The sequence below is a fragment of the Phalacrocorax aristotelis genome, chromosome 3, assembly GCF_949628215.1.
Source record: "Phalacrocorax aristotelis chromosome 3, bGulAri2.1, whole genome shotgun sequence".
Classification (NCBI taxonomy): Eukaryota; Metazoa; Chordata; class Aves; order Suliformes; family Phalacrocoracidae; genus Phalacrocorax; species Phalacrocorax aristotelis.
Genome location: NC_134278.1, coordinates 70,636,905 through 71,178,125, shown reverse-complemented (window position 1 = coordinate 71,178,125; position 541,221 = coordinate 70,636,905). Strand labels below are relative to the sequence as shown.

General features: G+C 38.3%; 2 protein-coding genes across 3 annotated transcripts; one reads left to right on the top strand and one right to left on the bottom strand.

The window, feature by feature from the left end:
• Nucleotides 1-83,060: 83,060 nt before the first annotated feature.
• ESR1 (estrogen receptor 1) lies at nt 83,061-207,908 on the top strand. Its single transcript, XM_075087910.1, is given in 9 exon segments — nt 83,061-83,703; nt 113,198-113,388; nt 127,028-127,144; nt 144,057-144,389; nt 170,895-171,033; nt 194,195-194,328; nt 201,517-201,700; nt 203,104-203,315; nt 203,318-207,908. Coding segments are annotated over 9 exon segments (1,779 nt in total). The 5' UTR covers nt 83,061-83,275; the 3' UTR covers nt 203,359-207,908.
• A 7,838-nt stretch (nt 207,909-215,746) lies between these two features.
• Nucleotides 215,747-526,894, bottom strand: SYNE1 (spectrin repeat containing nuclear envelope protein 1). Of its 2 annotated transcripts, XM_075087908.1 has the most exons (145): nt 526,710-526,894; nt 517,557-517,822; nt 471,405-471,466; nt 460,939-461,034; nt 458,982-459,065; nt 456,561-456,653; nt 454,706-454,884; nt 452,558-452,754; nt 452,315-452,424; nt 441,922-442,029; nt 441,022-441,159; nt 439,705-439,869; nt 436,663-436,775; nt 435,943-436,111; nt 432,228-432,324; nt 430,488-430,690; nt 426,593-426,757; nt 424,996-425,148; nt 424,421-424,564; nt 423,911-424,084; nt 422,153-422,311; nt 420,063-420,227; nt 419,338-419,472; nt 418,430-418,588; nt 418,001-418,209; nt 417,627-417,735; nt 416,183-416,347; nt 414,118-414,285; nt 412,379-412,555; nt 410,953-411,093; nt 409,774-409,934; nt 406,765-406,915; nt 403,178-403,405; nt 402,572-402,670; nt 400,669-400,856; nt 400,435-400,558; nt 399,320-399,486; nt 398,418-398,571; nt 397,499-398,127; nt 396,637-396,816; nt 394,230-394,380; nt 392,416-392,574; nt 391,470-391,652; nt 389,526-389,627; nt 387,552-387,755; nt 386,429-386,636; nt 385,588-385,700; nt 384,697-384,902; nt 383,552-383,707; nt 382,062-382,353; nt 381,200-381,372; nt 378,969-379,278; nt 375,368-375,532; nt 373,646-374,002; nt 369,602-369,738; nt 368,462-368,639; nt 365,815-365,997; nt 364,127-364,270; nt 363,658-363,813; nt 361,840-362,004; nt 360,519-360,691; nt 359,482-359,635; nt 359,198-359,341; nt 357,883-358,047; nt 356,361-356,678; nt 355,448-355,603; nt 354,589-354,759; nt 353,522-353,848; nt 352,048-352,200; nt 350,608-350,775; nt 349,473-349,649; nt 348,468-348,614; nt 346,144-346,269; nt 344,493-344,669; nt 342,448-342,713; nt 339,531-341,691; nt 338,791-339,128; nt 338,357-338,501; nt 337,813-338,031; nt 336,713-336,975; nt 334,981-335,146; nt 334,234-334,389; nt 333,864-334,016; nt 331,483-331,665; nt 329,838-329,975; nt 328,316-328,501; nt 326,636-326,758; nt 324,340-324,526; nt 322,672-322,811; nt 319,082-319,276; nt 317,862-318,002; nt 312,385-312,573; nt 311,462-311,623; nt 309,985-310,179; nt 306,262-306,435; nt 304,166-304,357; nt 299,772-299,906; nt 299,055-299,161; nt 297,500-297,650; nt 296,527-296,661; nt 296,211-296,366; nt 294,195-294,404; nt 292,627-292,728; nt 292,202-292,321; nt 289,140-289,340; nt 288,290-288,463; nt 287,705-287,836; nt 284,702-284,898; nt 283,532-283,664; nt 282,959-283,141; nt 281,554-281,703; nt 280,380-280,556; nt 277,641-277,796; nt 273,853-274,008; nt 272,947-273,117; nt 271,374-271,507; nt 269,961-270,165; nt 268,574-268,756; nt 267,415-267,561; nt 266,266-266,420; nt 265,763-265,910; nt 261,936-262,030; nt 260,929-261,163; nt 260,004-260,198; nt 257,933-258,058; nt 256,997-257,152; nt 254,852-255,010; nt 254,172-254,338; nt 247,083-247,245; nt 243,168-243,355; nt 240,844-240,994; nt 237,351-237,533; nt 236,793-236,930; nt 235,865-236,056; nt 234,650-234,983; nt 233,763-233,831; nt 231,641-231,783; nt 230,650-230,776; nt 229,297-229,508; nt 227,590-227,790; nt 227,113-227,241; nt 226,533-226,745; nt 225,465-225,557; nt 223,584-223,642; nt 215,747-216,718 (listed from the first exon to the last, which is right to left on the bottom strand). In XM_075087908.1, the coding sequence occupies exons 2-145, from the start codon at nt 517,618-517,620 to the stop codon at nt 216,478-216,480; spliced, it is 26,439 nt and encodes an 8,812-aa protein (XP_074944009.1). In that variant the 5' UTR covers nt 517,621-517,822; nt 526,710-526,894; the 3' UTR covers nt 215,747-216,477. The 2 variants fall into 2 exon arrangements, with proteins under 2 accessions (XP_074944009.1, XP_074944010.1); XM_075087909.1 differs by lacking the exons at nt 254,172-254,338; nt 254,852-255,010; nt 256,997-257,152; ... (123 more) ...; nt 517,557-517,822; nt 526,710-526,894 and adding an exon at nt 251,608-251,788.
• Nucleotides 526,895-541,221: the final 14,327 nt, after the last annotated feature.

Sequence of the window (541,221 nt, the reverse complement as noted above, 5' to 3'; positions counted from 1 at the left end):
CGAAGTCAGGCTGTGCAGAAAAGTTCTAGATAGTGCTGAGATTATCACAATAATATCAATGTCTATTCATTTTGATCTTGTCTGGTATTACAGAGATTTAAAACAATGCCTCTATGGTGTCACTTCAGTGTGTGACACCACTAGGTAGGTGTTGGCTGCCTTTGAGAATATGGGTTGAAACCAGTTGAACAGAAGATAGTCAACAGTGTTGGGGAGTGTCCAGCATGAATGGAGAAGTAGTGTGGCTCATGCAACATTTATGGATCCAAATCTGAGCATGTATTGATGACATTTGCCTGAGGTTTTGTGGAAGGAGGTGGGGAGAGAGAGCATTTGAGATGTATCTCACAAAGTCACAGAGCTAAAATGGATTGATTCACGTGGCTAAAAACATGCCTGAAGGTGACTTCCCTTTTTTACTGTTAGCAGCTATTAATCTCAACAGTTCAAGATAGCAGGCCATGGAGAGCACAGAAATAAAAAAAGAATAAATATTTGAAAAAGCAACCAGTAAACAGAGATGGGTTTGGATTAATGACCTAAACAGAAAATAATGTAATGTGTTCAGAATTACGCAGATTAATTCTCTGGTGATAAATCTTAACTGCAGGGCTTTATAAACTTCTCCTGACTTGTGGATGAGCTTCAGGATAGAAACAAGAGAAGCTAGTTGCCCTTGGAAATCTGCCTATGATGTAGAGGGGAAAAGGGAAGCTGGAGCAGGAGGAAGGGCTGACGAAGTGCCTGAGGACTGCTGCCCAGCTGGTTTTCAAATGAAGGTGGGTAAGCTTCCTTTCAGTTTCACAAGGCTTTCTGAACGGCAATGCCTGTTCCAGCAAGTGACTGAGATCCAAAATCCCCCCATTAGGATAATATTTTTTACAACACCTTTTTTATTCTTAAGCAGTGTGCTTTCAAATACTTCTAATATAGTTCTTTATAGTGGCTTCCTGGCCTGAAAGTCAAAGAAGAGGTTGTACTTCTCCAAAAATGTTCCCTCTGTGGTTTTCCTAAGAAATTCTTGTCTGGTTTGGGAGTTCAGTTTATATATGTGTCTGTAGCACTAGTATCAGTGCCTGTAATGCGGTGTGATGCTTTCCTTTTATTTACAGTAGGAGTGAAGACTTCCATGCCAACTGACAGAATTTATTCTTTTGAAAATTCAAGCCAAAATGGTTCAGTCCTTCCGAAGAACAAGACTAATGGAAAACCCATAATTTGGCTATATCCATAAATAAAAATCTGGCAATTCAGAGCAATTCAGGCCAGAGTAAAAAATGACCTTAATAATGAGTGTTCCTGGCTGCTCTGGGCTGGAGCAAAGGTTGACACATCTCTCGGCTCCCAGTGGTCTTTTCACTAGAAACAAGTGGGAGTGGAAGGAGTGGTCTGGCTCAAAGCCACAAGGGAAAAGAGACAGACTCAGGAAGGATCTAGTTATGGCAGGTTTCACAGGGGAGGGAAGAGAAAGGAAGTTTCATGAGAAAGATACAGGAAAGGGGGGTTGCGAGGGAAAACAAAAAGGGAGAGGGGTCAGTAGTTGTGTAGGGATGAGGGGACGAGTGTTCAGGAGAGCTGAAGCTTGGGAAGCGAGCAGCTGGTAGTGGTGAGGATGGGAGCAGTTTGCAGCCTCCAGGTCACAGACCAGGATGAACGACAGGGGGAAAGCCAAGGCAGGGAGACTGAGGCTGTTGGGTGCAGCAAGGGGAAAACTCAGGAACGGTATGAGAAAATCAGCACTTACATGTCTGAATGAAGGATGAAGAGTGGGCGGAAGCAAGGTGACATAGGATGGAAAAAACTGTACAAAAGAGTGTTTTGTTGTGCAGGGACTCTCTTGCTTTGTGTGCATCACTGCGGTTGCTACAAGTGCCTTCTAGCAGTGGTGCATGCTGCCAGACTACTGTTTGGCAAGTTTGCTTCCTTGTCGACCTTTCACAGGGACTGTCTTGAGTCAAATCTGTTTCCACGAACACCACTACTCCCAGCAGGAGACTGGGCATGCAGGCTTCGTGAAGTTCTTCCACTCTGTTTATGTACCTGCATTCTGCATATAGGAATGGCTTTAATATCTGGTTTTTGGAGGTGCAAAGAACCCATGTTCGCTGTTAAAAGTAAATTGGAGTTATGAGGGTAAATATCCTCTGAAACTCTTCAGGGATGCAAACTGAGTTTGGAAAACACATACAACCAAGGCTAAAATAATCCGCTTCCTGCCTCTGGCAGACTTCAGCAATACTGTCAAAAAGGGGGGGAGGGGCGGGAAGTATGAAGAAAAGTTGGTTTGAAATACAAGTTTTTGAAACACAGAAATTCCTAAGACAGAAATAATTCTACTTCTCTCACCTAGCCCTTTTCAGCTTCTTGCTTGTTATAATGGCAACTGCTGTTTCGTTTTGAGAAATTGAGAAATCTGTGGGAAATGCCCCCATTTCTCGCTGCCACAGTCAGAAGTCTTCCACGCATTAAGCCTCAACAGGTGACTAAGCTACAGTTTCACCTTGTGGCCGCAGGGTGCTGTGGTTTGACTCTCCGCAGCAAGGCTTCTGGTCCCTGCCTGCCCTCCACAGCTTGGCCCTTGCAGGAGGTGAGTGTCCCAAGGGCACAGCTGAAATAACTGATTAATCCATTTGGAAAACTGCAGAATGTCCAGAAGGTGGCCTTTTCCATGAAAAAGGGTTATCATGAAGAAAAGTCACTTTTCCCACTGGAAGAATTCCCCACCCTTCCCATTACAGTGGTGGGAGAAGCAAGAACATAAAGACATTGCTTTCGACTTGTGGCCAGTGTCTCGATGAGTTCACCAAGTTTCGGCTGGATGAAACACTTCACCGAAGGATCTCCGTTCAGTATGTTATTAGACCAAGAAGATTGGAGGTAGTGCAGGTTTGAACAGGAGCTGAGAATCCCGTGCCTCCTCCATGTGCTAGAGAAATTTGTTTTATAGTTTCTAAATGAAACAGGAATTTAAAAGTTTTTTCTATGTCTTTTTGATGAAAGGTAATTATAATTATACTGTCACAAAGACTCTACTCAACAAAACAGACTAGTAAATTTAATAAATTAATGCTTCTTACAGGAAGAAAAAATTACTGGTGATTACCACACGTCCTTAACAGCATCAGTGGTGTAGTCCACACAACACAAAATTACTGTTTGCACTACTCTTGAAAAGGAAAATTTAATGAATGCCAAATATTTTATTGTTGCATTTTACAAATCCCGGCACTCTAGTAACTAGATATTTTCCCTTCACCACCCCAAATCTTGCAAGTTTGCCAGCTTTGCCAGTTACAAATATGTTTTATTACTTAGCACTTGTATAAATGAGATTCTGCAAAACTCTGTGAATATCGGAATTATTTTACCTTTTAGAATGTGTAAGAATATAGGGGTTTTACATACTTTGACCTTTATCTGTGTCATAGCAAACCCCTCAAAATACACTAATACACTTGCAAGCTATTTTTTTGCCAGAGAATTTTTTTTTTCTTTTATAATAGGAGAATATTCCTTTCTTCTCTATGGTCTAAGGCTCCAGTTCTGGAAAGTTTAAGCACTGAAGTTTTTATTGTCTGCTTAAGAGGAAAGTAATTACAGTTGCCCACCCACCTTCAGAAAGTTCTTTAAAATTTTTGTAAGTGAAGCACTAGAATATTATGATTTTATATTTGGTTACATATAAGACTCCCTATAATTTGTTGAATTTTTTCTTTAGAGAAATTTGGAAATATCGTTCTATGTTATTTGCCTCTAGTTTTGCTTTTAGCTTACAATAAACTGTAATGACATTTATTTCTAAGGTGGACTGTAATTTTCACATCCCCAAAATTACAGTCTTTTAGTGTTAAAAGAATGCCTGCTTAAGCTGTTCTGAAAAGTCTTACAGATGACCACATACGTTCAGTGGCGAATTGGGCTACCTTGGAGAATAAATTTCTGGACACAGTACACTTCAAGTAAATATTTCACAAATGAGACTATGCTTGCCTTAGAGTTGTAGTCAGAAGTTAACACTTCCTTTGGTTTTACCACTCCACTGTTTCCCAGCTAGGCACAGGTTAGCGATCTTGTTATTCAATGTTAAACAGAAAAAGTCTTCTCATGATAACATTCATATTTTTTGTAAAAATAAGAGTGAAAAATTGCATCAGAGGCACAACTGCCCAAGCTTCTGCCATTTCCTCTTGTGCTTTGGCAAGCTGGAATTATGTTTCTGGAGAAGAATAAAGGTTTACAGGGGACTTTGGTGTGACACTTGCCAATATTTTCCTTTTAACCACCTTGATTACTTTTTGAGAACCTACTGGGAGACCAACTTTCTAACTAATGAACACCATGGTAATGTACTCCCTTAATTGGTGCCTATTCTGTAGATCTTAACTGCAGGTTTAACACCATTGGCCATATGTAAACTAAATTAACATTGTAAAGAAAAGTGTCAGAATACAAAAATACTATGATGTGATGAACAGAAAATGCAGACGGTGCTGTCCATCAAGTAACAGTCATATTGATGATGATAACAAAGTGATAATGCTGACTTACTTCTAATAAACATATTTCTTTACAAAGGCTTTAACAATAAATAACAGCTACAAATATAACTAGACTATGTTAAGTTGCAGTAAAAGGATTCATTAACAATTACTTGTCATTTATTAACTCTTAATAAGACTTTGCTCTGATGTATTACTTTCTATGGCAGGATGCCAGTGGACTGCTGGCCCATTGTTTCTGTCTTTACAGACAGAGAAACTCCAACAAAGTAAAGTAACTTGCTGAAAAATGCAGCAAACCGCAAAGCAGATGGATCGCTGCATGCTCTGATTCTGTCCTGGTGCCGAGCCACGCACCTGTGTGCATCTGGACCTGATCAGGTTCCTTTTTCAGTTCAGGGCTCCTTTTTCAGCTGTGTTTCCCGACACGAAATTATTACAGAGCACAGGTCTTCCTGCAGTACAGTAAAACCTCCAGTTTAGCAATTGCTAAAGGAACTACGTGTTTGCTTCACTGAAACAAGATGTATTTCTCAATGAAACATATGAAAAGCAGTTCAGCTCAGGTGCAGTCTGAATGCCATCACTTGAACTCCAGTCTGTTTGGTAGACCATGCAGGAAGGGATTCGGATTTCTGCAGGAATAGGATTTAGCAATTTTAATATTGCTTTCACTCTCCCTTGTAAAATATCTGAATAGCATTGTCACAAATATTTGTAAATTATCCTAAATAGAGGGTGTTTATCAATATCAGTAGGCCCAGAGGAATTAGAAGTAGAAACAGGAATATGATAATATCCAGTTTATAAAAAAAAGTTGTATTTATGCTTCTAAGAGAAGAAGACTGAAACAGGATTCACGGTTTAGTGAAAAGATGGTTTTTTTTATCACAGGCAAGAGATTGGAGACCAAATGATAGAGAAATATAATTTCTGAAAAAAGCAAATATGTATCGGTGAGTTCCATACCATGTAAAAAGTGACTCAGTAAACATTGGTAAGTGAAAAATATCTGCAATACATCTGAAATGAGTACAAGCTTACATAAGGAGTTCTAAGATGAACATAAGAAAAAAATTTGCAGTCATTCTTAATCAGAAAACAGTCTTCTGAAAATTTTGGAAAGCTTCATTTTTACGTGAAGAAGCGCCCTTGAAAGAGGTGGAAGCAAGTTTACATCTCATAGTGGAGTTTACAAGCCATGTCCAGAAAAGAAAGGGTTAATTCAGACAGCAATTAATTACCAGGTGATAATGGGCCACGCAGCCACGTGTAAAAGAACCAGAAGAGGAGAGTGAGGGAATAAAAGCTAAATGCATTAGGAGAGGTGAAAGGCAAGGGGACCTGATCTTCGGAGAGAAGGGAAAGACGCTCTGGGACGTAAGGAGGGCAGCGGTGGGTCGGACAGTGCGGGTGAGCCCTGCTTGGGCAGCGCGGGTGAGCCTTGCGCCCACACCAGGCAGTGGCCGCTCCAGCAGCCAGTGCTGCTGCACTACACGCTGGCAGCAAAGAGAAAACTCCCATGTGGGACGGTCTTCGCTGGAGCAACATTCTTATAACCTATGTTAGGGGACTTTGAATTTATAATTAAGAATAGCCAAAATGTTAAAATCCTAGATCTTCTGATTACCTCAGATTATATTTGGTTTTGCCTCTCCTGGAGGCTTACCATAATTTTCCAGCTGGGCATGTCGGGTTTCATAGTTCCACGTTAAAACCACCATGTTTTTAATATACGAGCTATGAAAAAAATGCAAAAAGGTCCAAAATCTTCAATTCAAATCAGGCGTTGCATCTTTCAGCCCAAAATGTGTCTTTAGAAAACAGAAGAGTTGTAAAAGCCCTGAAGTATCAGCAAGGAGGAGGTAAATGAAGGCTGGTTCCTCTAATAAGCGCTGAGGGATGGGTGAAAGCAGTTTGCCTGAGGGATCAGGACGTTGGTCGCATAGAGGTGTGCAATGAGGGAATGGGACCAGATTGCAAAGTGGTAAAGTGATGCTGGTGTAGAAGACCCGCCCAAACTACTGAAGTCTTTAGGTGGATGTAATGGATATTCCTTAAATACATCCAATCACATGACTGTGGTGTGTGCTTATCAAATAGGATAGGGCGACGTTTGCCATATCTAACTCAGATATTGTCAATTCACATGTAAAATCAATTAGATGGTCGTTTATTATTCTGGAAATCCAGATACAATGCCTGCTTGAAACAAATGACATTTCTCAGTAATCTGTGGTGCCTTAAAATGCTTTTGTCCTCCCACGGGAGGCAATTCCTTTAGTAATGGTCAATTCTTGTTTCTTTTTAAAAGACTAGTAGCAGAGGAATGGTAACAGCTTGCAAAAAGGTTGGTAAAGAACATACGTGGTAGGCCAGTAGCAAACAGGCAGAAAGGAGAGACTTGTTTACCAAAATGGTCATTAGGCTGGAAAAATCTGTCACATGAAGTGGTGGTAGTGCCTGTGATCAAGGTGTGACAGGCCTATCAGCAGGACAGATGTGTCCGCACCTGGAGAGAATCTGATCATTCCTGTCACAAGAAAGGGACTGGAGTAGATGGATTTCAGGTTTTTTCTTCCATCCAGAAGTGCATAATTATGTATTAGAGATCTCTCTAAGGTTGGCAATATTTTCAACAATATAACTAGCCATAGCAGTATTGTTTCTATCCTCAGGTTTGCACTTACAAGCTATAGTTCAGTATTTTATATACAGTTGTTTTTAAAGTCTTACCTATAACAGAATAACTCTTCAGCTTTTTAAAGAGTCAAAAAACAAGCTGGCAAATTAAAATGAAAGAAATTATGTTCTAGCAATAAGTTAAATTCTTTGGGTATTGTGGAATTTCTTATTTAACTGCTTCTAAGTGTTGTTTCCTCTGCTCAGAAATCTAGGTAGTCCAAAACGAGTGAAACACAAAATCCCTTAAATCGTCAAATGCAGTTTCTTTAACATATTACATCATACGTGTACTTGTATGTTTTAGTCCATTACTAAGTACTAGCAGGAAACTAAAATGGATACTTACTGCAGATGTCACATTTTACTGGCTGGACTAGTGTGAAGAGCTGTTGTGAAACATGAAAACATGCTAATAATGTAAGAAATAATGTAGGAAGACGAATGCCAGTGCATAATACAATTTAGGAGTTACTATGTAGGAAAAAACCTGAGGACTTTTTTGCCTGATATGTTTTCAGAGATGATGCACACATCTGTGGGAATTTTCAACACAAATAAACCAGGTGACAGGTACAAAGTCAGCACAATACTATTATTCGTGAAGGAGGCAGCAGCTGTCAGTGACACAACACAAATTCAGAACAGCTGGGGGGAAAATATTGACTGTATAAATGAAGAACAGCCAAAAGCATTGGGAGACAAAACGCTACCAGTGCTGTTGCTATCACGCAGTGAGATGTGGACGCTGTTGCCCAAGTCTTGTGCTGGTACTCCCCAGGATGCTCAGTCAGTGCTTCGAAAGATTGTGGAACTAGTTGAATCAGTTGGTCACTATCACAGAACTACAGGATCAACTTATTTACATGATATATCAGCTAGCTGCCTTTTCCACTGCCATTTGGTGTAGATCGTCTCTCAGATGCAACAAAGCGAGCCCAGCATTGTTAGCCAGCAGTGGCTGGCCACTTAGCGCACGCGCCTCTGGGAAGAGCAACATCCTGCAGAACTGAAAGCATTCAGTCCCAAGGGTATCAGAATTTGCCCTGTTAAGGCTGGGGGAGTTTAACCTGGTGAAAACATTAAACTATGTTATGTATCAATGTAGGCATTAAAAAGAGTTCTGTTGTGAAGTCTTGTTCCTTGTGCTTAAGAAAATGTGGACATTAATAAGAATAGCCCAGTTATTAGTGGCATAGACATTTTCTTTGAGTAGCCTGCATTTTTTAGTCCCTGTTGGAAATATCCCATAGGACTGGGTTTTATTTATAGCTTTGGTATAAATTTTCTGAAGGCAGTTATTGATTTACATTTACTTTAATTTTATTGCTAGTAATTTAGATAAATACCAAAATAAAGAAACTTGATTCTAGCAACAACAACAACAACAAAAGGGTATTGAACGGAAATAGGGCCTGATATAATGTTAACCAATTAACATTTTTATTCTGGGGCCAAGAAATACACATTTGCCTTCAACAGAATGACCAACCAAATTGCTGTCAGTTGGCCAATCTGATAAAGGTCAACTATTGAAAACCCAGTTTGTCGGTACACAAACTAAGTAACCTGGGCAGTTCATTTCTTGTTTTGAAAATACACTGTTATCATAGGTGCACCTGTTGTGCGTCAATTAAAAAAACTTTAATGAAATTTTGTAGTGGAAATATTAATATCGACTTTCCCAGTGATAATTCTTGTTCATTGGGGGTTCTTTGGTACCTTGACAGCACAAACTTGGTTTAAATAAAATGATATGCTTTAACTGCTTTAAAACATTGTTTACTTTTACTTTAGTCAAAAAACTCTTCCGAACAGTTCAACTGGCTGAATGAAACTGACAGGGGCAGAAAAGAGGAATATGGCGACTATTCCTAAGATAGGCAACTATTTTATGTAGAGATTTACATTTCAGATTGTAGAATAAAACTGTAACTGCTTTTTGTTTATCTAAACTTGAAGATACTTTAAACTGGTTTGACTCTTTATAGAGAGTTGGCCTAGAAAACATAACTTGGGACCTGCCCCAGCAGAGCCAATCGATACTTTCTCACAGCTGGTGCTTACTAAACGAAAGGGCCATTGCTGGGCGCCACAGATAGGCGACAGTTGTAGAGTAACTTTCCTATGCAAGGAAGTTTGCACTTAGTAACTGAGTACAAAGAAATTCCCTCATGTTCTTGGTTGGGAGTTAATTTATTTATCATGGTCTTGCTCAATTCCCTTTTAAGAAAAGAATTCTTACGAAAATAATTAAAAAACCCCCTCATCCTCTAAATGCGATTGCTTGCAATATCATCGGCTGGACACATGTTTAACTCCAGAGTCAGCTTGAATAGTTGCATCACTATGCTGATCTAAATTTCTCTGTGCCACGTCTGCCCTGAGGGAGTATTTTGTGTCTGTTGCAGCATTCCTCATACCAGGGAACAAATAGTACATAGCTCTTGTTTTTGCAGAAGTATCAGGAAGCCACAGCTCCCAGTATAGCTATCATGCAAACTGGATGTTCTGTCTTAACAGACAAATAATGTATTTGTTCTTTTAACATCCATTTTTTTAAATAAAGTACCAGAAATGCACATTCTTTATTTGAAAGAGCGAAGCTGCTCCCCCTGCTAAGCTGTGGGTGTCTTTAGCGGTGTCTGTTGTCCTTGCACTTTCCACAGTTCTGGCATCCGTTATCTGCAGTCACTTCTTGCATAAGGACGGGGGTTTTTACATCTGTGCTGTCCTTTTCAAAAAAAAGTGAAAACCACTGTCATGATTTTACAAAGATCTCAAAGGACTGAAGATTTACTCTGTCTTTAAGATAGGATATAATCCTCTTTTAATAGAGATGGGAATTTCATGTGTGGCTTCACAGAATAAACTACATAAATGCAGTGTTAAAGCACTGTACAAAAATCCTCAGTAATAAAGCTGACTATATCTGCTTACATGATTCCTGTAAATAAATACGATTACTGAAAATGCCCGCTAATTCTTCAATTGCTCAAATGGTGCCAGTTTCAGCAGCTTGAAAATACAAATTTAGTGACATTTTTTAAAATCCTGGTTTTACACTTACTTTATTTTCTTTTTCTGTTCCCTTATTAAGCTGGAGACCAGCAGAAGTATTTCTGGTTAACGTGCTTGCTTGTGAGCAGAATCTTCATTAATATCAGCATTACTGTAGAGCAGATGTTGATACCTGTAGGCTGCCAAACACACAAGATGGTATTTTTCCCCAGTTTATACAGTGACACCATGCTATAAATGCATACATGAGTATATATGCATGTATTAGCAGTACTTGTATACATGTGCATGGCAGTGAGAGTGTTGTGTGTGTGAAGCTGCAGTTCTGTCTAAGGAGATGTGACCTCCTCTAAAGTGGTTTGACAGCGGTCAGTATTTTGGGGCCTGAAGCCTACAGTTTCAGCCATCACACCAATCTCTTTCTTTCAATGTCCCTGGAGGACACAGAGGATGTTTGGCAGCTTGTTCTACCCCAGTGTTCCACTGTCCGATAGACCTCTGAGGTTCTGTGCCATCTTTCTCCCTTTATTTCCCATCTTTGTCTTTAGTGTCACCAAAAGGCTGTGAGGAGAGAAGGTGGATGTTGACACCCTGACTCCTGTCCCGCAAGGACTTGCCTCACATGGCTGTGAAGGAAGGGCTTGGCTGCCCTGGTCCATCTAGAAGAAGTTGGTTCTGTCGATTAACACATCTTTCCAGCTGCAATCCTATCTCCCTTGCCAGTCCCAGAGGTTCAGAAATATGTGGCCTTCCCAAAAAATCCTGAAGTGAGAAAGAAAAAACAGCAACAGTGCAGAAGCTCCTAATGACACCTTTTTTTAGCCTGATTTCTGATTTCCTTCGGAGTGCGCGTGTGTATGTAAGAGTAGAGATAGCTGTTGCACACTTTCCTGAACCTAGGAAGGGACAAGAAAAAAACAATTTTGATGGGGCATTAGAAAATACTACTGCCTGCTTGTGGTGTGGAGTATGGTCATTTACAAAGCCTGGACTTCACTTCTGTTTTTCTATTTCATGACCCCCGTGTATTTTGTGCATATACTCCGAGCAGTTTTGAAATGTGTTTACCATAGCTGACCTATACTTCAATGTAGCTAGATATGTTAGTCTTCAGTCAGAGTGCAGTGGTTGAAGAGGAGAAAGAACTACAGAAACAATCTAAAAAAGTTATACAGAAGAAACGTAAAAAAAATGTACCACTAAACCGTGTTTGCCTGTGTCCTGCCTACTTGGAGAATACATACATATACATATCTCTGTGTGTGTGTGTGTGAAATCGAAGAGTAGGGAAACTGATTATCAGCTGTCTGCACATCGTAGTCACATTTGAAATGAGCCAGATCTGAATACACTTACCAATGATGCAAAAACCCAATCAGTTTGGGAAAGATTTAGAGAGTTTAACAAATACAGCTGTCAGCTGTGACTTGGGAAGGGGATGAAAATTTTTGAAAATATTTGAGAAATGGGATTTGAGGACTTTCCTACACTTTCAGGAAAATGAGGGTCACTCACAGTGGGGATGAGAAATCAACATATAATTGAAAGCATGCAGCGGTTCTTTAGGATTTGAGTTGGTTTCAATGGTGTGAATACAATTTCTGAGTCAGAAGAGAAAAATAACTGCTTAGCCAACAGGACCAGAAGAAATGGGATGATACTAAAACTGGAAAATGCGTTTTTCAGATTGAAAAAGTTCATCACAATAAGGAGCCTGACAAGTCCTGACAATACTTCTCCAAGAAATTAATGGATTTAAGGTGGCTTTAGAAATAATTACACAGTAGAGAAAAGTCTGAGGTGGAGAAAATTTCTGAGGAAAAGAAAGAAATAGCTTTAAATCCATTTTGATGCTATGAAACTTTTATCCAAATTGATAAAAGATACGAAATACTTGAAACTATCTCATCAAAAAAATTGATTAAAAAATTGGCCTGTGCTTTCTTGCTTTTTTTTCATTGTGTCTATATATAAACAATATAAATATTTTTCTGTGTCCTTTTGTGCATCTAATGCAAAGACCTCAATTGGTGCACATCAAAGTGGTTTCTGTTAATTTCCATAGGGTTATGCTGGGTGGCACCAGACAAATAGGAGGCCATAGTTAATAGTTTTCTTTAAAAGAACTCTTTTTCTCATCTTCATTCTGCATCATGTCGCAATCCTGCCTGTTACAAAAATAAATGTAGATGATGCTTTCTTAACCCAAGTAAGTTGAGGCTGTGACAGTGAGGAATTGTTTAGGGATCTTCAGATGTTGGGTAACCAGAATCCACACTGGTACGTGGGCCTTAGCCCACCCGGTAGCTTCAGGTATCTGGTTTTTGAAGCTTTTGGATGATAAAAGCATGCTCTTTATGGAAAGGCTTGGCAGAAGAAGAAAATAAACTACAGATTTGCAACAATAATCTTGGGGTGGTGAGACTAATCTAAATAGTTTTCGGGAAAGTTAAAAAGTAGAGGAAGATATAATTTAGTTTTTCTTCCTCACCCCCTTCTGAACTTACCTTGCATTGAGCAGATATCAAATAATATTATTATGAGATGGAATAGCTATTTCTTGCTCTTTAGCCTTTTCACAGATCTAAATCTAATGAATTTTTTTTTTAAATAAGGAAAGGAGGAACCAAAGTAAGGAATCAAGAATGTGACTTTAAAAACTCTGTAAAAGGGATATTTACTATGTCATTTGGGTCAACAGCAATGGTTTTATAACAGAAAAGTTTATTACCATATTAGTGCCATAGAACTGTTTGTATTAATTTTGTAAAAAAGTAGTAATTGTAGAGCTATTTTTATCCCACATTAAAGCATTTCCCCTCCACAGCAGTTTTTCCTTGAAACAATGAAAGGTTTAGTGCATCCAGTTTTAAGAATTGATTTGATGGTTGTCATCTATAACAGCTACATCTGTTGCTCAAGAGGAGCAAAATGAAACTAACAGACAACAGAGAAGGCAGAAGCAAATTAGGTTTTAAAAGTCTACATCAATTCTGATCTCATTTGCACTTTGCAATACAGGTGTTGAAATCTGTTTCTTGACAAGTATCTCTTAAAATCAGACTGTGCTCCTTTAAAATGCTTAGATAAGATTTGTGCTACTTTTCTGTTTCACAGACCTTTTCTATATTAGAAGCAAACATGACTTGCTTCAGGAAACAAGAGGCACAAATGGGAACATCATGTGACAGCAGGCAAGGGCTCCACTGGTCAGGGAGAGCTCATCCCTTCCAGGGTCACTTCACAGAAATCCCATGTTTCTTAGTGTTGGGATGGAAAGGGATGACAATAAAATATGCATTTTCCAGGGGCAGAGTAATTGTCTTGAACTGTTTCAGTCCACCTCTGCCAGCCACTGTATGTTCATTTCCAGTATATGGTTAGCTCTTTAATATTTTTGTTTAACTCAAATAACTAACAAAACCCCCTTGTATGGAATTGTTTCTACACAGGAAGATTTATAATGCTCAGAATAAAAGTCATCATCTGGACTTCTTTAAGATTTTCCTGGCAAGTAATTAATGCTGAATGCATGTTTTGATCAAGCATCTTCAATAACAGCAGTACTAAATGAGTTAAAAGCAGCTAGCATTATAGAAACAGGTCTACATGGTCTCTTAAAGTTTCTGCTAGTTTTTCCGGCCCTCAGCAAATGGTGGTGCTAGTACCTTATTTTTCATTCACTGTGTTTCCTCGTTTCATGGTCATATCAGCCTCTTGGTGACTGCCAATGAGCGGATCTCATCATAGCTGAAAATTCAGGAACATGTGCAAAGAAGCCATCCAAATGGGCAAGAAATTTGAATATTCTCTCTCCTGGCTTTTTGCTTTAAAATGAGAAGACTGCAGGTATGAATCTGTCAAAGTAGGTAATTAATTTTTGTTTGTTTCTGTTTTGATTCATATCTGTTGTGACTTAATTGCATGTCTGTATTTATATGTACAGTAAGGCGATGTATGTTTTTCTGTGCTGCACCTATTGTGCATTTGTGTTCTAGACTATGAGAGCAGGACCCTGTCTCAGCCTGCTTTTGGGAGAATTAGCTTCTGGAGCAATAATCAGTAAGATGTAGGGTGCCCTTTTCCCAAAGCAGCAATGACAGCTTATCTACTGTACTCCCAGCAAAATACATTATGTACAGCTCCCAGGGAAGTTCCATGTTGCAGGAATACCCATTGGCTTCAGAATAGTCTTTTACATTGTGCACTGGGTTGAGGAAGCACTTATGAGATAACTTTATCCTTCATAATATATAATAACTATTGTCTAGATCCAAAGTGTGTTTCTTGAGTGTATCAGAAAATATCTATCAGCTACAGGTTTTGGTTTTGAGAAATTTCCAGAAATTACTGATGACTTAGAACATTTAATGTAGCAGCAAGTGTACAACTACTGTTAATTTCGCCCATTGAAAATCACAAGCTGGAAAAGCCGTTATGAGTTGTTTTGAGAGGTTCATGTTTTATCATTGGCTTGAAATTGTGCTTCTGGCTGTTAGTCACTGGGCTGCCAAAGTTCGAGTGGCTTGAAGTGTGGAAGCTACTGGATCTGCAGGGCAATAACGGGAAGGAGGTTATTTTATGGCTGATCTCTCTGCATATGTAGTGTGTTTTCCTGAGATAAAGTGGTTATATCAGCCCCACCTATTATTAAAGTTGCCTGACACTTCCCATTTTGTTTTCAGATGCTTATAATGTAGTCAAACTATAACTGACTGAGTTGAAATCTGACTCCTTATGCTGGGGTGCATGACTGATGCAGGTCTTTTGGGAAAACTCCAGCTGAAATGCTTCATGTAGAAATTAATGAAAATTGGTGTCCTGACCACCCCACCCCACCCCTTTTTTTTTTAATAAGACTGGAGAAATTGTTTTGCATCGTGAGGATAATATTTTCTTTGTGGAACTCTAAATGGAGCTGTGGGATCTTTGATCTGCAGGTCATCATTTCATGATCTCATTAGTGGGAGGAGAGTTAGCATAGGCTTTGTATTAATGTATAAAACGTGGACCCTAATGGATTTTTTCACGTATGCTGTGTGGGCTGCCAAAGGTATTTTCAAGTCCTGCTTGGCCCTCATTAAAGGAAACTTTCTTGCTTGAGTGCATCTGTGCTTTCTGAGTGGAGACTTGACACTTGGAAGAGAAGTGGCCATTGGCTAAAGCACAGCTTTTATCTCTGTGAAATCAGCCCAAATCTGGCAAAGCTGTAAGCTGCTTAAAGAATGCATAATTCAAAAATGCTCATGCTTGCTAGATGTTTTCAGCCTTATTCCCTGACGTTTATCTCTGCACACCCAGGCTGGGATGGTGCAGGGCTGAGCAGACCTCTCCTGTAACGGAAGTTCCTGGAGTATTGCTGGCTATGCTGGCTCTGGACATTGCTGTGAAGACCAGGGCCTTTTTCTCTTCATTGCCTGCGTTTCATAAAATTATAATATAAAATTATAAAATTGAAAAGAATAATGGAGAAGGACCTGACCTTGGCCCCCCAGAGACCAAGGCAAGATAGTGGGACAAGGGATCTGGTTGTAGAAGACCATGAACTACAGGGACTGGATGCTTATGGAGCAGTGGAAACTGGGTATCTGGGTTACTCTGCTGGGTAAAAAACCCCGGGACTTAGCAGTCAAGATCAGCTGGACAAAGAGGTGATGGGAAGGAATAAGGAAGGCAGTTAAGGCATAGATAGCAAGAGGCTATTTTACAAATCTTGCACAGAAGAAATGGGACTGGTGGGCCATACAGCCTAAGCAGGTGTTTCCTGCGGGAGGGACTGGAAAAGTGAAAAAAAATGTTCCACTCCAGTGTCTATGAGAAACTGAACTCTGATCAGAAAGCTAAGCAGTAAAGGCCAAAACTGGCTAAGAAAGGCAAAATGGGAAGATCTATGTGTGAGGAAACACCGGCCTAAGAAAGCCTGTAAGGGAAGGGACAGAAGAGGGTTTTGTGGTGGATCCATAGTTCTTAGCTCTACACATGAATTGAGGGTGTCAGAAAGCAGCACATAATTGAATTTTTGTGAAAGGAAGGATATTAGGTTTTATTTTCAAAATGAAAAAACTCTACATGACATCTATTTTAAATGCATTAGCAATTCTGCAGTGTCAGAAACTCAGAATGAGTAGATTCCAGAGATAAAATATCCTGTGGAGCCTTAATTTTGGGCTTGCTTATTTACATCCTGAAAATATTTCTCTTTGCCTAACACATGCAAAAAATAGGGGGACCGAATAGTCTGTGAAAGCTCATGTCACAGTTCTCTTAATGTTATTGTAAGGCCAACAGCAAAGGATTTTAATAAATATATCACACTGGCTGGTACTTTCACTAGAGAATTACCAAATAGGTCACCTATATTTAAAACAGATGGAAAGGAGAAGGTGACAAAAAGTCTCTTGTTCTGACCTAAATAGTATGTCAGATTTTAGAACAACTTATGAAGAAAATAATTTTTAAAACTGAGCTGTTCAGTTGGAACCAAGAGGAAAATGAAATTGATCTTAAGTTGTATGCAGCAAAGTGGCAGTGCAAATATACAAATGGAAACAAAAAAGACAACTGGTTTTAGCTTTGATGTTCCTTTACTTTGAATGCCTGACTTTGCAACTCTGATAATGTTCTTTTAATTCTTGTCTTGAAGGAAATTAGTTGGTTGTCTCCACAAGACACTCCAGCAATATTATAGTATGCATGCAGAGTGGATGACAGTGGATCAGCACACGAGTGAATCTGGCAGTCACTAAACTGTCCCTGTGGACATTACCTAAAGGTGTGCAAAAGCTGTGTGTAACTACCATCTGCATTTGAATTACTACCATGGTGTCTGATGAGTACTTTTTAAGCAGACCAGTATTTAATTAAAGCACATTAAAATATGGTGCTTTTCCCCCCTCACAATATCGGCAGGTGTGCATGTAGTTTTATTTTACTTCTTGAATCTGCTTGAAAGAATGAAACATTTTATGTACCTATTTTTTTGCAAATGTTTACCTAGATCTTTATTCTTACTGTTTCTTACTAGGTGGTTTACATCTGTTTCTGTTAGAAGATTTTGCCTGCTTAATGAGCAGACAATGAGCTCCCTGTTTGAACAAAGCCCTCATATATTTTAATATACTTTACCTGATGCTGGCAGCTTGCACCCAAAGAAGAAGGTTCATGCTTTTAGATAAAAGCACCTAACTTGAGTGCCTTCTAGGAATGGTTTCTCAATGGAAAGGGTTTAGTCTGTAGTTTAGGACCCACCTCTTTTCACTAACTAATAGGAAACTAAAATGAGACATGCATATCAAGAAAAAGTTGCATTGTCAAATTAAAATTCACCAGTGTGATATATTTTGGTAGTAATCTGTTAGTGTCTAGTGAGACAGTCCTGTTCACACTTAATCACTGCAGAGCTGTCATGAGAAGGCCTTAATGATGAGACTTGTTTTCATTAGGTGCAGCAGCCAGTGCTCATACACTTCTTGCAAAATCAGAGCAAATTCTGCCACAAGCAAGTGGAAGGTATGTGATTTTATAATTTATGAAGAACTGGAATGGTTATAATTTTGGAGAATATGTTGAAGCTTGAGTTCCCATTAGGTCATCGTAATTGTAATGGTAAGCAGGGAGAAACAACAACCCAAAAATATGTTTTAATTGGAACAAAGTTGCAATTAAGCCTATTCCTAAGAGCAAATTCTGTTTGCACTGTGCTGAGAGCTCCTTGATGCACTTAGCAATTTTGAAATTTTGAATTCAGAATAAGAGCTTTAATTATGTTACTTCCCCACTTTGTATGCCTTAAACAGACAGAATCAGCAAAAAGTGAATAGGCAAGATTTAATTTTTTCAGTCCAAGTAACATACAAATAAAACCATATGACTATGAACAATAGCTCTTGTGTCCTATTCCTGCTATTTACAGGTCCATATATTGGTCCTTTGGCTAGCTACCAGAACTCGTAAAATGCTTTTAGGCAGCTGTGTCCCATTAAAGCCACATGCTACATCAATAAGAAACCATAGAAGTGCAGAGCTGACAGGGATTTTAGGAGATCGCTTACTTATCCCTATAGACTGGGAAAGGATCAAGCATGCCACCCTGGAAGATATTAAAAGCCCTCAGGGGAGGAGATTCCAGATCTCTTTAGGTAGACTATTTTGGCATTTCCCTCCTCTGACTGTTACACAGTTCTTTGTAATATCCAGTCTAAGTTATTTTGCAAATTTTCTTTCTCATGGTGGACATTTTAAGCTATTGATTACTGTGCTTTTATAGCACTCTGTTACTTATTGTAAGATCATTGTCATATCTGTTCCCAGCCTCCACTTCTTCAGAGAAAAGCAAACCAATTAGTACAGTCTTTTTTATCTCTTCATCACCTTTTCTATTTAAATCCTCTAATACTGTACAGTCCGCTGGATTCTGATTTGTTTACACTTTTCTTGAAATTGGATGAAATTAATTCTTCATCTGAGGATCCATCAGTGACAAATACAGCAAATTAATGGCTTCTATGGATACATGGGATGCTTTGACTGCCTAGTCAAATATTCTGTCTTGTGTTTGTGCATTTGATTTGATTATATTCTATAACTTAGTACTTCATAGTTTAGTTTTCCTTAATATAAAATGAATAGCTGCCCCTTGGCTATGGCCTAAAAAAAAAGAACTGTAGAGCAAAGTGGTATGACTATTAAAAGAATAATCTTTTATTAACAGTATTTTTATTAAAAATAGAATTATGCACCTGCAGGGAGGTTCTATGTCTCTTAAGAGTCACAAATTTCTCAGTTGCCTTCATGCTCTGATATAGAATGGGGAAAATTAAGTAGGTTAAGACTCATCACTCTGAAAAGAGATGAATTATTTGATGAAGTATTTGATAGAAATCTGGAAAGTTGTGAGAAGTTGTGAGTGGCATTGACTGTTTATCATTTCTTTCAGTACACCAAAGCTAACAGAAGCCAGGTTCAAAACAAAAGTTTGATTTTTTTTCTTATGTAGCAGTTGATAGACTTTGGAAGTTCATGTCAAAGCATATTATGAATAATTCATGTGTGATAGTTTACATATATTCAAGTGGAAGTGGATAAGTATGAGAAAAAGATTATGTAAATGGTTAGTAAGTGGATAAACCAAGGTCGGTAAATGGATAAACCAGATCTCTTTCAGGAAATACCCTGAGATGATAATAGCTGGAGGGTAATAATGTGTTCAGAAGTATCATCTGTACTTGTTCCCTGAGCATCTGCTTCTGATCAGTGCTGGAGATAAGACACTAGAAGGAATGGACCCTCTGTCTGAATCAATGGACCTGTTCCAGTGCTATCATGTTAAGAGAAACGAAGACAGTTTCCTAAGAGCATTGCCTTTTCACCAGAGGTTTGAAAGTGACTTTTTTGTTTGTTTTTTTTTTTTTCCACTTGAAAGGAGGGGTACTATCTCCCTTCCAGCAGCACCTCTGTACATTATTTCATCAGACTCTCTTTTAACCTTCTTTCAGGAGATATTCCAGGGTGAAAGTGTTTGGGCAAACTATGAGTGGCATAGGATGAAATAAAATATATTAAATACCATTATGATTTAGTGGAACAGGAAAGAAAATGGTCCCTCCTTCAGAAATAGAGTTAGTATTGCAATTTAAGAGGTAACAAGAAGTATATACTAAAAATTGAGAGAAACTGAAGAGGCTAAAACCCCAAACATATGAGTTTATTCTGTGCAAGCTTTATTCAAACAAAGGACATTATTTCAGAGTTAGATGTAACTGTGATATAGATATCATACAGGTAGGTCCTAAGCTGTTCACCCAAATTTTCTCAGCAAAATACAGATACAATGACAAAGGAAGGGAAGGGAAAGAAGGGAAGGCAAGGGAAAGAAGATTCTGCTTGAATCAGAAAACTTAGATTCAAAACAGAAAACAAAAATTAAAATAACGTTCTGTCTTCACTAGTTAATATCTTTTATAACCTAACAGGTGCCTGTATCTTTGTGTATAAATCACTTCTTGAAAGGTGAAACAATATTAAGATAAACTCTCTAAATGAAGGCCAGGAATTGAAACTATCTTCTAAAAATACCTCACAACCCCCGCCCCCCTCCCCCTTACCTAGCAAATCATGTCTAGATGGTGCACCAATGGAAGACATCAAATTTGCAGTGAGGTCAATGGCATGCAGCACTACCAAAAAGAGGCATCTGTGTTTCAGACCTTGGAAAACAGATAGCCCTTTAAAGCATTTGTCTGTGCTTGTTAAGCTTGTTCATTGGTACGGAGGAGTTGCATACGAAGATTCTTTAAAAGAATGCAGAGAAAGTAATTTTTGTGTCAGTGAAAACTCAGAGAGGGCAGTAAATCATTCAAAGGAGCAGCATTTTTTTCTGTCTGGCCTAAAGAACTAACAGATTGGGCCTGCCATACAGCACAAAGTAGAATATTTGGACAGAATTTGTGGAAAAGACTATATTTTTAAATTCAGGACAGAAGGCAGAACTCAGGATGGTTGTTCCTTAGCAATCCGATAAGAGGAAGATTGTTCATGGTTATACGGAGGTTGTGGGACCTTTCAAATTTAGAACTTGGGGTCCTAGAAATAGCAAAGCTGCTCTACAGAGCTTCAGTGCAAGTTATGTTTTAATCCTGCTTACATCATAGTAAAATTTTTTTCTAGGCTACTGTTTGGTGAAGGACTAACACGGTACTGTTTTGAACAAAACAAAAAGTTAAGAGAGAAAAAGGTATTTCAGATGGTTTTAGGCATCTTCAGGCATATTTTCCATAGGTTTGATTGTTTTTAAGTGTCTGACCTGCTTAAGAGTTGGAAATCCCAGGACTTTAGCTGATGACTGCTTTGGAAGCCTTCTTCAGAGTCAGAAATATTTCGTTAATTCATAAGGATTATTCCTACCTTTTCCTTTTAATTTCACCCCACCCTTTATGTTTATGCTTCTTTTCACTATGTTAAATATATTTTCTTCTTCCTTGGTACCTTTTAAATTTCTGAAGACCACTGATGTGGTCTTAAACATCACTGAGCCAAAATATATTATGTGACTTTTTATATCTTTCCTTGTATGTCACCCATGCCAGCACCCTTTTTTTTTTTTCCTTCCACTGGGGACTTTTCCTTGTCAACATCTTTGTGGCAAAAAGGGTTCCCCCAAATTCATATAATGTCTCAATGTCCCAAAGCCCTGAAGAGAATACTGTCCTATTGCAGATGTCTGCAGTATAATGCAGCATTTCTTCAGTTTGCTGCTTTGTGTTTCAACAGATCGAATCCTTCCCCCAACAAGCTCACAGATCACCAGAGGAGCAACGCTTGAGCTGACCAGGAGGCAGCTCAGACCATGCAATGAAAGCATCTCTTTACTATCTGCCTCTTGATTTAGCAGTTCTTGGGTTAGCTAATTTCTTATAGATGCCACAGTAACATGGACATTCAGTGGACAATATTCAGCTGGTCCAAAAGGTGTACTGTCAACAAGGTATTTCCATTATGCCTCAGTGTCCAGTTCCTCCTTCCTCCCATCCCTCCATGCGCCAGGGCACCTTGTGCAGGGTGCAACCAGTGCTGTCAGGCACGTGCTGTTCCCTCTAGAGGTAGTACAGGATGTCCCCCTAGATTTTTTCTTTTTCTTTTCCTCCCCTATTGTTTTCTACTGGGAACATTGACAGAGTCTGTGGTGAGCAGGTGGTAACCGTGGACAAGCTGGGCTGAATTATCTTTAAACTAAAGACAAATGGAAGGTGACTGGAGAATTCAAGATACTTTTGCCACCAAGAGGTTAGTAGGTCAAGAGGTTAGTGCATGGCTCACAGGTCCAAAAAGGAAGACCACTATGCAGTGGGAAAACTGCAGTGTGCAACTGAGTTATGTCCATTCACACAGGGTTTGAAGAAAAATGTTTCTTTTATAAGGCTGGGAGGACAGTAATGCAATAATTAAACAAGTATGCTGTCTTCTCCATCTTGTGGATGTTAAGTAAGACATGTCCTAAAACTTACCCTATTATAGATTCCATTCTCTGTTCTTTGCAAATGTTAAATGGTCATAACAATGTAACTATAGATAACTTCACTGAATTTGGCAATGTTGCTGTCCAGGTCAGCTGGAATTAATTTTTAAGTTATGATTTTTATAATATATCAAATGTCTTTCTTTCTGTCCCATGGTAATTCACTCCTTTTGCTAATTTTATAATTGTTTTTTTGGAAAGAGTCATGGATTTCTGGAAAGCTTATTCTTTTATCATTTAATACTTTTTGATTCACACAAACCTATTGCTAGCCAGTAAATATTTTTTAATTATTTGTTCCATTTGTTGTTTAACAATAAAGATAAATTTACAGGAAGATCACCAGAAACACTCTCTTGCCTTTTTTCTTTTTTTTGGAAAGGAATACTTTACTTCTTTTTATCCTCTCTTCCAGTATCTCCCCAGATATTAATAACTTTTTGAAAAGGTTGGCAGCTCTTCTCTTCAAGATAATTCTCAGAATTTGCTATGGAGTTCATTGTCTGCACTCATGTACAGATGTTATAAAATTTCCACTCACCTCCTACTTTCCAGAAGTCCTTTCTTTCTAATTGTGCAACCAGAGAACCAAAGAGTCGTTAGTCTTGAGAAAAAAAGTGGTCCTGTGCTTTTGGGGAAGCTGAGACCCAGTGCAACTTTTAGGATCAATGCAGCCAATTACTGCAGTCTTAGCTGCTTTGCTGGGTAGGGGGTCATTATCCCTGAGGTTGTAGCTAAATGGCCAGAAGCATATGTCATGTGTTCATGCTCTTCAGACAGGGTGAACTGAAGATCAAGCTTGGCTATGATAGTTGACTCTTTAATACCAGGTGCTTAAGTATGGCTGGTGACTGAAGTTATGCAGAGTGGCTTGAACCTTTTCAGAGTTCATTATTTTATGGAATAAAGCCCCCTCTTCAATCACAGTTGACCTGCATTCCTAGATACTTTGCATTGGCTTTCAATAAACCTAAAGTACTGACATCTGTGAAGTGACCCAAACCTGTGTATAATGACCAGCCTTTAAATCCTGTGCAAATGTTGTCCTTTGAGATTTTACTTCTCCATCTCTGATGAATAGGTGTGATCAGGTCACTGTGATGGGCACGGATCACTGTGGACTTTTTCTGAGAAGTGCCAAGAAGTGCCAAGTGTCTTTTGGAACTGCTCTGCTGCAACATTAGCAAGCCAAAGATTGCTTTGGCTGGCTCAAACGGTGCCCTAGGGTACAATCTATCGAGTATTTATCTCTAATAGTTATTGGTTAATGTTATCTTCAATGACTAATGGATTTGAAAATTCTTTGTTGTTACCAGTTATGCTTTTTCTCTGAAGCTGTTCTTTTCTTCCTAATTATCAATTTTATCATCTCCAATTACATTCAGAAAGCAAACAAAAAAAATGTCCTTAAATCTGGCAATAACCCATAGGTTTCCCCCTGAAGTCTTCAACTTTTTTTAGCAATTCTCTGCATTTTCCTCTCCACACAATTAATTCTTTCCTCTTTGTCACCTGGGGTGAGTGGAAGGAAGGGGAGGAGCACAGAACAAGCACTGATTTATTTTTCTATTTCAGCTTTCTCCTTTCCGCTTAATTTAAAATCCTGACACATTTCTCACAGATGTTTGACCATTAGCTTAAAGTAAACAGAATTCTTCTCATCCTTTTCATTCTTCTTCCTTTTCCTCTTCCTGGTCCCTGCGTCACCCTTCTTTTTTTTGATCATGGAGGAGAAAACTCTCTTCTTTCATGTTGCTCCAGCCTGGATGTCAGCTTTGGTTTGGACATGCCTGCTGATGTGCATTCTGATTCTGAATCACTGCTTAAAATTAAATCCTTTAACTAAAATTAAGTTAAAATTAATTTAAAAAAATTAAGTGAATTTAAAATAACCTCTAATCTTATCCGGGCTTTTGTACTAGACTGTACTGCACACTTACTAGATTTTCAAGCAGATGATGTTTTGTACTTTCTCCCCACTGAGGGCATCCCTCCCACAAAGGAGGAGATCCCTGACCCTAGTGAAATCCAGAAAAGCACTCTGCCTTGAGATGCCCTCTTCTCTGGGACGTTAACCTAAATGTGACAGCAAGCAAGTGCTGACTTGCTGTTTGTGTGGTCCAGGATGAGAAGACAAAGCTTTTGGTGTGCATCATGGGTGCAAGGGGTCTAGGCTGTCTTCATTACCAAGGAGGCAGGATCATAGAATCATTTAGGTTGGAAAGGACCTTTAAGACCGTTGAATCCAACTGTTTGCTTAAGACTACCAAGTCCACCACTAAACCATGCCCCTAAGCACCACATCAATAGCTCTTTTAAATACCTCCAGGGATGGTGACTCAACCACTTCCCTGGGCAGCCTGTTCCAGTGCTTGACAACCCTTTCGGTGAAGAAATTTTTTCTAATATCCAATCTAAACCTCCCCTAGCACAACTTGAGGCCATTTCCCTTTTGTCCTGTTGCTTGTTATTTGGGAGAAGGGACTGACATCCACCTCGCTACAACCTCCTTTTAGGTAGTTGTAGAGAGCGAGAAGGTCGCCCCTCAGTGTCCTCTTCTCCAGGCTAAACAACCCCACCTCCCTCAGCTGCTCCTCATAAGACTTGCTCTCCAGACTCTTCACCAGCTTCTTTGCCCTTCTTTGGATATGTTCCACACCTCAATGTCTTTCTGAGGGGCAAAAACTGAACACAGTATTCAAGGTGTGGCCTCACCAGTGCTGAGTACAGGGGCACGATCACTTCCCTGCTCCTGCTGGCCACACTATTGCTGATACAAGCCAGGATGCTGTTGGCCGCCTTGGCCACCTGGGCACGCTGCTGGCTCATGTTCTGCCAGCTGTCAACCAGCACCCCCAGGTCCTGTTCCACTGGGCAGCTCTCCAGCCACTCTTCCCCAAGCCTGTAGCGTTGCATGGGGTAGTTGTGATCCAAGTGCAGGACCCAGCACTCGGCCTTGTTAAACTTCATAAAATTTACTTCAGCCCATTGATCCAGCCTGTCCTGATCCATCTGTAGAGCCTTCTTACCCTCAAGCAGATCAACACTCCTACCCAACACTTGGTGTTGTCTGGTTATGGGGTAGCAGGCAGACATATGGGCCCTGGGAGGCAGAGGACAAGGACTTATTGGGTGTCTTTTGTTCCCTCTTAGAGGGGGAAGGAGGCAGCTCAGGTCAGGAGATGTGCAACAAGTGAAAACTGACCAATTCTCCAGGTTCCTGATTCTGGAGAAAAATTGAGCAGGGATATGGGCTGGAAGAAAACAAAGACAGTATTGGAAAGGTGAGGAAGAGGAAAGCAAGAGGACAAGGGGCTTGAAGAGTGCAATTTGAGAATGACCTTGAGATGGGATGTGGAGGGACTGGAGGGAGTGTAGGACATCCGACAAGTGGCAGACATGGAAAGTGTGCTCTGTGGTGAGCTACCTCAGGCTCTTATTGTGGGTTACACAATATGGGAACTTTGTTAATTAAAAAAAATGGCAGAGCCAAGTGATTATATTATGCTCCCCTTTTGTTTAAGATGAGCTTCTCTTCTTTACAAATGCAGAGACAGGTTAGAAAATTCTGCCCAAAAGGTAAAAAAAGTGAAGATATGTTAAAAAGAACCCAACATCCCTGAACCTAGGTCATAAGTTTTTTTAAATATGACATGACTTTTGGATATTTAGGATTGCAATGACAATGCTGGGGGAAAAACACCCAAAGACTGGGAACATGGAAGAACAAGGAGTTTGTTTTAAGGTAAGAAATATGATTGAAGGGAAGAAAATAGGGCATAAGGACAGAGTTACATCATCTGACTGTGCTTGCTGAGGTGCACACATCTTGCTCTTTGTTTAGCTCTTTGGCCTGTCTGATATATAAATGATGGCGGTATTGGAGAAAGAGCCTATTACTACTACACTAATTAAGATTTCAGGGGTAGTATTTCTGAATTCGGTATGAGTTAGATCATAAGGCTGGGCAGCTTGCTGACCTGTAGAGTAACGGTTTGTCTAAATAAATAAGTCAGGAGCTCTGAGTTTATACTCCAGTAACTGCAGCCTATCTGAACTCTATACCTGAGTTTAACCTGTAAGGTCACACTTAAAAAAAATTCACATTAGGGCTAACTTAAGAGTTCGCTTTTCTCTTTTTTCACAGTTTTCCCGTGAGTTGAATTCTTAGGCCTTTCCTACCTTTTAGGTAGGATTTAGCTGCAGATTTCAGTGCAGACCTGCAAAGGCAAAAGTGAAAGACACTACTTGTTTTGCTAATGCTAGAGCCCTGCAAAGGTAGGGCAGCTGCCACAGCCAGCCACCTACCCACAAGGAAGGGAATACCTGAGTCGGCAGAGGCTATTCCGGGAGGAAGGTCTTGCAGCTGGTGCTGACCAGGCCCACCTGGCTATTTTAGCATCAAAAGAGCAGCAATGCTGGTTATTTAGGGGTCTATGTCAGCTTCTTTCTCTTTGTCTTATCCTTTCTTTTTCCTTCCCTCTCCCTGCACTTCTGCCCACACACTTATCCTCCCTCTTGCAGAGTTCAGTTGCCTGTGTTTCTGAGAAGCCTTCATGCAATTTTGTTACAGGGTTAGGTGCAAAAAACAGATAACAGAATTTAAGAAAAAAGATTTAAGTGAAAGGGCAATGGTTGAAATGGCATGCCATCAAAGGATTCACTGCCTCTGATTGATTCCTGTGTAAAGATAAGTGTATCAGGGTTGCTGTTGATTGAGTAAATTCGCCTGAGTTGTGCTTCACTGGATCGTTGTGCATCATTATCACTCAGCAGCATGGTGGGATTGCTGTGTGCTGATAGTTTCTGCCAAATTGTTCTGCAAAGTAGGACTGAGAACAGGACAGAAGATCCTTGTTTTATCTTTCTTGTTTCTCTATTAGGTTTTAGCTTTTTGTAGGTTTTCTCAAGAATGTGTTTACTGAAAATGTACCATGTTAATCTAGAGCTAAGAGGAAGGTCCTTGGGTTCCTGTTGTTTTTCCTTGAATAACCTTTCCCAAGACATACACATATTCTGCTGTGGTTTGTAGAAGCTGCATGTGGCTCTGGAAGCCTCCATAGATGAAAATAGCTGGAGATTGGCCAAGTATGGGAAGAAATGTCATGGGCGCTTACCTCTTCCTGTTCTTCCCTAGATGTCTGCTTCTGATGGTGTTGGAGACTTGCTACTGGGCAGTTGTCTGACCCAGCATGGCCTGCCCTATCTACTGCCTGATGGCCTTTATTTATCTGAATATGGAAGACAGGGTTTGTTCTCCAGCACTGCTTCTAGATGTGATTCACTTGTGAGGGTCACCACAATGACACATACCTGGTGTCCAACTGGAAACCCACTTTCTTGGGAACCAGGCACTAAAGTGTGTGTGTGAGAGACTCAGCTGTTGGCAATTAATTTTGTCTGACCTTCAAAGGGAAAATGAATTAAATAGCTTCAGTAGCTATGATAGTTTCAGTCTGTCAAGAGGAGGGGTGTGATAGAAGCATGTCATGGCATCATCTGATTGCCAGTATACTGGCCAAATCTAATCATTACAAATAGGGCGTGGCTCAAGCAATGAGAGCATACTCTTGGGAGTTTATTCTGCAAGTAGCTACAGACAAACTTGACCCCTTGTGTTTTTAGGTTTTTCTCACCTGTGTCCCAAAGGTTTAGATATTGTTTGATACCCAGGGTGTGGAGCACTGTGCCTGTGGAAGGTACAGGTAGAGACTCAGAACTTTATTTATGTTCATGGTTGCCTGTGCTAGCGAACAGACGTGGTGCAGCTGAAGCTGGCAACGCTGTGTTTTCTGAAGATTCACAGACGTGGATATTTGCTGGTTCCTGGCTACCTATGAGCATTTGGCTCCTCATAACACTTAGGAGAAAGGTTGTTGCCTCAGCTGTGTTTCCGGGTGATAGTATATATTTCTTCTTTTTCCTCCCAGAAGTCACAGGAATCTCTGTGTTCAGGGCTAAGGTGGAGTTTGGTTGTTTGGCTTGGCCAAACAGATTAATCTGTGTACTATGCATATGTGTGCAAGTGTGCATCATAGCTCATACCCTCCTTTTGAAGAGGACATATATACTGAGATCAAATTTACATTCAGTGAATATGAACAAAGTTTTGGAAGGAGAAGAGGAACAAGAAAAGGGTGGCAGCTTGCCTTTTTCACTGTTTTCTCAGTTCTTCCACTGAAAACTCAAGCACCACATTTTTTTTTTTTTTCATTAATCCTCTCACCGTTCTGTATCTGCTGACCCTTTCTTCTTTAACATCCCACTTCCATAATATAAAAATAATAGGGCTGAGAAAGGTGTGGTTCCGAAGTGGAAGAGCCAGTACGTGTCTCAGGCCAATGGAAAGAGGCATGGGTAGCTGCTGAAAACTCAAGCTTCCCCATGAATAGAGAAAGGGCCTGGTGGGGTGAGGTGTCTGTCCTGCTGTGTGTCCCAGCTGCTGCACCTATCCTGCCCTGACTGTAAGGGCAGAAGAGCTGGTAGCAATACCAGTAATGCCAGGAAAGAAATAAGAAAGTTTTGGGACTTCAAATACAACCCATAAGCAGGTAAATAAACATTTTATAAATGCCTGTAGTTCTGTGACAATCAAAATAATTAAATCCAAAGTTTTTTGTGCTACATATTGAAGGCTATGCTATGTGTTGGAGGTTGTGCTCTGTGTTGGTGTATTTATTTTGATCAAATTGTTTTGGAACCTCAAACTATTGTTCATTTTAAACAGACCCTGTCCTCTAATTATGGATCCTGAAGAGGCTAATGATAACAGTAATAGAAATTTCTTTTGACGTAACTGTTGACATGAATGACTAGTGACAATTTCCTTTTCCTAAATATGCAATCTGAGTTGGATGCATTTTACTACTAATGTGCTTCTGTGTAGTGTTGGGGGATAGAAAAAACGTGTAAAGAGCTTCTGGGTAATCTTGAAACCATTATAAATACCATTGAAGGAGAAGGGAATCTGCCCAGTGACTTCACAGAATCACAGAATGGCAGGGGTTGGAAGGGACCTCTGGAGATCATCTTGTCCAACCCCCCTGCTTGAGCAGGCACACCCAGAGCAGGGGGCACAGGGGCATGTCCAGGTGGGTTTTGAATGTCTCCAGGGAAGAGACTCCACAGCCTCCCTGGGCAGCCTGTGCCGCTGCTCTGGCACCCTCACAGGAAAGGAGTTTTTCCTCATATTGAGGTGGAACTTCCTGTGTTCCAACTTGTGCCCATTGACCCTTGTCCTGTCGTTGGGCACTACTGAAGAGTCTGGTCCCATCCTCTTGACACCCACCCTTTAGATATTTTTAAGCATTCATAAGATTCCCCCCTCACTTCTCTCTTGACTTGAATGGACTTTGTCTCTCTTAATGCTCAACAGCTGTAACAAGGAAATTAATTTGTTTAACCTTTTGATTTAAACCATTTCTAATATTATGTTTCTGGGAATTAATTTGTTCATATAAATCCTGACCTTTCTTGAACAGATGGTGATAGCGATGACAATGAGATTGTTACTAAATGACATATGGGAAATGTGAGGCCCAAATAATATATTTGATTGCTGGTGATCAAGCAAGAACCTAATTTGATCACAAGGATGTTTTATTTGAATAAATCTGTTGAAACCTGAAGTTTTCTGTAAAAGTTTCAATCCTCTTGACCTTGAGGCTCTTAGAATTGGAGTTGCTTTGTGCATACTCTTTTGATAATATTTTGCTGAACATACATTTTTAGTGCTGTGTTAAAGGCTAAATTGCAGGTGTACAGAGTCTAAACTGATTAGCAATATTAGGTGACAGAGAAGTGGGTAAAAGGACCTTCCTTATTAAAAGAGACTGAATTTTCATGAGTTACTACAGCAAAATATCTCATGGAATTGCATTGTATCAAAATAACCCAAAGTTAAAGTTGCAGATACGTTTAGAATACTTATGGCATATGCATGTTTTTACTTTGTTTAATATGTTTAAATTGAAAAGTAACCTGGTAGCAATCTTCAAAAATAATATGGACTGTAGGTCTCTGGTCTTTGCAAAAATTTGGTGGAATAGACTGTAGTTGTGACACAGAAGGCAGTGGATAATACTCTATAACCTGACATTTCCCAGCTTTTTGCTATTTCTCTTAGCAAAAGTAATGACTCCTTAAAACTGGCTTGTCTATTGAGAATACTAACTGAAAGGTGGTGGCAAAACTATTGTCTTCTGTGTGTGAAGTATTATTATGTATGTAAACAGGTTAAGAATTATGTCTTCCATTTTCTTCTAACAGCACAAAATTACTCCATTAGTGTTTGTGTTTCTATTAGGTATTGTTTTCTCTGGTAGGGATGAGAATTTAGAATGAATTTTAAACAGGGAGAAAAAAGTCTTTAGTAGAGGCAGCCATCCCTAGAATAGGAGGGTTAGGTTTTATTATTCCGTTATAACAGATTGGATAATTCTTTTCCAGGAGGGAGGGGATATGATCTTTTAGCTTTATATCACTAGTTGCTATCTTCAAGCATAGAAGATCACTAAATGAGGTTAAATACCTTACATGAGGATGGTGTTTTCCAGTTGAACAGTTTGTGAGTAACAAACTGTTTAAATCAGATGTATCACCACATACTAGTTAATTTGCAGAGATGTGTGTGGTGAATTTAAATAAATTAGGGTGGCCATCTGTTACAGAGAATTATCTTTAGGCTCCTAAAGGTCAACTTTAGCACGAGGATTACTACAGTTTGTTCAAATGGCTGTGGATTACAGTTATATATGGGAGAGATTTAAAAAGAGTGATATAATTTACTCCTGTTTGTATATTAGCTAAGCCCAAAATATATAGTAGATTTTTGCCCCCTTTTTTAAGTAAACAGCTCTAAACTAAGTGCGTAAAGAAGGATGATCATGTTATTAATCTATTTCTATATATTTCTACTGATATTTCCCACTAACTTTAGAGAAAAATGTCCCTTTAGGACATATGGGAACTTGGTGATAGCAAGATTTAAATATTTTGGGGGTGGTGAAGAAAACTTATTTGAGGTTATATTAGTATTGTGAATAAAAAGGGTTCCAAATACTGTGTTTAAAAACAGATGTGGAATAACCTGCTGGCCCTGCTGTTTTGCTTGTTAGGTATTCTATTAGTTTATGAAAAGAGTCTCTCAGAAAATTAGTTCAATCTAGTCATACCTCTGGTACATAAGTGAGCCCACAGCTTGCAAAAAGTGACTTGGTTTCTTCTGGCCCAAGAAATAAGCTACCTACCGAGGAGGTAAAATAGGGATACATGTTTCTAGCAATTTAAATTGGTAAAACTGTTCTGCACACTACTTTTAATAGTATTCTTTAAGTACCTATAAATAGGTTTAAAAAAAAATCATAATGTACTATCAGAGTAGGTCAACATATTAATGTTTGTCCCTATTATACTTTCAGTAGAAATTTTATAAGATAATAGATGTATATTGGACAGTATTTGAGTAAATAAATTGAGTATTGAAGTGCAGTATTTGTCAAATTGTTCATTGACGAATGCCTATTTAAGCAATGCACTACTGTGTATATACATCAGTGTTAAGAAAAATGGGTGAAGCAGGCATGCAGAATAGCACAGACCTGATGCCCTGGTTCCAGCTGCGTAAACAGTAGTTCTGCTCTGTTCCAAGTATTTCTCGCTCTGTATTAAGCTCCAGGATTTACCGACACTCTGTTTTTACCTAAGGCTCTTTACTCCATCTGGTAGATGGCGTACTTCCTCCTTGCCGTGCTTTCCCCCTGCAAGGGTGCATTTTTTTCCCTACCTTGGCTTTCCTCCAGCCATTTGATTCACTGCCTTTGCCTTTAGGTTTGTTTTCCATATGATTACATTTCCATCCCATTATCTACGGTGGAATATTGTAGCATAGCCCGACCCCGTGTGTTTCACAACTTTCATAATTCCAAATCGAAAAACAAAACGTGGACAAAAATGACACAAAAACATGCAAAATAAGCTACGTGTTCAGCCACAGAAGGGGTGCTGACATGATTTGCAGTATGTTTGGCATGTACAGTGAGAACACTCTGAGAAAGGTATTAGCACTTATCTAGACCTTCTCTGAACTATGGTAAAGCATGCTATTGTTACTTTTAAAATTGATCCAAGAGATGACTTCTCATCCAGGCTTCTTAAATCAATGAACAGGATGTAGCTGAAGCCAATTTTCTTCAGTCATTTTTTAAAGAGTTATGACAGAATCCACTCCTTTGTGTTCTTATTTCAGTGCCCCAGTATGTCTCTTATTGTAATCAATGGCAAACTTCCATTGGCTTCAGTTCTGCCACATTATTTGCAAAATGGCACAATTTAAGTGATGCAAAGCTTTTCCTAAGAACACAGTGATAAAAATCGCACTTTTCTAACAGGGATAATTAAACAGCAGGCTCAAAATCAGACTATATTTTATTTTTGTATAGAACTTGCATTTGGTCACCAATTCATCTGTTCAACATTTGCCTCGGACTCTTTGAACCTCCTCTTTATTTATAATTGCAGATTTATGGTGCATGTTTTACTAGTGTATAGGTCTGCAACAATATTTTTTCACTTGTGAAAGAATTGCAAGTAATCTTCAAAATGTGTTTACAGCTCTCCCAATTATCTTAAGAGCATATTCTTTAAAAAATATTGCTTCCTCTCTAAAAAAAAAACTACTAAAAACCTTAGTCCGAAGATGAAAGTGATTCCAGCGGTGGGAGTTTATTTTTAAATTTAATAGACCCTATTTTCTTTTAAGGTCTAATAATTTGTTGAGATTTATTAAAGCAGTTACCAGGTTTAGTTACGAACAGACACGGACTGAGATTTATAGCAGAGAACATTTCCCGTGTGTTGAAAAGGTGGCTGATGCCAGGCTGCAAGGTTCAAGGCATTGCCTGTTTTTCAGTACAGCATAGGTTCCTGTCTAAATTTATCACCTTTTGCTGCTAAGGGTGTGTTATTGTGCCTGCGATACGTCTTTTCTTACAAATGTGCTTCTGGTTCAGCTTCCTTGCTCCCAAGACTTTTCTATTTTGGTTCCCCATGTCATGTGATCCCCCTGGCCAGTGAAAGCCCTGCAGAGGGAATGGCAACAGCCTGCTGGGATCAATGTAAGTCAGAAAAAACTCTTGGTTTTTTGCAGTTTCTGTCCCTCACACTCGATTTTAAATGCTGCTTTTATCCCAAACCTTTGCTGGGCACACCTAGTAATACCTACGGAAATGCTTAGAGGTTAGATTTTTTTGTTTTGATTTATTTTTTACTCTTTCTAATGTTACTTTTCTTACTATGTTCCTTTTTTCCTGTGTCCAGCAGTGTGGTTGAGAAGCCTAAAAGAGCAACACAAAACAAACCAAATGCATTCCGAGTGTTGCATAAAGTATGTTTTAAGCTTAATAAGGTATATTTCAGGTGCAATAGTACTTTGTTTAAGGTGTGCTGTAGATGGTGTCAGAAATCGTACTCTGCCATTGAGAAAGAATAATGTGACCCCCCCTGCCCCTTAGCCAAAATTGATCACTTAGGTAGAAGGACAACAGTAAACAAAATGATCTGAAATCACATGCGGGTGCCTTGGCCAGTTGGCTGAGACATAATGGTGAAAAGACTTAACTCTATTAAATGGCAGTCGTGTACACAAGGCACTGTATCACTTTTCTGGTATGAATGAAGGGAAATACTGTATTTTTGTTCTCAGATGACACTGAGCCATGCTTATACTATATGAAATTGAAATCATGTGTTCAGTGAGATTTGACATGTTCTTTTTATTGTAGAGGCTCTTCCTGGTACAAAGTGAGAGTCTTCTCTTTCTATTTTTTTAAGACATTGTCTAAACTCAACAGGTAAAATTTACCTGGTAATTACTCCTGAATATTGGTTTTGTCTAATTTAAATATATTTTTTTTCTTGGATAAATATGACTTTCCAAAAACCCTTCTCCCCCAGAGTAGGATATAGGGAAGTTTTATTTCTCTTCTATTTAAATTTTTTTAATTTTGTTTGGTTTTATTTTATTTTTCTTCTTCCAAATTACATATACTTTCTTTGCAGTTTATTTTTAAGTTTCAAAGGCTTATTTTAAATCTGTATCCCTAAATGATACGCCTTGATATCACATAAAAGTTTGAGAACAAGTGTTTGTGAAAAAGATGTAATGAAATAAGCTGGAATCTTCTGATTTCCCTTCATGGCTTGCAGCCTGGACCCTGTATTGCTTCACTTGGAGGTGCAGAGGCCATTACTGCACATTTCTTATTTTCTCTGTGTTGCTGATCTGTACCCTGATGACCAGGCATTAGGTGAAACAACTATTTGAAATATTTCTCTTTTTTCTTTTTTTTTGGTCTTTTTTTTTTTTCTAAAAATCCATTGTGAACAGAGAAATCTCACTTGATTACACTGAAGTACAAAAAGTAGTGGTGAGGTATGTTAGGTTTTCAGCGCAGTTCCTCTCCTCATCATAGGCACTAGAAGGAAAATTATGTCCCGAATTCTATCTTGATTGAATTGCTGCAGTGTCAGAAGTGCAACAACATCTATGTGTAAATACCTGACTCAGAAACTGAAAACAATTACTAAAAGCCATCCTTATTTTGCAAACTGGATAAAACTTATGAACCAATCTTACAGACATATTTGTTTAAAAGTTTGGATTGTTGGGTTTGTTGATAAAGCATTACATGGGCAGGAGAAAAGAGCATTTATACTGCTTTAAAGAAAGATATATATGTTCATTAGATGATAAAGCAAGTTCTAATCCAGTGTTGCCTATTTGCCTTTGCTTCATGAGTTTGCATGGTACCAACATGCACATAACGGGAATTTTGAGACTCTGCCTCAGAGCTGGATTCCCTGACGCTTCCTGCAGCTGAACGCTAAGGCTTGTGAACATGAGTCCCCAGCTTAAGAAATGTGTCAGTCTTTGTGGTAACCAGAGAAATTGCAATTGGTAAAATACGAGTTAAATTAGAGGATCTGTGTTATCACTTATCTTCTTTTTTTTTTTTCTTACCGGTTTATCTACTTAACTTCATTCATGCTCATCTGTTGTCTTTGTTTCTGAAAAGGAACATAGGAAAACATCTGAAAAAAAAGAAGGAAAAAAAGAAAAGAAATAAAGCTTTTTTTTTTTTTTTATACTGTGAGGGCAGTCAAACAGTAGCATAGGTTGCCCAGAGAGGTTGTGGACTCTCTGTCCTTGGAGATATTTGGAACCCAGCTCACCACAGCCCTGAGCAACCTGCTGTGGGTGACCCTGCTTGAGTGGGGGTTGCACTGCATGAGGGGGACCCCGAGGCCTTTCCCGGCGACAGACATCCAGAGCCTCTGAGAATTTCCCCCTGCAGTTTGGAGAGGCAGACAGCACTGTTACTTTGGAGGGAAATCAGAAGTCGCGTGTGGATTTTAATCTTAGGCTGTCACACTCGTATTTTAGACCTTGTCATTTCGCTGCCTCAGTTCAGTCATTCATCATTCATTTGGAGTGATGGCCGTGCACGTCTTGCTGGCACCGCCCTATGCACTTATGCTGAAATATCACTGACAAGCAAGTGGCTGCGGACAGTGAGCAGGGTTTCTCTTTCACTTCTTCCTCACAGCTATCCAAAGTTAATTCTGGCAGCAGTTTCTTATCCCATGTATTTTTTGTACTGCTTCCTCAGGCATCACAGTGTGGCAGCGTGGTGGGGGCGGGCGCCAATGGAAAAAGAATGAGAAAATTAAGAGTGAAATTAATGACAGTACTGTGGGAAAGGTGTAATAGAAAGTGAAGGTACAGAGCCAATGTGGGCTGAGTTCCTACATGCGTCTTGCTACTCTACTCAAATCTCACTGTGAAATCTCCAGAAGCAGAGAAAGGGGTACAGGAGCTTGCAAAGGCCACCAGGGTCTGTGGAAGGGAGGAAGAAGCATGCCTCGTGGGAGCCCTAGGAGGTTACTGGAAAAAATTAAGCCCCAGTCCCATATACTATACATAGAGTCGTGCTCTAGAGTCCTGGTGAGTGGTGCAGGGAAGTGTAAGGGCATTTGGTAGTAAATGAAAGTACAAAAATAATGAAAGTGAAAACAAAAGTTTAAAAAATGTTTATATATATAAACATAAAATGCACTTGACAAAAATTGAAGGGTGGAGAGTTCATTTAATACCTTTTACACTAACTTATGAATAAAAATTTTAGATAAAAATGGTGAAAGGTAATAACTTGATTTGTGTTTAGGAAAGATGATTTAAAATCTTTCTGCTATAATGCTGTAGGTGATGATTTTGCTTAAATATTTTTTATATTGATAAGACACGAATACTTGTCCTGAGAGCTACTGCTGACACAAAACCAAACAGGTATGACTGAATAAATTCAGACTGGAGCTGGAAACGTACGCAGGTTCAGCCTTCCAGGGGAGGGGTAGGCCAGGACTTGTCCCTGTTTATAAGATGCACAGTGAGTTGGCTGCAGGACGTGAAGGCTTGTAGGAAGGACTTAGTGACTCAGAAGGCCATTTCCATTTCTGGCTAAATAATGTAACTGAAATTTAAACACACTATATTTTCCTGAAGAAGATATAGTTTAAAAACACAACTTCGTATTTTCTCACCAATCTTTTTTTCCTTTTTGGACTGCAACATACAGATAAATGTGGAAGAAATTGTGCAATTCTTTCATGTAGATACATATGAGCATTTGACTTTGCAAGAGTAAAATAATCCTCTTTATTAATTTTAGGAAAAAACTCCACATTCCAAGGAGCCAGTAGCTGTAGCACCTCAGTCTGGCAGCATTCAGCTGATGCTCGGTAACTAGTCTGAGAAAGATGATAAAACTGGAGGAAAGTATTTTTAAACAATTACCTGATATTAAATAATTTGCTAGCTCTACAAGATATATTTATTTCTTTTGCTTTTTTGGAGGCTAACATTTGTGTATTACAGCTTTTGGAATTTGAATATTTCTTTGATCTGAAAAAAACTGCTTTTCATATCAGATGCTAAAAGTAATTTAATTTATAATTTCCCAGCCCTATAATTTGGGTTGTCTCTGTTATTAATTTTTTCTTTTTTAATTGTTTCTGTTGTTACCATTACTTACTGCAAAAGATAGATTAACAGCCAAAAGGACAGAATTGTGCCAGTTCACCATTTAAGTATGTTCTAGGGTCTAAATGGTAAAACTTGGTTATTAAAAAAATAATAAGTAAAAGCAAAAATAATCTTTGGTTTTGAAAATATATTTTTGTGGGGTTTTTATGTATTTTTATTAATATGCAAATATAAGTAATTGTTTTAGTGCAATATCCTACGGGTAATAAAAATACCATTTCTCTTGTGTTTGATTATCTTAAAAAATTGAATAGTTAAAGGAGAATAATCTACAAAGAAATAAGTCTGAAATTATGCAGATATGTTTTAAACATTTTGTTTTTTAAGAGTCCAGTTACATTTCTATATAGAGCTACTAGTTTTGTGTCTATTCAGTTCTAAATAGGTTTCTTTCACAATTTTTATGGCTTTCAATAACACAGCAGTTACAGGTTAGATCTGCCAAGGTAGCCTGGGGACTACCATAACTGTCTTATCCATTCTTTATATCCTCTATGGCAGCTGAACATAAACACCGTGAAGCCAAAATTGCTCAGATTTGAATTTTGGCAATTTTTTTCTAAGCACTTGGTTTGAAATCCAAATCAACAGAGACCTAAACCTCTTCTTTAGATTTTGTTTCTTCTCTGGAAGTTTGTGGTAACTTTAGTGTAACTGCTCATAGTTTTGCTGTGTATGTTCTTCAGGTGGAGATGAGCTGGTTTTGTCTTTAAAAATAAGATCACTGAGATTTTGTTTTGCAGTGGTACTGCAAAGCATCACTGCAAGGAAGCATTTCATAGGTGGGTCTCATATTGGCATAATCAATTTTGGTGTGATGAACTCGAATGATATTCATGGGTTCGTCTTGCTATATTGTTATACATCAACAACCTGCTTATTCATTCCAAAATACCCTTAATCTCAGACTGTCCTGCTGCCCAGCACACAAATATATTGGCAACTGGTGCCAAGATGTGTCCCCACCACCCCAAGAAATCATTCAATTTCTGCTTGTATTGACTTCTGCCAGCTCTGTCTGAAGGGCAATTTCTATACAAGCAGTGATAGCTTGCCTGGACACTTTTGGATGTAATAGCAACCCTGAAGTCTTGATTTCATGTGGTTATTATAGAGCTGATGGCACGCTGCACAAGAGTAAGGAGTGATAATATTTCTGTCCCAGCCAATCTGATAGTTCTGTTTTGTCAACCTAAACTCTTCCTGTAGTTTAAACTGGGCACATTTCTCATGGATTTGCTTTTTGTCCTGATCCATATATGTCGCTATATCCTCTTAAGAAGCTGCTTTGCACCAAACGTGACTGTATTTCAGTGATGTTTCTGTATATGTTGGTGTACTTGACACACAAGAGCTTACACATGCATACACATGCACACGCTTTAAACCAGGAGGACATCAAAGGCACCGCTTAAATGAAATTTTGTGATTTTATGACAGACAAATGATGTGAGTTCTTTAATCCCTTGTTTCCTTGGGTAGCATTCCTCTTAACAAAGCATTTTGCTGTTGCTCACTAACACAGCTTTGTATGCAAAGTGTCCATCACAAACAACGAAAAAGTAAATTTAGGGAAAATGGAAGGTTGGCACATAAGTAACAGAAGAAGATTAGTTTCATACTTCCTTTTAGACTCTTAACAAAGAGTTGTCTTTTAAAAAAATATTGGTTTGTTTTCTTCCTTTATTTCTTTTCTCTTGAAACCTGGAGCATGAATGATGTACTTATAGAAATGCCTTTAAAAATAAAACAGAAAAAGGTAGAGAAAGCTGAGTCAAGAGAGGCCCAAGAAACTTTATTAATTAGAGGGTGAGTCAGTTATATTTTTTTTTTTAAAGGAGGAATAGGCTCAAGCACCTAATCTTTCTCCCCTCAGGAATTAGACAGAGACAAGTAAGACAAGCCATTCAGCAAACGTGATCTTTGGTAGCTTAACTGAAAACTAGACAAAACATTGGACAACTCATTATGTTCAAGGTAAAATTTTTGTGCCTGGGAAATGTATACATTATGAAGTGAGCCCATATCAGCTGCCTGGTGCTATACAAGCCTTCAACCCAACCTGTTGCCATTGTAATACAACCAGGGTCTTTCAGTTCTAGGAAATGCTGGGCTGGTTTAGGTCCTCCCTGACTTGGGTGTCAGGGTTAGGGTTATACCATACCCGTGTGCACAGCTTTCCAGGCACGGCCTTCCTGGCGGGCTTCCAGCCATCGGTGTCTATCCCTGTGAGTGGTTGGCAGTGCTGTGATGGGGCAGTGAGGGCCTGATGTCCTGGGTGGCATATAATGCCTGACATATGGTTTGAGACTGCCAAAAAACCAGTATTGTGTTCAGACCCTAATGTCCTCATGAGGGGCTGGGGGTGGGGGGGTGTTTGGCACACTTTTGTGCCAAACTTTAGTTTACCCCCAAAATAATCTTTTTTTTTTTTTAATGTGCACCCCAGCTGCTCTGCAAACAAAGCCAAGGCAAGATTTGGGGAAATCACTTCAAAACCTCACTACTGCTGTGACCCAGCTTATTTTTAGTAGACGCAGCTTATTTTTATTAACTAATTCCTTTCCTTGTGCTAGATAACTAACCTATCACTAATTTGTCTCAACACTAGGTCTACTCCAGCAAGTCAAATAACTGCTTGCAAAAGACTGGACCTTTACAGTTAAAGCAACTTCTGCTGTTACAGAAACACAGTCAAAGGGAAAAGCAGACATTTTGGATAAAAGTGGAACATTCTTTCTCTCTCAAAAATCCTTTAAATCTAATTATGTCTCTAGTGGTGGAAGCTTGTGCACATGACTGAGTTAGTTACCTCCAAGGCTTCTTGCATGCAAAGCAACTCACCTCAATTGATCTAAAGAGAAGCAGAAACATACAATGGTGTTAAGCAGAAACCTATTTCTGCATAGGTAATGCACTACAACTTGCTTCTGCATAGACACAAGTCATAGTGCATCTGCTATGTGCTGGTAAATTTTTGCTTTAGTTTCATTTACTGAATCCAGCCTAAGTTGGGCAGTTAATCCAGTACTAAGATGTCATAGCAACCAGATTGTGTAATTTGTTCACAGGGCTTATCCACATTTATCTTAAAGCCCAGTTAGGCTGTTTTCCTCTTGTGGACAGGCTGATCCAGAGCATCACTCCTCTGGCAGCTGAGAAGCTTGGAATTTCCATACTATATTTGCTTGCAGTGCCAGCTTTCTTTATTTGGCTTAAATACCTTTTAGGTCTTGATGTTTATGCCTAATGTTGTATTTATAGAGAGTAGTCAGATTTCCTCTCATCTTTGTTTGTTTTTAGTCTACGTAAGCCAAATTTTTAGCCATCATTTAACATACTCTTCATCCTCCAGATCTGTATTGAATTCCAGCTGCCATTTCATCACTTACTTTATATTGTAAAATCTTTTTCCAACTCATCATGGTTGACATGCACCCTTACTAACCTAACATAGTGTCATTAGAAAAATTCTCTACTCACCCTCTTTTCCAGGTCTCTTATTAAAACATTAATTAAGAGAGGCACTAATAGAAAGACTTCCTTTGTGGTACCCCTCCACTGAAAAAATCCTAACCATTAGTATTGGTTTTTGTGGCCTAACTTCAGCCAATTATTTAGCCCCATGGGTCCTGTCTGTGGCATGTCAGGCTCTCTGAGAGGTCTTGGAGACAGAGCTCGTTGAATTAATTTAATTTCTTTTCACATTTGTATTGACTCCAGAATAAAAATCCTTTTAGGGAAGCTCCCATGATTACCCTTCTCCAAGTGTTGTATTAATAGATACTCTAATTGTGTTCCTTGTAGCAGTTTTTGTTAATTTACCAGCTAGAGATGTCTTGCTACCTGTTCTCAACTAACTTAGATTTAACTTTCTCTTCTTCCTTTCCAAAATCCTTTTAAGATTTGACATCCTATTTTGTATTTTTTCTGTCCTTCATTACTGAGAGCTTCACCCTTGAATTCCTTTAACATTCTTCTTATTTTTCTCTTTGTGGATTTTTTTATAGCCTCTTTTATTGACACTTTCACTCTAGTCTTCTGCTGACCTTTTTTGTTCTTTCTTTAGATATTATTGCTCTTTGATTTGTTACTTTTCTTTCCTTGATTGTTGATTCCTCTGCCTTGCAAAATATATAATTAAATTAATTTGTAGTGTGCTTCATATACTTAATAACATACTTGAATTTAAGAACATAAGAGCTTTTCTGGATCTAGGCCCATGTCTCTGTTGCTTTCTTTTTTATGAGCACTTTTATCTTGCTTTTCACTTTTTTGTCACTCATTCTTCTTTTTGTATAATTTCCTCACCTTGTCTACACACCCCACATCTCTCATGCAATTTCCTTTCTTGGCTTCTCTTCAGCCCTCCTTTTTGAGTCTTTTCCATCTCTCCCCACAGTTTATGGCTCTGAAGAATGACTTACATCATCAAAGTTACTATTCTTGGCACTATACTAATTTACAGTGTCATATTAGGATTAAAACATTCCACCTTGAGAAAATATCTGTACTTTTGAAGGGATATGTACATCTAGAAATATTAGGAATGAAGTCATTAACAACAATTTTTTTTCTTGTTCTTATTTCTAGTATAAATTCTGGTTTATACTATTGGAATTAAGAACACTCTGTGGATACAGTGATTGATAATGTTTTCACGACCTGCTCCCTTTCCCTTCATGGAACTGTAGATACTGCTATCCTAAAAAAGCAGTCCGGGGGGAACACGACATGAAGAAATACTACGGGTGAAATGAAGAGCTACTAGAAAATGCATTCATGGTTCTGCATTGTCAGAGTTCATAGATTCTTGCAAAATCGTCGAGAATCATGAACTTTAAGCCATGAACCTTACCCTTGTCTGGTAATTGAGAACACTGACATTATTTCCTACTTGATGGCAGCTTCATTTCCTTCCATTTCTCCTTCTCTTCTTCCTCCCTTCCCTCTTACTCCCCCACCCCTTCTTCTTCCCTCCCTTCCTTGTAACAGAGCTGTTCTGTTCATACTAGAATAGCTGTTAAATTGAAACAGCAAAGTCAGTCATCTCTCTAAGTTGCCTGCTGTCTTTGGAAGATATTACCCTGTTCTGGGAGTCCTTAATTAAAATAAAATAGTTATCAAAGAACATGGTTGCTTGTTTTCAGCCATTTTCTTCACTTTTCCTTGGCAACCAGAACAGGAAACTTGATTTTCTGTTCTGCTGATGGTATGTATTTGACCCAACAACTTCATTGTCTTAGTTGATCCAGATGGTTCAGCCTGTGAGGTAAAGAAGCCTCCCCTGTCTATGTTATGTTTTTCTTTTGGTTTTGACCTGTGGGTCAGTTTATCAGGCAATGTGATGCACAGCCTAATCAAGACACACAGGCCTCCTCCATCCTGGTAAAGGATTTCTTGCGGTCTGCTGGCAAGTACGCTCTTTCTGCGGAATGTAATGTAGCAAATGCTCGTAAAGAAAACTTGAAGTAATTTGCCTGTCCTTGTAACCTTCTTTGTCCTGGAAGAAGGGGGTAATGAAGGAAGAATTCACCGCTGGCTCAGGTGAACTGTTCCAAACAGTGCTGTAAAGATCTCCTGGTGGTACGCACTGTGGCTTGGCTTAGGCTGGCAGGTGTATTCAGCCTGGCTGTTGCAAGTCGTAACGCACAGGCTGAAGCATTGTTAGTTGTGTGTTTCCATCCCATTTCTCCACAACATAAGGTTGCAGTTACTACTTGATGCCTGGTTCAGGAGGAAACTCTTTAGTCCCTTTGCTGATGAACTTTCTACTGGCTGACAGTCACCGCTTTTTCCTCTTGCTTATTTCCTTCTCATTGTCACTCTCTGTTTTATTTTTTGTTCTCTTTCTCCTTTCCTCCAGGCTTTAGCCTCTGTACTGTCCCTCCATTCTTTCTGCACCTTCTCAGCTGGTGACACTGCTGACCAAGGCTTCCCTGTCTGCCCTGTGTGGTAGCCCCCCTGCATGTGCGCTGTTCCCCAATTCCTTCATGGATGGCCCTCGCTCTTCTCAGCAACAGGGTCTGCCAAAGACACAGTCTGTTTGGAGGTCTCCCTAGAGCTTGCAGCTACTGGCTCCATCACCTCCACAACTGATGTGAGTGGCAGGAAGGTTTGCACATGGTGTCTTGTGCGGGGAGGAGAAGCATGACCGGAACAGTGAAATGCTCAGATGTTGAAGAAGTTTCTTTTTTCTCAGTCTTGAATGGATTAGGAAATTTTGATTAATTTCATGGTTCAAAGATGGTATTGGTTTCAAAAGTGTTTTCAGGTAGTACAAAGAAGTCAAAAGGAAAGTTCAGCTAAATTTAACAGCCTTCAATTTCTGCACCTTATTCGCACCTCATAGAAAGTCAAACTGCCACAAAATCTGTGTGAAAGAAGTGAATCACAAAGCTACAATTTTTGTAATTACCTTTGAAGCAACTTTTTTTTTTTTTACTTTGTAGAACAGCTGCTTCCTTCTCTGAGTCTGAAAGAATATTGTGAAAGACTTAGGCTTTGTTCTATAATGAATACATATATATATATATATATATATAAAAATATTTCTCTCTATCATGAATATGCCATATATCACAAAGTTAATGCCATATATCAAGAATTTCATTTTGGAGAGATGCTGCCTGGCTTTTCCTCCTCTGCTGTCCCCCCAACATCTTTCCTTTCAGACCTGAAAGTATATTTTGCTTTTGCCCTGAAAAGTATTGCTATAATCCAATTACCATGTTTCTCAAAATGTGTGTTCAGTGTAGATTTCTGTGTTTTTTACTTAGGTTATTAAAGGGTTGCCCTGGCACCTTTTAGTATAGCTTGTCCTGCAAAGCCATATAAGTTAGGCAAACAGCAAAAACAGATTCATGTACATGTGAGCTTTTTTGGATTTTTTTTTTTGTATGGGCAAAGAGGGTTTACTATTTTACCCGAATTACTTTTTTAAACTTAATAATACATTATTTCTTGTAAAGGTAACTGGAGGCTGAATGTTGTTGGATATAAAGAGTTTGAAGTACTTTTAAAATCTGGCAAAAGGGACACATGCTGTCTTTATCTATTTCTTACTTCTAAGTGACCCTGCCACAGCTGGAAAATTGGAAATAATGAGAATATGAAAGTGAAGAAATGGAAGAAACACCTCTTCACTATGGAAAACAGAGGAAGTATTTCAACAAGGGAACAAAACAAAAATTGTGTTTGGGAGGGAGGAATACCAAAGCATCACTCAAAGTTTACAGAGGATAAAATACTGGTAAAAAAAGAGGACCTTGGCTAAGGTGATCTGTACAGTTTGGTTAGTTTATGTCAAACAAACAGTTCATATTTTATTTTGGCTATATATAGGGTGATTGGTCTAGAAATGAAGACTGTACACTACGCTTGTCCTGATGTATTGAGGACGTGCCCACATTAGCAAGTAGAGCAGCAGGAGGCAGCAACAGGCCCAGAAAGCAAGACAGCTGGTGCTGAGGAACCTCACCTCCACATTGTATGTGCTTCAGGGGATTTTGCTTTGGAAAAGATGTAGGCTGGTGCTGTGGACTAAACCAGCCCGTAAGTGGTAGGAGAGCTTCAGGAGAACATCTGGCTTAGTTTCAACCAAAGGGAATCAGCCTTATAAATGGTGGTGGTTTATTAATGTCTGTACATGAATAATAGTTTCATAGCAGAAGTCTCCCTGAGATAGCAGCTGAAAATACATTAAGGTCAAAAGCTTGGAAAAAAGATGCAAATGTTTAAGATGGGGATAATTAGCCATTGGAAAAGATGCAATTCTCTAAGTAATTTTCAAGGCAGAGATTATCTTTTAGAAAATCCATTCAGATACACAAGTCATTGTACTAGATTTTAATTTATGAAAGTGAGCAGTGTATGGAAAGAAGATCAGTTTTCTGACTGGACTTGGAAGTGAATTTTCCTGAGTCCGATCACATGCGCAGGTTGTGCCTAGGTCTCATTCTGCACTACTTACTCCTGACCCATTGCCACCTCACTCTAATTATGGCTCTGCTGATAATTTCTTGTGTGACTCGTGGGAGCCTTCCCTATTGCCACTTCTTACTTAGGCAGGAGTAGCGCTAGATGGCTGTGTTATGCCTTTAATTAATGAATATCGCCAGATTTCTCGGAATCTTCATGCTGGCAGTGCTATAGAAATGTGAAATCTTGTTGTCAGTATTTATCAGGCATTGCTGTTCTGTTCACAGACACATCCTTGAATATTTTAACATTATGTCTTCAGTCTATTTTTATCTTCAAAAGCCTGTCTAATTTTTAAATATTTCTAGTTGTTTGGAAAAGAGCTTCTGTATCAAACTCCTCGTCAGATGAAAGCACCCTCTATACACCTTGTGAATTTTTTTTATTTCCAGAAATCCTTGTTTGGTTGGTTTTTCTTTTTTTAATTTTATTTTTTATTTTCTCTCTTCTTTTGCCTGTTTATTTGTCTGGGTACCCTTAGCAACATCTTTTACTAATGGAAAAGTAGAAATGCTTTCTGCAGTCTCACTGTGATTGAATCAGAATTTACTTGACAAAGCATTTAGGTTTTCAGTCCCACGGTTACTCCTGTTATCCTGCACATTTAATATTGTGTGCCAGGGAGATCTACAGGTTCTTAGTTTGTCTTTTTCATAGTTTGTTATTGCAACCTTACCTGGATTTAAGAAGTGGAAAAAATAGTCAACTGTGCATAGTAGGATCTCTGTCTCTGGATTGGATGAAGAAAATCTTCCCCCTTACATTTTGTATATTATGGATTTGCATATCGTGGATTCCAATCTCTAGAGAAATCACTTGCCAGAGTTCCTCGATAGAGATGAAATACATACATTCTCCCTATAGAGACAAGATACAATGAAAATTCCCTGCTGTCTCATTTTGTTCTTGAGGAATTCTCTGTAAGAATTGCAGTCTCAATTTTTGCATCAACTTCCTTAATTCTGGAGGCCAGGGGGTGCTATAGGTATATGCATTATAATCTCTGGAGGTTTAGTAGTCAGTATAGAGAGCTCATGAAACCTGTTGTATATTTTTTTTTTTATTTTCTTGCTGTTCTGGATTCTGACTGTTTAAGTTCTTAAATTATTTCATTGGCAGATGGGGTGTATATGTGTGCAGGTCCTGATTTGGCTTTGGCAGGTCCTTGGATTTAAAGTACAATTTGTGTGTATATACATTTTACCTGAGTGAGGGAATGGATAAATGGGGCTCAGGCCTGGGAGTTCAGCCCTGGGAAATGATGAACCCTATGCTGATAATATGATTTCTTTTGTTAAGGTGAGAGAACTTGTGGCATGGAGTAAAATGGGAGAGAAATATTTTATTTCCCAGATAAAACCCATATAGATAAATATGTGTAGAGAAAAAAAAACCACAACTTATGTGTGTTTTACATTATTTTCACAGTGAGGAGATTTTGAAAAAATAATTTCCTTAATCAAATCTTTACTATTTGGAAATAAATTTTATTACATTTAAATATAAGGCAAGATTAAATTAGTTGAATTACATATTCTCAAAAGCAGTTTAGTTAATCAAACACCTGTTATTCATTTTCTCCTGCTCCAACAATTCAGACGGCAAGGAAGCGTATGAGTCTAATCAGTTTTTCACGACGTGATAATATAGTGTACATGAATGTTCATATAGCTTGAGTGCAAAGGAGACATCAGTAAATTCAAACACAGCATATAGTGTCTGGGTTTTTTTTTGTGTTAGAATCTCTGATGAACTACAAATTGATTAGATAGATGGTTTGTAGGTAGTAAGACTTGGGCCAAGATTTTTCAACACCATGTTTTCCCAGAAGATGTTCTTTGCGACTGCACAAATTAAATCCTGGACCTCTAGGTTTTAATTACCTTTTAATAATAATTTCTGATTTCCTTTTCTAATATGCTACATTATTTTACTGACTCTTGGAAAGCAATGCTTCTGATTTGAAAAGGTGTCCATTAAAATAAGAATGTCTTTATTTCCCACTGCCAACAACGCAAGATTAAATGCATGTATCATTCCTGTTTTTAAGGTAGCACATTGGCATGATACGGCAGATATGCCTGCTAGCTTTGTGTGTATACAGTTGTGTGTGTATGTATGTATTTACACAGAGGTTTTTACAACATTCTGGGTTTTTTTCCAAGGGATCTTGGCAGACTTGTGTGACCTTCACATACATTTGAAAATCATTTCAGGTGTGGAGGGGTTTGGAGTTGACCTCGTATTTAAAAAATAATAAAAATAAAAATTAGTTGCTAATAAGAATATCCTTTCACATACTAAAATTAATCTACCTGTTTAAAAATGAATGGGCTACAACCAAAAAGGCTACGGGCACACTACATGAATGCTGACTTTGCATGAAAATAAGTAAGGCAGTGGTTTCACATTGTGAAGAGTTAGCAATGCTGACTTGAGAAATTGCTGCCCTCCTGCTGGTGATTCTCACAGAGTTACTGTGTCACGCCTTCTGTAGAGCAGGCTCTGTTGTCTACTGAACTGTACTGTAATCCAGATCATGGAACAGATCTTAAGAAATGGAGTTAAAGTGTATAAAGTGTGCATGTGTTCATTTTAATCTTGGATCAGAAAACCATGCAACCCGCCAACTTCTTCTGGTGCCACTGAAGTAGTAGCTTAGGTTTAGGAAGGAGCTGCCAGAAAATGGAAGGTCAAGAGCCCTGTAAGTCAGAAAATAAATATTACAGAAAGGAAACACATTGTCAAAATCCCACCTTGTGCTTCAGGTCAGATGGGCAACCTAAAGTCACATTGAAGATAGTGGGCCCCGCAGTGCATTGGCAAGTGCTGACCACGACATTACAGGTTTAAAATAGGCAGCAAGAAGGATATGGTCAGTGTTGCATGCTTAATTTGTAAGTCTAACATACATATTTTCTTCACGTAAGGGTTTGCCTTTAGTCTCCCTTTTTCTTTTTTAAACTTTTCAAAGGAAAAACAAAGGCATAATACTTCTATGAGTAGAGTCCTAGGCTGATGGCTGTAGCAACGGATATGGAAGGGTTTTGACATGAAGCCATTACCTAAGACCAGGGAGATTTTCAATGTTGATCTGTACAGAAATGATTTGTGTCTGGTTTTGCTGGTCATATGGGCATTAGGGGCTTTCTAGTGTGCAAACTCTGACCTGTGATGATTGTGCATATCCTTTTACCCTGAAGGCAATCAGTATTAGCTACATTCAGTGAAGGGTCAACTTTAAGTCACCACGAGATTATCTAAAAGCTAATGTCTTCTGTTACTTGTTACCATATGCATCTGAATGCAGTATAAATGCAGTACTTTCCTGGAGAACTGAACTGCGTTGTCTGGGTATCTTAGTGTTTTGGAGGTATTTTTTCCCTCCTTGTTTGACGCAGGAAGAGAAGAGGGAAACGAGGCAGAGCAGTTTGAAATAAATTCTTGGTGACTAGTTTTTTTTTCAACTGCAAGTCAGGAGGAAGTCTTGAAGACATTTTAAAAAGAATAGTGTGTTTGTTGTGGTTATTTTATAAATGTTGCTTGCCTTCCTCTTTCCGCCTTCCATTTATTTTTGGAATGGTATTTTGTATGAGAATAAAGATCATTTTTTTTTTGTCATCCAATTTGATATTTAATGGCAGATATCACAACACTCCTTAGTGTGTCAGACAATGTCTGTTGGCACACATTCCCATGTTGCCTGGGAAACAATGTGTTTTCTTCATTAACATTAAAGTATTCTCTCAGCTGTGAAACTGTATTTTAGGAAAAAAAACCCCAAATATGTGTAGATGCGTATACTTAATGACTCACTGTTAACAAGAAAGATGTTTTTAATTACTTTTTCAGTGATGTGTTCATCAAATAAATACTGAACACCAAAGGAGAAATATGAAGATCACAAAATTTGTAAGAACTGCTATTTCATTCTTTATTCAGCTTTACTGTGTGTGCATAGCATATGATAGAATCGTACTTGGATGATTGCATGAGATTTCTTATAAAAATATCTTCTTCAGGCACAAAATACAAGATGCGTAACTGATGAACAACTATTTCATGTTTCATCGTTGTTGCATAATACATGGTAAACTCCTTATTTTGCTATGAAGATATTATGGAGACTTATACTAAATTTATTAATTTCCTTATAAGTTTTTTGGTGGTTCAATATAAGACACCATCAAAATCACTGAAACTAAGAGGGCAGTATTATTTCTATTTTAGAGATCATGGATGGGATAAAAATTAGAATAGTAGAACTTAGAGACTTTTGAGAAACTATTTTTCTCAGCACTTAACATTATAAAGCACTTTAAATATTAATATCTAAACCTCAGGCATAAGTGACAGTTTTAGCTTCTCACTTCCTCTGTAAATCAGAGAGTTTCTTAGGTTAAGAGTCTGAAGGTGAAGATGTTGCTGGAAATAATTTAGGTATTAAAAAAACCCTTTGCCTGTGTTTTCAATACTGATTTATGAGACAGGAAGGATAGCTGAAAACAATAAATGTATGGACATGGAAATGACCAAATAAAACTTACAGCTGAATGTATTTAAATTAGGATTATGATTTAATTTAAGAGATATTATTCTTGAGATTCCAATCCTGATATTTTTATCATCTGTCAAGTTGTAAATACTTTTATTATATACTGACAAAGACAGTATCTGTTATTTGAAAAGGAAAATGTTGTGGTTAACTACAGTCTGACTTCAGTTATATGTTAAGTTTTAGACTACATTTTGAAGGAAAGAGGGATTAAAAACTAAGTGGCAAAGAGAAAGTGAATTAAAATGAGACACTGATCTACCAAAAGTTGATTGTGCCGCAGTAATCTGATTATTTCTTTGATAACAGGTTTTCCAGGCAAAGAAAACCCAATTGGTTTGATCAACATCGATTGAAGCATTTGGGGGGAAATCACAGGGAAAAGTACCAACTAAACTGGAGAAGGTTAAACTCCCCAAAGTGTAAGGTCTGTAGTAACTGAACTGTGCAGTTTACTGAACTGTAAAACTGAATTGTAATGGTATAAACTGAAAGATCACGTACTTAGCAAGAAATATTGTCAGTTGTCCCGATAAAGTGAGATCTCCCTGCCTTAAAGCAACTAAAGTATACTTCAACTCAGATATACTTAGGTATGTTTAGATGTATGTAGGCATGTAGCAATATATTAGTTGTTAATTGGATGGTTATGAACTGATAATATTAATGCAACTGTAATAAAGGCAAGATGCTCACATGTTTCAGTGGGTATTTCAGAGTACAAAAAAGATATGGACATACTGGAGTTGGTTCAGCAAAGGGCTGCAAAGATGATTAAGGGACTTGAGCATCTAAGGGGCAGAAAGAGCTGGGTCTGCTCAGCCTAGAGGAGAGAAGACTCAGTGGGATCTTATCAATACCTATAAACACCTAGTGGGAAGGATTAAAGAAGACAGAGCCAGACTCTTCTCAATGGTGCCTAGTGACAGGACAAGAGGCAATGGGCACAAACTGAAACACAGAAAATTCTACATAAACATAGGAAAAAACTGTTTTTTACCATGACAGTGCTCGAACACTGGAGCAGGCTGCACAGAGAGGCTGTGGAGTCTCCACCTGTGGAGATATTCAAAATTTGTCTGGGCATGGTCCTAAGCAACATGCGCTTGCTGGCCCTGCTTGGGTAGGGAGGTTGGACTAAGCAATCTCTAGAGGTCTCTTCCCATCTCAGTGATTCTTATGTCCTGTGATATAAAGAAATATATATGCAATTGTGTAAGATTCTGTATTATATTTCATATAATCCTAGGTAGCCTTGTTCAGGTCACGTGTGTGCTAAAAAACTGATTTGAACTAGATGACGAGCAAAAAATGTATGAACTGCAATTTGAAAGGAAGAGGTCTGGAAGAAGTATGAGGGGTATGACAGAACACTGAATCAATGACTCTAATCTTCAGGTAATGGATAGTGCTATTTAAGCTAAAAGGCAGTGCTAGAATAACTGAGCTTAAAAGTTGGTATGAAAGTAGTTGATGTTCTTAAAACACGTGGAATGAGATTTGAGAATAATTTTACTCTTCGATTGGATGATTCTAGGTGATAAGAGCTATCTAATTTGACAAAACTGAAGTAGAATTTCACAAAGAGGCTGAAGACCCTCCTGACACAGGGGTCAGACTCTGGTATATTTTTAATCTCTGCTTCAAAATGTAGAAATGTATGAGATGGTCAGTAAAGGGACAATGAATTTTTTAATGCAGGCAAAATAATGCACTTTCTTTAGTGTTGTCCTTGGGAACATTGCAGATTATCCACAGAAGAAATTATCCTGTGTACAGCACAGCACACCACTGCAATAAATTTCAGCCCAAACTGTTATAAGCTGAATATATGAAAAGAACTGTTGCACAACCTTAATTACTTGCAGTGTCACTAGACTTCCCATAATGCAGTCCTATAATGTTTCTTAAATCAAATAATAATGTTTTGTTAGAGCCACACGCATAAATGCATGAAGTGGTAAGAACTACAGTATGCAGCAGGATAGAACCATTTCATGTGTATCACTGCTGCTCAGAGCAATTAAGGGAAATAATCAGGTTTATTAAAAGGACTTTTGATTATCTAAACACTTGTGCTTGACAGGATTTGCATAAACAGGTATGGATTTAGAATGGATCTCTGCACATGGTAAAATTTGCATGTTAATGTTCCAAGACAATGTGCTGAATCCAGGGTCTGTTCTGGTGCACTCTAATCAAGCACTGATGAAAAGAAAAAGGCACTTCTATCCTCTTTCCCCTTCTTCATTTTCTACCGAGATTGTGCAGCTTCTGGACCTTGGCTATTTGCACATTATTAACAGCACAGCCACATTAGGGCATACAGCAGTAATTGGAGGCCTATGGGATAAGACCTATTGAATAGGTGAAAGATGTGTTGCAGCACCTTCTTTCTACACATGTGCTGGAACTCCTGCTTCAGGCACTGTGGGGGGGTTATAATTCTGGAAAAACTCAAAGACTGATGATGAGAATGCACTTCCTCATCCCTTTAACCCACGTCTAGCAGGGAGAAACATAAGAACCATGCAAGAGGGTAACGTAAATGCATATGCTTCCTGTAATACTCTCCCTGCCTTCAGCTAGATTAGAGATTTCCTAAGCTAGATGGAGATTTTGAGTATTTAGTGAACTTCAGTGGACTGATGATCTAAGTTTTCTCTGTGTCCATTTGAATCCAAGTGAATCTACAGCATCTGGAAAATCCTTCAGCAAGAGCTCTCTGTCATATGAAGAATTATCTCTGCTTGTTTTGAACCTGACTCCTAGTGGCTTCATGTGATGCCCTGTGGTTCTTGCAGTGATAGAGAGTAAACAGTCAAAGCCCACCCATTTTCTCCATGTCATTTATGATGTGGCTGACCTCTGTCATACTCCCTCTAAGTTACCTCTTTTTCAGAGTGAAATCCCAGTTTACTTTATGCTTCGTCCCTCATACATAGGGAATATTCTGCATATATTCCAGACATTTGGTCGTCCTTGGTTATCTTGAACCTTCTGTGGCCTTCCATATCCTGCTTAGGAGGAAGGGACCAAAACTGCAAGTGGTGTTCCAGGTACAGACGAAAAAAGATTTATACATAGACTTATGGCAGAGTTCTCTGGTCTGTTGTCTGTCCCTTCCCTAAGAATTCCCAACATTTGATTTGCCTTTTTTGACCTAAACTGAGCACTGGGTTGATGTTTTCATGGAACATCCATCATGACTCATGGTAATTGTCAGCTCAGTGCATATCATTGTGGTATTTTACATATAAATTTAGGGTCGTTTTCCCTCATGTGCCTTCACCTTTACTTACTCTGAACTTCATCTGCTAATTTGTGGCCAGTCATACAGTTTTGTTACGGCCTTCAGCAGTCCTCATAATTTTGGCAAGAGACTTCAGTAAAAGGCTTTTGAAAATGGAACTAGGTTGTGTCAGATGTATCAAAGAATGCAAAATAGGTAATAAGACAGGTCTTTAGCAAAAGCTGTGTTGACTTTTCCTGACTAAATCATGTTTATGCAGATGTCTCTTTTAATTTTATTCTCATATATTCTGTTAAATTCCAGTACAGCCTGCAGCTTCATAGACCTTCCCTGCAATGTTTTTTAAAAGTAGCAATATTTGCCATTCGCCTATTGTAACATTAAAAGGCAGATTTGACGGTGTACTGCTTATGATTATAACTTAATTATTTATTTCCTGAGTTCCTTTAGATATCCTGGATGAATACCACCTGGTTCTGGCAATTTGTTTGTATGAACTTTGTCAAATCTTTCTATAGCCTATTCTACACTCACCTGACCTTCAGGCAGATCTTTTTCTGATTCAACCTCACAAAGCAAGTTCCGGTTTCCTTTAAACACTCTACAGTTACTTCTATGTACTTCTGCAAAGGATGGCTCTTTTTGCTCTGCTTGCTGTTTTTGTGCCCTGATCTTCAGTTGGCCCTACAGACACCTTGGCAGGCTTCTGCTCCTGATGTCTTTCCTACATGTATACTCTTAGAAACTTCTTGTTAGTAGCATCATCCTATTGCTGTGTGAATGTCTGAGGTTTTACTACAGTTCACGAAGGATTATAATAAATTAGGAAAGAGAAGAAGCTGGCATAGGGCCTGAAGGATAAAAGGAAAGCTTGCTGCTTAGGCAAACAAGGTCAGAAGAACACCTACAGAGAGAAAATGGAATTACATCACCAAAAGCTAATTTGATTCCTATTTAACTTTTCTTATTTATTTAATTAAACTTGATCCATTTAAAATACAGAAATAAAAATACAACTGACCCTTTCCTTTGATAACCTTTAGTAATTCTATCAAGTTTCTTCCCAATATTAGCAGTACTGCCTACACCTTAATGCTTCAGTACCTCCTGACGCACAGTGACTGTCTTTTTTCACAACTCTTAGATGTGATATATGGAAATAATTTGCCCTTAATAAGCTTCTTTCTGAATTCCAGGCAGTTATGCAACTGATATTCTGCACTGATGGACAGAAAGGCATATCTATTTTTAGCTCCATTTCTACCATTGTGTCTTACTCATGTGTATTCTTGATTTAAGGAGTCCTACAGACTACCCTAGAGTAAGGGGAGGAATCTATTTGGGTTCATCTTGTAAGGACCTGTGGAATAATGGAAAGTTTGCTGTATGCTGCTGGATGCCCTGTGGAGTTATCACCTGGAAGGTGTATCTGTGGTCTGTTATTTTTCTTAATCCAGTCCCACTTTTTTGCTTTCATTCAGGCAATGCATTTACTTCCTATTTCCCAGGGAGAAGGTGTAACTCTTTTACTAACTCTCATCCTTTGCTCCCTTCTGCCTTTTTTTATTGCAGGTGATGAACATACTGCTAAATGCTTGGGAAAGAAGTAATGTGGAAGACAGAGTTATCAGACACAGGAAGAGAAATTTGGAACATAGGCTAAGTGAGAGAAGTAAAATATGGCTTGGGTCAGCACGGACATTTTAAAAGATGGCCAGGCATCATGGTAGTGAACATAACATAAAAACTTATTTAGATAAGTCCAAAAGAACAAGTAGGTGTGGATTTTGCAGGACCTTTTGTGGAATCGGCCCTCTTAGTTGTGAGGTGTTTGTGCTCTTGTCCCATGGTATGTTCATGGCTGAGCAGACCCCAGTTTGGATCTGTGTTGTCTGTCCTGTTAGCTGTATAAAGGGAATGCTTATGGTGGGTTGCCACTTTGCTTTTCTATTCTCAAGGGCTCATACAGCTGTGTATTGTTATGCTCCTGATTTCGCTTCTCTTAACTTAGCACTTGCCCTTGTTTAATTTTAATCATAGTGTTCAGCACTGTTTGCAAACATGAAGCAGTTATGTCTTCTGTCCTCTTGAATATGAGAATGTCATTATGACCGTGGGTCACTTTGGGCTGCCTGTCACCTATAGCTGTGGAAATGAGTTACTGTAGTCAAGACTGGGTTTAGCTGGGCCCTCAGAAATTGAGTCTGTGTTGAGAGATACTCTTGCTTTTGTGGCATTGTTTCTGCCCTTTATGATTGCATGCAAGTTTTGCAAAACTTTTTAGCTCCTGGTAGAAATCACTTGGAAGTAGTTTGCAGCTTTTAAAGGTTTCCAGAAAAATTTCTTTACACTTGCTTTAGAGAAGATTGTCTCTAGGAAATGACTCTGGACCTTGTGCGAACAGGTTTGGTTCCTACAAAATAAGAAGCTAGAGAGAAGACTCTTCCCGTGTTCTAAGGAGAACAGTGGTTACAAGGGTGTATCTGCAAGACTGAGTTCTGTGGGTGATACAGAGACTTTATGGCATGTTTCCCTTTAGTTTGAGATTTCTCTAGTTTTGATAAAACAGTAAAAAATACATCATATAGGCTTGCTAATTCTTTCTCATATACTTGGCTTTTTAAAAATGCTATTCTGCTAAGTGTTTTCATCAAAGGATGTAGAGCAGTTCTAGGCTGATAACTCTTGCCCATGTACTTGGCTTTTTAAAAACACTATTCCCCTATGTGTTTTCATCAGTGGATGCAGAACATTTCTAAATTACTTTTCTCACATATCTGAGATGTAGTCTGCTTATACCTTGCTGTCCTATAATCCATGAGATCAAAGACATTTGATTTCATCTCTGAAGCAGAAGTTAAGTAGTATATCAGGCTAAGCAAACAGATTGATTCAATTGAACTCCAAGAACAAAAGAATGGCTACACTGGGTCAGATCAAATGTTTATGTTAGCACGATGTCCTCTCTCTAGCAGTGGTAAAAGCGGATGCATATTTAAGGATATAGGAATAGAACCAATTTATTATAATATTTCCCCAAGAATACTCCTTCAGTATCCAGAAGTTTACAGCTCAGAGGCTTCCTGAGTCAGTGGCAGCATGTGTCTTTTCCAATTTATTACTAGCAGTGTGAATAAGGGGTGGCCTGGAAGACAAACAGGGTAATGAAAAGCTGGATGCCCTGTCTTAGTGACTGGTAGTCAGGGAAGGCAGAATATGGCAGAACTGCCTGATTTTGAAATGAAGGAAAAGACGTCAGTACACTCTGCTTGCCCAAAACATGGTTGCAAGAGAAACAAATTGTGCTGCCAAACTAGACCTCTCTTTGTGTAAGCTTCATAACACCATTCTTAAAACAATCTGAAGTGCAAGAGCTTTGTGAATAGGCATAATGGTATTGCTGTGGAAAGGGTACTATGTGCAGATGTCTGAGAGTGGAGTACATGTGTTTATTTTATCTTTTTTTTTCCTCCTGCCTTAATGAACCACACTCATGAACTGTGAGAATGAAGGTGGCATCTTGTTTGAGAGAAGGGAAGTTCCAGGGTCTCCCATGGCAATTTCTACCTGAGACACTTTATTTGTCAGAGGCCAGTTAGGCTAGTACACTTGTGCCAATTATCTTTGTCTTAAGAGCCATGGATGACTGGCCTGTTTCCCTCTAACCCATAGGTCGACATTTCTGCTAACAACCGTTACTACTACTGTGCTTCAGAATTCAGATGTTAATTTCCATTAAAGAGGCAGTTTCAAAATTGTGTTCACTGGTAAAAAACACTCTTCCATGTGATATTACACATGATGTTAATTCAACATTGTCATTCAGCAGAAGCATTTGCCAAAACCCACTGAGAGTGTTAAGTGAGAAAAAAGCATAAGCTTCAGTCGATTTCAGACCAACGGTCATCTAATGCAGAAAATACAAAGCTTTCTGATGTCATTGCTCACTCAACAGCTCTGAATTTGTACAAATCTTTACTCTTAACTCCTTTTTTCATCTCAGACTCTTGGCGCATATCCAAACACGTTGGCTGATTACCCTCCTCTATGGATTCTGGTTTTATGCTTGTTAATATTTGCTTTCTCTTTTGGAAGCCCTGGAAAAGGGTACATTGTATAATGTATTCACTAAATTTTTTTTACTTCAAATTTGCTGTTGCTTCAGACCAGGTTGAAATTTATTTATTCTGTATGTAGAAATCCCTTTACAAACCAGACTTGTGGTTAATAAGTAGTTATCTTTCACTTAGCCCCTCCCTGACCCGTTCAAATGAAGGTTAACATCCATTGTTGTTAGAATATCCAACTAGCAGAGCCATAGCAAACAGAGTTTGGTAGCTAAGTCCTGAAATGATTTCTCAAATTTTATAACTTTTTCTGTCCTTCTATTGATTTTGAAATCCACCTTTACGACATTCAGATTTCCTGCAATACACTGTGATAAAAATACCCCAAACCTAAAGAATACAAGACAGCTTTGCCAGTGGTGAAATCAAAGGTAAGCACAGGTAATTTCCATCTACCTATTCCTAATTTGGACAGCTGCCCATTTTCCTATACGAAATAGCTCAGCTTATTGCTTTTTTTTTTTTTTTTCTTCAAAATTTATAACCCTACTGCTCCAGGGCATAGCGCTTTATGCTTCATCCTTTTCCTACAGGGGATCACGCAGAGAATATTCTACTAACTTATATTTTCTGCATATTTGTCTACACTAGGAAATCTAACTGAAATAGTTGTTGTTGTCTTCAGTAATTTCATTAAAGCTTTTTATTGGGTGATCTTCCCCACTTAATTCCTCCCCACCCTCTTAAAATTACCTTATTCTGATTTGGCTTAAATAACATTGGATTTTATCCTAGAACAACTGTTCCACAGTTACTTTGAGTGGATAATTAAATGTGTTTGAGGGGTTTTTGTTTATTTGTTTTCTGGGTCTCCCATCTCCCCCTGAATTTATATTTCAAATGGCAGTGATTATGGTGTATTTTCAGTGAGTGCCAGCTTCTACCTGCTGTTATTCAAATTCATCCCTTTTGCAGTTTTCCTAGAGAATGTTCTTTTCCTTGTTCAAATGGACTACTTTCTTAACCCAGACTGTTAGCTCCAGAGTCGTTTCCTAGTTTTCATTTTTAAGGTCTTAAAATGTTCTAATTTAAGTCTGAAGACAAATTAATACTGTCTTCAAAGGGATCAGAATGAATCAGCTTAAAGCAATGTTCTCCTTTGCCTATGCTTTCCATTGTCAAAATTGACTTTTAGTGCTTGTCATAATCCTCTGTCATAGATGCTGATTGCAGGGGCATTGTAACAGTGATACATTTTGTCTGCTGAAAGCAGTAATTCTGGGCAAATTTTTGCATGTTTCAGTTAATTGTATTCTAGTCACTGAGGCAGCGTTGTGACAATACTTTAGTATTGCCTTCAAAGTAAAAACCTGCAAATCCTGTGGAGATTTAGTGAGTTAAGCCAGGAAAGGGGTATGATAATCAAATTGCCTATTTACAGCAACTCATAATCAAGGAGAGGCAAACACATTTGTAGAGAAATTTTCTTCAACCTGATTGCAAATGCCATTTTTATCCTTTTCAGTAGGCTTTAATTAGCATGCAAGAAACTTTTCATTCATCTAGATGTTTTGGAGTAGCAGCAGTATTCTGCCATGTAAATCTGTTTATTTGTACTGGGCTGTACAATGATCCCTCTGCTCCAAAGTAAGCAAGCCCTTAGGTTGTTCTCATGTTGTCTTCGTGGACCATACCAATGAACTAACTCAAAGTTAGCCCTCTCTAGAGTGGCTGATTGCATCCATACCACAAAGTGCTGGGGCTTATGGCACCCTTGTGGCACAATTCTTAATGTATTTTATGTCCTGGATTATGAGAGGATCGCACCAGCATATACCTGAGTGACAAGATGTGCATTTTTGTGCCTGATTCCGTGTGAAAAAGATGCAAGTCCTTCTGGGTCCAGGGGCATACAGCTGCTCTGGAAGGGGAAAACTAAACTGAGAGTGTACACATACTGTCTATCTAAAGGGAACCCAAGAACAAATGGGGCTGTCACCTGCGCTTGTGTTTCCTGGGAAACTGAGCAGAATTTGGAGTCCTTGCCCTGAGCTGGTTGGATCACTCCAGCAGAGATCCGAGGAACGAGATTAGAAGTACGGAATTGCAGCCAGTCAGGGAACCAGGACCTTGAGTGTGAATCATAGAAAAAGCCAAGCAAATGTTGTATTTGCACGTTTATTATAATCTTATTCCATGTCTCAGGAAACAATGGTTCTGGAAAGAGTATTGAGGGAACCAAGCAACCATGATCTGCCTGTGCAATATTGTGACGAAAAGAGGTAATGTAATCCTTGGATGTTGAAACAGGGAAACAACATGAAGGACTGAGAAGAGTGCTCAAAGACAATACTGTTTCATTTGTGTATGATTTTGGAATAATGTCAAAAAGGTGAAAAATAGAGACAAAAATTACTTGAAATCTGCAAATTCTAAGAGTGCAGGATCTCTGTTTTATCAAAGTTTCAAACCTTGGTAACAGCTTTAGAGAATTTTCACAGAAGCTTATGCATGTGCTTAAATATTTCACTGAACTGTGTTCATAATCATCACACAGTAGCAATACATCTTTCTTTTTTTCTGTACCCCTTCTTGTATTAATCAGATATCCACCTTTATAGGACTTGATTTACTCTTGTGGATATGAATATTCTAACCAATCTCCCTGTAGGGTAAGAGAGAAAAGGAGAACAGATGGAGCTTGAACAGTACAGCCAGGTTTTAATTAGCACCTTTGAATAACCACAATGCTACTAAATTGTAATGAACTAGAAATGGATTTGATCTTGTAATAGGTATATCTTGATGATGAAGTGGTATAGTTCTGTCTGCATGAAGTTTTATAAACATTCAGTTTTTGTTCCCAAAGTACTACTGCTGCTGGTATGCTTAGACACATTAGGGAAGGCAAATGTCAGATGTTTTTGATGTTGATTCACTTATTCCAACTAGGATTGTAGAAAATGTTGTCTGAAAGGTTGAAGAGCCTCCCAGTGTGGCTGAATGCTGTGGCAACAGACTGATGTCAGTGATTTGCAGATTTTTAGAATATTTTTTTTTTTTGTATTGAGAAAAGCCAGTTATGATTAATAATTTAAAATTGTGTCTGGAATATAAGCAAAGTATATTTTGCAACAATGGCCAAACAATAAAGTGTTATTTTGAAGTCAGTTTTTTTTTTCTTTTTTCCACTTTTGCATTTAGAATAATGAATATTATATATGGTAGTTTGCCTGGGGCTCTTTCAATGTACTGGGAGGATTCCTGTATGGAAAATGACTGCTGTTGCTAAGTAGCCACAAGAAAAAAATTGCACAATTGGAAAATATGTCTTAGAGGAAAATATTCTTTATTTGTTTATTAAACCACTTAGAATAGGTCTCAGACTATTTTGACTAATCATACCACTTCTCAGTGCAGTTTCATATGGTTCAGCCGCAGATCCTCCAGTGAAACGCTGACAGATGACTGGATTATATTGCAGTGGTATCTTCTCCTACGCTTTCATCTCTGTTTAACAGGAAGCATTTCCATTGATATTTAGCACCTTTGAGCAGTAAAGGTAAGGTTGCACAGTCAGCTGGCAGAGATATCAATTCAATAGTTTTTGATTTTCAGAAGTTGCCTTATTTCAGCTCCCGATATCTTAGTTTTGTTAGAATTTCAGATCCTACAAAATGATGTTGTACACAGTGATGGCCTTTGAGTCATACACTTTATTGATGGATAATATTCAATGACGAAACACACATAGATCAAGAAACTAGAAACCATTATCTTTTTTCTTGGTTTCAGCGTGCTCTGTTACCAGATCAGTCTGTTTGGACAAACCCTGCATATTGCCTGTGTTGTATAAAGAAAAATATTCCTGACTTTTAACATTTATAAAGAGTTCTGAGAACACTGTTTAGTGCTAGTGTATAAATCGTACTGTGAGACTGGGTGGCTTATTACACACCTACAGAATATATTTGAGATTGGGACATAAGGCAGTGAAAAATTTTGGGAGTGTCTGGTACAAAAGGATCATGGATGAATGGTTTTATGAATTATTGCAACCTAATTTATTGAGGATATATAAACAAACTAGCAGCAAGCTAGCTCTTGCTTTTCATGGTATTACAGCACTGAAGTACTGCTTTTATGATATATCAAACAAGGTCTGCAATTAGATGTACAAATATAAAACTAAGCTAAACTCTGAGTGATGTGGCAGATTCACTTGAGAATTCCTTTGTTTTTATCACTCACCAAAATATTAAAGTTATCCTGGTAGTTTAGGCATAAAAATAACCGTTAGTTGAAAATTTGGGAGGAAGCTAGTCAATAGTGAGGATAAATATTCTGGTGAAAAATAGTTTCTGCTTCTCAGTTGAAAAACCACAATTCATATAAATGTAATACCTTAACCACTCTGCCCAGAAAATATGAGAAGACTTTGTAATTGCCTTCCTATATTTTGAATGGAAGAGCTGTATGCATTAGTATAATTTTCATCTAGTACCATAATGAGAATGTGGAAACTCTGTTTCTTTGGCCTCACACTTAGATATGTGTTCAAGGAAGGATGGGTCCAGACAGGGTTATCAGAAGTATAAACCTTATTTTGTATCTAACAATTTTCCAGATTCTGTCTTTTTCAGAGGCAGAAACTTTGCCTTAATGCTGGCAAGGGATGGCTACGTACCCTGTCCCCAGAAGCTTTCTAAGCCTGCCTTTCTCTCTTTGTGCTATGGACTCTCCATAGCATGTATATTTTGCATGAAGCTGTTTGATTTTTAAATAGGCCCCAAGAGAAATCATTAGTCTTCCTGTATTTTTGAGGTTGCACGTTACAGTGTTCATCTAAAACTTATTTTGTGACACTTATATGAAAGCAGTCTTTGAACAAAGTACAAATAGTTCTGGAAGCAAGACCAAAATGCAAGTTTTCATTTTTGTCAGTGAAATTTCTAACCACAGGCTACAGTCTTGCTTCTACTCATGTGTTCATCACTTAGAAATAAATTAAAATCAACCAAACAACTAACTTCTGTTAAGCTTTCTTTTAGCGTATTGCTGTGATATACATGCTCAGAGCACTCCTTCCAAATTGTCCACAGAGAATTTTAATGCTGTTCTGCCTATTTTTCATATCCCAGCCTGCCTTAGTCAGTGCTGTATCAAAGGAGAAAAACAATCATATCTAGGACTTTCAGATAAAGCAGGGAGATGTTTAAAGGCTTATGTTCCTTCAGGGCTCTTCAGGATTGGTTTGATGGGTCTTTTTGGATTCCAGTTTTGGATTTAATGAAGAGAATGGATAGGGACTGAGTGTTAATTAGAATTTCCAAAAAGAGAATGACCTCTAGACCATGCAGTGAAGCTTCAAGAACCCAGGTTCAGAACATGCAAAAGCAGGTGATTTCCCACAAAGCAGGGATTTGTGAGGATCCCTGGCAAAGGTTATTGTGGATGAAAACAGTTTGTACAGGTTGAAGGAAGAATGAAAACAGCTAAACAACTTGGAAGATAGTTCCATTGAGGATTGTTGAACAGATAACTGCGTTAAGCTCAGCAAATCCTATGAACAGAAAATAGAAGCTAGGAGAATATATAGGAGAAACATCACACATACTTATTCTGTTCTTTCTCTTCACTGAGCATCTACGTGTAGCCACTGTTGCTGAAGACAAGATTATAGGGCTACAGGGATCCTGGGTCTGAACCAATGTGGCTATTAGATATTTCATATCTTCTCCAGTCCACTTCCAGTCACCTCAGTCTGTTCTGTTTCTAGCTAGTTGTGCTCTTGTAATTAGTTCTGCAGACCCATTTAGACAATGTTACCAAGTAAAGGTTTCAAATATAGGTATCAGTTTTCAACTAGTCAGTGTTTTACTTTTCCACAAAGCACTACCTTTGTATATCATATATTCACGTGCCTTCATATACTGAATTTGAATCATGTCAGGTTAGTAGGTCTGTGCCTCCTTGGTGTCTCCAACACTATGCTTGTGTTCATTTTGGAGAACTGGTAGAGTGATTAAATTTTCTTGTAGTTTGGTTTGAATATAATATATTTCAGTCAGTTGTAGATGATCAGTAAATCTCCAAAGGAAGTATGAATCGATGTGAATAATTCAATGCAAAACATTGACAGTAGTCTGGAAAAGAAAAATTAATGCTTTTACTCTGCTTTTATTCATGAAATGAAAAGAACACAGACGAGAACTCTACACTAAATTTCATTTTGAATGCTATAAAAATTTGCTGTTTTTAGAGTAAAATATGTTAATAATACAAGAAGAAAACAAGTTCTATTTGGAAAGCTAATAGTGCATATATCTGTTTCAGAAAACAAAGCATATATGAAAATACTTAAATGTTACCAACTTTTATTTTTTTTTAAAGGTGAAGAGTACTATGATCAATTTATATTTATAAAAGCTGTCTTTAATTTATATGGAGTAGAAGTTAAAACCAAATGTATTTGAAATTTATTTGGAATTCCATATAGGAAGCAGTAATAAAGCATATACTAGAAGAAAGACCTTAGTGCCAAATGGAAACACAACCTACATTGCCTCTGTCTGTTTCTGAACACAGTAGGCCACACTTCACCTGAAAGCATAAACATGGAAGATATACATAATAGAATTCAAAGGAAGTTCTTTTATCATGCTGGTAGAGAGATTTTTAAGGTGAGTGAGCTTCTATAAAAAATAACACTTTTGCCTCTGTTTATAGGAAAGCTTTACTGGCAAATTATTCTGACTCATCTTTTGCTGTTTGATTTAAAATGTATAAAAAGGTCATGAGCTTTTGTCCCCCAGAACAGTCCTCTTTGAGATATACGTGCATATGTATGTATAGATATGGGCCATTGTGCTATAACTGATATGCACATATATACACATACTTACGCTATACACACACAAACATATATACGCACACATAGGATACACGTATGCAAATATATGTATATTAATAGAAGCACAAAGGCCCATGAGATGGAGCTGCCAGCTGCCCACACAGAGCTGCTCCAGAGATCATACGTCTCCTCTAACTACTTGATTATATATGCCAGCCTTGTGTAGTGTCTTGGGTATCCTAGAGTGACCCAAATGACATGAAATGGCTGCATTTAGACTACTGAATTGCGCTCAGAAGGACTGTTGTTAAGTGTTACGTATAACAGATTGTTAACTACATGGTTTGTGTAGTACATTTTTATGGGTCTGAAGGAACTTCTGTAGTCCCAAAAGCAAGGACTACTAACTTGACCTGGTGTTATACCCAGGAAGGGATACAATTGTGAAGTTTTTGCAAGAATATTTGAAAGTCAGTAAAGCAAAGGTATTAAAGATTGGTTTAGTTATTACTCTAAGCAACGCTGACGAAGCCACCCATGCAGGCTGGCTCTCCTCACTTATTTCTTCAGACTTCTTGTCAGCACAAGATACTGATGTAACAAAGCCAAAAAAATTTGTGGAGTTAGAAGTCTATGGCATTATAAACTGATCCAGAATTTTGAAGAAAAAGAAATTTTCTTTGTAAATATGGATATGTTAGAGTGCTCATCCAAAAGTTTTGTGATGTCTTGTAACTCTTTGTTCACGTCAAAAAATGCTGACTTCTGGTTTCCCTTAAAGTGTGGGTTATTCAACTGATTAATTTTTATATTGTCATAATGTGTAATTACCTAATGACAGGCTGTAAATGGAGCAAGACGTGAGTATGCAGCTAGAATTTAAAAAGGAATTCATGTGGAATTCAAAGATTCTGGAAAGCAAGTGAGATGATGCAGTGACAGGCATTACTCAGCTGCAGTTATGCCTCTGTCTGTTCAATTGAAGAAATGACGACTTCGGTAGTGTGTTCAAGCCTTCAGCTTCCGGGAGATGATCAGGCCTCAATTTTGATCAAAATTAATGTTCCTTCCATTTCTGTCGCAAAGGCAGTAACCTCTTCCTGTGGAGGATGTTTTTCATGATGCTACATGTGCTTCCATCTCTTTGACATGAGATTAGAGTATCTAAAGTTTCACACTGGGATTGTCGACACTGTTCTTTTCTGATTGCTTCTTTCTGAGTTATGTTTTTAAGCAACATGAGCCTCTGAAACTTTACTTGAGAAAATACTTCACACTTCAGGTAGGTCGTGCTGTAGTTTCGATCAGGAAGTATATGTTAATGGAGCTGCTTTGGCTTAGGAGAAAGGAAGCTGATGACATGAAGCTACTAGGTAACTTATCTAAAATATAAAGTAAATGGCTCAACTGCAGGGATCTCATGCCCTCATATCTATCCTGTGTAGGCCAGATCTATTGACTTGCAAATGCTATTGCAAGATCAGCATATTTGGGGGTTTTTAGAAAGGTTGAAAAAATAGTATGGTAGAAGGTTTTGGTGATATTCAGGATATTTGTAGAGCGATAACTGAGCTTCAGGCCTTGTTTTATTTATTACAATATTTGTAGCTGTAAGTGGTTTTTTTTAAGTACTCAACTCCATGTTGAAGTTTTTTAACATTTTTAGGTAGAAATAAATAAAATACTATAGGATCAAGTAGTTCTTGTCTCTAAATCTTTTCCTGTAATTCTTTCTGTCAAAAGAGTGTTTTATTTTTGCCATATATGATTTAAAAGTTGCTGTATCTATTAAAGGACGAGCATATGAATTGCAAATGGATACATTTTGCTGCTGCTCTGTAAAATGAACAAGTTTATCTAGAATGTGTTTAAAATGGTAAGGTTATTCTGTTTTCCTTAATGGACTTCCATCCACGAGAGCGAAAGAAGTCAAACATTCTGGGATAGAAGTGTTTACCTTAGCCATTAGTGATTAAAATAAATGACAGTTTATTCCTTCAAAGCAGAAGAACTGAGCACTTGAAAAAATAAAAATCATCCACCTTTGCTGGAGTTCAGACATTGCTGCTACAGTACCTTTCATGGTGTTTTTTGCTTAGATTTGTAGAATGTAAGGAATCAGTGAGAGATTCTTGACACAAAATCAACTGCTAATTTTGTCAGTGTGGCTCTGTAACAGCATTTGCTCCTGTATTTCCTCAGAATTAACATTTCAAAGTGGAAATACCTAGCAGTGGGTTTTTTTTTTCCTTTTAATAAAAAGGGCCATACTATTTTAACATAGCATTGTTGAAAATTTATTCATGGATGATCCTGTTAATTTTACAGGTATTATTTATTCATTGATTTAAGTGCGGACAGAGTCATGCTCATCATGCAAATATGTCAGTTACTTCTTAAGTTTGGATAAAGTCCATTCAGTTTTATCAAGGGCAGCTTTATGCAGTTTGGATACCTCAGATAAAATATGTAGCCATCTGCATTCAGCATACATTTCTGTTTTGTCACAGAGCAGATGTAGATTTTTAACAGTGCTTTTATTTTTCATATGTAAAAGTATGTTTTGTATTATTTGATCATGAACAATGAACAGCAAGTTAAGAACACTGTGTGGGGAAGAGTGGGTTGAACTGCCTGGGAAAATAAGCTGTGTCTGAAGTAATGAAACAAGAGTTTCCACTGGTAAAAATATATGCTGGCAATTTTTGGTGCACGGAAGCCGCACAGTGAAGTTGGAGATATCTTTACAAGTCATCACTGTTCAACATATTCTGTGGACTGATAAGCAACCATTTTGCATATCGCCCAAAATACAACCTGACAACCGTTGCAGTCGTTGAGCACACGTAGAATCTACACTTGACTTGAAACTGCTGTAATATTGTTGAGCATAGTCAAATTACATAATAAGCCATGAATTTAACTCATGGCTTATTTCTAAAACTGATAAAACTGATTTATGATATAAGCTCAAGAAAAACACCTGTTCATGTAAATTCCAGGTACTTGCCCTAAAATCCTTATCTTCATCAATATATTTCAGAACCACACACAGATGTTCAGTGGATCAGCCTCTCAAATATGGTTCACTGAACCATTTGAAAAGAATACAAACTAAATTTCATCGAAACTAGAACTGTAAATATTATAGGGTAAAATTTTGCATGGAAAGAGTAACTTTTACATCTGCTTCCAAATGATTTATTGATATGTACTATGTGTCAGGACACTGACTGCCTAAGAAATTACATTCTAGCAGTTTCTAATATCTGAAGACTGAGATGAGGGGATTTTTGTTGGGTACATTTTAGTGCACAGGCTGGTATTTAGGTAGAACACTATGTATTACTCATTCTGCTATTTGGAATACTCAGATATATTGCAGGGATTGCTGGTAAAACTATAGAACTGGTCCTCAGTGAGTAGTCAGGGGTGTTAGGTATATGCCTTCTGGATGGTGCAGCTTCTGCAGACTGGAGTTCATACTACAGCTTTGCAGCTCTTTTGGTTCATGAGCAGTGACCATACGATGGTGGAAGGCAAGGACAAGTATTTTTCTCCTTCAGTAGCAAAATCAGGCTTTCAATGATAGTATGATAATTAATATTATTGTAATTTGATCTACTCATATTCAGTCTTTCTCTGAAAAACAGAAACATAAGCATACAGGAACTGCTGCTAGATTAAAGTGTTGATCTGTCAGCCATAGTGTTTTGCCTCCAACAACCTTTTGAATCCTATGTGAAACTACCTTTAACTCTGAAGAAAAAAAAGTCTTAATATTCTTAAAGTTGTTTATCCATAATATTTCATCTGTCACTCAACCTGTAAATTTTAGTTATTGAAATTAACAATATACTTTATTTCACTTCTGTCACTCAACTTGTAATGTTTAGTTATTGAAATTAACAGTATATTTTATTTCACTCTTTAAAATTGAATAGTGTATATTCTAGATAAAGATTTATCTTTTAGTAAAAAAAATTCAGGACTCCGTGTCACTGTGGAATTGAGTCAAATGATTTTAGTAGTAATTATGTATATTATTCTTTGTCAACATTAGCTAATTACAAATATTTAGAAGATCCTCTTAAAAGTAGATTATCTTGCTTGTGGTTTTTTTTGCATAGAAATGTGGAAAATAAATGAACTGGACATCCTTGTAAAAATTTGTGAAAAAGAAATTACTTTTTGATCTTAAGCAGGGACCATTTTTTCTTCTGCAAATATTGAATCTTTAGATAAAACAAAATTATTTGTTAAGGACAACAGAGTACAACACAGATAATAGAAAATAAATAAGCCATGTAATAGGTATATGTAATCCATAGAGTATTTGATTGAGTCACATCATGACTAATGTGAGTATGTGGTGGACAAATGTACCTCTGGCAGTTTGCATCCTTTCTGCTTTGGCTTGTTCTCTGAGTGTGCTTTCAAATTAATCTACAGGCTAGCTGCTGCTGACCAAGGTGGTGTCGCTTTTCACTCTGGCCACGTGCTCCTGCAGCTTCTCCTGAGCTGACTCAAGAGCTGCATCAGTGACATACTTGCCTTTCAGAAAACAACCAAAGATTTTTTGTAATATCAATCTCCACACTGGAAGCATTGAAACAGGAGGGAATACAAAGGCGGGAGGAGGGATACCACCACTTCTGTCAACAGTTCACTGCCAAATCACCTGAGCTGTATTGCAAAACTGTTCTTTCTAAAACCCTGACAAGCATGACAGATTGACTTTCGAGGCTGGCTTTCAGGAAGCTTAATTTCTTGAACACTGAAACAGGGGTGTGTTTCCTCTGTGCCTTGCAAATGGTCCCTTGACTATTTTAGGTCGGAAGTGCCCACCAAATCACTGTGTATGCTCAAGCCATGCTGAAGCTGCTGGAAGTGAGGCATGCCCAGGCTTTAACAGTCTGCATTGCTCTTGAACTTCGGCACCTAACAAGCAGGTTGCAAACCAATCTTTTGGGTCGAACTTAAAAGTCAGGGGCTTTAGTTATAAACATAAATCAAATACACCCAAGTTTATTCCTAGGCAGCTGTGGACCAATTGTCCTGGAATAGCTTGCATCTGTGGTAATACTTTCCACGCAGTGGTGGATGGATGCAAGCTAAATAATAGGGATGGTCCTGTAATTTTTTAATGTCTCAAAAAAACCTCAGGAATATTTTGGGGTAGTGCTGTTTGGCACAAGCCAAACTTATCCTAAGGAATACTGCAAGAGTAAATAGTACGATTGTGGAGAGTCTGCAGATGTGTTGCATTTTCACTAGAATGGAAGCAGCCAGGAGATTCATCTACCTGTATCTTACTAAAGGCAGAACTTCCCTGAGGAAGATGCTTTCAGCATCTTCATTGTCACCTCTTCACTGCTTAGCCATCTCTGATGAGGGTGGCTGACACTGGCCTCTGCATGCTAACTTCCTTGTAGGGGCTCCAGCCTTCCTGGTACCATTTGCAATGTCACAACATTGTTTCTGGGCTGTAATGTGTTACCAGTCCATATAACTCTAATGATGCCAGGTCTATTTGTGCTCAGGGGAGGAGAATCAATAGAGTGGACAGTCTACACTACTGAGCACTTTTATTTCCTGTCAAGAGGCCTTTCTAAACACACCTATCCTATTTGAAGAAGTGTGGTAGCAAGAATCATGCAATATTACTGCCCGAATTAGTTCATATATTACACAGTGTAAATATAGCAGTATTAGTGTTACACCATCTGTGAGACGGGTTAATAATCCGGAGCACGGCACCATGCTAGCATCAGACTTTCTTCACACTCCAGAGTTGAGGCATGTAAAGGTGGCTTGGGAGTCTAAAGGAGACTTGGGAGATCAGTACAGATCTGCCCTTTTTGTCTCTTATGTTGCACAAGCGATGTATTGCTGAGGTTTTAATTATGGCAAGATCTCCTTTAGGAATTATTAGGAATAACCCTATTCCTTAGGTACCCAACAACAACAACTTAAATTTCTATATATTTCTCCAGGAAAAAAAATTACTTCAAAAATTTAGATTAACTTACCACAGGTGTAAGAATTCTGTGATAGCCATGTTTTCAGCTTTTAAGGGTTTTGCAGGTGGGACCTCACTTCTTAGGAAAAATGGCAACTAGTTAATATTACTTCTGATTTTCCTATAGTTTCAAATCAAATATCAATATTCTTACATTAGACATCTCTAATACTGTTCATTCTTTCTGGTATTTTTTTAAATTCATTACTAATAGCTAATAACAACTTTGGTGGCTTGTAGACCCTTGTGCTAAATGAGTACGTGGAACTGTATTTCACACACACTTAGGAATAGGAAACCTGTTGCTCTGATGGGTTTCTGAACGTATAGGAGAGCCTGTATTGCAAAAGAACCGTTGCATTAAATTATTGACTGCTCTGTTTCAGGAAGACCTCCATCTTGTTGCACAAAACAATGAAAATGGTGGAAGAACAAATAAAGATAGGGGAATGCTGAAATAATAAATAACTTTGACTTTTTTTTTTTTCTGTTGGCATCCAGTTTCTTCCTTTGATCTTCCCTGCCTTAAACAAGCTAATATATGCCAAGAAAGCACAACTGTTACTGAATCACTAAGGTCCTATTTGTTCCGCTCGACAGATGACAATGCATTTTTGTCTTTCTACAGAAGCATAGAAGTGACTTTGAAGGTGTTCACTAGTCAGGAGCCTAGGTTTTTTTCCTAACCCATTTTTCTTTTTTTTTTGGTGGGTTTTGTTTCTCATCTTCTTGAGGCAGAGTGTACTGCAGATGATTGTGACACCATTTTCTGTTTGATGCTGGTTAGACAACACTGAAGTTGTATGATTTTGTTGTTGCTCATGATTGTTCTAGCAAGAACTGAAGTCTTCAGCAGTTGTAACATATTGATGCTTCAGGTACATTACGGCTAGTTTGTGAGTGTCCTTTGCAACTGCCTACTTTGTAATTCCCTGATATTTTGAACAATTGCTGTCAGTTTGATTCTTTAGTTCTGTGTAGGTTTCTTGTATTTGCAGTTGTTCAATTGTTTGATAGAAGATTTTATATTTAGAGTTAAGAAAACAGACTTCAGTTCTATTAAGCAATGCGACCTCATAATGGAAGCAGGAGATACATTATCAAGTCTGTTTGAGTTTTGTGAAGAAATGGAGAAACTCTTTCTTTAAGGGTGCTATTTTCAGTCACTAGTATAAGCCTGGATATTTAAATCGAGGCTAGTAAGTAAACATTCTTTGTTCTAAGTATACATTGTACTTAGCACAACAAGAACCTAATTTCTGATGGTGATCTTAAGTGCTTCTGAGTACAAATAACAACCACTATAGAGCTGAGTATTTCACATTGCTTTTTCGTTCAGATTCCATTAGGCATGCCTGTAGGCTTATTAAGTCAGTTTTAAAATTTGACTTCATCTCTGGAGTGACTGATACTCTGGAGTAAGGAGTATACATTATATCACAGAAACAGAATTTTGGAAAGCTTACAAGTTATTCCCAAAGAATGAGATATAACCTCTGTGGTTCTTAATTTTGGACCTCTTTGGTGGTTGGATATGATGTGTGTGTGAGGATCACAGACTTAGGCTCTTATCCAGCAAAGCACTTAAACTCATTTTTAACTTAGCTCATCACGATCAGTTCCACTGAACACAGTGACTGATTCATGTTATCATAGAAGATATAGTACAACCTTATTTAGAACTATATATTTAATACAGTCCCTATTGCTTTCTTCTAATAACAGATGTAAAAGTACCTGAAAATGTCTTATACGGATTCATTTCAAGATTTTCCTGGTTCTGAATGTCTTTACTGTAACTGGTATGGAAGAAGCTGCTAATCAGTTCCAAAATGCATCTTTTGATATAGATGGTTCATTTCTACTACTTAAACAGAATCATATCTTCTGAGGAAACTTCTTACTGGGACTTCTCTTCTAGAAGGGCTGCATTTTTGTTAGAATTAAGAAATATTTTGCTAATTGGTGATTGAGATCTTTAAAAAGTACACCAGAAAAGAAGACACAGCTCCTAGTTACAAAGGCCTGATGAATTAACTCAATATCTTTCCCTACAGCATCTACCACACTTTTTCTATCTAGAATATTGAATTTTCTGTTTCACTTGGGGTCTGCATAGGATGACTGCAGCCAGTATTTTCCCTGTTGGACATGATCATTTTTAATGAACATTTGCTCTCTGACCTTGCTTTTCTAGAGTATGTGCCAGATGGGTGACTAGTGGCAGCAGCGAGCCACTCTGATGTGCCTGTAGTTTTTGCTGGACCGGTGGTGGCAGTAAGAAGCCACCTCTTGACATCAAGGAGAGAATACAGAAAAACGTATAGCAACACTGATTAGTTCAGCAACTGATACCCTTTGTGGACTTTTCCTTTTGGACTTGAGGTTTGTCAGAATAGGCCCAGAGGTAAATTGACACACCTTCCTTATGTAGCACTGGCAACAGTTCAGTGGCTCTGTGATAATCTCTAATTGATTAGACAGAAGCTAAGGTACACTAGAGGACTGGATGTGCTGGCTGCAGATTATTCACAGGTACATGTGAATGTGAATGTGGCCAATCTTGCAATAGCAGATTGATTGACAATGATTAGTGGAATAAGTAAAGCAAATCCAATCCTCTGAAGATGCCGAGAAAATGAGGGGCTTGTGCTACCAGTAGCTGGTAGACAAGAATGGGAAGCTGAAGCACCAAGGCTTTTCAAAGCCTTTTGGGTGAGGAGTTATCTTGGCCTCATGGCCCCAAGATGTATAACTTCTTGAAGTCATAGGGTTAGCCTTACCACAAAGACCATTCAATTGGAGGATCAGCTTCTAAGGAGGAAACACAAATGTGTGAGCTGTAAAACCAAACATAGTATATTTGAATTCCATTACTGGAGAGAAATAAAGTTAAGAAACTAGGTCATGCCATAAGACTGATTCTACACTGTCTTCTGGTTTGGGGTTAGGCTCTGCCTTCTAAACACTTGGACACTCTGGTCACTTTACTGTACATGTCCCTGCATCATATGTATATATGGAAAAATATTGATAGAGGGAACTAGACCTATGGAATGACACTTCAGAATGAGTCTTTTGATGAAGACAGTGGTTTTGTTTTGTGGAAGCCAGAAAAGATGGCTGACTATTTACTGCCTCAGTCTTGGTGGATGTTCAAACATATGTGTGCCACTGACTACTGAGAACAGGCAGGTCCATTACTGGGGCAATGGGCAGGAAAGATACTCTGGGTATGGACTGGAGCAGTTTACAGAAATGCTGAGAAGGTACAGTGAGTCCAATAGATTTCTTTTTTCCCCTTCCTACCTCAGATTATAATAGGGATCTGAGATTCTAATACATTGATCAGGCCAGTGAGTAGATAAATTGAGGGGAAGGGTGAATTTGCCCATGAAGCTTCTTTAATTCCTATGTAATTTAGGGAAAAGAGCAGACCAATAATGGCAGGCAGGTGTCTTGATGAAAGAGCAGCAGAAGGGTTGAAACCGTGAAATGGGATCTTGAAATCAGGCATCTGTGCAGAATGGGGAAATAGACCATCATCAAAGTAATTAATATCTTCTGAGTATTTTGTTGTAGATCTGTCTATTAGATGTATAGAATCATAAAATAAATTGGAATCATAAAATAAATACCTGCTCAAAGAAGGTATTTTTAGATCAGGTTGCTCAGGGACTTGTCCAATTGAGTCTTAAACTCAAAGTTGAGTCTCATCCTCCAAGGACAGGGAGTTCCCAGCATCTTTGGAAGTCTGTTCCAATATTTGACCACTGTCATGGTAAAAATTGATACTTAATATCTAATCTGAATTTCCCATAGTCCAGCTTGTGTCCTGTTGCTACTTGGACTATTGCTGTGCACCTCCAAGAAAAGTCTGGCTTTGTATTTTCTGTATTCCCTGATCAGATGGTTGTAGACAGCAATAAGGTCTCCCCGTGCCTTTTTTCCTACAATCTGAGCAGGTCCTTATACGACCTGACTAGCTTGGCACCTCTGAACTTGCTTCTTGTACTGGGACACCCAAAAGGGAGTGAGGGTAACAGGAAGCCTCACATTGATAGGCCTAATTTGAAGCCTCTTCTCTACATGTGGAGATTATAAAATGGCTGAGCACTTGTGCTTCTCTTTAGCTCTTCATCTGTTAGTAAATGTGTCTTTTGAAAAAACAGAGCTGGACCAGTTTTAGGTATCACTTGCAGTGTCAATTGAAACTACAGCAAAAGACATGAAAAAAATAGAGTAGTCTTATAGTACAGCTGAGAGATTTTACCTGAGGAGAATGTCATCATGCATACTTTGCATGCCCATAGGTGCATTTGCACAAGAGCCCTTGCGTGCACATGTTTAAACCTGAAGTCTGAGAGGCTGTTGTTTCTCAGTACACAGTCAAGAATTTGGAAGGAAAATGAGTCTTGAGAAACAATACCGTGAGTGAGGCCAATTAATTATGAGATATGATTGATTAGCAAATGGAGCTGACATCCACTAAGCAAACCTGCTGAAACAATGGAATACCCTGGCAGAAGTGATGGGGGCAAAGTCAGGGGGAAGAAAAAGTTTTCTGTGTGTTCCACATGCTCTGCCATTCTTCCATGTCAAAAAGATGATTTTTTTTTTAATTAATCCTGATGTTTGGAAGATTGTTTTTTCACACAGATTCCTGTATCACTAACATTCAAATTGGTCTGTGTAGTTCAGCAGAGGTACAACCTATCTTTTAAGTAGTCTGAAGAACTGTGTTATACTATGCATTATACTAATGGTACTTCATCAGTTTAAAGATTTACTCTTCTATAGGGATGGTGTATGGGGGTGTGTGCCAGTTAGCCTGAAATTACCCGCGGGTACTTCAAGGTTAAACTAAATAAAGAGTTTACAAATGTGGAATACAGGTATCGCAGTTACAAATTTATAATGGTACCTGAGAGGCTTCTTCATGCTGTCTCCTAGTTAAGACACACACATAACCCATGCTTAAAGGGTCAGTTCTTGTGCAAAGCTTATGTTGTCAGGTTGGGGAAACAGGCTTGCTTTTATAAGCAGTCTTTTTTAAGGGTTTTGTAAGAGTTCATTTAGACACAAATCTCTCCCTCTACCTACACTGTCCCCACATATCTCCTCCAAGATATCCTACTCCTAGATTTAAGGAGCTTGTTTCAGCACTTATTTCCTCAAACTATCCTCTAGAAAATAGAAATAAGTTGTACAACAATGCTGAAATTTTGTGCTCAGCTTTCATGCCTCAAATCTCATAAACAAAGCTTGTCAGTTTTGTTAGTATCACCGCATAAATGGGATTAAACATGTGGCTCATTTCTGATTATTTTTGGGACCCCAGACATAGTAATATTTGATCATTCAATATTGGGCCCAATGTTATTCAATATCTTTATAAGTGATCTGGATAACGGCATCAAGTGTAGCCTGATGAAGTTTGCTGGTGACACCAAGTTGAGTGGGGAAGTAGACACTCCAGAAGGGAGAGCTGCTCTGCAGGGAGAGCTAGATAGGCTGGAAGAGTGGGCCAGCAAGAACCTCATGAAGTTCAACAAGGAGAAGTGTAAGGTCACACACCTGGGAAAACAGAATCCAGGAGTGCAGCACAGACTGGGATCCACCTGGCTGGGGAGCAGCTCTGTGGAAAGGGACCTGGGGGTCCTGGTGGACAGGAAGCTCAACATGAGTGAACAGTGTGCTGCTGTGGCCAAGAAGGCCGACAGGATGCTGGGTTGCATCAAAAAGGGCATCGCCAGCAGAGAAAAAAAGGTCTTTATCCCTCTCTACTCAGCGCTTGTCAGGCCACACCTGGAGTACTGGGTACAGTTCTGGTCCCCGCTATACAAAAAGGATGTGCACAGGCTGGAAGGGGTACAGAGAAGGGCCACCAAGATGATCAAAGGACAGGGAAGCTGCCATGTGAGGATAGGCTGGGAGAACTGGGTTTGTTCAGCCTTGAGAAAAGGAGGCTCAGAGGGGATCTCATCACCATGTACCAGTACTTAAGGGGTAGCTACAAAGAAGATGGAGACTCCCTTTTTGCAAGGAGGCACATGGAGAGGACAAGGGGAAATGGACACAAGTTGCTCTTGGGGAGATTCCGATTGGACACCAGAGAAAAATTTTTCACAGTGAGGACAGCCACCCATTGGAATAATTTCCCCAGGGAAGTGGTTGACTTGGCCACGTTGGACACCTTTAAGAGTTGTCTGGACAGGGTGCTGGGCCATCTTGTCTAGGCTGCGCTTTTCCTACAAGGGTTGAACTAGATAGTCCCTGAGGTCCCTTCCAACCTGGAATTCTGTGATTTTGATGATGCCTCATGCTTAAGCCAATCTCAGTAGACACAAAGCTGTCTTCCTTCTGAAGACTTTCAAAGTTTTCTTGCTAGGCTGTTTTCAGAATGTTAACTCATGGTGATCAGTCATTCTATTCAATTTGTGTTTGATATAAACAGAACAAATGAATATGAACATGGGATACTAAGCTCCGGTTTTGCATTTCAGAGCTCATTCTTTTTTTTTAAATGAAACTAGATCAATGAGAAGTGCTCTGTTGAAATGTGTGTGATTAAGCAGGGAAAGTTGCTTAATGTTAAGCCACAGTATTGTTGCTTTTCTACCAGTGAACAGCTTTGTTGACAAGTGGTTAACATTTTGTGTAGGAAAGCAGAGAAATGTCTTTTTTCTTTTGGTTTTTTTTGCCTTCTTGAAAACATCTGCTAACTCTTTGAAACGTTAGTGTTTGCTAATATCTTTTGAGTTTGTCCAGATTACTCAGGTATTTTGGCCTGTTTTATGTGTGTAGTAAGTAATTTATTCTGTATGAGTTGGGCACAATTAGTCTTATCCTCTCCCATCTTTCTTAAGTACAAAAAACTGAAGAAATGCACAAGCTAGTTATATTACAGCATGTCTTCTACTCCTTTAGGAAAGGGTGCGTTTCTCCATGTTGTTTTCTAATGCCTAATTGAAAAGGCAGATGGTGCCCCATTTTGGTGTCAAGAAATGCAGTCGGTACATCTGGGGACTGAAATTCAGTGTTATAACTGACACAGTAATCTGCATTTAAGCCCAGACTCTTACTCTGTCCCAGAAGAGTAATGAAAGGGGAAAACTTTCTCTATACTAGTCTGGATGGTAACATGTCATTCACTCTTTTGGGAAGTTTTGTGCCCAGTCTAGTCAGGACTAGGATCTGAGAGAGGAGACAGCAGGCTCAGTCAGAAGAGAGCTTTTATAAATCTTAACTCTTAAAAACTTGCAGTTTTTCAAGGGTTGAAAATTGGCCAAATGTAGATGGAGTTTCAGAGGAATAGCAAAAGGCAGTTTTGTGACACACAGTTTCAGCTCCCTGCCAGATTCAGAGTTCCTGCTCCAAAACCCTCATTTGCTACAACAAAAAGGGTTTCTTATTTCAAGAGGGTTTCTAGAAATCTTTAAAGAGAGAAAAGCAAAAACTTTTTTTCCACTTGGCTCAAATACTGCCAAATTACTCTTTCTGAGCTCATCACTGACATGTAAAATTTCCACCTGAATGGCTAAAATCTGATAGTATCATAAATAGCTGTAAACAAAGTCTTAAAATTTAAAGCATCAGAATACTTTACCAAAAAGCTATGCTGATATCCCAGCCTAATTTCTTTCTTGATTACACAGATAATTTTGAAGTATGTAATGGATCTTTTCACAGGTAAAACTGAAGATATATTTAAAATAAACATATGTGTGGAATAATTGTATGCCGCATTTACCTGTTCGGATTAAGAACTGTTTTGAGCAAATGTTCTCAAATTCTCTACTTACAGTTGACTTGTGAAAGCAGAAGCTCCCCTTTTGACAGTAAAACCAACCTAAAATATAAATTTAGAATTAAAAATCTTGGGCCCAGCCTTTTGGTGCCATGTCTGATTTTGGTCAGTTATTTGGGGGTAGGGTGGAAAAAAAAGATATACATCTTTGTATCAACTTATAAAATTTTAAATGTTAAAAACTCCCAATAGCAGGATGAAGCACTCATCAGAGCCTAAGGAAATTTTAAGCATACTTCTTGCTTTGCCTAGTGGTATCAAGGGCTTTAATTTTTTTTTTCTAGAGATTTATAAAGCAGTGGGGTAGATGGTGTTGTTCTCCAGCTGTCTATCTTGAGGAGTTTCCTCACTGGACTAAACACAACATAATTTCTCTGTAATGTTACAGTGGAATCTTGGAAAAACATAATGTTCCTCCTGTTATGTGCAATAGATTCTTCTTTAATTGCAGCAGCTAAAAAAAGCTTCTATCTTTATAGCTGTGGAACCAGAGCGACGAAGTTTATGGTCTCTCACTGTCAGCAGGCTTATGGAAAATTTATAGTATACATTCTGAGTTTACCACTTTTTGCTGGAATACTTACTAAAACTAGTGCTGAAAAAGGATTAGGCGTTTTGTTGTCTTTAAAGATTCCTATAATTTGAATAGTCTTTTTGAAGTGTTTTTACTTTCGTCTCCTTTTCCCTCAAACTGCTATTTTATCTTGTCCAGAATCAAGAATCTGTTCAGGCTGTTTCTTCCTCCTTTTCTTTTTCTTTTTAATTTTTTTTCTCCCTATAAACTGAACTTACTTTGTTACCATTCCCTGACTGGCTTTCAGGACTTCTAGTTAATAGAAAATTGCTGATGGCACTGGAAATCTCCAAACCTTCTTCTGGTTATTTAGATAAGTTAGGGTAGTATTTACTATAATTTTTGTTATCTATCCTTTTTCTGTTTCTGAGTCCATTTTGCTGGTGTCATATTATTTGCAATCAGTGGAAGGAGGCCACTTTTTTTTTTTTAAGCTCTGTTCCAGTTTCAAAGTGAAAATATGTTCATGTTGTCTGTTATGGTAAGAATCATGAATTTGCTTCAGTATCCTCCTGTTTGTGGCTGGTAAGTGTGTTGGACTGATGGTCCAGCTGAACCAAATTGCACTATACACGACTCTCCCAGCTTAATCTGATCACTCTAGTAATTTGTCAATTAAAAAAAATCGAAATGAGCAGTTTGCGTTTAGAAACATATCTAAATATTCTTCAGCTGTAAATTATGCTAATTTAAACACAGAGACACAGAAAAGTGATTTTGATTTAATGTTAGTACATTTGGTATTTTATTAGTGTAATTTAGAGCAAATTCCTCACTCTGGAAAATCTGAGTTGGGCACTGGGGCTCTAGCATATCTAGAGAAGGAAGATTGAAAGGTCGACATTTTAAAAAGGGGAACACAGAACTTAATGAGTCAATTCCATTCATTTAATCAATTAATTTCTCATTTCCATAAGAGGGATAGTGTCTGAATCCTCAATTTCAGAAACTCACCTCTTGACTCAGCCTCACTAAAAATCACTGTGTATGAAGAAGCAATTTCTGCTTTGACCTTCCTTGCCAACCTGTCTGTAGTGCTGCTCAGTCTCAGTGGACTGTCCCTTCCTGTGTCTTCAGTATTTGTTAATTGCTGTTCTCTTTTTCATTCCTGGTTCTTCTCTATTTTAACTTCTGCACACATACGCTGTATGCATAAATCTGGATGGATCAAAGCCAGCATTAATTTTATTTGTATATTCCCAAACTTCAGAAATATAGCAAAAACCCAGTCTATGCCTGATATTAATTTAGCAAATCTTTGTATTTTGTAGAACCAGTTTCTGTCTATTTTTATAAGTGTCTGAGGAATACTGGGATAGACAACTTGCTCCTTTAATATGTGCTCGGTAACGCCAAAACAGTATTAGCCCTTCATTAAGGGGAGATAAATACATAGGGCAGATTGGTTGCAGTTCAGTACACATTAGTGGAGAAATTGCCAAATCAGAAAAGGTAGATTTCCCATTGGCTAAGTATTTTTGAACACTTCTCTCTAGCACTGGAAATGAAGATGTTGCAGCCAATTCATGTTTTTATTTACTCTCTGTTGTTACTACATGTGATTTAAAAAAAAATGCTCAGTGAATGAGACAAGCCCTTCTGTATGAGATCTGTATATTTTTAAAGGCATACATGAAGCGGTACTAAGCGAAACCAAATTTTTGCATAGACTTTGTGTCCACTAGTAAAAAGTGCCAAATGCTATTGCTATATCCTGTACATATTTCCATATCATGCTCATAACATGAAACCTCATAAAACCTGATGTCTAATAGATCAGAATGATTAACTGGGTGGTGGAATAAGTCCTGGCTTTTAAGCACAAAGACAAGATTTTAGAAACTTAAGTCTCATTTATCTAGGGAGTGAGCCCACAAGCAGAACCATCTAATGCCATCTCTAAAGCAGGGTGAATTAGCAGCATGTGTTAATTTGGAGCAAGCAGGGTAGCCATCACCGTGCAGGACAAGAAAAAGAACTCCCTCTGATAATATTTAATAGCTTTTTCATATCTAAAAATCCCACCCATAGTATGCAGAATCAAAAATTGTTTTTTTGCAGTATACACAAATCAAAAATTCAGCTTCTTCATGGGATTTGGCTTGACTAACCCCCTGCCTCACCTTTGCCCTTTCTGGCTCTCTTGCACTTCTTCCACAGGAAAAGCAAGCCAACCATTACAGGATGCTATCACAGGGATTCCCAGCCAGTCCTTAAGATCTTGATGGTGGCACTCACATTTCGTCTTTTGAGAAGTGTACCAGGCTGTGTGCTGCAGGGATACTGCAGCTGTCTATGGCTGAGCCCTTTTAGGGGGCAGGACTGTAAATTTCCACACTGGCTTCTGGAAAGCTGCTCATAGGGTCCCTAGTTTAAGTGGTACAGAGCAGAGTGATGGTCCTTTTACTTAACCCTACAGTGTGTTTTAATGCTGTTTGCATATGGTAGAAATTTTAGATATCTGTCTCCCTGAAAACACACAGCCCTCCCAAAATAATTAATGAGGTTTTTAAAAACTGCCTGCAAGGAGCACTGAGGTTGCACAGGATGCACTCAGAAGTCAACTCTGTGAGCACACTTATGCCTTCCATCTTCTGCATAGCTATTATGCTGGAGCATTTTATTGCATGTCAATATAGTAATTCTAACATAGCATAAATGTTGGATAATGCTTTAAATAAAGTAAAGTCAATTTTGTAGCATGCTGTAGAAATGGGTACGTCTTATGGCAGGCAGATTCGCATGAATTCTCAGATTATGTGGTTTGATACAAGATAAAGCTTTTTCTATGTATTACTAAAGCACAAAATGAAACCTATAAGACTGACTGACCTTAACCTCGTACCTGCCATTCATTTCAATCTGTGTAGCCCAGCAGACTGGCTGCTGAGAGCTATGCTTGCCTGCTGTTTTGTGAGTCTCTGCAGATGCATGTTCGCCCATTCTATGCAAACATGCACACACTCTTTTTTTTTTTCTCTCACACTGTCTGGCATATTTTCAGAATAACTCTTTGAAGACTTTCTGAACCACTGGGTATGATTGTCTGATTATTATTTTTTTTAACTGGGAACATGTTTAGTCCGGTGTTATTTAAACAAGCTTATCTCTTTGATCAAAGTCTACAATCTGAAATTTGAACAGGGTAGGGAGGGTGGCTGGGTGGGTGAGGAAATCTATCAAGTACATATTTATGTGTGTGCTGCTGTCTTAGCTGTGTGCCTGCAGAGGTACAAATGTATATTGCTTCAGAATAATCTTGCAAATATAAATAACTTTGGCTACTTTAGTAGAAGTTCTAAAAATGTAGTATTATTACTAAAATAAAACATTTTTTAGTGAACTTTTCTTGAAGGTATTAGTGACCTGCATATTCAGTTTTTCAGTTTCTTAGGTTTTTTGAAGGCTGAGTTGAATAACTGTGGAGTTAAGTATAGCATAGACTTTGCTAGTATTTAAAGCGTACTAACTGGAGCCCACATATTAATGTGTTTAGGGTTGGCATTAACCTATTTCACTGACTGACCCACAGACCACAGCAATAAAGCTAGAGAGCTTGAAACAGTGTCTGGAGGTTTTAATTTAGCTGGTTCAGGAGAACTGGTTTGCACAAAGTTAAAATTATATGGAATGAGATTGCGAGATGAAGCATGCATGCCACACCTTTTCATTATGTTCTCTCTCTTCCCTTTTTTTCCCTAAATATAATTTGAGAGGCATTTCAGTTTATTTTAAAGCCAGCCCCATTTGATTATTGTAGATTACTTGAATTTTCTACTCTGATTTCAAAATTCAAGTTTGCTGAGCTTCTGTTTGTAGGACTAGGAAAAAGAATTTCCTGTATTCAATTCATGTGTCATGCAATCAAAGAATTTTTTCCTAACTTTTAGGATCTTCCTGTGGCAAAGCCTGAATGATGCTTTGTTTCATCATTTTACAGCCTAAAAAGAAGCAGACAGAAATCTCTAGGCTAATCTAAAGATTTCCCTTGCTTTTTAATGTGGCTATTACACTCTATTAACTTCGAGTTGCTATTACTGATGGATGTATATTATAAACCTTTCTTCTACATAGATATCATACACCCTTTAATTTTGTTAGCCAGTTTTATTGACTGAGGCTTGTTATACACACACACACAGAGATACAGACACACAGGCGCACGCGCTTGCACACACACATTCTGCTTTGCCCTATCTCAGTTACAGCATAGTCCTACCCAGGGTCATTACAATGTACACATTACATATTTCTAGCAAACTTGAAAATGAATCAAACAGGAGGAGAGATAAGCACAGATAGATTGGAGCCTGCTGAGGAAATAAAAGGCAGTAATCTGCCTGACCACTGGACTACTCTTCCTGGTTGGATTTAAGTGTTCTTTCCCGTTAGTTGCTGCAGAGCGCTGGCTACCCTGAAGTGAAAAATTAAACAACTAGTAAGAATGAAGTAACATTTAGAGGGACAATTATTTGGTATAACTCCAAAACTAATTGTTCCTGAAGTGATGTTTAAACCAACATCGGCGCAAGGCAAGAGTCCCTGGCTCGTGGCCAGTACCTTGTAATGCATATTAGCATAGATGAGGAGTTCCTAAAAGTTAGAGAGAGGAAGAGGGAGGGAGGGAGGGAGAGAGAATGTGCGTTTTCAGTGCTCGCTCTGCATTTGTTTGTATCCTCCTCCTCGCCGAGATTAGAGGAATACCTGTGTAGTGCTGCTTTATTATGATTTCTGCTGAGCCTCAGAATAGGTTCTGGTATTTTTTTTAGGTGGACTGTCAGCTGCCGATCTCGCTGTTGACGGTAAAAGCAGATATGCTCCTTGCTCACTGCCATTAGCACTGACCATGACCCTTCACACCAAAACCTCTGGAGTTACCCTGCTGCACCAGATTCAAGGCACTGAACTGGAGACACTGAGCAGACCTCAGCTGAAGATTCCCCTGGAAAGATCGCTCAGCGACATGTACGTGGAGAGCAGCAAGACAGGAGTTTTTAACTACCCAGAAGGAGCTGCTTACGATTTCGGTACTACGGCTCCAGTGTACAGCTCTACTACTCTCAGTTATGCCCCTACTTCTGAATCTTTTGGGTCCAGCAGTCTGGCAGGATTTCACTCACTGAACAATGTCCCACCAAGCCCTGTGGTGTTCTTACAAACGGCGCCCCAGCTCTCACCCTTCATCCATCATCCAAGCCAACAGGTACCCTATTACCTTGAAAACGAACAGGGCAGCTTTGGGATGAGGGAAGCTGCTCCTCCAGCCTTCTACAGGTAAATGCTACAGATAATTTTTCTTTCTTCTTTAAGCAGATGAACTGAGAAAATCAGAATTTTGAAATCTGTATGCCCTAATCTTTTCTTTTTGTGTAAAGGACCATGCGATTTAATTGAATCATCCATAATATCTAGACCATACAAAATACTGGAGAATAAAACAAAACTGTAGTTCACAGCTCACTATGTCTGTAAGCTGTAAATTTTGAAAACTGTACGTAAATGAGAAACACACTGGATAATGAGTATATATGTTTCCTGGGTAAAATATGAAATCGTAACTGATTAAAGAATGGCAAACAACCTCCCTGTTGTAATATATTAGATTTACTGTCTGAAGTATACTAAAAAGACTTCTACCATCACACGTTTCTGGGTGTGCGTGGTGTTTGTTCAACTCTTAGCTGGTAGTAAGAATATTATTCCCCTCCAGCTTCCTTTACAGCGTCAGAAGTGGTTTATGTAGGAAGTAGTTCAGAAGCACAATATCCTTCCTAATCAAACCGTTAGAATTGACTCAGTGACTGTATTTCAGTCAGCAACCACCTTCATGAGCTATCATAAGAGCTGTGTACATATCAACCTGCATTTTTCATTGGAGCTTGATATATATTAGCCATAAATCCGGCACGTTGCATTTTAAAAGATAAGATTCTCTGGGATTTGTATTTTTGTCTCTTAATAGAAGGGTTATTTCTTTTTGTCTGGAATAGAAAGACAAAAGTGTCTTTGAAGGGAGGGAATAATTTTCCTTCGTTTAAAAGTTCATTGTCTGTTGTGAAAATATTTATGTAGTTTTCGATGTAAGTGGTAGAAACTGATAGAATTGTAGATTCCAAGAAAATATAGTCATACACATCAATACCCACACTGTTAATGTTTGTGCAGTGTTCCTAGCATAGTTTTGCATCAGCTTATTATACTGGGCTTCAGTGAATCCAAATGAATGGTTAGATCTAATTTTCTTCTTTCCTAAACTGTCTGTGTCTGTTCATTTGAGAGGTACAGGTGGGTTTGCTAGAAATGGAATGACTCTGAAAAAATAAAAGCAAGTTATTTTTTCCCTGTTGTGCCAGACTTATCTGCACTATATAACGTTACTGTGAACAGCAGCATATGTTCTTAAAGACAGTCTAACTCAACCTGACTAAGAATCTTGTAGCAGAATCTGGTCCAAAAAAACCAGATTATGATTGCACTTTTCAGGGATGATTAATTGGTTTTGGGAAGCAGATGGAATAAAGACTGGCGAAATGATAGATAGCAGTTATGTCAGACTGCCCAATACAGTGATCTCTTAACCGAATCGGTTCAAACAATATGTGTTTTAGTGCAACCGAATACAATACCTCTGGGAAGAGTGAATATATGTCAGAGCATAAAGATCTTAAATGATTACCAGTGACTTGAGAGTGAAGCTCACTTTAAGATAAAGCATTTTATTTTTTTTTATGTGAACGTCCAGTGCAAACCTATGCTGAAAAGTATGTAAGTGAACTTAGATATGTAAATAGTGGAGTGATGAGTTTGTGAAGTTGAAATACACAGGCAGAAAATGTACTATAGTCAGGGTATTTTACTTCAGGAGGAATCAAAACCAAGAAACACCTGGAAATAGAAACTGAACTATGGAAATAATGTCTTTTTACTTTTAAATAGTGAGTTGAGGTGAGGCACTTCAAAATAATGTACTTTTTTAGTTTATCTATGGGAGTAAACATGTAAGGCCAGTGCTGGATTCTCCATTTCCTGACGTTTCTGGACAAGGATAGGTGTCTCCCTTGAAGATGTGTTTTAGCTATAGGCAGCTGATGTGGCTTAATGCAGCAGTAATTAGGTGAATTTATGATCTTGGATATGCAGGTGGCTTATCTGCACACAGTGTTATACAAATGATTTAATGGCCCCTCCAGCCATAATTCTGTAAAGTGAATCTTACATGTTTTTAAGAATTGTATATCAAAGTGCTTGCTATGATTACCTTTTGTTAACGGGCATAGTACTCTTGTAATTAAATTTACAAAAGCTTTGCTTTTTTTTTTTCCCCTTTTTGCAAGATTGTATTTACAAAGTTATCACCTTCACAACATTAAATGTTATGTCTTTATTCTTGTGTTTTGGCACAAATATGATCACCAATAGTCTGTTAAAGAGAATTTGAATAGGTGTTCATTGTCTGGGAAATATTTAAATATCTAATCATGGGGATTAAGAACAAGTTCTTTAAAAAATACTGTAATGTATGAATTCCCAATTTACTTTATTCATTTGATTGATCTCATTGGTTTCAATTGGTTTATGGGAGAAAAGAGAGCATGGGGCAGTGTAATCCAGCAATGAATAAATTGATGCTGGAGGCTGAAAGATGTCTGACCACCTAAATAGTGATTTTCTGGAACAACCTACCAGTAGGAGTGGTAAAGGCAAAAATTCTCAAACCAAAAGTCCTAGAAAGGATCATGATCAGTTTATGATATGGCTGCCTGGTTCTGTAATAAGTAATGTAACCTAAGACCCACAAGCACTCCTCTGCAACTCTCATTTACCTTCCTGTGTAACAGAATTGTGCTGTTTGGCTTGTAAAACAGAAATATTTGCATTGCATCATCCTGTTATGCCCTGGATTTGAGATGCAAATGCTGCTTTCAGTGATACAAGTGGCTAGGACAATACATAATCATTGTAGGTTGGAGCTGAAATTATATTCTGTTAATACTTGGATAAAATGTTAAAAGTCTTTAGTCACAAAACTCAAAACTTTCTGTATGTGATAAGGAGGTTTTTGATGTAATTTGATTTTTTAATAAGTATTCAAAATCTTGTTGACTGAAGACACATATGTAGTTACATGTGTATTAATTCTGAAGTTATATTTTATTTCTTTCAAATACTGTTTCCTTTTCCAAAAAGCTTTGTCTGTTATTGCAAGATGACAGGCTTCTATATTGAGCTGAAGAACATAACAATACATAAAGAAAAGAATGATTTTGTAAGGAATACAAGAACCATACCAATCTCCTCTCTGGAGTCTCTAAATCATGGGACATCAGAACTTGAGAAAAAAGAAAGGGCTGCTTAATTCAAATTGTGCTGTCTTTAACTTGACCCCTTTTATGTCTGACCTTGTGGCTGTTTTTATAGGGAGCCAAACTAAAATACCTTTCCCTTATCTTACAGTGTCTGTATCTTCCAGTAAAAGAGAGAAGACATAGTACTAGTTATGTTTTTAATTCTCTTCAAATCTCAGTTTTATTTTCTCTATCATTTTATAATAGTTTTTTTTTTTTAAATGCTGACTAGTAGTTAATTACTATTGCAGGAAATCTTGTAGTCATGGATATTACAGTAAATTGAAAGTTTTTTTTGTTCTTAACTATTAAATTTGAGTTCTGGACATTTCTGGTTATTTCCTTGTGCTTTTTGGCAGGTTTTTGTTCATTCAGGGAAAAATCAAGGATCCTTTCAGTAGCTAATTTACTTTGATAAATTCCTACAAGCAACAGAAAATATGAATCCTTTTTGTTCCGCTAGTGTGCGATGTTCCTGTGTCATTCCACTGAGTTTAAGCTTCTCAGATCTGAAGTAATATCATGCCTGTAATTCAGGCTCCCTGTCGCCTGTGTTTGATGCTTCTTCCAAATTTGGCCAAAAAACGTGTAAAAAATGGACTGTGCCTACCAGCTACCTGATGAGGGAGTTGTCTGTCGGTCTGTAGTGAGTGACAGAGGCAGGGCAAGTCAGTGTACAAACACAAAGGCCAGATGAAAAATCATTCGTTGCTTCCTCACTTCTAGTGGCTAGTTTGTGGTATCTTCTAGTACCTCAGTGTCCAGTTTTAGATTAATATAATAAAGTATTTATTTAGCGATAGTCCCAGTTATTATACTGAAATTGACTCTGAATCATTTTAAACCTGTTGTTCCAATCACTATAATCACAGCTTTAGTTTTTAATGCTTTCTAAATTTGAGAATGATGACATATGCAGATAGATACCTCTTCTACTCTAATTCATAAATCCATCAGTGCAAAAAATAGATACTTAACCTAATATGTATTTTTTTTACCTTGTCCGATTCATTGTGAATCTTTCTTGCTCTTTGTGCTGAGTTCTAACCAAAGTGGATTTTTCCAAGTTTTAAAATTAAAATAACAGTACAATTAATGCAAAATTCAAAGATATTTTTTCTTTTTTTATCCAGTGTGAGATATTCCATAACATGAAGGAGTGCTATGTAATGTAGTGTTTCGGTTTGTTTTTTTGTTGTTGTTGTTTATTTTTCTCTAGAGCATCAATGTGTTCGAAGGTCCCCTCTTGAGCACAGTTCGAGTGTTCAGGCAGTTTCCTGAACACTTGGAGTGTTCCTGTTTTCGGAGCTGGTACTGATATCCCTGACAATTTTACAGCAATTGATGACTGTAATGAAGGAGACAGGAAAACATGGAGTTATCCTATCTCATGGAAATGTTGTAAACATAAACCTGTTACATGTTCAGAGATACTCACACATTACAGTTACGAGGGACTTGTACATAACAGCTTTGCTGTTTCTGCTGCTCTTAGGGAATGTGCTGATGTGGATCCTGCTGCAAGTGTGCTTGCACCATCAAGTCACCAACCCATATTTTTGAGGAGTACATGTGTTCTGTGCCTCTCTGTGCTGCTGAATAAGGCCAGGCAGCAGCAGAGATGGGTAAAGGAGCTGTGATGTTTCCACATTATCCTCCTTTCTGCCAAAGTAGGGACATGAATCTCACCTTCTCTCCCTGAGCTTCCTTTCCAAAGTTTTCTTCCTATTGAAGAAAACTTTCTTCAGTTCTTTAGCAGATGTATTTTTTGTGTAAACCACAGACTCAGCAAGTGTTCTATATACCGAGTCCTTTCCATCTGGATTTAAAACATGGTTAAAAATGTTTGCTGGGGCAGCCCATGTAGATGGGGTTCATCTGATTAAGTATAGATACTTAGGGTTTGATTCAGTTTTCCACTCCTTAGGCATCTGGTGCTATTTGAGAGGCTGTAAGGTCAGATGGGTCTAGGAGGTATGACACACGACCTACTGTGCAGTTACACCTTTCTGGAGTAAGAGGTGGGTGTCAGTAAGTGTCATCATCTAGGGCACCTCAAATGGCATGCAGCATGGACAACAGCATCAAACCTTCACATGGACTCACTTCTTAGTCTATGGAGACACAGAGAGAAAGAGGCACTGTGAACACACACATTGCCACTTTCTAAAGTACCTGATTAAAATAGACCATTAGGCTCTAAAAGTATGAGTTTCTCTTCCTAGACTATAAAAGATGGCTGAAATGACTCATTCTTGTACAGATACCTACTGAATGAAGATGAATGCCCAGTGATGTTGAAAGTTATGTGAAATGAATCCCACCCATACATCTGCTGTTTCTAAAGAGTCAAAGCAGTCAACATCTGTAATCTCCCTTCACATAGACACTGCACTATGTCCCTTCTGAGGAAGGAAGACGGGGAATTGACTGTGTTGTTGGCCTTGATCACTGTTGCTCTGAGGCTAATGAAACAACAAACACTGCTGGTTCTATCTGCTCTGATAGGGAAAGCATTAGTTGCTGGCACCAGTTCCTTCAGCAATTGAAAAGTGAACATCAAATGCCAGCATTTTTTTATTAAACCAACAAGAAAGGCTGACCAAAGCTAAGGCATAGCTCCAAACAAATGCAGAGAAAAGCCCTGCAAGGGAAGTGCATCCACTTCTCCTAAAAAAAAAAGAGATTTTAATAATTTTGATAATTTGATATTGTTGACAATGAAACACCGAAACCAGTCATGGACTCCCTGGTTTGTCTGCAGGGAGTTTTCTGTTATCTATTCAGGCATCAGAACTGAGATCAGATTCAGGCATCAGATCAGAGCGGAGATGCTGTCCTTCAATGTTCTCATTTAAAGTGTTGCTTTCATTGCATTCGTTACGGGGGCTGTTCAGAAAATTGGCTGTAGAGAGGGAAGTCACATCTGAGGTTGTACACCACCCTGTGTATTTGGGTGGCCTTTCCAGTGAACTACAAAAGGTCGTCATTTACTGCAGCTCATTAGGAACCCTGATCAGTGAGACACTGGGCAAGGCAAGGCATTCTGCTCTTCTGCCAAGATCACATTCCAGTTGTTGGGAGGTTTCTTACATCATCTGACTCAAGATATTTCTTCTTCTGGTGCAAGACTATGAACATGCAAGATACTGCTTGCCAGATTTAACCTACCACATACTTACAGTGATACCTTGTAGAGAGAAGATGATCCTAAATCTGCAGGATACCCTTCTTCCTTGACAAGACATTGATAACAATATTGGATTCAGGAGGATCTGGTAATTTTATTTTAACATTTTACTAGAAAAAGTAAATATGGTCCTCAGAAAATACAGAACTTAAATATGACTGTCCTAAACATAAATCCTATCCTATGTACATAATAATGTCAGTGGTCTTCCAACCATTGCAGAGACAGTCTTAACTCATGACACAACAGCCAGGCTCTATATAAATAAGAAAAGATGCATCGCTTTTCTTCACTGCATGGAAGCCATTAGTAAAAATGAAAAAAAAAAACCAGTAAAGGTTGAAAGTCAGCAGTAACAAGACGACTTCTTAAACAAGTAGTTGGTGACTAAGTGAGACCACCCGTGCATGTAACCACTTCACAGCCAGTGAAATTTCAGTGTACAGTGGCTGTTCAAGAGCGCGGTCCATCTCAAATCAGGCAACGTGGGTGGAATATGTCACATTCTGTTTCCACGTGCTGCTGTCTCACAACGCTGCCAACTGTCAAAGCTTACCTCCAGGACCCAGGCTGCAGCATCTGTGTAAAGTAACTGTTGAATGCCGCAGCGGAGAGCCTTCCTCCTCTTCCTCCCTCTTTGGGGATGACACACCAGTGAGTGTTTGGCAGCACTTGGCTGCATTTAATGCCCATGGATTTCACTTCCCATTCATAAGCTATGAGAGTAAGCAGTGTATTTTTCTGTCTTTGTCATCATATCCAAATAAGGAAACTGCTTTTACTTGATTTTCTAGGGAAGAACTGTATTTCTCCTTTGAAGAATTTTTGAGTGTATCATCAACCTGTGGTGCAAATCTCCAATTCAATTGCTACTTCCAGTCTTTGCTCCCTCTTATTTTGTTACTTGCTATCATGCAGAAACACTGCTTTGATCACCACAGCCTGCTTCAGCACTGATTTTTACTGCTAAAACAAGACTAAGGAAAACTTTCTAGGATGCTACAAAGGAAGCGACAAAGCTAGGAAGAAAGGGGAAGGGAAATTTACTGCAACACGGGAAAAGTCTCAAGCTAAGTAAAAATAGTTAGGAAGATGCTGTGCAGAAAGCAGCAGCTGCAGAAGAAACATCACAAGACTGGGAAACTCATAATATGTTTTCCAGACAGGCTCCACTGCAGTTTTTACATATAGTCCTGTTAAAATTGGAATATATAATATCTACTGCTTTCTATTTCCCTTTTATTTTTTTTCATTTTCAATGTAATTCAAATTTGTGAGACAAGATCTATTCATTCATAAATCCATGAAAACTATCCCAGTTTTTAGAAGCTTACCTTTTTTTTCCTCTTCAAATTGAGCTATAAACAGATGGAAGCTTAGAAGGTGTTAACTCTAAAAAGCTAAATAAATTTTACTATCGAAGACAAGTACTATAAAATCTGATCTTTGGCAAAAAAAATCAAAAGTCACATAATACCTTGTCATCTGTGTTTTTAATTTACAAACCTAATAAGCATTCTTAAAACATTTGTTTTGCTGAGCTATCTTGATCAAGCAGTATCTAGTTATTATTCAGTAACTTGCCTCAGCTGGTGTCTAAAGAAAATTAATTCAAATAAGTGTTCCCTGCTTTGGTTATTGGTTACAACTTGAACTTGACAGTAAGATCCCTGTTTCAAATTACATATCACAGAATCCTTGTATCCAGGAAACTGTAGCAGTGGCAAAGAATACTATGGCTGAGAGTGTGTGCCAAATCTAGATATCTTTGGGGAGCTAATATGTCAAAGAACATCTTTGTCCATTTGCTTCCATTCTGCAGTAAAATGATACTCCTCCTTCAGCAAAACTGATAAACATAAGGAAGGAAAAATGTGTATGTTGCCAACATATGAGCCACTGTAGCACATTTATTACCTTGCAATAGTTTTTGCATGATTTGGATTATTTAGAACATATGAGTCTAAGAGTATTTATAGCTTTGTCTTGCCATGCTATAAGAAATATTATCCTAACTTTCATCTACAGAGGTATCAATAAGACATAAAGCATGCAGAATATTAAAAACGTGAGGGCATTCTAATTAGGTTCATGGAGAAAGATGGTGAGATAGAAACCCATATAAAATAACATAGCTGAAAGTTTTAATGATAATATCAGAACCAGTATAATTTTGAGGCATGTAATAAGAGTATCTGCCAGGCATCTTGCAGCTTAAGAGTCAAACATTGTTAAAGCAGGTTGCACATTGGTAAATTACTACTACTGATCCAAGCAATAAAAAACCTAAACAAACTGGAAATAAATCTGATTCTGCAGAGAAATTTTTAAACAACCTGGAGCAAAACTCCACTTTATTTATAGACAGTTCTAGTAATACTGCTTATTATTAAGTCTGCCTAGGTTCCTCTCTTTGTTGGTTACATATGTTGTTCATTTTTGGCTCATATTTTCAGTGTTGGAAGACTGTTTCAGGTAATTTTTTTTTAACATTTTGACAAAAAATGGCTAAACTTTCTAAGTATCATGAAAGAAAAGAAAATTTTGCTCTACTCATGCGAAAAAGAGCACCAAATCTTTTTCATTGAACGCCCAGATACCTTTATATTACAGATATAGCTCTGATATCTGGTAGTGTGGCACTGCTGTCAAATCAGGGTTATTTTTGTTTGATTTTCCCCAGACAACCTTCTCAAATTTAAGCTACGCACTCTTGGAACGTGCCAGTATTCATAGTGGGAATTTGTTTGCATTTGATAGCTAAATTGTATTAAATCTCATGTGTTATGCAGGCTCCATCCTCTCAGTGATTAGGTATTGACTTGTTCGCAAAAATGTCCTTTTCTGACAAAACGTATGAGGTTGCTTCATTGCACAGCTGCATGGCTTTTGAACAGGAACTGCTCTGCAATTATTACTGTGGGCAGAGGCAAGTTACTGAGAGACAAGAATCACAGAGCAATATAAGATTGAAAGGGCCTCTGGAGATTATCTGGTCAACATACTGCTCAAAGCAGGGCTAATTTTGGAGTTAGATCAGGTTGCTCAGGCCCTTATCCAGTTAAGTTCTGCAGATATCCAGGAATGGAGACCCCACATCTACACAGGACAATTTGTTACAGTGTTGAACCACCCTCACTGTGAAAAACCTTTTCCTAACGTATAATCGAAATATTCTTTACCCAAAGTTGTGTCTGATGTCTCTCATCCTTTCACTGTGTGTTTATAAGAAGTCTGGCTCTGTCTCCATTAAAGTCTCCCATTATATAGTTGAAGACAGCAATAAAATCTTCCATTAGCCTTCTTTTCTGTAGACTAAGCAAATTCAGTTCTCTCATCATCTCCTCATATGTCATTTGTTCCAGCCCACTCCTCATTTTGGTGGCTGTCCACTGGACTTGCTTCAGTTTGTCAAAGACAGTCCTGAGCTTGGAAGCGCCAAACTGGACACTCTTGCAAGTGCCAAGGAGAGGGGAAAAAGCTCTGCTCTCAGCCTCCTGTCTATGTTTACATTAGTACAGCCCAGGATGTGTTTGGCTTTCCTTGCTGCTGGGCACACTGCTGACTCCTGTTCAGCTCGTCCACCAGCACCCACAGGTCATTCTTTGCAGAGCTGATTTCCAGTCCCTTCTTAATTCTGCAGGGGTTTTTCCATCCCAGGTACATGGCTCTGCATTTTCCAGTGTTGAATGTCAGGAGGTTCCAGCTGGGACATTTCTCCAGCCAGGACATTTCTCCAGCCTGTCGAGGTTCCTCTGAAGCAGCTTTGCTTTGCAGCATATCCACCACTCTGTGTGTCCCCACCCTGCAGTTTGGTATTGGTCATTAGCTTGCTAGCGGTGCCATTTCTCCCTTTATCCCTGTTGTTAATGAAATATTCACCTCAGTATTGATTGCACAGCAATGCTGCTAGTACCTGGCCAGATCTGAACTGCTGATAAGAACCTGTTGAGACTAGAAGTCCAGTCATTTTCCACCCACCAAAGAAATCTGGTGGTTCTGGTAAGGTAGAAACTTCAAATCTCTGCTGAAGTGCTGTAGTAGGCTGTTGTGAACTGGCAGACAGAACATGGATGATGAAAAGAGTGCTCTAGTAGGAGGAAGTAGGTATTGTGTAAGAACCTGGAAGAGTTTGAGGTGGACCAGAAAAGTAAAGTTGAAGGAGGAACTCCAGAAGAAGACTTAGCTGGAGATAAAGAGTGGAATTCAAAGGTACTCAGGGACTAAGACTTAGACAGGGGACTGGGCCTATCAAACAGGACTGAAACAGAGCAAGTGCTTGTTGCAGAGCATAAGGAAATAAAAAGGCTGACAGGGAGAAACAGGGACCATGGAGCCAGGCCTGTGTAGAACAATCTTTCTCCCAACAGGTATGTGCAACTTCTGTGTTTTATTCCCATCTATTACAGATTTACCCAGAAGGTAATGGATTAGCCCTGCTGTTGGTTTGTTCAATAGCCCAAGTGGCAGAGGTTGGTGCTGTAGATATGAGCTTCCATAACTCCTGAAACACCAACTGCCACTCAGAAGAACTCAATGAGATCCTGTTTTGGGTGTTAATTGTTTAATTTCTTTAATACCTTGGTATTTCTCATGCACATAGGGAAAGTATAATAAAGTTACATCAGTAAGATTATAACATCAGCCTTCCCTAACCTGAAATGTGCCAGAACTAAATTTGTGTGCAAACATCTTTCTCTCTCTCTGCCTAACATCTGAACATGTGAAATGAAGATACTACTGCTTTACCACACAGGTCCTTTGTGAATGAACATTCATTGCTGTCTGTGAGGTGTCCAACTGTTATAATGAAGAATGCTATTGAAAACCATACGTGCGAAATTGACAAGACTGTTTACAGAGTAGGCTTGAATAAGAAGGAAGACATGAGGCTACATATGAGCAAGGGTGGAAACATCCAAAATATTGAGTAGGTACTCAGTCAGTGAGTATGATTTTGGAAGCTAGTAATGGTATTACAAAACACAGTATCCGAAATGGAACAAAACTTGTTTACAGGCTTGTTAAACACACATACCCATCATTTTTCTCGGAAAAAAATACAGTATAAATATGTTTCTACTTCAGTCCTTATATGGAATTGTATGTTCAGCTACCTTGCATATTTATTTTATAGGTAGATAAGGGAAGACTGCACAGAAGCAAGGAGTTAATGCACCAGTTTTTAATGCTCTCTAATTTGCTTCTGACATGAGCTTTGAGATATGACCCTCAGTTCATTGTATTCTTTACGTAAGATGAAGGATTTTGCTGGTTTCATTTCAGTAAAGCGTTGAAGATCTTACCATTCAGGGGGGAGATGTATTTCAGTAAAAAAATTCTTTTTTTTCAAAAGCGGTTAAGAAAATTACCCAGGCCAAGACTGTCTTTTCAAGAAGATCTAAAATGTCACTGTATGGCTAGCACCAGCTTCTTTATTATTTATTAAATGACAGCATTAGGTATTAATAGCTTCAAGCTGTTTTCATTTGTGACCCATTTTCTGACTCATACATGACTTGTTTCCTCTCTCTTTAATTTACTTTATTGTCAGCAAATGTGGATCTGTTTGGAAATGGCAAGCAACCTGAAAGCTGCATTGCCTAAAAGACTGGTCCTGCTTCTGTGCTGTCCCTCCATATTGGTCCAGAACTAAAACCCAGGAGAGCGGAGCAAAATCAGTTGTCTTGTTTGTTACAGGGGAGATATGGTAAGAAATAAGTGAGACCAGGTCTTCAACAGCTGCACTTCATGACTTCTGATGAGAGCAATGTTTAAGCCACGTAGCAGCCTAAAATGAATGGAGTCTGGAGGTGACCTTTGTAGGGTAGACTTGATACCAGATTACTTGGGGAAAGTAAAGTCTCCTTGTCCCCGAGAAATTCCTCATGTCTGAGTCTGCTGACTACTTGGTCCTTATCTGGTGACATTGAGAGGCAAATTTTAAGAAATAAGGACAAGGTCTGTATCCTATGGCCAATTCTGAATGCCAGATTCAAAATCAGAATTCTCATTGCAACTTTATCTCTCTGAGTGTGAGACCTATTCAAGCCTCTTTTTGTGAGAACTGAGACTTCTTAAAAACTGTAATGCTAGACATAAGTTAGTCCAACTAAAACACGCCAAGCAGAAATAAAAAAAGATCGAATGAAAAGGAAGTAAAGTATTTCAGTGCTTAATAAATCTGAAACCACTGGCCTTACTGTACACCTCAGTCATCTCAGCATAATCAAGGAATGGAGGTTTAATTTACTGTGAATCATTACATGGGAATCACTACAGAAATGTTTAGAACAGGTATTTCTGCAACTGGGAAATTAATGGAGTTTGCTGTCCAGGGTTTTTTTTTCTGTGTTAGGCTCTACACTAAAATTGTCATGGGGAACAATTAATTGATGAGCTACTTTTATTCTTTAGATTCCCATTTTGGTACTATCAGCACTCTCAAGCTATTTTCTTTGCCTCTTTAATCCTTGGATGTTCTGAGGATGTGAGGTGCTATGTTTCTACCATTACACACGTGCACAGTTGCTGTAGAGAAGGAACAAGTCTCATACAAGGTGATGCAGTAAAAAAATTAATTTATACTTGCAATCAGAGGTTCTGAGATAGGTTTGAAGTTCAGTACAAATCCAGATACACAGAAGATCAGATATTAAACCTCATATTGTTAGCTGAAGTCTAATACTGAACCGAAAATACACCCCACTAGAGAAGAGTAATGCCTATTGAATGTGATTTGTGTAGTTCTAATCTATAAGCCCATTTTAACTGTATTTTTTGACCAAATGAATTTGTAGTGATGAGAGCATACTGCATCCATACCAAAAGATTGAACTATTGTGATTCGTTAATTTAGCAAGACTAACTTATTACATCTTTGTAGCTCCTACAGGGTATTTTTGAGGGGAATCAATGGATTTTAAAGGAGAAATAAAATATTGCGTTAGGAATTTTGCTGTTAAACTTGAAATTACCATTTTTTTTTTTCAAAATACTGATAACAATTGCTTAATCTCTTAGGACAAATCTTAAGCCAGTTCAATTTCTTGGCTGAGAATATGCCCTTTTGCTTTTGTGTCTGCACGTATATATATATCAAGGGATTTAGCTGAAGTCCATCTTGACCTCTTCAGAAAAATATCTCCTGTCTCCCTAAACAAAACAGAATGAAAACCATTTATTAGAAGGTGCTTTGAACATGAATCAAATCTAAACCAAAACCTACTTGCAGGTGCCTATTCATACATTATAAGGTCAGCTAAGAGTTGATGCCTGTTGTGTTTGGTGGATTTTTGTGGGTCTGCAGAGCTGCATCATTCCAGGGGTGGGATGCTCTTCATCTCTTTTTTACCTATGTCTTCTTCTCATCTCCTGACTCACTAGCATGTACAGCAGCAAGTGTCCCCTTATGCACCATGATGCAGTTATGTGTACTTACCTTTTCAGAGCCTGCTGCTGTGCACACATTTGCACTGTTGTTCAGTTCCTGCGGGATGTGTGCTTCAGAGTGTGGAGCTGGGGAGGAGCTGAGCTCTGCTAAGAATGCAAAGGGTTCTCCACATTTTATCAGCAAATGAAAACAAGAATCAAGAATATGTCTTGTGAGACAATTCCCTCTGGGTTTTGTGGAGCGGTACTGAGGCTGGAGAACGAAGACACAATTTAAGACATCGTTAGTCAGAATCTCTGCACTGTTGGCTTGTCTTTCCATTTTGTGTATTATACTGTCCCCAACAACCTGATTGAAAGTGGTTTTTGATTCTGGTTTTGGAAACAGATTTTTGTTGATTAGAATTATTTAGCCTGGTGATCTGTAAATCTATATAAATATGTATGTGAAATCAAGTGACTGTGGTTTCAAGCTTGGATATCTAACGCCTCATGCTAGAATCTAGCTGAGATGCTAGATGAAGCCGAATGAAGAAACACAGTACAATTTAAAAACTGTTATTGATGTTTCACAGTATTTTTATTAAGGTTAGAACAAAATTAAAATAAAAACATAAGTAAATAAAAGAATAGAGACCGTTGGGCAATAATTCAAATATCAACCTGTTAGTTCTATAGAATACTTTTGAATACATGGACTGTTTGAAAAAAAAGCATTAATTTTGGTCATATTTATACCACAGTAAGGCAAGACAAGAGCCTGGTGCGTGTCCTAACTTGCTGCTCACTCAGATCATTTTCTGGAAGAACAATGTCTGAAATGTAAAGTGTTGGAAACTTTTGGGACCATTTTGGTGTGAGGAAATGCAAAGTCTGTTAGGTTGTTTTGAAGAAAGGTGAGTCATAGGTGCTGGCTACTTCTCAGTCCTAATGCCTTGATGGGCTGAGTGGCCGTGATCGGATCCCACCGGCCTTCTCAGAGCACTCCCAGGAGTGATGTGCTGCAGTCAACTGGCAGCCTCAGCTCCACTGAGCTGCTGTTTTCCTGTTGAGGCTTGTGCTGGACCATGGTGGGTTAATAGGTTTGTCATGAGAAGCTTAGTGCAACATCCACTTCCAACATGCAGCTGTATGCAACAGAGAATATTCTGGCTAGAAATGAGTAAATAGATGGTTTTTCTGCCATAGGTAGCCATTAGAGAATATTATGCAACAAACAGGAGTTGAAACCTGGGTGGCTTTTTTCCCCTTTCATTTAAAAGGAGCGTTCATATCTGGAAAAGAAAAAAAGGTAAGATTCAGCTGGGGTTCCTTCTGTCTAGTACACTGGTATTATGTGTGTGTCCCACATTAACAGGTAATAATATGTTTTTAAATGTCATGACAGAAGTGCGGCTGCTGTGTCTGCAATACAGTACATCTAATTCTGCATGAATTTGCCTGTCTAATAGCCTTTTCCTTCCCTGCTAATTCATAGGGCAGGGAGCAATTACTGTCCACCAGCAATAAAAAGTGAGAAGATTAATGAAGTGCTGTTTTGTGGCACCTCTGAGGCATTTGGGCTTATTCTGTGTTGCTGTGAGGAATAAGAAATGACACAGATGACATGGATTTGCCAAAACAAAATGCAACTTCTTAGTGTCTTGAAACAAAATTATTACCAACACAAAAGGCAAGTGTATGGCTTTCTCACAGACCTAATTCCCCACACATTGCTGTATAAGTTACCCCCAAAATATGCCAACAAGTGGTTTTGCAAACATTATTTGCAGTTGGCTGCATGAATGTATTTCCTACTTTTCATGAGCCATGGTCTCTTTGCTTACCTTTGATTGCATAGTCAGCATATGCAAATTTTTTCTGTGGACATTATCTGAATGAATAATTTATCTACCTTGGGATAATTTAGATAAAGTAGATATGTGAAACTTACTATTTACTCTTTGGTTAGTACTGATGATTGAGACACCTGCACATGAAGAAAGACAGAAGGATCTGCAGTCTAGAAGCGGGAAGGAGAAGATACAGAGGAAAGAGGACAAGAACACAGTCCAATTTTTGAATCTGGTATTTTAATACTTTGTAAGGCTGTAATGTAACCATTAGTCTGATCAACTGAAAGCTGCCACTGAAAGAGTTTTTCCCCTGTCACATTTCTGGTCACGTTTCCTATGCCTGCATTAGTAAACCAATGTGACCACATAGTTGGGCCCTTTCCTTCAACTCCCTGAATTTTCTGGCCTCCTCCCTTGCCTCAAGTCTTGTGACTGTGTGTTGAACAGCATTAATTTGCTACTCTGGGCCTAAGTGTCTATGATCAGAAATGAAGGGAGAGCAAACCTACCTGGTCTGGCAGCAGGCTGCAGTTACTGCTTCTTGGACATAAAGAAAAAATGACACTCTTTGTAGACTTTAACACTAAATTTTCAGAAGTGATGTCTAGGGGCTACTTAGGGAGTTGCTGAACACTTATGGCTCTCCTTGAAGGGAAGGAGAGCTGTAGGATCTAAGAAATTTAAAATCAGTTTGAAAATCACTTTGGTGGGGGTGTCTAAAATGGTATCCTTTATATCACAATCTGTTCGGGTTCTATTTCTTATTAATTTTATTTTCCATTTCTTACACTTTCAAATATATTTTTAGCATATGCAATTTTCTGTTGCTAGAGATCCTCTATGACAAACATAATAGATAAATTATGTTTTATTTCACTGTATATCAACAAGGCCTGGCCTTATAAAGCTAGCATACACCTAACAACTAAGCTACCTGGCATTGCCAGACTTCACTGTTCTGTTTCAAACTCTAACATGTTTAACACATGGTTTGCTCTTCATTAATATGCAAAGAATGAATTGGCAGGCAAAGTTGAATCCAGCACTTTCCAGTGTACAAGTATGAGTCAAATACCTCAGCTGGAGGAATTGTTCCTCACAAACTACCCAGATTTTGTGAGGCATTGTATTACTGTGCACGTGTCTTGCCTCCATTTTGCCTGGAAGGACAAACTAAAGCATGCTACTTTGAGGTCTGCGTCTTCCCTACTAGTGTCTAGACATCTCAAGACTGGAACTTGACTTAATTTGCTATTAATTTTTCTTAACAGAGGAAGAAGAGTATATAACAAGCTACAAAGCACAGATAATCTGTTGGCCTGACAGCACTAGAGTGCTGTGGGCACTTTTAACAGCCCATCTCTGTGGGTGAACTGCAGCCCTTCTTTTATGCAATGACTGGTTGGTATGACATGTTTTCAGACGGACTATTCGTTTGCCTTCTGTCATGCTTTTGTCACCTGTCCTTTGATCGGTGACACTCAGCCATGCGCTTTTGTTCCATCTGTTACCCTTGTTATGATTTCAGATGTATGACTTTCAAGTCATATTTTAATTTCTAGTATGCATATTCCTTGTACATGGGCATCAGCTGGGACTGCCTCTGTCTGTCAGCTGTCAGTCAAGTGTCACACCACAACATGCAGTGTGTGAGTCTTGGACTGGCTTTCATATGCTGCTGATACTGCAGGCTAGCTGTGGCCTGCAAGGAAGTTAATCTGCTTGTATTATTGTGCGGGTCCGATGTACTATGATGAAACTGGCTTAAGCATAAAAGGGGCCATATGCTTAGGAACTCTCTTTTTTTCCTTCACTGGACCCTAGACTATGCACCATTAGTCCAAGAACTGCAGAGGCTCTGTTCTTGGGTTTATGGTTTTGGGGCAAGAACAAGGAGCTGATGATAAACCTCATCTTCTGGGGCAAGTACACAAGGATTTTTAGACGCAGGTGTCAGATTTTCACAAGTGCCTAGTTCCTTCCCTGCTGCCCATATTATGTTTTTTGGCTTGACACCTCTATGTAGTCTTTTCTGTGTTCTTGCTAGCAGCTGGTGTAGAGTGCCTTGTAGGTGGCCTGGGTGGTAAACTCTTTGGGTAAAGTCTTTCTCTCTTCTCTGTGCTTTATACCCATTGGTTCAAGAGGTCTGCATGCACTTTGATGAATTTAGAAGCAGTACTTTAAGCAGTCTTTTATTTCACCAGGGTTTATTTTCCTGTGGCGTAGAGCCCTCTGAATTCTTTTTCTGGACCATATGTGGCTGTACCAGTGCTTCGTTTCAAAAGTTTATTTTCAAATGTATCATACCCCTTAAAGTTACTTTTTCAGTTTAAAATGTTGTTTTAAAGAAGACTAGCCATTTGAAATGATAGATTGGTTTAGACTGGAATTTTTTAAACAATGTTATCTAAATTGTAATGTGTTATGCAATCTGCATTCCTATTTAACATATTTTTTTTAAGTTGGTGTAAAGGAGAGCATTTATATCTTTCAAGCATTTTTCTTTAAAAATGTCCTGTTCAATGTTGGTCATTGAAAGTTTTCCTAGGAATTTAATGAAGCTTGGGGTAATTGGTTAAACTGCAGTCTTAATGTGTGCATTTGAAATATTTGGAAAGAGGGCTTGCCAAAAATAAAAGGAACACATGAGCCCATAAAGTCCTATAAAGGCATGGTGAAGGAAGATTTATGGTTAAGTCTTGTGTTTTTGCTGGCATTTACCTTTGAAATAGTCTGGAGGTAAGTGTAAGAATCTGATAGCACTTCCTGAAACACCCTTTTCCAATCTATTGAGTGCATTTAACCTTTTTCTTTCATATGGTAGGATTGTGCTAGTTTATCTGAATGTCAGGAAAAAAATAAAGCCTAGTGACTGAGTAATTCTGAAGGAATTTCCCTAGGAACAGTGAAACCTGGATAAAAGACTTCTTCTGGATGTGCTATATTCTTCTATGGAAGGCCTACCTACAGCTTTTTCTCAAAAGGCATACCTTAATTCTAAGACTCGTATAAGAAATTCAGTGGCACAAATTTTCAGCTTAGTCTTTGAGGCTTAGCATAACTTTAATGGAGAGAAGGGTGACTAGATATTTCTAAAAGTGTGAAAGCTGTAGATGATTAGACCATAAATTGTCATCCGAAGCTGGCTTTTTTTTTCATGCTTCCAGCTTTTCAAACATAGTTTATTCTTCAGAATATTTACACTAAAGTGAGATGTCCTGTGTCCACACTTCCAGAGTGGTTGCCTGCCAGGTCCTCCACTCTGACATATTTGTGGGCACAGCCGATTGCCACACTCAGACCCCTGTTACTTCTGTCCCCAGAGCTGTACGGCCAGACACCAACTCAGTATTGCTGCCAGAAAGTCATATCTATGTGGTGCCCTGAGGCACTTTGTCTGTCAGCAGCTCTTTAATCAAATTTGGCATGCCTTTAGACAGTAGATTAAGGTGTTTCCTCAGATTATATGACACTCTATACACCAGAGTGTGTGGGATTGCCTAGCTGAATAAGATAGGCAGTGTCAGAGACAAGTAATGCCCAGGTGAAACTGCCTGGCAGGAGGTAGAAATAGGCAGAGAAACCCTGAGCAAGCTTGCTGGTCATTATTTTGGATTCCAAGGAACTGGATCAAATATTTATTTCACGGATATTTTTCCTTAAGGAGTAGGAAGATCATCCAGTGATCAGGGATTCAAAAGATAAGTCAAAGAAATAATTTGCAGATATTTTACTCCAAAGATAAAATAGTACTATTAATTTTTAAATAAGCAAATGATATCTGCCAGTTGTTAAAAGCAGCAGAGCACTGTAAACGGGCCACTTGAAATGTAAGTATGTAAGAGAACATTTTTCTAGTGCTGCTTACCACAACAGAATCTGAAACATTAAATATTTCTCAAATTCACTAAGGGTCTGTGCAGTGCCCAGCTTTTGGGAAGGAGAAATCTCATGCACAGGTAGGGAAATTACTAAGTAGGGAAAAAGTTTGCAGAATAAAAAATAATCTAAGGGGTAGAGAAGATCATAAGCTAAATACAGGTTAACAGAGTAATCTTTTGCAGAAAAGGGAAATGTTATTCTATGAACAGGAAAACAAATTAACAGGTTAATATGCTCTTTTAGGAGAGACTGGCAAGGCCTCTGTCAGAGCTTTATTCCTACTAAGGGACAAACAAATTCCTTAACAGAGCAGCAAGAGGATGGGGGAATTAGAGGGGAGACTCTGGAAGGAAGGCTGGAGGCTGGGAGGTGGCGTAGCAGGAACATTACAGAGGGAAAATGTGTACTAAGAGGGCAGCGACTGAATTGTTCTCTGGGCTAACTGGAAATAGCTGAGAACAAATGAGCTCAGTTTCCAGCAGGAAGGACTTAGGCTGGTCATTAGGTAGTGAAGCAGCAAACAGTCCACAGAGAAAGGCTTAATCATTGGAAAATTAAGGGCAAGTTAAAAAAACAGCCCTGTGGGGCTGGTCTAGATAGATAGTCTGTTAAGCAATACTGTCCTTGCTTTACTGAATGGTAGTACACAGTGACTGCAGAGTATGTAACTTCTGCAGGTCTGTTTATGTCACTTTCACATCGCAACTGCAGGGCAATTTGACTACTGGTAGAATTAGCAGCAATTTCCGCACTGGGTTAACCCTGCTGAAGCGTCCTTCTGGATGTGTCTGTAGATTCTTTTTGCTTATTATATACATGTCTACTTCTTTGTAAATGTTTATTGCATGGAAAGAAATGCTTTGCTGTTTAAATATCTTTCTGTCAAAACTTTTTAAAATTGGGGTTTCTGCAAAATGAAAATCCCACAGAAAATATTTTTTCCTTGAAAATTAATTTTCTTGTTTGAACATTTTCTTTGCAGAAACTACATTTCTGTGCTGATTTCAATAGTCTTCAAAACATCGATAAGAGGACAATGTTTTTTTCTTATTCCAGAAGTGAAATTCTGGCAAGAAATATGGCATTTATCACAGATTATGGCTTGCATGGCATCTCTCAATTGGTTCTTCAAAGATGTGTTTCTGGCCCCTATTTTATTCCATGGGCAAACAAGATATATGTGGTCAACAAATGGCAATACTAAGGTCCATGAATCCTTCTTTAGTTACAAATCTCAGTATGTGCTTGTGGAACTGGTGGGGCATGTCAAAGGAAAGTAGGATTGTATATTAAGATTAACAGTAGCTAAGTAATCACAGCAGACTGGGTTACAAGGGTTCAGAGAGAGGCAGGAAAGTGGAACCTTCCTGCCAGAACACGAGGAAAATATATAACGGTGGAGGCAGAAGGAGAGCTTTGGCTGAGGTGCCTGCAGGGAGTCTGGGCATGGGAGAAGCAGCCAGGCAGTCAGTCCAGGCGCTGGAGCAGAGGAGTTTGCCCTTTCTGGATGGGGGGACTGAGACTGGAAGGAAAAGCCCAAAGGTGGAGGTAAGAGTAAGAATGGGACAAGAGGAGCTGGGTGGGTCAAGTGAGAGCACTTGACAAAGAACAGCTGTGGGAGGACAGAGCAGACATTCCCACTGACAGCAGTGGCAGCAACCTCTGTGTATCTACTAGCTTTTACTTCTACCCCTAAAGTGGAGCAGAGTAAAGGACTTGTAGTGTCACAATTCACAGCTGTTAACAGGTATCACTGACAGCCTTCCTCTGCTGCTCAGGAATGAGAATCTCCTGCCATCACCTGCTGCGTTAAGGCAAGTGAGAGGTGCACAAATGTGTCCCAGCCCTGCTGTCTGCAACTATAAATATGAGTCAGAAAGATAACATTTTTGTTTGTCCAGATGCCCTCTTTAGAAGGTGAGAAGCTACATGCAGAAAAAATGTTATTTGCAAACTTTTATTTTTAATAAGCCCCAATTAAGATGACCTGTGCAAACCTTATTTGGTCCTTTTGAGTCTTTGTGATTACTATTACAATAATTATTTTCATAGTTTTAAGGTAATCATAAGTGGGCTGCTGTTTCGATCCATGAAAAGGGTCAACTTTGGAACGTGTCATGCTCATATAGTGAAATATGTCACTGTTTGTAAATTCTCTGCTCATTTCTTGCAAAAACTGGTAGCTAAAAAAAGGAATGAGGCAAAAATTTCAAAAGTATTGTATGAAGACAGCTGATTTCTGGCCTGAAGAACTAAATTCTCTGCCTAGTTCTGCCACAAATGCTTCTGTGAAGTTCAGAAATCATTTAAATCAAGCTCCTCACAAGTAGTCTCATGTTGTATTGTAATTTTCTTTGTGCTGAAAGGAAGTCCTACAGTCTGATTCATGTAAGTGTTGAACATTTACCCTTGCAATTGTAGACAAGGGAAGTAGCACTCTGAACATTCAAAATGCTATTTAATGGTGGGTACTTAAAAAACTCAGGTTGTACATAAATCAGTATATACTTTTGACCTTAATGTCTCTCAGCCTCATTTTTTGTCCTTTCAATGCACAAGAGTATTGGAAAAACACATTCATTAGCACCTGTGAACTGCTGAAATGCTATAGTGGCATGGAAATATTGGAAGGAAATTAATTCTGATGTTGTGGCTGAATTAGAATAGTGTGGTGATAGTAAAGGACCAGACACTGAACAGTCAGGAAAAAAAGCCCCAAAGACAGAATAGCTGCTCATTCAGTAAATTATCTTTATTTTTATTTTATGTGCACTGATGAGCTGTTGCCCTGTGAAAAGTACGGTCGTATAATTAAAGATAATATACATATGCACAGTAAAGATAAATGAAGGTTTCAGTTGCATTTACAAGGTGCAGTTCAGCATGTGCTGTATTTAAAATCTTAATTTTCTTTTAATGTATATTAATATAAAGCATGTGTGTGGATATTTCTGTATTCACCTTATATACAGAAAGATATTATTAACCTTCTGTGCATAATAAAAAAAACCCAGAAAATTGCCACTGCCTCAGAATGATTTGAATTCTGGGCTACTCCATGAGGTACAGCTACACCACCACTCTTCACTTAAGGCTAATGAAAATGACCCTGTAAGTGAGTTGTAGTTTAGATTCCAACAGCACTGAAAAATATAACGAAACAGAACCAATTTCCCAGTATTTATTCCAAAGATTTTTTTTTATGAATTTATATTTCAGACCCATTGAACTGACAAATCGATTGAGATCTTTCCTCTTTTAAACCCACCCCTCATCCCCTGTCATTGCCAAGAAAAGCTTCCACATTTTTCAGAAAGTTGGGCAAAATTCTATGTTGTCAAGGGGATCAGCTGGAAAATTATTAGCTCACATTTATAAACCATGGAAAACCAGTCCTGGGAGTAGAAGTGTGGGAAAGGGAAATATTGAAAACATGCAAATTCAGGTATTCAGGTTGTGAAAAAGGAACCTGGGCTCCCTTCCCCTCCCGTCAGTAGAACCTCCAGGAAATGTGGCTGGAGATGCCACAGGTCATACAGTGACTGTGCATAGACACACCTCTTTAGACTTTAATCCAGTCTGCATGTATTAGCGACAGATCTGAGAAAAAAACCTGAATTTGTCAAAGATGAAGTTTTAAGGGCCTGAAAGGGTGTGCAAAATTATACTGATTTCAGCAATTAGCTTTAGAGATTTTTCTTCACACAAGGCATGGTTTAATTTTGACATATCCAAATGTAGTATTTCAATCATTCATTTTAAAATTAACCAGAGTTAAGGATGAAGGAGGGTGATAAAACTAATGCCAAAGGAAATGTTTAATTTCATGTTGAACGAGAAGTTTTGATGACCTAAGAAGATATGCTTTTGTTTTCATGTGGACAGAGCCTGTCCTCAACCCTACCATTTCTTGGTCAATACTGAGTTATTTTTCCTAAGTAATTGTACTTTAGTTACCAAATATAAATTGTATTTTATTCTAGTTCTAAAGAAAACATTTCAGTGTCTTCTGACTATAAAATAATTTTCTGATACATTGTGAAATACTGTCAATATTTTAATATTATTTTGTTATTCAACTTTCATATAACTTCATTCTTTCCATTTTTTTCTTAAATTTCTCTCCTGTCAGTTTTTTTTCTTTTTCCTGCTCTGAGGCCTGTCCTGTTTTCAGTTGGTTTCCTCGCCATTTTTTTTCTTAGTTGGCTTTCACATATATCTTATGTTATTTTAAAAGTAATTCTTCTTATTGTCTCTTCTCATTCCTTTATGACAATTGTTTCTTCACTTCATGCATTCACTACACTATCTTAGGGTCTTCTACACATATAGTCCTGTTTAGGTGTCCCTGTTCTCACCCTGAAGGAGGAGATATGAACCAAATCCATGAAACAAATGAGATGAAGTGACCAGAGGAGCATTTCTCCAGCACAAAGTTCTCCTCCTGAACTGTTGTCACAGGTGGCAACGGAGCTGCCGTGCATCTCTGCTCTGGTGGCCTTCCTGGTTGCAGTCTGTATTTCCCCTGGTAGAAAGACTTGTGGATGCACAGGAAGCTGTGCCAGGCTGTGGGAGAGGGAAGAGAAAGGTCTGGCCATGCGGCCCATATAGAGGTCTGAATTACAGGCAGCTCGTTCTCATCCTACAGCTTATTTTCACCCAGCGGTGTCAAACTTTCACAGCTATGTTTATCCTGTATAGAAGCTGCAGATGAACTTAAATGTCACATTTAATGAGGTAGGCACTAAGCTGGAAGGGGCATCATCATTGTCTAAGGGAAATGTTTATTACTTTGATTTTTGATGCTGCAGCCAGAGACATTAACTTGCTGACGATTAGGGAATAAACTGAGGATAGTGGGGCAAGAAAGGCCTGCGTGTATATTAGTTACCTGAACAAGGCCAGGGCATGGGTGCAAACACCAGCACGAAGCCTCTCACTGCTTAATAGCTTCACACTCCCATGCACAGTTTGGCCTGGCTGAGTAATCCTCTCCCAGGGCATGGTTCAGGCAGGAGCTCTGCAAGGGTCCTTCTCCCTTGGTAGCATAGACAAAACCATCCTGTTTTAGGGAGGAAGACAGCTTAGCTGTGTGAGTGAAATGTGCTCAGAGTCTTGGATTGGGAATCACTCACAACTGGGCCCCAGGGTGAGCCCCAGCTGATCTTCATCACTGGCAGAGGACCAGCCAAGGAGTGATGATGCCTTCTGGTCCCGTTGCTGGACCCCACCCTCATTGCTATAGCCCATCTTGTTCTGAGCCTCCTGAGGTCCCACCTAGCCTAAAATATGCTGTGATTCTGTCAGTTTGATATACAACTCCATGTAAGACTCTCTTTCCGTTGTCAACTGTATTTACCTTAATTACAACCCTAGGCATTTTGGGATATTTGTTTTAAGACAACATTTTCATTTGGATGGCATACAGGGTTTTTTTTCAGATTCATTGGATCTGCTTTCTCAGAGTACAGTTTTGAGGTACTTAATGTACTTGGCAATTTTCTATTTATTTGTATACTTTGTCATTCCTATTGCAGTACTTCTCCTCAAGATGTCTTTCAAGTTTTTTCAAGCACTTCATTCTGTTCAAATAATCTTTCATAAATATTTTGCCCCACATGGAAATTTCAATCTAACAGCAAGTTAATTAATTTAATATGGAATTGTAGAATGGTGTTATAATAAGTCCAATGTGTGGAAAAGCATTTCTGCTAGACCTTGACTGCATTTGAAATGGCCATTGGTTTTGAGGTTTTTACACTGGGAACTTCCATCCATTCTGGTAAGAAAGATTTGGCAACTGCACATTAAAGTTTCTTGTATGAAAGTAGATTCATAAAACTAGAATTTCTCAAGGCGTTTCCTTTAATTGCTTAAATAACTTTTCCCTTAATCTCTTTATTTCAGATAAAGTTAGGGTTGCAAATAAATTGGGCCATACCTCACTGTACTGTGGGTTATCCTAAATTCTTCCTGCCTGCCATACATTACCATGATGTAATACACTGAGTTTACATTACAAAACTGTGATTCCCTCATATACACATTCTTTTTACCTTAGAGTCAACACGGCGTTAATGATCTCTTTGCTGATTCAGAGTTGCAGGTGATGAGTGAATGTTGAAAGCAGAGATGTCTTGTTTGCTAACATGTTTATTGAAGGACAGACTCAGTGCCACATAGGTGGAAAAACCTGAAAGCGAGTCTGGAAGACAAGTTTTTCCTGCTCTGTAGGTTCCAAAACACTTTCAATTTTATGTCTGCTCTGTTATTACATTTGGAAATCATGAGGTTTTTTTGCTTTCAAATCTGTTTTGTTTTGGTGGGGGCCTTGGAGGGAAGGCTATGTCTGGGGTTTTCTTTCATTTTGATTTGTGTTTCTCTTTGGTAAACATAGTTGACAAGAACTGTTGGTCTTTTTTTTTTTTTTTTGGTTATTGTTTGCATAGATTACAAAGGAAACTGTTGAAAAGGTTCTTCTATTGTATTTTGGGAATGACGATCTTGCCAAAGTTATTAAAGTTGGGTTAGGTTATTGCACTATGTTCTCCAGAAGGCTAACCCTTGAAACCTAACTGAAAACTGGATGAAGAGCAGATTGTTATTTTTCGTCAGGACACAGCATCAGTGGTCTGTGATGTGTACTAACTAGCAGCTGATTTCTGGATGAAATTTGAGAATTTATTTTGATTTAGCAAGCTCTTTGTTATTGGGATACTTTTTTCCCAAAAGTATTTCTCTAATAAGTGCTAGAGTTGTGATAATCCAAAGTTAGTCTATTACCAGCTTTCATTTCCATTGGTAAATGGAAAGGGGTGGCAGGATGTTGTTTCTGAGGAGAATGGGCCTAGGGATATTTTAGTGTGCTTCCCACTGTGACTCACAAGTGCCTGCATGTGATGACTCTGCAAGGCCAGCTTGCAAAACCTTGCTCAAAGTGGTGCTTGAGTGGCACCGATTTTGCGAGGGGGACGGAGGTGGGAAGCCAGGAAGGCCGTGTCTGGATTCTTTTTGCTCTGTGAAGGTCTGCATTAACAGATTTATAGTGCTTGTTCAATATAACAAGTTTGTGTGCAGGAAGACACTGGAGGTCTAAGTCAAATATGAAATGCAGGGTCATTATGGGCATGTGTGAGTGGTGGCATTACTCCCCGGCCTGTCTGTGATCCCTTGTGCCACGGACCCTGTGTGTGCTAACAGGGAGCAAGCTGTCTCATTGCTTCTGCCTGCAGCCCCTGTCTGAAAAAGTGGCCCTTGTTCAGAGACTGAGGATGGACAGGACGTGTGGGACAGGCTCTCTGCAAGCAGCATGATAAGATACGTCTGTCTTTACGACATCTTCCTTGTTACTGTTTGCGCATATTTTCTTCTTTGGGGCATACATTTTTCACAAAATTTCTTATCTTTTCTAGATAGAAAAAGCTTTTTTTGCATCGTCTTAGGCTATTTTTCAGTAAATTTTTATTATTCTTAAATATAATTTTCATAAAAATGTATTTGTGAGCCTAGTCTTGATCTGAGTGAAGATAAGTATTCTGAAAAGATGAAAATTTAAATTATCTGGACTGAATGATGACTGATACTTGTTGGTATTTCTTTACTCTATTTTGGTTTAACCTGTTAGTGGAAGTGTTTTCTTTTGTATCCAGCTAGGAAAGTAGGATTGTTTTAGTAAGTTTGTGTGTCTGTGTGTGGTGTTGGAAAATCACTAGACACCTACAAAAATATGTAATTGTTATGGAACCTGACATTTTCCTCCTTTTACTGTTTTTAGTGTGCCTTTTCTAAAAGGTAACATTTTATAAACTGTGACTTTTTTTTGTTTCTTATTGATACGAAAATATTTTTGTGAACATTGTGAACATGCATATTTGTAGCAGTTTTGGAAAAAAAATTCCAAAATTATTAATATCTATCAGGTGGTCGTGTACACCTAACAGATTAGTGTATTGCTGTTAAAATTAAATGGACAGTTATTTGCTTGCTGATTTACTTTAAATATTTGAAACATTTTTGTAGCTATATGCACCTAAAAGTATATTTTTAAAAAATCATGTTGTGTTTAATTTGAAGTTATACTGAGAGGATGGTTTAGGTGATCTAGCTGCAGGCAAGAGAGAACAGAGTGGAGAGGTTAAGAAACAACAGCTTTGATCAGTGCTTGGTAGAAAAAAAAGTAGTAGTGAATCAAATGAGGCACTGAGATAAAGCAAATTCAAAGGAAGATTCAGGACCTGGAGAGAAATAAAAAAACTACCTAGATTTGGTGGTTGGAAAAGGTAGTTACATGAACCTTGTATGTGTTGTACCCATAACAATTTTTTTAATGATACTGGTTTCACTTTTTCATGTTTTAACATCTGAAAGATGCAAGAGTTTTTATTTCTCTGCCTACTTTGTTAAACTCATGTTGTCAGAACTGTAATGTTCTCCAGTTTCCCTGACTCACTAAAAAGCCAGAGTTGTGCCATGTCAGCACTTCACCATTTTCAGTATCTTCTGTCCTGCACAAGTCCCAAGGATACAAAAAGTATTTAAATAAGTGTTCAAAATTAGCTGGTATATAAGGCTTGGCAAAGAAATTCAGGTTTAAAATATGCAGTTATCCTGAATGAGGCCAGTAGCAGTTTCTGCTATCTAACATGGTGAAGCCTCCTATTTCTCTAATAGCTGCTATTCATTCAAAGCTCTTCAATGAAAATATATCATATTTGGGGACAGAAATTATATATAAAAAAGTCTCAAGGGGATGGTTGGAAGCACATGTGAGAGTGTCCAAGTGGCTTTGGCTGGTAGAAATATTTTGGGTGTCGAGATGGACTGCAGCAGGAGATGTCAGGGAACTTTGGCTAGATGAAAAAAGATAGTTGAGGATATGTAGAGTAATCAGAAAGCTGCTGGGGAGTATTGGTTTGAAACAGGAAGGTGCTGCTGGTGCCAAATGCCTTGGTTCATCAAAACAAAGGAAGTTTTGCTGTGCTGAAGAAGGGAATAAGGCAAAATTAGGTATGTAGGAAGAAATCTGACAGAGAGAGCCCCCAGTCTCCTAGGCTCAAACCCAGGATATGTTTGTTTCAGAAAATGTTGTGACTCTGGTAAATAAGACCTGTTTACTAACCAGCAATTAAAACATGCATGGTAAGTGGATAATTACTGTAAACAGTAGGGTTCTTCATGCTTTAACTTGTCTAATGCTGTCACACCCAATTGTGTTTCTCTCCTGGACAATTTGTAGTGCAGACTCTTACTGGAAAGCATATTTTGCAAGAGCCGTTTGCCTTTCAGGAGCAATCCCAGAGGTCATTGCTGGTTCCCTTGGTAATTTCACATCCACTCATCTTTTTGAATATTGTTTACTATGCCTGCAGCAGTTACCCTTATTAATCCCTTACCGGATTCACTAGATGTGAATTCATCACCATTTACATTATAGACTTGTTCAATTTTCATTCAGCAGCACGCACGGGTTGTGTGCATGTCTAGTATGTGTAGTACATGTCTAGTAACATCCACATTACTAGCGCAAAAATTATTCGGCAACAATTCTTAATACTTTCTGACTTTTATGGTTGTGCTAAAACCACTTAATTTTTGTGAAAGTGGTATCATAGTGAGAATAGGGACTGTTTTATGTGATATTATGTCTTTGGCAATATAAGGGAAATTTGTATCTCTAGGTAGTAGTACTTGAAAATAATCTGGTTAATAACTTAAGTGACTAGCAAATTCAGGTGCAAACATTAAGTGATTTTTGCTCAGATTTTCAAACTACCTACTGGTACTGCAGACTTGTCGAACCCTTTAGGCAGAATCAGGTGCACACAAAAAATGTTGATTTTTTTGTATGCCGTTGTAATGTCTTGAGAAAAATTGATTAATTTGTCAAATAGCTTCTTAATTTTTTGAGGTACAATGCCTAATAACATCAGATTGATTTGTGAGAAGTCACCCTGTATCTTACTGTTTCTACAACCTTTTTAACTAGGACTGGGCAGAGGATGATAAAAGGTTATTTTTTTGTCCACCTCTTGTTTCAAAACTAGACCTGCTCTTCTTACAATCTGCAGGAGTGGATGAGACTTAACGTTGCTGAAAGAATTATGCTTGTTTTTTGCTATTAACAGGCCAAGCACTGATAACAGGCGCCACAGCATCCGGGAGAGGATGTCCACTACCAGTGAGAAAGGGAGCTTGTCCATGGAGTCCACCAAGGAGACCCGGTACTGTGCTGTCTGCAACGACTATGCTTCAGGCTACCATTATGGGGTCTGGTCTTGTGAGGGCTGCAAAGCTTTTTTCAAAAGGAGTATTCAAGGTAATAAACCATTCAAGTAAATCACCTTTACTCTTTACCCTTGAGGAAACTGTGAAGCTGCTTGAGATTGCAGCCTGAGCCCATGACAATGACATTTACTGGGTTTTCATTAGCAGCTGCTGTGCTCTCCCATATATTTTTAGCTCTGGATTTGGTGAATGCTTCTAGCAGGTATATAATATGTTGTTATTTAGTCCAAGATTAATGAGGGAAAGAAAAGCTTCCCTATATTCTCCTTGGTTTAGGTATGTCTGACCACGGACACAGTGAGAAATCTGATTTAAAAATCTGTATTGGATCAAGATGACCACTCTTTCAGGCAATGTATATCTCTTTTCTGTGATAAAGTTCTTACCAAAACCAACTTTTTTTTGAGACTTTCCTGTCAGATGAAGATTAATACATGTCCATTTATTTATTTATCTTAATTTAGTGCTCTATTAGCAAGATGTTTTAATCCAAATCTCAACTCCTTGAAGATGTGAGATGTCTTTTGAGAACCAATATTGAAAATGGATGTTTTCTTGATGAAATTGCATTTGTATCTGTCAGCAAAGCAGGGCTTTGAGCTATACACAGAATGGTTTAGTTCAGTCTTGTCATGGCTAAAGGTATACTGTGCAAGGTGTCCAGTGGAGTAAAGGGCATCCAGCAGAAACAGTGTTAATTACTGTGACTGAGATAATTCTTGATTTAAATACCTGCCACACTGTGGATTGGATACTTTTTTGCTTTGTTCATCATCTCCTAAACTGAGTAAGAAGTAAGCATGATTCTACTGAAAATCCAGGTATTGTTCAGTACTTAAGTCTTATTTTGGAAAAGAAATTAAAACAGATTTCTTCCTTTCCAAAGAGAAAAATAGTAAAAAGCTATCCTTTAGTTCTGTTTCTATAGTTTTTTAAATCTCTGGGTGATATATAGACAAAAACATTCCTGTCCGGCCTTTTTTGAAGTAAGCATAGTGAGGAACAGTTTTTACCTGATATCACAAGGTGAGATTATTGCCTGTTTTGTTGCATGGTAGTCATGGTAACTCACTGAGGTGAGTTAAATAAGACTTCCAGCATTCAACTCAGAATTTTCCCGGCCTAAAGGAAAAAAAGTGGAAGATTAGCTGCGGGGTAGGCATTGATTAAATGATTTGAATGTCAGTGATTAGTGAATAGTTACTTGTATTTCTGCTTTCCCAAACTCATCTTAACGCTTTTTAGAAAAGAGTGGTTACAGCCAGAGGTCAATAATAAGCAACACTGGAGGCAGAAAGAGTAAAATGCTTTTCTTTTAACATCAGAATGATTTACTTATACTTGAGATGTAGGGAGAACAGCTCCCTTACTGAGCATTTGTTGTTATTTTTCATTTTGAGTTCCTGTGACCAAATCAGAATTATTCTTAGAATTTTGAAATTTTGTCCTTGCACTTGAAGTCAGCAACAAAGTGAAAATTGAAATATTCTTAAGCAAAAGTAAGAGTTAGTTATCAACTAACTCTTGACCATTATGGAAGAAGAAATGCATCTGACTCTTTTATAGAGTTCCATGGTTCTATGTCAGCACTTGGGAGTCTTTGCCCTAGTCTCTATGTGGACAAATGCTGTGGTCCTCCACAATGGATCTTTTATCTATTTGTGCTACAGTACATGCTAATTAGTAAATTTAGTTCTTGCTACATTTATATACTTAACATAATTTTTAAGTAGGTAAGCTTTCAAAATTTAAAGCTTAAGTTTCCAATGTCCTGTAAAATGCTTTTCTTGATCTTTAAATCATGTTTGCTCTAATTTAAGCCCATTGCTTCTTGTCCTATCCCTTGTGGGCACGAAGAAGGCTTATTACAACAACCTTTTGCATAGTTGAAGTCTGTTATCATATCTTTCCTCAGTCTTCTCTTATTTAGACTAAACAAACCCACTTCTTTCAGTAGAACATGCTTTCTAGGCTTCTGATCCCATTTGTTAAACTCCTCTATACTTTCTCCAGTCGATCCACCTCGTTTGTTGTTAACAGCTATCATAAAAAATGGCATCCACTAATACCAAGAAAGTAATTCAAGAATATGAGTACTTATGAGAGAAGTGTGATCACTTGATCACAGACAGCATGAAAAGTCCTCTAAAGGACTTTTGAAGTCATAGGTACCCAGTCTTGATGAACTAAGGGATTTTTTGTATTTCCTACTGGATCTGAAAGAGATCTCTACCTCAACAATCACAAGTCCTCATCGGACATGTGTCCAGTTTATGAAAACAACACTAATTTTTAGATTAAGAATACAGGAGAAAACATGCCATTTACCATGCAGATGGTGATAATTTTAAATATGTTTTGATTAAATATCTAGGAACAAATATTACTAATGTGTAGGTGTATGTGTAGAAGAATATGCGGACTAAATATTATTATATCTGCATTGTATGTATGATATACATTCCTAAAAAATGGATAAAAATTTCCTGGAAATCATGATTACACCGTATTGAGGTCTGCAGGACTTGTTTGTATAAACAGAAGTAACACAGAATGCTTTCAGCAAAGATTTTTGTTGCTGTATTTAGCGTGTCTTTAAATGCAAGATAACCACACTGCTTCTGTGCTTTGCTGTCCTGTATTTCTCAATACACATATTGATGCAGAAATAATTGGTCATTTTTATATTTCTCATCAGAGAATTCATAGACAAATTGCTATTGTGAAGTTTAATGTTCTTAATAGACAGTACTCAAACATTCTATGCGGTTCTTAATAGAACCACAGGAAAAAGTAAGTATGGACATAATGAAGAAGCTGTATGGGCAATCCATTTCCTTGCTGTATATCTGTTATTCTCAGTGATATTTGAAGTATCTATGCTTACTTGCATAAGTATATACTTAAATTTTGTGAAAACTCACGTCTGCATTGCACCTTACCGGAGGTGGAGATGGATAACTTCATTTTTACCTGGGTGAGCTGGAATGGTTCTGGAAATTTTAAATGCTAAGTAGTTTTTCTTTGCTGTCAAAAGTTAAAGCTTGAAAGGCAACCTGAGTTAGTAACTGTCTCTCAATATGTGCAACTGCTCATTTTTATTTAAACAACAAATGGTTGGCTGAAAATCTCAGCTGCCTCCTGAAACTGCCCATGTCAGTTTATTTTGTTAGTTTATGTCCCAAAAGCGATTTGGGACCTTGTTTTGAGAAAACTCTGTGCAGACTGATATTAATGTATAATGTTTCACTGGAGAGAAAAATCATACGACACCAAGAACACTGTGTTGCTTGGTGATAGAAGAGTGCTTTATTCTTCGCCCAGAATATGTAGCCTTCAGGAATGTACTTGGTCAACTGACTTAAATCCAGAAGCATAACAAGCAGTCACATCACAGCAGACTACTTCTGTGTTAAAATATTTATGGATTTTATGACCAAGAAGGGCCATTAGATCATTAAGTCTGGTCTTTTCTCAGTATAAACTTTATATGCTATCCATGTACAGAGCCTGGTAACTTGATGGAGACAGATCTTTTAGAAGATGCCCAGCCTGGTCTGTGGGCTGAGGAACTTTCTTACAGTGATTGCTTATTCTAATAATTTGTCCTCCCATCTGCTAAAAAATTACCTTTGTAATCTGAATTACTTCAGTGTTTACATCACATCCATGAACAAGACTTAGTATATAGTATCTCTCTGCTGTGGGAAGTTCTTATAACTTAAGTTGTTACAATCAAATCACCTTGATATCTTAAGTGAAATAAAATGTTTCAGTCTCCTGCTGTATATCTTGCTATCTTCTGTGTCCTCTGTCTTTGCAACTTTTCTGATCCTCCCTTGCCCATAACAGTCTCTTTAAAATTTGGATGTCAGATTGGATGAAGTATTTCAACACCAGCTTTACAAATGCCATTTACAAATTAAAAATCCCCTTGTGACTCACACATTCTTTTCCCCTCCTTCTAATTCTCTTGTTTTTTGGATAGTCAACAAAGGGTATGGGACAAGAAGGCATTACTCGTACCGTCTCTGACAAGCATCCAACAAATGCCTACATATGTGGGGCTGAGAAGCCCCAGTGGGAGCACAGGGGTTTCAGAACAAATGAGAGGTAACTCCTTACACTGGAGGGTATCTTGATCTTAGAATTACTGAAATATTTTAGAAATACACATTTCTGCTTCCCTGCCTCCTTCATATCCCTGTCTGACGTATTTCAGGTGCACCTTCTCTGCCTTTTCTCACAGCTGTATACTCAGACAAAAATCTGGGATATTTCACAAATATTCAGTTAAGAATTACTGCATGATGGGAGGCAGTACCAGTCCAGCAAGAACAGGTTGGCTTCTGAGAATAGCTGTGCTGAGGGATTTGAGAGGTCTGCCATTAATGTCTTGATCACAGAGATATAGTGGACTCCAAAATGCAGGAATTCTTGAAGCTGGGAAGTATTTTAGTTGTGTGGCTTGAACGTGGATTTTATTTAACAGTTATGCCTTCTGACCATCAAGTAGGAGAGTTTTGGCAGTAGGCTCTGAGTGTTATCAATTGTTTTAACTTCACAGTGATAGTGTTGTACTTTGTTGAAAGTATGTAGTTCAAACTGTAATGCTAGGAGTGGTGGTAATATATACATATTTTTGTCTAAGTTGGAGAGAATTTCACTGGTAAAACCTGCCTAATAAGTGGGTGTTTAGGTAATGCTGCAGTGCAGCAATTGCAATATTATCAGTTTGGGAGGTTTCTGAGATCTTCCCTTTGGATTTCCATTATTGTCTTCTCTTTTCATGGTATTTTGTTTGATAACAGCTGCAAATGCTGCACAGATCCTGCAGCCAAGAAGACAAACTCCCTAAAAAACTGCTTGTGCACTGAGTCTATGAGTTGTCAGCAGAAAGAGCAAAACTACAACAAAAACATGAATCTAAGTGAGACTAGCAGAGGTAATCACAGCCAATAAACAGGGGGCTGCAGACTGGTGTCTAGTCTCAGGGTGGAAAACACATGGTTCCTTTTTGAGAGGTAGGTGACTGTTGGAAGTTTGAAGGCTAGAAAATGTGTGTTTGGAAAGTCCACCAAAGTTTAGCTATCACTGGGACTGTTCTAACACCCGGTGGTCAGCCAGGTTCTTCTGAAACTTCTTTCAAAATTATTTCTGTTGTTTTTGTTGTTTTTCTATAGAGTCCCTTAAGTTAAGCACAATGTACGTTTTTAATATCAGCAGTCTAATTGACAGTGATCTTGGGTGTTATTGAAAGGCAAGAGTCAATACCTCTTTTTTCCTAGTAAGGCAATTTTGAACATGGTACTTTTCCAGCAAGTTTTAAATGCTGCATTCAGCATGGATGTGGCAGTGACTTAAGATGTTTTCATCCAAGTTACTTCCTTATTTTTCGTGGCCTAAGCAAATCATAGGGCTGCAGTGGGCCTTGAGTCCTAGTTCATTTTTCTGTCCTGTGATAGGATCAACTGTTGCCAATTCCTTACATATGTTTATCGAGCTATTTCTTAAAAACTTGCAGCCTAGTTTTATTCTCCTTATCTTTGAAGGCTACTATGAAATTTGAATCTTCCTGCAGGTTAAGCTTATCACTTATTTTCCTGTCTATAATGCCACGGAAAAGAAATTCTCTTTCCTCCTGCAACAGCCTTTAAGGCATGGAAGATTGCAATCACACTTAAAAAAAAAAATATTCTGTTTTACCTAACCTGAAGAAACACAGTTTATTCAAACTTTTGTCACAGGTGTTGTTTTCTAAACTTCTAATCTTCTACTTGGTCTACTTTGGAAATTCTCCACTTTGTCCTGTTTTCTTTTATGCTTGAAGAATGATTTCCTTCTATATGAGGCTTTATGAGTACTGAACAGAGCAACAGGATTACCTTACAAGCCCAGCTGGTGGTATTTGTCTAAATCCATCATACTATAATGTTTGCCTTATTTACAAAAACATGACACTGTTCGCTCATAATCAGTGTGTGCTGCAGAACAATCTCAAGAATACTCTTCTAGAGAAGAAACTGCTTCTTTCCCATCTTGATCTGTGCATCTGATTATTCCTATTTGAATATAGTGATTTGTATTACTCCTTACTTTTGCACTGTTGTTTCCCATGTGCTATCTCCAGTTGGCCAAGATAATTTAGAACTCTTTTCCTGTAGACTCCTGCCATTTGTTTCAGGTTTATTTCTGTCTGACTAGCAGAGTAGTCTGGTCTTTTCTCTGTTCTTCTAACACATATAAGTATCATCTACAAATGAATAACATTTAATAAAAATACTCCAGTCCATTACCCATCAGTGAGGAAAATACTGTGTAGAACTGGATCCAGGACAGACACTGTGGAGCCTCATTCAATATCGGCTTCCATTGTAACAGTGAGCACTGATAGTTCTTCCCTGAGACTGGATTTCTGAAATAATCTAAACTATATTCTCCTAGCTGACAAATGAAATGTCACCACAAACAATGTGAAAGCCTTTCTGAAGCTGGGTAACACTCCTTACCAGAAAGTAGAGAACACTCACTGATTGTTGTGATCTTATAAAATGGTCACTAGTTCTTCCTCTGCCAAGTCCAAAGCTTTTCCCATTTCTAGACAAAACTCCTAGCCCTTAGAAGCTGTACTTAATGTATACTGTATTATTAGCTTTATTATTAATTGTGTTTTACTTCCTCTGGAATACAATTGTTGTGCCATATCAATGAACAAAAAAAACCCCTTAAACAGTATTTTGTGTTGCAAGTATTTAATGAATATTTAATTTGGAAACTCACATTATTCAATTTAAAATTCAAAATAGTCACATGGGGGGGCAGGGAAGAGCTTTACATTTACATTTACAAATTGCAAGAGAACCTCTTTGTTTGTCCAGCAGGAAATTGCTCAACTGTTCTACTTGGTTTTAGAGAGTGTGAAGGGAAAATATGTATTTGTAACCTCATTTAACTCAGGTGGGTTTATTGATTTAAACTGGCTCTGTAAGTTTCACTCCCATGAACTTTCAGACTTTCTGTAGGTTAACTTGTCCTGTGCAGTCACTTTTGAAAAGTTGAAATCTAGAGAGAACTGTGTAAGACGACTAGAAAAATAAATGTACTAGAAGTGTGTGAAATGATCTTTGACATAATTTATTTCCAAAAGAGACTATTAACAAATTTATTGAAGAATGTGTACTAGCTCAGAGTTACTGTAAAAGGACTGGTATGGCAATTAACTGCTGGTTTAATTTAATAACAGATGTAGTAAATATCTCATTGTCTGAATTCTTTGAATAAGATTATGTATTTCTCTCAAAGATTTGATTTAATTTAGTCACAAATTGTTGGAATAGTTGGACTTCCTTCGTTGTAAATACACAGTTATTCACCACCCTAAAATGCGGCTAGAGATATACCAGATGACAGGTATATCATCAACAGGTATGTCATCAACAGAAGTATCTTTGTTGACCCTTCTGATTATAAAATGGATGGATCTTCTATAGGACATGGGTGATGTTAGGGTATAAGGGAGCAAACCGAGGAGCACAGATATAGCTCAGTAAATGAAAAAAAGCATAGCTAGGTTTTACTTTGCATGAGAAAGTAGTACATAGGCAGAAAAGGGCCTTTTTGTCAAAATACTGATGTTAAAAATTATACTAATTTTAACAAACCCAGACATGACTGTACTGCAGTTTCAGATTCACAGACTTCAATGCAGAAAACTCACTGTGCTTAGAAATGCTTATGACCACTGCACAGTCTGCACACTGAGAATCCCATCGTTGTCCCCCCAGTAAAATACAAATATCAGCACTTCCTTTACAATGGTACTGTGAGGACAAATGCGTTACAGCTCCTTGCAAACTTTGTGATTCCAGGAACCACTCAGGTACAAAAGATCAAAATAAGGCTAGCTAAACTTATGCAATATGTCCTATCATAATCCAAAACCTGATGTTATACCTGGAATAAAAATAGAGTTATATTAATTTCCTTGTTGCTAACAACTGACTGGATTTTAAGTAAGTAAGGATTAAGCAAGTAAATTGTGAGCAATTTGCAATATTTTTAATTTTTAACATTTTGGCCTCCTTTTATTAGTTGGAGGAGTTTTCCGTAGTAGAATTCCACCCCTTCCCATTTTAGCTCAAGTAAACTGGGAAGCTAAAAATACAAGAGATTTCATTCAAAGTCTATGGGAATAAGATCACCATGGCTTGCCTACAACTCTTTCTTGTCTCTAGAGGGATCATACTGAGATGGTTGTGAGTAATACATTGTGGGAGTTTTTCCTTTTACACAGCTGTTGGTTTAATCACGTGCCAAGGATTTTAAACAATTGTGATTTATCAGATAGGGAAAGAACAACTAAATGTCACACTCTCTGCCAGATTTTGTAGAGACTGGGGTCTGGATTTGTGTCTTTTTTGTTATCTTGTCTAAAATTAAAAAAGATGGGAGTGCTATTGGGGTAGAAGTAGACTTTGCACATGGTATCATGATCCTGAAATAGTAGATGAAACACCAATTGAATTTTAGGACTACGGCCAATAATAAAAACTTCGAAATCATCTGCTGGGGTAGAAAATATGATTTTACATTTATATATTTATAAAGTTACATAGTGGCTTACTTTTCATATGTTATGCTTTCTCAATGTGTATGTTCATGCAATATTAAACTCAGGAGATGGCAGCAGGTTTGGTATTGTCATGCAATGCCCTTTGTCATTGTTCATTTTTCCTGTTAGCTGAAGTAGTACACGAAAAGGTTAAAGGAAAGGTTGGTATCATAATCATTTGGCTTGAATTAAATGCTCATGTGAACAGTGCTATACATACATGAAGGCAAGAATATTCCACTAGAAGGTGAACACTCAGTGTGGGAGCTACGTGACACAGCTGAAGGACATAACAGAGTATATTGATTTTAACCTTTCCTCCTTTCTCATTCTTCAGTGGGTCTGTGATCTTTCTTTCTGAGGTATGTGTAGGAGGACTTCCTTACTGGATGCAAAGGAAGTATGATTTACAATATTCTAAGTCCTTTTCCTTACTGTCACATGTAGTAATGTCTTGTTAGTTTAAAACCAGAAAATTGTTAATCTTCTCAGCAGTGTTGGGTAGTTGCTAAGAGAAACCAAGTTCCAAATGCAAAGACCTTGTCTGAGGGTAATTAAGCTGTGAATTTGAGTGTCTGAGCTTATGAAGGAATTAGACATAACCTTCTGCTCTTTTGTGAAACCTGTTAGAGTGAGGTTTTAAAATCAATCACTGCAGTTTTATTGGGGCACTTTAACTTGAAATTGGTATAACTTCTTATTTTACATTCAACATTCCCTTCACCTACATATATGAAATTCTGCTAATTTCACTGTCAGAATAAGATCATAGAAGGATCTGGTCCTTCCACAGGTAACAGCTAACCTGGCAGATGCCTTATGCAGATAGATAAAGAATGGTTCAAGAAATTTGTGTGATGTGAGAACTGAAAATAAAAGCATAATTAAAGGAAAAGTACATATTAGTAAAAGGATAATAATTATTACTGGCTTTGTTTAAAATGTGTGATGAGCCAATTCAACTACATCAGTTTAGGTGTCATACAAAATTCACCTGACAAAAATGTTCCTTTATTAGCTTTGTAGAAATGTCCTTAAGCATTCTTAAGCTGGCATGCCAACATGTTGGTTTCTTTAGTTCATTTTTTTTTACAACTTTTGTATTGTTTAAAGTAATCATTTCCTCAGGCTAATCTTGATGGTTATTGGAATATAGTATGGCAACTGTTTACATATTTAAGAAAAAAATATTTGTGTTATGTTAATTGCCATTGATATATTAATATGATCCCAATTTTCATCCTTGCTGCTCAAGGTCAAAATGAACTGAGCTTTTCAAAGCTGCAATTCAGTGACACACTCAAGCATGTACTTGAGCTGTATATACTGTGCTGGGACTACTTGCTAGAAGTATACAAATGCTTAAATGTTCTGCTGAATGTAGTAACGCTTAACTTTAAAGAAATGTGGAGTGTTATGCTGACTGATGCCCTCACAGGTAAATCATCTGCCTGCTCCAATTCAAGCATGCACTGCTGTTGCATACACCAGAGGTATCCTGAGAACCCTTAGATGGACACCAACGAGTCTCTGAACATAAATACTAGCCACATGGCTCATGGTATGAGAGAAAGTTAGACTGCATGTGCAGTAAGAAAAAGCTCTGACTGTGACAGGCTGTGTTAGAATAAACTTAAAGCCATCCTAACTTCAGCCATTATCTTCTTGTTGGCACTTTGCTTCCTCATTCTCTCCCCCTCCACTGTTGGTCGTTATCATATAGATTGTCACATCTAAAATTAGTGCTTTGAGAAAAGGGCCAGATCTTTGCACCCTGTTCTGCAAAGACCTTAGCATATAATAAAGTGCTATAAAAGTACTTAATGTTATTTTTACTTTTTAAAATGTACAACGTGTGAGATATAAGAAAAACAGACCACCCTTCCTCAAGCTCCTCCAACAGCTCCCTTAAACTCTTCCTTTGTAGCTCATGACAGTGCAGGTCATACATATGGGGGGTTTAAAACTAGGGGCTCTACCCTATTAAACTCACTGCCTTTAATTTTGTGCAGGCTATGTGATAATTATTTTAAAGAACTCAATAAGATCACAGAGACCAAATGGCGTGTGCTTCCCTTTATGAGTATCAGTGATCACTGAAGACATTTCTTCCTCTTGGTATTGCTGTGATACCAACTATCCAAGTGGCCTAATTAACCTCTCTTCTAGCATGTGTTCCATTTGGATACCATGCAAATGAAGTGCAGGACAGCTGAGCACCTGCTGATGTATCCCACTTTCATGTTAGTGATTCCCACTAGTGAGAAATCTCTTTTAGTAAGTCAGGTTGTTGAAAATCAACTTTGCTGAGAGATGAGGATAAAATAAAAGGTAGAATTGTTACAAGAAAATTCACTTTACACAGAGTTTTTGAGTTATACTATTTCACTTTATAATAAAACTTGTCTCTGTGTGTTACCTGTTCCTTAATTGTGTTCTTCTACCTTTTTCTCTCCATGCCACCCCAAGCTAGACTGCTCTAGTCTGTCTGTGCCTTGCAAAGGAAAATGCCTCACTTCCTGTGACCGAATACTTGAAATCAGATGGTGTTGTGGAGAAGCAGGAAAGGTTCTGCCTTCCTTCGTCCCTTTGTTTCTTTCTTCTTCTGGGATTAATCTGACAAACATTTCTACTGTATACTCTAATTATAAAACTTTTTCTTCTGGTTGCTTGCATCATTTCCAGTCTCCTGAAGGCAGGTTGGTTAAACTAAATAAAAAACTATGAGAAATGTTAAATACATGATCATCTTCCTAGATTTACAGCAAATAGGAAGTCGAAACAATGACAGTACCATGTCACTCATAATCTGAAGAAGTATGCCCCTCACACACAGATTTTTTTTTTTGCATTCAATATATTATAGGTTTTATTCTGTGAAGTCTGTCAAGCACTTTGAAAGAAGAGTGGATTGTCTAAGGTGCAGGTCATGTGCATGAAAACAGACTAATTATGCTAACCTTTAAAGAGTATATTTAAGATAAAACTTTTCAATGTAAAAGTATGATAAGATGAATCATGTTAATCTCAGTAGGGACTGTAGCTCTATCAAAAATAGGATTGTTTTATGTACTATTCTACAAACCAAATGCCAATTCCAAAACTTTTGCAGTTTGCATAAGGAAATCTAGGTTCAGAGCAAAAGAAACTGTTGTCACCCATGTAAGCACTGTGAAAAAGGATGGCTGCCCTGCTGATATCAATCTCACTTGATTTTTGGTATTTTCATACTGTAACTTTTTTTTGAGAGTTGAACCTTATGATCATCAGCCAGTCCAACAAAGGAGATAAGCATGTGTTCAGCTTTGACCTAAGTGGGAACAGTGATCTGCTTGTTTTACAGACTGCTAAATGGTGTTCTGAATTGTTTGCTGAATTCAGAGGCTGCACTTGTTCCTCTTGTGGCTTTACCTTTAAACTTCACTAGGAAGAAGATCAGATGCTCTGTCAAAGTCTTTCTTTGTTTTTAAAAAGAGTAATTAAAGTTTTCCACCTTTCTTTCATGCTATTTCAGAGCCTGGCTTATGAAGCAAGGCTGGCGATTGAGGTCAGGTGCTACAATCTTTTGCTGCTGTTTAGTGTGCATTTTCTTAAAAATATGGATTTCCCTTTTTGCTCCTTTTCCCTGTAGATATTGCATTTTTGTATGGTCGAGGCTCTTTTCTTTCTGACTCGACTTTTTTTTCCTTACATGTGAAATGTTTTGAATCAGATATAGAACAGTCTGTTTCCCACCAGAGGAACTGAAAATTAAAATGGTCTTTTATGCTGAGGTTGAGGTAGTGTTCCTGTTCTACATTTTTACCTCAGCCTGGAGCAAAACCTGTGGATTCAGATTTTTTCCAATATTCTACTGCTCTGTCAAGTAGAGCTAAAAATTAATAATTATGTCTACTTGAGACTGTGTGTAGTCAGCTGTCACCATATTAAAAAGTTTACAATTTGGCTGCTTATTTTGATTGGATCCCTGTTATGTAGCATTAGAGAGCAGATGTTCCTGGTGTAATCCGATAGTAAATTTTACTCTGTTTTCTAATTTCTAGTCAAGGAGAGATGATCTGATGAGACCAAGGCCTCTGTCAGACCTCCACCCTACTCTACCTCAGTCTGATCCCTTGACCTGAAAGAAAGAACAAACAGTTCTGCAGTAAAATTGTTTCGTTGTGTGCTGTACCTTAGTTGTGTTTAGATGAATACAGAGCACCAATAAGATCACTTTGCATAGTCTTTTTTGTCCTCGCTAAACTTTGTTTATGGTTGGAAAATAATTTTATAGCAGGTTTAAGCACACATTTTTTAAGAGAAAATGGGAATAGAGGCTTGTTTGCAGTTACAAATTATGGTACACTGAAAATCTTTGTAATGAGAATAGAGACGTAGAGGGTAATAAATGAGGAAGTGGATCTCTGAAGGAAAAGGTACCAGTACCAAACTTGGTTGCAGCATAGAGTAATTTAAGAATTTGTCATTACAAAATGTTTTTGCATATATCAGTAGACAGGCAATTGGGATTAGAGACCGATTTATCCCTGGGATACAATTAATTGATGGTTGTTGCTTCTATTTTATGCTGTTATTTGTTTGCTGACTGCCCCAGGTTGTGGTAGATATCAAAAAATGTTCTCTGCATAAGCATTTTTAATTCTATAAACCTCTAAACATTTTGTGCAGTCTATTGGTTAAACATCAACACAGGCACATGGACCAGATAGCATTGTATTTCTCAGGCTAAGAGCAAGGAAGTCGAGGGACTTGTTCATATTAATCTATCCTCTTTTGTAACTGCTTTAATTGGTCATTATTTTAATTATTCTACAGAAGTTGTAATTTGTGTGTTTAATTTGTATTTTTAAAGAACTTGTGAGTAAATGTGTTGTGAATAGATGTTAGTTTCACTGTCCATATCAATACTTTCGTGATAAATTATGACAGTAACCCTACTTTCTTCCCGTGAAGTTAGATGCTATACTAAATACTCAGTGAAGAATAAGAGCTTATTATAGGAAGTTTTGTTATGTCTGTGTATAACTGTGTCCTTAACTTTCCTCTGATTTTACAGGGCACAATGACTACATGTGTCCTGCTACTAACCAGTGCACCATCGACAAGAACAGAAGAAAGAGTTGCCAGGCTTGCCGACTAAGAAAATGCTATGAAGTGGGAATGATGAAAGGCGGTATGTACACAGCAACCAACAAATCCTCAGCATTGGTGTCTGCTTTCCTGTTTTGTAACTTCATTTGACAGCTGATATGGTTCCTCAAAGAGGAAGCAACTAATTCCTTTGAGCTGAAGCATATTAAATCAAAGAGCGATTAAATAAATAATTAAAAAAAAAAGTCCCAAATGCCAGGTTATTACTCTTGCCCAAATTTACATCAAAAATAACAGGAACATTGCCTTCAGTGGAATTAGGATTCTTCTGTTAATATTTTTAATTTATTATGTTTTAGTCTCTCATGGTATACTCCAGATCATGATGAATGAAACTTAACCTTTCATTTAATGACCATAGCATTTTGCAGTTCAGTGTGAAAAGCACTGGTAGTCTCAGATCAGTCCATATTCATCAAAATAACCTTCTGAATATATAATACTTGTTCTGTGAATTCTGGAAAGGAAAGTCAACTCCTCTATTCCAGTACTGTACACATATTTTGTATGCGAATTAATTCCACCTACCAATATTAAAGCATCACTCATTTTATAATAACTGAGATAAATGCCACTTTCTTAGACATACTGATGTAATAATGATACATAGAAGAAGAATCAGACACTGAATGTTTAGGCTGAAATGAAATACCACTAAATTACTTTATTTACATACACAGCATTTCACTTTTGGAGGCAAAATTAGAAATACAGTACAATACTGAACAACTGCTATGGTGTGTTCTTAGATGGAAGAGTATTTTTGTAACATAGTTTTGGATTGATCATGATACCCATCTTTCTCCTCTATGTTACAGTACCTTATGTTTGGCAAAAGCAGACAGAAGTTAGCTATTTTTAATCCTTTTGAAAAAGCCAAGCTCCTAATAATTAAGAATATTTAAGAACAGGAAGTCAAGTTTCATATTTGCTCTAAAGCAGAAGAAAACCTTGTAGCCTACTAAAAATTTCAGACTGCTTTTATTAATGAAGATTAATCCCTAGCTTTATTGAACCCTATTTCTATAGGAAAATTTAGCAAACTAGTAAGTGCTCAGAAGAGAAAAGATTAGAACCCATGTCTTATGTGTGAAAGGAGCTAATTGTTAAATTACAGATTGGTTGTCCCTTTCTCTGGCACACCTAATGCTTACTTATTCCACAAAAATCTGGGGCAAGAGGGAGGAGTAGCTCGTCATGTTTATCCTCCCCACAACAAAGTATTGTTTATAAGTCCAGTCTGTGGTCGAGGTAGGCCAAGTCTGTGAATCTTGGGAGAAAGAGTAAAGGGGAAAGAGTAAAGGAAAACTGGTCAGTTGTTGCTGCACTTTGACATTGAATCTTCATTTTTCTCAACTCAAGGATTAGGCAAGAGCTGAGGCTCTGTTGTGTTAATCTCTGTTTTGGGATGCAAGCTGGAGGAAGGTGTCAAATCTCTTTTTAATTCTAACACTTAGGACAGTAGCTGATTTTTTTTCAAAAGGTCTAGTTTATGTATCCAGAGTTCTTTTGTTTCTGACTTAACACCCTGGTGTATACGGCTAGAGCTCTTTAAAGTAAAATGTATATAATTAGTATCACTGCTATGGTCCAAAGAAGTTAAAGTTTCAGATAAGGCAAACTAAAATCAGACAATCCCATACATAAATTTGGCATGCAGCTTTAGCTTTGACCCTTGTACATATGGCATATCATAGTTAAGATATATAATGTTTTATATTGATATTACATCTTTCATTTGGCACATTTCCATCCATTTATAGTCATATGTATTTAATTAATGATCCACTGTACCATTTTGATGGTTTTCATATCTCTTCTCTAAGATACATATAGTAATAGTTTTTTCACTGTTCCATACACAGTTGTTTCAGTCACATAAAAATGACACAGAATTCTCAACTAGCATTCTGTAGAGTAAAGAAGTCCAGAAAAAGACTGCAATTTTGTCCAAATTTTCCTTCTAATATAGAGGTTCTGGAGTTTTTATTTCATACAGTGGCTCTCACTTGAGTAAAATCCTATGGATTTCATCCTTTCCTTTTACAATGCTGTAAGATTTCTATAGTCATTACTGCAGCCAGCAGTTTGAAAATAGTTGTGTTAGGGTTTGTTTAGTGTTTTGTTTGTTTTTTTTTAAACTAAGCTCTCAATTTACAAACAAGGAGACCAGGTAGATAAATTGTCTGCTCCTATAGGATCACTAATAATGCACTAACATCCATCATTGGTTCATAGGCAAGAGTGTAAGAATATTTATTTTATGAAGTCCGGGAAAAATGTATCAAGATCCCTCAGTTGCAGGTTATAAATCTGGCATGCTGGCAGATGAAGTATTCAGGAAAGGTGAAGTTAATGTAGGATGAAGTAAAATATTCAAGGTTCTGCTGGAGTCATCACTGATCCTGTATTGTCCATGTAACTGGGAGAAAGAAATCCTTTTCTTTAGGTAGTACTTGATGATTGTAACTTTTCTCTCAGATGAAGACAAAGGTTAAGTGAATGTTCTTGGCATGCCATCTGGTTAACTTTCAAAGTGTTAACTTTTAAATGTTTTAAAATATTTTTGGTGGTTTTTATTTTGTTTTCTCTGAGGAGATCTCCTAAGCTTTTCTGTTTTAATAGATCTCGTATAGTAACACTTTTCAACATACTAATTCATGTAGTGCAGTGGTTAACACAAGGTCTACATTTTTCTCTAATCATTCATAGTTCTCTTGATTGAATCTTTTAATTTAAATACTCTCCTCTGTTCATATTGAAGGATGTGCCTTATTTAAATGCATTAATTCTATCATACATTTGAAAAATATTCAGTTGTGTCATATCTCACTTCTGTATCTATCTCCAGTTTGCTTATTATGATATACCTTTTAGACATAGTGGAAAAAAACTGTAATATTTCTTTTCTTTAAATGTAATCTCATTTTTCCTTCTGAACTGAATTAGCTGAGGTTTTTAAATAAATTATCAAAGCAGCTAACTTGTGACTTTTATCTATCATTTACCTTCTGAGCAGTAGCTGATATTAATTATTGAGCTTCAGTAATTATGGGGGAAGATAGATAAAGTTGTGATTAAATGTCCGGTTAATTTTAAACATAGGTTATAAACTGAGGTTTTTGTCATAGAAGGTCACTTAATGCAGCATAAAGTAGTTCATATATATTATTTTTAATAGAGTAGACACAACTGAAATATATTTTTAGGGCTTCACTCAGAGAAAATGCTGGCTTCAAGTGGCTCTTGAGCTGTGCTGTAGGAACACTTATTTATGAGTTTCTGTGGAAATTTTATCATTTTTTTAATGCTGCTGTTCTTTCATCTTTTGAAAACTTCTTTCAGTACTGAAGAGCTATTTTCTTTCTCTCATGCTTGCAAGTGTTTCCCTCTGCATCTGTTACTGTGCTGCTTCGAGAGACAATTAGACTGCCAGAACCTCTGCTCACGCAGTCAGCATCTGAGGCAGAATTTGTAACCGTTACATTTAGTCCAAATGCTTCACTCTCTCTTTCTGAATAAGCCCCAAAGACCTTAAAATTATATGTTTATTGTTTAGTCCATGCACCCCTGTTTGTATGTGAGGATAAAGAGGTCACATGGAATAAACTCCTTGTCATCTCCCTCTTTTTTTTGGTTGGGTAGCAGGCAACAGTAGCCTTGTTTTTGTCTGTGATTCACTGATGCTTTCCTGAAGATTGTATCTGTTCTGGTTTGGAGAAGTATATTCCAACTTAATATTTCATGCATTGGGGTGGTCCCAGCTTCCAAATGAGACCACCAAATGGATTCACCAATTCCAAATGAATTTGGGAACTTCCAAATTTTTACAGCAGATTCAACCATGCGTATGGTCCATGTGATCTCTGTTCCAGTACAGATCCAGTTTTCAATTTTTTCATTGTTTTAATGGCTTTCTGGTGACTTGGCTTCGAAGGACCTCATTCTTTGAAATCAAAAGTACCTTGTTTTTATTGTTATTTATTAATTAAGTATCTTTATAGTGTGCTGAATGAATGGGGATTTCTAGTTATATAGCATGCTATGTTCTTCCCCTCCTGTCACATGTGACAAGGCAGATTTAACATCAAGTGTTCTGTGGGATCAGAGCAACCGAGTGCTAGTGGAATCAGTGGCTATCAAAAAAATTTGCCATAACATTAAATGCTAAATCCGTAATGAAAAGTCAGTTATCTGCCTGGTAGTCAATTTTTAGTCACCCTGGGACCTACATAGTTCCGTCAGTTGTCAAATGCTGATGCCTTCCCAACCTCAAGTCATATGAAATATATCAATGAAGGTTTTGAGTGCTCATGTGCTAGATCCACATGGTGATAATGTATAAGAGCAGGGGTATTTACTGTCTTTGAACAGCCTGAAATTTCATATTGTAGAGAGCATATTTTGAGTGTTGTTTCTTGTGACAATGAAATTACAGTATTACAGTGCATTTGAAACCTACATCCTTCGGTGTTGCCCTCACAATGTATCTGAGATCCCTTCAGAGGTTACTGCGATACTGCCAGGGAATAAAAGTCTGTGTTTGCCATAACAGCGTGCTTAACCACATGCCAGGTGCCTGTAGAAATGTTCATTAACTAGATATTGGAGTCTAGAGACAAGAGGCTTTCAGTTTTTCCCTTAAATTCTCTTGAAATAATTACTCATCTGTAATCACGTGGGAGTTCAGTCTGGTTCAATGTGACAATGTCACTGGAGTTTCAGGCAAAGTTTTACAGGGAAAAAGAAAAAAACATTTGGCAAATTTGTCTTCCTCTCAGAGAAGAACCTTGCTGATTTTTGTCTTTAAATGGAGGCAGCTATGCTTCCTTGATGAATGCTATATTTGTCCATGGTAAAAGGCTAGAGAGTTATTAAAATCATTCTCAAAAGCAGAGGTAAATTGATGTCTGATGCAACCACTGGAAGGGCTCCAGACTTTCTAGTTTTTGATGTAATTACTTTTTAATGAAATATGATATTAAAATAGAAATTAGTGAATGAAGGAAAATTGATTAATAATGTGAAACTATTTTGGTTTGTCTGAGGAGAACTTTTATGATATTTATTAGACATACTGTTCTGTACTCAGCCAAATAACTGTGTAGGTGGAGCCTGATAAATGTATGAGGAAATGTACATTTTTAAGATGTAATTGATGGGCTGAAAACATGTACTCATGCAGCATTTGAAGCCAAGTGGTATGAGTTTAGAACAGCCACCTGGAAAAGGAGATGGAATTGAAACCACGCCTTTTAGTGATATGTTTCTTTTTCCCCTTTGTACACAGGCAAAGTGGATTGTTGCCATTGAATTGTCCCAAAATATAATATTGCACCATTCTGCCCACAGTATAAGAAGGAGAGACCATTGCTGTGAACATTTTTGCCAAAAATACTTTATCTTCCTATCCCACTCCACAGAACGATCTGCATTTGAAGGAACGCTAGAGGGTCTCTTGTCAGACCACCTGCTCAAAGCAGGTTCAACACTGAATTTAGACAAGGTTGTTCAAGACCTGTTACAGTCAGGTGGAAAAGGGATAACGTGTCTTATGCTTATTTATACGCTATAGTTATATATAAGAATTTTTAATACTGCAGAATTTTTTATGTTTTACCCTTGAACACTTGTTTGAGATTGTAAAGTTAATGATAACTGTATATTTGTTTACATTTGCTTTTTGGCCTTTATGTACTTAAAAATTCCTATTTAGGCATTAATTTAGTTGTGATATTACTTGGGAATGGATACAGCAGTGAGACAGTCCCCATTTAAATTGCTGATTAATTTTAAATGAAGTCTAGGATCTTTGTTGTGGCTCCACTTTTGTCTGCCACTTGTTCATACTACAGGTACCTCAGGGTGTCACTGTGCATTCGCTGGTTTTGAGCAAACCTATGCAGGTCACATCAGATGGTGTCGTCTCATTGCTGAGCTTGAGAAATTCCTAGAGTACTAGAGCTTCTTGTTCTTCACTTGGTCAGGCATTTGCAGTTCAGTTCTAGCACTATCAGTCCTGATATATCAGGCCAAATAGCTTCAATACCCTAATTTATCCAATTTCTAAAATGTAGCTGTTACAATTTCTTGCTGTCTTTGAGAATTATACCAATGGACTCATACTCCTAAAACTACTTGGCTTTTCCAGCTCATGGTTGGTGTATGATTCCTGTAAAGGCTTTATTGTAACCCCTGAAAGATGTATGGCTTCACTGTAAATATTGCCTAGAAATGGGGCTATTGCCATAACTTAGGATGATTTGTGCAGGAGCGTCAGCACTGAAAGGGATTCAGTTAAATGATGGATTAATTGAACTTCTCTTGCTTCTCTTCTACATGCCCTCTGATGCTCTTTAAAATGTGTGCTATGAATGCCGAAGACTGAATGCCAAAATACGTATTAGGATGAATCATGTCTTGCACCTTCACCAGTAATTGGTTCATTGGTTCTCAAACTGCGAGTTATGAATAGTCATTAGAGACCACAAATTACGTTTTCCTGCTTGTTAACACATTTTTTTTTGTCACCAGGTCTTTAAAAACTTTACATGGAAGGCCAGTTTTACGATCTGCGTTGCAGCTGATAGGAATACTGGGGCACTGTGAAATGTAGTGTTGCTTGATCACTGAGCAAACTGGTGGCAGAACCAGGAGTTGAAGCAGAATATCTGAATGCAAGCCCTGGGCCCTGCATCCCCTCAGTATGGCTTCTCTCTCCCTCTCTCTCTTTTAGTAAAAGGTAGTCCTGATTATAGAGGACAGAAAAAGCTGCAGTTTGGAAAAGGATGAGATTTTTTTTTAAAAAAACACCCACATAAACAAACATACAGCATTCATCAACCACTCAGGAGCAGAAAAAATTGCTAAATCCAGGTGCACAGACCAAACTCAAATCTGTTATTTATTTCTACTAGTGAGTGTCTAGATAGCCTTGTCAGAAACCAAGCTATTAAGCACTGTCACTTGAGGCAGGCCTGTTCAAGATTAAACATTAAATTCTGATTAATTTTTTTAGAAGATTTCAGACAATGTATCTCATTTAAAGTAATTATCAACCCACCTGGGTTTTCAGCACAATTTACATTTCTGTTTGATTTTTCTAAGAGAGAAATGGATATGAAATAAAAGGACTGATTGTCTGAATCGTATTCAAAAGAAGTAATTTATTAAGCCTATAAAACTTGAACTTGGAAAGTGGTGTTACTTTCCTGTGACCAAATAATATATTTATGTAGAGAGAACCAAGCAGAAAAGCTCTGAAAATCCCAAAGATCTCAAAAATACCTTGGAAGGACCATCATGTCGAGATACATTACAATATTAGGACCTACACTGTAGGTTCTAATAGTTATATTCCTGACCTCTACTTATGTACAGCAGCTACAGTGACCTTAGGTTTTATAGGAAGCTGTAAGATTTTATTTCCAATGAAGCATTTAAAAACTATTGAATTCAGTGGAGCTGTGCTTAATGAGGTCTATCTGCAAAACAGAATTACTGTAAGAGGTCGTTAGGAGACAGCCACCTTTCTTGCATCCACCCTTTAGACTCTTAAGCCAGTTGTGCCTAGGTGACACTGAGGCTTGTGCCCATAAGGGAACTTTTGACTTGTTCACACTATTTTCCTTTTGCAATCACTTAGTTTTGCCAATGGCAGCGACGATGACAAAGTGCCAGAGCTCTTCTCCAGAAGTTTAGTAAATCCCTCCTGTATTAGGACATTTGAGAGAGGCTTTTGGATTTATAGCGTCTTGAGCTCTCACTTCAGAATCAGAAAGGTTCCTCTGCTCCCTGTATAAAGGGTTTCTGGCATAGAGAAATCTGGTTTCTTCTTTTGTGACCACTGGTGTAAAGGATTCATGTGGCTTCTCTGCCATGGTCTGTTCTTCTCTGCATGCTCCTTTAATATTCTGATCATCAACTGGGCTATAGACTTTCTGGCTTTCTGAAGGATGCCTTCTTATTTATAATCTCTTTTACTTGCCACGTATGTTTAGTCTTTTATTCTCAAGAAGGCTTTGTTTTACAAAGCACCAGATATTCCATCTCTGTGCCAATTTTCAACATAATTCTGACGAGGTAGATCAGTCTCGAAGAGTAACAAAATTGTTTAGAAGAGAAGGTGTTTCCAAGCATTTTTTAAATACTCCTTTGACAAACTGACAAAATTATAGACTTTTAATACTGCAAGGCTGTGCATGTATATAGAAATGTCAGATGTCTCTTATCATCTGGAGTCTGCTAATGAGGAGCAGAACTGTGGACAAAGAGCCTCAGGTTCAAAGGTTGCTCCAGACTGGGAGGTTAGCTGGTAAATCATTTACTGATTACTGTTTCCAAAACCAATTGTTGATCTGTCCTCTTGTTGTCATCTTAGGAAAAAACCCCAAAGACATTCCTTTGCATTTCTGCCATGATTTTTTTTCCCCCCTTCAGAGTGCGACCACAAGCTAGCGATTGCTACAGGGAGTTTCAGCATGGTTCCCACGCCATCCTCACACTCACTATCCCCACTCTGACATCCCCACTCTGGCTTTTTTCCTCCAATTTATTTGTGAGCCAAATGTCTTAATTTTGTAATCCTGTTTAACCTAGCTGTTGCAGTATTCTCCTGTGCATAAGGCTGTCCTTTCCCATGACATTTCAACCAGCCCTGTTCTGAACCTGTTCCTCCTAGGAGTCACCGCAGCTGTGTTGCTGAAATGGAAAGTAAGCAGTAAAAGGAAAAGTCTGCATTATCAGGAAGCCACAAACAGGAAGGAAAATCTTCAAAGCTAAAAACTCATTTCTGAGCAAACAGCTTTTAAGTAGGAGCTTCTTCCCTGGGTTAAAAGTTACTTATTTTGCAAAATCCAATGAGACATGAAAAAATGCTGATACAAATGATAAGCTATTGCTTACACGCTTGCTGCCTAGAAACTGATTCTCCAGTTCTGGCACTTAGCTTGCCTTTATGTTTTGACTTGTCGAGTTTCCAAATCTACTTTTTTCCCACTAGTTTAAATGCTTGAAATGCCATCTGAATGTCTGTCAAGTATAAAGTGGAGGTTAATTTGTAGAGCACTGACTTATTGCAAGGATTTGCAGGGTGCTGCCATGTACTGTTAGTGGTACAGCTCAAAGTTACGTGCCAATGAACTTTGATCAGTAACTGCATTCTTGTGCCCATGTCTGGGGCAGTGACAGATGCTGTTATCACCCCCTGAGTGAACCGAGTGTGGGAACTGTAGGATGGCAAGGCACTGGTAAAAATGGAAAGACAGTGAACAGTAATTAAGTATTTTCCATGTCATTTATGGGGTTTCTAGAGCAGTTAGGGGACGAAAGAAAAGCCAGATGTTGTGATAGAGATTATTTTTGTCTATGATTTGAAATATTCTGACTAATTAAAGTTTAGTCCAACAGCATGCTGCTTCTCTGATGGTACTTTGTCCAAAAGGGGGCATGGGATTTAACAGTTCATGGGTTTGTTATTTCCCTGTATGATCTCTAAACCTGCTATCTTCTGGTAACCTAAGGCAGTAGAGAATCTAAAATGCAATTGGAGTGAATATAAATTTTCCTTGCAGCAGTAGAAGACTACTGTGCCATTACTCAAATTGTGATTATATGCAAACACTACTATTAAAACCATCTTCTGTTATTTTGTTAAAAAGCCTTTCTGTTGTCCCTGAATCACAATGCGGAAGCAAGACTGTATCAACAGATAACGCAGTTGTTTGCACACATCGGGGCTAGCACATGCTAGAAAAAAAACCTTTTTGTGTGCCTAAAGTTTTAGAATGAAATGTATGTTACATCATAATACATGCATGCATACCCACATGAGATGGGTAAGGTTTACCGATGGTGACTGAAGTGTTGCTTTTAATTTTCTTGCTTGGACACTGTGATTTTAAGTCTTTGCACATTGATTTTAACATTTTGGGTTTTTGTCAAGTATAAAACCATTATGAATAAAAAAGCCCTGATATATTCAGGCAAAAGATATTGAAATGCGTTATAACAACAGAGTACCTGAGATCTCACAGCTTTATCATAGCTACAACCTGTGACCAGTTACATTTTTTCCTACTCATATGGTGTTTATGATGGTGTATGTTATGACAACTACAGAAACTACTAAAAGCAGAATTTTACTGTATATCAATGAAAAATGATATAAATTTTACTGTAGAACTTACATAAAAAAAAGTACCAAATAAACAATATGCCCCTAATCTGTGTTGCTGTAAAGAGAGAAAAGTGACTGGTTCTTTCTGTGAAGGCATTGCTCCTGAAAGGAGGTAAGGACTAGAAAGCTATTCTTTTAGTACTTTAAAAATCTGCAGTGCAGTATAAACTCAGCAGGTGCAAGGGAAGGGTGCAGTTAAAATTTCTGGAGGGAAAATACACACGGAAATACTGACTGCTATATCCTAAACCTTGTGTTTTGCGAAGATAGACTTACTTGTTTCAGTCATTGCATAAAAAGAAAAAAATAATACCATGTCTTCCTTCTGAAACAAGCAAGATACACCAGAAAAAAAAAAAAAAAGATATTAGTAATTAACCTGAATGAAGTACATCACCTCTGCAAGTCTATGAAGTGATGAAAAATTATGCAGGCAGCAATTAGAGTTACTTCCCAATCCAGTAATTATGTCCTGGTTATTACATATATGCTAGAAGCATTAATTAATCCCATTCCCCACATCAGTTCGGTTGTCTTCCCCCCTTCAGATCTCTATCAATTCTCTTTCTAGTTGTTTCAGTTTTTCTTCCTGTCTGTTCTGCTTTTCCTGTGAATTCTTAGGTGCTACAGCCCTATCTTCCAGGGCTAGAAGGAGAAGCAGCAGAGCAGTTCTTTGAAAGCTGAGTGTTAAAGTAAGGAAGAGTAGCAAAGAAAAGTTTTCCTTCTTCTCCATCATTCTCCTGTAAATACCAGCTCCTGAGGTGGAGTGAGAGGCCTCACCAGTCATCTTTCTTTTCCCAAATATTCCCTCAGGAGGCAAACCAAATTCTTCTTTAATTATACACATAGAAAGCATATGTAATAACAGGTAAAAATCTTTGTTTATAAAATGTGAAATAAACCCTCCTATTTCCAGTAGATGTAATATAGCAGTTTCTAGGATAAAATACTGTCTCATCCCACTGTATGGACCTGGAATTATGAAACCAAATGTGCTGCCACTTCTGGTTGTGCAGTAAGTGCCTCCTGCAGCCATCTTGGAGAGACTGCTGTGCTTCTGCACGTTTATTGACAGAGATAAAAAAAGAGAAATTGTTTCAGAAGTTAATATATTTTTTATGGTCCAGCTACACAATGATAATAAACTTCTACATTTCTTGAAAGAAGGTGATGATTTTAAATTATTGTAGTTTCATGTTACTGAAAGGTTCCAAGATAAACAGCATTGGACTAAGCCAGTTTTACTGAATGGGATAATCTGAGAAAAATACCACAGCTGCAACATCCTTATCACTTACTGCAAGACAAGAGATATTGTTCCTGCCTAAATTCACAATTTGTGTAATTGCATTCTGCCTGCTTATTTTTGTCTATAAAATAAAATAGTTATGTCCTCTCCCAAAATAGAACAGTGTTGTCAGGTGACTTTGTGTCATGAAATGACAGCTACAATTAATTAATAGAAAATAAATATCTGTGTATAATATGTACAGTCATGATGTGTATTAATTAAGTATATTAATGGTTGAATAAAGTAGCAAAGTGAAATTCTCAAATGCTAGAAAATACAGAACTTGTCAGTGTGACTTTTATTGAACCACTCTATGGTATGATCTCATAAGTAACCGTTGCTCTCCAGAAAACAGCAAAACTTTGCTTCTGTTTCCACTGTTAAATATGTATCATGATACTAGTAACTAATTTTGCAGATTGTTTGCAAGGTGAAGCACAGAGATGTATTTGAAACAGAGACTTATAGTCCAAAGATTTTAGGTTGTGGATATTGCTCGGGGCTGACGTCTTTCCTTTCCTGAGGTGATCCAGAAGATCACAGATCAATGGGAGTTTGCATTCTTTAGGCTGGGCTTCACATATAAAGTGCCTGGAGCCATCTCAATGATTGATGACCACTGATACAGATAGTTAAAAAATGAATTGCTGAAAGTCTGTATCCTAAAATGCAGTTAGAGGACTAGACCTCTGTAGACTTTTGGGGTAGGCTTAATTAAAAAAATATTGGGGATATTTTTTGATGTATTTGCAGGTAAGTAAGATAAGTTTAAACATAATATTAACCTGAGAGTTTTAACCTTCAAAGAAAGGTACTATTTGTAGAAAAAAAATTCTTTATGAGAGTTTTTGCTTTTGCAGTTATTGGAAAGCTGTTCAGAACTCCAGCAAAATTGAAGAGATGGGTTAATAAATAGGCGGCAAGTGAATAGGCTTTACAATGACAGGCAGATGCAGTTCCCATTTAAGAAGAATAGAATTTGAGATTGTACATATACTTTAAATCTAAAATGCATTATTCTATTGTTCAGGCAGAGCAAAGCAAATTTTATTCTCTTTGTTTTCCTCCTCTTCTTCCTCTAAATATTTTATATAATACAGAAGATCATAGACTCATAGAATCACTAAGGTTGAAATGACCTCTAGGATCATCAAGTCCAGCAATCAACCCAACACCACCATGTCTCCTAAACCATGTCCTGAAGTGCCACATCTACACATTTTTTGAACACCCCCAGGGATGGTGACTCCACCACCTCTCTGGGCAGCCTGTTCCAGTGCCTGACCACTCTTTCAGTAAAGACGTTTGTCCTAATATCCAATATAAACTTCCCTTCACTCAACTTGAAGCCATTTCCTCTTGTCCTACCACTAGTAACTTGGGAGACAAGACCAACAGCCACCTCACTACAACCTCCTTTCAGGTAGTTGTAGAGAGCGAGAAGGTCTCCCCTCAGCCTTCTTTTCTCCAGACTAAACAACCCCAGGTCCCTCAGCTGCTCCTCATAAGACTTGTTCTCCAGACCCTTCACCACCTTCATTGCCCTTTGCTGGACACGCTCCATATAAAAGATTTAAAGGTGGAGTTTTTTTCTTAGAAGGTGGCTGTTGGGTGGCTGAGATTCAATATTCATCCAATACAATCCTAATTTAGGATTTTTTTTAATAATCTGGAATTTATTTTTTGTTTTGTTTTAATAACATGGTGGAAAACACTAGTGAAGTATTTCCTTAGGTTAACATTGGTTCCATGGTCCATATGCTATTTTATTGCTGATCAGGTTCTACTGACTGGAGTACATAATTATTCAGCAGTTTTGAAATCTGGCTCCATATCTAAAAAGATGACTGAATTTACATACAAGTCTTTATAAAACTCCCTTTGAAAATCTTGGCTCTTGTAGCTTTAAAACTCAAGTGGAAATTGTTTTAGAGCTTTTTCAAGATACATAGTACTTCCATTTTTGGTAGAATATTGGTTTTCATAACATTTGGCAGTTCATGTTCCTATATCGGCTGAACTGTGGAATCAAAATCAAAGCATTCATATATTAAAAAAAAATGTTTGCACACTTTTGGCAATGAAATTGTGCTTGATAGAGTTGTCTTTTTTGGGATTAGTGACTGTGCATCACTATTATCTCTTTTTAACAGAGATAAAATTTGATTAAGTTGAAGGAGATTTGGAGGCACTTGCATTTTTCAGGGTGATACTCACTCCTATTTGGTCCAAGAAAATGAATAATAAAATCACTGTGTTGCTTGTCCATCTAGGGGTTAGGTAAAGAGTTAGTAGTAATTTCTATAAATCTCTGATGATGCTTATACAGATTCAAAGACCTTTCTGTCTGTGATCATAAAAGCTGCTGATGTGAGGCGGAAGGAATGCATACTCCTACTGACTTTTTTTTCCCCAGAGCTGGTCTCTACAAAATCCAGTGTAGGCTTAGTATGTTTTTTTTGTTTATTTTACATCCCAAAATAAAAATGTAAAAATGAATTTGTGGGGGGCACCTCCTGAAAACTAGTTATGTTCAACTTTGCTCAACGCACCACTTCTTTTTAAGGTGAAGAAAAGCCAGTGCAAAGCTTGCAGTTGAATTAAAAATAAAAGTATTATTCTTATTTAGAATCTAGTTGGTTTGTAAGCAGCTAAATGTGCTTACATTTGCCACTTTCCCTGTTACGTCAAATTCTCATGACATCCTTGTTTTACTTAACAAGGCAGGCCTGAAATAAGTAAAAAGCAAAACCAAAAAAATCCTTTCTGATCTTACAGTAATCCATGCCATGGAGACTTATGGCAAAGGTGCCCTATTAGTGTTTATTAACCCTTAATGAATTCTTTTCTCCATCAAATTTGTCCTACAGCTTTCTAACATATACCACATTCTAATTTATTCACACTTTCAGCTGTGTCCCGGCATGGTGTGAAAGAGAACCTCTTCTTGTCTCTCCTGAACATTGCATGGGGTAGTTTTGTACCATCTTGTGTTTGGTACCATCTTGTATTAGAAGAGAAGCGTCAGTGTCGTACTTTATTCATCCTCTTGCTACTCCTGATTTTGTTGTCTTGCGTCTGTCTTGCAGGCCAAGCAGACCTAATCAACTTAGCTGTTTCTTGCACCAAACTTGTTTCACATTTCAGAAGATCTTACTTGGCTTTCTCTTATCCTTTTTCATTTCTTTGATATCTCTTTTTAAAATGGGAAGAACAGGACTGCACACACTGTTCGTTGTAGTGTGCCTCATGAGTTAATAAAATCTGTGATTTATGAAGATGCTCTGTCCTCCCTTCCTCTCCTAATAATTTCTACCCTTCTATTTACTTTCTAAACTAACTTATCTGATGTTTTTATAGTATTATTCTAACCCTAAGATCTTGTTTCTGAATTACGTCAGTTCTGAGTCCATCTATTTATGAGTATGTTGAACAGTACAGGCCCCACGGATACTTTTAACTCTTCAAAAGGAAATTGCTAAATGAGCAGCTGTAGAATTTGGGGTGTGAGAAAGTTAACATATGCTTTAGTGTGTATGAACCGTGTGGGTTTGTTCACATGATTATGTCTGCATGTTTCACAGGGCAATTTTAACTCAAAATCATTACATTGATATAAAGCATACAACCAAAATATGTGTTACAGACAGAGAATGCATACTATTGAGTATTACAATGAAGTAAGCTACCAATAAGAATAACTCTAGGATGACATTTTGCCAAAATGAGTCTTGCATTTTTTCTTAATGTCAAGAATCTCTTCCTCATGTCCTAAATAGAAACAGTTTAGCGGTAGTAAAAATCGGTATTGCTGAATGAAAAATGGAAGCAGCAATGCACTCGAGACTTTTGGTTTACAATTAGTTTAACGAATGGGAAAATGTAGAGAGATTAAGAGTAGGAGTGATGAAAGATTTATTGAGCTCACTTTATCTGGAAAGATTAATAGAATAGAATTAGGAGGCCGACTAGGGTTTGAATGACTTCAATGTAAAGTTCTTAATCTTCAAGTAGTAATTCAGTAAAAATACCACCATATTCAAAGAAAGGCAAACAGATCTAAAGATCCTCTCTGTTCCTTTGAGATTGGGAAAAGACACCTGCTGATATGATCCATCATTTGTAGCAAGAAATACTGGATGTGAGATGAAGATGTTGCTAACTAAGACTGGGATTCTAAGAGTTTAAAGGTTTGTGGTGTGAAAAAAGCTGAGCAAAGATTGTGTTTCCCACTCTCCCACCATCAGAAAGACTTGGTCACTTGCACGTGCCAGCAGTTCTCAAAGCGGTTTTGTCTTTGTGGTGTTTTTTTTTTTTTTTATTGTTCTCTCTTCTCTGTTTCTTGAATAGTTTGCCTCTATAGATACACTACTTTTGATTTTCAAACTGGGACTAGTGCTGCTTTTCCACATTGCATGAGAACTCCAGAATAAGCCCCATTATAAGCTGCCCTCTCTTCATTGCTTAATTCTTTGTGTGCTTCCCTTATTATGTGCTTGTCCCTTGCCTCCATTTGATGATTGATTTAAGTTTTTAATTCAGCCTCAAAATGCCTGTGCCTCCTCCACTCAGACCCAGATTTAATCCTACCTTTAAGGTTGGAGTCCACGTGTGCTTTATAATTTTCTTGTAACCTTCCCTCAAAGGGAGGTTTTGTTCCACCATAAGGTCTTATCCTGTTGTTCTAATTGGTATGGCTGACTTGATAATATCCCAGGGTTCAGGGTCATGCAGTGCTAAGCACATTGCAAAAATGTGTTGTAATGACAAAGGTGGTTTCTGTTGCAGTTATTACAACCTTTTGACAGTAGGTCTCCCACATTAGATTCTGAGGTTGCAGTTATCTTTCCTTTTCTTACTTCTATTTATCTTCTTACACAGGCATTATTTATTGCCGTATAAGCTCATATTATAACGGGAAATTTTTTGGATGGCTTTTATGTAATTATGAAGATCACAGGCTCAGTAATAGGATGATGTTTAATAAAAATAGTAAGTGACCTTGAGCAAAACTTTTTTGGATAGTTTTTGAGACCTACTTCTGTGATCCATCTGTCCCACCCAGATCATTAAGTTATCATTGATCATTTATAGAATAGTTGTCTGCTAGAGGTTGGGTCATACTTTGAAGTTTGTGCTGTAAAGAAATATTTATTTATTCCCAATTACTGACTTCTTTTTGCGGGGCTTACAGCAGTACAGTGCCACTCATCTAGACTCCTGTGTAAGCCCAACTAATCTGAATTTTAGGAAGGAGTACACTATTCCTGACACTCTACTTTTAAAAACAGTTTTTCTCTCCAATTACTGATGTAAGATCCCATATATAGGAAGAAGTCTTCAGAAAATAAACCAAAAGTTATGCTACCTGGGTCTATCAACAACAGCTGCTGATTGGCTAAAGCCATGTGTATGTAGTACATATATTCAAGGAAAGGAGTTCATTACGCTTTTGTGTGTCTCTAGGAATCCGGAAAGACCGCAGAGGTGGCCGAATGATGAAACAAAAACGTCAAAGAGAGGAGCAAGATTCCAGGAACGGGGAGGCCTCTACGGAGCTGCGAGCTCCCACCCTTTGGACAAATCCACTGGTGATTAAACATAACAAGAAGAACAGTCCGGCCCTGTCCCTGACGGCAGAACAGATGGTCAGTGCCTTGCTGGAAGCTGAGCCACCCATAGTTTATTCTGAATATGACCCAAATAGACCATTCAACGAAGCCTCTATGATGACCCTCTTGACCAACCTTGCAGACAGAGAATTAGTGCACATGATCAACTGGGCAAAGAGAGTTCCAGGTAAGGCAAAAAAGCCCCAGTGGACTATAAAAGCCTGTACATGGCAAACCAATAGCAAAAAGACATACCTGTTTTCATACTACATATTCTAATTTAATGCAAATTTTTCACGTAAGCATAACTACATTAAAAAATCACAAATTCTATGTTTAATTGGTTGATAAAAAATTATAGAGCAATGTAAGTCACTTTTAAAGAAAGATTTATTCAAGAAAAGATATTTCCCCACACCATAGAATGTTGGACAATTTTTTTTGTTTGCAAATTATTTTAAAAAAAAAAACAAACGGTAAAATTAAAGGTAAAAACAGTTTACTAAAAGCCAGATCTAATCAAGTAGATCTAATCAAGTTATGTTAAATATTTAGATACCTTTTGATAAAGGGGTTTCTCTCATGTCTATAATGTAAGCCATAAATTCAGCATCACTACTGAGCCTGTAAGTATTAGTATTATTTATTAAATTGCCAGTTTATCTTTTTGACCATAAATTACAGATCTTCCATGAGTTTTGGCTCTGAAAAACAGAGCCAAAATAACAATTTTTGTATGAAAATATTTTCCTACCGGAACTAGATGTTTTTAGCTTTATCATTTTGTTGCATCATGGTTGCTGATCTATGACCCCTCGTTTCTGGAAGGGAATTACAGAATGGAATTACAGAAATAGAAATGGGAAGTATGTAATGTTCTTGGTTGAATGTACGTTACACATTCATTCGTGTGGTTTATTTAATTTATAACAATGAAATAAGAGAGTAGTTTTGTAATTAAACTTCATGATCTTTTAAAATTTCAGTCTACAAGACTACTTTTCATAAGTCAACATTTAAATGGTTATTAGAAATCTATGGCACATGTTGTACTTTTAGCTTTGTAAAAATACACATACGGCATACATAGTAATTTATACTTTATAATTCACTGGGATTCTGATCTCTTAAATTTTTACTGTAGCAATTTATTTCATTAAAATTATGTAGCTGATTTATGATGGGGTGTTAAAGAACACTACCACAGCTCTCACTCACAAAGTGCATTACCTCAACAACATTACACCCGGGTTATGCCGTGTTTGTTTTCCTTCATTTAAACTTGGCAAGACTCTTCCTGGTAAATCAATAACCCATAAAATCTGAGTCTTTTCCAGTCTCATGGGTTCCCTTTTTACCACTTTTCACATGTCACTTTGTGGGCTTCAGCTATGATCAATGAGAACCTGTGTGTGTTTCATTTCTCATCGTATCTTATAAGAAATCACCTGAGAATTTTATTCTTGACAAAACCACAGTGGTTAAGGCCTGATCCACAGTCTGTTCAAGTCAAGGGTGGTTTCTCCTGTTAATTTAGCTATGCTTTGAATCATGCCTTTACAAAATGCTTTTGAAAAATGAACGTATGTCAATAGAGTTAAAGCTATTCACTGTCAAACCAGCTAAATTCAAATTACTTTTCTGCTGATTTTAGAGATATAATTAGTCTAAGTCTGTTAAAATCCATTAATTTACATTCAACATGAATATATCACATTCTAAATTCTTTATGTTGTCTAACTGGAAACATTTGCCTTCTGTGACATTTGATTTTGATAGTAATGTAATTAATGAAAATGTGCTTAGATACAAGGCAACACTGTTAGGGAACACAAATCTGTTTTTTATTCAGATATCTCTCTAAAACTGCTTGTCACAAGATGATTACTTTTGGTGAAATCAAAAAACTTCCTGGGTTACCAAATATATCCTTTATTTCCTTCTGAAATTGGAAAATCAAATGTATAGGGGTAGCAGCTATCTGTGTATATCCGATGTATTTCACATTTAAATAGATGTGTCTGTTAATTGCCAAAATAGCTCCTAAGGAGAAACTAAGCCAAATGACTCTATGTATATGCATTAATAAATATTCTAACAGGTGGGGTTTGATATGAAACTGGTGAACGTTGATTAAAAAAAGCTAAAAAAAATCACTTCCCAGTCATAGTTTGATTTATTAGGTACTGTACAAACAATCATACCAAAGGAAAGTACTAAAGCAGGAGAGAATATGAAGAGTTTGGGGATCCTGAAAGAGCTGGACACCTACCTTGTTCTTGGTGTTGTGTCTTGGTGGACAGTGTGCATGACCAAAAGTAGAAATTGAAGTATTTTAGAAAGCTGATGTAAAAGAATTCAGGCCCAATTGTCTACCTGCCTCTAAAATTGGGTCCTCTGAGAGTAGGAATTTTGGAGCTAGGTGCTTAAATCTTTTTTTCTGAATCTCTCCTTTGGTCCTAGAAAATGTTGAGTGTTCTTGGTTACTGATATTAACTCTTAGAAGTACTGATCACCTTGCAAAGACAGGACCTTTGCTTGGACTGTTTGCCTGTTTCCTTCTGCTGGAATTTGCTGGCGATAAATGTACATTAAGAGAAATGTGTTCGGCAATATAAGTTGTATTTTTACCTCCACAGTATGTTGCCTTTGAATATTTCATTATTACTAGGAAATATGCAGTACTGCTTAATTAGAGAGAATTTTTGTATACTTTATGCATAAACAGAAGAATTGAATAACTTTTCTGTTAGGTGAAGTATTTTGTGCAACAGCCTTGTGGGATTCCACTCAGCTATTTTCTCAGCTAATTTACTAAGGCTTCAAGCTTCAGAATCAAGGGTAAAAACATCTTTTTCTAAAAAGCGAATGTGCTTTTTACCAGTAGGAAAAAAAACAGTTGCAGGAAACAGCCTCTTCCGTGCACACCGCTCAAGCCTTGGAAGCGTTGCACAAGTTCATTTAGCTAAATGCAGGCACTTAGCTGATGGAAAGCAAGGAGCAAAGTCAATACGAGTGGCTGGGCTGAAAGCATACTTGTTGAGGAAGGACGGAACTGATATTAACGGAAATGCAATGAAGATATAGCTTACAAATGGTTTCAGGGATATGTCTGGAGTCTTTTGCTATGTAGGCTTAAAGCCTACATAGTCTAGACAGCCTCCTCTTTAAAAGAAGAGGGATTGTGTCAAAGCAACTAGTAAAGACATTGTTTTGGTCAGCCAGTCTTTCTGATGATGTAAATAGGTGGGCATGGAAGAAGAAACAGCTAATTAGAAGATGTACTGAATAGAAGTGAATCTGTTCTACAAAAAGGAATAATCGAAATTGATTTATGTGTATTATAATGTAGGCAGAGATCTGTTATAAAGGCATGTTGAGGACAATCTCCAAAATGAGGTATCTGCAGACATGCCCTGATTGGGAAGGTGAGAATTGGTTTAAATCTTTACTGCAACTTGTTCAGCATTAGTTTAAACTTGTTTAAATTGACGCTGCAATCTTGGCCGTGTCAACAAATTGCTGGGGAAAAGAGAATTTGTGACAGCTTCTTGTGTATAACCCTAAAAAATGATCTTCAGTATTTACATATAACATGACCGTTAACTGAGGTCACACCAAAGTTCTCCCATGACAATGCAATTCATAATATGCAAAGTGCATAAAAGCTTGCTTTCATTTCCTTTGAAACTGTGGCCATTGATACAAGTGGGTTTGCCAGATTACATGAACAAAAATATTGTAGTGTCCTATGACATATACCAGAAATGTAGAATGCCCCACAAGACTTGCTGTTTACATGGTCTAATGGGGATTTTGACTTAAATCCTCCCAGATGGCCTCTGTAAGACACCAGTAGTGCCTTCTGATTACCTTGGCCAGCTGGAATAGCAAGGAGCTGCACATAAGGCAGGTGCAAACAGATTGTGATGGGCTAGACTTTACATACACAGGTAATTTAACCATTTTACCATTTGGTTTGGACAAATCACTAAAAATCACATGTAGCAAGGTATCAGCTTAGATGAATAAATGTTCTGCTCATTGCTGAATCACATATTTCTGAAAGATACGACTTTCTATTTTCTTCTTGGTTTACATAACCATTTGGGGATATAATACCATCTTCAGTATCACAGAATGAAATTTTCTAGTTTAGTGAATTTTCATTATGGTCTTTGATGCAACGAGCAAAACCATTACTTTGTTTTTCTATAAAATGCTGATATGTCAAAGGAATTAACTTATTGTATTTCATGATACACTTACTGTGTGTATCATGTAACGTCTATACTTGGAGTACTGTATTCTCTAAAGGGAGCTGGTATTTTCAATGTTATCAATAATTTTTTTTTTGTGCAGATGCTCTTGAGATGGTAAGAGACAAGCTTACACAGTGAGTTCATGGTAAAGAGTGTAACTTTAAGGAAGTTTTGCTGCAAGGCTGAAATCTTTGGCACTGCTGTTACAATCTTGTATAACTATTTACTAGAAGTACAGTAGCTGTGCAACTTAATAGCCCTAAAATGGTACACTGGGCATACAAGCTTTGAAGTTTTGAGATGATTCACGGTGCTGTACTTATTTTATGGCTTCATGAACCGAGGAGATAAACACTTTGGCACTGATTTTTTTTTTTATTTCAAAGCCACAGAAGTTGCTATTTTCTTAAGATATTGTTTTCCTATTTGACCTTCTAAACTGCGGCGTTTGTTAAATTAGGAACAGTGTGTAAAGAGGCCAACAATAGCCACAATTTTACACTGCACTTCAGTGACACCAAACCTCCAGAAAAAAATAAAGTCAGCTTGCATTGGAAAGAAATAAGTCTAATAGAAGACTGATATGTGTTAATAACCCTTTAAGTGCAGGACAGTTTACAGAGCTTCTAAGTGTAGTGATCCTCCTGGCAATAGTTTATGTTTACCTTAAGAAACAGGAATGGCTTACAATTCCTTTAATAATTTTTAATAAGCCTTCCAAAAGATCTGCTTTATAGTCTTTTCTCATTTGACTAATGGGCTTGCTGTGAATATTTGTAAAACGTTATTAAAAAACCATCCCTCTGCTTATCTTTTGATCTGTTGAAATGATACTAAGTGTTCCCCTGACTTCATGGGGAAAAACAGAGGAAGCAAATGGATCTGTAAGCAAAAGAGAAATGATAACAAGCATCTGGATCTTACTTTATGGCTGCTTTTTGGTAATTTAATTTCTGTAGAGTTTCGATTCATTACCATGAATGTAAGAGATAAGAATCAATCCTTATAGTGGAATAAGGTAATCACTTTGCGTTTGAATTTGAACATCAGACTGAGAGATATCATGCAATAGCATGATTATGCAGGGCAGTAGACTTAAAATTGTTGAATATAAAATAAAAGCTTTCCATCACTGTGTCTTCTTAGTCTAGAAAGCATCTTTATAGTTGTGCATCATTTCACAGAACCATCGTCGTAGTGAACGGAGTTAAATATAGTTACCGGCCAGTCACAAGTGGTGTTTCCCAGGATTCAGTTTTGGGGCCAGTCTTGTTTAACATCTTTATCAATGATCTGTATGAAGGGATCAAGTGCACCCTCAGTAGGCTTGCAGATAACACCAAATTGGTTGGAAGTGTCAATCTGCTTGAGGGTAGGAAGGGTCTGCAGACAGATCGGGACAGGCTGGATCAATGGGCCGAGGCCAATTGTATGAGGCTTAACAAGGCCAAATGCCGGGTCCTGCACTTGGGTCACAACAACCCCATGCAACACTACAGGCTTGGGGAAGAGTGGCTGGAGAGCTGCCCAGTGGAAAAGGACCTGGGGGTGCTGGTTGACAGCCAGCAGAACATGAGCCAGCAGTGTGCCCAGGTGGCCAAGAAGGCCCACAGCGTCCTGGCTTGTGTCAGGAATAGTGTGGCCAGCAGGAGTAGGGAAGTGATCGTGCCCCTGTACTCGGCACTGATGAGGCCACACCTTAAATACTGTGTTTATTTTTGGGCCCCTCAGTACAAGAAGGACATTTTGTTACTGGGAAGCGTCCAGTGAAGGGCAAAGAAGCTGGTGAAGGGTCTTACGAGGAGCAGCTGGGGGAACCAGGGTTATTTAGTCTGGAGAAAAGGAGGCTGAGGGGAGACCTTCTCGCTCTCTACAACTACCTGAAAGGAGGTTGTAGTGAGGTGGCTGTTGGTCTTGTCTCCCAAGTTACTAGTGGTAGGACAAGAGGAAATGGCTTCAAGTTGAGTGAAGGGAAGTTTATATTGGATATTAGGACAAACGTCTTTACTGAAAGAGTGGTCAGGCACTGGAACAGGCTGCCCAGAGAGGTGGTGGAGTCACCATCCCTGGGGGTGTTCAAAAAATGTGTAGATGTGGCACTTCAGGACATGGTTTAGGAGACATGGTGGTGTTGGGTTGATTGTTGGACTTGATGATCTTAGATGTCTTTTCCATCTGTAATGATTCTATGATCCTGTGATTTAATCTTTCTTGTCTATATTGTGTAAAACCAGACAAAACCCCCTTTCCATTCTCCTCCCCCTGCTTCTGGGTGCTATATGAGACAAACCCACTCTTCCAAGTTGCTTTTATTTTTATTGTCTATAGAATTGTTATTTAGTGCTTTAGAAACACAATGAGGTGTATTTCCACCTGTAGAGAAATTTAAATAAGAGAAAAGAATGAGACCACGTGACACAATGGTTTGCCAGTGAGAGACCAAGGGGAAGATGCTGATTCTAAATGACAGGGAGATGTGTGACAGAGTTATATATACCGGGAGCTTGTGCCAGAGAGAGAAAAGCCAAAGCTGAGAAGGAGCAGTTCAGCAGAAGTGCTTGAGAAGGAACATAAACTTTGGCTGCAGGTATCTATGGTAACAAAAATCCAGGCAGTGCTTTCACTAGCTGAAGACTGGAAGAAAATGATAGCAGGAGAAAAAAGGATCAGTGTCTGAATAACAACAATGATACTGGAAATCTAAGAAGTATCCTAATGCAATGCTTTTCAAACTCCAGGGAGTCCCTAGAGTTAGGGATATAGAAGGGGAGATAAATACATCAGGACTAATGTTAGCAAGCTGACCAGCATCAAGGAGACTCCAACTGGGAGAAAAAGTAGAGAGCACATGCAAGAGGACCAGAGGAAGAAGATACAGGGAATCAGTCAGGCGAGCCAACAGCAAGTTCATCATCTCAGTCTTGGGCCTCTTAATCTTTCCTAGGGCTCCTGCTAGAGGACAGTAATTTGTTTAGGGGCTCTTTGAAGTGGAAGGGTCTGGATGTTGCCTGTTCCCCCTGCCACAGGAAGAGCCTTGGGATGTTGTCTATTCACTAGCCCTGTTCCATTTTCTTTTCCAAGCCATAGTCTTTGAGCTTCACGCCCCACTCTTCCCCCAGGAGTTTCCTGGCAGTGAGGATTCCAAGAATATATTCAAAGTGGGTCACTTCATTTGCATAAATTTTCAATCAAGGGAAATGGAGTTAGGAAAGAAAAGTAGTTAGAGAACCACTTCAAATCTTTCTTTGGAGAACCTTTGAATGAGCTCAGAAATATATCCTTGAGGGTTTTCTAATACATAGCTTGTAACACTTAATAATTTTTTGGTTTATTTTTACTAGATATTTAAACAAACTCCTAAAGCTAATTCTGTAGCTTTCTAGATTTTTTTTCTTTTTCCAGAAGAAGAAAGAAATTTTGCAAAATAAGTCAGGTGTTGTTATGCAAGTGCATCTGCTTGTATCCCTTTTACCAAGATTCTGTGGCCACAATTAAAAGCTCTACTTCATATCTGAGGTGATATTTCACTCAAGAACATGATAAATGTCAGTAATTCTTTCTAATATTACAAAAATCCAATGTTAAAGTAATTCATAGCTAGTGCTATATGTTCCTCTCATTCACAGAGTTCCTTTGCGTAGAGACATGACTGCCAAAAGCTATTGAATCAAGCATGTTATCCAACCTCCTGCCCTCTGTAAAGGTGTAATAAGATACAAGTTTATAAACAAATATAGAATGAAAGTGACTGTCTTTTACTTATGTTGCATAACTGTAGTTGTCCTCTGTGCACAGGACCAAAAAATGGCTGTGGCCTTTCTTTTAAGTATATAAGTTTCTGTTAAGATGGAGGTAAGTGTGTGTACCATGCTGGGAAAATGTGCTTTTGTTTTTTTTTCACATTAAGTGTGTTTCATATATTTAGAGAAAAGGAAATATATCTAACAACATTCTTCATACGATTTCTCCAATAAATCAATAACTGCTGGAACACCAGTATTTCTTTTTAAATGATATATTTGTTTCCCCAGAGATGTCTTGGTTCCTGTCTTTCTCTGTGGAAGTGAATAGTTTGAAAAACCATTAATACAGGTATTCAAAGCCATCTACGTATTAGCTCAGCACAATAATTATGTTATACTCTAGGTGATTTTTATTTTTTTAAAAAACAACCTTCTTTAGAGTGGTGAACCTCTAATACATCTCTCCATCTCAATGTCCTTGAACAGAGTATGTGCTGAAATTTAAATTTAAATCTGAAGACAAATCTTAGGGTGTAAATCTCTGTTTCTACAAGTATGCACATATCCAGATACATTTATTAAGATTATGGAACCAGTCCACATATGTAAAGTTCCTTATGTACACAGTGGTTTTAGAATCAAGACCCAAAGTGCTATTACAGGGCTGCCTCTGTTCAGAATTTTCCAGAGTAAGAAATATTAGAACTCAAAAGTCTTGAATTTTGGGGCTTCCCAACAATCTGTCTCAAATAACAAATATCTTCTGTAATCAAAATTACCTTACTGTCCATAATCTTGTCATACAGTAGCAGATGAGAAATAACACCCAACAGGCAAGAGGGAGCTAACTTTCTTTTAACAAGGACTACTTACATGTCGGAGTTCATTGGGCATTCAGTAACATACAAGCTCATTTGATGATAAATGTTTGAAGATGAAACTCTACTGGTCTTGGCAAGCAAAGAGGCAAAAATGAGCATCCACAATAATAACTTTTATATTTTTAGCCAAAACTTAAGGAAATTAAATACTTAAACTGTAATAGTTTATTTCTAAAAGAAATTATCCTTTTATAAAAACATTTCCTGCCATTTTTCTTTAGCTGATAAGTAATTTACACTCTTGGATGAACATACGTGTCTTAGAGTCTTCAGCTATGCTGAACCCTGGAGCTTTCCAAGAAATGCTCATTTATTTCCACTCTAAGTAAACAGTAAGTAATGATCCCTCCTGATTTATTGATTTCTTAAAATGATTTACAAAAAGAATATGCGATTGTTGGAAAGCACTGATGCGGTATGTATGGGCATGCGCACATATCCATTGTTCCCGGTTCACATAATTCACATAAATTGGCCCTTTTTACTTGATATTTAATAACTAGCCTAATTCTTTTAGTTTCTCTCCAGTACTACATCTCTGAGCACAGTCAGCTGTAATTGCAGTTTAGAGGTTATTTTAATATCATCTGTATTAGTTTTCTGTTCAAGTCAGTCATTCCCTAAATTCTCACATTAGATATATAGGAGTTTTTAAGATACACAGAAATAATTAGGAAAGATTTATTGCAGACGACTTCTGGATAGGCTCTTACCCTGTCTGTATTGCTGCAATGGTGTGTTATACAACACATCTGTTATGCAGCTCATTTATTTTCTTTGATTATCTCTCCAGGAAATGAACTATGTGTGTAAAGAGTATGTTGTTTTGTCTGCAAGTTAGTTATGGACTGCTGTGAATTTAAGCAAGTGAAAGCAAGTTAAAGCATATCCCACAGTGGAAAGGGGAATGAGAAATCTGTGATTGCCTTGTTCCTCCAGGAGTTTGTTCTCAGCTAAGAGTGGCCATAAGAAAATATTGCCTTGACTCTTCCTTATAGAAAGTTCTGCACTTTCTAAGAAATGTAGCTATCCACCACGGTCCTCAGCAGGGAGATGGAGACGAATTATTTATCACTGCAGTTAGATGCTGGGTCTAGACGCAAAGCTTCTTAAGCCTCTTGAAAAGAGGAGCCCTGGAAACAGGAGGGAGGAGTCAGTGTCCTTTGAGTCAGTGACACTTTGAGTCAGTGTCCTGCTCCCTTTTCCCAGATATCAGGGGGTACCCAGCGATTCTCCTGGGTACCTGATATTTCTTGTGAGCAAGCTGACCTCAGAAAATGAAAATGCATGTTGGTAGAAATTTCAGTGATTTTTGTCTCTGCAGCTTGAGATTTTTGGTTTGGAGTTTTTCAGTTAATCCAGTAGGAAGTTATGAGACTCAGAATCAAGGGGAAAAGTAGAGTTCAAAACCTCACTTAGACGCTAGACAATATGAGTTATGTTCCACGTTAAATGCCATTCTGGAGTGTTTGAAGTGATTTAGAAAATTAAAATTCAAGAAATCTCATTTTACTTGATTCACAATGATAGAGAATGTGGCATAATTCTGCCAGAGAATATTAAATCTTATCAATAGCCTAATAATGAAGCATCTTCTGCAACAGCTGCTGTCCCTCAGAAAACATGACTGCAAATAGAGAAGTGGCTATATGGGCTGCTGGCAAGTGGGCAAATTGTTTACTAAAATGTTGAACAGTCTCTAACTGGGTATGTTCACTGTATTAAAAACAACTGACCAGAAAAAAGCTAAAATCATAAGACTGCCATACTAATATAAATGAATATAGTAGAATTGCATGTCTGACCTATTACAGAAATCTCCTTTGATTGCTATAAAGGTAGTATTACTTAAGAGCTTCACGTACATTTGTAGGATGTACTTTGTGGGATTGTAGTTTCACAAATATTTCTTCCAGTTGCAATGCTGGCTAGAGTGTTTCCTACCCTTCTGCTTCCCCCTGGGTTGGGGCAGCTGTGCAAGTAGCAGGATTGATTTGGGGTTTTTTGTGTGTGTTTTGGGTTGCCTATAGCTTCTGTGAGTTTGCCAGTCCAGTTCACTGCAATATAGTTGAGCCAGTTGAAATGTGAGGGTAACAGTATACTGGGAATAAACAGGCAAGTATTAACGTGAGGGTGCTAGAAAGGAATATTCACGTATCTTTACTGTCAATAGTAACATACAGCATTAGTGCAAGCCTTTTTCTAATTTGATTTGTCTTTATTTCTCTTTCAACTGAGAGGTCTTTTCCAATCTCTGCTGTACAAAAGGCAAGAATCTTCTAGTTACTGGCACCGTTTAACAGCCTTTATCCTGTTTGCTGAAGTAGATGTTGTATAGCTTCTACTTTGTGTATTTCTGCTTGATATGTAATATGTTCTGTAATGCTCTGCCAGAGTTATGAGGGGTTGGAGAGTCAAAGGGAAGAGGAAACATAGTCATTTCCCCCTCACTCAAGATGCATCCCAGTTCATAGAGGGTCTTTAGTTTGCTTCCATCGCTGGGGTACAAGAGACTTGACTTCCCAAGAGGCGAAGCCTGTCTGTCCACTTACCTGTGCTATTTGGAAGGTAGAGGAACCCTGGGGCTTTCTTTTTGCTGAGTTACCCTGTGGTTGGTTGCCTATTCTAGGGCATATTTTTTGGAAGTTCTTCTGTCTTTGTCTTCCAGGAAGGCAGCAAATTCTTCTGAAGTTCTTTGGGCCAAGTTTGCACTGTACAGGTAGTAAAAAGTGACATGTGGCAGACTTTTTGGAATCAGCAGCTGATTTTTATTTTTCTTCTGCAGGGTAGGATTTTGCAAGGTCAGTGGAAAAGGAAAGCTATAATGTATTTTATTCAGTAATGGTGGAATTAACCACTGGTATTAATTGGTTAATGTGTCACATATTTTAAAAGCAGTACACATAGGCAGGTTCTCAGCTGACAAAGAAGAGCTGTCCATGAAACCTAGCGTATTTATCAATGCTACTTGTGACTTCATTTCTTTTTCCCACTTGGTATTCATATAAACACAGCTATGGAGAATCATTGACTCTGATATGAATACCAAATGCACTTTTGCATACAAGTATACATGTAGGGTTATGTTATTTTACAGTGGGCCTTTTGGGAAGAAAGTTGCTTTACCACCAAGAAACCGTAATTTTGCTCCTGGCAGTGCCAATGCCTCCCTGTGTTGTATAACTCCCTTATAATGTGCCACAGCGTACCCATCCCTAAACTGCTGTCTGAGGACTTTATCTGCTGCATGTGAAGGCTGTGAAGCATGTAAAATATCCCTGTTGTGAAACAAAAAAGCCCTAATTTAAAGATTCTTAGCCTACAGCTATGAATATGAATTAAATCTGGTATTTTTTTATAATGCTTGTTATGCTCCTGTTTTATGCCTTGCCAGTATACCTCTCTTTCCAAAAATGTGGCTTATATCTTGCAGAAGATTTACATGCTACCTTATCCAGGTGTTATGCAAAGCCACCCTGAGAAGTGATCTTTGATACTGTTAAGTATGTCTAAGGAAAAAATAATTATAACTAAGTCTGAAATGATGTAGTATATTTCTCAGCTCTCTCTCTTTTCTACTTTAGTACTTGTTCCACTCTATGCATTTTTTTTAAGGGGCTACTTCTAATCAAGTGTTTGAGAAAGATCCTGATGTTTGAATGAGACACCGCCAGGCAACATAAATACATTTCCCTCACTGTCTTATTTCAGCAGACTGTTCAGTCCGCATGCTCTTTTATTTAAACTCCAGATGAGGCTTTTTGTACCTTCTTTATCAGTAGTAGGGGTTCTGAGACATTTTGGTAAAACTCCATCACTGCAGTCTGATTAATTCAGATCTGCTCTTCTTCAGCTAACAGTGAATAATTGTTACCAGCTTTCTTAGGAGATATTTTATTTACAAGTAATGTTATGGAGTAACTTTTAAGTGCTGATTTCAAGTAGGTGGGAGACAGAGGTATCATCTTGTCAGAAACCGCTCTGAAATAATTCAGTAATGGGACATCAGAAGTAGTTCAGTATAAGGCTGATGAGCTGGTTTCCTCCTTCTTAAGCTGCCAGCCTGATGCTGTCTCTCTTGGCTTCCGAGTCTCTGAGTGTATTGATAATACCTGATGTTTATAGGGGTAGGACTATATTTAAGTGTGTTTGTAGATGCTTATAACCATACATGAGCTGTAGAAGTATATAACAAGAACCCAAGAACCTTCTAGATATAATCAAATGTGGGCAACTTTGCCTGGGTAGCAATCAGATGATATTCGCTGCCTCAGGGCTCCTACACCACAGTTGTTCTGCCTCCAACAATAGAAGCCTTCAGCCTGAAAAAGACTTCTATACATGAGCCAAATTGAGCCTGGAGGGTCAGTGTGGTGATGTTATTCATAAAAAAGGTCTCCTACTCTAAGTCTGAACTGTGTGAAGGAGCTCCATTTCCTGATCCAAGCTAAAGGTGTTATTCTTTTCCATGAGGAGCCTGTCAAACTCATGTTCTGTATGCAGGTGAAAGCAAAAAGAAAAACAAAATAAATCCTGTTTTCTCTGTAAATGAGAAAGTTGAAAACTGTCACTTTTTTACCGGTTTGAAAAAAAATATAAAATTATAATTCTAGGGGAAACTTGCTGAATTTTAAGTTACACATTTTTCTTCTAATCTTTAATTTCTGCTATTGTACTTTTTAGAATATATTACTGTGATTTTTTTAATGTAATGGAATTCCATGCAACTTTCCAGTCCTGACAAAAGATGACAAATAGGTCGAGTTACTTTGGCTGAACTTGTACACTGTTCCAAAGCTTTTCCAGATGTCTCCATCAGAGTTGTGTGAATAATTAATTTCTTTGTTCTGTGGCAGATCCAAATAATAAAAAAGAATATTTTTCACTTGATACAAAATCGCATTTTGGATCTTTTTGCTAGATAATACATTTTTCAGGTGAAAGGAAACATTTTATTCAATATGAAAGCATAGACTTCATTGAGATTTCAAATACTTCAGTCACCTGTTCGAAATGAAGAGAAGACAATTTTGGAAATCAGGGTCCTAGATTTCCTAGAAGCTTAGGTACCTTTCACAATGCTGAGTAGGAATAGGTGCCTGGTGGACTGCTGAAAACTAAGATGAGGTAGCTGAGAGGGACACTGTGTGTTCCTTGATGTAAACCAGCCTGTTTTAGTTTGTTTATTTTCATTTTGTGAAATCTGACATGTTCTCCAGAGTGTTTTAAACTCATCTACCTGTTACTTTCCAATGTAAAATGCTCTGTCAGCGTGCTTCCAACCAACTCTAGCTTCAGCATATGTCTTAGCAGGCAGTATAGGAGCTTGAGCATAAGGTGGTAGTTCTCCAAGTGCAACACCCGTGTTTTGTACATACACCTGAGCCCAGTCCGTGCAATATGCAACAACTTTCTGAGGTTGCCTGAGGCTTTGCAGATGCTGAAAAGTGCCTTGGATTTGTTATCCACTGAAGGAGAGTCTGCAAGAAAAGGGGCTTAAATGAATGATGTGTTTTCTGGAAACATGCTGCTTGCTAACTTACTAGGTTTCCCTGGACAAGAAATAAACATAAATGGCCAGATGCATTCCAGTGTCTTGCTTCCCCTGTAATGTATTCCTTTGCTCTGTTATATGATGCCACTCCCACACAGTTGCTAAAATGCTCTTGTTGTAGTGGTGAAAGGAAATTGCTGCAATTAATTTTGCTGTCTTTCTTCTCTTTGATGTGTCATTACTATTTCTTAGATAATTTTTCAGAGATTGGGTTCTGTTCAAAACCGGTTATGTAGGGGTGAAAAGAATAGGAGGGAAAATAAAATTTGAGCCTTGTGTTTCTGTTTTGATGTAGGAACCAGCCAAAGTAACAAACATGAAACAATACATATACATACATAATTTCTGCTACTCACATACAAGTACAATAGACAAAAATAAGACTTCTCCAAAAGTGAACAATCTGAAGAAGTAAAATGGATGCAGGTGCCTTAGTCAAGCTAGTTTTATTTCCTAATGACTATAAAGAATGACCAGACCATGAACTCTGAGGTTATGCTTCATTTCTTGGGTACAGCACATTATGTTCTGAGCGATTTCTATTTGTAGTCTTGAAGCAGTTTTAATCTTCATGTTCACTACAGACTTGACAGTTTTTCCTTCTTTTCCTTGGGCTGCAAAATAATCTGCTTTTCTGCTAGTTCCAGATGCTGCTGCAATGAATTGGTTCAGTGGTGAGTACAGTAGATCTGGGATGGAATAGCCTGTGGAGCAGAAGGCTTAGTTCACTGGATTTTATGAATGAAGAAGTCATTGTAGTCAAAAAAGATGTTAAACTCAAAACAGACATTTTTCAAGCTTCCAGACATGGGTGGAGATATAAATCGAAACGGTCAAACTTTAATTCTGAAGGACTTAAACAAAATTATTGGAAATATTTAAATGTATAAAGCCAGGATTTTAGGGATATTCGGAAAGAATGGGGTTAATAATAATTAATTTCAGCTTCTAATTCCTTCAATAAATAAAAAATGTCAGTTTAGAAGAGTGGCTGAAGCTGATAATTGTTTGTGTTACCTTGCAAAGGTAATTTTATCTCTTTTCCAAAATGTTCTTGATTGTGTTATGACAACCTTCAGGCCTTCCATATAGCTCTTATAATTAATGGAACAAAAAGAATAAAAAATGGAACAAAGATATTTTTACACCCTAACATTTGTGGAAAAAATGAGGTGCAGAGAAGTAGAAGTGAGCTGCCTGTGGAAGAGTAGGTGTCCAGGCTCACTTTGACCGGGTTCTGTTCACTTGCCACCCCTACCCTGCCATATGGCCATTAGACCATGCGATGTATCTGCATTGCCCTGTCCTCCCTGAGGTTTTTCAGAGCCCTCTTCTTCTAGCCAGGTCTGTGTCCTGGGGTCTGCAGAGCCCTGTGGAAAACACCACCCGCCTTGCTGCTCTCGCTGATACTGTTAAAGTACTGCCTAATCTGAAGTGCCTTTGCCAGCTTAAGTGCTTGTGCAATTAGTGAATGGATGTAGTAAAAGATGTAGGTACACCCTGTAAAAGAGGAAAACAATTGCAAGTCTCACAGGTTGATCTTTGGTTTTGAAATTCTCCCCTGACAACTGTGTATTGAAGCCACCATTTGAGACCTCACAGGGGCGTGCTGGGGTCATTTAAAAAGCTGTGAAAGAGTCTATTTCAGTCTGTGTCCTTTTTCTCCCTCCAGTTTTTATATGTTTACTTAAAAACTGTGATTGCTTAAAGATATTGCTTAAAGATATTGCTTAAAGAGACCTTTTGCCTCAAGTGACTTTTCTTGACAGCCACAAAACCATCACTTAGTTACTTCTGATTTGGTTTGTGATTGGAGTGCAGCCTGGTACTTTAGTAAGGAGGTCAAGCAAATGCTGGAAACCTCATGCTCTCTTGGATGCAGCTGAACATACAAAAAAATCCAAGTCATGCTGGACATGACCTCAAGTCTTGGGGCAGGTTTACACAAAGCATAAACTATCTGAGAGTGTTGCTGCTCCAGACCTGCCTGTTGCTTACCTTCCATGCTCCTCCTTCTTGCTGGGTTATTTCATCGGTTGGCTGAACACTTAAACCAGCAGAACAGATGAGGAGAGTAGCAGCAATGGTGGTGCAGGGAGGGGGAGGACTGAGGTAGTGAGGACAGCTTGTATTTATTAGCATGTCTTTTGAGTTTGTAACACTCAGGCAAGAATGCATAACCAGCCCCACAAATGGTTTTAGCTGGTTCTGCTTCTGATGGAAAATATTTTGCATACAGTGACCTCTTGCAAAAGATTCAAATTCAAAAAACCCCCTCAAACCTACTTGCAACTGGCCTGAGTACTCGTATAAATTTAGCATAATGTAATTAAGCGTTGCAGAGACAATAAGGAAAAGATGTATTACTTCATACTGTGTATTTTAGTCAGGAGCTAATAAATTTTGCGTGGTATCTTTCTTCACCTGTGCAGGGAAAGATTCAGAGGACACCCTTCAAAAGAAAAGCCTTCATATGCAGCTGATGGTCTGTTCCTACACTTAAAATCACTGGGAACAGCTGCTGTTGTCACATTCTTAGTATGCAGACAATGTCCTAAGCATTTTATTTGCAAGCCTGAACTGCCTGAGAAATAGCACAGCTCTCAGTGGACCATAAAGCAGCATCTTACTGTTGTCAAAGCGAAGCCTGAGTCTCCAATGTCTGGATTACAGTCCAAGGATGAATGATAATTAAAGTGCTTTAAATAACTGCTATACAGTGCTGAAGGAATTAGTCATGTAATAATGAACATCACTTTTTGTTGATCAGTTGTTTTTTTTGTAGAGAAAATGTACATATGTCTTGTTTCCCTCCTTGCTTTATAAAAACAGTATGATAAACTGTCACTGGCAAAATGACAGGCAACCTTCACTAGCAATAATCTTATACAGTAGTTGTTGCTGTTGTTATAATTACTAGTAAGATTTTTGTTATCTTAATAACTTTCAAAACTGCTTGTTTAGTGGGGGACTAAAGCTTAGGCATAGGATTTTTTTTATATAGGCAGTTACCTTGTCTGGATTAGTGAGTGTTTTAAAACCCATTAAGAATTAATGCTTGTTTAGCTCCCTGCACCCAGCTTTTCTGCTCACATTCTAAACAATTTCCCCCCCAAATCTAACTTGGTAAGGCTTTCTTTACTTTTTCTCTCTCAGAAAAGTTCAGTTGCTTCTGTTCTTTATTTTTTTCTTTTTTTTCCCCTCCTTTTTACTGATTTGCAAGAAACAGAGCTTGCACTTGAGTTCAAGGAGGCTTCTTTACCCCAAAGATTTTTGTGGCTGAAAGGACTAGAGAGTGTGCTGAGAGCCTGCCACACCTCCGTCCTAATCCTGCCTCCTCCTGGATGAGGCACTTAACCTCTCTGTGTTCTATCTATAAAATACATTTAATAATACTTAATGGCTTTACCGCCCTTTGAAAATGTAAAGTGCTATGTGAGTGCCGATTACTTTTATTATGTTCCCTGATGGAAGGCCTCAATGTATTTGTGTTAACTGGCAGTGCTAATGCATTTTCTGGAATAATCTTTGGTTAACAAAGTGAAACAGTTGCAAAATAAAAACTGTATTTTAGTCAAGGCAGACACAGTGACACATGCAAGGAAAGTCAGGACATAAAAGCACTTAGCTTCACTGGGTATGTCTGTGCTGTGTGTCAGCCACGGGCTGGAGCTACAATGCAACCCAGCTTGTCTTCTCTCCAAGCTGTGTCTGTGCCAGGGAGAGCACAGTGAGGAAGAAACCTCAGGCTTTGGACACATGGCCTGACCATCCACCAGCATAGGACAGATTTTGCCAGGCAATCAAATCCTGCAGAATAATTTGCTTGGGCTGCTGTTCAATGAGAACTCACTGTCCCCAAAACTCACAGGAGCACTCTAAGGCTAGGGGCTGGCTCCTGGGCGGGGTGTTCCCACAGCCCTGCTGGGCCAGCACATGGTCCATCTCCCCAGGAGCAGTGCCGGCCAAGCTGGTGCTGTGTTGTGGTCTTCTGATGGTTCTCTCGGGCAAGACAGCAGTATTTCGTAAAAATGTGTCAAGGGTTTGTCAGGAGAAGAGAATGTATGGCTGACCACAGACAATTATCTGTCACTACCCCTGAAGTGTTTCTGCAGCGCTAAATCCAGATTGTGCTTGCTGCAAAGTATTGACTTTGAGTAGATCAACTTCTACTTGGCTAACTTCTTTACAAGCTTGCTTTGGCATAGGAAATTTGAAACAGGACAGCATTTATTAGATCTGATGTAAGCCTCATGTGTACCTGAAGAGGGAAGGAAAGATTCCTGTCCTGAATGAGGCATTGCCTATTTGGACCAGAAACGGCTTCAGGAATTTTTTAGTCTCCTCATTCTGAAAAGATATGGACTGGACAGGCCTGAAAAAGTAGGCAATTTTTGTCCAAGTAGAAAGCATTGAGTGAGGTTGTGATAACTTTACACATTCCTGGAAAAGAGTTGAAACAGTTTTAATTTACCTGTGAAATGCATTTTGGAATTGTCATGGTGCAGCTTTGACGGGCAAGCAGAACAGACCAGCTCCTAGAAATGGGTTCTGAAATAAAAGTGACAGATGTGATGTCCCTGCAGCATCCTGCTCCGGAGACAGCATCAGGTGGGGCAGTACACCCACCAAACCATAAGGCAGGTCTCTAAGGCAAGCTCAGGGAAGATTGAAGCCTCCTGTGGTGAAGGGCAAAAGCTTGCTTGATCTTGACTTTCAGTACAAATACAGACTGTGAAAACAGGGTCTCATTATCCTTCTGACTTTTTGGGTTTTACCCAAAACCCCAATCATCCCTAACTCATATTAAGTTTATGCCTGTAAATTGTAATTGTTATTTTTCAGCAAGAGGTTTAGAACTATTAGAGCTGAAAATGGCAAATGTGAAGTAAAATTTTTAAAAGCAATTAACAGTAATTAAGAGCAGATGCTGTTCTCTCTGATCACATCTCATTTCGTTTCTGACAGACTGCTTAGGCTTAGAGAAGACAATGTATAAGTTTGGATTGGTATTCTCCTATATTATAACTATACAGGCAGTGAAAATAAAGAATTCTGAAAAAGCAGACAAAGTATTTAGAGGGTTTTATAATTGTGCCACTTATGCTGTGTTTGTCTTTCAGACTTTACTCCCTGGAACTCAGCAAACTGTAGTTAATTTTCTTCTGACCCTACTTACAGAATCAAAAGTAATATTCCTTTAAAAACAATTGAAAAAAATGAGACTATTTTTTAGCAAAACATGTGGATTGAAAATGTTGAATTTAAGAAATTTTGGATCTTTAGTCTTTAAGTCTTGACTTAAAACACTGGAGTTGTGTAAACTGTTAAGCCAATATGTCCATGTCATGCTTTAAGTGCCCTCAGGAGGGAGAACTTAATGAAAGTTTCTTATAATTTTGGTCTGAAGATCTGTGGAAAGAAGTAGGAGTAAGTAGCATTATAGAAATAGCTGTGTGAATACTGAGACTCATGAAAAACAGTGTCTGTTATTCTCCAATTCACTTGTCCTTGGACTCTCTTTCACCTTGCTGTTGCATACAGACAAGGCTATAGTCAAGGTGCAAGTTTTAGCTTTTAGCCACCTCTTAACTAAGAGGTTTCAGGGCTCAGCCTTAAGGGTTGAAGAGGCTGAGTGATCCATACGAGTTCAGACCAAGATGTCATCTTATGTGCTAGATAAATGTGTAGATACGGTCTCACCTTTCTGCTTGAAGTGGAGAGGTTGGGCACCAAGGTCGTGGCTCTGCAGCAAGAACAGATCTCGCATCTTGATCAAACAGTGGTGACTGAGATATTGGTCCTCCAACGTGCTTTAGGTTAGGAGACACAGATGCCGTTTTTCTCCTTCCTGGCCATTTCTTGAGAACAGACCTTGCTATAGGAATTATTTTTCTGTTTGTCTGTTTCATTTACTTAGATATTTTTGTCTATATAAGCCTCTCTTAATTTGGTTGCTTTATTGAATGATTGCTAGCTATTAGGTTGCAGCACTCACCACCACTTTCCCCCTGTCTTTGCCAACCTACTTAGTGTTTTGTACCAAATGTGGTTTATTACATGACTGGTGCATAGCTGAGATACTGTATTGAGTTGTAAATAACAGCCTTTTCTGTGGTTGCCAGTTTTCAAAAAAACTGCAATAAGACAGAAAAATATAATTGTTCATCTGTGCAAATTCAAGACACGATGTAGGAATGTTCTGATCTCCCACAACATTTTTGTATAGTATAACATTCTATATTTTTTTGCTATAGGAGATATTATAAAAATTCCTGCTGCTAAAAAGTTAAAGGCTTTCCAGACAAGCAGACAGGACATTTAGGAACAAGATAACCTTCGGAGTTCAATAGTTAGGCCTATGTTGTTCAGCATATTCATAAGTTAGCTGGAAAAAAAGGCACGAATAGTGGTGATAAAACTTATGGATGATATTAAGTTCACTGAGGTGACAAGGGCAGACTGAAAAACTGTGCAGTCCTAGTCTCACTGTCTCTGAAAGAACATAGTTGAACTGGAAAATGCTCTGAGGAGGACAAGATGATTTCAAAGGTGAACAGGATAACTTTCATGTGAGAAATGACTGAATATAATAAACATGTTTGGAAAAGAGAAGATTAGCAGTGAGATGATGACCTAGGGAATGATGGTATCTTCCAATAAATGGATGCATCAAATGTAAGAGGTTTGGTTTTGGTTTTGGTGTGTTTTTTTTTTTTCTTCAGAACAACAGCAGATTATTATTTCCTAATGTTAACTTAGAGTTTGAAATTTCTTACTGGAGATAACTATTTCCAGAGTAAATAAAAATTATGAAGCATATGAAATGCCCAAGTGGGTTCAAAAAGCATCTGGACAAACTTGGAGTAAAAAATGGTAAGGAACATTAAGAACAAAAATACCATCTTTAGCTCTGGAAGTCCCTGAGCTGTATAACACTGGAGCCTGAGAAAGCTTTCTGTAGAAGCGTATGTTTGTCCTGCAGTATGTTTTGCCATAAGCATCTGGTATCAATTGCTGTTGTAAATGGGATACTTTGCTAGATGGACGTTTGCTATTGCTTTTAAAATTTTTATACTGCTTTTGCTTTACTTTCCTTCAAAGCACCTGGAGACAGTCATTCTTTACTACACAGTGTTGTTTATTGTCTTGCAAAAACTGGCTGAAATTTATGTTACAGGTACCCATCATGGTAATTAAGACATATGGTATAAACATATAGGTAGGATTAGAGTTGGATCAGATGAAAAAAGAAGATTGCTTTATCATTTGTTGTGGGAAGAGGAATAGTCTGGACACCCTGTACCTGTGTCATAAGCACATTAGTAGCAGCTGCAAAATGATACTTAAATGATCCCCAAATGATAGTAAGTACCCACTGGAGGACTTACTGTTGTAGGATTAGATTAGCAATAACACTGGATATTGGGTCTCAGAGAATGTTAATTGCTAAAGAAATTGTTTCTGATAAACTAGAAAGCTACTTATGAGGTCAAAAGTCACTAAGGCAAGTGATTAATTTATTAGTTTCAAAATATTTGATTCGTAAAATTTGACACATATAGATATATGTTGGTAGTGGTTAATTCAGAGGACTGCAGGGTTCACAATGTATGTTACAGTAGCAATAAATGAAAACCACCTGAGCTTTATGTTGTTCTTTACCTCAGCCAAAAATTCTTATGCATAGACCCCTTCTCTGCTGTTGTCAGGGATGTTTTATGTAATACTGCTTCCAGAAGTCCATGTGTTCCTTCATATCAACCCTTCCCTTTGGGCAATTACCCAAATTCCCAGTTTACAAAGAGATACGCTCATACCTGTTGAGGAGGTTGCTGCCCTCCTATTTTAGGATGGTAGGGTCATACATTTTTGGATTCCCGTCTAATGTCACCTCTGGGGAGTCACCCTTGCCGAAGTAGGGCTTTTCTATAGCTTTTCTTCCATGGACCCACTGCTCCTTCAGGGTGTCTTATTGTCTGAAAGAGAGAGATTTGTATCATATTGTCACTGCTGCGGCACATACTGATGCTTTATATTAGTAATGATAGCTAGTTTAGTTTGAACATTACTGTTTTGTCTTCTACATGTAACATAAATTTAATTGCCACCTACTCTTATCTGAGTGCTCAGAAGACCTTTCTGGCTTTTCAGAAGTTCAGATTTCCCTATTTATACAAGAGTTCATAGAAAAATTGTTGTGTTCTGTGTTGGCAATCATTAAAAAATACTATTAATTTATCTGTATATGAAAAAGGAATGGTCCAGACATAGCCTTTATTCTGTAAGTGTCTTTCTTCTGCAAGCAGTAGCAGTCTAGCTCTTGTGGGTTTTGGCCACACAAAGATTTTGACATGTCTCATAAGGTCATGGAATTGGTCGGTCTGGTGTACATAGTCAGATACAGGTTATATGCATAAGCTGCAACTAATTAATTTATCAACAGTGACGTGAAAGTTTTTCTTTTTCCTTAAAGAACAATAACCAAAAATTTAGAATTCAAAAATAATTTTTTCTTTCAAAACTTGCCAGCATTGAAAGAAGGCTGATATTTGAGAATGCAGTGCACATCTACACATAATTTTAGTGACATTAAGGTGCAGCATGCTCTGAGTGCTGAAGTGACTAAGGTTTTGTTCATCACTTAATTTAACCTTCTGTAACATTACTCTGAATTAGCTTGCTCAAGCAAGAGTATGTCTTAAAAATAACAGTTAAATCTTGATTACCATTTCTAATGACAGCATATTCATGGAACCTTAGTACAGTTGCTTAGATAATAGCTACTCTTGTTGATAACAATGACCCCTCATTCGTAGTTTGGCTTGGAGCAGGTATAGCTTCCAGCAAGGGCTTCTGTATGTTATGCCATTACCTTTTGTAATGCTGTTTTCTTTTTCTTTAGATATTTACCTATTGCAGTCCTTTAAGCACTTTAGCCTATTTAGCTTCACAAAAAGTAACTAAATTCCTCTTATTCCTCACTAGAGGGCATGTTTTTCAATGCTTTATTCATTTTGATGTTTCTCTATCATTCTGTCCAACTTCACATCCCGCTTGAAGAATGTTTACCAGACTCAGGTAACACAGAGGTAATTTAACTTCCTTACTCTCCCAGAGCTTCCCTGACTTTTTATAAAGTTCATTGTCTTTCTTAGATGTAGCTTCCCATTGGAAGCTCAAACTGGGGTGATTTTTCTCCATTATTTCCAAGTCCTCTTCATAGCTGCTAATGTTTCCATCTTGTATATATGCCTAATGTTCTTGTTTTCAAAATTATGTCTTTATATTTTTTATGATGAATCTAGTGAGTGATTTAGATTCCTTATATTATCAACCTGCTTTTTGCATAATTTCCCACATGCCATCAAGACATCTAAATCATGATTTGTATTTTTTCTATGTCACCATTAAAAAAACTGTCTAAGGTAAAAAAGTAACTATATGGCATTCCTCTAGAAACATTTCAGTTCAGTTCATTACCCTTTTGCCATTACATACTGAGATGTGTCATGCATAATATATTAATTCTGTTAATCTGTTGCATGTTTTTATGAAAACAAATGTCTCGTAAGTCTGTTTCATCAAATATATTATTTTTATTAACTAAACTTATAATGTTACCAAAAAGCCATCAAGTTAATTTGATAAGGTTTTTATATTAATTACAGTTGATGTGTGTTATTATATCACAAACTTTTAAACCTACATTAATCAAGGTTTGTGTTAGCTGTTTTGTTATAGAACCCCAAGTAGATGTCAGGCTGACAGATCATTTAATGTTTTAAACTATGGACTCACAATCAGTTTTGTTTTTCATCCTAGTTTTTTGAACCTTCCTTACCTTCACTGAAATCAGATTTACTATTCCAGAGAGCAATAATATTGTTGGCCAATCCTTTTACGAATTTCTAATGCAAAGTATTCACGTTCAGGTACTTCAAAAGATGTTAGTGTTGTTGGGCAGTATATTTCTATTCTCAGAGCAGGCTGACAAAATATCCCTCCTCTACAATACCAGTGAGGTAATTTATTAGCATTCTTTTTTACTTTCTCTAGTTTTGTGCAGATCATTTAGCCTCAGTGCAATCTGAAATTTCATATGTGGGGATGGGGAAAATTAGAGCTGATAAAAAGATAGGGCTTAAAAGGGGTTTTAGAATAGACCTCGTAAAAATAAAGACCAAGACAGTGTGGAGAACAAAGGAAAGCATTTTGGCTTCCAGAATATCATAGAATGAATAGGGTTTTATGGGAAATTGAATTGCCAGAGTTGTAACAAGCTTGGGTTTTCTGCAACAGTCAAAGCAATCTGCTGCAGCACGGTGTGCAGCCGCATGAAATGATGACAATATAACCACTTGTAATGCACTGATTGCAAACTTCAGACACCACATGGGGACTCGTGTCCCTGTGTTGCTGTGGTACTTTTCAAGCATAGAAAAACCCACTATATTATTATGTGTTGTCATACTAAGGCAATACTTAATAGGAAACATGGTGTTTATAATCTGATCTCCATATATAGACAGCAGTTTCTTTCTGCTAATTTTGTTCTTGAATGCTGTAACCAATGCTTTGTAGTTAAGAATGTTCTTGTTTTAAGTTTCAGCTCTATTGTTTCAGACTGATTAGTGACTCAGGCAAATGTCGTTCCATCACTCTCTGAAGTCTGAAAGTCATTTTTACATTTGGTAATGACAGAAAAATACAGAAAAATACAACTTCCCCCCCCCCCCCAATAGCTACTACTTTCATAAAAATACCAGGTATTGCAACTCTCTAAATTCACTCCTAATGTTTGATAGATGAGTTTTATTTCAGACATGTCAAAATAATTTCCTTTTTTTAAAATGATTCTTTATTAATAGGTTGATTAGCTCTCTCAGACGTTTTCATTAAAAATTATTGTATCAACAACTATTTTGAAGAACACAACAGTATTTCCTAAGTTATTGTGAACTATATTTTGTTCTTTTCCTTCCTCTTTGTTATTTGAAAAATATATTTCTTAGCACAACATTTAACTTTAAAAAGATGTGCCTTTCCGCCCACCCCCAAGATAGTACTCAAGAGTATATCAGGTATATTCCTCAAAACTGACTTAGTATATACCTCTAGTGAGGACACAACACAGAAGCAAAATCACTGCCATTTACTGGGCTGGTAAGGTAGTTTACCCTGTAACTTATATACTGAAGACTAATATGAATCAAACATACTTGCAAAAAAAAAAAAAAAGTGTTTAATTTATAACACTGAGTAAAAGTTAAATAAGATTTGCTTTAAGGGAACTTCTACACATTTCATTTTAGCAAGTTCATGCTAATTTTAAAGAATAATTTAGACTAGGATCTAATATATTGTATTATGCAATTTTCCCTTTGCTTATGTCTTTGGATTGAAAGTAATGTTAATGAAAAGTGAGGATCTCAAATAGATAATAATGCAGTCTCTTTCATGAAATGAACACAGGAGTAACCACTCTCATTATGCTTTCATGTCTACCTTCGTCATTATTCTTTCATATTCATATTTTAGAATTGCTATAAGCAACCTTTTCATTCATTGTTTCATTTTGCATTCATTGTTTCTAGCATTTTTTAAATACAGGGTAAGAGAGGTCACCTTCTTCCTCCAAGAGCTGTAGTCCAATAGAAATATAAGAAAGCCGTTTATCAGTGGATTCTGATTGTGCAGTGGTCAGCATTTGTTTCCTAGTTTATTTGAAATGCTGTATTGGGCCCTCTTCCACACAGCTATGGCACCTGCAGTATGGTGAATTGTTCATGAGCATTCCACCAGGAAAAGTGCTCTGGGATTAGCTGATTAAAGCTATCATTTAATCTTGTAAGAGACATTTTTCTGTTTCCCTCCATCATGACCCAGGCACCATGGCGCTGGAGCAGACGGCTACTCCTTTCTGCAACATGCACCCAGCTTCCCAGGCTACTAGCAACAGACATGGGGATGGAGATGCTCACCTGGCTCTTGCCCTGCTCTTGGAACAGGGTGAAGTCAGGCCACAACCATGGGGCTAGAAAATGCTGACTGTGCTGTAGGATGGAGCCATGGTGGATCTAATATAGGCAAAAATCAACCCAAAATGTAGAGGACAGATGACTCTTTTATTGCTTTTTCTTTTTGGTTATTCAGCTCCGATGCACTTTTTAACTTGGTTCTCTGAATAATGTTGTTCCAACAATGTTCCAATAATGTTGTGTTTTTACTGTCTCCTATTTATTCTTTCAGGATTTGTGGATTTAACACTCCATGATCAGGTCCATCTACTGGAATGTGCCTGGTTAGAGATACTGATGATTGGCTTAGTCTGGCGCTCCATGGAACACCCAGGAAAGCTTTTATTTGCACCTAACCTATTACTGGACAGGTCAGTCTGCATGTTGCTGTGAATTCTTTAAGTTAATATATTTCTACTGCAATCAGATTAGTTTTTAGCTTTTGGTCATCTAACTGATACTACAATTTGACAGTATGTCCTAAATTAAACAGATTTATAGTAGGTGGGACTGATAAAGGAACCCTTAAAAACATAGAAATGCTCTGGAATGTGATGCTGGTCATTTATTAGGCAGGTAACGTGAAAGTTGCCTGCTGCTGGAAGTGCTTTCTTTCAAAAGCAGCAGAAAATGTCTCAAATAATCTTGACAGTTTGTTGCAAAACTAAATTAAATTAAAATTAAATACTGAACCATAATCACTTTAATTCAGATAATTAGTTCTGCTAACCTAAAATCCTCCTAGTTAGTCTTGGTTAGAATTGGTTTATCCAAGCAGCCAGACAAAATTTTGGAAGAAAATCCTGGTAGAGTCTCTTATTTGCATAGAATACTTTGGGTTTTTTTTGGTTTTGTGGTTTTTTTTTTTTTTGTGGTTGGTTTTTTTTACTCTCCTGAAAACTGGAGTCAAATATGTAAAATACATACATGCTTGCTGCCTTAAATACTTTTTACTCATTCTTGCTAATCTGTTGTAGGTGGTTCTAAATGAGAGAAAAATATGCATCTCTGCCATACGATATCCTGGATTTTAGCTGGCATTCTTCACAAATAAAAGCAGGAAGACTGATATATTTTTTCAAATATATTTTATTTGCTAATTCAAATTCAAGTTCTCTTTTTTCCCAGTCATGAAAAATTTCATCCATGAGAAAGAGTGTTAAAAGAGACTAACCAGTGGGCAGAGGTTTTGGCAAAAGACTGTGGCAAATCTAGAAACAGTTGGTTAAAGAGTTATCCTAGCTATTGGTAGTCCTGTTTTGTTGAAGACCGTTGCCCACACAGCAGAGTTGACAGGAGAACGCTTATGTGTACACACTGCTCACTTCAGTGCAGAGTTTGGCTTCTTGGTGTAAATTGAAGGTGAATGAAGATCTGAGCTGAGGAGCTAGAGTATGTGGTAAGGCAGCTAAGAGCTAGGCATTCTTCCAATCTCATCACATAGATGCATGGGCAATGAGCTACTTCAAAGTGATGGCAACAGAAAGTCAAGGGCACTGCCTTCAACTACTGCAACCATTAGCTGGGTGAATGAATCAAAAATTAATCAAAACTTCTTAGCAGAAAGATGTCTTTTGAGCAGCTTGCTCTGTTAACTGCTGTACTGAGTTTTCATGTTTGCATTTGTGTAGTGTTAATCCTTTGATTTTCCCCCTCCTCTATTGGTTTACTTTTCATGTTTTAGTAAAATATAAATGATAATGACTAACAATATAAAATATAATATTTCATAAGTATAGAGAAATGTTTAGTTTCTTAGGAAAAACCCTATTCCACTTGTGAAAGCACATAATCTGTGAGCTATGGAACTAGATATATATAAAATCCATTCTCATTTTGTGTACGGAAAAAATCTGCTTGCCTAAATGTAAGTATAGTCTCCTCAAGAAAACATAACAGTTTTAAAATAATTTCTTAGTGCACATAAGAAACAAAATTTACTACTGTAGGAAAGTAAGTGTAGCATACTACTGAAAATTACTTTGAATTGCAACATAGCTTCCAAAGACCAAGCCATCTGTTCCACATTCTATAATACAGGTTGTGAGAAAAAAATTTAAAAATGAAAAGCAGAGTCAGAGTACCATTTTTTCCTCCTTTTAGCTAAGAAAAACAGCTAGGGAAACACTTGAAACTTTTGTCTACCTCGAATAAAAATCCCCATGCTTTGAATAAAATGGAGTCTGAGCAGTTGATTCACACAGTTTAAACCAACTCTTCTGGATTTAAAAAAAACAATTGAATGCAACTGGGACCACATATTACTTTAGGGCTCAAAAATCAATGAAATGCATAATCAAAACAGGCTCTTTGTTTGACTTTCAAACAAGACTGTTTCTAAAAATGTAGATCTATTACAACTCATTTTCAAATAGTAAGAAACATGCTTCTAAGGCATCATATACTTGCATTCACTTTACTTGGTAGGGATGTTTGCTAAAACTAAAATAATAAATTACTTGACTCTGGGGAGCACTGACATGCTAAATGTTGATTTACTAGTTAATTAGTGCTAATGATATTTTGATGTGCTAATTTGATTTAGGCAAGTTGCCTTTTGAGGATGTTATAGGACAAAAGTGTATTGTTTGTCAGACTTGAGAGGGCAGGCCAGAGACTGATTCAAAGCCTGTTTAACTCAATGGAGTCCTTCCACTACATCAAGTATCTGGGCAAATATCACAAGGGTGCAAAACTCGTTTGATGCATTTGTTCGTGATCTAAATAACGAAATAATCTGACTGAATGAGTAAAATAATGGAAAAGATGGATGCTGTAGTACAAGTTCCTTTCATCTGTTCTTCTCTCCTTACTCTTCAGCATGTTCTTTACACGATACTCTTTTGCAATGTTTTCATCCACAGCATGCTGTCCTGAATCACAGAATCATCACAGAATCATGGAATTGCAGAATGGTAGGGATTGGAAGGGACCTCTGGAGATCATCTTGTCCACTCCCCCCCGACTTGAGCAGGGACACCTAGAGCAGGGGGCACAGGACTGTGTCAAGGCGGGTTTTGAATATTTCCAGAGAAGGAGACTCCATGACCTCCCTGGGCAGCCTGTGCCACTGCTCTGGCACCCTCACAGGAAAGAAGTTTTTTCTCATATTGAGGTGGAACTTTCTGTGTTTCATTTTGTGCCCATAGCCCATTGTCTTGTCATTGGGCACTATTGAAAAGAGCCTAATCCCATTTTCCTGACACCCACCCTTTAGATATTTATAGGTATTGATGAAATCCCCCCTCAGTCTTCTCTTCTCCAGGCTGAACAAAACCAAGGCTTTCAGCCTTTCCTCATAAGGGAGATGCTCCAGTCCCCTGATCACCTTCATAGCTCTCCGCTGCACTTGCTCAAGCAGTTCCCTGTCCTTCTTAAACTGGGGGCCTAGAACTGGCCACAGTACTCCAGATGTGGCCTCACTAGGGCAGAGTAGAGGGGGAGGATAACCTCACTCCACCTGCTGGCCACACTCCTTTTAATGCACCTCAGGATACCATTGGCCGCCTTGGCCACAAGGGCACAGTGCTGGTTCATGGTCAGCTTGCTGTCCACCAGCACTCCCAGGTCCTTCTCAGCAGAGCTGCTTTCCAGTAGTTCAGCTCCCAACCTGTACCGGTGCATGGGGTTGTCCCTCCCCAGGTGCAGGACCTTGCACTTTCTTGAATTTCATGAGGTTCCCCTCGGCCCAGCTCCCCAGCCTGTCCAGATCTCATTGAATGGCAGCACAGCCTTCCAGACTATCAGCCACTCCTCCCAGCTTGGTATCATCAGCAAACTTGCTGAGGGTACACTCTATCCCTTCATCCAGGTCATTGATGAATATATTAAACAGGACTGGACAGAGCACAGACCCCTGGAGAACACCACTAGTTACAGGCCTCCATCCAGACTCTGTCCCGCTGATCACGACCCTCTGAGTTCTGTTGTTGAGCCAGTTCTCTGCCCACCTCACTGTCCACTCATCCAACCCACAGTTCCTTAGCTTGCCTGAGAGGATGCTATGGGAGACAGTGTCGAATGCCTTACTGAAGTCAGGATAGACAATATCCACTGCCCTCCCTTCATCGACCCAGCCAGTCACACCATCGTAGAAGGCTATCAGGTTGGTCAAGCATGATCTTCCCTTGGTGAATCCACGTTGACTGTTTCTGATCACCTTCTTGTCCTCTACATGCCTGGAGATGATCTCCAGGATGAACTGCTCCATCACCTTTCCAGGGATGGAGGTGAGGCTGACTGGCGTATAGTTCCCCAGGTCCTCCTTCTTGCCCCTTTTGAAGACTGGAGTGACATTTGCTGTTCTCCAGTCCTCAGGCACCTCTCCTGTCCTCCAAGACCTTTCAAAGATGATAGAGAGTAGCTCAGCAAGAACATCCGCCAGGTCCCTCAGCACTTGCAGGTGCATCCCATCGGGGCCCATGGATTTGTGAGGATCCAGTTTGTGTAAGTGATCTCTGACCCTATTCTTCTCAACTGATAGTAAGTCTTCCTTTGTCCAGATTTTTTCTCTCTCCTCTGGGAGCTGAGATGCCTGAGGGCCAGCCTTAGCAGTAAAGTCCGAGGCAAAGAAGGCATTCAGTAACTCCACCTTCTCTGCATCCTGCACCACCAGGACCCCTTCCTTGTTCAGCAGTGGGCCTACTGTATCCCCAGTCTTCCTTTTACTGCTGATGTATTTAAAGAAGCCCTTCTTGTTATCTTTGACATGGCTTGCCATATTTAATTCCAAGTGGGCATTGGCCTTCCTCATTGTATCTCTGCATAACCTGAAAATATTCCTCCCAAGTGGCCAGTCCCTTTTTCCACATACTGTGAACCTCCCTCTTCCATCTGAGTTTCTCTAGGAGCTCTTTGCTTACCCATGTGGATCTCCTGGCTCCTCTGCCTGACTTCATCTTCCTAGGGATGCACCGATCTTGAGCTTGGAGGAAGTGCCCTTTGAATACTGTCCAGCTCTCTTGGGCCCCGCTGCCTTCCAGATCCCTAGCACATGGGATTCCTCCTAACAGGTCTTTGAAGAGGACAAAGTTGGCCCTCTTGAAGTTCAAGGTTGTAATCCGACTAGTTGCCCCGCTTCTACCACACAGTATCCTGAACTCAACCATCTCATGGTCACTGCAGCCAAGGGTACCCCAACTCTCACATCCTCAACTGGCTCTTCCTTGTTTGTTAAGATAAGGTCAAGCAGCACATCTCACCACATTGGCTGCTCCACCACTTGCATCAAAAAGTTGTTCTCGATGCACTGCAGGAACCTTCTGGATTGTGCATGGCTTGCCGTGTTGCTTTTCCAGCAAATATCAGGGTGGTTGATGTCCCCCATGAGGACCAGGGCCTGCAATTGTGAGTTTACTTCCAGCTGTCTGTAGAAGGCTTCATCAACTTCCTCTTCTTGATCTGGTGACCTGTAGGAAATGCCCACAACAATGTCACCCATATTTGGATGTCCTTTATTTTTCACCCACAAGCTCTCAACTTGTTCTCCTTCCACTCCAAGGCAGAGCTTGATACATTCCAGCTGCTCCCTCACATAAAGAGCCACTCCCCCACCTCGCCTTGCTGGTCTGTCTTTCCTGAAAAGACTGTAGCCATCCATGACCACATTCCAGTCATGCGAGCTATCCCACCATGTCTCTGTGACTGCAATGAGATCATGGCCCTGCGACCACACACAGACCTCTGGTTCCTCCTGTTTATTCCCCATGCTGTGTGTGTTGTTGTACAGGCAAATCCCCATCACACTTTTCCTGTTACCTGATCTATGGGGTTAACAGCATTTGCAAATACTAATTAAGCTACTGTCTGTAATCCAGAGCCACCAACTACAGATGGTAAAACCTAGACCTGTCTCTAACCTGTGTCTTTCTCAACTTAGAGCAAATTCCATATTGTTAATATGTAGCTTTACCACATGTTGCTCATGCATCTCCCTCTCTCTCATCATTCTGTGGCAGCCATCCTCTGTGACATCCCTTTCATTTTTCACATTCAGGCTTCTCCTGTCTCTAACAGATTCTTTCTGTCTAGAATCTTGGAGACAGGTAGTCATTTGTATACATCTGTACATAAATCTCAGTCAAGTTTTATTATGCAACTTTCTTACCTTTTGGCTAGATAAATACAGGCTTGTCTTGTTCATATCTGTCTGAAATGCCATAAAAATAACATTCCTATTTTGTTTGTTTGTTTTTGAACAAATCTGATTTTTCTTCTCCTAGCTCACTCCTCCTACTTGGGTCATATTAAACACAAGCTTGTCTTGTCTGTGAAGATCTTTTAGAGACTCTATTTCTCATTCTGTGAGAGTCTACTTGTTACATTTTCAAATAAATACCTCTATAATTTTCCTATGTAACAATTCACACTTGGAAGACTCCTTAAAACTATCTGTAAAGCAGCATCATTTGTTATTCATTTTAAGTTCCTTCTTAAAAATTTGCTTTGCCTATAAAAAAAAATGCAACAATTAAGCTGCCATTATGTGTAGACTACTGCCTTCTGTATGGATCAATATCACCACATTATCCCTTTCTGTTGCCACTCTGCCTTGTAATTAGTTAAGGTATTCTGTGGGGTAATGCATCCCTTTCTTATTCTGTTACTGCACTATCTAAATGCTTGAACGTTGGTTCAAATCAGGACTTTTAGCAGACTTCCAGTTACATATAACTGGTACATTTTTACAGTGCAGAACTGATGCTATTTAAAAAGCTCAAATGACAATAATTATAGGTTAGAAAAACAGGCCCAAACAGGAATCACAATGGCACACTGACAGTACTTGCAGTTAATGTACAGTATCTGATACAGTCAAAGAAAGCCCAGGATAAATGCAAATCTTTTATATTCTGTGTTTGAAAATTAGTCTATTGTATAAGGCAAATCCAGAAGTAAAGGCTTATGTTTCTAATGGCACAAACCAGATGTTCCCTGTCTGGAGGGTTCCCAAGAAACTAGACCTTAAATATGTCATTAGACTAGGGCTGAAATTTGCCAGGCCTGAAAATAGGTTGTTTATAATTTTGAAGAAAATGTAATGTTTCTTCAGGAGTAAGAAAGTAATATTTTATTGTATTTTTAAAGGATTTGTTGCATCCAAATATCATGCTGATCAGAGGTTACTTAAGGGTTTGAAACATAATTATAAAGAAACTCATGGTAGAAATAGCTAAACTGCTGACTGAAGTGGATGACTTCTCACCTGAAACATCCTCAGTATCAGCAAAATGGGAAACACAGTGCTGCATTTTAAAAAGGTGGGTGGAACTTCTGCCCAGTGATTGTTGTAAGGAACCTGATGGAATACTGTCTAAAGAAGACAATTGGCTGAGGTGCAACTAAACATGACATAATAGTAAAGAGTCACCATTCATTTTGTGAGGGAAAGACATGCATCATAAATATATCGGAGTTCTTTGAAGACATTAACAAGCAAGTGGATGAGTGGGATCCTGTTTGATTTCCAAAAGGTATTAAACAAGATCCAAATTTTATGTAGACAAATGTGAACTGATACATACAGGAGAAGAACAACCCTAATGTTCATTAACTGCATTCTGAGTTGAACTTTCCATGTTGCAGTTGACAGTAGTCAGTTCTTTGGAAACAGTAGTTCTTTGCTCACCAGCAGTTGAAAAGTAAATAGAGAACAGCTTTTCCCCCCAAGAATCATTACAATAGGAAAAAGAAATAGTAGAGATCATTGTTGTTCCATTGTTTAAATCTGTACTGCATCTGTGCTTAGAAATACATGCCTTTCTGATTTTCCTTATCTTAGGAGGAATATTGAAAAAAACAGGAAAGGTATCCAGAGGGGTTGCATAGGCAGTCAAAGAGAGAGAGGAGCTTTGGTACAAAGAATAACTAAATAGACTGTATTCTCTGCCTGTGATGCTCAATGAAGGAAGGGAAACAAAATAGGCATGATAGGAACTGTATCAGGTCATAAGCATGGTAAGAAGAAGTACGATAATCCACAAGTTATTATCTCTTCCAGTATAGCGCTAGAGGTAATCACTTGAAATCAACAGATCCAAAAGCCTATACACTTAGCCCAGGGATAAATATACCTTTGATATGAGCCCGTATGGCTGTTCTCAGTTTATGTTCCAATGTTAGCTTCTTATCATGATTGAAAAAAGTGTCTAGCAGCAAAAAATCAGTCTAGGGACTCATAAAATTTCAGTCAAATGTAGTCAGCATATCCATGTTTCTACCAGGTTATTTCCTTCTTCCTATGGTGACACCTAGTCTGCTGTTCAGGGTTTTGTTTTTTTTTTTAACTCTTGTTCACTTCCTCTTCCAGTGCTTGATGGACCATTTTCATTCTTTGTGAAAAAAATTGAAGAATTTTCCCGTTACTCACTTTCATGTTGAGCAATGGAAGGAGGCCATGGATCTCTTTAAACTGCAGCTAGCATGAATAGCATAAAGAATTAAATCATTCACTGTATGATTAAGCAGCTGAATAATTTACTGCTTTCATGGCTTTGGTCTGAAAGTTTCTCACCCCATCTGAAAAGTATCTTTTAAATTTTCTGTGCAGATAGTGCTTTCCAATGTTTTATAGACAGATGATTAGATACAATAGAAGAGCATCAGGATGAAATCTGAGTATGTTTTGCAAGTCCCTCAACTTGTAAAATGTTCCAGATGCCTGAGAACATCACATTTGTCTGTCACTTGAGTAAGTGTACAAAATTTTTTTGGCACTGTGTAATTGTGGATGGATTAATTACCATTGACGACTTAGAAACATGGAAGCAAAGTGGTCACAAATGCTTCGTTCAGAGTGCTTCATTAGTGACTCACTTCCTTTATTTCAAAGGGAAAAAACCTATAGGCAAGAAGTATATCCAAATTTGCACTTCAAAATAAATTTGAAAAACAATTGTGTATTTCATTTTCATCCCATCTTTAATAGCAATAGATTCTGTGCTGGAAACCCAGCTCAAACAATGATCCTGTCATCAGGCTACTTACCTGACAGAGCAGAGTGGATCAACATGTAGAGAATTAAGGAATCTCGATAAAATTAAATTTCTCTTTCATCTTTCATTTTATTGTTGTATTTTGAGATGTATTATTGTATTGTAGACCCCAGAGAATGAAAAGAATATTACAAAAGACAGAATTATACAGCTTAAAACAATATAAAGGGAATAATTTCTATTTATTGTAAATCAGTCTTTATTGTGTCTTGGAGCAAAATTAAAAGAGTACCTATTTTGTAATTCAAACAACTTAAATGTAAATCAGGAGGACCCTTCTAGAGTCTGGGAAGGTGCTGGGTAACGTTCAAAGTGATGAACTCTTTAAAATAAAATAAAATAAAATAAAAACCCCTCTTCTTATTATCTTCCTAATTTTCAGCTGTTAGAAAAAGAGGATCCCTGGGTGGGTTTGTAGGCACAGAGCAGAAATTTTCAGAGAGAATGAAATCATTTCTGGAATCAAGATAGCCCCTACACAAATTTTAAGATTGCTTGTTCATCTAGTCACTCTGACCTTGGAAGCTCAGGCCCCAGTTCTAGGTCATGTTGAGTTGTGATGTTGATCTTTCCAAAATTAAACTTTCTTTGCATTTCTGATATGAAGAGAATTTTGAAATCTTTTTGGCTTTAAGGTGATTCAGTCTGAATGTAAGTTAAACTGAAAAAGGCCTTCCTGTCAACAAGAATAACATTTTTCAGCCAATTATTAAAACTTTATTATTCCCAAATGGAGGGCCTTCATAATAATTTTCTAATCTAAAACTCTCAAGCGCAACAACAAAAAAATCAGTTTTCTTAGAAATATTATAGCAGAATTTTAGAGATTTTTCCTATTTGTCATATTTCTGGATATATTTTACAACATATTTCACCAAGAAAAAAATAATTTTAAAGGTACCTAGTAGTTAATTGTCTATATGTTTCAGACATGATTCACCTCTGCTGAAATGTATAGTGTGCTCTTACTTTATCTGCCTAGGTAGATGATTCTCAGTTGATCTAGTAGGGAAAGACACTTAGTCATGACTACATGGCTCTGAGGACAAGGGTCAAGGGCATGGGAGCCCAGGTGGTCAATCCACTGGGGCAGCTGGGGAAAAGGGACTTGAGGAAGAGTGGACAGATCCTGCAGGTCAACAACTGGCTGCATAGCTGGTGTCAACAACAGGGATTCAATTTCTATGATCATGGCACCTGCTCTGAGGATCAAGGATGGCTCGGAAGTGATGAGATCAACCTCATCAGGTGGGGCAAATGCATGATTTCCCCAGGCTGGCCGTCCTGGTGAAGGAGATTTAAACCAGGAACAACAGGGGATGGGGATGATGACCCACAGTCAAGTGGGTGGTATTTTGGGCTGGCAAAAACATTTAGGGTGATGTGGACAGGAGAGTTGTTGTAATCAACAAAATGTAGCAGTAGAAGACACACACACACACACACACACGCCCCCAGTGCGTGTATGCACGTAAATACAGAAGTGCCTACAGGACAACATGATGGGGGAAGCTCCATGCATTTTCTGGGAAATCAGCACAACTGGGTGCTCTCTGAGCCAGCAATGCTCCCACATGGCAAAGGCAGCAAACAACCTCCTGGGCTGCATTAGGAGAATCATTACCAACAGCTGGCCCTGCTGAGGCAAATCTGGAGTGCTGTGTCCAGGTCTGAGCTCCCCAGTACAAGACAGACATGTACATACTGGAGTGAGTCCAGTGAAGGGCCACAAAGATGATTAATGGACTGGAGCATCTGTCATACAAGGAGAGGCTGAGAAGACTCGGATCTGATCAGAGTGTATAAAAACCTGATGGGACAGGGGGAGAAGACAGAGCAAGATTCTTAATCATAGGACAAGAGGTTGTGGAGTCTCAATCCTTGGAGATACTGAAAACCCAACAAGATATGGTATTGAGAACCTGCTGTAGGTGACCCTGCTGTGAGCTGGAGCCTTGAACTAGATGACCTCTAGACAGCCTTCCCAGCTTCAGCAATTCTTGTATTCTGTGACTAACTCTAGATGAAAACCACTTTAAAAGAGATTTTTGTTTCTTTTTTAATTAATAAGTGTGCTGCTCCGTATTTATTGCAATTATTTGTCAATGATGACCTTTAAATCTTGGACTTTAAAACTTTTGAATACATTTCAGCCAGAAGTTATTCCAATTCTCTGTTCTGATAAGCTTATATTGAAAAAGAAACAAAGGGCTCGAGGAACAGTAGGATATAATACCACTCATTGACTGTAATCTATAAAGTTCTTCAGGGTGTGTCATTTGAAAGCCAGTGTTCAGGGAGAATTGAGATGACTAAAAGGTGTTGCTACCTCTGAATTACTTTGCTACCACCTTTAGTGATAAAGGCTCATGAACAAGTCAATTTAAAAAAACCCACACAGAAAACAACACAACAGAACCACTACAGAACCAGCCTTGTATCTTTAATTTCTCTCTTTCTGAATCTCTCCCCTTCATGCCCACCTTCCACTTACCAGTGGATTTGTGTGATGGTACAAGCCTAATTGTTGTGATCAAAACCACCATTTTTTAAAGCAAAATGCTATTTCATCTCATGAGTACTGACACAGAACAATAAATAAGCTAGGCATTTATTTTCATCAGCAGGCCTTGCATTTGATACTGTGGTTTAGTTTACTCATGGTAGTCTCTGATTTTCTCTTTGCCTCCTGTTCTGTTGAGATTTGTTCCAGAGCTTTGGGGGCTAATTTTTTTCAGATTTTATTTTTTTATTCCTGCTTACTTTTCCCCTAACCTTTTCCACAGTCTACCGAGTTACTGGTTAAATACAGGATGGTCTGAAGTAAAATTTCACTGCTAATAAAAATTTCCTCATCTTTTAATTATTGATAAAGCACAGCATTGTACAGAAGGGGGAATCCTCAGTTAAGTAGCCTTCCAACGCCTATCTGGCAGTATTTAAGGCATCCTGATGGATGTTCTTGGTTTGGTCTTAAAACCTTGGAGATAGAGCTTTCCTGACACCCCACCTCCTTAAGCTGTTTAAGTGCATCACTTTACACAGGAGTAGAAAGTGTTTATCAACATCTATTAATAGAGCTAATGTATATAGAACACATTAACGTATATTATAATTATATAAGTATATTATAATGTATATAAAAATCATCTCTTGTCTTGAAGAAAGACATCACTTATGCATAAAGCCTGCAGTAATATTCTAATGAGTAGAATATAAAAAAAAAGGTTAAAACACTTTGGCAATTCTTTAGTGCTTCAGAAATAGCACAGGATATAATGGTTCTGCTCTTTTATCTCTTCCCAGTCTTCCTGAATTTCATCTCTTATTTGGCTTTATTTTAACATCTCTCATTTGGTGTGTGAGTTAGCCACCACTTTTGGTTCATAGCTAGCTCAAGGAGCAACCAAAAGAGACATCAGAAAAGATTAGCAAACCTCAGAGGATGGTGGGCTGGTAATTTTGTCAGTACTGGAAGAGGTAGGAATTGCTTATTTGAGCCTCAGGCTCAATCCTAATTGCTTTGTCACTATAGAAAAGAGAGCTGTTCTGGGTGAAAACTGCTGCTGTGCATGGGCAACCATTTTTTTCAACATCTTTTTGGAAAGTGATGATGCCAACAGGAGTAACTCAAAGGGTAGGTTATGTGCAAAGGTGTAAACATAACTGTCCAGCTCAGTGGAGGAAAAAAGAGCCTTGCTCTTAGGGGTCCCTTCTGCTCTTGCCTCTTTTCATTACTCAAAATTATGTTTGGAAATAATGTTTCAGCTTTATTTCTTATTTGGCAAACATCTGTTTCAAGAATCTCTTGAAGGGAAAAAAACTTGATTCCATGTTGAATTATGCTCATTCCAGTCCAGTACTTCTGCAATTGCCCAGCTGCAAGTGATTCTTAGACTGTGATTCATGCATTGACACTAATGGCACATATCTTTTAATGAATAGCCAAAAATATTGTATTTGTTTAAACAACAAGAAATAATTAACTGCAACAGTGTTGTAAATCAACTGAAAGATTTTAGTGAACTATCCCCCACCCCCAAAAAAGAAGAAAAAAAAAAAAAGAAAGCAAAATGAATACTTGAAGGTAACTTTCTGAAAAAGGTACATTTCCTCAGTTTATGTTTCATCCCTCTGAATTTGTGTCCTTGGCTCTGGACAGAGAGATGTTCTTCCTTGCCTGTGCCAGGACTGAATAAGTTAATGAATTAGAAATAAATCCTAACCAAATACAACATAAGTATGAGAATGAGATGTAAGTAGGAGAAAATGTCTAGACGATAGGCATTGAGAATGAATAGACTATAAAGAATAGAAAGGAGTGTACTCCTTACAAACCTTTCTCCAAAATACAATCTGATAAAGAGATATTGAAGTATGGGAAAGTTGGGTTAACTTTTAAATTTTATTTTTTCTTCTCTATTTTATATTCTGTGCCAGATTTATGCATAAACTGAAGCCAAAGGGCTGTAATATGGTGATTGGTTTTTTTTTGATCACTGCTTTAGTACATCAAACCTTATTTGTATGATTTAAGGATTGCTTTTGTTCTTTACTCAGGCGCTGACTGCATGTTTGGATTCTTGGTTAAAAAGCTCCACACCAGTAATAAATCCTTGCTTCTAATGGTACCTTCTGAAACTAAACTCTTTCAGGAACTTCTCCAACAGTTTATGTTAGAAACAAAAATTTTGGTTGTAGATCATTTTGTCCAACCTGTTTCTTGAAGCAAGACCATTGCCAACATCAGCTTAGGACAGCTGTGACTTTTTCTAGCTTTCTTGGAAGTATCTAAGGATTGAGAACACACAGCCTTTCTGGGTACCTGTTTCAGGGTTGCACCACCCTCCTACAATCCAGCTTGAACATTCCAAGCTGTAGCTTACCGCAGTTAATTGCCTTTTGATTTAACATTCACTGATCCTGAGATCTTGGTTGAGCCCTGTTTGTAATGCCCCTTCAAGCAGTTGTAGACTGCAGTTTTTTCTTTCCCCTCTCCAGCATAGTTTCCTTTTCACCAGCCTGAACAGATCCGTCACCCAACCCCTCTTTGTAGGCCATGCGCTGCATGCCTCTGATCATCACAAGAGGAGGAGACATCTAATATACTTCTTGAGCTGAGGGGCCTGAAACCGGACATAGGCACAGCCTCAGCAGGACCAAGTAGAGGTGGGGGAAAAATAATTTCTCTTGTTAACTTAATTTGCATACGATTTGCCTTATCCACAGAGAGAGATATGCTGTTGGCTTATATTTTATCTAGTTTCCATTTTCCAGGAGGGCTGCTGCTCAGCCCATTGCTTTTCCAACCTGTACAGATGCATGGGTTTATTTGGCCCTGGATGCGGAATTTTGTACTTCTCCTTGTTGAACTTCATGAGGTTTCTATCATAGAATCATAGAATCACTGAATCATTAAGGTTGGAAAAGACCTTTAGGATCATCAAGTCCAACTGTCAACCCAACACTACCACGTCTCTTAAACCATGCCTGAAGTGCTACGTCTACACGCCTTTTCTATTAGTTCCCCCCTCCGGGGTCCCTCTAGCACTGAGATTGTGCTATGTAGAGTATCAGCCTCCCTCCAGAACCAACTTAGTATCATCCACAAATTTGAAGATGAACTTTTTCTCCTCATCCAGATTATTGATAAATACATTAAACAGCATTGGCTCTGAAGTCAGCCTCTGGAGTACTTATTACCAACTACAAACTAGCCATTACTGCTACACTTTGAATCCAGCCTGATTTCCACCCATGTGTCTGTCTGTCTGTTCAGCCTGTACTTCCCTGGTGTACAGATAAGAATGCTGTAAATCAAAAGCCTTACTACAGTTGAATTATATCGCATGCACCACCTTCCCTTTGATCATTTAACTGATAGTTTCACCACAGAGTCAATTGTGTTGGCCAAAGACAATCCGGTATCCTGGACCCTCCTTGATTTTGTCAGTTGAGTTAGCCTTCTACTATTTGTCAGGGACCTCTTTCAATCTCCATGATTTTTTTTGTAAGTGATAGATAGTAGCCTAATGAATACATTGACCACCTATTTCAGCACCCTGAAATGAACTCCATTTGATTTCAATGATTGGAATTAGTCTTCAGTGTAATTACTAATTCTCTGAGTAATTCCCTAACCTGTCAATATGCTTCTTATGGTTTTGCCAGTGAAATCTGACACACACAAAAAAGAAAAGCTGTTGAGTGTTTCAATCTATCCCATATAGTCAGTCACCAGGTTTAGTCCCCTATTTGCTCTCACTGAAATTCCATTTGTTGCTGCCATACTTGTAAAATCCCATCTTGTTACCCTCCATGTCCCTCAATAGCTCAAGCAGTGCTTTGGTACTCTTCCTTTTCTGCCTGCTTTTATTTAAATTTCTTGTATGTTCTTTTGCCTTTTAGTTCATTAAGGGGCTCGTTGCTTAGCCAAGTGGACCTTCTGTTGAAATACCTGGTCTTCCTCTACAATGGGATGGGCTTGTTCCTGAGCTCTCAATACGTTTGCCTTAAAATATCATCTAGTTCCCTTGACACTTTTCCCCATCATATCTCCAAGAATATTCTCCCTAGCAATTCCCTAAATAAACTGCAGCCTGTTCTTCTGAAACCCAGAGTCATAGTTTCGTTTGCATTCTCAGCCTATGCCTGGATCCTGAGCTCAATCACATCTCATGGTTGCTGCAGCCAAATTTCCTAGCTGTGGCCACATTCACTAGCAATTTCTTATTGTTTTTGAAGAATGGGTCAACAGAGCATTGCCCTTGGTTGTCCACTGTGCTGTTTGTGTTGGGGAGTTATCTTCAACACAGTCCAGAAGCTCCCTGGACTGCGTGCACAATGCTATGTTGACCTTCCAGCCAATTATTGCAGTCTGTAGAAATTCTCCACAGGACTGTAGACCAGTGATTGGGAGACTTCTGTAAGTTATTTATAGAAAGACTTATACTCTTGGCCAGACAGTTTGTAACAATCCCCGCCCCCTCCATTCTCCTCCCCACCCCCCCAATCATCAGTGCTAATTTCTCCTCTGACCTATACACAGAGGCTCCTGACATACGTGATTCTGGTTTCTGATGGCCTGTGCAATCAAGGTTTCCCTTTATGTAGAGCTCAAGTTTTTCTCCTCTTCTTCCATACTTGTTCTTCCTAATCGAGTTGTACCCATCCATGACCATTCTCCAACTATATGTGCTATCTGCTCTAATCCGTGCACTATCCCACCAAGCCTCTGTAATTCCTAGCTTTAGGCATAGGGATACATCCCATGACAAGCCTTGTTTAGGGGCTTCCTCACCAAGTTACTAAGTCCATTTGTGAAGATGACTCTCCCTCTCCTACTCTGGCTGATCCCATCTGTTCTTGGCAGTCTCTTGTCATCAGATGAAGTACCATGATCAAAGCAGCCAGAGAGACAACAAATACACAGTCAGGCTTTGGTTTGATGGTGCATCTGTGCCGACTTGGGCTTTTCCCTTTGAATGGAAAGTTTGATGAGGACATCCCCTGAGACCCTGTTCCCCTCACCTAAACACCCTTCACTGTTAATGTTTACTTGTCTGTCACTTGATCTCGTGTTTCTGTAAAAGGCATTCCTGATATCTAGGGTTTTTCCAAGACACAAGTAATATCTGAGTTCTTATTCCTACATACAGGGTTCAAGGAGGAGAGGACTGAGTTAGTAAAAGAGGACTGAGTCATGAATCTCTTAAGAAGCTTTGTCACATACAAGTCCTTGGGATGGGCTGCATCCAAGAGTGTTGGATGATGTGATTGCAAGGCTGTTCTCTATCACTGAAAGGCTTGGAGACCAGGAGAGGTCCTCTATTACTGGAGAAAGGCATATGTTGTGCTCATCTCCAAAGGAAGAAAGACAGACAGTCTGGGAACTACAGGTTGGCCAGTCAGCATCACTTCTATCATGAGGAAAATCATAGAGCTCTCTTGGAAGTTTTTTATGTGAACAGGAAGGACAAGATGGTGAGTGTGAATTAGCATAGATTTAGGGTATATTGTGCTTGACCAATCTGATTGCTTTCTGTGATAAAATGACTAGGTCTCTTGTTAATGGTTCACACTCTACCTTGATACTAAGCACAGTTGGAGTTCCTCAGGGGCCTATCCTAGGATGTGTCCTGTTAAAAGTCTTTGTCAATGACCTGGAGGAGAGAATGGAGAGCGCTGTCTTCAAACCTGCAGATCACACAAAGTAGGGGGTGCAGTTGATACGCTGCCATACAGATAGACCTAGACAGGTTGGAGGAATGGGCTGACAGAAACCTAATGAAATTCAGTCAGGAGAAATGCAAAGTCCTGCACCTGTGATGTACTTAATCCACTGCTATTGTTTATGCTGGGGTCTAATTAGCTGGGGAACAGCTTTGCTGGAAAGGTCCTGGGGTGCTGGTGAACAGCAATCTGTGCATACACCAGTACTGCAACATCGGCGCAATGAAGGCCAACAGTATCAGTAGTAGTGTAGGCAGTAGAGCAAGGGAAGTAATCATTCTACTTTATTTGGCACTCATTAGACCATATCTGGAATACCACATCTAGCTTTGCACCCCTCATTACGAAAAGATACTAATAAACTCCAGTAATCCTAGTGGAGAGCAACTGAGTTGGAGGCACGTACCTTATGGCTGAGAGAAGCAGATTTGTTCAGCCTGGAGAAGAAACGGCTTTTGAGCATGCTTAACCAAAAATCTACAAGGAGATTATCAAGGCTCTTTATTAAGATGTTTAATGGGAGACTGAGAAACAGGAGTTATAAACTGAAGCAGAGGAGGTTCTGGCTGGATACAGGGAGAAAAAAAAAAAACATGATGATGAAAATAATTAGGCTGAGAGAGGTTGTGCAGTCTCCATCCTTGGAGGTTTTCAAGACCAGACTTGCATAAAGCCTTGAGTGAACTGACCCTACTTTGAGTGGGAGGCTGGACTAAAGACATCCTGAGTTGCCTTCCAGCCTGGATGATGCTGTGATTCTGTAGTTACTAAAGTTAATGCAGATAATACTTTTATGCAGTAACTTAAGACCTTTAATTCACATACTTTAACTTTCCCAAACATTTCCTGATAGCAAGCATTAAGGCTTCTTCTGAGAATACACTGTGATGCTTTGAAGTAAACAAGATTTTATTGTTTTGTTTTCAGTAAGCTGAGAGTACACAAAGACAACAGCATGATGGTGGGATAAGGATAATTTTCAAATCTATTGCTTAATTTGTCCTCCAGGAAAGTTATCTAGTCCTTCCTAGATATGCCTTCCTATCAACTAAACAAGTAGCTGTGAAGATGTGATAATACTATCAGCTTATGTTAGAAAGTTAGAAGGCAATTCAAGAGAACTGGAGATTCCTATTTCAGATAGTTTTGTTGGTTAATAAAGAAAATAAGTGTTGTAGCCTAGATAATAAAAACATTTTATTAGAAGACTGCATTTCAAAGATACTAAGCTACTGCAGTTCCCACTGATTTCAGTGGAGCTGGATCTGCTGCCCAACTCTAAAAATAAAGCAGATATTTCTGAACTGTGCTCGCACACATGAATATCTAAAGCTAGGTATCTAACTTCATCTGAAATGCCTTACCTAAAAAGATACTCTACTTTTTCTTATGGAGTAGCCTGGTATTTCACACACCGCAGATAGCAAAGCAAATAAGATTAGAAAGTATTTAGAATCTCTTAAATTTACATAATTTTTTTATTTATTATCTACCATATGAAGTCCAGCTGGTGGGGAAAAGACACATGGAGATTTAGGCGCTTGGACTATGTGTTGCAGGACTAGAGATTTTTGTCCAGAGGTTGTACTTGTCAGCGAGAGGATCTTGATTGGAATATTGGTCTTGTAAAATACAGTCTATTGAACTATTTTTGTAAAAAGTACCTTGGAATAATTCTTACTTGCCATCAGAATATCTTTTCCAACTTACGAGTTGCCATAAGGCATTTTAAAAGGTCTCATTGTACAAATAACTTACTATTTCTTGTCAAACTGTGGTCTTGGCTAATAAAACCTTGCAATTTGTTCAGACAGTGTAATATTTTGAATTGTTTTGAATACTGGATGGCAGTAGTTTGATGGGTTTTAGGAAGCAAATAAATGTCTTAGTCAGACATGAAGATGTGGGGTTTTTTTAATATGCATCATTTGCCATATCGTCCACCAAAACTTTTCCTTTCTGCAGCTCTAAATTCTAAAACTAAGCTTTATTCTGGCATTTTTTAAGTTAATGTGAAACTATTAAAGGCTTTTAGTCCTCTGAAACTGTGCTTAACTCTAATTATGCAAAGTTAGTCTTTCTTTAGTTATAGGCAAAAATATAGTATAGAAGCAGTGGAACTTAGCCCAGTGTAACAACTCATGCTTGTTTTACTTCCATAGATTTTTAAATTCTGGCACACAAAACAGACTTTGAGGTAATAGTAACTGTTTCTATCCTCATGATTTGTTTTGAGTGACTGATTTTTGTTTGTTTTTTTAATTTGTCAGTGGTACTATTAAATACTATTTTGCCTTTGTTTATTTTATTGATGTCCAAACAGAGGAGGAATATACTTGGGTCCAGCTAGTTCAGTTTTTCAGCTTTATTCTGCCTACTCATGTTTCATCAGGGCAGCAAGACTGTTGCTGCTGAAGAGCTCTCTGCCTACAGCACTGAACGGTGTAACTGATTCGTCATCAAATCACTGAAAATTCCCTGTATGAGTTCAGGATCAGCCTTCAGGCCAAAGAGGCAGAACTGTGAATTTAAGTAAAGCTATATTCAGTTATACCAGTCCTTCAGTTCAACTCATTGGCCACGGCATTATAAATGAGGGTGCAAAAGGCATCACACACTTTACCTGGAAGATAGCATTAAATATGCCTGCCTGCTAATCTTAAGACTTAGACTTTTGTCCATGACTTGTTACCGTCATCTGTGGGAACCTAATAGGTGAAATTATCAATGTTGCTGGTCATACCCCAAAAGCTGCTATTGTTTAAACCACCATTTCTTCAGCGAAATTTTTAAAAGCCAGAAAAGGTCATAAAAGCTGCAAGCTGCCAAATGTTGCAGTTTCTGACCGGGTGCCTGCCAGCAATGGAAATCAAGTTCTGAGCTAAGTGCTACTGAAACACATGGGGAGAATTAAGCACTTCTCAGGAGTGCTCAGCATGCAGCTGTCTGGTAGCCCACAGAGACCCAAGGTGAGAAGGAGCAACCCATCTTCCCTTTTAAACATAGAATCATTACGGATGGAAAAGACCTCTAAGATCATTAAGTCCAGCAATCAACCCGACACCACCATGCCTCCTACACTGTGTCCTGAAGTGCCATGTCTACAAGTTTTTTGAATACTTCCAGGGATGGTTACTCCACCACCACTCTGGGCAGCCTGTTCCAATGCCTGACCACTCTTTCAGTAAAGACATTTGTCCTAATATCCAATCTAAACTTCCCTTCACTCAACTTGAAGCCATTTCTTCTTGTCCTATCGCTAGTAACTTGGAGAAGAGATCAACACCCACCTGACTACAACCTCCTTTCAGGTAGTTGTAGAGAGCGAGGAGGTCTCCCCTCAGCCTCCTCTTCTCCAGACTAAGCGACCCCACCTCCCTCAGCTGCTCCTCATAAGACTTGTTCTCCAGACCCTTCACCAGCTTCTTTGTCCTTCACTGGACATGCTCTAGCAACTCAAAGTCCTTCTTGTAGTGCGGGGCCCCAAAACTGAACACAGTATTCAAGGTGTGGCCTCACCAGTGCCAAGTACAGGGGCATGATCACTTCCCGACTGCTGGCCACACTATTCCTGATACAAGCCTCAGGATAACTGGTCTGAGTATTAAAGATTGAGGCAAAGAAGGCATTAAGTACCTCAGCCTTTTCCTCATCCTCAGTGGCAATGTTCCCCTCTGCATCCAATAGAAGATGGAGATTCTCCTTGCCTCTCTTTTTGTTATTAATGTATTTGTAAAAGCATTTTTTGTTATCTCTTACAACAGTGGCCAGACTGAGTTCTAGCTGGACTTTTGCTTTTCTAATTTTCTCTCTGCAAGACCTAACAAGATCCCTGTACTCTTCTTGAGTTGCCTACCCCTTCTTCCAAAAGTGGTAAACTTTCCTTTTTTTTCCTGAGTCCCAGCAAAAGCTCCCTTTTCAGCCAGGCTGGTTGTCTTTCCTGCTGGTTCATCTTACAGCACATGGGGACAGCCTGCTCCTGCGCCTTCAAGGCTTCCTTCCTGAAGCATGCCCAGCCTTCCTGGACCCCTTTGCCCTTGAGTACTCTCTCCCAGCGGACTATCCCAACCAGTGTCCTGAACAGGCCAAAGTCTGCCCTCTGGAAGTCCAGGGTAGTGTTTCTGCTGACCCCACCCCTTACTTCACCAAGAGTCAAGAACTCTATAATTTCATGGTTTCTAAGCCCAAGACGGCCTCCGACTGCCACATCTCCCACCAGTCCTTCTCTATAAACAACAGGTCAAGTGAGGCACCTCTACTGGGAGGCTTACTCACCAGCTGTGTCAGGAATTTATCTTCCACACAACCCAGGAACCTCCTAGACTGTATCTTCTCTGCTGTGCTCTATTTCCGGCAGACATCTGGTAAATTGAAGTCCCCCACTAGAACAAGGGCAACCGATTGTGGGACTTCTGCCAGTTGCTTGTAGAACACTTCATCTACCTCTTCATCCTGATTGGGTGGCCTATAACAGACCCCCAGCAGCATATCTGCCTTGTTGGCCTTCCCCCTCATCCTTATCCATAAGCACTCGACCGTATCATCACAGTTGTTGAGCTCTATAAATCAAAACAGTCCTTAACACCCCATTGCCTCTCCTTCCTTGCCTCTCCCTTCTGAAGAGCTTATAGCCATCCATTGCAGCACTCCATACCCAAGGCTGGATCATCTCTTTCTCACAGAAAAGCCAGAGAACATGCACTATTGTAACAGTGATTGGAAAACTTGCTTGGGACCCCACATTTTCAAATATTACTGTATTTTAACCAACAGCCTACTGGCTGTTTTAAGGGAGTATCTCTTACGTTGTTTTCTTGATATTGTCCCGCTTTGTTTAAATATCTCTGAAAGCATATGAAATAGCTTCTGTCATATGGCATTGTCACTGGCTCATAAGCACTGCTCTGGGATAAGGGTGATGTAGATTTAAGTTCAGGCACCAAGCTAAACTGAATAGGGATTTGAACTTGAAAGGAGATTGGTGCACAAGTGCTCACAGATACGCCCTCTCCTTTGACTCAGTTTTAGGTTTAGACATGATTGAGAGGTATAAAGAATTTTCTCAAGCTATAGTCAAAAAGGAAGGTGACTGCTTTCTCTGAGGGTCTGGTCTGAGTTTAGACATTACCTACAGGGTCTCAACAGCATGGCTGTATCACGACTGAGGCAGGTGTGTCTACGTTGGTTGTCAGCATTGTTTTTGTTACAATGAGATTAGAAGATGCTTAATCTGTGTTCATCTTACAAATTGTAGTGGAATAGCCAACTGATAATTTGAAATTTCTTTTCCATTTTCCTGTAGCAATAATCTTCAAAGTTTTGTTCAGAAAGGCCATATCTAAAAAACAGTATATTTTAAAACAGCAGATCTGATCCTTCACTAAGTCTTACATGCTAAAATTTCACTCAGGAAGTCATAATAAAACTAAAAGTAGGTAGGTTTTGGTAAAAGGTAGCAATGTAAATGATCTAAAATTCCATGACCAGAAAATCTGCAGACTAAATTCTGATAAAAAATAATTACAGTCTGCATTAATTCTTGAACTGCAGGTTGGGTGTGAAGATGAAAATTAGTAAGAATACCTAGTATTGTGAGCAAGGGGAGGTGGTTAATTTTCATTAATGAACATGTTAAGATTTCCCTTTATCTTTGTTTAATGCTATAATGTAAAAAGTTATCTGTTTTGTGGAGTGAAGTGATAGTTTTAATCAGATTCAGTCATACAGACGAGATTTTGGCCTTGTAAGTCCTTTTTGAGCTCATGAATAAGCTTATTCTTTAAGGAGGCATTATGCAGATACAAGAAAAATGAAAAAAGTGTGTTGGAATATTAGAGATTGCAAGGCCAAGTAGAAACAAGTACAAAATGTTAGGGAGGGAGAAATGCAAAGAATTGGGACTATTTCAGTTAAAGGGGAAAAAAAAAGATGAAACAAAGTATCATAAATAGAACATGAAGGAAAAGAAATCAAAATGTAGTTTTAAACAAATCTTTTCCTCAGTGTAAAGGTTTGGTTGAGTCAATCTAATACTCTCCACCACAGTAATGCCTTGGTGATGAGTTTATGAAATTGATGTTTTTGGGGAGAATATAGTTTTTAATTATTTATTCATTTTATGTGGGATACTGAGAACTATGCTTTTGTAATGACACATGCACCAAATGAGCCTAGAGCAGGAAGTCACTTGTGCCAGCTAGTGAACTGATGAAATCAAATTGTAGGGGAATGATCCAGGGGGGTGAAAAGCTCATGCTGCCACCAGGTTAAAGCTGTGACTGTCTCCCCTTTGATGGTATTCACACAGGAATCAAGGGAAATGTGTAGAGGGCATGGTGGAAATCTTTGACATGCTGCTAGCTACTGCTGCTCGGTTTCGCATGATGAACCTTCAAGGGGAGGAATTTGTGTGCCTTAAGTCCATCATCCTGCTCAATTCTGGTAAGTAGTGCGCTTTGCTGTCACTCTGGTAACCGCGGTTGCTTCTGCATGTGGTTGAATGCTGCTTGTTGTCATTAATGACCTTTTCATTTTGAGAGCAGCAGTCGAAAGGGGGCTGTCAATATAGATGCAGGCAGACCCACCAGGCAGGGGTGGAAGCAGACAAACCTGTTCAGTGGTGTAGATGGAACCCAGCAAATTAATGCAGTAAGTAGCTGACACACTGTGTGCAGCCAATGTGAAGGGCAATTAGAGCAGTGTTGAACTAGGTGCTGGCATGTCTTAAAGGTCTGATTACAAGACATGGAAGTAGCTGGAGCCACACTTAGGGCATCAAAAGCAAATGCTTAGTTGTAAATCTACACCTTCCTTTTTTGGCAATGGCAGTATAAAAGGAAATAATGGAAAAATATGGCTGAGTTTATCATGGTTTAGTTCATATTAAAATACACGCATCTAAAACTGATGTCACCAACTTCCACTTCCACTATAGTTGATGAAATAAGTATTTTTGGGCTGTAAATCTCATTCTGAAGTACACTTCAAAAATAGGTGACTAGATAACCAGTGTAGGTATAGATATAAATATGTAAGATTAGCTGACTTGACCTCTGCATGAGATGAATAAAATAAGAAATTCAAGTTGAGGCATGTGACAGAACATTTCTGTTGCACACCTGAGGTTCCTTTTCTGTTTGAAATGAGAAAAATCTCTGACAATTTATTTTGAAATTCAGAAATGAGGCCCATGGGGTTCTTATGGAAATGATAGAGGTCTAAAGTAATAATGTGGGCACCAAAGTAAAAATTTTCAACCTAATTCTCTGCTGTTACCTAATAACTAAAGATGCCAGAGTTTCCCAACCCTGAGGATTTACCCACTTGTTGTCTCCTTTTCCTGTTGGGTTTGAACATGTAGATGGTATCAGCCTCTAGACAAAACTCATGTGGAGGGCTGTTTGTCCTTTTTATCTGGTGGTCTAACAGATGACTTGCCTGAGTTGCGTGAAATGCAAATTCAGGTAATTCCCACCAAAGGCTAACTGTAAACGCAGCAGACTTTGCTTTATTGATCAGGAACTTCTTCCTTTATGGAAACTTGGATGTGGTCTACTCAAAAGAAAAAAAGGTTCAGGCAAAACTGTACATTTATATAAATATAAAATATTTCATTTATGTTCTATGAGAGATCAATGTAGTTCCTCTTTTGTTCTGATTGTCACCAGTTACGACAAAGTGATATCTAAGGCATATTAGGAATGAAGGGCTATTGTTTTTATCCTGGATGCCAGGGTGTGACAACTATAAATACTGATTGACATTTTATTTTCCTTTTATTGTCCTGATAATTATAACAGAATATTTCCCAGAGTTAAATGTTCTTCCTGAAAGGTGATGGTCCTCCATATTTTTAGCTGATATATTCAAATGTAATTATCCTCTTAAATAAATCTAGAATTTGCAATTGACTTATAGAAATATTGAATTAGAATTAGAAAAAAAAAGGAATTGGAAGTTTGAATAAAGCACCTTAGGTGGTCATGTCTTGAACGTGAAGACTTCAAGCCATGCTGTTGAGAGTTTTGGTCCCACTGCTGTATTTAATATTGATCCAGAAAACTAAATTTGTTATTTAGACAAAGCTCTGCCAGAGATCACCAGCTATCCCTCATAAACACACCTCACTTTGTTAATGAGGTTTTTTTGTTTCAAGATTCCTCTCAGGAAAAACTGTTAAAAAAAAAAAGCAATGAAGTCAGTGATAATCAGAGGCAAATTTCCTTCTGTACTAAGAGAAATGGGACCACTGAGTGAGGCTAGGAGATATTAGGTCTTCATTTCTTCAAGGTTCATATTCAGCAGGTTCAGATCAGTGGTGCTCTGTGTGGTAGAAGGCCAGAGCTGATCTGATGATCTGATAAGTGATCTGAGTTGGGGCGCATATTTTCTTTTCTATTAAATGACAATTTAGAGCTGCTCAGAAGTCTGGCATTTTTAGAAGTCTCTATAGTGATAGATCAGAGGACATGGTTCAGGTTGAGCTGTTACATGTTCATAATGAAAGCAATTTATACCACTGTTTTGAAGAGCATCCTGTATTACTCTGGCTTGCATACTGCACTTATTGCAGTATATCTGAGTACACTGTAAACTGAATGTGTATGTATGTATGGCCACAGAATGCATGTCTGTATTGCTTGTAATTGCCTTTACACATAAATGAAATTAAATTTATGTTTCAGTTTTTGCATTCCTATAGCCAACTAATTTTACAACTGTCTGAGGAGTTAACTACTAGGTGGTGGGAATGTGGACACGAGTTTCTGACTGTCACACCCTGTAGACACCCAAATTAGGAGGCTAGACTGCATTTCAGAGATAAGTAGCATAATCTGGGGTATGTGTAATTGTTGTGTAAGTGTTGTTTGGCATCAATACTCTAAAATATCTTCTGGAGATGCTTTTCTTCACAGAATATAGCCAGTCCCTTTAGGTAAAGTGCTGGACACACATGAAATATTATGTGCTCTGAAGCACACGGTGTACATCATGTATGAGGAGAGGGCTGGGTTTGTTTATCCTGGAAAAGGGAGGGCTAAAGGAGGATCTAACTGCAATGCTCAGATAGCTGATGAACAGGTTATGGATAAGTCAGGGCCAGACTTTTATCAGAGGTGCAAGAGGAAAGGACAAGCTGCAATGGAGACAAACACAGGAAGGGAGATCTTGACTAGATGAACTGAACAGAAAAGTCTTCCCAGTGAGAGGGCCAGAAAGGTGGTAGGATCTCCATCCTCAGAGATACTCAAAACTCAGCTGGACAAAGCTCTGGGCAGCCTGACCTAACCCTGAAGTTGGCGCTCTTTGAGCAGGAGGTTGAACTAGATGACTTCCAAGCCTCCCTTAACCTGATTTTTTCTATGATTGCACATATATATATACAAACATCTACTAATGAAACAGCAGATATATACACAATGAATTTTTGGCCCTTATGCTATTGTTATTATATATGCATATGATTAAACAAGCTGATCTAAAAATTAAAGTGGATCAATTAAACAAATTAGACTAAATATGCTACATTTCATATTTAAAAGCAGTCTGCATTTGCATTCTAAAGCTTTGTGTGGATTTAATTCACTGAGTGTACACAAACATTTCTTTATTAAATCCTTGGACATCTGTTAGTCTTTTCACATGAAGTAGTGCTGTTTATTACTTTTGTTGGACGTTTATTTTCTGGGTTTTTTGCAACATCTTTCAAGGCTGTTTAGTATCTTTACACTCCCTTTCCATGTGGTCTTGGGCAAGCGAATTTTTTTAGTTTCACTTAGTGCATGTGGAAAAGAGGGAAGGTTTTGTTTATAAAGCAAAATATACGTTTACAGTACTTCCAAATTTTTCCTGAGATATCAAGGCGACAGCATGTCTGTAAAAACAAGGACAGCATTGTCTCTGGCTGAATAACAAACTGGAAGGTGCTCCTCTAAAGCTGCAGCGATAAATCTTTTGACCAAAAAGCAAACTTGTGTTTTTGAAAAACACATTAAGTTTAATAATAAAGGGAGGTTTCTTAACACTGGAAAATAAGTATTAGAAACATGAAAGGGCAACATGATGCCAGATGTTTTACTTTTGAGTGTATCTGAAAAGAGGAGTGATGCTATGTGGCAAAGCAACAGGCTTTCATTTTGGAGATGAAGATGTAGGTCATGCCTGCCTGACAGCTGATTTACCTGACTAGTTAGCTGGTTAGTTCACAGAGATAGAAAGATTTAGCTGATTTTATGCATCCTGTAGACCTCCTGATACATTGTTCCATGTGACTATTTGTTATTTTCTCCTGATTTTTCCAGCTCCTGTTAAATTGTGCTTTTTATTTATTTCTTTATTTTGGGGTCTGGATGATTACACGAGTGCATGGTGCAGAGCTGAATTTGCTCAAAGCTCAGCCTAGCTTGCTACAGATCCAGAGCAATGGGGCACGGTGGAAGGGGAAGAAGAGCCTTGAGTATTGCTTTGTGAGCCTGAACTCTCAACTTTTAAAATGGGGTATATTGTGACAGAAAAGAAGTAGAGGGCATTCTCCTATACAGTAATAGTCAAAAATATATCACTATGTATAGTGACACATATAAAATTATAGCCCTATATGCCAGCAGCTGGCACGGTAGCGCTGCAGTCACTGAGGGACCCTGTTCTGTGCATAGCTTTGTGTTATGGGCATGGACCAACAGGCTTTACTTGTTTGCACAGTGGTGCTTTCTCTGTACTTGCTCCTATTATGTTTTACGGTGCTGACCTACAGAAAGAACTGAAAAACAACCTGGTGGCTATTCAATTTAGGCTTACTTTCAGCTTCAGAGCTTGGAAAGACCTTTGAGACTGTTAAATTTCACTTTGCTAAGACAATTTTCTGCACTCTTGTTCCAAAACTCTGTATATGTATGTGTGTGATAGATAGCTGGCATTTCTTTTGGGGAAATTTCTAGTCATTGGCCTGGGGCAAGAGCAATCACTGTGGGGGCAGAAAGGAAAACTAAACGTCTTTTTTCTTGGCAGTTATTGATTGGCAATTGCCTGAAGTCTCTACATATTTGAGGGAGTGCTTTTTTTGATTTATACTTTTTAATAGCTTCTGGACTAGACCTAGGTGAGAAACAATTCCTCCTAACAGGTTTCTTTTTTTTTTTCACAGTTATGAAAATAAGGGTTATTGCTACAAGGGCACAATAGCATCCTCTGTCTGAAGCCTGCTCTGGAGGCACTGTGGGTTTATAGAATCATAGAATCATTAAGGTTGGAAAAGACCTCTAAGTTCATCAAGTCGAGCAATCAACCCGACACCACCGTGCCTCCTAAACCATGTCCTGAAGTACGATGTCTACAAGTTCCTTTAACGCCTCCAGGGTTGGTGACTCCACCACCTCTCTGGGCAGCCTGTTCCAATGCCTGACCACTCTTTCAGTAAAGACATTTGTCCTAATATCCAATCTAAACTTCCCTTCACTCAACTTGAAGCCATTTCCTCTTGTCCTATCGCTAGTAACTTGGAGAAGAGATCAACACCCACCTGACTACAACCTCCTTTCAGGTAGTTGTAGAGAGCGAGGTCTCCCCTCAGCCTCCTCTTCTCCAGACTAAGCGACCCCACCTCCCTCAGCTGCTCCTCATAAGACTTGTTCTCCAGACCCTTCACCAGCTTCTTTGTCCTTCACTGGACATGCTCTAGCAACTCGAAGTCCTTTCTAATGAGACTAATGTTTCCTTCTAAAGGGCTGTGTTTTGTCATTAATATTTAAGAATCTTGCTCCTACAGGTACCAGCTAAGCTATAATGCCTGGTATTGTCCGTAGCCATATATGAGGATGGTTAAGAGTAATTCAGCTGAGAAAAGGTCCAGGAGCTGTTTCGCTTTGGTGAATTCATTTCAGTAAAAATAATACTCACAAAAATCTTTGTGATAAAAGATTTCATTGGACTAGCTATCTATATCAAATTCAAAGCAATATTCCTTACCAAAATTAAGAGCTCTGACTGAGGGTTTTCAGAAGTTTGAGTTATCCTTTTGTATTTTTAAAGCAGTCTGTCTTTCTCTCTCTCTGAGGGGCACTCACACTGACATTCACAAACACATATTTATATTTCTTTTTAGTATAGAAGACTCAAAGTCATAAAACCTACTTGCAGGTCACAGTAGTTCTAGGTGTCATGTCCCTGAAGTACCAAGATGATGTGAGGAGGTGAGCTGTGCCAAGACGATGTTAAAAAAATCTCTATTTCCCTGACTGCTCAGATGCATGACAAAATAGTCTTATCTTCAAATCCAGTGGTAAACTCCCCAGGCTACAAAGAACACAAACAAGCTAGTCTATATATGTCTGTGTATGCGCACATGTTAGTGTGTGTCCGTCCTTTTTTCTTAATATCACTAGTTGCATCACATATTGTGCTATATATGATGCTTTAAAGAAACCAGAATGAAAACTAATTCCAGAACCAATTTTTTTCCAAGGACAAAATCCAGATTTCTTCTTGGCTCTGTGACTGATAAAGAAGAGCTAAAGCACAAGATTTGTAAAGTACATTATAGACTCAGGGCCATGAACACACCATGATCAAGCCATTTTTATTGTATTACCGTACCTACATCTTAAGCTTTTGCTGCCTCAGGACTGGATTATAGTAATACGACCTGTTTAGAGTTATTGGCTCAACCCAGGTGATTAAAAAACTGGTGCCAAATGAAACTGATGCTTTTTGGCTGCACAGTGCTGTTGTGACCTGATTCCCATAGGCTGCCTGTTCTTGTCCAGAACAAAATCAAGACAGAAGTGTGCAAAACAGTTAGAATTTCCCATTTAGAAAGCTGATGTGCTTCACACACCCAAGAATTGCTACTGGCAAAAGCTCGAATGCCTGGGTTAGAGTGTTCTATAGATGTAGAGGCACTGTTAGATGGGGAGTTTGAAGGTTTTTTGATCTCTGGAAAGATTTCCTTCTGGTCCAAATCTTCAGGCTGCTCACTTTCAGCAGTAAGCAATGTCAGATGGCTAAACTGATACAGGTTGCTTTGGACGTAGTTTTTAAAGGAGAGTCAGGTTTGCAGGTGAAGGAGCACATCCTTCAAGGCTCTTGCTTGGTTGGGAGGGTTTTATTGAGGCGAGTGTGCATAAACAAACCCTGATTTTGTTTACACGTTTTGTGGTAACATATTATTGAGTTCTAGATTGCTTAGCAAACCACCAAAAATCAAACATTAAACAGTAGAGGAAATGGCAAAAACTGTCAAAGGCTGGGCTGGTCAGTAACTATTGCAGAGCTCTCAAGGGACAACAGTATCTCCTCAGGGTTTTAGAGCCGAGTGACTGACAGAAGAGTTCAGCCTGTGGGGAGGTTTAGCTGCATGTGTCGCACACCACCTGGCCCAGCCCTTGGATGGACTCAAGCAGGGAAGAAGCATCGTCTTCCTACTCCTGCTTTGCCTACAGTGACCAAATCCAAGCTTCAGGGTCATTTGAACCAGTGACCTGGCTGGCAAGCAGGAGGGTTCACACAAACTCAGCTCCCATGGTTTAACACAGCCAAAGAGGCCAGACACACGGCGTACCTTGGGCAACTCTGACTCCACCAAAGTAATTTTTGTCCGTGGTTTGTTTGTTTTCTTTCTCTTTCCTACTCCAGGTGTGTACACTTTTCTTTCCAGCACCTTGAAATCTCTGGAAGAGAGAGACTATATTCACCGTGTTCTGGACAAAATCACAGACACTCTGATACACTTAATGGCTAAGTCGGGTCTTTCTCTGCAGCAGCAACACAGAAGACTGGCTCAGCTCCTCCTCATCCTCTCTCACATCAGACACATGAGGTGAGAGCAAGCATGCAGTCAGCCCTCCTGCACTGGTCCCGTGCAAGGGAGGTTTCACAAATGCACACACACACTTTTCCTTCACAGGTGGGAGAACAAACTGTGTATAGAGCTGTTACAAAAACAAACTCATAAAATATATATATGTCTGCTTTCCATAAATATGTATGGAACGTGTGTAAAACTGTACATTGGATTATGGTGTGAAAAGAGTAAACATTTCCCGCATTTGCTTCTTCTAGTTGTCTTTTCCTTCGCTTCTTGTTTTGATAGAGCTGTAAGCAGTATCTACTTTTAATGTTATGTGCATCTTGTATTCTGTTTGAAAAGTACCAAGTAGAATACTAACATAGCATTAGCCTAGTTCTGCAAACTTTAGTCTCCTATAAGATTTAATAAAACATCGCTTTTATGTTGCCACTTTTCACAAGTGGCTTGATTGCAAATCCCTTAGAAAAGAGATCAGGATCATTATGTGTATTTTATGGGTGAGGATAAATGCAGATCTACTGAATCCCAGTCTAGAGGACTGTACCCTTTGCTAAGTAGAGGTGAGGTGTCTAAGGCACTCTGTCGGTAGTCACAGCAATGATTCTCCCAAATGTAATTAACTCTTAAGGTAGCTGCTGAGTGGCTGGAGTGTTAACAACATGACTAACCTATACAAAAATATAGTATAGATTTTATTTTTAAGAAGGGACAAGAGATGTTGTTACACAGATTTTAAATTTCATTATTTCAGTTAATAAAATTATAATTAGAATAAGCACCATATCATAACTACTAAAGTGGAAACATGCAGATTTTTACCTCCTGAGCTGATATACAGATCTTCAGGAAAAAGTCAGAGGGTGTATGCCTGTGGTTTTTTTACTTGTGTCTTTTTGTAGAGTTTCTTTTTCTGCATGTTAATAATTTTTTTTTTCCCTCTAAGAAGAGTTTGTACAATTAAGGAAGTTCCAGACACACAGTGAAGATGATTATTTTTTCCATAGTTTTGTGAATGGATACTATCACAAGTGGGCATTTGCTAACAAATTGGCTGAGGCTATTTTCTAGGAAAAAAATCTGATATTTTAAGTTTTATTATGAGAAAGCCAAGATTCATCCCATCCACTTAGTCGCAGCGCCTAAAGTATGAGTCCATGTGGTCTAGGCTACATTTTAGGCAAAGCAGAGCAAAAGAGCCACCTTTAGAAGGCAACTTGCCCACGGGCAGCCTGAAATGTTCTTTGAAGGTGCTTTCTTCTGCTCAGTGTAGCAGGAGTGTACAGCAGCTGCGCTGTTAAATTAGTTGTTTGGCACAAGGTGGAATTTATATGAACCTAGCAAATATTATTAGCTGATAGCTTTTTTTCCATAGCATATTCGGAAAGTAACCATTGTTTCGTTACAACCCACAGCAACAAAGGAATGGAGCACCTGTACAATATGAAGTGTAAAAACGTAGTTCCACTCTATGATCTCTTGCTGGAGATGCTGGACGCTCACCGACTGCATGCCCCAGCAGCCAGGAGTGCTGCACCGATGGAAGAGGAGAACCGGAGCCAGCTGACTTCTGCATCAGCTTCATCTCATTCCTTGCAGTCTTTTTACATAAACAGCAAAGAGGAGGACAATATGCAGAATACAATATAAACAAAAGTCAGCGTATATAATGGTATGAGAAACCCAGCAGCATACTACCTAGCTCATGCTTCACTTCGTCTGTAGTGACACCTATGTAAACACTCCAGCAACAATAGTCACCTGCATTTTCCATTTGAGTGTTTGTCAACCGCTTGCCTAAGTTGATTGCTTATCCTAAATGGAAAATTTCATTGCTATGGACAGCCAGCAAGGATTATCAGGCTAACTTGATTGAAAATTTGCAGTGTTTTTATTTAATTTTGCATGTAAGTTGGGTAAGTCCTAATCTAAACCAAACAGTCATTTTACTGTAAATTAATAGGCCATACCTCCCATGTGTACTGGTGTCTTCATGAGTGGTAGCCTTTGTTGATATCTAACCCAAATTCTGAGCTCGCTTAATCCTTTACTTGCTTGAAGCTTTGAAGCAGTTTGGTAAAGATTATGGGTGACTTCTTTTGGAGGGTAAATGGAAAGTTGTTTGGCATCTTAGTATGCTAAAGTGAAACTGCACTACTAGTGACTGCTGTGGTAGCTTAGATAGATTCCTGCCTCTTCCTACAGTAGAAAGAAACCTCTGTCTGAGAATAATACTGTTTTTTCTTGATGACTTACATTAGCAGACAACTCCTCGAGATCATATGGACCAAACTTTTAGGTCCCTTTATCATATCCTTTGGCTGAATTGTGTTGTGTGCATCCTTTCTTGTCTGATCCTACAAAGCTAAATAGTTCTGTTGCGTGGCAGCATGTACATCAAAGGCAACACAGCAAACAGTGGTAGCATAGATAATGACTCTTAAATCAGACCAGATCATTACAAATACCATCAGGTCTTTAAAAACAAAATCTTCACATGCATACGTGATCCAGCACCGCTTTATAAAAAAAAAACCTCCCCCACCCTTTGGTTTTTGTGCTACACACCAAGGGGTGAGGATGCCAGTGCAAGACTGGCACACTGGGGTAGGATGGTCCGATCCCACTCAGTAGAGTGTGGCCTAGCTGCATATGGGAGGGCTGGCATCACTACCAGAACAGCAGGTTTTGCATTGCCTTTGGCTTTCTTTGGCTTTCACTGGGGCATGCTCAGAAATCACTGTTAAGAGCCAGCTCACCTGTCGCACATGAACTGGGCAATGAGCCTCAGATATGGTGAAGACTCTGGGACTGCCTGTCCAGGAAGATAAGTCTGCCTTTCTCTGTGCATGTGTGTAACTGGTTTTCATAAGGATTAGTCTGACTCTTCAGACCAACTCTAAATATACACAAGTTCCATGACATCAAGAGTTTCAGGAAGACACAAAGGAGAGAGACTGAAGAAAGCCATACTATGTGCTGTTTGACTGCTTCTACGCTAGAAAATTAAATGCATCAGGGAATGTTGCTGGGTACAGGAATGCAAGTATTACATATGCCAGGGATATTTTATTAGTGTAATGATAAACTTCACCTGTGCTATCTGCACTTCCGGTTTACAAGTGCAGTTTGGGAGTTAGCATGGACCGGGGACTATTCCAATAGCTGGTTGGAAGCGACCACCCTGCCAGTAGGACATTTCATAGCATGTGCGTAGGCTGCTCCACCGCAGCTGGCCACAGTGCTAGAGAAGGGTTCAGGGATGCCTTTTTTATGGCTATAGTTGAAACCTTTATGTTAGATTACATTGATCAGAATATCTTGTAGTAACTAAATATAGGAAATAGTGTGACTAATGCCATACACGAGTGCCTATGTCTAATTACTCTCCCTGTTACACAAGCAGATGCTGTGTGCAGTGAGATCGAGTGACACAGCAATCATGAAGGCAGCAAGGCATAGGATGAGTTTGTGCTCCAAGTCAAGGATTTGATTCTTTAGTGAATGTACATAATAATGTCTATAACAGTTTCATGTACATATCCACGAGGATACACCAAGTTTAAAAGTCTAAAGCTAGATGTTACCTACATTTGAGAAGATTCCTCAGAAACTGTGCAAGCCTAAACATGTGAAGCAATCCCTGTAAGTTAATAGGCCTTTTATTGATGCATATTAGAGTGTAACTTTTTTTTCTGAATGCGCTGAAGAATTTGTCTTTTTCTGTGTTCAGTAAGAGTGTGTGTGTGTGTGTGTGAGTGTGTGTGCACGCGCACGCGCGCAAATTTGGTACCTAAGGGCTTTTGGAGGGCTCCTAAATGCCTTGAAAGAAAATGCACATTTTGTTTTGTTTAGTAGCTGGTTTTTAAATGTGTTAGAAAAATCATGAATTCCCTGAAGTGAGCACAGGCTAAGATCTGAATGGAGCACAGGAATCCCTGAAGTTACACTTAGTGTGCTTACACCACCATCATTCATTTGTAGCCCAGCGTGCATTAGAGCTGCTCTTGAAATACTGTTCGTGCAACTTGGTGTTCTCTGTGACAGAACACACAGATCAAGTTCATAAGCTCAAGGCAAATTGGTTTAGATGAATGCCTCCCTTCCTACAGCCTAGAACAATTCATTACATTGATTCAAGTGTAAATCTGGCCTAGAGGAAAAGAAAGTAGTTCATGGAGAGCTATTCACAACAGAGGGTCAGATTCTGATGGTACTGGCATAGGGCAAGTACCACTAATTTCCTGGTGAAGCTGGACAGGCATCATTTGAAGTGGTATGCAGCAGACAGAAGGGTATAGTAATGTGTCTTGGAACATAAGGAATAATCAGTCAGCTCACAAGCTTAATTATGAATGCTTTCCTAGGCTCAGCCTCTGCAAGGAAGTAATTTAGATTCAGACAGACCTCCTATGTTTGTGGTGACAACAGTGAAGGGCACCCAAGAAAGAAAAAAAGTGGTTCCCAGTAATACATTGATTTACCTTGGCGCAGTTTCAGGATCTGTGTCATTAACTTCTTAATGAGATTTTAACTGAAGCAGCACCTTAATGAATATAGTAACCTTCCCATAGTTATCTATGAAGATGATTGTCCACATATCAGACAGCAGAGTATAGGTATTCAATTGATTGAACAACGTCTACGATACAAAAATGGGAACCTTTTCATATGTAATTCTGAATTATGCTCTCATGTATGCAAAAAAGTGTGCCTGACATTTGGTAATTGTTATTTCACAAGATGCTATTTTATGCGTGTGTATATATATACATATATACTTTATATTTGCAGCTGACAAACCAGTACTACCTGAATACCTGGTGCTGGATATTGAATGAAAATATATAGCATGTAAAAAAAAAACTTAAAGAAAACTATTCAAGGCAGCTAATTATGCTTTTACCAAAACATTCATAGTGATGTCTCTGGACAGCTGATGAGTGAACTATTTTATAATGTTTATACGTGGATTTTTAAAAAAAAATATCAAAAACCCAAAAAAACCCCTAGAAACATAGACAATGTAATACCAGCACAAGCCAAACAGAAATAGACCAGATGAACTTGGTTTGTCTGAGAATATGGTTGTTACTGAACTATTACAAAAAGTTTGGGAGGCAGGAGAGGAGATAAGGTGATGTGTAGCACTTTGTGGTGTCTGAGTTTTGAACAATATGTGAAATCTACTCTGGTTTGTAGTGGTTCAAGCCATGTCTCGATGTTGCAGACTTTGTCTCAGGTAAAACTCCCAGTTGGGGCAGTAGAATTTGTACTGGGGCAAAATAATTTAATGAGAGTTTCTTGGTGTGTGTTTGTGGTATTTACTATTACGTTTCAGTGACACCTTTCGGTGATTTTTCTCCTTCGGTACACTGAGGGGTTTAATAATTTAAAAATATGATTAAAGAAATAATCTGAACTGAGCCCCCGAGGACATTGCAAGGACTGTCAGCAGGTCACTGGACTTTAAATTGAAAAAAAAAAGAAAACCCAAACCAACTCTTTCATCCAAGCCAGGGTTTGTATCGGAGCCTCCATCTATTCCAACTGGTGTCAACTGATTCCTTAAGAGTTGTGCCAAATGTTTAAAAAGTACCAGCAATGTAAAAATTCTGCCTCACTAGGGTCTCAGTCTTATCACAGGCTTTGGTAGGAACACAGCAAGCCTCTCTTGTGTACATAATATATACACTCTTGTGTATAATAAAAAAATCTAAAAAAAAAGTCTTTTGCCTTCAAATGTGCCTAAAGAAACAAACAAAAAAATTTTAAAAATGTAGATGCTGCCATCTTGCAAATTAGTATGCTCTGTACTCCTGTGTGCCTATAATTAGAAGTCTGTTTCTTCAGAAAGTGCCCATTGGAAAATGAAGGGATAGACTGCTGGTCACAAGACTTGCATTAACAAGCCACTTTATGTATCACCTTATTGTATATACTATAAAACTAATGCTTTTATGTGCACTATATGTAGTCTTTCAGTGGAAAGTCCTTTCTTTGGTATAGGCTCAGCTGCCACAATGTATTTGTTGAAGTATTCTGTTCTTTCACTGATGCATATAAAATTATTGATGTCTCTGTGTTTTGGTGAGTTTTTTTCTTTGTTTTGCACCTAAAAAAGTTCTAAAAAAGTCTAAATGAAAAATGCGGTAGGCTACCTGATTGGTGCAAGATTTTTATCAATGGATATGATGTTGAAAATAAAGAATTAACCAGAGCACCTTGTTTCATCAGCTATCTTTTGCATAGTTTTAAAAAGATGCTTCTCTGCTTATTGTTTTCCAGTAGCCAGTGAAACGGTACACTATTTTTTACAGAAAAGGAATGTATCTGTTTCTGTGAATCTACATGAAAACTGTTAATTAGGTTCTACACCTTCCTCAAAAATCATCAGCGAGTGGCCATATCTGGAGTCAACAATGGGTCAGGTCTAGTCTCTAGTATTCCCAGGAATACCTAGGAAGTCACTTAAGTCCTTAGTACTTCATATTCTTTAATGTGCTTAGTATTTTATATGCTTTACGTTCCTTATTTTGACTTGTGAATAACACTACGGTGGAAGAGACAAACTGTGTAAATTTAGCCTTCTGTAGTTGACTGCCACTTACCATGAGTTAGCTAATATAAAGTAAAATAGCACTTCTTTCCCAGGTGAAATCTAGTCCTCAGGGAAAAAATTGTCTTGACTAAGCTGTCAGGAAGGGGATGAAAAGAAATGAGAGATACCTTTATTGTCATAAAAACACTTTGAACTTAACCCTATTTTGTAAAATACTCTCAAAATTATATTTGGTTTTTGCAAAGAATCAAACCAGTATTCTATAGCATTTACATACATATGTAGGTATTTCAATACTTGTAGATTTATATCTACCAGTAATAAAGAGAGAATATAGGCCCTATATTGATTTTTTTCATATATTTTCTGTGTTGTGCTGGTTCTGAGTGGGACTATTGGTTACAGGTTCTTATCTTTTTCTACATTAATATATACGTAAAAGCTCTTTGTTGTTATGCGATGTTTCACTGTTCCTAACTTATAAAGAAAAATTTGTAAGATTATTACCTTAATTCTAACTATCATCTCAATGATTAAGACAAGACAGGCAATATACTTTGTGTGAAACCTTACCCTATAGCTTGCCAAACAAGAAAGCAAATAACTATTCAGACTCCAAAAGAAAGCTGGGGACTGTTGGGATTTGTAAGTGCCGAGTAGAACTGAGCAATGGTTCCAAACCATATGACGGTTTTGCAACATGCTTTTCTGACAAGAAGCTTGATTCACAGTTGCTACTTTGGCCATGAAAGGGCGGGCCGGAGTAATATGAACTAATTCCACATGTACATGTGCTCAAAATAATAAAATAATTTTCAATGCTGACTCAAAATCTGACAACATTCAATGGCTTTATAAAATTGTTTTATCCAGAGGACCAAATGAGCACTGAGGTCAAGTGCTCTTATGGTTCTTGGAGAACTGGCTTAAGAGGACAACTGCTACATGATACTGAACTCACAGGCTTAATCCAAGAAAGCAGCTAGACAGCAGAATGCTCCTGCAAAATCAAAGACCTGACACCTAAATTGAAAACTGAACAGCTAAAGTCTGAGCACACTTACATCTGCAAAAATTGTAATAATTTGAATGGACAAATGCTCGCACAACACCTGAGATTAAGCAGTCTTTTGCCCACTTCTTTCAGTAGCACAATGTGACCCACACATATCACCGTGCGGCTGAGCAGGGAAGGCACCTCTGAAGATTGTCTAGTCCAGTTCCTGGCTCAGAGCTGGGTCACCTACAGAACACTGCTCAGGGCCATGTCCAATTGCATTTTGAATAGACACAAAAGGAGATCTACTACCTCTCTAGGCAACCTGTTCTAGTGTTTGACCATCCTCACATTAAAAAATATTTTCCTGTGCTTGGATGAAATTTCATGTGGTTTAATTTGTGCCCATTGCCTCTTGCCCTCTTGGTGGGCACAACTGAAATGAGTCTGTCTCCCTCTTCTTCATTCCCTCCCATCATGTGTCTTCAGTGATGGAAGAAGGTGGATGTCACCTTGCTCAGACCCCCAGACGAGGTACCCACCAGGAAAAGGGCCTCTGCAGCCAGGCATTGGGCACATTTCCACAGCCGGGAACCAGCCGGGACTCCAGCTTCATTCCCAATTTCTTACGTCTGTTGGCTGAAATAATTTGACAAATCATACAACAAGGACATATCTTTCTATTTCACTGCAGAGCTCTTGTGGCTGAAATTCCTTGCTCACCTTTACTGAGCCCATCACTCTCACTTACCTCACTACATACCCAAAACCTTGCAGAGCAGCTGCCTACTCCCTCGAGGGAGCCCATATACATGCCCACTGCCGTATGTGTTGGGCTCCCCTCACAGGCCTGCGTTCTCCCTTTCCTAACATCTAAGTGATGCATGTCTTGTTCTAGTGCATTTTATCCTATTTAACTAATCAGAAAGTTAAGGCATCATCGAAGAACGTATCTGTCTGCTTTTACTTCTCTGTTAATTAAGGCAATCCCCTTGTTACGCAATGACACCAGCTTCTTCATGGCCTACAACTTGATGTTCTCAGTCAGTGGGGCACCCATGCTTTTTAAAAGCCTCGTGGCCATGCTTAGTCTCTAAAATTGAATGGTGGACTTTTTTTTTTTTTTTTAATCCAGATAGTGCCACATTAAAAACCTCATGAAGCAGCTGTTTCTTAGGCTGGAAAATCTTACGTCTCTTTCCTCTGCATTACACTGCTTGTCTCTGCCACCCAGGCAGTGGAGAGGAGAGGAAAATCCAAACATGGAAAATACCACTCTTTAGTATGCCCACAGAGAAAGAATGCTGACGGAAGGGCACTGTGTGCATGGTTTTTCTTATGCCCAGCCAGGCTCCTATTACTACCATTCACCATGGCATCCTGCAGACACAGAGGCTCAAGTATAAAAATGTTCATGAAGTCTTCAGGAAAATTGACCATCAAAATAATAACATTTGGCACTTATCTCAGCAGGAGCAAGGCTAACCTAGCTCTCATGTCACTGTCAGATCAGCGTGTTGCAGTATTTAGGTGTCACTTTGCTAATATCTTCATTTCTGTAGGCATAAAAGCGATATAAAATTCATCTCCTGTTGTTTTCCATTCCTACACATTTGTGCATGACTCCAATATATTACCATTTTAACCAGTGGAAAAACGTGCATGTGAGGAAAAGTTATGCTTTAAGGTTTTTTTTTAGCCAGACTTTGCAACACATGTTTGGGACTGCAAGATATTTAGTTCCCCTACGCAAAAAAAATCTGTGCTCCTTTCCAAGAGAGAAAGATTTGCTTCTTGTCAGATGTCTTTTTTATTTTCCACTTATCTTTTGTGAAACTGTGTCGTCTGAGGAAAGGTGAAACAAGTATGTTACACTGTAGATGTAAGCAGCAAGTGCTACCCGCATTGCAGTGAGAGTCACAGTAGGCACATAAACGCTTAAAAGTTTAGACATTCCTATGAAAGCAGAAAAGTTTGAGTTCCAGTCTGCCTTTGCAGGATTATTTTTTGTTTATGTTAAATCTCAAAATAGGAGAAGAAAATTCAGTTCCAAAATGTCTTTGTATCTATCTACCTCAACCAAAATGCTGCAGCATCATGCTTTCTTCCAGTACTTTTTTTCCCATTGCCCCCACGGTCTGCACAGCCGGCTGCACAATGCTTCAATTTTAGCAAAGGAGTCAAAATTGCAACCATGTGTTTTAACCTGCAGCTCAATGGTCAGGAGAGCCTCTCAGGCAATGTTTGAATTATTTATAAAAGGAATACTACACACATGGATAGGCTGTGAGCACTTACATAAAAAAGTAGACTCTGATAGCTCTCCTTCCAGCTGTCTTTTAAAACATCCTTTCTAAAAACAATGGAATGAAAAAGCCCCACAATTACAACATCAATAAAGCAGTCTCCCAGGAATTATAACGCGCCTGAAAATGCAAAAAGCCTGACCAGAGTAACCTTTGTGCAAATTACATCCACATCTGCATCATCTCTGACACAGGAGAGCTCAGTGGCGTACCTCTCCTCCCCCAAGGCCACCTCCGATACAAGAAATGGCCAACACTTTCCTAAAGCTTCCTCTCTCTTCAAAAAATTAAATGAGCCATTGTTTTATTCAGACCTCATTGTGGTCAAATCCATTTGCTATGTCTCAGGCCTTTATTTGACTTTTACTGAACCAAGCAGTTTTGACCAGTTCACTTTTTGAGTGATATATTAAGTGGCACCAAACAATAGAAGCCACAGCTTTCAGTTCCTGTCTGCTTTAAAGCAATCACTTAATACAATTCAGATTTCTATCATTTAACCAGGCTTAGTCTATGACAAGTCTTCAGTGTTAAGCTTGCAGTTATTAATTTCCTTTTTATCTTGTTTCGCATATTTTTATCCACGGCTTTTTGGGAAGACAAATTAATTCTCTAAATCATTCCTATTGATTTCTTTATTGTGGAATATTATTAGAATATTCCAATGTTCTTAATATTATTAAAACAAGCATAACTTCTCCCAAACATAGGTTTCATATCTATGTCCCTCTACATCTAATTATGGCCAAATAGTGCAACAACAATAGAGTTCACTTAGCTATTGTGCACTTCACAACATCGCTGCCAAAGTTAAAAACAGCCAGCCAGTACCTGGACTAGTTCCCTTGTGTAGGGAACTCTGTGGATATAACACACATATTCTTCCCCCAAAGCCAAAAGGCAAATTACACCCTCCTTTCAACTCCTCCTGGCCCCACAACTTAGGCAAACACCAATTTAGATGAGTTGAACAATTTTATAACCAGACCACCCAGCTTAAACACAAACCTCACTATGGCATTTCCGGCTCTTCTTTCTAGAGTCCATTGCTTTAAACACGACATAAAATACGGGAAGTGCAATTAAGTGAGAAGATCAATGCTCTCTTTTTTTCTTTCTTAAAAATCTGCATTTCTTCTCCTTGACTCTGCTCTTATTTCCCAGAATCCTCCTACATTTGCTAAATCCTGATAGCATCTGTAGTTTGAAGACTGTGAACAACCAGTTTCTGTTATGCCTTTGAACATGCACACAGATGCACTCAGATGCACATGATGATGAGCATGTTGAGAGATGCTATCAGTTGTAAACAGATTTCTCAACCACAAACAGCACAAGACTTTGAGGGCTTTTGACTTGTGACAGTTTTTAGGATCAAGATCCAGTTCTGCAAAAGAACATTTGAAGTCATAATGGAATTGGTTCTGGGCCAGGAAATTCCTTTCAGAGGAGCCTATTGCTCAAAACACTTTAACTGGTCAGATTTTTTTTTTCCCCCAGAGTTGAGATTGAAAGCCCTGAAAGTGGCTGGCACTCAAGGGATTCTCTAACCTGCGGGCACAAACTGCCTGCGATTCCCTTGAGACATCAGCTTACAGACAGACATTCCTATCCTTGAAGGTATGGGAGATTTAGGATTTACAAACAGGCATTTTTCCTGTCTATGACATTTTCCTAATGTCTGTCAATCACTGTCTGTGGCTGCCCTATTCACAGGCATTGTAGAGAGTTTGCTGTTTACTGGGAGGATTGCTCTACCACTCAGGACCAAAAGAAAGTTCTCTACATCTAACTTCTCTTCCAAATTAACAGGCAATATGTTGAAACTATAGTTAGCTCTACAGCTAGAGTTCAGAGGTTGAAGCTATGAATAGAAGCAGCTTTGCTCTGAAACATCTGAAAGGAATCAAAGCATAGCAGGTACACTCTGGCCCCCAGTTCATCAGCAAGGCAGCGGTGAGACAGTGCATGTATGGCCTGTGGGTAATCATCAGCCAAAAATACACAGAATTCGAAAGGGCTGCTGACACTTGATGATGTGACCTTCCAAGTTCTTTACTTCCTTTGTCATCAGTTCTTTTCCCCCTTAGCCCTAACTCTATTTCAGGAATTAATTATGAAAAGTTCCTATGATTTCACACCAGTCTTCCTCTACCTACCTAAGCAGCTTAACCTCCACTGCTCTGGCAGTTCATCACTTTCTCATGCTCCCTAGACTGACTGTTTCATGAGGTGAGAGAAAACAAAAAGGCATGACCATCATGACCAAGATGGAACCTCCTCGTTTCGTTTTAGTGACTACTCCCCAAAACTCCCCTGGGATGAGTGAGGTGTACAAAATCTGCTTTCCTTCTGCAGAAGACAGGCCATTCTTCCTTATGTGTCAGGGAAGTGAGAAAGGCATTCAAACAACCAATGGAAGCAGGGGCTACAGAGTGGCAAAATAGCTGGCAAAATTCAAATGTCAGGTTGCAATTCAAAGCGTGCCTGGTGCTACCCTGTGTACTTTTGATAAAGTACTTTATTAATTGCACCTGAGAGCATTCAAACTGAACTCTCTTCCTTGCAATCCCCTCTCCCTCCTAAGTAACTCCTTTCAAGCCTCCCTGCCTCTCCCTCAGTTTTTAAATACAATAAGAAATGAACAGAGGTCTCACTTAGTGTTTGCCTGGTTCCCTCAACAGGCTGCTCTTCCATGGGCTGATACCACAGGCTATCTACTACCCTTTAGATAACATCTACTTCCAGGAGATCACCAATAGTTGGCTGGAAAGTAGGAGACAAAGTCAGGCTGAGATCCTTATTCTCACTAAATTAGTCTTTTTACTCTTTGCAATGTTTTCTTTCAAAAATATCTTTCAACAAAAAATTAACCACCGAAAACGGGGACTGGCTGATGAAAGGGTGTCTAAAGCATGCAGAGGTCTGGACTAACAGGTCTGAGCGAGCTAACAAATTATTTACATAGGTGCACTGATTACCACTGACTAAATTATGTCACCAAAGAGAACAATATCAGAAAAGAGAAGAGGGGTCAATTTTATGGAATCTGTCATGCCTGTTGCAAGTAACAGCTCATCCTTGTACAGCAAAAGTGTGTTCCTTACCTTTGTCTACTCAGGATCAGTAATTATGGATATTATTCTAGCCTAGCATAACTTGTGAATACCAATGAAGAAAACTAAGCCTTGAACAGAATAGACACTTGTGTCAGTCCAAGTCTGAGTCTCAGGCAAAGAAGATATTTTGTTGACATACAAAATCCTTTCAGGAAAATATTAATGTTACACTTATCTGAAAAGGAAGCTTTTGGTATCTACCTCTGACCACCGTCCCCTCATACCAGCTCAAATGATGACATTCCAGAAAAGAAATCTTACATAAACAGCAATTAATGTGCTTGTACTTTCTTCTGGCTTTTTTTATTTCTGTTACGTAGACCAATATATACTAAGTAAAAACATTTAACTCAAAGGAAAAACTCACATTATGTGTCACGGCTTTAAAAAACCCAAACTTATTAAAAAGCCATGCTCTGTATTTTTTCGAAATTGAAAAGAATCTTGTTTTGGTCGAGTTCTGACTGGTAAGCTGGGCAAAGTGCCTGCCACTGCTCAGACTGCAAGTTTTCTGCACTATTTCTGAAAAAAATTTATGAGTTTTCAATTTGTTCTGTTTTCCTGCTATTTATGCTTCTGTTTTGGGCATATTCCATTAGAGTAACTATTGGTAAAGCATAAGCATCTATCTTGGTATTAAGCTGCTATGGAGAAGATTAAGGAGTTTCCAGTGCACCCACAGGAAAAAATCTGCTTCAGTGTTGACTGGTAGAAACTCAATTGCCAAAGGGTGCAAAAGAGTCCATAAATACACACACTGAAACAACACAAGTGTGAGAATGAACAAGCAGCAGCTTGAGAAAAAAAACTGAAATGACCAATCATTAATTCAAAATATGGAGAGCTTTCAATATTAGCACAACTACTACCATGATACTTTCCCAAGTATTTTACCATTTGCCAAGTATTCCAGATGTTCTCAAACATATACCTAATACCATTAATTTGTTACAGCATTTTTTAATTCTTTTTAAAAGCGCAGCATATGTATGTCTTCTAATTTTTTATACCATACATATCTCATTCTAAACTTAGAGGTTTCCATAGTTGTCATTAAAAAGCACGTAGACAAAATATTTTATGGTATCTATAATAAATGCAAAGGAATCAATACAAACAAAACTTGGCTTAGCAAACTGTACATACATAAATATGTTCTTTGTTTTTCATCTTGACATTCAACATTTTTCCTCATAAAACCTTTTACGATCTTATTTATTACATCCATTTTTTTTAAACCTTAAAAAAGTGCTTCTCAAATTTACACCTTGTGCATCCAAAGCAAAAGTTAGAATACCATGCCCGAAACAGAAACCACAGGGAATAATACATTGCCATACAAGATCCTTCAAAATTGTATGTTACAAATGCTCTAAAATTTCTTTAGCATTGGTTATTTTGTATACTGTAGATACTGAGAGGGTATTTAATAAAGACTGGCTAATGGCTCATTTAGAGCAGCACACTGGAAAGGGTCTACAGTATCAAGTCCTTGGCTATGCATAGTACAGGGCAATGACCTGGATATAAAGTGGCTAAAAGATCCAGAATGCTGGACAGAAGGACATTTCCCTCACACACATCACATCCTCCTTAGTACCCAGGATGCGAGTACTGAAACGATGCTACTCAGGTAATAAGTTGTGCAGTTTGATACTGATATACTGATGCATTACTGGCTGAGTGCCAGCAGAGAATGATATGGACACAGCGGTGGCTACAGCAGGTAGGTAAAGCTGCCACACTGAATCCTGTCACCCTTTAAAACCATCCTGCAAGGTCACCTGCTGTCTCACGGGTCTCCTTCATAATGGAGGCGGGCCATTCATGTATTTTAGCATGGGGTGGAAAGAGCGGGCAAAGTTGTTGGCCATAGTACAGCTGTAGTCCTCCTCGGTCATTGGCACCAGGCAAGCCAGCCCAATCAGGAGCAGCAAGATGAGCTGAAGTGGCAGAGCAGCTCTGAGGACTCTGAGAAAGAAGGACGGGCGCTGCCACGCCGGCCCGGCCTCAGAAGGGGAGGAACCTGAGCCACCTCTTGTGGACCTGAGAAAAGAGGATGGACAGGTGAATACACTAGAACATTATGCAGCAGAGGTTGCCCTCGGGCACTCAGCCTTCCCTGAAGGCTGGTTTACAAGTTTTACAGACTTTGACTGACAACCGCAGAGGTATTTTTCACTGAACGTGCTATTTCCCTAACACTCTTAAGAGACCCTGTATTTCTAGACTGGATAGGAAAACACCAATTGATCACTATAGAGTGGGCTTTGTGACCCCACAGCCCCTTCATCAGTTATGGGGAAGACTCTCCACTTAAAGCACTGTGCTCTAGAGAAGGGGAAAGTAAAAGGTGGGCCATACCTGTCACATGTGTTCAATGCACACTGTCTAAAAAGGAAGCCTCCTCGTTTAAAATGGGAGCTGCATTTGATTTGCAGAAGTTTCTACATTCATTTCTGTATATGGTATCCACAAGGGTATAATGCATTAGGATTCGGTTACATCAATCTTCAATTAATAAATACACCAATGTGCAGGTAACGGGGACTCATTTTCTACAAAGTACATTGTGAATCTTGCACTGAATCAGCAGTTAAAATCTACTTGCTCAACTGACTTGGCACCATCACCCATCACCTTCCGAGTGATTTTCTCCCTTGTGCCTATGGATCTGACTTGAAATGGCACATATCTATTCTCTATGGGAGAAGTGAGACCTAACACAAACATTTCCAAAGGGACACTTCAAATTAAGCACAAAAATACAACCTGTTTTTTAATGAAGGATAAAGACATAGATTTCACATTTTACTTTTTGACTGAAACTGTCAGAGCTCTAATACACAGATGACAGGTTTTGAGATACATGGATGACTGAAAAGAGTGATTATGCAAGTTAAACTCTGATGGTCTCAGTGTGCTAATTAAATGGCATGGGAAAGTATTGTATTTTAGCACTAGCCAAAACTGGAAGAACTTAGAGCCTTCAAATAATTTATTTCAGAACTCTTCCATTAAGACATTAGGTCATGAATTTTGTCTTAGACATGCTGTTATAAAACATCCATGTGGCTGCTATGATTATGAAGCCCCAGAAAATCTATGGTTCGCCAGGGTTTAAGAGAAAAATGCTCATAAGGATGGGTTCAGTCTCAACTTGAAGGTGTGGGAGATCAGGCTTGTTGACTGAGGTCAAATGCTCCCCAGTAAAGCAAGTAGGGGGCAATGGTTTCTTACTCTCTCCTTGCCTTCCCCTTGCCCTTTGGATCCTGTCTCCCAAATAACTCTGAATCTGCATGAGAAAGCATGCGAAACCCAAAATATCACCTTCAAAACTATGCTAGGCTTGGCAAGGGTCCCCTTCCTACATGTTCAGAAAAGATTTATTTCTATGCTTGAGATTATTTTTATTGCCTTGTTCATATAGGTGTATCATTCCACTATGAAGACTTCAAGAAAGCCAGGCAGATTTGGTAAAGTTTAGATGACCAACAGATACATAAACACTTAGGTATGCTAAATGATTAACTTGACCTAAATATCCCAGGAAGGAGTGATGATCAAAACATGAGATTGCACGTTGTTTGAATCCACGTTATTGTAGCCCGGATGGAAAGCTGCTTATTGCGTAACGTAAGATCACGTATTATAAAGAACATATTGAAAGGATATGGCACATTTAACAGCATCAGAGCATTCCATATTAAAGTTCAATTAGATCAGGACTTCTATTGTCCAAGAATGCCAAGACAGAAAGTTAATGGAGTGAGGTAGGAACAAAGGGAACAAGGAGTGGTTAATTACCTTCCAAGCATTTGATTGCACAGTCTACCTATTTACAAGGCTCTCATTGTGCAAATGTTGGTAATCCCAATCAAAGGCGGCCACATTTCTGCAGTTGGTACCTACTCATTGATAATGAAAAAAGTCTGAATTGTCTTCATTGACTCAGAGTTACTCTGTGGCAACACTGGATGTTAGAAGGGGAATTTCCAAAAAGAGGAATCAAAAGGGAGCAGGCAAAGTTAACATCAGATTTTTCTTTTCTTTTCCTGTGTCTTTAGTAGCACAATCCAGCACTTTTTGCTTTGTGTTTTACCAAAAAAGAAGAAAAGGAATGGTATGTGTAAGCTGCATGGCTGATCTCCACAAGGAACATAAACTTTCGTTCCAAAATTAAAACAGCTCATGGCAAAGTTTTTCAAAACACTTTTTCTGCAGTGAAGTAGGGTGTTGAAGACTGGTTTCTAATACTGCATGGAAACAATTAAACAAGCAAATAATGAAACATTATGAAAACATCTTCAGAGGGGCAGTTCTAAAAGGTTCGAGAGCTATACTGCCTGTGTTTATTGCAGGTACACCTCTGTAATCTACATAATTGGCTGAAAAATGGAATGGCTCAGCTTAGAGTGTTTAATGGATTTGGTAAGGAGAGATGGTGAAAAAGATACATTGTTAATAAAAAAAGGCTCACTCTTCCTAACGGCCAGAACTCCTGTTTACTCCATCAGGCGAAGGGAATGCTGAAGTACTGGATAAAAATGTTATTTTTTTTCTTGGGCTTGCATCTTTAGCTGCCTCTCTTCTGACTGCTCCAGCATTTGTCACACTGGCCCCTTGAGGAGGGAAGGAAGTAAGGCCATCTGCTACTTGCTCCATACACAATTCCTACTAATTAGACAAAAGAGGGAGGCACAGCTGCAGACCTGGCCAACAGTAAGCTTCATGTCAAGAAATCTCATAAATTAACTGAAGAAGTGCAAGCAACAGTTACCCTTACTTTGGGAGTTTGCAATGTCAGTGAAATTGGAACTTTTTCCTAAGCATTTCAAGAGAGGGGAAGCTAATTTACCAGGCTATAGATCGGACGGGCAAAGTGAACTTTAATTTCAGTTCCGATCAGTACCTTCTTTTAAAGATGACTGATTTTTTTTTCCCAAGGAAAATATGGTTGAAGTAATCTAGCTGTACTGCAGTAAACATCTGAAAGATTATAATGGAAGAATTTACCATTCAAGCGAAGCTGATAGGTATAAATAAAGTAAGTTTAATGGGGAAATGACTAATGGAATGTAGACAACAGGCTTACACTGAAAGAGGCACTGCTGGACTGGTAGGATGTTATTACTGGAGTTAATCAAGGATGAGTCTTGATTTAGTATCTTTATGAAAAGACTATGGCACAAAATATAAGAACAGCAAATATCATCTGTATGATGACAGAAGTTGGAAGCAAATACAAAATAAGATTGTCTTGCACAGAAAAACGTGGGTGAATCCAATAGGTTTAAGAAGTAGCTCAAGGAGTTTAAGATTACAGTACTTAAGGTAGCAATAAAAACTTCTGCTATAAATTTGGAAGTTCACACTCTGAAGACGATGAAGCCTTTTGACAGAGGATAACCACAAACCAATAATGTGGCTCATGAATAGCTGTGAAAAGGGACAAAAGAAATTTCAAAATATATTTCAGTTCAAGACTTCCAGAAGAGAAAAGGGATTGTTTTAATGATGTTCTGTAAGGCACTACTCAGATCTCACGTGGAGCAGTTTGTATCATTTTGATGAACGTAATTCTGAAATATTAATTCAAACTTACACAACCTTAAGGGAGTAAAAAATCAGAGTATTCTTCCTATGAAGGGAATAAAGACCTGAGCTTACCAATATAAAACCTGAGAGATACTAAAACTACTCTCTATAAAATAGTGCAGAACAGACAGAAGAGTGAACAGTTGTTAAAATAAAGGAAGGGATAATGTTGGCACAAAACCAAATTACTACATCTAACCATGGATATATTCAAGGTGGAAATTATTGTACTTCCCTATAATCAGAGACATAATATTTGTTAACAACCTCCTAAGAGACTTTTTGCTCCTACTGACTCCAATTGTTTAAGATAGGGTTTGCTATAGTTACGAAGGAGAAGGTATGATGCCCTGCCCGCAAAGGTAGGCAACAACTCCTCTTGCTGGACTAACAGGCTCTCTGTGATCAATCTTGTTTGGCTGTGTTCTGACTTTGATTCTCTCCCTAGCTCTCAACATCACATCACCCCAGCCTCAGATTTGTCTTACCCTGTAAAGAAGATTAATACTTCCATTTCAAAGCCAGTTAAATATGAAGTTTAAGTAACAAGCTTTAACTGAGAGTGCAGGAGATAACTGGGAGAAGAACCCTGGCAAGCCAAGGCCAAACCTCGTGTTTGAGCTACTGTGTGGCAATGGCTGCCATTTTGTGGCCAAAGGCACGGAGAGTGCTCTGGCCTGGTCTGCTCCAGGAACTTCAAGCAACCTTTAAAGATCCACTAGTCATTTGGGGAAGCTTGGGGAGAGCAGGAAATGGAGGTTGACACCGTGGCATGAAGACTTGAATAGAGCTGCTCAAGAGAGACAATGTAAACATCCCTGAGCAAACTGAACCACTATTTCAAACTTTTTAACATTTTAATCACTTGAAAAAAATCCACAGGCACAGATCCAGGTGTGCATTTATGACAGCTCTATTAAACGGATGAAGAAAGAGGAGTTGCTTCTTGGATTTGCTTTTCCCGCTTAGCACACAATTACTAATACCTCTTGAATGAGCCTTTAGTTAAATCCACAATGTCACATCTAGTTTAAGCTTAGCATCACACTATGTATGCTTGTCTTTTTGCTGTGATAATGGGGAAGGCAAAGCGATATCACACTCGTTATACAAAAAACACGGCCCCCTCTAATTTTTAAATGAACTTTCCTTTACAACCTTCTATGTGATAAACCTTTTAAAATTGCCTTTAGTTCTCCTGTATACCAAACTCTAACAGGGTTTGCTGATCCAGTGCAAGATCAAACACAAAGTACTCTGATCAGAGGCATGTCAAAATATTAAAGAACACAGTGACAGCTTGTACCACTTTATCAGTTAAAACCACTTTATACATCAACCACAACCTGTCTGACTTGCGCATTTGATTAAGTTTCCTATTCAGCAGTGACTCATTTGTATTCCATGCTTGTCTGAATGACAAATTGAACATTGTATTGTACTGCTACAAGATGTGTTAATAAACAGTGCTGGAAAGGCTTGATCTGAAAGGTGCCGCACCAATGCCACTGCTAAAATAGAGGTTGATCTCAAAGCTGCAAAGCACTGCTAGCTGCTCTGTGAGCCCGCGGCTCGCACCTACAACCAGAAACCTTCTCAAAAGGTTGGCCAAAGTGGTCTGACTATACGGGTGAGCAGAAGAACGCACACAATATGTTTCTTGAGTACAACAGTGCTAGTGCAAGCATGCTGATCTGCCGAAGACATCCTCCAATCCTCCCAGCTGTTAATGGCTGCAGAGTAAAGCCCCACTCCTCCCTTCTCCCACTCCCTATAAGAAACAAAATGCCAAGCTTCATAGCAGGCTGGAGTTGGAAAAATTAATTCTCTTTCTCCATCGGACAGAAAGATGGAGTGTACACATCACCTGTTTTCTATGCGGTTTCCTTATGTTTCAAAGAAAAAGAAATAAATCCCTAAAAATAAGACAGCTTCTTAGTGCCAGTGGAAGCAGTGAAAGATACTCCATCTGTTCTATCTGGCGTGCTATGTGGTTTTGCAACTATGCCACTTTACTCATAGTCACTAACTACACATATAAAGCAAACCTTTTTTTAAGAAGTGTTTATATGCAAATATCTACATGGTAGGCAGTTTTATTCTTTATTTCATTTATATTTGAGACTAATTTTGATGAATAAAACCTTGATTTTTGCTCATGAAAAAAATTAATACTTTTCAGGTACTTTTTGTCTGCTTGGTTATTGCTCAATCACTGTATTAAATCTAGTGTTGCTTTCTTTCCAGCATCCAATCTTTCACTTTAACAGGAGTTATTTTAAAAATGAATTAGTTAATTTTCAATATGTAGAGAATAAATGAGATTTAGGAATTAACTATACGAACAAATATATTTTCATCGTACTTTCTGATTATTTTAGGTGTTGCAACGCATAAGATGCTGAAATAGCAGAAGACATCCTCTTTATACATATCGGCCTGCTCCTTTTTGTTTTTTTAAACTCTAGAGGCTAGTGAACTGATCAGTGAAAGAGTGAAGGCACACACATCACACTGACAACAACAAAGAATGCAGAAGCACTGTTAGCTGCAGAGATGACAGGTTGCTGGAGACAAGGTGGAAAGCAAAAAGCTGTAGCTGCAAGCCTGCTCTCTACTGGTCAGACAGAGATGGGGCAGTGCTGCTCCCGGAGCAATACATGGATGCAAGCACTTCGCAAGAGTCATGGCAATGTTAGCACGTTATATTGTAGTCATCTTAGGAAGGGGAGAGAAAGTGACCCCAAGTCTCAAAACCCTCAAATTCTGACTTTTAATTTTGAGTCCTAAATACTGAAAACCCACAAACTGAACGTTTCAGGGGGAGAAAAAAAAAAAGAAAGTAAAGGATGTTAGTATGTCTCATCCAGGTCTGTGGGTTTTGTGAATTCTAGAATATGGTATTGGCCTATTACCTGCCTTAATTTAATATCTAGAGGTAAAGAGGATGATAAAAAGTGTTTGCCATGAACCTACTGTCATCTCTGTTAAATCATGCCAAAATAAAATAACCATTAAATATCATGAGTGTAAACACACACTCACCCTGATCAGTTAAAAAATAACTGCTGATTACATGACATTCCTGGTAAGCAAAAGCTGTAGATGTTTAAGGATTAGCCAGTATTTCTACTTAAATAATTTGAAGTAATTGAGAGTCCCTTTTGCCAAACTGTTAACAAAAGGGAAGTTTTCACTTGTTTAAGTCCTGGCCACCTGACGGAGTCAGTGCGGACCGAGAGGAATCACGGCCAATTTCCATCATCCTCTTGGGGTTCTAGAACAGAGTGCGGAAACCAGGAGAATAAGGTACCTGCTATGTGGACTGCTGACAGAGGGTCCAGGCTGTGAGAGACTACATTTGCCCCGTGGCTGTTTGCAATGAACAGGGGGTAAAGAAAGAAGAATGTTCAGTCCAGGCAAATAAAGACAAGCTACTGATGAAACTAAATTAAAAGTGCAGCAAAGGAAACATAAAAAAAAATAAAAATCAAATGAAGTGATCAATACCCATGAACCAAGGAAACTGGCTTTTCTTTGCGCCTAGCTGAGTATGGAAATGATTGGAACATACACAGTGAACTTGAAAATAACAGTTTTGTCATTACATGTATGAAGAGTAGCTCTGGATTTAAAAAAAGTCACTAGAAATTTAGCTCGATTTGTAATATGAAAAGAAAAAAAATTGAGTTGAATATGGGCAAATATATGTATTTCAAAATGCAAATGCAGTAAAACTAATATTCTCAATGAAAAAGGTTCCAAGGGCCTGCTTTGATGAGTCTGGCCTCTTCTCAATCCCTATCCTCCCCACAATTTTGAAGGCCAAATAACTGTAGGTGCATTTCTGCACTCACAACTATTTGCTGGAATATTTAAGAGTTAGATGATTATAGTTCTGATTGTGTTTTTGGTATTAGTATTTATTTATTTAGCATCAGTGTATTTGGCACTGACATTCTAAACAACAACACTTCAGTCTCCAAAACTGTGGGTGCAAAACCCAGAAATTTAAAAACCAGACCCCAAAGAATTATACAACTAAGCTATACATTATGGACAAAAATGAAAAAAAGTAGTCACGTACATTAACACTAGCAAATTAGAGAGAGACAAATGTTTATTCAAATGTTAAGATGAAATCTCTTAAAATTCTACATGCTCTTTAGACAAAGATTTTATGGTAAAATACTTCTCCATTTCCTGTAATGGTCAGGCATCCTCCACTTACATCTGTGGTATCAGCACTTTTATTAGTTGTTTGAGTTTAAATTCAAAAGATAAAAGCATTGACCTCTGAAATAAAATGTTAAGGTTTATATTCTTTCTCCTTTTGAAAAGCCAGTGTTCCTTTACATTCTCATACTAGCATCTAAAAGGAAACTAGTGAATGTAAAAAAAAAAAAAAAATCAATTTTAAGAGCCATAAAATTTATCAAGACAGAACTTAGAGGCTATACAAAAAGTGCAAATGGAGAAAATAAAAACAACAAACCCAAACAAAACCAACCTGATTGTTTTAAGAACTAAGGAAAAAAGCAAAGTAATCAACCAATAGAATTGCAGAAAAAGACAAAATAATTGCAGTTCCATTTTGGGCTCAGAGTATGGAAGTGTTAAGTACTAGGCATGTATAGCTATATTTCTTGGATTTTGTGCCAGCGATGTAAATAGACAACTCCAGAGTTGCCACCATGGCCATTTATTAGGTCCTGTGCAACTAGATGTTTTGAATAATGTTTTATGCCCTTCAGCTCTACTTAGCTGTTCATCCAAAGTCTCAATTAGACCATCTGCAACCTTCATCAGAAATGACAAAATAACCTTATTGAGAGTCTTGATGAAGCAGCTCTGAAGAGAAGGCCAAACAGAAATGGAGGACTGATTATACCAGACAAGACCAGACTTTGGGGTGCTGCCATCACTAGTGCAAAATACAAGAGACACAACATGCCATACCATGGTAAACCAACCACACTGACAGCCCTGGTTTTAGATAGTATTTACCACCTCTGATTTCATGCAGGATGGGATATGCAGCAGCGTTGGGGAAAGCAGCTGTGTTTTGTTCTTGGTTTATGCCATTTCCTTTCCTATCAAGTGAGAAGTGGGGCCTTCCGGCTGGCTAGAGCTACTGTAGATATCTAGACTTCCCACCCAGGAGGTGGGACACATATATACGACACAAAATTACCGTTCTCTGTCTGCTTGGAGTGCTTCTTCCAGATACAGGACTCACTGAGCCTGATGTGTCTAACTCATCAGCAGAGGACCATGAGGACAATTCCTAAAGTTCAGAAGGAATGGAGCTCAGAAATATAGCAAATAGCTGTTCAGGTAAGCAAACTGAAAAAAAACCCGAGTGAAATCCCAGCAGAGTTACTTCCAAAGCAAATAAAATGAAGCAGTTAAATTGTGTTACCAAATTTTATAAGGCTAAGGCATTACATGTTTTCTCTGTTAGCCCTGAAGGAAAAGAAAAGCAAATAAGTAGTTAAACCTCTTAATTGCTTTAGGTAACACATTTTCCACCGAAGTCAATACATGGGAAAAAACAGTTGTTCTTTATTGGCCTTTAATTACAAGAAGAGTTTGGTACCTTAAACAGGCAGAAATTCACTAGAAGGAGGGAAGAATTGAGTTCTCATGCCTTATGCACTCTGCTAATGCAAGACTTTAAAAAAGTTTACTAAAGGAGAACCTTGAAATCTTTATACCTGCCATTGTTGGCAAAGACGTATGCATAACTATGTCTCAAATACCCTGAGATACATGATAATTTGAAAGCATTTGGAATACAGCTTAAAGCTCAGAAGGCACTATGAGAGTTTTGTTAGCCTATTACAAGATTTATTTTATGCTTTTTCTTTTCTCTTTGACAGATCAAGCATTATCTTCCTTTCCAGTGACAACTGACACACTATAATTTTCAGTACTGCACCTAGAATAATTATCTCACATACTTTGCCAATTGATTGAACCAGTAATGGCAGGATAAACAAACCAAGATGTTCAATACTTATTGCTACACTAATTAGCCAAAAAATTATGGGATTAAAAAACCCCACCATATCACAAAAGAGATGTTTACATTATGAAGTGTATGATTACTTTATGATATTCAAGATTACATGTGTACTATCTTGATAAGTATTGCAGCCAACAGAAACGGTGCAGCCAACAGCACTGATCAGAGAAAGACAGTAAAAGAGTTGGAAGTGTGTGCCCAACAAACAGCAAGGAATAAAAAGATGTCACTTACCAGCTGACTACTTGAAATGTCTAGAATTTTCTCTAGGTCTTTAATATGACGTGTGACCTCTTTCAAGAGGAGCTTCAGTCTGTTTCCAATGACATGCACTTTTTCTTTGGCTTCAAGACAGTCCTTGCCTTCAGCATTGACTAGCAATTGGCAGGACATATCTTGCAGTGACGCCACCTTCAGCTGAGACTCCAGCAGTTCACGTCTGATTTGCTGTTGCCAAGGCAAGCACCAGATTTTTTTAATGGAAGTTAAAAAAGAAAAGGAAAAAAGCTGGAACTCACAAGACTGGACATTTGAAATTAATGAAATGGAAAGAAAAGAGAAGCAATAAAAATTTCTAATCTGACAGGAAGATAGAGAGCAGCCTAGTGGTTGCCTGAGATTTTAAATCACGAGTTATGCTACTAACAGAAGTGAGTAGTGTTCTCTACCACAGTGAAGTTAGTTACTGACACCGGCCCCACAGCTGTGTCTTACCATGCAATGTATAATGCTAACTCTCAAGAGACAGATAAATCTGATTAGGTGTTCTTTTGATGATGTGTTTTGGGAGAGAAAGGGGTGATTATAGACCTACCATTAGAAGTCTGTGATGGTCCTGCAGCGTTTCTGAGTCCAGGTTTGGATCAATGGGCACAATCTCATTTTTTCTTCTGTCAATGTTCTCTAACCAAAGCAGCAAACCATGGCTCATTTCATGGAAATCCTGCAAGTGATGAGTGATGATTTTAATAGCACAGCAGAAAATTCCAGTAAAATTCAGGTTTTTAGTTTATCCTGTGATCCGTCCTACTGGCTAAATAACATAACTTACAAGGACGTGTAGAATAGTATGTTAGCATACTATCCCAGAGATGACCAATTTAGAACAATCTTGTGCTGGAAATACATGCTTCAGGTAGTGCAGGTGTATCTTTCAGAAAACACATGCCAAAGCTGTACTTTGGCTTGCTTGGGCAAGTTTCAGACTGGATAATGAGCACACCAGACAATGATACAGTTTACATTTTTGATATGTGGGATGCTGACAGTTTAAAATAAGAGCAATACAGACCTGGCACTGCATTAATGCATCCTGCAATGAGCAGCGCCACTCTTCAATCATACTGCATACGTGGTCCCAGCGCACATTCATTTGAGACAGGCGCTCTTGAAGCTTCTTGCTCTCTTCGCTGTCTGACTGCGTGAACTCTGAGCTGCACAGATTGATGGATAAGATGATCGCTTTGCGGTTATCAATTGCTTTCTGCAGCTCCTTGATCATAAGACAAAATGGGATGGGGGAAGAAAGGATGGAAGTCGGTAAAACGTGACTTTTAGAAGAACCAAGCGGAGAAGGCACCCCAAGAATGCAATGATTTGCCATCAGCAACTGCAGAATGGTACCTTACTGTAACAGTCTCTTTACTCTGGATATGAGATTTCTGTGCTCACTCGGTGACTCTGCAAATGTTCATTCTTTAACATCTACTAAAGTTTTACTGTAAGCATAAACTAGAACCAAGCCAATTAAGCTTGTAAAGTTTTAAAAGCCTAAAGTCATAGTTGAATTTTAAAGATCTGCCTCATGTTTCAGATATTTTAAAGGCAGAACAGGCCCAACAAAATTTAAAGAGATTTAAGACAACTGTAGTTTAGCTTATAATAAAACTTTTGCCCTCACTTCTCAGTTTTGCTGATAAACATAAAAACCAACATATTTTCAAGTGGAAACTGCTGTCAACAGTATTTTAAAATAAAAGCTTTTACTGAGGGAAAAGAAAACATACAAAGAGTATAAACAACTTACTCCAATTTATAGAAGCAAGATGTGTATAAAAACTCTGATTTGTTTACATTGGAAGCCACAAAAGAAACCCCACCTCTTTTGGTTTGGAGAGCACTAATAGGCTTTCCAAGAGCGGGTGAGATAAGAACAGGATTCTTATGAAATGCCCCCTTTTCCACCTACTTTACAGCATTTACTTAAAAGCCCCATGTCACAGTGACCTTTGTAGTACTTATGGCAGCTATATTTGGATTCCAGTGAAGATCAGCATTAATATGCTTTAGATGGATCACTGCCGGAAACAGTCTTTACTATCTGTCCACCTCATTCCTAGCATGGAGCACAGTGCGTTTTGACATTGGCTCCCTCATTTTTGTGCCCAAGCTTGTAAGTTCCTAGTAACTGAACATGAAGCTGTGGACCATCACATCTGCAGATCTCCATAGCTGTAAAATATCCAGGAGAGATCACAAAGGCAGCATTCAGATCCTGATGCATCTGAGATGACAGAAGAAGAAACAGGAATGTTGCAAAATGTCACCAAATTTTTCCTGCGTTGTCCTGGTGACAGCAGTGGGTAGGCTACAACCCCTTTGGGCACTCTCTCCTCCCTCCACACAAAGTAATATGTCCCAGTGAGGCATTTCTTTTAAAGTAGCTGTTTTGTTACCAGTTTGACTAGAAGAGATTTGATTTAACTGGGCTTTTATTTTTCCTTTCATCAGCTTGGCTGACATCAGCAATTAGCTGTACATTCTGGGATTGTAATAGAATTACTATTTTAAAAAGTCATTTGGATTATATAGTAAACGCCATTTTCTTGCCAAAAAGTCATTCATAAAATCACTTTCCCTGTTACTTCAGCTATCAGCAGTAGCCTGCAATGTGTAGACTGGAGCAAACCGGCTGCAGCTATTGGCAACCTCTTCAACGTACCTGTTGTGCTCAGGTCTGCTTACAAGGTAACTCATGGAAAAGAGAAATAAAACTCACTTTCAGTTTTTTAATTCTGAGCTCAATAGTTTGTATGTCAGTGCTGAGATCAAGGCGGCGGATCTTCTCCAGTTCCTCTTCAGTTTCTCCCAACCAAGCCCAAATGCTATTAAGGTCAGAGTTAAACTGCTGCCATTGCTGAAGGTTCTGCTTCATCCTCAGCTCCTTGCTTAGAGCTTGAGCCTGGATTAATTCCCATCGGTCAATTACACCTGGAATGATAAACACCAAATTCAACAAAAGCAAAAAAAACCACCAGCCACACACACAATTGCATCAGTTGAATCCTGTGAGGGACAAACAAAATGCTCCATAAAACCCAGAAAACCCTAACACACAAAACATCACACTGAAAACTAAGTTAGGTTGAAGAACGTGATGTGAGAGAGAAGCAATGAAGAATCTGGGTGATTCCAGGCAGCAGGCAATTTTACCACATTAAATGTCAGGCGTCTATGAACAGAATCAAGTTGATATACGCAGGTCTCTAAAACAGGTTATGCTGGTATAAAGACATAATAAATTATTATAAATGCAAACTGGACAAGGAACCTGAATATGTCTAACTAGCCACATATTTATTATTATTTTCATGGGTATTTGTATCTATCACAATTTAATACTCATGCCTCACTACATTCGCCTAAGCTACTGCTGATGCACTGCATAAATATCAGTGCTAATAAAGAAATAAATTAAGGGCTATTTCTTCTTCTAGTTATCTTGAAATGCTATGGCAGAAGGACAAATTGGATCACTCCATCAACTTAAAATAAAAAAATTTTTAAAACCAAAATAAAAAAGAATGAATGGGTAGCATATCTTGCCAAGCTAAGAATGGAGACGTTGTTTTTATACTCTTTGGATCAAATCCATGTTTTTACAATGCAATACCTCCTGTTCTACAGCTGATGCTAAAAATTAGTCAGGTAAATACTTCTACCAGGTGATTTCTGTACTGTAGACAGGTAGTATTAGAAGTGAAAGCTAATATTAGACGAAACGAATGTTGTCTTGTGTGTTTTGTTCAGCAATATAAGCAACATTTTTTTCATCAGAAAACATTCAACAAAAATGCATTGCATCCACAGGGACTTTCCGAAAGGCTTAGGGTTATGTTTCAAGATATGAAGGAGTTCTTAAAATGCACTTGTTTGCCTAATCTCTTTTTATGGCATATATAAGGAATACTTACTATTCCTTGCTAATCCTATTAAGAGATGTTAAACAGAACACGGCAACAGACAGAGTCATGTAAATATGTACGTCAGTAAATAATACCAAGTCTTTATTCAGAAAAATGTTTGCTACTTTTCATAGTTGCTTTCCATCAAAGAACAAAATGTTATTTACCAGCTGTTTGTGTTTCAGTACTGTTCAGGTTAATAAGTCCAGATAATTTTTCTTCTTCCTCCTTCAGTTTATATCCAAGCCTTTTTACTGAGTCTATGCTTCCACTGCACTCACCTAGCAGCTTCATCTATGTTAACAAACAAACAAAAAAAGCCATCTCAATATGCACTTTTCAGGATTAATTGCACAGAAAATGCAAATTACAATGCAACTTCCAAAATTTTCCAAAAGGAGGTGTAAGTGTGAAGATAAAAATCTAGTAACTATAACAACCTGTCCTGATACTATCAAAGAAATATACATGGAGACAATAAAGGCTTAAAGCATAAGTTCAGACTAAATAGAAATAACTCAGTGCCACTATGCCAAATTCTGCTGGATTACTTTAGGTACCATCCATTCTAAATGTTAGGACACTATGGCAAAGCCATTAGACGATGTGATAAATAAAATAAAAACAAGTGTGAAAATATTACTATGCATCCAAGTCGCTAATCTTTCAATTCTGTCAGTAATAAAATTATGTGAATTATTAGAGAGAGGTATTTTTCCTTCCAGAAAAACTCTTTAAGAAAGCTTTTTAATCATGGATTCCATACATGCAACCTTGCTTACATGATGTGTGTTTAAAATTTATCAGCAAGATGAATACTGTGCATGAAGCTATAAAACCTGCTTTTAAAAGAAGAGGAATTTTAAACAAGCATATCATCATTAGATGTACAGAAACATGGGTGAGAAAGTACTTTTGGACATTTGCAAAAATGTAATAGGAAAATAAATTCTTTAGTGTCATGTTCTTATAATCTTACGCTATCGCAAACACACGAATAGCAAAAACAACAGCATGTGGTTAAGGGCAGCAACCATACGAGTGAGTAAGTCTAAGAAGCAGTAATATTTAATTGCTTTGTTAAAACAGCTGTATTTCTTGCAATAGCAAATCTAAGCCTGGAGGGCTTATTTGACTTGTGCTCAAAAATAAACGCACATATCCTTTGTAACTGGAATCCAGCTCTGGTCCTGTAGGTGTTTTGCTGCGGATGATGTTTTCCGTTTGCTGTATTTGGAAACGACTGGTGTCTAAGGCCTTGTCCAGCTGTCGGATATGTGCTTCCAGGGCACTAGGTTCTCCTGTAGCAAAAAAAACCAAAAAAAGTGACCGTCACCCAAGTTCTCCCAAAGTTTTTTTATCTTTTGTGCAGGCAGAATAAATATCAGGAATACTATCTAGATTAGACAGCAAGGAGAAATGTGATTGCAGCAGTATAAGTGGTACAATGTCAAAGCAAACTGATAACTAGTTACATTAGAGGGTGTTAGCAACCTTCAGAGGACAGATGACTACACCAGTGAACATGCTTGCCATAAGCATACTATCAAAGAGTCCACAGTTTAAAGCAGGCTTGCAAACTATTCTAAAGTGACTTTTTCCCTCAGAGAATGCTTCACCTGTCTGAAGGGGAAAGATCACGGCAAAGAGTGCTCTAACCTCACTGAGTTTGGAGAACGCCTTGCTCCCTTTCACAAACACTCTCAAATAAAACCTTGTGTCCCAAACTCCTAATCCAAATGTGTGTAAAAATTTTATTTCACTTCATTTGTCTTTGTAGAACTGAACTAAAAAATAGTGGAATTTCGATCTACGTGAAAGGATCCCATTCGTACACAAATCTGGAGACTGAAAGTGGTATACAAATGCTAAGTGATACTGTTATAATAATATTCTCAAGGTCCTTAGATGACTGGACGTCTTGAAGGCCCAGAGCAAGTAGTTCATGACTGATTCAGACAACCACACTAAGCAGCAAAATTTATAGCATTTTTCCAATTAGGCATTTGACAAAGATTACGCTTAACAGATCTGCAAGATAGTATTATTCATCCAAGCCATTTGGAACTCATACCAACATTTCTGAAGCAGGACTAACTTGTATTTTCCACAGAGAGGTCAGCTGAATTCTGTGACAAGAATTAACTACAGCCAATTCTAATCTGAAGCAGGCCGCAGCCTAGAGGACCACATGAGATCCCTCTTATCCATATTCTATGACTGTGCCTGATTTCCATCTGTTTACAAAGACAGTTTGAATTTGTTCATAAAGACACAATTAAAAAGAGAAAGGGAGACTTTTGTCCACCTAATTACAGAAAATGGAGCCTCTTGTATGGTTAATCTTTTGTCATACAAAACACTGCCTCACCCCAAATGGACAGAACAAAGTGCTCAGTACTACTTTTCCCTCACTACTTTCAACACCTTCACGGGTCAGAAAGCTACACACATTTTTCTATATGTAATGCCATTATTTATACTCTTAATCAATCATAATATTTTTTCACTGATTTGGGGAAAAAGATGGACAGTGAACCTGAAGTGTGTGCAACAGATGCTGAGATTTTAAATGCATGTTATTTCAAATTTGTAATGAAGTTGTCATTTCAAAAGAGGAAAACTGTGAAATCATGAGAGAAGGTATTTGTAAGTGTGTCTAATCCCTCTGGGAGAGTCATGTGACAAATGAAACAGTAGGTCTAATCTTGTGTAAAAATGCAACATAAAATATTCATCTTCCAATATAGAAGACTAAGAAAAAGACATTGTACTACAGTACCTCACCTTGGCATCGTTATCACACGAAACAACAACTAACCTAAAAGTTTATATCCAAGTAATAATCCAAGCTCTGGCTGTGTTAAAATAAATAAGTGCAAAATCAAACAATTAGGTATTGCTGTATGTGTTTTCCTTCTGCCTTTAATCTTTGTAGAAACCACTCTTCTCTCAGAGGTGTAACAGAGTATTAAGTCTGTTGAGGGACTCCAGAGAATAAAGACCAATCAGAGTAACCTACTGAGCAGTTTAGTCTAGTTACCCAAGGTGGGAGGGCCAATACTTCAAAGATAATTGTTTCGTCCATGCACCTAATGATACCTTTAAGTGCAGTAGTAAAGCAGGATACTTTTACATTAACATGCCAATGCTGCCATGTAAGAAATATTTATCTTGTGAGTTGTGAGAAGTATAGCAGATGCTAAGAGTAGAGAAAGAAGTAATGCTTGTGCACCGTGGTATTTGCATCTGGCTATGCTTAGTCTTTTTTGGTGCCTACCAGAGGTATTTTTGAGTGCGTTTTCTGTGAGTGTTACATAGGCCTCAAGAGTTTCAGGGATCTCTACATCTGAAAAAATAAAAGCACAGTCTAAAATGACAGCTCATCAATGGCTGTCTTCTCACAGCAGGAGTCCTTTTCATGGGATGGAATATATAAATGGTTCCAATAGCAAGCATTGTTTCTGGAGAAGGAAAAAAGGTGAAGACTGAAACACAGGGAACTTGCTGCAAAGTCTCTTAATATCCAGGCAAAACTGACTCTTTTCAGAGCAATGACCTGGAAAGCAAAAGACATACCAGTATGTCTTCCCCCATGAGTTGCATTTGGGCACTTTCACTTATTAAGATTTATTACACAAAGTACAAACACTTAGAAAGGATTTCCAACTTCACTGGAGAGCAAGACCCAAGATCCCACCTCAGGCTAAACACTCAGTTGCTGGAGTCTTGCCTGGGTAAGGACTGAGTTAAGATTTACTTAAGCACTTCATGATTTTGTCTGTGAAACTCTCCCACAGCATTTCTTCATCAGTTTGTTCTGCACTTCTTACCATATCCAGTATAGTTTCTTCTAGTCAGAATAACTTATGACGCATTGCTGTTACAGATGACAAATCCTATCTGGCAGGCCACAAGCATAAATACACAGCCAATTCCCTGCAATATCACACACGCCTTTGCAACTTTCCAAGGCTGTAGTCATCCAGGAATCTTCATCGCTGTGTCTACGGCCAGATGGCCACTGGGATCACTTAGGGAAAGGTATTTAAAATCTTCAGGGGCTACATAAAATACTTTTCCATGAGCATCTAGGCCAAGCAATCACGCATGTAATATTCGCTTCTTTTACTAGGAGAGAACAGGACACACAATTTGCCACCATACCTGCTATACCAGCTGCTCCTCTCAGGTAAAAGTCCTTCTCTTGTCCTCCGTCTTCTTCCTCAGAGTGCAGTGCCCGTGAAACGGCTGTCTCCAGGTCTCTGCTAAGGTCGTAGTCATGATCCCACTCCAGGGGAATGGAGTCCACACTCGCAGGGGTATCTCGCCCTGATCGCTCGCTTCTCACCGGCTGGGAAAGAGGCAGCGAAAGGTTGGAAGAGGGGTGCGGGGAGAGAACGCTGTCCGCAGATTTGTCATGCCAGTGTACGTCAGAGAGATCTGCTGATTCATCCAGATCCACCTCTCTGTCAGAGAGGTCATGTTCGTCATCTGTCAGCTAGAAGCATAATGCAAACAGAACCGATCAATGAAACATGCAGAGGCACTGCATGATCAGCCTGGGTCAGTGAAATAAAGTAGCACTAGGCAACAGTCACACTGATGGGAGTTCCATTTTGCGCTCTTTTGCACTTCCCCTTCATTATTTTAAGCTGCACTAAAAAACCCGAAGCAACAAAGAAGTTCATAATGCCAGCTCATTTTAATTACTGAAGGCACCACAAAGTCTCACATCAAGCAAATGTCTCCCGACTTGTTACTGATGCGACTGCAATGCAGTCATCGAGTTAAAGGAAACTCTGTAATGAAGTCATAGGAAGCCTAAGTGACCTTTACTGTGACTACTGCTCTCATTATATTATTTCGTATTATGAAAACCCTGGGCTTTGTTCCTTTCCTTCAGCAGAACTTGAGCTACCAAAAATCATCTTGCTCTCACTTATTCAGCTGTGTGTTCCATTCTGGAGACAATTTCCTGTCTCTCCTTATGGGGAGAATAATTTTATCATTGTTTTTTAAACAAAACAGAACTCAATAAGCTGCCAATGAAACCATCTGATGGAGCAGGGAGATGTTCTTATTACCAGTACCACACTGCTACCCCCATTAATAAAGTTTTATAAATCTCCAATTTGCATGGCGTTTCATGATGATTTACAAAAATTTCAGATCTGGTGAGTTTGCTTTCTGAACAGGACATAAATAGCATATAATGAAGGGAGGCAGACGGTCAGGGTTGTAACAAAATTAAACCACAGGATTTTTGGAAAGTTGCAGAGGTTTCATGTTAGTTCATTTCAACATCTTTCTCTCATCTCATTCTCACACTTGTAAAATGGCAACAAACCGAACAAAATGTATGCATGGAGGTATACACACAGGAAGGCGAATGAGTTTCTTGTGATAGCGTTCCACACGTCCAAAGACCTCTTGACAGTAACGACGTAACTCATCTAGATCTTCTTCAATGACAGCTGCATCCATGGGCTCACTTTTCTCAATGAGTTGCTCACCCTGCACAATTATCTGCTCAATTTTGTTATTGTTCAGTGAAATTTCTTGCTGGAAAGCCTGCATAAAGGAAAAGCCCATGCTTTATCATTTTATCAATGAAATCAACATTACAACAACCTAAGTTATTAAGGACAGGTCAGAGTTTTTCAGCAAGAATGGTGTGGGTAACAAACAGCGATCATTCCAAATATTCTGGCATGAGCAACAACAAGCAATTAAATTTAGCATTCCACAGTCTTTCTAGCCCAAAACAGCGATACTTCATGGTTTACCATCTCATTCCTCACTTGTTGTATTTGGAAAGAAAGCTCTTCTCTAAACAAGCCATGCCCATGACCAAATGTCTAGAATGAACACAGATGCTAAAGCTAACACACTGGAATTTTGGATAACATGACATTTGATATTTTTCTCTCCAGATAATGATTTTTCTGATGCAGAAATAGCTGACAAATGTAGCAGTTCTTAGGTGTCAGCAATAAGACAGACTTGACATTAGTAATTTTTATTGACATTTCCTTTTTTAATTAGGGAATGGACACTATCACCCTTGGTTTTTTTAAAATATATTTATTTATTTTTATTTTTCACAGCGCAAAGAACTTCCACTCTGGCCGAAAAGTACCTATTAAAACCTGATATAGCCCATAACTTCTGAGGTTGAAGTCTCAGCCTGCAAGTAAGGGACTGTATCAGGCTGCACTTTCACATGTTTCTTGAATTCTTTCCCCAACATGAACGTTTTTACCACTTCTTGCATCCCTCCTCCTGTTACCATTCAATCATTCTTTACCTTAAGTTGCTTTATTTTTGCTTGGACATCACACTCTGAGAAATGTTCAATGTTAGTCAGCTGCAGGTCCATCTCTGTTAGCCACACCAGGATGCTATCACGTGCTGTCTCAAACTCCTCACGCTGGCCAATAAAATGCTGGGGGGTGGAAAATGGAGTGACATGAAATGACCAAACAACCCAAAAAACCCCAGCAATAATGGTTCTCCAAAGAAATTGCTTTCATACCCTTCAAAACCAAGCTAAACTCAGTACACCTTCTTTCATTTCCTACAGGCTTTCTAAGGTTCTCTTTTCAGTAACATCACCTACAGCTGCAATTAGCTGACCTATGAAAGTTATCTGTTGTGAAGGAGCTGGTATTTGAGGTCACCAAGCATTTCCCTACAGACTTCGTGTGCTGGTTACCTCAAAGAGAACTGATCAGCTCCCTTCCTCCTCCAAAGGCAGAAATCCCCACAAAAACACTGTGCAAATGCATTAAACTGGAAGCTTCTGGAATACATTTGATTCATAAGTATAGTAATGACACTGAAGGGCTTAAGACTGGAAAAATACTTTTAGCCTGCGCAGGATGGAGGTAACTCGCTTTTGTAAGTTGTCCCATCTTTGATTCCCCTCATGAACCATCTGCTTGAGGCTGCAGTCAGAGTCAGTGCGGTTCTCTCGGGCCAGGCGGCGATATTGTTTATTGATCAGTTCCAGCTGAGTTAGACTTTCATGGACTTGTCTCTGGAAGGCCTAAAGCAATAAGAACAAAAGACACCATCAGACTTTTAATTACTGAAATCAGGATACATATATAAGTGTCTCCCTTTATTTTGACCCTACTTCTACACTTTGACCTGTGTTAGCTGATAGATTTCGCTATGGATGCAGATGTCTCCTGAGGCTACCCTGTTGAGAGACTGCCTTCTGATTAAAATGAGCAAAATAAAGGAAGGAGTTTACAAAACCAACAGAGTTCACTGAATGAGAAATTGCAACATGAATACCAGTTACAATGGCAAAATCGGCAAAAATAGACAGACTTCCCTTTCTACTCAATCACATGGCTTTGTATTTGAGAACAGAAACAAAAACAATGAATATGAAACATTTTTTTAAAAAAAGAACAGAAATCCAAGATTCCTGTGGCTTCACTGGATTTCCTTACACATGCTGAATTTGCTGAAGTGCAAACATTGGAAAGATTTGAGCAACTGTTTATTCTGAGTTTTACCAAAAATAGGGGAAAATGGTACCGAAAGAATAATCTCTTTATCTTCAGTATACTGGTATCAAGTAAGTTTTGTCTTAAAATTTTCATGAAAAGAAAATTTCATGAACATCCATACCAACTAATGCCTGAGTAAGTGTCTGCACAATATACTTTCAGTGCTTCCTCTACTGTTACAAGCGCCTCAGGCACACAACTGGGGCGCAGAAACAGTAGGTGACTTAGGCCTTAAGTTTCAAGTTGTGACTAGCAAGCACAAAGCAAGTAGGAGAAAGCACCTTGTAAGGAGCTGACTGAATTAATTCCTTCAAAAATAAATTTAAAAAAGATGAATAGCTAAAAAAAACCAACTTATTTTTATGTCATCACAGAAACAGAAAAGCAATCAAAGGAAGACTTATAAACGTAAACTACACCAGCTCTTTTGAATACAATTAGGTTTTGGCTCCCATTGTAGTGCTACTAACTTGCCCTCTGATATTCCTCACAGTGCAAATAAAGAGTCAATGTCTCCCAAAATTAGACACCACCCTTACTGGAAAGTGTGATAGGCAATATACTTCTCTACAGAAATTTTCGTTAAAAGCAGCTAACACATGAGATTTCTACATAAACAGTATGTACTCTTCATATTGTACCAGTCAAAGCTAAAAATGAAATAAGCACATTTCTGCTGTTATACCAGAGAAAAAAGTAAAGAAGTTGGTTTGAAAAAAGAAAAACGATCAAAGTCTGTAAAGTCCTCTCAATATAACTATTCCTTTCATTAAATGGCCATCAAATTAGGTAGGGGACCACCAACAAGGAGCAAATGGGCTTGCACCTGGAGTGAAATGCTCAGTAGAACTAAATTCACTTCAAATTGCACAAGGAGGCAATTCTTATATCAGAGGCACAAATCTGGCTATATTTACTAGGACCATGAAATCTAGAAGCGTGCAGCTGTTGTTTCACCTGTTACCAAGTCTTGTTCAGCAAAAGAACAGCTGTGTATTTGTCCTCCATTTTTTCAGCTCAGCTACACAAGAATTCATCTGTTATGTTCCTTCCTGTAACCTCTTTTCATTTCTCCATAAATTACTGGAGAGGATGGAGTTTGATTTTGTCCAGTGAAATCACTGACAGCCATCTCTGACCTCTATGCTCAGGAACTGAAAGGTTCTTACACAGTCTGCTGGGCTCTTTTTGTTTTTGTTTTTGTTTGGTGGGTTTTTGTGGTTTGTGGTTTGGTTGTAGGTTTTTTTTTTTTTAAATTCAACTGCAAATACGGAGGGGAAAATAAATTTAGAAAGAAAGCTGTCTAGTTAAAGCAGAAACCTACTTCCCTTAGTATGTATATATGGCTGACTTTATATTGACTCCACTGAATTACTGAATTCCACTGAATTTGAACACCACAACTTTTGTCACTTGCATTCCTACTTTTTGGTAGGTGTAGAAAGTAGGTGCTCAAAAATAAAAAACCAAAACAAACCACAAAACAACAAAAAACCCCAGAAAGAACCAAACTGCAGGGGAAGGAGGCTTCTGGAGAGGCTGTTAAGCTGTTATCTTCACAGCTAGTTGCTGCTGACACTATGTCGACAGGAAAAATTCCACAAGTCCGCAGGAGAGGGAAGGGCACCGTAAAGGCTGAGTGAGGTTCAGTGAAACAGACTTCGGGCATATTCAGATCAGCTGTAAAAATCAGTCAGCCAAGGTATTTTTGGTACTGTTTCTCATACAGAGACTCACTAAACATGAGATTTAGATCCTGAGCACTGAATAAAGGGACAATAGGAAGCAGGCCTGAGACAGAATACTTGTGTCCAGGAAGCAAGCATTTTCATATTACGGCAATCTACCTCACCATAATGAAGTCTGGCAGTGTTTAACAACAAAACCTAGCCGGTGCATTCAGAAATGTGAATGTCAATTATAAAACTTGAATCAGCGCTTCACAGTTTATGTTTTTGAATTAATTGTTAATCCAAACAGTATTAAATGGTCTTAGATGTTGTGTAGAATTTGCATTTCTTCTTCACAGCAAATACTTTACAGCACCTGACTGTTTACAGAACTGCCTAAAGAATCTGTTTTCTTTCTTCAGAATTACTTTTCTCTCTCATCTTGACATACTCCTTGCAAATATGAAACCAAGCAAAAGATTTTCACCTGTGACTAGCTATACAATGTGTGTATGCACTTTACACACAGGTATACACTCCATTGTAATCATGAGCCAAGCCATCACATTGTAGTAGACACGACAGAGTTCTGTAACAAGCTCTGAAGCATTGACTGAAGTGACAGCTTGTCAGTTTTGAAGCATGCACTTAACTTTTACGTCATGGGGGACACCATGTGGACGTATAAGATTACTTGTACAAACATGAATTTCAGGTATAATGAGCTAAAATGGGGATACTGGACATTGTATGAAATAGGTAAAGAGTTCAGAGGGCTGGTTTCAGAGAGTTACAGAAAGAAGAGAAGGGATAAAATTAAAGCAAAAGCTAAAACACGCAGCATGCATTTGAAGAGGTATTTGGTGAAGGGAAATTTATGAATGCTCTGGAGCACCTACTGACTGGACATATTACAAAGTTGCAGAAATAACAAAGGCAAGAATTTTAACTTTGGTGAACAAACAGCAAGTGAGCGCATTTTCAGTTACCACCTTCCACTGTTTTTTCATCCTAGAAACCTGCCACTGAAGGCAGCTACAAAATCATCAATTCCACTATATTAATTCAGTGCCTCTGCTGGGTGACTTGTGTATGAGAAGGAAGAACACCAGCTGGCTGCTGTAATGTGATCAGTAGATATTAAATTTCGACTATTATAAATCACCTCAAATTTCTTCAGTTCTTCTTTAGCAATCGTGTAAAGCACACCAGAGGAGCTTGGGAAAGCAGCTGTCTTCTCAGAGAGTTTTAGCCAGTCTTCAAATCTAGAGTAGTCATCCAAAAACTTTTGCCATAGCCTCCACGTCTCTTCAATTCTGCAATAGGTAACAGAAAATTAGGGAATGCTTGGACTGAAGGCCAGCTGACCTACAGAACTTTAACTAATCATCTACAACGGCAAACTAGGGCTGCACCAGACAGTAACTGGCTCTTAATCTAACTCAGACAGCCAGGCTGATGGACAGACCACAGAGAAGGCTGGCTCATTCCAGACTGAGCTAGAATAAGATTATGGCAACTTTTTTTAAATGCATCTAATTTTGGAATCAGTATTTAAAGGAAGTTCTGAGCATGCAATAGGAGCTCTAAAATTCTAAGCACATGCTAAATATCTTCTGAAATATGGTCCCAGTGTATGTACCTAAGCTAGCATTTTAGAGATTAGAGTTTCCACACTACCTTCAACTACAGAACTTATTCTTACAGAATGCTAAAGATGTTGCAGCATATATTTTCAAGTTCTCAGTCATTATTCTGCATGGCAAAAGGACATGAACATTTTTTTTTTTTTGCATTCACCAACAAGCGGTAAAATGTTATCTCTTGATATATACTGTAAACATATTTTTATTTGTTTACAAATAAAAAAAAAGTTAAAAGTTACTCCAGCATTTAAACAAAACAATTTGACTGCAATTGAATATATAAAAATAGTGGCTGACTCTTGATGCCAAAATCAAATTGGCTTAATACTGAGACTGTTAAATCCCAAGAACTTCAATGAACAAGACCTTTTTTGGGACAGCTTGTATTACAGTGGAACATTGTCTGGTTTTACATACAGAATACATCTTTCCCAAATCTTAGATACGCAGGTCTGAAAAGGACCTGATCCATGCAAAATTTATGCTTTGTTGATGCTATATTGTTTAACGTGAAGTACGACATCTGGAAAGTTGCTTTTTAATATGAATAATTGTTTTTAGTACAATAAAGATCCTAAATACCGATAGCTCAGTTAACTTACTGGTACAAATCTGCTAATAGTATAATATGTACATTGCAAGAAAGTAAAATAGAGTTCAATGCATTGTTCCACATTAACTTAGAATAGTTCTGAATTACTTTGCTGGACACAAAGGTATGAAGAGCCTTTATATTTTCAAGACAGACTGTGTCAAAGATTAAACTTATAAGCTATATTTATATATATACACTATACAAGAATTACCATGGCAATAGTATAAAATTACTTAAAGATAGTAATCTGTGGATATAGAGCAGCAGAACTTAAAAGCAACACAATTTTGGCAGAAAATAAAGAAAACTTTTACTAAATACATTAAGAGTATCCCACAAATCCAAAGATCATATTAAGTTCAAGTCAGCATTTTGAAAAGTCATAAACTTTACCTAGACTTCTTGATATGACTGTGTAAACATCACAGAAATCAGATTCATGACTTAAAAGGTATGAAAAAGATCTTCATAAACACAGGAGTTCAAACAGTTAAACATATATTATTACTGGTCAACACGGAGTATATAGCATTGGCCCAATCTAGCCTACATCATTATGACTATCAAAATCACCCACGCTATCCTAGATGGGAGTAGAAAACAATGAACCTTCTGGATATCATGGCATGCAGTGTACAGATGGTCTAAGCAAGTGCAGTAAACCGGACCACACGCAAGATGCGCACACTTGCTCAGCAAAGCTAAGGTGGGCAGGTGAGGAAACTCCAGATGAGTATTCAGTCCTAAAATTCTTCCAAATAAACAAAATCAGACATAAGAGAAACCATTGAGGAACATCAGGTGCATGAAAACCCTAACACCTGGAATAACATTCCACCCATTCCATAACATTTCCTCATCAGTCTCAGTAGGTCTAGAGTAAACTTAAAGTGTTAAAACTCTCCCTTTTAATGTTTTCTAGATCTCTTTGAGTCACTGCTATCATCGAAAGCTTTCTCTAGTTTCTCTGTCATCATTTCTATGAAGCACAGGAAATAAGACATCATTCCATCAAAGGCCTTGTGAGCAAAATTTGATAATCAGTATCTATACCTTGTATAAAGGCACATACAAATGCAATCCAAAATTTCTTGTTTTCCCCTGCAGCATAACAGCTATTGGCTTTTATTCAGTGCATGATCTTCTTCTGACCCCTTTTTCTTCAGTACTACAACCCTATAACATACATCCCATCCTGTATTTGTGCCTGTCAAAGGAAATACTAATTTGTAGGTATTTTAGACTTACTTAAGTCTCCTTTCCATTGACATTGCACAAATGTTCCTCCACCTTCTGTCAAGATTGCGTGTAGCCTGCTGGATAGAGTCACACTCTGCTTCTGTGGCACAAGCATCACAGTCATGAAGAAGCACTTCACACAGATTAAGAACAGATGCCACTCCAGTGCTGTGTTTCTCTATGTCCCTCTGAAGTTCCTGCAGGTGAAGAAATTAATTCTTAAGAGAAATTGCAAAACATGCATAAATACAAATGCATTTCTCTTCTATTTATTAAAAAAATTAATAAGCTTGCAACCAGGAGGAAAACATCCAATGAATATATATTAAGAGACTGCATCTGCGCAAGTAGTGTTGCAATGTTATCAATGAAGCCAGGAGAACCTGGCAGCATGCACAGCTCTCCCAGGGACTACGAACACCAAACCATAACCTGGGACAAACTGCCAGAGCTTTGCATGCTCAGCTGAGCATCCTTCACATTTAATCAATCATCACCAATAAATGGTGGAATTATTCCTTTCCCATTATCACAGAAAATGTAAAGCAGAAGTTAGAAGTTTGACAAGAAAATATGTTCTTATCCACTGCGGGGGTTTGGTGGAGGTGTCCTTCATGAACCTACTTTTCCCCAGGTGAGCTAGCTGCAAAGTGGCATGTTTGACATGGAGATCAGCAGCAGCACAGGTTGACCATTGCATCTCTAGTAGGAGATTTTTCTTCCTTCAACTTTCCAATTCTATGGCATTTTCTTTGGAAATGGAAAAGGAAAATTCAGGACAGCTACTGAAAATGCACTTACACTGTCTTAGCACTTATTGTGCTAAGTGCTATGTGATCGGTATTATTTCTCCTGTCTGTTTCTTGGTTGCAATGGCTTGTGATAATGTTTCATCTTGAAGCAACGTTTCAGCTTCAGTTTTGAACTACAGGTTCAAGTTAAGACAAGCCACAAAAGTAACTGGCTATTGCTGTTGGATCAGTGCAAGGAAAAGAAACCCTGCTTGACTTTTGCCTACATTTGCAATGAGTCATCAGAATATTAGATGGAAAAATCAGGATGGACAGTAACAAAGCCAAGACTACATCATTCCTATAGCGACAAAGAAGTACTAATGTGACTACACCGAACAGTGATAATGTCTCCTCGCCTCTACAATACTATGTTCACTTCTGATTCAGGTGAAGAAAGAACTATTAGGACAATTAGAGATGCGGAAGTGTATTTAGGAGAACAAGAACTTGGCAACTTGAGGATGAGTAGAGATAAACTGCTTTTTATAATTTTGCTAGTGAAGTAAACTATAACATGCACAGGGAAATATAGTGTCAACATATTGTGTCTATGTATATTTAAGGCCTAACTAAAGGAACTTTTCTTACAACTAGCAATATGATGTTCTGAAAACATCTTCCAGCGGGAAATGAGATCTAAATGTAGAATCTAAAAACCTCATCAAATTTGAAATGGAGCAAGGTCAACTTGTATCAACCATCTGGTTTGGTTGTTTGGGGCAACTGGGGTTGGACTCAACAAAGTAATGCATTTCCTCTTCTCATATATGAAACAGAAGGCTGTTCTGTGAACATCTACATGAGACCATCAAGTGGAAAATCACAATGTTTTCTTCCTCAGCACTGGCCCTTTCATTTTCACTTGCCTGAAAAATACTCTTTCATTATGTCCAAGTGTTTATTCTTCTTTCTCCCCATCCTGAAGTGTTCTATAAGGGTGGATACTATAAACAGATGCAATACTCTATGAAACACATACTCCAGACAGCTATGCGACTTGAGGTTAAGCAAGTTCAGGTAACACAATCTCCCCTTTGCTGTTTTGGAGTGGATCAGTAGTGAGAACTGCCAGTTGGTGGTCCTGAGGATTCCTAAGGATTAAACTTTTTTATTCACCTACGGAACCTTTCTACAAGCAATGTCTACACTGTTTTTCCCCCACACCCTTATATTTATTTCCCAGACTTTAAAGTTTTCAATGTTTATAGAGAACATTTAGCCTTTGGGCTAGTTCACAAAGGAGCACCACTTTTATGCACTGCTGTCACCCACATACAGCCTTTTTTCCTTTATCAACCCAAAAGCAAACACTATTTTTTCCATGTTTTAAGTGGTAGCAGATTGAGAAAGTACACAAACAAGTAATCCTTGAAATGCAGTTTCTGACCCTAGGAAAATACTGCAGTGAATTTATCCTACCTTCCCCATGATATCCAGCTTCAATTTTATCTTTTATTTCACTACAGAGACCAGCAATCTGCAAAGCTGAAGTAGATGCTGAGAAGTAGGTAATGGAGTTACAGAAATGGAATTTGGTCCTCCTCTTTCACAGCATAATATTTTTAATGTAATTCTGTATAAGAACAACTGGTAGCAGTACAAGCAAGGAAGGTATCATGACCTCAGTGGAAGATCAAACATGGAAAAGAACATAGGTCACTAATGGAAGAAGAAAGAGGGATGAAATACTTGAGAAGATGGCCAACATACTGGCCTTCAGAGATGCAGTGGATAGTGATGGAGTGTCTGACTAATAAAAACACTGGTTGCCATACATTGAAGGTGGGTGGGTTTTTCAAATTATTATTATACCATGGCTTGCAGTGTTATCAGATCAAATTATCCTCAAGTTTTGAATCATGGCATCCTCCCAGGATAAGATTCACCTCTATTTCTCCCCTTTGGAGTTCAGATGAAACAACTCACGCTACTACAGAACATTGCTGCACGCTGTCACTGCATAGGGGTCACCACGAGGAAACAGCAGAAGGCAGAGATACACCAGTGTCTGTGCCCAGAGTAAGTCCCATAAGTGGTTGTAACAAACTGCAGGATGCCTGCATAGGGATACTAGTAAAAATCTGAAGTATCTACTTTGTTGATAGCAATGCTTAGCCCTGCCCAGCACTTCATTGTCTCAGAAACAATACTCATTAGTGATGCTTGTGTGTTATAGATTATTATCCCTATGTAAATTTCATACAGAATATTAATAAGCAATAACAAATCAGTTGGGGACCCAGCAAAAACTCTGAAGGAGTCATTGTGTTTCAGTCCCTCACTGAGCTTAAAAGAGCAAAATACCAGTTTGTACGCTTCACAAATTAATTATCCCCAAAACATTCTGCCACTTCTCCTCCCATGCATTTCTTTCTCCAGAGGAGAAACAACCCAGGAGAGCATCTAGCTCATCTCGAATGAGACACCAGAAAGGTATTTTTGCCAATAAATAACCAACAGGATCACAACAGAACAACAGTCCTCTTCAGCAGTGACCTTCTAGGTAAAACTGCCCTGGGTAGTGAAGTGGAACAGGAAAGATAAAGTATAGTAAATCTTCTTAGGAGTAACAGTTTTAATGACAAAAAATGGTTGACTTAGCACTTCTCTGCCATTCCAGTGTTGATTATTTTGTTCTAGCACTGCATAAAGGCTTTGTGTGCTGTAAACCAACCAATTTTAAATTCACATGTATAGCTCATGCATCTCTGCGTGCAAAGTGATTCTCAAACAAGCTGCAAAATAAAACTGAGTTAGAAAGGTTGCTAAAAAATAGTGATTTTCAAGCATGTGCAAAATTTGCGAGGTCTAATAGGTGTCAGTTTTGCCTCTGGAACAGACAATTCAAACAAACAAAAACCACAAATCCCAAAGGAAAAACAACTGCAATAGCTCGTTCAGGTTACATCTCTTGGTGCCTTACCTTTCTCGGAAAGGTCAATCAGCTCCTGGTGGATTCGATGTCAAAACCAGCAGAAGGCTCTATAAGTGACACAGTAAGTACCACTTGCCTTGATATTTAAATATTTCTTTGCCCTCTTAGCATCGAGCTGGGTATGGGCAGCCCAAGAACTGTCAACTTTGGTTCTCCCCATGTGATCATGCACCTGATAAGTGTGTTGTATTTTACCTGCTGTTCATTTAGCTTCCTTTGTATCTCCTCAGAGTCACAAGTTTCATAGACGATAGGTTTGGACAGCTCTGATTCAATGTAGGCAAGCCAAGATCTCAGGCTACTCATGTTTTTATCCAGCTGCTGCACTGCAACGAGGGTCTCCTTCAACTTCTTTACCCTGTAAAGAAACACAAACAGCCTAAGTACACCCTGAAGGAGAATCTCCACAGCACGTGTTTCAGGAAGTTTTCAGAGAAACTTAGATGGCAAGTTCTGTTCTGAAGTCTTCCTTTATTATGAAACAGAAGTATATTGTATGTGCAAATAATCCTGCATTCATGGGTTCTGGCTAAGAAAAATTAAGATCTCACTTACGCCAGACAACATTTTCAAAGCTTCTGTACCCCTATCAGTTGAGTTAAATGTTTGTTAAGGAAGGAACACTTTTTTTTTTTTTAAATGAACTCAGACACACCAAAGCCCCAAAACAATCTAAGTAATTTACTTGTGTATTTGACCAATAGACAACAAATAACTTACCCATTTAACCAATAATGGTGGTGGAGTGCACTGAGTGGACAGGCCTTTTTCACCCTGGTGATTTCTAAACATTCGTATCATAGAATGGTTTGGGTTGGAAGGGACATTTAAAGATCATCTAGTCCAACCCCCTGCAGTGAGCAGGGACATCTTCAACTATATCAAGTTTCTCAGAGCCCCGTCCAACCTGACCTTGAATGTTTCCAGGGATGGGGCATCCACCACCTCTCTGGGCAACCTGTGCCAGTGTGAAGACTTGTCCTTGAATGAATAAGTTTTAGAGAGAGAAATCCAGCTGAGAACTTAGTGAGAATTCCTGAATCCCATGGGCTGCTTTACATTGTTCTTGGTCTTAATGGAATACTTCAGATTTAAACATGTGAAACTGGGATGTAACTGTATGGCGATTTCTAACTAATATTTTTCTTGAGACCCTGACCCTGCAACAGCAATGGCCAGGAAAAAAATAAATAGCACAGGTTTTTTTATTCAAGGGAACATTAAGCTTAGAGAGTGAGGAAAATTTGACTAAACCTTTATCCTGTCTTGATATTTTTTCCTTCAGCTGGTTTCAACTGCAAAGAAGTCTGTCAGTAATTCCCTCCTTCCTAACCCCATGTTACATAATGTACATTAGTGGATTCTGAAATTGTTTCTAAGCTTTCTTTTTTTTTTCTGTTTATGTAGTACCACAAACAATTTTGAGTAACATTCCCTTTTATGCTTCTATTGCTCTTCCACTTAAGTGTTTCAATATCAGAAAGCTTTAAGAGATGAGTGCAGCTAGGAATAGACTGACTAAATCGGGTTGAAAATTACAAGATTGCCAGATTCGTCAAACAAACAAAACGCCACCTGACTATCCAATAATGCAAACAGAGCAATTCACATATTTCCATAATACTAACCAGCAAATTTATCAAGTGTTTCCATATTTAAAGCAGTAGGTGCAGCTGACCATTAAGAATATAACATGGGTGTCCTTTTCTTAGCAAAGAGAAATGCGGAGATCTTATCATCAACTTAAAAACCTTAAAAGTTAAATCTTTCAAATTTTTTTTTCTCTTTCTAGCCCTCTCTTTAGGTCACAGAGGGTCTAATTGTGGCTTTTTAGTATCAAACGTGCTTAAGAACAGTTCAAATGCATCTTTCTTGCCAGAGTCTCTTGACCAACAGCTGCAGGGTTGTGATCTGAAGAAAAAATCTGGGTAATCTGAAAATCTGGCTATGAAGGGACTGAAGTCAACACAATTGTGCTAAAAGACTATCCCAGTCCCTATCATCAGGTTATCCCAAAACACAACTATATGTTTAGCCTTGCAGAGATACTAGAAGAACCACCAATGTCTGCGGGCACCATCTCCTCGCCACCTATGGTTGTATGTACAGTGCTTTGTGGGTTTGGACTAATTGCAGCTTGCTCATAGGGTGAGTAAGAAGGTTGGTTATCACTCCTCTGGAATTCTCATACAGCTTTTCAGTCTCTGCCATTTAATTAAGTGGAGTGAAACACTGCCCATCTTCTGCTTAGATTTTAAAGGCTGGGTGCCGCTGATCCTTTGCAGGCACGCTGGAGCGGGAAATGGAACAATGAGTCATGTCAGCCCTGTGTAGAAGCAATGTCACTCTGTCATTTGCAAGCCCAAGCTGTGGACCAGGCTCTTCTTGTTTGCAATTGAATAGTACCCTAACCTCTGCTGGATTTTATTTACATTTTGCCTGCAACACCTGATAAAGGGCCCGTCATTTAGAAAGTGCCCTCTTTGCCTCAGGCAAAGTGCATGAGGATACATCCCTGCCAAAGAAAAAAACAACCTCGCCCCAAACAGAGCTATTTCCGGTCACATGACCTAAGTTACTCAAGAGAGAAAAAGGAAAAAAAACTCAACATACTAGAAGAACACTCCAACCAAAACCAAAACCAACTCTGAACTGCACTCCCACCAAACTGGTCCAATTCCCTGCAGCTAAATTCCAGAAGTTAAAAAAACACCCTGAAAGAACAAAGGACAACTTACTTCCTGCACCCCGCTACATTTACTGTTAACAACACTGTTCTTTTTTTTGTACCAAGTCTAACATAACAGGTTCCTTGCCTGTGGTACAAATCAAGCAAATAAACAAGTGCTTCTTAGAGTACGCTGGGTTTACTTCTTTTGATTGAACTGCAGTACAGTGCTGGGCCTCTAGCTACTCTGAAAACATATCTGCAAACAAATAATAGATGTAATTCATCCTGTCTGAGTTTTCCTTCTGAATTTTAGCAGGCAAGATGCCTGTGCTCTTCGTCTTACTGTATCCTGTACATGTGTACATATAACTACATAATTCGTGTGCAACAAAAATACCTCTCTCTCTCAAAAACGTAACAGCTCAAAATCCTGCCTTTCCATGCTAATGGCAGGGCCTGAAAGCTAATGATATGAAAAGCTCTGCTTAGAGACAAATGTCAAATTGTAAACTATTCAAGTATGTGGGATGGCTAGCCAACTGTAATTTTGAGCTTTTGAGATGTCACTTACAAGATTATATTTAAACAGTTAATTATTCCAATAATCATCTCATTCTTTTGTTGTAGCGCTATGCATGTTACTGCAAGAGGCTCAAGATAACTCCTCTCCTTGACAATGAAGATTCTGCATTGAAATCAAAGGGTTGGACCCATAACATGGTGGTTTTAAAGGTTGTTTTTTATTTAACACACACACTCACACACATATCAGTGTTGCTACATTTTACAAATACCTAAGACACTCAGAAAGGAAAATACTGCAGAATTCAATTGTTTGTTTTTATGGTTTACTAATGAAAACTCTCCTGAAAATTTGAATGGGCTTATGATGGTTATGTTTCTGTGTTCCAATTACTGCACCTCAGTTTCCTCAAGAAAGTAATAACTTTAAAATGTCTATTCTACATTAAGAAAAGTCAGTGGGAAAACAACTCGGAGCTGAAATTAAGCACAAATATCTTTAATTCAACTAGTCCTAAATTAGACAGCTTTAGATTCCACTTAAACCTGAACAGGAACAATCCTGTACACACATAACAATGAATCTTATAGAACCCATAGCTACTGCGTTAGTCATTTAGACAGCTGGTTACTAATATTAAACTTTAAAAATAACAGGAAAAAAGTCAGTAAGAGCATGTTAGCTAAGCCCATACAAAGCCAGTAGAAAGCAGAGAAGTTTTTTTAAAAACACTTGGAAATGGAGACAAATTTTCAAGAAACACTCTATGAAATAGTGAAAAATATTACAGTATTAAAACCAGTTTTTAAAAATCAGTTTAAAAATAATCTTGTTATGATTAAAAAAGATTTATTATCTCTTTATTTATTTTTATTTATTATCTAGTACTCCTGTATACTAGGACACTAGTACTGCCAGTTTTATTTGCTCCTCAGGTCAGTTTCCCCTTCCAAAGAGTAAATTTCTTGAACACTGAACAACAGCAGTAAAACTTCTGGAAAAGAGAATGTGACGAGGGAAAAAGAGAAGCTGAATAAAAATCCAAGATGACGCAGGCTGAGTTCAAGTATTATATACAGTTACAAAACAGTCATTAATATGTACAAGACAGACCAGCTTCAATAAGTTAAGTGAAATACTTTACAGCCTCTGTCCTCTGCCTTTCGCTTATTGCCATGCCCCTTTGATGACACAAACAGTGAGCAGACAAATACAAAGTCTGCTTTCTCTCATGTGTAGAGCTCTCATGTGTACATGCTCTTGTATTTAAAAACAGCAGCAAAACCAGTACACAGTTTCTTTCAGACAGCTAAGAGATTTTACTAGTTCTAAGTCTGCCTCAGTAAAAAAAAAAATATTCTGGGATCCAAAAGCACTAGCTGTTAAACAAAGTATGTTGTTATCACCATCAACTATTTTTAAACTGAGCAGAAAACAGTAATTTCTAGCTAAGGTAGCAATTTCTACATATCAATATTTCAATTAGTTTCCCAGCAAGCCAAGACTTCAGAAAGAACAGTATCAACCGAAAGCAAACAAAAATAGCTGCCTGCCTTGTGATATCACAATCACAGTCTGGGAGATCTGAATCCACACTGCCGTCCTCTGCCATCCTCACACCACGCAAGTCCTCCGCCACCACCATGAAATTTTCCAGCATTAAAAAGAAGAACTTCCACTCCAAAAGCCTGGAAACACTGCTTTGGGCGGGGGAAGAAAAGGGGACACACTTCTCTTTGCTGGAGAGTACTGTACAGAAACTGTTGCACGCCAAACAAATGCTAGCAGCCGTTGCTTGATAACATGAGACTGAATGGTGACAAGTGGTCATGTTTCTAAATAAAACTTGCATTCATCAACATGTGCCAGGCTTGATCTCCAGGAATGTGGACCGTGAGTGCTAGGGGAAGGGATGAAAACACACGTAAAACAAAGTCGTCTTTGCAAAGCCTGAGCAGTTGCAGCAATAGCACTGCTTCCTGGCCGTAAACATCTGTAACATTTTTTGCACCAGACTGACATATCAGAACAATTCATCTGAAAGGATGAAAATGTTCTGGAAGGACAGAAACAGATGCAGAGATACAACTACCTTTCTGCAGCTGTCTCAGAATGCTCAGCTCCTCAGAATGAAGAGGCAATTGAAAAAAGTGGGTAAGGAAACAGAATGTGAGAAAGAACGAAAGAGGGTTTTACAGGTAAATGGAGAAGATCCATTGCACAGCAAAAAATCAACAGGTAAAGATTCAGACTGGATGCATGTTACCATGCTATATTACTAAAGCATTTTCATAGACCCCTTCCTATTTGTTCACAGCTGTATGAAACAAACCACTAAGAAAAATGCTCCAGGCAAGGAATGGCTGTAGCTTTGCAGAAAACCATGCAGGCTCTAATAATTTATTAATGCTGTCAGGGATCCAGAATATGAAAAGACATGTTTCATTCCTAACACCAGAACAATTAACCTGCATTTACTATCTGAGTGCAGCCAAAGTCATGTTATATGACACATTCCAAACTCCAAAACATCATGACAGGAAACACCACAATATATAACTACATATTCTAAAGACCCTCTGGAGCCTTCTAAAAATTATCTTGGGGGATGCAAACCCTTTTGTCCAGTGGGACTTAGACACCAATACAAGTACTTTGTACATAATTAATCAATAACTTGGGCTTTCACTGCTATTAGCCTAAGATACAGCTGAACTAGCAAAAATTCTACAACCTAGCATCAAAACTCTCCAAAATTTACTTCCCAACCTCAGCAATGCAACGTTCAAACTCTGAAGAGTTTTTTCACTTCAATAAGAACTGGAAGGGAAAGGTTTATATGTTTAATTGCATACAATAGTGCTGAGCATGCTAGTTGAGAAGGCTAAGTTGAAATGATCTGGAAATAAAAGTAAATAAAATTTTTACATTAATTAGTTTAGAACTAGAACTTGACACCCTGTTTCATGATAACAGAATGAGAAAGTTCAAGTGTATAATATTGTAGTTTATATCTTCCCAGCCCAAGAATGATACAGAATCCTGAACCCTTACCTGTCCCTATAGATGACACTAACCTCTAATAGTGAATAGACAATACAGATCTTTTAAAGGTGTGTTTTTAGTTTCTGAATGCAATCACTTTTCACTATAAATTTCCTGAAGGTGTTTTTCAAACATTTGTCTGAGTAGGTGTTTTCAAAACACAAACACAAAAATATGGCAAATATACTTTATGTTCAACAACTGGTAATGCATCACATCCTCTGAAACCAGCAGGCTCCTCGACCGTAATACTCCACTTCCTGACTTAATTGTTCTGTAAGAAATATACGGTGTTCATTACTTTAAAATGAACCACTGTGAAAGGAGCTGGAGCCACCAGAATGCTTCTGCTTACATAAAATTTACTGCTCCCATGCTTACGGGTTTCAGAGTAGGAATGCAGTAAAACCATATGAAAAAAGAATGGGTGAAAAAGACAGTAAGTACTGAAACAAATAAACCAGTTTCTTCACATATCAAATAACAATCATGTATTTCTTTAAGTTACAAAAATTAAATTACAAAAGTTTCTTTAAGTTACGAAATATATTTTTGACTTCAAGTAAAATGAATCTTTAAGCCCAATGTGTGGATATCTACCTGCAGTTACTCTTCTCCATCAGTGAAAAAATAATCAGGCAGAAAAACTAAGACTTAATGTTGGAACTGCTCTTCTTGAAATCCAAAACTACAAATGCACTGCTTTGATTCCTCTGCCAAGAATTTTGTAGAAAAACTACATTTGCATCCAGTTTTAAGCATTCATCTGAACTGTGACAGTACTAGAGCAAGGATCACTAAATATGACTGCAACTGATTCTATATCGTTCTAGCAGGTAGTGTTTTGAATTGACTCTTTTGAAAAAATGAGGTCAGGGACTGTAAAGTAAAACAGGAAGGTGAATTTCACAGAAATGTGTTGATGGTTAAGAATAAACCCATTTCACAGTTAATGATAAAAAGGCAGACAAAAGATTTTAAATTCATTGCATCCAGCGTACTAATCTGCCCCACATAGCACGTAGAAACAAAACAACTGTTTTACCTGGCTGCAATAAGATCCAGAAGATGTTGCCACCTGTCATTGATCTTCCCAAGTTTGTACTCGATCTCTGATGCCTTACTCTCATGGCTGGCTTTAGCAAGTCGCTCTCCCATTTGCTGGAGCTGGATTTTATTCTTCTGGGCTACAGCAATTTCCTCTTGATAATCCTGGACAGCAAAGAGCAATCAGAAGTCAGAGTGCTTATTCTGAATACACTCAGCTTTACACTACTACAGGAACCATATAAAAATACAAGTGAATGTTGTAGTTTTGGTGACTGGTACAGTGGAGAGACAACCCCATAAATATTAGATATATAAGTGCAAACAACTGTATCAGACGAATGAAAAAAAAGAAAAACCAAAAACCCCTGAAAAACAAAGCACAACTTCTATAAATATATCTGCTATAGTTAAACTCATTACAGGCAATTCTGACTGGGTGTTTAGTAAAGCATTCAGATGCCTTTGGCTTTGCATTCACTTAATTTTCTGGTATCCTGGGAGGTCCTACCACAAGACAGACAGGAGAGAAGAACACAAACACACAGTCTTACTGGAACTTCTAAACTTCAGTGTAAGGTAAAACCTCCATTTCAGCTAATTCAGTATTCTCTTTGCAACACAAAACAAGTAAGCAGTTAAAGAAGATTATGGAAGCATACATGCACTGCACTGTACCTTTTTAAGTTTCTCAATCATTTCTTCTATGAGGATGTCGCCATTTTGAGAAACCTTACTTTCCATTTGTGTCAGCCACTCACAGAGCTCCTTGTTCTTCTCACTGAAGACAGCCCACTCATTCAGTCTCTCACTAACTTGTTGTCGACGTAAGGAGACCTTAAAACATTTGCGGGCAGTAAACAAAACCAAAATAGTAAATGCATTTAAGAGATGCTTGAAACACTTTGTGCCTCAATGTGAGCCCCTCTGGCCCTGCCAAAGTGTTCCAGACACTTACTTGCCAGTAAAACAATCTGGAGTTGTACTGAAAAAACTTGGTGTGACTCTATGAGTTTAGAGGTAAGTGCTAATTGCAGGTTTCCTGTTAGCTACATCCTATGCAACAGAGAGAGGCATCCAAGTGTCACGCTTAGTAAGCTGTCAATATCTTGTTTTATAATGTCTCTAACCCAAAAGTTTCATTAGAAGATAAAAAAAAACCTCTTACAACTTCTGCTCACCTTCAACATGGTATAAAGTATATTAATAGCTGTTTTTTAGTCTAAGAGATTAAATTAAAAAGGAAGATATAAATGCCTGACCAAAGCAAAAGAGGTATATAAATAGCATAGGCCAGACTCCAAAAGACTGTGTAATTTGTGCATGAGCATGATTTGTAAGTACAAAGTTAAATCAAAGATACACTATATTTTGCATAAGCAATTTTCTACTTGAGTCCCAATACACTCATTTCACAGACGACTATTTCTCCTTAGTGGGCATGACACCTTGAGAGATTCCGAAGGACTGCAGTGTGCCCTGACAGGAAAAAAGAGGCATAAAACATCAAAAAGACAAATGCTGCAGTAAATACAGGCGGAAGGAAAACATTGCCATGTTTAAGAAATTGCTATAGCAGTGGTACCATCTCAGACTACGAATAGTAGCAGACAGACGAAGATGGACACCGAAATCAAAATAGCAGCAGAGGGTGAGCAGTAGAGTCATCTCTCCAGTTTCAGACATTTTTACAACTACTTACTTCCACCCCATTGTAATCTGCACTGTTTCTGACTTTATATCAGCATTTCAGCTGAGATGATGAAGACCGCACCTGCGCCTTCATAAACAGAAGTGATGTGTTCTTTAACTACCACGTTAGGTTTAACAGGCGCATACACACGATCTCACATTTCCTTTTTGCGGTTCTAAGCTTGATGGCAGCTTTCCAGAAATGAGCAACAGTTGAACAAAGTGTTGCACTGTTACATCCTGAAACATTCAGTATGCACAAAACTGAGATAAAATTCATTTACTTAGCTCCCTCCTTTACCATAAGCATACATGCAGTGACTGCACAGTAGTTTAGATGTATCTACCGTTGGCTCATTCAAATGCAACTAACTCATAACAAGGTCCTGCTGTTAACTGTGAAGCATTTTTCCTACTTTGTTTTTGAAGCCTTCACAGGTACCTTACATGAGGTGACTGTTTCAAAGTTATACCTGTTGTATCAGTTATATCTGTTATTCAAAGTTATACTGGTATAGCTAGACTGCAATCTCTACTGAACCACAGAAATAACATTAAGATAATCTGAAAAGCTGGGTGAGGGAGACTCCACTACTTGGATTTCTAAATGCAAAATGGAGGCAAGAAACACACTAACAGCACGATGCACCTGAAAAATCAAACAATACTCTTCAGCTCATTTTGCAGCCAAGAAAGCCACCCTCAGACTAAGAGAAATGCAGGGACCAATATCTGAAGAAGCAGAAGCTATCAGCAGGACTGACGGTACAATACAGTAATGTTGAGCAGGGAGAGGACATCCTTTCTGAGCACAGCACCTCTACTACTTCTGTGTTTTCCCCAGCCAGCCATGCTACAGTCCCACACCACACAGCATGATTTTTTTGTTGGTTTTTCAAGGCTGCTTCAGTATGACCTCATGGCCATGATAAAATTCAAGAGATCTAGAAAACACTAGCAGTAACTAAAGGAAGCGTTTCAACAGATGTTTTTCCCCATTCACCAAGAGTTTGATTTTGAATCTGAGTGAGCCTACATGCATCTTTTCTAAAAGTTGCCACTTGCATTCAATTTTTCTCCCAACCATTTTGTAGCCTGCATACTCGATTCGGTGCTGAGTACTATACTTGCCTGGTGGCACAGCTCCTCCCACTGTCTGTGCAGAAGCTCTATGCGCTCACTGAGGATCGAGATATCATCTGCACTGATATATATAGACAGGGTCTCCTTCAGCAGAGAGAGGTGTGCAAGGTCATCTGTCCATCCTTCAACAGCATTCTCTAACTCCTTAAAAGAAGCACACAAGGAAAAAGGACTAGTCTGCTAACAAATAAAAATTTGAATGTCTTGATGAAGCACAAAATGAAGCATTGTTATCTCACTGAATTAAGGTTGTATCTGAGCAGACCCACCATTTCAAGTGGACTGTTTCAGCCCCATTTAAAAGAAAAAGAAAAAAAACAACCCCATGTGTACCAATATTTTCAGAGCTAGGAGAAAGGTAACTCCCCAACAGAGAGTGATACGTCAGCCTTGTAACAAGTAGTCACAAACTAATATACTACTCAAATATCTCTGGAGTTCAAAGGTATTTGAGAATTCCAAGTATTGGTTTGGACTTCTCTGTGTCGAAAATATTTTCAAGTTGTAATCCATTTCCCCAGTGCAAAGAATATAGAATAAAAGTGTTATCTAAGATCTCCCACAGAAATCTCACCTTACAAAAAAAAAAAAAGCACTGAAGCAACAGTTTAGGTACCCTGAGTTTAAATTTGAAGTTGGAATTTCTATAATTAAAACACACCAGTATTTAGTGCTTCTACAGTACTTTTCAGACCCTGTTCTGATCTTGCTTTGATCAGATCTACATTTACCCTGCAGGATTTGCATTATAGTCAGGTCACTCAGGTCTTATGCTATCCAAATGTTACATGGATAGTTTCTTGTCACAGGGATGACTGACTGGTTTGCACAGTCAGTAATGCGAAGCCTGTTAGCAATGGAAGAGGTTACTGCACAAAGGCAGGCAAAGATGAGACAACAGTCAACAGAGAACAAGTGCTTTACCTTGCAACGAATCTGCTCTGCATGCAACTCATCATGGTGTTCTGGCAAAGGCTGAGAAAGCTTTTTTTTGAATGATCTTAGCTTCTCCAGGGAGTCTCCTATGCCCTTTTCAGATTTTTCCCAGTCCTGAAGGCAGAAAGTTTATTAGACTTCAATTCAGATCTGGATTATACTTATGTCAGTTCATTTGCCTAATCAATCACTGAACAGTGAAAACTTTTTCATAATCATAACATGCCCTGAAATCTCCCTCTAAATAATACTCATAATCTCAGAGCTTGAGTCATGTGTACAACTGTATCAAATTTTTTGTGTGTAGGTCTCTGCTAGTAGAAATACATAAGCCAAAACCTCCTGTTATTACATCGTCTAGTTCCAACTCCATCTTTTCAGAAAAGGTTCTCCCTGCCAAAATTATTTTCCACTTCCTTTCTTGAATGCTTGTATTAAACACACCACTGTTCTTTGAAAAAAGCTCCTTTCAGGTTCATTAATCTCCAGAACAAAAAAAAGTGGTTGGGGATACTGCAAATTCAGGATTGAAGTACCTGCAGTTTCTCCTCAAAATTATGATTCTAGCAGCTACACCCAGCTTTAGAGTTTGTACACTTTCCAAAATTTTAAATGTGTCCAATGCAATCAAACTATACCAATCGTCACGTGACAGTATGGTTTTATCTGCCTCAACTGCTTGTTAAAGCCTATTAAAAAGGTACTCACAGACAGAAAGATCTCTAATAAGGCAGTCAACCCATAAACAGTGCCAGTTGTTAGATACCAGAAAATATGGAAGTTGTTTCTCTTAGTTTCTGTTTCAGGATATTCCCCTTCTACCACTGCCTTTGTATTTCTCTCCTTCCATCTTTTTTCCATTCTATGCCAGTATTTCATCATCATCTTCAGGATGGAGAATTGCAAAAAACAGGTTTTGCAAAAAAACCCTCTCTTTAGTGTCGCCTTTATTCTCTCCCTAGTAAGTAATATAACCTTACATGACAATAGCCTGTGATGTTCTTAATGCAACACAAACTCTTCTAGAATATATACTTGTGCTTCCCATTTGGTCAGAAGACCACTAAAAAGCGATGTATTTAAGCGCAAGACAGCATAATGTAATGAAGATTTGGTATCTGTGAGACAATTTATGCAATTTGCATGGTAATTTCCCTAGTTCCTCACCCTCAAGCATTGTTTCATATTTTCACTGAGACAAAATACCACAGAACCTTTAGTCTCCCTAGACAACAGCTTTCATAACTAAAATGTCTTGACATAATTCCCCTACAAAAAGCCGAGGTATGAGGAATCAGGCTGAAAGAGGAAGAAAAATTTACTTACCTGAACTCTTCCAAAACAGTATTTAGTTTCCTTGCACTGCTTTTCTTCTTGCTATTTACAAAGCTAAAGTGTCTGTAATTCTGTAATTCTGTTAGACCTCTGAAACTATTCTAAAAGCACTTGCCCTATTCAATTAATCCAACTTTCATTATCCTCCCTAGAATGAATAAAAGGCAAACCAAACAGGCAAAATTTAGATTCCAGCCTATCATCTTCAGTACTTAAGGCGAAGTTAGCAGGCATTCTGGACATGGTTTACATCAAAATAAAGTTCAAGGCTCCCTTCTTCAGATTACAGAAGTTTATCTAAACTAGCAAATACTCAAGTCACTGGAAGAAAACACAGACTACTACATTGCTAGAAAGGTCTTGACATTGGCATGTAGAAGGAATAAGGCAGGTCTAATTTTCAATAATGTATGTATAAAAATTAACCAGCCATGTGCAAAATAAAATACGTTTTTGCTCTAAGTTGAAAATAGGACTGGTAGTAATATCCTTTATTGGCAGTGTTGTGGAAATACCAATTAAAAGATATCAATGAACATACAAGCCTGCTGTGAAGTACTACCACTCCTAGTTTCAGAGGTGGTAAAATGAAATTGTGAGCTCATGTAGCATATATGCAATTCCGGTATTTGTGCTTATCCCTTAAGAACACTTTTCTTCAACACGGTGCAGAGTGAGAAACTATGAACTTGCTGAAGAAGTACAGAAGAAATCACACACTCACTTTCAGCAGTAAAGCAAGCTGTTTCTTTTGTTGTTCCAGTTGGGTGCTAGCTATCTTCCAGCGCTCCTGAATCTCTGTAAGCTCTGTCTGCAGGGCTGCCTCAGCTCCGCTGTCAGCAGAGAGCAGCAGTTGCTTCCCAGCTTCCACAGTGAGGATGTAACTCCCTTGCTGCCTTAGAAGAACTTTCTCTTTAAGCTGAAAATATTAAGAGTTTTCTGTCAGCTTTGTCTTTTTAATTACAATTAGCAATTCAGTATAACTCATTCTCAAGCCCGTACTTCAACTGATTGCATACCTTGGCTTAAGCATGAGCTACTGCCCATGCTTTACTCTAACCATTTCACAATCATTTACTGCAGCAGACCTTTGGAAAATTTCTCCAAGGAGATAAAGACATGAAAGACTTCTTTCTCCCCATTAATATCAGTATCTCAATTGCTCTTAAAGAGAAATAGTTCCTTTAGAGCTTATTATGCTTATAAGTTTTATTATTATATGTATCTTCCAGCCAAAAAAGCTTGAAGACACCAAGCTATTAAATCAATACTGTTAACCTCACGTGAAGACGGACACTCAAGGTATCCTTTTTTGTTAGCTAGAATACACTCCTCAAGCAGAACATCACTGGTTTTTTTTCAACAGTTTCAGTGTGACATTAGCTACAAAGCAGAACCAGAAGTGAACAAGGCTCAAAGGAGAGGGCCCAATAAGTTCTCTGTCACATGTTCTTTATGAACTCCAACTTTGTTTCCATCATACTGCTGCTTCTGAGGCTATGCCAATTCCAAAGAAGAACCAACAACCAATACTGCTTTCTGTAAAGCAGTCAGTCTGAACCTAATATATTTTAAAGAATGTTTTAAACGATGAAAGCTGTAAAAAAGGCAGGGATTTTTTCCTCTGTCTTGAAACACACTGGACATACCTGCACTTCATCCAGCAGCGCTCTGACTTGCTGCAATGGGATGGGAATGTTGCCCAGACCACTCACTGGGTGACAGGATATTTCCACCAGCCACTTGCGCAGCTTCTCTGCCATCTCCCTATAGCGTTGCCACTGGTGAATCTGGCTGTCAATGATCCCCCTCCTCTGCTGTGCCCGGCGAATTACTCCTTGCCATTGATTACTTAGAAGAGTCAGCTTCATATTAAATTCATCCCTATTATAAATAGATAAATAAAAATATATAGTAACCTTCATACTTTGATTTATTTGTTTAATGAAATAAACACACACACAGAGACACAAAACTTTTCTGCCTTCTCCCCAGAAATATACAAAGAAAACCCACAGGTTTTGCCAGTTTAGATTAGCCAAATTCATAGTAAAACATGGAGATTTCTCAATTCATCCCCAGATTTACTACTGAGCTCAAAACAGGCAAAGTCAATGCATATGCACAAATGTGAAGCCCCTAGTGGTTCACCAATTTTCATTCATTTGATCACCAGTGTTTAAGATAAAATCTCAGACAGCAATGAATTTCTATTCCATCACATTTAGGCTGCTGGTGTTCTTAAATGGCAGTACGGAATCCTCTTGGTAGAGGCAAATCCCCAGCTGGCATAAATCAAATGTAACTCACTAAATCTGCCCCTGCAGTTTCCTTTGGTGAAAGTGACATTTTGAAAGTACATCAAAGTAAACATCTATGCAACATGTCTGATAACCCAAGACAAATCTTTGTCAGAAAAGCAGCCTCAAGGCTTTTGTATTCCCAAATGCATTCACACATTCATGTACCCCATAGCATCCTAAAGAACAGTCTTATTTAAGAACTTGCTAATTAATAACCACAGTGATAGTAACTTCTACCTCAGAAAAGCATGATCTGAACACTGACATCTGCTACCTTCTCTGTTTGGAAGTCCCCCTCTAGTCTAAGAATTCCTTCACATAACCAGCAGCAGCAACAACACGGGAATGTCTACCTGTCATCCACCTGTCCTTGTTCTAGGAGGTGCTGCCCATCAGAGATAATTGAATGCAAAATCTGCTGGCGGCTGAACATCTCTGCTTGGAATAGCTGTTGTACAGGAGACAAGGATATTAAAACAAGATCTTACATTTTAATTCTATCTGTAGGCACTGGTAAAAATGACTTTTCATGTACTTAACCTCATTTCAAATCAATTTAGTAGGAGTTTTGTCATGAACTTAAATAAAAACACATTTGAAAATCTCATTGCTGGAATTACTTGCTACTTCCAGTCATTATTATTAGTTCATTGAGGTTTAGAAAAACTATTAAAAAGCTAAATAATATCAACAGGAGCTAGGTTTTATATCTCTGATTACAATTGTGTGGTTGGCACAAAATTTACAACAAAATCCAGATAGAGTATTCCATGGACAGACAGGGCACTTTTTATTTTCTGACGTGTCTAGGAATATTATAGTCCTTTGCCTTGTTAAACTGAGTTCATGCGCAGATGTGTGTGACAGTATTATACAAACTTCTAATACAATTTTACACTGTCAATAGAACTTTAAAAGAAATGGTCAGCCAATTGTAGGAGCTAGAGATCAATTTTCCACTTTCAATTCTTCTAATTTATTTTCCAATTTTCACCATCAGTCACAATAAACTTTCACAATACTCTTAAAACTCCCTTATTACTTAAATGTTACTTAAGATAAAAATTTACCTAAGTACTACTTAAGCAAAGATGACTTAAATATATACTACTTAAGTTTATTTTTAAAAACGTCTTTTCTTTTAGTAATGGACCACATCTCTAGGTAAGGTTGTTCAGGAATATAATTATGCTGCTGAAGGCACACCCAGGCATCAGCTCAGGACTAGACCCACTCCATGTTCACAAGTTTTTCAGAGAGATTAAATGAGAAAGTACACTGGTATGAAGTTTGAGATCTTTTTTTTCTTTCGTTAGGGATGGTGTCTGCAGTTGACAGAAGTTCACTCTTGCCTGAACTGAGAGTCACTATTCCTCGAATCCAGATTACACCCCTGTTACATGGCTTCACACCAGCTCAAATTGTGATGTACACCTGCATCTGCAACTGCCAGCAAAATACCCACTGGCATGTGCACAATTAAATCCCTCGAGCACACTGTATGTAGCTTAGGCCTTCCAGACTTTCAAAATGAGGTTTTACCTCTCTGAATCACTGAGTTTATTTTGAAAATGTTACCCAGGTGATAAATTTTCCCATAGAAAGAAATAGTGTCATCTAATTTCCTTGCAGAAGTATTTGATAGTGTTCTTTGAATACCTTAGCTCTTATGAACGACTGAGCCTGAACCAGAGAGCAACTAATTGCTCTATTATCTCATGAACAAAACCACAATACTGTGGGGTTGAGAATTTCAGAAAGATGAGCAAGAAGGCTGAAATTTTACATCCTGTCACATCTATTTCTGTCAAGTTAGAGGGCATGGATGAAGCACAGCAGGCAACAGCATCTACCAGCATTGCTGGCAGATCGAGGCTAAACAGAACACAACCGGTTAAAAAAAATAAAAACCACCAAAACCCAACAAAACCAAAACCCCAAAAGCAACAATTTTAATATTTTTTTAAGAGGACAGGTGAAACTAAAGCTTATCAAGCACAAGGAGGTGCTTAGAGTGGAGGAGCTCAAGCCCTACCCAAAAGCAGAGACATTTCTGTCAACAACCACTTTCTTTCCGCCTGCACATTGTCTCTGTACATAAGAGGGATACTCTGTTATGTGGGACCACTTGCCACCCTAATTTCTTCTTACATGTACATCGCTATGAATCACAGAAATAGGACTTCAAAGGAGGAGGAAAGGAGGGCAGGTGTTGGAATGCACAATACCAGCGCACTGGAAAAAAAATCAGTAATTGAGTTGGCAAGAAACTTGCCCTTCCCCTGCCAGCACTTTCTCAAATGCTCGTCTTGGTGCATTCCCACTGCGCGGGAGTCCCAAGCAATGTACCAGGCTTACAGATAGATATCTGGAGAATTGCGCAAGAATGACTACAAGATTGTCCTGACAGACTTATCTGATGCAGATGCCAGTGTTAGTGCATGATATTTGAAAAAGGTATCACCTCCACATTGCTGGTTTGTAGATTTCGGTGGGAAGTTATTTCTAAATAAGGCCACTGAGGTAGCGGGGTCCTCTTTGAATAAACACCAGCAGCTATGAGTCAGCATTGGAAAGCTGATAACAGAGCTGGAGGCATTTCAATATCCATTCTGGGAATGCATGTGGAACCAGAATATTTTCTCATTATCTTCAAAAATAAAAGCAAAACAATCTGGAAATTAATCTTAAGAAGTTTAGATATGACTCTTTCAGTTGTGAGGAGTGGAAAGAAAATTCTTCATGAGTATCACGAGACACTGCAAAGAACATTGAGTACTGAATACATTTAGATGATATAAAGTGGCAAAAAGCTTTAGGTAAAAAAAAAGATGCAGTTTACAACATTTTCTTAGGATGAATTGCAGTATTTAGAAAATCAGACACTAGTCCTCTAAATTCTGAGAGATGACCTTATAGCTGTAATAAAAAACCTTCAACAGAATGCCTGAGTAACATTCATCTGAGCTAACTGCTCAGACCAAGGTTTCAGGAGAGAATTAAACTGAGATCTCAAGACAATTGAATGGAAGAAGATTGCTGTTAACCCCTTTCAAAAAATTACCACTATGACTGGACACAACAACAGTAGGAAATTATCCACTTAGACAGTAATGATTTCTGGACATTCAAATCTCAAACACCTGAGATGCCTCAATTTACAAAGACACTGTTAATGCTGGCAGCACTGACAGGAAATGAAATGGACGACATTTGGGAAAGCAAAGGCAGTTAAATGCTAAAGCAAATGTGCGCTAAAGGAAGCAAAAACGATTGTGAATTACTTTCTGCTATCAGACATTCATTCAAACACTATTCTGTGTGATACAAGGCAAGAAAGGGGGAAGGACATGACTCTCCCGATGATCTGGCCTGACTCTATGGGTAGGTCAGCTGAAAAAGTTGTGGGAACTGAAACTACTGAGGCCACATGGGAGCTTTGGTATGAAAATTGACTCGTCTTAGTTGATCTTTACCAGGATTCTTGGCAGTAACAATATGGGTGGAGAAAAAATATGCATCACTTGACTTCACTGAAGAATCATAAAGGCACCCTCTAGTAAAAACTCTGAATCAGTTTTTCCCTGCAGCAAAAGCTGGGCTAGTTCTTAATTTGTTACAAACAGACAAATGACTCCAGCACACAGCAAAAATCAAATCCATTTGTTCTCCAACCAAATGTTACCAAATGGAGTTGTATAACTCAGTATTCGACAGAAGAGTCTTCCTTTAACATGATCTTCAGATGCTGTATATGTTGGCAATTTGATAAGAAATAAAACCAGAATAAACTGAAAGAACAGAGTTTTATCCAGTTAGGACTGAAAGGCAAAGGGCCAAGTTGCATGAGAATAGTTAGGATCTACAGAAAGATCAATAAAAACTTTGATTTCTGTGGTACAAACTAATCTGAAGTAGACTAAATATAGAGGACAAGCATTCACAGGAGTGCTGATACACTATACACAAATGCAGACACATACTCAGGTCCTTCCCCAAACCGGGTGTTATTGACATTTTTGCATGCTTCTGTTTTTAAGTTAAGATATGCTCAGATGGTGCAGGCAAATGTAATTAAAATCAAGGCACACTGTGTATATTTATGTATAAAAATTGTATGTATACTGTATGTATAAACAGTATATGTTGTGGTTATGTATAAATACACACGATAACTTGCCTCATGTGCCCTCTGTTGCTCTAAAAGGCTCTGGTAGTTTCCTGATATCTCTGCTGCCATCTTCTGCTCAGTCTGAACTAATAAATCCATCCAAGTCTCACATTTCTCCAAGAAGGTCTGCTGTTGCAGCAAGAAAGACTGCAGCTTACTGAAAGAAAGATGGACTCAGGTAAGGTCTCCTCCTCTCACACACAGTGTCGAGTCTTGCAATAACTTTTCCAGCAGAATTCTAAATCAGATATTAACACTTTTCCCACTCAGCTGCCTTATTCAATTTATTTAGTCAACACTTTGAAAAGTAGTAGTCTTCCTCATTTCAAATTCTGTTAATTTCTGGCAAAACCAACATCTCGGCTCGCTGGCTTCACTCTTTACTTGTAAGTACACCAAAGAAAGGGAGCTTTGGTTAATTAAATATCTGAAACTTCTATATTCTGCAGAAGTTATACTTTCTAGCTGTTGTAATCTAACAAAAATCTAAAACAAACTTTAACTGTCCCCACCTGAATCTTTCTGTAGTCTGAGATGAGATCAGAGACCAATGTCTGTTCAAGTTCTGCATCCTTTTGATTTCTTTATCACTCAGAGGAAGCCTGTAACCCAGCTCATTAAGACGGTCCAAATCCGGGGCCATGCTGCTGAATTTCAGCATCTGACTCTGCAACAAACAAAGTTATAACTAGGAAGTTTGGTAATTACATTATTATAGACGGCAAAATTATGAACTAGCACTCTGTTAAATTTGGAATGGCCTTGGTTGCCGTCAAGTGGCAAGCAGTCCCTATGTCAGGGAAAAATTGCATTTCCAGTTTTCAGCCTCTGGTCCCAGACCAGGAGAAGACTTACATTCATGTTTAAACACGCACAGAGAAGTAAACTCAAATTGCACTGAGGTGCTTTGCTAAATTGGGGATTTACTGCTTGGAACTGCAAAAGTAGGCTAATGTCTGAAGCCATAGGTCTACGTTGTCAAAAAAGTGAGACTTTTTCCTTGTTTCTTAGTCTGAATGCTAGGCTGGCAAATTGCCATTGAACTTATTCAACTTTTTATCTTTTGTTTTTAATTTTGCAGTACAGAAATATCCAATTATCAATGTTAGGAAAATGTCCTGTTTTTTAGCAAGCCCAAAGTTGTGTTAGGTATATAGTTAATCCTGATAGAAAAATAATGGAAGGTTAAAATGAAAAAAACAGCCTAGATGGCAAAGTTCTTCAACTTCCTGTCAGGGCCTCTGAAAGAAGAGGAGAGAAAAAAGCCTAACAAAAAGAAAGAGTGAAAGAGCTCAAATGGAGGTCATATGGTCCCAGTACGAATTTTTCTTCATTATATCAAGATCCCCCAAATGAATAGATGACTTCATCCCCAAACTAAATACCACTGAGGCAGGAATTGCATAAATTCAAAAAAAGTTCAGAGGAAGCAAGATGAAGGAATTCTCCAAAAACTGTTAAAGTTTCCATTCCCATTTTGATTTGATATTAATTTTATTCTAAACAGTTTGCCTGTCCTTTTCTTCTTTACTCAGGGGCAAAGTAATATGGACAATCACACCTTGACTGCCATCAAATTTCGAAGTACTCAGGCATATCCTGTACTACAAATAACTAGGCTAACAGAAAAAAAATCAACGTTTTCTGCATTTATTACTCACCTTGAGTTCCTCCATTCTACTCTGTATTGCTGTGAGATCAGATGAGTGGCTGGGATCCTGTCCTTTCAATATTTCTTCTGCTTCTGTTATCCAGGCCTCAAGGACTTGCAGATTCTTGGCAAAGGCTTGATAGTCCAGCACTCCAGCCTTGAACAGAAAAGGACCCACAGTTTTAGAACATCAGTCACATAGCAGCCGTATTGACATTATACTTTGGTTTATTCTCATTATAGATGTGCGAACGGCTGTACAGGCTAGAAGCAATTGTAACTGCTGCTTTGCTCTTAGACTGTGGAATTATGGTGATTTTTAAATGTTAGAACAGAGGATTTTTGGTCATACCAAAAAGGCAACGCCAACAAAGTGCATAAATACCTCCTTGCCTTGAAACAGATAATGTTCTCTAACTTCCTTTAACGAAACTAACTCTTCTGCTTAATTTGTTGTCAGCAAAGAGAACCTCTAGTTGCTATTACTGCAAAATGAAATGAACAACTTCTCTTACGTTTTGTTTCCTCACAGCACAATGATGCCATAAGCACAGTCTCGACAATGCTGGATTTCTTCAGTAAATCTGCTTGTCACCCAAAGAGAAGCCACTACCTTTGCTGCTTTCTCACCCATATACTTTCCTGTGGAACATATTCTGCCATTCCGTTTTTCGCTCTTTAGTCAGTGGTGACACAAGCAATTAACAACATCTCCTGAACATGGTTTGACACAAATGGTGTCAGTCTGGTAACTGATATTAATAGGAACTATAAAAATAAATTCTACACAATTATTCAGAATCTCTCATTTGTTTTACTACTAAAGAACTAGCTGGGAAAGAAGGGTTGTCTTCAGGGGAGCAGTAGCTGTGGATCCAGCTGTTAGCGCTATTGCTGTCCACAGAAACCACGGTGCCCTTGGCATTCTAGATACACGCTTTCCTCCATGAGGTTTTCTATCCTTTTCCCAGAATTTGGACCTTCTTACAAGGTCTCTATGCTGGAACTGAGCATGTTTTCTACTCTCAGCATTGGCTTCCAGGAAAGTCTAGGAAATGCTGATAAACAGGTAACACAACCCTCTTTTCCCAGGCAGTTTTAGCTCAATTATGTGTTTTCAGGTACCACAGGATGATTAGATTCAAGGACTGAGCACACTCTCTGCATACTTGAAGTACAGTTTGTTGCTTGCAGAGAGCTTGTTCTAGGGTTGACAGATTCTGGTTCAAAGAAAGATGATCAGACTGTATAGCTGCTGCTGCTGAAGCATCCACTTGGCTTTTTAGCTCTTCTCCCACTTCTTGAAGAACAACCAGTGACTCCTGTGCTCTCTTCAGATCCGTGAGTACATCCTGTGGCAACACAATGAATAAAGATAAGAATAGTTAACCTGACACTCTGCTGTTGTCATCCTCCCGATTTAAAGGAGGAATGAAATGACCAAACTCCACCACTATATGAAAAACTTACATTTACTACTGTATTTCAATGCCAAAGTGTCTACTCACACTCTGCATGAAAAGGAAATGATGTGCAGAATAAAAAAAATTCAGAGTACCTGTGCACAAAGGAACAGAAAGAAGTGACTGCTCAGCTACCTTGGAGCAAGACAGAGTTACTGATGAGGCAATAATTGTTGAAAGAAACCTTTTGCATCTACTGACATGCTGGTCCTAAGCAGTGGCAGCCCTCACTGTGGGTTGATTCAGGTCTGACTAGACCTTCCCTTTTTTTCCTGCTATGAATTACCAGGACAGATGAAAAAATGATTTTTGTAAATGGCCTAACATCATGGCTAAAGAATGGGATGTCGGGAAATGAAGAAACTATTCGAACTGAACAATCTGAATTGGCAGCCCAGATGACCATGGCAACAAATGCTCGAAAAGCTTAATAATGTGTTCATTTTTCTCCTTGCAATTGTTTTGTTTACACCAAGACAATAAACGTTTTAGGTTTTTTGTCAGTAACACTTCAGATTAACTTAAACTCAAAAGAACCAAAAACATAACCACAGATAGGAGATAAACTATCCTGCTGCCTTGAGATAGTCTTGAAAAAGGAAGAATATCAAGGTTTCAGAGTGAATGGTGTCCTTCCATAAGGAAGGCCCAGTGTCTTTTCATGCAGAAGAAGTAAAAAGCCTTGACGGGTGGGAATATAGTCAAAGGAACCTGTGTTTCTTTTTATTATAAGGAACTCAATACATTTGGTAGAGTTATTTCCCTAAGCAGGAATCCCTTTGATAAGCAGGGATTTAAGACTGAATCAGATGATATAATTTATCACCTTCTCCAGAAAGATGACTTCAGGTACAAGCTTTTGAAACAACAGAACAACAAGTAATGCAGGGATCACATGAAAGGTATGAGAAACTCATGAGATTTGGGTAGCAGACGTAAAGCTGACTCTCCTGTGCCTGAGATGCATCGGTAAAAAGAAATGTGTTTGTATGCAAGTTTCCAATACAACAGGTATAGAGTTTAGTAATGGAGATCGTCTTTTGATTTTTAGCTCGCAGAGCTGTGAAAAACTGCAAAGTTTAACTGAACATACGTTGCAGTCCTGAATCCAAGTAGTAACTTCATCATCAGCAATGTCTTTGCTGGTAGCAGTCTTCAGGAGTTCATTGGCCTGGTCTTCCCGCTGCCGGACTGTGGAAGAGCACTGCTGGTAACAGTCCTTGTACCTCTGCCACAGCTGAAGGAGGCCCTTACTGGCACGCAGCTGCTCTGCAATCTCTTGCAGAAGGTTGTTCCACCTGGCAAAGAGATTGGAAGAATGATTGAAGCCTGGGAGTCCACAGGAACTATCCCTGCCCCTCTTCCTTTCTGCTGTTTCCTATGGTCTTTTGGCTTTTAAGAAATTTGGTAATAATCAAGATCCAGATATTTTGGGGGAGAAAAAAAAAAGGAATACAAGAAATATGTTGACAGGCTATCTTGACTTGTCACAGCAGGTCTGATCTGTGCAACATCTTGGATGCTGTATATTAATGCTTGAGGTCAGAGCTGGAGTGCACTATTTGATGTGAACCTCTTGCTATTTCCACTTAACACACTTTGGTTCACCACACAGAGCATCCATGACTGATGATGAACTGCCAGTACAAGATTCCTGGAAGGGCCTGAGAGGCCCAATACTGCTGCAACAATTCTGCTGTAATTTCCTCCCAAACCCTGACAGAATATTTGAAGTCATAAAGCTTTGTGTAACTCCCTTTCAAAATACTCCCAGGCCTATTAAAACTCTTTATATTTTTATTTTATCTATTAAATATCTAATCCCCCTCTGAATTCTTGGCTGTAATGGCAACCAGAACTATGTACTTTCTCGAATGTTAAAGGGTGAGCGGGTCTTACTGATGACTCCTTGGCTCTCCAGTTGGTTTATGAGCTCATGGATGGGAATCAGGGAGTCTCTGTTAGTGCGATATTGCTGCCAGCACACTGTTGCGGTGGCGATTGGCACCTCTTGTTCTTTGACCCTCGGCAACCCCACTCGCCCTTTAACAGACCTGCTCACCCTTTAACAGTCTCTTTTGGCGCCCCACTGTTGGGTTTAGCCGGCAACTGAGCCCCACACAGCCGCTCGCTCACTCCCCCACTGGCAGGATGGGGGAGAAAATCAGAAGGGTAAATCTGCCCCCGTTAATGTACTGGTCATGGTGTCACATGGTATGGGATGAACATCCCATTGGCCAGTTGGGGTCAGCTGTCTTGCCTGCCAGTAATGTCCAAATCCTTTACTGGAGAAAATAATGTTTCATTTATTAGTAGTAGTAAATGAGACAGTTCTGCTCCAGCCCTTGGCAAAAGGAATAACCCTGCCTGCCCTCACAAGCCTCCTGAAGTGCCCAAACTTTAAAATAATAAAATGTAACAAAAACAGAAATGATGGAAAACTGGGTCAATGGATAAATGCAAATTTACCACTGAAAGTAAAGTTCAACACACAGACATTTTCTACCTCATATTCACGTCTTTCAAAGTGTTGGTAAGTGTTTCAGTCACTGGTGGGTGACATTCTTTCAAGAGCTGATTAGTCACAGAACCAAATTTCTGTAAACTATTTTCTTGCTTTTCCAATTCATCTTGTAGGCTCTAAAACAGGTAGAATAATATAAGAAAAAAAGATGCATGAGGTATTACATGATGTAGAAAGATTTCAAAAGGGTATGTATCAATTACATCATACGGGTTATGGATGCAAAACTTGATTTCATGCACGTTTCATCTAAATTGCAGGTTGTTTAATATATCGACTGTTGTTAGTTTCATTTGATTCAATATGAAGGTGTAGCAAAAAGTAAATTTTAACATATTGTTTTCTCAAAATGTAATAATCTTGTAAAGGAAATTATTCTAATCAATTACTCTTGAAAAGAAAGAGTAAGTGCATGGAACTGCTTCAGAAATTAGAACTTAACTGATGGAAGAAAACAAATTAAATAAATTAACATTGTTCTGTTCAGAGCGAGATGAAAAAAGTAGCAGCACAAAAAAAGCTTTATTCTGAAAATAAGCTTCTTGCTCTTTCATTTATCAGTCTGAAGTACTGCTGGCAGGGAAAACGCTCTTTTTTTGTTAACCTTAAATAATTTTATGCATATTTTTACAGTTTGAGCAGCTAAGCAAATCTCAACCTTCTCAAACAATATAATCAGAAGCTTAATATAAGCAAAAAAAGTCATTTTCTGTACCTATTGTTTTACTGACCCCTCTCTGATACGTAAAAAAAATGAAAACAAAAAAGAGTGGCAGTAAAGTGTATTAATGGATACTCTTTAAATCTTGGTTTGAAAAGTGCTGTTAATGCTTAGGGCATTTAGCTTTATTTCTGTCTGGACTTCAAATCACACTGAATATTTAAATGATAACACAAAGTTAAATTTGCTGGCAAACACTAACAACATAAGTTCTTGTTATTTTAAGCATCTGGAAATGTTTGCATAATTATTTTTGATTCCAAAGACAACAGCTTTCTTTGAAATAAAAGGTTACTCTATGTAATAGAACAATAATTTTAATAATTTTTAATTTATTTAAATTATTTCAATTAATATTGAAATAATCACTTGAACATGTGAGTATCTCAGCTTTTGGAACATTATTTTATTTGACCTTCAATCTACTGCAACCACAGGGTTGAGCTAGGGGCAGGGGGAGGTTTAAAATATGATCTCAACATGTGCCAGTAGCTCAGAAACCTGATGAAGGAGAGTGAAAAACTTCAGTTTTAATGGTCACCAGCACAATTTAAAAGCTTTTAACAATTTAATAGTACGGCTCACAATTTAAAGAACAGCATCAAAAATCTAAGAAGAAAACAACTATCACCATTTTATTTTCTGCAAAATAAAAAATGCAATGGCTATTTGATAATGTGTTCTTTTAATGTCATGTGAATTTAACGTGCCAGTATGTGTGTACTTCCACTTCTTGTGAACTAAAATGTATTGTTATCTGAATCCATGCAATGAGGACAAAATTAATCCTTAAATCCATCCTTAGTATCTCAAGATGCATGGTATGCTTTTCACCTGAAGGTTATCAACTTGGACTTTCACAGCTTCCAAAGAACCGGTAAGAAGATAAAAATGGGACAAAGAATATCGGGCTTCTGTCAGGTAATTATTCAGTTCTTCATAAGCCACTTTGTAAATGCTCCACTGATCAAGAACAGATTGCAACAATATCTTCAGCTGGCTAACCTAGGAGGAAGGAGGGACAAAAAAATAAAGGTAAATGAAAAGTATTCAAGATATTTGGGGTTTGAATTATTTCCTTTCTTTTGATCTCAGATATTACTTGTTCTACACACCTAATCTTAAATCTGTTGGAGAATGAAGATTCACACAACAATCAGCTGGGCTTACACTGGGAACAGCATAAAGTTCTGCTTCATTTTATAAGGCTAGGTTGGCAGACACTGAGAAGGTATCAAGTCCATTCTACTTTGGTCCAAACCAGGATTAAGAGAAATTTCTTAAGACTATGAAACATGTACCCCTATTTGGCAGGCAAGTCAGCCTATGAAAGTCAGCAGAGAGGCTAGCCCTAACACACGGCATTCCTCCTGAGAAGGCGGGCTGATGTTATCAAGCTTTGGATGATGACAATTAATGCTGATCTCTTCCTTATTCTGAGAGACCTGTGTGCTTGAAAAGGTAGTTCCTTACAGATCATTTGGTACCTTTCCACTAAGCATCAGGAAGCATCCACAAAGCTTCAATTGAAAGAATTAAAAGCATTCTTGAAATAGGAAATATTATACCCATTTTATGTGGAGTGTACACACAAACTGGGGGAGGGATGGACACACGGACACAATTCAGAATCTTCTTCGCTACAATCAGGAGAAATCCACTAGTTGCAAACTGCTAATTATCCCTCTCCTCCACGGCCTATTCTTGGAGCTATAATTTGCCCCTTGATGATTCTTTTACCATGTGATCCAAATTGGCCCAGGAACGGTTAATTCCTTGCAATGTATTCATAACAGCAGAAGAGACTTCTTCCTTCTTGTTCTGTATCAAAGACAGACCACTCTGTTCTACATTTTCTACTTCTTTTTCCTTTGTTCTTATTGATTCTTCTAACTCCTGAAAATAAAAATAAGATACCTGAGTATTTTTGTTTGTTTAATTGGATAGATAATGCCTTAGGAGAGAAAAGATGCCCATACGCTCCTTAGTTTAAAAAAATAGGAAAGCCATGCTTGCATACTTTGACTTTTTATTCTCAAGAGAATCAAAACTCATCAGCAATTTTATTTTGTATTTTATGTTCCGTTTAAAGTGTAGTTGTTTGTCTTTGATTTAAATAGAAGCATGTCCTCTGCAGTAAACTTCTGTGTATCCTTCTGCTCTCATGTAGGAGTCCAAAACTCATTAAAAATAGGACAGCAGTTTGAATACATGGGAAAATTGTTGTGTGTCTTAGTTTATCCTACAACACTGAGAGGGCTTTTTAATTAGTCCAAAGCTGGCTCAAACCTCTGGAAAAAAATGAATTTTGCCACCCAAGGACAAAATGACTTCCTAAGGAAAAATGTCAATTTGCCATGCCTCCCCACATGAAACGGAGTCTTTATTCCTTTGCCAGGTCCCAGAAAAGCCCCTTGCCTGAGGACAGCAATCCTTCCCCTAGATGACAAGTTCACTGGAGTCCAGCCAATGACAACAAGCAACAGACTGCAGGAATTTTCCTTACTGCCTCCTCAAGGCTGCGTGCTGTTGGGAAGCATTAATGAGCCCAACAGCATTTTGCTCTGCTCAGCATTCCCACACACTAACCCAAGAAAATGGAAGAAAATGAACAATTTGTGTGAAAACAAGTGAAGAAAACAGGGCTGAGTACATAAGCACTGAGGCCATAACAACTTGTTAGTGGTTTCTTTTGCTGCTTCAGGCAGCAAAACCTGTGTTGTTGATTTAAGATGACCCTACATTGGTCATAAAACGCTGATTCAAAGTCTGCCGGTTTTATCATGTTTTATCAATAAGTGAAGTGCAAAAGCTCTGGTACGTAACATTTGCTAGTCACAAAACCTGTGATCTTCCTCATGCCTCAGCAGCATGAGAATGAAGTTACAAAATGTAGGAGAGGGAACAGGAAGACCCAATGAGCAACTGTAAATCATGTATCATGCTCCTCTAAGTTCACTCCTCTCCAGAAAACTACCTATAACATTTCATGGCACAATGCAGGGAGATCCAATAAAGTCCTGCAGTGCTCTGACTCATATGGAAGCTGCGTAGCTTCAGGTAGTACAAACACTGAGTCTGAGTGGGAAGTATGGCTTGTATGCTTCAGGCCGGAACAAATTTGTGTTTATCTATCTGGAGGTAAAATAGCGTGACGTGGAAAGTGGACTATGAGGTGAGAGCAATCTTGGGATGCCTTTACATTAAGTAGTACATCTTGTGGTCTCGGGTTATATTTTAATTTTCTGTAAGCCTTTCCTATTGAGAGAGATGGATCATCAGGGAAAGAAAACAACACAACAAAACTCTGGGCAAACTAAAAACCCATGTCTTTCAGTAAGTTACTCTTCCAAAGAATCAAAACAACAACAACTGAACCATTGCCATAACAGACTTTATGTTTTAGATAGTGGGGAGAGTATTTGGAACCAAATTCTGCCTAGTCGTGCAAACACTTGCTATTAACAGAATTTAACCCTGCACACATACAACATGCTTTTGACTATGTACATATATGTGAGAGCATTTCTGCTCTACTGTTTATTCTTAGCCTTGCCTTCTGTATTATTCCACATCTCTTCAAACTTCTAGCCACGACCTTGTTCCAGACTACAGCCTTGGAGTAATACATCTTTTTTTACCAGCTGACACCAAAGCAAACACTTCTAAGTTGTACATAGTAAATCTGACTTTAAAGAAGCAGATCTTAACACTAAAAAAGGCATTTAAATTTGTACAAGGTTGCTCCAAAATTCAGAATGTTAAACAGGCAAAATTTTCAAACACCAAGTGTGTCAAATATTTCTGGTTCTCTGTGAGAAGGGGTTTCTTATTCATAATTTTAAAGTCAACTGAATTAAAGACACATTACTATTTCTGACCTGTGATAGGAAAAAATGGTTGCCTTCACTTATTAACATGACACTAGGCAGCAACTAAGATCGGTTAATAAATAAACTGCAGCTTTTGTACTAGTTGAACCGGATAACTGGGAGTGTCTGATACAGTTATTTCTGAAACAGTTTGCTTCTCTGCTGATCAAAGTCTTGCCATTCATAACTAACTCCCCAAGTGTATTTGCTAACTCCCCTGACCAAAAGGAACCAGAAAGGTGGTAAATCAGATTCAGCTTTGAACTCCAGCCAAGCACAGCCTGCCAATTATGTCAGGCTATGCTAAATTACACTTGCTTCAGTCATATGGACTTATTGTGCTGAAACCATAAAGATACCTGAATTGAAACTAAGCACTGCAACCAGTTTGAAAACTTAGGTCAAGAACTTTGGAAAAAAAATTGACTTCTAATATATCTGGCCTGAACAACTATTTGCCTTTACATAAACAAAGATTGTTTAATACCTTGGTGAATACCTTGGTAAATTATTTTATGCCTTTCATTTGAATAGATTTCCAGCTGTTCTGTTTGTGAAGACTTAAAAGCTAGATCGTATTTATCCCATTCATTAAATGCATGCAGGAAAGACAGCCACACCAAGATAAAGACGCTTGCTTACTTGTACTTAAGGGGATGAGAACACCAAGATTTTGGGCATGCAGTTATCCTGACAAAGTTTACACATTTGATCTGGTGTGAAATTTATTTGGTGTCTGGTAGAACGTAATACTTTTGAGCAAAAATTGTTTGATGCCTGATAGCATGTTGTGGCCTTGTTTATAAATTCAGAAAAATTAATTTTGCATATACACCTATAAGCTTGAACTCCAGCCTGACAGCTCCAGAAGCAAGCTTCTAACTACTTAAATATGCGCTATTCTGAGCAAGATGTTCAGAGTCCAGTGTGATACCCTGTTCACTGCCGTGTAGTCCTTGTATGAATTTCGGACGAAAAACTGAGGTGGCTCTGAACTTCTGTGCATTATGCATAGCTGAGCTTTGCCTCATCCTGTCTTTGCCCATCGTAATCACAATTCTCCTTCAGTTTTCTGAAAGCAAGAAGGAATCCAGCACTATTTCCTTCTCTGGACAGTTGAATATTTGAAAAAAATTTCATTTCTAATAATTTTGAATGAAAGCATAAAACCTCTTTGGATTCTAGCATTTTTCTTTGAATAGTCAGGTGGAATATATCAGGTGGAAAAAGAACAGAAGAAAAAGCGGGGTGCAGAGGGAAGATAGTGATAAGGCAGAAAAAACAAGTTTCTGAATTGTCAAGCATAGTGTTCATGACATCAAGTTCCATAAGACTGGCTAAATAAGAATCAGAACTTATTCCTTTGACAGCTTTTCTAGTTCAATATGCCTGAATGTCCATGTCTGTGGAAATGTCCACGCTTCAATACTCAGTGCAAAAAGAATAATGACTTCGGTTGCTTTTAAAGATCTTTGGGACATGACTGTTCCTTCCTCCTTTCTTATTGCTTTCGCTTTAGGAATGAGATCTCTCCCTCACTGAAGTAAAGAGGAGTTCTGGTTCTAACTTCACTGATAGAAAGATTTCACATGGCTTTATCAAGTGTTGTTTCTAGCTGTTGGAAAGAGAATATTGTTATTTATAAGGGGACATTACCTGACAGTCTTTCAACGCATTCTGTACTGAAGCCTGGTCTCCGATTTTCTTTAGCTGTTTCAGCTTCTTCTCTTGGGTTTCAAACCAAGTTTTTAGGCATTGCACATTATTTTCATATTCTGCCCAGGATTCCTGAAGACTTTCCAACAGCTGGATCTGCAAAGAAATATGAGTATATACTTTCTTATACAATTACCTTTATTGTTGGGTCAATTAAGTAAATCAGTAAGGGCCAACACTGACCGGTGCCTTCATGGAATTCAATGCCTTCAGAATTTAAAAACAGTATATTCATCCAAGTTGAAATGTATATGCTATTTGTAAAAGAGTTCATAATAAAAAACCTGCTTTATCCAGAAATAATTATAGCGATATAACATATTAAAATATTATGACACACTGGAAGAAGCTAACACTTCGGCAGAACATTTTTATGAAGTGGAATTCTTTTTACAGATAAAGGACCTCAGGACTTCCCAAATAAAACTAAGCATGCAAACATATTTTTTATATTCCTTCTGTATAACTGTGTAAAGTAGATGAAGATTTATATTACCTCCTTTGTCAACTGACTGCTTTAAAGTTACTTAGATTTTTCTGATTGCCCTAGGTGTTATTCAATGCAAATGAGATAGCACTTCTATTAAAAAAAAAGAAAAGAATAAAAGAAAGAAATAACAAAGCAGATTTGAAAACAGCAGCACTGCCATTAAAAAGCATTCACAATATTTAAGACAAACTCCACTTTAGGGAATGAGCCATCTCAACTGGCTGTAATCTTAATTATAACTGCTTGAGAATGTGATGGTCAATAGCAGCCGTGGCCACAGTGACAATGAGACAGTTGTGAGTGAAGTAAGGAAAGCAAGTAGCAGACTAAAGATCGTTACAATAGCAGACTTTGGTTTGTTCAGGTAAGCATGATCCCATGGGAAGCTGTACTGAAGGACAAAGGAGTCCAGGAAGCTGGTTGATCTTCAAGGACAACTTCCTCAAGTCACAAAAATGACAAATTCACAGAAAGTGGATTACAAAGAATGGGTCTAGAAGCATGGCCTGACCATGCAGGGCTGATGTTAGGAAAGCAAAATCTTGGCTGGAACTAACTGGTGAGGGACAGAAGCCCATCTTGTTACTCTTCACAAGTATATCAGCAACTATTGGGAAACCACAGAACAGTCTGAGGTACACAGTGCCTTCTTTGTTCCAATCTTACTGATAAGATCTCCTCTCATGCCTCCCAGGTCTTCATGCTAACTAACAAATTTTGGCATAAAGAGGTACTAGCCATGGTAGAGGAGGAAAGAATTAGGGGCTATTTAAGTGAGTTGGACATATAAAAGTCCACAGAGCCAGACAGGATGTACCATACGGCGTTAATGTCATTTCAAGGCTGCTGTCTATCATTTTCAAAAGGTCATGACAGTTGGAGGAAGAAGCTAGTGACTGGAAAAAGGTTATACCACAAATCCTACCAGAAGCCATTTCCACATTCATAAAGAACAAGGAGGAGGAACATGTCTTGTCTTACCAACAGCAAATTGTGCCTGACCTAACTGATTGCCTCTGTTATAAGGATATGACTGACTCTGTGGGCAAGTGGAGACTAGTAGATGTTGTCTACCTTAGCTTTCTTTAGCAAGACTTTTGATATGATATCTCATACTACCCTTGTAGTGAAACTGAGGAAGCATGGGCTGGATGGGAGGTCTACAAACCAAAGTCACCTGGCTTAAAGGTTAGTGGTGAACATTACAATGTCTATCTGGCAGTCATTTACAAGATGCATCTTCAGAGTTAGTCCTGGGGTTGATATTGTTTAATATCTTAATCAATAAACTGAAAGACATGATGGACTGTCCTTTCAGCAGATTCATAGATGACACTGATTTGGGATAAGCAGTTGATATGCTGGAGAGTAGGGCTGCCATTCAGAGAAATCTCAACAACACGGAGAAATAGGTTCATCAATGCTCAAGAAATTGAGCAAAGACAAATGTAAAGTCCTGCCCCGGGACAAAATAACCTCATGCAACAATACAGGCTAGGAGCAGGCTGGATAGAAGAAAAGGACCTGGGGGCTACAATGGGCAATAACTTGAACATAATACACCATTAGTGTGCATTCGTGCTGATGAAGGCCAACTGCATCCTGGGTTAGACTACTGAGACTGCACCCAGCAGGTCAAAAGAAGTTGTTCTTCCCTTCTCCTTGACACTTGTGACCCATTTTGGGCACTCCAGTGCAAGGGAGAGATTGAAAAACTAATGAATGGTCACTAAGGTCCTTAGGGGGCTGGAGCATGACATGCAAGGAGAGGTTGGCTTCATTCAGCCAATGGGGAAAAGAAGGCAAAGGAAGCATCTAGTGCTGTCAACTCCTTATGAGGAGTTATGGGGAAGACAGAGGCAGACTGTTCTTGGAGATGCGCAGTAAAAAGAGGAGAGATAACAGTCACAAGTTGCCACAAGTGTTATTCTGACTGGGAATGAGATAAAAACTTGTCCCCCACAGGAGTGGTTAAGCACAGGAACAGGCTGCCCAGACAGGTTGTGGAATCTGTCCTTGGAGATTTTCAAAGCTCAGCTAAGCATGTCCCTGCACAATTTGATCTAACTGTAAAGTTAGCTCTAAGCAGGAGGTTGGAACGGATGACCTGCAGAAACTTCTAACCATTATTATCTTATATTCTATGTATTTTGAAAGTTCACTACAGAGCAGCTAGGTTTTTTCTTTACCTTTTCTGTTATCAGTCCTTGCAAGATTTGCCAACGTCTGTTCATTGCTCCGAGCTGTTCTGCAAAATCAGTTTTGTCGCTACGTTTACTTTCAACATCCTGGCTGCTAATTTGTAGCACTGACTGGTTCACAAAGTCTACTGTCAATTGTTTGCAATTTAAATCTATCTTGAAACCCTAGAAGAAAAAAAAAGGGGGGAAAAAAAAAACCCAAAACATAAGTACCATAATTTCTTACCTTCCTGCAAAAGAGGTGAAAAATATTCACAAATTACAACTTCACTACAATTTAGCTAAAAGGTTTTTTAGCAATTCAACAGCAATTAAAAACGTTATTACTTTTTCCTAAGTATGGAGAAATAAACTGGCAATACGCTGCCTTTGGAATAAGGAATCTGTCTTCCCCCCACTCCCGCCTCTAAAAAAATTATTGATATTGGTCAGAAGGATCAGATGTAAGAAAAACTGGGTATATATTAATTTTACTCACTTTATTTAGTCTCAAAATTTTTAATACAAAACCAGATAAGGTGGAAAATACTCTTACATAAAAAGAGAATAGCCAAGAAGTAAAGTATTTTTCAGACCAGTGAAACAAATCTGACATTGAGAAGAAAGTCACTGTGTGCAGATCTTTTACAAGGGTGCTACTGATCTAGTTAAAGAATTGAAATTGTGTTTATATCTTTACTCCTCAGTAGTTATTTCAAGATATAGTATCTTTCATTTTTGCTTCAGATACTGATCAAAATTATCTTGATCTGTAAACCACTGGCCACCTTCCATTCAAGAACAGGGTACACTTTGAGAAAGTGATATTACACAGAGTTCATAAAACATACATAATTTGCAAAGTGCTTTGTGGTTTTTTTTGTGAAAAACAGATCTAATAAGGTTTAATCACATGCATATTGCTTTGGATTTACCTGGAAATTAAGGTAAGCATCTTCAAAATTATATTCCTGCCATAACTAAATAGCAGAGTAAAAGTAATTTTGCCTTCTTTTCCACAGTATCAAATATTACCCAATTCTAACTAACTTGTGTACAGTTCTAACCACTCCACAGTGTAAGTTGTTCCTTTTTTTTCCTTAAATGACTTATACTTTACATATGTATACATATTTAATGTGGATAACTCAAAAGGGAAATCAGTTACATTTCCACTCAGTACCTTGTACTTCTGGATGTAATCCTGAATGACTTTTTGTCCTACTACATCTTTTATATTCTCTTCATCCTGTTGAATTATCTTTTCCATCAGGGAAATCCAGCTCATAACTTCAGTAATAGCATGGCGAGAAGGAATTTTGTCCATCTGGAGCTGTAGAGATAACAGACTTAAAATGTATATTATGAAGAAAATGGATAAGCATTCCTTGCATTACTGTAGTACATTTCCTTTACCTGTTCTTATTATCATGTTATTCTACTTCCCTAGCGTATCATTGAGGTTTATAAGGAAAAAAAAAAGTTTTAAAAAAAGGGAAGGTTTTAATAGGAAATGTATAACCGCATGCATCCTAATAAGAAAATATTATATTAAAGGCTTCTTATTTCCGTTCTTCATTGTACAAAGAAACTTGACGAACTCAAAGATTCCATTTCTGACTTCCAAAAGTTTCTGCATTCGCATTCCGTAATTCCATATTGGGCTTACATAGAAGATCAACTTCAAGCTACGCTTGTGCTGTCCGTGTAAATGGCTAATAAATAGAGCCATGAAGAATAATTTCATACAACTCTTCTTGTGGTGGTCATTTCTAAATGGGCTGATTTTGAATAGTACCTTTTTTTTTTTCTTAAAGACTCACTTTCAACATTTGATGCAGTAGTGCTTGCTTACATTTAGTTACTCAGAAACATGTTCTATGATGTTCTTGGTAGATATACATATTTTGCATTACAAGACAGTTCGGAGGACGACTGAATGACATTATTTTATTTAATATAATAGACTCAGGTAATATTTTGTTGCTGTTTATCTCTCCCCCTAAATCACAACGATATTACCAACTCTGACAGCATTCCAAATTATAAACTGAAGCAATCACTTAGATTGATAAGCTCCTAGCAACTAAATACTAAGCCAACTTTTAGATCAGTATAAGTCTTTAACTTCAGTTAAACTACACAAACAGACACAACCTCCTGCTCCTACATACACTAGCAGCACCTTGCACAATGTTTTTAGACTTATTTTGTCTTGCATAGACTTGAACCCAGATATTCGATTTAAACAAAAACACCACCTAAATCTGACAGGGCACAGAAATGTGAATTCCTTTTTTCCAAAAAGCGTACCAACACGTAGAAAAAACCCTCATCTGTTCTTTGGTTAAAATTTAACAAATGCAACCGTGAAAGTTTGACATTAACACCAATTGGTGTTAGACGGTATAGGTAGACAGGATTTGGACATGAGTGTAAGCTCTCCCACATTAAAACAGGAGTGACATTGTTCCTACCTTGCCACAAGTGGATAAATTGAGGAAGGGAGCAACTACCTCTCAAAGGCAGTGCCAACTGTATGGTCTGAACATTTTGGAATATCAAAGGCCATCACTGGCCTTCCTTACCTGGTGCAATTTCTCTTGTACTGCTGGGATTTGTGTGAGCAGCTCTGTCCACTGGCTGTCAATGTGGGACAATGCTGCACGCAATGCTGCTGTATCCACCTTCTTCAGCCTGAGAAGCTGGTTCCCAGTGCTCAGGACAGAAGATTTCTGGGATGATTTAGCATCTACTTCCTTTGAGAACTCCTGTAAGCAGAATAATTTTTGTGGGAATAATTAACTACTTGTTTACTGTACTTAAAGCTTTACCTCAGAAAGCTAAGAATATCCTCACTTCCCTTTAAAAATATGCACTCTTAGTGCTTACCAGCTATACCAAGTGAGAACAAAAACTTTCAGTCATAAAACCATCTTCTGTTTTCAGAATCATCATGCCTTACAATCACTGCATACAGCAAAGGAGTACTGAATGTGCAAACACACCAGTTTTCTGAAGGACAGCTCACCTACAGAAGCAGACTTTTTTTTTTTCATGCTCACTACTTCAACAATAAGACGAAGTATAAGCATATGGTTGCTCAACTGTTTGTTTGTAACTGGAGAGAAAAAGGTGTCCTATGTCCATGAATGACTTACCAAAAAGGAGTTCAGGTGGTCTCGGACTGTTTCCAGTTCCTGAGGAACTGTCAAAGACTGCTGGCTCCAAAACTCAAGCCGCTCCTTTGCAGATTGTAACCAAAGTGTCAGTTCACTTGATTCACTCTGATATCTGTAAAGATGTTTAAAGAAAACTAAAAGTCATCACCACTTCTTGCCTCCAACTGAGCAGTCCCTCCTCCATGTGTTAGAGGAAGATACTCTATGCCAGACTTAAAATAAAAATCTTTTCTTTCCTTTATTAAATTTCAGAAAAACGTGATTTAATTTTAAAGACAGGCATGGTATCAGGAAGCTCCTATTTTAGTCATTACACCCACAATTCCTAACAGTGCCTTCTTTTTGACTCTAAGGAAAAACTAAGTTTAACGAAGGACTAGTAACTACATTGTCAACCTGTTTGGTTAAGCTGCAACAGCCCCCACCCCACCTCCCACACAGAAACACATTTTTGCTTTCCATCAGAAGGCTCACTCTTCCAAAAATCTTTACCACAAGGTATCTCAGAGCAGAAACTTAACGTTTTTTTTCTTCAGAAACTATCTCCACATCTCTTCATATGCCGAGCAAATAATGAGATGTCTGAATGAGAGTGTCTCCACATAACCTTTATACGTACAATCCCTTTATGTAGCTCTCTTGAAAGGCTAGTGAGCCAACAAGCCAGGGGTATTATGCATAACAGACAAAGCTTCCATATCACTTAGAAAATGCATTTCAAAGGTATCATAACATTACTAAAGGCAGCTAAAAGCTCCGTTACATATATGCAATGACACAGACCCACAAGAAGCCAGCAGTGGCAATACCCCTACCAGAACATGCTGAGGCTATTCATGCTACCTAGCAAAGCACACACCCTTTCTTATTAACCTGTATGGACATCGGGCTTCTAACTTAGTCATCTAAATACAATATCTTCTGACTTCCTCCAACCAGCTGTTACGTGGTACATGTTTTATTGCAAATGAGAGAGTATGTTAGCACTTGTATGGAACAGAAGCAGGATATTGTAGAGTAGTCAAACTATCACATACATCTCAAAGTACTTTCTTTTAAATGTTGAATCTAATAGTTCTGGATTCAGAATGACTTTGACCTGAACAGCGCAGGTGAAGTAGTTTATACTGTCCATTACATCAGCATTACCTTGTCCAGTGCTTCAGTATTGTCTCCAGCCTGTGAAGCTCCTTGGTAACCTTGCTGGTGTTACTTAACCAGCGTTCTCCTAGTTGGTTCAGCTGACATTCGAGATCTGAGCAGCTAACAGAAAAAAGGAGCCTTTTCCCATCATCTAACACTTGGTATAATTTAGGTTGGTATTCAGACAGGGTAGATCTCAGATGCTGTAATGAAAGAGGAGATGGTTAGATAGCTCTGCAGATCTCTGCTACCACACTTTCTCAACATTTAGTTTTCTTCTATTGCATTTTGTAGCATATCCAATGTCACTGTGGCACACCACATTTTCTCCCCTTCTGCTCCAGCTCTAGAACTCCCTGAGAACCATCATGAGAGTAACCTGCTCAAAATCTGAACCTGGTGTCAATAACCCCTCACTTCACTATGTCTATTGACACCTCCTTACGATGAACTGCTCCTCTGTGTAGATATTTTACACTTGAAAAGATCAACTTCAAAAGAATCTTTGTGGGGAACTGCCATTTCTGAGCACAACTGATAAAAATACAGAACTTAATCTGCCACCTGCTGAAAACTCCACTGTAATGAAAGTTAAAGGTGTCCAATATCAAGTCATTAACAGTGGCCACACTTCAGCCCTTTCAATGCCTATCCTCAGCTCTCTTGTCATCTAACTCTTCTTTTACTGATCTACCCTATGCAATCCACAGCTACAAAAGAGAAGATTACCCCCCTCACCCCCTGCCACTCAATTCCCTGAACACAGAAACCAATTGTTGAGGAAAAAGAAAGCAAATGGTACTGAAAAAAAAGGAAAGTCTGTTAGTTCTTACCCTGAATCCAACCAGCAGCAGAGGCAGATTTCATTTAAACAGTGACTTGTGGATGGGTAAAGAATTGGTGTGTATGGGCAAATATACCTGCCAAATTCCGCTATCATTATGCAAATAGTACAGATTTTTAAAACATCTGTGTATTTGACTAAGCTTGAGCACAAAATATACATGCATTCCCATTTTTCAGTTATGCTGAAACTAATCTGAAGGTAAAGTGTACAAAACTACCAGTCTTGTGGTGAGTCCATAAACTTTCTATCACTTCCTATTTTCTCTTTCACATAAAAAAAGCTATAATAACTTAATAGAATTTTTATGTTTATATATGTGTCTGTGTGTGTACTTACATATAACATATACACACAAATAAATGTCTAACTCCTATGGAGTAGCATAAAAAATTCCAAGATTTTTAACCTAAATTTGGTCACAGGGAGAGGAAAAAAAGATGTTAAAGATTATGCCATAGCAGAGTCTGAGAATCTGGATTTGAATAACCTGGTTTATGTAACTGACAAGAGAAACAAAGGAGGAAAACTAATTCAGGGTCAGGACCAACACAAACAATGCCTAGCATTAAACAAAACCAAAATAAACCCCCACACAATAGATTGCTTAAGTTGTCCTCATGCCATTTCAAAAGCAGAAAGCTGTCTAGTAAAAGAACAATATACATAACAAATTCAGAGTAGACAAGAAGTCAATATGCAAGAAAAATTTGGCAAACATTTTTCTGTAAAACAAAATGAGAAAAAAAAAAAACAACCCACCAACTAAAGTGTCTGGTGAATAACGAGACAAAGACAAAACACTAGACCAGAACTCTCATTTTGAGAGCAGGCAGAAAAAAACCAGGATGTGTTAGAAACCTATATTTAAACTACTAGTTCTTGTTGCATTTGAGAAGGAAGGAAGGCAACTTGGGGAACCACAGGTTGTTCAGCCTCACCTCCCTCTCTAGAAAGATCACGGAGCACATCCCCTTGGAATCCATTTTCAAGGACAAGAAGGACCAAAAGGTAATCAGGAATATTAATTTTGGATTCACTAACTTTTATGACAGCCTTTTATGACAAAATTACTGTCTCTGTGGATGAGATTGACTTCAGTATGTCCTTTGACACCATCTTCCACAGGACCCTCCTCTGGAAGCGGAGAGAATGCAGGCTGGATAAAAGGACTGTTACATGGGTTGAACACTAGCTGCATTACCATTCTCAAACGCTAGAGATCAAAGGCTTGCTGTCTGTCTGGAAGACTGTAATGGGCACAATACTCCAGGGATTGTTGATATTTGAGCCCAAACATCTTCAACATCTTCATTAATGGCACAGATGATGATAGAGAGTGCTCCCTCAGGGAATTTGTGGATGACACTAGTGTAGGGAGAGTGGTTGACACAAAAAATGGCAGACTTAGTCCAGAGACACTTTGATAAACTTGAGGTTGGAGGCAGCAGAAACCTCAGGAGGCTCAACAAGAGGTGCAATTCTGTGCCTTTCTCAGTACAGGCTAGGAAGGGAATGGCTAGCGAATTTAACTTGGCACCTTCCATAACCAAGACATCATGAATAAGGCAAGCCACAGCACTGGCCTACATAAAGACTGAGAACAACCAACATAAGTTATCTTATTATCCCCACCTACATGGTGCTGACAATGCCACATCTAGTGCATCTGATTCTGCCCCACCTACCACCAAGTTCAAGACGAAGGAAGTAGTCAGGGTCTGGTGTACAGCTATTAAGATGTTTAGGGACCTAGAGCACAAGTCCTTTAAAAAGATGCTGAGCAAGGTGTGCTTGTTTTAGATTGGCAAACAGGAGGCTAAGGGCCAGTCTAACAAAAGCCTACAACTATTTGGAGTAGAATTAGAAAGATTACAGGGGTAAATGCTCCTCAGTAGTGCCACACAATGTAAAAAGGACAATGGTGACAAGCTGAAAGCTGAAGGTTTAGATTGGTCATTACAGAAAACCATATCAGTAGGGGGTGGTGCAACTGCAATTGGTCCCCAGTTTGGCTGCGGGATCTTCACCTTTTGAGGTTTCCAATGCTGTAGATGATCTAGCCCATGGCAATTGCCCTGCTTCAAGTGGGAGGCTGGACTAGATGACCTTCAGAAGTCCCTCTCATCCAACTTTTCCATAAAGAAAGTCTAAAAAGCACCAACCTGAAAAAGTGTAATCCGGTCAGTAAGCCTGTCCTCTGTCTCTTCCACCAAACCAATGCTGGGGATGCTACCTTCAACAGACTCCAGCTGTCTTGTAAGTTCCTGGTAATCTTCATCCAGATGCATCCAGGTCTGCAAGCACAAATTATCCATGTATATGGTGAATATTGATCTGGGTATCTAATTGCTTGCTTTCTCAATCTGAAATCCTATAGCTGCATGGTTGTGAATGAAGTACAATAATAACAGTACAATAATATCAGTACAAGTGTCCAGTGAACCTATAAGAAGACACCACCTGTGTCTTAAGCTCAGCTTTTAGTTAGAACACATGGATAAAGCTGTCATGTTTTCCTTGTCAGCTAAAGCTATGGAGCTCTTTTAAATTTAGAGGAACTCAACTTGTGTCATCTGAAGGTCACAACAGTTAAATAGCAAAGACTACACTAGTCTATCAGTGCCTTGCATGTGTGACAAAAGGGACTGATGTCTATCAAGTCTGTCCAAACACAGGAAATGAAGATTACAGAATATCCCGGTAGCTAATCACAGCAGCAGTACAGGAAAGACCACAGAAATTCTCACCTCTAGAATGTATTCCAGCTCCACACCTCGTTTATGAGCCAGCTTTAATACAGATGAAGCTTGTGTCATTAGCTCTGAATGTGACTGAGTTTCCTTCAAGAGGGCAAAGCTACTCATCTTTCTAAAGAGCGTTTCTGTCATGATCATGTGCGACTCCAACCCCTGAAAATATTCCTGAGAAATTTGGGTGTGAGGGAGAGGGCAAAGAGAGAATAGAAAAGAGAAAGTGCAATTGTTACTTAACTCATTACCACTAAAACAACATTTTAAGACAATACCAGTACAATCAGGTAACTGTAGACAGAATTAGGTAAACTTCTCACTCCACCAACATTTCACAAAATCCAACACACAAAAAAAGGACAATGGCCTCTTTAAAGAAAGAAAGAGATCACCCTTTCCACACAAATGCTATCCCAACTCTCATTCCATAAACAAAAATAGCTTAAATCAGATATACATCAAGAAAAAATTCTGCCTAAAAAAAAAAAGGGAGAAGTGTTGTTATATTTTTGGGTGCTATTATGAAATGTAAATTTCTGTTGGAAAAAAATGGGAATGGTGATGATACTGCTATGTAGCATGACAGGACAAAATTAGGAACTTCTTATTAGAATAAGGAAGAAAATGTGATCCACCTGGGTTGACCTTCAACAGAGGTTTTGAAAGTTATTTAGTCAGAACAGTTCATTGATTCCAATTTAAAATAGAGTAAGCTTTGATATATCTTGATTTGATACTGGCCCACCATTCTAAAAAGCTCCTGAACCTTTAGGAACAGAAGGTTAGCAATTTGCTGTATAGAAGCTTATAGTCATAATTAGTCCTGAAATATGTCCCAGTTTCTTACCTTATGTTTGTCAAGTAGTGACTGAACCTCCTCCTTAGAAGCAACAATCATTTTCTGGTCACCAGCTGTCTTTTCTTGGCCTGTTTCTAAAAGGTCAGCCAGGTCCTGCAAAGCCCGTTCATACTGCCTCTTAAGAGCCAGATTCTGATTCAGGTCACTCCGTCTGGATCCAATGATCATCATCAGCTCATCATACATATCCTTGGGGACAAAGAGTAGCAATGGTGATTCTTATTGCACACCTTACACATGTCTTCCTATAAGCAACCTTACTATCCCTGTATTCCTCTGTGAATACTAGCAGAATAACACCTCCTCCCAGCTCAAAAAGACTGTGCAGATATACTGACTTAAATGATAAACTAACAACCCACCCCCTAAAAAGAGAAAAAATAAGCAAGACCTGCAAGTCTTCCAAGTGCATGCATTTGGGACAAAGTTAGCAGAATCCCAAAGACTTGTTTTAAGTAGCAAGGGAGTAGGGTGATTGGGCTTAAGTCATCAAAATCCAGACTACTGTGTGGCTCCTGCACACTGCAGATGCTGTTTACATTTTGCTTCTTATAATGCACGGGGTTGGGTGTACTCCATCATGGCTAGAAACAATAGGCATCTCAAAGTCAGATTTGTCTCCCTCTCCTGCCCCAGCAGCTTACTGGTAGCAAGCAACACACATGCAACCAAACTAGGCCAAAAATAGCAATATACTTTATGTAGAACAGTAAAGTGCAGAAAAAGTGCAGTGTGTATTTCAGTGTGCCCATACTGCCAAATTACAAAATGATCCAAAAGGAAGAATCTTATCAGTTTCCACATGCTCTTACTCATCCTGTATACCATAAAAGTGAGAACAACCTACAGATGCTTTTCTTCACCTGAACAGGACTATTTTCTTGTTTTGGTTTTGAGAATTGTATTCTCAGAACATACATCTGACTGTGAGGGCAAAGCTGTACTTTTGATCAAGACAAGACATCCAGAAATTAATAAACCAAAATATCTCTACAACCATCCAGTGCTACAGCAAAGTCCCAACCTCAGACTGCAGCTGGCTCTCCTAGATTTAAAGAAACAATTGTGAGAAGCACAGCAGTCAAAAAAGCACTAAAGACTGAAATCAAGGGGAGGGGGATATGCACATATGCACACCTAACCTGACCACAAAAGAAAAGCAGACAGCTCTAAGACCAAAAGGATAAAGAACTGAGCAAAAGACATATTTGCACAAACTCTGTCACTCATTTTTAATTGAGATCACTCTTTGTTGATTTAAGTAGTTTATGGATCAGTTTCAGCTGTTTTCTTTGTTTTCAGTTTATTATTGTGTCATAAAGGGTAACATTCAGTCGTTTACTTGGATTACTATCCATTATTAATTCTTCAGGTAGGCAGCGATGAAGCTGCAGAAATAGTCTGAGGGCTACCAGGAGAGACTTCAGGGCCTTGGGACAAGTGGTTAAGGGATCGGGAGCACAAGCAGTGTTCTCCTCTATCCTTCCAGTTGCAGGGGATGACGAGGGAAAAAACAGGAAGAGTCAGAAGATCAATACCTGGCTCCAAGCCTGGTGTCACTGCTGGAATTTTGGGTTTTTTGATCATGGGCCCGTTTACACGACACCAGGCCTGCTGGCAACAGATGGGATACACCAGTCTCAAAGGGGGAAAAGGATCTTTGCACAGGGGTTAGCAGGGCTCATTGAAACAGTTTTAAACTACATTTGAAGGATGAAAGGGATAAAAACAGGACTCACTAGAGATAAGTCTAGGGGTGGCATGCCAGTGTTTGAGGGACTGTATGCTAGTGAGGTCCTTTGGTCTGCCGTTTCAGTGGAGGTAGGAGATGGAGATCCACGCATCAGCAAAGATGCAAGGGTTATGGATGTGTTAGGAACCATGGAAGTGCCTAAGAATGGTCACACAGGAATTAGGGTTTCTCCCCCCAGAAAGGTGGTGGGATCAATAGCCTGAACGAAGTGCATCAACACCAATGCACACAGCATGGGCAACAAACAGAAGGAGCTGCAAGCCGTTGTGCAGCAGGAAAACTATGCCATAGTTGCCATTGCAGAAACATGGTGGGATGACTTGCACAACTGGATTGCTACAAAGGAGCGCTATAAACTCTTCAAAAGGGATAGGCAAGGAAGGAGAGGCGATGGGGTAGCCCTGTATGATAGGGAGTGCTTTGATTGTTCTGTTTAATTTCTCTATCAATGATCTGGATGAGGGGATCAAGTGCACCATCAATAAGTTTGCAGATGACACCAAGTTGGGCAGGAGTGTTGATCTGCTTAAGGGAAGGAAGGCTCTACAGAGGGATCTGGACAGGCTGGATCAACGTGATAGAACAAGACAAAATGGCCTCAAGTTGCACCAGGGGAGATTTAGACTGGAGATTAGGAAAAAGTTCTTCCCCGAAAGGGTTGTCAAACGTTGGAACAGGCTGCCCAGGGAAGCGGTTGAGTCACCATCCCTAGAGGTATTTAAAAGTCGTGTAGATGTGCTGCTTAGAGACATGGTTTAGTGGTGGACTTCGCAGTGCTAGGTTAAAAGTTAGACTTGATGATCTTAAAGGTTTTTTCCAACCTAAATGATTCTATGATTCTATGCAGGAACATTAAAAGTGTTCTTGTAAAAGCAGAACATTTCCAGTTTCAGGTCACACTTAGCTATCTATCCCCCTTTACCCTTCTTTTTTTTAATGACAGATGTGAGAGGGAACTGAACACCAGACCATGAAACACTGGTGAGAACGGGACTCAACCTTTGGCAGACATTTCCATTTACATGCATAACTTTATCCATTTGAACAGGGTCTCAACAGGAGCTGAAAGAAAACATGTTTTTGTGTGTTTTTATGATTAACACTACTAACAACAAAGATGTTAGAAAATCTAAAAATGCAAAAGTAGAAATACCAGGTGAATCAGGGAGAAAATAATCTTTTATACACACTGAAAAGCTTTCAGATATGCTTTCCTGAACTGCCTTATGAACAATAAAAAGGACCATATTAATACCTTTGATATAACCAGATGGAAGATGGATCTTAAGAACCATACCTGGATCTTAGACAGCTCTTGTACAGAAGGTTGGTCAATTTGTAGCTTGTCTACACGCTTCTTTAATTCATTGATTCCAGCATCTAGTTCCTTCAAACCTTCTTCTGCCTGCAGAATGACCTGTATTGGAAAACCACATCCTATAGTTTTAAGATTTAATAACAGCACTGTAGGTGCCATATGGTAATATTCTTTTATTTCAAATAGTGCCCAGTATGTGCATAACTAGGTCACCTGGGGAGATAAGAAAGACACCTTGTGTTTGTTATTTTTAAATTTATAAACATATGTAGTACACTCTTGGAAGTGCTCATTTTCACGTAATTTATGTGAACACATAAATTCCCCCATTTACAGCAGCTGTTCTCTAGAATCCACTTATACCTTCCCTCCTCCCCGCCTGAGTAATGGACATTTGGTAATACCTGCATTTGTTCTGTTTCTGGTCTCTCAAATGCCTCTGCTAGTTTCTGTAGAACTAAATATTTGTTATCAGCCACCGATGTAAACAGGAGCTTCAGGTCATTCTACGGGAGACAAAACCAACCACAAATTATAGACAAGCACAGCACAAACCAACTGAAAAATATCTTACATACCAAAAAGTTTAAAGCATTACAATGCTACAATGTCAGCACTAAGTCATAAAAAGTATTCAGCACTGGAAGTGCCATAATTATCCAATGCAAACCATGCACCTTTACCAAAAATCCATAACCGGGTATATATGAGCAAAAACCTAAACCAGCTTATATACAAAACATAACCTGTGAACACACTTCTGCTTTTGCCTTTGGATTATTTAGCTTCATTTAAGAAAAATGCAGTATTCCTGTATAGTTTATCCAATCACATATGCCTGTAAACAAGTTAGGTTTTACTTTTAAAGGCAAGCTTTTTTTTTATTACAAACTTGAGCAAATATAACAAAAAAGTAGATAACACCTCAACACATTACAGGGCTAACTACACATTACAACTTTTGAAGTACCTCATCACAGACTAGACACAATTTTGCCAAGCTACAATCAATTTTTTCTTTCATGTATTCATCCCAACAGATTTTTAGCATTAAATAGGAGGGTGTTTCTGATTTGTTTTTTGCATGCAGTAATTCTTTTAAATATTAAATATCTCTGGTATAACAATAAGGCACATGATTCTAACCAGCTTGTCTTCTTCCTTCAGCAAAGGAAGGCCTTTTATTGATAAATTGCTGAAATTATTTTTTTTCCTATCTACTGCTGAGGAAAGGTTATGGAATTTGGAAAGAAATCCTGCAGTAACCGCCTGTGAAATGGTAATACTAATCTAAAGACACCAGCAACCTATTTTCCACTTTTTTGCTGGAATTTATGTTTTTTTCATTAAAACTAAACCATACTGGAGGTTTTATATGATAAGAATAGGAAAGAAGGTAGAGACCAAGTAAGATCTGAAAGCATTTCTGAACTCCGTTTGAAAAGATTTCTAAAAGCAAATGTTTCTCCACTTCTCTTCATTTTTTTCTGATTTGCTCAATACAGATATCTTGGATACAAGCTCTGATAGAATAATGGATAGCTTAAAGGTGATCAGAAAGGTGGGAATCAGTATTATGCTTTCTATTTTATCACAGCTAATAAAAGCAGTGTACCCTATCATTTATGAAATTACAAAACGTGTAGAGTGGAAGTCCAAAGTTGCTTTTTCTCCTTTGAGACCAGTAGCCACCAACTTCCATTTATTGCAATACCAGTAGGGTGAGAAAGTGTTGGATGAAGGATCACTTCTACAATAACTGCATGAGTTGCAGGATGCTTCGAGCAGAGAGTTTAAATTTTGGATCATGATTTGGGTGCCAAGTATTGCATAGCCTAAGAAGTTGTTTGATATTCAGTAAAAACTTGTTCTCTTGATTTGGTACCAAAAGTTCTCATTGTTTTGAGAATCACATCCTTTGTATCCCCATTTGACATGTACCCTTGTTAATTCCTTCAGATGGGCATCATACCTTGAAAGTCACTAGTTGCTGGAGCCGTCCTTTCATCTGATGGCATCTGTCGTTTACTACTGACTCCAGCAAGGTCAGTCTTCTCAGGAGACAATCCAAAGTGTCTTCTATAATATCCCTATTATCACCATTCTCAGGAAATATCTGAGCAAATAGATTCTTGTTCTTATCCATTTCTTCTGTTATCTCTTTGATTTCTTTGGCAAGAGACTGATTTCGTAGAAAACAAAACAAAGGAAAAATTAGACATTCTCGAAAGCAGGCAAACATATTGCCATAACCACTGCCACTTCTGCAGTGATGCAGTGACTTTTTACATTGTTATTATATACACACTAGACAAAGTTATAAAGCTATAGCATTTCTGATAATAAAAAACCCCAGACTGCTCTGAGGAAAAGAAGTGCTGAAACAAAATAAACCCGCCCAAATAAGGGCTTTGTGAAACAGAAATCTATGTAGCTGCTGAAAAAGTCTTTTTCCCTCCCTCCCTCTCCTTCTCTTCCTCTCCATTTCTTGTTGATGCATTTGTACTGTTTCCATATCCCAGAGCATTCCTCCCTCTTTTCACCTTGTTTCAATTTCAACACTGTGATGTTTGCTAATACTTAGCAAAGAAGTAAAACAGAGGAAAGACTCTATGTTTAATTCTCTTCTGAACAGGCAAAATTCAGGTCAGGTGCTGATTTCTGCAGTATTTTTGTATTGGGTTTGCATGGCAAGGTTTTGGTAGTTGGAGGGCTACAGGGGTGGCTTTTGTGAGAAGCTGCTAGAAGCTTACCCTGTGCCCCACAGAGACAATGCCAGGTGGCTTCAAGATGGACCCGCTGCTGGCCAAGGCTGAGCCCATCAGCAACAGCGGGGATAACATATTTGAGAATTGGGGAAAAAGCCCTGCACACCACCAGCACCAGTCAGAACAGAGGAGTGAGAATATGTGAGAGGAACAGCCCTGCAGGCACCAGGGTCAGTGAAGAAGGAGGGGGGAGGAGGTGCTCCAGGCACTATAGCAGAGACTCCCCTGCAGCCCGTGATGATGACCACGGTGAGGCAGGCTGAGCCCCTGTGGTCCATGGAGGTTAATGGTGGAGCAGATATCCACCTACAATCTGTGGAGGACCCCATGTCGCAGCAGGGGATACCCAAAGGAGACTGTGACCCTGTGGGAAGCCCATGCTGGAGCAGGCTCATGGCATGACCTCTGGCCTCATGAAAAGAGGAGCCCACACTGGAGCAGGTTTGCTGGCAGGACTTGTGACCCCAAGGGAAGGGCCCACGCTAGAGCAGTCTGTTCCTGAAGGACTGCACCCTGTGGAAAGGACCAATGCTGGAACAGTTTGTAAAGAACTGCAGCCTGTGGGAAGGACTCTCACTGGAGAAATTGATGAAGAACTGTCTCCCATGGGAGGAAACCCACACTGGAGCAGGGGAAGAGTGTGAGGAGTCTTCCCCCTGAGGAGGAAGGAGCAGCAGAGAAAATGTGTGATGAACTGACTGCAGTGCCCATTCCCCATCCCCCTGCACCGCTGGAGGGGAGGAAGAAGAGAATTCAGGAGTACAGTTGAGCCTGGGAGGAAGGGAGGAGTGGGGGGAAGGTGTTTTAAGATTTAGTTTTTATTTCTCATTACCCTACTCTGATTTTGGTTGGTAATAAAATTAAATGGATTTCCCCAAGTTGAGTCTGTTTTGCCCATGACAGTAATGGGTGAGTGATCTCTCCCTGTCCTTATCTTGACCCATGAGCCTTTTGTTATGTTTTCTCTCCTCTCTCCAGCTTAGGAGGGGAGTGATAGAGCAACTTTGGTGGGCAGCTGGCATCCAGCCAGGGTCAGGCCACCACAATTCTCTACACAGTGTATAAAGCTACTTCTAAACAATAGCAGAATACTGCAATTACATAGAGACTATGATAACAACATGTCACTTACCTAGGATTCCAGTATTTTCTTTCTAAACACTACATAAAATGCACCCTTACTGGCAATTCAAAGAATGTCCTGTTCATGGATTCCTCACCTCTTGCTTGCAGAGGTATGTTTCTGTTTCTTCCTCTGGCAACAGAGCTGTAGCAACAAAGACCTGTTCTTCCACACCATCTAGCCACAAGGAGGTTGCTGCAACACCACCATACAGCTTCTGTTCAAGATGCAGGCTCTCCTCCACCTGTCCAGCCTGGGCAAAAGGAACCAGACAAGTCAAGAGTAGAAGTACGAGACACTTTCCAACACCTAACATTTGAGAAAGGTCTGGATTTCCAGGTGGGAGCTAGAGGAGTTTTCATTGTAAATGTGGCTCTGCCAGAAGATAGATGTAAAGGCAATTGAAACGTTACCTCAGATGACACATCTTCAAAAGCCTGATTCAATTCAACCAATACTGGTGACACTGAGGATTTATCCTCATCCTGTCCTTCCTCCTTATACAAAGCCATTCCAGATAGCAGTCTGTTTGGTCTGCTACAAAGCTGCTGAGAGAGAAGTACTAATTACAGTGCTGCTACCACACATATAGGGCACAAAATTCAGCTATACGGATTCTACTGCTGACTAAGGATATCACCAAATAACGCTCATGGCCCTTCCATGACTGTTCTGTCGTGAATATCTTGAACAAAAGATTGTTCAACAGGAGGTTCACTAGAAGTGCAGAATAAATACTTGTGGCCAGAATTAGCAACAACTTGTTTTTACCAAATAAATAATTTACTACTGTGAAATGAATATTATATATTTAGAACATTGGAAGCTGATTTTAATGTAGTTTTATATAAAGAATAGTGAGCCTGGGTCTATCAAAAATAAAATGGAGGATGTATGTTAATACAGATCTTGGACTGTTCACAATTAAGTTGATTAATCCCTACTTCTTTCAGTAAAAATTCTGTGGCTAATATCACTTGCTACTTTGTCATACACTCACAGAGACCAAGAAATGAATATAACCAATAAATTCAAACTGAAAATACCAGTTTTTCCTCTAAGTTGTTGCTAAAGTACTGGTCAATTTCAGAGGGACGATTTGTTACAGAATTATCCTGGGTTAGATAAGTAGATCAAAATTTTGTCTGAGCCCTTTCTTTCTGCCTAGTTTATTCACCTGAACAGTAGTGCAATTCAAATAACTTTGAACAACATCAGTGCTAGTACCAGTATTTTATAGTTTTTAAAGATGTCACAAAAATGAATTGTTCAATATTCTTTGCATTAACTACATCACCTTAATGCATCTGCTAAGTACATACTGTACCTTGTGTTATGACAACTACTTTCATAAAGAAAATGGAAACAGAAATTAAAAATAGCTACCAGCTGTTCTTGTTCCAAAGCTTTCTGAAGCAGTCTCTGCTTGGTATTGAATTCCTGGTTCAGGCTTTCCCATTTCATCTTCATCTGTTCTTCAGGTGATGGCTTCTCACCTTCCAAGCCTAATTCCTCAGAAAGCTTATCAGGCTTCTCACTGAATGGCAAGATGCATAAATGTTTAACAGATACAAAAGTCATAACAGTGTAAGGTGTTTATTCCCTCTTTCAATTAGGGAATTTTATATTTAAATTGCTACTTTTTAAAGCTTTTACTTGTTTGGTTTTTTTTTTTTGTTTTGGTGTGGGTTTTTTTTCAGATAATAAGACAAAGGTTGGTTTGTAACTACAAGTTCTTTACTGATGGGATAAAATGTACTTTTCAGGAAACTGTTTAGACTTGCAAGTAACTATGCTAAGAAAGAACCCCCAAAACAGACTGAATATGTACTACATTGAAACGTAACTTTTAAACAATCTTTATTTCAAAGCATGAAATAAAAAAAAATTTATCTGACTCCTCCCTCACCTCCCCTCTCAAAATGACAGACATACCCTGACATTTTTAATGCAGGACAAGCATAACAGTTTAGCTTTGGGAAACAGTGAATGAAATTCAGCATTTTCTGTTTGATTTTTTTTTTTTGTTTCTGTAGCGTAACATGTTGTGACAGAAGGAAGCCTCAAAAAGGTGATAAGCACTTTCTGGCATTATAATAAAAACCCACATTGAATTAACACAAATTCTGAGGAAAAGAACTTACTGAGTACAGCATACATTCCCTATGCACAAGTCTTGGTTCTTCTGCCTCATGAACCCCCTTCGTGTTCTAGACTTCGTCATGCTGTAGGAGCTCATTACTACTGAGATACATTAACAAAGTATTTTAACTGAAGGACTGACTGTTCCTTGGTTCTCAAGCTGATATTGTTCACCCTGGTTTCTCTTCCCCAGACCTGGTCCTTCCTGCTCACTCAAGGCCTGCATCAGCAACAGGTAGTTCTGCCTTTGCTAGGGCAGAAGACTCTCCCAGCCAGAGTCGAGGCTTTTACAGATATCTACTTCCCCCAAATGGGCAAGTGTGCAAGAAAATATAGACCAGAGATGAAATTCGAAATACACAAGGCTTCAAAATCTAAAATATTCACTAACTGCAGGAAAAATAAAATTAAACAATGAGTATTTTGTTTGGGAAGATCTGGTTACAGTGGCACACTACAACGTTTTAGAGTTCACACATCAATGCTGGACCATAAAGCTATAGTGATGGATCCATTGCTTGTCTAATGAATCGTACTTGTTTGTAACTTTAGTGTGACGTTTGATAATAAGGATAAAAGGAATTTTTAAATGCTAAAGATGATCTATTAGCACAAAACAGTTTGTGTAACTATATTATCAGACTCCTGAATTACAAACAAGGACTTCAGTCCTAGGTGCTGTACAACATTGATAAAACAAAAATTAGTGGATTATATGCAGAAGAGGGGTGTAAACTTAAGGATGACAAAACACAGAGTCATAGAAATGTACTTTGCAGAAGACCACATGAAAGCACACCTTATACTTAGGCCTTCTGGAGCACCTTGCTGTGTTAGGATTTCTTCTCCACGGCATGCTACTGACCGAAGCAGATTCTTCTGCTCTTCTAGCTCTTGTTCCAGCTCCTAGCATAGCAAGTTACAAAAACCAAAACAAACCTCAAAACACACTATATTTGCCTTGGAAGGTCATATCTACATCGCATAACTGTCAGGCAAAGATAGCTGAGCTATTTCTGATAAGGCTTGCTTGAATACCAAAAGCAGTGCAAAATCTCCACCCAGGGACACAGAAATATTGGGTACGTAAACTAGATTGTCGAACTAATTGAGTAATGCAATGCAGTTTCTGAAACCTAACCTAGTGAGGATTACTGTGCATCGTGCAACACTGTATCTTGCAATGTGTGTATCTTTGCCTCTATAAACACAGTGTTGATTACTATTTTGAACAAATACCATCATCTCCTTACAGTCACTTCAAGGGTTGATCTAATTTAATTTTACTAATGGACAATAGAAGTATAGAGTGATTAATGAGTAGACCGTGGTCACCCAGGAAGTCTAGTCTGCCTGGCTATTACAGATATAAAATAATGACCTCAGATGCATCATTACAAGAGCACTACGAACAGTGTAAAAATGAATATTTCAGAGGAAATATTAACAAGAATGGTTCAGCTATAGTTTTAAGCACAATCTAAATATGGGAGAAAAGGAAATGCAAAACACCGACCTTCTGTTGCTGCAGGGTGCTCTGCTGCTGCTTGGAGCGAGTGGTTCTTGCTTGTGCCAGCCATTCTTGGACACTGGGGCTTTGTGAGGAAACAAAGTCCAGATCACTCTCCTCCTTTTCTTGTAATGATCCCTGCTTTAAGAGAAAGAAATAAAGATTTTACAAAATCTCTCATATTGCAAGAGAGCTGGCAGGTCCAGCTCGTCAACTGAAAACCACATGTACTGTCACCTTCCATCTTTCAGGCTGCTGTCTCACATAAATTCTGAAGTGAGCAATGGACTTTAGATTTCTGACTTGCTGGTCATTGGTTACGAGCAAGAAAGCATCTGTAAAAATGTAAAAAAAACCATGCACCACTTCACTTTGCAGAGTCAGACACCAGAGATCAGAGAGCATACATGGACTGGTATGTTTCTGAAGACTGTTCTGCTTCTTGTAAAATACCAGCATTAGTCTGTAATGGAGGGTGCAGCTCTAACTGGCAATGCAGGGAATGAATGGGTTGTTTCTGCCAGGGTTTTAGTCTAATTAAAGCCAATTTTTTGTCTAACTAGAAATGAGAGAATACTAGTTGTCATTCTGGTCAAGAGTTTTTTATCAGTAAGTACGTAACTTTACCTGTGGTTGGCAGAATGACAGTCACTTGACAGCAGATTATATGATATGAACAGTAAAGACAGTAAGAGAGGCCAAACCACAGAATGTTATAACGGAACAGCAAAAGCAACAGTCCCTTCACTTCATGCTTCTATCAGTATGTTTTTCCAACATGAGTGATTAAACAGGCCTTCTGTGTAAGGAAAGCAAAAAAGAGCAAATGCCTTAATAGTTCCAAAAACTGATTATCAACTTTTTGACTTCTGAAATCCACGTTGGCAAATTCAAATTATTTTAGCAACCAACCTATTCAGATGCAGGGATTTTAACACACTAGGTCTAATGTTAAAGACAGACTTCTTGTAGGTCTGCCTACCTAGATCTACACTCCTCTCTGGATTTATTTAATGTTACTTGCATGCACACGATAACTGTAGTAGAGTTTGTGCTTTCTTTTTTTTTTAAAGCAAGAACTAAAGGTGGGGCTTAATTCCCCTTCCATTTTGTTTATATACCTCACTATTGCAGGATTCATATTTTGCCCATTATTCAGCTCTTACTGTACACAGAGTATAGAACACCAAATGGTTCAGACTTTACAGCAGACTCTCCAAAATGAGAACATGTTCCACGTTCCAGAGAGCCTTTGTCTCAGATCAGGCAGGGACCAGCAGGGTAGAAGGTGGCTGAGGAAACTGCTCTTGCCTCACCTGGTGCTCCTTATACTAACAGCTGGGAACGACCTCTGCCACCAGCGTCCCTGGCATCAGGCACTGAAACATCAGACTTTGCTAAATAGTAGAAGTGTAAGATTTCAATTTTGGGGGATAATGAAAGGACCGATTAGTGTTAGAGGATATAAACTGTAAGAGGAGCAAAATGAGCAAGCAGGTATCTAGAGCTGGAAATAACCATTAGCCCTTGCTCTATCAAATAGTTTTGTTTTACTAAGGATTCAGTTTGCAGGTAAACTGTGATACTTTGTAGCAACAAGTTTCTAGAAAAGCTGGAATGTGAACAACATCACAGGATATCAGATTAGGCAAAGAAAATATAATGCGAGTGATGAATAGAGTCTAGAATTTAAATTTTTCTATTAAAATGAGAAAAAAGGCAAAATTACAAGAAAATTACACGAAAAAAATTTGCTTAATTTTACATGGTCTAGGGACAATAGATGTTCAAGTTGTAAATTCCTTTAAAGACTAGTTTTTAGTTCTTCATTGCATTTGGGCAGGCTGATTTTGGTTAGATTTTGAGCCTTCTCTTCTCTGGGAAGAGGGTTTAGAAGCTACAATTTTGGACTTATTTAAGACAAATAAATAGCAGTTCCACAGTTCCTGCAATCGCAGAGAGTGTAAAAGGGATTGTGGCATTTGTGGATGAACTGAGGTTTTGCAAATATGCTGTTGTGCATACTTTTTAGATCAAAACTATTTGTGAACCAGATTTTATCATTCTCAAATCATAGAATATAAGTTTGAAAAACACATTTGCATTTTCATTTGATTTCTGTCTGAAGGAACTGTATTACATTTCCTTTAAATAGCTGGGGAAATAAATGCTTGAACCTGTCATTCCTGTGGACTATCCATTCCAGCACAGAAATATTTGAAAAATCCCTGAAGAAAATGGTAATAAAATTGATCTCTCAAAGGAGTTCAGAATTGTACAAACTTGTATCAGGCGTATTTTCTTGTGGAACTGATGTCGTCCCTCATACACACACACTTTGCAACAAAAAGTAAAGAAACTATCTGGCTTTTTACCGCAGAATCCATTCTACTTCTTTGTTTCATAAAGATTTTATTTTCTTTTTTAGTAGATAACAGTAATAAGGCAATGTTTTCCGTATCTTTCAAAGTGCTTGAAAAATACTACATTTGGAATCAATGTAGTCTGGAACTTGCCCAATCCAGCACGTTTGTGATCAGTTTCACTGCTTTATTTTATGAACAAAGCAGTTGGTCTCCAAATCACTTTTTCCATATCATTAGTGACACTAATTAATTAAAATCAGAAGGAAAACTGAAATTGCTACAAGGAGGTCACAGAATCTCACAGTGGCTCCTAAAAAGCCTTGTGTCACAGGAATTACAGATATGTTGAAATATTGCTTTAAATAAAATATAGCTCAGTGTTTACAATGCTCTTGGTCTTGCAGTACAACATGGAAGAGTCCTTCCTTTTCTGGGCACAGGCTGGTTTATGCCTCTGGGCAATTACAAGGTTATCAATACATCTAGAGACATGTATAAGACCGAGTTTCTTACATGCATGAGCAACAGTGCTGTTAGCATGTAATGTTTCTCACGGTTAATAATGCTAGAGTTAGTGTATTTTTGGGAATCTGATGCTCTGAGCCTCAGTCCAAAAAAAATACTTTATGCCTGACAGTTAGGAAAAAGACATTACAGAATTTCTCATTTGAAAAAAATTGCTCAATGAATATTTGAAGGTGTTATACTGCCTATACCTGTTTTCTTCCATGATCCATACAAGTGAATTCCAAAAAAGGTTTGCCATTTATAAAGCAACTTGTCTTGCACTCATGTAGCATCTTAACTCATTCATATTCTGCATCTGGAAATCATTTTGTTGTTATTTTTGATATTAGAAAGGCATCCAAATATGTTTTAAAAGTTTACTTAAACTAAATCACACCATTGTATTTTAAAATGCAGCATGTTTTAAAATGAAGCATCAAAGTCTGGAATGCTTTTTCATGTCACAAGTAATATACCAGAATATAGCATTATATGCCTACATACTGTTGATACAACTTTTCATTGTCTAATCACAGGGTTTAATATGCAAGAATAACATTCAGGTTACTTCATCTTACAGATGATAGGAATAAATACCTGGGTTTTTTCTTTCCTTTTTTTTTTTGTGTTTGTTAGGGTTTTTTGTGAAGCGATGTTAAGTTTTGTAGTTATCCAGTTGCTCTTGACTAAAAATAGTTCTTAGCACATCAAGCGACTTTTCAAGCTAACCTCTCAGTAGACTTTAATCTGCATTACAAGCTAGAAATCTTTGAAGCTTATCATGTTTAATTTGCACAGCAAAGCCCAGAAAAGTAAAAGAAAAGGCGGGGGATGGAGTCACAGCAGGGCAAGCAAGTTCAAACCCAGTCAGTCACATTACATGGTTGGGTTTATTGTGTGTATTCCATTCTCCACATGCTAGTTTAACCTAGAGGATGACCAAAACCAACTCTTGAATAGAATGAACTAGTGGTAATAAGCAGACCAACGATGCTAGGAATAGAAACCTAGGACAAGACTGAGGTTAAATGCATCTTTGTTTACATATTTTGTTTGGTGTAATGATGCCACTAAGTATTAGCCATATTTAAACATGTTTTATTATCTTGATGTTATCTGTTCATTGCCTTGTGCATGCTGTATGGAGGAAAGAGTGTATTTAGGATTGTTCTTTTGCTGGGGGAGGGATCCTGCCCCAGAGCACATGCAGTCTAAAGAGACTGGGAACAGGAATAGAGTATATCCAGACCAAGCTAAATGATTTATCTACTTTATTATTGTCCTTTCAGTAAGGACAGTATGGTTAGGAATGTTTCACCATGAAGTGGTGCTGTTAACTTGAAAATGATAAGCTAAAGCTTGCTAGGCAGTTCTTTATTTTGGAGTTATATCCATTTACTAACTAAAGATAAATAGCTCAAACTAAATCAGTAAAATATTTTTACTCCTCCTCCTAGTTGCATAAAACTGCTATGAAATCCCCCAACTTCCTGCCCACTGAAAAGCCAGTTGAAAAGAGCCACTTACCCGAATGCTGATCTGTTTGTCGTAGAGCACTCTCTGCAGCTCCAGAAGGCTGCCCTTCAGTGTCCTGAGCTTCACAGCCAGCTGCTCTGCCTCATCCTTGGTGTGAGCCTTCCCCTCCATAAGCAAGTTCTCGTTGTGCACAGATAACTCTGACAAGGCTACCACCTTCTGCTCTATTTCAACCAGCATGTTCTGCAGCAGCAAAAACAAAGAACCAAATTCATACATTTTCCAGCATATCACGCTTTCTGGCAATATGACCTGTGGCCTACCTCCCCTGTTGCCAAGCTAAGGGCAAGTCAGATTATCATTGCTTTGCTTTCCAGTTCCTTTCAGAGTCCTTAGGAATATGCTTGCAAATGTTTGCATTTGCCATTTCTGTTTGCAACCTTTTTCAAAATAGGAAGTTAAAAAGTTATCTGAAACAAAGGATTTGTTGTAGAGGAGATGCTCTTTATTTGCACATTAAAGGTAAGGTTGGCTAAGATGCTAGACTGACATCCATAATGGCAAGAAACAGAGCACGCAGCTACAGCTACTTCTTTCCTCTTCTTTCATGTACATTCAGTGAAATGCTTCCTACCTCCTCCTATGTGTGCTCTGGCTGTGTTGATAAGCTTCTCTTCTCACTATTTGCTCTTTCTGATTGGTGCATGATGGACTTAAGGATTTCTATATAATCCTCTTTAGTCTAAAGAGAGACTTAAAGTGACAAATCTCTGGCATGTTTATTCTCAAAAGCTACTTTCCTGAATGGTTAATGGAACATCATGTATTACAGACATAGTGCATATTTTGATCTTCCAAACTCAAAGCTCATAAAATTCTTGCTCAAAAACCTAGCCTGACATCAAATGTTTTTGTTTCCATAGCAACCATCAAGTATAAATTTACTAATGTTGCTCTTGAAGGAATGCGTGCAGGATAAGATGGGCAGTCTCTAAAAAGTGGAAAAAATATAGGACTTTACACTAAACTTACTGTATTAAGATTTTAAGAACCAGCAGAAGAACAGCAGTATTAACTTTTCCACAAAGTTAACAGTTCTTTTTAAGTTTGAGTCTCCTATGTATTATATTAAAAAAAATTACTGCTTTGTTTAAGTTCACAGAGTTTATCTATATAAAACAAACAGCTCCCAAGGACGGGTGATGAAAGATGACCTGAGACTGAAAATTCCAGTAATGAAGTGGTGTCAGTGGAAATTTAACTAGATGTTTAATTCATCAGACTTGTATGAAACTTAACTCCCATTTATCCTAAAATAGTTGAGATCCTCATTCTTAAATATGAAAAGGGATCTTTTGTCCATCTATCTTTTCTCTATCTTGTACCTTTAATTAGAGTAATCATACAGTTTTAAACTTCCATTGAAAAATGGAAAATCCCGCTAATTTGAGAACCTGGATGTTATGACTGATCCAAGTCTTATTAATAAAAGTATATGTGATTAATCTTATTGCAGCAAAATATTTTTCCTCAGTTGTTTTGGTATTCTGAGTTGATTAATATTAAATTCATAAAAATAGTAACTACTGATGATTATACTTTACTTTTGAATGTGGGCAGGGATTACTCCTGAAGAAAACACAACACTGTCCCAGTCACCACTGCTAGAGGGAGTGTGTTCTTCAGCTGGAAAAGGAGAAGTAGGAAAGTACACTGCAGGCGCTTTCATACCTACCAAGTGAGCTGTTCAACAACTCTAGCTTGAGTGGAGCAAAAACAGCAAGTGAAGTGAATACAAGGCCTTGAAAGCAAAACAAAATCCTTTCCAAAAGTTGTAGAGCTTTAAATATTCTTGCAGTCAGGATATCTTGTTTTCCTACTGCTATGTTTACATGTGCTTTTGAAAGCACTGTTTGCAATCTTTAATATGAAATGAAGAACAGGCTATATTTTATTTCACAAATCATTGACGAAGCTAGCTGAGCATATATGAGGTGCTAAGAAGCTCAGAAACTTTTTCCCCACTAATATGCTGGCTCATCCCACTCAATAACGGTCTTAAAATTAATGCTCCATATTTACTTCTTCATTCAGATAAAGCTACGTCCACTCTCTTCCTCTAAACATTACAGGACAGATAATTTTACCTGACAGTCCACCAGCTGTGCTTCCATGTCCATAGGTTCCTCAGTAGTAACCAGAGCAGTGTCCAGTGTCGCTTGGGTATTGAGTAGCCAGTGGTCAAGCTCATCAGCTTCACAACGGTACCTTTGAAGAGCCTGCTCTTGCCGCTGTTCTTCCAGCTGTTCATTCAGTTTTTCCTAGAGGTAAAAATTATATATTACTTTTTAAAAGAAATACACCACAACAGTCACTTTTAAAAAACTTTCCCTCTCGGTCTCTCACAACTTCTGTACTGTATTTTTAAGCTGTAATAAGCCTTTTCTTTTATAAGTTGGAAACCTTTAGAAAATATTATTGCTTTCAATTGATGAGCATGCTTTTCTGGTGACTGAAATTCTGTTTCAGTTCAGTCACTGTATTTCCACCTCCTTCAGTAGATGTCTGCTATGAATGCCTTCTGATGCCTTCTGAAGGTGAGGTCTTTTCTGCCTCTGCTTGCTGCTCTCATTTGGGTTTCCCCCCACATTGATTCGGTTTGCTCAACCAGCACAGCACTGTTTGCTCAGAGAGAAAGATCCATGGGGACACAGAGCTGGGAGTGGGCTGCAGGGAAAGGAGTGCAGTTTTGCCTTTTTTGGCAGCAGCAGGCTGTTAGATAGTCTTATTGTCTCTCAAGAGAGGCAAGAGATGGGTACTTGAAGGACCCAAAAGAGTATTTGGTGGGCCTTTGGTGTAGCTACTGTAGGCAAAGAGAAGACTGAAGAGTTTACTCCCTTTTCTGGTGTTTCAGAGGATCCCTGTGCCATGGGACGTGGAAGGACATTAAGGTCCAATGGCTGCTGCAGCAGCAGCAGCAAAACAACACACTCCCTTTTTCCATCTATCAGTTGGTCCATCCATTGGACAGACAGGGAGTAATCAGCAAGACCCACTCACCGTTTAGTATTCCTACATGAATTTGAAATCTGGCTGAACAGCTGGACCCAGAGGGTGGTGATCTGTGGCACAAACTCTAGTGAGAGGCTGGTAATGAGCCTCAGCAAGTTTACTGATGACACAAAATGGGGGGAGTGGCTGATACACCAGAAGGTTGTGCTGCCATCCAGACTGACCCTGACAGGCTGAAGAAATGGGCTGACAGGAACCTCATGAAGTTGAATAAAGGAAAATGCAAAGTCCTGTACCTGGGGAGGAACAACCCCAGGCACCAGCATATGCTGGAGGCTGACCAGCTGGAAAGCAGCTTGGCAGAAAAGGACCTTGGGGTCCTGATGGACACCAAGTTGAACATGAGCCAGCAATGGGCCCTTGTGACAAAGAAGGCTAATGGCATCCTGGGATGCATTAGGAGGAGTGTTGCGAGCAGGCTGAGGGAGGTGATCCTGCCCGTCTACTTGACACTGGTGAGTCCACACCTTGAGTACTGTGTCCAGTACTGGGCTCCCCACTACAAGAGATAGATACAGAACTCTGGAGAGAGTAGAGGGGATTCTGGGAATAAGAAACTGGTAGAATAAGATGGTCAGAGGACACTTGGATATATCAGATAACGTGGAGCATAAGCATACTGCCAACGGTATGGAACAACGGGAGAAGATTGTACTGGATCTGGCTGAGATGGAGTTAACTTCATCACAGCCTGTACAGTGCTATGCTTTGCAACTGTGGCTTAAAACTGTGTTGATAACACAGCAATGCTTTGGCTATTGCTGAACAGTGCTTGCACAGCATTAAGGCTTTCTTTCCAACTGCCCCTCACAAAGGCCTGTAGACTGGGGGCAGGCAAAAGGTTGGGAGAGGATATAGCCAGGACAGCTGACCTGAATGGACCGAAGGGATATTCCATACCATAGGAGATCCTGCTCAGCAATAAAAGCTCAAGGAATGTGGGGTGGGAGAAGACACATTTGTTGTTACGGCTTCTGCTTTCCCAAGCAACTGTTACGAGTGCTGAGACCCTGTTTTCCATCAAAGGGGCTGTAAAGTGCCTGCTGATGAGGAAGTAGAGAATAAGTTCTGTATTCTCCTTTGCTTGCATACACAGCTTTTCCTTACCCTATTAAGCTGTCATCGTCTTGATCCATGAGTCTTTTTGCATGCCTTCTATTTTTATCCCATCCCACAGGAGAGGGGAGTGAGGGTGGGTGTTTGGCTGCTGGCCAGGGTCAACCTACCATACTTCTGTAAGGAAATTCAGACCCATATGTGCAGGGCAAATCCCTCACACAGGAAAGTGTTTGTACAGCTTTTCTGAATGCTTAATTTTAATTGGAAAATTAATAACTGCATGTTAGAATAATTTAAAGAATAATGATACTTTTTAAGTGTCTCAAATAATCCAGAGCCAAAGAGCTCTTAAGCTCTAATGATTTAAATTAGGTGCACAGAAAAAAATAGTATTACCAATCCACACCCTCAAAAGCAGAATGTTCTCATGACCTGTTCTATCTGTATTTCTACATAAACATCCCTGCAGTGTTCTGGAAGATTTATCTGTAAAGTCAGAGCTATAAAGTGCACAAGTTAAATAACTGAATATTGTCTGCATACCATACATATGTCTTAGCTAAGATTATTGGGGGATTCTTGTGCTAATCTATCAAAGTAACTGTCAGAACCCTAACCATAGTTAAGCATAGTATATTTGACTCATGCTTTATCCTGAAATTATTAGTTAGCATCTCATTCTAAGTACTATCAAAAAGTTTGTAAGATCCCATATGGGGTGCAAGCTATAAACAGTAAGATCCCTATTCTACTTCTAGCTCCTTATTTTTACATAAAAGCCATTTTTCTTCTGAGAAGTAAAACAGTGCAATTTTTTAAGAATAACAAAGTTATTTTCTAAGGACCTGTTCACTGTCTCAGGTGACTGCACAGAAATAATGCAGCTGACACACCCTGGGACTCCCTCGTAATCCAGGTAGATCCACAGAGCCAATTCTCACTTGGTCTGTCAGAATCAATTGATGCTGGAAGTTATGAAGGCAGCAGTTGCTGTGTTTATGAATTCACTGCTGCAGTTCTTAGCAGTATAGCAGTAAAGCTGTCACGCAGTGTTCAAAGTAGCCAAACTGTAGCCAGCTTTAGCATGACTGCATTTTCTCACCTGTATAATATACACAGCAGCATTCTTATATGTAAAGGACTTCTTTGAAATCACCTCAGTATTAAAGGATTTTTGGTAAAGCTAGTAGACAAAGAAATGAAGGGGTGCATCTTTCATGATAAAAGTTTGCAAGCAGATCACTGGGAAGATGAGCACCAACAACAATGCAATGTTTTGAGAGAGGTGGTGTTTCTTGTTTTAAGCTTTCCCCCTTCTCTTGTCTCCCAGTTTGGACAGGTGACTCCTCAAAATTTTACTGTAGGTAACATGATTTTTAATACCTGTCCTTCATTACTTCTCCTGTGAAGGACAAGGAACACCAAGGGAACCTATTGAGAAAATGCCAATGTGGATATTAAAAATAAATAAATAAATAAATAAATTAATCCTGCTGTGTGTTTCCAAGTTCCTTCTGGTTACTCATCACCTAGCATTAAAACGAGGGGCTTGCTAAACAAGAACAATAATTTATTAGTGAAAGGAATTGTGAGAAATGAGCAGAACTGAAAATGACTTTTTAAATTATCAGCATTCAATGGTGGCTAAGGACTTTGGTGAAAGTACAGGTCTGCCAAAAGTTGCTCTCAAAATCTGGAATGTGATTCAAAAGACTCACTCCTAGAGGTTTTTCTTGTACCTCTAATAGTTGTCGTTTTCCTGATGCCTTCATTCGAATTGTGGCCATTCGTTCTGCCAAGACCGTGAGAGTGGACTGCAATGCCAGCTGATCAGCAGCTTCTGCATCCAGTGGTTCTGAAACCAGCTCCTGGGCTAATGACGTCTGAAGCTCAGTGATTTCATCTTGTAACATTAAAACTTCATCCATCAAAGCCTATTTAGAAATGAGAGCAGAGAAAGTATTTGCTTCATTTATCAGTGAGAATAAAGTATCTCAGGAGGCACAGGCTTAACATAAACTTCAAGATGACTGTCCCAAGGGAGCATGAGGAACACAGAGTAGTGCAATATATCACTGCTGGTTTGCTAGAGTTGGAATTCAGAAGGACTGAGTCCTGCTTTTAGATGCTTAAGCTAGCATCATGCACCTGACAGCCAAAATATGGATTTGATTACTTATCTTGAATTTCAAACATTTCATTAGAAGGGCTTCTTTTGGAAATACTATACATACAGATTTATTCTTCCAACAAATTTTCTGGAGGGCATTCTAGTAGATACAGTGAAGATAATGAACAAGCGAGATGAACAAGTGTTTGTGAGACAGAAATAGGGGCATGAGTTAGCTACCAACCTGAAACTTCCTAACTGGTCAAAGAACATCCAGAAAAATATGTAAACATCCAGAGATGTAAAAGAAGTTCCTACTTATCCTATTCTTATCCTATAAATCAGCTACCAAGCTACCTACAAAATGATGCTGCATTACTAATACCTTAAAGCAGATACTTTACTTTCACGTCTGATAGTATAAACACATTGGATACAGAGGACATCACACAGTGCTACAAAAGCCAAATGTTATCCTTTCCAGGCTGTGAAGTTCCTACTGAAATGGGAACCAGCCCCACCAGACAGTTTCAAGCTATCAGATAGAAGGCTTAGATGATCACAGATTGAACGTATGTCCGATTGGTTACTTGGTAAAGTATTATCTTATTATTCAGGGCATCGTTTCTCAAGATTTCCCTTAGGAGATAATTTTTTGTGTGTTTTAGTCTGTTTGTTTTGGTTAACAAGGCAAAGTTTGTATTTAGATCAATTTACAATGCATCAGTATTAGTTTTGATCTTAGTAAATTTGGGAACATTATAAATAGTCCGATATATGCTAGTAGCACTGATGCTAAGGACCAGTATGTGTAGGTATCACTGAACACAATCTTTGACAAAAGATTTTGCTGAAAATTTCGATTGGACAAACTCTTGTGATCTATTTTACTCTTTTAAAAGGCTCCTTATTAAAAGAAACTCCATTACAATATCTTTGGAAGAGCAGGAAGTCCAGAAAGGCAAGACATAACAGAGAAGGTTCATAAAACTAATGCATGTTTTTGAGGCATCCAGCCACAAGGAACACCACTATCTAAAAAAAAAGAACTAACGATATACAGGTAATACATGCTCTCCCTCTATTTCTCACATAAAACTTTTTACCTGATGTTCAGCCATCTGGCTCTCTGGGCTTTTGGCTGGTTCAAGACTCTCATTTAGTTTGATCTCAATGGTCTCCATTTTTGTGGATATAGACTGGAGTGTGTCTTGATATTTCTGTTGGCGCTCAAGAGCTTCATAGAGGGTGCGCTGCTTTTCACTGATCTGGAATGGAAGGTATAAATTATGACCTCTGATACAGGATTTGGTCTTTCTTCTGCTTCATACAACCCTAGGCTTATGAGACTAAAATATAAACCTTACAAGACGTTTTCAAAAGTATGTATTATAAAGTAAAATATCCACATTAAAAATATTTATCTGTTTAAACATGATCAGTCATATCTTAGGTTCTGTGACTGAAAAAATGGACTTTAAGAAGCAGGGAAAACCTAGGCATTCTCATGACTTATTTTAGATTTTATGCACTCAAACGTGTGGATGTGCACAATTTACTAGATGCTTAATATCCCATAATAGCTACCGTGGCTCTGCAAAGATTTTAAATGTATGGCATGTGATCAAAACTTTGATAATTTTCATACATCACTGAACGATTATACTGCACTACTATGCAGAAATAAGTTGACTCACTATTTGGAGAAACTGGATTCTTGGGCCTTTTTTGCCAGCTCAGCCAGCATGACTGGATTTCCCTGTTAGGTTATGGAATATAGTCTGACAATAGCCAAGGGTTCTGAAGGCAACTATCATCCCTAATGACTTGTATTTTCTTAATGGAGGTCCATCCTGCACAGGCTTTCAAACAAAGAACAAAGCCAGTATAATATAATATTACAACTAACAATTCTTGTTGCCACCTGAAAACCAAAAATTGCAGAGAAGAATATTAGCTGAGCCAGTTCTTTGCATTTTATTCCTCGCAAGCTAGCTGATTATCCTGAACCCTCCAGATGAAGACTTACCACATTTTTCAGTGTTTCCCAAGAACGCTGCAAATCATCCAATTTGGCACTAGCAGCTGATTCTAAGCCTGGTTCATAAAACTCCTGGGTGGCTGAAGTGCTGGGTTGAATTTTAGCAGCTTCTGTCTGCAATTGTTCAGCAGATAAGGCCAACTGTTCAGCAGAGAGTGCTTGGTAATAAGCAATGTCCTACAAGCACGAAGCACATTATTGCACTTTCAAAACCCAAGATACTGCATAAGAATATCCCCCCACATACCGCCGCATTGCATATGTCCATTAAAATAAAACCCACAAAGCCAAAACCACCAGGAAACCTCTGAGCAACACAGTAAATAATATTTAATAGTATTACACTGAGTATGGTTTGGAGCTTCACTATGATGAAGACTGTGGATGCATTTTTTTCATGTTCTTACTAACTAGGAGGTGCAGGAGGCAACTGTGGACTGACATGGAAAGACTGGGAGGGGAGTGTTAGAAGTGGGAGTGTTGTTCTATTGTCATCGCAACTACGCATGGGGAAAACCCATCACAACAGACAGTTAGTTATGGTACTGTAGGTGTCAACAAATATCACCCTAATGAACACTAGCACAGAGAAGGCAACAGAAGAACCAAAAGGGAATATGCTGAAGGACTAGTCAATGGTGTAAGAAAGAGTATGAAGCACTAGCTTATAGTAAGCCTTCAAACAAACAGGTACTCTCAACCAGCTTTTAAAAGATAATGGGATAAGGGACAAAAAGTGCTAAGGAAAATGGGCAAATGTTCCAATTACCGTTGAAAATTCACGGTGGAACTGTTTCTCACTAGAGCTTCTATACTTAATGTATGGGGTTTTCTTCAACTATTGCAGGTCACTATTAAAAAGATCTACAGAAAATGTAAAATTAAGGAAACATGCACAGTATCTACAGTATCTACATTTAAGTCAGGAAAGCAGACTTGACAACAAGGATTATTTCAAACTGAAACCATGTATGATCGCCACATATATTGGAAGGTAAAAAATGCTGCAACCTTCTTTCTTATCACTTTGCAGCCCCACTTAGTGAACTATGCTCCAGACCATGCAACACAGCAGCTGTGGTCCAGTTTCCTCAATCATTTTGAATTTGTAATTGTCCCTGGTGAAAACTTCAATACACAGTTTTGCTGCCAGAGAAATCAGTAAGAGATTTTCCACAGGTTTCTGTTAGGTTGGACCAAACCTCCATTCAATCAGCTCTCAGAGTTATCACAATATTTGCATAACAAGTTGCTCAAAATCTACTGAAAAGTGTACTTGGAAAATCCTCTTCCAATGATAGCAATTTTCTCAAATTACTTCTTTCCTGACCTGTATGATGGAGAGGAAAATTCAGCATGTCAAGCAACGTGACTGAGAGCAAACTAAGTGCTTTTCACCTGACAGTTTACAGAGCTGTGTCTACCAAACAGACCACAGATCATTTGCTGTACTGCAAATGTATGAGTATAAATGTGTATAAATACCTGAAGGAAGCGTGCAAAGAGAACAGAGCCAGGCTCTTCTCAGTGGTGCCCAGTGACAGGACAAGGGGCAATAGGCACAAACCAACGCAGAAAAGGTTCCCATCGGGAAAGACTTTTTTACTGTGAGGGTGACTGAGCACTGGCATAGGTTGCTCAGGGAGGTTGTGGAGTCTCCATCCTTGGAGATACTCAGAAGCCACCTGGATATAGTCCCAGACAACCTGCTCTAGGTGTCCCTGCTTGAGAAATGGGTTGGACCCAATGACCTCCAGAGGTCCCTTCCAACCTCAACCATTCTCTGATTCTGATTAGGTGTATAAAAGTTAGGTACTAAACAAGAGTAATACTGAGGTACCAGAGCTCAAAATATAATTAGGATCCTAATTTGGAGCAGAATTTTATTTCCCAATGTCATTTCAGTATGTTATCTAATTCCATATGTGAACAAAACTAAACAAGCTCAGGAAGAGTATAGAAACCAGGTCACTCCCCAGGCACAGTCACCTCTTGGGCTCTATTTCTAACCAAACCTAGGGAGCACAGAATGACCACCTGTCCCCGAGAAAACCCCACCACCCAGCAGCTGCATAGATATGGTTCTTCAGTCCTTCCCCCAAGAATGAAGAGACTTGTCAGGTTATCTGCTTTGTGTATGGACACTGTAATGATTAAGGTGCTACTCACTGGTCACCATCAATATTTTTAAAGGGAGGCAGCAGCCAAGACTGCATTTTACAGACAGCTCAATCATGCACCTTTACTGAGGATGCCTGAAAAAGTTGGTCTCTCCAGAGAAACAGAAGACCGAAGAATGGACAGCACATCAAACAGTCCAAAAGCATCAGATAAGGTACTTCTTCAAAGGCAATAATTGGGAAACTTGAAAAATTTACTGATGAAAGTGTTTACGATGTCCAGGAGCCAACAGGGAATAGGTAACAGCTTAGCACAGCATTCAGGACCGCAATTGCAGTATTTTTTACTCTGACCACAAGTGATCTTTCCAAGTCCCAGTGAAAAATTGCATCAGTGCAGGCAACTTCTCATTTTGCCTTGCCTACAGCTACTCTCCAGCCCTCAGCCAGTCCTCTCTCAAGGCCAACAGAAAAGCTGTGCTTCTTAGACTTCTTAATCATCAGTTCCAGAATCAAGGCCTTGCTTTTTAAAGAGGGGAAAGCAATCCCTTTCCCTGTCCTTCCAACTACTTTTTAGAGTACACAATGTGGCAGTCTCTCTTTGGTAGGGCTTTAGTGCTAATAGTGTGAATTGAGATGTTCTTACACATAACAGTTTTTGTTCCCCCTGTAAAGACTGTCTCATGCCCTCTTTTATGAAAATTAGCCAATGAAAAGTACTAAAGCTTTGTTGTTAGGATGTAGGGGCAAAGGGTGTATTTAGATTTCAAAAGATATTTAATAAGGGCTGTTGCACCCTTGACAAGTTTTCATAAGGATGGAGAAAGAATGATTAAGGAGGCTGCGAACAAGACGACAGAAACACTTTTAACAGTGACTCAGTGCTGAAGACTTGAATCACAGGATCAGCTGTAACCTCCACGACTTTGTGTCAACACTTCAGCTTTTTCGATTCAATTGCTTCTGCATTATGCGTCTGTAAAATAAGTTTTAAAAGAATGTGCTAAATTTTAATCAACTATATCTTCGGGTAAGCATGAGAATTTTTAGCCCCAGAGGATTCTCATTCAGTACTGCAGCACAGGTGAAGTGCCTGATTTACTATATATCAAAATAAACTGCATTAAAGGACTGTTATCTATTGCTGAAATATGATACACTGTGAAATCCCTCAGCCTTTTAAAAGTTAACATATGTGCAGCTGTTCCCTGCTCCCCACCAACTGTTTTTAGAGGAATTTCAGTACAAAACAACAACCTGGGCAACCGTTAACTTATAACAGTGCTAGATCTGTCACTTTCTCGTATTTATGGTCTTGGTTTAATCTATTTCGATACATAGAACCAATATTACCACTAATATGCACTTGGTATTTGTTTTATATTTTTATTACTTGTTAGCAATGTAAAAATAGTACATAGATGCCTCAGTTCAGACTAGCCGTATTTCACCATTAAGAGATGCTAGGAAACTCTGATGAAAGACTGTACATAGATTATTAGGGATGAATTTTAAAACAGTCTTATCACCCCACCTTCCCTCCCTAAAACACCCCACTCTATATGTGCTATAAATTTTTTTCCCAAAGACTAGATTAATGTAATTCTTTGCTTTCTACAGTTCCCGTTCACATATTTTCCTCGTACTTTGCAGCTGATCTTCCTGTGAGAAAATTTTTCTCTTAACACTGGCTACTTTTTAAAACAAAACACTTGGAAATTAGTTTTGCTGAGTCTTTTACTGAATACAAAATATTTTAAACTTACATTTAAGCTCCTAATTCACTATTCTCTAGATTTTTTTTTTTTACGAACCTTCTTTCCTGAAGTTTCCCTGGACATTCATCATGATCAGCACGGGCAGTTTCACTGCTTCTTTAGTTTTAATCTCATGTGAGTGTGAACCTAAGCATTTTGTAAGTAAACCACTGAATTTTGGAATGTTCTTCCGCTTATTGTTTAATATGTACAGTTCATTTCAACATGAACCACACTGAAGAAACCTCCATCTGTCAGTTTTTTAGATTATTGTAACACCAGTAGTTTTATCTCTTTCAAGATCTTCGGCTAAATGAAAAATTTAATCTTTTTGATCAATTTTGCCCTGTAAATCACAGGTTCTAAAACTTGCATTTTAGTGTCAGCTCATGGTGCAACAGCATCTTCACTGAATTTTCCTTATCTGAGTTATTGGAGCTCTTAATCTCCTTTTTTATTTATTTTCAGAGAATTGTAATGAACTGACACTGAATTCATTTATTGGAAAGCAACCTGCTCTTACTCCTTTAACTCTTTCACAGATTAACAAAGGTATAAGATTTTTGTGCTGAAATACGTAACTGCCTTTCTACTGTAAGTAAACTTTACTTGGAAATTTCTGATTATCTGAAATGGCAGCATACTAGAAAAACCTGTCTCATTCATTATACTTTTTTATTATTAAGGTAACTTTGTAACTTTATTTTTAGGAAGATTTTGTCACTATTCTTACTAGCTCAGCAATGCAACGCAACACCATTCTATCCTTTAAGTCTGCAGTGGTCAATTTTGGAAGCAGACATAAAGGAAAAAAACAACCAACCACAAAACCCACAACATGATAAATGCAGTGAGGTGGTGACTGGTCCTAAGTCTCATTTCTAAAGGGTAGCATTTTATGTGTGTCTTTGTGTGCATGATGCTCAATGAGCGGGTTCATTGCTCACATTTTAATCAATGCTTATGTACACTTGCTCCTATTAGAAGTGCCTGAGTCCTCAGTTTTGATTTAAAATCTAACTTCAGTGATTTGCTGATCTTCCTCATTAGCACTTAACATAGATTGTCACTGAAAGTATGGGATGAACAATACATGAAAAAAATACATAAAAGTTAATACTTGAAATGGTCTGAAGTGGAAGACATCAGAGTGTGGCTTCAGTGCTGCAATGCCAATGGTACCGTAAGATAGATGTATATGGACATAACGCAATGTTTTATTATGGGCAGTACAAAATTGCATTTTTTCTCAGGATGCAAGATTCCATTGAGTGCTACTGTGGAAGTAAAAATTAGTTTATAAATAGAAAATAGTAGTGACATGGAAGAGCTTTGTAATTGTAATTTAAAGTTTATTTTTAAAAATAGTGAATAGCTGTAGCACCAAATTTATACAATTTAAACTCAGAAGTCAATATTTGTATCCATGTTGGACTAGAATCTGAAGGTTCAGTTAGGCCAGAGGTTAAGCCTCAGATCCTTGGAGCTATAGGTAAATATTATTTCAGATGATTAAATAAACCACCTGTGGAACGGAACCATGCATGTTTCTGAGATAAAAGCTGAATGAATGCCAAGAGGGAGGTACCTGGTTAACAGAAGCATCTGTATTAGCCACAGGTGAGGGAGAGCGACAGGCAGGTGGAGAAGAGATCTCACTGTTGGTTCCCTCCTCCCCAGACTCCTCAGTGACAGGGGAGAGCAGCGTGTGACAGCGACCAGCAGTCATCTGCCACAGGAAAAGCAACCCCAGAGCACAGGAAGAAAATCAGTTACCTCAATTTAGGTTTGACTTAGATTGAAATCAAAACAAGAAAAACAATACTTGGCCAGAATTACCATGACATTATTCAGTCATACTTAACACCATTACATTTACCGGCTTAAAAATCTGGTTCAAATAATAGTCTCATTTACTTGTCATAGTTCAGTATGAACATGCTCTCCTGTACCCTAATGAATTTAAAAGAAAATATATAGCAAGCAACTCAATTATAACAAACTGGGATTTGCCTAAATGTCTTCTAATACAATCACTGCTGCATATGGAAACACTCTGGAGATCTACAGAATAACGCAGCATTGGCCTCAGTATCCAGGCCTGGTTTTAGAACAACAATAATAGACTTAAAATATAAAATACACACAATCCAGTAGCAACATACTTTTCTTGCTTCCCCAGTGCTGTTATACAGTGATAAATCCTGAAATCTGCACTCTATTTTCACTCAGCCAAAAATCCCAATAGCATCAGCAGTATGTTTGCAATGAGACCCAATTAGAAACAAACAAAAGCAGAGTAATTCAAACATGAGGCCTATGGCAGTACTTAGCCAGCTTTGATTTCCAACACAGTTGTCTCAGAATATAGCAGCATGCTGTCAATTATCTCACCAACGTTTTAAGACAAGAGCTTTAAAAATATAGTATGTAAAACGTATACACTGCAACATGTTATGAAACAATATTTATTCTGGTTTTGTCTTATTCCTGCAATTCAGTAGCTTCTTAGCATTTGCTCTTGCATGCTGCCAGCTACAAAAAACCACTATATTTGCACCTTATTACAGACAACTTCCACTGGTATTTGTCTGTTAAATAACTTCAACCTTTATCAACAAGTCTTGAAAACCCATATAAAGCAAAATACAGTAAGGGGAAGCTGCAGCTAGTTTGGGTTGCCACACTCCAGCCATTTCAAAAGCAAAATGTAGATGTGAGCTGCAGCAATTTGCTACAGAGGAGCGTTGCAATGATGCAAAAGCAAGCAGCTCAGATAAACATTACTGACACCAATGCATTTCTTACCATAACCACTGAGGGATGAACGGGGTGTGCTGGGAGCAGGTCTGAATCCAGCTCTTCCGTCCCCTCTGAAAGCCCCTCCACTTCTGTCACTGTCAGCAGCATGGTGGCATGTTTTGCTTTCATTGTCAGCATCTTGCACTTTGAATTCAAAGAAGCAATTTGCTCCTGGTATCCTTTGATCTTCTGAGCCAGCTCCTGAGGAAACATTTTTTTTCTCCTAATGCAGAGGCAGCCAGTAAAGGCCACAGGACCCGCATCATTTCAGCTTCCGCGGTGAAGGCAAGCTTTCCCCTCCAAGCCCAGCCAATAACATCATAGCGCTGCCTCTCAGAAACCCTGCATAAGCCGTCACACTAGCTGACAAGCAGGATGTTGGTAGTGAAGGGAACAAGTCAGGCTGCGTCTGGCTGCACAGCTAAACCGCAGAGCCGAGAGCTTTGAAGTGAAACCGGAAAAGCGCTGCAAAACGTTCTGTGTGTATGATAAGCGCAGAAGGGAGGGAGGAACACCTCACGCTTGCATCCAGCCTAAACCTGACACAAAGACTATAAACTTCAGACTGCAGCAAAGGGGAACATCTCTCCCTCTTCCTGTGCTATTTGTTTCCCCTGTTCTATTTCTATTTATCTGAGAAGGATGAAGCATCTCCGCATAGTGCATGCCATGGAAATGAGGTCATGTGGTAACCACAACTGTAAAAAATGCCCCATTCAGTTCTCACTGAAAGAACTGTTCAAACAGTAACTCATAGGGTCTAACAAGGTCAAATGTGATATGAAAATCAGTCACATAGTAAGATTAATGCACACTGGATTGCTTTTTGCCAGTGTTTGGATAAGCTATATTTTAGTCTTACTTTGATTTTGTGTAAATCTTCAGAATTAAAAGCTGAGTTGCACACAGTACTAACCTTTCTGTAGAAAGAGCTGGGGAATCTGGCCTAAAGCAGAGTATATTTTAAAATATTGTTTTTTATGGCAATGAAGTGATCTATCTGCATGCATGGCCAAACACATCATATGTTTAAGTTTAGTCAGAGAAGAAAGATGGAAATGAATAGTGTTAGAAATGAACTTGTTTTCTCTCCTACCCTGTCTTGCTGCCTAATTCAGTGTCCTGTTTCAAAGATTTCAGTTAATATACTTAAAATAAAAAATGGTGGAAGACTTTCACATCTCTGCCAAAGCTATTGTTCCTGTCTCCCTCGAGGCTCAGCAGCATGATAGAATTTTGATCTATGAAGTGAAAACAACATTTGTATAATCTTGGCTGCTAAATCAGTGATTATTCATTCAAATATATATATCTGCTTTATTTTTATATCTGCTTTTATTTCTTCAACAAACACTAGTTTTCAAGGAAAAACAGCAACGGAAGTTGCAAGATCTAATAGGTGTAATAAAAAATAATTAAAATATCTTTTAAAAAGTAAATAAGACTACTGGTTCAGGCTGGCAAAATTAAAATATTGTTTTGGTTGTATAACATTTTCAGGAAACCATTTCCTCAAAATCACAGTGCAGTACAGTCATAGCGAGAAATACAGAGTTAGAAATGGAAGCAGCACAAAGACTGAGGATGACACTTTACTGCCTGTGCTTCAATGGAACCTGGTTGCTGTCTGTCACATTAGCAACAAAAGAAGCTCTCTTGGAGCTCCAAGGCTTACCTTGAAGACTAAGCAAAGTTTTGAGTATAAAACATCAACTAGATTAATCAAAATCCAAACTGCAATCAAATCAAGCCACAACTTTAATGTCTAGCAGCTGGAATAGTTATTTGCTCTGCTCAGCAAGTACCAGTCATTCACTACTGCTCAATGAATGACATCTCTGGGGCTCAGTGGGGAACTACTGTCGTTCAATATATTCAACTCCATCAATATGACTGAGATGCAATAACATTTGTGGTATTAATGTCCAATCAACTGAGTATCTAACATACCTCTCTCAACTGAAAACAAAGAAAAGGAAAAGGAGGCAAAAATGCGGTTGTGAAAAAAGTAAAGCAACTTATAAAAGCAATGTCCTATGAGGTGTTGTATTAGACATTAAAATAATTCACAGCTATGGAGATACTTGCCCACATTCTTACCTGAAAGTCTAAAGGAACATGGTTCAGTAAACATAGTTCCAGAGTGTAACTAGTTACATACATGCAAGTAATACAAGCTTCCTACAAATCAGGGTATACTTTTCTTCTACTTCCTTCCTCTTATTTTAATATTTTAAATATAGCTACTACAAATATCCCTTTAAATTCTTGTTCATGTAGGCTTCAACAGGGAATCTGGTAACTGGTGCTTTCTTAAATTAATAACACACATAACAAGCATCTTGACAGACTTGCCTTTTGAAGTCGTATAGTGATATAGGGGTCAATATATCCCCTTTATGCTGTTTTTCCATAGGTATTTAGCAGACAAAATATAAGCCAAAAATATGCATAACTCAGCCTTTAAAACTCCTTACCCCTAAATGTGGAAAGCTTGCAAATGTGAAACCTGTCCGCTCTGGTTGATCCCAACATTTGCAATAGAGTAAAGCTGCTGTCTTCCTGCAGGTTTAGAAGGACTTCTGGCTAGTGAACTTGTTCAAATGCAGATGAAACGTCAGGGTGCCCCATTTTTAATTCCTTGCTCCCTGCAGCATCATTCCTTCCTCTAGCAATATTACCCTCCTGCATTTGGTGTTCCAGAACATTTGAATAGAGAATAGTAGCATTTTTAATTCAGTACTAAAAAAACTAGAAGTGTTTGTTTAAACAAACTGTTGTGCATTTACACTAAGTAACTTTCGTAACAACTGGATAGAAAATGAGCAACGCATATAACATTAGGTAATACTGCATAATAGCAGATAGTTTGTAATTCAAAGGTAAAGAAATGGTGCCATCTGGTGCCAAAAGTGACAGAGTTCAATGGTGCACTTTCTATCCTAAGAAATATACAAAAGAGAGGGGAAGGGGAAAGGAGCTCAGGAGCTCCCATGCCAGCACAGTGGGAAGGCCACACAAAGAGTATTCCGAGTCATTCAAGGGCTGAAGATCAATGAGTTTGAGGGCACGAGCTATCACCCCACAGTACAAAACTCTTCCCAGCAATTACTTTAAAAAAAGCCTTTGGAGTGAATGTTGCAGAATTTTCCTCCAAACCTACTGTGGTTTTCATATGATTCAAGTCCCTTGGTGTTCTTTTATAGAACGTTACTAGGATGGAAATGAGTGGAAATGAACACACACATAAATAAAAGGATCACCGAACTAGCAGCGATCACCTGACTAACTGCTCAACGTTGACTTTTGGGACATTCCTCAGTCAAGTAACTGTTAACTGTCCCTTAATTATGCAATGCTTTCATTTTTTCATAACGTTGCCTGGAGATTAGGGCACATCTAACTGAATAAACAAATGAATACTCCACACTGTACCACTAGCGTGAGCTTCCTATCTGGTATTAAGCCTATCTGCTCAGCTAGCCTTGTGCAAGTCTGAAAAGCTGCCCAGCTAATTTATGACCGCTGCTTATGAAAAGTTCTTTGGGTCAATGAGCTGCCATTGAGTCTATGTTGTTGCATTTTGGCTCTCCTACCTCATGATGCGAAATCTGGACCTGCAGTTCCTGGATGTTGCTGGTTGCTATTGGCTTGTCTTGGATCTCACGATGGGCGCTCTCTATCATTTGCTGTAAATGTTTCATTTCTTGCTCATATTGCTCATACTGAACCACTGCTTCCTAGAGGTGGGAAAATATATTAAGCATCTACACGAAAATAAATATTTACTTAGTCTAAGCATAACCGATCTCCTTTCTGAAGTGGAACAAACTTACATCTATCTGGCACTTGCATCTGGATAAGCAAAGCAGGAATATCATCAGGAAAAAGTCTGTTCAGGAATACTCTGAACTGCAGTGAATTCAATGTTTTCATTTATTCAACTATTTCCAAAAAGCAGTTCACATAACATGATGTTTTAGATACCCAATATAAGGAGCCAGAACTTCTGCTTCCAACAAGTATCTGCACCAAACATGTCCACCAAAGGATAGCACTGCCTAGTCTCATGCTTTTTTCTCTTCAAGCCTCCTTTTCTGAAGTGGAAGGACTATACGAAAAAGTTAGATTTTACAGAAAATACACCTGGGAGAGGATTATGAAGATTGATTCAGACCATTATCCTACCAGTGTGGTACCAGTTCTATTACCGGTTCACCAGCAGTCTGTCAAACCTGCTTCTAAAACTCTTCAATGTGATGTCGTATCCTTCCTTGTACTTAAGCACCATTAAGTATCTTTATTGATCAAAAGTGTCTTCTGTTATCTAGCCTGAAGCTCTGTAGTTGTACCCTAGCTTACTAAATAGTAGAAAGAAAAGTTATTCTCCTCTTCTTTGGAAATACCCTTTATATGTTTAGGTATGAATTCAAACAATCTAACAAAACATAGTTTTCTTGTATTTAGCAGAACTTAAAAATGTGAATTTAATAGAGGCTGAATTACTCCAAAATCAGAAATCAAATTTAGAAAACTTTTAAAGAAAGAGGAAAATCATTATTTTTATCCTATAAAGCTATTTAAATAACTCAATAGTTTTTATGCAATCACTATAAACAGTTGATGTTACAATGATATATTAATTTCATTAACTGATTATATGTATTATAAAATTAACCTCCATAAAATTGTAGATTAGCTATTTGTCCAGTTAATCCTAAAAGTATTACAAAAACCACAGCAAGATCAAGGAGAGAACAGAGATGAGTGTCTGATGAGTAAATCAACAATTAACAGGATCATGAATGTTAAAACCCCCAAAAATATGAGTCAGAAATTACTAAAACTTAGTGGGGAACTTCATAGAACCATAGAATCATTAAGGTAGGAAAAGACCTCTAGGATCATCAAGTCCAACCGTCAACCCAACACCACCATGCCTCCTAAGCCATGCTCTGAAGTGCCATGTCTACACGTCTTTTAAACACCTCCAGGGATGGTGACTCCACCACCTCTCTGGGCACCCTGTTCCAGTGCCTGACCACTCTCTCAGTAAAGAAATTTTTCCTAATATCCAGTCTAAACCTCCCCTGATGCAGCTTGCAGCCATTTCCTCTCATTCTATCGCTAGTGACCTGGAGAAGGTCCTAATGGTACAGCATGAAAAAGGGGGAATGCACAGTGGTATGAAATTCTCTGTTTTCATCACAATTTGTATGTCACTGTTCAAATTACTCAGAGTAACTTATGGAATGGAGTTGTACTTGCCTGCATGATGTTGCACTGCTGAATGGCAGTGTGCTGCAGGCGGCTGGCCTCCTCCTGGAGCCGGAGGGCGCTGTGGCATATTGGCAGGCCAGTGACCACCTCTTCAGGAATCCTCAGGGCACTCTGACAGACTTGTACTGCATGAACTTTTGGCTTTAGTGATTCCATTTCAGACAACAGATGCTAGAAACAAAGTCAGTGCCACAATAAGCTGGTTTTGCAGAGCTCCCAGAGCATTTCATGCAGCAAAAGAAAAGTAGTGATGAGTTCAAGCACTAAAGAAACAAATTTCATTATCTGTTTCCCAAATTGAATATAATCAGGACACACTTTGTCTGGAGTTGCTCATTCTGAGATGAACATTCTTTTAAATATTAGTTAAGCAAAAAGCCCATATAATAGGAATTAAGATAACTCATGAAAAAGCAGAGCAGTACCTATTTCTAAGTGTCTAAGTACAAAGATATTTCTATTAACATATTTGAAAAAATATCTCTTTTCAAAATCCACAAATCAAAGCAGCACAGGAGTCATTTATGTATACCCATATTTTAATGTTAAAATCCGAGCGGAACTCCCTGGTGAGACACAAGCACATTTTCAAACCAGCAAGTTAATCCCGTTGTGTTCACAGCCTTCCTTTGAAAATACAAACCATGGCTGAAAATGTTGCCTAAAATTCAAAAGGCAGTCAAACAGAAACAGACACAGCTTCACAGAAATCTTTTCCTTTGAATAATCACACACTGGATGCCTTTGTTAATAGTCACTATTCCTTTCACAAAGTCCATTCAAACTGTCTGTTCATATGCATGAGAAGGGTCCAATAGAATAGATTTTTATCAGCATTCTTTTTATCTTCATTGGGGAGCTTAATGTATTCACGGATAGAAAAACAATTAAAAAAAAAAAAGAAAAAGGCAAAGTTGATGAAAACTGCCTTAGCACATTAGAAGATTTTAAGTTCAATAGATATAAATCAGCTAGACAATGTATGTGGCAGACGGATAAAGGAACTACCTGGTCCTCTCCCTCCTCCTGTACCAGATGCAGAAAGATAGCTAAGTGGGTCTGAAGTGCATACTGATGAGAGGCTTGTGGTTTGCTCTTTATTCCTGTGCCTTCATGACATATGGTGGATAATTAAACTAGAGATTTGGTATAATGACATATTCCTCCAACATCACTGGTGAGGTCTCTCCTCTAGCAGGCCCCACACTGCTGGCAAAAGGTGCCTTTATTGTGCAGTCGGCACCCAGAGGTACCGTGGGGGGTGCATGCCAGGCAGGCGCTCTCTGAGACCTCTCTGCTCTGCTGAAACAGGTGGGCAGGGGCTACAGTCCCTTTCTGTACAGAAGAAAGTCATACTGTGAAACCTGCTAGCCAGGACGAAGAACGCACATAAACAACAGTGTGAATTCCACATTCCCTTACTCTTACAGTGGGGTCATGTGTTTCACTTACACTCTTCAATGCCATATTCTGAAATTTGGCTGCAAGTCTCTAGAATAAAGACTGCATATTTTAATTAAAAGGGAAAGCTCTGCAAATTTGCCTTTCATCCATATGTTTTTCTGCAGATTTTAATCCTAAAGTGGACCTGTTTACATTTAGTTTTCACTGGCAGACTAGGACAGTTAAATCCCTATATTAGCTTGCAGCACGAAACATCTCTTAAGCAACTCAGAAAGCTCTAACTTGGGCTATTTTTCTTGTCATGAGATTGAGACCAAAAATAACAAACTGACAAATCTCTATAGTGGGACAAGTGCAATACAGAAAGCAGCAATTATGGAGGTAATTCAACTAAACATATAAAAATGTAACTGGGCTTAAGGAAAACTGAATTTCCTCTTAGCATCCCAGCTGATTATTGGGGGAGGTAGCAACACACTGTCTTACTGCATCTCTATCTGTAAAATGGTGATAACAATCTAGGCTTCCTTTTGAAGTACTTTAAGAACCCCTTGATGAAAAGCACTGTATAAGAACTGAGCCTTACTATTATTATTAATATTATATTATTATTATTATTATGGATTAAACTTGTATGCACATTTCTTAGAATTGCATCAACCTAAAAGCAGACTCATAAATCATTATACTTCAACTATTCCATTTTAGGGAATTATTTTTCCTGTTCCATCCCTTATTCCCTTGGCAGTAATTTGGGGCTAGAGTCTGAAACAATGACCCACCTAAGAAACATCACAATCAGCCTCACCAACATTCATTATTCTTTGTGTAAGCTCACACTACTCAAGTGCTAACTTTGAGCTCCTGGCCTTTTACCTGTCTGTGAGAAAGTTGCTCTTTCAAGCTCAAATGCCCGAGCTCTGGAGAGGTCAGTGTGGCTTGGGCTTGCTCCAGAGCAGCCTGCAGGGCTTTCAGCTCAATTTCAAATTTCTTCATGTCCTGTAATACAACACATTTGATTCAGCGATAAATAAGAAAAAAAATCACTATAAATATATCTGCCTGGGTTTTGTATCTACGTCCCTTATATACAGTGCCAAAAGTAATACATAGTTTTAACAATGAATTTTAAATGTTTAAAATATCAGATAAAAATACCAGTAATATGACAGTCTAGAAAAAGAGGTCTCAGAGTTATTATTTTAAGTACTTCCTCAATCTCAAATACAGCATGCACTTTACAAAGCTAATTTCATAAAGTTCAAGGCCTAGAAAGGAACTCAAGATGTCCTCTAGTCATATTCCTATAATAAGACAGGACATAACTGTCCTAACTTTACAGGCTGTTCTTAAAGACCACTAGCAGTGGAATTCTACCTATCTCTACAGACAACATATTCCACTGTTTCAGTACTCATTTTTTGTAGACAGATTTTCTGATGGTCTGACATGAAGTTATTTTTTGCAATTTCAATCCTTTACTTACTATCCCATTACCAACAGACATGAAGAACAGATTATTTTTATTCTCACTGAAGACATCATATGTTAGGATAACCCTTTTTCCTGCATCTTTGCTACAAATTTATACACATATCACAATAATCACTATCCTCTGTTCTTTCTCCAGTTGGTCTGCATGTTTCTTCAAGTGCAAAACTGGACACAGCTGAAACCTCGCTAGTGAACACTAGGTAGAACAAAAGGACGACTTCACATACCTTACAATTACATATACTTTCTTTTCTGCATGGTGTTTACATTTTTTACAACAATGTGACAATGTTCACTCATTTTTCCATGATCTGCATTATTAAACTTAAGACCTTTCAACAGGGTGCATCAAGCCAGCAGTTCCTCTTTCAGATACATGCATGCCTGGTTCTTCCTGTCTAAACATTACAATTTGCCCCTCTCCCTGTTGAACAGCAGCCTAACTTTTTTTTCAGGTAGTCCCTGTACATTTGGTGTTGTCTAAGCATCCCAAAAGCTATGACTTCTAAACCACCATCCAACTCATTAATGAAATACTGAATAGTACCAGATTGATGGGAGAGCCCTGCAAAATCCTATTTGATGCATCTCTCCTGCTGGGCTGTGAACCACTAATAATTACACATCAGGTAAGTTTTCTAGCCAGCTTTACACCTATCTATTGTATTTTCAACTAGATAAGCTTATTAACTTTGTTAAGAACAATATCATGTGAAACATTGTTAAAGTCAAGCTATATGACATGTTGTACATTTATCTACAAATGTACTACTTTCATATTAAACCGGACACTTTTGATATGATTTTCTCTCTTCATAAATCTACGTTGGCTTCTTTTCATCTCTGTATTTTCTTATAAGAATTTACAAATAGTTTATTCAATTGCTTCAATATTTCTCTGAGAACTGAAGGTAGTAAGTTTCACTTCTACTGTGCTTACTTGTATACAAATATCTTGTTTGTCCCATGAAAAATTACAAAAACAAAACAAAACAAATAAAACCCACAATGCACACACCACCCTAGCTGTCAGCTAGCATTAGAAAAACTGATTTCATATACCTTGGCAGCATCTTGGAGATTTGGTAGCCGCACTTTAATAACTTGCTGTAATTCCTCTGTCCGCCGCCCCAGTTCCAGCACTTGCTGTGACATTCCTTCAGTACAGTATACACTTGCCAGAAACTCAATCCTCTCACTCATGGCCTCAAGATCACCATGAATCTCTTCGGACTCGTCAAGCATAGTCTAGATGGAGGTATGAACAAGCTGAATGCCAGAGTTAAGGTTCAGATTAAACGTACCTTTAAGTACATTCCTGTTCTGCAAACTCATCAATTTGTATACATCTGTAAGCATATGATTAAGTACTACTAATTTCCTGTAAGGCTTAGGCAATATACTTAATTCTGAGTGTATGCTGAAGTGCTTCAGCTTATAGAGACTGGGACCTTCAGTAGCCGTACTTACCAACGCATTCTTTTTAGCGTTTTGTTATACACACTTGCCTGTAAAAATATAATATACACAATCTACGCATAGGTTTTGTTGTGAAAGCCTGATGTACCTAATAGGAAGCAACGGAAAGCACACGGGTGCAGTGTTATAGCAGGGCAGTAGTCATTGATTCTGCCTAAAAAATGGCTACTGAAGTGCTCTGTGGGATGGCATTGTTTAAGCCTGTATCCTCATCAACTTCTGAGGCAGGGAAAAAGGCATAGCAAAAGCAATCCAGAAATGTTATCTCCCAGCTGTCCTCAGGATAAGTTGCCTGGAGGTTCCTATTCAGAATAAGAAAGTGTGACATACTGTTGCCCCTGTATAAGTGAATGTAGCTCACGATTAAACTATAAAAACCGTAATTAATGCAGTCTTATTTTGGCATTAGCGAGCATCATGATCATCTCATGATGCTTTGATTTGTTTCATGTTGTCATCTAAGACTGGGCAAGCTTAAACCTTAAACTGTTCCACTGATTTCAACACTTACACATTCCACACACAGACACACAAAGAACAAATTGCACCGTTACAGAGACAGCAAAACACTCTGAAGTGAGACATTCAGGAAGGAACTGGAAGAAAATCATCCACTGGGTACCAGTTTGAGGGCATTTGGTGCAGAAGTCATCAGATGAGAACAAAGGCTATTCCAATTTAGTGTAAAGGTGAAAGGAAAAAAAAAAAAACAAACCACAAAACCTGAAAACTGTGTTGGTTAACTAAAGTTTTATAGGAATATTAGCTGCAATGAGGTACACGGTGTGATAGAATCACAGTGTATAGACACACTGTTCGATCAAAAGCTGCTATAAAGCCAATGTACTTGGGTAAACAGGGAAATCAACTTTGAATCACATAGTTTTATTCAACAATGTATCTTAATTTCAGTCTTCAAAACAATTGTCCAAAATAAATTAATCATCTTTAAGACTTAGGAGAACAGTCAAAGAAACCTAGCATTTTAAGACTTTTTTTTTCCTCAAGGAAAGGAGACAAAAAAGCGCAGGAACTAAAACTTCACTGCTCAAAAAATAACTCTTTTTATACATTGCCCTTTAAATTTCATAGCTCATGGCATCACCTGGTAGGCTTTAAACTGATCACGAAGCTGAGAGGAAGAATTCCATGTTATACTACCATGCACTAGGATGTTTGCTTTCTCGATCCATTTCAATATGAACTCCAGCATCTCATTGTATTCTTCCAAGTGTGAAGCAGCCTGGATATAAAAGAAAAATCTACTTAAACCTAATATGTAATTCTGTACAGTTCTTAGAGAATGATAAAATTACTTTTATTTCATTTACTCTTTTTAACTTGGGGATTGTTTTAACAACTCTTCCTTACTGTTGAATACAATTTAATTAATTCCTTATTTATGGAGTTAAAATAGGTCTGCTTCCAGTAACAAGCATATCTATTTCAGGGGCAAAAGGCACTACAAGGATGTAGGTCACACTGGGAGAGTGCACTGATGCCCAAATATATCCCTAGAGAGTACGATTCCTGCACATATTCAGCCTCACATGTCAGTTCCATAATACCTTCTTGCTCAGTTTGTGGCTCACTGCAAGCCTCTTTTATGTAATTTCTATTTTTCTTTGTCTCTTTCCACGTCACCCCGAAAATCACCTTTATTTAAAACCTGCTTTGCCCACTCAGCCTCCCATATTTCCACAGAGAGGTGTTGCACTTATTTCAAAACACAGGACAAAAGCTCTGCTTTCCGATTCCTCCAATTTCTATTTAGTAAAGTACTCTTTAGTTCAAATTTTCTTCTCACTTAGCCAGAATAATTTGATTGATTTTCATGCATTTGTCCTGTATGAAGGATGGATGAAATCCGAGGTGACAGAACTGTATTTGCATGCAGTTTGCCTAGGTATCATTTTTTATGATCAGAAGTAGACTTCTTGGTGCTAAACAAAAATATCCTAATAGTTAAATCCCTTCATCATGTACCTTTGACTGAACTCTTACTTTGATAGTAATTTTTAATCTCTTTTTAAAAAGAATTTTTCAGAGGAAACTGAAAAGAATATAATGAAAGTTATCTTTTTCAAGCCTTAGAGAATCATCTTTATGCATGCAGGAATGAGAACTTGTAATTTATTAGGTTATTGATTGCAGAACCCTAGAAAATCCATTTCTTTGCTTTGAACTAGACTTTTTTTGGATAAAAACAATTAGTAAAAAAATACGTAAGAGTTTCAGGGCCTTTGAACTGCAGAGGAAGCATCTTTATGAGTGCTGAAGTGCTGCATAAACATTATGCATTATCGGGGCCATTGTATCTAGGCTTTTCTGTTTAATCTACAAATTATATTCATCCTCTATAGATTGTGACTGAAGCAAAAATCTTTTTTTTTTTGTAATGCTGCAAATAAAGGTAACATGATAAGACAGAGGCTCTGAAAAGTACAATGAGATAGTATTTCCCAGCGTGTTACTGTTTGTGGGAAGGTCTATAATCTTTACAGAGCACAGAGGAACCAACCAACAGATGATTCCTGGAAGAGGATGTTAAAGCAGCATCAGAGAATTATTCCAGCCTCCTGATCTGCCCCGTCTGTGCCTCTCTCTGGGGTGTGATGCAAGCCTGTACTAATAACAGGCTGAAGTACCAAGGAATGCCCCTTCCTGCATAACTACAGGAAAATAAGTGAGAAGTTTGCATGCTCCTTCTGCTTCTGAAAGGAAACAGCAGAAAGGATTTGAGATCATACCTGACTGAGCTTGGCTGCTCTGTGCTCAGCCTGCTGTATGGTCTGTTGGTGCAATGCAGTGAGTTTCCCTATTCTGTTAGCCAGCTGTTTAGCCAGCAGTACGTTCTGCTCTGCAAAGTCCTGGACTGATGCATCTAATTCCAACAGCTTTATATTGCAGCTGTCCAACTCTTCACCGAGGATCTAAACAGAAAAACAGGAAAATCAGTGATCCAGGAAATGTGAGCTTTCTGGTTGATTATTTCTAGTCCAACTTGCAACTTTTATACCCTGTCCAAAGTCTCCATACTTTGTTCCATTCTGGCTGGAAACCAACAATGCTTGTCTAAGCAGGAAGGCAGAACAGCAGGATGTTTGGTGATCTCTTAAATGTGTGCCATTACTCTTTTTTCTCTGACTTCCTGGCTGAAATGGATAACCGTTTTCCCTACCATAACAAAAGACAGAGTCACTTCAGAGTGATGTTAACTGTTCTTGGCCATCTTGCTGTGTTTGTTTTTGAAACTAATAGTCAGCACACATTGCCATAAGTATTTTTATTTATTGGAAAGGGGTTTCATTGTGTTGATGTCTTAAAATATACCTTTACAAACTCAGAAATACATAATCACTCATTAACGCATTATGAAAATTTTCATTTTAATTTGCAGCTTGAATTTCCATAGCTTCATTTTGACACAGGGCAGTCTGGATCATGCTAGAATGTTTCTATAGAAACAGATTTTAAAATCAATTTTTCTTACCATAGTTACAAAGTTTCTGAAAAGTTTAAGAAGGAAACCTAAAATGTTTTCTGTGTTTCCCACAGATTGATAAGACACTTATGGGCTACAGTTTCCAGGGGGGGGAGCGTATAGGAGTTTTTTTGTATTTTATAGTTAAGGTGTTAATGATTCATTGGTTTTGTAATATAAATAAGTCTCATCAAACACGCTAGTCACTTTACAATAATTTTTCTAACCCTAAATTGTAAAAATTGGTTCAGAACACTGCTCCAGCTACAGGTGCTTCAAGAAGGTACTTCAAACTCTTCAGGGTAGGGCTGTCCTGGCACACACCTTAGAGTGTAAGTTATGATCCACTGTTGATGATAAACAAATATTCCATGAACAGTAGCATGACTTAGTGACGTAACTGTACACATGTCGACATAAAGACAGATGTTGAACTACTCATCTAAATACAAAGACACACATATTTCAGGCAGGCATAAATAAATGCCTCTCCTACAGAAATGACACCGAATTTATATGCTGTTCAAAAGAGAGGGAAGGACCCACTTGACTTGGGTCACATAGATTTAAAACAGGTTTTAAATATATTTTTCAGAATCAGTTCCAGTGTAAATATAAAAATATTTACTGCTGTAATCAAAGCCAACCCACTCTCAGGAGTATCAGCTGAGTGCTGACAAAGATGCAGTTGAGGCAACTTTACTAAATCTCCAGCGAGAGAGTTTTTGTCTGTAACATGGGAAAGAACATTTCGCTGTCTTTCTGCTTAATTTCTGGGATCAAGGAGATACAATTTTAAAGCAATATATTTCAGTGACACCTCTTGCAAAGCAAATGGTATTTTGGAGCATATTGAGAGCAACTCATGAAAATAAACAGGCAATTTTTGACATACCCAACATGCCAAACTTTCACCTATTTGCTATGCTTTGCTTACTTTCAGACTGTGACTTGGTCAAGTTTATCTTTGACTAGTTAAAAAACTAAACTAAACAAAAAAACCTCCATAACCACCTTCAAACAACCCCTCCCCATCTATCCTCACAAAAAAAATCCCTTACTCTTGTATGATCATCCTAACTCGGCCATTACACCTCAGTACAGATGAGCTTTTCTGAGTGTGATACATTCCTAAGATTAAGAAAACCTACAAAAAGAACCAAGTGTCCTTTGCATTACCCGTAACTGCACCAGTAGTACTCTATCTCATTATTGCACCAAATGCTACAAGATAGACTACTGGCTAAGTAAAATTCTATTTATCGCAAGTAAAGGTGTACTGTAAAGAATGGTCTTTTCAGTACAGACTGGGACAAGGAGTAGTGTGGGAACCTCTCAGGTTTTCCCAGACTGCAGTCATACCCATTATTTAGATGGAACAGAATAACTCTGTCCATCTAACTTGCTTTTACACTCAGTTACTTCCTCCAAGTTCTGTTACTCACTCAAGTCCCTTCATAGGCTAGTTTGCAATGAATGTAATTAAAAAAAAAGTCTTATCAGTCAACCCTTATTTCTGTCCATTCTTGTTGAACTACGTTAAAAAATGTATCATGCAAGTCTTCACAAATACAACTTTGGTATGAAGTGAATGTGCCGATTCAGCAGGTTTTATGCTGTAACCAGCTAAGGGAAGCCTTGTCTTACCTTTTGTTCAAGTTTAGCCTGTGCTATATCATTTGTTTTCTTTTCCAGTTTGGAAAGAATGGCATTTAGTTCATTCGCTACCCCCTGGATTTTCTGACCAAACTCTTGATTCAATGTTTTGATCTGCTGAGTTTCTTTTTCTTTGTTTTGAATCTGTCAACAATAAGAATTAAATTCAGTAACCGGAAACCTTTCACTTTAATTTACTTTAAAGTAGATTAATTTCAATTTACGTTAATTTAAAGGAAGAAGGTAATGAAGCTACTCTACATTGTCATAGTTTGACCACACTTGGATACTGTATTTCACCAAGTTATAAAGTCTGAAGAATGGCTATAGATCCGTAATGCATTCACCTACTATACTTTACCTGATCTTGAACGGTTACAAGGGCCAGCCCAGCTTCTGCTAAATGAAGAGAGAGTTCAGAAGGCAAAATGGTATAAAGCCCCAAGTACTTATTCTGTTGCTGTTCAGCCATTTTTTCAACAGCCTGGCGATGAGTAGTTACTTCACCAAGGAGAGACTAACAACAGAAAAACAGTATTGTTAAGAACAATGAGAAAAACATGTCTGTGTAAACTTAGCAAATGCAGACATTATATGCAGCTTGCAACAAAGCTAACTGCTTTCATTTTTTCAATTAGTTCATTAAAAAGAACTGTATCTTGTGATTCCCTGGATTCTCTTTTATGACTGTCTGTCCAGTTCTCTGACCCTGTGTGACCACATGTATATAGAAAATGCCAAGTTTTCAGCACATTCCGTGAAATGAGTTTATTTTGTTGCTTCCCTCCCTGCCCTAAACTGCTGAGACAGAAAAGAAATGTCACCTTCCGTCCATTTACTTTCTATAGTTCCCCCATATTTCAGATGAGGAGAAAAAATTACTAAACAATATGCTAGTACGTAAACTTGCATAAATGCAAATACTTAAATATATCTTAGATATCATTAAGTAATTACAGCCCATCAGCTTCTTCATGCTTAATGAATTTGCCTAGGTGCTTACTCAAAATCTACTGAATTCGTGGTGTTTTTGAACTAATTAACACTCACTAGCAGTGTTACAACAAAGTTAAATATTGTAATTTAGAAATTGACAAATCTGATATACCTGCAGCTCCTGAAGTTGAGTATCCACTTCCAAATCAGGGCTTAATAAATACTCTTTTGTTTCCTGGATCCAGGACTTCACAATATTAATCTCTGCTTCAACCTCCTCGCGCTCCTTCAGCTCCTGTTTTACCATTTTCACACCTTTCTTCACTTTCTGCTGCATACTTCAGAAACAAAGAAACAATAACTATTTGTGAATAATAAAGCAATGTTTTTTGTCAAAAAATACTGAAGAGTAAAGATAATGATTGATAGCCCCACATCCAGAGTAATAAAAAGGGGGGCAGTGTTGCAACAGACTACAAAAGCAGCACTCCCAAATTTCTCATATGCATCCTTCAGTTCATTCCTTTTAATTAGCAGTTTTATGTGTCTTGCCATTGAGCACACAATTCTTTTGAAGAAATGCAAATGTTTATAAGACAGACACCCACATCTGAGCTCATCACTAAAGACTGCCCTGATTGTCAGTGGAGGAAGCAAGCAATTCTAGGGCATGATTCAGGACGATTCATCATCATTCTAAAAGAAACTTCTAAAATAGGTCAGAAAAACTGCATCTTAGACCTGTCTATTTCTCTTCACTAAATAGTGAGAATTAACCATTTCAGATGTGGATACCTATAACCTAAAATAACATGAGATAAATTCCACCCTATTGATGGGATTTACATTGGCAGAGTACCCAGGATAAAGCACGGATCAAACATTTGAACACCATTTTTGATCCACACTTCCACTAAGACAGAATTTCTGCACTTTCCTTAAGACCTTGGATCTCCTGTAAAAAACAGAATCTTTTTCGGACAACAGCTCTGTGAAAGACCTACAGGACTACTTGTAGCTCTTACGGACATGACACAGATCATACTTTGATATTCCCATATTTTAATTATATTTGTGTAACTTTTCATGGCTGAATCATGCCTTATTTACATGAGCATGAGATCATCACAGACCCTATTTCTCAGAAACCAGTTCTAAGGGCAGAATGGAATTACAAAAGTGCTAATACCTACAAATTTTGTACAGGGATTGCTCTTCTACTGTAATCAGTTACACATGCACACAATGAACTTTGCACAGACTAGGTGCGAGGTTTACAGTTTTTTTCATTCTCTGTCTCCCTCCCTCTTCCCACAGTGGAGATCCAGTTAATGGCATTTCAGTGCACTTATGAGGCGGATATGAATCCTGAAACTTAGCTATAAAACCTCCTGTTTTATACATGACAGGGAAACATTTGAGATTTAGATAAACATACATTTAACCACAGGGTGAGATGTTAAGCTATGTTTCGTTTGCATATGCACCAAATTCCCTTGTAAATTTCCTAGGTGCCAAATGTGTAGGTATCTGAAGTGCTTTGAAAAGGGGAAACAAAGTGATAAACTAATCTGAAGTTAGGATACAAAAAGAGAAAAGGTCACTGTTAATGGTTAATTTAAAATAAATTATAACTTTTATGCAATTTATACAACTCTTACATAAATTACTATTATTACGCAAGGTAACAAGTGCATATTCTAAAATGCATACCTCTGCTGATGGAAAGAAAAAATTATGGTAAAAACTTATTTCAAAATTAATTCAAGACTGATGCTTATTTTAAATATAAATAGCACTATAAGCATTTTAATTGTTAATGATAACAAAAATTATATGTCGACTCTTATTAATGAATTGTAAGGTACCATTTTTCTAGTGAATCTTGTAAAATATTGCCTTACTTGTTGCATCGATCTTGCATTGCTTTGATTTCTTGCATGACTGGTAGTTCCTCCTGAGACGGAGGCTTTACTTCCACATCCTGAAGCATGCTGACAGCATGCTGTTTGAGCAGGCCCAAAGATGACAGCTGGTGCTCCACCTCCAGAAGGAAACTGCTGTGGTAATCCAGGAGTTCCAGGAGCTCTGTCTTGGATGCCTTTTCCACTGAGCTCTCTGGTAAGCGACCTTGTAGCTGATCTATTGCTATGGTGGTTTTCTGAATCTATGGAAAGAGAAGCAGTCTTGGCAATAATGAAATTAAAAAGATGCTAGTATGACTGATACCAAAACCTGCTAAAATCAGTGCTGTTCATTTAGATGCTCTAAAACAGCTGTGGTATGGGGCTTGGGCAGCAGTCTCTATAGCAGATATAAATCTATGCTCTAATATGCTAGATCTATCTAACTAGTCCTAGCTCTTCACACTGGATTAGGATTTGCTAAGAGACTTTTTTGTCAAGTGATTAGTGGCTCCTCATACTTGTCAGCATTTATTATCTTTATTTCCATAGGACCTAGAGCTCTATCCCAGGGTAAACCCATATTTGGCACAAGTCATACACTTAATAAAAAGATTATCCCCATTCTCAGAGAACCCTTAATCCGAGCACAAAATAATGGACAACAGATAAAACGAGTCAGGTAGGATATAAGGAAAAAGAGGGACACATGATCAGTGAGCAGTGACAGGCAATTGTATCACTGTATAAATTCAGGAATAGCAACTTCATACTCTTTGAAGGCAGAAGGAAGATGTTGACTTAATCTAGAATAGACCATCTGGAGAAGGGAACCAGAGGAGAAGATTCTAAAGAACCACCAGAAACTAAAACAACTCTGTATTTACTATAAATGTACGCATATAGGAGAATAGTGCAAGCCTTGTAGGCAGTGGTTCTAAACCTAGGTCTTCCATAGCTGTTTTTTTCTATGACCTGACAAAAGCCACAGTTATTCCTCCTATCAGCTTTCTCTACCATAAGATGATTAATAAGGCAGTATAATGAACGAAAACTTATGTACAGTTAACAAAGGAGGATTTACCAAGACCAGAAGTTACCTTATCGTTAAAACCCTTCCATTCCTGTACTGCATCTTCCAAAATTTTCTCTCGTTCTTGGGCTACATTCCGGAGCCGTGTCCAGCGCTGCCAAACTGTTGTCATGGATCTACTTATAGTTGCCTTACTGGCGTCATTGCTAACTTTTTCCAGCTGTGAAGCCTTTTCTTCTAGGGCTGTGATCTTCTCATGGAAAGAATTCACTACAGACACAAGAGTCTGAAAAAGCCAAAATAAGCAGCCCTGTTTTTGTCTTTTACAACACAACTCATAGCTATTCAACACACCTCCTCGTTCCTCCCAGTTCTCTACAGTCATAGGCACATAGGCAGACGTTAAGCTGGAAAGCAGCTAAAAATATCTGTCCCAGTCACCCCACAAATAAAATGTGTGTTCTGCACAACACAAAACACCACTTGGTGTGCTATGATACAGTTAAATGCTACAGGAAAATATCTAAAAATTCAGATCCAGGTTGCCACAGGTAGGGACCTCCATAACATACATTTATTTTCATTGAAGGAAAACTATTTCAGTTCCTTACCTTATGTGTTAGCAATTTCTCTTCTGCTTCATGAGAAGAAGCAGCTTTAGCTACTGAGAATTCAGATAATTTTTCCTCAGCCTCATTCATAACTTCAATAACTTTCTGTCTTGCTGTTTGGTACTCCTGCCACTCAGAAGCACACCTTGAAAATATAGTTCCAGAAAAAACAATTTAATATAAAACCATTCCCTACTCTTCTTCTCAGTGTTGTTCCAAGCTTTATATAATTTCATCACAGTTTCCTCAGGATCACACATCTACTCAGTCAGTGGGAGAGGAGAAAACAGAACCCAAGAGTTCTGAATCCAAACATCCACTTCTCTTAGCAGCAGCACAAACATTTTACAAACTCCCAATTATTGTTGTGATCTCTTTCTTTCATCACCAACAAGGTGCACTTAAAATGAAAGGGAAAAAAAAGATTAATATACCTTTGCAGCTGCTCTTGCTGGGTTTTGGCTTCCTGCTTCGTCCCTTTGGCCTTTTCTTCCAGTTCAGCTACATTCTGCATCAGCTGCTCTCTTGCTGTGGCTTGGATAAAGGGCTCTATCTCAGACACAAGACCCTGTAACTCCTTCAGATGATTACTGAACTGACTTTCCGTACTGAAAAATTCAGTGTGGTTCCTCAGATTCTCCTCAGAGTTCTCAACATCAAGACCATTTCTTGCTAAATGTAGAAATTCCTGAGCATCTTCAAGCCAGTCATTTGCTATCTGTATCACTTGGTAGTATCTTTGGCAGAGGCTATATAATTTATTCAAGGTAGCCTGAAATAAAAGGGAAAATTATACAGAGGGTCATAGACGTAAAATTCTCATCAGCAACAAAAATATATTCTGCTAAGAGTCTGGGTTTTGCCCATTCTTCCTTTCTTTTTCCTTTATCATTTCTAGAATACAGATCTGGTGAGACTACATGGAAGTAGGTTTTGAGTGAGTTTGCACTTCTACATGCAGGTATAAATGCCTATTAAGGAAGCGTTTTCTCCCTGCCCCTGCCAAGTCACCCATGGCAGGTCACAATCTAAGTCACAATCTAAGTCATTAAAAAAAACAAGCAACAGGATTATTAAAAATCAATCTTTTCAAGATGGTTACAAACATCAAGCCATAGAGTCATATTTTTCAGCTTTGTGAGTGAGAAACTAATGACACTTAGGGTGCACGAACCTGTCTCATGTGTATAGTTTCTTGAACTTCACCATCTAGTTCTGTCAGCTCAGCAAGAGTGTTTTCCAAGTCAGCAGGTATCAGCTCCTTTGCTTTCATATATCTCTCTTTCTCTTTATTGCTCAGTGCATTCATTATTCTCAGGCTTGACTGCACTTCTTCCTGATGTATCTGAACCTTTCGGATTTCTTCTTGGATGCTTTGCAGTTTAAGGTTCACACTTAATGTTCCATTAAGTTCTGTTTTCACCCATCTCAACCAGTCGAGCGAGCGGCAGATTTCTGTCTGGAAGTCTATGCTTTGCACAAGTCTGCTCTCGCACTCCATCACGGTGTCACCAATGGCAGCATGCAAAGACTTTAGTTTCTCTTGCCAAGACTGCACTTGGTGATTTGCTGTCTCACGTGCAGATGAGTCAAGCTGAGGAGAAAGGGCTTCTAGATGTTCAGTTATTCGCTTCAGAAGACTCCCTGAGTCTTGCAAGCTTCCCACCAGAGAATGGTACATTTTCAACTTTTCTTCTATTGGGAGTGTTTCTTCATTTACCTTAATCTGCTCCCTCTTCACTGCCTCTAGTTGTGCCTCAAACTGCATACACATTTTCTCATGCTCCTGGCATGCTTCTATTGTGTCTTGCAACAGGTTGATTTTCTGTTCTATTTGCCTCTTCAACCTGTGATATAGCGTGACAAGTTTCAACATCTCATCTGGTTGCCATGGCTGGCCAGTGCTTCGAAAGGCCTCCTTCTTCTGGTTTAGTTCATCCACTGCTGCACCAAGGCTCACCACTTCACTTAAGAGATCTCTGTAGGCCTGCTGGAGTGACACAGCTTCCCTGGATAAAAGAGCAGCTGGAGCTTTGTCCATGTTAATAAACTGGTCTTCTAGCTCAGTCAGAGCTTTACTTGTCAACTCGATCAAAGAGGCATACTCTTTTCTGGCATAAATTGCTTCCTGAACTTTAAATAATTTTTCTTTTGCCAGAGAAGTGACGATATTAAATTGCTGAGGGAGAGTGTTAAGTTTTTCATCCAGGTAAGAATGATCCACTTCATTAAGTGATGGTAGGATTTCTTGACCATCTCTTTGTACTGCAAGTAACAGATTTTCGTATTCTGGAGTTTGCTCAAGAATCTGTTGATATTTTGCCAACTGCGTGTACAGTTCAGAGTTACTGTTCATTACATTGACTTCTGGGAATGTGACAATATCAGCTTGTTTTAGCCAATGGCAAGCTTTATCCAAATCTTCTTTGAAGTATTTCCTGGAAACTATATTTTTCTCCAGTTCTAACAATCTCTGGTTACACTTTTGTAAAACAGTGTCATACACATTCTGTAGTTCTTGCAGTTTACCTAACACTTCACTCTTTTCTTGTTCTGATGCTTCTTTCATTAAATCCCTTCCTTGAGCCCACAACCCCATGACTTCATTTTGATAGGCCTTCAGGTTAGCCTGGGCATTCTTACAAGTCCTGATCTGTTTGTTCACATCTTCTGGCAACAGACAAATGTGTTCTGGAAACGCTACCTTCTTTTCATGCTGGTGAATTTGGTTTGTGGCCTGAAAGACTGCCATAAGAAACTGGGTCTTTTCAGACAGTGCTTTATTCAGGTGCTTTCTCCTCTGGCCAACCAGATCACTGAGACAATCTACATGGTGCTGTGCATCAGAAAGTGCTTTCTGCAGCTCCTGCCTTTCATTGAGCCCTAGGTTGGTCATCACCCTGTCAGCTTCCTTCACAAGCGTCTTCAGAACAAGCTGTTTGGCTTCAAGCTCACTGCAAATGGTAAGATGATCCATGAGAAGACTCTGAGCCAAATCTGGAGGAGGGCTCTGTTTTAGAGCTTCTGAGATACTAGGTTGCTGCTCCTCTGCCCATTCCATTAGTTCCTGAAATTTGGAATGCACCAAACTGAGCTCTTCTAAGGTTGAAACAGAAACTTGAATTTTCCTTTTCACAAGATCCTCTAGCTGAGTCCAGCGTTGCTCAAAATGACCAAACTGCTCCTTTACTAATTCTTTGTCATCAAGATTCAGATGTTCTATCATCTTCTGTTTTTGATCTTTCAAATCTTCCAGAGCAAATCTCCTTTCCTGTAGTGCCAGTGCCAATTTTTGCAAAGCTTCAAGGTGCATGTTTGTACTTTCAGCATCAGATCTGTTATCAAAATGGACAGAACAGAAATTATTAGATCCTATCTCAGGATAGACTTTTAAAAAGGGTCAGGATGACTTACAAGTCCACTTTATACAGAAATCAATATGATATAAATACCTACATTTTTCACATTCTTTTGAAGGTACCAGCCTTGAATATTAATTTAAAAGTTTTTGATTCCTCTCCCTTTACTCTGAAATGTGGTCATAAGGCTGACCATACAAGTTAACATGAATACTACAGAGTAGACTGGTTATATTGCACACATGAACAAGTACTGAGGTTGAAGTGAATCTTGTACCATGACAGTGATAGCAGCAGTAATAGACTCTCACAATTTTACACACGGCTGGTGTGTTTATACTATACAAAGCAGCTGCAATTATTTAGCAGAAGCGACTAAACTTTTATAGTAGTCTAATAGATAAAACACAATATGACAATGAAAAACACACATGAAACACGGTAAACACAAATGAAACAGTTCAAACAAAATAGCCAAAATGCTTGAAATATCAGAAAATGCTATACCCTGAGATGGGATCAATCAGTACTTGCCTTAAAGACAAACACTGAAGATCTGGCTTCCAAAACTCTATTTCAATACATGTAATTGTCCTATAATTAATAGGGGAGGCTTGCTTTTAGTTAAACATGGAAAAAGGGATTTTTAGTGGATCCAGCTTAGAGACACTCTGTGAACAGCTCTTTCAGCATATATGCACTAAGTCAGCTTTGTGTGCTACTGTTTTTTACCTAGCCAGGTTGTCCCACTCTTTTGTGAGCTTTTCCAAGAAAACTTCAACTACATTCATGCGATCATGATAATCCCCTGTCCTCTGCAGATCCTCCTCCCTCTGAATGAGCAAACTGTGTGCCTGAAGGCAGAGGTCCAGCCACTGGTTGCTCAGCTCTCCTATTTCCTTGTGTTCAGGTGATTCCTGTCCTTGGGTTAGTTTGTTCATCTTCTCAGTCACAGAGGTAAGAGCTGCCTGCTTAGACTGCAACTTCTGACTGAAATCCTGAAAAAGATACAAGTCAAAACCAATAGGGTGACACCTACTCAAAATTGGAGTTTGAAAGATGGAATTTTAATAAAAACTCTGAAATAAATTGTGTAAGGACTAATCATCTGCCCAGGCAAATGCTGCGCAAATATAAAGTGGAAGAAGTGCCTTCTCCCCTCCCCTAACCTTTCTCCTCATCTTGTCAGGTGAAGACAGGTTGGTTATAGATATGAAAACAAACCAGAGCAGTTTCCAAGTGCCAGTGATAAAACATGATCAAGTCACACCTTGCTGTCCAGGCTTCTGGACTAGCACAGGTCCCACCATACACTGAAACATACAAGGTAGTCTGGGTCACATGAGAACTCATTTTACCAGTACTGTTTCTAGCTCATTTTTTGCCTTTTCCTTTTTCATTAGGGACTAAAAATAGGAAGCAGAATCCATGAGTCACTGAGCCCCCACATCCATACTTTGTTTTGTTCCTACTTCTATAATAGCGATCATTATCACTGCCATTATTGAAACAAAGGCAATGATTATCTAGGTATGATTGCTATTTTAATTAATAAATTCCTGTAAATAAAAGAGTCTATCTGCACACACATTTCTTACCAACTAAGCCAGAGAGAACCCAAAAAAAGAATATAAAATATACTGACAACTAAAACTAACCAATTTTTTTCAGCACTTACACACTGTCTAGGGTAAATATAATATTTTCCCAAATTTTAGCAAAAAACTGACACTACACAACCACGCCCAGCTCCAGCACTTTGCTGGGATGATGAGTTTTCACTGGGAGCTAGTAGGGATTCTGGAGAAGAGATGGTACTGCCCAGCTCTGTCTCATTCCCCTTTGTGAATGCTTCAAATAGAGCTAGGCATCTTCAATTACCATGGGAAATTCAAGGAAAAAATACACATTGTGCCCCATCTGACAGTACATCAAGTGCCTGTCTTCCATAATAATCCAAAGTTCCTGACTGAAATAGTGAAGAAATACAGACTTCTGCTCCTTCGTGGACTAGCAACAGCTCAGTCCACATTGTGCTGAGGTATCTTCAAGGGCTATGAATTTGTTCAAACACTTGTGTAGAACAGACATGAAGAGGAAGTGCTGTTTGCTTGTCAAGTAACTCCTAACACATCAGTAGAAGAATACAAGCAACATCTAGAACAAAACAGCAAAACCCAAGCATTTCATCATTTATCAAAGAAATAGTCTGTTTTCCTGTTTCTTCTTGTTACTTTACTGATGCTTGTGATGTGTGCAGAATGGCCATAAAAATTCTTTAATCGGTGAATGAACAAGTGAAGATCTGAAGGCATTTGTCTCACTATTTCAGTAAACTAAATTGGGTTTCTATCATACCTTCCTCCACTGGTTTTCAGAGTCCAGCAACATTGAACAGTTTCCTAGACTAATTTTGAAATAAATCTGAGAATTTAGAAGTATCAGAATCAAAGAACTTCGCAAGCACAAACTACAGATCCACTGTGATCAGCAGTTAGCGTATTAAAAGCAAAGTCAAATAAGAACAGTAGGCAGGCGATTGTCTACTGTTAAAAAAACAAAACCAGAAAAACATTGAAGTACCATGTTTTGCTTTCTGTGTCACCCAGTAGCATCAATATGGAAACCTCTTTCCTCTGTCTCCTCTGCTCTTGCTTAGAACATATTAGCAATTTTATGCAATATGCACATATAACCTGAATTATATTAATATCATAATATCAGCCACAGGATGAACAACTACTTTACCTTCTGTTCTTAACCTAAAGTCTCCTTACCTTAACCTGAAGTACCATATTCTGGGCAATGTTTAGCTCCAACTCTGCCCGTCTCCTTTTCAAATTCTGTAGTTGTTGATCTGCATCCTGGAAATATATCCAGAGCTCAGCCTTCATTTGTTTGATCTCTTCCCAGCCTTGAGCCAAATACTGTGAGTGCATTATCTGTTGCTCAATCTAGAAGAAAAGAAATGAAAAGGAGTAGGAATGCTTTAATGCAGCTATTTTTGGAGAATGGAGGAGGAATAGCATTCTTTCTCTGAGCACAATACTCTACTAACAGCAAATTTCTGTGCTAGGTTCTGAAGGGGCTAATATTATCCACAAGAAGAGTCTTAACCTTCAAAAGTCATAAAAATCAGACCTATCAAAGGAAAGCTGCGGAAAAAAAAATAATCATTCACCCTTGAAAGAAGCAAGTATATTTATGAGTGTATGTATTTCAAAGTGTTCTCAGTGTTCTGTTAAAGCTTAAATTAACTGTATGATTTAGTCTACTGCATGCCAAGAATACTACTGGATTGTGCCCTACATGCCTTCACAATGACCAAATAAAAGCTTAAACTAAACACTTTCATTTAATTTGCTTAGCCCAGTTATTTTCCCTATATGCCTTTTGTAAAATGCTGATAAGAAGAATGCTTACCGGATCTGAGCCCATCAATCACCTTAAACCAATAGTCACACAGCTTCTTTTGCTCAAAGTACAGCAGTAGGGTGCCTTTAAGGTTTAGACACTCAACCAGCTTAACAGATCTCAGCACTGTACCATCTGTGATTTCTTAAAAATGTTTCATTGCTTTATATGTAAAAGCAGAATCTTATTCTGATGTCTGGGATACTTTCTAGCTATTCAGTATTTGGACTGCCATTTTTTATGGATTACTTGGATTTGTACAGTTTGGTTCTCTGGTATGGAATACTGTTACTGTACATATTAGACTTTTACTCTTGGTAGAAGTAATTTCAAATGTTTAGTTGTGTGTGTATGTGAAACTAAAATTTTCCTGTTTACAAACACAGGAATGTTCATAATGTTTCTTTTCTAATAACTCTTATGTTTATAATTTTATTCTAAAACCAAGTATTAAGTTACTTTAAAACTTAAAATTGGGGTACACTTCCATAAATTCATATGTTGAAATAGATGCACTGATTTATGAATTGAACCATTATAGTGTTATTATAATTAATATTTTAGTATATCCTACTAAGAACATTAGTCTACTGTTGAATAAATAATAACAGTAAAATATGTCTAAGCTTTAATAAAATACAGATAAGAATAGATTGAATTGTGTTGTATGAAAACAAATAATCTGGATCAGATTTTCTTCCATAGAATGTTATTTGTGTGGCTTTAGGACAAGATCTTGTAACACTGCCTAAGTACCTTTAGCAACCTTTGCCATGTGTCTTTGTATTACTACCAGGATAGCAATTTATGGATTTAATAAAAAAAAATAAAATAATAAAAAAAAAAAGTAGAAAAAGAAAGAGAGAAAACTATTTCTAAAAATAATGCTTAAGATGAAAGTAAAAAGACATTTCTTTAAACCATTACCCAATAGGACCTTTTTAAAAGAGGACAGATCAAGGCATTTAAAGCTCTAAATAGGATTAAAAGCAGGTTGCTGTGGTTATCTTTTACCCTTTGTTTTGTTTGTTGAATATCTGTTGCTGTACTCTTCACTGTGGCATCTGATAGATCACACATGGAGCAGAGAAGATCCAAGTATGTATTGGCCTGTTCCTGCAGAGCCCGGAAATGTTTCACCTGAGGGAAGACAATCGTCAAATAAACTCTGAGACTGTGGAAACAATCTTTTATTTTATTACAAGCATGTATTTTAGTACTCTTACTTTAGCTTATTATTTCCAAAAGATGAAATGTAGACCTACTCTGTTTTACTGGGCAAGGCTGCTGTCATGATTATGGAAAAGAGTAGCTCTGATTGATTATCATCTAGTTATCAAAGTGCTTAGTGATATATGCATTACCGTTTATTTCTTTATAAATAAAGCATTGCATATATACACATGGTTTCAACAAGGTGACTTACTTTCCTAAAGTGAATGGGAATCAGGGCTTTATCCTATTATTAAAGTGTCACGTTGTCCATACCTACAAAATTCTCCAGTGTCTGATAGATCATGGGGAGTCCAGCCCTGCAGTGGCACAACACGCTTTCCCACACCTTATGAAACCCTCCTAATGTCCCCAATACCTACAACAACTGCCAAAATGAGATAACATGATGCTGTTGAGGGTTCTTGTTCTCGACATTGCCCGTAGAAGCTCACCTCTCCCTCTGAAGATTTTCCTTATCCCAAGAGAAAACGATTGTATTAGTGCTGACAAGGAGGGCAATAACATACCTCCTAGAGTCCTAGGGAAGAGCGGTGAGTGACAACCTAACGCAGAGGGCCAGTGATGGGTCCTTGTGGAGAAAAAGTTGAACATGACAGCAGTGTGCCCTTGTGGCAACCCCGAATTTCTGTATTAGCAAAAATGCATAGAGCAAGCTGTGGGAAGCAATTTTTCTCCTGTACTTACACTAGTCAGGCTGTGCCTGGTGTATTTGGCCCAATTTCCCTCTTCCCCTGTAGAAGAGAGACTGGCAAACCGGTGCAAGCCCAGAAAAGGGCTGGTGAAGATATGGGGCCGTAGTACATGGCATTTGGCCAGGTCTGAAGGAACTGGGTTTGTCTAGCCTGGAGAAAAGATGCTAACTGAGATCTGCCATTACTTAAAATGATAGGGGTCAGGTGGCAGCAGCACTGAGAAGACAGAGCCAAACTCTCTGCTGCGGTGAGCGGAAAAAGGACTAGAGGGAAAAGTGACAAGCTGCAACAAGGAAATTCTTCCTAGTTATGAGGGAAAATAGTTTTCACACTGAGAACAGTTAAGCACTGGAACAGGGCTTAATCCTCTTGGATGGTCAGCGCCTGCAGTGCACCAAAGGACTCTGCAACCTCTATCTCCTTCTGCTTGGTGTTTGGCTGCCTCTGCTCAGGGCCAGCTCTGACTTGGCCCACCTGGGACCTGGCCAATGGAACAGCACTCAGAAACCTTCCCTTGCTCAAGAGCTGCATGCAAGCTCAGACCCTCACCCACCTATGAGCCTCACCTGAGCTACCCTGTAGGTGCATCTGTGCCTGGCTGATCCTCCTGGTCTTGCCTTGCTGCCCTGATCTCCTGCTTCCACCTGGGACTGGCCTCATCCCTACAGACTTGCCTGGTGATCACCCGATGGTGGCTGACACCAGAGGGACTCTGCTCTCCTCACCTGTCTGCTGTAGGTCTGGATGTCATTGGGAAGGTGCTGCCCTGCCGGCCCCACTGTCACCCCCTGCGCTTGCGGAGCTGCCATCTGTAGCATTTCAAGGTCTCCTTAAGCCACTTGGTCAATGAGCAACCCTGAATTCCAGCATTTTTAGTACCATAACAGTTTAATTTGAAAACAAGGTACAAATCCAATGTAAAATACATTAAGTTGCTAAAAATAATCACGAAACAAAGAAACCATTCCTAATGCTAATGTGGGCTAAGGCAGTTCTATGCTCTTAGGCTGAAAAAATTGTTTTAATTGCCTGATAACAGACTCTGTGTCCATGGTACAATAAAACTAGGTCTCATGCAGGGACATTAGTAGACAGATAGGCAACTGGACAAGCAGAAAGACCTTTCTGCCAAACCCATCTGTAGAGTATCTGAGCAGGTTTATCTAATTAGTCAACTTTTTTTCAGGTAATGTATTTCTAAGCATTAAACATTGCTAGCAAAAGCCCTGTGTGATTTTTCACCTACAGTTATTTTTGCACTCAAGGTATTCCTTTTGGAGCTGGGAATAAACAATAAGGCTACACAGCCCTCTGAGAAGGTCAGAGAGAGTAATTTCTGTGACTATACAGCTCTTACTTGCACTCACCTTATTAAGGATAACTGAGCATTTTTAGGTGCTGAACTTTTACCTGTTTAACTGCATCTGCCAAGCTGAAAGGTGGCCAGGTAGTTGGCTTTGGCTCTGCCTGCACTGTAGACAGCCAAGTCTGGCACTGTTGTAGGGTATCTTGATGATTAACATGCTTTTGGAGTTCATGTTCCAAACTCTGGTACACCTAAAATAAACATTTTTAAGGTTACCACATTTTCAAATACCACTATTGGCTCTCTTCTCCCACCTTGAAAACTGCAGATAAAACAGAATTAAGACTGTAGATATTTTAGCCCTTGTACATAAAAGTACCAAGGGATGAAAGCTCCTTAAGCTCTCACTTCATCTTGCTAATTTGTGGAGAAGATGGACTATTTCTAAGGCACAGCTTCTGGAAAGAAAAAATAAAGATGCAAATGCAGAGCACTATCTCTTATTTCTGTATTCTTATTCAACATTTTGCCACTGATCTACATTTACCTACCTCTACAAATCTTACTGACTATGAAGTCTACTTTTTGGGGTTTGATTTGGTGGGGTTCTTTTGGTTTTGTTTTTTTTTGTTTTAGACTATGTTGACTTAATCTCCTAATTGGATTAACAGAATGACCCAGCTAGCCCTTCTTAACTGTATATTCTGGTTTTACTGAGAGACAGTATTTCTTAGCACATAAGACCCATTAGGTATGTATGCAAAGTATGGACACTAAGAGTGCAATCTTCTCCCTAGTTTTTGAAGCAGGAATATTTTGAATTTCTTTGCTGCAGCTGCTCAGAAGCTAGTGTAACATACAGGTAGTGAGGGTGCGGAGAAATTAAGGTAAGAACTCATAGGTGCCTAGTCTTGCTGGCTGCAAGGCAACGTTTGGATGACAGGAATTCAACTGTAGAACGGTAACGATGAAGTGCTGCATTCGTAACCTGTAGGCTCAATGGAAACAGTAGAAAGAGTTTTATACTGTTTAAAGAAACATGTATTTAGAGAAATAATAATGTGTGTTGTTCTTAAATGGCATAAAAACGTTTTTGAAAGAAGACTTACTCTTTGGGCTGTGCTACATATGGCAGAATAGCTGTCCCTTGTGCCCTGAAGATGGCTTTGTATGTTTTGCTTAAATTTTGCTTGAAGGTGTTCTGTGCATTGATTGATCAAATAATCACCTTTACTCTTAAGGTTGTTCAAACGATCTTCAAATCCTGCAATTTCTTCCATGATAGCCTAAGAAACAGATAAAATACTTTTGAAGAAATATTTTAAACTTAAAACATGTTCTGCGTCACAGTTTTTTAACAACGTGTATTGTTATAGTCAAGCTATTAAAGTGTATGCTCATTGCAAAATCATTGTCAAAATTCTGTACATAGATATCTCACACAAACATCAGTAGCGCTGTCATAATGTGTAAACACTATATGCTCATGCTCCAAGATTCCCCTTAACCTTCCTTTGTTGCATGCTCTCCAGGGCTCCACCAACTTCCCTTTTGTCTAGTAACGAGGGCACATGCTTAGTCATGTCTTATTCCATAAGCTCATCCACTGTAGACAGTTCTTTCCATTGACTTTGGTGGAGCCAAATTTTCATCTAAGGTTATTTAAAGAATAACACACTGATCACAATGAGTTAAAAGATTTCAATATTTGCCCTTGGAATCTCAGTTTTAGGAAGTCGTTTTGCCTTTTTTTATATTCTAGGAAGCACTGGCTACCAATGTAGTGAATGATTATCATTAATAGCAACCATAACAATACCTTGAATAAAAGCAAGGGAGGAAATGTTACAACCTCATAGAGGCAAAAAAAAAAATAATTCAAAATTTAGAATACTTTTTATCTTTAAAAGTGCCAGAGCAAAAAGTGCTTTAGTGGTAAAATGACCCTAATCTGCTTTTTGTAGTCTATTTCCTGGGACATCTCAGCAAAAATCTGACACAGAGTTCAGACCAGTGTACAACAAAGCTCTTATGCAGATGCAGTCTCATCCAAGAAACAGTGCTAACACCAAGGTAGATCTGTTAACTGCATTAATGACACTGACGTTTATTTGCACAGTTAGCACTAAGAGGAATAAAACAGCTGTATGACAAATAACAAGAGCTCTGGAGTGAACACAGAGAACCAAAGAAGAAAAATGCTATTTTACCAGACAAAGGACGTTTACCCAATAGCACACCCACCTTGTGGTTAGCTAGTTGCTGAGTGATTACTTCAAGATTGTTACTCTCCATGAGGTCCGGGCTGACCAGCCTGCTGGACATATGTAATAACCATTTCTCCCCTTCTTGCAAATCACTATTGTAATCCTCATGTTCTTTTACTCTCACCTCTAAGGTTTCAACATATGCCTGCAGGTCCACAATAACCAAAATTAAATATTCAGGTAATTACAAGAACAAAAAAAAAAACCCTCAAACCAAAAACACCCAAGAGCTTGAAAGCATAGTAAGAGTGTTATCTTCTAAATTTATATTCTAGTTGAGGGACTCTCACATGATTAGACTGTTAAGGAAGACATCAAAGGGATTGCTTGTGTGAATAAACTTTGTGGTACTGTGCAGTATTTTCACTCCAGATAAAATACTGTACTTTGAGGAGAGCTCTGAGGATTGCCTTACTTGAAGAAACGGAAAACTGTCATTGTGACATTAAGTTCACTTAGAAACAATTATTACACGCTCTTTGAGAGACTGCACACGACCTACCAAATGTTATGATTGGGTCCCTGCTGCTTACAGCCTTTGCAGGTACATATTGCCTGTGATTGTGGTAGGCAAATTAAGAATGTACACATTGAGGCAAAATACTTTTATTCTTTTCAGAAAGGTTTTTCTTATGTTTCTCTACACTGAAGTCATCAACATTACACAACAGTTCTGTGGTACAGATCAGAGGAATGTCTGTAAACTAAAAATCAACTGTAAAAAAAGTCACCTGCTATTGGTGGATGGATTGGCAGTTAGAAGGACTTAGATCAAACATAAGTACTAACATGGTTTGCAGAGCTTATCCTTGTTAGGAGTATAACCTATTAAAAGCTTTAGGAATAATCATACTTTAGGATGTACTTAGAAGTATTAGATCTTTCAAAATATTACATACATGTGGACTAATGAATCAACGTTAATTAATAATGCCCTTGCTGAATTAAATTATATCCATCTTGCCGTTCATTTTCTCTAGTGACTTCCATTCAACAACTGAACTAGATTAAAAAGGATTTATGCAAGAGGTAGCAGAAACAAGAGACAAAATGGTATAATTTAAGGGCATCTGTCCCCTCATGAAATAATGTATTTAGAAATCTATTCAAGCAATTTGAAATAGTAACAATAGTACAAACTACTCACTGATATACTTCCCTTTAGTGCTATGAAGTCTTCACCTGCCACACTCAAAATTAATTTCAGCTACTTGTTAGATTTATTTAGTAGTTCTTTCCATATTCAAGGATCATCTCCACACCCCGCACCCCTCCAAAAAAAAAAAGGTAATTAAATCTAACTGGCTCTGTGTACAGGATGTGACATGACAGCATGAAACAAAGAGTCAACTTCTTAAAGAGGGAAAAAAAATATAGCAAACTGAAAGAACCTAGAGTTTTCTTTCTGACTTTTTACCTTCGTTGTGCTGCAGAGTTCCTGGTAACTGCTCTGAAGGTCTTGTATGTTGTTCTTTAGAGTCACATCATTGACCAGATCAAAAAGTGCTTCTCCCTTTTCAATGACTGATTTTATTGAAGGCTCATGGGACAGAACTGTCTGCTGTATGGACTACAACACAAGCAAGAATTAAAATATATATACTGAACACGGACGATCTATTTCACTAACTTACCTTTGATCTGAAGCACAGCCTTCTATCATGGTATATATCATCCTTTCCAGATGAGAACAACTTTGCTACCAGTACAGGACTATGTTTCTCAGCCATGCCCTGAGACAACTTTGTGGGCATCTAAGAGCAATTGCTCCTTTTGTGAGTGGCTAGGAGCATAGCTAATAATCTGGAGCTGGTGAAGGACAGGGAGCTAATATGTGTGAAGGGGCAAGTGCCAGGGACAAAACTTCCTCAGAGGAACAAATTCTGCCAATAGGCGGGAAAGTACCACCAAAGCCATCCCCTTAATAAGACAGTATGCAGACAAGTCCATACGATTGTACTCTCAAGAGTATGCAATCTGATCTGTTATGTCATTGTGTCACTGGCTCAGACAGCATGGCACATGCCAGCATCTAACAAATGACAATGACATACCAGCTCCCCAAACACGTAGAAAGCAAACACACAGCTATGACATATGACTTTGAGTATTGAAGATGCCGAGGTTAGTGGGCCGTTTCAGGGAGAAAGCCTTGGTGTTGTGCAGGTACTGCTCAGCAATAGCCAAAACATTTATTTGTCAGCCACACTGTTTTAGCCACAAATGTAAAGCACAGCACTCTATGGGCTGCTATAAGGAGAGTTACCTCCATCCCAGTCAGACCCAGTACACATCGTATGAATCATCCATAATCCTGGAGTATTTTACAAAACCATGATTAAGAGAAGCAATGAGGGTTGTTGTCAATTTTTTCTACTCTTTTTTATGACTGGAAAAAAAAAACCCAAAACTTTTCACTAACTACCTAACTACAATCAAAGGCAGCCATAGCAGCTGACTGTCTTAGATGGCAGCTGAGCTGGGGTATTCAGCTTTAACCAGAAAGCTGATTAAGCCAATGTAAACAGAGGCAATGTCTGCATTGAAGGAAGACCAGCTGATTTCTATCCTTGCTTAAACAGCAGTTAACTCTGTTGATATCAATGGAATTACTCATATCTGTACTCATAAAAGAATTTTGCTCCATAACAGGAAATTTTCATATGTGGAAGCCTTATTAGGACATTAACATTTCAAATCCAGGTGCTCATTCTGGTTTGTAAATGCAGGTATCATGCATCTTTTCACTCTGATGCTGATTTGGACATCCAGATCATAGACATCTCATACATCTGTTGAGGAAACTTGAACAGACATCTGGATCAGAGGATTTATTTTGAGTCAGTAGTTCAAAATCAATTCAATAGTACAGTGATATAACCCCTTTTTACCTTGTATTTTGACAATTGGGCCTTCTTCTCATAGAGTTCGCTCTTTGGCTCTGCTGGAGCATGTAACATGGCTTGGTACTCTGTGACCCACTGAGTTTGTGCCTTATACTTGTCTGAGAACTCCTTTGTCAGCAGAAGACACTTTTCCGAAGTCATGTGCTCTTTCCTGACAGAGCCAGCCAGCTCTTCAAGCTGTTCCACATGTTCTCCAATTTCTTTTCTTAACTGGTCAACTTCATTTTCTTCCATGTACTTTATAGCTCGCTCCCCCTTCTCACGGGCAGATTTCAGTAAACTGTGGCCTACGTCCATATCACTCAATAGCAGCTGTGAAGGAAGTGTTGGTTAACAGAAAATGTATGCAAGCTCTTGCCTTTTTTTATTATTATTCATTGTAGTTCTATTATCAGTGAGAGACTCATTTTATTATTTTAATTTTGCTAAGGACACAGAAGGAATTGCTAGGGAAACTGAAAAAAAATTGCCTGGAGTTAAGGTGTGGTAAACTAGAAGGAAGCAGAAAAAGCAAATACTTCTGTTCTGCAGGGGGTTGTGAAAAAAAAACAGAAGCTGACCACTACCAGGAGTGGATTCGTACTCCAGATTCTGGAATAGATGAAATTTTTCCCTTAGCATATTATGTTTAAGCTGCAGGACATGAAAACTACAACTGTCAGAGGAAACCTGAGTTTTACTACTGAGTTATTTCTATGAGGAGAAACAGGAAGCCCTTTTTGCCACAGCGCATGCTGGTATAAAATATACATGAGAGGATGCCTTGCAAGGGGAATTTATTTTAAGTTTTAACCTAAAAAAACCCCACATACAAACATGCCTTATGGAAGGATAGGATTATATTGTTTAGGACTTTTTGTAAACTCAACAATCAAACTGTGATCTAACGTGTATATGCCACGAGAACAGACAGTTTTACACTAGGTGGTCTTTATCCTATTACTTTCTCTGGGCAAGGTGAAGTCAGAATTTTGAGCAGCTCTTAAGATGCGTGTTAAAATATAGCTCTTTTTGCTGAACAGAAACAAAAATTGCATTCAAGAAAGCTGTACCTCTAGTTTCTGTACTTTTTTCTCCATTGCTGTTTTATCAACCACGTCAAACTTAGTGATCACATTTCTGAAGTTCTTGTTAGTAGCTCCGTACCAATTTGTATAAGCACTGAAAGCCAGTTCTGACTCTTCCATATAGCGTATTTCTTCTTCCAGAAACTTTATTTGCTCCTTCAAACAAATACGGAGTGTAAGAGAAGGAAACAAGAACCACCCAGATGTTTACCATTGCTATTGACTAAAGATAGCAATAAATTGCTGTTTATTAATAAACCTGATATACTAATATTAAAAACATAGGTTTTGACTTCATTCATCTCTAGTGGATAATTCTCACTCGGGTCTTGTCACGGTGTACATAAAGCAATCACTGATGTTAAAACTGAGTTAATACTAAACACTGAAAAGGTACTTATATTTTAAAATTTGAATTGTGACTTGCGATTATGGTACTATGAGACACTAGTTAAAGTGACTTGACGACTGTACATTATCAGTTCAAATTTTCCCCATACCTATGTGTTTCAGTGATAACCTGAAAACATTTCTCTAGAGGCCATTCAGCATTCAAGCATACTGAATTCTGAATTACTCTCCTGAAACGTCTAAGAATGACAGTAACAACATCTGATTAATAATGAATATTTTTGAAAAGGCATTATCCTGATTATGGTTCTCTAATACATTTAGTCCAGTGAAATGTTTGTGTGTGTGTATATATGAAATACATCTGAATATTATACTATTGAGTCCACAATAATGAATAAACTCTGACAAAGTCTAATTAAGAAAGTCTGTTTATAGTTGCTTCTTAACTGATAATTTATGATGTTACAATGAATCAATTTTCATTACTTACCAAGACATGAAGAAGAAGAGTTTGGTAGCGAGATGTAAGCTGTGTAGCCTGGCTTCCCATTCTACTTGCAGTGAGACTTGCCTCTAGTATTTGCTGAGCCAATACCCCAACTTCCTCCACATCATCTTTGTAGAGTGTAATTTCTTCATGCCACTTCTATGACAAAGACAATATCCAGGTTATATGACTGTTTCAAAGATCTTAAACACAACAGGAATTTATTTGTAACTGTCAGGAAATAATTCAAAAGGAAAACAAATACATGGTTGTAAAAATGGATTCACAACAGGAAAATAAAACAGAATCTGATGAAGGTTAATGTAACTAATATGTTGGCAGCTTTATCATACCATACAGACTGCATTTTGTAACAATAGATTCAATACTTTCTTTTCTGTTTTCCCACCAAATAATAATAGAAATGCAACCTGGAGTTCCTATAGAGTTTGCCCAAAGTTTTAAAGGTGACTGTAAAGCATAACCTTGAATCTCTTCAAATCTGCTTCCTGTGTTCATTCAGAACCATGTCTTCTCCTTAGAGTGACTAAAGGATTATTACTACATCAACACAGCAGAGTCTTCACAACAGAGATGGTCGCATTTTGCTCTTGTTACATTAACTCTTTCCCACCCCAGGACCAATCTTTGTCCTCAGTTATGCCCTCATATACCACAAAGCTTATGAATTCCGGATCTCCCTATGAGGTTTCAACATTGATATAGCCATGCCTTTACCAGTAAGATGGGAGGAACCCGGACCCAGAAGGCACGAAGCTCTCTTGGATGCATCATTCTAGGCACCACCTCAGAATAAATTGCTAGGCTTCCTGTCATTTTCACAGTGCAAACAGGAACTGATGTGGAAACCTCACATTGTATTTTGCTTAAGGAATGTCTTAACTATATTCTTTACCTTCATTAGTTGAAGCTGCATCTCCTTTGTTGCTCTACCAGACTGCCTCCCAGTCCTGATAGCAACCTTCTCCTCCAGGTCTGTTAGCCAGTCGTTAACCTTCTGAAATTTTTTCTCCATTAACCTCAGTCTGCTCACAGTGGCATTTAATTGGCTTCTTGCTTCAGAAAGCCTGTGCTGATAAACTTGCCAATCCTGCCGTAAGGATTCCAGGGCTCGGTCTTCTATCTGGGGAATGCCCCAGGGAATCACCTCCTCTCTGGCACGGACAGCAGCATTCAATAATGCTTGTCCTTCCGCACAGTGGACCTGCAGCTCCTGTGAAGTCAGAGTTATGGATACATACCCTAAATTAACCGCTTTCATTCACACATAGCAAACAAAGTCCTGGTTCTACTTAACACAAAAGCAGTTACCTCACATTATCTAGATATTCCCTTTAGTTATCTATAGTTGAACACATACTACACTATCTCTAAGAACACCTATGACGGCATCCTCACCTACAAAGCAAACCAAATATCACTATTATCGACAAGTGAACCGGAGAAAATTATTGACAAAGCATGCATTAAATTCTTTCCCCTCCTGTTAAGTTTATCATTAGTTCTGAAACATTAGCTGCCTGAGCTGACATGGGATGGATGCCATCCATTCAGCACAGCCTTAAATTCAAGACTTTCTAGCTGTGGCAAGCAGACTGTAAGACTGATTCTAAAATTCAATCTGTTTAAAAATAAGGAATAAGGTGAGGCTTCAATCTTGTAAAATAAACAAACCTATCATTTTTACATATGATTGAGACACCATTCCAAAATAATTCTGATATCCTCTCCTAGACCTGTGTGGCATTTCATGCTTAATAGAACTTGATTAGAAAGCATGAAGGGATTCAATCTCGTTAAAAAATATAACCAGGAAATTACCTTAAGAGAAAACAGTTGTGTGTTGTCTTAGTTTATATTTGAGATATATATTCAGATTTTCAAAATAGATTCAGATTTTATATAGTAAACTATAATAACAAGACACATATGGAGAGTCCCTGATCATACAAAGACCTTCTCAGTATCCTAAATAAAGTAATATTTCCTGACTCAAGTACAAACCTTTTGCCAATTCAACAACAGGTATGAAAGCATTTTAAGCCCTCTTAAGATCATAGCTGGGAAATTAATTACTGAAATACTGTAGGTTCACCATTCACTGTCACTGGAGTGATTCAGTAACAGTCTTGCCACTTCACCATGGGAGCTAGCCTACATGACTGGAACTGCCTGAAAGTAGATGCATCTGCACTGTTAGCAATAAAAAGAATATTTTTGGTATTATGTGAAACACAGTGAAAAGAGGTAGGCCTCTTTTGAGCAGCAAAGTACTTATATGTACTTATATATAATGTGATTCCACGCTGTTCTTGAGACAAAAAAACAGAGATGCCATTTTTGTCTGGTAATTAATATTATTCTGTTGTTTTACAAGTAGGATTTCTTTTTTACTTAGGATGTTACAGATTATGCACCTGTAAGTCTCGGAGTGTTGCCTCCTGTTTCTGGACATCACCATCAAGATGTGATAAACAGTCAAGTTTCTCTTGTTCCTTCTCCAGCCATACTTCAAAGGTCTTCAGGTTTCTTTGGTACTCTTGATGTAAGTTAAGCAGTCCTTCAGCTTTTGTTACTGCCTCCTGATTGTTAAAATATTTACTTATATGTAAATATATATCTTAGTGTATCATCAAACCAAGAAAACATAAACCCCAGACTTCCATCAAGGTGAAAAGTTTGTATCTGATGCTGAGCTTTCCTAGAATTCAAGAGTACTCGGATTCTGAGGATGGTTTGATCAATTACAGGGAAAGGTAGAGCAAATGTAGGGATACAGATACTTATCCTAAAAGATTCTTAATGTAAGCTAAAATGAATACTAGGTATTTTGCTAGCACTTCCCAGGACTTACTCATCTCTCTGGCAAACCTGAGTGAGTTCATCCACAAAAGGTCCAAAGAAAGACAGTTCATTGCATTCTTTGCAGTTGTGGAAGAGAGGACCATAAAACAATGAATCACTTACGTTTTTGAAAAACTGAATTTTGGCCCTTTCCACAAGACAAAGACATCATTGATACAATAAAATTCAATTTTACCACACTGCTGACATGAAGAAAAGTTGCCGTCTGAGCATACATTAGACATTATTTAATTACCACAGAAGAATTTGGGTTAACTGGAGACAATCACCTAGCTTTAGATGTATCACCACGTCTTTTATAATTTCTTCTTAGTCTTATATCTTACATGAAAATCCATCTTGGTCCTTATCTGTCTATGCCCTAATCTCTTCCAGATCTAGGATATTAACACTTATCCGTAAATGTAGTATTTACCATGCTGGGCCTTTTGACATTACAGTCAGTTTACTTGTTAATAAAGTTTGTGTTCAATAGTAAGCTTCTATAATTGTCAACCATTTGTGAATTACATGATTGACTGGTTACATTTACTTTAAAACATACATTTATGCAAATCAGAGATACTTCCATCTCTTCAGTCACAATGGGTAAAATAACATCTGCACTGAAGTCAGTGAGACTTCTGACATGGAAATCTCCAGACTATTCGCCTGATGATTTTTTCAGATTCAGATTTTTAGAACCTTTCTGAAACAATCTGAAGCTCAGTGGTACAGGAAGGCAGACTGACAAATCACACTAAACCTTTCTGTTACATTATGTTACAGCTGTTCCCAAATTTTTACTCCTCATTTAACTGTAAAACAAATGATCTTTTTCCTTGTTGCCAACAAACCAAGAGGGAGTGTTATCAAGAAAAACTGTACCCTTGTTCTGTCTTTGAGGAACTTATACCGCTCCTGAAGGTCCTGGAGTTCAAGCTGAGTGACATAATGCTCAGCCATTCCACTTCCTTTCACTTCAATTGTCTCCAACAAGCTGCTGTGACTTAACACCTCTTCACTGAGTAGCTGCAAAACAGGAGGAGAACAGATTTATGAATGGGCAACATTAAAACAAGACCACAGATTAATTTTGCAGTTATTCAGCCTCTTTTGTTGCTTATAAGGTGATATGGGCTTGTTGCTGGTTTGTTGTAAAGCAAACACACCTTTGCTTTGCTGAGAGCAGCTGTTTTTTCCCTCAGTTCAGCATATTGCCTTTCAGAAGCATTCATAGTTGCTTCTACTTTATCCATCCAGCTGGAAAACTGACGAACATCATCCTGGTAACTTGTCCATTTGGAGAGAGCTCCTTCCAGTTGACTGTAATTTAAAAACACATATTTGTTGTGATAGTGGAGGTTGTCATGCTATTTAAGCAGTGAGACATAGTTATGTACAGTTTTTCTAGATTATATTTCTAAGAAAGATGTATCACAAGCTAAGCAGTCTGAGACAGAGCTGTTAAAATCCTACAGGTTTTTACCAGGAGCACTGTTTGGCTGATAAAGAGAAATGAAGTTTTCCGAATTTGGAATATTAAGGAGTTCTGTAAGTTATGTAGCCAGCTGATGTATTCTAGCTTTAGTAAATAAAATGCAACTGAAAGGATAAGATCCAGAATCAGAAATTTTCTGTCCCTTTGCGTATATTTAAAAGTTGCTGCATTCTAATGTTTAATTACCCTTGTTGTTTTAAATTGAAATACTTACATCTAGTGATGCTCCACCAAAGAAGGCTGCATTTTTTCTCCCTGTATTTCTTTATTCTATCACTTTGAGAATCACTATTGGACTCTGTAATTACAGTACCTTCTGTGAAATAGCTAGCCAGTGGAAAACCAGACAGGATCTTGACAGAGCAACGCAACCATTAATGTCTGTGACAAGATCTCATTTCTGATAACAATTCAAGGCACCAAGTGCAACTCAAAGTAGAATTTACAACACGATTATGAAAATTGAATCCACTTTTATGAGTATATTGACAATAAGTGTTAACAAAGCTTAGATCCCTCGCAGTTTCTTCCCCTTTTTCTACTTCAAATCAATGTCATTTAAGGCCTCTAGACCCACAATGTTAAATGCATGCAGTCATTTTATAAGAATTTGACTCTTGTAATAATAAAAGTGTGGGAATTAACTTTTCAAGGATTTTGACAGTGCTTTATTTCTAGGCATCATTCTGCACCTCATACCCTTTTTACCTCTTGCACTGGATACAAGCAGACAGAAGAGAAGCCCAGCTGTCCTTCAGAGTTTGCAACTGCCGTTCAATCACCGGTACTCCCTCCAGAGAAGTATTTTGCAGAACAGACTCTCCTCTTGTCAGAACCATTTTCATTTGTATTTCTTTTTCTTGTTTCACTGCTAACAGTCCCTAAAAAGTGAGCAGATATTATTCTACATCTATCATTAACTGGGCATGAATATACTAACGGGCTTTCTTGGAAAATGATCTGATCAAAATTAGCAGCTTGTACAAACAGTTGGAAGAAGGACAGTGGGGCTCACAGCTAGGCTTCACAAGGAAAAAGCGACTTTCAAATAATAGGCTTTGCTATTAAAAATAAAATCTTAGTTGACAGGGAAGTTTTCATAGAATCTGTACAGGTACTTACAGTGTATCAGAGAAGGTACTGTTGGGTAGAAAAGCTGACATTCCAAAGGGAATGCCATTTAGATGGAAAACAGGAGGATTTATTCCCAGAGAAAACAAGATGTGATTAAAAAGCTCTTCTTCAGGGCTGAAATACAGTTCTACAACTCTAGGATCTATTTGCAACACAAAGGTACCAACATATAAACTCGGTAGACTATGAGCAACGTTAGCTTAGAGACTTCAGCTCCTGGAGCTGCGCAGTTGCAAACTAACAGCTTCTAACACTATGCAAAGTCATGAAAAACCTGAAAGCGTGAACCAGACAGACTCAACAAACAAAAGGCAAAACATAATTTTAGTATTTTGCTACAATCTCTTGCTTTGTGATGCATCCTTATAATTTTGAGGACTTGCCCATATTTTGGCCACGGCTCAAAATTGGAGACATCAATAATAAGAAAAGTATTGTTTTCCAAGTACTGCTCTTCAACACCTTTTGTGCAGTGATATCAGTAGATGCTGTTTTCTTAACCTTAGTCACCTTTATTAAAGCAAACAATTATAGGAAAAGCTCTTCTGAATAATCCATATTAACTGTAAGAACTAGGAAATAAGATATTAAACTAGAAGAAGTGAATATCCAACTTGTTGCATTTAACCTTCAGTAGCCACACTACATCTTTTGAGTTTTTTTAAGAATTTGCATATATAAAGTTTTCCATAGAGGTCCCTATATCCTTCTTAGAGAAAACTTCTAATAATGAGCTCTTTCCTCTCCAAAAAGAGTAATTGTTGAGTAAATTGAAAATCGGTGTCAAAATGACAACAGTTGTTACACTATACAACAACTAATGTAAAGTATCCTATATTTGCATTCTTCTTACAGATCTAAAAAGAGCAGTGTTTTGTGCCTATTGTTTCCGTACCTCTAGTTTTAACATCCGGCTGTCCAGAACACTCTTGTCTGCAGTGGGATGACAGTAGGAATCCAGCATATGAACTGCATCAGCCACCCAGTCCTGGAGGTCCTTGACACTATGCAAGAACTGCTGGTGCTCTGCTACGACCCTATCCATTCTGGAAACTTTCTCCTGCAATTCATACAGCAATTAGCATCAGAAGGTAGTCAAAGCATAGCTTATTCCCCATACCTACTTCTGGACTTTAGAATGAGTTTCATAGACTATACTTGGAAATTCTCTTCATACATTGATAATTACAAGTACACTTACTTAAGCATGGAATGAATTTTGCGTACACACACACACACGAGTTGTCCAAACAGCATACAAATGAGTATTTCTGAAATGCCTTTTTTTGTTTTCTAAATGTAAAGCTTCATCTAATTGTCTCCTCTCATTCAAAGTAGATGAGAGTTTTCTGGTTCCACTTTTTCTTAAACATCTGGTAAATCACACCTAAACTCCATTTTAGTGTTGGAACTAAAGGTAACCTGTGAAATCTCTCAACGCACAAGACAGATTTATGCCTGTGAAGCTATGCCACTGCAGCAACGTTACTTTGTTGATATTTGAAAAAGAAAGACCTGTTCTCCTCGATGACTTCCATCCGTATAACCATTCTTCTGAAAAATTACTGACACTCATACGAATCAAATATAAATGCTCAAGTTACACTGCTAAAAGGCCTGAGGTGACAGAGCGTATTTCACATGGTGACAGAGAACTACAGTCAAGCCAGTGAAACAGGCTTAGGAAGTTCCAGAGAGGGATCTTTCTCAAGTGGCTATCCAAAGAATTTCAGGATTTCTCTCTTAGGCTGGATGATATATATCCTCTGCCTCAGATTCCTTCTTCTCATCCGTACATCTCCTACAAGTTCTGTCCACATAAGCCAATGTAAGTAACTCATGCACCTTTAATTTTTCAGTCATGAAGATTTATTATGGCCATGTATATCACCATCTTCAGTAAGACATACAGCTCTAGATAGGCTTTATAATTTTTATTTCCACAGAATTGCCCAAACATAAATACTTCCTGAATCAAATTGTTATCCCATGACACACTTCCTGTATCCTTATATTACTGTCATTATTGTGGTAACTATAAGCCTAATTCAATATCATGTCTCCTTCATGACTGGAACATTGTGAAAAGTAACAGTCCTAATATGAAGAACTATTAAATGGTAAAGGGTGTCAAGCATTATTCAGCAAAACAGAGTTAGGTTAAGCTCTTGGTTCTTAGACTGATGATTTAGAATTTGACCTATGCCTCCCCTTGAACCTTCAAAAGCAGCCTAAGAGGTATTTTTTTTTAGAAGACCAACCTACTAATTTTAGATTAAGACACTGACAATGCAAATAATCAGTCATCATTATGGGATGCAATGAAGTAATAAATTTCTGTACTGTCTAAAAAAAATAAAAGAACTCCCCTAAGATTTGAAAAATACTTCTTTCAGGTGCCACTTATTACAAAAATAAATGTCTTCAATGCTTGAAATAATAAAAATCAAATCCAATTACTGTATAATCAGGTGGGGTTTACTTTTTAATCAAAACACATTTAAAAAACCCATATAATTCCATTTTGTTGACAGTCCACGGAATTATCCAGGTCCTTACTTCCCACTCTTTAAAGTCGGCGTGAAAGACAAGAAGCTCAGACATACCACAGAGCAGACAAGCAAGACAACTGCAGTATTTCACATTTCAGTCTTTCTTTTTCCCCACATACATCAAATGAACTGCTTAAAAGCACATACACTGAGTGCGTTACCTTTGTCAGATTGCTTAGAGTAAGATATTGAGAAGACAACTGAGACACTCTGCGCATAAAGCTTTTGCTGACAGCTTGCTCTTCCCACAGCTGCTGAGCTTTCTCTTTTAACCTGTTGAGCTGATGCTCGTGGCAGCTTATTTCCTCAAGGACAGACTGTAAAGCACAAGCACGTTAATATTAAGAGTGGGTGCAAGAAAGCAGGAAATGGAGAAGCATGAAGGCCCCGTGAAAAATAGAAGTGACATATGGCAAGTTTGCTGAGGAAGGCACACCATACGGCTACAGCAATGAAGCAACACATCTTAAGAAAGGTGGAGATGCAAAACCTGATGGAACAGAATCATCAACAACAAACAACCCTCGAAACCAGTTCTCATCTGATTTAGAGCTTTTGTAAGGAGTCAGTGAGGCCAGGAGGATGGGACAGGAAAGTCTGGCTGTGTTAAAAAGGCTTATAAGGAGTAACCTGCAACTTTTGCTGTTCTCTCCTCTTGGAAGGAAGATCATGGAGCCGACTGCTACTTCCTTGTACCATCCTCTCAGTTGTGGTCAGCCACTCCTGCAGAGGCTCAGCAGTTGCTTCAAAGTCCTTCATCTGGATCTTCAAGTTCTGAGAAGACATGCACAATTTTATCTACAGTCCCACTGCATGGAGCACAACTGTAATGCATAACACAGATCACCCACACAAAAAGTAGGTACAATTGTAGCCAAGATTACACAATTCTTCAGAATAAATTATACCAGCTCTGCTCCTTCCCACCCCACAGACACTGAAAGAAAAGTCTGAGAAAGCACCTCTCTAAGAAGGAAAACAGCGGTAACAATGTAGGGTATGTCTACACAGTTGAGGGGAAACTGAAGCAAATTTCCTCTGAACGGAAAGCTTTACAGATCTCATGAGCTTTGATTCAATGTATATTTAACTCACACAGCTAAGGCAGTCTGAAGAAAGGCTAATTTGGGATAGTAGTTACCTAACTTCTGACTGCAGTCATTCACACTGACCCCTCCTTAAATGGGTTGCCACTATTCCTAGGTGAGGTATGACTAAGTTCAACCCAATCGTGGGGATCATTTCTCATTATATTCTTTTTTAGTGTAAAATTTTGGTTATGAAAATGTGTGCATATAAGCATATGTAGGCATTCCTTCAGTGCCTGCATATTTTTCTTGTAGGCTTATTCTGCATGATTAAAAAAAAAAAAGAGCATCTGAAATATTTCATATGGAATGGAAACCCAAACAGCATAGATCCTGCGTCCTAGTTATTTTTATTTTTTGGTCCCCAGACTAATTTAGTTTTCTTTTTAGCTATAGCATTATCACTTAAATTAAACATCAGAATGAAAAACTAAGCCTATGAGACTAAAAAATGCTTGGCTAAAAAGATTAACCTTTAAGGACATCTTCTTTCCATGGCAACCCTGAGACAAAGAAAGATAAGTCCTTGCTACATGAATTTTTTTTTTAAAGGTCTTTCCTACACGATGTATTAAATGTATTTAAACTTTTTCTCAGCTGACTAGGCAGCACTGGTTTGATTTTGGAACTTTAATTCTCCTACACTATGCAGGGAATTCCAGCTAAGACCTTTTGACCTTAAAACCTATGACCTTAAAAGTGATTATGTATTTAAGATGTTCACCTTCTATGCTGGTTGAATTGTGAGCTCTGAACAGAGAAAGGCACTAGGGTTTATTTTAAAAGGTGCTTAAATAAATCACTACATTTCACTCATTTGCAGTAAGAGACACAACATTTACCCACTGTACTGGGACTATTCAGCCAGCACCAGTGTCAGAAATCTGTGCTAAAACAGTCCTCAAAAAGAAAACGTGTTTTTCCAGTAATCCAGTGCATTTGATGAGATTCATGTTAATGAATCTGAGCAACTGCTGCCTTTGCTACCTCCAGTTACTCTGAACAGCGCCCTTCTGTGTAAAACACCCCACTTAAATTGGAATCAGGTCATAAGGATATAAGTAAACAAAAGTAAAATGTAAGCGGAAGAATGAGACTTCTTGAAAACAGTTATTTATTAGTTCTGTCACATGATAAACACAGCTATGTACAAAACTGAAGTGTGCTGTTTGAAACAAAAAGCAAAGGAAATTTAGATCCAATCTTTCCCCACTGTGCCTGGTTCAATACCTCCAATGCAGATTCCTTCCGGTGGAGGGTGGTGATAAAATTTTTCCAATCTTCTTTAGCAGTAGCAGATTTGTCCTGGATAACTTTAGCCTTTTCCTTTGGTAAAATAGAGCACAGCAGTTCTCCTTTGGATGTTACCAGGTTTAGTTTTTGTTGCCCAATCTCACTTTCCGTTAAGAATTCCTAAAAATAGTAATAAAAGAAGCTAATTGGTGAACTTTGGGTACCAGTAAAGCTCAATGGCAAGCTCCCAGAAAATTTAACGGGGAAAAGATTTTATTGTTCTGCTTGCTAACATGCTAACTCATCTTTCGGTACATTCCAGTTTAATATCATTTATCTTTATGGGATTTAGGGACAACAGCAACTTAATCCAGAAGTGCCTTGTATCTAAATAATGTATATGTTAAGGTTCTAGGATGTTCTGCATTTCATGAGAGAATCACTCGTCATTTAGTTGGCTACTATATTTCTTTAAATCTCCACAGTACAGAAAGCGGTAACAGTTTCGTTTCAGGGAACTCGTGGTCTCCTGGCACAGGTAACAGCAGGAGCCAGAGCCCGCTCTGAGGCACACACAGTACTGAAGCCTTGCCCACAGGTGACACCACACTGGAATCCCAATGAGCGTGTAGGGGTTTGGGCTGATGCTTAGACCCTGAGCAAACCCAGAATCACAGAATGGCAGGGGTTGGAAGGGACCTCTGGAGATCATCTTGTCCAACCCCCCTGCTTGAGCAGGCACACCCAGAGCAGGGGGCACAGGACCGTGTCCAGGCAGGTTTTGAATGTCTCCAGGGAAGGAGACTCCACAGCCTCCCTGGGCAGCCTGTGCCACTGCTCTGGCACCCTCACAGGAAAGGAGTTTTTTGTCATGTTTAGCTGGAACTTCCTGTGTTCCAACTTGTGCCCATTGCCCCTGGTCCTGTCACTGGGCTCCACTGAAAAGAGTCCAGCCCATCATCCTGACACCCACCCTTCAGATATTTATAAATATTTATGAGATCCCCCCTCAGTCTTCTCTTCTCCAGGCTGAACAAACCCCAGTCTCTCAGCCTTCCCTCATAAGGTAGATGCTCCAGTCCTCTGATCGTCTTGGTAGCTCTCCGCTGGACTTGCTCAATGTCTATGATTTGTGATTTATCTGTCTGCAACCTTAATTTAGCTTCCCGGTTTGAAAGTATTTTTATTCATGGAAATCATGCACAATGCTGGTGTGCAAGAAGTATATGGAAAAATGCATGTGCAAGAATTATATGGAAATGTAAGGAAACAGCCAGATTTTTAAATTCCAATGTACTGGGATAATGTTCTTATAACTTGTAATTATTAAAAGACTTTGTGACCATTTAAGACTCAAAGGAATTTAGCAGTCTTAAATATCCATATTTTAAACTGTTACTATCATGATTATGTGATACACAAATAGTTTTACATCCATAATCATAAAGTTACATCCACGTTCAGAAGTAACAGGCTTGATACAAAAATTACTAAGTCAGATTCTGATTCGGTGTTACACTAGAGGTCTTAGTAGATATTTGGTTCAAGTGCTGGATATTTTAAAATCAAAAATATAACTGTCTTGTGTCTTAATGATGTCAAATGTGCTAACAGACAGAACATTAACTTTTAACAAAAATAAAATTTTAAGTTCCTATAGGTTACCAAGCAGTTACGTCATGTCAAAAAAAGTTTATTTCATCTAAAGCAGCTTCTAGGGAGGAGGAGAACAAAGTAAGGTCTTATGCTATGAAGGGGCTGCAGTGATAAAGAAAAAAGATCTTAGCCACTCTTGAAAAAAAAAAAACACCAAAACAACCCCTTGCTAAACTACTTATTTTTAATGTCAAAAACACATTCTTATTTTGGGGTAGTCAACGATTTGATATATTAATACAGTATTGTTTACTCTTTTAAGCAGACCATTTAAGCAAGGGAAAGTGAATTTACCAAAAGGAGGAGGAAGTGATTTGGGTTTTGGTATTTTCTGAGAAACTGATATGAATTTCTTCTGTTATACTATCTAACTGAGGGTTTAACAGTCTCATTATGTAATTCTGATTTTGCTATTTTCAGTTAAAATTATAGTTATATTCTAATCATAAAAGTATTTATTTCATTTGCTTTATTAAAATAAAATTATAATTGGCATTCCTTTCCGCAGAGTTGTTGAGGCTTGTTTTAGCTTTATGTGAAAAATATATTTTTAAAATGCCTCCTCGCATTGCATACATTTTAACCCTATTCTTCCACTGTAAGAGCTCTACTTCCACATATGAGGAAAAATATTTACATCGCTTTGAAATATTCCAGGAACTAAGTCCAGATTCTGATATCGTTCTGATTTCACGGTACTCTCCTACTTTAAAAACACTTTTTTCCTATTGTAAAAAAGAAGCAAACAAGGAAAACTACTATGAGAGACAATGACTACATACAAACTGTAGCCCAACAATTAAACTAAACAAACTACACTAAAAATGGAAAAAAAAAGTGTTTTTTTCCTTGCAATTAGTCACTTTTAGTGTTGACAAGAACAACATTAACAAAAAAAAAATATTAATTAACAAAACAATTCAATCTGAGCTTCATATGAAATGGATTGATTGTCCCCCAGACTAATATTTTACTGCTATAGAGTTACCTGTATTTTCTGCAGACTTGCTGAAGCTTCACTGATATTTTGAGGCACATCAAAGCATTTGGCTGTGGTGACTTTTGCATTGACCAGCCACTGCTGGAAGTCCCTGAAAGCCGTCCGAAATCTTTGCTGCAAGATCTGCTCTTTGCTCTGACATCCTTTTGAAGCTTGCAGGCGGAGGCTGGGTTTAGCGCATCAGGGAAGCAGAAGAGAGCGAGGGATGGAGGGAGGAAAGGCAGAACTCTGTTAGGTGACAATGCTATTACTTAGTTCTCTGTAATACGATGGTAAGGTTAGGTTAACCTGGATTCCTCCTACCAACTTTAAGCACTTAACTGAGACACCAGGAAATCCATTAGAAGCTTTAGGTTCCTTAAAAGCAAACCATGTGAACTGGGACATAACTGTCACAGATATGACAGGTCTAAGTGTTTCCACAGAGTGACTCAGTGCATCTAAGCACGAACATTTTCTGTAAGCCCCTTCCTCTCTCTAGGGACAGGACGTGGAACTACAGTGATTACAATTCTAACTTCTGCGGCTCAGCTACATTCGTAATGTTAGAAGGGATCAATCTGGGTCATCACACCCTTCTTCTGCAGCTACAGAAGCCAAAAGCTATAAGCCCCTACAAAAGACAACAGAATCTTGTGCCTGCAATGCAGGTGTCATAATCCCAAGCAAAGCAGCTAGAGTGACATGAGAGAAAGCAAGAAAGCAAGCAAATGCTAGCTCCCCTGTTTCAGGAAACCAGCTAGTCAAAGAAGAGTAAACTGAAGGACAAAATTAAGAAAAAGATCTTAAATAGCTGGTATAGCTTGTTCCTCCTTCAGACAAATAAACTGCAGTGCTGCCTCACAGTGCCTTAAAAGGATTCCTCCTGTAATGGGTCAGGTGCAGATATACATTAGTTTCAGCTGAGTTTAGTGACATAGCCTGGCTTTTTGGAAAAAAAAAAAAAAAACCAAAACACAATTGTTACTTTTTACAACCTCTACTGACATCAAAACCAAAATAATGATTCTACCATTGTATAACTCTGTTTCTAAATCTAAAATTCTAATCAATAGTTCCCTAAAAGACAGCTCACACCTCCACACAAACACACACAATTGATTAACTGTAAACAAGATGAATTTGTACCTGTTATACTCCTTAATCAACCCTGAAACTTTTGAAGAATGAGTACTCAAATCTCTGGAAAATCTACAAAGATCATTTAACTGATTTTTGATCTCCTCTGTCATATGTTCAGACTTTACCAGAGCATCCAATGTTTCCTGTTAAAACAAAACAAATGAACGATATTGGTGAGTAAATTAAAAAAAATAATTCTGAACCAAAATTGATCAGAATTTAAATTCAACTTCAGTTATGATCTATGCACATTCACTTTCAAGAGTATTTTAGCAGTCAAACTGACGGAAGCTTATTTGAAATTATGAGCTTCTAGGTACCAGATTTCTGGAAGCTTCAACCTTCTTAGCTCAAAATGTTCTCATAGGACAGCTTAAGATATAAATTTTGTTTTAATAAATGAGCTATGTTATTGTCAGTTAGCTGTATACATACAAAAGTACATACAATTAGGGAATAGCAAATAATATATGTTTTTATAAATATAATTAGCCTGTTGGCTTGAGTGTAGCACGTTCAGTAAAACCTGTTTTGAGCTGTATCCCAAAAATTAATTCATGCACAAAGCTTTTAACAGCCTCAACTCCTTCACAGAAGGCTTCATAATGTAAAAGTACAGCTGTTCACAATCCTGTGGGAATAAATGGGTTACTGCCTGTCATTGCTGCACTGGAGAGACTCTTGCTTTGGAGACAGCTAAGCCAACAAAAAATGTTTTTGTTGGCTTAGCTTACATCACTGGGAGAGGTGTGACAACCACTCCAACAACAACAGTCCTTGTTGATGTCCACAGCATCCCCACTGCAGAATCCTGCCAGTTACTCCAGCATAATGAGCAGTGCAGACTTGGCTCCTTGTCTCACTAGAAACTTAATTCTTCAGGCATTCCTCTTAAACTACCAGGGAGAAAAGACAACCTTCTAGCTAGTTACATTCACCACAGCAGAGGTTCTGCAGTGCAGGCAGGCCAATGTTTGGCACGTATAGATTAGTTTGCCTAAATCGAAGTGCCAGTCTGGAAGAAATGTACAATATAAACTTAAGAAACAGATCATATGAAAGGGAAGACCGATTTGAACTGGGACAAGGAAGTGGGACAAGGAAGTTCCCAAATCATGTTTCTGAATATATAAAAAAAAGATGACTGAAAATATACATCGTAAACAGTTTGCAGTAAACGATCGGTACAAAATTGAGTGTTCAGGAAAGGTACAACTGATGTACATGAAAATATATGCAGAAGGTTTTCAAAATATCACAGCCTACAATGCAGAGATAAAAATGCTCACTGAGTAGATTTTCCACTGTAAAGTATTAACTAAGTCTGCAATTAGCAGCTATCCCTTTATGGAAATCAAAAGTAAAAAGAAATATTAGCAAGGGTAGAGCAAGCCAATCAACAGATTCAGTGAGAGCAGCAAACGGACAAAAGCCAGGGATTCAGGTCATGTGGCTGCTGCCGACAAGCAACTTGGTGCTTGCTTCATATCCCTTTTCCTGAAAAAGTCTGCAGAGCTGTGAAATGATTTTTTTAAAGATCTATATCATGCATTTCTGAGCAAATAATAAAAAAAAATAATAGATATACATTGCTTCTTTGTAGTACCTGAACTGCCAGGAAGAAAAAAACCACAACAATCCATTTTGAGAAAAATAAAACCACAAGCACGCATTCGCTATGAACAACAGTGGTTTAGACCATAATCACAGCTTGATTATATTAACATTATGGAAATCTGTTTGCATTTATAGATCACAGGGAAGCCCTGTAAAATTAATTCTAGAGATATTCCAGATGTATTACGTGTACAAACTTTCATATGTTCTTGTGAATATGAAAAAATACTTTGCTGCAGCAGATCTTCAGGGTTTCTCTGATTTACATTATTCATGCTCATATTATGGACTTCAACTGCTTTGAGTCACTCATACACCAGAAATATGTTCAACCAGAATTAAAAGATACTTGAAATAGTCACACTGCCAGTTTGTGTCGATGCCATATAGAGTAGCATTTGAATTAAGTAATTATGTATTAGCAATGATACTTAGAAAAAATGTAAACTAACTGCTTTTTGTTTATCTCACTTGTTAAACTACACACGGGACTTTTTTTTTTTTTGAAAGCATTAGGAATAACAACAGAATGGCTGTTACTTAAACACAGGATGTCAGAAATTGTGCAGGGCAGGAATTACCATAATGAAATACTAACAGCTGTTTTTGGTAAAGCAAGCGTGGCCTAACAGCACAGGGTTACAATTGCCCGTTTTCAATGAAATTTTCCAGTTTCAAATAACCTACCTCAATAACTATTAAAAGATTATTCTGGTGACATAGAGCCATAGGCATAACCTATTAACAAACAGGAACATTAACCTGCAGAACAGGGTACATTAAACTATGGCTTATTTCCATAGACAAACACTGCTAGCACTGTTCCAGCCACTTGGATTTAATTTTGAATCTGGCAATTACCAAAACAATTTGCTGAATTCCAAGTGCAAGATCTGTTGATCTTATGTTGCATATAACTAAAGGAACACAGCTTGAGTATAAGAGAATAATAGATTGAGTTTGCTAATTATGAGAATCAGGAAATGCATTTTTAATTCACGGCCTTGGCTTACATGGCAACAGAATCACTGTGAGACAATGGAAATGGAAAGCTGCAGTGCTATTTTATGTTCACAATAGGACCTATCCCTGGACTCCAGAAATGGAAGGATTACTATCATATTTCCTCTAATTATAAATAAAATTACACAGTACGGCTGCCCATAGTAAGTCTTGAGATTCCTCTCCATTTTCCTCATTAGCCAAAGTTTACAACTGTCTAATCTAAATAAAGTGGTGTTACACAGAGCTACTGTACACACACAGTATATATACTATCAATTAAAGCAATATCCTTTGAACTTAGTACTTCATTTATAAATTAAAAAATGTCTGGTAGTTGTTGCTGTATGTCGTCGACAATTCCATGTCTTCCTTTCCTTTTTAAAGACATATAAACTTGGAAGACTTTGCGCATTTGTACCCTTATTTGCTCCAACGTCATGTCAGCTTTGTTACTCCTGCAGATAGGTACTGGCACTCAGACAAGCAGCTTCTGTAAATCTGTGTCAGGGAATTCTGTGAAAGGGGAAGCCACAGAAATAACTTGGCACAGACACTGGAGGAGGAGATTTATAATCTCAGTTCAAAGAGAAGGTGTTACTGTTTTTATTTTTTTTAATATTTCTTCAGTCAAGGGGTCAGTAAGCAGGCATCACACACCTCTCTCTCTTTTCTGAAACTGCTTTGTTGCAATACTACCCTGAAAGGGAAATCTTTTCTCGTCATCTGTGATTCCAGTCACAAAAAAATATTTATCTTGTTGATTGTTGTCAATATATATATAGTTACATATAATGTGTGTGTGACACCTACATGTGGAATTTTTGCTAGGAGACAATCAGGAACAGAAACAACCTATTTGTCTAAATTCCACTGCATTCCATAGCAAAGCAATTAGCAAGCATACCGGTTTCCATTACAACTTCTTTCAATGCTGGACAAGAGCTCAACGCGTATAACGTGAAGGATATTTCAAGAGAGGGAAAGTATAAGCTCAATACAGTCCTGACAAATTGTACGTAAGAAATGGCTCCAGCCGCTGCTTGGCTTTTGGGAAGTGCTTCGCATTCCCCTGACCAAGCGCTACACGGGCTTGAAACACTGAGCAACTTGGAGGAGAAGCCGAGCGCTGGCACGCCAGCTCCTTCACTTTCTCAGAGGCGAGCCCTGTTTTTAAACACGTAACATCCAGGCAGCATTTGCTAAGCCTTGTGCAGCGGAGGCCAAGGAGAGAAACGTCTTCTGCAAACACTGCTTGCTGCAATTACCGTTACAAAAAGAGTCTGGAAAAGTGGGGTTTCGTAGACGCTTCTTTTCACATACACATTTTATTGTTTTCTCCCTGACGGTCCCGCTTGGCAGCAGCTTTCCGCCCACGGTAACCGTACGTTCACAATCGAAAAACTGCTAGGAAAAGAGATGTGACCTTACTTTCTCCTTGTGCCAGCTCTCCACGACCTCGGCGTCGGTGTGGCGGCTATCGAGGGGGGCCAGGCTCCGCGTCCAGCCGGCCAGCAGCCCCCCGAACCGCTGCACGGCCCCCTCCAGCTGCGCGACCTGCCCCGCGAACTCCCGCTCCGACAGGGCCATCTGGCTCAGGACCTCCCGCAGGCTGCTCTGGCTCCGCAGGGCGCTCTCCTCCCACCGCGTCCAGTCCGCCTGCAGGGCCTGCATCTCGGCGGCCACCAGCTGGCACCCGCCGGCCGTCGTGCCGCGTTCGGCGGCCGGAGCCAGCGCCTCCACTCGGCCCAGGCGGCCCGCCCCGGTCTGGCGGGACTCTACCAGCTCCTGCAAAGCGACATTGCCGTGGTAAGACGCGGAGCTGCCGGCACCGGGAAGGGGGGGCCCGCCCGAGCGCGGCGGGGGGGGGGGAAGGGGGCGGGGGGGGCAGCGGGGGCGCGCCAGCACCGGCGGCGCGCAGGGTGGCAGAGCGCGGCCGCGGGGCGGGTGAAAAACCAAACTCGGTCAAGAGAGTGTGCGGGCTTTGCACCGATTAAAGGGTGATTCTGAAACGGGCAAAAGCTTAGGGGGGAAAGAACTTTTGGAGACCGAAGATACTGTCCAGGCTGAGATGCGGAAAATAATAACGTTGTTGTGATCTTTTACATAAGAAGCACTGGTACGTAGCTGCTCACAGCAGTTTCAAAAGCTGCTCAGAAAAAGCACTTTACAGCCTACCCGTGATGTGCCATAATTGGTTGCACATGTCTTCCCCCCCCTCCCTTACCCCCCAGAAGTGAATTCTTTCTACAGTGCCCTATTTCAGTCTCACACTTGCTACAAGGGAATTTTGGGAGTTTTCAGCTTAAGAAGCTAGAGAATATAAATATCACCCCAAACACCACATGCCAAGGTAATGTTATTTATTCTCATCATTTTACAAGCTAGAAACTACTGTCTCCTCCCTTCCCTGTTTTATACATAGGGAGTCTGAGCACAAAGGAGACTGAAAACTGTCCAAGAGTGTACAACAAATCTCGGGTATCCTGAATCAGCATCCAGTACTCTGTTCACTGCCCCAGACTCTCATGTTTAGGAGCAGAGTAAAATGTTGTTAGCATGAGTATCTGAATGTAAATACCAGGCACTATAGCAATACATGCAGTCTGCTTTAATGTTGCGTTCAGGAACAAGTTGCTTAGGCACTCACATGCCTAGGAATAGATGCCAGGGTAAGGAGGGGACTATACACAGGGAGGCATCTTATACATCTCTACCGTGTTTGGGGAGAACAATCCTTGCACCGCTTTATGCATCTCCATTTCATGCACATCAGGAAAGGCTGTTTCTGACTTTCTGTCTATTTCAGACAGCTGCTCATGGAGATAGCATATATGGGGATGAGGACGGCATGGTATTCATTAATCAGCTAAGCCACATTCTTCTGTGATGCCACTGGTCGTCTTCTCTTGCAAATTGTTTCCATGTGTGCTGTAGCTAACTCAGGTCTAACTGTGCTTTTACTCCATCAGTTTAACATGGGAAGGGAGGCAAAACCAAAACAAAGCTTGGAAAGCTTGTTTTCGGTTCACTGAAATATAATCACCATTTCAAACAGACAAAGAGCAAGATCCCGCAACTTTTTGGCTCTGGCCTATTTTAGAGCATAGGGCCTGAGTTGCAGATGAAATCATGAAAGCTAACTTATCTTACATTGATTTTGGCCAGCTTTTTCTGTATGGTTGATGTATCTCCAGATGCATCTGACCAGCGGTGCAGCTCTTCCTTTGCAGAATGGAGCCAGTCTGTGAATTCATGCACAGCATCAAGGTATAGCAAATGATCCTTCACAATATCTTCCACTTTCCTCATTTTCTCCTGTCATTCAGAAAAAAAAAAAAAAGGCTGTTAAAGTGCTTAAATACCTTTTGGCTTTAAGCATGCAGTGGTATATCGTGCTGGTCTGACCCTGTAACATCCATTTGAATGCTGAATAGAGCACGGCTTTTAGCAGCAGAAGGCAGTGCCACACTGCACAACGTTTAGTTTAGGTTGGTCTGTACAGGCATGTTCTGCTGGAACAAAAGATGAAGAAGCCTTCTGAAAATGTATGCAAAAATGTACTTTAACACATTCTTTAACACAAAATGTACTGTTTAATAGATGTCAAAACTGCAGCTGTGCAACTCTGCAGCTTTTCTTAAAAGTTTTTCTGAAAGCTTTTCCCAATACCCCCTGGAGAGGGTCTTACACCCATGATGCCAGAAACATAGCTCTTATTTAGAAGAACCAAGTCTCTATAAATGCTAAGCAGAGTCAGAGAGATGTCCCATACAAAGACCACAAAGAAGGACTTCTGCTGTTCAAAAGTGCAAAAGGTTCTTATGGTGCTGAGTCCCATTTTAACCATCAGATCAGAAGTGGTGGCTGCCCCCGGCCTTGCAGCCCTGGAGGACGCTTTCCCTGACACTGATGTACTTCATGATAAGATTCATGGCTCCACCTTTGCTTTTCAATGTAGGCTTAAAGTGGGCCAGCTTACCTTACTATGAAAGGTGCAATAGCATAATGGTCTAGACTTGCCTTTGGCCTGACTGAGTAGATTCGTTCTTATATTCTTCTGAGCTAACACTCAGGAACATTTATCAAAACTAACAAAAGTGAACTGAGCCAACCAAATAGCTTTTTACTCCCGTGTGGATACTCTAATATGGATCTAAGTGTCCTTAAACCAGTTTCTAACTAAATCACTTATGAATGAAACTCCAGTTATTTTTAATTTTGATTAACTCAACATTCAACTAATGCTTAAAAAAATTAAGTTAGACTGATAAACCCTACTGTTCCCTCTGAAAATAATCATCATAATTTCTCAGAATGTGTCAGACCAACTAGGCAATGGATAGTTACTAAATAAACAAAGATGACCTAAAGTAAATCCTCAAAGTTTTTACCTCTTAATGCATTTTATGCAACAACAGAGTAAGAAATGTCCACGTGTGCCTGACTAAACAAAACAGAAAGTTTCCTAATGAAGCAAAAGAGCCCCAAGAAAGGCAACCACACACCCCTGTTTACTTTGCTCACACCAAAATAGAGCATCAGTGGAAGGGGAGAGTGGAGGCAAAGTGCAACTTCCATTGGTCTCTTCTGGTGACGGTGGCTTCTACCAGTGGCAGTCAGTGCTGTTCTCTCCCAAGGAAAAGACTGCAAAGCTTGTCTGCATTTCTTGCTTAAGAAACTAATTTTATTGATGCATTTTGATTTTAGGAGAACACTGCCATGCTCACTTATGATACTCTTTTCACACAAGTTTAAAAGCATTGTATTGAGTATGTCAGTAATCTTTGTATTGCTCCAGATTTAACACTGCTGAAAGAAGTGGAGTTATCATAGAACCATAGAGTCATAAAATGGTTTAGGTTGGAATGGATATTTAGAGGCCATCTAGTCCAACCCCCCTGCAATGAGCAGAGATATCTTCAAATAGATCAGGTTACTCAGAGCCCCGTCCAACCTGACCTTGAATGTTTCTAGGGATGGGGCATCCACCACCTCTCTGGGCAACTTGGTCCAGTGTTTCACCACACTCATTGTAAAAAAATTTTTCCATATATCCAGTCTAAATCTACCCTCCTTTAGTTTAAAACCATTACCCCTTGTCCTGTCAAAACAGGCCTTGCTAAAGATGTTGTCCCCATCCTTCCTATAGTCCCTGTTCAAGTCCTGGAAGATTGCAGTAAGGCCTCCCCGCAGCCTTCCCCTCTCAAGGCTGAACCACCCCGACTGTCTCAGCCTGTCTTGACAGGAGAGGTGCTCCAGCCCTCAGATCATTTTTGTGGCCCTCCTCTGGACCCGCTCCAACAGGTCCATGTTCTTCCTGTGCTGAGGGCTCCAGAGCAGGACGCAGCACTCCAGGTGGGGTCTCACCAGAGCGGAGTAGAGGGGCAGAATCACCTCCCTTGACCTGGTGGCCACGCTGCTTTTGATGCAGCCCAGGGTATGGTTGGCTTTCTGGGCTGCAAGCACACATTGTTGGCTCATTTCCAACATTTCATCCACCAGAATCCCCAAGTCCTTCTCTGCAGGGCTGCTCTCAATCTCTTCATCCCCCAGCCTGTATTGATACCAGGGGTTGCCCCGACCCAGGCGCAGGACCTTGCACTCGATCTTGTTGAACCTCATGAGGTTCATCAGGGATGAAACTGCACTGATTCTCTAGAAACCAGGTTCATAGCTTACTATACCCATTGAAAACAGAGAGAGCAGAAGTTCATCATAAAAACAAAGCATGTGTGAATAGATGGTAATTATAGACTAGATGCATCTGAGAGGGCTATAATATCTAGGGTCTACGTTTAAAGCAATAAAGCAGTGACAATAATAGTATATCTTATCCCACAAAGAAAAAAAAATCCGAACCCAAACTGCATGATACCATATAATGACTTTCCTTTATCAAGTTTAGTATGAAAACCGCAGATTTTTGCTGAAGTAAATTCATATGACCTAGATTTACCTTTTTTTTCCTAACAGATAATTTGCTAGATCTTCCACTTGTTTTTTAATATAGACTATTGATTAATTACCTACAGGCCATCAGCTCCATTCTAAATACATGAAAACTCACATCACACTTCCATCATATTACTGAATTTATATACAGTGTTTACTTCAGTCTCACATTAGCCTGTTATTATGCGGCCTCTTCCTGATACAAACTTTCCCATTAGCTGAGAAGGTGGAGATTGTAACCCAGAACTACTGTCGCTGTCAAGATCTGGTTGGCAGAAGGTCTCAGTGAGCTCATGTATCTTTCCTTAGAAACCAAACAGAATACCTGTATAGCACGTGCAGTGCTTAGTGGCTTGAAACACCACAAAATGTGGGCATGTATCTTTTTGACAACAGGATTTCTCCTTCTGAGAATACGTTTTCTGCTCAGGGAAGCATTTCATTCTTCCCTTTTTAGGTTTAAAAAAACCCGCCAGGAATGAATGAAAAAGAATTAGATGAAAATAAATCTGGAAGAATGTCAGAAATATTGTTATATATATCAAACTAGGAATAAAATATATGCCTTTCACTCTTCAAAAGTAATAACCATACCAATTACAATTCCCAACAACCTTATTGCATTCCAATGAATTTTAGTAAACTGCATCCAACTTTTTTGTTAGACTCACCATAACAAAAGGTAACACTAGTCAGAGTAAATCCTTTAGTTGCTAAAAATTACAGAAATAAAATTTTTAGCCTTACATACAGATATTAAACATTTTATTTGAAATGGAGGCCTTTGCCTTTATTTTACCTTGGCTACAGTTGCGATGTCATTAAACTGTGTTTTCAGTTCTTCTTGAGCTGCTTCTCCAAAAGAATCATCCTCTGTTTTTTCATACAGTTCCACAGCTTTTTCATGGAGTTGCTGTAAATCACCGGAGTGATCCTCTATCTCAGACACAATAGCCTGGAAGTGGTCCAGCTGAGCAAACTTCTCCTTCAGACCAATCTGTGGTTCTAAGGGCTGTTCCACTTTGTGATCCAATTTCTCTAACCACTGCTCCAGCTGGTTTTTCCTTTCCAGATATTCATTCCACTGGCTAATGACAGACTCTAGGCAGCTTATGTTAAAAGAAACATATATAGTACAGATGAGAACTTTTGAAAGGTCTGAAAAAAAAGAACCTGCTTATACCTTAATTGTTACACTGTCTGTAGCCATGTATAACATGTTTACAATATGCTTTCCCCCCATCTTGCTTTAATTTTGTGTGTCAACTTACAACCAAACTGCTCTAGAATTTCTGTGTTTGGGCTACTACCTATAGCTTGATACAACTCGTTCCCTATCACAGGTTACATGAGCAATCTGTCTGTCTTAGGCTAATGAAAAGCACATTTCAGTGTCTATCCAGCGAAGTAAAATACAGAGCATTACTGGAGTTCTTTATGATCAGAGTAATAAAATGTAGAGCAGCCAATGAAATTATTGACAATTAAGAGATATTCAGGCAAGTTTTGGAAGAACCAATCAATTATATATAGTCCCATTTACAATTTGTAAGAAATACTCTCTTCTGTTACATATTGCTCCTCCTAGCAGGTCACCAGATTTCTCTGAGGTTTGTGCTGAGAATGTGATTCTCGTTCCACTGGACTTAATGATAGACGTGAGTGTGGGAAGGATTGAATTCTATAATTGTATTACAATTTTGGAATAAGTAAGAAAGTGACACCACTTTCAATTGAAAATCTCCAATTTACCTATATCATGGCTCCCGCCATTGACAGCTGATGTTTAGGAGCCAGATACCCTAGCACTCATTATCTGAAATACAGATTTATGACCTTTCTGATGCAGATCTATGAGTTTTCTGAAGCAGGGAAAACTTTGATTTCATTAGAGAGCTAAGGAAGTAGGAACATGCAGAAGTTCACTAAGGGCCTATTTCTATCTGGTAATGACTGAGATGTTAAAAGAGAGAGTGCTTGTAAAACCCACACATGAAACCAACCGGGGAGCAGCTGCAGCTAGTTTGGATGACAGGATTTAAACGTCCAATGTTCATAAAAGAAATTTTTAAAAGATGGAATTTGATGATGAAAATAATGCTTTACTTAGGAAGGATAAATCAGATAGATACACAAATACAAAATTGGGGAATAACTGCCTAGGCTTAGTATTGTGAAAAGGGATTTGGAGATAGTAGAGGATAAAGAAGTAGACAAAATTCAACAATATGATAATATTGCAAAGAAAGAAAAATCTCATTCTGGAGTGGATTGAGTGTTGTATGAAGGAAATTCAAAGTACCGATACTCTATTCAGAATTAATAAGGTCTCAAATACAGTAAGAGGTCAGCACACTTTCACTTATTATCTTTTAAGGAAAATGTAGACAAGCTAGTGACAGTCTGCAATCTATTGAAAAAGAAACAAGGATGAAAGAGGTCCAGAAGGTGTTAGTACTGAGAAATATCAGTCTGCCTGGAGCAGAGATGATGGAGGCCTGCAAATATATAGAATGGTCTTACATAGGCAATTAGAAAAACTTTCCATTTCTACCAAGGTTAAGACAAGAAGAAATCAGCTTACTTTGCAAGAAAGAATATTTGGAGTGGTTATTAGGAGATTTTTTTAATTAAAAAACAGAACGAAAGACAGAATTGAGAAAACTTCCTAGAGTTTTGTAAGGAAAAGGTAGATAAATACGTCAGATGTTCTTAGTCCTGCCCAGCTACAGGTGCAATGATTCAGAAAGCCCTTCCTAGCTTTTTCTCTGTATGAATTTGTATGATTTCTGTTTACTTTTAAATTACCATCAAGTACGATCTCATGTGAAATTTGATTCATCTGATAGGGTCAACTCATCTTTTTTATAGAAGGATGGTGTTTTTTTTCAGGAATTTTGATTCTCTCTGATGGTGCAGCTTTCCCCTCACATGGCAGTAATGAATGAATGGACTCCCATGTGCTGTAAGGTACCACTCTTCGTAAGCAAAGATGGCAGGGTCTGACCTGTGTTTTCCAAGGAATTTTACCTCTGCCGGTTCACTGATGTGCAGATGATGTCATTCCATACGTCCTTCAGCGTCTGTAGCTCTGTTTGTATCACTTTTTGTCCTTCCTTATTGCTGCTTCTAAGTGCTTGTTCTCCTTTACCAATGGCCATGTTGAGCTTAACTTCACCATCACCTTTGAGTAAGAGGATCTCCTGTGAGGCAAAATAAGTCAAAACATCAAATGCAACCTGCTGAGAGGTGAAAGCTGTTATTCTTTCAACAGTGGACACCATCTCTGAGCTCATTTATTCTTGACAGACGTGCCCAGTATGAATTCCTAGGCACCTTTTCTTGTCAGTGCCTGTCCCTTGCTACGTACAAGTGATCCAGCAGTTTCTCCCACAGCCACACAGGTATTTCACTGCATTGGTCATCCTAAAATATTGCTCACATTGCAGTAAACAATAAGTAGGTCAAGCTTTGCACAGAAAGACAGCACCACATAGCTGGAAGAAATGTCAAGAAAGCCCATGGCTCCTGCACTGATGACCTTCCTAATAGATGTTTATCTAATCTGTCCCTGAAGACCTCCTGTGACAGATAAATCACAGACTCTCTGTGTCAATTATTCCAAGGCTTCCCCTCCATTAGAAAGCTTCTTTGGACCTGAATACACATTTTCATAGTTCATTATTCTTTATTAAATATAATACCTGGCACCTATCTCCATTAAATGTTTTTCATACTGCACCTCCCAATTTGCCAACACCTTAAATTCTAATTGTCTCCTTCATAACTGTAGAAAGAATAAAATATAAAAATATTCCTTTTCCACTGATGATTCCTTTTCCACACCCAATATTAACTTTGACGTGTAATCTCTAGTTGTATCCTTCTTTACCTGAATTTGTGTCAGTCGTCTCTCTAGCATGACTTTGCTACCAACAGTGCTCTCTGATGACGCCAGTTTATCTTGAACCTCTTTCACCCATGACCACATACTCTGCAATGCCTCCTCCAAAGTGAGATGCTCTTGGAGTGCAAGCTGACATGTTTGCAGCTTCTCCTTAACAGTTTTGACCATGTTTTGATAACTGGTGAGATGCTGAGAGGCCAGGCGCACTTCCCTCCCTGCACCATGGCCTTCTTCATTTAAAGTCTGTGCCATTTGGGACAGCTTATCAAAAGGTTCCCTGAAACAAAATATTGAGACTGAACATAATTTTCAGAAAGCATCTGATATAATTAGAGCAACTATCAGAAATTATGAAGGTTGCTGTCATAATCACCTACTCCATCAGTGACTGAGTTCATAGTTAACAGAAAAATTAGCTGAGAGAGACTGAAAGGAAACATAAGCAGAGTGTATTGCTTAATATCTTTACTTGTGTACATTGTCATATATTGCAGATTTTGGTGCTCAAAATGATCACGCTGAAACCTTTGTGTTGCACATTGGAATTAAAAGCTAACTTAATTTTCTTTGCGGCTGTCAGACTTTCCAGTTCCAGATGAACTGCTACCTTTTTGTACCTGTCGAAGCCTCTGAGAAGTTTATAGTCTCTGACAGGTAGGAAGGCAGGAGGGAAAGGTCAGGCGATTTGTCCAGGATTAGACACTGACTCTGGGGTTCCATATGAGGGTCAGTAAAAGCGATTAAAACTCTGGATTTATACAACCTCAATTAATCTCAATCTGCTGGATTCCTGATACCCTGTGATTACAGGGAATTTACATCAGACCGAAGTGTCTTGCATCAGTTTCAAGGGGATAGGTAGAGACTGGGTGCTTCCTTTTAGCATGCTGTGAGGCTTGAACAACTGACTACTATTTCTGTTCTATCTTCACCAACCTAATAATGAAAAAAAGAATTTTAAAAACCACAGTGTACTAAAAAAGACAATTACTTCATCATCTATTGGCTAAGTCTGAATTCTAGAAAGATTTCACGGCCAATGTGGATGTTATTTGAGCTCTTTCGTAAAGTCAGCTGTATGGGAAAGTGGATTCTGCTAGCCTGGATGGATCTGTGTGTTGCAGGACAGAAAGAAAATGTTAAAATGGATGTATTGATAAGTGTAATTTTTACTATTCCTTTTACAAACAATATTTTTAAGATTTATTTTTTTAAGATTATATTTTTCAGTTTCCATTTATTAATGAAGTAGGATAAGCTTTTCTTAATGAGGAATGTATCAACATCAAATTTTGGAGTTGGCTTCAAATTCCAGTTTCCTTAAAACTGGAAGTATCTGGGTTCAGCCTCTTTTCACAGAGTATGTTGCAACACCTTTCTCTGTCTTTCACAAACACCACCCCAACAGTTTAGTTTCACTGTTGATTTAGCAGAGAAAAAAGTGAGAGTATTTTAGGAAATGTATTTCATCCTACCTTGAATTCAGTAACTCTTCCAGGAACTTTTCCACTTTCTGCACCTCCTTTTTCTTCTCAGGAATAAGCTGTTTGCTCTCTCCTAGTGCTTCTGTGCTTATTCTTTCTTCCATATCATGTATCCACAAGCCAAGTTTCTTGTACTGATCTTCAAAGCTACAAAACAGATAAATACTCCCTTAAAAATATTTCTCAGGTGGAGTAAAGTTAGTGAGAAGTTAACTCAGTTCTTTCAATATCCATAAGACTAGGAAGATAAAACTAGGCATCAATTTCATGCTTCGAAAATAAGAGTTGTATACAAAACATAATTCCACAGTGACTACTAATCTAAAAATATTCAGCAACTGTCTAAAAATGTCCAACAAAATCATGGGAACTACACTGAAAAAAGAAGCTTCCAAAATTTAAAGTGACAGTCCTTTTATTTATTACTAGATTCAATAAAGATTAAAAAATGGGCAAAAATGGGCTTTTCCTCAGTATTGACACTTACAACACCTGATGTGTGTTGTAATTGAAAAATTTCTCCAACTGAACGTAACTGGAATTTGGAGCGCTCAGAACACAGCAAAATGAGTTCTGGCCCTCAATTTGAAAACCTTTTCCTTACATGAAGGCACACCATCTCATCTTGCTCTTGCTGTTTTACCCATTACTGCTACACTAACTTCGCTTTCAATTAGCAAGATATTTGAATCTAGTTACACCTAAAAATATTTGAACTCCCAAAATTCCAGCCCTAAGTAATAATTTAAGAGTGTTTTCTTATTAGCTCCTTAGGAAATATGTTCATCTGGAATGGGACAGGATAGATGCATGCTGTGTAAAAAGCATACTATCTTCAAACCCCAGGGCAGAACTTGAAAATTCATCACACCTTTTCCTTCCAGGACACTGTATTTATTTTACTGAGATCCGAACTGCTGATTTGGGATTGCATGAGCTACATAGATCTTCTGCCTATATAATCCTGACCTTCCATTCTTTAACCAAATCAAGACCCGTGGAGCAAGACCTGTTGCCTGTTTTTAGCAGAGAACTTCATTTTCTCTTATATATTTCCAAAGAAAAAAGCAAACAGGACTAGAATAACTGGAAATAATTTCAAATTGTGCCCTGTATTTCTGCAGCCTATCACTCACCTTCCCAGGTGTGAGGCACAAGTTTCCAGGGCCTTCTTATCATTCAGACACTTGTCGAGGAATTCCTGGAAGTTCTGTTTAGACTTTGCTATTTGCTCCTGAATGTGGCTCACAACTGGTTTGGGTAAGCAAGCATATAAACTTTCTCCTTCCTTGCAGGCAGCCTCTAACTTGTTCTGCCCCTCACTAACGGATTCCAGAACACTCTGTGTAATGAAAGAATACAGTTTAAATATGCAAGATTTAATGACTAAAGATAAGCAACATTTCTATTAGAAGTGGTCAGATTTCCCCAAGACGAGAGCCATGTCTAGCTATGGAAAAAATTCTAAGCGGATAGTTCAAATAAAATTTTATTAAGTGGTGCTACAATTCACAGAGCTCAGTTTTCCTGTTTGGTCCCAAGGTAGTCCTGTCTTTCTCTGGATAGTTTAGTCATGTCCTGAAGATATTATACATTTCAGGAATTAGGGCTGTTTGCAGTAGGTGTCTGCTATTTGTGTTCTGTCCCATCAAAATCTACACAGATAAGCTTTGCCATATCAGTGTTATTCTGAAAGATTAAATACACAGTAGTGTAAGAAAAAGTAGGAAAAGGAAAAAGGAGAAAGAAGGAAAAAAAAAAGGGAAAAAAGATTAAAAATCAGAAACAACAATATTTTAGTTACACATAAACCTTCCAAAAATTAAATTCTGATCTCTCAAAACAGTGAACACAGTTTCCACTGTATTCCCTTTACAGTACATAGCGCTGTCCTGAGTCATTCTTGCATTTACTTTTTGGAAACAAAACCAATAGATATAACAGCATCTACAAATTATTTTATAGATATAATTGGACACATATAGTTAAATTGCTAATTACTGTTGTTTTTAATTTGTTCACTATACCTGCAAGTCATGTAGCTTTGCCTCTATGGCTTTGCTGTCTCCAGACCTGTCAGATGATTCTTTTACTGCAGCCTTCACACTAGAAAACCATTCCTGGAATTCTTGCATAGAATCTTATTTAATAAAAAAGTATAAAGAAAAGAACATTTTTTAAAGAATCAGCATTATCCACAATACTATACAGCTGTCTTCCACAATTCTTTTATCCCTCAGGAACAGTGTGTAAAAGCTGGCAGGATGAGTCTCATGGCCTTCAATGACCTTGGGGAGTGGGATTCAATTCAACAAAAAGTTAGATGTTTCCACTGCGAACATCCAAATTTGAACAGACACACTAGGCTCCCCTTTATCGTCAATTGGAAAACCCAGGCATTTTCAGTCAATGATATGTCCCAATTTAATGTTAGATAATATCTAGATTAATATCTTAATATATAACATTAAAAATTGCCTACTTCTCTCCACTGACTATCCAGGGAGCCCAGGAAATACTTCAGATAGGGACTTTTACATTATGAACACCTCCATTTGGTTATATACATCTCCTTATGGCAAATACACAAAGTGTATGTTTGCAATAGAGATGTGTACTAAAAGTGAAGAAAGGTGGAGCTGAGGTTGCCTTCCATGCATATTATGTGTGTAAAGTTAAACTCTGTTTTTGCAAAATGCCTTGTTTCGTAGCAGTTATCAAATGAACATCTTGTAACAGGACTTTTTGAAAGGCTCCATACAAAAATAAAGCTGTAATTGCAAGTGACATCACTGGAAGCTCTGGCAGACTCCAGAATGATTCACGGCTGTGGGCTAACGGCTCATATTAACAAGCCTGAAGACTCACGGAAGAAATGTTTTTCCAAGGACTCTTGCATGCTGGCTTGTGTTCGGGAGCAGAGCTGATTCACAGCTTCATACTTCTTTATTAATGAAGTGACAGTGCCACCAAGAGTTTCCAGCTCTACGGAATGGTATTTGCGACACAGGCTATTGAGGTTCTCACGCGTCGATTCAATGCTGCTCTGCTGAAGCTGAAGGTCTTTTTGTGTTTCCTGAAAATGAAGTTACAACACAAATATGACATTTGTAAAGAAACAAGAGAACCCTCTCTTTTCCTCAAGCATTCTTGCTCCTCCCATGTGCTCTTTCCTCCTATGGTCTATCGCAAGTACTAGATCACATTTCCTGAATTTTCCAAGTGAGACGAATCCTTGAAACTGAAGAGCCATCACAGAAATGTGAAAAATGCTGTTGCTCACGGTTTACTACTCTATTAAAAAATAAACAAGCTTCAAGGTGTATTGAATAGCAATAGTTATTTTCAGCAAAGTCTGAAGGTGCATGTGAGATGCAATATGGCACTGGTATTTGGTGGGACTTCTGAGTGAAAGGGAGTTTTCATCTGACTCGAGAGGAACATTTGTTTGAAATTAAATTTGAATTGGCTACTAGATCAACATTAACATGTGCTCACGCTGAAAAAATCTCCATGTGGTTTGTCACATTATGATGTGCATATTTGTATGCAATCAAGAAAGCTCTAGGATGGAGACAAAAGAATTGCTCCTTATGAGGACTGAGGAGGACTTCTGAGATAGAAGTCTGTGTTAAAATTGAGTTCAGTTCAGGGTCTTTTACTGTGATGAGTTATAGGTTCATAAGTTATATTGCAAGTAAACATGCTGGAGGAATGACTGAAGAGTTCAATATAGCAACACTGGTTCTTGTTACATCAAAGTCCATATTATTAATTATAATTTTCTAAACAGTTCATATAAAGTTAATAGATCAGAACTTTTGTTCATTGGTGGAACATTAAAAAGTATCACTGTATTATTTGCTAATATTCTAGCAGCTATGCAGGAGATACATTTTTTATCAAATTAAAATTGAGTATAATGCTCAGCAAAACTGATAAAAAAGATCACTGCATAAGAAAAAGCATATTCATATTCTTCGGCACTGACCTTCACTTTATTTAGAGCTTCAGGATCCAGGTTATGTGCGCAGCTCAACAGTGTCTCTTCCACTTTTGTTAACCAGTCTGTCATCCGGTCAATAAACTTCTGTAACTGCATCTTCTGAGTACTGAAATCTTTCAGTGTCTCTTTTGCTGTCTCTGACATTTCTTTTGCATGTTCCAGCTTCTGCCTCAAATCTGATTCTATAAACTAAAAGCAAAATGTTATGTATTAAAGCATTTAAATAAAACATTTGTTATGGTGAATGTTTATTGAAAAAATGGAAGGTAGGAAAGTGACACACAACAATCATTTTGCTCTTTTTACATCCATAACTGAAGATACTTACATAAATAAAAAAATGTCAACCATTCAGGATTAAGTCTTAGATATACAGTAGTCCAAAGACGTGATACTAACTTATAAAAAGCTGGATTGCAAACTGTTGAATTTTTTATCCACTTCTGAAAAATTAAACAGCTGATCTTTTTCCTTTACTAATTTGCCATATATACAGAGCATGACCTAAACACAACAAGCTCCATAAAAAGAAGTATCAATTGGTAAGACTTAAGAGCACTGAGGCTTAAAGTAGCTCAGCGTAAGGCAGATTAACATTGAAAACAATACAAACATAAATAAGAATATTGCCCATTAACCTGTCCAAAGACAGCAATATATGAAATTATAGTAGATGATAGCTGTGCACATATTACTAATACAAAGTAAATCACATCAGTCATAATAGGGTAATATTTACAAATGAACAATTACTGAAAATTCTATGAAGAGTTTTTTTACGTTATTAGTATATGCTCTGATCATACTGTAGTTCACTTATGTGGCATATGAATAATTTGGGGAATAATTTGGCAAATAATTTGGGGATTTATGTTTAGTTTGTGAGGCTTTATTTTCAAATTTGCATTTATTTATCAACTACAACTATTTTATTGTATTGATTTAAATTTTTTATTGTATTTATCATATTTAGTAGTTGGAAATAGGTATGTGTTGGTTAACAGTGATATTCTGCAAAATAATTTGTTCTAAGTTTTGCCCTGTAAGTGGACAGATATTGACTATAAAACATAGGATTAAACCTGAATTTTCTGAACCTCTCACATAAAGGAAACAAACTGGGAGAACACAAGCACTTCCATATAATTTGCACATGTTTATACTTTAGGGCTCTTGAACCATATCTGATTGGTAATTTAGGCTTATGTGTATGGTCACACCAAAATATGGATGAGGCTTGAGTGTTATATTAAGTCTGTTAAAATCTGATAAATGGTTGTGAAATAAATATCTATCGACATATTTCCTTCCCTGTGGAAATCTCAGAAGTCAACTTATCTTTTAAAACTTCTGACATTGAAAGTGAATAATCTTACATACCAATTTCTATTTGAAGTCAAACATCCAAAATATTCACTGGTTTTGCATCTGCCCTAGAACATACCCAATAAGGACCTAGCCAACAATAAAAGTTCAACAGCTCACCTCTAGTGTTCATATTTTACCCCTCTCTTGTAACAGCTAGTTCAGGGCACTAATTCCAGTCCACTAAAGAATATTTTTGGTTTGATAAAGCAAGTGAACATATTTTACTGCATTATAAATCTTTCAAAGAGGCAAACTGTGTATGCAGTCACATATGATGTGGCTTAATGTTGTGTAGTGTAGAGAATATCATCTGTCTTACATCTGATGAGCTAGCTTATAAACTATTTATTTCGATTCAGTAAAAAATACTTCTACAACTCTAATGTTCAGTTTCTTCATGGCATAATTTTTTCAGAAAAAAAGCAAAGTTAACTAAAGAAATATAAACAAAGAATAGTTATGATACCTATATATAATGCTGTATCTGTCACCTTGAAAGAAAAAGGCAGTACAGGAGAGACAGAAATTTCATGAGGAGTTGTTTCTTAGTCATCTGAGCACAGTCTGTGATTACCAGTAACTCTATTTTACCTGGAGATCTGCAGGAGGTTCTTGACTGTGGGTCAGTTCTTTGAGATCTGAAATTTTGGAACTAAGCTGCTCCAACTTCAGTTCTTTATCCTTGACTTCAGACTGTAAAAGAGATGTGGTCAAAGTTTCATACCAAACTACAAGGTTTTAGACCTTCAGAAGGATCCTTCATCAATTGAAAAAATGAAAGAAAATGTAAACAAATTTTAGCAACCAGAGGGAAAACACTGTTGTTCTATTAGTTTTAATCTCTCAAAATCTCCCGTCTCTTTTTCTTTCTTAGACTCAGTTCAGAGACTTTTATTTCCCCTCCATTAAAATAAGCAGACACATTTTTAGCATGTAAAATGCCCTAACAGCTTTAGTTTCTTAAAAGTGGCTGAATAAAGATGGGAATGTCATTGTTTGTTTGACTGGAAAAATCTATTGTGGTTGTTAGGTTCCACTTAATGGCATTCAGATTATATAATACATATGCTTTCTGGTTTTTATTACAAGGGAGCGAGCTCTCAGAAGAAAATTAGACACCGAAATAAATTCTAACCTCAGAAGGAAATTAAAAAATGCTGCTATATACGCACTGACATATCTGGACCTTGTACTTATTGTGGCCATATAGGTCAAAGTTATAAAGAAATATTCTACTTATTAAAAAAAATAGCAAAATGAAAGGGAAAACCATAATTTGTATAATTGTAGTTCTGAAGTATTAGGCAAGTAATAGGTGTGTGTACCCTATTACCCAAAATTTCCTTTCTAAAAAATTCAAACAGATCACTCCAATTAAAAGATTGGACAGTGGATTTCAGGATTAAATTGCGGCACTTAACATCTGTCCAGAATGGTAGAAGTTCAGGTGGCCCTAGAAGGATCCTCAGGGGGTATTTTGTGCTGTGGAGGATATAATATTAGGTGACTGATCAAGAAAGGGACCACTGCTATGGACCGTACAAAAGGTACACTGGTTATTTCTGTCCATGCTTGTCTATTTCTGGTTGATGAAATGGCAGGACCCTTCTGTCAGTGAACTGGTGAGTTGCCTTTCCTCTTGCCTTTGCAAAAGAAACCGCAAAAAACGTATTACGGACTATGCATTCTGTGACTGCAAATGCACAGACAGTGCTCATGTCTTCTGCCGTTCTGGCCCTCCTGTGAAACAGGCACACCTGTGTTTGGGCACTGGCTGCTCTTCCTCCAAATCAGTTTTAATAGTGATGAATTCAGGCGGTCTGATTGCTGTGCTAATGAGAAAGACATTAGATAAAGCTTGCCCTGAGCAAAATACTGATTTAGCACCATTTCACATTCTATCACACTATTTGTATATTTTTATTGTGCATCTTCTTAAGGATATAATTTATTTCAAATTAGCATAGAATATGGCTCATTCTATGTTTGATCTGCTGTATATTTTAAGCCAGTAGAGGCAAAATGCATCCTGAACACTGGCTAGATTTCTAAAACAGTTTGAAAGTATCCAGAAAAGAAAGACAGCATTTTACATCATCATTGTTAGAGCCTGACATTCAAATTTGCCCTCCAGTCCAGCATATATTTTTTATTGTCTGGAGAATCTACCTTAGATGAGATTTTAGAAACTACTCATTTTTTGCTTAACTTCAGCTGAAGTTGTCTAAAATTTCCATCATTTTCTACTGAAAGAGAGTTCAGTCCAATGCCGTGCTTTTTGAAATTTTTGTGCTTGTAAGAACACATTGTTTGCTAGAGCCAAAATAACTATTGAGCTTAGATTTAGTAAGGGATGTGCGTTCTTGTTTCTGTCAGAAGCAAACAACTTCAAAAAAGGACGGGAATGCTGTCAGCTAGCCACTGGGTTAGTGGCAGCACTGCTTGAAGAGGGGACATGGTAGTCTGCAACTGCACAGCCTTATCACTTGAGATTTCAGTCCAGAACATTTTTGTCACTGATTTATGGGTAAGCACCTGGAAGTCTTTCAGAAGGACCTCCATTCTTTGACTGTTACTCAAGTTGCTGATGCCTTCACTCAGCTGAGAGATGCACTTATTGCACCATCCATCCATTTCTTCTCCAGTTTTCAGGATGTCATCCCATAGAGACATGCTTACGCTCAGCCGGTTGATGTTGTCTTCAATTCTTTCAGACACCTTTTAGGAGAGGAGAATGTATCAATGCCATTCACAAATTAATTTTGGATTTCTGTATTTTGCAGCCAGTTGTAAGACAAATGCATCAGAAATAATTAAGCCTAGGTGAAATAATTTTCTTAGAGTTAGGTCTCAGTTCTGAATTCTAGTTTCAATTTAGTTACCCAGATCATAAAATGAACAAAAATCATATGTGAATGCTTCTAAAAATCAGTATATTTTTAACTGGGAAAGAGTTTTATGTTCAAATAAACTTTATCTTTAAAACCAGCTACATTTATCTCTTTTATGTAATGTAGGAGTTTGCTAATAAAGCAGTATAAATGCGAAAATGTAAAATATTAGCTTTTACATTATGTTTTTCTGCTATAATGTTGTCTTTCTCAACATAGTCCCATCTTTTATGGTGTAGCTTAATACAATTTACTGCCTAATTTATTTAGTCCAATTTACTTTAATAAAGTAATACTGGCATACGTTAGGTGAGAATCCAATCCAAATTTATACTCACAAGTGTGCACTGAGCAATTTTTTACTAGTAACATTCATACATTGTTATAAAACATCGTTTTAGATATATCAAAGGGATGTCACAACTTTGTGCGTACAATGGCTGCCAAATCCCTAAGATTAACCCTTTCAGTTATACCTAAAAGTAAACTTTACTAATCAATTGCACTCTAAGATCCTAATAAAATACTAATACTAGTAACCTTAGCCCAACATAAAAACTGTATTCAGCATATAAACACCAGATTCTTACATCTAGCCATTTGTCCACTGTACAGTTCATATCTGTTTTTACCGCAGTGGAGTCGCAGTTATGTACTCTTTTCAGTTCTGCTAACAAATGTTTTCCTTTACTGGTGAAAGTATCCAGGTCTTTTTGTTTATCACTCAGATCATTCTTGGCGGCTTCATGCTGTGGACATAAATATTTGCTTGTTTAATGAAGCCTTGAAGAAAGAAAGAAAAATCCAGTTCTCCACGCACCCATCCCTAGCCTTGTGGTATATGTTACGCATTTGATAATTCTTATACAGCATACCATCTAATATTTAACTATGCCACAAAATACAGAGCAACTGACATTGTTTTCTCATGAGCATTATCAAATAGTGTCATTGTTCTTATAAATAAAGCACGCAAGTAGGAATAATAAATTCTGACTTTTCTCCAGTTGGTAACCAACTGTCTTCAGGACTTAAGGCAAATTTTGTTATTATTATTCTTTTTATTCTTCAGATTCTACATGTCTAAAATTGAATACTAAGAACCCATCGTTGATTAACTGGTATCTAAAATCAGTTCTGGAATTACAGCAGGAATTACAACAGGGAATTACAGAGGGTGTTGCAAACAAAATTTAGAATTGTAAAACCCATCACGCCTAGATACTCTGGAAAACAAAAGTACGAATGTGTTCGGAAAGGAATTAGACAAAACCTTCAGGGCTACTAAGTTTGCAGTTGTAGGCATAAGGAAATCTTTAAAACACCGTCACTGAAGAGGTGACAACATACTGAGAAAGGATCACAGTCAGCATCTCATAGTTTTTTCTTTAACAAGTATTACAGGTCAACATTAGAGATAAACTACTAACGTGGATGCAGTATTGCCATGTGGCCATGCATACCTTATTATGGTATGAGTTGTGCAAAATATTGGGCTCCCACTCCTTCAGGCCTAGGTGTGGCCACTGCTGTAGCAGGGAATTCTCCACAGACCAAGGCTCACATTAAGGAGAGGAATCACATGGAAGTTACATGTGTTTCTTTGTTAGACTGATAAGCTCAGTTCTGGCTTTCAGTTCTAGTTAAAACGTCTATTAAAAACAGGCCTTACATATGCACAGTTTAGAATGAAGTTGTTTATACAGATCTGACTGAAGAATTTTTAATGAAGAGCTCAATAGGCTTCCAAATGAAATTACCCTCCAAATGAATGGAAAGAATTTAACTCAGAACTCTTTTTCCTGACAGGCTGATGGATAGCAGTATTTGGAATTTTCGGAGTACAGTCCAGTGAAATGAATGGAATGCAGGGATCCAAATTCCTTCTCTCTGCTCAATGGCCACTATCAACATTGTACCCCATGGAATGAGGCATCTTAGGGAAAGAGACAGACATAAGAATTGCACACATCAAGAATAGATGCAGTATGTTTTCTTTTGTTGACTTGTAGCCATTCAAAAAATTACCCAACGTGGAAAAATACTGAAGTATGTTGACTGGAAATACCTTCTCATACTATGATAGGAATATATTCTCAAGGTATTTTATATAAAGAGCAGACAGCTTATGCTTTCCATATAAATTAACATTTTGCATTTCCAGGTGTTAAAATTATAAATAGCAACAATCAAATGCACATTGATGGATCTCACCAAAATGCTGAAAGGACTATATTCTTTCCTTATCAGAATCAGTACAATTTAAACCCTGAATGTCAGTGTGACAAGATTTGACCGTACGTTCAAGGAACTTTAAACACATCTCAAGGGCACCTTTCAAACAGGAAAAATCCATGTAAATCAAAGATCATTTAAATCCCTCAAATAAAAATTATGTAATTACCTTTGCTAAAGTTCGCCTGACATCTTCATGATCCTTCCAAATCGACTTGATCACTGAAGCACTGTCAGCACTGTCTATGACTTTCACTACTGTTGACTTCAAGCTCTGATATTCCTTCATCAGATCAATAAGAATGCAGGACTGCTCCTTTCTGTAATGTGAAAAGACTGTATTAGCACCATTTGCTTTCATGTTTCTGAAGGAAAGAGAATGTGACGTAGCGATTCACCATAGGAAAATCAGGATGCAGTGCTAAATATGCTTTGTGCAGCCAAGGAAATACTAATATTTAGGTTTTACAAATCACTGTGGGTCCATAATCACGAAACATTTCACTGAAGAGACAGTAAATGAATCACCACCTGATATCGAAGCAACTGACTTGAGCAAAAGAAAGACTGAAACCGGAATTCAAACTTCTCACTTCCTAAGTTTAGCATCTTACTGACTGGAAACCACACTCTAATGATGCTGGCACTCGCAGCGCATTTTTTAAACTCATTTCTTTAACATGGAGTATTTTTTGGGGTAAAAAGAAGCAGAAGTAAAGACTAAAGCAATGCAAGAGAAGTCTGACTATTTTTTCCTCCAATTGTCAGATGCATGCTTTTGGGTCTAAAACACTACATTTAACCTACCTGTCGTTCTGCTGAGAACAGAATTACCTGCTGCTATGATTGGGCCTAAAATTTTTTTTCCACTTCCACTCCAGAAAACCCTATTTCTGCTCAGGCAATGGACCGAAGTAAAAAACCTATTCAGTTCATTCCTGGTGTTCATACTGAAGAGAGGGAAAGAAGACTAATACTTTGGATATGTTTAGTTGCAGAACAGTGTTTGCAATGAAAGGAATTTGGGAAACATGACATTGCTGAGAAAGGGAGGTAATTGCTTTAGGAGCTGGCTTTTCTCTGAATGCTCCAAAGAGCTGTCCAAAATAATCAGGTTCAGAAGGGTCTAAAATTGCATCTATATGAGAGAGAAAACAGTTCAAAATAATTAAAATTAAATTAATAATTTAAACAAAAATCAACATTATTTTTATGTTAGAAAGGAATCAGGAGGCATCTGAGTATCTTTCAGGTTTAGGTGTAACGATGGCAACAACTACCCCAGTATGTGAAAACTCGACAACTCGCTTACCCTCAATAACGCATCTCTAAGGCAGGGACAGCTATTTTACATTTTCTTCACTACCAGGCTGGTACTGCCTAGCTTCTGGCACATGTATGCAGAAATGAATGGGTTTACTTTATTAAGGAATTCTAGAGGTATGAAAAATGGGTTGCAACAACATGCAACATGAAATACAAATTAGCAGCAGTGCTGAAGAAAAAGGAATGATGGACATTTTCAAACAAAACTCTCCTTCCACTTAGTTCAGATTTATCTTTTAAAAATGCACTAGAAAACCAGACTGAATTCAGCTGGAAAAAAAAAACACCAGAAATGCAATTCATGCAGCTGTGCATATTTTCAAGAGGGAAATAATACACAGGTCTGGTTAAGGGGCAACACATTTACAAATATCTAGATGGTGTCAGTCAAGAAAGTAGAATGAGTACACTATACAAACCAAAGGGGAAAAAAAATCATTTTTCAACACAAATGAAGTTTTTTTTGAACCATCATTCCAGTACACCAACCCACCAGTCACACAGGGATCACCAGATTGCATATGTCCATTAAAGTATCAGCCAGGCTTAGAACTGGTTTGCTTCTGCACTTAGACAAAATTTATGTCCACTGAGGATGATGTAGTACTGAATGAATCTAGCACTTAATTTTACCATGCAAATTTAAAAAAGAACAGTTGAAGAAGTATTCTTTAAGGATGACAAAGAGGGAGTTCAGACAAAGAAAATGGTAAGATGAAACTTTCTTTAGTTTCTTTAGTTTATATCTTTATTAACTTTCATTGATATACAAACTTCTTATATCACTGGTTATACACTAAAGGTTGTTATAAGCCTGGTCCCTTGGGCAGACAGAAGGATTTAAATCTAAGAATGATTTAGGACCGCTGAATATAGGGTTGTCAGAAACACATATCCAATAGATAAGAAAAATACATGCTAGAAGGAGAGTGTGTGCTAGCTGGAATGAGAGTGAAATCTCAACTGAGATTTCTTATCTTTCAGGATAGTGAAAAAAACTTGTAACTAAAAGCACAGTATATCTATAAATACTGTCCTGAGGACCTATCTGTGGCTTTATTAATAGTTTAATTACAACTGGTACAAATATCGCGGTTTATACTGCGTTTCATCTTCTGCTCAGTATTTAACATGTAAGCCCTGGTTTTTTTATGGGGTTACTATGGCAAGAAGATACTAAATGTAAATAACTGGGTCTCTTTCCCCACTAAAAGAACCCTCTCTTCACCTTAAGTCTAAGATCTACTTACTTTTCATGTATAACTTTCTTGGTATCCTCCCACAGAGATTCTAAGCCATGTATCTCTTTGTCAATATCAGGAGCAAGTGTAATATCTTTTTGGGCTATTTGTTTTGCTTTGTCAGTGAGCCACTGGAGTTCATGCTGGTGAGAATTCAGTTCTTCATCTAACTGGTTAAAGATCCTCAATCTGCAAGTTAAAAGGCAGGTTTCAAATGTACTTATCTTCACATTTTTCTCAAGAGAAAAGAGGGGAAAGGAAGAATGAAACAATTGCTGTTAGAGTTACTGTGCATAAAGTTCCATTTCTCTAACATTTCCTACAATATCTTCAGAAAACAAAGTGTTATCTGGATTTTTTTCTGCTACAGCTGGGCACAGAATGTGATTTTTCTGATACATATACAGCCATACAATTATACAGATATACATATAGCTTCACCTCACACAGTGACTTGGAAATACACTCAGATATTTCGATTAATGCTTACAGTAAGTTTTTTCAATTCGTTCAGCACATATACAGTCTTCAGTTCTGTAAGAGTAGAGGTAGTTATGTTATATGGGATTTCTAATAGCTGTTTGGAGCTTGGATTTATTTGGACAAAATAAATTTCTGAGACAAAGATTTTCTTGACTGTTTTTTCAATATAAAAGATTAATGGGACTTGCTAAGTGTTCTGTTTATGTTCTCCCTCGATCCAAACAGCTTGCTCACTTAAAATTTTTATTAAATATGGACTCATATATGCCTGGCAAGAAATAAGGTACCAAGGCAGAAAACTTACACATGCCTCTAATGCTTCATAAAAAGTCTAGAGACAGCAAGCGAGTGAAGAAGTGCCAGTCTCAAGCATTAATATTGTTTTTACCTTTGCTGGAGGGCTTGTAGTGAGGCCTCCTTGAGGCCCTCCTTGTCAGCCTTTTCCTCAATATCTTCAATACTCTTCAGCAGCTGTTCTTTACGTTCCATGAAAGATCTTCGCAAGGCTCCAAGAGCTTCTGCCTCACTCTGTTTGGTTCCCAGCAGGTTTTGAACTGCCTCCAGTTCCAAGCACAGATTATCAACCACAGCCCTGCAGGAGATCCTCTGCTCAGAAACGCTGTGTTTTAGATGATACTGGGCCTTAGCTAGGGAACAATCCAAACTGATGGCAACAGATTCCAGCTTGTTAAGATCTTGAATAACATCATTGAGTTCCTTCTCCAGCAATTCAGATTTAGCTTTATCCATGTTTCCTGTTTTCTCCACTGTCTGCCTCAGCTCGCGGAGCACTCCTGATGCAGCACTATGGAGCTCCAGGAACACCCGCAGCTGATTCAAAGCCTCTTGTCTTTGGGAAGTTATTTGACTTGCCTCCTGGAAGATCTGAAAACAATCTTCAGTCTTTCCCTGCAATGTCTGCTGGTCCTCTGGGCAGCTGAAAGAACACAATTTATCTACATGTTCCTTCAGACTTTGTAACTGCTGTTTCTTGCTTTCGACTTCCATTGAGTGGTTCTACGGGAAAGAAAGAAAATAAGGCTGGGCTTTTTCTTCCAATCAGAAGCTCAGGAAACATTTTAGTACTAAACTTAAGAGCAAAACAAGTACTACTGAGGGGTTTTTCACTAAGAACAGTTCAGTGTTACAATTCTGCTTTAAACTGGTCAAATAACAGAAATCTGTATGTGACTGCACCAGCATATTGGTTTTCAAACAAATATGACCTTATGCTAGTTTTAGATTAATATTTAGCTGAATGCACTGTACAATTTATCTGTTTTTAGTATTTACATCCAAAAGTTTACCTTATTGTGAGATGCAGCTAGATGTTGCTCAGCTGTGTTTATCTCTGAAGTAGCTTGTAGTTCAGCAAGAAACTTCTTAATCCAGTCTGAAAACCTGAGCAGGAGCTCATCAAACTGCCCATGCTCAGCAACAAGAGATTGAAGGAAGTTGATCCTATAGGATGTCAGATGTAAATATGAAAGCACTTGATGTAAATTAATCACTTCCCATAATCAAAACCACAGCTGACTGGAAAGCATTAAAATCAATGCTCAGTGGAAGGAAAGAAAGAAACATTCATTTATGTGACAAATATGATGGCTGCTGTGTTGATTTCTTAACAGGGAAATAACATAACACTTGAAAGCCCGAGACTGGCTCTTTCCTGTTTCCACTGCTTTATTCATATCAACTGTTACAAGTACCCCAAACAATCAAGGTATGTTCTTCAACTTTCCTTCATGGGGGTAGTCCCAGCAAAGAGAATTATACTGATAAAAGCTAAACTTCAGTTTTCAAACTAAGAATTCTGTTTGCCCTATCATCTGCAACACTGCATGTAAGGTGAGAGTCTCATGAATTTAAGCATGTATCTGAAGAGAAGATAGTACAGATTTTGGAAGTAACTTAAGAAGTTACTTGGGAAATTGTAACTGAGGAAATGCAACAGTATCTTCATTTTCTGACCTATGCTCTTTCAAACAGAACTCTTCTATAAAAAAAAGTAGGGAGAGATTATGCCAAAAAGATAGCATGATAAATCTGTGGGATTCCCCACACCCCATTCCTGGGAGCTCACGGTTCAATATGAATTTAAACCTTTGTTTTCCTAATGAAGAAAACCTATGTTTCAGGATTGGGATTCCTCATCTGGTTATTGGTTACTCTAATTTAACATGTAAATTCATTCAGAAGCACAAACCTTTTATCAACAGTTTGTGGTAAAGCTTTCCACCTCTCATCCAGCTCTTCAAATTTTTCTTTTATTGTTTTCACACACTCTTTGGAAGCTGTTGGAAACAGTGACTCATTTAACTGCAATAAGCTCGCATAGGCTGAAGCATGGGACTCAATATCTGCTCGCAAATCCTGGGAAAACAATGGAATGTACAGCCTTTAGATTAAATATGGTATCATGGTATGCAAAATAACAAAAATATTTAAAAATCAGCTAAGGATTTCCAGTACACCACTTTGAAACAAGTCAATGAACACAGTCAAAGCCTTGGAGGAATTCAGATCTATTAGGACAAGCAGGTACTCAACACCTCTCAGACAGCTAAATCTGCAACTGTAATTCAGTAAGGATTCATCAAAGTTTTTTTTTTCTCCTTTAGGCCTTTCCACACAGCTCTGCTATATGATGAAAGTGGCTAAAATCAAGTTTTGCAGCATATTTTGTGTACAGCAATAGAGTTGTGAGGAAACATCACAAACTGGCCCAAACAAAAAACCAATACCCCAAATAATTTTTATTCTGTTCAGTTATACTTAAAACTGACTCACTGGCTTCATGGAGGGTGTAAAAGATGCTACATTTGGCCAACTGTTTCATATTAATCTAAAAACAAATGGCAAAAATTCCAAGGGAAGGCACACTTTAGAATAGGATGAAAGTATTGTGTTTAAAAAAAAAATTGGGAATCAGACTTTCATTGTGAATTCAAAACCTTTGAGCATTTTGTCGTCTGATCAACTTCCCTCACGTGCAAAAAAAAGGAAAGTAGCATTGTCTGACCAAAGGAATTTCTCTAGAGAAAGAATCCTCTGGCAAGCAGACCAATGGCCTTCCCTGACAGATGATAGGATAGGGCATTATTTTTCTTGAAATGGCATATTATATTTGCAAATAACATTCTTCCTGTAATTTTGTTATCTTTGATAAATAACAGCAGCAATAATGTAATACTTCCCTAGGGCATTTCCAAACCCCAGAATCAAGTGACTTTTCAGACTACAGTTGTACAAGTTCATCCTTTAAAAGTCACAGAAATGAACCAGGAAATATAGGGGGACAATCTTAGAGTTGAAACATACCTGCAGTGACTGCAGTTCACCTTCCAGTTTAACTTTGTCAGCAGAAACATACTGCTCTGAAGGCCTGGCTGTAGCTTCGCACCCCTCCAGCCAGGTCAGGAAGGCAGACAGCTCCTTCTCCTGCCTAACAAAATCACAACATAGAGTTACTAACCCAACTCGTCCCCTCGGTCTCACACACTGAGTGCAGGAAGGTCTCTCTGTCCATCATAACAGACATGAGAGTCTACTCACCTCTGCCACTGAGCCAGAAGAGTCTCCAATAGCATCTGTTTCTCTTTAGCATTTTCTAGCACCTTTTCATATTCCTGCTGTAATGCTGTTACCTCCTGAACAGCTTTTTCTTTGTTGGCCACCTTTCGGGCACAGGCTGAGAGAGAGGCTAGAGTGCTGCTCAGTTTTTCTACAGTATGACAAAGGTCCTAAAGAACATGTAAAAAAAGCAGAAGTCACATACATAAATAACAGACCTACGGTAACAATGGCGGGAAAAATTCTGTACTTCTTGAGGTTTGAAGCAATGCTACATCCAGCAGATCAGGAAGTCACTGCATGGCTTATGTTTCACTCCGATCTATCCTAGATACACATCCCAAACACACCAATCAAGTGGCTTGTAGTGGGGAAAGACTTGCGTAAGAACAGTGTTAAAGAAAAAACAGTCAGCAACAAAAGGGCCAGATCTTCTGAATGGTGTGACACAGCATGAATATGAAGGACAAAGTTGCAAATTCCCTAACATCTGTCTAAGAGTTGCTCTAATTTATACACCTAAATACAAAAGCTCACTCCAACATGTGAGGACTGCCAGACTTGCAGCCCATGTCATGGCATGGGAGAGGCAGGGAACAGTTACTGTGAACTTCTGTCAGCATTAGCTAAGGGTCATTTTCATAGAAATGGCATCTGATTTTGACTAGACTTTCCAGTGTTGCCATTTCTAGAGAGCTGGGAAACTTGTTCGTATGAAAATGATTGAAATGTAGTACAATGAGTTAGAAAAGCACAAAATTAAATAGATTTAAGACCACTAAAGTTTCAGCTCACAGGTGTGCAATAATAACAACAGTATTAATGGTTATAATTACAGTAATGAAAGATCGTACATAGAAGGAAAAGTTAATCATATAGCAACAAGATGCTGATGTTTAAACTAAATAGTAAAAAGCAATTTCACTTTAAGGCATTGAATCATCATGATCCTGTAGGCAGGACAAGAGTTTACAACAGCATACTCAGCATATTCATCATGTTTAAAAACCAATAACAATAAAGATTACATGTGTTGTCTGAATAAATTCTCCATATGCGAAATATTTTTCCTCAACAAGTATCAAGGTTTTTTGAAGCAGACAGGCCATGTCTTCCTTGCATACAGCCTTTGCAAGTAGTTACCACTAAGTTCAGAAGAAATTATATGTATTCTACTGCGAGAACAATATGACTAGAAGTTTTTGCAGTATTTTCTTAGAAAGGAGGATAATGATTATTGTGGGAAGAACACTTAGAGACACAGACAAAAATGCTGCCCCAAATTCCCTGAGATCTGGGATTTTTTATACTTTGAATACCAATCCAGGGTTTGTTTTCCTTTTGTAATGGGCTGAAACAAATGTCCAGATACCCATGGATTTCTGGCACCACAGATAAAAGTTTGTTGAAACTCTGTCCAGTCTCTTAATTGTCCAAGAAAAACCATTTCCAAGGAGATTTTTTTTTGGTTTTGGACATCACAGTTCTCTATACCAAGACCCAAGTTTCATGAAAATCTTCAAGGAAAAAATGCCTAACAGATGTATTTCTTATCTTATATTTTTCATAATGTTTTAGATGTATAAAATTAGAAACAAGAACCTGAAGGATTAGTTCATACTTATAGACTTTCTTTTTTCTAGAGTGGGCAAAAAAATCTCCAAGCCTGCCTGAAATGGTGAGGAGAAATAGCCGAGGAAGCCTGCCTTAAGCCTTCCCTGGGGCTGCCCACCCCACCAGGCAGCCCTTGCCCCCTCCTGCCTCCACCCTGGGCTGTGTGGCATCAGGTAGCCCCTGGTATGGAGGTTACTGGCATTTCTGTGAGGAGGTCAGTGTGGCACCGTTCCCTGGACCTGGCAGCAGGAATTGCTGGCCACAAGCTCACCGTGCAATCCTGAAGGGCCGCATATGTTGCTGCTGATGAAGAGCATGATGTGAGAGGCTCAGCTAGCTTAGCTTCATATTCAGATACTGCCAGCTGCACCTATGAAGAAAAGGCAAACCAGAGTCTAAAACCAGCAGGAAATATATAAGTAATATTTTAAATAACATCTTTTAAATATTTAGTGCTAAGAGAATATTATATCCTAAGCTTTTGTAGCACTGAGTGCCTTTTGAAGTTAGAAGATGTAGCTCCTTGTGACTGGGGCAATAATGATATTTAAAATATTTCCTTTATGACCTACTAACTTCTAATAAAGTGTTTATAAGTATGCTTCTGGTTTATTAGTGCAATATACAGGAGAATCACTTAGGTTTTCTAAAACACAGCATACATTTTTGTGTGTTTATTTCAGTGTCTTCCTGAACCTGCCTTTTAAATCATTCAAAGCACAAATTTACATATAGAAGTCTTGCAATTACCTTACAAACCTACTTATATATTCTAGTCCATCCCATTATAAATCACATTTTGTATTCAATTTTGGGAAAAATAAAGAGTAATTCTATAAATTGCTGCAAAGAATCCATTAGACTTTGTGTTGTCTACCTGTTTAAGACTTTCTTCATATTTCTGCTGTGCTGATGCGTTTCCTGTGATTGTTCCTTCCAGTCTCTGTGCATGATCTCTTAGCTCTTCCCAATACCTTTTGACCTGAGTCAGTTTGGCTTTAATATGTGCACATTCTCCAGAGGTAACAAACTGGGAAAAAGACTTGGCTTCCTCTTCTAGATTTGAGATTCCAGTTATTTTACCATCTATTTCTTTGTTAATAACCTAAAATGTAAAGTAATAGTGAATAAAGAAGCACAATAGGTCTTTAATTATCAGAATATTTTCTACTTCCTGTTTTTTTTCACCTGAGCTACTAATACTCTTCATTAAAAAAGTAAATAAGAGGAGACTTCATTGACCACTTGAAATAACTACTTATAAGTGTCTTTAATAGACCCTGTAAATTCCCTTTTTCTTGAAATTAGCACTAGAAAAGGGTTAAAAAACAGTCTGCCCTAAAACCAGTGTCTATGAAGAGGAATTAGGATTGCCTGAGGTGCATATTTTTGTAAGCAGACAAGATGGTTCATTTTTTAGCATCTTACTTTACAACAAATTAACACACAATCCTCTTAAAGATACAAAATAAATACACGAAAGATGAAAAATACAAAAAGATGAACAAAAGTAAGTGTATAAATGAAAACAATATTGTTAAGGAGCTGACCCCAAACAGTCGATTGTGTTTAGTAAGTGTTCAAGCACTTACAAAATAAAACATGCTGTGATTTAAAAACCAGTAGAGACTGTTTTCATTTTCTAATTTAAAATACTATGGTATAATAAAGAGTAAATTAAATTAGATGATGACGTAGGGTGAGTGTGCCCTCAGGCAGAGGATTAAATAAAGACCACATTACAGTATAAATAAGAAACCATGAAACAAGAGTGATAATGGCCTTTGGTACTTTTCATCTGTCTTCCATGTCAATTAGTAAATGCATAAAGACAAACTAGCACTGGCTTTACATTTGATCAGCTGCATGACAGCAACTGTCTCCTATTTTTTTGTTCTTGTTTTTATTGCAAATTAGAGGCAAACCTGAAAGCCACAACATCTAAGACAGAAACTTATGGTGTTTCACATTCAGTGGCTATTTACTCAGTAAGCATCAGTGAACTTGGAAATAAGATTTTTTTTTCCACAACAGAATGCTTTTAATTTCTGCTGATGTAGCACGTCCGTGGAGCTCTTCTCAAAAGCAGTGAAAAACAATTCATTGGGAGGGGACCGAAAGACCCAAGACTGCTCTTTGAAATTGAAATTGACAATAGCGTTCTCAGATATTAAAAAGTTAAGATATGTATGTATATGACATCAACCGAAAACTTTCCTGAAAACACACTCTCAAAAGCCTAAAAGTCCTTCTGCTACAATTGTGATAAATCTATGGCATCTTGCTTGCCACTTTAAAGCTCAGATGTGGCTTACTGCAACATTCAGAGTCTAGAATTAGCAGGGTGACAGTACAGAAAAAATGTGGTGCTGTAAGCATTTTAGTGTCTCTTTATGCAATATATTCTGAATTAATTCGGATTATAAAATATCTTTTTTGCATGAGAATACGGTGCGGAGGAAAAATACCAGATTTGCGGCCCTGAAGCTGAAATTACCTAACAATGCAGCAGATACAAATGAGACAGCGCTTTTTTACTCCCACGCTATTCTGTTAAATTCACTCAGTTACATAAAAGAAGGTGGATAATTGAGGCCTTCAAATTCTCACTGAGTCTGCCACCAATGGCAACTACTTGTGATAACTGTCATTTTGTCCACCAGGAATTTTGGAGAAATGCGTAGGTGAAAATCTGGCTCTGCTGAAGTCATCTGGGTTTTGCAGGCAACGCCTCCAAAAGCAGCACGTTACCACTATGTATGACAACTGCATTCAGCTGACCCCAGGTTTTTGATCTGGTCAGCCAAAGATATCTGGGAGCACACTTTTTTTTTCCCCCCTGTAATGTTTTTGCCTCACGTTGAAATATTATTTACTAATAGTTTGAACTAGAAATTATGAACTAAGTATGATGATTAGTGTTGCGACACAAACTAACTCATCAGGAACCTCACAACAAAACATAACAATTCAAAGTCAGGCACAAAGCAATGCTGCAGAAGAAGACCTCCAGCTACGTCCACGTATTAGGGGTTAGATGACTCGTTTCACATATCACATTTCATGAAGCTGGTTTGTTCATCTGAGTTACAATGATGTACCCTAGGCTTTATCTGGAGGATTTTCTCTGCTTTATATCTGTTCCACTCAGACATTTATGAAGACTACCTGCTGACCATTTTCTCGCTGTCATGACGTTTAAATGAAGAAGGCTTATGCTGGCATTTTCAAAAACTTGCAATGCAATGTAAAAGTTACTTTTTATCTACATATAGAGCAAAGAACAGCCTTTCTGGGAAATGGCCTTGGATGGACTAGTAGGGCTTAACTAGGCTCCATTTAGACAGACAAGAGCTGTTGTCATACTGTAATGCAATATTAATATCATTTGATGGACTTACTTTCTGTCTTAAACATTTGAATCGTACCTAGTAACTACTGAAAAGTACGGCTACGTGACAGTGTGTGCTAGTGGAATAAATGCCAATGTATTATTTCACAAGGAAACTGTTTTTGAACTGCTGTGGTGATGAAGCAAGAATTCAAGCATTGTTTTATTCTTCAATGATGAAATCCAGGTATTTTATTTATTTGATGTATGTAAAGTTGTGATCAAATTAAGAACAGGAAAATCTGTTGATAAACTGTTTCTGTCACATGAAACAAATGCCTTACGGGACCCTTTGGAAATACTTGGTGTCAATCTAGTCCATGACTGCAAGCAGCTGCACACCTGTGCACTTTCTGAAGAGCAAGTAGGCCACAGAATAAAGAAAATGGCAGTGTGCACTGCATACTGGAAAACTCTGTCCCCTTAGAAACATGCAGTTTCAGAGAAGGTATGTTTTCATTTGTGGGAGGATATAAAGTCAGCCCTTGAAATGCAATGCTTGGAGACAATATGCACCCCTGTTAGCAATAAGAAACTAAACCACCACGTATCCAAAGGAACGTACACAGAATTTAAGACAGGTAGATATAATAGCAATAAATGGTATGTAGGTTTGCAAGCTACCAAGAGCAATAGTTTCTTTATTATTTCAGCATAAAAGATACATAAATCAAGTTATAACTTTAGCTTGCAAGATTAAAATCAAGTTCTATATCCACTAGCTGATGTATGTTTTAAAATAAAAAAGCTTTATACAACTTGTATTTATGTGGCTATTTTGTACACCAGTTGAGATTACTCAGAAAATGAGAAGTGTATAAATTAATAATATTTTTAACCATACACACAAATGCTCCATATATGTAAACTAAACACTGACAGAGAAGGCAGCCTGCAAAAATTTTCCTCTAGTTTATGTAAAACCTTTCTGCGTGGTATATTTGTGTACAAAGTGTGCCATCGTTACATCATGGTAGTTCTGAAACATTTAAAATGTCTGTTCCCCCTTTTGGCCTCTAGCAAAATGACAGATAAATGGACTTTTAATGCTAAACATAACAAGAACTAATCACCTTGATTTGGCTGATCTGTATGTCCAAAGGAGATGATGATGTTTCCAAAGTTTCCAGTTCTTTTTCTTGTTCAGCTATCCAGATGGACAGAGCTTCAAAATTATTGCCAAAATGATCCCACTTGTTTTTCACCATTTCCATGCTTTTAATACTAAAATTAACCAAATTAATTAGAGAGAATAAACAGTTTAATATCATGAAGCTGTCCATATTCTTGCTAGAATAAAAATATAAATTATTCAATCTACAGGAGGATAATTTTAAAAATTTCTGGTTTTAGAGGACCAAGTTGAATGCCTAAATTCAGACTTGGTTGTCTCTCAGACTGCACCCAAAGTCAAACAATTATATTAGCCATAGTGGGGACACCGAGAAGTGAAACAGCTTCATTCATCAGCTGTATATCAAGAACCTCATCATAGCAGGAAGAGAAACTAAAAGTAAGATGATTTCTGTGAAGTAATATGGAATTAGGATTATATCAGGTATCTAAAAATTGAGATAACTGAGTGCATAGATGTTAGTCATTCAGTCGTTGCAAAAGAATGATTGAAAACCAGTGTATTGTGGATGCACATTATTCACCAATGCTTGACCACTTTATTAAGCTTGGTTTTTTTATAACAGCACTCTGCCCATTTTATAGGAAGTTTGTGTTTTCTGAAGCAATAATTTCATATCAAGCCAAAGAATCAACAACAAATATGACTCAACTACCTCAATGTTAATAGATTTATATTGAAACATACATTATAGGTATGTTAGACAGAGACAGATTATGACTGATTCTTGTATATATTGGATAGCAAACAAAGCACCCTTTTTTGTCACAATTAAGAAGTCTAAGGCCCTTATAAAGCATAACAGCATTAACTTCCAGTATACAAGTTTCTGCTCCTTTCAAGTCACTGTAAAGAAACCACTGCTAATGTAGACCCTACACACAGCTTGCAAATCATGCATTTTTCTATTTTGCTGAAAATATTAAAATTTCATCAGAAAAATTTTAATATTACAAAATTCCAAAATACATTTTCCTTTTAAATATAGCCTTAAAAACCTTTCCATGTTAAAAAGTTTTTGTTCTATTTTCTTTTTTTCACCCTCATTAAAGCTTGAGGAAGCTTTAAGAAAAGATGTAGTCTAAAAATGTAAAAATTGGCCTTTTTATTTTTTCGTATTTATTTTCAAAATTAAAATAAAATATCAATGTCAACAGCCATTTACTGATGAGACTGTATCCAAATTCAAGTTATCTGCAGGAAAATATAGTGCAAAAATATTTCACTCAAGTCCAGCCCAAGAAAATACAGCTGGAAATCAGAATCAAGGGATCGAATCAGTGGCACAACAGTTGACAATCCTTAGCCTTTGTATCTGCCTTTCTTATAGTTGTAGGAAAGCCACAGACTATAAAGAATATAGTCCCAAACACGCTGCACAGCCACACATGTTCTCCTTGGAAAACATGGGCTAAATTTGCTCTGTAGCTGACGATGGAGAGCGGCTCAAGTTTTTCTTTCCCTTTCCTGTTCATTGGCATAGTATGTGCTGTACGTATTTAGCATACCTTCACTTTAAATTACTCGGCCAAGATTTTTATTGATGATGTGAGTTACAACAAACTCTTACAAACTGATTATAAGTTCTGTAGATTCACTATAGAGTTGTATATATTTGCATATTTTGCAGAAGGGATTTATTTTTTTTATTATCTGTCACAGTACCACAGACATTCTGTACAATCCATACATTCAGCTAAAACCTATTTCATATCTACATTGAAAGGGGATATCCACAATGGCTTTCATTTAAAAATAGATGACATTATTAAAAAAGTGAATATTCATTGTTAGAAGGATGAATTTCTTCAACTGAAAAAATCATACTAGTTTTCTGTCTAATATTGGAGAAAATGATGTATAAACTGAAGTATTCAGTAAGATATGGTAGAATTTGACTGCAAATCACTGTAATACTTCATATTGGAGAAAGCGTTATGTAAAAAAATTAGACTGCCAATAATCAGAAAGTTACATCTGCTGCAGAGGCTAGTTTTACAACTCTTCTTTTACATTGGGAAGAAAATGGCACCAAATTAAAGTCAGATTAGCATGACAATGGTCAATAGGAGAAAAAAACCCACTAATGTGGGCATTGCCCTTCGCTTATATTCAGATGGAGGTGGTGGTACTTGCTTAAACTTATACAGCGAATTATTCTACATAGTAATTCCAGTAAGACAACATAGAAATGGCACATATATCTATCACCTGTCTATCAGATCTAATATATGCAAAAATACTAATTTCATACTCACATATAAATGTATGTGTATATAAATAAAATGCGAATAGCAACAGCTGAAGCTGAAGTTGAGTAACTTGAGTTCAATAACTGAGCTAGTTACTCACTTGAGAAAGAGATGAAATTTTTAAAAATACAAAAAGCTGCAACTATTTACAGGATTTAACAACTTTTTTTTGGAGTTTGAACTTTCAATTTTTAAATAACATTTGGCAAATAATGCCTTTGCTATTTGCAACAGCAGAAGCAGCTTTTGATATTACCCATGAAATAAAATCTGGGCATTCAGCTAAGATGAAGGCACTTCTTGACATTCTTCTGGAGTAAGTGGAATACTAAAAACTGAGGCAAATATGGAAAATGTGCCGTTCTCATACTTGCACTGAGGTTTTTCTTTCTAAAAGAGTCTAGTACCTCAAGCATTAGTTTAATTATTCCTTCTTCACAGGACTGGGGCTTAAAGATAAGTGACAGGTTAAATGTAACTAACAGTGGTTTTATAAACTACATATTATTAAACAAAGATTTTGTTTATTTGCACGCACTCTTTTGACATATTTGGTATTATAACCTGGTTACTATGCCACAGCAAGCTGTAAATGATGGACCTGATGAGACCACACAAAATGCTGACAAGGTATTCTGGAAATCTGATACAATCTTATAGTGGAGAATAAATATTACGACTTGTTGAGAACATACTCTTCTTCAAGAGTAACTTCCACTTTTTTCACTTGTTCTTGGATTGATTTTGCCTGCTGTTGAAGGGACTGCTTGTTCTTTGAACCAAGCTGTATCTCAGAAGAATTCTTCACCAGATTCTCAGCCTGCACTGCCATTGCTTCAGCCTGCTTAGAAAGTTCCTGTAAGAATGCAAGACACATTAATACAACTATAAACAGTTTCATATATTTACACAAAAAGTATTTTTCCTCAATGTCTGTGGTTAGAAAAAGTTCCTGTATCCTGTGTGTCTATTTTGAATGTGTACATAGGTAAAAAAAACATCTGAATAAAGTTATTTTCATGTTGCATTTACGAAATGTTCATTGGAGCAAACTAGCTTGAATAAAATTTCGCAAGGGACACTATGTCCGAAAGTCTTTAACTCCATCAATCAGAATTTATTCTATAGCTCATCAAGAAATTTAGTTGTAAATTGTCAAAGATCATACACATCTTTATTTAATCTTTAGATCCTACCTTTTACAGAGGGGATTTTGCAGTATCCTGTAGCTTGTAGTTTCACTTAGTTTTAACAACTATTTTCTGTCACAAATGGTAAACCCATACACCAGAACAATGGATGCTGAGCAGAACTAATATATGCATCATTTAGTATAAGATTCATCAAAGGGTATAAACACCAGGAAAAGCATGACACTTAGGCAAGCCAATCAGTACTATTACTTCTGTATTAGTAAATAAAATGGGCTGAGATTATTCTGTGTTACTAAGGGCAAGTGGCATGTTATGGCTTATGTCCATATTGTAGAAGTCTTTCGTTTTTCTCCTCAGGGCTAAAAGGGTGTTAGTTGGCATAGGTCCACATAACCTTGCCCCAAATGTTATGGTGTAGATATGCCAGTGCTTGACACTGTTTAGCTTACTGGTATAGATGATTACTGAGCATAAAATGGGAAGACCACAAAATCATTTTACCTTCCACACGTGTGCTTCAGATGCAGATTTTGAGTAAATCTTCATAATCTTTTAATAAAATAACTCTTTACCTCTAAACAGTTTATGCAGTCCCTAATCTATATAGGAAATTTGCACCAGCAGTAACAGCAAACCATGCAAAGATTGAAGGCAATACGCTTACTACATGTTAACAAGCAAGACAGATATCTCAGTTCCTGTATTTCACATAGTGAATACCTTTGTCTGATCCAGTTCTGAGGAGAGGCTCTCTAAACTGCTAAAGTTTAAGATACGTTCAAGTGCAGAGCTTGCTTGATTGAGATATTTTACTACTGTTTCTTTGTCCCTTTCAAACTGCTCCCATTTATTTATTGTGACCTACAGAAACAAACAAACAAACAAAACCAAAACAGGAATGCAAAGACAAAAAGATCAAAGGGGAGAAGAAAAGAATTTAATTGTAAGTTACTGATAAAGGAAAAAAGAGAAAGACCTGACATAAAAATAAAACAATTTCTCCTGAAGTGCCATCTATTCTACAGACAAAACTGTTCTGAACCTAATAAAAGTTTTCCCTTGAATTTTCAGTAACTCATACTGTGCTGTGCGAAAAAGCACTGTTCTCTAAGGTGCTAGCAATATTTAAATCTTATTTTTGAATGTCCTATAAGAAGTCTGAAGTAATAAATGTAGATGCTTATGTTTATGGTGACAGGTAGCCAATGATACCTAAAAGGATTTTCAGGTGGTCTAATGAAATAAATTACAGTAAAATGGTAGATGAAAATTCCTACTCATAGGAAACTCACACATAGAAAATCTATTTGTTCTTTTCTGATAGTATAAAATTTTGACTAATACACATCAGTAAAAACAAGTATTTTCTTGATTCTGAAGTTAAAGTAAGGCCAGAGTTAAGACTTTATATATGGGGTATCTTAGAAAAAAAAACTGGTTTCAATAACGATTTTTTACATTAAGAAGTTATTTGAGCTCTATATATAATGTTTTTCATCTTGTGGTTTATCATGGAAAATAGTTTTGATGACTTCAAACATTTGTGCGAGATAGTAGACAGATGGATTACCATTCTGCTTAGAGAAATGTAAAGGACAGCTCAGATATGGATGCAAGGAGCTATAAATTCTAATCCGTGTTAGTGAGTGATTAGTTATACAACCTGGAGCAATCCATTTGATTTCTCTATGATTCTTTCTTCCTTTAAATTTGGAATAACCGAATGTATTTCACACAGTAGTTGTGAGGATTATATTTGCACAACATCAGGTGTTATTGATCTAGTATCCAGCCTAAAGACTCTCACTTAAAGGGCAATGTCATTTTTAGTAACCAGGGGAGACAGCCCATCTAAAAATTAATTTACAGATAAATTATTTAAAATATCTATTATGACTCAACAGTTGGGGCTTTTAAACACTTCCAAACAAAATGCTGTTTTGTTTTTAAGACGTATCCAGCAGATTCAAGAAGTTTTCATGGAGGTACTGACCATGAAAACCCCAAGGACCAAGATTCAGAGGTGAGAAAGTGAGCTCAGACTTTTTACATTTTAAAAATTGGGTTTTTACTAAGTTAGAAAAAAATAAAAAAAAAAGAAGAAGGAGAAACCACAGGGTTTTATTGCTACTTGCAAAGGACCCACCTGCAGTTGCTCTTCACGTTTCTCCATAGTCTGCTGCATGCTCTCCAATGTTCCTTCCAACTTTTGTAAATCCTCTTGCATTGTGCTGGGCAGTCCACCTTCAATCTGCAACTGCTTAGCTTGGGAAATCTGCTGTTGCACATCCTGCCTCTTTGCACGGAGTCTCCTTGTCCTTTGCTAAAAGGATTCATCCAACAGGAATGATTAGACTTTTTAGCTCCTTTGGGAAACTGGCACAATGAAACCACTTTCTGCTTTTGCAGGGGTAAGCAATGAGAATAACAACGGGATAAACTGTGGCAAGTGTTCTCAAGAGTCTCATATGTTCATCAAGTATATTCCTTGGGTTCCAAAATATGGATACAGTTTTTGTGGCATACAAATGGGAGAGAAAGAGTTACAGTATGGACATGTATCCAAAGCAGTATTTCAGAAAACAGACGCCCCAACAGTTAGGCAACTGCAGCAGTAGCCACAGGTGCACGTATTCCTCAGGACTGCCTAGAAGCATCCAGGTCTGCTCTGCACTCTTTAAGGCACAGGTCGGAGCTTCAGATTCATTGAAGCAATATATCAGCCTTCATTAGAGAGCAGCAGGGGGATGGCCAAGTTGCATGACTCATTCTTTGATGCATTTTGCTTTGCAGCACTATCAGAGACTCCGAAGACCACCTCCCTTCTTCTCTAACATGCCTGACCTATTGCCAGCCTTGCTAGGTAAACTCACAGCTCTCTGCACAGTTGTGCTCTGGGTACCTTTAGGTCTTTGTCAAAATCTGGTTTTACCTTAACAGACTCCACATCAAAAGAAGAAGGTCTGAGGACTTAAGGAGAAGGTAAATCTTCCTACTACCTCTCCTATGATGGATAATAGAGTTTTGAAAGAACAAACACGAACCTTTACACATACAACAGCTTTTACAAATACCAAAGAATTTAGATAAGACAGAGGTAAGACATAGTAGTGCCAGGTCAGACAATATGACATGACTCACCTCACAGAAACAGATGTTAATGTAAAAACACTTACATAAAGTCCAAATGTTGACAGTAAATTATTTTTGTTCTTATTAGTTTTAAGCAGGCCTCAAAGTTAATTTTCCCTATTTGGCCTTAAACCCCATGGTTTGTGCTATATGCAACCCATATGATTTATTATTACTGTTGCCCGCAGGTGTTTTGGTCTATTATCAGTGTATAAAAGGTCTTCTGTTCTGCTCCTGCAGACTGGAGGCCAATCTGCTGCTGCAGTAGCTACCTAGAGGAGATGAGGCTAGAGGTACACCTCCTCTCCAGTATTTAGAGCTGGGGCCACATCAAAGATACTGAAGTCAAGAAATTTCTAAAACCAGGATCAGGCCAAATTTACCATGATCAAATCTGACACACAAACTTTAAAAAGGTAAAAAGGGAGAGACTACCTATTCACACAGCAGACTTACCTGAAATTTCAAGTAAATGAAGCCTGTTTTTCAAGTGTTCTGTACCCAGAAAAACCCAGGTGAAATAAAAGGATATTCAATCAAAGTTGAAAAGCAAGCTCATCTTTGGGAATTACATTTAAAAAATACTGAGTACTTTTTTCATTGTAAGAAATCAATACTAGGAAATTATTTCCTTTAGAACTCTCTCAGGTTTAAACATAAAGAGTTATGCTAATGGACATAACAAAATCTAGTAATTACATACATTCTACCTTAAAACAAAAAATCAAATATGGACATGAGGAATTGCCCTACCTGATGATGAAGTAGTAGTTGCTGAGCTTGTAATAAACTTTCTGTATCCAGGATCCTTTCAGCCTCTGCTTGGGCTTCTTTAGAGTTGTTGATTAAGTCTTCAATTGCACTTTTAACTTCTTCTTTGTACTGCACACAGTCTCCAACAGTGCCTAATGTCGTTTCAATCTACAATTATGGATAACTTTAAGTATTTCATGTTGAAAGGCACATCTATATCTTAAGGGCATATTTATATTTGGAATATTTTTTAAAAAAATATAGTAAATTGTCTAACTCTAAACCATTTTTGTCTCCAGCATTCTTAACAGACACCTTTAACTTTACATTGAAAGATCGACTGTAAACTTAAAATGTGACCAAGGAGACCTTTGCCTTGTTTAGACATACTCCCTATTGCTTTGCCATATGGTAAATAGCTGTCTGTGACAGCCACTTACTGATGATCACTTAGAAAACACATGCTGTCCTCACCCTTGCAAACTGACCCAGATTCTGAAACACCTGCGCTATTCAGCTCACAAAAAATCTTGCTGCCTTCTGGACCTTCTAGAGCAATGCCCTGGTGAATCACAAATGTATTAAAATGCCCTGTTGCTCTGGTTTTATGGGCCACAACATGCATGTGGTGCAATATCCAGCCTCAATTTGCAGATTTTTTATGAAGAAAAAGATATATCTATTCAGCATATCAGAAAGTTCTTCCCTCTTTGCATGATTTCGCTAACCCCTTGTAGCTGATTCTCAGTACAGGCTCTGTTCCTCAGACAGTTCCTGGGTTTTAAGGTTTTAATCATAAAATATTCTAGAACTAAGAAACTCCTTTCTTTTCTTCCTCCATTCCTTTCTTTCTTTCCAGTTCATATTCACTTTGGAGGGTCATTCAGATTCAAGACATTCTCTTTCCTGTTACATGAATGTTTAGTCTTGTCTTTGCTTTCCAGAACACATTGCTGAACTCTGGAAATATCCAGTATCAGTCCTTGTCTACATGGTCTCATCCGTCTGATTCACAAGCTGTAAATTTAGCTGTGGAGAGTACTCAGACTTTCAAGAATCAGCAGTTTCTTAACTATAGTAAAAAGTGTCATTTAGATTATGCTTTTAGATTCAAAATAAGTTTAGATTCTAGTTCTTATTTTCTTTTTTTACCTTCATGAACCTATGCTCCCTTAGTTCTGACTTTCGGAGGAAACAAAAAGCAAAAGTACTTTAATACAAAATAATAAAAAGAAAATTTATTATCTTAAATTTTTTTGCAGTCACTTGGAAATCAGAACTTCAGTGCCCCCAACTTTCCAAACACAGTTTTCATACCACAGAAGTTTAGAGAAGTTTCAATAGATGTATCCATGTATCAATAGATACATGGAACTTTTATACATTTGGAACACCTACAAGGCTTCCACAAGAATGTAAGATGTTCTCAGTTTCTCCTGATCTTTCTTTTACTGTGAAAACTGTGAAGCAGCAAGTTCTCTGAGATCCCACAGAACTCAAGGGTTCAATGGATTCTAAGAGGTTTTGCTTATCAGTTAGAAACTTCCCATAATTTCAGCTGTTACAGTATCTCATTATCATTCAGACCTCAGAGAACTGCAGCCTTTTCCTGCAAATTCAGTGCATGATAAACATCTTTAATGATTTGAAACTACTTCACAGTAATTCCTTTATTATTTCAGCATGAAAGCTACATAAATGAAGATTAAAGTCAAATTCTATACCCACTAGCTGATGTACAGTAGAGTTTTGCCAATGTTCACTATGAGCTGTTTTCACAAAACTATGTTTTGCCTCTAAAACTGGTGACATTTTGATTCCAGAAACATTTACTATGATGCTTTCCAGTCCTGCAAAGGGAAAAGATCCATTATAATAATATCAGTATTTTTTGCCTGCTAATCTCAATGCTTTGCTACCCACGGAGTACAAATGAGTTTTTGTTGCTGAATGCTTGCAGTTTAATTAAAAACACACAGCAGGGAAGTTATGTTTGTGAAGTCATGATTGATGTAATTTCATATGACACTGTAAATGGAGAGTTCTTGTGTCCCTCATACTGTACCTCAGCCAGCAAATCTAGGAGTCCCTTGAAGTCACTGGAAAGTTTACAAAGCTCATCCTCTGTTTTTTTGGCTTCCAAATCAGGACATACTGTGGTCAAAACAGCAAGTCTAGATTTCAGCCAGCTGTGATTTTCTCCTTGCTTGTTAGTATGCTTCCTAATTTCCTATGGAAGAATCAAAAGGTATTTTCTTCAAATAAACAAAATATATTCATGAGTGACATGCATGGCATCCATTCAAAGATTAGTAGTGTAAACATACTACCTTTGTTCTTATCTTGAAACACAAGAAATTTAGTATTTTTCTATTTTAATTCCCTCTCTGATTCTGTTCCAGACAATGGTTAGATTTTCACATTTCCTCCACAGACTTTACTCCACTACTACTTATTAGACTGTTCTTTACTAAGTAGTAGTGGAGTACTTTTTCCTCACAAACTAACATTTTTGCCTACAGATAGGTAGATAGGTATGTAGACGGTAGATATTATGTATACATTTTCCATATGTTGACCAAATTTCTTAGTTACCATTTAAATCTTAAATGCTGACTTCCCCAAACATAAAATTTCATGTGATACAAGGTTTGTGTATTTTTTTTCTATTTTATTTAAATAGTTTTTCCCTCTTTTCACCCAGTAGTTCATTTATATCTTTGTGCAAGTGCTGATGAGAAGCTGCCAGCAGTGAAAGTGCATGGGTACACCAGACATCTTGGAGCAGAATCACCCATTAAGCTAAAGATCTATCTGCTTTATCAAGGTCATCCTAATTATGTTTCTCTGCACAGTTAGTCTAATAACCTGTTCATGACTTTCACACAAACTCCTACAGTATGTGACATTCCTATTTTTGCCCCTAGTATGTGAAATAAAAAAAGAAATACGGGTCAAGCTAGGTCCTAAGTGACACAATAAATTATTGTCTAAAACTAATTTAACCAAGCAATTCAATCTTCAACTATTCTACCACTTCTGTTACCAGCCACCAGTGCAAAAGTGAATGGTAGAATATCTTTGCCTCCCCTGTTACACTACCATAGAAGAGAACTTCTATTATAGAAGATTTCCCAAGATGTAAGACAGTAACCTAATCCTTCAAAAACCCCCAGTCCAGAAGTTTTGGCTTTTCTTTGCACAGCACTTTTAACTGTGCACGCAGCACGAGGAGGGACAAGCATTTACTCCATCTGCTTCTACATTTTGGATGTTCTGAATATACAGATAAAGGGACCTGCCATTCTCTAGATTATTAAAAGTAGGAACTCCTGCCACACTTTGCTGCATGTGGAACTTTCTCCTGGAAATGTTTTTAAGAATACCAGGAATCAGCAGAGCTGCTATGGTCTGTATAGCAAAACAGCTGCACTACTTCAGAACACTTTTTGTCCAGAGTCCCAGTAGCAATGACCGTAGCTTTGTTAGAATATAAGCCAAGGGCTCACCCCCACTGACGCTTTATATTGCTTGTATTTGGCTGTATCATTGACACCTTCCTTTATCTTCTTTAGTTCTCTTTCTGTTGATGAAATCCAATTTGCCAATTCAGAAAATCTGAAATAAAACATCACATAATGCAAAGCAAGGAAAAAGTTAGGAAAAAAATGCCACCACCAAACGGTAATCTCTTCAATTTAAGACAAAAATTATAAAATCCACTCAGAAACCCACAATTTGTGAAATTACTGCATAAAGTATAGTTTTATACTTGAAGCTAACAACACATATCATTCTTTACATGCTACTGATCTATGATGACATTTGGAGCAGTGACCACACATAAGGCTCTAGGAGACTCAGCTAGCAATTGAGCTGACACCTGTTCTTATAGCCCTTCCAGGTGTCCGAGTGCTCCGTTAGCTTTACGTATGTACTGTCTATCTGGGATTTGAGCTCCTTCAGGATTCGGTGGCTGCTTTCCAATGTAGCCCTGACTGGATCAGAAACTGGCAGTTTTTGGCAGAGTTCTTCAATCCGTTGTAGCCTTTTCTCACATAGATGGTAAGATCCCTTGTCACCGAAGAACAACTGATGGGAAATAAAGCAGAAAATTCAATAAAAATACAGGTTGGCAGAAATCACAAAGCATATCCATATATTTGTTATAAACTGTAGTAAGTTCAAATAAAAACTTGATAATTTAGATGTGAACAGTGTTCGGTGGCCTAAGAGTTGGTCAGAGCTTCTGTTATTATTGACATTGAAATGTATTTCTGTAAATGCCCACATGGTGGCATATAATTCATACCATGTGTTCCTCGATCATCCTTTCATTGTCTTCTCTTGATAACACCTTGTTCTGTCGAGCTAGTTCAGCTTTGCACTCCTCCACTGTGACCAGGAACTTGCTTTTCTGTACTTCAATTTTCAAGTGGATCAAATGATATGGGGCTTCTGTTTGAAGATCCTACACACCCACAGGGGCAATAAACAAGCACAGAGATAAAACACTGCTCCCATTAACCTCAGTGTGAAGTTACTACAAATAAATTATCTAAAAACTGCTTATATAAGAATAAAGCGCATATATATATATACACACACACATGAACAGATGGGGGCTTCTCTGTACTCATTTAAGTAAATAAATCAGCTCTGTTACCAATATCTCTTAGCTATATGATAAGGTCATAAGTTTCTGGGTACCAGAATATGTATGTACAAGGCACATTACAGAGACATCTTGATTCTTGTCAAGATATACCAAATATTTCCTGTATAAAATAATAAAGCAAACAGTAATAGTGAAACTATATTCACAACTGCTTCCAGAGGTTCCTGTTTGCATGCTACTGAGAAGTCACTCATCCATCACTGCAGCTTTGACCTGCAATGTGCTGTAGCAGGCAAAAATTTCCATAGCTTTTGAGCAATGTTTGTTCAGTTGTTAGAGCCTTTGGCAGAAGACACAATTTAAACTGAGAGCCTGATCTCTTACAAATTTGTTTCATTAAGGTTAGGAAAGTAACTGCAACCATCCAACATCAGCCAGCACCTATACTCAACAAACGTTCTTAACACAGATATCATTATGGCTGTCCGTAGGGGGAGAAATTAAGGTTTCATAATTAATATCTCACATTTCTAGACTTTTGACCACTTTACTTAACAGGGCTTTTTCAAGAGGGTATTTGTAGGTCATTCAATGTCACTAACCTTCCACTGCCTATGGAGTTTTCTCACAGCTTCCTGCAGGTTATGTTGCTCTTGTTCTGGGAGGATGTCAGTAAGTTCATCGCATGCTTTCAGAAAGGCATTTAGGACTCTCTGATCCAACTGCTTAAAGAATTCCTGAAGTTGAGGCAGAAAGTGAGAAGGTGAGAAGATGAAGCTGGTTATTAATATGGTAACCTGCCAACGTGAAGTTCCCTAATGTTCCTGTAAGTTTTGAGGTTACTTCTGCTGCACTGAAGAATTTAAGTTCAAGCTAAGGAAAGAACTATTTCTAGCTATTTGAAGTCCAGCAAATTGATTTATTCTCAGCTAGTACACTGAGATGGTATTTTAACAAGAATACACCTTAAAGCTACATGCATAATTAATTGTTATAATATAGACATAGATATTAATTTGAAAAAAAAATATTAGTGGATGCATGAGACTGGCAAAATGTAGTGTCCTCACTCCCAATGATTCTACTGGCAAAACTGACCCTAATTTCTAAGGGGTCTTCCCTCTTCACCTTCTGGTTGCTTACATTCATCAATAAGAGGGGTGACCTTTTTTCTTTTTTGTTTTTCAGTCTCAACATTATTTTGACCTGATCTGTATAACTTCTATACGTGAAAGAAATCCACATCAATTTTAAAATTACATGGACTTTTCACTTGTATGTCATGCACTAAAAGATTTCCATGAGGAAGGTCAGAGAATTTACTCACGCTATGTTTCCTGAGAAGTTCTTCAGGATTTCCTTTTTCTTTTAAGCAACAATTGGCAATCTGTATTACTTTCTCCAGCTCTGCTCTAGACTCCTCAAATTTCTTCATTAAACGGCTATTTGCTTCTATGTTTTTTCTCCAGTCACCAGCTTTCCTGACCATATTCTGAGTTATAAGCAAAGAAAATGAGCTGGCACTTTCTCACTGATTTTTGTTTGCTCTCTTTTAGCACAATCTTTAAAAAAATGCATTTGATTGGTGTCACTCTTTCAAATATATGCCATTCACAAGTGCTTCTTCCTTTCATGCTCCCATTTCCTCAATTTGTAATACTTACATTAAGACGCGTACTAATGTCACCCTTCATTCAAATAAAAATGGCTACAGATGTCTCTGATACCTTCAGAATGCCTCTGCCATTTGGCTAGTGTTTCTTTCCTGGAGCCTGCTTTCAAATGTAAAGAACCTGGTATGGCTAAAAGCTTGCCATTTCATTTTTCCTAGTAGCAGACTACCTCCTCCTACATGGCTCTACATGCATGTGGTTTGACCTAAGGATCCAACCAGTTCCATGCTACAGGTCTTCTGACCTGGAGGAGGTTTGTACAATTATCACACTAGTAGGCCAGATAAGCAACCACGTAAAAAACCACTTAAAAGAAAGACAGCAATTTTTGTGGTTTAGTTGCTACTCTGAAATCCTCTTGTTTTGAAAGCTTAGTCACAGCTCTTCATTATTCTGCTTTGTGCACTGCTTCATCCAGTGGTTACAATTCCATAAGCAAGTAGCAAAATTTAGCAGGAGAAATGAACAGTTCATCAGTTCATCTGCAGGAGGGCATTTCCAACACTGCTTACTACTCATACACTTTAACATCCTCACTGATTACAAACCCCACTGTAAGGAACTGTAATGATTTTACCCAGTGAGCTAATCAAATCTGTAGTTCTCAAACATCTTGCTAATCCTTTTAGAATTTTCCTGATAAAAATTTGTGTATAATAGTAGTATCGTATAGGAACGTATTCTTTACATGAGAAAATGTCAGTTTCTAGATCTACAAATATTTTAACTCTTGAGTATGCCACATTTTGTGTGGTTATGCCATGTTTTATAAGTTTATTTTCTAACACAAAAAGAGATAAATCACCATCCATCTTTATAGAAACAGAATATTGATGTTCAACATGGTAAATTTACCAAGCTACAACTGTATCTGCTTCTGTTACTATAAGCTAAACTTAAATAATGATTTCTAAATTGGGTATCAAAACCCACTGATCTTTAACTACAACCCAGAAAATACAATATATATTTAAAAATCTACCTCTCAGAAACAGCTTTTTGCTGATAGGTGATTTTCTGCAGCTTAACTTCCACTTTAGGTAGCTTTATCCTGAACGATAATTGCCTGAAAACAAATCCAATAAAACCCAACATCTGGATATCTGACTCCAAGATAATGGTTAATTTCATGCTAGAGTGGGGCTAGACTAAGGCTGAATAGCTCCAAAAATATCAATACGGCTAATAACAACATAGAGCTCTACAGGTAAGGGGGATTATAGCCCAAAGTACACATCTTTACATTAACAAATGCAAATATGTATTTGAAACTTTCTATATTCACAATCCACTGTATTTTCTGAGGAAACACCAAGTCCAGCAATAGTAGCATTTGCAAAAGTTTCCATCTTCCATGCTTTGCATAAAAGGAGATGTATGGGAATATAAGAGCAAATAATTAGCCAATATAACAAAGTCAGGAGAAACAAAAAACAGTGCAGCCCTAACAGGTAGATTTCAGGCTACTCGTTCCAAAGTAGCCTGAAATGTGTGAAAGTTCTCCTTAAATCCTGGGTTCCTCTGAGACAGGCTCACCTCTGAATTACTGCATGAAGAACATGACCATCAGTCCCCTGACTACTTATTGCCTAATACAAACAATTCCTTAATTAAAAACTTGATACCAGCGAGGAGAGCTCTCTATGACTGTAGCTATGGAGTGATGAAAAGGAGATACGGTAGGATGGATCAGCTACGTATGTACAAGCGTTCAAAAATATGCACCAAGATACGACATAATTACCTGAAAAGTAATCTGAACTTGTGTAACTTTCTTCTGAAATGTTGACTGATGGAAATGCTGTAACGCTTTACTTGAAGCCACACACTGCAGGATACTCTGACTATTTCTCTCAATCAGGGACAAATCCTTCTTGCAGTTTTCTTGATAAGCTACCAAATCCTGAAAGAAAAAAACACATATCCACCCTGGCCAGGAATAAAGGAGAAAAAAGTTTGGCAAAATAACAGGAAGATATTTTTTGACAGTAAGAACAAAAGGGACAAGGTCAAAGCACCATGACAAACAGACCACTCAAAATGTTACATGGAATGACACAGACCACAAAACTTTCTCCTTGTATACAGAGTCCTGTACCCAAATAGAGCTCTAGCTATCTACAAAAAAAAACCAGAAGCGTGTACCCAAGCCTTTCAGGTAGTTTTAGATAATGTAGGGTCAATACATTATTCTGCGATTTAATTCTATGGGATGTCTATTTTTATTGTATAATTGTAAGTAGGCAGCAGTGAAAACAATAGACATAAGAATGACAACTCAAAATGGATAGCAGGTAGAGATGTTAAGTCTTCTTGGCTTTCACCAAATTAACCTTTCATGTCAGCTATTTGAATTCAGATTTCATTACAAATGGCATTAAGTAATGAGAATTCTACTTAAAAAAAGTAAAAGAGAGAGAGGAAAAGAAAACAGACATGAAGTTGCACAGGCTGATAAAAATGTTTAAGAAAACCTGCAGTGAGGAAACTGTTTTGCTATTCAAGGAACACTGTATTTCTCAGTAGAAAGCTCTTTTTACTCTCTGATCAGCAGAAACCAGCACCCTCCACATAACTGAGATTTTGGTTCCTTAGTTGGCAAATAAATGCAGAAGAAACATGCCTTTTTATTGTGACATTCTGGAGCAGGATAACCTTCAGAAGTAACAGAAAGGAGCACTCTTATGAGCTCTTATGAGCTTGAAGTTACCAGAAGAGAAGACCCTTCTTGTTGAATTATTGGGCCAGTCTCCAGAGTCATTATATGTTTGAACTAATTGTTATATACACACACACAAAAAATTAAATTTCTTTGTTCCATTTTTTTTTCTCAAGGGACTCTAAATGGCTTTGAAAGACTTCAGCTTCCCATAAAAAAAATCCATTTATTTATATTATCTGTCAAATCTGACCTAATGAAATGTGTACACCCATTTTGAGGGACTAGTTCTAGGCTATATATCACACATACACAGGGATAAACACCACTTCCTACACAAGATCCTCATATTTTCATTTAAATTTCCAAGTGAGTTCTGACTAGCTCTGAATTCCTCCAGAATGAAATGTTGGTTAGTCAGGTAGAAAAGTTAATGTTCTACTACAATGCATTTCAAATAAACCACTTTCAGACTTCTAAGAAACTTCCATCTTTGTCCAAAAAAAACCTAGGGAAGTTCTTGATCATGTTATTCCTTCTGCTTAATAAAAACATCCAATGTATTTCTGATACTTCACTCCAATTCCCACTAGATTAAAAAAAAAAAGAAAAAAAAGAGAAGTTCTACATTTACTTCTTGGATTGAAACCACAGGTACTAGGAGGGAACACAAGTTTCAGTCCTTGCATGTTTATGCCTAGCTGACTTTAAGATAGGCTATGTTTTTTGCCTGACTATGAACAAACATTTGCTCAGCTTACCAAGTTGCAGTCCCAATTCCTAGAAAGCTAACTGTAAATACTCAGAGGCAGCAGACCTTTATAAGATGTTTTTGAAACTTACTTGGGCTTTTTGTTTAAGAAGAGTTGTAGGTTGTGCTTCAGGATCCAGGATAGAAATTATTTCATTGACTTTTTCAAGAGATTCATAAAAATGTGTGATTTGTTTCTCCAGTTCTTCCAGTGGAGACAGCAGATGCTGGCATTCATACAGCAGGGCACAGGAATACTCCTTAACCTTATGGCCATTTTAAAGAAAATAAATTATTTAGAGAGTTGTAAAATTAAATAAATAGCAGCTTCCTCTGCATGTGGGTTTATACAGTTGCTTCGTGCCTCTTTTAAGATAGATGAATCCTGATCCTGTATTACTTCTTAAAGAAAAGAATGTTAAATTTAAGGATGGTAGTCTTAAAGTCTAAAAGAAGCAACCTTTTCTCTACCCTGAATCAATCTATTGTTACTATAACTGTGTATTTGCTCAAATGCATGTATCTGAGCATTTTTTAGGAGAGCTTACTATTTACTAGTTCAACAGTCAACAACATGTGTAGTAGGAAAAGTATTCTGCAACCTTGCTCAGCTGCTCTTTGATCCTTGTCAAAGTTCCAAGCACTTCATTCACTTCCTCTTGGGAAACCTCTTTTGTAACAAGTTGCGCTGTTCTTGTAACCATTTTGTACTGAGCTTCCATTGCAGGCAATTTCTGCTTAATATTCTGAAACAAATGTTTTAAAAAATATTTCAACAACAGCATTTAGGCATTCATAGGAGATACAAGCCTGTTCTCAAGAGATAAAAGATACATATATTCCAATTATAAAGTGTTTTCATCACTGATTTTAGTAAATACTGGATCATATTTCAAATGCATGAAAACTGTGCTAAAGGGTATCAGTCAGCTCATTCGAAACTACACAGAAAGAAATATCCAGTGGGAGTGTTTTGGAATGTCCTCTAGAAATGTCACTCATAGAATACAGTGATTTACATTAGCTGTAGCAGAAATTATACAAAAAAGCACCACTGATAAAAATAAATAGTAATAATGGAAATGTATACTAAAATAATTTCATGCTTTCAGATTTAAATAGTTAGAAGTTTCCCTTCTGTGAAGGAGAAAGAAAGGAAAGGAAGGAAGACACTTACTTCTAAATCTTGTACAAACATTTTGACATCAAGGAAGGACACTTCTACAGGGACTGAAAATTTTCTATTACTTCCATCAATAAAAGCTGTCAAATGGGCAACACCATCCAAGTACTCCTTCTTCATTTTGTCCAGTTCATCTGCTCGAGCATACTAAGAAAATGTAAAGTAAAAAAAACAAAAAAAAATGACCACCCCAAATGAAACATCTGGCAATTAAGTGATGACTTAACAGAAGCAGCATGTTTTCTGTGCAATTGTTTGCTGGAAAAATTGTATTCAACAAAATACAAAATAACAGAAAATAATCTTCTAAATTAATTAGACACTAATTGTCTGCATTAGTTTCAATAGTGCTGATACTAAAAAGAAAAACATTTGTACAAGAGGTCAGCCTTTCTTAAGGTTTAGATTACTTGGAGAATGCCAGACACTCATTTGTTTCTAACCTAGAATCAAGACCTCAATTCATTTCTCATTACCTACCGTATAATTTTTGAAAAATCAGCAAAGAGAATAGAATACGAAAACCCAAGAAAAGCTAAAGGATGAGGGAAATTTCAGTAGAAGAACTGCTGGCTGGAGGAAGGGGAAACATAGATCTTGGAAAGCGGAAAGAGCTGTATGAAAGAAACAGTGAAAAGCCAGTGAGAAAAACTATGTAGCCAGCACATGAAAGAAGCTGCATAAGTAGTGGAAGAGACATTTACGTCCTGGGCATTACTGTTTCCACAGTAAATCACCCTAAATATCATCTGCAAATAAAGCAGATGAGAACTTTCTACTCAACAGTTTGGAAAAGTTGCAATAAAAAAGGGGCAATCATTATTTGCTTTTTCATGTAACTTGACTGCAATGGAAATAATCATGCTAGTAAAGAAAAGAAATTCAGCATCTTCAAATAGGCAAGTGGTATTTAAAATCACTGGAAGGGGAAAATATCACTAGATATATATTGACCACAGCAAGGATATTTTCTAATGGGTTTATGAAGCGTGAAATACTTCTGTGTAATTTAACTCATGTCTTCTCTTTGCTTTTTAAAGAGCAAATGTAAAAACAACAATTATTTTCCAACCAGTTAAATCCCTTCCATGAGATAAAGGGTAGTTTTTTCATTTACTATCAGTGCCTCCTTGTGCGCAAGATAGAAGTAATGTCTGACCGATTTGGGGAAAACACTTAGTTAATTACAGAATAGTAAAAATATTCATTTTCACCATTTTCACTGTTTAGTTTTACAGAACTTTTACAATAACAATAGCTGCTTAAAACCAATCATTTTCTTTGAAGAACAGTAAAGGATATGCATAAATAATATTCACAATGTCAAGACAGGAGACCGTAAAGAAAAACTACAGCTTATACTAGATGAAAATGTCAAAAATTAAAATAAAAAGCTGTATAACCAAAAGATAAACAAAGGAAAAGCCCCAGTAAAAAAACCTGCTGACAGGGATTAATTTCTAATTTAAATGATGATGAACAGTTAGGCCCTTTAGTAAGTTGCCCTATAATCCTGCTAGTGGGGCAAATCTCTCTCGCTTGCATGGAAACGACAAAGTAAATATTTAAAAGTAACAACAGCAACACATACCTGCTTAACTTGCATAAACAATTCTCTCCATCTTCCATTTAGTAACAGAAGCTGCTGTTTAAGGTCTCTGGAAATGGTTTCATCACAAGTTTCAATCAGAAAATTACCAGCATCATTCATGGCTGTGTGCTGTTGGATCCAATGAGGTAAGTGCCGGAAGAAATCCTGAAGAAGAAAATGAAAACACCTTTCCAAAATCTTTCCAATTAGTCTTTTACTTAAATCATGAAACTAAAATTCAGTCACCAGCTAATAGCTTGATGAAACTCTTCGAACAATTATCCTCTGAAGCTCTTCATACCAGATATGCTGTAATAGAATTTTAATATCTGTGAACAAAACCTATGGAGTTAAAAATTACCACCAGTTTTCTTACGGCTCATTTTACTCCACTGAGTAGCTTCAGTTAAAATAATGGAACATGTCCCTAAAAGAAAGCTCCATAACTGAAAACACTGTTAGGGCTCATCCAATTTCTGTGTTGTCTTGAAACAGTATGGGCTGACAGTAGCCTGGGCCACACACAGACTGTAGAGAGATTCTTCGCCTACTGTGAACCTTATGCAGCTTTCCAGGGTCCGGCATCCCAGAAGACCTGACAAGACTGCTTCTTTATTGCTGCTTCCTCCGATCTCAGAGTAGGTGACTGGGGAGGGGAAAGGGATGGTTGTCACTGATTTTTTTCCCCCTGTTCTGGTGAGACAGCTGAAATAGCCCAGCCATAGCGCCAAATGCTTCTATGCATCTTGTAGGCAGGTACGCACACGCAAATTGCTAGAGAAGACAGAGAACAAGCTCGCTTCCTCCCTTTACACTCTTCAAGAGGATGGACAATTGTTCCTAAGGAAGGTATCTCCAGGCACTATGACTACAGCTATACCAGTAAACAAATAAGGAGTCAATCACTGACCCATGGTTATCCACATCTTCTCTGACACAGTTTTGGCTTGTCTCTGATACCCTTCTCCCAAACAACACACAAGTCAATGGATGGTACATGGCAAGGACTGTTCCCAATAGACCGAATCATGAGGCCACCTTCTTTCAGGGGAGAAAGAGTAGACACAAGGTTGCAAGCTGAACCATGCCACTTGGTCCTCAGGACTAAGGAAGGGACACTGACCAATTTTATTTATAACTATCAATCTACCCTACAATTCCAAGATGGTTCATCTGGCAGTGACAGTCCCATGCAATCCTTTGCTCAGCGGTAGATGTGAAAAAGCCCCGTCCAACTGTACCGTCAGTCATCCCAAGTTTCAGAGCTACAGTTCTGAAACTTTACAGTTTATGCTTGTCAAAACTCATCCACATGTAAAAACAGCTCTGATAGAACCAAAAATAAAATGTCAAATGGATATATACTGTTCAAATGAACATACATACAGTGTTTTAAATCCCTAAAGCTGAGAACAGTAGAGTACAGGTGCTCTGTACTGATGTATCGGTGAATAAACTTAACTATCTCAGTGTATGTGTAGTTTGACTCTTCTACTTGCAGTGAAGCGTGACCATTGCTTTGTGCAAAGGCTACCCTCTCTGGGCACATCCAAGAGAAATTAAGTCTAATGAATCTGGCACTGGTCATTTCTCCATTGGTCAGGCTTACTAGAGGTCAAGAAGGAAAAAGCACATGGAGTAAACTCCTTGCATCCTTGCTCCTGCACACTTATTCCCACAAACCGTTACTTTCCTCAGCCCCTGCTGGGGAGCCTCTCCATTTCAGAAGCCAGCCTAAAGCATGTGTAAAATTTGGACAAGTGTGGAAGGTACTGTGAAGCACACCTCATTCTCAATTAAAACAATGCAGCCTTTTTTAAGGAAGTCCCCACATGAGATCTAGAAGCCCTCCGATACCCTTCGGATATAGCTGTTGGAGAAAGGTGTGGGAAAGCGCAGTTACAACATGATTATGATGGCAAATGCTTAAGAGGTACTGCAAGTAAATAAAGGAGATGTAGAAGGAGCCGTTTGTTCATGAATACATCTCCTGTTAAATTTCTAGTACTTTGCAATAGAAAAATCCAAGCGCATACTGATCTTTTTTGCAAGATCTTCAGTGTTATAGGTTTACAATAAGGTTTCTGAAAACAGAAACCACTGAAAAAGCCAACAAGCCACTTTCTTTTGCAAAAAGAACAGTGGTACTTGCTGGTCTTGAAATGATACAGAGACAAGGGAAAGAAGAAAGCATGACAGCATGGTAGGGGGCTAGGATAGAATATGGTGGGTTTTAATAATGCGGGTAAGGTTTGCAAACGAGTACCGATGAAATCTTTGCATCATATTACTGATATACTTGTGGTTTTACAGAAGAAATATTTGGAAATGCTTAAAAAAGTTTGATGCCGTATTCCAAGCAGTAGTTATCATCTTTCACCTGGGATTTCAGATGCTTGTGCTGAGGCTGTATGACTATTAATTGTAGAAATGAATATAAATATTGGTTTTGGTTTTAATAACCAGATATTAAAACTGGCAAATCAGAACTATCCTTGGAACTACCTAAGTGAACATTCTTGCTGCGGAGTGCTACATTCAACATTAATAGTAGAAGTAACTTTTAAAATAAATCTCTCCGTCTACAGGTGGATAATGCTACCTCTCAGTAACCTTTAACAGTTTTAAGCCAATGTAATTTTAAGAAGAACTCAGCATATTAGGATGAATAATGCTTTCACGTACAAGGTTTTCAACAAGGCTTTTTGAAACTTTTCATATGTCAGAGCAGTAAGAAGTACTTGTTGGATTTAGGTTCAAACCTGTATGGATATGTTCAGATTTCTGCCTTGAAAATCCTCAAATGTAGAATTATAAAACCGATCAGAGAAGTAATTATTTTGTTTTTATTCACATATATGGATATAAGAATATTTCATTTTAAACACTGCCAAGTTAGTTACATAAAATGTACACAAGGAGCTAAGATCAACCTGATCAGCTGAGGTCGTCCTTCCTGCTCAGTAATAGTAATTGTTTGAGTTTATATTATGCCAGACTATTGAATCCTTTTCACAGGTTTATTTTTATTTTAAAAGTATATTCTATTCTTTTACATCCATTTAAATTAACAACTTTTACCAAAAATTTACACTGTTCTGTCATGTAACATGAAATACTCATTCCTGACCTGATGTCAGTTTGACATCTTACAACCTGCGAAAACCATACTTTGGTGTTAAAAGCTGTATAGCTGCTATGTTGGGATTGGGTGAAAATGCAGCACCTATTAAATGCAGTATTATTGAAGTCAATCTGGGTTATTATTGAAGTTTCACAAACATAAATCTTAGCGCTTTGGTAGTCTAATATTAGAACAGGAGAAAAAAGACAGCAAAACAATCTTTATGGCTACAGGTCCCCAAAAGGAACTGTCTAAAAGATTTCTAAAACACCAGGGAAATTAATTAATTAATTACCCATCAAACATAACAAAACATATTAATAATGTTGTCTTGTGAAGGCAACTAATACTGAAATCTGTCATCTATATGGGAGGAAAATCAGTGGAAAATAATATAATTTTCTTTACATGTTTTTATATGCAGCACATCACTACGCACTTTGGTCTTAAAAGCTGTATTTGCCTTTGAGTGAATCATGTAACATTTCTCTTTCTGAGCAATACTGCTGCCCTATATTCATGTCAAAGATGCTTCTAACCATGTTATCAACGATGATGCCTTCCTCCATTGCGGGTATATATGTATATATCTGTACACGCTATACGTGCAAACAATGAAACACCTATGATGAATGTCGACAGCATGCCAGAAACTGGAAAAATCTCTCCCTTTTGCATGACATTTTGTAAAACAACCTAAGCAAATGCAAAAACATATCCCATGTTTCACAATTTACAAAATAGCCAGATACGTGTGTTAGTAGTGCATACCTTTTTAGAATGTTCAGGCTGATTCAGCATTTTCTCAGCATCTTCCAGCCAAGCTTGTAGACCTGCCACGGTGCTGCTATATCTGTCCCAATTAGCAATTACTTCTTCCAACATGCTTCTTACACTTCTCACCTCTACTGAGAGGTTCCTCCACTGTGCTGTTGTTTCATTCATGAATTTCATCACATTCTCAACTTCTTCCACTAAGATATAGGAAAGACATTGATTATTTTGGTTCATTATTATTTCTGTAAAGCTTAATTTTATGTTATACTTATCGATTCTCATCAGGGAATTATATTTTACTGCAGCTTCTATCACAGCAGGCTTTTATATACATATTCTCAGTTCACAGCCCAATTTTAGTGCAGAATTATGACTGAGAAATTAAACCTGTGAACTAAAGACTAAGGAAAATACATAAAATTATATTAGAACAGTCACACTACATATTCAGTGTGGTGTTCATTTCTAATCTGTAATAAAGAAATCAAGAGAGAAAGTTTCCTTAATAAAGCAAAAAACAGTAGACGTATAATTTACAAACACGTATTAAGTCTGCATTGAAAAGTACTGAATGAAATGCTGGTCTTCCTTCCACTAACTTCCTTCCACTGACTTTAAAACCAAACTGCTGCTAATTTTTGCCTTTTAATTTTTCGTATTTTCCTCATGGCAATAAAGGAACAAGTGTGTCCTCACTCTAAAAAAAATTAGAGAGAAGAAAAAGGACCCAAGCAGATCCTGAGACTTCATAAACAAGCAAAATATAGATAATTTAAAAAACATTTTTAGCTAAGGTGTCCTTTAAGTTGCACAGCTGTTTCTGAAATCTGATAAGTGAGTAGGTGCCCTTTAGAAAAGAACTTGTTATTGGATTTTTTAAAATAGCATTGAATAAATCTATTTATTTTATTCTTTGTAAGTATACCTTGCAAAAAAATTTACTTTTGTAAAACTTGAGTGTTACCATCATCAACTTAAATTTCACAACAAAAAAAGATATCCATTTTCTCTCCACATCTGCTAACCACTTTAGCAGCTGCAGCAATCCTCCACTGACATTATTGTGTTATCTCCCCAGCAGAGGTTAAAGTGATCTCACGTCTCTAACTATCTAGGTCAAATATTGCCCTCATGCATTCTCACTGACCTCAGCAGTGTTCAGGAATTACAGGAGGCAGCTGTTGAATCAGCTACACATTCTTCTCATATATATCCATACTTCAGCTATCATTTGGGTTCCTCTTATAGATTTTCAGTTATCGAAGAATCTTCAATAAATCAGGGGATACTTTTGCTACCTCAATACTGGGACCCACCCTTTGTCTTTTTCTAGTGAATGAAGCCAAGCCAGTGGCCATCTCCAGGCACCAGAATATGACCTTCCCTACTCCTAATTTGGTCTCTGGCACACTTTTGGCCCAAATCAACAACACTGAAACCATCCAGAAGTTAGCATGGACCGAGGACCTCTCCCATTAGGAAATCTGAACATGACCACCCTCTTGTGGAGATTAAGAAATCTTAGCAGGAGGGCAGGCTGCTCTGTACAGGCTGGTTTCATGCTAGAGAATATGTGAAACTGCTACCAGAGGCTGTAGCCTCTCTGGTGAGCTGCAGCTGCTGTACAGCTCTGCTGCATGGAAGGAACAAATATTAGGATATCTTTTTGGAGGACACTTATGTCTAAAGAGATTAAAATGGTGTCGCTATGGTGGAAGAAACACAGGCATTTACCTGAGCCATTTGCTTTGGCGTACATTTCAGCTGCTCTTTTCAAGATCTGGTAAGTGACTTCATACTGCTCAAAGAACTTACTATTTTCAATAACAGACTGAAAAGAAAAAGAAATTACAACAGACAAAATACAGATATTAGGAATAAGGATAATTTCCATGACATTACATCAGGACAGTGATGACAACTTTTAACTTCATTATTCCTCCATTCATTTTTTTCACCATTATAAAAATATTTAAATTATCGTCACTATAAAATAATATAAAAATTTCACCTTTTCAAATTAATGGTACAGCAGAGCTTCCCTTTACAAACACAGTTTATTTACTTTGCATATGGAAAGATTATTTAATATGTTCTTAGTCTGCTAGTTGCTGACTTGCTGAAGCTCACTAGTATATGATACTTTGCGCAGAAACTAAGCAATTAAAAGTTATTTAATGGAAACTTTTTTACACGGAAATCTAAGTGAACTCATTGTAGTAAAACAGAAAGTTTCATCCATATAGGTCACTACAAAAATCAAACCCAGTTAAATTTTAAAAATTGTTCCTGTATTAAGCCTTTGCAGAAAGGCAGGTTTTACTTTAAGAGATGAAAAACATTTGACTCATCCTTCAGTTTTCATTTACCTCCTTTGTAATTGGTAAAAATAAGGAAATACTGCACAAAGAGATGCTGCTTTTCCAAAGTGTGACGCAGTGCTTTTACTTTGTGAGTGATGTTTTAGCTGTGTAACATCTTACAGCGCAGTGAGTAATTTATTGGGAAATAGTTTGGTCACAAAGTTATGGGTCTTTATAATTGATGCCTCTTTATCCCTTATGGCAAATGACACTGACTTATTTTTAAATGTCTTTCAGATATGTTACTTCCTTTAAATGTGATATATGATTACATCTCTATATTATGGGAGCATATTATATCTTGCATCACCACTGCTAAAACAGGAGGAAAAACCTGCTTTTTGACAGGGATTTCATATTGCCTTACCTAATGTACTTATCTAGAGTTTTGGAATAGTTTTGTAACTTCTAGTACCTCCCATGCCTCCTTAGTTACAGATCTGCAAAATTCAGGCATGTACATCTCACACACGTCTACACAAGCTTTGGAATGTCAGAAGAGACAAAATTCTATGTGTACTAGTGTGACTTCAGATGAAGTCAAAGTTCAATGTACTTTGAAGAGAAGAATTAGATCTTGTGTATTCATCAACCCACTTTATATAAACACGAAAAACAGGTTTAAAAATTAATCTGCCTGCCAGTATATATCCAAAAATCTTCTATTTTAAAACCTTTTACAGTTGGTATGTCAAATCACCACAGGTGTCTCATAGGTAATTTAGAAATGTGTTTATAACAAAGGAAACAATAAGTCAAGGACAATGAGAATTTTTCTCTACTCTACTGTTAAAAAAATGTCTGGCATGTGTAAAGACCTACATGTTTTACCATGAATTATGTGATAAACTCCTGACTTTCACTTTTGCCAAACCCATACACACAGACATTTTACCCTGAACCAAAAACTGCAAGACTTCACATGAGATAGTACAAGACTGTCAAACTACTTATGTAATACTGATCTCAAAAGCAACTGGAAATAATTTCAAAAATTAAATATAGGCATTTTATTGATTAATATTGTCTCCCATCTGACAAGATCCCTTAAAGAAAATATCTTGCTTTTCACAGATTTGTATAGCATATGGTGCTAAAAAAGTGCTAACACAGCAATGCCAAAACACAGTTCCCTGGGTTAAAATGCATGGATAACTGTACCCAGTATCTCCATTACAGCTGAGACTTTGGTACAGTATATTCTTCAGGTTGATGGTGTACGATTTATGCTGACCTTTACTTCTGGTATGTGACAGACAGGTGAAGAGAAGATAGGATAAAGTAACAACCATCACTTTTATTTTTCAGCTACAGTACACAAATATTTTTCAGGCATATGTTCTATCCAGATCCTAACTACGCATGTTCCTAGAATGCTGACATTTCTTAGTCTGCTTTGGCAGACAAACAAACTTACAGTTTTATCTCCTACTAATATAGTCACTGACTATAAGGTACTGACTACAGCTTTCTGACGTAAGACTCCTAATCTACTGAAAGAGTAACACTTGGCTCTTGGTCCTAGATAATTGCTCCTGGGTAAGCCAAAGCAAATAGTCTCTTTCCATCACTGGACACCTGGAGGGAGCCAGAAGTCAAGGCCATCAGGAATGAAACTGAACTTTGTTTATCTTCTTGTCCCAAATGCCTCATTTTTGTGTGATCCAGTTTCATAAATGATGCAAGGGAGCATTTTCTTTCCCTTAATGACCATCTCAGCACTAGTAGTCTGAAGCACAAGAATAATTGAGGCAATAGAAAAATAACATACAAATTCACCACTTAATGTTCATTTTAAAGCAAAAAACAAGAAAGTGATAGAAAATAATAATCCAAAAGTCAAGCTATCCACTTCCTCATTATTTCCCCTGTCACCTTTCGGTACTTTTTGTGACAGTCTTACAGAGTTAAAATGGACTATAACTCCTAGCTATTGCACATCACTCTAGCAAATTGTTATTTTAAATAATCATCTGAATTTTGCAAAGCTTGTCTAAAACAAGGCTTAACTCCTGACTTTTTATTTGCCCCTTACTGCTAAAATTTAAACACAGAAAGGGAAAAGTGTGAACAGGTCTTCAACTGGCACTTTGCAGAGGAACTATATTGAGTTTGAAGTTTTCTTCCAAAGCAATAAAAACCACCAGGCTGTGGGCACATCAATAACTGTCTTTATACAGTTTCCTGGTTCTGAACGGTTTTATAACTGTATGAATTCTTTCCAAACTGAATTTTCCTGGGCAATTTTCCTTGTATGGATTAGATTAGATAGATGAGGAAAAAATTTAGCCTAGCCCTGCTTTTGAAAGAATCCCTCACAGCCTAATGTAAAAGCACAGCAGTGGTGGTGTTCTACCAGCCACTTGGAACTGCAAGTGTAGGTTTAACAAGATACAGCAGTGTAAGACTGAAAGGGAACATATCAATGAGCATTTGTAAGTCAACAGCCTCTGTTTCTTAACATGATTTATAGGTGATGCAGAGCTGGAGCAATCTCTTTCCAGAACAGAAGTAAAGTGATGGGTTTAATATACTAATGCTGAGCAGGAGAAGAAAAAACATTCCTTAAAAGAATAAAACGACTCCTGTATCAGTACAGTATATTGAACAAGTACACAGAGGCATCATAACTTTTTTTTTTTCCTTCATTTGGAGGACATTGAAAAAAAGTACTGGGGGGGATTGCATGCAAAAACTTAGTCTGTTTATAGTCACTATAAAGTGCATCTATGCAGTTGTAAAAGAAGATTAAATTAATTTTTTTGAAATTACTACCTAAGGTAAGTAAAAATCTAGGATTTAGAACATTCAGATATGCTTAGTAAGTTGATGGTCAGACAGTTAGAAACTGGGACATTATTTCTGTTTTTGAAGAGATGGTGCAAAGAGAATAATTTTCATTTTTGACTACAGTTACTCCATAGGGAAGACAGATTCACCTCTGAAAAGATATCCCATAAGAATACAGTCATAAAGTTGATGACTGGCAAGTCTCATTTCTGTTTCTATTATTTTATTAATTTCCAGCAATCTTAAATATTAATATTACAAAAAATAATTATAAAAAGAAGACAAACCCAACTTACAATATAATTTTGAAGAAGTATTTCCACCGACTCTCGCCTTCCATATTTGATAATCCATGATTTTAACTTTGATTCTGCAAGGACTAAGAGTGACAGTAGACGGTACTTCAGTTCCAGAAACTCCATCTTCAACAGATGGAGCTCAGATGAAGAGACAACAAAATTAAACCTATAAAATGAATCACACTGTAGTAAAATACAGCAATAATCATCTTTGCAGGAGAGACTGAAAGCTTTAGTTACAGTTCATATATTTTTATAATCTTTCACCTAATTCAGAGTCTACAAACATTTAATTATGCATGATGATTTCTGATGACTGCTCCTGAATAGAAAATCAGTTACATTTCTGTTTATTTGTAGAAATCATCAGTTTACATCTGTTACTAAGTTTTGCAAAGTCATTTTTCTTTTCTTTTTTTTCACATGCATCCTGGCTGTTGTTATATAACATTTCTTCCAGGAACAAGTAATAACAGGATTGATGTAAAAAAGTATTCCCTTCCAAAACCCATATCTTCTTTTGATTCTCGTCAATCTTGAATTCATCAGGCTTTTTGTTATATTTTTATGTATATCCTAGGAGGTTTTTCCTTCCAATTTTTTCATGCTTGCCACTGAGAAATGTAATTAGACAGTGATTTCTACATGAACAGATTAAAAAACAAACGGGTTCCTTTTCATTCACAGAGGTTTTTTATTTCCGATTGAAAGCCTTACCTCTCTGCCATATCCTCTAATTGGTCAGGTGGAACAGGCACTCCGTTAACAGACCTTGCTCTGTGGATCTCATGGAATGCCTTTTTGTGGCCATCTATGTTTTTCAGCAGATCCTGATTTGATTTTAAGAAAGAGAGAGAGATTGAAGGAGGGGGGGGATCAAGACAGAAAGAGAGAGGAGGCTCACAGTAGGCTATCTAACTAATAAGCACAATTTTAAGCCTGCACTGATGACTCAATGTAGTTAACTATTTGATCATTCTCTCACATTTGCATGCAAGGTTATGCATACCACAAAAGCACTTACATCAATTTACATAGGGAACCCCCTTATAAGATGCTCTGCTGAAGCTGTGTCTAACAATTATGGAAGATTTTAAAACAGAGGATACACTGCAAAGGTTTAACAAAACAAAATCTCTTAACTGTATTAATCCCTGAAATGCAGTCTGCAAATACTCTAACATCACAACAGCATAATCTTGCTACATTTATTCTTTACATCTTTATAACAGATACTAACCTTTATTAAGTATAGATTCAAATTTCCAGCAACTAATCTACTCCACTATATATAGGCAGAAGATCCATAGCTCCTTATGTAAGTGCATATTCAATATTTAGTGAACTTTTCACTCTCTCAGCATCAAAAGATTTCAGGATCGCTCTCTCTATATTACACGAACAAATGCAGAATGTGGTACCCGACCTGTATTCCTGTGATAAGAATTGTACCAGCAAAAACCTTGCAGCAGAGCACATTTCAACTGTAACTAAGCAACACCGCTTCAAACGGCTTCCTGGAGATTACATATTAAAATGAATGACTGCCAGTAGTCTTTGAAGAGATACCGTAACAATAACGCGTCAAGTCCTCAGTGGCTGAGAGGACACAGAACAGTGGGTATTTTACTGCATACAGACAGCTCGCGGCACAAAGTGCTCAGAAGCTTATTAGCAAAGGAAATAATACAAAGATCCCCCTTTCTCACCTAGGGGAACAAAATGCAGGCTTGTATATTGATCACAGATGTCTGTCTATTTCTATGTCCTGAAGAAGGGTTTCTCCCCAGTGAACGCCCAGTGTTTGCACAGCAGAAATGGTAATTCACTGGCTCAGCTTACCAAATGGTCCCACCATCCCCATCAACTCACCTATATTTTCATTGTTTTCCACTTCAGCCAACACCTTGTTGTGATGAGAAATGAACTAGGCTTTCTAAGATGAAAGTGCCGCACTGATTTTACTATGGCAAAAATTCTACTGAGGGTATCCTATGACTAACATACTCTCACATAAAGGAAAGACTTGGAACAAGTATCTCAGCTAGCTGCAGTTGAGACCTTACCAGACAAAAAGGGATACCCCTAACGTGCATTGGTAAGTCAAAATGAAACCCAATAGTTTCATCCAACATCAACTGGAAGCCCATGAAAACATCTATATGGTGTTCTCATGGAGCGAAATTCTGCTCTGCAAAATGACCCTCAACAAGCAGAGGTATTGTCTTTAATTTCTGGATCTTGGTGACAATATTAACTAAAATAAACCTAAGTTCTTGCCTGAATCCATGAAGGTTTGTCCAAATAAGCTGGTACATTTTGTATTAATTTCAAAATTGCTATAAGCTATAAACTTCATTAAAATAATCCATTGTCTGATGAGACAAAGATATAAAGTGATGACGTTATCTGAACAAAACCATAACAAACAAACCCCATCAACTTCCTAGGAAACAAGGACTGAAAAAAAACCCTACTAATGTATTTCTGGTACTATCCAGTAGCACATTAGGATTCATCAATGCAAATCCGAGCAACAAAACAAACTCCAGGAGCAGATATAATTACCCATGCTTCTGTTGAAGCTTTCCCCATCCCACTCCCATGGAAAAACTCCCCTGGCACAGAGTAATCTAAATCAAGATTTATTTGTTGGCATAGAAATCCCTCACCATAGCATTTCTGATGCAAAGAAAACACAGCTTAGGACACACTCTTTTGTGTTTCTTATACATGTATCAAAGGAGATTTATAGTGTTCACATTATAAGAACAAATAAGATTTGACTCACTTTTTTTAAACAAATGTCAAATCTTATCAATCTTGAAACATTTGATGTTAGCAAGAAAGCTAATGAAATTTAGCATTACAAGACACTAGGCGTTGAAAGAAAACAATATCTTCCTCATAGATCTTAATATAATTTTGGTAAAGTTTTATTAGCCACCACTTCAGTTAGAAGAGCTGCCACTGTTCTAATAAAGAGTAATCAGGAGAACTGACAGATCTTCCAGGTAAACTACCATTGTCTGTCACAGCTGTTCCAAGATGACCATGAAACTTAACAACTTTTCATTATATGGTATTACTTTTTAATAAAAAACCCCAGCCATATCCACAACACAAAAAATAACAAAACTAAAATCAAGTTTTAAAACAGTAGCGATAGAGGAAAAAAAGCAATATGAAACACAGCCTTACTGCCACAAGTGCAGCCTTTCTTTACACCACCTTTTTCCTTCCTCTATCATATTTACTGGTTCAGTTTCTTTTATCACCTCACCATCAATTTCTGTCTATACTTTTCTCTTATATATTACATAAATGCACAGTCAAACCTCACTTAATTTTATTTTTCCCCCAGTGCATATCACCCGTACTGACTATCGGCATACTTAGTATGTTTCCTCTCTCCTGTTTCACCTAATAAGTTCCTATTGGTTGAACTACGTACCCAACTTATGAGCTCCCTATGGAATTTTACCCAGCAGAAATCCTAGAATAGGGGAACAATTAAAATATTAATACCTGATATCTTTCAGACAGAATAAGCAGGAACATTCAAACGCAATTTTGAATATTGCTTGTAAGATACACCGATATCACAGTTCAAGTCATTGCTAAAAGACACCTAGCTTTAGCTACCATCAAGATGGCACCACCCACAGAAGCTAGAAATAATTCTTTGTATAGCATGGAACATTTACAGCTTTGGAAAAAATGAAATATAATGTGCAGAATGAATGCATGTAGATCTACCTTATGCTGTTCAAGTTTCCGGTGTATTATATTTGCTGTTTCCTCATGAGCTTGCTGAACAGTTATTTCTTCCCCCAGAGCAGCCTCTGCTCTATAGAGCCAAGCACCTATGGTACCCAAAGGTGCAGGAAGAGATTTATCAAGGTGTATGTGCCAATCATGTAGCTAGGAAATAAAAGTAAGAGGATTGAACTTCCTTCCTTGCTTAATTATACAAACAAGTATCTTGAGAAAAATCAGACTTTATACTGTAAGACAAAACCCCCACATAATATAATATGTTTGAGACATAAACCTAGGTATACCAGTTCACATAGATTCTGAAATTATAGCATTCTCTCAGGCAACAAAATCCCTATAAGGATTCATTGGTTCTTGTATTACCCTTCCAGAATAGTAATGGAGTCACAGAACTGACTATATATAAACTGGAACAATGGTCAAGCTAAAAGATCTGGAATTTCATTAGTTAATAGGCACAGCAAGGGATGTGAGACCTTCTTCCACCCAGCGTAATTTATTTCATGCTCTTGTGTAAAATCTTTGTATCTCTACTTTGAATGTATTTTCTATGTGTAAAGTGCAAATGAGTCTCAAAGGACTGTGGTGTTGAGAATATAGCAGTAAAATATCACGTCTTATTGGCAAACCCAGTTATGAGAGTGAAAAAAAATGAAAATTATGTCAAAACTCTGGAATATTTTTGAACAGATCTTCTGTTAAATATACAACATAAAAAATCCATTAATATACACTAAGTAATAATGATTTAATAACTTCTTGCTTGGGATTTTTCATTCAATTATTACAAAATTACTATCACAAATATTAATATTATTTTATTACTATTTCAACCAGGTCAAAAATAGAATTAAAGCCTCATTTATTGATAAAGTATTCAGTACTACACAGAAACTTTTTAAAGTTTTATTAAAAAGCATTATATTAGATTTTCCTATGTAACTCTAACAATTTACATTAAAGCATTGCATTTTGAAGGGGCATTGTGCATACTTTTCTTTTTATCAACAACGTTTTGAACTTGGATAAGCACTGTTAACACACTTCCAAATAAAGTGAAACCTCAAAGTATAGTCCTTTTCTTAAAGTTCATATTCTACCTTTGAGCAATATTAAAGATGATACTGCAGTAAATGTTCTCAAAACAAATGCAAAATAATTCAACAGTGCTAGAAATTGGGTCCATTTTTAGGTTCCTAATGCCTAGTAAAATCAATAGCAAACAGGTGTATAAATGCATTTAAATTCTTATCCTTCATTTAATACAAATACATAGCATACTAATTTTCAACTTACCCTGGAAGAAACTCTGTCCCATGCTTGCTTCACCATAGCTTGATCCAGTGATAATTTACCATCTTTCCTGAATGACTGGGTTACAAGTTCAATCTGTTTCCTTTTTACCTCATATTGTACTCTGAAATGCTTAAATGACTGTGCAAAGAGAAAATCAAATCAATGCAGTACAGAGTCAAAGAATGAAATTCTTCAATATTTATGGAGTACTACAACCTATGACAACTTTGTACTGATGGAAGTCCTAATCCTTCCCAAAGGGGAGTAGCAGTACACTTGTATATTTACACTAAAATGCATTTTATTACAGGTTTTAATAAACTATAGAATCCTTCAGGGAAATATAGGTAGGACTTTTGTATTTCCCTTCAGTCATCAGATCCCTGAACCCTAAATGAAAGGAAATAATCATTGATCAGATAAACTCGCAAATGGATGAAATGCTACTTGGGACAGACAGGGGCTGCTTTTAGAGGACAACTAAACCTCATGAAGAAAATTTAGGCCAAATTTATATTGCCGATTTGGACATTAACCTTTGAGAGAGGGGTTAAAAAAGAAGCTCTAAGTCCTGTCCTCTCCACCCTTCAACTCATCCAGCCTTTGGTCATACCTCCCATCTGAGATATAACACGGAGGATCTGGAAGGACTGTACAGACACATGCTCACTTCTAACTAGGACAGTCCTTCTTCACACTGCTAGAAAAAGCTCTGTGTTAGGCAAACCATCTGTGCACTGTTCTGCATAGCAAAGCTGGAACTGACAGTTTGTGTCCCTATTTCTTTAAACTACAGTATATTGACTTGCATCTATACAGATTGAATAGAATACTGCAGGACGTGTTACACATAATGATGACAATAATGTGTTATCATACAATATTTTCCCTACCGCTTACCTGGTATTTCTCCTGTAAGCTTGTTTCTGCCACCTGTGCTCGGGCTAAGTCTCTTTCAAATTGTTCTGCCCACACTTTTAGGTCTCTCAGCATCAGTCTGTCTTCCCTCTATGATTCAGTACAACCACACACACACAAAACCATTGCAGCCTATTAGTAGAGGTGTCAAATATAGACCAGAAATTAGCATCTCTCTAGCAAGTCAAGGCCATTAGCTGTGCTGAAAACCAATGGAACATCCAATGGGCCCAATTCTATCATCACTTATCTTCATATAGTCTAACTGAAAAGCACTTCCTCAGTATAAGAGAACTCAGCTTCTAGACATGAATCTTACAGTGGTGAAATCACAACAATCTGGGACATTGCAGTGTCAGAGATATTACCTGCAGTTCTAATCTGATGTTAAATTAACATAAAGTGCTTTAAATATACCTCAACATCTAATTTTAGTCTTCCACATATTTGCAGTCAATTTTCAGTAAAAGTTAATTGAGCTGAGACAGGAGAGGATTTTATCATCTTTTACCAACATTTTATTATCTCATCTGCTATCGCTGAAAAAAAAAAGTTATTTTCTGAGTGACTTCAGGGCAATCCTTGACACCAAGCTCTATAGTTCAGAAGTTGGCAAAATATTTTGATAGAGAATGTTTTAACAAGGAAAATGAAAAGAAAGAAAGAAAACCCAGTTGTACTTAGTTTATTTTCCTTCCATGGCTTTGAAGAACAGTATATTTGTTTTACAGTTTTGCTTTACCACTTCAGCCTGTCGTGGCACTGGTGCTTTGCAAGGCTGCAAAATTCTCTGCAGAAATCAGTGTCCGGGCAGTGAATAGAAAAATACTCACAGGAAATTTAAGATCTGTGAGTGTGTTATATGAGAAGGTTAGCAGACAACAGGAAGTTTTTTGTGCACTATCGAATCAGGCTAATCAAGTAGGATGTATGTGTCTGTCTCAGATTTCTAACCAATGTGCTGGCTGTTAATCAGAAGCTACTCTTTGAAACCAAAGAAGCCATATTACTGTAAAATTTGCCAGAAACAGATCTATTACACAAAACAAATGCAACACCACTTCATATGAGTTAATCACCTAAAATTAGTGATTAAGTTTCAAGCACTACATGAGAGAAGAAAAATTCAGCCATGTGATGAAAAAGAATAGCCACTGACTGTATTTAAGAAACAATGTACTTCTGAGAAAAGATCCTAGCCTTGGAAAGGAGCCAGTTATCGTTACTTTCTTTGAAAGCTGCCTCAAGTATGTAAAATATATAAAAAGTATAAAAAGTATAAAAAAAGTATATAAAATATAACTTCCCTTAATAATTTTAAAAGCATAGAGCTATTGCTTCATTTCAGCTGAGGAAAGGACAGGATCCTCAAATATGAAAGTCACCCCGCTTTGATGTATTTCTACTAGTTCTCTTACTGGTCCTCTACTCAAAACAGTGGTAGTTGGTTGGACAGAATTTGCACTACAGATTTTGCAAATATCACAGGTATTATATCTGTTAACTTGCTAAGTAAATTTGTAGCTGGGTGGTTCCAGCACATGACATTATAGCAGCTGTGCTGGAACAACGCTCATTATAGCTCATGCTCCTGTCTTCTGACACTCGCCAAAAGCTCGCACCTGAGAAACAGTATAGGGCACATATGACACTTCCCTGCTCTACGTATTTGTAATGCTGGGATTTCCTTGACTGTGCAGTGTTCCAAGAAGCCAAAACTTCAGTGCTTCCAACTTCTGAAATACTTTAAATATAGAGAAGAATAATGAAATTCCTACTCTTCTAGTCTGATAGTTGGCTCTGTGTGTGGAAAAATAGCATCAAGACTCTTTGGGATAAACAGCAAAGCCAGGACTACCCCGCTATGAGCAGAAGAATACAAGAGAGAATTCTTAACTCATTCAGCCATCAAAGGACAGGACTTTGGTATTAAATGTACTCCATTCATTAGAAGTTATAACTTCAGCAAGACTATTGAGATCTCTATTACAATTTAGCTGTCAGCTCCGTTAAGGTAATACTAAACTATGCATCTGAAGGGATTGAAAGTCCTCTAACAATCCTACTAACTGAATCTTTAAGTTAGATATTCTTGAAGTCAGGAAGAGAATAAGTGTATCACAATGTTGTGTATATTACTTTTAGTTCACACTAAAATTCAGTTTTCTAAAACATTGGCTTTTATTCCTCTATGGCTCTCTTTCTTATTGCGGAGAAGCCCCTCCTTAATGCAAATCTTCGCAAGAACAGCATCTGTGTTGCTGCAACTGTTTATATAGCAATGTGCAAAATAGGTATTTTGCAAGATTCCTGTCATCATAGATTAAAAATTTAATAACGGCTAAAACTTTCTCTGACCAAATCTTTTTGAAATAGGATATCACTGGGATCAAGAACACCTCTATGGTACCTGAAGATAAAGAACACAGGAACAGCTGCATGTCTCTCAACTCACACACCATTTCTCTGACATTCAGTGAACAGATAAAGTTAACAGGTAGCATTGAGTCTTCTGTGATTTTTTTTTTTTGGTAAGTTAGATTATTATTTGTTAAGTTTAATTGCAGAAGATTTAGGTGTTTTAGTAAGCACCTAACTGAATGATGTTAAAGACATTGTATAACAATACATAATAAGCATTTTATTTATTCATATGTTTTCTCCGGTTTCCAGTTCAGTGCACCACTTATCACCTGAAAACTTGTTTCGGTGGTCCTTGGTTGATACAAAAGCATTTTAAAGTCTCGGTTTGGGTAAGTGACATAAAAGAATCACTTTCTTAGACACCAAGGCACCTGCCACTAACCTCCCCCAGGTTTAATGAGCTATCACTCTTAAAACAAGACTTTCATTAGTGCCTAGTGGTTTTTACTCTTAGGAAAAAAATATCAAAAGGATATTCTTGCAGATATGTCAACTATCTTCTGAAGCCTGCACATCTGAAGTAGCATACAGATCAGAACATAAACTATCAAAGAAAACTTCTCTAGGATAATTATAACTATTTGTGCTTTCCCCAGAGTAAGGATCATTGATCTCTGATCACATTTGTTTCAATTTATCTAAGCCATTATGGCTTATTTTCTGAGTGCTAATTACAAACAACATTTTAAAGTACTAATTTATCCTAACACCATTCTATGAATATTCACTGTTTTGCAGAGATGAACAGAACCAGAGCACTCAATTGCCAAAGGACATCAAATAAGGTAATTAGAGAAAAGTGTTTATGAGTTCCAATATGATAAGGGGGTACAATTTAAATTTGCATGAAAGTTTTCAGCCCAGACTCAAAGTCAAAACATTATTTTAATAACTGATATGCCAGAGTTAATTTGAAAATTACATAATACAGAATACTTTGGTATTTCAAGAGCTAAAAATACACATCTGTGTTTCATGGGAAATTTAATTATGGAGTGGAAAAGGAGTACTTTGTTGGGTCCTCTAATATGTAATTATACACCAGGTGAACTCTCAGGCACAGGCAGGATAGAATTTTCAAATATGAGCTTCTAAATCTAAAAAAGTCAGTCACCTGTTTTTCAGGGATGTTGAACTATTTTACCGCTTATGCGCTGAGAATATCAAGTCCCTTTAAAATTTTTATACATTAATTCAATTAATTATGCTATTCCTTTTGAAAACTGGCTTGTATATATGTGTTACTGGAGGTATATGTGTCTATGTGTTACTGAAACACTTTCACTGACAATGGTATCACAGATTCATGGTGAATGCTGAGCCAAGCATCATCTTCAGGGATGAGCTATTAATGCCTCTCTGTTACAGTAAATCACTGGAAGAGCTCAGAAAGTTATTTTTGCAGTTGCTGCTCAGGAAGTTCCTCTCACATCGGGAAACTTTGTTGGCATAAAGATATTGGAGGTGACAGGATGATCTTCTGAATTACTTCCTCATCAGATCACAAGAAGTGAAAGACACTACACCAGGAATACTTTAAAGGAAAGTGCTTCCTCTAGAGTTAAATTTATACCAAGATAAAGAAACTGACAGAGCTTTTACCTCTTTAAATCTTCACTAGCTTAAGCAGCAATGCACTGGGGCTGTGTAAGGCTAAGAATGTACAACAAAGGACCCATTAAAGCTGCCCAAACTTGCTTGAATGGATTGAGAAAATGGGAATAATTGTACTATCAGTATTAATCTTCATTTTGACACATATCACTAGTTAGATATACATAATATGAGATAAACCCTTGATCATACTTACCTGAAAATAACCTACTGCTTATATATTAAAAAACCTAACAAACCACGCATTAAAAAGGAGTATGGGACCAAGGTAATTCACTGGATCAGGTAAAACTATAAACACTATTGACTGACTGCAGTGACACCTGTTATTTGTTTCATAAAATATTCACTTTTTCAGTCTTCCAGTTTCACTTCTGAATGTTCATTTCAAATAGTCCATGTTAGATTTCTGAACTTCTCTCAGATAATATTAGACAATTATAAATATCTAAATGTCCAAGATGATTAAAAAAGTATAGTTTTAAAAACATCATAATGTATGTGAAAAAAAGGAGCAGTGCATATCATGCAATTAGACATGAATGCTCTCTCCTTCTAACACACAATCCACATACATCACTTGCACAATCATATATACAGTCTCGTATCTACTCTATAAACCTAAAGACATACAAAAATATTCATCTAAAATGACATTAGATGAATAGAAACGCTGATCTATATTTTTTTTTCAAGTTTATATCTATACTTAAGAAGACCGAAGGCATAGTCTGAGATTTGGTACAGGAAAGTTGACTTGCTTTTCTGTAATACTTCTTTGAAATTATATGCAAAATTAAGCATTAAGCTGTTAGAGTCAGCTCATGTAAGAAGGTAGACTTAGACTCATTATGTTCATCTGTTTGCTTTTTGGAAAGATTAACATAAGGCTAGCAAACCAATGTACACAAAACCACCCAAAATCTAAAGTCAAGTAAGTGCAGGGCAAGAACAGATAACAGGCATGAAAGGTCCAATTAAAGCAATTCTTCTGGAGCATATTACCCTTACCTTAAATTTCATAAAAGAAATGACAAAAGTTGGCATTGCTTGAAGCTCCTAGCAATATGAAACAAATGGGAAAACAAGAAGAAGAAGAAGGAAAAAACAACAACAAAAAAGAAGCAAACAAAATAAAGCAAAGCAGGCAGAAAGTCCAGAAAGAACAATAAAAGAGCCACACGTGTACAAATACAGGTTATACTTAAAATATTATCAAGTTCATGTGTCTGTATCCTATCTAGTGAAGTAGTTTTCATATTAGATCTGATTTCCAGATTATTAGACTCTACATGATTTATTTTTATCTGCAAAAGTAGTTACTTACCTTAGAGTAACTGTGATTCCTTGAGATGTGTTGACTACACAAGTTCACATATGTGCATAGCTGGTCCATGCATAAGATATTAGATCCCTTTAATTCTGTAAATGCACATGCGAATAGCTGTTCCCTCTGACCACAAATAAGGGACAAGCTTCAATCGTTACTCCATTTCTTCTTTTAAAGAAGAAGTTACAAACTGAGCATTGAATCAGGAGGGAAGATGAATAGGAATTTGTGTGGACAACACATCTTGAGGAAACACAGAGGCAGCTGAATTGGCTGGAGGGCAGGGGGAGAAGGTTAGAAACCCTCTCTGCCCTCCCCTGCCCCCATCAAAAACCACCCAGGGACACTCCATTCTGAAGTAGGTTCCTTCTAACTAAATGTAGGCATCTGCAACTGAGATAGATAGTCACTCTTTCCGTCCTTTTTGACAGATAGAAAAACACAGTTGAATCCAGCATCCACTGCCCAACTCTTCTCATTCTACAACAGGCACTTAACACAGGTCAGATGGAATACACCCTAAAAGTGCTTAATTTTGGAAAGCAAGAAATTAAGGGTACCCCAGGAATTTAAGGGATAAGAGACTTATAAGGTTCTCTCTCCCATGGTACCTGGATTATACCATTCTGTGACATGTATTTCCTTATACTGGACAGACTAGACATAGACAGAAAGGCTAAGATTAGGGGGTTTGTACCAGTCACAAAAATATAAAACATGTCTGGATTTCTTTCTAATCAACAGCCAACAACATTTTATCTATTATTATCTAAAGCAAGGATTCATCTGAGGTAGATTTAACTCTGTTCAAATGCTAGACAACCGGAACTTCCAGAAGACAGTTAATTTAGGACACCATCTTAAGAAAGATGCCATCTGGAAAAGTGCCTATCTCTTGCTGATTACAGGTGGAGTGTAAGTACCTAGCTTTTTGATTCTTAAACATGGATGAATCCTGTCCTAAATAACAAAGCTAAGCAAATAATGTAAAATTCCTAAGGAAAGCTTTATGACGGACATGGATACTCCAGGTCAGTAAGAGGGAAGAAAGAGGCAACAGATACTGTTCTACCTTGTACTTTTAGTTATGGTGATCACAAGGGCATCCAATTCACTTACGTGGTTTCCACAAAATGCAGAAGGGCTATTTTAAAACAAACCAATCTTACACATTTGGTCTGATCTTGCATATGTTTGTATACCTAGAACAGAATCTGTGGACAACACTTCTTGGAAAAGAATAAATGAACTTTCAACGTAAATGGATTATACAGTCACCTAAATAGCTCATATCTGATCCATTGCCAATTCTGTGCACTGAGAAAAGAAGTACTCTCTCCTTTAATTTTTTTCCAGTCCATTAATTTAGCAAGATGAATATTAGGCTACCATGGGTGCAGAAAGGGGTTTAAAAAAGGGACTTAAAATGGCACGTGTGGTCAAGAAAGTCAGTTGCCATACTATGACTCCAAGCAGTTACTTCTATCAAAAAAGATTTCCCTTAAATTTGCAAAGAGATAAGTTCATGAATGGTTCCTTAAGTACTAAAGAAAATAGTTTTTTTCTCTTATAAAGAGAATCCACTTTTCTATTTTGTAAAGGAGTTTAAATCTCTATTCTTATATGATGCATTTAGAAAAAAGCATTCCCCTTGCATTGCAAGAAGACCCCTACTGTCACTGTTTCATTTAAAAAAATCTTAAATATATCAACTATGCTCTTAAATATTATCAAAGAATTGCAGAATCACAGAATGGTTGAGGTTGAAAGGGGTCTTTCAAGGTCATCTGGTCCAAACCCCCTCCTCAAGCAGAGACATCTAGAGCCAGTTGCCCAGGTCCACACCCAGATGGTTTTTTAATACCTCTAATGATGGAGACACCTCCCTAGGCAACCTGTGCCAGTGCTCAGTTACCCTCTCAGTGAAAAAGTGTTTCCTGATGTTCAGAAGGAACCTCCTGTGTTTCAGTTTGTGCCCATTGCCTCTGGTCCTGCCACTGGGCACCACTGAGAAAAGCCTGGCTCTGTCATCTTTGCAACCTCCCTTCAGGTATTTCATAGAATGTCCTGAGTTGGAAGGGACCCACAGGGATCATCAAGTCCAACTCTTGTCCCTGCACAGGACAACCCCAAATTTACACCATATCTCTGAGGGTGTTGTCCAAGTGCTTCATGAAGTCAGGCTTGGTGCCATGACTACACCTTTATATTTATACAGATTGATAAGGTCCTCCTGAACCTTTTCTTCTCCAGGCTGAACAGTCCCAGCTCTCTTAGCCTCTCCTCACAGGAGAGCTGCTCCAGGCCCTTCATCGTCCTTGTGGCTCTTTGTTGAACTCTCTCCAATATGTCCAGGTCTCTTGCACTGAGGAGCAGAGCTGGACACAGTGGTCCAAGTATGTCCTCACCAGCTGGCAACCTCCCTTGACCTTGACACTATCAATTTAGATCTGCTGTTGTGACAGTATTACTTAACCTGGTGATTTAAATGATCCTTTGCCTAATTTTCACCAAAACATATGCAATTAAGAATTTGAGCTAAAAGATGTGAAAGCACTTGGTAAAAAAAAAAACAAAATCAAAATATATTTGATTATGAAACGTTTGACACAGATATTTTTTTTTTCAATTTTCCCTTCAAATACTGTATAAATAAGGAATACAATACTTATGTCTGTATGTTTTTAAACAGCATTGTTGGATTTTTAGCACTAGATTTCTCCGTAAGTATCATGGAATACGAACAACACTGTTATTTTGCCAAGGATTATCTGGATATCTTGTTTCATCTAGGTATCCTGCAGTCAACAGGAACAACTGCATTAACTCCTGGCTCCTTCCCCCTTCCCCTCCAGACCCATGTAAACTAAGGCCCTAACATTTGTTGGAATTTGTATATGATAGTCTGCCAAACCTATCATTACGATTTTCTTGACAACAGATCAAATATCTTAATATGCATGTTCTGAGTATAAGAAATTTGATTCTGTGTTGACAAATTCTTCTTGAAAAGTCATAAGTGAAACATCTAGGTGCAAAATAAGCTTCTCTCTGTGATATTGGACAAAAATACAAAAGTTTATAGTAATAGAAGACCAAAGTGTGCCAAAAGTTTAGCCATTTGAGAGCTGATATCTATCCAGTCCCAAATAGATGAAAGCACTGTGTTGTTTTTTCTATGTATTTCACTGCTTCAGGGCCAGCGACTGCTTGGGGTCCTGGACTTTTTGTGCATTGCTTACTGGCCTGGATCCATCCAGATCTCTTTCCCATCAACCTATCATATGCCACGTGGTTATCACTTTGTATCAGGACCAGAGGTGAGTGAATTGGAAGTTATGGTGGACGGGAATAGGGAACAAGGTATAGAATGGACATAGGTGCCTAATAGGCATGAGAATTTCTGCAGAGGTGGATTAGCAGAATTTGTGTCAGAAAAAATTGAGGGCTGTATCACTGTTCTTGACTGGACACTCTGCTGGAGTTTGCCTGAAACTGCCAGGCGCTCCATCAGAGGTGCGAGAAGGAATATCTTTCTTCCTCAGGGAAACAAAAAATGATGACATCAGAAATTTAGTGCAATGTCAAACTCTTACTTTCTTCTCAGTTTCTAGGAGTTACTGATTTCTGCAGTGTGGCATGCAGGGGACCAGTGGTTCTACCAAAATTCACCTGGGTTGCTACTGGAATATCTTAGCAATATCTAGGAAGAGGAAGCAGTCTTGAGTTAAGCTTGTCAAACAGATGAATATGTGTTGTTTCACTTCCTAGTAATTCCCTGGGAATTCTGGAGGCAACTGAGTAGTTTCCCTTTCACAGCTCATGTGCTGTCATCTCTGTGGGTATAGCCAGAGGCAGGCAGAGCATGGAGTGGCTGAGACCAGCATTCTCCTGCATTATCTCTGCATAAAGCTCAGGAGAAGGTGGCGAGGCTGTTCCTCAAAATCCAACCCCAGCACAGTCAGCCAACCTGGCTGAGGCTGTTGGCAGCAGAAACTGCATTGTGTGCCATGGTGTGGAGACAACGGGACTGCCTTAGCCTGCTACAGGCCACAGCATGAGGCTTCTGTGCTCACTCATTCTGCTTCAGCAGCCCCATTGCTCAGTGAGAGGCTGCGGTGTCAGCACACATATGTCCTCAGACCCATGTTGCAGCAAGGAAAATGAAAAATTCCAGTGCTCAGGCACTGGAGCCACACATAGTCATGAGGAAGTAGTTTCACTCCTTTCAAAGCTCTTCTATAGCTCTGTAGGGAATGCAAAGAAACACAAATAAAAAGTGCTTCCTCTTTCTCTCTTACTGTGTCTGAGCAGATTGTCTCAGCAGTGTTTCCTGTGTTTGCCATGAAGAAAGCAAATGATCAGGATTAGAAAGTGAGTCATGATCACTTGGCATCACTGAGTATAGCCATTCTAGTGCAAAGCCAGTGCACTAGAGTATACACGAAACAAAAAACAAGAAAAAAACATGACTGAAAACGATTCCCTAAAGCAAATAGTCGAAAATCACTGTGCAATAGAAAGAAACCTCTGTCAAAAGTGTAACTGCCCCCTAAGCCTAAAAGCCAAAAGACTACACCTAAGCAACCTCTTGGACTATTCTTCCTCTTATCCAGAGACCCAGTGGGATAGAAACAGAAGTGATGCATTGCTTCAGGTAACAAAGTATTGCAACCTCATTGATGTTATGCTTGAAAGCCTCTTAGGGAACTTCAAGATCCATTGGTTTGCTACTATCTACAATAACTGGCTCCTGCTGCTTAACATAGGAAAATCTTTGCAGGATCACCATTCGATTTTCTCCATCTACCGGTAAATATCTGCAACACTGGTTCCTTTACTCTCAGCTAATCTTTTCCTTTTTTTTTTTTTTTTTTAATTGTGCTTGCTTTTCATTTGAACTGCTTATAAAAATGAAACATAATAAACTATAAGAGACCTATAAAATGTATTTATAAAGCCCCCTCACGGTGAACCAATGCATATAGTTATGCAAGAGAAACTTACATCATTGTCCTGCACATCAGTCACTGTATGATGAGGATCAGGATAGTACTTCAAAAACTGGGTTACATAGGTCATGACAGACTTTTCGTCTGGTTTGTCAACATCCACATCTAGACAAGTATAGAACACAGGAAATCAATTTTTAGCTGAATGCTAAAATGCTGCTTAAATATCTAAGCACATAGCACATCTGATTTAACCTATGCAAAGAGTTCAAACTTTTTTCAAATATGCCTTAGGTACCTTCTGGATCAAGGAGCCTTGGGATTCCTAGTTCTGCTTCTGCAAGTGTGAAGGCTTCTTCCAGGTTTTCTCTGTTTGACCTTCCCCTCACTTTCTCCATGTCCACTAAATCTGGGCGGATGGCATGAATAACAGAATGAAATGCAACACCGCTCCTCCAACTTTGTCCAAAATCTTTGATTTCAATTCCAACTTGCCTAAAGAATATGAAAGAAAAAAAAGTGACTTGCAAAAATATCAGGACTATATGAAATATGGGAGGAGACAGGATGCTCCACCCAGTGGCTACCCACCATTAAAGCTAAACCACCTGTTGCTCCTGCAGTGCTACTCAGGTCAACTACAGCTCCATCCATCCACAGCATAAATTAGTTTTGCCTATGAAAATCCAAGAGTTTTTTGTCATATACATACTGCACTTGTCTCCAGTGGGCTTACTAGTGGCAACAAGCCAATGGTATTTTGAACAAATGAAGTGCACCAAGGTTCTCAAGGTTCTTGTACAACACACACACAGTATGTGGATGTACACAGCTCCAGTCACTATTCCCTCCCTCACTATAAAGCAATTCATATCTCCCTTCATTATTAACTACTGCAGTTCAGTTAGGAACATCAATATCATATATATATAAAAAAGACTGCATTAATCTGTTATCTTTTAAAATGAAAGCATGATCAGTGACATCACTGTCATTCAGGTGAAAATATAACACATAAATTTCTTTCTGTTCTTACCAAAATCATGAGTGACACTATAATCTCATACACTTACACGTCCCCTAAAAAATAAACTCAAGTGATCAAGAACTAGCAAAATACAACGAGAGAGTAATCAGAACTGAATCACACTTCTGACTGCTTCTTTTAAATGTAATTCTGAAAGGTCTGGTGGTTCACAGACTGCAAGACTGTTTTTTACTTTGAGCATGCAAACTTGCTTTGAGGAGACGCTTAGACACCAAGGTAGTCTTGCCATTGGGAGGTTCGCAGCAAGAGTAACTCTGAATGAAGGCTTCATTCACAGTTCACTGTGGCCAGTGAAACACTTCACTAACTTTCATTAGCTAGCCCTTGCAAATTACAATGTAAAGCAGGGTTAGGCAAAGTGTACCATCCTTTCTCCAGGCTTTGTTCAACGCATTTCACCTACTCTTCCCCATAATGTTGACAGTTTCATTTATGAACCTCTTTCTTTGTATTGTGCTTGTTTACTTGTCTGGAAATTGCAGCTGACCAGTTGCCTGTCTCTTACTGACAACAGTGCAATAGGAAGAATGCCAAATTAGACTGCGTTGCGCTACCCATTTATTGGAGAACTGGAGACCGTATCTTTGCAACTATATTTATTTTCTCTGAGGCATCGTTTCATAACTGGTGATTTCTCCTCCACATATTGCACATGACTGATCTCTTCAAATAGCAGTGATTCCTTAATTTGAACAAATAAATCCATTTTATTCTTTTACATATTTGATTTTTATTTTCTTATTGTGGAGGCCATCAAACTACTACTGTATCTTTGATCTAATTTATGCTTTTTTTTTTTAAGCCTTTTTGGAAACAGAGCACATGTGGAATAATTACACCAAATAAAGAAGAAAATGAAGTTAACAAAAGATAACAGGAAATTACTCCAAAATATCTTGGATTAAAAAGAATGAAAATTCAGGGCATTTTTTGTAGTAGTATATCCCTTGTATCACAAAACTGAAGAAGGATATTTTTCATCACCTGCCTTTCAACAGCAAGTGCCAGAATTTAGTGCTCCTACAAGCTCTGTCACTGAGGAATGCTAAATCGGTGTGGGACTTGTATTGTTACATAGAGTGTTTTGGCAGTACGACTAATGTATTGTCATTTAGACATCTAATTTCCCTTTCAGTTCTCATTCTGTCAAAGAATCCCATTCATTATTCAGAAACTATAAAGTATGATTGCATGTAAAATTAATATAAATCACTATTTATTACTTGCTTGTTGTATTGTGGTAACATTTAGCAGACTCAGTTGTCAAAAAGAATATGATCACAGGGAAGTGCTATATAAATACAGAGCAAAAGGACAACCCCTGACCAAGAGAGTTTAGAATCCGAGGAAGAAGTTTGCACTTAAAATAGAAATTCAGCTCATTTGTAGGTTACTTACTTTGCTGCTGTGTACTGTATCCATTTTAACAAAGCCTTCCTGGCACTTCCTTGGACCTTGGTTACCACCTTCCGTTTGCTTGGGGGACTTGCAGTTTCTGAACTGACAACACTCTCCACAGAAGAAGCGCTGCTCGACAATGACTGCAGCTGTGGGAGGTTGCTGGTAAGCTCTTCAATCTGTGGGGAAAAATGTTAATGGACTGTTTGTAGATAGTCTACTTAATTCTCACCAGTTTCTTAAATAATTTCCTAATACAACTGACAAAGTTGGGCAGAGCTATAACTAACCTGCTGTGTTTTATTTAACTGTACATTAAGGTAGCTTCAAAAATGCTAATGTATGTGCCCAGATGATGGTCTTAATTTCAGAAATACAAAACATCTAGCAATCATTGACTTTCTTGACATCCTACTACTAGAACAATATGCAGGTGTGTCATGTTTATCTTTTTATCACCATTGAAGTAGGAAACAATAGCTCACATTTAGCTTGAATTCAAATTATAAAACAATCCACTAATTTCAGAGGAGGCTCGTTCAATTAAAGAATCAAAGTGACCTCAATGACCTCGTCTGGATAGTTCTTTATTTACCATTGTACTGTTCTGGCACAAATTCAATTGCAGCTTTGCTTAGAGGTACCTTGTGAAGGAAGAGTGAATGTAATGCACTGCAGGAAAAGTGCATTAGCAGTGCTTGCTGAGGGTGTACGGCAGTTATTTGCATCATGCCTTCTATCAAATGAAGAGCATTAACTTGACTCTTTTCTGAACATTAAGTTGACTAACAATTTGCTTCTTTAACATGAAAAAGTTATATCCAGAGGACGTTTCAAGATTTTCTGTGCTGTCTACTGAAAAACCAAAGTTTGGACACATCACAGAATGAGTCTGCCATAATGAGAACCACAGCTCTCATGCATTTCTGCTTTCATTCATGTTAAAATTATGTATCTGCCTGTGGCAACTAAAGAAAAGGTCAAAAACTGACCCAAGTAAAACTGATGCAGAGAACTAGAATTTCAGTAATTCTGAGAAGCATAATTTTCACCATTCATCTCAATAGGCTATAAATTAAAATAAAAATGTTAATATCATTCTGGCTAACTTCTCCTCTGAGAAGGAGATCTGAATCGTTGAGGAGTTGTATTGGTTGGTGCTTAGGAGAACAGCGTCCCTGAGACATGAAACTTACATCACGAGAGCCAAAGCTGAAGAACTCCATAAAGAAGAGCAACAAAATCAGTTGGGTTTTTAAATTGTTTCACAGTGACTCATTTTGTTAACCCATATGGACAGGATTTAGAAAACCATTTTTCCCTCCCACCTAACTTCACAGAATGCAAATAATTCCTCCCTACAAATTCGAACCCCTCTCAGTCTACACCACTCACAGCTAAATTTTGTTCTTGCAAATACCAGCATCTCCCAGTGAAATCAGCATGTTTACATGTATGGTTTGAAAATAATTACTGTCTGACATCAAACGCACTGGAATTAGGCGTACAGCACAATCACCACTGAGCGTGCTAAAGGTATTTGTACCAAGAACACACAGTTCTATTCTTTCCTTCTGTTGCTCTGTTATAGTCTTCAGTGAAAGTGGAAGAATATGTTCCAGTGATGAAGGAACTCCATTCTAGGCTCAGACCAGTCTATTCCAAAGACAAGTATCTAATTTTACCCAATGTGAAGCACCCCTACCATCAACTGTTGCTTTATTCAGGATCAGATCCTCAGCTAATTTAAAGTAACTTAGCTATGGTGAAAGACTGAAACTACACCAGTTCCTATGGAATGATGACCTGAACCATTATTTGAGCAAGTTACACTGAAATATAAAAAATGTAGTACCTGAAAATACAAAATTATGGTCCACACCAAGCCAAGCACAATAGAAGGCCTGCCATCAGCAATATCAGTTGAGTTGATGTTGACAAGTTTAATCTATATAGGAAAGATAATGTCTTATTACCACACACAAGGAATTATAACAGTTATGAAACACATTTCAAATAGGTTTTATAATGCATTTTTAAAATAAAATAACAAGTTTCTTAATTAAAAAAATAACATTGGTGCAATGTCACTTTTTAGACAAGAATAGATATAGGTAATGAAAGATTTTTAAGGCCATTGCATGCTATTATTTGTAGAAAAAATATTTAATTTCAAGCAGAAAAAACAATCAAATAATAATAAAAATTACATAGAACCATTGTACAAACCGGAGATCCTCTGTATATGGACTAGCATGAAAAGCAAAGGGAAAAAGATTATACAAAAATAAGTTTTAAATGATAAATTATTAGGTAAATGCATTAATTTAATTTTATAATGCAAAGAAAGCATATTTTTGGCACATTTTAAAACACAATTATAAGGAAAGCAAATTAAATAATAACAGATTTTAAGTTATGCGGGGGTTTCTTGCTATAGTTCTAACAGATTTGAAATGGAAAGAGAAAAGTGAGTTCAAGAATAAACAAGAAAAGGAAAAGGAGAGGGAGAAAGCATAAAAGAAAGATAAGGGGAAAAAAGAATGCCACAGTTCTCCAGTAGAGACCCTTTTATTGTAAACGATTTTACCACCACTGGTTAAGACTCCCTTGGAAGACAAACCTGACTATAGGCCTTTAAAATAAGAAAATAGTTGGAAAAATTAGTTGTCTGAGGTCACTGAAGTTTTTCAACAGAAACAGGAACAGATTCCATGACTCAATTCCCAAATGCTAATCATAGTCTGAATAAAGTATCACCCTAAAATAAGTTCATAGTATAAAAGGCAGTAAAGGAGGGGATAAAGAGTATATCATAAAGAAATTAACAGATAGATAATGCTTAAGAAAATGGAAAAAAACAGGCAGTATTGGAAAATTAGCAAATAAGTTAATAAATATTTCCTCAGCAAAACTGAGAGTCTGCCATCACTCATGTTGTAGATATGAAGGGCTGCTAAAGTGTTCATGCACCACAATCTTGTTCATAGACAAAGGTTAAGAAAAGAACTTTGAGAATAGGTTAAAGAAAAGCTGGAGAATGACTTTACGTGACCTAATTTGTCTCCCCAAAACAGAGAAAAGACTGCAGTTCTCTGAATCAGCAGCTGGAAACCCACCAGATAATGTCAAGAGCAAACAAACAGTTGTTGTTCAGGGCTGTGGAGATCTTTCCAGAATTAAAACTCCACAGGCTGCTTGGGAAAAGGTAGATGAGAAATCTCCACAGGCTATATTTCCAATCCTCCCCACCAAGATTTCTGACAAACTGGGAAAATTGACATTACTTGCTTCTCTACCAGTCAGTAAGGAAAATTTTCTATTACCTACCTAAAGAAAAATATACCAAGAATCTCATTGTCTCAGCTGGACCAATTCCAACAAAACTTTTTCTTTTTCTAGAAAGCGAGGTTTTTTCTTATACATATTACAGATCAAAAGATTTACAGGGACTCAGCTAAAGCTTCTGGTTAGGCTGCAGTTCACAGAAGCATAGCCCATCTAGTCTAGTTATTGTGTTACCTCTGTCTTATACTCCATTAAAATGGATCTAAAACTACAAACCAAACTTTTCAGAACCATGAAAAAACCCAGTCTGGTTCAGGGTGATATCTGTTAATTGCCAGCTGCATTTTGCAGTATAATAGGAGTATCTTCAGGAGTCTGTCTGGACAGTGAAAATAGGAAGTTGATTAAACATGTAATAAACTTTACTTATAGGAGAGGCCATGGAGGAAGGAGACCCTGTTGGCACTCCCCAAAGCACTGTGCACAGCCACCCATCTCCCTTTGTCCACCTTTGAGTACAGACCAGGGACTGCACTCAGCTACTGAAGAGGCATTTGTTGTCTGAACAGCATCCCCACCTCCTCTGGGAGGAAAAAAGTGACACACTGGATAGATGCATCCTTCAGCCTGCATTCAACCTAGAGACCACCTGCTAATGCACACCAATCTAACTGACACACTCTGTATTTCCAGATTCCTCTAGAAGAAAATCTGTCATATTGATACAAAGTACATACAAAAATAACCAAGAAAAGTCCAGACAAAAATACTCAGATATTGCAAGCAGAAGCATGGTACTCCATTTTTGGCAATCTACCTTGATGCTCAGCAGGGTTGGTTATCTTTTAGGCTCTGTATAGAAACTGAAGACTGCTTACATAGCTCCAATTTTGAAGAATAAGAAGAGGTAGGTGGATACAAATCATACACTTAAGGAAAGAAAGAAAAAAATAAAGAAAAAAACAGGACTAAGTGCTACCAAACGTACCCGTCTTCCTTCTAGAAACTTAAGAGCTGTGCCAATGTTGGCAACCCAGTGAATTCTCTTCAGCTGACGTCCCTGCTCACAGGGCTTAAAGAGAAAAAACAGTGTAAACCCCAATTACATTTATGCCAATTTGCTGCAAAAAAAAATGAAGTTCCAGCTTATTATAAATGCCTATGTACAAAACTTAGTCTGATTTACATGTTAAAATGTTCCTTGGAACAGTCAAATTTCATTTTTGCATATATTAACAGGGAGCACCGACAGATAGAGGGGATGTAACTGTGATAGTTCTATTATAAAAAAGTTATAATAACTCAGGACCAGCTCAGGATGCAAGCTGTCAGCTTCAGCCCATAAACTTCATCAAATCAGAGAACTGTTTTTCTTACGTAAAATAAACTACTTCTCTTTTTATACACACACACACACACATATACATATATTTGAGACAGGGCAACATTCCCTTAGTGAGATATTTTTGCTTGCAAAGACGTCAAGGTGGTTGTTTTTTTTTTTAAAAAAAAAATCAGTCTTCAGTGAAGACATTTTACCCGGAGCATTTTTATCCAGTCTTTCTAATACCTCATTGGTGATAACAAAACCAACTATCACAAACCCTCATTTAACAATGAATTTTGCTGAACTTCAGACCTGTAGGCTAAAAAAAGAATTCTTTGAATAAAATCAAGAACACATCCTAGGCTTCCAATACTCTACAGTGGAATTAAGTTCCCCGCTGAATCTTATATTGTAATGCAAATATACCACTACTATCATTTAAGTTCATGTTCATAAATTTACAAATTGATTTAAAAAAGGCCTGCTATAGATTCTGAAATTCCTCTTGCAGTTACTACTGAATATCATATTCTGCTTTATATGACCTGTAAATCAACCAGACATTATTCTGGTTTTGTGATATCTCTTGCCTTTCACCAATTAATGTAGGCAGGTTACAATCCAATGAAGTTCACTATAACAGGTGCCATCACTAAAATTCTTTTCCGTTTTACTACTACTGTTTTGCCACAAGAGGGAGACTTTCTGTCTTAGACGAACGAAACCAGAAATAGGTATATTTCAACAGAACAGAAACACACTGGAAAGTATAGCTTTTTTCCCGTCTTAGAGGAAAATCACTCTTGCAGTCTGAATTACTACCTAATTTTGGGTATCACCTGCAATAAAACAGAGGTGAAATATGAAAAAGGGACGAAAGTATGGCACCTGCCAATTGCCAGCATGTGAGGAAACAGGTAATGCTGAACCCTCGAGCAAGCTGAACGACTGACTGTTGCCCTACTCTTTCAGATGCTGCCACCCAGTCTGCGAGCTGGTTTGGAGTGAGAGCCCTTGGCGTAAAACCCTTTCATTTTTCTCCCACATCACAGGCACAAAACTAGCCTGGCTCCCATGACACAGTCTATTTGCCATGTACACACTGTGGCCTCTGTACAAAACTTGGCTGTGAAAAAGCCATTTGGCGTCAGTTAAGGTTCTTTACAGTAGCAAAGCAGTTGTCAAGGTAAATGGATATAAGACCCCATGAAATTTGAGGGGCTCACAATATTTTTTCCAGAGAGAAAGCCATACATTTAACAAGAAAAGACTGCCATGATTTCTTCAAGACATATAGAAGTCTCTTACAGTTTAGACCTTGTTTGTGTCATAGCAGTAACAGCCAGATGGACTGCAAAGACTAATGTAATACAAATAAGCAATTTTTTATGAACTAGTAAGATAAAATCAATAGAAAATGCATAAAATCAAGAATGTCAGTCTATAATAATTTTTTTTTTGATTGTTGTAACCAGATAGCCCACTCTGTGAATAAACTTATTTTGCTATGTAGCAGTCAGGTTTTTTACGGTATTCAAATATAGAAACATATTAGAAAATTATATCCTAGAGAAGTTATGCAACTATCATGTGTATTCACAAGGAAGGAAGTTCTTACCAGCTTCTGCCCTGAAAGAACCTCCAAAAGGGCAATAAGCATTACTCCATCTTTGATATCTTCAAACAGATCATTCACCAGCAAGGGAGGATTGCGCTGAAAGGGGAGAAGACTTCAGATATTATAAAGGCTCACCAGCATTACATCCTACCTCTCTTCCCTTCAAATGGAATGACAAAGAATGGCTGGTCCCATTCTTCATGTTTTATAATGTTTATTATCAATGTATCCTTTAACTGCTGCTTTGCCACCATATTGTTTAACTATTTAACATTTCTGGTGCAGGACTGTAACACTAGATGTTTTCTGCCACTAATGATACAAAAGAAAAACCACCTGCTCCAGAAAACAAGCAAAGAAACACACCAACAACTGCATGTGAGTCCATAAAATACACATAAGTTATGGATGTACTACTACAGTCACATTTCAATCTATCATGATATTTCACCTAGTGTTAAGTGCCACAGAAGCTTCACACCTCAGTCTGAGAAATACAAGAAGCTGTATGAAGGAAAGATCCCTAAAGCGGTGTGCTTGGTTGAGCAACGCTGCTACTTTCTCACAGCTGACAGTTGTTACACTAAGTTGTCGTATTTTCTCTCCTCTCCTCCAGGCCTTGCAGGCTTCCAGTGCTGTTAGCACTATGTCAGCTTCTACTTAAAGACAAATTGCTTAACATATGTCTTTACATTTGCAAACACAACAATGATAATACTGAAAAATCTGTAAACAGATAATGTTTTAGGAATTTTGCATAACAACATCACTTCATTAAACTCTCCCTTCTTAAATACATCCCAGTTTGCAGTACTATGGCTCTCAGCTGGTCAGTACTTTAATGATCACAAAAATCTTAGACACAAAAAGCTTTAACCTGGTCCAGCTGAAAAAAATCAAATAAACACCCTCTAGCTTCCATGAGCTTGTCAGCATTCACATAATTCTAGTATTTATACCTGCTAATTCACTAAAATCACAATCAGACTACAAAATTCTTGAAACTAGTTTAGGTTTAATAATTTACTTTTGGGGTACTTTTGAAAAAAAGACGAATGTACAACTTGATCTATTATTTCTGTTCTGTAGAAACACAGATTTGAAAACATGGACCTAACAAATGAAACACTGCTCTTGAAAAGGTAGAAATGCTATAAGAAATCAGGAGAAAGCAAAGGTTTCTACTTCTCAAAATCAAAACACCCCGTCTTCATTGTTCAGCTTGGATGAACTAATATTTCAATGAGACATAACTTTGGCATAAAGTGGAAAAAGAACTCCTCTGCTGAGAGAAGACTTCATCTGAGATTTTATGTGCTCTAACAGCCACAATAATAAAAGAGTCTATTTTCTCGTGTATATAAAATAAAGCAATATTACAACTCATTAGGAGGGTATATTTAATCATAGTCCTTTTTTATTTCCTAGCAATGCAGTAGATAATGGATCATGTTCTTCCATAACGTAACACCACAGAAATCAATGGAGCTAAGAGGTCACTGAAGATTAATTTGTCCCAGTCTTGCATCACAGGCAGTTGACATAAATGCAATTAATTTTCCTCACCTTCTATGTTATCATTTCATATTTGAAGTCGGAGCAGCTTTGGTTTCATCAGTATTACCGCATGATATAATACTGAAGAATTTTGTGCTAAAATAATTCAGCAAAAAAGACAAGAGGATCATAGGAGCTGACACCCTAATCCAACAGGAGGCGAAGGCCTAAAAAAATTTCACCACCTATCTAACTATGCCCCAGTAGTGAGGTTTGTCTCTTGAAGCTCAATCTACAGTTATGAAGAGAGACATGTTCTTATAAAGGATGACTTAGGATACATTTAAATTGAAGGGAAAATGAGATTTATGGTGCCTCACAACCCTGATGCCCATAACACGCCTGTCAGATGACATGTTTGAGTGCAACACAGCTCGCTTCCAGCTTGAGCGGTTTGCTCTCCTTACTCTCAAATCAGGAGGCCAGAATTTGCCTCATCCCAACACAAAGTTAAAAGTCATCTGGCATTCATATGCAAACCAAGTCTGGGAAGCACCTCTGGTTTCCACAGTGCATAGCTCCACCCTGTAGATATAACCTCTGATCGCCCAGGTCCAGCTCTTGCTCTGAATCACCCTTCACTGGTCCCTCCTCACTGACAGTAGTTACAAAACCTAGATTTGCACCCTATCTGAGGCATGGTACTAAGGCAAGGCAGTAAAAGTATCCCTGAAGATGTCATCCAAGTAAATTAACGCCTACAGTGCTTTCCTTTCGACACAAATCAAATATTGGTTTGGGGGAAACTAGGGGAAGTATGATAAAGCATTGAATAAGATGAGAAGTGACAAAGAAACCATCAAATGACTTACACCAAAGTGAGTAAGACCTACTGCTCTAAAGTGTGAGAATCATGATTGTTTATAAATCAGCAGGCTGAAATGTACTTTTTGTTGCTGGAAGGTTGCACAACTACAAACACTGCCAGTGTTTAGCAGCACATACCACCTACCTTAACATCAGTAAAACAGGAACAGAAGGCAGGTACAACAGCTGTGTCACAAGATCTCCTTTTGAGACTCCTCTAATTGGAAAATTACTTAATTATACAGCCTGCCAAAAACGTTTTGCATATTATGCTTAATAATATAATATTTTTCACTACCCTGAAGATGTTAACATCTAATTACAAGGAGGTAAGACCCTCATTGTGCTTCATAAGTCACTTTTTTTTTCCTACTCTGGACGCATAGCATAGAATTTACCCTATTATTATGAATCCAGTCTTTCTCAGAAGTATTGAATAAGCTATATTTCTAGTGTCATATATAGAAGAATAGCTTCTTCTTTTACATAAAGATTCCATAGATACCAATCTTATTCTCCACGCTGATACAATTCAGGAAGAAATACAGACAACTAGCTGATACTGAGAAGTTCATACACCCTTATTTATTGTATATGGACCACGCACAGGGTGGCTCAAGCCGCTTGACTGTAGCTTGTGGATCCAGGCAGATCCTCTACTGAGATTAACACAATATCTTCTGTTGGAATGGATAAATACCTGCTCCTTGGCTGCATATATAATGTCAAATGAAATGAAAGAAAAAAGTGAAGCTGTACGCTGCTTACTTATTAGCCTCCAGAAAAGAAAAGGTTTTTTTAAAGCTGTATTCAGTTAAAATCTATTGAATACTTTTTATTCTAGAGACTCAAGACAACTCAAAACCTATTCACTTAGTTCCCTTAATGCACTGCCAAAATACTAACTGTAAATCAGTAAAAGCAGGGAAAGAAAACTAACTTAAAATTTTGTAATCTTAAATGTGTTGAATGTGCTCCAGATTTTGGCTTCTTGCATGTAAATGTATTTATATCTAGCAATGTATTTATATCTAGCAATGCAATCAACTGCAATGATCCTAATATACTGTATTTTGAATGTTGGAAAGCCTGTGCAAAGAATTTAATGAAGTCACTCAAATGAGAAAAAAAGAACATTTAAAAAGTACATGAAGTAACCCCTCAAAATCCTATAATATAAAAGAAAAGCTGTTATTTATAAACTTCTCGAACAACATTTTTTGGGAGAACTCTGAATATACATTGATGAACAACTGGACATTAAATCTACAACTTGTGAGGTCTACACTAAGATTTCAGATGCCTTAGTATTTGACTTTGTTTTTTCATAAGCTTCTTCAAGAAAGCAAATAGCAAATACTAACTATATGCTACATACTACATTGCATGTATCCTATTAAACACTCATTTATTGCAGTATGTGCAATCACAGTAGTGTAGTTTATAGTGACAATGACATTTAGGAATAGTCATGTCACAAAGAGGGTGGCACGCACAGTACAAGTAAATTCATGTGCTCTGTAGGAGGAATATGAATTAATTGGGAATGGATCTTAAAGGTTAACGAACCAGATTTTTCCCATATTAAATACTTATTTAAATAACTATATTTAGAATTGATTACAAATGGGAACGGATGAGGAAATGCTTTGCTTAAACTTGTTGCTCTTACGAACTTACCTAATTTGCTGTAGCGTTCAGGAAATATTCTGAATTATTTAAAGAACTGAATATCATTACAAATGAAAAGTATTTGACTGACAAGCCTCAAAAAAAGAGATTTATAATAGACATAGACCTGCAATCTCTAGACATTCCTCCTCTGACACAGTAAAATAAGTTTTGTAAAATCGAAACCTCAGATATTGAACGAACATATATTTGCTAAGCTTCGCTCTTCTTTTCCAACAGTTTTTCTTGCATTTCATTTCTCATTTGCATCTTTGCTACGGGAGTGTTTTCCTCGCTCCCTGTACTTAGCTTCTGTAATTAATAAATCATACCATATAAACAACAGTATCTGCATCATAATGTATGCCAGTGCAAATATTGGAAAATACCTTTGCTACACTAATTTTCAAATAATTTTTCAAAAACTGCTGAAAAAAAGGTGTGAAAACCTATCCACATGCACAAACAGGAACAAATTTGTGTAGCTACTGAATTTGTCTCTGCAGGGAAATACATGTGGGAAAAACAGAAAGGAGAATGTAAAATTTAAGAGTCACTCTGTAATATTGCTGGCCTGGCCCTCAGCCCCAATTTAATTCCTAAATTCCTAAGCACGTAGGTTTTCATGTTCCTTGCTGTTAATGACTATTCTTATGACTTAAGTCTGAGGGACTCAGCCCTAAGATTTATATGATTAGTTTCATCACACAAATTAATTTAGTGTTCACTGTTTAACATCAGAGGTTATGTGCAATGCTAGTGAAAACGTACAGTGACTGTTGGAGCAGAAAACTGCCAGTCAGATTTTCCTCATCATGCAATCAGGATGGACATTAACTTAAATTTCTTCTGTGTCAGTGACCAAGACACTGGGAGCCTCTTTTTTTCCCATTTGAAAAAGGCAAAAAGACACAGAATTACTTAGTTAATTGATGAAAATTGGTGTGGTTCTTGTATGAAGACCAAGTTACAGTCTAAGAACAAACTACCGTTGCTGACAGCATTGTGTGTGAGAGCTGTAAACCTTGATATACCCATTTCTTTTTCTTCCTCTTTGCTACAAAACATATTGTTTTGCAATTTCAAGAGCCTTAATGTAAGGTCTAATGCCCAAGTTTAATTCAGCATTATGAAAACATTGTGTAAGTATAATTTAAAAATGTTCACCCACCCTTAGTTTTATTTTTACTTGATATCCATGCTCTGCTTTTGTTTATTGGTGTATGCAACATTTCAATGGAAATACCAAATGGAGAATAATTGCTTTCAGTATGTATTTGTTGTTTAGTCTATTTGGTGAGCTTACAACAATACTTTGGTGAGTACAAATACAGAAGTTATCCCTACATCTAGGAAAAATATGTTATTTGATTAGGTTAAACCAATTTACAGTCTGTATTCCAAAGCTCTGAAACTACTGTTTCCCAACATTTTCACCAAAGATGAAAATGCCTTTTATTATTGCCTTTCACCAAAGGCGATAAAAGGTATATGCCTCTGTTGCTTTACAAAGAGGCATGTTTTTCATCTTCCTTACTCATCTAATCTACTATATAAAAAATTGGCATAGGCAATAAAATGAAAACGTTTTAGTAATTTGTGGTCTGAGTGGATCTAATTACTCCATTTTGACGTATTTGGTGTAATGTTCTGTGTTTTAAACTTAGACTTTTAAAAGATGCCTCAAAAGATACTCAGAAGCATCCCCAAATTATTTCTGTCTTTGAAAGCTGAGACTGAGAGAAGGGAGGTCCTGTTCTGGAACTTTAGAGAAATATGAATAAATAACATGCAATTAGAAAACTTCTTGTCCTGTTGCTTATGCATATCTCAGTTATCATTGGTAGAACTGCACAGATGCACAAAAATTAAATTGGATGGCCAGAAGATAGATGACATTCATTTGGTAGCTTGGGCCCCGATTCCTGCAAGTGGGTGGCAGAGAAAGGTGACAATTTCCAGTTGCTGAGTCTCATCAGATTCCTGAGTCAGAATCACAGAATGGATTCAGCTGGGGTTAGGGAGGCAGACACCAGAGGGACAGATGCAGCCTAGTGCTAACATCTGATCCAAAATGAAGCTGCATTATACTACCTGCTAGTTATTATACTTGCAGGTCTTTCCTCTGTCTTTGTCTCCTGTGGGACATGCCTTGTTGGTGAGGGCACAGCTTGCATGAGAGCTGGTTTACCTCTGCCTTTCTTTGAGTTGTCACATAATTAGCTGATGCCAAGTCCTTCATTGTCTTCTGCTTGTGGAATAATATACCTTTCAATTAGGAAACATATTTTTTAAATGGTAGTATTCTATTTTAAGAGCAAGACAGAATTAAAAAATTGTACCTCCCTCCTAATGCCTTTCATAAAGTTCAACTCACCAATACTCTAATTTCATTTACCTGTTTTGTTCATTCTTATTTACTTGTATCCATATTTTCAAACCCATTCTTAACTTTATAGTTAAAAACCCCCAAAAAATTTTTTAACCTACTTGATGGACTTAACTTAGTCATTGGATTAGTTCCTGTTTCAATTAAAGCATGACATTTAAAAAGAAAAGCATATACTAAGATTTTAAAGATTAGCAGTGAAGAATCTTTGACTCATAGCAAACCCTGGCAAACTATCACATCCTGCTTTATATTCCCAAATTATTAATTGTTCTCGGTTCTACCTAACACAATCAAATCAGTTCTGCATTTCCATTTCTTTCAAATCAGTACCCTTCACAATGTCAGAAAATGTTCTTTTTTTAATCCGTCTTTGCTCTACTCAACCAACACAGTATAAGGATGAAAACTCTTAGTAGTTTACTTTCCTTTGCCATCAGTAACGCCATCTTTCAAACTGCTGCAGTGAAACTCTATCAATCTTCGCTTAGAAAACATTAATTTCTCCTGGTTTTGAGGTTTCATGCAGTTACTCACCAGCACTTTTTCAAAAACATTCAAACTCAGTCATGATGGAACGTTTCTCCAGATAGCCATGGTGTTAGAGTTACAGATACTTCAGTCATAGTTTTTAGGTTTTCTCTTAGTTCCTCGTATTACTTATTTCATTACTAATTTTACTAGGTGAGTAAAAAATGGCAACTATTAAACTTTTCTTCAAAAATGAAAGGAAAGAAACCCAAAGTTTTACAAGTGTAGCCAAGAAACAGAGAATCAACTTGAAGTGAAGTTACTGTTAATTTTGAAGCCGGTATATACTGACTCAAATTCAGCACAGTAACTCTGGATTGCATTTTGGATTACATTGTAAACTGCAATCTGGCAACTGGCGTTCACACACACGAAATAAGGGAGCAGAAAAAGGCTGCGATTTAAAAAAGTAACTCTGCAAGTTCACCTGTAATTATGTGGGTAACATATGTCCTTGTGGTGGGTTGAGCTGCTCTTTCACTTCTCCGCCTCAACAGGACAGGGGAAGAAAAGAAGACGAAGTTTGTGGGTCAAGACAGGGAGTTCTCTTACCAGTTACCATCACAGGCAAAAAAAGGCTCTACTTCGGGAAAATTAATTTATTTCCAATTAAAATAGATTTGGATAGTGAGAAATACAGACAAAATTGAAAACACCTTCTCCCCACCTTCTGTTTTTTCCCCAGTCTCAACTTCACTCCTTCACTCCCAACTCTTTTATACCCTAGGGGCAGAGGAGGACAGGGAATGGGGGCTGCTGTCAGCCCATAACGGCTTCTCTCTGCTGTTCCTTCCTCCTCACACTTTTCCCCTGCTCCTGTGTCGGCTCCTCTCTGGAGGCCACTGTTCCTGTCAGGAGCTTGCTCTGGCATGGTCTCTCCAGGGGCCTCAGGGGAGTGTCTGCTCGGGCACCTGGAGCACCTCCTCCTCCCCTCCTGCTCTCACCTTGGTGTCTGCAGGGCTGTTTCTCACACTTTTTCACTTACTTCTCACTGCCTGTGCAGCATTTTGCCCTTTCTTAGATACGTTGTCCCAGAGGAGCTACCAGCTCGGCTGAGGGGCTCAGCCATGTCCCACAGTGGGTCCACTGGAGCCAGCTGAAATTGTCTGCGTTGGTCTCGGGGCAGCCCAGACCCTCCTCCCAGAGGCTGCCCTGCAGCCCCCCGCCGCCAGCATCTGGCACCTGCACTCAGTCTGGTCCTGCGTCTCCTTTCGTCTTATTTAACCCCAGTGTAACTTCACTGGCTTTAACAGACACAGGCCCAAATGCAGAAGCATGTATTGCTGTTTCTCCGCTATCAGTGCAAGGCCAACGGTTCATGGTGTTCCCTGCTAGGTACCATTTTGGCAGGTGCTTTACATTTTCTTGGGTTCAAAGATGAGAGCAGAATGCAGACAATGCTGCCTAAAAGTGGGTCTCCTTCCAGGATTTTTCCTTATCACATTTCAAAGGCCTCCAGACAATGGCAATGTTACAGCTTTCCAGTTTCTTTTGACATAATGAAAAATGCAACAATCTTTTACAAGAATCAAGTAGCCTAAATATCGAATTTCTGGGTTACAATTCAGAACATGAGCGCAAGGGGAGTCCTGCGCATTTCACAGACTCATCAGTATTTCCTATAGCTGTGATGAACTCAGAAAACATATTTCCACACCTTCCAAAAACATTACTAACAATGGTTTAAAATCTTAAGCTTTAAAAACTTATAAATTTGAATGGCGTGGGTCACTCCTTTGAGCCTAATCTCTATAATCTATGAACAATGCTTCTCCTGTGGCAGCATAACAGCATAAATGGGAAGCAAAGCCAGCTAATCTATGCATCTGAGTTAGGCAGTAAGGCAAACTTCCTGACAGCCATCAATAAAAGTATCATAGAAACAACTTTCTTGTTAAAGAATGAATTAACACAGACCAATTACTACAGGGTAGCTCAGGTAGCTAAAAGTGAGGGCTGTGGCTAGTTAATTGCTTGGTTTGAATGTATTTGAGCAACCTTTACAATAGCAGACTTGTTAAAGAAATATACACCCAGATCACACAAGTCAAAAGGTCTACCTGAGGCATCATGGCTAAAAGGGACTAGTACAGTAAAGATAGAGTTCACAACTCTCAATCCAGAGAAAAATATCTTAACTGAGCTACCACCATGACTTTGCCTCTTCCCAAGGATTAGTCAGTTATTACTAGCAAATTATAATTATCATTACACGCACACACAGAAATATATATGCACATATATCTAATCATCAATTATTACGAGATACTGTCCATCAATTACCAATGATACATTACAATGAAATAAGAGTTCTTTTTCTCCTCTGAAACATGTTCATGGCCTGCCTTGCTAATACTTAGGGAAATACTGAATTTCTTTCCATCTCAGTTGAAGTAAATGGAACATATGTAGAATGCTTAAGTTCTCTGATGCATGGGGACCTTTTCCAAATATTCCAAAGACAATGGGGGGACAGACCTCATTCCCAGTGAGGATCCACTGTCAAGAAGTCCTGAAGAAAGCCTTGTTCTTCCAGTTGAATTTTACAATGTCAGTGCACTTCATTTAACAGTAAATTTCTCAATGACATTCCTCAGTAATGTAAATAAATGCTGTTGCTCTACCATACAGTCTCATTAGACCAAATCACACGATATAGCATTATATGGGCTTCCTGCTTTGCTCTGTTCATTTCTGAGGGCATTACCAGCCAATTCCTTACACAGAAGGCAAACCAGTATTCTTGCAGCTATTCCTTGCCCAATTTTCAAGTTCATGATTTAAAAGTTCATGATTTAAAAATATGAATTCCAAAGAGCACCTCTGGTGTTTAAATATTTTAATCTACTGGACTAATTGATAACTATGGTTAGAGCTGTGCTGTGTGAAAACTTTGGGAAATGCCAAATGAAATCTCACTGCTAATGCTGTTAGATAAAGTCGGTATCAGTTATAACTTAGTGCTTTTAGAATAATCTGTAAATCACTGTCTTTATTCTGCTAAAACCAAAAAAGGAGTTTTAGATTGTGGTAAGAAGAAGCAACAATAGTTTAATGATAAATCCCAAGATGCATCAGATAATTAGTTCAGCACTGTATTCACAAAGCACTATTTTAGTTTGTAACCGGTTCAGGATGCCTTTATCGAACTACACAACTGACTTAAGTTTTATTCAAATATACTCTATGTAATAATGCTAATATTTTTATTTCATAGAAAGCAGTTTCAAATATTCCCTCTGGCTGAAATAGCAGCTACTATGCCATCTTCCATTTTTGGTCAAAGGAGCTGAGCAGTTGCTTGGTGACACCACTCACAACGCCACAGCTGACTGCTACCATGCTGAAATGGATCCATCCTTTATGGTGTGCAGATAATGGGGATCCCTTTTTAAGTTTATTCCATTCTGCTCAGCCAAATCTTACATATGCTGTACTCCAGGGCCTCTAGAGGCATAAATAAAAAGGTCTAATTTAAAAAAAAAAAAGAAAATTCAAAGTCATGTATTACCTTAGCCAGGTGAGTATTGATCCATTTTGTGAAAGTCCGTTTCTGCACTGACTCTTGCTCATCTGAGAAAAAAAGGAAATCAGTTTGATTAGACATTGCTGAATCCTTTTAGATTTACACGATGGAAGAATAATATTCTCTATTGACAACAAATGCATTCTGCGTTTGCCAGAAATGCCACTGTGTTCTTGAAACAGTTAATTTTGCCTGAAACTACTCATAACAAATACTTTAATATTCCTATAATAATGCTCTGACACTTGACTATTCTTCAGTTTCACAGCAAAGTTCAAGTCTTAATGAGTGAATGCACTGTAAGGCATAATTTCAAATCTGAATGCCAAGATAAATTTAACATCTAAGTCCATATTATATTTATCCAAGGTCTGAGCACCTAGAACTTCTCTGAACTTTTTAACTAGAATCCATGTCTCTGAGGGTCAAGCTGCTTTTATTCAGAAAATCAGCTAGAGGCTTAGAAAAAAATACCCTTAGCATGTACATTTGAAAATGTTTATAATATTGAATTAAAGATTTGAAATTGCCTTATCAAGCTTATTTGCCCTCTGGGAGATCCAGACAGGGAAGAACCATTAGCTAGTTCAGGCAGGTTCTATACTGCTACTTACTACCTCCCTTAGTCCTGCCTTGAAGCACTTGTCTGATTTATAGTGAATTTCACTGATTCTCAGATAGTCCCTCAGGGACAGTTGCCAGCTGCATAGACAAAAATAGCTCCTGAATTAGCTCCTCCAGTTCAGCAGCCAGGGTCATGGCTGCAGAGGGAAGAGAATCACAGCGCCATAACCAATCCACAAAGTCCTGTCCCTTGCTTGTGGGGAATTGGGTTTGACACATGGAATAATTACACAGCAGTGGCACTCAAGAGTTTATGTTGGGGATAGTTCTTTCAAAAATAAAAACCGATTTCACTGAAAAACAAAACATATTATTGCCATCATCGGGTCTGAATCAGCACCCTCATTGCCCTACAGAAAATCCAAATGAATAAAAATAGCTGTTAAATATTTACTTTTTATAAGAACACATGCATGTCCCAAAACCTACAGATGGAAAATCTAATTTTAGATACTGCTTTTGCTGCTGACTTGTGCAGCACTGAATCGTGATTTGATCTCTTTCATATCTGTAAAATTAAAAGGCAATATTATTTAATCCCCTTTAAAACTCTGGAATAGATAACTAATAAGTTTGATGTACTGCTACTAATAAGCGCCCTGATTTACGCTCACATAATGCTGCCGCACAATGATGGTAGATAAAGATGCAAATCGTGGCACAAAATTCATCAGCCAAAATGTTATCTTAAGTGGGACAACAACGGCTCCATGACCATATATGAGCTCTCAAAAAGTGTCTGTGCATTATGACTCAGGGATTTTATACTTTCTTTATGTATAAACAATATCCCACATATAAGAAATACCAGAGGAAAAAAAAGATAATTCTCTCCAGCTAACCTATTGCTAGATGAGCACACTTCATGTCTAAGAAAACAATTTTGCATTCTTTATCTTCTTTTTCTTTGATTTCATTGGGTAGGCTGTCTTACATAACTTTAAAAACATTCATTACATTCTCAGTATCTACTTGTTGCACTGACAGACAAGTTATGAAAAATACCACTCAAAATACTGCGTTATGCTTCATTCAATACTGAATATTTTTGGCAAGGGGTGTTTTTATATGTGATAATTGTTTCTGCATTCTGGAAAACAGACTTCTCACTGTGGGGTTTCTAACCATGAACAGGATATTTCCTTTGTGACATACAGTAAATGCCAGCTCTGCTTTGACAAGCAAGTATATATACAGGTAGCCCAATTAATTTCAATGGAAGTACTTGCACACTTGCACTGGGTTGTGTGTGAGTAGGTGTGGGGTCGGAGATGGAGCACGCACAGGATCAGCCCAGCTCCGGCTTCATTCACACCTCTGTAACTTAGAATTCCCCAGCAGCCCCGATACAACAACAGCATGCCAAAAGAAAAGAACTGCACCTTCAGAAGCCAAACTTCCGGTCAAAGAAATGAGTGAAAATGAATCCCTAATTTGTAGTTTCAGTCCATCCTCACAATGTAAGCAGCAGCCTTCTGACAACTGGAAATCAGAGAACTAGCTCCTGGCTTCTAAATGTTTACCAGCAGAAGACATACTTCCAGTCATATCAATAGCAGAAACAGCCTTTCAAAACAATCTGTTACAAGGCAATATATTTGAGCTATATATTCTTTCATAGCCCTATTAATAACTATTAAGGGCTTATAAAGAGCATACTAATAATAAAGTTTCCTTTTTTATAGCACTTAATTTGTATAGGTTTAAAAGCAACAGATTTTACCACTGTAAAATCTATGTCTGAACATAATACACGTAGTGGATTTATTTTACAAATTCCATTATAAATATGCTTTTTACACATTTTCCTGGAAATTTATTGAACTGCTGTAAATTCTTTGCAGAGGTACTGTTTATCTATACCGACAAGACGCATGTGTCATACAGTTTCTTACACTCTCCCACTTGCAAGGACTGTCAGCTGCTTATTTGCACCACTTACCCTGCCGGTACTGCAAGAACCCAGGAAGCAGATTTAACGACGTAACATTTCTGCCACCAGCACCTTTGTAGCGAGCCATAAGCACTGTTGCTGCTGCTGCTGCTGCTGCTGCTGCTGCTGCTGCTGCTGCGGCTGCTGCTACTCCTGCCTCATGTAGAGCGCAGCGTTTCTTTAGAATACAGCCAGAAGTAATTTTTCAAGAACAATCTGATTTTTTTCCTTCACTGGAAATGCAGGCGTCTTACACAAATCCCTCCGCTTGCTCTTATGGGAGAATTCGCATGAAGCTAGACCTTAAAAACATCTTTATATATTCTTGCAGACATGCAACAGCCAGACAAAGCCAGCTGTATTGGAAGTAGCAGTTCTGCTGGTCTCACTGCCATCATCCTTCTCCACTGTTTTCCTGTGGAAAGATTTTATTATCCGAGCACCAGCCAATCCGCTAGCAGAAATCTCTGATGTCAAGAGCCTGAATAATTCATCCACAGACTGGGACAACCCAACTACACTGCCGATACCCAAAAGCAGCAAGATGTGTGGCTGCAAAAAGCAATGCAGTCATCTTACCAGTGCTTTTGTAACAATATACTGCTCAGTAAGCATAAAAATGGCTGAATGGCATAGCCCTTCTCTAGGTTGTCATACATATAAAAGAAAGCAGCTTTTAAAAGCAACCACTTGGGTTCATCACTGCATACTCTCTTTAGACATGGATGTCCTTCAGCCTTGCAACTGAAACAGTGAGGTGGAAAAAATAGCAAGCAATGAATCTGAACAGACACGTAGGCCACTTAGCTTTTAATAGTATATTTGAACTGTTGTACAAGAAGGATGAAACATAGGTAAGGATGCACAGAATTTTTGGAGCGCACCTAGATCAGCCTGAAACATACTCAAATTTCTGAAAATATGCAGTACTTTCTATTTCATTAAATCAGAGCACCAGAGCATTTGAACAGACTTTGTTTTGCTTTGGTAAGATGAAGGCAGTTATGAAACTGTGGAGATTCATATGTTGCTCACCCACAGGGGCCAACAGAGTAGTACACAATATTGAAACGAGAATAAAAGGCCAACTATTAGTATGCCGTTACAGTAAACATATTGTTATAGAGGTCGAATTCAAATTTCTGTTTTTGTAAAACACAACTCTGACAAAATCATTCTGCATCTGAAAGAGAGACTGCAAGAAAGTTTGGTTTTATTTAATCAAATGTCTTCCTTTAATTGGCTGGAAATATCTTCCTATTTTTACAAACCTTTTCTCCACTAAAGCACCATGACAGACTGCATTTTTGGGTTAATCAGGGAAAAAAGACAAATGTAATTGGATGTATTTACTTAAAAACATTTAGAACAAATTAGTTTGAAAGATCGACGAAACCAACCTTGTATCTCCAGACAGTTATGAATATGCTGATGAAATATCCATCAGGCATACGTACTATAACAGCTGTTATCATGCATATCATATATATACATCAAGAGATAGAGAGTAGTGGCATGCTTTCTAGCAGAGCTTTTCTAGAGACAGGCTTCCCAAGCAGCACAGTCCCTGCCTACCAGATGTGGCAGCAGCCCTTCCTTAGCTGCAGAGCCCCACGTGCCACAGGTGCGTGGTTTGCAGCAGCAGATTGCACACTGAGCGCCTCTTGCCTCAGGTGCTTGGGGGTCAGATGGTGGGAAGGCGGCTGCAGTGCAGGGTTGCAAATACAGGGTTCTGCTCCAAGGTAACACAAGGAGGAGTCTCACGTACAGAGTGAGAGCCGAGTTCACACATATCTAATAAAAACATCTTGATTGATTCCCAGTAACTTATGTGGAGATTTGTTTGGTTTCTTACTTTAGTGAAATTCAATTCAAGTTCCTCACAGCTCCTCATTATCAGCATCCTTTTTTGTCTTCTTTTGGTTTGATAGTTCTGTCCTAAAAAAACACCAAGGAGCTTTTTGCTTTGTTTTGTTTTTCAGGTCTTTGATGCATTTAGGAATACTGCTAAAACAACTTGGAAGGGCAGAAAAGTGTGCCAAACCACCTGCAATGCTTCAAGATGTCACTTGAGAACACCACACAGCACAGAAAGTGGTGAACAGCACCCCTCTGGGGATGTTTGTTTGGTCAGCAGTATGGCATAAATTCTCTAAAGATTTCAATAAGATATGTTATATAGCAATTTCCATCTTCATTAAGGACATTCTTAACTTAAAGCAGCTGTAGAAAAGCTTGCAGAGTGAAAGCAGTAATATGGAGATTCTACTTCGCAATATCTCAAGCTACATAGTTTAATCAACACCTCCATAACAGATGGATTACCCCATTGAGGAGTACTGCACAGAGACAATGCCGGCTCGTTTCTTCTCCTTTAACTCTCTGGTTAATGTTTTTATGGGACAATGCCAGGACAGTTTTGCTTTAAAAAAAAAACCAAAACAGCAAACAAAAAAAACCACTAGTGGTGGCTCTAAAGCTAAGATATTGTTTGTAAGTTAACAGTAACATTATACACTTTAGGGAAAAAAAAAGAATGGGTGAGCTACGGGTAGTGGGAACAAAGTAAGAAAAAGGGAAAAACTTATTTCAGCAGCTACTGCAATGTAGTTGACAACAAGACTTAGCAGTACTTATACAAAGAATGGCAATATATATTTTAAATGCCTGATGCATTTAGGACTTTTCCATTTTTTATATTTTGAGGACAAAGACAGGATTTGTCAAGGTGTGGCTTTTGGATATATGCCTCTATCGAATGTGTTTCCTACTAACTGATCTGTTACCTAAATTTCCAAGCTTTGAGATCTAGGTGGACACACCAGCCGTAGCCTGCTCCACCACTGTGCACCAGTCTGCTCCCCATCAGTTTCTGCAGAAAGAAAATCCATGCACAAGGGCTAAAAGGCAACCAGTCATCCTTGGCCAAACCCCTGCTAGGGAAAATGATGGGGATCGTCTCTCTGGGGTTCACGCCGGCATATAACATTGCTCAATCTAGAGGTAACCTTAGTACAGTGGTTTGGAGGCCACAGGTTTTATACTGTTTGGAAGAGTGGAAGTAGAGGAAAAAACCCCACATACTGCTGGCACAGTTAAAGGAAACTGAAGTGTGGAGAAGCAGCCTCACAGCTGCAGAAACACCACCTGGTGTGCAGCATGCTGCTGGACAGCAATTGGCACGCTGCTGAGAACTTTCTGCTGTTACTGCTGGTCTGAAATGTATGTACAAAATATATATTCTGATTTTACATGTTTCTTATTTATTCCCTTCATTTCTAAGACAGAGAAGTGTCTATGCAGCCACTAGTTAGAAAGATATACAGGATGATTCAATTTATCACCCAAAGAAGCTTGCATTTTGAAAAATATCTGGGCATAATCAAATCCAAACCAAAGCAATGTCTCTTCTTCTACAAGCACGTTCACCAATCAGTCTCTCAGGAAGCATTTGCTGCGGACTGTGCAAACAGCTTAAATTTCTGAAACCTGGAAGCTCAAAAGTTTAGCCAGCACCAGAGAGTGTGTGCTTTAGCTCTGCTGCTGGCTCCGTCTCACAGCAGCACTCAGACTGTCACTGAATATGTTTATACTGTGGGACTTGGGAGACTTCCAGTCCTTATATCTAAGGTCATGGCCTGTTGTGTCCATGTTCTCATATGCACATGTCAAATGTTCCTGCTCCATCCACACACACACTATTCCCCACTTTCCTGTGCTCTGGTTTTCACAGGAAGGAACAGCACGAACAGAGCACAGTGCACTGATATAATCTTGATCCTTAGAAGCCAGGACAGTCTGGACATAACTGTACTGCCCGTAACTGCTCTTCACTTTGGTCAGAAGGTCTTCCCTCGGCCTTTGGAGAAACAAATGAGAACAGCATGATTTCTGCAATGGATTGGAAGATACACTCAAAATGTAATTTTTACAACTTTGTGCATCTTTCCTGTGCCCAGTTCTTGCAGCACACTTGCTCCTATTTTGTGTTTTGAGTGACAAAAAAAAATTAAACTAAATTGTTCTGTTCCCTATTTTGCCTGGATGTGCTGCATTTTGTTCTTCGCCACATGTAGAAGCAGAATGTATTCAGAACTAATCAATCAATGTATTCACATTCTATGTTTACCACATTTCTGCCTGTGACACTGCACTACTGTTATTATCTTCACTAACTGTTGTCTTAATCTCCATGTGGCTGTAAATGTATTAGTCACTTTCATGGTATCTGCACTTGACTGAATACAGTCAGAAATGAACACCTATTAGAAAACTACTATGAGCTCATTTAATTCATTTTTAAAAGCAGCATCTTGAAGAAGATATTAATCTAAAATCAGGATACTCAATATTTGAGATGATTGTGTGCAATGGCTTCAGTGCCTTCTGAAAGATTCAGGATTCACTGGTCCACAGGTGTCTGTTTATTCACCAGTCTGGCATGGGTGACAGTGAACTTAGTGTTCACACACACACACCCCTTTTTCTGGACCCAAGGTAAAAACAGCCCGATACCACTGAGCAGAGTTAACTTGGCATTTGTTCTTTTAATTACTTATTTTCCTTAACTGTATACTTAAAGAGATGGTTTGGATGGTGACAAATCAGCTAGCAATCTAGAAAATCCAGTGAAGTTCATTAATAACTATTCTACATTGCACTCAAATTTCAATCCATTCATGCTAATAAATAGGCACACCAGTTTAAAAACGATTTTTTCATAAAGCCTTAAAGACTTAAAGACACCAATGAAAAATCATTCTCTTGCTTATAAACTCTGTATCTACTACAGTAGCATCTTCAATTACCATAAAAAAAACCAAACTAAACAAATATTTGTAGTTTTTTCAGTTCATTGCCATTCTGTAGCGGTCATCCTGTTACCATTTACACATTTTGCAGCAGTTCTTTCCATTGACAAGAAAGCTTGTGTATAATAACCTTTGTGTGGTGTTGGTCCACTCCCCTAGACGTTTTTATGAAGTCAGATTGAACAAAATATGACATACTGAAAGGATATTTAATTTTTAACAGAAGTCTTAAAGACAAGCAGCACTCCCATCAAAACATTTAAAGAAGTTCTATAAAAATGTTGAAATCCATCCAGATCAGTACCAATATGTCTACAAGTATCTTGGTTAGTTAGTGCTTTAAGTAGTCACTCTACAGCCAAGAAGGGTACCTAGCAGGCAGTTATACAAAAATACCTATGAGATGAGATTGAAGGTAGCATATGTTTGAAAACCGACAGCATAGGCTCCAGTTCCACCTTTTACTCACTGTATGGCACTAACATGAGCTCCTAGAACAATGGAAAGTTTTGTTTTCCTGAAGCCAACCATGTCAGGTAGGCAAATTACTGTAACGTGTCATTTACTTTAAGTAGATTTGTTAATATTATATGACATTAATAGGACTAGGACTGTTCACAACATTAAGTACTACAACCTGGAGAGACTTGGTGCAAAAATGTCTGAATTTGAATCTGAATGTTTAATGTTCCTATTTAATAAGGCACAGAAACTTAAATGCACTGCAACAAATGCACCACACCAAATGCACCGCATGGAGCAAATTTCTGCTACCAATACTAAGATTACTATTTTTCTATGCCTACAGTGAGTTCAATAGCCTAAAAGCAGTGGAGAAAATTTGACTCAGGTATGGAAGAGCTCAGAATCTACTGAAATATATAAAAACTAATAGAGACATACTAGGCACATGCTGTCCAAAAGATTAAATCAGGATGTAGGGGTGCAGCATCTGTAACTTATACATAAATCTGCCCAGAAAACCAAAATATACATAGTGATTCTTGTCTTACAGGATGGACATTCTACAATCATATCTCAGTACTCTTTATGCCTAAGTTCAGTGAAATGACAATGGTTTACTGAAGGTTTACAAAAATGCAGAATCCTCTATTTATTCCAAGGAAAATCTGAGCAGTTTTAATCTTGAGATAATTTTTACTACAGTTACACATATTGTAGACATGAAGCTCTACGGAAGTCTACCTAAGGGAAAGAATACAACTACTGTTTTTGAATGCTTGGAGGCATGATAATTTTAAATAAGTTTAGAATTAAATTATGAATTCTGTACTCACATATTCAGTATTAGAAGTAAATGAAAGGGAAAAGCACTTAAAGGGTGGCTACAAAGAGGACAGACACTCTGTCTTCACAAGAATCCACATGGAGAAGACAAGAGGCAACAGGTAAATGTTGTACCAGGGGAGGTTTCATCCTGATATAAGAAATATTTTTTTTTACAGTGAGAACAATTGTTCACTGGAACAGCTTCCTCATGGATGTGGTAGAGTCCCTATCACTGGAGGTCTTCAAGATGTCATTGGACAGGATTCTGGATAATCTCATCTAGGCTCCCTTTCCCAGGAAGGTTAGGCCAGAGGACCTTCTAGCCTGGCCTGTTATTTAGCTCTATGATTTTATGAAAAATTGTTATGTATTATTAGTAAGAAACTTGCTATATTACTTAAAACATTCATAAGAATTTTTCACTGTATTTATTAAATTATACACATACTCAAATATCTTCCAACTCAGGTTCAAACCAGGACCTTACAAATAAAAATACATATGAGCACTTCTAAGAACTCAGTTCTGGGGAAAGTGCTAGTTCCTATTCTTCATTGTTCCTTGAATAATTAAAAAAAAAAAAGAAAAAAAAAAGAAATCTAGCATATCCCTCTGAAACAAATTAATACTTAAAACGTTCCAGAAACAGGATGATGGCTGGTATCCCTGGGGGTGCCGAAGAGACGTTAGGAGTGAAGAACTGTATGCAAGCTGTACGTGCACATATCTTTCCAACAGAGGACTTGTTCAAATATAACATGGCCTTAGACCATGTGATTATTCCTCTCAGAGCCACAACCATCTGCTGTTTCTGAATGCCAGCCTTCACAAAAGACTTGAATATACTTTGGCATATTCATAATGGTTTCATACCTTCACCTGATTTCCTTTGCTCTCCTCGGTGTCTCCAAACACACAATCCCTCACTTAAAAAAATGTACCACTGGTATTTTAAATGTGTTACTTCTCTACCAAGTAATACATGACAAATTCTGCCACTTTTACATGAGCAGTACCTAACTCAGAGAGTTGACCCACTATCTACCAGTGAAACTACTCAAAAAGCAAGTCACTGCGCAGGTAGAGATGTCAAAAACAGGGCTACTTTGATGAAGAATCTTCCTTAAAGGCTGATATAAGTAGGAAAAAAGGTCAGAGTTCCTCAAACACTAAGTCTAAGTCCTTAATATTTTCAGCCATGATTTTGGCAGGAAAATTATGAAAGTGTTTATAAAGTTTACCAATGGCACATATTTGGGAAACACCATTACAATGGAATCAGAATATCTTAAAAATAAAAGAAAGTGAGCTCACTGAAGACTGAAAACAGATTACTATTAATAAACAGCTCAAAATGCAAGGCTACATACTCAGGGAGCAACAAGAATTTCTGCTGTGAGGTGGGAAGTCAGTATATAGAAACCAAACTAGAAGAAGGCACACTTTTGAAGTTTTGCTAGAGGAATGATCTAAGGCACTAGTGTGAAAACAGGCAAATGGAATCTTATGATACTATCAGGTAACATATAATCAGCTGAAGTGGAGAATGAAAAATATTGTACCAGACACAATAAGCACATACATGGGATATTATATAGGAAATATATATACACACACATATACAGGAAAATACAAACTTCCAAATGAGGTGAAATTATCTGTGCAAAAGTGATACTCAAAGTACGGAGAAGTGTACATAATGTCACTCTTCATTTGTGGCTGAATCTGTCCCCCTGTACTGAGTAGCATCTGGCACAGGTACATCTATGCTTTTTTAATGACACGAGTCCTTTAAAGTAGGATTTTAGGCCCTTACCACACAGTGTTCCAGTTTACCCCAAAATCAGTTGAACAGAAGAAAAGCACGATAATAAAAAACAACAAAAAAAACAAAAACAAAAAAGCAAAAGAATTATAGAAATGCAAATTTAGCATTGTTACTACTGAGGATTAACAACATTCTGTGCTAAAAATATACCCATATTACAATGTAATGTGAAACATGTAAATCTTGCTGGTGAAAATTATATTTGAAAACCAGAGGGTGAAAAAGGTAGGCCCACCAGTGTATAATATCTTCTGCAGATTTTTATACTACTAACTGTAAATTAAGTATTACTTGAATCCATCTGTGGGAATCATATACCACAGACTGTTATTTTTTCATACATACTTAAAGCCAAATTCAGTAGATGTGAACTGGTAAAATATAGGGGTTTTTGCTGTTGGCAGAACTTTACTGCACTACCCCAAGAGGAAAAATTATACTTCTGTACCTTAGTGTGGAATATAAACTGTGAAATCTTACATATTTGTATAAGATTTGATATGAATAAACAATGAAAGACCAATAAACCACACCCGGAAATGTGAAGTGCTCAGTCCCTAACTGCAAATTTTCTTCTCAATTGTAGAAACTTAGGGTATCAGTTTCACTAGGAAGTACATCTTAGACAAAAGCAAGATTCCAGTTAACCTTGCAGAATCACAGAACGGTTGAGGTTGGAAGGGACTTCTGGAGGTCACCTGGGTCGACCTCCCTTCCCAAGCGGGGCCACCTACAGCCAGTTGCCCAGGACCATGTCCAGATGGCTTTTGAATACCTCCAAGAATGAAGACTATACAATCTTTCTGGGCAACTTGTCCCTCTACTCAATCACCCTCACAGTGAAAAAGTGTTTTCCTGGTGTTCAGAGGGAACCTCCTGTGTTTCAGCTTGTGCCCATTGCCTCTGGTCCTGCCACTGGGCACCACTGAGAAGAGCCTGGCTCTGTCATCTTTATCCCATCCCTTCAGGTATTTATACACTTTGATAAAACCCCCCGAGCCTTCTCTTCTCCAGGCTGAACAGTTCCAGCTCTCTCAGCCTCTCTTCATAGGAGAGGTGCTCCAGGCCCTTCATCACCCTTGTGGCCCTTTGTTGGTCTCTCTCCAGTATGTCCGTGCCTCTTGCACTGAGGAGCCCAGAGCTGGGCACAGTGCTCCAAGTGTGGCTTTGCCAGCACCAAATAGAGGAAGGATCACCTCCATCAACATTCTGGCAATGCTTTGTGTAATGCAGCCAAGGATACCACCAGTCTTCTTTGCATCAAGGGCATTTTGCTGGTTCATGTTGCTATTTAATATTCCAAGGCATCTATAAACCTGACGAAATGGGGACTAGATATTCGTTTCTTGCAAGGATTCTACAGGGGATTTCACAATCAATTCCTTTATTCTAGTGGGATTTTTTAGTACTCTGTTCATAAATTCAGAGTATTGACCAATAAACATTTCTATTTGTTTACAGTAACAAACCTGGTAATAGTCCTAATACTAATAAAAAGACTGGAACAAAACAACAGAACAGCTCAAATTCAATAAGAAACAAACACAGACATGGTAATTAGGTTAAAGTAATACTAACTTTTTGGCACCAAATAAATAACCTGCTATGTTGTATGATGTAAAATAGTGCACAACATTAAAAGAAAGGCACCTGCCCAACAAGCACCAGGCAGCATTGTGAGATGCTAACTATCCAAAAGTGAAGGATATTCAAGGAAATCAAGTTAGACAATGTCCTGAATGCCAACTGGGATTTCCCTGTAGTGACCGTTACTTTTGTGATCTTCATTCTCATAGTCTCTGTGCTCCCAGTGTTACATGAAACATGAACATCTTGAAAAAGTGCACTGTTCTGACCATTCACCATCATTATTTTCATGAAAGCTGCACAGATCAACCATTTTGAACTTCAGCCACTGTCATGCTCAAGTTAAACGTTCATATATCCCACTGAAAACACGTAATTGCCTAAACATTCAAGCGGCCCTCAAACTGTTAAGAATCATAGCCTGGTTTTCAGTTCAGTCATCCAAGTGTAAAAGAGGCCTTAAAAACTTCAAATGGTGAGCTACAAAGTGCAATTCTATTAGGATTTGTTTCAGTGAAAACTTGATTCCTATAGACAATTCTATTATGGTAACTAAGAGCCATCAAGTTCTGGAAGGCCTGTATAATTGCTCAACCATGGCAAGAATAAAGGAGCTAGTAAAGAAACTATCTGATAAAGAGCTACAAACAAAGAAATATAAACAAGCTTATGATTTACTGCAAGCAATGCTTTAGCAAGCCAATGGAAATAAAATTAATTTTTGTGTATCCATCTACAAGCTATTTGTGATGCAAAGAATCTTAATTTTAGATTGGCTGCTGCTTCACTTTTTTCCCTCAATGCATGAATAAATAAATAGGAATCTCAAAGTTATACATTTGGCAGGAAGCATAGCTCTGGCTATCCGTGTGAAATCTATCCTTATTTGTCTAAATTACAAGCCTTTTCAAATCTCACATACCCTTGAATTTTAGCACTTAGACCCTCTGACACCTCACCTTCATCCCCCTGATGAAGCATCAAGAAGACTGTACATATACTATTCCCACAAAGAGTGGCCGAACATGTTTCAGCTCAGGGAATACAGGGTAAAAATCAATCTTTACTACCCATAAGTGCTTCAGCTTCAAGTAATTCCAGAAAGAGACTTCTGTATGCTCAACGCCTATCCTCACTTCCCCTCCCATCCCCATGATGGCAGTTAGATTTAGCTCTCTGTTTCAGTCACAGAAGAGACAAAGGGGAGGAATCTGAGGAGGAAAGAAGAAAAGCGTGAATTATCTAGAAAGCATGTACCCAGAAGGTGAGACAAAACTCTGACTGGCAGCTGGAAAAGTGAAAGAAACAGGCAGATCTGCTCTCGCTATGGAACATCTGTCCTGGAACAGGTGATATTAACATTACCAAGGCAACTCACAGAAGTCACATATGCCAGATGTAACTGTGTCTGTACAAACCTTATATTCTCCCCTTCTACACATCTGTTAACATCAGTCTTTAGCTACAAAACCACAAAAATTTTATCCAAATGCTCCCTCTCATTTTCAGTGCACAAATGGAAAAAGCTCAATCAATAAACTGGCGGGGGGGGTGGGGGGCATAGTGTTATTTTTTACAGTTTGGCACTCTCCATTAGACCTAATGATTAGGCATGTGACTGCAATTCTTTTACTCTTTCTGTAACATCACTTGTCTGTGATATGAAAATCCTCTGAAAAATAGCATGAGAGGTTTTTTTAATTAAGTTTATTAAAAAAAAACCCACACCAAAACATCCCTAAAGCCCAACTCTTGAAGAGAAAAATGTAAAAGCAAACTGGTTACTAATGTTCATGAAAACAATTCAATCAGCTGAAAATAAATCTTAGGAATGATGGACTTGATCATAATAAAAATCAGAGTCTGTTCTCTACCATTCCACCCCCAAATCCTAAGATGTATACTGATAACAACTACGTATCTTCATCCATGAGTTTCACTCAATTGTATATTATGCCAGTTTATTCAATGGAACTGCACTGATGTGAACAGAATGACTCTGGCATAAAACTGGACATTATTCAAATTAAAATGTACCTGTCTAGGCATTGATTAGCATTTTTAAATGTGATTTGGCATGCTCCTGTAAAACACCACAGTAAACAATTTGAAATAAAAAGTAGATCGAAACAGTACTGTCACTACTGCGTTTGCCTTAAACAGTCCTTTCTGTAGCAGCAAATCACAGACCTCACTGTGTGGGTAACAGCATACTTGTAGCAACTATGTCCCTTAAAAGGACAAGAAGCAAAACTCAGCCATCATGTTAGAACGATGAAATTCCTGGTGTTCTTGTAGGGCGGCAGCAGCAGTAGCGCCTGTGCCCAGGGAGAGGGAAAGCATCCTCCCTCCCACCTCTGCCCCCGCCAGCTCAGCAGAAATTGAGCTTAACGGGTTCAGTGGGAGGGTTGTTGCAGCAAAGCCTGGCGCTTCTGGGTAATGCTGCTGTGATGGGAAAGGCAGCAGTAGCCTGCAAACAAATAATACTCCTCATCCCTAGTAACCAGGGACAAGCAAGGCTTCACTTCAAGCATTTACAATACATGGGGACCACCCTTTAGACAGAAGTGAGATGCTAACTTTCCATCGTGACAATTATTTTTTAAGAGGCATACTAAATTACTACCTCTCTTATATCTGATCCATTTTTAAATTATTTTTGGTAGCAATAAATTATTTTCTTAAATCATGAATGATCTTAGTCATCTTTCATGCTCTAATCCTGCATGATGCGAACTAATGAGAATTTTGCCAGTGAAGGAAACAAGCATTTGTCATGGAGATTATACCTCAGATTGACAACTATTTCTCATGTGAAAAAAAAAAAGTACACTTCTTTCATATTATTGTTTTATTGAATAATCATTGGTAAAGAGGAAACATTTCCCTGTCACACAAAAAGTTTTGCTATTACTGGGCCCTGTTGAATCAAGTCCTGCACTTACTACCTCCCAGCATCAATTTTTCCTAGAAATAATATTTTTGCAAGAAGCCTGAAAATAGGAAGATATACTTGGTTCATCAAGTTCACAACTGCTCACAGGAAGAAATCCCTTCTGTTCTTCTGTGGGAGCCCTGTTCTTATTAAACTGACTGCACCTTGATGTTGACAGAGGTGTTCTGTATAAAAATAAGCAGAAAAAATTATTTCCTCATAGGACATTTCAAATGTATTGGATATCCAAAAATACATTAAAGTGGTATGAAAAAGAAGAGATGATAAGCATATTCAGAGCAGGTTGTTCAATAAGCAAAACAGAACAAAAAGACCCAACAACCATGGCAATGAAAAGAAACATCCCACAAAATGTGTAAAGACGACATCTCAGATTTCCCCAGGAACCATGCTGTGACTAAGCACTGTCCACATTTAATATATTGCCTGTCAAACCCAGCAGTTCTTATTTATATTTTTAATCAGAAAAAATCTTCAAGGTTTCATCACAGCTTTTATATAAGTGAATGATTGTGGTCCATCTGCAGGGCTATCTGAAATACACTGAAGGAAAACCCTGCTCTACTGAAGCAACAGGATGTCTTGCTAATGATGGTAATAGTGCCAGAACTTAATCCAGGGTTTTTATTAAAAATTCTAAAACTAAGGCACTAGCACACAGATAACAACGTGCAAACCTGAATACTTTACCACAAAAGGGGGACTTTATGCATATGGAGTCCACATCTTGCATCACTTGCCCTGTAAGGAGAAGCTAAGGAACAGGGTCTGTTCAGCCTGGGGCAGACATGGCTTCAGGGGGACCTAGCTGCAGTCCTCCAGCACCTATGGGGAGGACAGTAAGAAGATGGAACTGGGTTCTTCAGTGGTATAGGAGGAGGATGAGAAACAAAGGGCAGAAGATGAAACAAGATATGTTGTTTCAAGAAAGGAAACACTTTCTCGCTCAGAGAACTGTCAGGAGGTGGCTCAGGTCACCCAGAGAGGCTGTGCAGTCTCTATCCATGGAGATAAAGCCCTGAGCAACCTGGTCTGACCCAGCTGTGAGCTGGCAGTTCGACTACAGGACTCCTTCCAGCCTGAATTTTCCTACCATCATATGGCCCATATCCTCCTGACAAAGAGAAATTAAAATCACACTTTGCAAGTAACTAATAGGAGCAAAAACCAGTGAAGTTCATTCAGCAGACCAGCTACTGCACAGTTCTCAGACAGCTGCACAGTAACTGGAAAAACACTTACAGACATGCAGCTTTACAGGGGCTCCTTCATCCCACACTCTCATACACGTGCACAGCAAAGCAGGTATGAGATTGTTCGCTCATCCATATGGAAAAGGAGAGTAGTCACAACTACAAACATTGAAAAAGTTTTGTTGAAACTGCTATTTTCCTGAATCTTCGAAGTTTGAAATTTCTCAGGTCCATCTACTTTTCACCTAACATAAGGTTCCAAAATAATCCCAATCAATACTTCCCACTGCCAGGAATACCGGTGCTCCATCTCCAGTCCTGGAACAGATAAACCAGACAGGTACATTTCAGAGCCCTTGACATTCCACTGCTAGTAGTTAAGAAAGTGACAACCACATCAGTCTCAAGGAGCACCTGTACAGTGCATGCATTTTGGTTTGCCACAAATTGCTAGGAAAAAAAAAATCTTTTTCTTGGTCCAATTCATACTCAAGCAGAAAAATACAATAAGAATAAATTTTCAAGAACAAAGCAAAAAAAACCCCCTTTCCTTCAGCTCATTCAAACCTTACACCAGAAAATGAGCTTCAGGAGAAGCTCTGAAAGCTAAATATGCATGTATATGTGCATTTTATAAGGCACTCTATGAAACTATCTGCAACTAAGTGAGGTAAACAAAAAAGCCTACAATGCCATAAACATAACGATTTATTGAAATGTATCCTATTTTGTTGAACAGTTACATTGAACATTATACTGCTCTGGCTGCATTTATTCCAGCCTTTGGTCTGCCCTGGTGCAACTTCTCTGTAGAATGGTAACGCAGAGTAGCATGGAATTTACTGCACATTTCTTTACAGAAATAAAACCCCTAACAGACATTCCAGACTCGAAATCCATTTTGTTCTGCTGAAGCAGTATGAAAGTAGGTTCCCTTAAACCAAGGATCTGATCCAAAGATGAAGCCAAATCAATGCTGGCATAGTTTGTGTTTACTGATTTGTCAAGCACCTTTATAATATGCCTGCTGTGCAAGTATATGCTGATGCCTCTCAATAGCAATGACTAGGCAGCTGATTACAGGTTCAGAAGACTTTAGCTATCAGTATAGTAACACCCATACATGTTCCACTGGGCACAATATACTCTTTGTATGCATAAGCACAGAGACAGTAACCGCATGAACTAAGAGGGAATATGGTAAGTAGAATATCCACATGCTGCAGGATTTCCATGTATCTGTGAGACCAGAAAAGAGTGGAGTACATGAACATTCATTGTAGAGGCAAAATTTCTTCACAAATTTCCTGTGGGACCTCTGAGTGTGAGCTGAATTACAAAGTCAAACTTTTTTACTTGGACTTAAATTGCTATCTTTCACAGGAAAAGTGTTAGAGAAACTCAATGGCTATGGTTAGTCTAGTGGACCTAGTGGTCCTTAACTACACCAGACGTAAGCACATACCCCAACTCATCAGAGGATGATGACTTGGCCACATTAACTCCCTACTGTCCCAAGCTTGGCTTCATTAGGAAAGGGCAAGGATGAGAGAGGACATAGGACACCACCCAGTTGACGTCTCTTCCGGGTGATCACGACCTCAGGAATCTGAGACACGTGTTCAACTTAGTTACAAACATTACTGAAGACACCAAGTTTCTTGCCCTCTTTACAAGCTTTACTTCACGCTCAGTAGAGTCAACAGAAAGTCTTTATTACTGTGTAATATCATACTTCATCACACCCACTTAAGATGAAAAATATTGTTGCCAAATAACAAAGCAACGCTTTGTGAGAAATATAGATCTTCTAAGAAATAGCCAGAAATGCTCAATAAAGTCAAAATAAAAATGGGGATAGATCCAACGATATTAACTTCTATATGTACATCATAACAAACTTCATCACTTAACTGCATTTACTTTTAAATGAGAGGATTAGAAATAGTAGCCTACTGTTAGCAGCGTAACATCTTCCCTAGAATTTGTACATATTACAGAAATACAGGTTAAAAACACCTAAGTAAAACTTTGTTAAACCAATTCTTGAGAAAGCAATATCTGGTTTTGGTTTGTTGGGTTTTTTTCACTGTATCTAGGATGTGTTTCTTCCTTTTGTTTTGTTTTTAGTTGCCACAGTATGGAAAAAAAAAGTAAATATAACATATATATTGTGCTTGTTTTGTACAACTATTGTTTTGTTCATTATATTTAGCATATACCTCTCCCTTTTCTGTGTCACTGTTTCATGACATACCTAAGGCCACCTTCTAGAAACCTAAAAAGTTCTTGGCCTAATTGTGATTTCACACTGAGCCATTCCACTGACATTACAGTTGCACAAAAGTAAATGAGAGCAAGAGGAAAACCTCAGCGAGCTGGGCTTGTGTAGGTTGCAGTCTACATTCAGTAGTGAAGTCAGACTAAATGAAAGGAAAAACAGGCCATAGAGATTTAAACTTTACCTTTTTTTTCAGTCTCTTTCCTTTTGACACTCCCTATGATGCTTCTGTTGTATTGCCAAAATAGGAAACCAAAATTATTGTGAGAACCCACACAGACTCGAAGTATCTGAATTTCATAATTAGTAAACAAGATCCCTGAGGCCCTTCAGGACTCATAAGAGCACTTGTCAGTTTTGTCTAAAGATAACTGAATACTGAAAGGCAAAACATGAGAACTGTGCTGTAGATCTGAATATCACAATCATGATGACGAACTCAGTGAAAGGTAACTGCAGTTCGCCAAAAACTACCACCCCCAAACATTTGCTTATTTGTAGTTTTAATTTAACTTTTAAAAACAGACTAAGATCCGTGTTATGATGCAAAGTATCTAACAGTAAAGATATGTATAGTAAGGCTGCCTCCCCACTCTGAAGGATGGACCCTGTAAGAAGTTGTAGCAGCAACTGCGGCTTCCGAAGAGTCACATCCCTTCTGTTCCCACAGCAGTGGCACTACTCTGACTCCACAGGGGAAGCAGCAGCTCCAGCTTGTCTTTTCAGGACTCTGGCACAGGCAAAGTAGGCAGCACAGTGATGACCTTACTCCTGTCCAGCAACATGCTGCCTTTATTTTACATATGCCAAGTGCACTCCTGTTAAATGTATGACTTTCTCAAGAGATGTTAAAGCAGCACCATGCCCACTGCTCGTGCAGAAGGACGCAATGGTGACAGGAAGGATAGTACACGAGCTGAATTTCATTTCCTGTTTAGAAATACGATCCCATGGCCATATGCTGTAACTGAGATGCAACTGTGCTGCTGGCTCATGAACACAACAAGTAAACCTGATTTACAACACCAACAGATATTTCCTACCAGGCTGCAGCAACTGATAGAACTCATACTAAATACGATCCTGCAACACTGGAACAACATTTGCCTGTTACTCTCCTTACGACAAGAATGGGACAAATAGCTGGCATTTCTCTGTTAAAATTTATTCAAGCAAAAGAAAACACGACTAGTTCAGCTCCTCTGCAGTTTGTGCTAAGAATGTGTATCCGGCCTATCACCTCTATTGAAGATAACAACTGGGGCTTTTTTCAGAAAAAAGGTGAGGTTTGTGCTGCTCATTCTGCTTTGTGCATGTCCACTGGAGAGAAGTAAGAGGCCTCAGACAATTTTAAACAAATATTAAACAAATATCTAAATACCTACAGGATGTCAGAAAAATAAAACATTTGCTTACAGGAATTCATATTATGCAGTAATATCAGCAGTTCATGTAATGAGTTTTCCTAATTTCAATGTAAAGTTTTTATTTCTTCTATTATTTTTGCAAAGGCAAACAAGCCATTAATATAATATTTAGGTATTACTGACCATAGGGCATGAAACCATACCCCAGAAAAGAATCCCCTTAACAAAGAAATGTACTGGCTGAATTTCTCCCACCTCTACAGTTTTGGGAGAGCCCAGCCCTTTGCTACTTGCTTTTTAGTGGCCTTTGTGGTTTCTGTCTAGTGAAAGAGACCCTTCACTCGTGAAGGGAAGCCATACTCCAGTTGAAGCACACAGCTCAAGTAATTAATTTTGAATGACCTCTAGTAAATCTTCCTAGAAGCAATGAATTCATAGCAGCACCCTGAGCAGGGGGGCCAAGGAGCACAGCACGGAGAGAGCAGCCAACAGTGGATGGCGTGAGCAGCTGGGCTGGGAGGCAGAGCTGGCAAAGGGGTCTGGTGTCACAGGGAAGGTGGGAGCTGGCCCTGGGAAGGATCAAACACAGTCAGTGTGTTCAGGGGAGGTCTGACTGTGAAATAACTGCAAGACTTGAATTCCATCCTACCAGTTCAGTCAGTGCTATGTTTCACACCATGCTTAAATAAACTCTTCCTGTTTCAATTTGGTTACGGTTTTCTCATGATGACAATGTTTGCATTCAGAGACTGCACCTCTTAATTTTGAATTATTCCTCTAGTCTGGGAAGGCGATGCTTCTTATCTGTGATACAGTAGAAAAAGTAAACTCTGTCTGTTCAACAAACAAGCCCAAACATGTCTGCCACATCACACAGAGCTCAAATAATTCACTCTGCTGCTTAATGGGACGTAACGTTCACAGCATTACAATAAACTGTTTAATGTGTTTTCAGCTCACTCTGCTTTTATATCCTTGGCATAGATGTTTGACTACTGATATTATTTCATACCAGGAAACTAGAAGAACAGAGACGGAAATGATTACGTGCTACAATCTAGTATCTTGACTTATGCCTCAAAAACTGATAGCTGCATACCACAGTATTTTCTAATTGTTTTGGCAAAGGAGTTATACTTCCTGAAAGACACTGAAGATTTAAAGTCCTTGATTCAAGTCCAAGAAGCATTCATTAACTTCAGTGGGTACAAGCTTGTGTCCTAACCCAGGGAGAACTTAACACTGAAATGTGAAAAATTCTGTTTCCCATTGCTACTCAAGACCAGTCCAAACTTACCAGTAAACTTTTTACACGGATGAGAAGAGTATTAAATAGTGATTCTGAAGGCAAATGTACAGATATCCTGCAGAGCGCCTTTCATTAGGGTTAAGAGAAAGGAGTAGCCCTTTCAGGCTCTCAGCAGATGAAGTACAACTCTGTCACCTTCACAGTGTCAAATAAAACTACTGCATTGGTACTTTTGTAGGTAACTACTATTAAAGTATTAACAAAATTAGTACAAAAATAATGTCATTATTCAAGAGGTTTAAGTAAAAGCATCACCTGAGTGACCCACTGCAGAAAACTTTTCTTATACCCAAAGTCCCTGGTTATCAGATCAGCCCCATTTACACATCATGAAGTTAGATGAATATAACCCTGAGCATCCCCAAACTAAAAGTGTGATGGAACTACTCTATCCGAGAATAGGCTCAAATGACAGCTTCAACAGAAAGGCTTACTGCTGAGCTGCAAACTGAGAGAGAGAGATGTTTCTTAAAGACTCCCCTGCAAGATCCACACCAGAGCCAGTTACATTCTCAGGATTAACTAAGATATCTGGGTATAATATAAGGAACAACTCCCAGAAATGGTGATTTTATCCAGAGCTTTATCTTCTGGAGGCATACACCCAAAGCACCTATTTTTAAAGCCTTCTTCTTCAGCCATGAACACCAGAAGATGATTCAGTGTTTTATTTTAGTATTTTACTAATAACTGAACGCAAGAAGCACCAAGTATTATGAGAGTTGGCCTCTCTGTAATCAAAGGCTGAAAATGGTCTGTTAAGTACATGTTGATGGTAGAGAACTTCAGACATTCCAGAGCCAAAAAAATACGACACATATATGAAGATCCTAAACTGAACATTCCCCAAAATGCATCTACTCCTTGCTCCAAGTATAACTGTCTTTCAAGATAATTTATATTTCAGTGCTTTGAAACTGAGAAAACCACATTAAAATAAAACCATTATAGCTCACAACCAAAACCACTGAACTCTAACACAAGGTAATTTCTGTCACCTGCACAGTTCAGGATTCTTCACTGGTTAAATAAAAGTTTACAGCGCTCACTGCATCTGCCTAAAATACACACCGCCAACATCGTCTTGTTGGGAATTTCCCACACATTTCAAGCTGCCCAGTCACAAAATAAAGGCAAATTGTGAAAAACATCTGAAATTGTAAGGAAAAAAAAGGATTACACCTCAGTCCACTCAAGTCACTCTTTTGCTTCTCAGTGTCTATATAGACCATCTTGTTGAATAATTCCCATATCCATCTACCCCCTTCTCCAGAAAATTTATATTGGGCAAACAAATTTGGGTGCATTTTAAACTGCAGTCTGGAAGATCTTTAAAATGGTAATATGAGCTAAGAGCAGAGCACTGCCTCCTCCAAGTAGTATTTACACTATTTTAACTAAAATCAGTGAAAATAAATGTTGTGCCACTGTACACCTTATCCTCCAGTTATTTTGATATAACTGAACTACTTGGGAGGTTCTGAAGGCATAAAGTATATTATACACAAAAAATCTTCATGCAACTGCTGTCAAGACTCTTCTTATTGTCACTCATATATCTTCCCAGATAAGGTACACCAGAGAATAAGAATAAGCCTTCTGCACAGCATAATGTTCTTCAAGACCTGACTCCTCTCAAATTCTATCATTTGTCTTAGTATTCCTGCTATGTCCTTACAGATTCCACTATTCATGCAATGGAAACATTTGAGGTCCATAACCTAGTTTCATGTTAATCTAATTCTGGTTTTAAATAAGTGATCTCCCTTTGATTTAGAAATGTAAACAATCAAGCCACAAACAATCAAGAAACAAACAAATTCAGGATTTTTGGACTATATCCACATCTCAGAAAAAGAGGCATCTACCAAAAATACATACCATAGATTTAGGTTTTCTAAACCTAGAGAATTAAGTGTAAATGCAAGTCTGTTTTGAATACGTCACATAGTTAAAAAAAAAAAAAAAAAGATAAAATACAGGAACATCTATGGATTTACACACTTGTATGAAGTGTGCATGTCAATTTTTACTTGGACATGTTTAACAAAGATAATGAGACCATGGGACTCATGCTTCAGGCAATGTAAACCATTTCAGAATCATTAAGTTCGGTTTTCTATACCAGCAGATTTGCAAGGAAGCGCTCTGCATGGAATGCAAAATCAGAGGTTGTCAATCAGATAACATCACATTATTCTTCCCTCTCTGCAGATGCACCACCATAGGGACATGGCTATGGATAGGGACAGGGTAGGGACAGGGAGAGCAGCGTGGCTGAGGAGTTCAGGAAGGAAGCGTTTAATTCTGTAACCTCCTAAGCGCTTTGCTGAGACCTTCCCAGAGTGCAGGCCTGGCCAGGAATCATTACTGACTGATTCAAGCTGTAAGATAATCCTGTATGCAAAAGCCCCAGTCATTTCTAGGACACCAACTTACTGTATTATGCTCTTTAGTGGCCTTAATACAGTGTGTTTAGCTGAGTGGATTGCCTATGGAAAACTCTAATTTCTAATTCTAATCAAGCATATTTATAATTTTAGGATGCATATTAGCATTATGCCCTAGCAATACAAACATTTGGTAGATGCCATTTGGACACAGACAAAACACACAGTGCCTGCTCAAAGGGTCTGCCGTATCTTTAACACATGAGTAGTATCTCTGACACCATTAGCTGCACGTGCATAATGATACCGGCCTGCTCCTCAGTGCTCTACTCAAGCGAAATGGAGCAATGCTGATTTACCCTGACTGAGGTTATTTCCATCTTTATGTAAGTCTTTGCATTAGGTAAAATATAATGCAATCAAACATTGGAAAAAGAGACAGAAAATGAGGAGGGTAGAAAGCAAACACAGAAATGGATTTACACTTGTTTACCAGGAGTTGCACAAACAACAGTTTGGTTTTGTTTTTTTTTAAAAAAAAATTTGTGTTTCAAATAACACTAAAGCCTAGATATTAAATACATAACACAGTATTTTAAAAAAACCCACACCAACTATTTTTGTCTATATCATTACAAATACTGCCTTCAAAGTAAATTTTGACAAGAGATTTTGCAAACCCTTGAAAACATTCAGAATTCTTCCTAGATGGAACAGACTTGAGTGAGTGACAGTTACTACATTTCATTTTATGTAATTTTTAAAAATCTAATTAAAAACTTCTGGATATCTGTTATCTCCCTGGGCCAGAAAATAGTAGAGCTTCACAACTTATAAATGTGTTAAAAAAAAATTTACTCTGAGCAGCTAAACTGGGAAATATCAACAACTGAATGTGAAAATTGATCTATGTTTTGCTAAGTCTCAGCCAAGTTGGATGACATCCACAGATTTTGGGTGTGTACTCTTACAAAAAGCAGCAAAAGAATAAATAAACAGGCTATTGCTGTGGCAATTAAAACTACTTAAGTTTTGATGCAGAAATAGGGAATGCAAAAGGGTGGGTTTTAGTAGTTTCCAGTGTAAAAGCAAGCTGAGTTCTAAAGTGCTGTCACATCAAGGTCAAAACAGGTCTGCCTTCCTGATGAATCAATATAATGCTGCACGAAGACAATCTGAAAGGTGGACAATATTAAAACTTCAGTATTTTAATGCTAGTGTGGAGTGCATGATGGGACACTTTGCAGGTACCTTCATTTTTTATTTTTACAGAAGCATGGGAACCTTAGTGATGTCAAATGGGGCTAAAGTTGCTCGTAATTTCTGGAAATGAGGCCAGTTGTATTTAAGTACAGAAATATGGATATAGCTCTAGGGATCCACGTTAAAAATGTAGCCTTTAAAAAATAAACAGTGATGTGTATTACAAGTCAAAACTATTGCAGCTAGGCTAAGTAACCTTGAAATTATCCCCTGTTTAAAAAATCTGATTAACAGAGGTGTAGGTGTCCCTACAAAGTAAAGTGTTTAATTACAATTCCTCTTTGTCCCCCACAGCAAATAACATTTTAGACAAGAATAATAAAATATGACAGTGTCTTTGCCAGTGCTCCTGGGTAACATCCTTCAGCTTACATGCATGTATACATGAATGCACAACAGAAATATATGTGTGCACAAGCACATGTTGATTTGGGAAAGCTATAACTATTTTAGTGACCACTTCAGTGTTAACAACACTTCATAGACGGAATTTCAGTACTGGAAAACAAAACAAAACAAAAAAAACCAAAACAAAATCCACCCTAAATACCTGTTTGAAAATGTAGTTTTCTGCAGAAAGAATAAATAGGGAAACAGACAAATGTATAATGGTTCTTCTTCAGCCTTTGTCAGGCTCTGCCTTAGAATTCAGGTTCTACCAGCAAATGAGAACTGAAAGGTGGGATAAGCCTTATAAGCCGATGCCTGGGTTGTGAGCCTGAATAGAGGGTTACTCCAACCCTCAGCTGAGCTTCCCACCAGCTGTTCCTAGATGTTCAATTCACCACTTGGCTGAAATGCTACTCCTTTTTCTCGTTGCTTGCTCCTGCCAACCTAGATCTTGTCCCTGCATCCACTCACCCCACCTGATGTTCCTCCAGTTTGACCTGCATGTTCTTTAGGTCCTTGCCCTGTTGTACACACTCACTTTCTAATTCCCAGTGTAGCTTCTGAATCTCAGAAATTGGCCAGCACCTCCTCAGCAGCAGAGTATCTCCACATGTCCTTAATTCCTGACCACAATTCTGGTGTTCCACTTTTGAATTCTTCCCACTGGAACCAAGTGCATACGTCTCATTTGTATTCTCAGCTACCTCCTCTGCTCTGTCACTGCTTTTTCATATGGTAGCAATTTCTCCACCAATCTCGTTAGAAGGCCTCCCTGAGACAGAGTTTCAATTATGACTAACATTATTGTGATACAATTATATATGTATATGGCTTGCTTGGTGGGGCTTGTGTCACTGAATCTACGTATGTTGTAAACATCTTTCATCTATAACTTAATGTAGACATAAATAAACTAAGATTTTTTCAGCTGAAACATCCTCTTTTCTCCTGATACAAACAATTCTTTACATTCTCTTCTTGACTAATACAAATACTTCTCTGCATTGTTTTCTGGATGCTGAGGTAGAAAAACATGCCTCCAACAGTGCTGAAGCAGTATATGAGAAAAATACAAACTTAAATATTCCTTTGTATGAAAGAATCTTTCCCTTCACCTACTGACAAGAATTTTAAATTTGTAAATTATAATTTTAAAATGAAAACTTGATTTGATAACTTTAATTAGACTTTGATTAATTAATAACAGTTTGCTTCCTAGAGAAAATAACCCAGTTTTCAAATTCCTCTGAACAAACCACACACTGTGTTGTCAGTATTATAAAGAAAATCTGGAGAAACATAAATGACTCAGTAACGAGTCCAAAAAAACAGAATATTAGAAAAGCATTACCAAGGACCAGTGCTGTACAAGTAACAATGCACATATTTGGGACCATAAATTACTGGCGCTACCTTCTCCAGATGTTTTGTATTAAGGAGTTTGTTGACATTTGCAAGAATTATAAATGTAAGTATGCACAAACACTACCATTCATAAATAATTCACAGTAAAGAATACTGCTCATCAGCGTAAGAGCCTAACCTTTTATTATAGTGTTACTACTTAAAATAAACCCCTTTTGGATGTTATGTAGGATCAGACTTCATAGATTCTGAGCTAAAATATGTATTAAGTCATCAGCTGTGACTTGGTCTAGGTGGTAGGACTCTCCTGTAGCTCCACCTCCAGCTCTTCGCAACAGTTGCCAAACCACGCACCCATCATGTCCTCCAGAAGCCTTTCAGGGACCTCAGAGGTGCCCTAAAAGAGTAGCTCCTAAATTCTCACATAGGGTAGGACTAGTAGTTGTGAAAGATTTGTAGGACAACCTCAAAATTTTTCCCTAAGAGAGACCCTTACCAGGAGATGATCCGTACACACATACATGTGGCCAAGAGTGTCAGTGAAAGTGGTGTCAGATCCCAGGCATTATTTTCTAATAATGTACACCTTATTTAAAAAAAAACAAACCAAACCAAAACAACAAAATCACAAAAAACAAACCAACAAACAAACAAAAAAACCCACCAACAAAACAGAAACAATGATATTTATATTTTTACATTTGTCTGGTTAAACAGTGTGCTAGATTTTGCTGGATAAACAGTGTGCATTGGTCTCCTTGCCAGCTGGATGATAAACACATGCATTCTGCAGATAAAGGTAGTGGAAGCATCCTGAATACTTTCTATTTCAGGGCAGATCAATAGCTCACCATGGCAGGCTGATTTGTCAGGGCCATGTGGGTCAAGTAGTCATCCTTATAAATAACTGCTTATTGAGCAGAGACTGCTTCAAGCAGCCTGAGGAGCTATGGCAATGAAACCACTGCAATAAAATAAGCTACACTGAGGCACAAATGAGGTACAGAGGTGAAAAAGGTAACTATCATTCAAAATTGGAGAGGAAGTGTACATTTGGCACTTTCAGTATTTCCAAAGCTTTCAAGGTGGAAAAAGCAACGTTCTTTGAAGAAGTTCTACACCATTCTAGTTGCAGTAAAAGGAAGACAGCATATTAGTCCCTCATGCCTACAACTAAGCTTCTAAGGAGAGACATTTAATTCCAGTCAGTTGGCTATAGTATTTTTTTTTTCTTCATTTTGCAGCATCACCCTTTCCTTCACACCATCGTAAAATACCAAAGACATTCTTCCTCCACTAGAGCCAATATATACACCCATGTATCATGGTCTATCTGTTCAACTGTACCTTCACTTTTGCATTTTGTTTCTATGGTCCATTGTACTCTCTAACAGATGTGGCATGCAGCTACTAAAATGATTTTCTTCAGCAACCTCCTCAACAACGTGATTTCCCTAACTGATACCTTCTTTGGTATTCTTCTGCCATTTCAAATAAAAATAATTTTTCTAAAAAAAACAAGGCACTCTAGAAATCTTTTAAATTGTCATTTGTTCCTGCACTGCCAATTACTGCAATTTCATCTTCCATATACTTTATTTCTCTTGCTCTTCTTTGCTCTCAGACTGCTCTTCCTATCAGAAATGGCTGGTTCATCACACAGTATCAAGCAGTTGAGACTCTCAGTTTTGAAAGCCCTCTTTGGAAGTTACCTTTCCCTAAAGTTCCCAAATACAAAAAATCTGTGCCATTCATTGGTTTAATAAAAATCTTGGAAGACAATATCTTCTCCTATATCTCCAAAGTCACCTGGTGTGTTTGCATACAGTTTGCAAATTCAGAATAGATTCTCCGAGTATTTTTTCATCTGCAGCTCCTAACTACATAGTTGATAGCATAAAGATCCATAGAATTTGATGAAGATGTTTCCAGATCATCTCTAGCACAAAAATTAAAAAACCCACAAGGCTGTATATGCAGGCTTTGGAATTTATTTAATACTAGTTCTGACTATCATTTGAAGGAAAAAACTGCCCACAAAAATTTTACCATGGTCACTGGACCCAGTGGCTAACTGGCACTGGAGCAGGTTGACACTACACAATTTCCCTGATTCCTGCATTTCAAAATTTGTCCAAACCTCAAAAGAACTTGTGACACCTTACCAGCTCCTCCAATTTTTTTCCAGTTGCCACTGATCTGAAGAGGTGCCATCAGAGGTGGCAGGTTTTTTTGTAATACACTAATAATGTTTTCTGCTCTTTTCAGGTTTCATTAAAACAGCTATGGAACCTAAATTGTATCAGATTAGAATAAAAAAAAATCATACAATTTTAAGTTATATAACACTATAAAGTATTTTTAAAATACTATAAAAACTCAGTAGCCCTCCTAAATTGTCTTAAGGCTTAATTTTTGCCAATGCATGTAGAAAATAGGGTTCTGCAAACAGGACAGGATTTGGTATTTTTAAATGTAGGGGGAGAGAGGCACAGTCACATTTGTCTTAGGTCACAGGAAACAGTAATTTATCATCTCTGGAAGAAAAATCACCCACCCACATAACAAGCTCCCAACAAAGACAGTTTTGCTTTAAAAGACACCAATATTCCGAATTGGTGGTGCTTAGGACAAAGGCAACTGATTTATTCCATATCTGCAAGTTTTCACCAATACTCTATTTGCTCACAGCTTTCCTGGCTCCATCCAGTGTTCATTGTCTTTTGGTTTCTTAAGCACTAAAAATAATCAGCATCTGAAGAAGAACCTCCTTTCAAGAAAACAAACAAAAATCCAAAACACATTCAACACAATCATTATTTCCTTCTGATGTTTTTGTAATCATTTCAAGTTCTTCATGAAAACAACGTAGGGGTGGAGTACTGCACAGACTGGAAAGCACAGCTATGACCTCAGTTACAGCTCTAGTTGAAGCAGGAAAGAGGTCGGTGCCTTTTCCACAGTTAAGTGTTTACAGTCTCTGAGGCTCTTTATGGGATGTCACTTCCCAGTAGTTTTTTTGGGTTGGTTTTTTGTTTTTTTGTTATTTTCAAATGAAATGTCACTGCACATTTCTTCACGACAGAGATGCAGGAAGAATACAGAAATGTATTTACTGTGTAATAATTATGACCTATAAATAAACATGATAATTATAGAAAAGCATGGAAATCTGTAGCTACAGGTACTTAGCTTCTGCCTTCATCTCTTGTATTTTACCTACTCGTAAGTAGGTCTTTACTGCCTTTACTCCACAAAGGTAAGAAAAGGTCGTTTGCTTTCCAAGAAGAGATCTTGTAAAAATAATTGTCTTTAAAACTTGGATAAACTTGAATAACGTAGTAGTAAGGATCATACAATTGCAATAAAACGCTATGAATTTGCTGTTTTTCAGCAGAGCTGTGCTTCATAAAAAGGAATAAAAGGATGTTTCCATTGGTTTTAGTACTTTAAACGTAATATCACAACATTCCTACGTTTGCTGTGTTCAGGCTTTGCGAAGTAGATAATGAACTATGTACTCCATTATGTACTTCTATGTTTTGGAAGTATTAAATAATTTTTGTTTAGGTAAAAAAATGATCACGTGGACTTTAAACATCTGTGTCTGTTGCTGTATTGTGTATGTATATGTATGTACACATATATAGATTTACATATGAATTTGTTAGATCAAATCTCCAAGTGTACACTGCTTAAGGTTTTAATTCCAGACTGAAGATCTAAAAGTTGCTGCCAGGAACCCAAGGCTTGCTGAAAAAAAAACACGCAGGAGCACAGTATTCATATTAACAAAAATCAGCACAAACATTAAGATGCGTATATCATACTGAATATCATATTCAAACATCAATATTCAAGCTGTCCCAAAACCTGATTAGCACAGGGTAAACAAGTGAAGGGATCTCTTCCTGACTCCCATCCACACAAACTCCTGCCAACAAGCAGGCGTATATGCAGCCCCTAAAACACTGAACTCCACAGCATGAGGTTATACTTTCAAACACTTTCCCCTCCAGTATGGTTTCTTTATACCTGGGCTCCAGCAAGTGCATGTTGAGAGGTGCTGCCTTTGAACAGAGCAACTTCTGCTATTTCTGTAAATGTACTGTGTTAGGTAATCTTGACTTGCAAAATGTGAACTTCTTATCAAAAGAGGCAAAAGGAACTTGTTCATTTGGACAACTTCCTCCTTTCTGTCCTTATGCGTTCCCTTTTTCATTTTCCCCACATAGTCTGGTGCTCATTTTGTCCAGATGACCTGAGGCAGTATGTGCCCAACCCGCAATTACCTTTGAGCGTAAGGTAAAAAAAATTCATGCATGATTTGCACTGTGCACTGCTCAGTAGAGAGTTTGAGGTCTGTCCCTTCATAGGTATCCAGCCTTTCACATCTATGAACACACATTTACTTCAGTTAATCTACCTGGTATTACCTGCCAAATGGAGAATAGATTCCTTGTGCCCTTTTCTACTGCAGTTCTCACTTCTATGTGCTCAGAAAAGACACACAATCACTCAGGACTGAATTCTGAAATGACGTAGACGATCAGGGCAAGGTGATCACAGACTGTCCTGGCCTCACAATTATGCATTATTTCAGGTTAGGTCACAGGCTTATCTGGTGCATCTTGTGCTAGCTTCTCCAAATAGTCTGTCTCAGCATTCATCAAACCACCTAGCTTCTTCCTCAAGGACAACACATCGGCTGCAAGCCCTGCATGTTTTCTGTACAGCAGTACTAGGATGTCAACTGCATTTTCAATCTGTATTTAAGTCTCAGTTGCAGCAAAAAGTTTAGATGCATACGTTCTCTTAATTTTGATGCTAAAATGGGAGGAAAAAGGGAAACTACAAAAAACATATTAGATTATACATTATATCACTAGCCAACAACTTAATCTAATTTTGTCTTTATTGGTGAACAGCAAAGTACAGTCAGTCCTCGCTGTGGTTACAGAGACCTAGTGAACTTAAAAATCTTAAGCTTGGGATTCACTTGCCATAGCATCTTTTTCTCTTCAGCACTTTTTGTGCGTGTGGGAAAGGATGCAATTTTCCCTCCAAATAAAGCACAGCTTTAAAAGGGTAAATCTGCCAAAGCAGCTTATGTCCAGCATTGCTGGCAATCAGCCACAAATTCTGTCCAGTCACTGAGGAAAAAAAGATTTCTGGAGAACAGATGATCAGAATCTTTTAGCACTTTGAGATTTGAGACAGAATGAAAGAGGTCATGTAAATACAGCATACGTCTGTCAGTGACAAGTTACTGAGTTGTATCTTTAGATCTCAGCATCTCAGTTTAAATGTTTCTATGCCAGAATATAAATCTAGATGACAATGCCTAAAAATAGATCTGAACCAATAGCCATTGAACATTCTTAATCATATGCAAATATCAGCTATTAACAAGCTTTTAATTCTTTCTGCTTCTGGTTCTGCAGCAAAAAGGTAAAAAATGTTGATGTTTAGATAATGATAAAATAACTTGCTCTCAGCCAAGTAATTTATTAGTAAAAGATGTAATGAAATTGACAGTTTTGATTGTGTAAAGGAATCCAAGCAATAGGTTTTACTAAAAGAGGCCAGAGAAAACCAGAAGGTAACAATTTACTAGTCTGAAACTCGTCTAATTACATAGGCTCAGGGCTTCAGATTACTTGGAAACTGAAGTAATGACCTAGAAAACAAGGAGCCTTTATCAGTAAGAGAGAATAAATGGAGGTACTTCTCTATAACAGACTATTAAGCAGCTCTTGCTGCATAATTCAGAACTCATCATCAGAGCAAGTGCAAGAGAACACTGCAGGATCAGGGAAGCACGACCAGCATCCACCCATCACCCAATAATTAGCAAACAGTCAAATCCTGATAGGGAGCAAGCAAGTAATGATGTTATAGACATTTTGATCGTACTCCAAACTAAAATTACTAATTCAGATGAAAGACTTCTTTTTGAGTGTGAGGATTTTAAAACAGAAAACCAAAGCCATAGTCAGAAGTCCACGTTTGATTTCTCACTGAGGTAGATCCTCAAAGGATTCTCTTTTGCTAGCAGATATTGTACAGTGCCTCCACGATAAACTACTAGAATAAAACAAAACTTTACGGCAAACATGCTCTTAGGTGTTGATTGAGACTGAGACAGTTCACAACCATAATGCAGTTAAAATTCTTGCCATGGTACTTTTTATGTTTAGAGATGTAAAGCAGCTTCTCCCTCCATTTTCCCATTTTCATTTTTCAAAGCAATGTTATTGCTGTTCTCAATACCCAGCCTCCTTTCCTCACTAATTTTTTTTTCAATGTTTCTACCTATCAGCAGACTATATGTGTTCCTTTCGCTTTCGTTTCACTTTTTCTTTCACTTCTATGTGTATTCCTTTGTGTTTCTTTGTTCTGTTTCCTTGAAAACATTATTGATAGTTTTTAATCTAACTTTTAATTACAAGTTTTTCTTGCTGTTAGATGTAAAGAAAACATTACAAGACTTTTTTTTTTTTGTGAAATGGACTTTTTTTTCTTTAAGGCTTTTTAATCTTCCATTCAGCTCTGATTTCTGTGCACTTTCTCTTTTGGCAACAAGGAGTAGCTAAGTGTCCAGAATTTTGATCAATCGACTCCAACCTTTTCCTTCCTTACAAACAAAGTTCAATGCACATTTTCATGTAAGTCTGTATCTTTTTCTTTTGCATTACCTGTGGCATTACCATAATTCAGCTTGATACTTTTAAACTTTATCATAAGCCTGTAAGAATAACCTGAGCTCTTTAACCACTGGCACTAATGTTATGTTAATTAACTATGTCACTGAAATCTGTAGGAGAAATGTCATAGATTCCAGATTTGGTCTCATTCAAAATACAAATCTGCTAGCAGCTTGCATGTCAGTCAGAGAACAATCATTGTATTGTCATGCCTGTTGTTTTAAATAGCTGCGTATTTGCGACTATGCAGTTTACCATTTTAACTATGCCAAGAATACATTTTTTTTTAAAAAAAGCACTGCATTATACAATTTAATAATGTAGAAAGCTTGAAAATACACTGTTGAAACTTACAGCGTGACTCTTCAAACATGCTGCTCAATGTGTAAATTGCAATTTTTAAGCCAAATTTCAAGATACTTCCTATTCCTGATGACACAGTTCCCACTATTTTGGGCCTTCAATAGGAACAACCAGCTATTAATGATAAATAGAAATAGCTATTAGCAGCTACCCATAGGTACATGTGCATCTGATTTCTATTAGTAGATAGATGTACACCTCATCTTTAGATCCAAGCTGGTACTTAACCAAATCAGTAGAGTTTTACGAACTGATTTATTCCTCCTGACTGCAGTAAAGGCCATGTTGCATCCTACACTTTCCTAGTAGTGGGTGAGAATGAGACCTTCCTCTGTTTCAATTCCCATCTGGCAAGTGATATTAACTATCTTACCACCCTCACAGGTCAAAATGTGCTACTTCATTACATATTTGCATACCTCTTCAAAAGTCTAACAAAACAAAAAAAAAAGAAAAAAAACTTGACTACTTAAGAATTAGCACAATGGCATACCATTATCTGATGTCATTCATAAATATATGTAATTTCCTATTCGACCCTGAAAGCTTCTTACTGATAAATGTAAATACAAAGTATAATTTTTTTTGTGCAGACACAAGTTTCCCCAGGGAACACAGGATTTGAGTGTGCCCAAGATTTCAAATACAAACACACAGAGACAGTGAGCATGAAGTATTAGTCTCTTAGAAACTAGATATAAACACAAAAATTAACTGTTCATGATTCCTTTTATTTATTCAAATCACTTCTGGCAGTTGGTCACCCCTCCAGCTTTCTTAGTAACCACACAAATGAAAAGGCAGGCTCAGGATTATGAAAGAATAATTATGCAATGAGGCTGTGTGCAAGCTCACCAAAGTGTCCAAACAAAAGACGATTTTGGAAAGCAAGACCAAGAAAGCAGATTATACAACTAAAGTCGTCTCCCTTCCACATTGTGACGGAGAAGCAGCAGAAATTCTGCTCCTGAGACAGTCAGCCAGAAAAAAACAAAATGGACTTCTGTTTCTTTGGGAAGCAGAAAGCAGAAGCTTCACAGTAAGATTCAGAACTTCAAAAAAGGTTTAATTTGAATGAAAAAGCAGCAGTCCAATCTTTCATTATGGCTATTGGTTTTTGGTAGGATGGATATGTATTTTAGAAATGTAAACAAGGTTGTCACATGGCTTCACTTTCGTATAATGGCCATGGCACTAAAGAACAAAATTAGTAGTTCCAGGGTAGCCCACTGACTTTAGCTCAACAACTGCTGATAAATAAGTATTGAAGTTTAGAAATATTAACTATGTTGAAGGTACTAAATACATTTGCAAATAATAGATTTCTAATTTATGAATACTAATACCATTGAAGATTTTTAATCCACTTCATTTGTATGTTTATGGATCAGATATTAAAGTACTTAAGCCTTTTTAGTCGAAGAAAGGCACCTAAGGAGGTATAAAAAAAATGCACATCATACCTTTTTATGGTAATATCTCTAGGTTTCCAAATACCTTTTCAAATCTTATGCTTCCTGCATTGCACAACTTCAGTAATGCAAAGAAGCCAGAAATCCAGGTTAATTAGCCTTATGTCCTGCCTAATCAGTCTCAAATCAGGGTATGATTATCCATGTTTTACTACTGCAACTCACATCTGCTAACAAAGCTTTACGCCCAGAACAACTCTGTTAACATGGCAGCTTGATCACGTCTGCTTTTTCACTGCTTTGTGACTGATCGTTGGATGGTCTCACCTGTCTTTTCTATCCACAAACTTGACTTTTGGCTTCCTTAAGCATCACCTCACCCCACCATGACTGAGTTTCCATGACAATACACTCCACCAGGGGAAAAATGCCATCTGGGCTGCAAACCTCGGCACAGGGTCCATTCCCAAGTCACAAGCTTTGTGACTTCCATTAAAAGGTATTTCTTGTCCTTCCCACTGTAACAAGGCACATCAGCTTCACCCATGTGTGAATGGAATAGCAGCACCCAGGCTGCAAAACAGCACTCGAGTACGTAGCCAGTCTCACTAATAACAGAGAATGATTGGGCTGGTACAGCGTCTGGCTTAGTAGTTCATAATTGTTGTAACTGATGATGCTCATTCTTGATTCTCTCCTGAAAAACCACAGGGTGTTTCAGGGCTACACAGTGGCCCTAAACAGGCAGGTTTTTGCTGTTGTTATTAACAGGAGTCAAGTAAGAGAGAAAATTCATCTGTATCTGCAACTGTCTACTAAGCAAGCATCATTTGCAGTCTCAGTTCTGACTCAGTACCAGGAACAGCTGCACCACTTGATCCTGGAAAAGCCTAAGGACATCTTGGCAAATGAGACAACAAAACAGAAACCCTGGCCACAAGAAACATAACGAAGAGAAGGGCCTTTGCACAAGCTCAACTGTAATAATGATTTACTTCAATTTCCTTGGCAGAATGAAAGCAGAGTCCAAAAACTGAATTTACCCCAAACAACCACGATTTCTTATCAAGTCAAGTCTGAAGACTACGGTCTCCATTCCTAAGTGAGCTTTTTCCTTTTTTAATTTTTTCATCTATAAGGCACTATAAGCAAGTAAATATTTTGCTTTGCTACACTGGCTTGGTCCCACATACTCATGAATACTGTGATCTTGTATGTAAGGCTTTTTTCCCCCCAAGACCGGAAAGCTAACAGTAATACTCTTCACCTACTATAGCTGTTACAGTTCATTCCCCTCACCTTAAGGAAAGCAGATTTTTCCTTCGTTTTAATGAGCTTAAGGTAAAGCCTTTACAGAACAGCTGCTGCATTCACAAGGTCTGGAAGTGAGCGGCTTTCTCGCAATAGTGCCTTGAGTAAAGACATACAGAAAGTCCACACCAACATATGGTCCTTGGCACTGTATTGTGGAGAAGCTGTACCTCTCCAGGTATGCCAACGATAACATTCAAGCAAGCTGGTGGAGGCATGGCAGTTATGGCAAGCTACACCAGCTGCCCTGGATGACTAAGGTACAGAAAGCGTAGGAGCTGTATACCACATTTGTGCAGGCCTTCGGCATCTCTGGAAGGGCATGATGAATTTTCCCTGGGAATTAAACTGGCATAGCTAAAAAGCAACACGGTGATTTGGGTAAACTCAACTGTAACTGTCATTCTGCAGCAACAGCTGTGTAGATAAGAGGTGTTATTAGATGTTCCAGATACGTGTTATGTCAGGGTCAATACAACACCAGTCTTTAGCTTGGAGATTCATAGGTTTTGCAGGTTTGTGTCACAAGCCTAATAGTGTTATAAAGAGATTACATACATTCTCCATAGACACTTAAACCAATGTGCATCAGCGAGGGCATAATCCTCTTAAAAGTACTAAACACTATGTAACAAATGCTGAAATGTAATTTCATAAAATCTAGTGAAGTTACAGTAAAAGAAGCTTCACAGATTATGTCTCTTAACATGTTAATGTTTATGTTCCATGTAATGAAACTCCAAACAGCATTTCACAACGGCATATGTTAACAGTGATGACTCCTCAGCAGGGAAAGCACAAGAGGTGGATAAACTGGAGAGGGGAAAGCAGTTTGACATGTGGGGTCTTGGCCTCCAGGCAGGCTGTGTTGGGGCTGGGCTGGAACCCAAGCGGAACTGTCCTCACCATGCAGTAACTCGGCATTACGCTTTCTTCCATGCTTACTTGGAGGTTCCTTACCCTGAAACATCAGGATGCTTTTCTACTAGTTCCCTGACAGTTCTGATATTAAAATAATCACTGAGAAGCCAAAATAAACCAGGATGTGTTTCAACAGACAGGATGGAGGCTAGCTTTTACAGTTAGCCCTAGTTCCTTCACATGATGCTCTTTTCAGAAGGTATATGTGGGCTGGCCCCACATAGAAGTCTACTAACAAATGAGAAAAATAAAACATACACCCCACCCAAAAAGGAAACCAGAATTTTAATATAAACATTATCTGTGTAATTAAGTAATCAGTTATAACTTCCTATAAAATGTAATATATTTCAAACATCTCTTCTTAGTTTACTGTAGAGAAGTAAATTCCAAAGACCTAGGGGTTTTTTTGGTGGTTTGGTTCCCCCCCCCCCTTCCTTTTTAAATAGACTATTGGATTCTTAATAGGTTGTTGACAATTTCCTCATTGGTCTCCTCATTTTAGATGAAAGACAGAACAAGCAGCCTATTTTCCTGCACACAATAATAGATGATTCACTTGGATACATACAACTACCATCTAAAAAACCTCAGTGTGAGTCTAAAATTAGAATACTGTGATATGACTCACAAGGAGAAGCTTTGTGACAGAAACTAGGATATTTTTAAGCAAATGAAGAACAAAATAAAACCGCATTCTAGAAACAGTCTGTGGAATAAATTGCTAATAATTGTTAGGTGTTATTTTTCATCTGTGTGTTTTATCTTCCTTCACATGTATTCTCTGAAGTATATTATCATGCTAATAATTAAAGGTGATGAAGCTTCTGATTTCCACAAAAGGGCAAAACAGGATTTTAGGAAAACAGTAGAAGTGTCTCACTAAAATATTTTGTCTTTATACTACATAAGTGTCTACATCAGTATACAAGCATGGCCAGCAATAGTTCCTCTACAAAATCGTTCTAGTACTTATTAATTAGTAACTACGGACAAGCGACCTGTCCTTCCGCAATTTTCTGTTCCTCTAAGTACTAAAAAACAACAGCTGTGGCATTCCAAAAGGGAGGGTTATTTACGATGATGACAATTTGCTATGCTCATATGCACCAAAATGTACAAGATACTTTGTAGGAAGATACTACAGCACAGCTGTGAGAAGATAAACTTAATTTTTCAAGCCTGCAGTATACTCTAAGCAGGAAATTAATTAGAAGTCATAAAACACACAAATGTCATAACCTGCACAGAAAAGCCTGGCATCATAACATGTTGAAGATATTCTTCTTCCTTATAGCCCCAACCCAGCACTATTACTAAAATAACTGTCTGTCTAGCAGCCTGTCAGAATAGAGGAGTTGCTCTCAAATATACTCATCACTGTAGTATTTTCCTTCTCAAAATCTTTATCTACACTAAACCCTCCCTCAAAACTGACACATAATTGTTCCTATTTAAACTTCTTGAAATATCACCCCTTTCACACCAGTAACAAATATGGCAGATGTTATTTTAAGATAAAGTCTTAACTGAAAGCAGTTTTTGAGCCTCAGATAGGGATTTATCACAACCAACATGCCTATATATGAACTTGTCAAACTAGACTGAGCAGAGTGGGTCTGCTGAAGACAGGTTCATATAAAACACAATGCAGCTGATGTATTTTGGATATCCACTATATTTCAGAAGCATCATTTTTAACCACTGCCTATAAAGCGATCCAAGGAGGATTTTCCTCTTGCATTTTGCCTCCTGCATTTTGTCTAATGAATCCTTTCCTCAGTGTTTTAATAGTAGCATGTGAGAAGAATTTCAGTTTTTGAACTGTGTTCTTCCAGACCAAATGAAAGAAATCTCAGTGTAAAACGCTACCATATCAACCATTTTCTGCCCTAAATATATACTTTATCCCAGGTGAAAACAGAAAAAATGTTGATTTTTAAGTAGCAACTCAAATGCAAATACCTATTTGTCATTTATATCACCTTTGTGATCTTTAGTGCTTTGTATCCTGGTTGACCATCAACCAAGTGGAAAGGGGAGTACAGATTAGTTTGCCGACCTATAAGAACTGTGCTGTGATCATCAAAAGTGCAAGCAAGGAAAAAAAAAGTAAGTAGGAATATGCTGATTTACACTACATTACTAATTTTGGGATAAAAAACAGTAGAAGAGTGTAAGCAATGAGATGGTAATATTAACTGAAAAAAAAATTAAAGATGTATTTCAAGTCACTTACTTGGAATTTGTTAACAGAGGAAAAAGCTAAAAAAAATCAGGAAATAGAACCATGCTGCACTAAAACAAATGCTGCTTTGCACAGACTACCCCAGGACTGTGTTCTCATTGAGGAGAGCATAAAATGAAAGCTAACAGCAGTAAAAAAAACCCACATCATATGTTTTTTTCCACACAGACACTTACTGCTCTGTATATGACAAAACATCTAATACAACATGATACCTAGAACTCAGTGCATACTCCAGTCGTTTGTGGTGTTAGTTAAATGTTTTGTTATCCTTTCCCCTGTTTTTTCAACATCTACTGGTAGCTCGGGACTTGTCTCTGCCAGCAATACATCAGATTATTGCTATCAGATACCTGGGTCAGAAAAGACCTGAAGTGGATTCTCACGGGTCTTGATTCCATATGCATAAACCAGAATTAAATGCTTCTAGCAATGGTGATTTCACAGCCAGCCTTAGCTATTTCCCTTATCCAATGCTAACTAATATTTAACCTGAATACCCCTGGCTGCAGCCTAACTTTTTCACATGTTTTTGTTTTAGTATATGAAAACACTTGATCTCTTTTCTCTTTCTTTTTCAGTCTTAATGATTTTCTTTTCAGCTATGATGTCCTTCCAGCTGTCTTAACCTTCATATATATAACTTATATTTCAGTATTTTGTTCCGGAGTAATATTAAATTTTCTCACACTAAAAAAAAAAAAAAAAAAAAGGTTGAAATCCTTCTTTAATTCCTCTTGTTAAGTAACACATGGGCTACAATGCTATTCAGATTCCCAAGTCATCATTTAGATTTACTTGGCCTTCAGGTCATAAAGGCTACAAAGTCAGTAGGGTCTATTTTCCCTTAACACACTGCCAATGTGTAACGAAATGCCTAAGTTACAAGACTTGCTCACCCGAGAGACTAATAATTTACACTGGCATCTTTTGTAACTCAATCTTCTAAATACAAGAAAGATGCAGGAATCAAGCTAAGACATTTCAGAAGGTGAAAGATTGTAAAGAAAAGGCAGTGGCAGCAGCACTACATGTTACCTGTACACACCAGCAAACTGGACAGAAGGAAACCTTAACTGGAGCAGTATTTGTGATGCGGGTGTAAAACTCAACGGTGCAAGGTGTGCAGCATGCCCCTCCTGACCAACCACACCTTTTCAGTCTTGCTCACATTTACAAATGTGAGGTTACAGTTTGATTTTATAGATGATAAAATGATAAATGGCACTGCAAGGGAAGACTCGGCCATTCGCCCTTTTGCCAGGAGCTCACCTGACCTCTACAAACCAATATTCAGCTGGTTCTGGTCTAAGGTAAGAGGAGAAAGCACCAGTGGAAAGAAAGTTGGGAACACTCATGCAGTGAAGCAAGGTAGCTTTCAGTAACGGGTATCTGTTAAATCAGCTTAGCTTAATGTTAAACTGCAGCTCTTGGCACTGTTAGAAAACAGCCAAAGGAAAAGACTGATGAAGGCACATATTAACAAAGCGCCTATCAGCTAAACAGAAAAAAAAATTTAAAAAATCTGTTTGGTTAATGGCTACTGCTGGCGTGGCATGAAAATGAAACATTACGATGTAAAAGGAAAGAAAAGAAGAGCCAAAAATTAAGGGGAAAGGAAAAAAAACCAACAGGACAACCCAGGAAAAACAAACAAACAAACAACCCACAGCATTCTGTGAATAGTGCAATATAAGGAAGGCATTAAAATTACAGGTGATAGTTGTAGGTAACTACATAATGGACTTTAAGCTACTTGACCTGTGTGTATTGAAGCTTGTCAGGAGTGTGTAAAGATTACTAGCACAACTGCAGCTCCTTTCCATCATAGTGGTCTTCATGAATGACCACATTGATTTATTTCCTACCATAGCTCCTTCTGCGCTATGAAGTCTCTCTACAGGGAGATTCAAAAAGCCCAAGATTCCCACAAGCCAAAGTGACTTTAAGAGCCTTGTAAGGACAGTGGTACAATCCAGAACCTAACAGAAGATTGAGAAAAAAAGTTTTTATGTTTTCGTATTATTTGTAGAGGGTTTCTTTAAGTCCACAAAGTGACTTGTAATAATATATTGTTTAAATTGCTAGACTTTGTATGCCCTAGCACTGGTTTTACTGAATGGGGTTAAAATGGATAACAGTCTGAAAATATCAGTAACACCAGAGCAACTTAACTGGGGTGACATGTACGTTAGGATTGTAGTGCAGGTTGAATCTTTGTGATCCACTATAGATAAGGACAAAAATGTCCTGCTTGACTAAATGGACCACCCAATAATGAACACAATGCCACTCAGAAAAATCTCTACCCAGCAAAGTCTACTAAATGAGAAATTGGAGGAAACAAACGGAGGGAAAAGTGGGAATGAGAAAAGCTTGCAGTACAAGCATGATACAGTGACTGTTCAACACCACCTTACAAGCCAGAAAGAGCAAGTCAGCATTCAGGAGTGACAAGGTCCAGAAGAACAGAACGCTGGTTTTTTTCAGAACAGCATAAGCATGACGGCAGTTTGCCTGTAACAGCGTAGTACTTATAGAAAAGACTGAATTTCATAATGGCAGAGATTACAAAGCCATAAGGGTTTTACTATCTTGTTTTCCAGCACTCCTTGCTTTGATTTTTGCAGCTATTAAAATGCTGTAAGAATCTTTAGTGTATGACCAGCTATAATGCTAGAGAAATTTGCACTTCCTCCAGGTTAAGGAACGGTGCTTTTTTGTCAATTGGCATTTAATTCCCTGACTAATCCCAAAGACAATCCCAGGAACATCACTCAAATTGGTGGTGTACACCAGTTCTGCTCAGGTTTTGTGAGTGCTTTTATAACATGAACAAGTAAACTATGAAGCATGAAGTACTGTAGAAAACCTTGATCTGTGCTAGCAAGGAATAAATTATGCAAAGACAATGACAGTAAAGGATGTCATCAGTTCATTCTGTAGTACCACAAGGATGCTCGTGCTTAAATTCAGCAATGAAAAAAATCAGGTGTCCTCTCTGTACTCTCTCAGCAGCCAATGAGGAGAGATAGGTGCTTTTAGAAAATTAATTATACCCTTCTTAAACATCTGCCTTAGTTTGCATTAGCTCCTGTAGCAGTCACACCACCTCTTCTGTCCGTGAGCTCAACTTGCCTGACCCACGTGGGACAGACCTGGCAGCCCCTGAGCACTGAGCAGGGTAACACCGTTCAAGTGAGCGTGAGGGAAGGGTAAGCAGTAAGCAGAAGCTAGTGGAAAGATGCCGCATGCAGCTAAAGGCATGTGTCTAGCAAGAGTGAGATGGCTTCTGTGGGTTTACACCTACCTTCCTGATTATGATTAGCCTTTCTTCAAAGACTCCCCCACCCCCATTTGAAGTGATAAGGCCACTCTTTCTGTAAACCTGTAAACATGTTATAAAATTCCCAGAATTAAAATGTAATAGGAAGGACTTTTGCTTCAAAAACATGCCCTTATTAATTAAAATTCAAGTGACAAGGGATCATACTCCTTCTGGAGGGGCCTGTCTCTTCCCCTTGAGTGCAGACTGAGCGACAATGAATAATCCTATTCTCAATTCTTATTAGGATGACAGGAATTAAGGTAGAGGTGATAAATGTTATTCTCAACGTCCACCTCTCTCCTGTGCCCTGCCTGGCCTGGACTAAAGAAGTAGATGCTCCATTCATCTGGGCAGAGAGTGCAATACTGCAGCAAGCCTTTGCCTGGGTACCACAGGATAAGACAGGCTGCATACACACTTGCATACAAACCCACATTGCTGCATGTCTTTATGATTGTTTGGCCCAAGTGGATTTCTGAGGCTGTTATATGCAGTCTTATTCAAAAGCTCTGTAACATCTAGAGTGTATTGCAAGTGTCATAATCACCAAAGGGAACTGGCTGGAGATTTTTTTTATTAACAACACCCAAAACACCTCTAGAACCAACTTTGTTGCTCTCTGACAGTTTTTAGGAGAGCTGATATAATTGCATTCACCTGCAGTAGGTACAGCAGAGATTTCAAAACTAGTGTTGAGAATACCAGTGAAGAGTGGTATTTTTCTAGTCTTTCCTACACTCTCTCTTCACAAACACTTCCTGGAAACCTCTGAGGTGAATATGAGACAAGAATGTGGAGGAGGGAGCACAGCTTGCTTTGCCTTTCTCCCTCAATCCTGACAAATTCCCAGCATTGACATTTTACAGCATCCTCTGAGACCATCACAGCAGAACTCTCCTGCCTCAGCATACAGCCAGGTACAAAAGCAAGTGTTGTAAAGCACAACTGCTGCTCAGCACTGACTGGGGATCCCTCAAACCACCACCATTCCTGTTACACTGTGAATACTGTCAACACTGCTCTCACCTTGAGCTGTGGACCCAGCTCCAACTGCACTGATTCTGGGCTGCCATGCAAACACGCCAAGAAGTATCTCTGTGTTCCTATGTCCATACCTGCTCCTATTTCAGTTGACCATAATTTCTGAAAAGTAGAGCAACCTTAACTCACAAGGGCTAAGGTAGTTACAGCGCAGATTGTCTGCTCATCCATAATGCAGAACTACAGACTAAAAAAAGACATAGGCTCCAGGCACTCCAGTCTTGGCACAGGTGAAGTATTTAATGAAATAGTGCTTCTGCAGGAAAACTCAGATTCCAGAAACACCAAGCTGAACTGATTTCATCTGAGAAGCAAAGAATGAAGTTATAGATATGACTTCAATCTAACACACAATGCCAAATTTGTATTTAGTTCATACATTTTCTTCTAAAAACGTCGTCACTTAAGAGGTCACTTAATTATGTTTGCCTAATTTCCTAAAAGAAAAAAAACCCCACAGACATATAGCTGACTGAACTATGTATCAGTTTTCAAGTGAGCAAAACACATAAAAATGAAAGTCATTTATGTGAAGAAAACAAAGTGCAAATAAACAGGACAGCCATTTTGTCAGCAACAGCTTTATAGATGTTTAGAAAGTTAGTACATAACTATTTGGTAATTAATAGTCCACATGCTCTCTAAATAGCTCCTGTAGCATCCTCCTTATACATTGCTTCAGAGTACGAGCCTGGGTAACTTTCCCTGATCCCTTCCTTTGCAATGTGCCTTCATAACAATCAAGCACTTCTGCTATTTCTCACATGCATTTCCTCATATTCCTCAGTAGGGCACTCAGTTTCATAATGATTTCATTTCTTGCTTCAAATCTCTCATTTTATTCTCTGGGATCTTTATTAAGAACTTGACTTCTTTTAAACATATAGTACTCTGAGATACATAATGTACTGAGACCCCTGCCTGCCTGTTCTGAGAGCAATGTTGCCTCACTGTACCCTTGCACTCCCTCATTCGTTTTTGTCTAACTGGAGTGTCTTATCCTAATGTTTAAACCACAGAAACTCTGGGCAGGAAATATTTCCTTGCTCTATGTTTGTGGGCACTTTGATCACCCATTGTTGAAGATTCCAGCCTAAGAATTGGGAGACACACATAAAAACAGCAAGAAAAAAAGACAGTAACTGTACAAAAGCCTGTGGAACATCAAGCAGGAGCATTCTGGGGTTGGAAAAGTGCTGTAGTGGGCCTAAATGGGACACACTCTGCACCTTAATTTATTCTCATATTAATCTACTAAGGCTACATGGAAATTATGCCTGCTAGTTGTATCTAGTGGCTGGGAAGCCAAGTGCAGATGCCCTAAACTGAAAATCAATAAATGGAAGGAAGAGCATGGGATGATAAAGTTTCCAGATTTAGAAGATGCAGAGGGGTAGCAAGGGTTTTGTGCATATAAGCGTCTATTGAAGTCAGTGGAAGCCGGCGTGTAAAGAAAGGAAGAGGTCAGGGATTTATGATTAAAAGTTAAACACGAATGAAACCTACAGCCACACTGACAATTTGTTTCTAGTCAATAGCACCATTTGAACAAAAACATACATTCTCGATGCAAGCTTTTAGCTGCAGCATTTAGGTGTATAACTTCGAAAACAATAAGACAATAACTTTATTAAATAAAGCTTTATTATAAGAACTTAAAAAATAATTAATATTCAATTAATACTGTAAAGACATCCTGCAATATGTTATCTAAAAGGTCACCAACTTCAGCACTAATACTAAGCTAACTGACCTATGAATTCTTCAATGTTCAACAGTATAATGAGGTACCTTTCTCGTTTGGAGACAGCAAGTATGGCTAAGCTAATAAATACTCAGTAGAGCAGATCTACCTGTAGACTTCATAGTGTAGAAGAGGATAGATATAATTTCTATTGTCTTTTCTATGAGAAAACTGATGCACAATTAGGTCATGTGCGAGAAACAGAACCAAAATCTCATAATCTTCCATTCAGTCTCCTGTCCCATGGACCCATGTTCATGATATCAGTTGCTTTTAAAAACCACTATTAATGCTATACCAAAGGACTCACATAATCAGAGACCTTCAGATACACCACATTTTTTTTTCCAGTAGATAAGTTTAGAACAGTTATTAAACTTCAGAAATATTGTCCTGACTGTGCACTATGGTAAAAAACAGGAAACTCCATTTATGAATGGATGGCAGAAACTGCCAGCCCAAGTCAGTCTCTTACCTTGAAGTCGTTGCATGACATTGGCAATATCTCTAGATCTTGCCACTAGTCGGGATGAGGCCATGATCTCTTTGCAGCGAGTCCACTTCCCCTGACAGAAGTCTCCCTCCAAGCCGCTGACCTCGGTGAGATAAGGATCTCAGATGGCTTCCTTTTAGCGTTCAACCCTCAGCCCTGGCACAGCATGCCTGGGGCAGTCAGACACCTCCAGCCCAACGCCAGCCCTTGCAGGGCTGGGGAGCGGCGCTGGCGAGCAACCTCAGCACCTGAGAAAGAAAGTACCAAAGCTTAGAGCAATCTTTCACCAGCTCTGAAAGACTAAGAAGTCTGAGTCTTAATAGCTATTTTAACACATAAAAAGCGGTTATGTTTCGCCCATAGTGTACACCCCAGCCAGAGACACAATTAATGCTGAAAGCTTGCTTGGCAATCATCATTGGAATGAAGCTGCAAAAACAAGTCATTAAAAACAATTGGCAAAGCACCAGGCATCAATGCTTTCCTGAGGATGCTTGTGGATGTTGTTTTAGAAATCGCAATAACGTTATACATATACATCTTAACGTAAATATTAGGTGTAAAGGAGGAAAACTGAAATTATTTGTAAAATGCGAAAGCTGTACAATACTCATTCTATTTCACCATGCTAGAAAGGAGGACGTAATAGTAACTTACTGATCTGGATAACCCCTAATTTCACTGGACTATGTGCTATAATCTGAAATACTGAGATTCGCATACTGTATTATTAAAAAAAACCCTGTATTTACATTCACTTTTCTAGTGTATGATGATGTTGTATTTTGGGTCATTTAATATCAAAAGCTGTGAACTAGAACTATTACATGAACTTAACACTGTTGTAACTATAATAAGAACTACATTACTATAAATCTGGTCTAAAAAAATCAAATTAGATTCTTCAGATAATGTTTTCAATAACATCTTATCTTCTGAGGAAGAAGTACATGTGGACATATGCACCTGCTTCCCTATTAAGAAAGAACTGAGGGAATAGACACCAAGAATAATTGTATTCATACTATACACACTGGGTGCATCCCAAATTCAAGATGATATGTGGTTGATCAATATCATGAGTGTAAGTGGGTCTATTGGCATTGTGCCCTCTCCTCTTTTCCTGGCCTCAAGGTCTGTCAAATAATAAAGCTCCCCAGCATCAGGCAGAAAAGCCTTTAGGCTGCACTGTTTTAGGCACACTGAACTGTCCCAACGGGGCTGTGTCAACATGTAAGGGCTGCCAGAGGAAATCACATTTCAACATTTCCCTTTCTGACCCTTCAAACCCTGTCTGACCCAAGAAACTCCCTGCTTTCTCCTCTTACTGCTGTTTTTATTGTATGTTTTCTTCATATTTCGGACACATAAGCGTGCTCAGGTCAGCAGACCCAAGCTGGCTTTAAATTACTGGAGCTGAGGGAAGCATACCTCTGATGGATCTAGGTGCAGAACAGACCATAAAGTCTACCTGTGTGCATGGGCTCCTCTCTTGTGTGCTGTGGCCAGACTGGTACCAATGCCCACTCCAGCCACATTGCTGCTATTTTTGCATAAGACCTCTGGATGCTCATGTCCCCGTTCTCTTCCCATGCGTGCCTGCTCTCTCCTTCGCAGGCCTCCCCACTTCCTCTCTTTCCAAGCTTTGCACAGCACCCCTCTTGAGGTGCAGAGCTTGCGCATTATCAGTCACCATTTCTCAGTCCCAGCATGGAGCCCTGGCAGCTAGCAGGCCTCACCCTTCTGACAGCTTGGCACGAGAAGGTGCCATCATCACACCACATCAACTAGGGCTGATGGTCCCCAGGCATTGCTGAATCACCACATAGAGCATCAGCAACCGGAGCTTTCTTCCACAGCCAACACCAAAGAGCATCCAACTTGGTGGGCGGGGAGGAGTAGGAGGAGGTTTTCTTTGCTCGTGCCCACCTATGTCAGCCTTGGGACCTTTGCTTCCTTTGCAATATTTGAATGAAACACCAGGTTGTATAACCCCATATAAACCAGAAATATTTGTAACAAAGTGGATTAAATGAATCCTTGTTTCTACGGCAGTGGCAGTGCTAACATTCTAAGCAGCAATGTAAGCAAGGTACAGCAACTTTTAATAGCAAGCTGCTAGACTAATTGTTGGGCAGAGATAACAGGTATTAAAAATGCCTTGTCTGACTGTTTTTTGGCTAACAGCAGTAACAGTATCAGAATACCAGCCCACTCACACTATCACAGAGCTGGCGTAAATCAGCTGTACACGAGCAGATTTAGAGGAGCTGCAGAAGATGCTGATCCCACTCCAAGTTAAGTGTGTCTGTGAAATTGCAATGAAGATATACGTTCAGCCTACTCATGCAGCAGGCTGAGTCACTGTCCACCAATAAATGGCAGACTTGCAATTAGTGATTTATCTGGCTGATATTAAATTATATGCTGCATAAGAAGAATCTGCGGTTCTAAATATGGCTCCTCATTCAAAAGCTCCTTTGCACGCAGTGGGAATTCACTCATTTAAAGAGCACAAGTTACTACAGGTGGGAAGGAAAGAGTCTCATTTGCCATCGCACAGTCACCTCTACAGGCAGAAAACCACAGCTTGGGGCACAGCAAAGACATCAGCGGAATAGGTGCAATGAAGCTTCACGCACCTTTCTCACCTGTCTTCACCCAACATCTAAAGCTCCATAGAGCAACAAACCTACACACAGAGCCAGCTATTCAATGTAATGCAGAGGGGAAATTTTTCTTGACCTACAAACAGTTAAAGCCTGCAGCAAAAGATCTTTTTTTCTATGGAAGGAATATTTTTCAGATTTGTAAATACCTTACATAAATATTCTCATAGCTATTACACAAAATCATTTGTAATAAATGGAATGGCTTTTTCAGTTCAGTGCCAGACACAAAGATGTATCTTCAGGTGGATATGTTTTCAAAATGCACAGGTTTTAAGAAAAGTGTATGGCTTAAGTCTCATAAATCTTAGCCTGCAATAAACCTGAAGGACTATATGAGCTATTCTCTGCTTTAGCATTCAAAAAGTGATTATTCATTATTATTAATTTTTTTGGTCTGAACATACAGGGAATGAATACACAAGAGTGAAACTAAATGGTTTTGCATATAAATGAGATAAATTTTTTATTACATTTGCCACTTATCTGGATTTAATGGATAAAGTTATGCTGACACCATTTTCTTATATTAATATCCCAGTACTGTTTTTCGATGAAAAGAGAAAACGTGAACTCCTCTCATATAAAAACCATTAGGCCTAACAATCTGCTATAGTACTATGCAGTTTACAATTCTCTGTATTGTATTTTTTCTCTCTTCAAATGCCAGAAAAGTAGGATGTCTGTTCTATGGAAGAGATATGAAAAACAGTAGATCTATTATGGGTTAACTTTTCTGCACCCCCAGTGTAATTCTCATTTTTTCATAGTGCTCAGGAGTGCTTTTTTTTTTTTTCTGCAGTTATAAAAGGAAAATATATTCTCTTATTTCTGTAAACCTAGAGTACCATTGGCAAGACCAGTTTGTATTTTATCTTTTAGTCCTTAAAGTTTATAAAACATATTAAAGGAAAACAGACAGGCCTGTCAGCAGTGTGGTTCCAGAAAACCAAAGAGATGTCCACTAGGTACAGACAACATATAAGTTGTGCAACAATGGCTGAAGATAAACCTGACCAAAAAAAGAGTAAAAAAAATTCTCTGACTGTCCTTCATGTTGGCACAAATTGCAGATTCTCACTATACTGGATTGATGCCACGTATTGCAGCCTGGGAAAGATTGTTACTAATGTGAAAGCATGGCTGTACCTGAAAAGAGTTTTAGACTTGTGTAATCTCCCATTTTAGCAGCAATGGATAAAGAAACTCCAGACAAACAAGGATCAACACAGATAAATAAGTAAATATATTGATGAGTGCAAGAAACAGACAGATGGCAGGCAGTGAAAGGACTGTTTCTAATCTGTACATATCAAAAAGAGACATTTGAGAGGACAAAAAAATAGTGTAATAAATTCAAGGAACTCCTGCAGCTAGAAGTCATTTTCAAATGTTACATAGATGTAAGAAATACAGTGGAATAAGTAAAATAACTACAGCAGATGAACTGAAGAGAACCTCAGGAATGACAGAAATAAGGTCAAGTGCTGGAATGCCATTATATGTTAACAAAGAGGCAGACTCCCGTGGTAAGAAACAGTGATACAGAACTGATCAAGTCAAAAAACATTTCCAGGAAAAAATTTCCAATCATGGTTCACTGCTGTAGTGCTAGAGGTCCACTTTGATCCACAGGTTCTGTTCCTGAAATGTAAGAGGCCTTGGAAACACTACCAGAGTAATAGATGCTGCTGGAATTGATGCAATTCTATGAGGCAGTAGTGATCCCCATGTCAATCAGGAATAAATGATTCACAGAAGGGCAGGAACCAGGATTTTCTGGAGGTCATAACTGCATTTTTAAACATCAAAGAATCACAGAACCAGCTATTTTAGGTTGGGTTTTAGTTAGTAGTGGGGGGAAAAAAAAAAACCAACGAATAATAGAAAATAGCTCTGACCAAAGAAGTGATTGATGTAGTCCAAACTATTAGAGGAACAACCCAAAGCATGTAAGAAGGTCAGGAGATGACCTAAAGAGACAGTGCTTAAAAAATAAATAAAAGGGAAATCAGTTTCAGAAGTCAACTAGACTGCAGAGCACAGTGTCTCCCCTGTGAAGCAGGCTGGGGATTTCTTTAAGTCCAAGGTCCAGTAACTGTACACCTATGCAGGGCAGAATAAAACTGCTCCAGACGTTACTGAAAAAGCCATCACTCAGCAACAAGTGGGCAGAAATGAAGAATGAGAAGTGAAGAGCTCTGCCATAGTGTATGCTGTCTACAGGGACAAAGAGAGACTTGCTGAAAGACCAGCTGAGTTAGACTAAGAAAGTAAAGACAGCAAGCAAATGTCTTTTTAGCCAGATAAGTAAAAAGAACGTAGAGAATAAGAAGAAATGGAGATTAATTTGCCTCAGTTAGTATTATACTGATTTTTCACACTGAAGACTGTTCTGATAGACAAAGGCACAACAGAAACGGAAACAGCACCATCTGAAATAAAAACAAAGTTAAAAGTGAAAAAACTTGATACAATTCATCGCAGAATACTGAAAACTTGTAGGTGATGGATTGAGAATGCTTTTGTAAGTTTATTTGAATAAATCTATCAGGCTGCAGGATATATTCAAATTAGGAGCTAGGATGAAGAAGTGGGGTAGAGTGATCCAAAATAATTTATAGTATCTTCAGATAAAATGAGGTACCTCCTCACTGGTCTTCCAAAATCAAGGCCAACAGAAAAGTCCCTTTGGTAATTGTTACAGATGGTTGAACTGCAAATCTGTAGTTGTTTGCTTAAGCCCAGTGTAGCACAAGTCAGCGCATACTGGAACTTTCCCAAGTCCAATGGCACATAACTGTGCACCACGTAAGATCATGGAAAATGCAGTTTTGGCTCTGAAAGGTGTTTTTGATAGTTGAATCCCAACCCTGTCACTCTATGCTTCCTTTCTCTACTGCATGACTTGCTTTTGAATAGAGAAAGGTGGAAGAGGAGACAGATTCCGACCTTTGACACATTGAAACAGGAACACTGAAACAAGATGTTCTCACTGACCATCCAGCCTCAAACTGACTTGATGTGCAGTAGTTACCTGGAGGCACTGAAAATTGTTTTTCTTGGGGAGTGTGGGGAGGAAGAGAGAGAGAAGTTTAGATCCTTTCCAAAGCTCCAGATTATTTGGGTTCCTCTAGTTATCCTTCAGCATTGTTTGGAGCTGAACAGTTGTTCTTCATTTTGCAGAAGGTTGAGGGTCTACAACAGCAATTAATAAGTCATGAGATTCAAGGTAATTTGCACATCTGACATTTAGATCTGTGGCATATATGGCACACAATTTTCTATGCTTTACCTATAACTGTACTCAAGTATTTAAAAATTATTTGTAGGACCCTAGTCATGCACATGTCTATGTATGTATTTACATTTCAGCAAGTGAGCACCTTATTTTCTACTTTGTGTTAGGTTTTTTGGGGGATGGTCAAAAATCCAGTGGTGTGAAACTCTGATTCTTGTCTTGAAAGCTGTGATTGCATTTGAACAGAAAATGCAAAGTGTTCTAGGAGAAAATAGAAAGCAGAGACTTGCTTTTTTAAGGAAAAAAAATCAGCAGAACGTACATTGTTAGATATACTCAAAGAAAGGTCATTCACTGTCTCTCTGATATGAAAAGTTAAATACAATGCATACTACAGTTTAGTAATCCTGCTATTGAAATTCTGCAGCAATATATTATAATTTATATAGATGTTGGTAATAGCAGGAGATTGGGATCAGTAGCTCATTACCTTCTACAAACACAGGATATAATCCTTGCCTCAAAGAGCTTACTATCTGCGCAGCCAAAGACAGGCCAAGATTAAGATCAGAGGTCACAATACACAAGCAAATAGGACAGAGTGAAGTTCGGATATAATGTGTAAGCTGGTTAGTGGTAGGAGAGCCATTCTGATTTTTCTGTTTTAATACTGATGTGGCAACTCGGATTTCTGTTTCATAATATGACCTATAGCAGAAGGCTTGTGGAGAGATATGTCTTTAGGAGAAATAAAATGAAAGACCACTAAAATAGAAATCACTGAAGCATCTCAGGAAAGGGTGGGTCTCCACAAGTTGGAGACAAACAAACAAACAACAATTCTTTGGTATTTCTGCACATCTCCCAAGCAAGAAAGCTTAGCTGAAGTATAACTTGTGAGCAAGGGGCAGACAGCTGCCGTATGAAAAGCAGAAACACCTCTGGTTTCCCCATGAAGTCTGTGCCTTTGAGTGGGGCTAAACCACGACAGTAACAAAGGCAAAAGTTCGGCTGCTTCAGAGGTACACTGCTGCTGTTAGTTTTGTGACCTCCAAGGAGACACAAGAGCTCTAAAGTTTTGTCACTAGCCATGGTAACGAGGAAGCATGAAATAATTGTTTGTGTTTGATGTGTGTACTTTCCCAATAACTACAGCCACTACTTGAAAAGAAAAAATTTGAGCCACAACTGACTTCCTGTATCAAAGCATAACTGAGATGGATTAATGTGGTGTCTGCCCAAAGGGCGAACGTATGTGTACATCCCTTGGGGCCTGATCCACTGAAGCCCTGTAGACCCGCAGCAATCACTCTCACTGTGCTGACCTTGGAAGTTCTCCAGGTATTCACACCTTGTTCAATGCCTCACCCAGCAAGATCCTCCTCAGGGCCAGGCACTCCTACCTTCTCCCCAAATGCATTTAAATACTAACAGGGTGCTCTCCTCCTTCTCTGTGCGCATCTGCTCTCCCTGACCCAGTATCAAAGTGTTAGTTTCATTGAGCAGTGTACTCGCTGGCAGGCTGTGTAACTCAGTGTGGCTCTAGTGAAGTTTACAGGAGGTGCTCCTAAGGTCCCAGAGTACAAAAACAAAGCTTGAAGGATTCTCATATTTAATAAAGATAAGGTCGTGCTGCCTGAAGGTGTACAGTCATGGTGACATTCTTGCATCTGTATTAAGTGCAGCAGTCCAAATCACTACTGGACTTATCACAATTACTTAAAGTAACAATAAAATTATTTTTTTAAAAAATTTCAAATGTATTAGGGTTCATCAGTTATTAATATCAATCCAGTCGTATTTTATACTCCGCAACATAGAATTTGCCATTGACATATGTAATCTTTGAAGGTAATATTAAACCAAGGTGCTAGGAACAGGAATTAAAAGAACAGGACAGAAGTAAAGAGATTATTACTTCTACTTTCACATCTAGCAGAGCTTGCAAAAATGAGAATTGAATCACCCCAACGTGCAGCACCGTGCTCATTCTGAAGAGCTCCTTTCTCCAGGCGAAACTTTGGTGCTTTAAGGGATATGTTAAACATCCCACACGACAATGGATATAGATTCCTACCAGATAAAAAGTGAGTAACTCTACAAGTTTAAGACTGCACCTCATAAACCAGTTTTGTCATGTCATTCAGCACATGGAACTTAGCACAGCAAACAAAAAAGCATTCCTGTTCACCAATTAAAATAACATAGCACCCTGCTATTGTCTGTCCAGTGGCAATATTTTAAACATAGCTCATCAGCATTTATAGCTTGGGATCTATTTAAGTGTTAAAGTGCACACAAGAATCACAAAAGTAGTTACCAGGGTTCATAGAAAGCATACAGTCCATCACTAGTACTACTGCAGGAAAGTGTGTGCCTGTTAACAGTCTTTCAACAGGCTCAGCACTTGCAAAGTGCTGGCAAGAAGCCAGAAACACCACATACTATTTCCCTGCAAGCCACACAGGTATATATTCCTCTTGGTGATGAGCACAGGAGTTTCCCTCAGCATCACGTAGGTGATTTACATAAGTAATTCCTCATCAGTTTGCAAAACCTGGTCTATTATAGCAGAATACTAATAGTCTTCACAAGCACTTTTCCTCAGCATGAACATGGTTGCAAATATGGTTGTCAAAATCCTAGTAACAGCCTTGCCTGGTAGTATTTCAGCAGGTCTTATCCCTGGGAAGTTACCACACATACCAGGGAACATACAGACTCTATGCATCTTTGCTGCGGTACACTTGCCCTTTTTTGCATCATCACTGCATGCAACGCAGCCGAAAATGGTCTTCTCGGGAGTGCGTGTGAAGTCACATCTTCCTCGATTAACTACATTTTGACCTGCAGCGTGTGACTGAGCATAAAAACAGGCACCTTTGCGACACACACGTGTGCTCTTGGGGAGGCGAACCGCAGCCTCCTCCGGGATTTTCTACCCCCGTACTCAGAAAGGGCAAAACCTCGAATCCGCCCAGGAAAACGGACAAACTCCGCAATCACGGCAGCGAGTTTCGGATTAACCTCAAGACAGTTTGGCGTCGGGGAGGAGGAGGCGGCCGGGGGGGGCGGCCAGAAGAGGCTGTCCCATGGGGGTCCCTCCTTCCCGCGACCCGCCAGCTCACCCCGGGCTCACCGAGGCGGCGGCCCCCGCCGAACGCAGCCGGGGGAGCCCCGCACCGCGGCCCCCGCGCCGCCGCCGCCGCCGCCGCCGCGCCCTACCTCCGCCCGCCGCACCGCGCTGCTCCGCGCCGCTCCGCGCCTCGGTGCGGCTCCCTGGTTACCGAGCACAGCACAGCGCGCGCCGCGCCGCGCCTCCCCGCCACGCCCCGCCACGCCCCGCGGCGGGGAAGCAGGTGCGGGGGTGGGGAGAGGGCGGCGAGCAGGGGTTGCGTGTGCGGGGTTGCGTGAGCGGGGTTGCGTGAGCCCTGCCCCGCCGTGCCGTGCCCTTGCAGCCCTCCCCAGGCCGCGGCCGCCTCCCCCGGGCTGCAGCCCACCGCCCGCCCCCGCCACTGTGGGCCGGACCCGCCGCCCCTGCGCGCATCGCGGGGGGGACCGCGCCCCGCCCCGCCCCGCCCCGCCGCGGCTGCAGCAAGGCCGGGGCAGCTTGTCCGGGGGCGGCTGCTCTGGCCGCTGTGCCGGGGAACCGGGGGATGAGGCACCGGCCTCAGCCCCCAGCGCCTAAACGCCCCTGAAGTGCGCTGTAGCGAGTAGCCAAAATACTTCTGAGAATGACTGTATCGAGCTACCGCTGCTAATTACTATTACCAGTCATATTACTACCATTAATGTTGCATTACAGAGCGTTCTGTAGGGCATTACCTTTGGCGTAGGCTCCGGAGCATCATCGTGCGTGAGGCGGGGAGCTGCGCAAGCAAACTGGGACACCAGCGCTTACATAACAGCAGCAGGACAGAAATATTGTAAGGAGCTAGCAAGACGGTCTGCCACTTTTGAGCTCAAACGTCGCTAGCCATCCCACAGCGTGTATGCCACCGGTATAAAATGTGGTTCTGCCTCTTCAGAGGACATTGCACAAACCCTGAGGCTTGGTTATGCTTTTTCCCTCCTTTGCTTTTATTTTTACAGTTAAGGCTAGCTTCGTGCAGGAGACAGAAGGATATTTTTCTGCTTACAAGATGGATCATCTCTGGTCTGTATCACTGGGGAAGAAAAACACTCATTTAGAGCTGGAATGGAGAGGTGGGCAGAAACTGTGCCAACGCACCTTCTAGTTTTCATCTTTTCTGGTAGTGCTGCAATGATTCTACAACATTAGCATGCAGGATGTTTACTGAGTGGATGGATGAAATTGGAGTTAGGCAGCAGAGATTACTCAGCATCATCCCTTCCTTTAGCACCAGTCATGTTAACATTGGTGCTACCCTTGTAATATGAACACTTACACTTGTGGCACCTACCCCAACACAATACGCAGTTACAGATCACAGACTTGGAGCCAGGATACTGTGTGGAAGAGGCAGACATACCGGGAGCTACAATAAGGATTCTTGAGAAACCGGGGTGTGTGTATCTAGGTCACCTCCAGCCATCCACAAAATTTCTCTCTTCCTGACAACGAATGTAGCCACGTATATTGGACCTGAAATTTTCCTCCTCTTGAGGGCTTCAGGTTTTTTGGTTTGGTTTGTTTTTTGTGCAGGAGAGGAACTGCAAAGCCTTTTTCATCCAATGCTTTCTTACTGCTATTATTTGTCCTGCTTCTTTGTCTTACCCCATGGCAGTTGCAGCATCAAAGATGGCAAAGGAAGTGGATGCTGACATGCTTCTGAGTTCCCCCTTTCAACATACATCTTCTTGCTGTCTAAATTCCTCACTTTGCTCTCTCTTTCAGAAAATGACATTTTATTTTATTGTCCTAGGATGAGTACGAGTATTAATATGAGAGAGAATATCTTTACTACAAAAGCTTAGTCTCTATGTAATAATACAGCTATCATTTGAAACAATTCGGCAAAGTACTTGCTAGTGTAAGCTCCCTTCGTTCTCTAAATTGCAGCATTATATGCTGCACTGTGTGTTTTAAGTGTTCACCTAAAATGACTGAGGTATCTTCTGCCTATCAGTTAAAGCAGAAAACCCACAGAAACCTTACTGATTTTTGTATAGCTATTTTGAGTTTAAAGCAGAAGACGTCCTGAGTTTTAGAGCAGAAAAGAAGATGTGGTTTATTTAAATCTCTTCCCCTTTGTATATTACATGAGAATATAATGTCACCCCAGTTCATCCTATTTGTTCTTATACCAAATAACCAACTCCAGCTGTGGACAGTGCTAGAGACCACCCTGTATGAAAAACATATTCTGAACTAAAGAGGTAGCCATTGTAAGCTTCACTGCACTTACCCAGATATTTTTTGTTAGGAAAAAATTGTCTTCCCTATCCTAGGGTCAATGCACTACGATTTATCAGATTACTTTTCTTATTTTGCTTTTAATTGTTAAAAAATCACAGACTGAAACTGTTGCCAGTAAGGTGTTTGTAGATAGCCCTTCTGGGAGGAAAGGGGATTATATCTGCTAATATATAGCACCTCTGGCAAAGGGTGACCTCACTTTCCATGCATGCTTTGTCATCAATATTGGGAATTTTTGGAAAGGAAAAGCTAGAAACATATTCAAATATTTTTGTTCATTTTAAATTAATGACATCCTTACTCTAAGCACAAACTTGATTCTACCATGATTTTAAACATGCTTAATGTTAAATGGTCGTATTAAATGAGGATTCTTCGCTAGTTGTTGGCATTGATGAAGGCAAGAAGTAAATATTACTTCCACTGTAGAGACAAGAAAAGAAAAACAGTAACATAGGTAAATAGATACCTCTTACTGTGTCCAAAGAAAATTATTCAGCATGCAACACATGTCCAAGAGCACTCAGGTAAGAAGGCCTCAGCTAAGGACAGGTGGCAGCTGGACGAACTGTCCTGATGGATGAGTCTAGCCAGGCACTGAAGGATAGTGTCCCTCCTCTCACAAACCTCTTCTGAGCACTCTGGTAAAGCATTGCAAACTGCAAAGAAAAACAGCCAGTATCAGCAATGCTGGCTTTGTGTGATGGACAACACAGCACCACTGAGGGCTGCTGCTTTTAGCTGAGACACGAGTCAGGTCATTGGGACTGAAGAATTCAGGGCACCCTTCCTCAGAAGAGAAATACTGCCTTTAAAGGATGTAAAGTAATGTTTCGGTTTGCCTCACTATAGTATCTCTTTGTGATTAGTCCAGTTCTGATTGCCAGACTTCAAGAAAGATCTAAACCAAGTAGAGACAATCTAGAGGACAACTGTGAGAATGATGGAAAGTCTAGAAGGCACAACCCAAAAGACAAAAAGTAAATAGCTAGAATTAGAAATTAGAGATTAGAAAGTGATGGAAGTATAAAATCATTCAAAAACATAAAGGTGCTCTACAAAAGGAAGGGAATAATCCTTTCTGTGTCTGCAGTGCGTAGGACAAAAAGTAATGTGCTTACCTTGCAGCAGGTGAGATTGTCATATCAAGACTGAAAATTTTAGGAGGAAATACAGCTTTGCACCACATACCATAAGGAGGAAGTGAAATTTGCATCACGGGAGATTTTAAAGTACAGACTAGACAAGTGTCTTCCTGAAAGAATTTTTATTTTTTTTGATACTGTGTTGGTGTGCAGAACAGGTATCTTTAGGTGTCTTGATCTATTGCGAGTCCATTTGCTGTCACTCTGTGAGGATGAGGCTGATTTGAGCAAGAGACCACACCCTGCTTTCTGAGGTCTTGCAGCAAGCTGCAGTTGCCACTTCCTTCCCGTCTTAAACGGACACACGGTATCAATGTGCAACTTTAAAATATTGCCACACACCTCCTGAGAGATGAGCGCAGTTCTGGCTATCCTTCTCATGTACTGTATTGAGTATAAATATATAAGGTGTATAACTGTACGAATTTTTCTAAATAAAGGTTTGTATATCGTATGTAAACATATACATGTGTGTTTATGTTTTATATTTAAATGTAACAAAACTTGGGTGAACAAACTTTGACAAAAAATTGAAGATACAGTTAGAAGCCAGAGAATATATCTTCTCTAACATGAATTATACTGAATTACTTGAAATATATCAACAGACCATTGACCTTTCCTTGCCTTATGAAATGAATGAAAGTCATGCAATGAGATTACACAAAAGTGAAGTGGGAGTAGAAAATTTCAGGAAAAAAAATCTGCTAAAATAGTATATAATACCATGGCATATGATATGTTCTGTAAGTGAAGTTATCAAACTTCTAACAGCTTAGAGTTGCCTAATTAGGACTTAAGGCTCTGTAAATGTACAGAATGAGCTCAGGCTAGCATATGGTAAGAGTCGAGCTAAAACAAATGACATTTATTTCTAAAGTTAGCCAAATAATAATTGTCAAGAAACTCATTATACCTATTTCAAATCTGTTGTTGTGCCAATTTCCCCTCATTTATGTTCCATAAGTTACACTAGATTGGAAAACATTTCTAAAAACTCAAACTCCTGAACAGGAAAGAAAAGTGGACACCCCAACAGTGTTTAAAATAGGACTACAAGGTTATTATCTAAAAAGCATAAGCAAGCAGAAGTAATACCAACCTAAAAACTACATACACTCTTTTGGGAGCTGCCAAATCCAGTAGGTGAATAGCGGCAAGGCTGCCACAGCTCCCCATCCCCATGTCCAGCCAGTAGCGAGGCTGACTGTGCACTCCCAATAGGTGTACATACACTCACCATATATGTGCACATACACATAGACAGCTGGCTGCATACACAGTTCAACAGGGACAGAGACCGCAGCATTCATGCAGACACTAATGACAGGGCCAGACAGATCCTGCTCCCCTCTCTGCCTGATGAGAGTGAAAACCTCTTGGTGGAAAATACATACAAATACATGTATGTCCATAAAGTGTGGATCCCTCCAGCAGCTGGCTTTAAACACTCAATCTGGCCAGTGCCTGGACCCTGGATCCCAGTCTTCACAGCTGCTGGCACCTTGGCATGCCAGCTCACGCCCCCCCACCCTCTCCCCTCCATGCCCCCCCTCAAAGATTTGGCCTTAGACATTTAGTCTCTCCAGTAGCTGACTCTGGGCTCCTCTCCTCCCCTGCTTGCCCCTCACACAGACACACTCTCCTGCAAAAAGGTCTCTCCTGCAGCTGGTCCAGACCTATGGCCTCACCAGATCTCATGGTGTCACCCCCCCCAGTAGCTGGCCCCTCTGGTCTCTCCAGCCTTTCCAGTATTCAGCCCAGACTGACAGGCACTCCAATATTTGGCTCCTGAGTTTCTTATCTCACGTTCTGGCTGATGGAGTTTGTTGTTCGTGAGTGATTACACCCATAGACATTCACACCCATGCATACTATGCACATTGTCCCGTCCCTCCAGGTGCTGGTAGCAGAGATGCGTGGGCCCCAATGACCCTTGGTCCCGCTCCAGTCACTGGCACACCGACCTCTGTAGATACCTGCGCACACAGAATACAGAGCCCTTCACCCAGGAAAATACCTAGAAAGGTTGTGTAATGAGAAGTCAGGATGCACTGCACGGATCAGGTGCAGGGAATGGCCAGGCAGGTGTACTGACCAGCAGCCTGTTTACAGGACACATTTTACCTCCTTATCAGTTTATTTTCCCACACTCCTCCAGCCACCATTATGCCTCCAGGCTCCTTTGTGTTGTGGAGATGAGCCTTTAAACACATATCCTAACATTTTTTTAATAATGCTTCGGCTTAAAAAAAGAAAAAAAATCTGTTTAAAATAAATTCAGATCGAACATGATGAAAGTAACTTTGCCTTGAACCAAGGTACAAAACAAACACGATCAGATAGTGCCACCATGTGGACTCTATCAAAAAGCGCTTTTCTTCGGTGCTGGGCTAAAAAGATGCTGCATGAACAGTCCAAGACACTCTCTCAGCTACCAAAACTGAAGTTATTCTGAATTTCCTTACATTCTAATAGCTATCCGGATGAGGGGATCGAGTGCACCCTCAGTAAGTTTGCAGATAATACCAAGCTGGGCAGGAGTGTTGGTCTGCTTGAGGGTAGGAAGGCTCTGCAGAGGGATCTGGACAGGCTGGATCAATGTGCTGAGGTCAATTGTATGAGATTTTTTTAACAAGGCCAAGGGCCGGGTCCTGCATTTGGGTCACAACAACCCCATGCAATGCTACAGGCTTGGGGAAGAGTGGCTGGAGAGCTGCCCACCAGAAAAGGACCTGGGGGTGCTGGTCGACAGCCGGCTGAACATGAGCCAGCAGCATGCCCAGGTGGCCAAGAAGGCCAACAGCGTCCTGGCTTGTATCAGGAATAGTGTGGCCAGCAGGAGTAGGGAAGTGATCGTGCCCCTGTACTCGGCACTGGTGAGGCCACACCTTGAATACTGTGTTCTGTTTTGGGCTCCTCAGTACAAGAAGGACATTGAGTTGCTGGAGCGTGTCCAGAGAAGGGCAACGAAGGTGGTGAAGGGTCTGGAGAACAAGTCTTATGAGGAGTAGCTGAGGGAGCTGGGGTTGTTTAGTCTGGAGGAGGCTGAGGGGAGACCACCTTGCTCGCTACAACTACCTCAAAGGAGGTTATAGCGAGGCAGGTGTTGGTCTCTTCTCCCAGGTCACTAGCGATAGGACAGGAGGAAATGGCTTCAAGCTGCATCAGGGGAGGTTTAGATTGGATATTAGGAAAAATTTCTATATTGGAAGAGTGGTCAGACATTGGAACAGGCTGCCCAGAGAGGTGGTAGAGTTGCCATCCCTGGAAGTATTTAAAAGACGTGTAGATGTGGCACTTCAGGACATAGTGTAGGAGGCATGGTGGTGTTGGGCTGACGGTTGGACTTGATGATCCTAGAAGTCTCTTCCAACCTTAATGACTCTATGATTCTAAGATATCTTTGTAATCTGTGCCTTTGGTGCCAGATGACGTTCTGCCCAGTGTTGTTCAATCTCAGGCAAAAATTGACAAATAACCTATCATGAAAATTCATAAAAACTTCATGAATTATCTTCTTGTTATGTACCTCTGGGCAGAATAATTGCATTTCTTTATTTGTTCAGAATTACATGTGTGAACAAAAAAATTATTATCTTAAAATCAAAAGATTGTAAAATAATTACTTCTGTGAGATACAGTACTATCATCAAACACCAATTCCTTGTGGTAAAAATAATAAGCAAGACTGAAACCACAGGGTATGTCAGTGGTCACAGTAAAATGATGATTTGGAGACTAAAGTAAAAGACTAACCTGGCAGGCAGAAAGGGCTCACAGGAATGTTGGAGACATCAGAAGATGCGGAGGTGTCTTGAATTCTTGAATGGTCTAATCTGAAAGGACATCTAAACAGAAATGGAGAAGAGGGTGTTCAGGAAGGGGTGAGAAGCTTGGTGAGCCACCTGAGGCAGCCACAGGTGCAGCTGACAAGGACAAACATGACATTGCCTAGACATGAGAAGGAAGATGAAATCAGTCAGTACCCCTTGGGGAAGCATTTTTTTTTTTTTAAAGCAGGTATTGTTTTTTTAAACTTTTTGCTTTACTTCCGTTGTTCCAAGCGGTATATGGGTCTAGTGTGAGTCTTACCTCCCTGTTCATACAATACCCACCTGGAGAAAACCCTGGTCCCATGAGTTTTCATGATCTGTAATCAACACATTTAGGATTCTTATCCATCACTATCATTACTTGATGATTGTCTGTCTTGTTCTCTGTCAGTGTCATTATACTTGCAATTCCAGATCTATATTTCTGACTTCTGTACTCACTTTGGTACAAAATGTTTAAAAAATATTAAAAAATTAAATATTTAAAACTACAAAACATGCATCTGAGCCACTGTACCCTGTGTGTGAGTGAAAGAATTTATCCAATGTCTTTCCGGACCTCATTTTGCATAGATCTTAAACTTATTAGGTAAGAGAAGCATCTTGCTATTCATGAGAAAATCCACAGGCAAAAACCTGTCATCTCTGTGCAATTAATCTTATCAGATTTTATTTTCTACCTTTTGATGTTGACAGGTAGCACCAGAAGTTCTTCTGAACAGTGTCGGGATTCATCCATGAGACATCCATGCTTTTCATCATGATCATTTTCATTCAGGAGCATGAAACTATGTCTTGTCAAATAACACAAAATTAATAGGAAGCTTGGTGTTTTCCGTGAAAAGCTGAAGCATAGAGAGACTTTTTTTTCAGATGGTGTCCGAAACAATATTACAACTTTTGCAAAAAAAATGGTTATTTAAAAGAAGAGTTTTGAGAAGGAAAAGTGTAACAGAATACAGAGACAGTGAAAAATAATGGTAGAGAAACAGGCAGGAATTTCACTAAGAACAAACACTTTTTGAATTGATAGATCAAATCGAAAAACAGAATTATTAGATTTCCAGTTAGCCTGTAGAAAGGCCAAGCAATCTTGAAAGAGTAACTTAGCATGCCTACAAAATGTCTTTCTTTGTATATGTTACCCATCTCTTGGATTTAACTGTCTTTGCCCACTGTTTTACAGTGTTTTCTTTATTCTGAAGGTGGCTGCATTTCATGTGAGTCATTCATCCTTACAATGTCTGAATCTTTTTTAGCTGGATGTCTCCTGTGTCCAATTGTGACTAGGAGTAAATTAGGCAGTTCCAAGACTACCGCTCTTCTGCACTGCAATGTTTATTTCAGTAAAAAAACTGTGCTACATTACAACAATACAGAATGCAGTTAAAATTCATCACAATAATTATTCAGTAAGTATGCTCCTCAACTAGGACAAAAAGTCCGCAGGGGAAGTCTTTCTCACTACCTCACTGCTTTGGGTGAATATTTTTTCCTGTCTAGAGCAAATCACTGCTAAATGACGTGCTTGGGAGGACAATCAAGCTTTTGGAAAAGTGCTTCTCTTGATAAAAATCTCTCCTAACTGTTTGACCTCCAAAAATTAAGATTTACAACTGCAAGAGAAGACAAACAGCCCACTGATGAGTTATTTCCTTAGAGTGTTTTCCTTTAAATTGCCAATAACACCTTTTCTAAGACTGGTCCTCCATATTGTGGGGAGCACTGTGCACTTTGACTTCAGTAGTGCTATTTGCAGATACGTGTCAGCATCAAATTTGTTGGATTAAAGCCCATATGCTTCTTGGTCCTCTGTGCTTATCTCTGTAGATTTCATAAACTGTGAGTTCACCAGAGAGGGATTTTTTTTGTTTACACAGTTTTGCCAGTGCAAAGAGAGTTCAGAGTGAGTATAACATACTACCAGATCAGAACGGCCTGATTCTGTGTTCAGTTTGCGTTGGTAGGGATAACTATACTAGCCGCTGCTTTGGCTCTCATCTCTGACTCTGAAGTGGAGCACTCCAGAAATAAAAGGGCAACCTGCTACAGGTTTACCTGGACCCCCAATGTTCTGCAGCACAGACTTGTTACAGAATCGTATCCTCTGGACACAGAAACGAGTCAGCAATGTGGTCAGTAGTGGTTTACACAAGCAGGAGTGTAAGAGTTATGAAGAACTGACCGTATCTGCCTCTTCACTGAATTCTTCCTGGTCATTTTGTTTCTGCCCAGGCTTTGACAACTCCAGGCCACTCTGTGATTTTCCATTCTTCAGTGTTTCAATATTATAAGTGTCAGAGGATCAGATATAATGATGAAGAACCAAATGACACTGAGTCATTTTAATAAATTTTTGGAGTCTGTATTCTGATTCAGGAGCTCCCCAGCCCGGCTCAAAAGCATTTTTCTTTTGCCAGTTTCTTGCAGAGGACAGGGTTGACAACAAGGCTTTGAATCTATGCTACATATTTAACCACAAACCAGTTAATGTATCTGGTGGTCCAACAATTTTGGACCTTCTGTAGTCCCACAAATACCTCTGTTGATCCGGCTGAACCGGATAGTAAGTCCTGAATGTAAGGCAGAGTCTATCAGGTTCTTCTGTCCCTCAATCTATGCCTTAATTTGCAGCTTTAGAGATGAGCCAACTGATAATTTTTAGACTAGACTAGGGAGGACCCAGAGTTGGTCCTTTCTGAATGCTCAGGATTTTTCTGGTTTTTGTTGTCTTCTGGTGAAAACCATATTAGAAGCTTTCTGTCTCTCTTCTCTCATGTTGAAGTTCCCAGCCTAACTCCAGTCAGCTCAACCCTTCCCAAGAAAAATCCAAACAGATTCCTTTCTGTTGCTGAGGAGTAGGCATATAAAGTCTGCCTGTTTAGTTTATTGACTGTTCTTCTAAAGAAGGCAACAGTAAGTGATTAATCAGCCAGTCAGGGTATTTTCTCTGGTATTATCTGAAGATCAGATGGAATTTGTCATCACCAAACAAGAATCTTTCATAATATATTCCTCAGAGCTAGCAACACCCGGTGTTTCAAAAGACAACTATCTTTGTCTCTACTATTTTTGTCTTCAAAACTGGAAAGCAGACATTAATTCTCTTATTACTTCTTCCTCTTACCACTTCTGATGGTTATCTAGTTAATGAAATCTCCACAGTACTGCCTATTTTTTTAATCCCAACACATGCCCTGTCATGACAGTCTTATTTATGGCTTAGGACTTTTCCCTGATCAGTCCAGAGCTCTTTGATTAAGATCAGGTGATCTTAATTGAAAGGGTCAGCAGTCATTTCTGGTGTACACCCCTCAATTCCACATTTTAGTCTTACCAAATTCTTGCTCTCTTAAGTTTGACCAGCCCATGTCATGTAGTCATATTGTTGACTGTTTTACTTTTGTAACCTATATACTTCACTTTTGTAAGCTGTCTGCTCCCTTATATTTTCATCATCTCTCATAATTTTATTTCCTGATCCTTTTAATTGTTCAGATCATCAGTGTAAGTCAATGCAATTCAATTTACTGATGAGGATTTCTGTATGCTAAAAATCTGCTTCAGATGTATCACATCTTAGCAATGCTCGTCCCCCAAGTCTCTTCAAGAATGAATCAGGAGTTACTCTACTGAAAATTTCATCAGCACAAAACTGAAAACATGCATGAATGTGAACACGAAACCAGTATAAAGCTTCTTTTACTTACTGGTAAATTATTTTCTACATCTGGAGTGTCTGCAGTGCAGTCACTCTGTGCTTGGATGCCTGTGTCCACAACTCCTGGCCCTTTATAGTTCAAGATTTATTAAGCTTACTCTCCATAATAGCAAGTCATCTGAGAGCAGTAAAAATTAATGACCTGCAATAGAAAATGGTTAAATTAATTATTCACCAGTTTCCAAAGGACCATAATTGCATTTCCATTCTCTGTGGAGCTCTCCGATTAGCTTGCTGAGGGACCGGGGTGCTCAGTGGTGTGGAGGTTACAAGTACAGATGTTTGTGTGAGTGCTGAGGAGAGAGGGATTAGCAGGGATAGTCAGGGGTGTCTAGGATGGCTATATGGGTGAGGGCAAAGGTTTGGATGTTTTGTGGCTCTGAAGAGTGCTGGAATGTCTGATTTGCTGCAATAAGAAGGAAGGGGTATATGAAAGGAATGACTACTGCAGTCTTTCATCAGAGCAAAATTTCTATAGTTAGTTTGGGAGAGAAATTCTCTGGGACTCATGGGTACGCTGAGGAAAGTATAGGTTCCTTGACAGGGCATTTTTATCTTTTTCCCACTAAAAGCTGACCAAATACTTATTTTTGCTTTTGGCTACTTCGCTGCTTAAGCTGAGGTGAGACAGACAAACAGCTTGCTGCCAGCATCTTGTCTTCACAGCAGTCGGTAATGGGCCTGCTCTGATGAAGTGCAACTTGACATGCAAGGTAAGGATGACAGACCTGTCAAATATGCGTCTTGAGAAATGCCTTTAAACCTCAAATACTGCTCTCAGGGGAAGGGCAAATAAAATCAGCAAAAGGAAAAATATTAATGCCTGGAGGCTGGGACTTCTGCTTTTCAATATGATGTTTTCCTGCGGAGTACAGGAAACAGCCATTTACACAACAAAGAAGAAATGCAAATTGCCTAGTTGCTCTGTAATTAGTTTGTACATTACTTAAGTACAACAGAGTTGTTTTGATTGCCATATGGGATGCCTTGGGGAAACTATTGTATGAATAATAAATAATACCAAAACCAAGCAAGCTAAGTTGGCATACAGGGCATTGCCCATGGACTTTATAGTCCTCAAAACTTTTACTTACAGTGTTATGAGGTATTGTGACACTCTGTACTTTTCCGGGTGACTAATCTTAGCTTTATATACTTTAGAACATTCTGACATCATGTACAGTTGGATTTTCCTTGGGCAAATCAAAAGTACTGTAGAAGAGAAATACAAGTCCAGCTAATTTCCTCATGACTGGCGTTCCAATCTTGTTGGATTTATAGGAATAAATGGATACTCCGTGACTATGGTGTGATCCTGCCAATCAGAGGAAGAGAAGATTAAACATTCATGAGTACTGAAAGGCAATTTCCTTCAATTGTTCATCATGCCTCCATTCTTAACCTTCTCCATAGGATTTCCTCTTGCTCTAAACTTCAGAAAACGTTTTGTTTTTCTAGAACTCTTTTTATGGTACCAGTAAAGTGATGAAGGGGCCCATAATAATCAAATATTTGTTGTTGTTTTGCTTCACATTACTCATTTACCTATGGTGTGATGCAGAAAACAGATTTTTACTGTCATAAGCCATTTGCCTAGAAAAATGAAAGCAGAATTTTCAATTTGTTCATCTATCAAACAAATGCAGTCATGAAAATTAAGCAGCATACCCACAGTAACTCTAACTAAATCAAACCAAAATGGTATCTGTGGTGGCATATGATTCCACAGAGACTATTTTTTTCATGACTAGCCTCGTAGACCAGGTAGAGGTTTGGAAAAAATAATGAAGTAATCCTGGCCTAATGCATTAGACTGGGAAAAATCCTGTTATAAAGTGGTTCTGAATTATTTTTTTTTTTAGCATTGGAATCTATAGAATTATCTTTGGAAACATCCTTACTGAAAACATACGGACAATAAAGATTTTGTTCTTATCATTCTTCTCATCTCATTTTTGGAAGAAATTTCAGATATACAGGAGCTATAAATACCCTCTAAATGCTTATCTGCCCATGCTGCACCTATTATGATGTCTCAGTATGCATAGGGATATTTTCATTAGCAACAATGTGTTTGGATTAGGTTCTTATCTAACACACATAATGAAATGACAGCGGGGAGCTGTTTCTGCTAAAATGAATATAAAAATGGGTCCCAGAAACATAGTTTGAATCCAGTATGCTATGTTTCTTGGTATTTCCAACTGTATTGCAAAATGAAGACCATGTCCATGGTAAATCCTAGTTTACATCTCAGCAAAAGTATTACAGTTAACACTCTCTGCCCACCAGGGACAGTAACATTGCAGAGGTACTGAACATCCACACAGATCCACTGATGCACAAGTTCAAATGTAAATGGTAACACATAGGAATATTTTTCCTATTCTAAAGCAATGCTTCATGATGAGTTAAGCCCATTAAATTCTATCTGACAACCTGGGACAAATACAATTCTGCTCCTAAACAGTTCGTGCACTATGAAGGTAAATGAGACACCTGCTGCTTACATCAGCAAACTGATGTCTGAAAGAGAAGTATCTCGCAGTGTGAACGGATATAGATGTATCTGTGAACATTATTTGTCAATGAAATTAAAGATTTCAGACCACCCTAGGAAGTGAGAAAGATGGATGCGATTTCATTCCATCTTTTTAACAGCAGGTATGACAGAATACAACAGCAAGAGATTATTTTTTTTATCCATGCTGGTAGCTGGATACAAATTTTACAGCTCAAGTGTAGAGGTCTATCAATTACTATGACAGTATTAAAATATGATTCTGTTGTCGTACTGAATTGTGTTTGGGTGTTGCTTCTTTCTCTCCACTTACTTTGTCCCTTTCTTAATGGGCAGTAGAAAAAATAGGATGGTAATCTGAATTAAGGTAATGAGTCTACTAAATGTCATACTTCAGCACTGCAGGGCTCAGGAGGTTCAGGGGTGCAGAACTAGGTGGGAAGACTCTGAGGTCTAACGCCTGTCCTTTTACCTCTAGCATAATAGCTGAAGACAAAGCAATGCTGTACTCTGAGGACATAATGGCAAATCTCTTTCTTAGATTGCACGTTTGTGCAAAATTGCCAAATTTGGCCATTGGACAAAAGTTTGCTATGCTTTGGAAAACATATTGGTGGATTTCATTTTCACCTGCTGAGCGGGAAGTGGTTCACAGGATGCATTTGTTGGAGAACAGAGAACCAAGAGGGATTTTTTTGATTGCTGATTCCAGGTCTCTGACCGTATAAGCAATTATGCCACATAATCTTCTTTTGTAATGTATCAAGCTTCAACCCGAAGGTCGACTCTAGGTGGGTTTATGTCTCCCTTTTACCTAATTAATTCCTTGTGAGGGAAGACGCCTCAGAAAATGACAGTACCTTGTTTTCTTCTGTTCTGGGATGGTTACTAACAATTTTGTATCCTGATAAAATAAAAGTCTGAGTTTGGGATTTTCAAGTTGGCGTCCAAACTGCTAGTTTCACTTCAGCCTTAACAAAATATTGTGCAAGGTGTTAGATATTAAACAGTGAGAGAAAAAGTTCTTGACTTCCTGAGAGCACCAAAGAGCTTATCTTTGCCCCCTTCCTCCTTCACCTCTTTGTGTTCCCAAGGGTGACCCTCATTACCGTGGTGCACAGCTGGACCCACAGA

Bases quoted from the DNA above. Each gene is read 5' to 3' on its own strand.
- SYNE1 (XM_075087908.1), bottom strand. From the start codon at position 517,620: ATGGCCTCATCCCGACTAGTGGCAAGATCTAGAGATATTGCCAATGTC. The intron at 425,149-426,592 runs GTATGTGTTGCT...ACATTTTCTTAG, and splicing joins TGTTTATGCAAGTTAAGCAG to TATGCTCGAGCAGATGAACT. The intron at 304,358-306,261 runs GTAAAATTATCT...TTGCTGCTGCAG, and splicing joins CACAGCTGGTGGACTGTCAG to AACATGCTGGTTGAAATAGA.